Consider the following 471,282-nt stretch of genomic DNA (forward strand, 5'->3'; position numbering starts at 1 on the left):
TGTGGTTTATCTAGGACCTTTGGTCCTTCTGGAACTATGTGCTGGAGAGTGACACTGATATGCCTGGAGGAGGCAATGCTTGAGGTAGGTTCCTCCTCTGCCACAGGAGACTTCACTGTCGGTTTGCTTTTGTCAATACTGTGAGGAGACAGAGCTTCAGTTGCTAGAGCTGTCGGTATAATGCTTTTTCTTGCAAAACCCAGCCAGTGCCAGTCCTTCAAAGACCAACAGTCAGATCCCAGCTCATTAGCTTAAAAATAATGTAATTTTTAAAAGTATACCTGAGGGGGTTCACTCTTGTTTTCTGGTGCTGGTGCCTTTGAGGATCTAGCTTGCCAGCTTTGTCTGTAATTCTAAGCCCTAAGCACAGAATTTTCAAGTGGGGAGTTTGGGGGGGGGGGGGGGAGTTGCTTATTTTTCTTTTTTTTCGTGAAGCTAAGGGGAGTTGGGATTTTGAGATGCGACCCAAGTCTAAGCAGGCCTTCCAGCCACAGTGGTTAAGATGCAGCCATTTCCATAGCGGATAGCACATGAGGGGGGTCACACAGCTGCTGTTGCCTCCAGCTGCCTGTTACTGTCCGGCGTCAAAGGCAGAAGTAGCTGGTACCAGCTGGCTTGCAGGTAGTCTTTGCAAGCCAGGTTCACGCTTGCGCTTCTGTTCCCTGATGAGACATCTTAACCACGTGTCACCATAGTACCAATCGAGGCGTGACAGAAGAGAATTAAGTAACTCCTTGATTACAGGAATTTAGGACTTCTTCAAGGAAAATGTGCCATGTGAGACCTGAGGCACATCACAAGCTGCCAAAACTGCAGGCTGGCTTACAGACAAAAGAAATGTTGGTGATGCTTCCAAACTGAGTAGCTAAGGTTTTTCTCACTTTTTTTTTTTTTTTTAAATTTGAAGCCATTTTTAATGTGAACACCTGAAAATGGGGTACATGCCAGTTGCTAGAGCCTTCCTTTGGTGCTTTTGTAGCTTCAGTTGACTAAGGAAAGCAGCAACAACAACGGACAGAGCCCGAGGGAGTGGGAATCCAGGCCTGCCTGCCCTGCGGGCGAGGGTGAGCTCGCAGGGCGAGATAACCGAAAGGTGGCTGTTGTGCTGTGTGTTGTTCTGCTCCCTTGGTGGAAGCCAGGGACGTGTGGCAGATATTGGTGTCCTAAGAAAATATTATTACGGATTTTCTTTTTTCTTAGAAATTGTTTCTTCCTCTCTTGGGAAGCCTATAATAAGGGGGGGGGGGGAGGAAGAAAATGATGCTGTTTGTTTAAATGTAGGTGATTATTTCCAGTTCTCCACTGTAGCTCTTAAAAAAAAAATAAAATCTGGCATGTCTGTGAATAGCTTTACAAAGCTCCTCAGGGAGAAGCAACAGATGAAACCTTCACCATCTAGAACCGGAGCAGCTGTGTGTTAGGCTGAGTGCTTTCCTGTGCTCTGGCCTACTGTTGCAAACAAGTGTGGTGATCACCTACTGCCCACAGAGCTCAGTATTGCTTAGGAGCTGGTGTCTCGACTGAAAAGACAGTTGGGCTTTGCTCCAAGTTATCATCTGGGCTTTTTTGCAGTTTTGTTAGTAATCGTAACAACACATACATATATACCAGGATGTTGAGAATTTCCTATAGTAGTTTGTTGTAGCCATGTGGTCGATAAACAGCGTGAATCTTACCTGCATGAAATCTATGGTCTAGGAAAAACGTTGGCTTGATCATTTTAAAAAGATGATCGATAGACTTGAAAAATCAGCCAGAGACTGAGACCAGCCCCAGTCACGAGCGTTTGGCAAAACTGCCTGATTTTTCAGGAGAACATAGTGAGTGTTGAACAACCTACTTGTGATTAGTTCCGTCTATGCTGTTGGAGATGCAAGATCTGATGCCAAGAAATGGTGCTTTTAGGCAGCGAAAGATGACACACACTTAATTTTAAGCACTTCTGCTGGCCTACTGGGGGGAAAAAAAAAAATCAGCATATTTAAAAAGCTGTAATAAACCCCTGTTCAGCAGCACAAAGCTCAGCTATTGTGCAATCCAGGTATTGTTTCTGGCCAGATTTGGTTCTTTTGGGTACATAAATTGCAATGTCAGAGCTTAGCTATCCAGGATATTCATATGCATAAGGGAAAAACCACTAAAACTCACTAACATGATAAGTGTTTAGCTGTAGTAGAAGGTGTGGGGGGAAGCTGAAGGCCCTACTAGTATGTTCTATGCTACTTAAATATGGGAGTGGTGAATGCTTGAAGCTCTCCAGAATGAGTGGGATACCCCAAAAAATAGTGCCTGGCAGCACTATTTTACAGTAGCAGTTAGTGATCGCCACCTTTGAAAGATAGAAATTGATCTGAACAGGTTAATCGCTACTTGAGAGATTGGCCTTCATTATTTTTTTTTTAACCCCCAGTTGGATAAGGATCTGACATGCTGAGTTAGTCTTTGTCCAAGTGCCCCGAAGATCAATGGGGTGCTTTGAAAGGGGGGGGGTGACAGGCACACCACCATTCGGTCCTCAGTGTTGTGTGACTATTGTTAGTTACAACAGATTTAGAAGCAAGGAGTTACTTTCTACACCTGCTGAGCATCCCATCAAGAAAAGGAGGCAATGATAGCCCACTTCTGCAGATTATTCAGAAGATTCGCTGCTGTTTGAGAAGGTCTATGGTGTCTGTATGGGCACTGCGTGTTTCAAAGGCAGGTTATCAGAAGGGTCAAGCACCAACAGCTGCCACACAGTCCAGTCTGAATTTAAGTGCATGTTTGGAAATGAATTTCTGTCCTCCTACCGCATGATCAGTGTTGTTACATCGGCAAAACTGGCAATTCCGGTACGGAAAAGGACTGGCGTGTCCTTAACAGCAGCATTGGGATAAAGGACTGGGTGGGTGAAGCAGAGGCTTGGGTCAGGGAAAGCCCATTATTCATGGGCCTGTCAGGAGTGCCAGAGTACGATGGCTGTCATATTCTGCCACAAAAACGGAGGTGAGGAGCTGTGCTAATTCTGCCTCTAAAATGGCGTTTTGTCAACTTAATTCTCTTTTCTTTTCTTTTCTAAAGGGTAGCAGCTCCTCAGACAGAAATACACTATTGAAATGGAAGCAGCAGTCTGAACCATCGGACGTGTTTCGGAAGGGCGGTCTGCAGGGCATTAATTCTCCCTTTGAGGAAAGCTGGGTAAACTCTACAAAAAGGTTGGTGGTACGGACCTTTGGCAGGCTGCTTCCCAGCTCTCAAATACGGGTAACTTTTGTTTGTTCTTTCATTCTTCAAAGATCAATGCAAACCTTTATTTTCTATAAATAATTTAATAAATACTTTTGTTTTACAATGATACAACAAATAACAAATTCATAGCAAATGAGTCACAAAGAATTTAGGATCAGTATACTTTAATAAGGTATCAGTGTCAAAATACATTTCCTTATCAAGTTAAGGTTCCCATACAGTTATTATATTGTCAATAAGAATTCAGCAATATAGATTATGAAATAATTATGATAAAAAGGATGATTAATATTAAGACATGGAATATTTTTTCAGAGTGTTTTAGTAAACTGTTAGGGTATAACATTTTTAATGCTGAAACTACACAAATAAGAAACAGAAGAGCAGTATTCAAGTGTCTTTAATCCTTGAAGCCTTTAAGTCCTTGCCACTGCAAATTTGTCAAATCTGGCTTGCCAATTTTCATCAGATTTTGATGCTTGCAACATATTTTTTCCACACGGTAATAACTTCACTTTAGGAGTAGATTATTTTTGGTAATAAACTCTTGAAAGATTGCTTACAATAGGGACTATCATTTTTTTTTTACATTATGTACCAATAACAAAAGATCTTCAGCTTTTCTAAGGGATGTGTGGTTAAGACTCACTTAACACAGCGAACTCTGAAGTGCTCAACAAACCCAAGGCTCCCTCTCTGCAAGTGTCAGTGCATGATATAAAGCAATTTTATAAACCAGGCTTCAGCAGAATCACAAGCCTCAAAAGAATATATCTTTATTCTAAGCTTCTGCGCCAGATTTTTACCTTTTGTACATTGCCACCGTTCCATTTTCTTCAATGAAGCTACGATGATTTATACCAGTGGAGGAAACCAGATGATATATCCCAACATATATCTAGGTCTGTAGGTATTTTAAAGTCAGAAGTGCTCACCTGCCTTTTATTGTTTAAATATGTTGTAATTTAAACTTTCAAATCCCTTTGCCTTTGAAAGCATTCAAAGCCTTATTTTTTAAAATATGTGCATGACAACCAATGATAGTTGGAAAGGAGCTCTGAAAATGTCTGGCTGCCTTTTAGTAACATTTCAGCTACTGATTAATGTAAGGCAAGGCAAGTAAAAATGATAGAGACCTGCCTGCCAGCTATTCATCTCGCTACACAATCCTTAATTCTTTCCGTCTGCTTATAACTGAGTTAGCCTAATACGCTGGGAAATACTACTTTAACTTTTAGTTTTAACGATTCAACATTGCAATTATATTGCTAGCTAGCATGTAAAATGAAAAAGGGTAACATTAATCAGAGGTGTTAGTACTGGCCGCTGGTCAGATTCCTGAAATATCAGCAACACCATAACAAATACTACTAGCTCTAGCAGAAACAGCTCTTAAGGTTGTTGTGTCCTACATATAGCAAAAGTACCAAGAGATGATTAACAACTGATCCAGAGAGAAATTAAAAAAAAAAAAAAAAAAAATCTGTTTTGTGTTAAAAAAAAAAAAAACCAACCAAAAAACCAAAGGGAACAACAAAGAACAAAACAAGAAACCCCAACACAAACAAAAACACAGGCCTAAATCCTCCACTGGGGTAAATCTGTAAGACTCCCTTGGCTACAGAGCTAAGCCAGGTTAAGGCAGCTGAGAATGTGGCTTGCTTCTGAGGAAAAAAGCTTACAACGTGCAACTTTCACAGATACCCATAAACATTGCAGTTCACCATTCACATTTCTTTCAACAAAGTGTATAAAAAATGAAGGGAAGGGGGGGGCGGAAGGCTGGGATTTTTCTTTAGTATGCTTTTCCAAAAGTTACGAAAGCTACAATACAATAAATGCTGGAAAAGAGAAAGACTCAAAGGATTTCAATTTGGCAGATCAACAAAAAACTGTGGTTGGAGATCAAATTTGTTTCATTCATCTTTGGCAATAAAAATAAGTCTTTGCAGTACTGCAGCCAAAGTATCACATGATGAGGCATTTATACCACAGCTTTTTATTAGCAGGAAATTTGAAGAAAATTTCAGAGTATAAATTACAAGTAATGAGATAAGGGGAGGGTAATCAAACTCTCTAAACAACACTTTAATTGCAACAGAGAAAATACAGTAGATGTATTTCTTTAATATGAATAATAAAGTGAGTAACTTCAAAAGGCCACTATTTGGTAACGTGGACAGGTTCACTATCTTAGTAAAATCCTGTAAAAGTGTATTGGTATTAGAAATTGTCTACTTGCAAAAATATATTTAAAAACTGAAGCTGTTTTGAACAGTATAGGCCACGGAATATTGCAGGATTGCTCAGGTTGCCTGGTCCAGCGCTCTGAGCAGTTCACTGCCCTGCAGAAGCGTAGAGCTGCCCAAAACAGGGACGTTCACCTCACAGTCATATCTTGTCAACTCGGGCAACAAGTAAGGTTCAAAGGAGGGCCCCAGCAGACGACTGGTCATACCTGGAGGAGATTAGAGAAGTCAGTCAGTCATGGTGCTGAGACCGGAGAGACAGAGAGAGGACTTCTTTCCTCTCCTCCCTCTTCTGTTTATACCAGTTATAATCTCATTTTGTGTTTATGTCGATATGCCTCAAACCACCAGCAGTTACAGGTTTCAGAGCAAACCTACACATTGCTCTACCTTCAACTGTTGCAAGCGTGTCACACAGGTGCAGTTTTTCACCTCCACCCCCAATTTAGATTGTTTGAGAAAAATGATATTGGTGCAGATGAGGAAAGCTGTAGTAAACAACACAGTTTCTAAATTGACACCCGCTACCCATATATATTAAAGGGACATATATACGTCCTCTTTAATTACTTATTTTTGCTTTTAGAAGGCACATGTTAAGACTCTAACCTACAAACCTCCCATATCAATGCTGCAGTGACGTTGTTTAGTACAATTTAATCAATTCCATCACAAGGCAAGAGTATGGATGGAGGATGACTGGACCTCCAAGGTAAAAATGTATTAAGTTTAATTGAAATGAAGGGCAAAAATAATTTTTCCTCATATATTACAAATGTAAACATTAAAGTTTCACACTAAACAACTGTCGTGGTTTAATCTCAGTCGGCAACTAAGCACCACGCAGCCGCTCGCTCATTCCCCCCCACCCAGTGGGATGGGGGAGAGAATTGGAAGAGCACAACTGAGAAAAAAAACTCGTGGGTTGAGATAAAAACAGTTTAATAATTGAAATAAAATGATAATAATAATAATACACAAAGCAAGTGATGCACAGTGCAATTGCTCACCACCCGCCGACCGATGCCCAGCCAGTCCCCGAGCAGCGGCCCCCCCAGCCAGCTTTCCCCAGTTTATGTACTGAGCATGACGCCACATGGTATGGAATGTCCCTTTGGCCAGTTTGGCTGTGCCCCCTCCCAGCTTCTTGTGCACCTCCAGCCTTCTCAGTAGAGCATGGAAAACTAAAAAGTCCTTGACTAGTGTAAGCACTACCTAGCAACAACTAAAACATCGGTGTGTTATCAACATTGTTCTCCTCCTAATTCCAAAACACAGCATTGTAACAGCTACTAGGAAGGAAATTAACTATCCCTGCCGAAACCAGGACAACAACAGAATTAGTTTTTCATTCTATGAAGCAATACATATTTGGTTCTTGGTTTATCATCCTCCTCCGTATTTTTTTAAGTGTTTTCTTTCATGGAATCAGTACTGGAACTAAATACCAGCACTTTCCAATTTCTGTATCTGACAGCTCTTACCTGATGCTTTATGAGCTGGCTGGACAGCATAGTCCTGATAATGGGAACTGTAAAATGGAGGGGGAAACGCTCCTGCTTTCAAATTCTCACCAGGACTGCCACAGGTGGGTTGTTGCTGCTGCTGCTGCTGCTGCAGTTGATTCATTGGTTGGCTCAGACCTCTTGAGTTACAGACAAATTCATCTGATTTACATAGTAGGAAAAAAAAAGTTAATTAAGCCAGTGTAGCAATTATAGTAGATAATACTAATTCAAAGCAAAGTGATACTCGGTGTGACGGTCACATGGCGTAGGCATACCTACATCTTGTCACAAAGGAAGTCCAGAAACAGCACTAGCTCTAGAAGTAGTATCGCACCCGAGATACACTTGTGTAAGGAAACACAATGTTGTAGAGAGAAAGTATCAGTTCTAGCTCTGAGATGTCCGCACCTTGGATCAGCACGAGGTAAGCTCATCTCCGTTAAGCTGATCTCTGCTACCTCCAAAGAAAGGGTGTCAACGTACATGAACCATCTTCCTGGTAGTTATCAAATGTACCTTAAATTGTTCAGCTCTTAGTGATACAATCTGATCTTTAATTTTAGCTTAGTATAGTATTTACAGAGCTTATTTACATTGCCTTTTGAAAGAGTTTTTGTTTCTATTCAACCTGTTCTAAAATTGTGTTTCAATACTTAACATTGCAAAACCACTTTCTCTTTTCTTACCACTAAGAACACTTGTGCTGAGAGACTTCTTTTCTGTAACCAAGGAACAGTTTTCCCCTTTGAGAAATTTCATTCTCTTCCACATTAGGTGAGATGGGTTAATGACAGATGGATCTCCCTAGAACGTGAAGAAAAGCAAAATAATTACACCGATGACCGTGTGAGTCCAAAGTTGTGAAGGGGCTGCATTTCTTATGATTACCCCACTCAGCTGTTGCAATGCTTGTTCTTCATAATCCAGTTGTCGCTTCAGTTTCAAACTGTTAGACAGAGCAATTCTTGCTGGGTTTATATCTATGCCTCGTTGCCCAAAAGCATCCAGGGGCCTATTGAGAAAAGATCTTGGGGTGAGTGATCAGGGAGGCAAATCTAAACCATCTTGTTCATTTATACAGATTCTTCTTTCATTTAAAGACATTTAAGGTGTCTTTGACACACAACAGTGGAAGACCTCAAACGTTTGTATTTCCTTTTGTTAGTCATTCCACAAGCTTTCGAAACTTTTGACTTTTGGGATCAAAGACTAACGAAAGTCTAGCATAAACAGCCTCTAGAAATCTCCAGGCAGACATAAAAATGCTGTGGAAAAGAAAGTCATGCAATTTTTAAGGATAGGATTTTGAAAGCTACGCCTGTCCCTTTGCTTTGCATACTAAATATGAACACACAGGTTGCTGTTTGGGGATGAACCCTCTTTTTCCAGATGCATAGTCAGACACCGGTATTTGTGCCAACAACAAGAAATCCCAGAAAGCAAACTGCAGGTAAACTGCACAGCTTCCTGTTTTAAAATGACCACTGCTATTTTATGTACTTCCTGAACATTTTAGCATGACCAACACCAAAGACCCACACTCTGCAAGCTACCAAAGAGCCTACAGTGAAACTTCAAGCTACAATGGGAAACTTCTAGGACTGTAGCCTCTGATCTACGTCTCATCCCATACTGTTCACATGTGTAAGAAAGTGTGATCAAGGCAAAGGAGGGCTGTAGAAAAAAACCCTGTAATTTCAAATCTTAGTTGTAATATTTACGTATGCCAACAATAAATGTACTGTCATCCCTCCCTCTCCCCTATTTTCTGTTGTGCAAAAAATATGTGCAAAATAAGAAAGCATGCATGGGTCCCAGCTTACTGCTGGACCAGTAAGCCTTTTCAGAATTTTTTTATAACTGCGTAAAGTCAAGCAGGCTTTGCAAAATAACTTGGATAATCTTCACCCAACCAGCAGGAAATCCATTCATGCATCCTTACAGGCAGCAAAAAATTAGCCCACTTCTGATTGCCTTAGACTGACTGCTGCTGGGAGACCACCACACTAATTTCCCCAAAAGTGCAGTCTGATGCTTATCAAAACAACTATTGAGAAAAAGGAATTTTTCAATATTATGATCCCCCCCATTCCCCAAAATCTTTTCTGAGTAAAATACATGCTATACCCCAAAAACTCTTACCTTTTTTTATATATGGGCATGCTGGGAGAATGTACTGGTGGCCCTGAAGGGGAACGTGATAGGGATCCTGAGTATTTATCCATGAGTCTCCATTTAGCAGGAACATACTCTAATGGGGGATCAGGTGGCCACTGAGTGTTTGGTCTTCCTCCCATCGAAGACAGGGGAGTGCGGGCTTGGTCGTGGTATGGTGGCAGTGATGACCTACTCACATTGTTGAAGAACACCGATGACAGGGACCCGTGACCAGGGTTCATGTTTTTATTTGATAGCTGTGGGCAATATTTCTCCGGGAGGAACTGATTCTGTGAAGCAGAAGCAAGGGGTTGGAAGATGGTACTCATGCTACTTAGACTCTGCTGGGTATTTTGTGCACTTTCAGAGAGAGGACGTTCTTCTTGGCAGATTGGGCTGAGCTGGAAATCTTCTCCATCCATAGGAATGTAAGGAGCCAAGGTTTCAAGGTCCAGTTCATTGAAGTCAGTCTGCACAAAAATAAAGTTGGTAAAGAAACTAAAAGTTAATAATAGTTGTGGCAGTTTTAGTGTGATATGAAATACTAGTAGATGTGAAGCTGAAAAATCACTCTATGCCAAATTTACCTACATGAAACTGGGCAGCTCCTATTTAAAGATGTCTTATTTCTGTGACTAGCATACATGTTCATCATATCATCAGCAGCAAAGTAAGACAACAAACTGAAGAAAAAAACTTCCAGATAAGCAGTATTTGCTAAAGCAGCTTGCATGCAGCCTGTAACATCACTGTGATGTAAACTAGATCTTGTGTTTCATTAAGCTTTGAATAACTTGTCTGCCAAGAGTCTACAACATGTGGCATGTAGTTCATCCTCAGGCTTTTTCGTGCTAAAATAGAAAACATAGCTTTCTCATAATCCAACTACATGAAACAAATGCGTCTAAAAATGCAAAAGTTTTAAAAAATGTAGTTGGAAGGACACTATTGCACTTAAATCTGTATTTTTTTTTTCTTGGAGAACTAGTCATATTTAAATTCATTTCTCTTGGCATTTGACCAGAGCTGAACAGAGAGGGAAATGAACGTTGGCCCACCAGTCAGCTCATGACAGGGGCACTTTTCTAACTCATTTTTCCCACCAGACAAACCTGCTGATGTGGTGGGACACACCTGTGAAAGCAGATGCTGAGTCTGACAAAACTGAAGTTTGTACATGTCAAGTCTTGCTCTGAGTTTGATCCTGATCCACATTTTCCTCTTATCTATCTGTCCACTCTTTCTATTGCTTTCATTGCTATTTCTATGTCCAAACCTAGATGAAATGTCTTCAGGATATGGACTACAGCCTATCTGTATCTTACAAAGTCTGCAAATTGCACTGGCAAATTGAGGCACCTCATTTGGGCCCAAATCATCCCAAACTTTCCATAGGATTAATAGAAGGAGATGAGTGTAAGGTCTGAGCTGCCAGCCAGCAATGCCTGTTCCTTTTTCTTAACTATTAAGAAATACAAGCTCTTAAACAAAGGCATTTCAATTAAGTACCTAAAGTTAGGTGGGCTGAATCAGGCCTACACCTTTTATTCACTTGATGTAATGTTGTAATAGTGGAGGATTAAGAGAGTTATTTATAGAGGGAATTTCTATGCTTACACCCTGATTAGAATGCAGGAGACTGATACTTTATGTTACTTTATGTGCAAGTAATTGTCACATCTCCCTGAAATCCTCCAAGAGGTAGACAAAAGGAATAGATCCAAAATGACAGTTTTCATTTTGTAGTTAAAGGAGGCATGTGGTATGAGGGGCATTTCTCTCTCACTTTGAGGTTTGCAAGAATTAGTTTATTTGTATTTTGTTCTAGAAAGGATGTTTACTTGCTAGTCATTAGGCCAGATTTAAAAAAAAAATGCTGCTGCTTATATTCCTTATCCAATCTACAGAAGCTTCCAAATTCTGAAAGCTCTCTGCTGCTTCTTTCTTCTTAGCAGTGCCACCACAGTGACACCCTAAGTCACTTGCCTCAGAGAGTTAGGGATAGAAATTTACACCCCAGCTTTTGAAAGTGTGTATTTTTGTTAGTGTTGTGCATCAAAGTTTTGGTGTACAAGTGCAAATGCAGTTTGCATGTATGTTACTATATCTGCACATACAGCGTGCATCTGTACTACCTGCTAGCAGGGGACTGATTCTTATGGCTTTTGGAAGAGAAACTAGTTCCTTACCTGTGAGTTGCACTGACTTTTTGATTCTGTGTCCATGGCAAAGAGTTTTTCAATCACCTCAATCTTAAGATCTTCATCCACAGCACTGTAATAATCTCCTGGGCTGCTTGGCTGCACAGAAATAAGAATTTGCTATAAGCAGCAAGGCAACCACAGTATTGGCTTAGCATCATGCAGTTCATACTGTGCTATTCAGTAACAGATCTTTCCTGTGATATCAGGCTGTATATATATGTACATATATTTAGTGTCCTCAGAACCCAAAACTGTCCGCTTCTATCATATGCTTTTCTCCAACACAAGATTACTTGTCACCACAAAATTTGAGAGCTATACTCATTAACAAAGGCACCCAATACAGGAACCTAGTTGCCATCTTAGTTTAGTTTTTGGCAACTCAGACCAGCAACATGAGATGTATACTATTACATACTTGTGTCAAGAAGGGAGACGCTTAGCGCTACCCCAATGTCTTTATTAAAATCAGCCAGCCTTTACTAGAGGATGTCCAAGAGCAGCTCCAGCTCTTGGGGGTAATGCCCTGAAAGCACATTCATTCTTTCAGCAAGGAACTCCACGGAGCTGCTCTCAAAAGCCTGAGTTGGGTAAAGTTTCTGGACTAGAGACTATAGCTTCCAGTTAACAAACAGAAAGAGGCCATATGGGTCTGGGGCAACGTTGCTAGTGACCACACCATTTTACATTGGCTTTTTATTTAAGGCTAACTCCATGAAAGGTGGTAGCACGTTCTTCTACTAGTTGTTTTATAGGTTATAGTAATTACTGAGGGACAGCTGGGAGAAAATGAGGATTGCAATGTAAAGGCAAGATATAGTTCCCATTCGATGTTTTTGCTATTGATGCTTAAGATACACGCGGTACAGGAGGGATATAGATACACTAGGCCTTGTTAATAAGCAATGAGACAGGACTGCTAACGTGAAAATGTCATCTACATATATTGATGGGACTTATATACGAAACATAACCTGCATTTTTTTTTAAAAGCTCTTCTTACCGTGGAACAGCTACTGTTGCTGCTTGCACTTGGAGTACTGCTGCCAGGTGCAATCTGAGGCATTGTAAAGGATGGTATCGTCAGTGTTTCACCTTGAGCAGCGTGGCTTTTCACTTCCACTGGCCATGCTTTGTTTGGTGTCAAAACAGCACTGGTGAAGGCAGGGGCTTCCTCAAACTTCTGTGTCCCTGCATGGAGTTTTAACAATATTAATGGATGCTTTTAGGTTGTGCTGGGTTATGATATAATTTCAGCTATTCATTGAAAGTAAACACTGCTCCTAGTTGCCATGACAATAAGTTGGCATAGACTTAATGCATGTTGTTTAGTCAGCAAGAAAGCCTGATTCTGCTCTCATTCACAGAAATTTTCCGCTGGTGTGAGCACATGGGCTCTTATAGCCATTACTCCCGATTTGTACACACAGCAAACAGACCTTGTCTGTTAAGTTTCTAAATGTAGGCTCATATGTGGTTCTTTGTTGCACAAAAATTATTTATACAAATACTAACCAAAATCCAGGGAAATAATGGCATCACCGGGTGTTGGTGCCAGCTGAGCAAGTTCCTCTGGTTCCTCCTTTAACTTAGTAAACAAGAAGTCGCTCTTCTCTGTGCTGGGAATGCCGCTCTCGTAGGCGGTGCTCATCGTCAGCAGGTGAGGCTTGAAGAGTGATTCCGTTTGGTCCATGGAGAACACAACATCGTTCTTCTCAATTTCACTAACAAGAAAATAGGTTTTAGGTATTTTTGCACTCTAAAAAAAAAAAAAGATGTGGGTAATGTAGGCAGTACAAACTCTCTAAAGCTGGGGCCCGTACAAGCGTTTTGGCCTCTCTCAGTTGCATGCCAGGCTCTCGACAGGCAAGGCACAGTTCCAGCGTTGCTGAGCACCACCATCTCAGATGACGCAGAGAGTGTGGTCAGGACTTCTGTGGGAATACTCGGGGCTTTGTTGCTGTGCTTTTTAAAGGGATGTAGTCGAGGCTGTAATGACCCAGACTATCACTCAAATAAGTATTTCCTATTTTGGCCCCATCTAGGACCAAAAATACTTGAGTTTTGCCATACAGAGGCAAAACTCCTGATTGGTCCTGATTTTTAGGCAGAAAACAGCTTCTCCTAGCAACGTAAGATACAATTACTACTTAATTTTATCTCTCTGTCACAGCATTAGAAAAACAAAACATATTAACAGTTGTGTTACACAATAAAACCTTCAGTGCAGGCTTTATACTCTGTTATATCAGCAGAGCAGCCGCTCTGCAGAAGAGAAAGGCTGTGGTGTATTTCAACAGCGCGTATGGGAACGGGCATGCCACATTTTTCATCGATGTCTAACATCAGTAAACAAGACTGAACAAACATGACTAAACTGATTTCAGAGTAACAACACTGAATAAATAGACCCTTCAAAAGTTCCTCTGATTATCGCATTTATTCCAGCACATGAACCCATACACAGTTTTTTCTGTCCCGTACAGCTTACCTCAGCACATAGTTGACACAGACGATACACTGAGGCTGTAGGTTGCGCGTATTGTAAATCACCGTTCCTTGAGTCTCCAGCCACACGTATCCACCATGCTTGGCAAGCATACGGTACTGGCCCGTCACTACTTGACCTTTTGTACACACTGAGAAAAGGGGGCAGAGAGATATAAATAATGCAGCAGGACAGGAACGCACAATATCTAACACTTGTTTTAAATAAACCCGCTTCTGAGTTTTCATTACACAAAACTACACTAAAAGACATTTGTTAGCAAGGATGCTTAACTTGTAATATTTGAAGAGAATAAGTTTTCAATATGGAGCTCTGGACTTCTGAGATGTAAAGTTTTATGATGTCCTGTCTGTTGTAAATCCTTTCCTAAAAGCAATGAATATTGTCACACAATTCACAGTTGTCAGCTGAGGAAAAATATTGTCGATCAATGGCAATAAAATTAGGGCTGGAGTATGCAAGCAATACTTGTGCTAATAAGAGTTTGTATTTGTAAGCAGACATAGTCGCACCGAGTAGCAAAAATGGGAACTGGCTCAACTAAACCTTTGACCACATTGGCAATCTTTCCTTTTAAACAGCTTTCATGCCTGAAGACAGTATGCTATCAAACTAATGCCCTAAAAATAATGCAATTTGACTCAATCAGTAAGGCTGGAAACTTGATTCTGCAGTCTTTGTACAGAGAAATTCCTTGTGAATGTAGCCATTAACAGAAGCTATTTATTGTCAGTCTCTCCTACATCGCCACCATACAAATGTACAAATCCAGGCCTGTGAAATGCAACAACTGTTTTGCAGATAATTGTTGCTGTGTTTGTCCTTCTATCTCTGAAGTTTGTTTGTTTTCTTCCTAGGAGTATTTAATCATCCTTCATTTAATTTATTCAGACAAAGTAGAACATTACTTTTATTGATTAAATACTTCTGGTGGAACAAAATCAAAAGGTTTTTATTTCAAAGTCTTTTAGTAACTGGACTGTTCTGCTCTGCTTGCGAAACATAATTACACTGCTTCCTAATCATCAGCTCATCAATAAGAGTCACAGTGTAGGTGCCTGTTACATTACAAAGAAGCTTTTTACTGCTTTAATCTTTTTTATTATTATTATTCAAAGCATGTCATGTTCTGATATAATAAAGTACAGCAGAATCCCTCCATGGGGTAATCTCATAAATTACTAATACACTCGTAACTACTGACTTTGTTATCAACACTACATTTAAGGTTCTGCCTTCAGAGTGAACTTCCCACTTCTCTTTTTTTTTTTTAAAGTATACATTACCTATCTCTTTACAGAACTAGTAACATCTCAGTGAAATAGGCTCCAATTATATTCCTTATTTTTGGGTGGAGAAAGGGGGAAGGCAGGGATGAATTTAATTGAACACAAAATTTGTTTTTTAATTGCTGAGAGACACTTGAGAAATGATTCACTCGGAAGGCTCGTCGAACTTCTGCTACGTACTACCAAATGGCAGGTTCCAGATGGTGACATTCAGCTCCCTGCTGAAGTCAATAGCAAAATTCCCATTGGCTTTAATGGCAACAAGACCAGACTCTAAATGGAAGCGATTATAGATTATTAATTGCTGAATTGGAAAATATATCTCTACCAATCTCTACTAGTCAATCTTTTGTGTAGCTTTATGTAACAAGACAGAGATTTTCATCTTGCTTGCATAACGTGAAAAACTGGGTATGCTAAATACTGCCAAACGCATTCTAATCTTCCATTTGATGGTGACTAATTAAGACTTTCGTACGCTATATTCACTATACTTCCAGCCAAGAACACAAACACTATTTGTGGCTTGCTTGAATGTGAGGTTGTTATTTCCCCCCCAAGAAAAAAAAAACAACCAACCCTGCAGTACAGTAAAACTGCAATAAGCATGATTTATCACTAAATTAGAAGGAAGGAAAGGGAAAAAGTTCTGCTTCTATCCAAGAGATTAATTTGAGGTTTTTCTCCCTCCTCTCTTCAAACTTCAGTCTCCTTCCTCTATTTCCTATGCATCTTTACAACACTAAATGGTTGACACTGTCAGAATTGATGACTGTATTATTGCATGAATATATACTCTATACATAGCATATTTCTAATAAAAATTATTGTTTAATAAATACAAGTGTGCTGAACATGAATTTTGAGGTGGATATTTCCATGTATAAATGACCATGGCCAGGAAGAACTAATAAGTTCTGTATAGCTACGTGCTAAGAAGAACTATTAAGTTCTGTATAAGCTATATATCTGCTTGGTTACCCTGTGCATTAGACATCATCTCAGTGGCACACATTATGAAACCTAGGGATTTTCTGTTTGGAGGGCTTATGTGTGTTTTCTCAAGTCACAGCTTGCTGTCGCTTTGCCTTTGTGGTTGTTCTCTGAGTTGGTACGAAGCCTGACTGTCCCAGAAGACATGAAAAGTATTTATTTTAGAAAATCTAAAAGGGTCAAATTTGCTGGCAATGTAAAGTGATGGTTCTGTTGTGGGGAACAGCATTTATCACAGCACAGAGTTTGGTCCTGTGCTTCCAACAGTAAAGATCATCCATGCTGATCCTGTGCTATCAGAAATACTATGGAACAGTTTGCTCCTAAACATTTATAACCTGTGCAGTGCACAGTGCCTTGAGCACTCTTGCTGGTATATATAACTCACCCCTCTAGACTTTCCCTTGCCTTCATTCTGCTTCTCGATCAGTCCCCTCATGCCCAACAGCAAGAGTTTGTAGGACATGGCCCTTTCCAGAAGGCACAAATGGCATCTAGATATAAACTGTGCTCTACATGAGGTGACTCAAATTGCTAGAGTGAGGAGCAACCTCAATCAATGCCTGGTCAAGATGGTTGCTAGAAACTCTCCAGAAATCTTTACGTGAACAAGTCCCAACTCAATGGTCCCATTTAATTAATTAGATAGGAATAACCAACAAGGGCTCGCTCGCTCGCCTGTTACCAAAGAGACTGCCAGCTCTCATTTCATTCCCTCCCTGGCATTATCCCATTCTTAGAAATGCAACTCAACAATTCAAAAGCTTCAGGGCAGCATACCCACTGATTTCTCAGGATGAGACTCTCGATAGCCCAGCATAGGGTATGGACATCCTATCTATGAATATCACTAATTCCTTTTCATTACTAAAAACAGGAACACATATTACCTAAGAAACAGTTTTAACAAATACATTCCCAGACAACTCTCTGTAAGTATGGTGCAATTTCTTTTATCTTTTTTCTTTTTTTTTTTTAAGCAGCTCTGGAAACAGGATGATTCATACCAACACTGTTTTACAGCACACAACTTTAATCACTGCCAAACATTCTTTCAAGTAACATTTCAACTCAAAGCTGTCCTGAATCCTTGCCATTGGAGCTAACGCATATTCCCTTTTTCCCTTAAGGTCAGACAGTTATTCTTTACTGCTACTTTTCTCTGGGAAGCACAGAAATACTTTCTGTAAGTCTATTTGGTGGGCAATTCCCTACAGACATGACCTAAATCATGGGCTTTTTTCCTGAGGAAAGAGACCTTGATCGTAGTAACTAAAAGGTGGGGTATTTTTTAGCTTGTGGACTTGAGCCTAGCAGCTTTGCTTTGTTTTTAATAAAAAGAGCAGCAGAAGAAGTTTTAGTGGTTCGTTGCTGAGAACTCTCCCATGCACTAGTTCAGTGGTTTTAACAGCCAGAGGTAGGAAATGTCATTTGTGCACCATGCTGTCTCCAGCCGTAGTGCCAACTCTAAGGACAGAGTCTGAAGATTTAAATTCAATAATTTTGAAACACTTTATGTGAGAGAGAGAGAGAGGAAGCATAATCGTGTGGCCTGCTGAAGAGAGGGAGCAGGTCTTGGCTCTGATCTCTGCTCCTGGAACAATTCGGGCACTTTACATTAAAAACAGCTAAAACTGGCAGTTCACACAGGCATAAGAATAACAAGAAGAAGCTGTTCCTGGCAGTATATATTATTTGTATAATGAATATCCCTTTTAGAAAGTCTCCCCGCACATCTGTTTGGGTGGGGAAGATAGTTGTTATTTGGTAGCAGAAGACAGACATTCAAAAGTACACTGCAATAAGCTCTTCCTATTACCCTTTACAGCTGCCCTTCCTGCTGAGCCCAGCGGCACACCAGAAGGATACCACCACCAGTAAACACATTTCTCACCAGCCTAGTACTGCCTAACTCAGCTTTTCAAATTTTCAACTGATTCTTGTATTATCCCTTAGAGAGACAGCGATTCTCCTCTCTACCATCCAAGTTTAGTTTTAATTATGACAAAAATCAGACCCTCTGGAAAGATCAGCAGCAGGTTTCAGCTAGACAAGCACGGTAACCTGTAAGCTTTCTTGCAAAGCATAAATACTGTTCTCAGAGAATATCTGCACAAAAGGTGCATTTGTGTTTTCAACTACTTATTGAGGTAGCTGCAAGCTGTGCTTTATGTGCAAACTATGAAGAAAAATAAGAATGTGACTTACAGTTCTGGTGACTCTTGGTCATACTCTCCGAGTCCAAGGCATGGTAGAACTCATACACCGAACGGCCCAGCAGCTCCTCTGGATGGTATCCAATTAACTCTGTTATTCTTGGTTAAGAAAAAAACCAAATATTTAAAATTCAGGTCACCTTAGCCTTATGCTTACATGTGCAGGGCAGCTATCAGCTCTAGTCCTTAGACTAACAGAATTAAAACCACAATATGAGAAATTCTGAACTTCCGAACACATTAGGAGTCCTCCACAGTAGAGGACTTCTGATCACATTCTGAAATATTTCCATGTTCAGAATAAACTGCCTTTTACTACTACTGGAATAAAAATTCGTAGGGATGTCTTTACATGTGTTGCAAATTTTCCCAGGCTGATTGCACAGTATCTCTTACAGAAGGTCTCAACTGGAAAACCATTCCTGACAAAGTTCTCCACTACATGCAGAAACTCCCAGTATGTTTAAAAAACATACATAAAAGGGTTAAATCACTACTTTGGGTATTGCATTTAATAAAAATGCAAGGTGAGAAATTAAGGGCAGTTCAAATAAAAAAAAAAAAATCAGCTCTTCTACTTAGTGTTTCTCAATTATACGAGAACTTTAGCACATGGATTAGTTACTTGGGTGACTAATCCACAGACTAAGTAGGATTTTACACAAAGAAAGCTATGATCTCAAAAACTAGACTTTTTTCAGAGCCTTTCTGAGCACTCAGGCAAGGCAGGATTTCTCACAAGTTCCTGAATAAATGAAAATAGGTCATCAAACTGTGCAGATGATTTTCTCTAATGAGGGGGTGAAGCAAAAGGGTTCTTTTTTCCTAAATTCAATTCAAAATACCATCACACACAACTTTACAGGAAATATGGTTAGTAAAAAAATAATTCAAAAGCAAAGATATCCTATCTTCTGGGAAAATAAGGAAACATTACTGTTTTCCAAGTCAACAACACTCTTGGATGCCTTTTCTTAGCTTTTAAACTGCAATAACAACCTGTAATGTAGCAGAGAGCAGTAGCAGAAACAACTACAAACCGACTGCTAAGCTGTCATAAACTTTGAAAAGCCAGGACGTTTGCAAGGAATGGTCGCATCTTGCAGCACATCACTGCCATCAATGGCAGTTCCCAAGCTTTATGCCTTGTAACTAACTCCCTTGGAAAGGCTTTATCTGCCACCACCACATTTGTGGCGTTGCTACTTTTAAGAGACACATCCTCAGGTTTGTGTACTCCCTGAAGGACAGCCTTGGCCCAGCCCTTCAGACACAAGCATGTCTTTACAAGACAGACATGTAAATACTGTAAAACAAACAGAGCAAGAGCATGGCATTCATCTCCCAGATCCCCCTCCAGCAAGGAAGACACATAAGATGGAGCTATTTTGTGTGTGGTTTGAACGCCAAGGCATTGAGTCAGCTTTTCTCTCGCCTCCACAGAACTGCATAGCTCATACCCCCGGGACACCTTGGTTTTGTCACTCTGAAAACTACTCTCTGTCCTGATTTCCATGGAATGAACCTGGGTTTATAATGGTTTAGTTGAGCAAAGACTGTAGTTGGTTTTACTGGGTTCCCCTGAAGACTTACTCTTCTGTTTATATTTACAGTTTTATTTACGCTTACAGTTAGACCGACAAAGGGGAAATTCTCGAATCAGGTTTCAAAAAGAGTTGCTTTTTTGACTCTTTTCACTGACAAGCTTCTGAACTTTTAAACTGCACCCCAGTCAAATCTGTAACTTTTCTCTGAAACCACAATTGCTTTTTCTTTTTTAACAAAAGCAGAAGTTCTCATAACGAGTTGGTCATCAGAGCTGAACCATCAGGAGAAAACAACAAATACAGAAGGAGCCCTAATAAAAGTAAGGCTCCCAAAATACAGTTACTGTTTGCCTTTACGCAGTCAGCTGGGACACATTGGTGTAAGTGGCCAGAGGCTTTTGCCAGGACCAGTGTAAATATACAATCTTTAAAAACAGAAAACACAGCCTTTCGTTATATAATGGCATAGTATCACAAAACCATCCCGGTTAGCTTGGAGCTCATCACAAGGGCAAAGCTTTTAAAATTCAGGAAGTTGAGGATTTACTCTTAATCCTGTCATTGGGAGCTGAGAGCCAAATGGGGGTTGAGTGGGGAGAAGGAAAAGGAAATAAAGATAATGGAAGAAAAAAGAAGCATCATGTACCCAGCAGCACCAATGCAAATCCAAAACCATGTTACAGCCTTCATGGGTGTCAACAGTGGAACTGAGATAGCAAGCAAAAAATCTGTGTTACAGCAGGTGAGGGACTCTTATCATATAGGAATTGCAATCTCTATGCCAAATTGTCTATTCCAATCCTGTAATTCCTCTCTCAAATTGCTCCTCACTGATCAGTTCATAATGAGCATCCTTCACTATAAAATTACTCTTCTTGTCATTCCATGGCACAGAATGACTTGTGGTGCGATCCTGCTGTGACAATGTCAAATTGAATTAGATCTAATGTAATCTTGGATGAAAGTTAGCAAGTGGCGGGTTGATATCCTTTTACTACAACCAACTAAAAAGTTTACAGAAAGATAAAAATAAGATATCAAAGAATTACCCACAAACTCCACAACATTGGCCAAATTCTAAACCCACGCCTGGTTACAGTGAAATACTAAACAAGAGTAATTGTTTTAAAATAGTTACTTAAAAAAAAAAGAATGGCTAAACAGGCTTTATGCCTTTCTTAACAGATCTGTTAATCTGTTACCACTATTCAGATGCATTACATTTCTCTTTAAACACCCCTGGGAGTGAAATTGTTTTTTAAAAAATTATAGAATGTTTCTTTCTCCCATCCCAAAAACCCCTAAAACTGGCTGACATGTTTCCTAGATACATTTTTAAATACCACTATTTTACAACAAACACCCTCTCTCCAAGAATTGTTAGCAGTATCGTTTTTGGGTGCATGAATTGGCAGATCACACCCTCCTTTATTCCTCCTCTGGTGCTGCTGACTCTGAAAAGCTTAAAAAAAAAAGCTCGCGGGCTTGCAGGCAGTGCAGGGCTAGAAATCAGATGAGCCAGTTCCATGCCGCATTACGCACCAGGGCCGAGGCAGGCAGACATCCCTGTCTCCATCACACCTGTCCCGTGACTCTCCTGAGACGTTCGTGGAAGAAGACTGGTCGCAGCTGACAGCCCAAACAGCACCTGGGCCAGAAGGCAGCGAGTGCTTCAGCAAAGGTCTCTGCACTGACCTCACTTGAGCATCGCTTTGAGGTTCGCCAGTGAGGTGCACCCTCCAAACTCCACGTGCTTTCCACAGGAGCCTCTTAGCAATACAAAATGCCAAGTGAATACACAGAGGACTAAGTGCAAAGGAAAAAGCATCCTACGGAGCTATGAGGAGGAGGAGTACATAACTAAGAGAGTCACAGAAATGTGTATGCCCTGTGGGACCAAAGGGTCATTTACAAAACCTGAGTCCAGAACACAAGACTTCTACTTTTGCTTAGACACCAGACAGAAAATTGCTCTTTGTGCAAGCTGTGGAATGACAAAATTGGAAAACAAACTGTATGGTGGTTTTGGATGGCATTCCTATCATGGTAGGTTTTGTGTTTCCTTTGCATTTGTAAAAGCTAAATCAGTGCTAATTAGAAGGATAACAATAATTTTTGTTGAAGACGACAGGTGGGCTGAGAGGCTGTTTATTCTCCTGTTAACCACTCGTTTCTGAAAACACAAATACCTTTGGGGGAATCTTAATTTTGCCAGACTGGCACTTCAGTTTTCTGACCTAAACTTGTCACCATGATGTACCGAGGTCAAAATCTCAGAAAACACAGTAAAGAGGTGGGCAGTAGCCCTCCGCAGTTGGGATCTGTCCCAACTACTGCTACTTAAATTAAGTACCGCTACATAAATGCTTTTTGAACACAACTTCAATTTCTCTTAATATACCCATTTCTTGGGATGTGGAGTAAAGGCAAAGTTTTGTGCTTAGGGTACACAATGGAGGAGAAACAAGCAATCTGAATCCTATTTCTAGATTTGTACAACTTTGCCCTACTTTATCTCTTCGAGACATGGCAAAGCAAACAAAGCTTACTGCTTCAAAGGCTGTATCTCCCAAGAGATGAGCTATTTCAAGTGTTTTGGTTTTTCTTAAAATTGTGCTTTTCTGTCTCTTTATAGGAGCACAAAGCTTTTTATTGTATACCATTTCTTGACTTAAAATAGTATCGTAAGAACTGTCAGGACTGAGAAGTGAGGCTCTTTGCGAAAGACTGCTGTAATGTTTACTGCTCTTAAAAAAAGAGCTGGGTGTATATTCGTCGGGCCCTGTGTGGACTGTGTGTGTGAGGGTGTGGATCTCTTAACAAAGTCTTTCTGTATTCAAACAGTTACCAAGTTATTGAAGTTAAATTGGTCTTGACGGGAACAAACAAACAAAGTTATACTTAAAGCAGAATGAGTTAAAGAAAAAAAAAAAAAGAAAGAAAGAAAATAAAGCCCAACACAGCCACTATGCCTGGGGTAAAGCACTCTGCCAGCCTGCTAGCGCAGGCAGCAGAGCAGCATGGCAGTCCTCCCAAGTACCCACATTTCCTCTTGAAAATATTCATGGCTTCTTCTACTCTAACCCAGGCCAACGAAAAAAATAAAATGCAAAATCCTGGGACCCCTGTCCACTCCTTAGAGGGATGGCTGGCCTGGTCAGGTGTACCTGCCCTGCTAGGCAAAAAACCTAGATGGGTACATTAAAAACTTCACCAGGGCTCTGTCTTGTCCTACTCATTTGGTCCATCTAAATCAACGTTTCGTTATTAACAAAAGAAGTTGGTCATGTTTTTTCTTAAATACGGCATATACCAAAAGCCAGTTTTGCCAAATGTGGATCTTTGGCTTCAGGTATCATCACTTCACTGTTGTCTCCACAATGCATTTTCCCCCTGAGCAGGGATGGAGGGACAGGAGGTCCTTTCAAATGCTTATTTGCATTCTCACCTAATTTAAAAGTAATCAAGTAAAAAAGACTAGAACTAATTGGGTTTCTTGTAACCAGGAACATACAATTCCCCAAAGCAAGCCATGCCTTCAAAGTAATGGAGAACATAGGCTTTTCAGCATGCTGGTGCCAGGGAATTGGTTTGTGACGCAGCCTCTGGAGCCACCGCCCGCGTATCTCGCCCCGTGCAGAAGAGATTTGTTTCCTTAGCCTTCTCTCCTCTCATGTATGCTGCCCACCGCAATGACAGGCAAAAAGCGCTTCCCCCTCCCCTCCCCAGCACCCCAGAGAGGTCACAGGCATGAAGGTGAAAAGCCATTGCCACCTACAATGCCACATTACCCTCCCTGCTTTCAAAACCCTGGTTCCCGCCAAAACACAGTATATGGTTTTCTTTTGTTATGCATAAAACAAAAAGGCTGAGACTGCATGTGCTGGGGCACCTGAAGTAGTTTCAGTATTTCCTATCAAATTCAGATACAGTTTTCACTTTTATGGATTTTTTTGCCACAGGAACATATTGCTGCTATTTCTATGTACCCATAGCCCCTGTGGCCCTGCACAGGAAGATACGTTGAGCATCAGCTATGCCACCAAGGTAACAAAATGGCCTTTGTACAAAGGCTGGCCTTTTTTTCTGACTAACACACCCTCACTGGAGATCTTCCCTGACACAAAAGCATTGTGCAGCTGAACTAAATCCTCACTTGGATTATTGAATTGTACCACTGATCAGCATTTCCATATTACAACTAAAATAAACCTTCCTGTAAACCACTTAGCCAAGATAAGTGGAGCAAGGGAACATTTTTAAATCGCTCTCCAGGAATGACTGAAGTAGGCATTTAACAGAACAACCTATTTTTAATATTTATATCTCACAAACCTTTCTTTACAGGCTTATCACCTTGCAAAAGCTGTTTTAAGAATACAAATATATCCCGCCTAACCACTGGCTAGTCATAGGCCCACATATATAAATTATTTTTGGAAGGCAAAATATACAAGCTAGTGTCTCACACATTTTAAATGAGGGAAGGCCAGTCTTTGCCTGCTTCATATCACATCTGTCGTGTACCCTTCTGAGGAAAAGCCAAAAGAATCAAGGCACTTCATGTCAGCCAACTAGTTTTTGTTACAAAGTGTTGAAAGGTAGCCAGCCTATATTTTGCATGTTGCTTTGTCACAGACAGAGACTATGAGCTTTCCTAAGGAGATGATAAATGTGATCCTCATTTTCTGCAAGGATAAATGTCAGCTACATGTACAAGGGCAGGTCTCTTTTGTGCCCACTTGAGCTTCACGCTGAAGGTGGATGCTTCCATTATTAAGGTCCAGCATGGCTGCCATTCATTAAGGTACTTCCTCAGAAATCCTAGAGTTTCTCTAACTGAATGTTTCAAAAACAAAAACTTAATGCTCCCTGGAAGCAGACCAGTCCACACCAGATGAACTGCAAAGGGGATGCTTAGATCGCTGCAGAAGCCTGCTAGAAGAGGCATGCTGCCCTCAATGATATCAGCCCTGCACTGGAAAGACACAATCTCTTTCGGAGAAATGAGCTGTGTCAGCCCTGCTGCTTCACTGCAGAAAGGCCAGAGTAGGTTGAAAAGGGTTTAGGCATCTGACTGGCACATGCTGCTTTTCCTCCCCGGCTCCTCAGCCTGGATTTACATTCCTGGCATAAGCTGCTCCTTCAATACAATTTGTCTAGCAGCAACGAATTTGATAGGAACAGCTGAGTGTTTTGCATTTTTATGTGTCTAGTGATGTGTCGCCTGTTGGAGAGAAATCAACATCCCTCTGGGAGGGAAGCGAGAGCCAGGAGGATCTGCTGGGAAGAACCTGAAAGGTGAGCGAGGTCTCGTCCTTCTCTGGCCTGGCTGGCTTTTTACAGCTTTATCATCTCAATAAAACATGAATGAAACATCCAACCAAAACTATGTAGTAAGAGACGTGCTGTTTTGTTGTCTGGTTTTAAAGAGAAATCTCTGAAATTCCTTACAAGTTAAATCCTCCAGAGGAAGCTGTTGTATTTCATTGCCACGTGAAAAGTTTTCCCTGTAAATTAACTCCCACTATTTAAGACACAGCATAATATTTCATTCTTTTTAAACTAAGCACGTGTATCTTTAATGGGATAGTATCAGTCCCTCTAATTCTCATTTATAATTGCTTATGCATCAAGTCTGGCAGAGACATGTGAATGCTGCAATACAGCAAAATCCTCTGTTACTCTCCTCTAGCCTGCCACTGAATGGCCCCGGTAATTCAGAGGTACGTTGCTTTTAATAATGAGTCACTACCGTCTTGTTGCTTCCCTCCCCAGCAGCAAAATCCTATTGATATCTCAATATTTTCATCCTGGAAGTATTAACAGGGAAAAAAAAAAGTTATCTGTTTTATTGCAGTTACATCAGAGGACATTTCTAGTTACAGCATACTTGCTGCTAAATTCTCAGAGAGGTCAGAAGAAGGTCAGTCACAAGTTTCACACTTGTAATCTTGCTTTCATCCACAGCTGCTAACACTGCTAATTTATACGGTTGCTTCATCACATTGTTTAAAATAATAATCTTGCTTAGAACAAGTTTTAAAAAACCTTTGAAGGATGAAAAAAATAACCAAGATCTCAATCCCGTGAGTTTTTGCGTAAGATGCAAGCACACATATAATCTCACTGACAACCCTACAGACCTCAGCGGTTGCTAGCATCTCTGAATTTCAGGAGATCAGTTTCATTAGACAGAAAACTTCATATTAAATTCAGGGATAATCTCATAAATTAAAAAACCCCAAAACAAACACCAAACCCACAGTAGTACAGACAGGACTTTTTGGGGAAACAGGGAACAGGAGGACACTTCATGGGAAGGGATCTCTGGCTCACTCACAGGCAGGGAAGATGGTTACCACAATATGTAGACAGGGAGAAGAGGTAGGTGGTATGAAATGCCATAGAGATCCCAGGGGAAATCAGGCAGGCAGAGACGAAGGAGATCTCCATTTTTCTACTCAAGAGGGAAATGTGGAGAATGGAGGACACAGACCCTTGTTTGACCCACGATCTTCACCTCCCCTTCATTTCGCCACTAAAAGGAGCAGATAGATAACCAGCAAAGGTTGTTTGCTTTTCATTGAGCAAGAGGCTGCAACCCCATTTCGAGCTGCAGATGCTCTGGATGCCTTAGCAATTCTTAGTTAATCTAGAGCATAAAGTACTTTCCAGCTAACCGGTAACAGCATCCTGGGCCAAACCAACCATAAGACAGTCCTTGACTAAGGTCCGTAAGGCATGTCGTTTGAGACGTTCTCTAAAAAACGAGAACAGAAGTCCTGTGTACTCTTCAGTTTGTTAAAACCCAAGAAGCTAATGCTTATGGCTCTAAGTTGCCTCATCTTCTGCCAGTGAACTTGAATTCCTCACCAACCAGGAGGAGGAAATACAGCAGGCGTATCATTTTGCCTAAATTGAGATCTGAAATGGATTAAGCGAGCCATCGAATAGCTGTCTTGGTAACAGACTGTACTTTCTTCTAGTCCTTGCTTACCAGGTCCACACCGGAGGACATTTGGAAGGACTGCTTGTTTTGTTCAAGAAGACAGAAACACCCATGGAAAGGAAAAATCAGTGTTTACCTGTCATCACAGTAGGTAAACTTCATGTCCATGCTATGGCGACTCAGGAAGGTCTTGCTGTCCAGGGGGATATCGATGTTTGAAGGATGCTGAATAGGCTCACACATTATTATAAGGCAGGTGAGAAGAGGCTCTTTATACCCACACAGAGTGTGAGGAGGGCAAGTGTTATACACTTTAACTTGTCCAGTGCAGTGCAAAACCTGAAATAATGATTTTTGAGTGAGAAACAAACTTAGAATGTATTTTCTCTACATGCCAAAACGTCTTTTAAAATAAAAAACACTTATTATGGCTCAAATATGGTACCTTCCATGTGGCAGACTTGAGGTTAACAGTTCTGCCTCTGTTGGTAACGGTGCATTTCATCCTCATGAAGAAGTCACGCTCAGTTGACATTTCTTTGTTTTTCTTTCCAAAGCCTGGACCTGTATAAAGAAAATGGCAAATGAGTTTTCTAAGTTTTGCTTCTTGATTTCGTCTACTTGTAAGCATGAAGGATTCAATAGAAAGACTAATTCTCATAATTTACCTGCAGAGACCATCAAAGATGCATGGACCATTGAAGAGCAGTTTGTAGAGCTCAGACCTAAAACTTCAAGTGGAACTTAAATAGGACTTTGTGCATTTAAACCTATGTTTTAGCTTGCAGCACATAAATCTTTGCAAAGCGTGCAAGTGAAAACATTACGCCTGTCTTAACTTGATGAAAAGAAAACACTAAACAAACAGTTCTTAGTGCTATCACATATAAGCAATATTTGGCAAAACAAAACAAATCTGCAAACTATTGAATAACAGTTAATGATTACTCTAGGAATGAAAATTCCCTTTACCATGACTAACAGATCTCTACTGCCAGCCAATTACTTCATTTGGTTATTTAAAAAGCAAACAGTGACTCTTTTCTATTTTCATTATTACCATTTTTCAGACTCAGATTCTCTCTAATTTCTTCGTGGTCACATGGATGAGTGAAGTCAAAAATGCTGTGTCCAGTTAATTCCACCTGTGCAGAAGTAAGAACTCTATTTAGCCAAATAAAAGCAACTAATAGTATTTATCTGTTTTTAAATACCACCTATTCAGATGAAACTGGTCACTAGAACTAAGTGCATCAACAGCAGCTTCAGGCTCATTTCCAGGATTTTTCAGAGAGGAATTAAGAGGAATCAAATATGCCAAATTTGACCGTGGTCTGGTCAGCGGTGTGCAGTGGGTCAGAGTAGGTTTAACTCAGTCTCCTTCATCAATAATTTGTGCTGTGTCCTGAATTTAACCTGTTTACCTTGACTCCACAACCACATCAAATTGGTGACTCACAAGAGTCTGCACGAAAGAGCACAGATATCCAACCACAATCCTCTGAAGATTTTGGCTGTCTTTAACAACATCCCAGTCCAGGTGTGAGGGGATGCAGACTGGGAATCAGGAGAACAGCCTTCCCACCACAAAAGCTGCACCCATTTTTCTAGTCTCCCTAAACCATGTGCTCTGTTTGCTGAGATCCAGTGATGCTCACAGACACAAATCCTGTGACCCTTCCTTTGTTTATCCTATGCACAATTTCTCATTTTCCCCCCAGAACAATTCCCTCTCTTCGGATTTACACGGTGCGGTTACAGTCAGCACCACTAGTTACTTTCAACACAGAAGGAGAAAAAACCCCAAGCAACAAAGCAGAAAAGGGGGGACCCAAAAGAGCAGTTCTCTCCCCTCTGTCCCTTAGTCTAAGGCACAAGTTGAATAAATGCCCATTCTCTCCACGGTAATATTTAGGAAGGCAAGTCTACAGTCACCAAAGACACTACAACTTTGATAGGGAGAAGGAAAAAACACCACACTGTTGTCTGGTATTCAGGGTACCTGCCTGAGAAATAAGAAATTTTATTTCCAGTCTTTTTTGCAGTGACACGCAGCTGTTTTTCTGCATTTAGGCATTGGACTCGTTTCTAGGAATTGTATTACAAAGACAGGAAAGTGTTAGGGAACAAGTTACCTGGGTAAGACCCATGTATTTGTTGACATTCTCTGACAAAAAGATCATGTCTCCATCCTGTGTCACCACGGCAATAAATCCCTCCAAAGCTTTCAGGTACAAGTTGTCCATCTGCTGGTCTGCCTCTAGTTCATTCTCGTTGTCAGCACATACTGAGAAAAAAAGAAAAAAAAGCATCTAAAGCCTTCAGCACCCTAGCCAGCCTTTTTCAACGCACGCACATCCAGTTACAAGGCAACAAAATATTTTTCTGCTGTTAGAATTTCCTTTCCACAAACCCCTCCCGGTGGGGCCTTCCTTGAGAAGAAAGCTGTCTGCACAGTGTATGAAAGGGATGTCCTTATCACTAGAAAGATATTTTTCTAAACTTTTTGGTAAATACAACAGACCCTCTATTCACCTTTAGAGTGTTTCTGCAAGACGTGTTTTCAGTACATAACGCCTATATACCCAGACACTGAAGTGCATATTTGTGCACATTCTTTTGGCCACATGCAACCTTTGTATCTCCTAACAGGCATGAAGTATAGGGTAAATCTTACAGAAGGTAAGTAAATTTGTGCACTCCTAACAAACGTCTAAGAAAAAACATTTCCATCAGGTCAAGTTTTCTAAGACGTTTGAATACTTTTCCTATGAAGCGTACCTAAATAGACCTCTCCACTCGGTATGGAGAGGTCTGTTAACACCACCTTTAGTAGAAAAAAAAAATAGAAAAAACACTTCCTTGAAGCCCTTTCAGGGGAATCTCTCTCTCATCCCACAAACCTCAGTATTCCTGGGAAAAACACAGATCCATCCCACCAATACCTGCTTTTTCATCTGCAGACGTCAAAATTCCCTATGTGCCACTCCACCAAACTCTGACAAGCTTCATCACCCACCTACGCTCCTCCTGTCCCACAAGAAGAGCCTCAGACCCCACATACATCCCCTTGTTTGCCTATACAGATTCATGAACGCAGTGCATCTTATAGAATCACAGAATCATAGAATAGTTTGGGTTGAAAGGGACCTCTAAAGGTCATCTAGTCCAACCCCCCTGCAATGAGCAGGAACATCTTCAACTACATCAGGTTGCTCAGAGCCCCGTCCAACCTGACCTTGAACATTTCCAGGGATGGGGATCCACCACCTCTCTGGGCAACCTGTGCCCGTGTTTCACCACCCGCAGCGTAAAAAATTTCTTCCTTCTATCTAGTCTCAATCTACCCCCCTTTAGTTTAAAGCCATTCCTCCTTGTCCTGTCGCAACAGGCCCTGATAAAAAGTTTGCCCCCACCTTTTTTATAAGCCCCCTTTAAGTACTGATAGGCTGCAAGAAGGTCTCCCCAAAGCCTTCTCTTCTCTAGGCTCAACAACCCCAACTCTCTCAGCATTTCTTCATAGGGGAGGTGTTCCATCCCCCTGACCATTTTCGTGGTCCTCTTCTGGACCCGCTCCAACAGGTCTGTGTCTTTCTTATGCTGAGGGCTCCAGAGCTGGATGCAGGACTCCAGGTGGGGTCTGACCAGAGCAGAGCAGAGGGGCAGAATCACCTCCCTCCACCTGCTGGCCACGCTTCTTTGGATGCAGCCCAGGATACGACTGACCTTCTGGGCTGCGAGCGCACATTGCTGGCTCATGTCCAGCTTTTCATCCACCAGTACCCCCAAGTCCTTCTCGGCAGGGCTGCTCTCAATCCCTTCATCCCCCAGCCTGTATTGATACTGGGGGCTGCCCCGACCCAGGAGCAGGACCTTGCACTTGGCCGTGTTAAACCTCATGAGGTTCACACAGGCCCACTTCTCCAGCTTGTCCAGGTCCCTCTGGATGGCATCCCGTCCCTCTGGCGTGTTGACCCCACCACTCAGCTTGGTGTCGTCTGCAAACTTGCTGAGGGTGCACTCGATCCCACTGTCTATGTCACTGATGAAGATATTAAACAGTACCGGTCCCGATACGGGCCCCTGTGGGATGCCACTGGCCACCACCCTCCATCTGGACATTGAGCCGTTGACCACTACCCTCTGGATGCGACCATCTAACCAATTCCTCACCCACTGGACAGTCCACCCATCAAATCCATACCTCTCCAGTTTAGAGGGAAGGATGTTGTGGGGGACCGTGTCAAAGGCCTTACAGAGGTCCAGACAGACGACATCTGTAGCCCTTCCCGTGTCCACTGATTTAGTCACCCCATCATCGAAGGCCACTAGGTTAGTCAGGCAGGACTTGCCCTTGGTGAAGCCATGCTGGCTGTCTCGAATCACCTCCCTGTCCTCCATGTGCCTTAGCATAGCTTCCAGGAGCTATTTTTTTTGGTTACTCGTTTTCCTGTTGCTTTTTGGCTGTGCTGTAGAGACAACTGATGGCACTGCAATGCCCTCATTGTGTGTGCTCCACGTTGCTCATCTCCTGCGATGGGAGGCAGTAAGTAGGCAAAGCCGCAGGCGGGGAGGGAGGGAGAGGGAGACACTGCTCCTCCTAATGCCAGTCACCCAAGTGTCCACTCAGCACTCTCACCTTCCCTTCTACACTTTTAAGCATGTTTCAGCTCCATGAATAAGAAGCCTGCAGGACACGATTTGTAGATAACAAGTATCGAAAAATTTCTGTGTAGGAGCTGGCCCACTAATTTCTTGACATGTTTTACGTGAAACTTCTGGGATTATTTTTTTACAAAACTATTTACAGATACCGCATCTGGTCTGTGTACCTCAGACATGCTATGGTGAGCTTATCTTTATAGTTTTGTCAGCCTGCACATTTGCGATCAGTCATTGCAAACGTGTAGTGGTAAGGCTCAAAATTCAGGGGAAAAAAGCAACCAACCAACCAACAAAACACCTTATTGTCTCAGAATAAAGAATAACCAACTCCAACCATACACTGCTGAAGATACAAGGCCATGGGTAAGTCCCACCTAGATCAAAGGCGCTCCATAGCCTGAGGCAGCAAGGATGATCTGAGAGGAGCTGCAGCGAGCTGCTCTGTGCGCCTCCCTGGTGGCACAAGAGTGCTCCAGGCTGGGCCCATGACCAATTTTGCTGGCCAGAGGCTCCAGCCATAACTGCGTCAGCCTTATTTGCAAGAACAGTGAGACTCTTAAATGAGTTTGTTGGAGAAGTTGCTCTTCTTTGTTGGTTTAATGCTGCAATTTCAGCATACAGTTTTTGTTCTCTAGTACACATTCTATTAGCACTTGTGAAATGTATTTCAATTTTTGTTCTTTTCCTCCCTGAAACAGCACATTCATCATTTCCCTTCATGTTTCTTGTTGAAATACTCATTTTGGAAGAAATCTAGAAGCAGGAATGGGGTATTGCTTTGTAAAACATTATTAGGAGTGGTTTGGGTTTGGGATTTTTTTTTGGATAGGGAAGAGGCTGAGCCAAACTGATGCAGTTTTAACTTTCAAGTATGAATGAGTTATGATTAAAGGATGAGTAAGATCTATGTATCTCCTGCAACTGCATCTACTAGTACCTAAGGATGGACAGCGAGCAAATGGAGAGGGATGAGCATTTGCAATGCAGAGCCCACTGAGCCAGTGTTTGGAACAGATGAGTGGTGACAAAAATGATGCTGGCTGCTGCTTCTGAATCCTCCTCCTGCTCCTCAACATCCCTCCCTGGCAGCAGCCCATTAGCCATCATGCAAACACAGGAATGAACAGACTCAGCCCCAAAGCCATTGGGAGCACCTAGTTTATCACCCTTTGCTTCTCAATGTGATCATTTGGAAGCAGGGAAGAGAAGACACTCTGTGGGGATGGCCAGCACAGGCTGGGGATTTACCATTTTGTGTCCCTGCACTGCAATTCTAACTACACACGCAGGGGCCAGTTTCTCCTCAGCACAAAGCAACTGACTTCAGGAAATTACATCAGGGCTAGCATTTAAAATACAGAAAATACACAATAATATATTTCAATAGTATGCACTTTGACCATAATGACATTTAGAGAAGGGGGGAGGAGAAAAAAAAAAAAAAGGTAAGTGACCATCTGCTCCCAAGCTTGTTTCTGCTGTGTAAAGAATGTCAAGGGTCTTTTTTTTACTTTTCCGGAAGCAAACAAATGGTTTATTCAGCAGGGATCATGGCTATAGCCCAAGACAATCAGCCAAGTGTGGGTTCAGAGAAAAAAATGACTTTTCAGCTCTAACCCCAGACTCTCCTTTCCATTTTTTTTCCTCAGCTCATTAAGTTTGCATTAACAAAACATGACCATTCAAAGGCAGGAAGGCTATTCAAAGCATTTGTATTCTTAAATGCCTCCAACAGTGAAAGACAAACACTTTACTTGTATTATCAGATGATTAAGTTTGCTTTTCCATGTATATAAATTATATTACTTATATACACACACACAGAGGACATAAGATCACTCACATCGGGGCTGCAGGTTCAAACCCTTATCGTCCTAGCTGAGCACAGCACTTAAAGATATAGTCAGCTTTAAAGCACGCAGTTACAGGGGTTTGTGGGATCAGAGTTCAACTTTTTTTTATTAAAATTACCTTTGTCCAGCTGGAGGCATCTGTGATGTGGACTGGGAGGAGGGAGGGAAGAAGGTTTGTGCTGCTGTGCACCCCCCCTCTCACATAACCCAAAAGCACAACTAAGGTGTTTTGCAGACACCCTCCAGCTTCCCTGGTAACTCAATAAACCCCACTGCATCCCCTCCTTCCCTCTTAGCAGCTTTGGCCGCAGCAGGCAAGGGGAGCTGGCAGATACGGGTTTCTTGTAGTACTTAACAGGGCATGCTCACGTTTTAAAGATGGAGCAGCTGTATCAAGGAAACTGAAGGCACTATCAGGCACATAAAGGTAGGTGACAAGTACCTCCAGGGGCCACTGTGCTGCTGCCACCTGTCTATTCCTTGCCTGTCCTCCACGAGCATCCCCCGGCAGCCTGCCCAGGGAAGCCCAGGCACTGGGGGATGCACCAAAGGCGCTCATGTCTTCTGGTGTGTCCAGGTTCTTTGTGGTGGTTGCAAACACACTGTCCCAGAAGGTGTCATCTGGGCTAAACCCCTGAAGCGTATTAGCTACCTGAAGATCCTTAGTCCGCAGAAAAGAAATATGCTGGGCATCACTGTGGTGGTCCTAGTATGCCCTGTATCAGGTAACTTAGTATAATTATAGTACTGTAAATAATAAATAGCAGTCCCTCATATGGCTGCAGTTACAGCATTATAGCTTGCTCCCTTTCTCCTGTGAAAATCACTAGCTACTAATACACAGAGGATATACACACATTGGGAGATTGATACATCAGAAGCAATTCAGTTACTGCCACTAGCAAAATTCCGGTTTGCTTTAGAAAGAATCTATTTTGCAGAAGAAAAACAAATAAAGCCATCGCTACTGCAAGCTGCTCCCGAAATCCCTATTGTCTTTCACTTTATCATGAGAAATTTCAGCTTCAGACGGAAAACATTTGAGAAAGCTGTGACCAAATCAAAGTAAGAGGTTAGCATGAGGAGGTCGGGGCAGAACTTGGGTTTCCAGTAGGTCTGAGGTTACTTTATCCAGGTAGCGGCACCCCATGTAGACTTGCCAGAATTTTCCAGGTCTTAAAGAAAGGTAACCATGGACTCATTTACCCTGATTTTTAGGTAGAGGGTTTGTCGTCAGCATTGCTTTCCAAAATAGCTGCTAACTAAATTTTGAAATAAGGATGCATTTCTTATTTTTTCCTGCAACTTCTTCCATCTCTACTAATGAGAGTATCTCAGTTCAGGCACCATGACAGTATAGCAGGGAGACTGGACTGCAAATATGCCAGTTTAACTATAAATTAATAGCATATTCAGCAGAATGAAGTACTGTAGTATTATTGTTCATGTTATAGGTACATTTATGGAGCCCAGCCAAGATTGTGCTCATGTAGCACTGAGAAACCTGCAAAGGAGGGAGAATCCCTGTCTAGCTGAGATCGAGAGATCTTGAAACACGTCAGAGAGCCACAGAAAAGTGCAGTGGGCTGCCTGGGGTGACTGTCAGAGCTACAGCAGAACCAGAAACAGAGCAACCGTGTCCCATGTCCCAGTTTGACGGGTTATCCACTGTTCCTATTGCCCCAAGGCAGTATTTCTTGGTCTGCATCAAATTTTGATACAGTATTTTTCAGTCCATGTCTCAGTCTTCATCAAATTTTGATAAATATTTTTAATCAGCTCTGTTTTGAAAAATTTTCTAACTACCAAAGTAGAATTTATTCCTCAACGAGAAACTTTGAACTGTAATGGCAAATGCTTATTCCAGTGTTTATGATAACCTTTTATGCTAAAAATAGCTCTTGTAAACAAGCTTTGATTAATTCCCACTGTCAGGATGTGCACTGTTCCCAAGTTTAAGAACACTTTTTCCGTAGATGCTTGCTCATTTCCTTCAGTCCAACCTCTTCGAATGAGTCTGAAGGCTCAAAAATCAGGCTCTCCTTACAAGAAATAACCGCTCAGGTATAAACAACCTCCTAGTAAATAGCCTATACTCCTCTCAACACCTTTGATCTGACTCAAAGGGGCCTTTTTGGTCAGTTCAGAGGTAGAGAGTGATAAAAAGGGTTTTTACTGGAGGTCATACCATTACCTCCAGAGAACTTTCATGGTTTCATCTCTAATCCTCGATCCTACAAGTACCAGTAAGTTGCTTGGATATTGTGCGTAATAGACACCAGGCTATGGCTGTCACTCCTGAGGAGGGTTGTAAAAACTGCCTGATGCCGGTAGGCAGAAGTTAGGGAAGATCTGACAGCAGCTCCATCCTGCATCAGAAAGAGCAGCTTTGAGACAGACTTGTCTCTTCCTGGTTTCTTGTTTTGCATCAAAGGAAAGCGACTGATTTTTTTTTTTTGTCCTTTTTCTTTTTTTCTGTCTTGACAGGGCAGTACATCCTGTTCAAGGGGATATTTTCAGTGTGTTCAATAAAAGCTTTCAATTTAGATACATCAAGAAAAAGCTACTCTTAAACTTGAAGCTTCCTGAAGGGCTCTTATCTCCAAGTGCACAAGCAACTTTGATAAAGAAAACACTTATGTTAGTGTTGTTTTGATTGCAGAGTTTGTATCTAGCCAAATCATTCAGATGCTGCTCCCAGGAAGCTGCTTTGAGTCCTGCAGCCATCAGTGTTGAACGGTGGGACGCAGCACCCCATCAGACCAGGCTTCCTGTGCCCCGTGGGACCTTCTGGTGCAACCTTCCCAGAAAAGGGACATCACTTCAAGCAGCTGAAGCACTCGGCACCCAGCTCCGCTCTCATTCCTAGCAGCACGGTTGGCACAAAACTATTTTTCCAATTTAATAAAAGCAAACAAGTAGACATGCTATTTTTAAAGCACTGTTTTGTGCCACAATGGTCTGAGATTAGATGCAGCTGGTCCAGACATTCAAAAACAATGCCCACATCGCTTCTCCCTACAGTTTGTCCTCTCCCTTAAAAGCCTAGAGAAAAGCTATTTTTTCCCTTCTGCTCCCTGCTGGCTTTCCGGCTCTGTTGTCTCCCTCCCTTGAAACAACTTCACACTGGCTTCCTCGTGGCCTCCCTTCTCCCAAACAACTTCCTGTCTGCTTCCCCGTTCCCTCCCCATTTCTGCCGCTGTCTGCCTGCACAGGAGCAACTCCCATCCAGCTTCCTTTGCTGGATCTCTGCACAGAAAAGACACCCAGGTGACCGCACAATTGGGATGGGATTAAAGAAAGCTGATAAAATTGTGTTTGCCTGATTAGCCTGACTAAAAAGCCTCCAGCCCTGACACACAGGAACTCACTGGTACCAAGGAGTTCTGGTTCCTGTAATGCCTTTAGCATCAGCGTGGTACAAATAAACACTTAAAATTATTGGCATCGCATGCCAATGCTGCCCATACAGGCTTTCTAAAGTGGATTCTCTTCCTTATATTCAGACAAAAAGATACTGTGTGAGGCAGCCTTAGCAATTATCACGATGTTAGCTGTTAACCAAGACAGCCATTCTTTAGCAAAGACAGTTATTTCTCTTTTGCCATCTATTACCCACCCCCACCCCCCCAAAAGCATTAGGCTAATTTACTAGCTGCACTAGAGAATAACAGAGGACAAGTACTGCTATCAGTTTTTCTGACTATACGAAAGGACTTAAGATCCCAAATCCAAAAGCTCCACTACTGATAAGCATCAAACAGTCTATTTTCAGCTGCAACTTTATGGGATCAAAACCTTTACTTGAAATGAACAAACATTGATTCTAAATTTATCCCAAACATTTGAATGTGATGATGGCAAAAATGTATTATGCCAACAGAATTAGGAGACAGCTTGAAAAATATTTAAGATGCTCATAATTAAATGATATTTCTACTTAGCATTCCAATTATACCATGCACTGTTCTGTGCGCAACATGGAAACAGTATTATAAAGCTATTGTTTCAGTTTGCTTCCTGTGATGCTAATCTCAATCAGGCCGTCAGACGAACAGCCTGCATTTCTAAATGTTAAAGGCTTCCTCTCCAACATTCCCACACAGAACTGCCTACTGTGAAAATCAAAGGGAAACGTGTTACTAAGTAAAGCAGCAACTTTTATAAAGCAAAACCTGGTATTTTTTACCCTTTTGAACTCTGAGATATGCAACCAGCTATTTCCTATTATGATAGGATACAAGGGCCAAGCTCAGGCCCTGCAACGCCTGCAGGAGACGTGCACCCTGCAATCCAGAAGCCAGGATTTTCAGAGGCACATAGCGGGAGAGCTCTCAATGAGGGCTCAGATTTGTGGGCTCTGCCATTCACCTGCTGGAAGAATGTGGGCATAGATTTCCCTAGGTCTTGGCTTTCCGACAGATAAATAATCATTATGCAGACACAGCTAGTAAAAACAGCCCGAGTTACACAAGTGAAAAGCCCTATTCCAAGTCAGGGAATAATAGGAAGGGGCATGAGACACTCAATGCCAGCGGACTGAGGCTGGCAAGTTGCCTACAGCCGCCTCTGAAATCCCATCTGGAGCATCAGCTTGCAGAAAGATGAGGATGCAGTCCTGGGAAGGCCCTTGCTCTTTCCGCTCCCAGCAAAACTGCCATGAAACGAAGAGATGTGTTTGCGTTTGAGAATCGTGCCCACAAACAGTAATATAAAGTAAAATCTGGTGTTCCAGTAGTTTTTGATAGAATAAATAATAAATAACAAAAATGCTAATCAAGCGGTACTTTTTTCTTTACTACCTTTTGAAGCATTTTTCAAGTTGCACTACAAGCTTATTTTAGCGACATTGTATATATTTTAAAATGCAGTAAATGTTTTTTTAATGTCCTAATTAATGACAGAACAAATACTCCCACTTAACTCCAGTTTACACTAAGTGTCTAGCCCAAATAATCAAAACTATTTCCATGAAGACAACATAAAGCAAAGGCAGGAGTCTGTGGGCTGGGACAGGCGTTTGCTTCTCATGCACACTGCAGTTCTCCACCTCCCCATTTCCCAGTTCTCCCGTCAGAAACGACACAGTAACCCCTGTGCTCCCCGTCAGTCGAATCAGGCTCCTCAAATGCAATGCGGAATTAATGGCCGAATTCCAGTCTGCTAAACATGCATGTGAAACGGGGGCAGCTTTGCTTGGGGCTCAGAAAGGGTTTAGAGCAAAAGCAAGAACGGAGCGTGGACAGGCATCACACAAGCCCAGTGTCCGTTTGCTCCATACCCTCGTCAAAACGTGATGAGCAGCAAACTTCATCCGAGAGCCAAAAGCTGTATCGAAAACCTATCGCTTTGAATTAAATCGGACGGCCTTCTAGTGAAAGCCAGTGTCCTTATAAAGATTCAGAAGCCCACCACTAAAGACTCAAATTCTGCTTTTGCAGGAACAGATCAGGAAAACAGCACCCGTCAAACATCAGCTGTATTAAGCAGCTATTGTACAGTAATGGTGTTAATCAGTCCTGAAAGGCAGTATTTTTTCAACAAAGCTCACCTGCCAGAAATGCTTATATTCAATTTTACAGCCTTGTCTCCTGAGAGCAAGAACCAGTTCTCAACCTGGTAAGAGATCTACTTTGGTCAGAGAGATATTCTACACCTGTGAATCTCAGGAGGCTCAGCAAGTGTAAACTGTCGGGCAACTGCATGAGGAAGAAATAATACTCTGAAGTCATTATTCTGATAATGATAATGCAAGTTCTGTCTCTGATGCCACTTTATTCCAATGCCTGATAAATTTTATCTTTCAAATACTCAGGGCTTAAATTTTCAGCCTTCTTGTTTAGTTCGGCTAATTTAAATGTTAGCTATACTCAGAAGAACAGAAGTAGCAGATGAGGCCTTTACAAGCAAACGGCGGTTTTCTGGCTTGAGTTCTTTCATTTCAGTGTATTCTCATTGTCAGAAAATAACACCCAGCTCTTTCAGAAAATCAGTCCCTTTAAAGTACCTTAAGTTCAATTCCTCTGAATAGAAGCGCTAAAGATTTAAAAACCTTTATCTACATCTCCAGTGTCTAAAGATGCAGCGATGCACAAAACTGCATTTGACTAACAACACAAATTTTAATGAGAGGACTTCCTCCAAGTCAGTATTTAGACTGGGGAAGTGCATCAGATTTAAGGCTAAGCAAATAATTAACATAGAGAAAGCCTGAAATATTAAATCACAGCCTGTCACTACTGTAACGTTTCATTTCCAGATTCCTTTCTAACTGCTGGGTCCTGGTGGTACTTCAAGAACACGTAAATCAGCTACATGAATCACATTGTTTTTCAAACACTGTCACAGAAAAATCATGTATGTATGTGTATGTATGAATATTATATACATATATTGAGTTGTCATCACTATCAAATTATGAGACTAAGCCTTAACACTACAGAAGCACTAAATAAATGTTTTATCTGTAGATATTTTCCTCACCAAGAAATGTACATGTATTGGAAAATTTCACTTTAAACTTAGCAGTTTCCAGGTAAGCAAATGTATTTTTCTGATGATGATGGCATTGAACTATTTCATGTCAAGTTTCACAGACACACACGTTATTTATATTATCTGTTACAGCCCTTCAGAAGTTTGCTTTTCCTATGCTATGCCAGTCTCTAGTTCATGCCATATAAATATTTGAAAAGCTGAAGCTGTGGTTTTATGAGAAAGCTACTAACAAATTGGCTTGATGTATGGCATGTTTAAGAACATTTACCTATTTATACAACTTCAAGTATTAATTACAGGATGAAATCAGAGATGAGTTGCAAGCACTGTTCAGCAAATAAACTTTTCTTTTCACAAAAGTAAATGTTAAAACCTCATTCTATAAGCTAAGATGAAAATACCCACATTTTATACAATAGTCTTAGCAGAACCCAAAAAAGCTACAAAAATTACAAAGCACACAAAAGCAGAATTGAATTTGTCATATTTTTCAGACTAACCAACAACAAACCAACAGCATACTCTTCCACAAAATCAGATACTTCCTAATAACATTTATTAAAGTAATTGTTATGGTATGACTCAACTTTTCTAAAGAGAGGAAGTGCAATCGTGACCTTATTTGGAGTGTTGCCATTAATGAAGGAAAAGATGACATTTTGGGTTTACCTTTCACAAACAATGCAGGCATTGTTTTGTTAACATATTCTGGACACTTATAGGTCACCGTGTGAAAGTTCCCCCAGAAACATCAGTTGTTTTCATTGATCTCACAGACTACTCAAACCACAGACTTCCATCAAAGTGATTATTCAAATATAGGTGCAAAATAAGAACACTGTTAATTTTATCAGTTTTCACAGGCTATGAAAATGATGCTGGTTCACATTTCCTACTAGTCCAACATGAGCAAGATTCTGATTACACAGAATCCGTTCATGTCAAGTATTTAAAAGTTTCTGCTTTAGAAATCTTAGTCTACCTTGTCATAAACAATCGACCTACTACTACCAGCATATAGCACAATCAGTCCTTTCAAATGAAGTATTGGACCTTCAGAACTTCCCATCTGCCTTTTGAATACACTGACACAAACATGCTTGCCATGCCAAATCAAAATGTACTTGTTTCAGCACGGAAGCTTAAGATGTATGTTTGTATTCTGATTAAACTCTTAAAAGTTAAAAATCTTGTAACTGAGCTTAATAAACCACATTCAAGAGTTTTAAGAGTTGTTTTTTTAGAGAGACAAAACTGCACCAGTTGTTATTTTGGTAATGAAGACCTTAACGTGACTAATATCACTCAATTGAAATATACGTAATTCTGATGAAAAAAACCCACCAACCTATCTTTAAATCTAGTTGTATTCTCACAATGCAAGCAGTTGCGTCCTATTCTCACTTTAGGACCCAGTATTCAGAGAAGAACATGCACAATCTTACCAAGCTGCGATCAGCTAGCACTGACAACTTCTTTTAGCCAGATCTTACCTGAAGACAGAAGCTTGTGAGTGCGTAGGAAACTGATTGCCAGGCGCATTATAGATGCCTTGTCCAGGTGGGAACTGATGTTGTGGGGCAGGGGCAGCTCATGTGCCAGTTCATAGAAAACTTCAGTTTCTTTGCTTCTCCTGCATCTCGCTGCATCTCTTGATTTCTCCTTCCTCCGTTCTGAACTGCTTCTGGTAGGTGAAGGAGAGAAAAGTAAAAGCATTTCTTGAAATGCAATTCACAACTTGAGAGAGGCATTTACAAAAGTAAATCTTCTCAGCAATTAATCCACTCTGTCAACTGGTTTAAATCAATTGACCAGACATTAATATCTATTTGCCCCTTCTAAAATGGGAATTAGGAAAGGACTGCCACAACTGGAAAGGGCTCCGATTCTACAGAAGTCAGCCTTTGGACCCCCTGAATCCCCGTTGAATGTAACAGGATCAAGATCTGCCTTAGGTGAGAGATTCAAAATGAAATAGCAAACTATTATTCCTGGGAATCAGGAAATGTTAAAAATAAAAATTCCGTTTGTTCAATCTAATTTAATTTACTTGAAAAATACTCTGGGACAATCTGACAATCCATTTTAAAGCTGGAACAATTACAGTGCATGTGGCTGCATTGTAGATATAATGACTTGCAATGGCTTTTCCCCACATTAAAATAAAATGCAGGGTATCAAACTGTGTTTGTATATACAACTGTCTCGGCTCTTAACCCAACAGTACTCTGGAAAACCACCTTTGCTTGACCATGAAGGATACAAAATGGGAAAGAAAATACTGTTGCATGCAAGAAACCCCTCCTTCATAGAAGCTACTCTAATTAAATCACCATTTCTCCATTGTCTATGAAAACAGATTCCTTCTTGAGTAAAATAATGTGACCAATAGAGGCAGCCTCCTTTGAACTCCGCAGAGAACAGAAGAGTGGGAAATAACAAAGGGGAAGACATTTTATGAAGCAAGTATGCAAAATTAAGCCACCGAAGGACATAAAGCTAAATTTAACATGCAAGAAACACAAGGGCTATATTTATAATGGATCTGGGATAGGGCAGTTTAAGAGGGAACTTTGACTCTAAGATTCTTTTATAAAGTACAATTCTTATTTCAGAACGTGAAGAACCTCAGTCCATTCAAAACCATCAGCTATTTCAACCCCATATAGCTCTGCTGATACTACAAGTTTCCTTCACTCACAACCACGAGTTGAGGTTTTGCACCTTAGTCACGCCAACACAGAATATATTTCTTTTCAGGCAGACTCCTATAATACTGTACCAGTGCAAACAGTGCAGCTTGGATGAGTACAGAACAGGGTGTGGAGAAGATCAGCCCCACTGTTTTTGCTGTTGTGGCTGCACATTCATTTCTAGAATCACCAGTGGCAGCTCTCCATTTGCAAGGCTGCCTGAAAATGAAGCACCTTATAACCTGCTTTTTCCAACGTCAGTATAAACTAATGAGCCTATAAACAAACAAAAAAAATCATATCAAAACAGGATATTTCAATAAATATATTCTCTTGTATGAAGATGATGAGGAAAACAAATATTAATCACATCACTTAATTCTAGAAACTCTTTCAATCATGGCTGGTCTCATACAAAACTGCAGAAAATAGAAAAAGAGTATTAATACATAGTAATGTATTCTAAAGACGACAACCATTTCTGGAAGAGCTAGACTGCCTGCAAAAGCTTCTAGCATGGAAACTGCAGGTGGCTTTGTAAATTAGAAAGAAGGAAAAATAGCATTTAACACACACCCTGGCTAAGAATAAAGTTACAGTAAGGTGTTTGCTGGGGCCCAGGCAAGGCTGGGCATTCAACATCATCATCCAAATCAGGAATGTGCTCACATTCAGTAGGGCCCTCGTGCTGCAAAACACGTGAAGCTCGGCATACACTTAGGTATCAGATAGGTGCTCACCAGTGGGTGTGCTAACAGGGCAAGGGGCCTCATAGTTGCTTATGGTATCTTCTCAAGATCCATGATCAGCCCTCAGCAAACCTCTCACAATTATTTTGCCTGAGGTGAATATTTTCTAACGTAGCATCTGTTACAGGAGGTATGCATGGGATGAGACCTACACACATTTCAGTACATAACGGCAGGATCCAACTTTGATAATGACTTCAGGGGCATCGCTGGAGCGAACACCGACCTGCCCAAGTTTGACTCTAAAGGATCAGATAGTCACAAGGTGACACTAACTCCTTACTTTTATCCTTGCCACATAAGAGTCACACTACAGCCACGTAAAAAAAAAGTCCCTTCATACAGCTGTCCGAGAAGGTACAACAGAAAACCTCCCGGGGCAGGTGCTGGGAACGGGAGACCCATGTGAACTACTTACACCAATGCTTCTTTCAGAGGTACATCTTGCTCTCTAAAGAAAAACGTGTCTACACTGTGCCTATAAAGATGCCAGACTGGGAACAAATCTTCTCAGTTTCTAATTCTACCAATGAAATAAAAGAGTAGCAACAAAACAAAACGATCAGAACAAAAACCATGTGGCAATATTTGCGAGAATTTCCAATTGCAGCCTAGAAAATTTAACTTGAAACATAAACGTTTGAGCTCTGCTCTAAATCTAGAGCCCACACTTTTCACAGTAGAACCAACTTAGGCAAAACAAGATCTAATCCCTCCTCGTTTAAATACGAAACTTTGGGAACCAAGGCCAAAGCCGTGTTGCAATTCGTGCAGTAAAAATGGGTTGTATAAGACAGGGTCTCTCATGACGCCACTCTGGCCACAAAGAAAAATATTTAGTTTTGCTAACCTCCGTAAATATAATTTTGAACTATGGCTAATAAGACAAGCTGGTTTCATTAACCATGGGTTGCTCAAGGTTTCTAATAACTAATGCTATGAGCAGAGAATGATTTTTTTTTCCTCTGTGCTGCAGATGCTTTCCCTCAACACTGCTTCTGACTGTCGTGCTTGGTTTCTCTGCAGAGAGACATAGTCGTTCATTACACACCCCATGAGAGCTTTCTCACATCAGAAAACAAGGGGAGGAATCAGCCTGGCTGGTTGCTTTCAAAAGACTTTCTTGCTCACCCATTATCATTTCAAATAAACAAACAATTTGCTTGTTAAACATTTCCCCCTGTGGCTTCCTGCACCTCAATTTTCCTCCCCTTCTTCCCTCACTCAGCACACCTCACATTGCGTTGTTACTGTAGCCAGCCCAGCACACGCACGCAGAGGCCCAAAACACCCCCACGCCACTTGCCCCACACAGCTTCCCCGCCAGCAGACATCTACGCTTGCTTGCTGTCCCTCCCAGGGACACCCATGTCAAAGACCGTCATTCTGTGCTTACTCGTCCTGGTTGCAAAAGCCTCCCAAAATTGCAGTCGAGCGACAGAATTCTGCAGAAAGCAGTATTTTCACGGTTTTTGTTTGCAGGCAGCAGGCCATTAACTCTCTCTGCAGTTAACCCCCATTTTATGCATGGGATTAGTGTTTTACCCTGGGCAAGGCTGGACTACCCACAGCTAGAGAGTGAAAATGTAACTACTCAACAACCTGCCTGTTTGAAGGCCAGGAAGAAAGGCTGACACCAAATCCTCTTCACACATCATTAGGGCAATAGAGAAAAGGCCCAGACTCTAGCTAATTTATGAATCATTCCCTCCCAGCACATAAAGCACCCACTTATGTGGCAAAAAAAGAGCACATGTGTGCGTCACTGCTTGGAGAAAGTGACGCAAGCAGAAGCAGAAACCTCACTCACCCAAACCTGTGTCAGATTTTTAAAAACGCAGAGGGAGAGGAGAAAGCCACCATAAATCAATCCACCCATACGCTGGTGCAAGGCCCAGAGGTAATGCAGGCCCAGAGGTACTGCAGGGAAGCCTCCTGGGAGCTCCCCAACACTCATTCCCTCAGGAGTTCCAGGATCCGGCAGGACAAGGCCACACATGCACCCTCACATTGCAATCGCAACACGACCAGTCCCTATAGAACAAAAAAAGAATGGAGACGCTCAGATCTCCACTAGGAACAGGGTGACTGAGCTGAGGAACGGGCCTGGGGACTCCACTCAGGACTTGGCTATGCCGAGGATGGTCGGGAGGCTCGAGGAGAAGGAAAAGGAAGGCGCTGCTTCCCAGCCAGGGCTCTCCCAGGGCTGCCGGACAATGCTCTGGGGCTGCAGAGCTTACACGCACGCAAGCCATAGGGAATGGAAGAGTTAAGGCAGCACAGGCAGTTCCCTGCCACAGAACACAAGTATGGCACTCTACCCCCAGAACGGCTGTTTACATGATTTCCCACTCCCCGCTAGCCGTGTTTAGTTTGTGCTCTGAAAATAGAATTTACGGGCCAATGTCTGTGAGCAAAGATGACAAATGACTGGCACATATTTGCTCTTTCAGGTGAAGCTCCCAAATTTTCAGGAGCAAAAGCTCTCTGTGCTTCTCCCAATAACCCAAACAATAAACTGGTCTCAGGGGTACACCCACGCACGGGAACAGAGCACGTGATCCCACCCGCCAGAAGCATCCGAAGGGGTGTAGGAATGCCCTGCATGGATCCCGGGAGCCAGATTCCTATCCCCTTGCTCATCTCCGACAGTCCCTTGCGACACAGCTTTACTGAAATCGGCGGGAATGCCTGCAGACGAAGGTCTTGCTTGCTCGGGGTGAAGATCATAATCTGGCTTTCTGAGGCCTCTTTTACTGCAGGACTGGAAACTCCAGGCACGGCAACTTATTGGAAAAACCTGAAGCCCCACATAACCGCTCCGGCTTAAATAACTTTGCAAAACTATCATGTCGGCTTAGGGACTGTCTTTCCAGCGCTCACTGCTGCGACAGCTCCGGACTCTGGCAGCCGGGAAGAATGCTGAGGCAGCCAGCCGGGGCCGGGGGCTGCGCTGCTGCCACTGCAACTGCCCTGCCCGGGCAACCGCAGAAAGTACCTGCGACCCAGACACAGCAGGGATCAGCCCCACAAGCACTGGGGCAAACTGACCACCCCTCACACGGGAGCTTACGCGCAGGCATATGGCGTCACTCACTGGTCTGAAGTAGGGTTAGGCACCCACACAACCCCCCTCGGCTCAGTAGAGAGGGACTGACCTGACCTTTCGGTACTGTTTCCATTGGCTGTGACCATACTCGCCCTCTGCAGTCTCAATCCTACTAGTACTTCATCTCCACCAGTAATCCCTGCCCACCACCTCCACCCACACATCTCCCTGGTCCTTCCCACATGTAGTTACCCCCTCAAAGCCCTTGGTACCCACTCAGCTGATGACGGTGCCAGGTGGTCAGCTTCACCGATCCTCCCTTCTGTCAAGGACATTGGTGGTCTCCTTTAAGCTGATGGAGGAAACTGGCCAAGACAGCAATCTTCTGCTCAGGGTTTTGCTGCTCACAAGTCCACATGGGTTGATATTTTGGTTGTGTACACACACGCTTGCTTGTTTAAGACTAGGCAGCACAGTAATTGAACTGAACTACACTCCCACCAGATCACAGAAGATTTTAGAGAAATCGTAATCCGCACCTTGCATAAAAATATCTTATATGTAACCTGGTAGTCTTCACTCGTACATACATACTGCGTGACACACTCGTACAACGCTTTGAAATACATAGTTCAGATTGACTCGCTTGAGGTTACTTCATCATTTTGGTGACCCTTGGACTTTGCTTCATACTGCCATGTATGCAAGCTAGTAAAACAACAAGCATATTACTTTATATCCAATGGCTGGTTATTAAACGTTTCTAGCTCCAGCACTTTAAAGGTCAAGAATCCACAGTTAATTAAGCTGTCACATGAAATTTCTGTAGTAAATGCTCATTTCAAATGGTTTAGAGTTAAAGCTTCAAATGCTAACTTGCAGAACAAGAAAAATACATTCTAAGGATGCAAAGATAAGAAAATATTTTACAGTACAGATAAATGAAAAAAATGGTCAGATTCTTAGCATAAAAAAGATTTTCCAATTCAAACCAGTAAAAACTCAGTAAAAATATTTTAACAGGCAGTACTATCTTAGGTAACAACAGAGATTTATTTCAAACTAGCAAATCCATTTTTTGCTGTGTGTTTATATCTTCCTTTACCTTCTGCTCAGCAAATCCCTAGATGATTTGAACCAGGATAATATCTAAAAAGGAGTTTCGCTGACTGTGAGGCACTCCATAGCTATCTCAGAACCACACCTCTCGACGGCACCAGAGGTGTGCTTGCACAGACACCAAGCAGCCAGCAGTCACGCTTACTTAGCCTTAAAATTCCTTTAAAAAGTATTTGTAACCATTCTACCTGGCAAACAGTTTATTCTGGATGGCATGCTGTGTTTTTGAAAGCCCTCCTCATTAAAGTAATAAAAGTGACCATCAGTAAATAAAAAGTGCTACAAACAGCAATTTACTCACTCACCAGGAACTCAGGCCAAACTAGGAAAGCTGTGAATGAAACCCATACACAGTGCCATACAGACCCCTCCTTATACCTCTTTCCAGTGAAAATAATTATTTTGAAAGTCTGAGAAGACACCAGATGCCCAGGTTCAGCACACCAGCAAGAGCAATAGGAAGGGGAAGGATGCAGAGTTATTCTTGGATGGAGGAAAAAAAATGGCTTGAAAAAATGTGGAGTGCTCATGGTGGGCAAGTGCTAAAGCAGTGTTGCTGCACATTGGGATATGGTACCCACTACACAGACAAAACAAATACAAACGACGCCAAAATGGGGAATTCGTTAATAGAGGAAATGAAAGTTCGAAGGTAACAAGAAAAGCTACTAACAGAAAGGGCTATTACAAAAATAAGGAAATGAAATACCTTCCACCCTTCCTTTAAAGCTGCCCTAACTTAGAGTAACTCACCACCAACTCCTTGGTTTGATTGGGGGATTTCTTGTGTTTCTGTACGTACCCACTAAATAACAAATCACTGCTAGTTCAGTAAAGCTTGGCACCTACTGCCATATCAATGTGATGCAATTCTTTCCTCCAAGTTTAAAACCAAAGGCTACATGAGAGTCAGAAAAATTAGAAATAAGAGTGTCTCGGGGACAGATGAGGGAAGAGTTCGTGTTAAAGGCGAGAAACTCATTTCCGTTCTCATTAGGCCTTTTCAAAGGATGCTTGGCACAATAGGGGATTTGGCTAGTATGATTAGAGTATCAAGAGATGAGGTCTAAGTCAATACCAAACTTTTGGTGTCTTTGAGCATATTTGTGATTCACTAAGTCCATGTCACCCTAGGACCACCACAGCTGAGAGTAACACAGCCAGGAATATGTTTTCTTGAATGGGAAACACATCAGCTCTTTAGACAGGATAAATTCCATATGAACTTTAAAACCACATGTAAGACACTAACTTCTCCAATGTCTTGAAGCTCTGATGGTAACTTTAGTCTTAATAATTAAGCTGTACTGGATTTGTATTTTATTTATTTTCATTAACATTCCTGGCATTTATTTCTGGAAAAAAAAAAAAGGTTGTGCTGAGACAAAAAACATTACCCCTCTACTGGTTTAGAATGCTTATACCACTAGCATCTTTTTTATACCACTAGCTGCATTTAATGCAGCTACTAAAAGAAAAACACTTTGCACCTGCAATTTAAAGTGTCATTGTGAATACTGAAGTTGTCACAGCAACTAAATAGTACTTTGGGAGTTCAATGCTGAAAACCTTACTTAGGCTGCAGGAGCACTTACATATTTTTTAAAGCATTTAGGTTCACAGTGTCACCAGAGTTTGATAAATTTAATCACAGTAAGCAAAACAACGCCTACAGGATTTATGTTCTACCGTTTTTTCTCTAGTTTTATGAGTACCTTGAACCAGAAAGATAAGTATTAGGATTTCAGCAGCCATTAATCTGGTCCTGGATTATTTTACGATGCTGTGAGTGCAGCCCATCCTGCAGTCGCCACGCTAGCATGAGCCTGGTACCTCAGAGGATGTGCCAAACACATTGCTCCTGGGGCAAGGCACAGCCCCATGGAACCGTGCGAGGCCCATGCCATGCAGAGAAGATGCCAGGCTGCTGTTTGATCAGCAGTTAGAGCAGATAGAGGCATTGACTTTTTGCCTTTTCAACCCATTCCCTGCATTAGGGCTAGATGGCAGAGAGACTTTTCTTGTGGCTTAGTTTTCAGGCAGAGCATTTTTGCTGCTCCAAGTCACTGCGTGCTCAGCAAGGCCCAGTGCCGGTCACAGAAAGGGTCAGGACAGCTCTGGATCACCCCTGTAAAGCTGCTGCAGCCCAAACTTAAAAACAGATCAGTGAAACACTTCCTCCGACTTCTCAAATAATAACAAAATTTGGAGAGAAACAAGCAGCCCAGCACACGGTCAAATCTCACAGGAACACAGTCAAGTAAACTCAGTCTTCCCTCCTGAGACTGGTTTTTCACTGCTCTGCTCCATCAAGATATGGGACCATGGATTCCTTCCCTGTGGCAATCAACTCTTTGATACCAGCCAAGATATGGCAGGCTTCAGAGATAACCTGCAGACTAAAAAAGCCCACCACCAAACCCACTACACAATGCTACAGAAAGGACTGTTTCAATGTTGGCCAAAACTTGACTTGCTTTCAAATCAGCAAATTTTTTGGGGGTGATAAATGTACCACTCTGCTTTTCTCCATAGTTTCTACTTACACATTTAAGAGTCCCTGCAGCACAGCTAGAGCTGGAATCACACCACAGCAGCGTGGATAAGGTTATGACAATGCACAACACGAGATCTCTATCAATGGGGTTTGTGTTCGAGAGATTACAGATCCTTATCTTGTGGCATTACTTGTGGTAATCAGTCAATTTTGACAGCTAATCTAGAGGTCCATACATACTGTTGCTCAGAAGCTCAGCAAGTATTGCTAAGATCTGTTTTCAGATAACCCAACTATTTACCTACTCTAAAAAACACATACCAAAGGATGTGCTTTATCTCTTCACCAGCGGGTTAAAGCTAAAGGTGAACGAAGTGCAATTCGCAGGCCGGGAGGGCCCCCAGAAGTTAAACTCAAAATGAGACTCATTTTTCAGATGGGGCACTAGCCACATCCCAGCCCACACCAAACCACAACCAGCATCATTTATCAAGATGGTGCAACTGCAGGTAAACAAGGACAATTTTTCAATTACGCTTTATTTCAAGCCTAAGGGACAAACATTGCCATCACATGACTTTACTGTCAGTGGTATGCGTACCTATGCTTCAGCCTCAAACCCACTCAACTGCAAACAGTTGATAGAGTTATGCGGAAAACTGTTGACAAATCCTGAGTTTTATGATCTAATGTGTGTTATGCCTTGGGCAACACCCACCAACATTTGCGGGTGAAAACCCTGGCGCTTTGGCAGGCTCGGACCAATATCCCACGACATTTTATCTCGTCGCACTGGCACATTTGCTGACAGGTTCACACAAGTGGCCTTTGTGGGTAGGAACAATGAGAGAGGCGCACACAGCACAGGAAAATGGGTGGTGACCACCAAGGGCTGGAAAAAAGCCTCTTTCAAAGGAAGGTCTTTGAAAACATTCATAACACCCCACCCAGCTATTTTCACTACAATATTTCAGTACATAAAAACACCACAGGGAAAATAAACAGCCCACCCTTCAAATATGTTGTAGGTTCTCCAGCCCCTGAAAAGAGATCAGCAAGCCATAAAGACGCAGAAATCTTCACCAGAGCCATGCAAGAGGTCTGCAAGCATCCACTGAAACCTCCCCCACCACCTTTCTTCTCTCATGCATCTCCAGGCTCTCTATGTAAGATGACTCAATTAGACATCTTTATTTCCAGAGTAAAGCAATCATGCTAGCAAGCATTTATAGGGATCATAAAGTAAATAGATTGCCACAATTTAAAAAATTGCTATATAAGTGAACGGCCCTCCACAATGCATTTCAGCTGTGATTTTTTTTTTTTTTTTGGCTAATTCTGCCAATTAAAACAGTAGCTAGAACTAATAAAATATTTAAGATAAAACAGCTGCAAGACAGAAAAGGAGCAATAAAGCCAATCCATAATGAAATGGGTCTCTGAAATGAGCAGATAGTCAAAGACTAGAAGCCAGTCCTTGAAGGTATGGAGGCCATGCTCTCAAACAGGCTTGTCTCCATCGCAGTCAGCGAGGTTACTAACAGAGCAAAGATCGAGCAGGTGAACCCCCCAGCCTTGGGAACACAAAAAGAGCTCCTCCTTCTCCTAAGGCTTTGGGCTGCCCTGCGATAATGCCCTCTACAGCACCCTTACTCCCAAGTTCAGTATATAAAGACTGCAGAGCGTCTACAATGCAAATTCAGCCACTTCGTGTCACTTTGTTTCAAGCACAGGGTCTATGCTGGAAGCTCTAAAGACTGCAGTGGTGGCACACACCAGCTCAAAATGAAAGTGTTTTCTCTCCTTTAGAGAGCGCTCAAAACGATCATTAAAATTACTTTGCGCCATTGCCTGTAATAAGCCATGCTTTGTCCTTCCAAAGTGTCAAATCTTCTAATAATAAAGTTAAGAAAACAGCTCTTGCAATAAAATCTTTATGAAATAATGCCGACCCTTCTTTACTTTTTGGACCTTAATAATTTTAATGTTATCAGTTACGATAGAAGTTAATGGTTTCTCCCTCTCTGCCTCTTGGCTACTTGTAGCCATTCACAGTAAGAAGATGGATGTCCAGAAAGACAGATTAAACAGCCATTTCTTTGGCAAGCAGGGAATAATAATTCTTGAGAATAACAATACAGACGCTCTAAATTTTGATCATTCCATGTAACACAGTTTCCTCCACTTCCTGCAACAATGATCAAGTGCAGATCCTGAGAGCCAGGCCACATTTTTTGCCCTCTGGGGTGTGAGTTTTGTCTGTACAAACATCCTGGGACACAGCTCATTCCTAGTTCCTGCTTTCTTTTCAGGGAGGCTGTTATTTTATACAGTAGCTCTTTAATTGTCCGTCTCCTCTTAATTAAGTCATCAGGTAAACTGGAATAGTGATAACTTTGCATGCTGTGATTTTGATCTCTCATTAGTATTCAAGTCTGTCACTAGTTTAAGTTGATAAAAATCGAAGATTAGTAGCTTGAGCTGGGGCAAATTATATTCTCCTCTTACTACGAGGGAAAAGGACTGAACCAAAGGGTCAGGCTACTTCAGCTACCTGGCCAGAAAACCAGCAGTCACTGCAGCAAATTTAGGCAATTCCTCTAAATTTACAGCTAAAATCAGAGACTGGAGTGATGTAACTTGGGGGCAATCAGTGTCTTCTCTGTCCACCCCCCACACACACACACACACACTTTCAGCTCCTGGCAAAGGCTCCTTCGGCTGCTGGCAACGCCCTGAGGAGCCCTCTCACTGCTGACCTGCCTCTCAGCACCCACCGCTGCGGCAGAGGCCAGAGGGACGTTGAAACTCCGGTACTCAAGGAGGAAACAACCGTGGCCTCTCCACACTCAACTGCAGTATTTCAAGTATTTTAAAAATTAAGGCTTGGTTCTGTCGGGAAATGGCCGCTAGCTCTTCGACGCATTGCCCTGAACAATTACTCACTAAACACAAACTTTCAAAGGGAACTGATATAAGGGCAGTCTGTGTTGTAACACAAAGTGAATAACTGGATGCAGTCTTTCTCTTTTGGCATTTCTTGCTTTGTTTCCTTTCCTACTACTGCCTACTAACTCCTTAAAGTTCTATGTATCTACAATCAAAGGATGGTTACTCTAGAAAAGAATAAAAGACGATGATAAATGGGAAGCAGCAAAACTGGGAAGCATTCGGTCTGTATACAAAGGCAAATTCATATGGCCACATTGCTCTGTATTTTCTGGTTTTTATTTCAGAACTATAAATTAACACATCAATATTTTGCCATTATTCCTGCGGGAGCTTTTATTCTCCTTAAAGTTAAGCAAACAAGGCACATATGCATATATTGGGCCTGATTCTCATCTCCACCACAGTCCCACCACCCCAAGAGGGCAGGAGGTAGGAGCCCAAAAACGGTCATAAATTCTATTTATGACAAAAGTAGGTAGGTAAAACTCAGTTCTTCCAGAAAAGAAGCTAGATTTTTCATTTGTTTAATTCGATACAATTCACAAGTGTCAGCTTAATATTAAGCTCCCTTGCATTCTCTTAACAAGAGACACATACAGCCAGGCAGGTCTTGGACATCTCTATCAGAAATTTGCATCTGTCGGGGTGTGGTGTCTCGATATTCCATTATTTTTATTCTAACTGTATAGCAGCCAAATTTCTGACAAGAAAGCCCAAGATATGCATGCTGAAGTGCATGCAACTGTATCAGTACACACATAAGGGGTCACAAGAGGTACATAAAACAGACAGTACTTCCCAAGGCAGGGGTGAGGGTGCCCTCATCCCTTTTGAGCTGAGAGTCTCAATAACTACCAAGCACTATTTCGTACACATACCTTGTGCCTCCTTACAGCGGTTCTTGGAAAATGCAATTTTTATTCTTCTTGTCCTTTCCTAAATTCAGAAACTTAATTAACTGAACCGAACGATTGTTCCAAAAATGACTGCTTTCTCAGGAGAAGCAGAAAGAAAAGGAAAAAAAAGAAGGAAAAAAAGAAGAGAAGCTGCACTCACTGCCGAAACTGATGATTTTGTTATTAGAAAACACAACTGGGATAGTACAGAGGCCAAAGATGAGGTACGCTGAGAAACAATTGTACTGCAACCCTCCCCCAAACACTAGTGCAGAAGAGGGATGAGGCAGGCGCAGAGAGAGCACCATGTACCCCTGTTGATACAAGCTGAATCCAAAAGGTAACATTGCTTCTTGCGTTAACGTATTCTTTTAAATTCTATTTGTATGCCAGTATAACTAGCAACATTTGTACAAAACATGCTGCTATGGCCAAGAGTAGTTATAAAGATTTTTATCCCTTCGTAGACAGGGAAAAAAAAAAAAAAGATAAAGTCCTTTCATACAGAACATGAATAAATATTTAACTCTTTTACTAGAACAGCCGTATGCTACTGTGAAATACATTTAAGACTAAGAAACCTTTATAATGCAATGCATATGGAAAACAACAGTAATAATTAAAGAGCAAGACATAGCACACCTAATAGAGTCAATCTCAATTGTACAAATATGATTTAAACTTGATTTAACATAGTTTTTAGTCAACGGCACATTTATAAAATAACAAGCCTTAGAGGAATACACTTTATGCACATCCTATTCATTTTATTCCCAATTAAAAAAAAAAAATCTTATTCACGATTGTATGTGACAATCACCAATATCAACTTTTCCCCCTCATTCTTATTATCATTTCCTCATACATGTCAGGGACTTCCACCACTTTCTGTTGACCCTCCCACTAGTCTTTCAAAGAAAACCTGAAAACACTGGGAAAAAAAAAATCTCCAAGGGCTCTAAAAGGACAATAGTCATTAGCAGAACAAACCCACGTGGGTGAGTATTTCAGCTACAGTTTCTCCACTTAGAGGGGTCCAATATCTCAGATCATTGACCAAGAATCAAATAGGTGATTTTCATCAATGATACTAAATAAAACTTTATTATCTACCAATAAATGTTTACCACAGCTGAAAAGAGGTTGTTTAGCTTTAACCAACCAAAGCTGGAAAAACCCCTTCCGAAAGCACAGTGAGTAAAATTGACCCATGGTGTGACAAGAAATAGGAAAGTCCACTGATCTACTATATTTTCAATTAAGCTTCAAATCGGAGTGCAGGTAGGGTGTAGGCCCATGCCTCTGCAGACGCAGGAATTTTATTTACTATGATTATAGCATGTTTTATTAAAATCCTGAAGGAAGACGTGTTTCCCCAAAGTTCTGGCTTACTAACAGCTGTGGGAGAAGGATGAATGACAGCGCCAAACCTCATCAGCCCAGAAAGGAAGAAGAATGCCAACAACTTGTCTAACCTGTAATTCAGAGGTTGCAGGATTCACTTGAATTAATACAGTTTGTATCTGAGCATTTCTTTAAAAGAACAATCCGGTCAATTTAAGCAACTTTCAGGGATGGAGAACCAACCCACTGTAACATTTAGTAGGTTGCTCTACCGGTCAGTCACCTTCACTGTCAAAATATTTGCACAGATTTTATTTTCCCTCTGTAAGAATTAATTTCTTACTGCCTATTTTTATAGGTCTGAAGATATTTTGGGCACATAGGCGTGACAACCCAATACCACTTGACTTTCAGCCTCTGTTTTATATGCTGAAAAATCTCCTAACCAGCAGGTCTTGCATCACTGATATGTTCTGTGCAGAAACAAGGTGCAAATTCAAAACAAACATTTAACATGAGAAAACTTCAGGCTGAGTAGGAAAGAATGCAGAATTACAAACTGGAGTCTGGCCAAAGAGGAGAGGAAAGACAGAGGAACAAGCAAGATAAGCTATGGGGTTTGGGGAGAAAAAAACCCCACACAAACACCCTCACAACCCCCAGTCCGGTTCCCAGCAAATACAGTGTGTCTACTCTGGCGAATGCTATTTCTCCTTCTGCATTACGTACGTACCAGCCACAGCAAATCGTTACTTCGGTGCTTTTTAGAATTACACTGCTCACTAATACTCACCATCACACAACTTTGCCTGGCACGAACATTTCTACAGACAAGTTGCTCTGGACACTAAAATCCAAAGGGTGGCTACAGGCAGCAGCTGCAAAGCCTGTTGCTGTGTGACCTCTCCCCAGTGTTTACATGGGAAGGACTGAATGCCATAGAGCATACACCCTCTGATTTAGAGTTGACTCAAAACGGCTTTGCACGGCCAGTCTCAAAACGTATCTTTCCCATGTTTTTGGGAGCTGCAGCTATTTAAATTATCCTCTTGAAATGTTAAACTCCTCATTTCCTCATTTCAGCATTACAATCAAAACAGCAACAAAATGACTGGGAAAAACATCTTTGATGTGGGAAGCGGGTTGTCCCATGCCTGCCCCCATCAGACTCCAACTCTGAGCAGGGATCCAGTATTAACACTCACCTCCATACACAGACAGGGAACCCAAGCACACGAAGGACAGCAAAAAACATCTGAAACTCCATCCAAACAATGGTACTTGTGGTACAAAGGAAGAGGACACCACGGAGTCCAGGATGAAGGACTAGCCTGCAACTACTAAAGGCAAAGTCTCCTCTCCTCAAGTCCCCCTCTGGGGCATCACATCACACCTGTCCCTAGGACCAATTCTCACCTCACTACATTAACTTAAATGGAGTTATCCTGACTGGCATGGATGGGAGATCAGAACACAGCTCTTCAAAATAAGTTTTATTTTATGTTTTCTTGTCTTGTGTCAGTGCCGATAAACAGGAAATACTTCGCTCTCCGATTCTCCTGGGACATGTCACACTCCTTACACCAGACCAGCTACTAGTAGGCAGTCACTTTTTGGCATGGGAAGGAACATCCAAATTTCCATATGAGTTCTGTTACTTGGCTGCCAAGAGAGGAGGATAAAGGTTTTAAAAAAGAAAGTAGGTAGAAACAACAGTTTTGGGGGAAGTTTAAACAAAACAAGGGGTCTGCATGGAAAAAGTAACTCTTTCTACAAGTCTATTACAAAAAGCAATGAAAATTTCACATAATTTCATCGGCCAAGAAAGAATTAATATCTAGCTAATTTATGATATAGAATTTCCAATGTCTCAATAAAATTGTACTTAATTATAGAAAAAATAATAAAATTATTGAGGACCATTTGAAATGGATACCACTTTAAGGAAAGCAAGAAAGGCCACTTACAGACCTTCATTAAATGATGTTCTCTACCACACAGAGGCCCAAAGCATGGAGAGAACTGGAAACCAGATTTTTATCAAACCATCTCTGGAGGAAGTAGATAACACAATTCAGAAAATGGAAGAAAGATTTGGGAGTGCTGTCAGCAGATTTAGGGAGAGGAAAGGGAAAGCAGACAACCAAAAAAAAAAGTCCCATGGGTGTAGAAAGACTTCGAGAGCATAGAAAATATTTCCAAGTGCAGACCTAGAATTAGATAAAGAGAGAAGTGGAGAACTTTTCACCCTAAGTGTCTTGCTTCACACAGGGTAAAAGGTGCAAGTGTGGCTGAAATACAGGAACATCTGGACTCTGTCAAGTCCCAGTTATGCAAGCACTGGTCATCTTAATTAGCCAAGCTTTGAGAACAGTAGAAGGACAAAGATTAATTCTGTTTGACTCCACAAATAACACTTTTAAGAACAAAAGGGCCCAGCCCGCCCAGTAGCTTCATCAGCCTATTGTATCAAGGCTTAGTAGATCAGAAATGGTCTTAAAGGAGGAGTCACTTCTCATCCCCACAAGGATACTGTAAAGAAGAGTTACTGCATAAAAGCTTTATAGAAAGGATAAAAATACACCCTCTATTAAGCAGTACCTTCATATAAACATATATGACTACAACTGTGCAGATACAACTCAGTCCTGAAAAAAAATCTAGAATAAACCTTACATCAGGATCTCTTTTCTGTTCACTCAAATATTCTTCCCCATGCTGCTGCCCACCAACCCGCACCGTCTTCACCCATGCCAAGCTCCTGTGACTATTTGCTCAGTGAGCCCCATGCTGGCACTTGCACATTCAAGACCACCCCTAGCCCTTCTCAGAAAGGTACACGCTCTCCTGATGAGGACATCTGTCCCTTCAAGCAGCAACAATTTCACTTACTGAAAAGCCTTTTGCACTGTCTCTTCCACTTCTGGCCTGAATAAACTTCTTTTCATGGCCGTCTGTCTGAACAGCTCAGGTCTTACACGCATTATCTCTGGTCTGACTGCTCACCTAAACTACCTAAAATGGCTAATTTTCTAGTGTGCTTCTGTCTCCAACTATCACATTGCAGGCCAGGAGGTGCTGAGCATTTGCAACCTCCTCCCTAAAAATGGATGGAAAGTACAAGAGCTTAGCCTGAGACCAGCCATTTGCAGGATTTAGTTCTGCAGTAGTGTGCATCTCCATTTGTATTTTACACCGAGTTTTCAGCAGAGACCCCATTTTCCTAAAGGTCTCAGGGTTTCATGCTGCTGTTTTCAGTAGTTTTGTGGTCTACCCCTCTATTTCACTCTCATCAGGGAATAGGGGACCATTTTCTGCAGCGAAATTGTTTTGTCCAACATCCATTCGTACCTACAAGATCACAAGTATGTGCGGAGATACGACAAACAGCAGAGCTACCCCTATTTCTACTTGTACATTGGAGTTCACACTCTGGCCTTTGTCTCTAAATGAGCATCAGTTTTGCTACTCCGTTTTGTTCTCTGATGGTTTAGTTAACCAGTACGTAAACACGGTGCCAATGCATCAAGCCTGCTTTGCTATCCAGCTATGGTGATGCAGCTTTGATGTTACTCACCAAAGTTTTACTTCATTCAAGTTGTGTTCAACATGCCATGAACAGAACCCGCTTGTGCATCACATCCTGCCTGCCCGCTAAAACCCAGAGTACAGCTGCTACGGTACACCGGCAAGCAGACCTCTGCCACCACGGCTTCAGGTTATTGCCATAAACTTGGTTTTATATCAGTAAACCCAAGTTTTAGTTTTCTTCCACTACGGCATTATTATTATTCCATTATATTGATATCTAATTATTATGCCACTAAATGCATCTTTGAAGGCAACTTTCACCTATTTGAACAGTATTGCAAAAGAACAACTTAATTATCTGTTCTGCTATAAACACATTTTTAATAGCACACTTTTTTTTCCTAAACACTTTGAAGCTGCAGAGGGAATAAAGCATGACACACAGAATGGACATGGTACAGAAGCAAAGCTCAGAGTATTATAACGTTATATTTTTATAACAACAGTGTTCAGCCACAATAAATAGTAAAGAACTTCAGAACAATACAGACCCATATCACTTACAAGATTAACACAAAGGTTTTTGTCAGATAAAAGTACTTTAGAAAGTTCATACATGTGATATTTTCTCCTACATTACACAGGAAAAATCAATATATTCACACACAATAAAATATTAAAACAATAGCAGGTTTGCACCTCATACAAGCCTGTGCCTGTAAGAAACTGTCTGACCAGCAGCAGCAAGACTGTGTGCTATTATAGCTGATACTCTGCACAGCCACACACATGAAGAGAGTTTCCCCAGATCTCAAGGCGCCCCTGTCTTATTTTTTGGGGCAAGGAGAGGGAGCTCATGTGCCTTCCCAGATTGCCTGGACCAACAAGGCCCGGCCTTCCCAAGGATTACAGCCATTGCAGCTGCACAGCACAACAGCAATTGGCAGCAATAGCTGGAGAAGGAGAGCTGGAGAAAGGGCAGGTTTTCTGAAGAATGGTCAGAGGCAAACCATTTAGGAATGTGAGAGGGTAACTGTCCTTGACATTTGCAAACTGGCAAGCACTCTACAGCAGCGTCCAGGCTGCAAACAGAATATTTCTAGGTACTGCAGCTAGAGTTTAGCAGTTGTTCCCTATTTAGTCATTCACAACTGAATATCTTTAAATAAATACTTTTACGAACTACAAATGTACCAATGAGCATGTCCAGCTCTTACAAGAAACCAATCATCCTTCAAGTACCCTATGGCTAATATTTCACTCTGGATGCTGGCTTCCTGTCATAGAAGTAATCTGAATTCCAAGCATTTAAAAAACGATGACTCAATTTCAAGAGAGATAAGGCTAGTTTACAAGGAAATTATAAGATTTGAATGTTTGTGCATGTGTGTGTACATTTATACATACACACACTAGAACCATCGTGCACACACACAAACACACGGGGCTCAGAAGTCTGTACATTTGCCTTCCCATTTCTGAGTTTTTGTGAACAACTGGGACATGACTTCAAACTTCTCTATCTTAGAGTTAAAAAATTACACTAAAAAGAAAAAAAAAAAAAAAAGACACAGACATACAGGAAGACAGACAGAAAGGAAAGTATGAGTCTCACCTAAACACAACTCCAAGAACTAAGGCTTTCACAGTAAATATCGTATAACTCATGATAAGTTTACAAGAGTTACCAGCGCTGCAATGAGATAAACCATTTTCTCAGTTTCCATCATTAGCAGATACATTCTTCAAGTTGGGATGAATAAAATTATACTGATAACAGCACTTCAAACTGTGTACATGCTTTGACTTGGCAATACTGTAGTACAGAAAAAGAAGGGGGGGGGGGAGGGGGGGGAGTAGTTATCCCTCAGAAAACTACCCCTGCCGGGATTTAGCATACCCATAATTTTATTGCTCTAAGCCTCTACTGAAAAGGCCCTTGCTAGCATGGGAAGGGGGAGAAGACAATAAAAACCAGAGGACAAAAGTAGGTTACAAGTGCTAGCAAACATTATCCATTTAAACTGCTAATGGCAAGCTCTGCTGTTATATTTTTATCATTGCTTTTCTGCAAATTACTTTTATCAGTGATAATTTAGCTTTTATTTCATTATCTGGCACAGCAGACAAAAGGAAAACAGATTTGTTTTACAGCAGCTCCAGCACTTGCTCTGTCCATTAACATTGACAGACGAAGGTAAATTAAAGCTCTTAGACCACATTTTCAGCATACGTGGTACTGAAACCTCTGTATCTAACCAATATGTGTTTCTAAAGGAGAACAGAGTGCATGCTAATGCTTTTATTCTCTCCACACAGTTAATGGAAGTTTTCCTATTTTCATATTTCATATTTTTTCCCCATTCAGTTCTATCTGCCTCCAAAAACATCTCAGGGCAATTGGGGAGAATCAATATTTTAAACAAGGAAATTACTACATTTCAGTCAGACGAAGAGTAAAATAGCACTTTCCTTCCTTCCAGTTTTCTTAAGACCACAAAACCACAGAGAAGTTGTGTTTGATTAAAATATTAAATATGCATAAAGAACTCTTGAAGGATGTCATGTTGTTCCAATGCTGCTCTTCACCCTTTTTTTAGGCATGTTTTCAGCTATTCTACTTAATTCAGAGGTAAACAGATTGCTTTATAACTTTCATCTAAAATAATAAACTTATTTATAGAAGCTAATGTAACTGCACAGCTGTTCTAGGCAAACGGTGGCCTTTCCATTTAAGCGATAGTATAACAGCTTTGATTACAAACAATTTTGTGAGAAAAACAACAAAATATTATCAACTGCTCTAGAAATACAACTAATAGTCCTTAGTAATAGCCATTCTCCTAAGTAATAAAGTCACTTTTGTTCTTCCATGAAATATCCTTTCACCTTTACTTAACAAAAAAGCCATGTTAGCAAAACAGAATTTCAGTCTGAACTGACAGCCAGATGTTCTGGCTTGCTTCGAAGACTGCCTGTGCTATCATAAAAAAAAAAAAAAAAGATTCTTTAATTCTAGATATTTGGGATAGTTTTAATTTGTGATATACAGACCACATAAAAGGGTACTTTCTCAAAGGCAACAGATAACGTCATTACTGGTTGTTCAGTCTGAAATTGCCACCACAACCCAAGCATAAACATTTATTAACATATAATGCAAAATTAAAAGCTAGTGACAAAGTATTTCAAAGAAAGAACATTCTACTTTGTAAAAGCAAGATTAAAGAGTTCTGCTACCATAATTTCTTTAATGACTATTCAGTTTTGTGACAAATTACCCGATACTGTCAAATGCCATTTCATTTTCTAATAAAAAGTTTATTTTACTTAGAATAAGTTTTTTAAAAGCCTGAGATAAATTTAGTTTAGTTTTTATGTCCCTTCAGCGATCATTACATGACCAATTACAAACAGATTTTACTGCTGGGGCAGGTCACATTGATGAAAATAGATTAATATTAAAGCACATGGAAATTTGAAAGAGCAAGAAAATACTTCTTGGACTACCACCAAGACAATTTCAAAACACAAACATGAATATAATTTAATCATTTCCTTACAAGCAGGCTTGGCTACAGGGCTCCCAAAGTGATGATAAAAATGAAGTCACAGAGAATGTATTTTAAGAGGACCTTTACTGAGAGGGGGGGAGGAGGGAGAACATGGTAGTTGAGTATTTTTAACCAGCTTTCTACAGATGGGTCTAAATCATGCTCTTACGATTCTTCCCTGTCATAACCCACTACAGAGGCTAAAGGTTGAAGCTTTCCCAGAGGTTCACTGTGCATAACAAACACTAAAAGTTCCCCAAATTTAGTTTATATATAACAGCAAAAGTGCTGTGGCCACTTACATCCCATACGGTCCCATTAGTATTGAACAGGGCATAAGCAGGGCAAGCAAAAGCACGAAATCTCCACATTTTTAATTAGTTTCTTTACTCATGCCTGCAAAAGTTAGTGCTTCTTACACTCTTTAAAACGTGCTGTGAAAGGATGATAAAACAAATCATAGAATAGTTTGGGTTGGAAGGGACCTCTAAAGGTCATCTAGTCCAACCCCCCTTGCAATGAGCAGGGACATCTTCAACTAGATCAGGTTGCTCAGAGCCCCGTCCAACCTGATCTGGAATGCTTCCAGGGATGGGGCATCCACCACCTCTCTGGGCAACCTGTGCCCGTGTTTCACCACCCGCAGCGTAAAAAATTTCTTCCTTCTATCTAGTCTCAGTCTACCCCCCTTTAGTTTAAAGCCATTCCCCCTTGTCCTGTCGCAACAGGCCCTGCTAAAAAGTTTGCCCCCACCTTTTTTATAAGCCCCTTTAAGTACTGATAGGCTGCAAGAAGGTCTCCCCAAAGCCTTCTCTTCTCTAGGCTCAACAACCCCAACTCTCTCAGCATTTCTTCATAGGGGAGGTGTTCCATCCCCCTGACCATTTTCGTGGTCCTCTTCTGGACCCGGCTCCAACAGGTCTGTGTCTTTCTTATGCTGAGGGCTCCAGAGCTGGACGCAGCACTCCAGGTGGGGTCTCCCCAGAGCAGAGCAGAGGGGCAGAATCACCTCCCTCCACCTGCTGGCCACGCTTCTTTGGATGCAGCCCAGGATACGACTGACCTTCTGGGCTGCGAGCACACATTGCTGGCTCATGTCCAGCTTTTCATCCACCAGTCCCCCCAAGTCCTTCTCGGCAGGGCTGCTCTCAATCCCTTCATCCCCCAGCCTGTATTGATACCGGGGGCTGCCCCGACCCAGGTGCAGGACCTTGCCCTTGGCCTTGTTAAACCTCATGAGGTTCACACAGGCCCACTTCTCCAGGTCCCTCTGGATGGCATCCCGGCCCTCTGGCGTGTTGACCCCACCACTCAGCTTGGTGTCATCTGCAAACTCGCTGAGGGTGCACTCGATCCCACTGTCTATGTCACTGATGAAGATATTAAACAGTACCAGTCCCGATACGGGCCCCTGTGGGACGCCACTCGCCACCAACCTCCATCTGGACATTGAGCCGTTGACCACTACCCCTCTGGATGCGACCATCTAACCAATTCCTCACCCACCAGACAGTCCACCCATCAAATCCATACCTCTCCAGTTTAGAGAGAAGGATGTTGTGGGGGACCGTGTCAAAGGCCTTACAGAGGTCCAGACAGACGACATCTGTAGCCCTTCCCGTGTCCACTGACGTAGTCACCCCATCATCGAAGGCCACTAGGTTAGTCAGGCAGGACTTGCCCTTGGTGAAGCCATGCTGGCTGTCTCGAATCACCTCCCTGTCCTCCATGTGCCTTAGCATAGCTTCCAGGAAGATCTGGAAATCCTTTACTGCAAACATATAGCCATTTTGTCATAAATAGTCTATTTTTTTCTAATGTATTAAAATGATTAGTGATCTATTATTAAGTGTTACAAAGAGACTTGGGGGTGCTCACTTTTTTTTTTTGTTTTGAGCAGAGGTCAAATGAATTTGGGTAATGTGAGATCGTCAGTTCTGCAAGCTGGACTGGAGGAGCAAGTTCAATACCCTACGGCTAACCTGGGGGAATCCTAGGGATGTATAGTCAGTGGGAGCTCGGTCACTCTGCCAAAGCTGAAGCCTTTGGCTCTTACGCCAGGCATCTGACCTGTATGGTATTCCGTGTCTATAGTTTACCTTAAAACAACAGCAGGGACATTGGTAGGAGAGGGGAGGCTGTTGAATGAGTGTGCTGAACTATCTAGGAAATAGTCATTCCAACTGCAGTTAGGACTCGTTCTTCTAAAACTGTCTCCGATCAACCAAAAAGAAAAAAAAAAAAAAAAAACACCAAAAAAACTTTTCCTTGAACTTTTTGAAACACTTCAAAAAAAAAAAAAAGCGCCAATATACTGAAGATTGTTCCAGAAGGAGCTACCAGCATGATCAAAAAGGCAAAGAGAAACTATTGAGTTTCACGAGACATTGTCATCATCAGCAAACTCAATTTAAGGAGATTTTTCTGCCCCAAGCTGTTCATACAGCACTGGGGAAGAACAAAGGGACATTAATGATGCTGTTGCACGTACTGCACAGCCCGACCAGGATCACGGAAGAGTCAAAGGGCCTGAGGACACAAGCCTCTTGCTCCACCAGCTGCCCTGTCTCCAGCCACCCACCCCCCGTGACATTTGCTGTGGGCACACAGGTGCTGCAGAAGCCATCGTCAAACACTTGAAGGTTAAAGTCTTCACAATACGATGTGAATGAGAATTTAGCTTCAGCTGGTTTTATGAATATAGTTGGTACCCGTAAATCTATCCTTTTCACACTCAGGTGATCTTTGACATTACCGTGCCCTACAAATATCCAGAACTTGTTTGGCACAAACGATGTTTCAAAAACAAGAACAGCATTGTAATTATGGCTTTGCTTTGTATATAAGTAGTGGTAACCACAAAATATATTTAAGGCTATTTGCTGTATATGCAATTCTATCTAGCACATAAACATCCCGGTCTTAAACAGAGTCTATTTCCCCACATTAGCTACCCCGGTGCACCCCCAGCTTTTTGGAGCACACATGACCATCTCCTCTCCTCACCGCTCCCTGCCTACACCAGCGCTCTCCTGTCTGTCAGTGCCTCACTCCTTCTCCTGCAACACCCTACAAGTCTCCACCACATCGACTTTACACTTTCCAAATAATAACAGATGCATAGAAGAATCTCAGCATCGGCATATGCTAAATGCCTTCAGTTCCTCAGCAAAGTCACCCTACAGGAAGCAAATGCAAATTACTGCCTTCCATACATAAGGCACAGTCCTGGGGACCTTGTTATTAAATCATTAACCTTCACCTTTCATTTTACCTGTTTCCAGTATTCAAATGTTGCTTGAAATAGACTATGTTACTATTTCCCCATGCTGCAATTTGTTACCAAGTATTTCACTCCATTGACTGAACAGTAACAAACAAACGAGAGCACCAATTTTTAAGCAACAAGAAAGGAGTTCAATAATTATTGCAAAAGTTAACAACAGGGTCTCCATAATCCTTGCAAAAATCTGTTTGTTCATGATTCTTATTCAATCCCTAAAACAAGAATTTCAAAGAGCCCTAAATGCTGTTTTCTCTGCTTTCCAAGGCTGTAACTCTGCACCCTAATGATGCTCCAGTTTATCAGGAGATGATGCTAGCCACGGCTAGTATCTTATCTCTGTAATCCCCCAGTGTTAGGCCAAGGCTAGAGTTGTGCTAAGGGTATGTAAAATGTGCTTTGCTGTGGAAAAAAATACATGCCATTTGGAGAAAAGGCAGAATAACTCTTGGAATAATTATGGTTGCTAGTAGCAAATGTTTATTTTCCTGCAAAACAAGCAAAGCAGAAGCAACCAAAATACTTATGAAATAAGAGCCCTTATTAACCATCAGACTGAAAGTTGATTCATACACATGAATGTTAGATATACAATGATGAGGATGTCTGCTCAAAAAGCATGCGTGGTCACTGAAATCGGCAGGAGCGGGTTTTGCTGACCATTTGAATAGAGTGAAAGTAAAGCTGGTTTGCCTCTTAAGGTAGTTTGTGCCCCTGCTTCTTCAACCCTTTCTACCCTCTTGGGGTATCCTTGTCTACAGAGGAATACACAGGAACAGCCCTGGTGGGCCAGGTGAGAGGCTGATGTAGCCCAGCATCTTCCCATCAGCCCATTTTGATCAGCAGACACCTAGAGAAGGACACAGAAAGCAGAGCAATGCTGCCCCAAAACATTCTCCCAGCCTCCACATGCTTGTCCATAGACCTTCACCTGAGTACTGTCCCCAAGAAGGTTAGTTTAGTGAAACCTCTAGTGGCTACAGATAGAGGTATGCTTTTGATGACCGAAGTCTAGCATATACCCAAGCCTCAGCAAAACTCTGAAACTACATGCTGTGGTAGGCCAGCATGACACTTCGAGCTGAAAATGCCCATCAGCTTTCTTCACAGCTCATGGTCCTGTCCTGCCAGCCCTCCCATATAGCAGGTAACATCAGGAGAAATTCGTGCTGGTGAACAAGGCTCCACAGGAAGGGCAGAGCCCCCTTGTCCCTTCCCAGCCCCCGGGCAGCATTGGTGCTGCATACGCCACCTCCACCCAAAAGACAACCTCACCAAGCCTGCAGGAGCACTAGCACCAGAAAAAGAAAAGTGTATCTCTTGTCCTCTGTTAAAGCTCCCATTGCACTAAGCTTTTCTTTCAAAAATGTTCCCGTCCTTAGTTATTAAAGGAAACAGAAATTCTTTTTTTTTTTGTTGTTTAGAAAAACTGAAGTGTGAAAACTGTGTAAGATGTCATTGTTCTTTCTGGGACTTTTTTGTTGACATTTCAAAAAGGTGCGTTTTCATAATTTTATTCCGCTCCCCTCCTGCATCATCCCCTAATGCTTTTAAAAATGCAAACAAAAACCAATGCACAATAAGCGACAGTGACGTTTACTATTCACTTCTGCTTGATCTGGCAGATCTGACAACCAGAAAGCTTTTCAGATCTCTTTTTTTTGTAGTATGGCTAAGACTACACTTCCTCACCATAGCATATGCTGGGTTTTCATGTTAATTTTACAGTTCTTTCATTTCACTTTTTCAAATCACATCCATTTAAGCTTTTTAAGCATACTTAAACACAAATATACTAATTGTTGTTATTAAGACCTATCCTCTAAGAGGCTAAGTATACTGCATTACTACTTCCGACAGTAGGAGAAGCTGTTCCAAAACTCGTGAGGTCCTCAGTACTTAGCAAGACCGGATCTTATTGTATACAATAAAATTGTTATTACACACCTACAGCATTCCCTCATGTGCACAGCCCCCCAGTTACAGCATACAAGTCACAATATTGCATGAGACATGGTGCGTTTTGTGGTAACGTCACAAGTTTGGCTTTCCCTGCTGACAGACTACAGCCTCTGGGCAAGTTCATTAAAAAAATTAAAATAAGAAGAAAACAAATAAGTATCAGCAACTCTTTCTCAACTGCGATACCCATATGAGGAGTATCTAAATAAAGTCAGAAGTATGTCTCATTCCCCTCTGCACACCACCTATGAAGAGGTTTACAGATGTCGCCCACATTGCCAGCTGCAGAATGCAGTTCACAAAAAACACTCTAATGCTCTTTGGCACCGTAAGCATAACCCTGTTTCTGGTGTTTCCAGTTAGTCTTTACACGGTCTCTTCCACAGATAAGTTTATTCTTGCTCCTGTAAAAGTTCAGCCTGAGAAACACTGAGCAAGACCTTCAGTTTCAGAAAGGGGCAGGCATGTAGGGCTGGAAACACCCAGCGTTAGGCAAGCTGCTCCCTTCTGCCTTTATCTGTGAGCACAGGCATTTTGAAAGTGTGTATCTGCCCTAACATGTCCTTCAAAGGACAGCGGTATCTCACCGCACCAAAAGCCGAGTGACGGAGGCCGCTATACCCCTCAGCGGTATCTATCGCTCCCCTCCTGCGGTGAGACACATGTGGACTGGTGATCAGCGTCCTTAACGTGAGCTCGCATGAAGCTCGAGACATGGCCGTGTACTCAGCCACACACAAGCAACACAGGGTGTTCCCCGCTTCAAAAGTAGATTACTGTGTACAGCTACACGCTTGTTTACTTGACCGAGATCCATATTTAGACACGTATACAAGTGCACAATCCAAAGCTGTTTATTCAGACAAAACTCCCACTGAACACAGTGGGTATGTGTCTGCCTGTGCAGCTGAGGATTAAAACCCTTAAATCTTCTGCAGCGCCCATTTGCACATTTCTAAATCATCAAAGAAAAAGAAAAGAAAAAAAGAAAAGCAAGGAGAGTATGACGGTCTGACTGTGGACCTCTCCAACACTTGGCTACATTTCGATTCAGAGAGCACATGTGCCTCTCTAACATTGCCGATACACGTACTACGGCTCACTTAGAAATCGAGGCTTGCAATTACTTACTGTGGTTGAGTCCATCTATTTTGACCAAGAGCTTCTAAACCTCTTTATTCTATATGCTGAATAAATTTCCAACTCTGTGACTTTATAAACCAAAACATTTTTTTCTGAAATCTTTTAAAACTGCTCAGATGATTTACAGGAGGGGCAAATATTTTTAAAAAGAAACAGACTGTTGGGTCCTAAAATTTCTCTTTAACTGCTTCCATTTAGAGGGGAAATCCTTCTTTATTGACCGTGAACTGTGTTCTCTAGCTGGCTAAGCGATGCTCAACCCAACACCTTTTGTAATTCTTACGCCTCTTCCTTAATCTTAGGGCCAACCCAGCATCAGTCTACTTCTACCATGCAATTCATATTTGTATGGCTTGTCCAGGACTCCAAACCCAACAGTAAGAAGCAAGCTTGGTACTGGCACATAAAATGGCTTCTCCATCACCAGCAAAAACATGTTGAGGTGAACCTGGTTTATTCAGCATCCGTGCTGCTAGAGCTGTATGGTCAAGCCGTACTAGGAACTCTGGCTTTGCATCCACCTGCCAAAAATGCAGTCTATTTAATACACGCCCCCCAGAAGTGTTGGTATTCATAATACTATAAAATGGTCTGCTAGATGTCAGTAGCATCGCCACTATATTACCTTGACAATTCTCCAAGCATTGTATTAGCTAGACTGTAGTCATTAAAATGTTGATCCTAAGAATACAAGGTAGTAAACCACTTTTAAATGACCAGAAAAGCTGCCTCATAACACACATTAACCAGTAAAAGTGTATTTTCCATTAAATTAATCAGATTAATAGACAGTGTTGCAAGAAGTCATGTGTAGGCAACATGAACTTTTCGATGTCAAAGTTACTGTGACAACTGTATAACCTGGATTCATGGAAAAGATGATGGTATGAGATGATTTAAACAAAATCTTACGTAACTGTGATCACTAAGTCAATTCTAATGCTTTCCCTTAAAATAATTCTTCTGTTTCTTCACAGCAGATAGCATTTAACTGGAAGATCATACAAGATCTGAGAACTAGAACACACAAATCAGTAAAGTCTATTGGGTAAGTTTACAAACACACTGAAGTGACTATTTTGTAATCTTTGTTCTTCAGCTTTTCAAAACCATGCCAGGAACAGGGTTGCCAAAGAACATGATTAACAGTTCAAAAACTGCATTTAGAAAGGGGGTCCAGAAAGTGTCATGTTAGATGAGCGTCTTTCTGAAAATGAGTTACTGACAAAGCTCTGTAATTACACGCAGTGTTATATGTATAAATACACAGGCAAACACAAATATTTAAAAGATAATCAGTATAAATGCAGAGTTACGTGGCACAAATTGCTATGAAATTCACTTCCAAAACATATATACAAATAATCCAGGCTAATAAATGGTGAACGTTAATAAATACATTAGCTTCAACAATAATGCTAAGTTAGTGCATATTTTAACAGCAGACAATTGCAGAAACAACTTGTGTGGAAGCATTAAAAACCAGCAGAATGAAAAGAATATTTTCTTAAATACCTTGACTTGCTATCCTTGTCTTAAAATTAATACTTGGGATACCTGAAGCACATTTTCAAGGCAAATGTAAGGACTTCTAACTGAGTGACTACTAGCAATAATGAGAATTTCACAGTGCTCTGAAAACTCATTCATTGATACACTGCTTGCGGTGCTGCCTCCTCCCCTCTTAATTAACTCCTATATTTGTTACAGAAATTAGAGCAGCAGCGGCGCATATTTCAAAGGCGCAGTCAATCCGAAGTCGTGCCTCGCGCTTATCTCATCACGAGGCTGCGGCAGTCAACTTTATTGCCTTCAGACATGTCGGCATCGCCATACGCCCCCGCCAGCGGCGGTTTCCCCGTGGAAGGGCGCTTCCATCGGTGTCACTGCCGGGACGCCTCCTGCCACTGACACGGCTCAGCCGCACGTTTGTGGGACTGGCCTTTTAAAAAGTCAACCGTATAAACCGGGCAGTGACCAGATCAAGCCGCAGTTATACAAGAAGCAAGGAAATATTATGCAAGACCACAGGAAGTCAGAGGAGACAGCATTCTGGGCAGGCCTGGCAAGGAGTCTGTGTGAACTTCAGCTAACAAGCAAAGCTCGGTCATTGGCGCCAAATTCAGCAGAGAACATTCCCAGTGCTGCAAAGGATAACACTCCCCATGTTTTTGCCAGTGGGCTACGTTCCAGGACGCCATGTACCTGATGAAATGCAGATAAACCCGGGTCTTATTTTTCGCCAAGTCTTCACTTATTTTTAAAATTTGGAGCATATTTTTGTCCAACATTTGTTAGAAGTGGCAAATGGTTTGTTTTCATGGCTTTGCTAATAGACCGCTTGTTCTTACGCTCCCTGTAATTTCAACTACAATAAGTGACCTACAAAGAAAACGTTTGGCAGAAGCCTCATTTTTTCCACACATCTTGCCCATCTCTACCTTCAGGCACTCTTCTAATAGGATATGTGAGGGTTATGGATTCCTTTTCCCTTGGCATTTTGGAATGACCACTGCAAGCGGACTTGGCGCAAAAAGATGACACCCACCTCACACACAACTATACTATTTTAATCCGCTTCCATGCAGAAAGTAATTGGGTTTTTTTGCATTTTTGAGAACTACCTCATCCAGGTCCTACTTGGAGAAGACATCCATTAAAACGCACCAAACTTTGTTTCCAAAATGGCTGAAAAAATTGGCCTTAATCTGGCAAACGTTCATCACCTAGCGACACATGAGTTCAGAGAAGTTTTATGCTTTGTTCTAGGATTCACCTTTAAAACATCAATGATAAAAGGCTGGAGGTGGGAATCCATTTTGAGGTTCACACACACACGCTGCCAAATAAGAAGCGCAGCATGTAAAGTCTTACACAACACAAAACAATTACCAATTGTGATGAGTGCAGACAAAGCATTCTCAAGAGAATCTATTTTATGTTTGTAATCGCCCTCAAAAAACACACAATAGCACTCTCCTTCCAGCAAACACATAATACAAACAAAAACCAAACAGTAGTACTGCCTCGACTGAGGGAAGTTATTTTGAAAAGTATAATAGATCTCCAGTAGATACCAATTGCCAATGAACTGATTTTAAAAGTTTTCATCATTACCATCGCTTATGGGAATGAGAAACACGCAACTCAACGGGAGATTCCCGTCTTCCCCACGGTTCGCACATTAAAAGGTTCCCATAACCTACTGCTTTTGCAAAAATAATTAAACGAGCACCGCAGCAACACGGGAAAGTGAAAATGTTAGTGGTGACAATGCCTTCATTGTTACTGCTGGTATAACAATGCCCAAAATCAATCACAAACCTGACAACCAACACCAAACGTACACACAGTTGGACCTCTCCAACCAAAACAGACCTTTCTATAGCCAGATCCAGAGTTACAGCTTTTCAGAAGTGCAGTTATTCCTCCAGCTGAAGACAACAATTGCTGTCCAGCAGAAAGAAGTCCAGCTGCACTTCTCGGCACCTGAGTCAAGCATACACTGGTGGTTTTAACATGGCCAGTCTAAAACATCTCGCAGTTATCAAGTGTTACTATTAAACATAGTTGCGCAGCAGTTTCTTCATCCAAAACCAGTAAGGTCTAACTAAGCACACTGAAACACTCGGAAATGCCCAGAGTAAGGAAAAACATTTTATCTTTACCTATTTCTACCAAATAGCAAGGCAAATATCTCACGGTGAGTTTTTAAAACACCACAAGGGTTAACTAGTGAACCATGCTACAAAAGCAACGAGTTGTTGTGCGAACAAGGGCACTAGCAAAACCACGTTTCTCCAGGCTCTGCAGACTCCTGTTGGACCCTGGTACCTGTGGCACAGCGAACTGCAAGCATGGAGCTGGCTGGAGTTACTGCCCCGAGGGGGCACCTGTGACTTCTTCAGCCATAGAAGTCTCTGGACTCTACAGGGGAATGCACTTGTGCTGCAGACTTTCCCTGAAGCGATTACAACACTGTTTCTGAACACCTATTCCCGGGAATTTAATATCCTTGAGATCTTTACAGCTCTGTCAGGAATGGAGACAGAGACACACTGTAATGGTGTAAGCCTTGATTCTTTAAGAAAACAAGCTAGAAGAGGATAGTTCTTCTAATCACCGTCTTATCTTCTATTAAAAGTAAATCTTCTATTAAAATTTCTTTTGATGACTGCATTTCCCAGTAGCTCACCCAGCCAAAATCCTTCTCTGAACTTCCCGTATGCAATTCATAGTCAGCTACAACAAACTATAATATACCTACCACCACAAGCAATAAAGCATTTACTTTCTCGTGGAGGAGGAGATGTTTTGACTCCCAATATCTAGTATATCTCTAGGTTGAGGCCTTCTCTTTATTTTCCTTCAGCACAGTAATTTCATATTCCACAGCTTCACTGTATGTCCTACAACTCCTGGTATGTGAGCAAACTAAATACTGTCAAAAACAGAGTGTAGTGAAATAGATTTGCCCACCAAATACTTCCTTCTTACAACTTTGTAAATCAGAACTGTCTTCCTACACAAATAACAGTATAAGAACAGATGCTTGCTCTGCCTTCCTCATACCTTACTGAGTGCTTGACCATTTCATTTGCTTAATCCACCAGCTAACAGAAGTAGAACCCAAGTGGAACAATCATGAAATTCCCTTTTAAGAGGGATAAAGGTTCACACTACACAGAGTTTATATCATATTTTCCTCAAAGGTATTTTCAGAAAGCAATACCCAGCGGTCTCGGGCAGGAACTGAACCCCATTTTGATAAAAGTTCTAGACATATTATCAGACTTCAAAGATTTTGGAGCTGGAGTTATTTTGCTACAAAAGCCAGAGCACTCAATCTGTTAAGTCAGGTACAAATAGAAACTAAGAAACCCGACCAACAGGAGCACACAGCTCAACATACAAATGACTCAGTAGGCTCATTCCTACTAGGCTGTAACCTACTCAAAATGCAATGCAACATGAAATCATTTTATGCTGGCACTGTATTCATCACATCAACTCCCTCTGAAAGAATGCTCTATAATGACTTCATGTTGGGAAGCTTTTAACAGGTCAGGCTGCAGATATCCTTCCTTTTTCAGCTCCATCTTTAGGTGGACCTCTGCTCCACATTAGCCATCACTGCACCTGAAACCCTTATTGGGACCTGCAATGCAGACTTCGCTCCCTGCTCATTTTATTCCCCAGGCTGGAAGAGCACTGAAAAGTCACTACTTTTTGAATAAGCACCACTTGCTGTCATCCGCCTCCTTTAGAATAAATTAAAAAAAAAAGTCAGAAAGCAATAGTGCTGGTCCCTGTGGTTCGTTGCTTTGTGCTTGCCTTTAGAGAAGCTGGAATTTAGTTACAGCGTGTTTATGGTAGCATTTAGGCTTGGGGGGTGTGGTATGTTGTCCTAAGATTTGGCAGGCAAAGGGAAAGGAGCGGTGCTATACAGATAACACGGCTTCTTACATTATCTTCTTCAGGGCCTGCATATACAGTATGCAAAGCTGCCAATAAAAGCATGTATAAAATGTTAGGCTTTTCTCAATGTCTTTTCTTTACACTGAAGAACGTGCCTGCTCCCTCTTCAGGCCTGTCCTGCCACCCATATGGAGGAGAAGCCTTAACGTGAACGAAGATCCACAGGCTTCAGTCTATGCGGTCTATGTGAAGGCACTTGCGTTCACTAACCTCTAAACCCACGTTAGATTAACCCTGTAATTCAGCACTGCTTTCCTTTCTTACAGCTCTCAGTTCAAAGAAACTGAGAGCAAATGCTTGCTGGCTGAAACCCTACTGAACTCCCCCATCTGCAAAAAAAGACTGGTTTTGGTGTGACGGTCAAAACCTCCTTTTCGTCCTTGTTGCCCTGCAGGTTGCTCACTTGCCTGCTTTGTGATGAAATCTGAAAGAATAAGAGGTTTTATCATCTCCCAGACACTTTCAGGGCATTGCAATCCCCTGCACCACCACCCCATCTCCTCAATTTCTTGGGGCGTCTAAATTGCACACGGATCTCAGACAACAGGAGGGCCAAATTCAAAGGCGAAGCAAACGAAGGCATAGGTCACCCGTCAGCACGTGGGTGTAACCTACGTATTGAGGGATAATATGGAGTGGTGCAGTAAAGAAAGCAATTAACCAAGCGATGTAAGAAGAGCGAGAGATAACCAAACTCCCTCCATTTGACAACCCCGTTTAAGCATTTTCAAGTTAGGTTTATCACACAAGCTTCTTGCCAGCATCGCTACAGCATTGTGTTAGGCATAGAAATAGAAAGTCCCTACTTTAAAAAGTTTACAGTCTAAATAAATAAGACACACAAAGGGTGGAAGGAAGGATATACTACCATCCCAGTTTTCCAGACTGGGGAGCGAGGATAACGATGGAGATCAGCCACCCCGTCCAGGCTACGTTACCTACCCAACACCCCCAGTCCCCAGCAGGACAAAGAGCCGAGGCCGGGTGAGCAGGGCCTTCAGAGGGGGTGTGGAGGGGAAAGGCAATGGGAGACGCAGCTGCAGAGGCCAGAATCGCTTGCTGAAGCTGCTGTTCAGCAGCCAGGTCAGCAACCAGACGCAGCTTTCACAGCCAGCTCTACTGAGAGTGGCGAACAAGTTCAAGAGGCAGAATCCAAGAAATGTTTTTATTCAGCTTCGCTGCACTTTGGCCCAGGTCCCCATGCCAAAGAGGCTTTGTTCAGGCCAGCCGCGCGGTTAACAAACAAAAGTAGGGTTGGGGGGGGGTGTTTTTCTTAAATGGGAAATAATGGGTGTTTCGAAACGCCAGTATTAAGTTTCCCTCAAGATATCTGCACTTGCTTCTATTTCATTTGCAAGCCAGCACATGCCTAAGTGAACGGGATAGTCCCCTTTTGTGAATCATTGGGAACATAAATACGGCTTTGCTGTTATGTAAAAGCCAGTAGCAGCATTAAGACAACTTGAGCAACGGAAAGGATGTTCCCATAAAAACGTCCCTCTGATTAGTAACGGCAATAAACACATCCTTCAAATCATTTTCAGGGGAAAAACCAAGAACTGGAGTTATTAACAGTAACTGATAATCTTACAGCTGTCGCACATAAACAGCCCACCCGCAGCTGAACCAAGCTACGTTCCATCAGTCAAATGAGAAATCTTCCTCCAAATCACGCATGTAGAAGTGCTGTGCTAAGCAATAAAGGGGGTAAGCACCCCCAAACGTCTACCTTTTCTTAAAAATATAAGTAATGCTATTTTGTCAAGACCAGGTATCATCATCTGGCTGGATAGGGTATTGGTTTACCTCCTCTGCAAGTGAAGGTCACCCATTTCATGTGCAAAAGTTGGCAAATTCCAACTCTCTGCATTCTCCGACGTACATGAGTCAGCTTAAAGGGTGACGGGAAACAGGTCACCTGGGTCAATATGGGGATACACTGGAAGAAGTAAACCAAGAGCTGCATTTGTCATGGATTTCCTTTGCGACAGAGGTTCCCTTTAAGGAGGGACGGGAAAACCCAGGGACAGCAAGAGCCAACGGTAAGCAAAGCTCCGCTGCTCCTCCAAAGACAGCTCTTCCCTCCTGGTGAGGGCAACATGCAGAAGCCGCTCCCAAAGCCTCACCCCTTCCCAAAGGCTTTCCTCTTCAGAGAATTGAGCAAATGCAGCCTTCCCAGAAGAATCACCTGGCAAAAGCACTACAGGAAAAAAGACCAGACGTGTTTCCACCAATTTCCAATCTTCTCTCACAGGTTATGAAACACACTGGAGGCAACTGAGTCCTTAGTAAAAATCCTGGAGTGGAGTATAGCTATAATTGGTCACTGGGTTTGTATTCCAGAGAAATACTGCCTAAGGAGTCATGGCATGATAAAGCCACTTAATGTTGAATTTCTTCTCACACATGTATGTACGATGCTGCCATTCCATGGATCATTCAAAAAACATTTTTGTTCTAAGCAAGCTTCATATCAGCTTTAAGTCAATACTCTCCATAATTACCTAAGAGTCTGAAGATACTGTCATTGCCATCAGCTGACGAGTATGTTATTTCATCATAATGGCATATAAAAATCTAACCAGGCACAACAACGTGTACAATCCCAGAAGATGTTCTGGTATTTGCAGTAAGTTTTGGATACAAATTGCATGACAGCTAAAAGTTTGGCACATTCCTAGCAACATTCTCCATTTACAAATCTAGAAATACCGGGGGGGGGGGGGGGGGGGGGCAGAAGGTGTTAGTGTTTGTTAATGTCACAAAGATCTTTGAAGTATTGTGACAGCAAGTACCCAGTAACACCAAGAATTTACTGGCAGAGAGGGCGATACAATTGTCAATGAATGGACAGGGCTGGAAGACCAACACCAGCCAGGAGAATGTCCCAAACACAATGACTGAATAGGGTTGCTTTGTAGTTTATCATACAAATGCAAGTGCGAACGACAACTGTGATACCAAAAGTTTAAGTACCTTTTTATGGCAGTAAAGACCTTAGATATGCTAATGGCTGAAACAAAATACAAGGAATGTTCTTTAACGCGTACTTCCACTACCTTTATAAAAACTGCCTAATAACCATCCCACTTCATACTTCCTTCAGCTTATTACCTAAGCAAATATTTATCTGACAAGCACATGAATATATCTTAAAGGAAAAATACTGTACAGTAACTTTTGAACACTATTAGATGACTTGCACCAAAATTTTCAGCTCTTAATGGATTCTTCCCAGTGCTAAGACTTCAAGAAGTTCATAAGGCCTCTGACACTATGAATTAGCAACAGCTTTCCCTTTTAAAAGAAGAGGAGCAATAGGGCACATTTTTTAGATTTCATGCAACTTATTCAGGCCATTGTATTGGCTTCTTAAATTGAAGTTATTCAGCAAATCGCCTTCTGTGTATTAAATAATATATACTAAGGGACTCAGAAGCTGACTACCTAAAGAAAATACATGTAGTAGGCCAAAGGTGGATATCACCTGGGATCACTACATTTCAAGATATTATTATATCTGTTACTTAAAGCAATAGCTTTCTTGGGAAAGGCAAACATTTCTATCTCTCACCGTACACAGGCAGGTTTTCAAGAACATGACTCTGAAATTATCAGTCCTTCAAGAAAAACCAAGTTAGAAATTCTGCAACGTGCTGTTTTCATCTCTCCCACATTTTGACTTTCTTGTTTGTCATATCAGGAGCCGGTAATATGGGCCAGGGGGTGGGGAGGGCCTTTGTTGCTATGTTTTCAATTATATTACCGTCTTTAAAAAGCTGTTCACACAACCAGAGCTAGAGAAAACCTTTGTCATCGCCGAGTCACACTTCCTGCCTAACCCAATCCAAAGACAACTAAATATTTTCATTAGACAACTAAATATTTTCATCAGACCTGGTAACTCGTTTAAGCAATTGCAGTTTTTGAAAGACTGGGACTGTTTTGAGTTCAAGGCCTCAAGCGATGAGGGCTTCATGAGTAGTGTAAAAGGAATACCTAATATTTTGGTTTAGCAGATAAACTTAAAGAGAGTGTTCCTGAAAGGAAGACAGGAACTTGATTCAGATCAAGCCACCAAACCAGATTCACGTATGTGTCTCATGGCTTTCAGTAAAACAAAGATGATCTGGGAAAAAACACAATTGAGTCTAACACCAGAAAAGAAAGGAAAAAAAAAAAGTCTTTAAATTAAAAAGAGGCTAAAGATTACTTAAGTCTCATTCAAATGAAATTTAAAACATCCAGTTTTAGATTAACAATGTAGTGCAACACAGGAATTCAGAAAGTTTATTAAAATTGAGCCAAATCTAAAATGTTTCAGCATTCTCGAAATGTTTTGACAATTTCTCAATCCCATCCCTTCATTTTAGTCTAACACTAGCTCGTTTGCCCTGCACACTGGAAAATTATTTTCCAAGAAAATATTTACTTTTACAGAAAATATTCGCTCCACCAACTGCATCTGCAGCTCTTCCAGTGCTCAGTAACCCATTGTTAAAACCTCGCACCTTATATCTTACCTTCATTTGCCTAACTCTACCTAAATGTATTTTGATATATTAGATAATGAGTAACAAATATTTACAATAGATTACGTTCACGTTTCAGTAGTTCCAAATAGTTTCTAAATAATCCTGGTAATCTTACTACACATATACCTTCAGACAGACTGCTTGCTATCAAGTGCCATTAAGTTACACCCACATGATTCATCCATTAGGAGAGCTGCTCAGTTTAAAAAAAAACAAAACAAAACACACAACCCTCCCCATATCCCTTCTACTTTTAGCCTCTCCTTAGATAACACAATTTCCTGAAACAAAAAGAGAGGGTCAGACTGCTTACACTCTTCTAGCTCCAAAACGTTATTTGTAAAAGTAGTCGAATGTAGGCAGTAATTCATATCCAAATATAAAGGGATGCTGCAGTGCTCCAGCTTTCTGTTCTGCCGGGGCTGCAGAGAAGGAGGTGAAAGCAACAGGGAATGAGTGATTTTTGGAAAAAATTTGAGGCAGACAACAGAGCGCATTGTAGGACTCGGCACTCATGGCTTTTCTGTAGAAAAAAAGAATAGCGCAACCTACTAGAGCACAGGACCCAAGGCCAGGCGTGCACCGTCACCCCCGTCCCCCACCACTATGGCTCTGGCTTCCAGGGACAGCCTCCAGGTCAAAAGCAACAAGACAGCTAAGACGTTACACTGGTTGTGGGCACGGCAGCGTGGAAGGTGAGAAACGGTGTCTCACAGGGTATATTGGTCATCGGTGCAACCCTCCCCGCAGCAGGGAAGAGCTAATGGCCACACCAGCACGAGAGCGCCCAGCAGAAAGTCTTGTTTTCAGTTCAAAGAAACTTAAGGTAGGTTTGACATCAGCCCAGATCAGTAACAGCACCATCTGCCTACCACCTATTTCATAAATACATCCTTCATTTTACAGATCTGAAGGACTGAAGCAGATACTCGTGGGGGAATCATCATTCTGTTAACCTCACCTTGGTACACTGCAAAATGAGCACTGCGTTTATAGAGCAAACAGTGACCTAATCGCCACTACACCTAGTTGGGAAAACTAGCTGAGGAGACGTACTAGTTGCTGTGAGTTATCTTAAGATCATGGCGGGGCAATAACTCTTAAGCTTACTGATGATATAGTAAAAAACCAAACAAAGAAATCCCAGCCAAATCCCGTAAATGGCCACAGCTCGGCTGTTCTCTCCATCACAATCCTGCTTTACAGCCTGTCCGCATTCTGGCCCAGGGTTTTCATTCATGTAGGTCACAGCTGGGTTTTAGGGACAGGCCTCAAGAAGTGGGGGCAAGGCAGGGGCAAGACACATTTTGAGAGATGCGTTTACTTCTCCCGTATCTTCTTAGAAATACCAATAAGCTGTTGAGATCTTTTTGGAAAACAGTCAGTTTGGTTCTACAGATACTCCACAAATACTTGAGATTAAAACATATGCTACTAAAAGTCTCTTTGCTTGAAAGCAGATCACTATATAAATATGTACACAGCAGAATGAAGAAGCATTTGTAACTTGGGGGATGGTTCAACATATTTGCATTAGGAATGAAAAATGCTAAGGAGCTGTATTACCCTGGTTTGTCCCACTGCAGAGCAGAAACAAAATAAGGAAAGCGGTTTTTCCTCCTGCCCAGATGCACAGAACTTGTTCATAAAGCTGCAATAAGCCAGTATTAATCGCATACCCACAGGCTAACATAAAGCATTTGTAAAGTTTCTGAATTTTTCAGAAAATCTTTCTGGAGGCAACACCCTAAACATTCCCCTATCAGAGAAAACTGCTGATTCCACATATTTGCGCACAGAGGAAGGGTCAAGACCAGGACATTTCTTTGACTGAAGATCAGACATAAAAAATCAACTAAAGCAACTTTGCTTCTTGTCTGGCAGAATGTTTGATGAGTTTCTATAGAATGGAATATTGAATATTTGCTGTGTCATGTAATACATTGGACAGAGAAGCTTAATGGATGCGTTATACTACTCCAAACTCTTTGTAATAACAGTCAAGTAAATTAAATTACAAGTCTAAGTGTTTTAAGACCTAAATATGCACATTTAATCAGAATTTACTATGGTAGCTTTTGTTTCAGCTAAATTTTCTAGACCTAAATAAAGTCACAGAGAAAAGAACCAAAATCATAATTAGATTTGAGCTCAAGAAGTAAAAAGCATAATTAAATGAGAGTTACTTTGGAACATTAGTCATTTATCAGCCAATTGGTCTACTGTACTTCATTAATCTACTTTCCAAGTGCACAGTAAAATACAGTTTCCCATTTTACATACTTCAGAAAGTCTCCATGAAAAGTCGCCTTGTAAATTCAAGAAAGCTGTTATTTTTTCTTATATAAGCAGTCAAGATTTTATCCTCAGCAGATAACTACTTTATTATATTGCCTTTTAAGCAAATGGAGCACAAGACTGATAAATGAGAAAAAAAAATTGCCAGCTGCATAATAATCATACTTGCACTTTTGCCTAATTTAAAAGAAGGGTTCTGTCAACCTTGTGCCAGCTACTAGGAGTAAAATTATTTACAAGTACTAAGATATACACGACACTATGAATATTGGGGTAATTAACAGAATAGCATTTCACAAATAGCTTTAGAGGAATAAAAACATTCCATATATCCAAATTATTTTTAAATATGACCTGCCTTTGTATTGCTCATTTCCTTACTCTAATGTTTATCCTAATTCTCAGTTTTAAAAAGGTTATCCATTTGAAAATAGCAGCAAAAAGTTGAATAGTCGCAGAGTTCTGCCCCCACTACACCTAACAGCAGCTCCTACTTGGAACCTGAAAACAAAAATACTTAAGTGTTTATGAATCCACCATTACTAAAAACCACTATGGAATGGCAGAAGAATCCATTTTTGATACTCATGATGGGTCTCCTAAATTGGCAGCATAATCCCAAAACTTCTATTAGCAGAGTACCTCCAATATGCAAGATATTCCCAATGATCCAAACAGGATAAACAGGACAGAAGACGACCAGCATCAGAAGATGAAGTGAAAAGGACATGACCAAGAAAGGTGCTGTATACTAAGGGGTGCTAGATTTTTAACTTGCTCTTGGGCTAAGTGCTAAACACGAGCAGAGCCAGCCCTTGCGGCATCCCTGCAAAGCACAAATCCTCAGAAGCCCAGATAGCTTTGGGAGGGTGGTACACACCGGGAAGCACTCACATTGCACGCCGCTCCCACAGTGAAAGCCATTCAGCCCTTATTAAGCTCAAATGGTTTGGCTCTATAGAGGTGAAGCCACAGCAGTTGGGCAGCACAAGTCAAGCTTTTCCAAGTAGGCCAGGTCAGAGCTCAGCCCAACCTCTGCTACGTGCCATTGCAGGCAAAGGGAGACATCGAGGCACGCGTGCAGCCTGTCATTCCTCATTCGTGTGCCCTTGGGCCACCCTCTGGTAGAAAAGCCCTTTCCACATCTGTGGAAATACAGCAAGGGTGGTGAATGCAGAAACTAGAATGGGCGAAATCAAAGTGCGATGAGTACAACTGGCCAGGGTCATTCAATAAAACTTGCAAGCTACGAAGCACTTGCATTTCTGGTGCTGAAACGTAAGTCCAAATTTCTTAATGTTAACATACCATAAACATGTGCTAAACAGGCAATTTCATCAGATTGTTCGTCATGAATTTAGGAGATTCCATTTCCTTTTGATAAGTCCAAGTAAGAAAAATTGTAAGGGCAGATGTTAACACGGAAGCAAACAGAAGTACGTTAAATACATGGGCTATGCGTCAGGAGACGTTGAGCAATAACAAAACTTGGAACAATTTTTTTTATGAAGTCCAGTAAGCTGTGCAATAGTCTGTGAAGGAAAGCATTCAAAGCTCCATCAGCTGAAGTACATCAAGTGAGGTTTACAAGAATATAAGGAACAACCTACATTGGCGAGCGGATGGACAAGGGCATCTAATTCACCACTGTCCCGGAGTAACAGGCAAGAGGTAGTATACCTGACAACAGTGACATACCTTAAAACAGAAACCATACCAGGTAGAACAACACTGAGACCGTATGTTTCCTGAAATCTGCAGTTTAACACCTTGGCACATCCAAATGCTCACGTTTCCTGGCATCCGAATTACATCCATTAAGAGCGAGTGACTACCTGAGCTCTGGAGAGCGGTTCCATCAGGACCGTTTCCTCATCCTGAGGAGGAGCGGCCAAGAGTGACCTCAGCTTGGCAGAATCACTCTCCTGAAGTAAAGGTCAGTGAAAATTGAGGCACAAAGTGTCTCATTAGAGAGGCTCAACATCTAATAAAGCCCAAAGTGAAAGGGTAATTGAAAGCAGTCAGCTACCTAGTCAATAACTGGGAGGAATCCCGTTTGTTTACTATCTGGACCAGAAGAAGTTAAACAGATTTATATAACGCTGCATCCTTAGGGTGACAAAACAATACTGTATAATTATATGGGGACCACTAGTACAGAATCTCCCTGAGCTCCAAAATTGGTTTATTTTTCATGCTACCAGAAAACAAACACAAAAATCCCCAAACAACACAATTTGAAAAGGTGAAGGCAAATGATGCATCCTACTCAGTGGTACCTGATTTGTCCTGAGCCTGGCTTCAAACTTTTCTCAAACATATGCTGCTGTCCATCCAGAACAGTCCATTTAACACACCATCCATTCCTAATAAAATAACTATGTCCCTCAAATAATTCAAAACCTCATCATGACTAAATAATTAAAAAACACACCGAGATATTCTACAAGACTGCCCTAATTAAATTGGGACCCATCTACTAATTGTCATTGCACTACACAATGATCACAGATATTTTTTCCTTAGCTTTTATTATTTTGCTAAAATGTGTTTTACCCTTTTACTCCTCCTTTTCCCAGTTTCTAATTACTAGCATTCTAGGAAACATCAGACTTTATTTAAAGTATTTTAAGACTGTGTAGATAATGTGTTTTTTTTCTTACCTGAGTTAAAATAATAATTATATTAATCTCAACTCGCTATCTTGGACTAACTTTAAATGTGGGAAATCAGCCTATTGAAAGTGTCAGAACATTTGTTCCAAAGGAAGCAACTGCTCTTTTCTATTGACAGACAGAGCTTCAGATGAGAACCTGAAGATACTCTTCAACTTAAATGGACCATTAAAAGAATCAAAGATTATCTTCCATAGAGCATCTGTTTGACAGTAAGAGAACTGGCTCCTCTAAACATATGTTCCAGAGCTGCCTGCAAATCTAGTAAACCAGATTACCCCCACCACCTTTTATCCCTGAAATTGATTTATAAATGCTATTAGCGAGTCAGGTTAGAGTTCCTAGCTGCATATCTGGATAGAGATCAAGCAAGTAGTACAACTACTGTTGAACTCAAGGCAAGAAATCTATTCTATAATAGTACAGGAAAATAAAAAAAAAAAAAAAAAAAAGTCTTGCTTCAATAGGCTACACAGGGTACGTCCCCAGTAGGGGGGGGACGTACATGCACAGACAGGAAGGCACGAGCAAGCTATCTTAAGTCCCTCATCTGATACTCTCCCAGTTCTTCCACAAACATTAATTTACACAACAATCCCACGAGCCAGATAACAATTAGCCTACTTCTGAGAGAGACAGAGAATTGTCACTGGAATATCACAAGAATGTCACGTAAAATCAGTGACAGAGTCGGGATGAGCGTTCAAACTTCAGTCCTGTGAAGTTCCTATGTCATATCTGAAGAATATTTCCACGAAGCACTTCAGCATGCTGTCCTGCAAGATCAGACAGCGCTCAATCCCTCACTGTGTTTGAAAATAAGAGGTTAAAACTGAAGAGATTAAGAGTGCCTCATTAAAGAGGTGATACAATGAATGCAGTGTATTTTCAATATGTACGCTATTTCATTCTTCTCATTCCTATAAACTACTATAACACATTTTTTTAACTACATCATACTGTTCTATAATTTTTTACTCTCTTGTTCAACACAAGAGGACAGAAAATATACCCATATTTTATACCCCGCACAGAAGATTGATACCTAGAACAAAATACACTTGAGGCAATTGTTTAACCTTAATACATTAACACTTGATAAACTGAGGCTAGCTACATGGAAAACTTATCATTTATACTACAATACTTCCCCTATTACCTTGTCATAGGGTGACTCAATAAAAAAGGAGCTATCACACAAACCAAAAAATGTGTGTTTAAAGTTTCGTGCATCATCATCTGGAAAGTACACATGACAAATAACAAGATAAAATTCTTACTCTGTAAATCACATCGTTTATGAACACAATCTATAGTCAGAACAGCAGCCTGAGCCAATAATAGACTCAGCCTTGTGACTGCCTGCTGTATAAAGCAGACTGAATAAATACCCTGTTACGAGACTTCGTGGACCTTTATTCACTGGCTTAGCCTTCACCGTGTCGGCGCCCTCACCCATCCACAGGAATTGTTTATAGGCTCGGAGCACACGACTAGATACTTCTTTTCTCAACCTCCACCTGTAACTTCTGCGTTAGGGATCGTGAGTTTTATTTTGACGTTCAACCTCAAGAACCAACAGAAAAATATGCTCTCTGATGCAACTCCAAAAAACTACTAAGTTACTTTTATTGCCTTTGGAAGGTTCATTATGGCAGTATGGAAACGTCTAGCTAGCTGTACGTCCTCTTCAAACAGCAGTAACGGCAAAGCGCAGCGCCCTGTGAGGCGCTCCTCGAGCTCCCAGCCCTCTAGGAAAACTTGCTGACAGTTGAGGAACTTCACGAACCACACGAGATGAAAGTCCCCCGCACGACGCGGCCAGCTTCTTGGGCTGGAGCGAGGATGTGTCGACACCTATCAGTTTTATACAATTAGTAAGTGTTTACGTAGCCTGACAGTTACATCCACGCGATTTTAACTATGAAACATGTTTTGCTAAGGGCGCTACCTTTAAGACCCCCGTCCTCAACTGGAAAATAATTTCCTAATAACTAGGTCCCAATTGATACCAAGCGAATAAGCCCTGCCGTAACGCGCATTAAAGTCACCCCGCAAGAGCGGCGGACCCGCACCGGCAGGCCGCCCGGGGGGCGCAGCCGCCCGCCCCGGCCGGCCGTGCTCGCCAGGTGCACCTGCCCGCCCGCCCGCAGCCCCCGCCGCCCCGCTGGGCACAGCCGGAGCCGGGGCCGGGGCCGGGCGGCCGCCTTCGCTCCGAGTGGCGGCAGCCGCTCGGGACGTGCCGGCCGGGACAGGGGCCGCTTCCCGCGGCGGCGGTTCCCAGGGCGCTGCTCGCCGCGGTGCCGCCCAGCGAGGCCAGATCCTCCGGACAGGCGCTCCCCGGCTCGGCTCGGCTCGGCGGCGGCCGGGACGGGCGCCGCTCTTCCCCCGGCAGAGGAGCGCGGGCTGCCCCGGAGGAGCCCGGCGCTGCTCGCCCGCCCCTCTCTCCGCCAGCCCCAGCCTGGGCTGGGCGAACTAAGTCCCGCCGCAGCCGCTGCCGGTCCCCTCAAAGGCTCCGGGTCCCAAGCCCTCGCAAAGGAGCCGCGGCGGTGGGAGGCGAGGCCGCGCGGTCCCGCCGGCAATGCCGCCCTCGGCCCCTGCCCACGGGGAGTCCCACCGCGGCCCCACGCGGGACGGCGCTGCCGCGGGCGAAGGGGAGAGCCGAAGGAGGAGGACGAAGCGGCCCGAGCAGCCCGGAGCCTCGCCCGCGGCCCCCTCACCTTTTCTTCTCCTTGTCAGCTGTCATCGCGGCGACCGCCGGCTCCTGCGCCGCCTCTCGGGCCGGGCGGGCCGGGGCGGGCTCAGCACCTGCCCGCGGGACGCGGGGGCTCCGCGGGCGGGCGGGCGGGGGTCCGGTTCGGCCGGGTCGCCCCCGAGGCGGGCGTACAGTCTCAGGACACTGCCGAGGATTGTACGGCCCGCCCGGGGGAGGCGGCGGCGGCGGCTGCTGCTGCGGCGCGGGGCAGGAGCGGCGCGGCGGCGGGCTGTGCGGCTCGGCGCCGCCCGCAGAAAGTTCTCACTTTAAACCTTGGGCCGCCGCCGGCCGCGGGGGCAGGGCCGGCCCCTCCGCCCCGGACCCGGCCCGGCCCGGCCCGGCCCCGCCGCCGCCACCGCGCCTGCCAATGGGGGCCTGCGGGGCGCCGCCGCCGCGCCCCGGCCTCCCCGCCCCCGGCACCGGCCTGCCCGGCGGCGCCGCGGGGGGTCAGCGGGGCCGCCCCCGCCCCACCGGCGGGGGCACCCGCCCGCGGGCACCGGGACGCCTTTCCCTCCGCCACCGTCTTTCCCCCCCCCCCCCCCCCCCTCCAGTTGTTTAACTTACTTCATTTCTTTTTTTTGCCTAAGGCGTTTTTACCCCGGTGTCTCCTAGCGCGCCTCACCGGTGCGGTCTTAGGGGCGGGGGGGCGCCGCGACACCTGCCCCGGGGAGCAGCTGCGGTGCTGCTCGGGCCGTGGCGGCACCGGAGCGCCTCCGGCATGGGTCCCTGCTTAGAAAACGGGGGGGGGCGGGCCCTGCCTTCGCCCCTTGGGCGCCCAACGCGGCCCAAGGCGGGGGTGGGGGGGTGGGGGGGGTGTTTAAAAAAAATAAATTAAAAATTAAAAAATAATAGTAAGCAAGCGTCCTGCACGACCGGCACTCCTAGTGACGCCCGTGCGAGCTGTGGGACTGCGCATCTCGGCTATCCCCCGCTTGCTTCAGTACTGGTCACGCACAGAGGGGAGGGAGGGGGGCAGCGGTCGGGGCTAGAGGGATGTGCAAAGGAGCGCCGGGACCGCATTTCTGCCTCCCTGATGGGACTTCCTTCCTCGCCCTGGTTTTTCAGCTTTATTTTCTATGTCATACGGCATATTTCAACTTAGACACTTTTAAAACTCCTGGTTATTGACGCACAGCAAAGTATGGCACTTCTTGCCACAGCCACAGCTCACCTCATGCTAGCACCTGCTATGGTTTGCTGCGGTTAAGATCAGTGTAACACCAAAGCAACCAACCTTGCTAGACAAGGGATTACAAGAATTTTTCTGAGATTGTTTTTCTTCACGGTAAAAACTGCAGTCTTATCCTCGTGTTTTCTAAGACTTACCTTACATTTTTACATCTCAAACCAAAATGCGCACCTTTGCATTAAACCGCACCGGGTTTCCCGTACTTCTGGAAAATGGAAGTACAGCAGGCAAAATGAGCCAAACTAGACTTATTTCTTGGTTATTCAAATTTGAGCAATTTCCCTATATCACCGTAAGCTGGTTTGTGTACGGTGGGTCAGAGTTTTTTTTTCTTTTCTACAATATGAATGTTTAAACAAATGCATTTGGGTTTGAATTTGCATATTCTGCTCTCAAGTCTGAAAAGAGCTACAGATGCTTACACAGCGACAGCCTAATTAAGTGGTAACAGTTGGGTTTTTTTTTTCTTGTTATACAAGAGAACCTAAACAAAAGAAACCCACAAATATTTAAAACCTAAGTAAACTTAGTCAAACAGAATTTGTGTATGCAGGTCTAAATTTAACCTTCTGGGAATAAGAGAATGCAATAGGATCAAAGAGCTAAGTCACTCATTCCCTAGATTAAATAGACCTCTTCGTCCTTCATTGATCTCTGCTGATGTCAATGCTCCTTGCTGTATCTTAAAGCACTTCACTTGGATAAACAACTTGCCTTCAAAAATCAGACAAGAAAACCATTCAAACTCGCTAAATCTAAACCACTCAGTAAATTTCAAATATTTCAGGTCTAACCCATTGGCCTAACTCGTTGGCTCTGCCTACATGGATATAGTGCATCTGATTAACAGCCTAAATCTCTTGCTCTCTTGACCAGTGAGGCCTGAAGGTGCTTTGACAACAGGAGAATGCACATCTAAGCGCCACTCAAGAACCACCACCTGTCCTCCTCTGTGGAGACAGACTGATGGGCTTCAACTCTGACCGGTGCCCAGCAAAACCAGAATCTTGCTGCTGCATCGGGAACATGAAGCAAGACCGAGTGATTCTTACAGCTCCCTCGCAACTTCAGCTCCTGAAGCTGCCTATATTATTATTTCTGGCAACTGAGCTCCCCATCTTGACCACGAGGAAAACAAATGGTCTGTCTTCCGGAGCTTAGTTTAGTTGTTAATTCCCTCTCTTTCCCATGACTATTCAGGGAGGGAAAGATCAAATATATGTTTAATAGCACTATCATTCTACTTGACCCATCCTGCGACCATAAGGGACCACAGCACCTACAGGGACGCAGAAAGTTTTCTCCTTGCTGGAGAACAGTAGAGAGAACCACACAATTTTATTCTCAAATGCACCTCGTTACTGCTTTGATCTCCTTTATGATCAGTCAATATTTATTAAGAGTAGTATTCACCCTAAGGTAGACTTTATCTGGTTTTAGACTACTCAGAAGCTTCGATAGGAGCCACACCGTGAATGCATTTACCCTACAGAGGTGCAGTATTTATTTAATCTGCAGATGACAACTGCCAGGAAAGCCAAGAAAAACCTCGAACTGACAGTAAGCACAGTTTGTCCTATTACTATCACCATTTTAAGGGCTCTTTCTGTTTCATATTCCTATATTACTCCTTACATTTTATCTTGATTTTGCTATATTTTACACTTAGCTTAGTAGGTATAACTCAAGAGAAAAGCTCATGGAAGGGGAAAAAGTACTCAGAAAACTTCATGAGCTGACCTTAGCAGGGGTTAGCTTCTGTCTCCTCCCTGCCCTGCCCCCCAAAATCAAGGCTTCCAGCAGAATCAACGTAACAGATGGGGCTTCCTTACTTGCTGGTCAGAGAAAATACAAGTGGTTGTCCACTCTATTCTGGAAATTATACGAGGTGACCCACATTGATCTTATGTGAATTATTCTAGAGATATTATAGGAACAGAAAGTTTTTGGTTTCCTAAAAGCAACCTTCAGATGAGGTATTTGAAATGACTAACATCTGCTGGGATAGCAGTTGCTTGTTTTTGAAGGGCCCTTCAAGTCTACAGGGGACCAGTCTATAGCAACTGTATTTGGACTCGCCTCTAGGGAAAAAAACAAGACGACGACTTACAAAAATAAAATGATGGTGTGTGAGCAATTTTCATGACCCACCCTCAAGTTTAAACTACACCGAGAAATTAGAAAATCTGCATACGTTAGTGATTGGGCCCCTGGTGCTCAGCTCGCCCTTCTGGTGTTCCCGGGCAGGAACACCCCATCACCCAAACAAGATGCAGGCAAGCTCCTGATTACTGCCATTTATTCTGAAACACACCACTGATTTGGGACCAGTTATGCTACATTGTGTTTTGTCAGGATATGCATATGTATGTAATCAACCATCCAAATCAGCGCTTGCACCAGTTTGAATGCACATAGCTATCATGAGTGAAGTGAAAGCAGTTCTGGTACCCTGTTTTATGTATGCATGCTACTGGCGCCTGCACTGACTGAAGAGTATTGGCAAAAGATACAGAAGTTCAACTTTGTTCAGCAATAACTGCTCTGAGCAGTCAGAAGAATACATGGATACTCCATCCCTTGCAGCAGAGGCATTATTATTAAAATTAAAAACAGGTATTAAAAACAGATTGTTGAGAGGATGAACTGTTTCAGATTCATTAATAATCCCTGTTAGTTTTCTTTCTTTTTCTGGCTCGTCAATACTGCGAGAAAGTATGACAGCAAAAAGTTGATGCTTGTAATAACAAATAATGACATTACGGGAAAGGGAAGGGGAGAAAGGAGACAATGCCCTGTTATTGCAACACAGCTGATCCTTTGAAGGGAAGAGACAGGATTCTTCACTTACTCATACCAGAATAAGTTACAGCCACAGAACATTCATCATGCACGATAGCAAATGAGGCAGAAAAATATCAAACTTCAGCTTAATTTGTTAGCAAGGAAAAAGTGATATTTATAAGCTGGATAAAACACAAAAGGTCCATGGGAGAAAGTGGGAACTATTCAGATGGAGATAAAAAAAGATGCCCGAACCGCGGTTCAAAGAAACAACAACAACAACAAAAAAGAAGTACTGTTCCTTGTGCAACCAGTCACTTACACTCACTCACACCTTCTTTCATAATTACAGGTGTGCGCCTGTGTCTTAGTATAGATGTACCTTCTGCAAAATCAGTAGCTGTGCCCTTTCTCCACAGCAGCACCAACCGCTTGCCAGGGTAGGGAACAGCACCTCAGCTCGCGCTCCTGTGGAGCCTTTAGGATTCCTTTGCCTTTTGCTACAGCTTCACGCTAGAGAGAGAATTCTTATATGTGAACATATATTAAGACACATATATTGCTCTTCTACCAGAACAGATATTAATAACAATTTATAACAGCACTCCCCCTCTTACCCTAGGCAGAAAGCAATACACGCTCTATAGGCAATACTGGACCAGCCAGTTCAAAATGTAATTTTGAGGGAATACACTAAAATGTCTTTGAGAGGTTCCAAATACTGAGCGCGCACCTTCAAGCAAGGTGTGCAGATAAGTTCCGGTATTTTGAGGCATTGATTACTTACAGATACATTCCAGACGTTTCAGCCATCACACGCCCATGAAAAAAAAAAAAAAAAAAAGAGATGATGGCCAAAATGTTGGGAATGTACCTGTAAATATTAAAAGGCTTAAAATTATCCAGCTTATCTTTTAGCCTTTTTCAAAATGACATACTGAGGATGTCTTAGACTTATCCCAAGGAAAGGTGGTAAAACAAAGAAAGTCTAATTAACATAGCAATGTATTGCAATAGAATCAGTTTAGAAAGAAAACCGATCATAAATAAGTACACAGAAACACTCTCATCATGATACTAGGAACTATCATTTTGAAATTTGGGAAAGCTCAACCAAGAAACCAAGGAGAAAACAGACGCAATCCAGCTTGTTAAGTGAAGAAGGCTTTTGTTTCGGGTTTTTCCCTTGACCTTCAATAGCTTACTATTTAGAAATACTACGTTTCACAGTTAGCTTTTTTTTTTTTATTGGCCTGTGGAGAGTAAAGGCTGAACACATTTGCTAAGCAGGACCCTGATTCATCATCTAGAATGCAAATAACTGCCGGGCAGCCAGGGCAACCACTCAGAAGCTTAAAGACTTAGGGCACATGTGAAACTCCAGCATATTTAAAAAAACTACTGAAGAGGAGTGAGCTTAATCTAGGAATACAGCCTGTTACTGTATGCTTCTTGGTATATAATGCAATAATAGTCCCATTTAATGAAGTATGAAGCAGATACGGCCTTCACTTAATTTTCAGAAATTCTTTTGCAATGTTTCTGGAAGGTAGCACCATATAGATATAATATTAATTATTACCTCCTATTCTATTTTAACGTATTTACTTCACCCTCCATATTACCCAAACTAGCTGTCAGTGTTAGCATCGGGCAGAAGAGGTCTGCAGCCTCTTCTTGCTCCCTGAACAGTAGCTCTGAGAAGGAAACATGGACACAGGATCACCAGAAGCATTTTACTCAAAGCCAGCAAAAACAACAGTAACATTTAGGAGATGGGAAGGGAAACCGTTCCTTTGGGTGGATTTTAAAAGCCAAAATTTGTAGCGATGTTTTTAATACTGATTACCTCCTGTCCCCAAGAAAGTTATCATCGAAGAGGAGGAAGAGGAGCAATATAAACAAGAGCAAAAGCACTGTGTGCCAGATGAATGTCCAGAGAGATAGGAAGCTGTGATTGAAGATTTTTTGCAATACTGAAGCTGATACCAATGCCCAGGTAGTTAACATTCAGTCACTCAGCAAATATTTATTTAGAGACAGTGTAACATACCCACTGCAGAACTTTGAGTTTTGAAAAGAGCCAAGAGATTTTTTTTTTTTAATTAATTTTTTTTTTTTAATTTTAGGAACCTTAATACCAAAGGCAATGCAGCTTTTACATCTTTTAATCTCTGGCGGTAACTTCTAGAGGGTTTGCATAGCACATGGGTGATGCTCAAGCCTATACTGACTTTCTGTATAGCAGTGAATTTCCCTCTAACATAATCCCAATGAAAACTCAGGTTAGAATGAAACTGAAGCAATGAGCTCTCTTCTTAATCCCAGCACTAAATACTGATTTAACCCTAATCCAGGCAAATAGATTTGGGCTTTGTTTTTATTCGCCAAAGACTAACTTACTTTAATGAAGATCTTGAAAAGTGTTTGTTTTAAAACAGTCATTCTTAAATTACTGATATTTAACAAAGCCACTGAACCCATTAACCCCCTGGACACTTGTCACCTAAAGAAGGTGACCTATTATTGTAAAACTGCAAAAAAAATCCTAAATTCTTCAGGCGCTGCAATACTAAATGCCAAATCCCTGCCAAAAAGTGACCTTTTCTGGGAGCAGAAAACTGTCATAAAAAGATACATTCCTTATCACTGCATCCTTTGAAAGAATCACACAGTATCGCTGGAGCCCTTGGACTTCAAGGTCTTTTTCTTTTGTCCTAAAGAAAGGCTAGGTTTTAGTGGGTGAGTAATTGAAATTTCTTGGTAATTGAAATCCCAGCCCAAAGGTACTGCTGTACAACTCCCAAACGTATCCTGCGTACTCCAAAACCCAACCTGCGGCAGCCATAGATACTCACAGTGGATAACCGTAACCAAGTCTCCCCTAGCTCCCTCTAAGTCAATGATGAAAACATAACTTCCATGAGAGCGTGACCTGGAGCAAGAACCTAGCTCAGGTCTCAGACACATCTGGGACAGCCTCCACCTACCTAGCACACCCCCACTGCCCAGACAACCAAGCTGCTCACGAGTTGCCTCCCCAGTGGCTGTGAGATTACAGCAGCCTGACTATTTAAAGTGCCGGTGAAGTTCACCTTTTTCCCCCTTCGCCCTGAAACTTGTTCTATTTTGGGGAACCACTCCAAGATCCATTTGGCACGGGGCCTAACATTTGTTTCCCAAGTAGATCTGCTCCTAGAAATATTTATAGGCTCTTAAGTAGAGATAACACGAGATATTGGTAAGAGTACAAGTGATTCAAATACAGACAAGGTGTTAGATAGTTGTCCCCCTTTTTGGGGAAAAAGCCGTCTCTGTGCTGTGTTTTTCTTCCATCTCTATATGCTGCACGCTTTGCGTGAGGCACCTGTTATCAATAACGACCCTGGCTGTGCATGCTAAGGGACATTTCTCTTCGTTATACTGTAATATATAATTTATGATAACGTGCCATTTCACTGAGAAAGAAAAAAATAAGAGTAGGAGAAAACTGCAACTATTATATCCCAAGTAATTTATTTCTGTGGAGAAATAGATTTAATTTCATTGCAAGTTGCTTTGGTAAGGGAACGCTTTAACATTCTCCAAACTCTTAACCCTTGGGTTTCAGTACTCCTAAGAATTAAAACAAGAAGGACCATTACAGCTTGCTGCAAATTAGCATTAATGATGAACCCAAGACAATTTAATCTAGCAGCGAGTTTGGTCACAACACATACATTCAAATAAGAATTCATCATCCCATTTTTGCATACTCAAAATTAATGTTAAGCAGCAGAACCACTAACAAGTGTAGGTACTTACATTTCCACAAAGCCAAAGCTGGCGACTACATAAATACCCTTACATAGTCACCGATTCCAAGCTACTTTTCATTTACATTGCTGCAGACAACTACAGATTTCAAATATCTGAAAATCCCATTCAGTAACATGGAATCTGAGACACTATTATATGTGAGTTTTCTTCTTTCTTTACCAGTGACAAAAGAACTGCTCCAATGGCTCACATTATCTTTCAACAGTCTTAACATTAAGTTCAAAAAGTGCTAAAACCTCCGAATCCCCCTCTCCAGCAAGTTTATTAGAGCTCTACATCTATCCTCTGCTTCAGAGCAGTTGCAAGAAAGGTGTTTGCTCAAGCTATGGGAGTTGACGACTTATTGATTTTATATGATATGTCCTATAGACAAGTAAGTGCAGCAGCAAAAGGAAAGAACAACGTTAAAAACTGTTTTTCTCTTCAGACAGAGAGGCTTCGGGAACGCAGCTAAAACCTCCAATTACATTTTTCGAATAGCGGAGCATGTTAAGCCAGTATGGCCCAAAATCTCGGCCAGCCTGACAGGCTCAGCAGGTTCTCACTGAATTGTGTCACCAACTCGGAGACAAGTATAGCAAAGTCTCAGACATGCCTTGCGTCAGAAGCAAACAACGAGCGAGCGCAAACACCGCACTCGTTTTCAAAGACACAGGTGGAAGTTTTGCTGCAAGAGTCCTACAGAACATCCATGCAAATTATGAAACAGGACCTCCTGCCCCCTCCCAATTAACGTTAAAGGCATCTACATCAGCCTGTTTGAGACATTTCCCACCGTCAGCACAAGTTGTTTTCATTATGCTAAATGATCACTGGTGGGATTTTCCTAAGTCCCCACTGACACCAGTTTTCAATAAAACCAGGATTTTGAAATCACAGCACCCATTGTTGTTATCACAATTCAGCTCAAAACCAGCTTGGATATCAAAGCTTTTCCTGAAGCCTACACATTTCCAAACACCGACTGCATGGAGCTTCATCTGGTTATCCGGATGTATGCTTTATTAAAAGTCTTTTGAGCTGTGTCACGCAATGCATCTGAGCCTCAGAAGAGCATTGGGAAATCTGTGCATATCACATTGACAGGAAAATAAAAGGACATTCATAATTTGTAGCAATGTCCAAAGGCAAGGTAACAACTGGGAGTCAGTGGCCTACTTCAATAAACCATGACTTGTCCTGAACACAGTAGAGAACTTAAGTCCTTCATTGACTGGATGCTCATGATTTGGCTTAACGCAGGGTACTGGCATATTTCCATAGTTACAGGCACATAAATGACTTCAGCAGAGTTCTCCAACAAGCTGAATTAACTCAGTGTTCACATTATTAACACGGCTTTTACTTTGTACTTAAATACTTTTGTTTACACATTTTATTTAGTTTTCATTTCTCTGTTTATGTTCTCTAGTTTTGTCTCCTAAAAATGTTCCGGAAGAGAAGATGCTTGTGAACAGATGCTTTTTGAGGGAAATAGTTTTTGTAGTCTGAATGCATGCAACTTAAACAGAAGTTTATATTCAAATTAAAAAGCTAGTTCACATTAAAAATACTGAATATTTTCTTAAAATTATTTTTACCAGAAAATACCCGATATCCCTGCCACGCAACCTAAAATAATGAAAGACAACCCTGAACTATCTATTCTGCAAGGCAATTTTCAACTCTTTTCCAGGAAACCTGGCAAACAAATGAGAGAATTAATCTCCCAAGAGATTAATGAATAAGTAATTTATGTCAAAACTCATAAATTTCTTTAATAATAACAGACACAGATTATGAAGTATTGAGATGAAAGTACTGAGGTTGGAAGTTGTGCTGCTCAACTCCTGGCATGAAGCATATGGTGTTACGGGCAAGTACCAGAATCAAAGTACTGAGCTCAGAGGTTAGCGCATGTTCTCGTCCCACACTTATGGGGGATAACTTTCACTTTCTAGCTGAGATTTTTGGTCCGTAAGCAACACGGACGGTTAGTTCCTATTAGCTTCAAACAGAAAACAGTATGTGAAGTACCCCTTTCATGATACGGAAACTTCAGCCACGAAGAGGAAGAAGATGGGGGGGGGGAAGAGAGAACCATGAAGTACTGTTCCAACCGACCAAAATATTCCATGCCTTGTAAATGGGTTTTGGTTTATTTTTCTCTTGGAATTTCTCTTTTTTGCCCTATGAAAGCTGAGTTAATTTTAATTTTCAATGTTTTAGAAGATGTCCATAAAGGTATCCTTCAAAAGAGTTCATTCTGCCATTTTGGGGAGTCTCTAACATGCCTTTTATGGAGTAACAGAGAAGCAAGTGGGATTTTCAGCAGTTTGAGGTTGTGCCCAAGCTGGGAAGAAGCAGAGAGCTCTCTAGGCATTGCCACAGGACTCCCCCCTCTCAGTGAAACAGAAAGCCTCCCATGTTTTTGTCTGCCATCTGACACTATCAGCGTCGTTTCCTAACTAGTTTTTGTCCTGCAGGAGTCTGCTAATGAAATGCCGGCTCCTTATCGTCCTTTAAATCCTCACCCTCTCTCCCCCTTCCTTCCATCTTCTCCCACAGACCCATCCCGGACCCCCCCTTTGCAGCTCTCTCCCCATGTCACTCTTCATCCTTTTCTCAAACTGACAGTTCACTCTCACTCAAAACGCTCCATTTAAAAAGACTCATTAATACAGTTGTCATAAATCCATAGATATCAGCCAATAAAACAGCGTGTCACAGAGAAGTTTTCTAGTATCTTTTAGATAATTCTTGGCAAGAATCCACCACAATTCTTGACAAATGCTCTCATGTTTTATCCTCCCAGTTGAAAACCTACGCTAAGCGTGAAATGGCCTGGCTTCTACTACATATAACGTGTAATATGTTTTTTGAAATCATTAAGAAGTTTTTTCAACTTCACTCCCTTTTGCCTGGGAGATACTCATGACCTGCAGTCTAGTCAGCTCCCATCCCTCCCAGCTTGACTCTTCAGGCGGGTTTTTTCTCCCTGCGTCCCACTACAAGCAGTTTTCTGCTCTTTTAATTATTCCCAGATGGATCTCTGGCAATTTCTATATTGGACTAACTGGAAAGCTCCATAAAAGCATCTCCTGTGTAAAATACAGAGCAAGCGTAAGTTCGTTAATACTGCCTGAAATTCTTCAGTTCATAAATTTAAGGATCACATTCGTCTTTAGAGTTACAAACATACTAGATACCGAGGTTCACTAAGTTATCCAGCCAAAGATCACTAAACTGCTGTCAGCCACTGGGCTCCAGGTTTGCACCTTGCAAACATAGCCTCCAGTTTTACTTTGCTGCGTAACTGCATAGCAAGCCTCAGCTTGGCAGCGTCCAGCTTACTAAGCGTCTCCAGCGCTTTCCTTCAGGTGCTGCAAGTCTCCATTGCCTTCTGCTTCCTCGGCCTTTGCACAGGCTGCAAACGTTTGTTGGCTAGTCTTTGTTTACTCCAAGGGCGCTGTTAAAAGTAATCAGAGCTGGGTGAAGAACTAAGCTTTCCCAAACCTTTCTAGAAACGCTGTCCCTATCGCAGTTACGTTTTGAGACCTGTCAGTCATATGGTTTCAATATACTCAGTGTCTTTCTCTGAACTCAGTCATTCCAGTTTCTAATTTAAACAGTGTATGACATCAATTGAAATGTTTTACAGGAAGCAAAACACGTTACTTAAATGCTCCTAATTTCTGGAAGCAAACCTTCCAGAAAGCTTATGTTTAGTGGGGTGTATTTTATACTACAGCACTGTGGCGTGGCACTAAGTTCATCTGTTCCTTCTTTACCAGGTTTCATATTAGTTGGTCCATTATCTTCCCCAGAATACGACTATAATTTATCTTTCTGAACATGCTGCTACAATGTTAAGTTTTGGGTCAAATCTCTTTATCTTTTCCATGGTTTCAAATAGCTATTTGGAGAAGAAATCAGTATCCCAGAGACCCGCTCAGCCAGCTCTTTTAAAACACTCAGATGCAAGTCATTTCAGCCTGTCAATACGCAAGTCAAGAAATTCCTATTTAGTCTCCTCCTTTGTTGTTAGGAGCGATACTGAAACACTTTTGATTTCATCCTACAATTTCTATGTCACTGGACTTCTCTCAAATACAGTACACAAATATAAACGCTCAGCCTTTTTGTGTTACTACTTATGCTTCTGTTTTTACATGTAAGTGAACTCATAACATTTTATTAATTCATCTTTTTAAATCCCTTTCAGCATAGGCTCTACCATTCATAGCTCTACCAACGGCCCTACCATTTTAATTTCCTTTTCTTGCAAGTTCTCTATCATCGATAGCCTGATCTGCATCAGCCATTAATTTTGCCTGCACGGGCAGCTTCCTTACTGCAGCTACCTGCAGTAACTTTTTGAGCAGCTAGCAACACTTTCTTAAAAAGAGTCTCACTAGAATTAAGCAAAACATGAGTGATGACTTCAAATTATGAATCAGCCAACTGATCCAATGCCAAGGAGGCCAAAGCCTTTAACATCATCTTTGCATCAGCATTTGCCAAAAGCCAGCTGCGAGTAGGCTGCTGGCACAGTGACACCAGTGACAGGGATTATGTATCCTGTAGATTAGAGACAGAATCAGTTAGAGAAATATTTAAGTTAAACGCTCTCACCTTACGTTTGTCATAGAATACTTAAAAAGTGGCCTCAAGTAAACTCAGAACCTCATATGGTTATCTTTGAGAGCTAACAGGAACGGTTGCTGTACCAGACAACTGGAAGAGGCAAACTCGGTGGCTACCTCTAAAAAAAAGAGGTGGCGGGGGGGAGGGGGGGTGGTGTAAGAAAAAAGAGGAGATGTAAAAAAGAGATGTCAAGATTTCCAGACTTAACTTAAATCCCTAGAAAAATTATATGGTAAATAATTAAAGTAATCTGCTGTGGAAGGAAACAGAGAGTAACAGCAGTTACTCTGAATCTATCAACAACAAATCTTGCCCAACCAAATTAATTTTCATCTGGAACACAATTGCAGACCTTCTAGATAGGAAGCAATGACTGTCATAGCTCTCAAATTCATTAGTGCTGTCTGGTAAGCCACAGAATACACTGGTGCATCCTTTTATTTTTTGCAATAATCCACTGGAGACAGACGAGTTTGTGGATGTATGTTGGATGACAGCATTAGAAAGGAAAGATAGTTTTGGTAAACCTGGAGAAGTGGGGAAAAAGTGAATTCAGTAAGAAAAATGCAAGTTACTAGGATACCTGACTGCACAAATACAGTGCAGAAAACAAGGCGAGGCAAAAATTCTGCAAGAAATAATTGGGAGACTACAGGGTAGATCACAAAGTGAACATAACTTGGCATTTCCTACTCTGTAACAGCATGATAATCCTCGTACTCAGACATCCACGTGAGAATCCAGCTCATAAGACACGGAAAAATTCTGCCACTCTGCTCAGCACCTAGGTCTCGGCCATAAGGCTGAGCCATAGCTTTCCTGAAATGCAGCGCTCAGAAGTGGATAAAGCCAGAGAAAGACTAGGAGAGATCAACAAGAGCAGTCAGAGGTCTTCACCGTGACCAGGAAAGAAATGCTAGCCCATAACAAACTTTAAATATAGAAAAGCTTCTGCAGAAAAAGAAGGTTACCATCTGGTAATCAACTGTGGGGAGGAGGACAAAACTGAGACTTAACCTATACAGACTTAGATTTTTAGTGAAAACTAACTTCGCTAATAGGAAGAGTGAGCTGTGACTGGACATTGACTTAGATGAACACTTCTCAGAAAAGATGTAAGTAGCTGATCAGGACAGACATACAGCTGAAAGAGCACCTCTTGAGGTGCCTTTGGTCCTCTTTTTCCTTGCAGTTGGCATGAGAAGGCCCAGATTCAGCAGTGTGAAATTGGCATAAGGTGTATAAGACACTGCTCACAAACTTGTGCAAATGGAATAGAGTTAAAACATAATCAACGCATTTAAACTATACTTTTCCCCCTCCATTAATTCTGTGATGAAAGAAGAATTACAGAGACAATATTTTTAAAGATGCGTCATCTCTTCCCTCCTCCCTGATGGTGGGTATCCATTTCCTGGGTTTGAAAACTTTTCATTTGGTATTTACAAATTATTATCCTGTTTCACAACTTGCAATGCATAACTGTCATATACTAGTCTTCTATAGTAACTTGCTATTATTTTTATTACACTGCGTAGACTAGATACCAGGTTTTCCAGACCCTTAAATACCAGTGATCTGACGCATACAGCAGACACAAACTGGTACCACATCCCACTCTTTTTCTTTTATAAAAGTGAGGAATACACATAAGTTTCAGTAAATCAGTAGTAATTCTGTGACAAAAAAATGTTCATGCTGAGAAGAACATGCTCAGTCACTAGAGGAGTAACAACCTAAACAGCTGTGTAAGCAAAAGGATTTGGGAAGAAACATCTAAATAGTTTAGATATGTCATTTTGTACATTTTCAAAAAGATTTTATGACATTCACGTGCAGTAATAGAGATTGGTTTAGGTGAGTCAGGAAGCTTCCACCTATGGACCTACGAAGTCAAGAATATTCAAATGGTTTACTTCTATCGTTAATCTCATTACTGTTGATAAATCTCTTTAGATCCCATTTGCTGAAACCAAAAGTTACGTGAAAATCTCAAATTTCATTACAAAAGGTTTCTAAACCTCACAGTTTCAGAGGAAAACTTGCAAAGATGACACAAGCAAAATCTCAGGAATCAGAAAATAAACAGCAGAGAGGAAAAAAAAGCCCAAGCAGTAGAAAAAATAAGAAACAAGAAGAAGAAGAGAGCTCTAATACACTGCAAGGCAATTGAATCAATTGTCATGAATCTGGACACATACTTTTCTAATACAGCTAGCATCAACAGTCCACCTTGTTTTTTCTGAAAGTATGTAAATATATTGAAGGAAGCCTTTTTCCCTTACTACTCTCCAAGTAGCGATTTATAGGGGGAATTTCTTGGGCTACACACCTATGGTATCTACAAATAACGTAGATATTATTTAGCTTATTTTTACTATGTGAAAGGCACAATTGTAGGGAGTTTGTTAGGAGAACAGGTTTCTGAAGCACTCAACTGGTGCTGGAACAGCAGGAGAAGAGCTATACTCTCACACATTTCTAAGCGTGTTGAAACGGGTACTTGACAACTTCTAACTCCTGTTGGAGTGAGCTGCATAGTGGAGGAGAGGCTGACACGTGGACAGGAGGATCTGTCGGTGTTCTGTGCGACTGTGCTGAGTAATCTGGTTACGCACGTGTCGGAAAGGGCAAGCAGGCAAATTTCACAGTGACAGATACACATGCACACTCAAACTTTCTAAAGTAATCTGGTGCTTCACAAGAAGGCCAACAGAAGTGTATGGGCAAGACCTTTTGATTTTCCTCAGATGGTGCAACACAGTAGTTACAAAAACATTCATAAGCACTTACTGCCGTTACTGTGTGGAACTACCTTTTAGTAGAGGTGGGTAATGCTAGAAATAACTTCAAGATTAGGTTATCTTGTGCAGTTACAACCACCCATGAATTAACAGAGTCGAAATTGCCTGGTTAGCTTTGTCGGGGCTGTCAGTCAGATGCCTGCCTACTTTATTGCTTACTCTTCCTTAGAATGCAATAATGAAAAACTGGCTTCCAGCAAAAGCCGCGTGTGTCAATGGACTACTATACTTGGGCATAATGTCAATACCACTGAAGGGACCTTGCCTCCTGGTGAAAGAGTATCTGCCTTTGAGACTTCACAACTAGTTTCAGAGTGCCTTTGCCACAAACCTCCCGATTATGAAGTTCTAGCTGTGACTAATCCCATTACCAGCCACCACAGCAGGTAGCAGCCAAGATGATACACGTCTCTATATTACTCTGATATGCCATGTTCTGGTTTCCAGTCAGGCTTTCTATTCTTTGTTTTCTTTTAAGTTCAATATATTTGGGGGCTTTATAGTATTACTGTCCCCTCAGTAAACATTTCTATCCTCAAATATAAAAGACTTGAAACCCGGAAAGCAAAAATTCCGTAACAATTTGCTGGAAGAACGGCATTAAATCTTTGATGTAAATAACTGCAGACCCAGACTCCACCTGGTCCTTGATGCACAAGGAGCAGAGCCAGCGGAGGGAGGAAGCCGCTACAGCTGGGCTGAGAGAGTCCAAGGGAAGAAAAGGCAGCAGTTGTGCTCCATTGAAATGCAGACCGCCTGCCAAGTTCTCCAACTGCACCGCATCAGGAAGTATTTTTTAAATCAGTTAAAAAAAAAAAAGGGGGGGAGGGGGGAGTGCAGTTATTAGAAACAGGATGACTTCTCTATCTATTAATTGGCATTTTCCTAGAAGGACTGATTGTCTCAAGATATTATTTTTTTTTAATGTTCTTTTGGTAGTAAGAAAAATTCTAAGGAGGAGTTTAACACAGCTGTCTCACAGAAGGTTCTCTCTTGTTTACAGTACATTTTGATAGTCTTTTAAGCACTGAAACAGAAACAAACAGGCATCTAAATACGTTACCACAGTTTGCAGAATTGATGAAATATTAACTATTTCCTGTCATCTTTTACATTATGTTAATTTGCTTTACCTTGCACATCTGTCACACACATCCTCCCATCCAACATACAGGAAAAAAATATATTTAAACAGTTATTCATGCTTACATGTGGTCAATATAGCTGACATTAAGATACAAGAGGTCAAATCTTCAGAGAAATTGCACCACTTACTAGGCCTGAAGAACTGGCCCTCAGTCTATGCAACGTCTTACAGTCCCCACCTTCTAAAACAAGTTCCCTTCATCACCCTATCACTTTTTTTTTTTTTAAATCTTCATTTAGAAGTTAAAAAACCACAAACAACCCAGAAAAAAAAAAAAATCACTTAAATTGATGCTCTATCACAATAATCCTTTGTTATTTTGACTTGTCTAATTTAGGATTATCTTCAAGTTTGTTTCCTTACACCATCACCCAGTTAGCATGGGAACAACAAAGGATCACGGGCTTTAACCACTTCTCAAATGAAAATAACAGGTCAGAAGATTCTTGTTGACCACAGTGGGAATTAGATCAAACCTAAGCACTACACTGCAGGAACACAAATTCCACAGGCAGGCAGCGCTGCCAGTCTGTATGCTCCATCAGCAGACAAGCTTTTACACAAGATTTTTATTATCATGAGAAATTCTGACAGAGATTTGGATTAATTCTATCGTAATGCTTTATTCCCAATTTTATAATCAATACTATAAATACAGAGACTCCATCTAAAAGCAATACAGACTTCTGTGCATGAAAAGCATTAACATGAAGGCAGAAACTGGGTTAGGTGTCCAGTGTATATGGTTACACTATAAGAAAGCATTTTCTTCTTTATTTATCTGCATAGGTCGTATTTGCCTGCTCCTGGCAGAAGACGACTGAATGCATGCAGATACTCAGTTGCTGTAGATCAGGTGCCTCCTTTAAAGTCAGCAACATCATTATAAATGAACTCAATCAATTTACACTAGCTCAGGGTTTCCTGCCCTGGAAAAATCCTACATAAATACTCGTAGCTCAGTAAATAAGACTGCAGTACAAACATGCATCCTCTTCCCCCACACCTTTCTTAGCAAATACCACATTCTTCACCTGCTTATAGTATTACGATACGTAACCCAAGAAATCAATGGAAATCCCACAAGTATGCTCCAAACCAATCATTTTATTTTTGCCCTGTGTTTTATTTCAGGTTTCATCTGCGTTCATTAGACACACCAACCCTGGCTCGCTCATAGTAACTCAAAAAAAAAGCATGCTACCACATACTAGAGAGGTGCATTGAACCAGAGAGACTGCCTGCCACGGAAATCCTGATCTTTCTTCTTTTCAAAATGCAGAAGTCTAAAGCATTGTTAGCACTGAGTTATACAAAGATACTTCATGTGGAGAATTATCATGATTGGTAACATGCTTATATGTATGTTATACAGCTTACCCCAAGGCTGGGGGCATTTCAACTGAATGCCGTGGAAAAGAGATGTTTTCAGTTGAGTACTTCTCTGGATTGAGGCCTATACATGTATAGGAGTCCCTCAGCTGCTCACATCTTTGCATTTTGCATATACCATCTGCGCACACAGATCCTTAGAAACAGAGGCCTCTCTCTTTTGAGAAATATTTAAAGGCTTATTACTACCAATTGTCATTAATATTGACTAACTCCAAGAGCACCAAAATATGAGCGCTCTTACAACTGCACTGATACTGTAAAAAGAATAAAAAGACTGCACTCTCCCAAAATTAGGAAGTGCACACACATCCCCCAACAAAAACCCAGCTCCTAGTCTTGTCGTCTTATGTGTCATGAATCCTTTCTCCAGGGACAAACCAAGGTTTTATTCACTTTATCCTCAGACCTCAATGCATGGAGAAGATTATCGATTAAACTTCTTCCATAATCTTCAATACAATCATATTGGTCAAAGGAACGTCCTTCAAGGGCACTTGCCTACAGCAGATCAAAAGACCCAAGAAATCTAAGGGTTTTTTTATTATTATTATTATTTTTAAACGTTAGCTAATGCATTTACGACATTTAGTTATTCATCAACAGTTAAAGAGACGGACTATCAGGCAGCAAAGCGAGAAGTCTGGTGCAAGGCTGTTGGAAGAATAGGTTTGATAGTTCTGATGTGGAACAACTGATATGCTTATGGCTAGATAAGAGTATATGGCTGCTGTTAATCATTTGCTGTACACCACCACACAGGGTTGTTTCTTTCATGTAGGGGTGTCTCTCACCAGTAGAGAAAAGAAACCTCTTTTCCTCTTTGGAAGTACATACCGTCGCGTGCAGCAGAAACAAGAGAACTAGGAATACGCATGTATAAAAGCACAAGGAATAAAGAAGGCCAGAGCTCTGCTTATCCAAACACCACCCACGTTTCTCAGCAAAATGGGTCCGTCCATAGGGCCCTTTGCACTGGTAGCAAGGCAAACCAGCACACTTGCTTCACAGTACTTTGAAGATGGAAGAGCTGCCATAGGGCGACATGCTTTACAGGAGGCCCCACGACTTTATTCAGTATGGTGGTTTTGCTGCTGTGGAGCATGCACGTGCTCCATTGGCGGAGCCCCATCGGCACAAGTCGCCATCGGGCCAACGAGGCTTGGGGGGAGGGGCAGCCGCAGAGGAGGGTCATCCCTGACCAAGATACCAGCAGCAGCTAAAGCCCTTTGCATTCCTGTGATGCGGTCTGTATTTACTTTTGGCCAGATCATTAGCCAAAGACATGAGGAGATAATACCTTCTTTATCCCTTTATGAGCAGAGCAAGTAAGGAGAAATATTAGGGGCATTTGGGGTAAAGAAGCTTACATTTTGGGTAGACCTATTCCTCATTTTCACAGGAAGATTCAGGGTCATCTGCAACCAGGAGCTAGTGTATGTGTCTGCATCGGCATACAGGGAAAAAAAAAAGGAAAAAAGAAATATCATCTTGAATTTTGAAGGGCCAGCTCACTTAGCTCTGCAATGTAAAGCACGTGCTCACTCATAAGTACATGAGTAAATCCCGTAACAACTCCTGCTTGAACGCAAGTATGCACTTCAGTGCTTGCACTTGGCTGGATCCTTAATTTCTAACTCATTTGTGTAAAGATTTTTGACATTTCTTAAGCAAAGGGAAGTTGTAAGAAATTACCTGCTTACTCTTCCCAATAATGAAAAGCAAGTGTCATTTCCCATTCTCTTATCCCTCTTGTTTTAAAAAAAGTCTCACACTGATACATGACATTCCTTTGAAAGGAAACACTTTCAGGCAAAGAGAAAACTATTTGTTTTAAAGAGAGAGCAAGATGAAATTGCCTCTGCAGCTCTCCTTCAAACAGGACCTAACTTAGAGCTGTGGGTGTGGTAGGCACTTGCAGTATTTAACCACATAAGTAACAGCACTGGGATTTTTAGATCTTGGGTTCTTTGTCAGGTAATACACGTAGATGAAACTACCAGTGCTCTGAATGTTTCACAGCCACAGGACAAATCCTCTCACAGGCCAACGGTTTCCCCTTCTGCCAGAAAAATATGCTGAAGACTCATCTGGAGGGAGAGCCTCCACTCCCTCTAGAATGACAGTCTTAATTCAAAGTTTTCCTTGCATACTACTAGGGGTGAGAGGGTATATTTGCTAGGAAGTGAGACAAAGAGATCTACATTTAACAGGAGCATTTTAAGAAGTGTATACCCTGAGCATTGTTAAGATGAACATGGAAACTAGTTGGTAGGATGAACCACTGGGAAGGATTAGGAGATTATTATTTTTAAAGGAAACCAATTACAAAGAAAAAAAAATCACTTCACTCAAAGGTAAGAAATGCGAGAGTTGAGGTTCCAACAGTAATCGTCATCGCTGCTGTTCCTTTCAAAAACCTCTTCCTGAAAAACGTATCATACTGACAGCCTACTGTGGAATCCCCCAAAGCCTCTGGGGCCTTGGATCTACAGTGAGTGGGTGGATTGCTGCGAATTGCAGGATCGAGAATGAACCATCAAATTGTGAATGTGCGCGGACTGTGTAATCACACCATCATTTAACAGTGACCCTTATCCTTTCCTGTATCTTTCACTCTCCACCCTTTATTGGCATCACCAGTGTCAAGCTGTGGCCTCTTCAAGGATGGATCATATCTTTCTGTATTTTTTTTCCTGCAAGACACCCAAAACACTTCCTAGAGACATGAAGAGAACTCCCAGGGAGCTCAGCTAAGTGGGATGCAGTCATTAAGCAGCAGACTCACATGCTTCAGCATTTGCTAAATATGTGCCATAAAATCAAATAGATATGCTGCTGTACTAACATTGTTTTCCAGCTGTATATTTTGCATAGGTTGACTCTGCAATTTCCAGATGTATAGCTTTAGCCTTGCACTACTCTAGACTGGATTTTGTTTATAACCTATTTGCAATAATATTACTTTAATATTTCAAAGGACAGAATTGGGACTGTAAGTTATATTTTGAGTTCCTTGAATACACAACATTTAACATTAATTATTTAGTACAAAGTGTTTTTCAACAGTTATCCCCTAATATTAGTACTGATTTTTTTTAGAATTATGCCAGCAATTCCTTAGAAACGGCCCTTTTTTTTTTTTTAAACGCACTTTTATAAAACCGATCCTTTCAGGACAGTTATCAGTAATTATGGAAAAAGAAACTGAATGCCTAAGAACTTGGAGTTAAACAACATTGAAAAAAGCCTCCACCCTCCTATATCTCCCCAAGAAGAGTTTTTGTAACGCTTTCTGGCACTCCAGGAGAGCTCCAGCAGGTGATTGGAGGCCCAGAGAGGCACAAGCTGGCATGGACCAGGAGCCCTTCCTCCTGGCCTCTCACCCCACTTCGGAAAGAGCTGTCCCAAGCGTTAAGGCCTTGCTGCAGGAATAAGACTGCAGCTCCAGGAGACCAAATGAGCCAATCTAATTGTTTATCACAGGTGAAAAGTACTTCCACCATCTGGCTTCCCACACCCATTCCTGTCTTACATTATGCCAGGCCTGATGCTCATTAGACTATTCTTATCAGCCACTTTAACTCATTAACCCAGAAAAAAAAAAGTACATAATTTTGTGCTGGTATTAAGACTGAATCATCTCAGAGAGTCCAAGCAGTATGCAGCTGGTGCAGAGGAGTGAGACAGACCTCTTCCCCTTTGTGGTGAAAAACTGATGCATCTGCTTATTCCACCCGTCCACTTGCCTACCTGAGTAAGGGCACTCGAGGACTCTAGCTTGATTACTCCTAGGGCAGAAAGTTATTCTGGGTTTAAGGCTAAAAACAAACAACTGGCTAATGATTCCAGCTGTGCAACAAGAGCAATACCAGAAGTTCCTGATGTTTGAAAGCATGCATCTGCAGCTGCCTCCTCCACAGAAGAAACATATACAGCCTTCTCTACAGTGCAATGCTGAAAAAAAAAATCACCACTTCTCTCAATTTTCTTGAGATCTTGGCTTTTGAGCTCCCTGGGATACCTCAGGAAGTGTGGGTTTCCTCATCCAAACCAGCCAATCTCGTAAATTGGTACTGTAGAAACCAGCAGCGGGTGTGGTTAGCTCTCAAAACCACTGGAGAAATAAACTGCAGAGACTCTCTAGCAATGCGATCAGTGTTAGGGCATGGGAGTAGCCACAGGCACCGCGTTGAATTCCCTTGCCTCCGAGGGGAAAACTATACCATCCCTGATCTCAATCTAAATTACCTTACATCAACTACAAGCGGGTCCCATACTAGCTGGCTGCTTTTCCACCAGTTGTCTGGAATTGCTGGCACGTGGGGCCACCAGCTCCATGCTCTGCCTGGTGCCTCTCTGAAAAGGGGCAGAGGAGCACGAGATGCCCTTTGCCTTGCCAGGCGGCTCCGGAGGTGCAACATCTGTTTGAACACACTTTGAGCCACAGGAACAGTGCAAGAGAAACAGCCATGTCAAAGGGCACAGCACTGTCCTATCGGACATACTGGTATAGAACAGGTATTTTCTTTCACATAAACCCTGGGACTGAAAAGGTAGAAGGTTGACAAGAAGCTTTTGAAATTCAAAGTAGGATTAAAAAAAAAGTGATCTTACCACAGGAAATCTGCATCTTTTTGTGATACAATAAATGCTTTTGGAGTTTCCTAATGTAATCATCTGGTAATGGCTAGCATAGATGGATTGCCTCTAAGACTACAAAAGGCTTGAGAAAGGTTGCTAGACCATTACCTATACCTCAGTGCACTATGCCAGCTGACAGGCAGTAATGCAGCACATGGTGTCTTCCACAATCACCTGCAAGTTTGTTGGCTGTCTTCATTGCTTTATATCGCATTCTCTCCTGGTCCTAAAGCATTTTCCACCTTGGACACTCTCTTTATAAAATAGATTCTCATAAAAAGCAAACATCTGTATGTGCTCCTACACAGAAGAAAAGTGGCTGAATGAGTGAACTGGGAGCAGAGTAGGTGAAAAACTTAAGGTACTCTATCACAGCAAGTCAAGTATAAAAATTTACCGAAACCACAATAAACAAGTTCACTTTTAGCCATTTATTGTATGCTATTTAACAGCTAAATTCACTTTAGCCCCCCTTTAACACTGCAGTGATCACATACTTCGCTTTAAACACTGGTGTCACATACCTGCGATTAGGGAGGTATTCAACTAGATTGCTGAAATTGGAGATCATAGAGCAGTTTGTCAATAGTCATATAGTTATTCCAGCTTAACAGGAACACTAAGACTTCATTGAGTTCAATTTGAGCAGAAGAAACAAACAAAATAACAGGACTCCTATAAGAGTATGTATAGACATTCTGAACTTTGAGCCAGTGTAAATCAACGAAGATCGAGATCTTTCATGGACACTTAGGCCGAGCAATACTGTCTAAGGGTCTGTCTTTAACAAAACCAATGGGTTTAGTTAAGCTATAGAGTATATGAACAAGAAGTGCTGCTTCAGAACCGTGTCTGCTTCAACTTTTCTCTTTTTTTTTTTTTGTTGAACACTCTCTTTGGGATCAGTGGCAACCTCGTGATGGGCTTCCAAGAACAGGATGAAGTTAAGGAAGACCAGATTTCCTTCAGTACTTTTTAAATTACATTGAAAGCAGACTTGAATGGTATCTTAGTCATCATTCACAGATTACATGATGAACAGAAGAGAGCCAAAAAAGGGTGAGAAATAAGGACAAAGTTAAATGGAATAAAACCTAGGAAAACATCAGCTATACATGGGGTTTGGAAGGAAAATAATTTGACAAATGTTTGTTAAAACATAGTAACATGGAAGCGTGAAATTGAGAGCTGGGCCTATTTCATCCCCACTGCAAAGCTGCATCATTTAAATTAAATTCCAGCGAGAACCCATTTGGCCCTTGCAGCGAGAGCAGGCACCACGACATGCCACCAACGCTGCAACCAACAAGTTTAGTCTTTAGAAGGCTTGAATCAGAAAGGGCAAAATGCATTTCTTTGCAAGGCCAGCGACAATCCAGCAGGATTTTCATCTGAACTTCAGAAAGATGTCAGCAACTGTGAGGGATTTTGGAGAAGAGCTTCAAAACAATTATGTGGTCGGAGGAACTAACTAAGGCTTCTTCAGAAGAGCTAAACATATCTAGTCCAGCTGAGCAGTCCCCAGCAGCAGTGGGAGACAGACCTGGGAATTTTTGAGAGAGTCTTCAGTATGGTTTTGGGCTTTAGGTGAAGGTACTTACAGAAATGCAAGGCAAGTGAGTGTCATGGGATAAAACTAAACACTAGAAAGAAAGCTGGTAGGGAAAAAGTGTACCCCATAGAAAAGTGATTCTGCTGTGAAATAAGTAGCCAAGGAAAGCAGCTGCATATCAATCCAGATAGGTACTACTGACCAAATTTGAGGGGGATTATTTATTGGAATCATACAGAGCCCTGAGGAGCAGCACGCTTAGTGAACTGAGGTAATAGAAAGTAAGATTCTTTGGACCTGAAGACAGACTTCGTGGTGTTTTCCAAATTCAAAGTCTAAAGTATGTCCCTTCCCAGGTTCTTGAATTAGCAACACTGATTGTTTCAAACATCTAAATGCTTCACCAAAATTTTGACCCACTATTTTACACAGAAAGCTCTTCCTCATAGGAAAAAACCCATTTGTTATGACTGATAAGGGAAAACCAATTTTTGCATGCGTTAGTCCAGTTGCAAATTTATTTCATACAGGCTGTTTTAAGTATGCAGAAGTCGTTGGAATACATCTGTCATCAGAGCGTATTGATCGCATCGTCAGAATCTGAGCCTTTTTAGGTTCACGGAAAGAGCAGACAAATGCAATGGGGGAAGAGAGCCTGTAATTCTGCTTTTTGTTATCCCCATATCTGTAATACTGACTGATGCAAATGTCCGCTTTTAATTGTTTTTGCATTAAATTACGTTAGCGTACGTGGGCACATTACTGGATTGGTGTCTCACGGGGGAGTCACATATTGGCAGGAACAGACTACAGCAATCTAGTATTTTCCAATTCTTAGACCTATGTCTCACTGAAAACTGGCAATCTTTCCTGCATCTTATTCCAGCTTAAAATAAGCCCTAACTGTGGTCTAGTCTAAAGCTTGACATCTGTTAACTTTATGGCACACAGATACACAAATATAGTAACATTTATTTTCTACATATTATATCCTTCCATTCATATCGGTGAGAACCATTTTACATCAAATCTTCCCTCAGTTCCTCCCCCTGCCCCCCCCCCTTATCTGCACACAAACTTCATGTTCTTGTCTATTTTCCCTTTTAGCTCAATTTTTCTCCCCTTTGGGAACAGTAACTGAGGCACAGAAACTTTCCAGTTACATTTGTTTTTCTCTCAGAAATTAAAATGATAGACATTGGTAGGGGAAAACGGACCGCACAGTAGCAATTACACTTATGTTGAGTACATCATTTGGTCTGTATATTTTGGTTGCCTTCTGAAGGTCCTTTTATTTTCGCCCCAGGCCTCCTTGGCTGCAGTAGGTCACTTGTTTCCGACAGCAATAAAAATAAAAAAGAAACAGCCCTGAAAGCAGCATTCCCCCCCGCCCCCCGCCCCCCCCCCCCCGAGGATGTTGTTTTCTAGTCTGTCTCAGTTTCCGGTTCCCATGAACCAGCTTGTCGCTGTTGTGTTTGGATTCAATGCGCCATAGGAAAATCTTAAAAGGCTGGCTTTCTTTTAAAGAAAAAGCAAGACAGATTTTAATAGAAGCCACCCTGGTTTCCATGCATTTAAAAAAAAAAAAAGTCTAATTTTTCAATCTTTTTCTCTATTGCCCTCTTTGTATCTATTCCAGAAAATCCCTTTCAGCTTTCCTGAGATTTTGAGTGGTACCAGAGGGCTTGGCTTTTTGCAGCAACTTGCTTTCCCTATGGATGGTGCTGCTCTGCCAGGAGAGGCTCTCGAGGATTTTGCCCATTGCAACCGGCGTTTCAGGAAAGCGTGTTCTGCTATCCCGCAAAATGCCAGCCCGCGTGATCCCACCATGGCTTCACCAGCTAGCTAAGAGTGAGAGCTGGGCCAGGGCCTCAAGAGTCTTCAGATCCAACCCATCCCTCTCTGCTCCAAAGAGAGAGGTCAGGAGATAAGAGCACAACTGGCAACAAAAGCCCAAGGAACAGGCATGTTCCTCTGTGGAAATCACAGCTTGTGTAAAACACACACGCACACACATATATATGTAGCTACACTGGTCTTCAGTAATTACTGCAGGACCTGGAGTCAACAGGGGTTTTTTGCCTTTTTTTTTTATAGCCTAGTTTCATAAGATAAAATAGCTGACCCTGCTTCCATTAGTAGGTTGGCATGGATATTCCACCAAAGTCCCTTCCAACCTGAATTGTCCTATGACCCTAAATGCAATTAAACTCTCAGTCTACCCCTCCACTTTAAATAGCTTTTGGACTTGACTGATTGCAATCCAGCTCGGCAAAGGGGTATTAAAAGATAATTAAGGTCCTGGAAGTCTTTTTTATTTGTGAGGGAGTGGTGGTGTGTGTTTGTTTGTTTTGGTTTGTACTTTTTTTTTTTTTAATTATAGCAGGATAGAGAAGAAAGATGAAAAGTAGATTCCTCCCTCTCCACCCTCCCTTTCCTGGGAAAAGCAGACAGATTTCACATTTCAAATGCTATTTAGCAACAGCACATACATCAACCAGCCTGTTTCCTTGAGCTGTTCATGACTGTGACTCAGATAAGTCAAAGACACCAACTCTCACGCAACAGCCTGATTTTCCCCTCCTCAAGCTGCTAACCCTTTCTCCAGAGGCGCTCACGCCCTGATCGAACAGACTTCATGCAGAAGTAATGGCTGCCCACAGCTGCAGCTTCAAGCTCTGGGACTCTCCAGCACACCCCAAGATACACCCTCATACACAAAAAAAACCCACAAAAAAACCCCAGAAGTGGCTTAGACAAAACCTGGGGGAGCTACCACATACTTTTGTGTCACTGGCACAGATAAGTTGCATTTTTCACTGCAGTTTCATGCCAGAGACAGCTGTTACATGCTCTGGCAATTTTCCTCTCAAAAACAGCCACACGTACTTCAAACTTCACAGAAACTTGGAGGTGCTCTCACGCCCCAGATGGTTTTCAAGCCTGAGGAGAGAGGTACAAGACAGATTTAAAAGCTAGATTGGGCCTTCAGTCAGCAAAACATCCAGGTTTCTAAGGACACTATCTCACCCTGGGCCGGCTTAGGCGGACAGTTGGAGAAACCCAGCACGAGCCACCCTCGGGGCGACAGGTGAGGAGCTCCAACTGCTGCCTGATGGCGAAGGATGCCTCGCCAGGGCTGTACTTACAGTGTCGGCATCAAGGAGGCACGCCGTCTGCCTGCAGGTAAGTGGATCAGAGATAGTGGGATCCCTCACCATAAACCGACGTGCGTTTCCACACAGGAGCCGCAGGTCCTGGTTTGTACCTCTCTGGTTCCCCCTCCCTCCCCTGGTGTGGGATAAAATGCAGCAGAGATTGAAAGGTTTAAGGAAGTCCCACATATTTATTTATGTATATATTTATGACACAGGCAAACCCAAAACATTAAAAAAGGTCCTCCCTCCTCTGACAGGCTGCACACGAGCATGGCACATTTAAGTGTGCCATGTATTTGACTCACAGCAGCCAGGAGACTTTGGCTATTTTCTTAAATCTCCACATCCTGATCCCTTGCTGTGGTGGACATGTATGTGCGGGGTACTGTCCCCCCCACACACCCACAAGGCAATATCACAGCTTTTTTCCACAGCTCCGCAACCTCACGTGCCAGAACTGACCAACTTGCCCACCACACTGGCACGTTTGGGGAGGCAGGGAAGGCCAGGGGGTGCAGGGGAACAGGACTGTGGTGCCGCACACCTGCCTAGAGTAGGTAGAGTTCAGGGCTATCATGCAGCTGGGGGGGGGGGGGGGGGGGGGGGGGGCAGCAGGGCAAGGAAAAGAGGCAGGAGTTATTCTCCATATCCCATTATTCACAGCAGGGCTATGCCTGTTCCTGAGAAAAATCCCATTCGTGTCCACCCTGGGATTTTGGCTCCCCCGGTCCTGCCTGTCCTCTCCCGTTTCCCCTTATGCCTCCCGGGGGGCGGGGAGGAAGGGGAGGGAAGAGAGAGAGAGAGAAAAATAATCAGCAGAGCAGTGGTGGCACTGAGAAAATCTCAAAGGCCAAACTGACGCCTCATTGCATAGAGTAGTAACTCCTTGATGCCACACCAACCACACACTGCACAAGGGCGTACCCCTGCGTGCAACGGAGGGCAGCACTGCCAGGCTCCCGCAGGCTGGCACTGTTCTGGAGAATTCCCATAACCCCTTGGAAAGGTGCAGAGCTGGGGAACCCGACCAGGAGGTGCTTGTTTTGCCACGCAGCTAGCCTCCTACGACAGGCCAGCAAGCTGCCTGGAAAGCCTGCATACCCGTCCCCGTTTCTTCTGCACGTGCAATTTTTTGGGGTACTCTGCTGCTGGTCTGTGAGGAGCCCTGCCCTGGGACCCTACACGCATGGGATGAGGATCCTGCACACTATCCCGTTCTCCTGAGCTCGGGCACTGCAGCACGTGGTGGCACCCACCTCGAAGGGTCTCGCTCCCAGCCATGGCAGTGGCACTCTGCCAGCAGGGCTTACACCATCTTCCAGCTCAAGTCTGCCCGCATTGTACACATGGTAGTATTCTCCCCTATGCCTCACCCGACCCCTCCAGCCCTGCCTCAAAATCTCTCAGAAAACCAAAGGTACCACATTTTGGTTTGCAGGAAGCACAGGCTGGCCACACCACCCTCCTTGTGAGCCCCAATTTGTTGCCCAGCCAGTGCTAATTACAATTGCTTCGTATGAGCTCTCTTACACAGGCAGCATTTTGTGCCTGAAAGATCAACAGAGTCCAAGTAACTGCAAAAATAGAATCAGATGCAATAACATCTTACATAAGCTTTGGTTAATAATAAACCCAACTTTACTCAAATCCTAGTGACTCTAGTCCTAGTAGTGACAAGATAGGAGATAACTATGAGAACATATTGAACTATTTACTGTGATTTGATGAGATTATCCTTCCTGCACTTTGTAAATTGTTAATAAGGAAAGAACATATTTAGGGTCCCCGCCTCCCTCCCACTGCTGGGGATTGTTCAGGTAGCTTGAATCAAACATCTGATTTAACAGACTGATTGCACATGTTACAGCACAGATTTATGAATTATGTTTTACTAGGACCCAAAAGATGTAAATACATACCAAGTAGGATCCTCAGCTATCTTCTGATTTACCTCCCTCTAAAATCAATGGTAAAACCCTATCTAAAAAAAAAAAAAAAAAAGCATTACTTCCACTGGTTGGATAAACTGGCTCCTTTTAAAGTCAGTCCTGGCTATCCTCATGCTTCTTGATTAGACAAGCTGGCCTTTATAAACTATGTTTGCTTCTGCCAGAAAACAACCTGCTTGGTCAGGGAATAAACTGAATTTCTGATAAACTGGATTATCCATTTTGGAGCCCTTTGAACTAGGAAAATATTAGTCTTCCCTCCAGTCCCTTAGCAATTGTAACAAGGGTCTGAAATACTGTCATAGAAGTTTACAAAGCTACCTGAGAACAGGCTCTAGCCTGCCCGTTCCTCCTATTCATGAGATGTTATTTGAGGAAAGTGTTAAACAGATACTATTATCAGCCGTACCTATCCTCTTCTGCCATGGAGACAGTAATGTTCTAGGACAGGTTAGAGACAAAAAGGCATCCAAGCCTTCAATAGCTAGGTGACTAAGAACACACATTCCAGGGGCAAACAAAGGAAAGGAATTTAAATGCATTGAAATGCAACAGTCTCAGCCTCAGAGATATTAACAAAGAACATGCCCTATAGAGGAATTTGCAAAGTCACAACCTGTTAAGAATATTTATATTCCTTCTAGACACTGCCAACTGGATTTGCAAGCTTCTCTACAGCCTGTTCTAAGTTACACATTGCTTCAGGTTTTGGTGTCTCAATAACATACATGCTGGTCCATCGATAATATCTAAATAACTCACATTAGTTACAGGTATGTTTGTTAAAAGCAAAACAAAACATACATTTGCTTATGTCAGATCATCTGTTTTTCCTCAGTTTGATGACAGAAGTCCAACCCAGATGTTAATTACAGAGAATACTTCAAAAGCGAAGGCACTTCTCAGAATAACTTTGGGAGAACATCATTAACACTCACTTTTCAGTTACAAGCTGAATTTGCTTTAACATTTTTGACCACGTCTCTATTTTTGGCTACTTATACCTTTGCTGTTGTTTTGTATACCTAACGAGGCAAGGAGTATTTGTAGAAAGATAAAATTAAAGCATATGCACTGACATAATGAGACACTTCCATAATATATGAAAAAGGGGATAAATTTTAAGTCTTAATAGTGATTTTTTTTCTTTGAAGTGTTAGACTTCATAACTTCAATAATGTTCTAACACATTTTTGATGCTTTTGTTTTTTAAACAAAGGAATGCACATGCGTACACATCACAGTAACAGCTAGCATCTCAGAGTCATCGTGGAGGGAGCATTCAGGTTCAGATGTGAGCAGCAGCACTGCAGGGGACATGCAGCAGAGAGAACGGGAGCAGGTATCACTGGATCACAGCATGACCCTGAATAAGTTATTTGACCGCTCAGCTCCAGTTTCTCCGTTTGTGAAAGGGGAATATTAATGTTTAACTACCTCAATAAACCAACATATACACATGGATACTGAAAAGGCCATGGTACTTCCATGTTAGAAATACAAGTTAGTACATGGGAGTTCCTTTTACCAAGAATTTGACCCTTTGCCATTCCCACCCCCCTCCAAAAAAAAAAATTGTCTAGAAGAATGACATAAAATTGACACAAGGCCTCACACTGAGGATGATTTGGGGATTTAACTTATCAAAGAGAAGGTCAAAAGTTAACTTGATCACAATCTACAGGTACTTATACAAAGAAGGTAGCTATAACTAGAGGGCTCCATCTCTTAGACAAAGGCAAAACAACTACTAGAAATTCAAATTACCCAAGGCTGCAACAAACGGGCCAGCAGTAACAATCTTCAGATCAAGGCTGAAGAGCATGAATTTCTGAGAGATACGCTAGGTCACTGGGTTACCTGCAGGCAACTCTGGCCAAGATCACACGTGCATTCTTTGCGGAGGGGTCAGATTAGACTATCTTAAGGCATTCTTCCAACCTCCATCTCAAAAATTATTTTTTAAACAGCACAAATTCAATTAAAGATCTAAGAGGGCACCCTTATCCAAGGGCTGGTAGTAACTCAGGAAAAACTAAGACTGAAGCACTAACATTGGCTAGAATGTTATTAAGGTTTCTGTAGCAACCACTAAAGTTGATAGCTTTAACATCAGCTCAGTACAGTTTAAGAGTGGTTTTCTTGGGGGTGCGTGGAGGAAACAGGATGGCAATTTTTGCCAGAAAGGGATGGTGAGGAAGGTAGGCAGCCGAGGGCAGCCCCACAGTGCTCCACTTGGTATGGGGGAGGGAGGGAGGGAGGGACAGGCAGAAGAAAGTTATTGTGTGTCAAAAGCCTCAGGAATGAGAGCAAAGGTTTCATGTCAGCTATCTCACTACTGGGAATACTCTGCTTCTTTCACCTGTAAGCAGCCCGTCTTCTTTCCCGATTTGAAACCTTTGTGTGGGAATGCACAAGAGCCTATTTGTTTTCCCCTTGTCCTCTCATTTTGGGTAAAGGCAGGTAATCAGCACTCACCAAATTTGAACAGCACAGTCTTTTGAACAGTTAATCCAGCTGGAAATAACTGCATGAAGTAAATGGTAATGGACAAAGACAGTCTTTTTGGACCCACAGTTCTTTCAAACAAAGTTTATCAAGCCTAGGAAATCAAAGCCCTGCACTGTTAGGCTGCTCTTATCCATCCCAGTCACGATTAAGAAGACTCCAGCATCTACAGGCAACATCGTTCAGTAAGGCAGGCAACTCTGAAAGGGCTACGGTAAGTTAAAACTACAGCTGTAAGCAGGGATGAATTTGGATATTCTCACCTAGCCTGTTATTCCTTCACACATCCCAGAGCTGCAGCTAAGAGCCATCTTCTACATGCATGCCCCCTTCTTCATACAAATAATTAAAAAAGAAAAATCACAGAAAGTAGCGCCTAATTCCCTGGAAGCTCTCCCCTTTGGAGTTAGATGTCTAAACAGATTGCCTTTCCGTGAAAAATTGAGACACTCAGGCTCCAAATTAACCAGGGTTAAAGGAGTGCTCTGTTTGGATACAGAGGACTTGGGTTTAACCCCTCCTCTTCTGTGTGATTTAGAACTTAAATATGAACTTATGTCTTCTACCTCCTGGAGGCCCAACAGGCTACTGCATTCTGAAAGTGCTCTGGAGCAAATACTGGTGAAGATTATGTTGAAATGATGCACTGTCTGCAGTATCACATTCCAAAATGTCACATTATTTACTGTAAACATCCATGAACTACATGTACTCTTATCTCCTGATTCAAAGGTAGTTGGCTGCAGAGACCAACAGAGACAAAACCACAAACACAACATTATGTGATTTGCTATTTACTTTCCGCCATTTACCAACACAAATCCATACCCAACTGGCAAGGGAACTGGGTTGGGTTGTTTTGTTTTTTTTTTTAAATTTGCACAAAATTGCAGGTTTGTAAAGTTGCATAACTTTATGTTGCTAAGTCAACAGTAAATAAGAACAACTTTGAGTAAGCACTGTGTGTCTGACCCATTTAAATGCTTGATCTACTGTTTAGCTATAAAAGCAATTAATTCAACCGTTTTACATATTGCAATTACAACACTGTTCAATGAAGAGGTTGGATGGAATCCTGGTGAGGGATGTGGATGTCCCTGCAGCATGTTAAGTCCCATTAAAAAGTTCTGGGAACTACTTCAGATAACACTTATGATTCCCAGACCTCTTGTCAAAAATCCTCTCTCTTTCCAAATATTTCACAGAAATCAGTAGAACACAGTTTCTAAGAGGCACTTCAAATTGGCTTTGGTGGAAGCTGGGCACCTACCAGTCATTAGGAGTCAAATTATTCCCCACTTGTGAATCTCTCAAGTACAGGGTATTTGTATTTCTACCATCAAAGGAAAAGGGCTTTCCTCATTTTGGGGAACACGCGTGCTATAAACTTAGCAAAGTACAGATCAAGTTCTGCACTGTTCACATTCCCTGTGCAACACAGCTGAGATAATCAGAGCTCCATAGGAAAATAAATTTGGCTCCTTAAATATGAAGTATACTTCACCTGGAACAGATGTTCTGGGTCTGTTAGTGATAATCAAGTGTAAAAAGAGAAGACGACTTCGAATGCGGGTTTTCCCCCCACCCCCCTCCTTAAGCATCCAAGAGATACTGTTCTGTAGCAGCCTCAGGCCAGAAGAGGCCAGGCATCTTCTCGTCTGGCCCAAACTTCCCTGGTTCTGTTTTTGCATCCACCCAGGTGCCCAGTCCGACCTATTCTGGCTAGCCCCAGCTGAAATCACAGTGTAATCCAGAAACTAGCAAGTGACAGCTAGGCCTCCTGTGTCCAAACAAGTAGGCATGCTCTGAATGCACTTAACACACATCAACGGGGTAAAATAAAAATGCATCTGCTCGGTCTTAGAGTCAAAAGTTAGGGTACTAAGTAGCATCATCCAGCTTCTGTATAACAGCCTAGCAGTTAGACTTCTTCCCAAGAGAGCACAATCACAGGGCTGTTCCCTCCTTTAGAAATTGCAGCATCATACAGTCAGGAATGCAAGGGTCAAAATACAGTCTGATCTGTCACATAGTGTTTAGGGCACTTGAGCAAGAGTCCTGGTTTTGCATCTTGCTCACTACACTAATGAAAACAAACAAAAGAAATGCAGGGACATTGAGTAAGGGGATGGGCCCTACAGCTTCCCATTCAAATGATTTAACTAGAGAGTCCTGTTCCCTCTTATCTCTGCAGTGGCAGGATTTCAACAGGCAACACCTGTCAGGAAACACCCAGGGCTTCCTCCTCTGTGGCAGGAGATGCCTGTTTGGCCCCTGCAACATAGGGATGCGAAGAAGCTGGTTCTCAACCACTTTATCTGAGAGCATTCCCACCTCCAGACTGCTGCAAAATGGATCAGAATCGCTTCCACTTCTTCTTCCATCATAGACCATATCATAAAAGAGAGATCTCATCTTATGGATCCTCAACGGATGACCAAATTTCTTTGCAGCTCTAACTTTAGTTGACCATAACTTGTTATTGGTAGGATTACAGATACACCCCAACACTTAGCATTTCTTAGCAACTGGTTCTCTAAGGAGATCACGTTTAGCAAGCATTTAGCCATTCTGAGCTGAACTCCCTCTGTGCTCAGTTTCGGCCACCGAAATACCTGGCGCAGGTATTTGGATTGCACGTGAAAACTACTGAAGGTGGACTTCAGAGCATGCAGCGGAAAGGTATCCAAGTGTTACTGAGTACACAGCATATGAATTATTTTAGTTTTCCTTGTCTTCCTCTTACCTTGACTTGTCCTAAAACTAGCAATTATTAAAAGAAATCACTCTCTTACCCAGTAGGGCTACATTTCTAAGAGGGCGATGACATTTTGTGACTGTAAAAAGCACTTTTGCCTTCATCTAGTCAGATAAAGATAACCAAACTCTTATGCTCCTGACTATGCATGCTAATGACCCTTGACAAGGGAGGACAGATGCCTCTCCAGCCTATTCAGGAGACACATTTGGTGAACCTCTAGCACAACACATACTGCTTTGCTGCTGTAATCACACTCCTGTGTTGTGATTTGACAGGCGCGTCTCTCAGCAGCAATACCAACTTTAGCAGCCCCGTGTCCCTTTTCCTCACTCTTTTTCATTTGCTCTTCAGTGGCTCTCATTCACGTTACGCTGGTACATTTGCCCATGCAGTTGTGCATTCAGCCAAGTGAGAACTGACTCAGGTTAAAAACAGCCTATCAAAAAGGTCTAGCTTTAACATGGGGGTATTCATGGTTTGGTCCAACCAGCACAACTCAACTCCTTACCAGTAAAAGGGGAATAGAAAGTAAACGGGAGGATAAGCAAGCTATCTCTGGAAAAGGTATGCACGGTCTCCTCCCACAGCTTGCACCTTGCCCTCAGTCTATCTTGCTGCCACCCAGCCCTAAATGGTGTTGTCAAAAGCCAAACAGGAAGACAAAGAGGAGACATAGATGGTAAGTTCTGGGTTATTAAGCTGTCGGTTATACACAGAGAGCCCTCTTGCTTACCATACAGAAGGGGCAAAGACAGGCCAAAACTGTGAACAGAGAACCTCTCTGCCACCCCTCAGAGCACCACTGCCCCACCAAACCCCCGTGCTCTCTGATGCCACTCCAGTCCTCCCATTCTACAGAACCACCCAAAGGAGCAATAAAGGCAAACATTATTAGGAACTCTCTACCTCCAAATTTGCTCTCCACTTTACCTCTCAATTATATTTTTTTCATTAGTCAAACAACGGACAAAGGTGGGGAGAGAGAGATGAAGAGGCCTCGGTTCAGAAACACATGTACATACCAAAACGATGACTGCAAGTGACAAACCAAAGGTTCAAATATGTAATTAAAGAACGTTCTTCTTATAGCTCCAATCATTAAGTATGAGCTTCATTGTTTTTAGGAGTGTTTCACACTACAAACAAAACCACCCTTGCTCTTAGTCACAGAGGTACAGCCATGTGACTTGAAACTAAGATTTTAAAAAAAAAAAAAAGTCCACCACCAAAGGGCACAAGAATCACTGAGAGAGCAGTTTGCAGTTTTAACTTAGTTTTTATACTTCTGATTTTCGGAAAGTGGGGAAAAAAGGCAAGAGACAAACTAGGCTGCCTAAAGGAGAAAGAAGATTGAAAGAGACAGACTAGAACCCAAAGGATTGAATAAAAGATAAAACAAGGAGGTATTTCTCAATCTGTGGATTGAAAGACTTCAGTGGATTGTCAAAACAACTAAGAGAAAAAGATAACTCACAAGCCTTTTTACTCATGCAAGCAAAAACCACAAAGTTGAGCAAATACAGGCAATATTCAAAACGTAGTCTAGCATTTAGTTTGCATTTGAAATAAGATTGTCTGCAGATTTTTCTCCCCTACAAAATTTGAGAAGCCTTACCTTAGGGGACTGGTGTGTTTTAAATCTTATATTAATGAATTTAAGGGCATGATTTAAAAAAAAAAAAAAAAAAAAAAAAAAAAGTCCTTCAAGGAATAAAAGGTTATTATATCATTCTTCAAAAAATTCAAAGACTGCCACAATGGCAAAGACATGCAGCAGAGATGTTTCTTGACATTTAGTAAACACTGCTACTCAGCTATAGCTTCCTTTCTTCAAGTTAATTCTGGTTCATGAGCACGAGAAAACACATAATTGTCATATAAAGCACTGAAAATAGGTGGACATTTACACAGGCATAGACCAAGAAAAAAAAAAATCTTAAGTTGCTTCGCCTTTTAGCCTTTTCTATTCTCACTTTCTTGTTGCATTTTTGTAGGGAGTTGAACTGTGCCACTGTAAGAGAGTATTTGGTCTCTAAGATCCTGTATCTGTAAGCTCGCTGAGATCAAGCCACATGAGTGTAAATCCTCTCTCACAGGCTCCAATTTCACAGACACTTTTGCAGCTGGAATAAGCCAGCAATGCTAGTTATAGAAGTCCTCCCACCACTGTCCTGCACAGCTTCCTAGCGTAGCAGAGGGGCTGGCCTCAGACTGGTTTCAAAGTAGTTCAGATGGCCTTTCTGTCACTGCCCAGTGACAGAAAATACAGTATAAGTTCCCTGGGTCACTATGACATGTAGTTTCCCACAAAGAGACATTCACATCTTTTCAAGTGCCAATACAGGGAAATCATGTCTAGAAAAAACTCGAGCAGTAAAAAGAAAAATATACAAGCAAAGAGGGTGGACTGAAGTCAATGTACGAGCTTTCTTCTGTTCTCCAGCTGATGGCAGCTCAGGACACTGTTCACCACACCACGTTAATAGCAACTGCACTGGCAGCCAACAAACAACCCAAGACAGGTTCATTATCAGAACTGCTTCATGTATGTGTCCAGTCGCAGTCTGTCCTACCCCAAGAACTGTCACAGACAATCCTACTAACTTCCTTATCCTTTCCACAGGCTTTCAGACAAGGAGCGAAGCCCCCATCATTCAAGTTACTGCCTCACCACAAGTGCCCTCCTTTATCAACATCAAGCCCAAGTTTTAGTAATTTAGTCTTTTTTCACTCCAGGTGCTTCAGGGCAGATCTACCACAGATGCTACACCTGCTGCGAGGATAACCACAGAGGCACAATCAAACATTTCACCTTCTATTAGAAAAGAGAAACATTTGCAGTTAAACTAAGGATAAATTGTACGCAAATGAAGCTAGCCTGAACCTTCACCCATTAATTATATTTCAATCCTTCAAAGAGACAGCGGTGTATTAGTAATAGGTAGTTTTTGCACACAGTTAAGGTGAAACACAGCCCTGCACATCCCACTTGTTTCTGCTTCTAACGCACCAGCCTCCCTCTGCCACTGTGGAACTGCTAAAGCACACCAAAACTTCACATTCAGCTCCTTCCTCTGCCCTCTCATCATCCCCACGGTGAGAAAGGGGCAAGAATAGGCTGCTCCTGGTGTCAGAGAACTCCATTTCTTAGCTATTGTCCCTGTACGACTGAAGTCATACAAAACCAGTTGACTGCAGGGCTCAGCCTCTGATCTGGAACACACATGGGAATTTACTCATCATATAGCAAATGAGAAGCAGAGATCAAGGAACAGATCTTGAGACATTACTATAATGTCTATACCTCAGAGTGCAATTTTGTCTTCACTAGCTCCTCTTAATTTTACTTTTCTGATGAAAATAATAATTAAAAATAACCCTACACATCAACATATAGTGAAGTGTAATGGGAGGCTAGTTTCTTTAACAACTATGATGAGAGGCTGAGGGACATATCTGGTTTATGCTTAAGTATAGTAAAACCTTCACACATTAGTTTTTTTAGTATCACATAAGATTCTTCCATTACATAGCAGTAAATTAATTTCATAACAATAAAGTAACATGCTTTATTTTTACCATATTTTACCCTACCACAGAGCTCAAAACACAAGGCACCTTGTATTCAGCAGTCATGACTAGAAAACTTTTTTTTTTTTGGCTGGAAACAAGCATAGAGTTTGCATTTGAACAAGATCTAACACAACAGAAGCCTGACTGAAACGTCAGTCTGCTACTACGAGAAATAGTTCAGTTACAAACAACCCTGAACCCCCACATTTATTATAAAAGCATTGGAAATCCTGAATGCTTATGTAGACTACATACAGTAGCAAAGAAGTACACACCTCACATATCAGAATTTTACAAGATAACAATGAATTCTCCCATCAAGTTCCAAAATTAAGTGATCTTTCTCAACAAAGGACCAATTTTACCAGCCTCTTCATGAAGCACTCACAGGTACAAACAATACTTCCTCCCCTCCCCCCTTAAACTCATCCCTGACACCACCACAAAGAACAACCGCACTGTTTGCTGCCCTACCTGTATTTCTCCCACGGCAGTCCTGCAAACCCACCTCAGGACTGGGATGAGAGCACATCTTCAGAACAAACCTCTCCCTGCACCAAGGACCTGACTGCAGGGCTTCCTCAGGGCCTGCCATGGCCACCACAGCTCTCATTAGCCCCAGCTGCTGGTGCTGGCTTTGGCACAGCTGGGGCTTGTTATGGCCCTGCCAGCTCCACGCTGCTGCTTAACAGCCTGCATCTGTGACAGGAGCAAGGTTTCATCCCCTCCCAACATGCCTCTTCAGACCCGTTTGGAGGCAAAAACTTCCCAAATCCAAGTGCGGCAGGAGGTGGGTAAAGCTGCTGCCAAAACCTCCTAAACATGAGTGAAAAAGTTGAGCAATAAGTCACCTCCACATGGAGAATTGCTACCAGTAGTAAAAAATACTATGAGTACCACAGCTGTCCCTAGGCAGGGAAAATAGCTTTATATACGTAAAGGTTGAATGAGTACATCATTCAATTGCTGCATGTAAAACAAGGAACACAACCTTTCCTTAGCTCATAGGGTGTTGGGGGGTGGTGGTGAGATAGGCTGGAGAGCACAGTATGTTCAGGTGATGTGGTATGCAGGGTGTTTGGGGAGAAAATGAACCACTCTGAGGGAAAAGGAAATGCAACCTCTTTTCTGTTTTTTCTCTGAAAGCTCTTCACAGCTCAGCTCTCCTCTCTTGTTGAGATCTTTCTCTCATTAAAAGATCAGCCCTACTCTTTGCTCTGCCAACATCCGATTCCCTTGCCAATGTTTTAACTTCTTCCCAGACTACCTTTTACACGAAGCTCTTGCTTTGTAAGCACCATCTTCAACATCTCTCTCAGCTCTGTGTAATGCACATCGAGCCCTGCAGTGCGCTGACAGCTATGACTGCAGCTATTGAGTCTACATTTGCAAATACAGCCCTTCTATTCCTTCCTCTGCTTTTCTCATCTACCTGCTCGCTCTTCTTTTAGATTAGAAATGGACTAATAGGGTAAGAACTACCATGTTTCCTAAAAACGTAGATCCCCCATCTGGTGGGATCCTGAGCTGCTTGGAAATATGGTTATCAGCAGAGAATACAGGTTAATATTTCAAGTGGGCTGTGTTACTTTATTACCCATCAATCTTATCTGGGCTTGCAGCAGCTTTTCAAATGGGGATTATGAGTCAAATTCAGCAGAGGTGTAAAGATTATTCTTCAGATACAGGTTAGTCATTGAATGGTCATTACAGTATTATAGTTTTCACTGCCATGGTATTGTATGGGCATGAAACATCACAGAAACTTCATGCTCAGGGTAGAGAGAAAACCAGGAGAGAGAAAACATAGGACATAGAAAATTAATCTGAGACATTTCCAGGGTGGATGATGCTGTGGACATTTCACGGACAGAATGGAGGCATCTGGAGCTGACCTAAGTAAGGACTGCTAGATTTTGGCTCATATAAACAGCAGTTTCTTTGCTGTCTTTGCAGTTAGCACACTACTTCAGAAGCAGAAAGATGTGGTATCTGAACATACCGCACCGTCAAACACTGGAAGGTGCTAATACAGATCGCTGAGCAGAAACTCTGAATCACTGCGAAGCAGCCAAACTGATGCTCACTTTGCCACTCATAATTATCATTGCATAACACACAAAAGAAAGAGATGACAATACATGTTTTTGAAAACATATCACCATAGCAGATGTCAGCCCTTCTTTCCCATTGTACTTATGCCTATTGTACACCCAACAATGAAATCATCTGTCACTTCAGCTATCCTCAGGAAAGAGAGTTGTATATATTCACACTGACATGTCAAGCAACAAGTAAATTTGATGTATACCAGCAATATTAAAACTTACAATAAGAGGAAAAATTATGCACTTCGAGATCCTTGTAAAAAATTCCTTCTTTTTATAGCTTTCAAATTTCAATTGGCCAAAGAAAAACACAGGAAGGGGGGAAATAAAAGGGACATGACCAGCAGCACACTGGAGAAGACACATGATTAAATCCTGGCTAGATGCCTCCATGTACTGCAGTCCAACAACATTGTTAAGGGCCTCACTTACTCAAACAACCGAGCTCGCAGATCTCCAGCAAGCACACCACTCTTTTACTCTTCCCAGTGCAGGAATATCACCAACAGTCCGAATCCTGGCCCTGCCCAACTCTGCTAGTGACCTGCACCTGTGAAGCACGCGCGTACTTGTTCTCACCCTGCTCCATGCTCCCTCTGCCTCTCGGCAGGAGAGAATGATTCATAGGCTCCAGGGGGGCAAGGCAGGGCAGGCCGAAAAACAAGACACTCAAACCGTGCAGAGGTCAGAGGAAGCAGCTGCTGGGCTCTCACCAGCAGTGCAAAGTGGCAGAGGGAATAGCATGCACGACCCAACGCCATCAGGAAAACAGCCACCCGTCATCTAAAAACAATAGGGGACCAAGTGCCAGGGCTCTTCTCATCCTCTCCCAAGCAGGGGTAAGAAATTAGTATTTTCCTCATCTCACAGTCTCAAGAGGAAAGGAGAGGTAGCAGAGTGCTGACCTTATTCCAGAAGTTGTGGGGAAAAGCGGATGAAACAGTCCCTCCTCTAACAAGCTCGGTTGCTTCTCTGAGGGTTCTGGAGTATTTACAGCACAAACGTATTTGGAGCCGGGGCAATTGTATTTGAGACTTTCTGGCCTCAAGGTCATAAGTTTGAGGAATCACCCTGTTAAACTCCTAGCTTAATCTGGTCTGTTACTCATTTACATGATATACAGTACCATCACAGAACAAAATCCCCACAATGTTGTTTTTCATGGGTAGTTTCGGTATCAATATGGATTTCTTAATTTAGGGGTAAGTTTGCAAGGCCAATTCATCTGTCTCTTTCCACTGTGAATCTCAAACACATTTCTCATCTCCAAAGAACAGCAGAGGACTGATCAGTAGTCACAGCAGCTACCGACAAAACCACAAGTATTTGGAGTAATTTTTTCCCCCCTGTTTGCACAGCTCTATTTTGAAAAAGATTTCAAAGAGTTGATTAGTGTTTGGTCATTGGGCATCTGTGACAGAAGATGACTAAGTGACTCAAGTAGTTCCTTTCACTTATAATCACTCATTGTGGGTATTGGGTAGCAGTTGCACAAAAGTGTATGGCTACTTTTATTGTACATGGAAACGAGCTTTCAAAGCAAACTGAGGGACAAATGTTGCTGCTCAGAACACCCATCAGCCTCTGATCAAATCTCTCTTTGATATCCAAAGTGGTGCGTTCCAAGAGCACATGCTATTGACTGCAATACTGTGAAAACTGGCTGGCTCACATGCAGGATTGTAATTTTGGTAAATCTGTTTCCTTTAACATACTTATTTTTTGCAGCGAGGGGGAAAAGGGGTTGTGGGGAAGAAAAGGGGTGTGAGGTAGCAAAACAAGGCAGAATGCCAGCATTTTCTTTCAGTCAGCGTTCGTACCTATTAAAACATTTTGCCAAATCAAAGAGATGAATTACCGCACTGTTTCTGGAATCTGACGCAACTCTTTTCGCTCACTCCGAGCCTGCAGTCAGCTGGTATCATTTTGCAGGCTAGGAGAGCTGTGATTTACAGTCTGGGGGATATGAACTCAACAGTTGGATCACGAGTTTTGGAACTTTCAAAGCACAACATTGGACGTCTGTTCTTTCAGGATGCGTTTTGGCAGATGGTGGTAGCCGAGGAAATTCACCCAGCCTTCCACTTCTATTAAATGTTGGCTGGTGGGTAACTAGTGGTCTGTGTTTATATATAGTTGGTAGTATCATCATTGTTCTGTGCTCCTGTAATGAAACAATTTCTTCTCTGCTCCTGCTGTGAATGACACTGAATGAATTGTATTATCTTAGCCAAAGTCACAGCAGGCACTGGGTCAACGGGTAAAACTGTCCAATGTAGGAAGAAATCTCACCCAACAGCTCAATCTCCAGCTGTTGACATGAAATGGAGGAAAAAAAAAAGATGGGGGAAGAGACAAAATTAGGTTGAAGGAAAAAGAAATTAAAAATATCAGTGGGAAAATACCCAGACATGGACTAAAACCAAAGCAAGACACACACAAAACAGTCAGAGAGAGTGCTTCAGATAGGTAACTTTTGAATTTCCACATTATTGAGGAGAATGAGCTGCAAATAGCTTAGTAGTTTTGCAGGGCTCTTTGGGGTACTGAATTTCACATCTTGCACGCCCTCCACTCCAGTGAATTTGAGTACTCTGTTTCCTCCTGAGAACTGAGGATGCTGTGCACGTCACAGATCAGGATCTCTGTTCACTTGCTTTAGACAATTGGACCCAACCTCCCAAAGTCTTACTAGCCAAGGCTGTAGCTGAGCTGTGAACCGAGGGCTGGTAAATCCCCATCCCAGCCCATGGAAAGCACAGAACCAAAGATAAGTTTCAGCAAAGCAGCTTCTAGTTCATCAGCTCTTTTGGTGAAATACTAAGCATGCTCAGTTCTTTGAATATTGCTGCAGAGGTACTTACTGATGATCTACGATATCTGCCTGGAGTCTCTGGGGTCTACATCTTGGAAAAAAATCCAAGAATGTCTGTTTGTAAAAAAAAAAAAAACCAACCACAAAACCCCTCTACTAAAACGCTACAGTTTTGTCAGCCCCATAATTTATTACTTTCCACACCCAGCAAGTAGGAGAGTGGGTGCTGACCTGCACCGCTTCTGCAAGCCCATAGGATCTCTTTGGGAGACTGTTAAGTGCAGCAGGAATGTGTGCCTGTGATCGCACAGTCCCTGGCATAACTCTGGATTCTGGTCCAAGCGTGAAGGCTACAGGGAGTATGCTAGTAGGTCATACCCAGTTGGGTGATGTCGTTCATGTCTGAGTGGGAAGAGTGGTTGCTCTTCAGCCCTGGAGATAACGTAGACTGCTTGCTGGAGGACAAGACATTCTTGACTGGAATTGCTGGCAATTCTTCCCTCACTTTTGTTGGGTGGGTCATTTTAACTTCTGTATTTTATCTTAATTCCCTATTGAATTTTCCCTTAAAACCGTGGGCTTTCTTATTAGTGGTTTTTTTTTTAAATCCACCTTTTAAGAACTTAATTTTATATCTCATTTGAATCTCTACATTTGAACTGCTACCTTTTCAGCAACTGCATCCTCTGATTCATCATGCCAGTGCTGGACCACCACTGATTCCAAGACAGGCCGACACCCCACTGATTCACCAGCATGGTTTCCTGCAGCACAGGATTGTCCTTCAGTTATTTCTCACCTTTGCAATGGTGTCCCTTGAGCCTGTTTAGTTAAGAAGGGATACGGTGACCTGAAATGAACTGCCCAGCCCCACCACCCCAAAGAACAGTCTTTCCTCTTTCTCCCACCTTGCCATTCCCAGTTCCACAACCACGCCACTTGCCTTCAGTGGTCCAGCATGCACCCGACCCTTTTATGAACTAATTCAGCCTTCTACAATGGCAGAGACTCATGAAAAAAAGTACGTAGTTTCCTATCAGGTTAGCAAGCTGGATTGTCTCAAAAGGGGTCAGGCAATTGCCAGAGCCAGCACAAAGCCAGCAGTGCGAACAGGAAACTCCAAGAGGCAGGAAGGGAGACTGCCCTCTTTATGCAGTGGAGTGTGCTTAATAGGCTCTACACATTGTAAATAAGAGAGTGGGTGCTGACCTACGCTGTTTCCCGTAAGAGTGTTTCAGGGAACTGGTAAGCAGAGAGGAGGAATGGAGTACGGCACCTAGCACACTTGAATCCCGGCTCACAGTGCCCACAAAGTTGGGATCATGTGGCTGAGAGCAGGGAAAGATGGGCAGGGTCACCTCTTTCAGCCACCGTGAGATGACAGGCTGGCTTAACTATTGCAGCACACTACACCTACAGAGACCTTCTGGGCTAAAAGAAAAAAGATTTTGCAGAACACCCCTTTTGTCAGCTTGGTCTACCAGCAACATTATGCTAGTTTTCTATTCTGAAAAATCAAGCAAACTCAGAGTAGAAGTCTGAATGTTGATAAATTAAAATATACTCTGAATACAGAAAATACTTGCTCTAGCATAATTTTCTATCTTCTACATGGAAGTTAATGAGTTATTAAATAGATCTCATTTGTTTTGTTGCATTGTTTTGCCTTATTGCCTTTGATGTGTGAAAGGTTTTCTTGCACTGATGAATGAACAGGAAACACGTCAGAAAAAAATCAGTGTGTCTATTTCGTGCAGTATCACGATAGCAGTGGGCTAAAAGCCGTGGACTGGCATTGTAATTCTTTACCTTATGATACCCCTACCTTTTTTTTGATGTTTCCCTCATGAAGAAACACACGTTTTCCTTGTGTGAGGACATATACAACACCAATAATAGAGGTCCATTCTATTTTATATTAGAACAATCCACCTCTCTGCTTTTCGGGGGGGGGGGGGGGGGAACCCTAGCACACTATCTGCTCTAGGTTTTTAACACATAGGCTGTAAAGCTTGGATTTCCTGCAGTGTCTCAAAAACATTGTATTACTGGATTTAAAAATTATGCCCTTCCCTTGAAAGAGCTGAATGCAAGAGACTTACGAACATACTTTTGGGAAGGAGATGGTGGCCGAGTGGTAATCCTGATGGAACAGACCATGTCATTCCATGGACACAACCTTTGGGTTTTTATTTAGGTGTACCTCCAGTATAGGTCAACGCTACGATTTGAAATTGTGTATAAACACCCTGCATTAGCTTTAAACCGTCTCGCTCTTTACTCCTAGCAATGTAATCAGCAGCCACTGAGTTCTCAGTTGATTGTAAGCTCCCCTCCCTCAGACGCCAGATAAATCTTTGAACTCGAGGCTGCACTGCTGAGGTAATGGTACCCACGCTAGCTATTTTAAAAGTAGCTTAGGCATATCTTGGAGCACGTCTTTGAAGCACAGACATCCACTTTGAATTTTTCTTGTTCCCTTCTATACTTTGTTTCCATCCAAGATTCACATTTCCGCCCTCGATCACCTTTCAGCAATCTTCTCACCGTTCTCTTTGATCACTGGAAACCTCCCCTGTTCCAAGAGGATTTTTCATTTTGGGCTGCTACTGCGTTCTCTGGCTTTCCCATTCCCACCTACTTGCTCCTCAGTCCTCCTGCTGCCATTAAAATAACTGTCCTGTCCTTCCACTCAGTTCTTTGAATTCCTCCGACGACTTCCCCTTTCATGCCAGAGCAAGCTTCAATTGCGTGTCCGCTCACTCCTGGCACTGCACAGCCGCTGCCTGCGAATGCCTGATAGCATGTTAACGAGGTGCTCACGCACGACAGCCATGTCTGGTTTACGTATTTTCACCAGGAGCTCCGCAAGGGTGGGTGTTTTCCCAGCCGTTAGGCAGGAGGTGGCCTCAGCGGTTTCCCCACAATCAGCAGCCCACTTCAAGGTCTTGCATTCTTCCACTTCCAGATTCTTTCACGGAGGAAAGCATGTTTATTGCTAAGTACAATTTTGCCTTAGTTATGTATGGTTTCCAGCAGAATTCCTGGAATCTGCTGTTTACAAGTAGGGTCAGAGGTTATAGAAATACTTTCAATTTGCATATGAGTGATATACCAGGAGTTTTTTGCCCATGCATAGTGTCTAAACTATATGACAACTGCTTTTTTATTGCTGTTGATAACCTCTCTGGCTCTGAAATCAACTTGTTCAGCTCTGTGGGTCGTTCAAATTATTGCTAGACAGCTCAGTAAATGAAAATTAATACTCTCCGCTCCTCTTCATCACCCAGACTCTTCTCCCAACACAGGCAGGAATATTAACAAGAACAAAAACATCAGTAAAGCTTTCATATTTCATAGAATCATAGAATCATAGAATCATTAAGGTTGGAAGAGACCTCTAAGATCATCGAGTCCAACCGTCGACCCAACACCACCATGCCCACTAAACCATGTCCCTAAGCACCTCATCTACACGTCTTTTAAATACCTCCAGGGATGGGGACTCCACCACTTCCCTGGGCAGCCTGTTCCAATGTTTCACCACTCTTTCAGTAAAGAAATTTTTCCTCATGTCCAATCTAAACCTCCCCTGCCGCAACTTGAGGCCATTTCCTCTCGTCCTATCACTTGTTACTTCGGAGAAGAGACCGACACCCACCTCGCTACAACCTCCTTTCAGGTAGTTGTAGAGAGCGATGAGGTCTCCCCTCAGCCTCCTTTTCTCCAGGCTAAACAACCCCAGTTCCCTCAGCCGCTCCTCTTAAGACTTGTTCTCCAGACCCTTCACCAGCCTTGTTGCCCTTCTCTGGACACGCTCCAGCACCTCAATGTCCTTCTTGTAGTGAGGGGCCCAAAACTGAACACAGCATTCGAGGTGCGGCCTCACCAGTGCCAAGGACAGGGGCACGATCACTTCCCTACTCCTGCTGGCCACACTATTTCTGATACAGGCCAGGATGCCATTGGCCTTCTTGCCCGCCTGGGCACACTGCTGGCTCATGTTCAGCCGGCTGTCAACGAGAACCCCCAGGTCCTTTTCTGCCAGGCAGCTTTCCAGCCACTCTTCCCCAAGCCTGTAGCGCTGCATGGGGTTGTTGTGACTGAAGTGCAGGACCCGGCACTTGTCCTTGTTGAATCTCATACAGTTGGCCTCGGCCCATCGATCCAGCCTGTCCAGGTCCCTCTGCAGAGCCTTCCTACCCTCCAGCAGATCAACACTCCCGCCCAACTTGGTGTCGTCTGCAAACTTACTGAGGGTGCACTCAATCCCCTCATCCAGATCATTGATAAAGATACTGAACAAGACCGGCCCCAAAACTGAGCCCTGGGGAACACCGCTCGTGACCGGCCGCCAACTGGATGTAACTCCATTCACCACAACTCTCTGGGCCTGGCCCTCCAGCCAGTTTTTGACCCAGCAAAGAGTACACCTGTCTAAGCCGTGAGCCGCCAGCTTCTCTAGGAGAATGCTGTGGGAGACGGTGTCAAAGGCCTTACTGAAGTCCCGGTAGACCACATCCACAGCCTTTCCCTCATCCACTAGGCGGGTCACCTGGTCATAGAAGGAGATCAGGCTGGTCAGGCAGGACCTGCCTCTCATGAACCCGTGCTGGCTGGGCCTGATCCCCTGGTTGTCCCGCTCATGCCTTGTGAGCGCCCTCAAGATGAACCGCTCCATAATCTTCCCCGGCACCGAGGTCAGGCTGACAGGCCTGTAGTTCCCCGGATCCTCCTTCCGGCCCTTCTTGTAGATGGGCGTCACATTGGCAAGCCTCCAGTCGTCCAGGACCTCCCCCGTTAACCAGGACTGCTGATAAATGATGGAGAGCGGCTTGGCGAGCACCTCCGCCAGCTCCCTCAGCACCCTCGGGTGGATCCCATCCGGCCCCATAGACTTGTGAGCATCCAGGTGGCGTAGCAGGTCGTTGACTGCTTCCTCTTGGATTATGGGGGGTTCATCCTGCTCGCCATCCCTGTCTTCCAGCTCAGGGGGCCGAGTACCCTGAATTTGAAGTCTTCCAGCTGGAGGTCCTCTCTCAGTGTGTCAACCAAATACACGGTGGCAGCATTATTATCCACTGCAAAATGCTCCTGCGGTGTGTTACTTTTATCCCTGAGCAAGCAAATGAGAAAAAGGATAATGTGGCTGGGATGAGCATCTTGACAGTTCACCACTTGGTATGGGCCTCTCAGAAGGCTAATGGCTGATAGTACACAGGCTTTCAGTAGGGATGTATTGAGAGGATGTTGTCCGTAAGTTGACTCCTGGAGGAAGGAGATTTCTCTGGTGGTATTAAAGACTGATGGTTTAATGCTGCTTTTGTAGCCCTTCAACTTGTCAGAGTAATGGTGTTCCGCACAGCTTTCCATTTCTTCTCCCACTGAAGTCAATATGTGTCCAGCTGCTGCCTGACCAAGCCAGCACTGGTGATGTGCAATGGGAGGTAGGGTCACAGTAGTCTCATATCTAGAGTAGTGCAAGATGACTATGGAATTACCAACACGAGGGACTCACTGTAATGTGGACTTTGGATCAGCACTTCATGGCCCATATTTGGTAGACTGAACACACCGATGATTTTAGCAGCCTGTCTCTAGGACCAGAGATGCTTTAAATGGGAATACATGTCATAGACTGTATTTCAGAGTGCCCAAACATAGAGTTTCGTGGTGACAGCTGCTTGAAAAGTTGGCCCTATATTTGGGACTGGAAAAGTGTGGGAAAAAATCTGCTCTAGAACACCAGTTTTCCAGCGAGATTCTTGCACTTTGGGAGGACTGATCTTGGGGTTACCCAGAGCCTCAGTTCAGCAGCTAGGAGGTGGTGTTCGAGGGATTTCATACAACCCTGTACTTCAGTAGAGCAGCATCATAAAATGTGAACAAGCCTCATAACAGCAGAATTCAGGATCTAGGAAGTTCAGCTCCTGTCCTTTACAGAACGATAAGAAGAGTGCAGTTGCAACACACTAGCACATAAGGGGTTAGCATATCATTTAATCAAAGAAAAAATGTCTCCACATTATTCCAACAAGTAAAGTTTAAAGGTCTTAAGTTTGCTTCTAAACAGGACAGTGATCCCCACCCTAACATAAACATTTATCTAAGTGAGATTTGCATAATCTCTGTGGCCCTCAATCTGCTCACGTTAATCAACCACATCATTATTTAGAAAAATGTGCCTCCATGTGCCTGGTATCTTTGCCTACTTCTCACTGCTCATTAACCAAAAATCAACATAAAATGTTCTTTTTTTGATGTACCAAAGACTCCGAGTAAATAGCTTTCCTAGAACACAGAGGTTCTCAAACTTTGCCTGGGTGTGACCACGTTTCAATAAAAAGCTTATCCTATTGTAAAACCAAAAACCCCACCTCCCTTATGCATCAGCTACTGTCTCTGATTGCACACAACTTTTGACTGTCTTTTGGTTTAGCAACTGAAAAGAGGAATGAAGGGGACTCCAAGCAGCCACGAAGCCCTTTCACAGGAGACCACCAGCAGGTATTTAGTGAAGCATGGTTTGAAAACACCTTGTGCTCAGAAACGCCAGTACAGTGAGAGCACTGACTAGCTTCACCCATGCTCTTTTCCTAGCACTTCTGCTGACTTTTTACTAATACAGTAAGAAGCAAATCATCATCGTAGCACCTAGTTTCAGTTTGCTGATTTGTAAAATGACCATAATAGTATCTCTCCCTTTGCACAATTTTGAAGTCTCAAGCTCCATGCCACTCGTGTCAATGAAAACAGGAGGTTGCTTAGGCAACTGTTCTCATTTTTGCATTTCTGACATTTAGACACACTTCTTCATGTTGATATTCCAGTCTCTCCCTCTATGTAACTGCCACTATCTGATAGGCATATTTGAGCAGGGATGTATTTATTGTCACTCAAGGAACATCTGGCCTATTCCTAAAAGGTTGTCAGGGGTACAGCTACATAAGGTGACCAAACTAACTTAACAGCTCGTGTATGCCAGAAGCAGGACTCCTTTACTTTCCCCATGTGGCACTAATCCTGGACACATGGGACCTTTGGGTAACATTTTGTCTTAATACGTTTAGAGAAATGAGAATGGACATTGGCACAGACGAGCATCAGCCTGGCACTGACTCTCGCTGTTACTAGAAGCTTTAGTCTTATCTTCGTGCTACCTCCTGTAGTACATAAGATACTAGACCAAACTGGTAGTATTGGATGGTGATGACAAGTGTACCCAATGCTCAATTCAGTTCTCACTCCAGTGCCCAAATCAGCAATAGACTCCAGGTCACTGACTTTCTTCCTAACTGATTTTTTTCCAAGGATTAAACATCTGTGTACAAACGTGAAAGTTCTCTAATGCTTTTCCAAATTTTGGACAGTCTTGCATAATCATTTCACAATATTTATAGTGGCAGCTTGTGTTCCACCTCAGGCTGCTGCTCTTATCTCCTGCTTCCACAGCAATGCTGAGGTAAAAGGAAAGATGGAGTGGAAACTATTTTGGCACATATATACATTTTCCCAATGTGCTAAGAAAGCCTTTATCTTTCTCCCCTTCATTGTCCCTAACATGTCAAAAGAAGGGATATTCAAGAACACAGTAAGAGCCTGTATTGATAGGAGGGGAGTAGAGCATGTCCTGCATCTTGATTTTGGAAAGATATTTGTTGCACACAATGTTCTAATAACCAAGCTAGGGAAAGACACTCTAAACATAGCTATATATAGGTGGTACAAAAGTAGTAGGAAACCATACTGAGAAGGTAATCATCAAAGGTTTATTGCTAAAATGGAAGCCTGCACCGAGGCAGCGTTTTGCACTGGTTGCATTCCTATTTAACCTATTTTCATTATGTCCTGGACAGAACGTATTTTCATTATGACTCAAGAATCTAAGAGAGAGTATGCATATTAGATTTACAACTGACACTAATCTGGGAAGGTTTGTAAAATAATTGAGAACAAACTTGGATTAAGAAAAAAAGATGTAAAAATGTAACAGAGAACAAAACAGAACACACTAGTCATTATCATAACCCACGTTGCATCCACATACTGAATACTACACATAATTCTACTCCCCATCTTCAAAAGGGATACAGTAGAACTAGAAAAGGTTCAGAGAGAGTTGGCACAGATGACCAAAAACATGGGATGTGCTTGTATGAAGCCTTTTTACAGACAGGGGAAGACTTTTCAGTCTGAAAAAGAACTGGCTGAGGAAGGATGTATCTGTGACCTGTAAAATTCTGAGTGGCATGAAAAAGGTGAATAGCGAATGATTATTTATCCTCTTTCAAAGAAAGATCCAGGCAGCAAAAATGGAATTATGGCTGGGTCAGAATAAACAAAAGGAGATAATTTTTAACACAATGATTAGTTGAGCTGTGGAGCTCTTTCCCACAGAATGTTTTGCATGCCAGAAGCTGACATTGTTCAAAACCTGATTAATCAACAGAAAGTTAATTCAGACATATTAATAATAAAGACACCACCATCTACTTCATAACATCATGGAGTCAAACTGCTGCAGGCAGAATACCACTTCATGCTTTCTTGTTCTTAGATTTTTCCACAGGTATTTTCTATTGGTTGTACTTCTATAGCTACAATCAAAGCTGACAGTTCTTGATTTCTAATCAGTACACACTACTGCTTAAGCTACTGACCATTGCCTAGAGCAGGATATCTGACCTGGGCAATATTTGGTTTGACCCAGTATGGCTGCTCACACCTTCTTTTGATTATATGAATACCTTATTTGTGTCACTCAGATGAAAAGTCTCTTGGTCCTAAAAGAGGTCCACTCTGATCTAACTCATTCTCGTTTTCTCCTCATGCCTGGGACGAGGCATGTTCACCCCATGTGTTTTTAACTCAAAACCATTTTGCTCAAACAGTATATATAGATGAAGACTCAAATTGAATTTCTGTAGCTTCTGCGAGTTAGGATATGTCAACCTATTCGTTGCTTCAATTCCCCATTGGATAATTATTCTGATTTTGATGAGTATGTTTAGGTGCTTACCATACTGATTTACTCATGTACCTGACCAGACTACTAGGAGGCTAACAACATTTTTGACTGTAAAGTGATCCAACATCCCCTGTGTGGAAGGCCACAAAAGCAGACAGATACGTGCTGAGACTCTCCCTGAACTTTTCGTACCACATTTACAGCATGGACAGCCAATCGTACTGCGACCCATTCCTCTTCAAAAGACTGCCATCTTTCCAAATTTTGCAGTCCGTCAGCAAGGATAAAAACTCTTCTTAATAGACATCAGTTACAGCATTACAAGAAAACATCATATGGATTGATGTATTTGGAGACCAGTGATGCTTATTGTTTGTAAGATGACAGTTAAGTTCTTCGTATGCTTTTAAGGTTGCAAAACATACCCAGAAAATCAAGATGTTACATAGTTGTTTAACTGGTAAAATCTGTGTGACAAAGCTTATGCTAATGCTGTCAGCACACAGGATTTGGAATATGCTCATAGGCACCAAACACCTCCAGTGACTTTGAGAAGACTCAGCATGAAGAAAAAAATGGAGGTTTATGCAAAAGCCGCAATTTGAAGAGAAAACACTCTTCAAATTAAGCTGGTGTTTTTTTGGTTTTTTTGTTTTTTTTTTTTTAAAGCTAGTTAGTATACCTACTACTAGCTAGGTATACTAACTGGAGATTGTTAACTGGAATTACTGCCAGAGTACGCTGATAGCTGATCTACTGAAACAGAAGTCAAGAATTTTAGACCATGAAAACGGAAAGTATTTAACGTGCAAATTGAAACATGATGAAATACTGAAATATTTTAGACAATGTCACATTGACAGGTTAAGTTAAATCATTTAATAAGCTCTATGACCCTAATTAATTAAACTTATGCATACTATTAATCCCTCTAATCAATCCAGTTAAAGACTAAAGCAGTCTCACGTGTTTGTACACAAAGTGCCCTGCTGAAGTGAGTTTTAACAATGCAGCTAAGCAGAACGCTGGGATCAGTCAGAACTCGGTGACCATTATGTAGCTGGTAAGCAGAAAAGGTCTGTAAACTCACCTGCTTGGTGTTTTTGAGGTAAATGTTATATTGCCCAAGATAGTGTTCACGCACTGTTACCTGTGTTTGTCTTTGAGTGTTTAGTGCTTCACAGATGAGGCTCTTGTTAGCAAATCCTTCCTTTGCAAAACGTCCACTCCTAAAAGACAAGCTCACGGTATTTTGTACAACATGTAACAGGAAAAATATTCATCCTTCATCTTTGTTTCTTCCTCATTAGGAAATACTCAGGAAAACTTTGGGGAAAAAAATAAGATTTAACATCATTGTATTTATTAGGTTCCGAAACAATACACATTCACATCCTTTTGAATACAGTACATTTGGCACAGTAATAATGTTTACGATGGAATAACACTAATGAATGGCAAGAGATTCAAATTACATCCATAAGAAAAAAAATTCTGTACAAATAAATCCTCACAATAAAAAAAACCCCTACCCCCCCAACTGAATACATTTTATAGGTAGCCAGAACTATTCTGCATATAATTTAAGAAGAGGTAATTTGTAAGCCTTTTTTGGAGAGAATTATTTTTCACCCTATGGAGAAAAATGTGTTTCCATTTTTTTATAAAGTCTATCTGGGAGGAAAAACAAGAAACAATGGATTTTTTATAATTATTATTATTATTAATAATCTTTTTGGCATTTTGCACTCATTTTACAAAGAAGGAACAGGAAAGATTTTACAGAACAGGCAGAAATGTAACAGAATGTCCATTTTTAAGAATTATCTTTAAAAAATGTTCAAGGTAACAGACAAACCTTCTGACGTAAACCCAATGCAGAGGATCTAACTATTTATATTGAAGAAATATCTGCCCATGCAAAAGTTTTTATCTCCTTGACTTTTCTCTTAGCATCCTACCAAACATTGCAGGTGCTGAGGCCTCTTGAAATACAAACGTTTGCTAATTATCTTCATGTTAGAAACAGGAATACAGACTACATAGCTTGCTTACAAAAGCTTTATGGGATGCTTTTATTCTTTCAGAATAAATGCTCAGAGTTTTGTGTAAAGGCCTCTTGTTGTACAAACAGTAGTGCACTCCCCGATAACTTGTCTTCCTAGCCAGTCTACTCACCTATGGAAAAGAACGCTTTAGCATTGTGATCAGTTCTTGCCTGGATGTCAAAAGCTAACCGTGATGAGAAATAAACAGAGCCAGTGGCGAGACACAAATTGATGGGCAGTTCTACAATATATTTCTAAAAGAGAAAGAAATTTAAACATTGAGATGATGCAATCATTAAGATGTTTCTGTGCTGGTACTCAGCTCCAGAAGCTAGTCTTTTCCCAGTACAAAAGATTACTGAAGATAAATTAAATTAAACTAAAGGCTTGATCCATTATTACACCTGTAGGCCAGACAACACATTAATTGATATATCATAATATTTAATATTTTGAAATCATCATAAGAATATATATAATAATTACACCTGAGTTTTAAAAACAAAACAAAATGGAACTGAATGTTGGCATCAGTAACAGGCTATGAGCAGCCAGACGCAAAACTGACACAAACTAACTCATCTGCTTGAGACCGAGATTCTCTCTTAAAGCCAATGATTCACACTTTGTCCACCACGATTTGTAACATTCCTTTCTCTTTCCGAGCTCTATCATGTCATAATAGAGTTGAAGAGAACTATACAAGAGATTTAGTATAGCTTAATATATGTCTACATCTTTTATAACAAAAACCTCATCTCTCTGACAGTAACTTGAACCAATACACATACAAGAGTATTGCACATGGACATTATTATAATTATTCTTTCATAGACTAACATTTTAATAGTATGCCTGAACATGCAGCAGTTGATACCTCTATATTCAATGAATTCCACAGGCCTTGCAGCAAACACTATATACAAAATCTCACCTGTACAAAAGGCAAAAAAGCTTCTTTAGTGCCACTTTGCCAATCACAAGTATATATATTTTTGTGCAGCTGGAAATCCATGTGCAACAATTAAAATGGATTCCAATGACCGCTCACTCAGTCCAGTAAAATATATAATAAAATGACCTCAGCGATACATGTACACAAAAAAACCCCCCAAAACAAAACCCAAACCAAACCACAGGGTACTCCTGGAAATATAAGTACATAACACTGTTAGCGTATCTACAGGAGGTAACTTCACATTAGTAATATTGTCCACATGAGTTACCATTTCAATTAATACACAAAAAAATTCCATTTACAACTTTCAGTAATGTCAGTTTGTGAATGTTTGATCTTCAGTTTTTTAAACACTTCCACATAATGCAGGTGTAGCCTTATTTTGTGTCTTCAAAAAGCAGATTTCTCTTTAGATTTTAAACATAAAAAACAACAAACACAGTAGTATTATGGTTTTGTAAAAGTGTGCAAAAGTAACACACTGCTGAGAAAATAAATATAAATAAGAAATTATTTATCAACTTAGCTACAATGGAAAAGGCAAATTTATAATGTTTATAATTAATTTTTTATGTAAAATTAACTGTAAACATTTTCAAGCTTGCCATTATATTAATGGTTCATTTAAAAGGATATTAAATTTGGTAACATGGATAGTACACCCAATTGCCTGAAAAACAGCAAAATGCCTATATATAGCTGTGTTGAAGTACTATAGGCTTTTTATTCTTTAGCCCTTTAATAACTATCCATATAGTATCTATTTCCTGCTTTAAATAAAATTTCAGTTATCTTTGTGACTCTTCTTATTCCTAAGAGTTTTCCATAAATTGTACGAGGAACTTCATTGAAAGCCTTAATTGATGTGCTTCTTTTTCTGGACAGCTTTATTTCAAGTCTGTACCTCACCACAATAAATTCGTAATTGAGGATTACACCTCCACAAAGGCAGACTTCTTTGCTTACCAAAGGGCAACATATTACTTATTTGTTCCACATCTGAGTGCAGATCTCACTATAACCACCAGTGCAGTTCTCACCTTCTTAGCTTAAATATATATGACGATTACAGAACGTGATCTGCTAAATCGCTTTTAATAGCACGCCTTCATTTTCCATGGAAAAGATGCAATTTTGTCCTCTGGGGAGATCTTAGGAATAAAAGAAAAGTTGCAAATATACGGCAGTGTGTTACATCTACAATTTCTGATACAAAATTATTTTGCATTGCTTTGTGAGACAGAAATTAAGAGTGCTTTCAGGTCAGAAGATTAAAGGAAAAAAACAATAAATATATACTTTAATTGGGGATATGGGCTCAGGGTAAGAAAAGCAGTTCTTGATCTACTGAGTCTCAGTAATTTGACAATCTCTTCAGAATCACTTCTTGCAGCATCATTCATCTGTCAGCCTAATGTTGTCTATGGCAGTAGTTCTTCTCCAAAATAAGAGAACCCTTTAAATTCTTCTTGATTGATTTGTTTTATAATTGTCTCATCCACTAGCGTTAATACTGGTTCCTCTCGTGTAAAGTCTTGATCAAAGTTATTTACATCCCTTTTGGTTTTCTGAGAAGAAAAATACAAATAAGGTGAATGGTAAAACAGCACAGTAAAATAAAAGCTGCTCTTCCTCCTCTCCCCGCCCCTCCCCCCCCCCCCCCCCCCCCCCGAAAGGCTGAATTTTCTGGAATGATTGAAATAAAAGAGGAGCTACTTCACACAAAGAATAACAGACGTATGAGAGAAGCTACAGGAGCAAGTACTATAAATGAGTTCAGGAGAGGCCACAGAAGCAGTACTATAAATGAGTTCCCAGAGACTCACGGGTCTCTGACAGGCGAAGGAATAGCAGTATGATGATAAAGCAGGAAGCTGAGATTAGGACTAGTTTAAAAAAGGCTTTGGCATAGTAGGTGGTACAGCTGTTTCCTCTTAGATTTGAACATAATGATATCTCATTTCAGTGGCACAGAGCGAACTGATTTAATTCATTTCCCCACAATATAGCCTACTGTTTCAACTGTAAGTTAACTATTTCTTTATATCTGGCTACACTCAGCTTTAAAATCCGATGTAGATCTCGCAACAGCTCTCAGTCCAAAATCCTTGAGCTCCACATTGGCAACTCGGATTTCCTAGTGCAGCCAAATGTCATTCGGAGCACCCCGGCAAACTGTGAAAATCTGGCTCCAGAGAAATCCACCTCCGAACTCTTCTTTATTTCAATGGCATCAGGATTTCCCCACTGAAGTCTAAAGCACCTCGCTCTTTCAGCGAGGTTGGGCCAACAAAGTGCAACTGTACATGTTGTGGTTGGGATAAGGCATATTAACTAGAGACAGCCTTGGGGCGGCCGACTTGTTGTCCTCAGGGCACTCACGACAGTGACCATCTGGGTCCACCTACATGTAAAAAACCTTAAGGCTACAGGGGAAAACATTCCCCATTGTCATTCCCTCGAGACCTGCACTGTTCATGTTTTCCATGTTAGCAGCGTATTTCAGGCATGTACAGGTTCACGGAATTGCAACAAGCATTTTCCTTTACACTGTCTCTTTTCTCTTTGTTTCATGAAATCTAATAGTTACCTGAGTGATACTTAATGGAGGCACACTGACACATTGAAAACTAGCTTTGTGTCCATCCTGCACGTGTCTGAGATGAAGATTATACCAGAAACAGAACAGCTATTTGACTTGCAAAGTAAAATGATAAAATCATAAAGTGATACATCATAAAGTACATTAATGTATTCCAAATGGGATATATGCCTTCCTTCAATGTAGGTAAATTTTCCTATAAAATATATACATAAATGTATTTGTTCATCAGCTCTACTGAGACACTAAAACCAAATAGTTTTCTTTCTCACAACTGTAAAATGGTCATAGCAACCTTCACCTACATTGTTTGCAAGAACTTTATAGATACAGGGGAAAAAAAGGTCTATATAAATGCCAGAGACTGTCACTTGTAAACCAAGTACTTTCTAAGTGCAGGCAACCAAAAATCCACATCCTCTACCTACAAAACTCCATTAAAAGCAAAGGAATATGGACTTAACAAGCATATATATATTTATGCGCTTATATTGTTTACATTTGTAATATTTACTTCGTACATAAAGACTGGACATAAAGTGTATGTGACCTATATACTCTGAACTGCATAAAGCGTGAGGGACATGGCTTTGGGCTTTTATGTTTTTTCCTAGTCATTTGGGCAAATACTGCAAAATAAGAATGAAATTCCGTATGAATTTTTAAATGTATTACATTGCAACTTCGTCTACATTCTTCTTGTTCCCCATGTTGTACCGTAGTGTTTTCACACACACACACAATGAATTTGCTACAGGAATAGTCACTAAAGCAGGAGGTAAGTGAACATTTGTAGAAAGTAGAATTCAAATTCAGAACTGTAGTTATGTGCAAGGGAAACGTGACTACACTCACACTTTAACCACTAGCTATCCAGGGCAAATAAGGTCTGGACTAGCTGAGAACAAATACAATATATATTATTTTCAGGTTTTCATACTGAACATGTAAGTGTTATTTCATTGCTGAAGCTAAAAGAATAAGATGACAAATTCCTCAAAGCCTATCAGGGACATTTAATTCCCAGTAGCTACTTTTTCCAGAAAACCATCACTAAGATTTGTGAAGGTGTTAGGTGAAAAAGAGTGCATATGAGTACCTCTGAAAAACTGTCCCAACACTGGTGTACCTAAATCCTATTGATTAAAAATAATTGTACTTCCAGTAGAACTTCAAATCCCAAACACTTCCGAAACGACAACCAAAGGTATTTGCTTAGATTTAAAAGCCTAGCGTGTCTTAAAATATGCCTTCAAGACCAAAGAAGGAAATAGAAGTTTTTACTTTCTCAGATTTATAAACAATTCCATGTCTTTTTGGCAGCATAGATGTAAATCACCCGATTTATTAACAGGACAAGTATGGAGCAATCTAAGATTGCAAGGATACGCTAGTGAGCCTCTAACTAACCAACTGATGAAGTGAGATTAAATAAATCACAGGGAACAAAAGTGAGTGGATTAAGCCATACAAGACAAAAGGTAGAGTTCATAACAAGTGCTTCTTTTCAACAGAAAGATTTATTTGAGAAACCCTCCTTAGCAACTTAGGCACTTTCTTCCTGAAGCGATGACTATTTTGCAAGGCCCCATCTGCTAAGACGAAACAGGTCTGGCCACATTTCTGCTACTATTGCTATTTTAATGTACTTGCACTGTGAATACTCTATAGGCCAACAGCATGAACCAATATATAGTTGTAGCATGAGGGCTCAGGATGAACGTATGAAGGGCTGTGGCTGTCTCCTAGCAGAGAAGCTGAGAAAAGAAAGGTAAGGAGAGTATATGAAGGAAACAGAGTGCAGCTATTATCCACCTTTGAACATTAAAAAAATCATGAAGAAAAATGGAAAAATCTTTAGATTAGCTGCAAATGCATCATTAAAAATGCAGTAATTAAATGGGTGGCATTCTGTTTATTTAGCCTGCAGCTTCTGAGACTTCGGGATACATTATTTTTAACTTTTCAAACTTTTTTCCAGGTAAGACTTCTCAACTTCAGATGACTGAAGAAACTAGGGTTATTAGGAAAGAAAGAACCCCCAAAACCACAGCTGTCCACCCAAACACACAGAAATTCGACTAGGTTTCAGATGCTATTTTTTTTCCGCTCTAGACTACCCAAACACCTTGTGTTCAGCATGCATCAATGCTACACGAGAGCAGGGGCACAGCGGCTACCCAAGAGCTTCCAACAATAGGTGCCAAATTCCACACTACACTGAAACTGCTCTACTGCAGGCAGCATGTGGGCAGTCCGTCTCCGTCTGACAAAGAGCAGCAGCAGTGCCACAGCACTTTTAGTGACTAAAAATGACATGACTCCAATTCTAAACCTCATCTGAAAGATGGCTTCTCCACCAGCATGGTATCTCTAATAGTGAGAAGGAATAGTGACTCACTACCTCTTGCGCAGAAAACGTGCCGGCTAGATGATCTTTCATTTTTTCCAGCAGTGTGAATGCTTCATAGGTCTCCCATCTGAGCACTCACCTAGTGTGACCTGCTTATCCTGGGAGACATGGTGGACCTGCTTCATGTGGGTGATATGATCTGATTAAATATAACACTTATGCTACAGAAATAGAACCCCTTGAATTAATAAATATTAACATGACCTACTACCCATCAAGGATGACAATTTTTAAGTCAAAGTCGTGTTTTATTCTATTCAAAGATTACTGCTTTTGTTTGAAGAGCTAAAGACATTGGAAATTTTAAAAGACTATCTCTTCATAAAACACCATTTAATCAGCTTTCCTAGTTGGCCTGTACAACTTCAGACAAAGGAATATTGTCTTATGAGTCAAAATACTTTTTTTCTTAAATCTCTTCACATAATTACTAAAATATTAAAAGAACTTCATATGCTATTAATAAGCACACATTAAACAGTGGTTTTCTGAACTGGGTTTATTTTCACTACCATTTCCATGAAAAATTAATTTTCCATGTGCAGTCACAGACTCAAGCTTAAAAAAACCTCCAAAACATGCTTAATAAGCTTTCCAGTGACAAGAACTACCAAACTTGTCTGTTAATGATTACTAAATGACACTATATGAATTGCAACAGTGAAAAAAAGAAATCTAAGTTGATGTCCTTATCACTGAAAATACATTAAGAAAGTTAGAACTTGCCATTCCTTCCATTAATCACATGAACCAAATGTGAGTGACAGGAGCCTTTGGTATTGAAAAGCCACAGAAATCTTTTCAAGAAGGCACCTACAGAGGGTGTTCCAAACCAGGGAACTCAGCAAAGCTTGGGCACCTCATCAGCTGTGTCATGAGGCCAAGATGCTCAGTGGACTCTCTTCCGCCTAACAAGGATTAAATTAATTCTCCAGCTTGGAGGCATTAAGAGGCATCTGTCTCTAATCCATTATTTATTTTCATTTAACCTGAAAGAGTTTTGGTGATTTTCTGCAAGTCCTTTGCAAGCTTAATGGCTCCACTAAATTGGGCTGGAACTGCCCAGCGGGTTCAAAGCCTACTTAAAGGAGGTGAAAGAAAGATGGAGGTGGTGGCTAGAAAACAATGCGGCCACAAAAGCCTAGGTTTTCTATTTTAGTCTGATTTTCCTACAAATTCACAATATGCTGTTTAAATATAACTGTAGGAATCCTCTTTAAATCAATTAATAGATTTCTGTTTAGACTAGTAGAAGGAGGAGCTAATCGAGAACAGACAGCCAATACAAGTGAGGCCAGAAATGATCATTAGAACAGTGAACCAATATGTTGGAAGAAAAAATTATTGTGTTATGATATTTTTCATTAAGTGGATCTTTTGACACAAAATACATACAAAGCTCATCCATGATTTTCACAGTCTGAGATACTGTCAGCACAGAAATGCAGATGCAGATTGGCCTTTCTATATCACTGAATGAAACATCTTTAACTTTACTCCACTGCAATTTTCTGTCAATAGCAGTGCCTGATGCTTCTTCACATATTTTCAAGCCCACAGTGAAATCCTGGAGTCTGACATTCGTTTGGGAAGCTTCACCAGAGAAGCCTCCCAGTGCAGTGCCCGGCTGTATTGGCAGCACATCAAACATGCGACAGGCACATTAAATCTGGGCAGGGAGCTGCTGCAGCTTTCGGTGTGCAGCTACAGGGGCACGGGACAGCAGTGCAGCAGGAACGGGACATGCAGCAAGAGTCGCACCTTCTCATATGTATTACATGGTATCATTTAATTTTATCCAGAATTTTGCTTCAGTAAGAAATAAAAGATTCCCGCATTTGACACAGTATCATCAAGAAGAAATTCTTAGATCAGGATGATCAGAGTTTGAATATTTTGTATTTACCTCGTCACTGATAAGATTTTCAGATTATTTTGTTCAAGAGAAATGGAAACTCAAGACATCAAACAAACTGGTTTGAAACACGAGGTTATGTGGCTAACCTCACGTATCACTGTCTTCTCGTTCACCTCTCTTTATTATGATAACAAAAACCGCAGCACAGGCAGAAATCACTTTGCACCAATGATTGGATCTCTTGTCACAAAGGTGTAGTAGTTTCTAAAAAGTTGAGACCAACTGTAATAAGTGCTCACTTTCACACATAACTCATTCTATATATACAGAAATTTAGTAGGAATACTGTGAAAGAAACGTGCTGAGAAGCAGAACGCTTCAGGCCTGTCTTTCTGTTTATCCTGGTGATGCCTTTTTACAGTATTTGCATGCCCTGAGAATCTGTATCAGTAATAGAAGCATTTCCTAGAATGTGTTATTTCAGAAGATATGAAATATATGTTATCTTATTTCAGAATTTATTAATAACTTCACAAGTTATTAAATTTTTTCAGCATGTTAATTGCTCTATCACATATGGAAGAGTTACAACAGATCAGACATGAGCTGCAGTATATTCAACTGAAGGTTATGATGATAAAAAGGGTTTTGAATCCAAGTAGTTCTTACAAGTATACCAACATTCATTATTTCCAAGTGGAGGGTGAGATTTTGTGCTCCTAGATTATGCTTTCATTAGATGTAAAGGACACCAAATTAAGAGAAAGAAGTGGGAAAAAAAACACTCAAAGATTTTAACAGATAGCGAAACAGTATTTGAAAAGCATGCCAACCTATGCAGTCCACAATTTAATCTGTTATGGAAGTACACAAATATTTAATAAACACCAAGCTAATTCACAGAACTATGAATTTTGAAAGGGATCATTTGTGATCCAGTAAACTGAAACCACCTTTATACTGAAACAGTATGTATCTTTCCTGGGAACGTGAAATGGGTCAAGTAGGAAGGAGGAATAACCTAAACAATTAGGGGGTACAAACATATAATGACTACATGGCCAGGATTCCAGCCTTTAGTATTTCACTTTTGCACAGCCTTTCTCCTATCCTACACCCCAAAACTACCACAACAAAACAAACAGAAAGGCAAACAAAACCAAAGCTCTGCAGGTTCACTGACAACCGCCCCGTGTTCCCAGTCTGGGCAATGAACCTCGCCCAGAAGAAGTTGCTGCAAAACCGTTGTCCCCTATGGCCACACCTGGGTATGGTTTTAGCATAAACGAGTACACAGCACTAAAGCTATATATACCAAACCTGCTTTGTTCATAGTCTGATTGCTAAAGCACAACAGTTATCTCTGTGTAAAACATCGATGGAGATAGATTTCACAGGAGCTGCAGGGGAGGTCAGCACTACAGCTTCCCACCTGTGGTTAGTCCTTTAGCCTCAAGATCCATCTTGTCCACCTTATCAGGGCTTGCTTCCATTAGGACTTAATCATGACATAACCACTGCACATAAGCTATGCTATGGCAGAATACATGCATTTTTTAGAGTGAAAAAAATTGCAGGGGAAGAGTGCCAACTTCTGAATTTCTACACTATATTTTTCCCTTATGGTAGGTTTCTTTGAGGGTTTAACTACATGGGAAACAATTTTATATTTCTTCGTGGGGTGGGGAGGAAATACGAGAAGAGAAAGTAATGGAACAATCATATACAAATACCCTTCCTCTGCACAATGCAATTCCTATTGCAAATTTTATGATCCACTCTGCAGCGTAGATTTTATATGTGCGCCTCTCTAATTCACATTATATTGGCAAGCCTCCACTGATATCCTCAACTGCTCTAAGGTCATGATCACCAATGTCACCTCCCCTCTTACATCCTGGCACACATCCAAGATTAGGCCATTTTCAGTTGAGTTCTCCTGAAATTGCATTTTAACCGTTGTTGTTACAGCAGTTATAGTAATCAGGGCTGGTGCATCTGCAACATGCTAAACCACCTGCTGGTGAGTCCTCAAATACATGCGTAGAAGCCTTTTTGTCTTCCTGATAACTGGCACTTTAGCACAAAGGACTGGCTATACCCAGAAAATGGAGCTGACTTGCAAAGAAGAGAAAAAAGTGATGCAGGAGAGCTGGTAAGTCTAGGGCACACGTCCCTAGAATTCCAGTGGCTTCCAGCAGACATCACATAAATCACTGAAAAATTACCTAAATACAGATAGTCTAGCAGTGCACTGAGATATTTGACCAGATTTATTCTGTAAAAGATCAATAGATTTACTTTGCTTTCCATTCTTTAATCAATCACAAAGACAAGGAATAAATTAAGGAAAATCTGATGCTAGTGAATAGGTGAACGATGTAATGAAGTATTTCAAGACTCATACCTCTGCTGTGTATGCTGAATAAATACTGACCGACTGACTTTCCAATGTTTTATTCTGCCTACAGTCACCTATCCCACTTAATTACAGAAAAGTAACACATTATGAAAGCCTCTCTGAATATGTTATGGAATTATAAATATATAGCAGTATCTTCTGATTCTGAGCCCCTCCTCTATCAAGGAGGCATGGACATGTGCCTTGCGACACTAGACGCAAAGAAACACCACAGCATAAAAGGTAATAGCAAGCATGTATAGTAGGAGCATCATTCCAAGACTCAGCTACACACTAGAACGGTTTGCACTACAGGCCATAGAGCAGGAATGCTACAGAGTTTTTGTCACGACTGCCTTCTTCAAAACATTTTGGGAAACTCATGCTCTTTGATGATGATCTCTAGCTCATTAAGAATAAAGCTTTTAGTTTGACATGGTGTCCTGGTTTCGGCTGGGATAGAGTTAATTTTCTTCCTAGTAGCTGGTACAGTGCTGTGGTTTGGATTTAGGGTGAGAACAATGTTGATAACACACCGCTGTTTTAGTTGTTGCTAAGCAGTGCTTACACTAGTCAAGGACTTGTCAGCTTCTCACGCTCTACTGACTGAGAAGGCTGGAGGTGCACAAGAAGCTGGGAGGGGGCACAGCCAGGACAGCTGACCCAAACTGGCCAAAGGGACATTCCATACCATATGACGTCATGTGCAGTACATAAACTGGGGGAAAGCTGGCCGGGGGGGCCGCTGCTCGGGGACTGGCTGGGCATCGGTCGGTGGGTGGTGAGCAATTGCATTGTGCATCACTTAGAATCATAGAATCATAGAATCATTGAGGTTGGAAAAGACCTCTAAGATCATCGAGTCCAACCGTCAACCCAACACCACCATGCCCACTAAACCATGTCCCTAAGCGCCTCATCTACACGTCTTTTAAATACCTCCAGGGATGGTGACTCCACCACTTCCCTGGGCAGCCTGTTCCAATGTTTCACCACTCTTTCAGTAAAGAAATTTTTCCTCATGTCCAATCTAAACCTCCCCTGGCGCAACTTGAGGCCATTTCCTCTCATCCTATCACTTGTTACTTCGGAGAAGAGACCGACACCCACCTCGCTACAACCTCCTTTCAGGTAGTTGTAGAGAGCGATGAGGTCTCCCCTCAGCCTCCTTTTCTCCAGGCTAAACAGTCCCAGTTCCCTCAGCCGCTCCTCGTAAGACTTGTTCTCCAGACCCTTCACCAGCCTCGTTGCCCTTCTCTGGACACGCTCCAGCACCTCAACGTCCTTCTTGTAGTGAGGGGCCCAAAACTGAACACAGCATTCGAGGTGCGGCCTCACCAGTGCCAAGGACAGGGGCACGATCACTTCCCTACTCCTGCTGGCCACACTATTTCTGATACAGGCCAGGATGCCATTGGCCTTCTTGCCCGCCTGGGCACACTGCCGGCTCATGTTCAGCCGGCTGTCGACCAACACCCCCAGGTCCTTCTCTGCTGGGTAGCTTTCCAGCCACTCTTCCCCAAGCCTGTAGCGCTGCATGGGGTTGTTGTGGCCGAAGTGCAGGACCCGGCACTTGTCCTTGTTGAACCTCATACAGTTGGCCTGGGCCCATCGATCCAGCCTGTCCAGGTCCCTCTGCAGAGCCTTCCTACCCTCCAGCAGATCAACATTCCCACCCAGCTTGGTGTCGTCTGCAAACTTACTGAGGGTGCACTCAATCCCCTCATCCAGATCATCAATAAAGATATTAAACAAGACTGGCCCCAAAACTGAGCCCTGGGGAACACCGCTCGTGACCGGCCGCCAACTGGATTGAACTCCATTCACCACAACTCTCTGGGCCCGGCCGTCCAGCCAGTTTTTGACCCAGCAAAGAGTACACCTGTCTAAGCCGTGAGCCGCCAGCTTCTCTAGGAGAATGCTGTGGGAGACAGTGTCAAAGGCCTTGCTGAAGTCTAGGTAGACCACATCCACAGCCTTTCCCTCATCCACTAGGCGGGTCACCTGGTCATAGAAGGAGATCAGGTTGGTCAAGCAGGACCTGCCTTTCATGAATCCGTGCTGGCTAGGCCGGATCCCCTGGTTGTCCCGCTCATGCCTTGTGAGTGCCCTCAAGATGAACCGCTCCATCATCTTCCCCGGCACCGAGGTCAGGCTGACAGGCCTGTAGTTCCCCGGATCCTCCTTCTGGCCCTTCTTGTGGATGGGCGTCACATTGGCAAGCCTCCAGTCATCCGGGACCTCCCCCGTTAACCAGGACTGCTGATAAATGATGGAGAGCGGCTTGGCGAGCACCTCTGCCAGCTCCCTCAGCACTCTCGGGTGGATCCCATCCGGCCCCATAGACTTGTGAGTGTCCAGGTGGCATAGCAGGTCATTGACTGCTTCCTCCTGGATTACGGGGGGTTCATCCTGCTCGCCGTCCCCGTCTTCCAGCTCGGGGGGGCCGAGTACCCTGAGGATAACTGGTCTGCCTGTTAAAGACTGAGGCAAAGAAGGCATTGAGTACCTCAGCCTTTTCCTCATCCTCAGTGACAATGTTCCCCCTTGCATCCAATAAAGGATGGAGATTCTCCTTGGCTCTCTTCTTGTCATTAATATATCTGTAAAAACTTTTTTTGTTGTCTTTAATGACAGCGGCCAGATTGCGTTCTAGCTGGGCTTTTGCCTTTCTCATTTCCTCTCTGCCTGACCTAACGAGATCCCTGTACTCTTCTTGAGTCGCCTGCCCCTTCTTCCACAAGCGGTAAACTCTCCTTTTTTTCCTGAGTCCCAGCAAGAGCTCCCCGTTCAGCCAGGCCGGTCGTCTTCCCCGCCCACTCTTCTTACGGCGTACAGGGACAGCCTGCTCCTGTGCCTTTAAGACTTCCTTCTTGAAGATCGTCCAGCCTTCCTGGACCCCTTTGCCCTTCAGGACTGTCTCCCAAGGGACTCTCTCAACCAACGTCCTGAACAGGCCAAAGTCCGCCCTCCGGAAGTCCATGGTTGTGGTTTTGCTGGCCCCCCTCCTTACTTCACCAAGAATCGAGAATTCTATCATTTCATGGTCGCTAAGCCCAAGACGGCCTCCGACCACCACATCTCCCACCAGTCCTTCTCTGTTTGTAAACAGCAGGTTGAGCGAGGCACCTCCCCCGGTAGGCTCACTTACCAGCTGTGTCAGGAAGTTGTCTTCCACACACTCCAGGAACCTCCTAGACTGCTTCCTCTCTGCCATGTTGTATTTCCAGCAGACGTCCGGGAAGTTGAAGTCCCCCACGAGAACAAGGGCTAGCGATTGAGAGACTTCTGCCAGCCGCTTATAGAACGCTTCATCCGCCCCTTCATCCTGGTTGGGTGGTCTATAACAGACTCCCAGCAGGATATCTGCCTCATTGGCCTTCCCCCTCATCCTTACCCATAGACACTCAACCATACCATCATCACAATCGTTGAGCTCTATACAATCAAAACACTCCCTAACATACAGGGCCACCCCACCGCCTCTCCTTCCTCGCCTGTCCCTTCTGAAGAGTCTATAGCCATCCATTGCAGCACTCCAGTCATGAGAGTCACCCCACCATGTTTCTGTGATGGCGACTAAGTCATATCTCTCCCGCTGCACATACATACTTGCTTTGTATATTATTATTATATATTATTATATATATTTATATATATTATATATAAAATATATAATATATAATGTATATTATTATATATTATTATATATATATCATTTGTATATTATTGTTATTATTACTAATATTTTATTTTATTTCAATTATTAAACTGTTCTTATCTCAACCCACGAGTTTTCTCACTTTTAATCTTCTGATTCTCTCCTCCATCCCACCGGGGTGGGGAGAGTGAGTGAGCGGCTGTGTGGTGCTCAGTTGCCGGCTGAGGTTAAACCACAACACATGGATGATGCATACGACAGGCTTCCATATAGAGAAATGGTATAGCAGGTTTCACCTTATACAAATGGAGAAAGCTAAACTATGATGGTTTAATTCTAAGACTACTGAATTGTTAGAGATCATATTTTGAAGACTAATGATTATTTTTAAGCCTTTGCAAAGACAGATCAAAATAAAGATATATGTGACTTTTCAGAAAGCAGCTGAAGCTGCTGTATTTTTTTTTGAAACTAATTTTGAAACTAATGCACATACTCATACAAATTGTAGACTGGAAAAAAAAAGGCATTGCACAATTATGCACGAATGCCTACTACTTCTGCATCTCAATATATCTCCTTTCCACCTTTCTTCCAGACACTGGAACTGCTTTTTTGGAACATGGTTTTATTAAAAGAGTGCAGTAAAACATAGCAGAGTTTGTAGTGACACGGGTTTCATTCTTGGTTCTGCTACTGATCTGCTTTGAGCTTGAGTAATTTTCTCCTCACTATGCATCTAATTTTCTTCCTATTTTTGATCTCCTATACATGGATTGTGATCTCTCTATCATCATCTATGATCTCTTGATTGTCTCTCACTTATACAGCTTTTTGCACAGCAGGAACCTTGTCTTGCTGGGAACTCGAGCTGTTATTGCGGACCTGAGGGCACAAATTCAATTTCTCCTTGTTCTTGTCAAATATAAACACAGTCCTTCAGAGAGTCATGGGCAGTCATGACCTTCCTTCTTTTCCATACTCCATAATTAAACAAAGGGAATCATTCTTCTGTAGGTCCTTTGCAAACATGAATATGGCGTGCAAATCAAGGAACAAGATCTGCACTTGAGGTTTTTGATAAATATCTAGACTGAGTGTTCCCCTCATCTCGCATAATTTAAGCATATGACTCCTGGAGCATGCTGTTGAGAGGACAAGTACAAGGTCTGTGCCTCCACAGTAACAAAATCCCTTGTAACAACACAGCAGCATAACAAGAGGAAAGCAGCAGTTAATGAAATGCTAGGATTCCTTACCATTCCAAGGTGCCTTCCCTGTCCTACTACTGAAGAGAAGTGCCCACATATCAGCTACTTCAGGTCACCATCTGCATATTAGTGCAAATGCCAAAGGAATTAAGTTTTGCACTAGTATGCAGAGTTGTGAACACATACATTGAAAAATTTTTGCTGCCCATTTTGGATGAACATCCTAGTAAGCCACTGTTGTGAACTTTACGTTTGCATTATCGTGGTATACGGCTAACACAAAAGGCTCTGCATGAGAAATAAACCAAATGAAGCCAAAGCTCTTCTTATACTCTATGTTCACCGGACTCCAGCTGTGAATGGGACTAGTCATGGATTGACAGCCTTAGACGAGTTTTTGCTTTTCTCTGATAAATTCCTCTCCGCAGTCTGATAAATAACCAGATTTTGCTGCTTCTTAAATCACCTGGTGTTTTGCCACTAGCTTTTAATGACATCAGAAACAGGCCCAACCCAGGAATATTATTTATTATCTACATTAATATAAAAATAAAATATTTCTGTTTGAACTCTTAAGAATGAACTGTAAGCAACCATGATAATAAGATCTCACTTAATGGTTTAGATTAATTTCTGAAAACAGCACTGGAGATTAAAGCAGCCAAAAAGTGAAACAGAATTTGTCTTATTCTGAGGAAGCCCAAAAGGAAAGCAGGAACACTCTGGCTGCTTATCATTCCATCCCAATGGGCACCACTTAAAAATGTACATTTAACAGATGATTAAATCAACTTAATTATTCAGTATGAAAAGGTTTTAGTGCTGTAAGACCAGGCCTCAACAAAACCAAACAAATACTGCTGGATCCCCGGTGCAGAATCAAAAGAAGCATAATAAAAGTTGTTTAACTTATAAATATTTGGGAACCTGCAGTGCTGGGAAGTAGCTTTCAAACTTCTGTAATTCTAGTGTTGTGGCAATCACAGCTAAAAACAGCTGCTGCAGGCACTGACACTGAAGAGAATAAGAAATAAAAAATAAGACTAACCGAATGAGCAAATTCTGGGAAAACAGAACCTTGTTCATCCAAACAAACAACACTGAAATCCCTTAAAAATACCAGCTCACTTACTCTTGATTTCTCTAAGTTGTGATACAAGCTGCACATAGGCTCCTTGAAGGCTATATACTTACACTCTGAGCAAATTTAGTGGTTGTACAAAGTTCCAAGCTATTTGAAGTACTTTGGAAACCAAGGTCCTTTACTTTGTTGAGGGAAGAGGCAGAAGTGTCACAGACTTCTCTGCCCTGCCCAGCCACATGCTAGACCCATCGGTATGAACTACGTTGCAGGCAGTTATGGTACTGTTGTTCACAACTGTCTACTGCAAGCTAAACTGAGATCACGAACTTCACTGCCTGCCAATAGCCGATACTTCTCAATCAGCAGCAACCTGGCTAACGCTTGAACCAGTAGCAGAAAAGTGTAACTTTTAGGAACCAGCTGACATTAAATATTCTAATTCATGATACCCTGTGGCAGGGGCAGCGTGCAAAAAAAGTGTTGGACTTTAACTGTTACGGCTGTTTGTAATAAAAAGGCTAAGTCCCAAAAGTCCGCAGCCATTTTTCTGTATTTTTTATAAAGGATATATGTTAACTGTTCTGACAAATACAGATTCTTCTCTGTTTCTAAACCTTTTTTGTACACCAGTATTAATCACCACGGTGTCACTCTCAGAAGAAAGCCCACTGTTTTCCTATGCCTGAAATGCCTGCAGCAAGTGGGGAATACATAATGTGCAATGTTTAACAATGGTACATGAGGGTCTGAGGTCTCAAGATCACTCCCCAGTGTTTTGTCTAAGCAGTAACACTTCATGCAAAAGCATGCAGTATAGCCCCTTGCGTGCCCATCTGCTAAATGCTCATTGCCATGCACTGATGACTGAATGGAAATATATTATGAAACTGAAGGGACACCTCAAGGTTATTAGGCCTAAAAATGGACCTACCTTGACATTTTCCCCATATTGAAGGCCTTACCTTAAAGAGGGACATTCACACTGAAGCAAACTTGAAAAGAGAGAACATTTATACAAAAAGAAATTTACTTGGCCTGTAATTTCCTAAGTTCCTTTTGGTGTTACTGAATGATACTGCATTTTACAGGGCTTCTTCCCCACAGCGTAAAGGCAAAGTCATAATTCTGCACGTATGACGATACTATCCACTGTCACAAAAAAATAGAGGCGTGCCAAAAAACCCCACCAAAACAGTATCACAACTTCCCAACACCAGGTTAAAAATCCCTCGTTAAAAAGTAAAAAAAATCTTTGCCTGTTAGCAGTCATGTATGAAAACAAATCTGAGATTATAAAACATATGTTTCGGGCTAATATATTTGAAAGTTTTCTCCAGAAGCGTGGTCCCTCTTTAAGGATTCCAGCCATTTTTCACAGTAAGCAGACAGTTGCTGCAGCAATTTAAACACACACCTCTCTAATTGAACACATTTTCAGGAGCTGTTCAGTGAGGCACCTACCCATTAGGCAGGTGCGGCCTCTGCCTGTTTGCCTGTGCAAACAGGCCAGCTGCACAATCCGTAGGTGCTGATTTGTATTTGCTATTTATTACCCAGTTTCCAAACACTGTGGGCATCCGGCTTGTCATAAGTCATCGACAAAGGGCTGCCAAAATTTTGCCAGTTTTTCACTCATTTAGGGGAGGGGGAAAATTCCCAGTGCTCACTGACTCCAGCTGTAACCCACAATCATTGGCTAGGACTAGAATTTCGTATTTGGGAATGATTTTATTTCAAACCTTTGCTGCAGCGCAAAACTGAAAGAGGACACATTGCTGGCATCCTTAAGTCAAGACTTAACAAGGGAGTTTAGGTTCACAAGGAAACTGCATACAGACAATGTGGCTCAGATAGCGATAACTAAGGGGGGAGGGACTTCGATAACAGTTTATGATTATCTTAGAGTTACCGGAGCTGAGAGAGAGGTGCAAATTACCGTAGGAAATTTGAGACTGAGGATCAAGACGAAATCTGCTAACACTGAGGTCTGGTATAGCACAGAACACTCTTCCAAGGGAAGTGCTACGCGTTCAGTCAATTTAAAAGCCAGGCTGATCTTGAGCATTTGGGTTTTAACACTTCTCAGTCGTATTTCTTTGCTGTCACAGGACTTTGCATTAAGCATCCTGAGATTCCCACAAAGTGGAAACTGAGGCATGAAAAGGTTAGGTGATGAACCCTGGACCACACCATGAGTTTCTAGAAAATCTGGCAGAAGAACTTCTATATCTTGCAATTCTCGGGTCTCTGGTTTTAGCTGCTAGACCAACTCTCTACCCCTGAGAAGTCAGAACTGAAGAAGGAACATACAAATATTCAGAAAACATTCTCAGTGATATAACAGTGGGAATGGAAGAGGCTGCAAAATGAAGGGAGTCACATTAGATGAACTAAATGGGCCGGCGGCAGCTGCCGTTGCTCCATACTGCAAGATACAATTCTGCCATAGATTATCTTGTTCATTTTGTTTCTAATGCTCTTGAAGAAAGCAAGCTTTTAAAATGGAAAACCAAGAAATTATGAATGCACAGAGAAAATTAAAATAATGTATTGTTCTGTGAAAGCTGCACGTTCACAGTAAATCATTGTAATGCGATTATTTTGTTAACTTCATCTCCATAAAGCCACACTATGAATGGATTGCCACAGGCACTGATAAAGCCATTAGCGATGAAACTTTGGCTTAATTGCTAAAAAGAAATACATATGGCAAACATCTGTTTTACCAGGCTTTGTATTACCCTCTGGCTCACAGTTCTTCAGCTTTTTCATGTTGAGGACGTCTTAGTCAAAGTCTCAAATTTTCCCAACCCTGACATTTACAACAGTGTGGCTGAAAATGACAAGTCTGTCTGTTTGCATGCACATGTTTCAATGGTTGACAGTGAAGACTCAGCCTGAAAGGACAGGAGTGTGCCTGTGGTGAGACTGTCCTTGATGCACAGTGCCGAACAGCTTCCTCCGGCCTCACAGCTCCTCGCATCACACTGAGCCGCTGTGACCAACAGCATAAGAAATATGAGAGTGATTTTATTGTGCTGGTCTAATTCCACAAAAAACAAGAAGAAATCCCTCAGAGGGATGGAACACCTCTCCTATGAGGAAAGGCCTAGAGTGTTGGGGTTGTTGAGCCTAGAGAAGAGAAGGCTCCAGGGAGACATTTTTGTGGCCTTTCAATACTTAAAGGTGGTTTATAAGAAAGATGGGGACAAACTTTTTAGTAGGGCCTGTTGCGACAGGACAAGGGGGAATGGCTTTCAACTAAAAGAGGGTAGATTTAGACTAGGTATAAGGAAGAAATTTTTTACGCTGAGGGTGGTGAAACACTGGAAGAGGTTGCCCAGAGAGGTGGTGGATGCCCCATCCCTGGAAACATTCGAGGTCAGGTTGGACGGGGCTCTGAGCAACATCTAGTTGAAGATGTCCCTGGCCACGGCAGGGGGGCTGGAATAGACGACCTTAAAGGTCCCTTCCAACCCAAACCATTCTATGATTCTATGAAATTGATGCCCGTATGAGGCTACCACTGACTTCAGCCAAATGAGCAACAAATTTTGGGCGGTGATGTTCCTCCCTCCCGGGCAAGTGGGACTGCGATATCGTGTATCTTTATGCCACTTGAGCACACCTCTCTGAGCTGATGTTAGTGGCATGTCAGCAGGCCACGAGTTCAGTCTGGAAAGCCTGCAGCTGGCCAGCTGTGCTCTCAGAAATGGCACAAAGAATTTCTTGCAGGGAATCTAATAAGATAAGGAGAAGATTGAGGAAAAAGCAAAATATGATAAAATATATCTTTGCTTCGCTGTTTCGAATATAAGCTTTGCCAGTAAATAACAACTTGGGACTATACGAATTTCATCAATACACATTCAAGGTGAAGCAGCAATCTGTTTCAATCACTGTTTTTAATGCATATCTTATTATGGGATAGACAGAATCATCCCATCATGTTACTAAGCAAGATCTACCACACTTACCACCCTATCAATGACTTTGGTAAGAAATTAACCTACTGCACCCTGTTTTTCATTTGTATTATGGCAAAGACACTTTGAAAATGGAAATAACCAATTCAACCAAGCCAGGACCATAACCGTGGAGACAAAGAAAGATGTAGAACAGAGAATCATTCAATACTATATCAAGGCTTTTGTGGTTCTTAGGCAATAAATTATGTTGCAAACCGTAGCCTGGTGTTATGGCTACTGATTAGGGAAATGTCATTCTCCAAATGGAATAAAATTCCAGGAAGAATACATGAGACAAAATATCTCAACATAGGAATAAAGTGCTTCAAAGAGATTTCTGTCTCACAGCAATTGCTCTGGAGAAAAGATATCTGTCTGCAAGATACCTGTCTGCACTAAAACTGTACTTACTTCTTGCATATGCAATTACATATTCATGTCTGCATTTAAAGCAGCAGGGAAGAATAACATTATTCAGAAAATTTCAAGACAGTCTGTGAAATTCTAAGAATTAGGTTTTAAGAACAGAGGAAATGATCTTCAAGAGATACTGTTGAGGTCACTGGAGCTTAGATGTAACAAATATCCTCTTCATAGCTGTTCAAAAGTTTCCTTGATTTCTAATGTACATGCCCCAGAGCTATTACTTTTTCTATAGTAGCTTAACATTTATAATAGCTCTACATGGGAGAAACCCTCAGTATAGTAAACCATAGTATATGTATAAAAAAATTAATTTTGCCACTGAAAAGCCTCATAATTCTGGATTTATGAAAGGAAGGGCTGGTAGATAACATGCATCATAGGACTGGGCCCCAGTGCATTTTCACCCCTTCGTATTCTCTATTCCAAGTCACTAAACTGGAAGAGCAGCCAAAGATCCTTCACAGCAGGTTTCAGGGCCACCAAATCTGCTTCCATTGTCCCTACATAGCACAACCTGGTGTGGCACTCCTGTCACTGCTTAGCAATCTAAACCTCAGCCATTTGTATAAGTGCTCTGCCCAGGGCACTCTTGCAAGCTTTCAGAAAACACAGTCAGTTTTTCAAGGACCTTTTGGAGTTCAGTAATTTTCATTCCAAGGCTGAAAACAGTTAGGCAAGAAATTTCAGCTTCCAAAACATCACTAGAATAATCAAATCATGTACAAACTAGAAAGACATTAACGGTATATTTCTGGTATAATAAGGAATATGTTTGCATACGTTCACAGCATGAATGAGATTTAAAAAAAACCCCTCAAAAGTCTGGCTAATAAATAGCCATGCAGTGCTTCTTCCAAGTGCAGTTGAAAAATTCAGATTTAAGGCTGGCAGAGCTGAAGAGACATACCTGAACTATGGAGAAGCACAGGCCTTACAGTACCATGTAATATAGCTCCTCAGAAAATCTATTATGGCAGAGAAAGGATAAAAGGTAACAGAAAGGGAAGACGGCTGTGCTAACCAAGGAACTCACGTGTTTTTGGGATCAGTGGAGTAGTGAGGCAGAACTGAAGCAAGGTTTGTTTCCACGCTAGCACCTCGGTGACCTCCCTTGGCAGATTATTCCATTGTCTGATGGGACCTCAGTGTTCGACCATTTTCCCTAATGACTTTACTTGTTTAGTGTCAGTGTTTTATATTGCCCAGAGCTCATTTGAATAGCCCCTATGTTTTGGGTTTTTTTGTAAGTGTGTATGATATAGTAATTATAAAATTTCCCCCCTTAGTCATCTCAACGGTTGGTCAGAAAATAGATGAATACCTGTATAAACATATGCATTCTTGCATGAGCCAAATTTTGTATGTGCATGCAAAACTCAATTTGAATGCACAAATGACTATATATGCATTGTATGCTTCTTTCCCTACACATATGTACACTCACATATCACATGCAAGAATGTCTATTTTCTGACTAATAATCTGGCCTCTCTTCTCATAGCTATTTTCACAGATCTAAGCTCTCTGAACATAAGATTAAAAATATTTTTTTAATCCCCTTTTAACATTACAAGTCACTTTTAAATAATCAACAGCCCTTTATCAATACTGAAAAATATTAAAAACCAGAAAACATTACAAACACAGGCATTAGTTATGTTTTTTCCATAGTTATTCCATAGCTATGGAACAGTTACGCTTGTTAATTTGAATCAATGAATCTCAATGCTACACCCACACTTGAATTTAGAGAGGAACTCTATCTAGATTTTAAAGTAGACTTTATTTCATTAGTGTTCACTTTCTTCCCTTTTTCCTGTATTTTTCAAAGTGAGTGCAATCTCTTCTAGCTTGGCAAGTATCCAAAATCACCTTTTCAGCATTTGAAATTTACTGCCCTAGATTCCTTTACCATTTCTGAAGTTGCATAATTAATAATTAGATTTTGTTTGTGTGATCTTTCTCTCCAGCCTAGATATATATCACACTTCACTTTCCAGCTAATAAATCGTTCAATTTTAAGAGGACAAGTAAAAATTTCAGTATGATCTTGTCGAAGATTTCTATACAACAACAAAATCCAAACAGTTGCAAAATTTATACAGTTGGTACAAAACAGCTGATGGATCATAAACATAGTGTAACTATAAGTGTAGAAAAGTTATCAGTAAAAGTTGATAGGACCAGGTCACTGGGGAAGATATCTTAGAGAGAGCAGACTGAGAACATGAAAATAATAGGGATGACTGTAACATAGACTACATATTATCTGAATTCACCACCATAAAAAAAAAGAGCTCTGAAAAAAAACCCCAAGCATACAGAACTACTAGACTGCAGGAATCAAATTTGGTAGAATAAAGAAAGTTGGCATATACAATATGGAAAGAAGTAGTATGAAAATCCGACATTATAGAATCGGCCTGAAGAAAAATGAGAAAAGGTGTAAATAAAGATGTATAAAATCACCCTAACAATTATTAAAGACCAAGCAGCTGTCTTGAAAATTATACAAAGGACTACTCTGAAATAATCTGAAATCACTACTAAAACTGAAATATCCAACTAAAATACCGTTAAAGGAAGCAGAAGAGGAGAAAAGGAACAAAACAACAGGAATGAATAAAATAGGAATGGCTTTACAATATAACAGCAGTGAAATAATTACCAGAAAGGAAAGAAGCTGCACTGAGAAGGTAGAAGGTATTTATATCAACAATGAATAAAAATGTCTGACATACTAAATCCCTCCTGACTTTTAAGAAGGACTGCTGCAGTAGGAATACTTACAAAAATAAGAAAGGCCTCGTAAAAATACCTATTGTTAAAGGGACTGTGCATCTTGATCAGGAAAGGAAAACAGCCCATAAACAGACTAGATGTGAGGAATCTGGGACCTACTAGATGCACACATAAAGTGAAAATGATTTTGGAATTGTGCATCCTGATTTGATAACTGTATTACCAAAACATTGATGAATACTGAGCAAAGCAACAAAAATTACTGCGAGACGAAAGGCCAAATTCTCGTGAAAACGGGAAAAGAGCTACACACCCAACTCGGCTAAACACCGACTAAGGCTGTCTGCAACTATCCGAGGGCTGTGGAACCTGACTGGAAAGCAGTTATTTACAGTATTAAATAGGCTTCAGATAGATACTAATAGGGTTAATTTGGGGTTTACACTTCCTGCACCAGTGCAGAGATTTGTAAGTCAGCTCAGGCACTAGGTGCAACCTGGCCACACCTCCAGAGCAGAGCTGGGCGGCAGGGTAAGGGAGCCGGCATGCCCAGCTGGCTGGACCCTTTCCAGGAGAGGGGCTGGCTCAGGCATCCCTCTGCCTGTAGCTACCACATTACAAGGTTTCCATTCTCCAAGAAATATATTAAGAAAAACTTCCCCATATGGTAACACTATATCTTACTATTACTCCCAGAAAGACATTCACAAGGGCTAACTTTCACTTACAGTTGTCAATAGCTACAGAGAGAGAGAGGCTTCTCCAAGAAAGGACTCGGATGAGCTGCCTCAGGCTCCTGTTCTGGACGGGCAGCCCCGCTTTCGCCGCCTACACAAGGAACTTGGGGAAATGCATCTCACTGGACTAAAAGTAAATGCATCAAATGCGACAGACGGCAATTCTGCAATGACAGAGGGGACTTTTTCACCTCCAAATTTAAGTTAGAATTCAGTGTTGAGCCCAAAGTTTTGTTTTGTTTTTTTAAAAATACCTTTGTAAACTATCTAAAGAAAGAAGCAAACAAGTACCTTGATCATATTTACAGGCAAATCAAACATTGTAACTAGGAATGTGCAAAGTCAAAAAATGTAAATCAATCTCAAAGGATTTATCATAAAATTATCCTCTTGTACTGTTCAAGCACAAAATTTACTGCACATATTCTCAGCTGAAAAGCTGACATTTGGTGAACTGTAAATATTTTCACACAGAGGAAGACAAGAATAAGTAAAGTATTTTTGCTTGACTTTTGTAGTTTCTGCATGTGGGGCTGCTACATATTTTTGTTACTTTAAATAGAAATACTTGATTATTACCTAGGAAAATGCAAGTACATCAATTTATCTAATTGTGATGTATATTTCTTTCCCCCAGGAAGCTGTTTTTTCAAGCATCTTCAGTTAAAATATTATTAATGAGAAATCCTTTCCTCTGTCTTTCACTACAAAATCCAGTGGCCATCGGCAGCGCAGGACTGTAGCAGAGTTCACACAGAAAGTACAGACAGTATATACCCAACTGAAATAATCTCTTCCAATCAAGGTATCTTTAGGAACACAGGAAAATAATTAAAACAGGGCCTCGAACCCTCTCATGGTTTATGTGACTGAACATGAACATCTTCCTGTGCATTAAATCTATTCCTGACACTTACCTTCACAGAAACAATGACAAGGCAATCTTTTCAGCACGGTTTTCATGTTACTGTTTCAACCCCCAAATGTTGCATCAAGTACTCTCATGTCTCAGAAAAGCCAACAACTAGAATTGTCAAACCAAGTTTCCTCTGAATGTTATGCAAACTCCTACTTACAATCCGAGGTTTGAAGGGTGGCTTGATTTTCCTTTGTTCTAGAAGAACCCAGTCAATTTCCTTGAAAAACGGATGCTGCTTAATCGCGTCTTCCCCGTTTTGTGACGCCACACAGCCAAGTCGCTTATTTGGGTTTTTTGTCATGAACTACAGGGTGGAGGAGGGAGAGAAGGAAAAAGTTAAAACATGAATGGCCATGGCTGGAAACCATTTGCAGTTCAATTACGCATTCCAATTCCTAATGCCTAGTTTTTAGAAACAGTCCCCTTTCAGAAGGTTATTTTTTCTGTAAGAGCAACAAGGATGCCCTTCCAAATTTCAGAGGTTCCAGCCAAACTAGAAGATTCAGAGACTCCGAAGTGTAAGTTTCCTGCAGGAAGCTCTTTCAACTGATTGCCGAGACCTCCTAATTTCATCTGGCTGGGAGTGCTACAGGAACAGATTCTCCTTCAGCATTTCTAGTTCCAGCTTTGGCCAAAAATACTAAAGGAAAGAAAGAAAATATTAACGCCCCCAGAGACACTTCCAAATAGATGGTCAGGATAGTTCTTATTTTATCTTATTTGCTCTATCTTAACTATTAATTTGGGGGATAGGGGCTACATATTATGCTTACTGTTGCTTATTTTCTTTGGCTATGTATTTGCATAATAATACACTCCATTCAAGCAGACACATGAAAAGCCATAACCTCCTCACTCATTTCTAGGATTTTATTCTAACACAAGTATGAACAGCACCTGCAGCTATGTGAATTATAAGCGTTCTGTCCATACGTTTCAGGAAATACATGGAGCGATCAGTACCAGCAGAAAGCTTCCCTTGAGAAACTCCACGACATAACTTGCACCTTCCCTTTCATCTTCAGTACACCATTAGTGACAGCAACTGGAACTAACTGGTCTCCTCTGGTGTGGTAATTTCTAAACTTCTCACTTTTAAACTCTTGCTATTCCTTTCAGCAAAAAGCTGTACAACCAGTGTAAGACATTGATATCAAATGATGACAGCTGATAATATTTTTCCTGATTTTGCTCTGGTTTTTCTTCCTTCTTTTATTAGCAATTGCTCTACTTATTTCCTAATGCATGTGGACACAAAATCCTTGCAATTCAAGTAGCAACAAATGCTATTCTTATACACACATGCACACTTATATTATAGAATTATTCCAAACTTTGCTGTAACTTCACATTCAGCCATTATTATAACATTTTGTAAATTTAAAAAACAGTGCACAAACGAAACAAAATGTGGTAATTGTTCAGTGCCTTTTTAACCTAGGTACCACATTATACCATACATCTGCAGGAAAAAAAAAACCTTACAAAAAAATAAATCACTATAATGCATACCCTTGCTTTAGTACTCCAGTCATTAGATAAGTAGCTACTGAAGCCCTTAAGATGGTTTTAGATAGCTAGATCAACCATCCACAGGAGAATACCATTGCTATCATTTTAAAGATATAACATAGATCAGCAAGGCAATTCTCTCTATGGTTTCTGACATATACACCGCTCCGAAGATGATCCTTCTCTTTGGTCTTGTGTTCAACTGCTCCGCAAGTTCTTTTGCAAGTGGACAAGTCATATCTAAACTACAGGCCATATTTTCTATGGGCAGGAGAAACAAAGGTTTTGAAAGGATTACTGTGCTTTGGTGAGGTCTCTTGGAAAACCACAAAACGCATTCCTGCATCCCTCTGCTTTATTTCACCTCCGGGACTGGAGCGAGCAGGCCAGGAACCAGCAGCCACACATTTTACAGAAACAGAACATGGAAACTACAGGATATGCTTTTTGTACCGTATAATCCAGGTATCAAAGAAGTAAAATCTGATCCTAGCATCTGCCACGCTCTAGCTTTGTTTTAAGCCAGAGGTAGGGAAAACATCAGAACGTGTCACTTTTAAGAAGCCCAGGAAAATATGACTAGCTGGTACAGTTTAGTACTGTACTTCACAAACTTCATGAAACTTGGAAATGGATGACGAGGGAGAACAAATTTTAAGAATGAATACTTTAAAGAAACAAAAAAAATGATCATATGCAAATACGACGAAATAATCTCGAACTTCTGAAGTAGACATTTAATTCTATAAATTTCATCTCCTGCAATAAATATTCATTTTTCACCTCCTTTTTCTTAAGCACAAGATGACATTTATTCCCTGTTTATCAACAGCATCAACAATGATGCAACTGTCAGGGCAGAGACAGCTGTTAACTGTACTGTGTTGATGAGATGGTTGCCAATGGAGCTGACAGCCGTAGCCGTAAGTGTTGCCTTTTTATTTTCCCATATTAAGGCAGGAACCTCCTTTTATGAAAAGAGAAGCCTTTTAAGATCAGAGTTCCTACTGACTTAAATGACAACAGGACAAAAGGTTGCTGAGAGAGCCATGCAACTTGGGGCCCGAATCAAGGATCCTCAGGCTCCCAAAATGTTGCTTCTTGAAATAAGTGGCACAGCTTAAAAACTGAGTGCTGCTTCTGTACCCAGAGATCTCTGTCACCTGGGTACACAGGGAACACACACCATAGACAAAACCTCTCTCCACTGCTTGCAAAGAAACACAGAGCTAATTTCAATGACAAATTGTTTTCCTTAACAGACAGGAAAGAATTTTAAATAGCAATTCCTGTCAATTCACAGAAACAGGACTAATAAGATCTGTGGGATTTCATGGGGTAAGCAACGTGTTGCCTTGCAATACTGAGCTGTAAAATTATCCTCCTTAGTGCTTTGTTGGAAATAACAGGAAAACTGTTTCTTCAGAAAATAAGAAAACATTGTTACTTAATACAAGAGAATGTCTTCTTATTAAACTTTCCTTACATGCTGTTTGGAGGAGTGTAAAAATACACAGTTTCTAAAGAATAAAACCCATGTCTCAAAGCACAATGTGAGGAAACGAAGTGTTCCAAAGTTAATCCCTTGCTACCATTCAGCAGTAAAATACATCGACGCCTCTTTCTTTCCTCTGTTTTTCCTGTTCTTCATTTAACAGAATGTGGACAAGTATCAGATGAAGAACACAAGTTTCAAACATGTTTCATACCATAGTGGCATAAGCAGCAGGTTGCTGAATGTAACAAAATGTTTTCTTTTTATGGTGTAAACTGGCACAGCTCCATTAAATTCTATCAATTTATGCCAATGAAGACATCTTACCCAATGAGGAATAACCTATTATTATAGTGTGAATCTATTTAATGGATGCAACTCTCTTTTTAAGGTTTATAATGGAATTAAGGATTAACTTTAGACAGAAAGATGTAAAAAAAAAAAAGCTACAACTACAGCAAAATACAAACCACCATGCCTACTTATCAAAATGCTGACCCAGGAAAACAGCCTCATGAAAATTTATGGCAAAGTCAGCTTTAAAAGAAATTAGAGGGTTTAACAACCTTGCACTTACATGCACAAAAATACATAGCTTACACCTGCAGCCCAATTCTGTGTCTGCATTTGTGTGTGGTTAATGAATGACGTGTATAACATTAACGGTTAGACATCTCACTACTTGCACCACAAATGAGATAACAGTAAGGCTCTGACTGTCAAATCTGTTTCTCCCTTTCCTCTGTAAAACAAACACCTTCTCCTAATAGTTACAATGGCTGTCATACTACACACTTAACCAAGAGTTATCAGTTAACTTCTCCCCTCCAACAAATGTTTCCACGATTCGAGAATAATAGAAAGGTCAGTTAACGTACATTCACTGAAGGAGCATGTGGATGGCAAAGGAACAGATCTTACAGACTGTGAAACCAAAACACTACAGAAAATCTCCTGGACTTCAGTGAAATTCAGATGCAGATATGAACATTGACAACAACCTTTTCTCTACAATACGCCAAAATAACCCCTGAACCCTGGATATCAGCCTGAACTCTGCAGCTCATGTCCATACGTTTGAATTGCTGAACTGAAAATAATTGAAGGGTCTGGGAACAAAACCGGACACATGAAAGTATCATGTCAGCTAATAAAAAGTCATCAGAGAGGTATCTGGAGGGAGAAGGGAGAATATGTATAAAGGTCAGTTTTAATAAATCCTCTGTGTTCTCACTACAGTGAATGGAGCAAAAGAGATGCTCCAGCAAACAATTCAGAGGTTAACTTTGACTTCTGCTTTGAATCATCTGCTAGAGCATCTCTCTCTCTCAGCTAGAATGAGCCTGAAGATATTTTTATTAAAAGATCAAGATGAGCATTTCTGCAGAATGTGTTACCTGTCCACTGGTGTTAAAATCAGAATTTGTTCAAGTTTTATATATAATTTCAAAACGTAACCCTGTATGAAGATCTCTGCAGGACTTTACACTACCAGCTGCCCTCTTAATGGAAAGTCTCCCTTATTCCAGATGCTGAAAGAAAAATAAAGTGGAAAGGTAGAAATTTTCCACTTTCAAAGAAGGTGGAAAACTGGAATAAAAAACAAGTTATTTTTTAAAGCCAGAAATCCTCCTCAGGTTTCAAACTATGGGGATTGGCATACTGCTTCTGTTTTGTTTTGCTTTTTATTTTAGGATGATACTAGCACAGAAGAAAGAATTTATGTCAGTGTCACGTTAATGAAGTAAACCTGACTTTAGAAAGGTAGTCCAAAACCTGAAATTGCTCAGTGGCACATTTTGAGTAATTAAAAAAATTGTGGCATTTGGTGACACAGATTTCTGTCAAGTCACTACTCATATTGAAAAACACCAACCAGGGCAGAAACAATTACACTAGAGTAAGACTGCTTATCAAAGTGTTATGTGTGAACTATAAAATAGAACATGCAGCTGTAATAAAGGGCTTTCAATCCATCTTGATGATAGGGGAAGAAAGGCAGAGGGACAGGAAATTTTACAAGTGGCTTAAATAAAAACATTGTTTCTTTAATTACGTAGTGCTTCCCCCACTCTAGTGAACATGCGGCATATAAAGTGTCAAAGTGATAGCACAGTTCTAGTTGGTTGGGTTTTCCCTGAAACATGAATCTGCGGTACACAGATTTATACAGTGTACAACTGCGTGGAATACAAACATTCTGTTCCTTTCCCACAAGTGGTGTAATTTATCCCAGGCCCCATTATCCTAACAGTGGCACTCTGAACTGTGCTTGAACTCCCAGCGGTGACTGCTCTCAACAACTTTCAGCAAATTCAATTTTAATCAAGGAAAAAAACCCCCAAAAAACAATCCCCAAAAAAACCATGAGGAGGAAGAGGAAAGCAAGTAATGGAAGACTCACTGCTTTTAAAATGCTGACGGCTTCTTTACTGAGCCAGACTGGATACAAGACATCATCGTGAAGGATGGATTCAAAGAGATCATCTTCATTGTCAGCTTCAAAGGGGGGTTGCCCAGCCATCATTTCGTACATGAGAACACCCAGAGCCCACCAGTCTACTGACGGACCGTATTCTAACTCCTGGAGGATCTAGTATAGAAAAAGAGATTGGATTGAATAGACAAGTTAGACAACACTCTCGGCTGCACATTTGCTGTTTCAACATGATACACCCTTTCTTTGCCCCAGTGCCTGAGTAGGACTAAATCCCACACTGATTTTGGTAACAGCAGGCATGGTTTCTTACCCATGCAATTTGCACTAAAACAGCTAAGTGTCAATGCGTAGTTGTTCTCAGAAGTACTGACTGTGTTTATCAGTCCCCTGAGTAAAAGAGTATGCTTGTGAGCAAAAGAGCTGCATATCCTTCCAAACTGTTGAAAGCAGGTCACGCTATAGGGGAAAACAGATCACATATACAAAACAGATTGGTGGAAAATGTGAAACATTTCCTCGTCTCTATCTTGAACAAAACAAACTGAACCAGCTTGTAATGCTGCAATCATCTGAGAGATTTATTCTAGTCCTTTAGGTAGGACTGAAGGAAGCCAAAAGCATTTTTGTTCAAGTTCTTTTTACAGCATTAAAACACTGTACAATGCATGGCTGTAGGACTCACTTTAATTGCCTCTGCTTTCAGAAAAACTGGCTACAACTTTTCACGTGGCACAAGCTCAGCCTTGTAGCTAATACCTTTAGTGGGGAGTAGTAGGTTAGCATGATGGAGTTTTATTGTATTGTACCTGGTGTTACAGACTAGTGTTGTACAAGGAACAAGTTTAATTCTTGGCTCCTCTCCACTGAAAAGAAGCTTGTAGTTTGGCTGCAATGTTTCAGCATGACAGGGGACTGGGGAAAGTGGAGTGGGTGACTGTTTAAGGTGAAGCTGACTGCCTTAAAATGAGTTGGAATGGCAACAACTCCACCACCTCCTTAAACAACACTAGTGTTACAGTCAGAAGCCTTGTGGTGAACCGTGTGAGCTTAGTGCTGTATTTAGGAATCACAACCAATATAAAACCAAATTCAGTCTTAACATAAAAACAGAAATTAGTTTAACATTTGAATACAGAGGTCTGGTTCCCAACTGGATTCTTAGTTGAATGGATATTACATTTTAGAGACATTAATTGCAGAAAAAGATACTCTTCAAAAGTGTACTTTTCAAGTGTTCTGGGCACTCTTTGGAACTCAGATATTGCTAAAGAAAAGGAAATTGAAACATACCACCATGATACAAGAGAAACAGAAGCAGGAGATAAACTTCTGCAATTAAGATGACAAAACGGAAGCCTGAGTTACTGACTTCAGTGGATTCGTGAAAAAGTTCCTGGGATCTTATTGTTTCGTTTTCAGTAACAATTTTCAAAGAATTTGCCAAAGGACTCAATTAGTATACTGTATCAGAAAAGAATTAATAAAAACCCCAAACCATCAACTGGCATTTATTTTCTTTTAACACCAGAATACTTTTCAAACTCCCTAAAACACATATTTATATAAGACCAGTTGTTGTTCAGGTACCCAGCCTCCTGAGCTGGAAGACAGGGACAGGGAGCAGAATGAAGCCCCGCATAATCCAAGGGGAAATGGTTAGCAACCTGCTACACCACTTAGACACACACGTCGATGGGGCCGGATGGGATCCACCCAAGGGTACTGAGGGAGCTGGCAGAAGTGCTCACCAAGCCACTTTCAATCCTTTATCAGCAGCCCTGGCTAACTGGGGAGGTCCCAGTTGACTGGAAGTTAGCAAATGTGATGCCTGTCTACAAGAAGGGCCGGAAGGAGGATCTGGGGAACTACAGGCCTGTCAGCCTGACCTCGGTGCCAGGGAAGGTTATGGAGCAGATCATCTTGAGTGCCATCACGTGGCATGTACAGGACAACCAGGTGATCAGGCCCAGTCAGCATGGATTTATGAAAGGCAGGTCCTGCTTGACTAACCTGATCTCCTTCTATGACAAGGTGACCCACTTAGTGGATGAAGGAAAGGCTGTAGATGTGGTCTACCCGAACTTTAATAAAGCCTTTGACACCATTTCCCACAGCATTCTCCTGGAGAAACTGGCTGCTCATGGCTTGGACAGGCGTACTCTTCTCTGGGTAAAAATCTGACTGGATGCCCGGGCCCAAAGAGTTGTGGTGAATGGAATTAAATCCAGTTGGTGGCCGGTCACAAGTGGTCTTCCCCAGGGCTCAGTATTGGGGCCGGTTCTGTTTAATATCTTTATCAATGATCTGGATGAGGGGATTGAGTGCACCCTCAGTAAGTTTGCAGACGACACCAAGTTGGGCGGGAGTGTTGATCTGCTCGAGGGTAGGAAGGCTCTGCAGAGGGACCTGGACAGGCTGGATCAATGGGCCGAGGCCAACTGTATGAGGTTCAACAAAGCTAAGTGTCGGGTCCTGCACCTGGGTTACAGCAACCCCATGCAGCGCTACAGGCTTGGGGAAGAGAGGCTGGAAATCTGCCTGTCGGAAAAGGACCTGGGGGTGTTGGTCGACAGCCGGCTGAATATGAGCCAGCAGTGTGCCCAGGTGGCCAAGAAGGCCAATGGCATCCTGGCCTGTATCAGAAATAGTGTGGCCAGCAGGAGTAGGGAAGTGATCGTGTCCCTGTACTCGGCCCTGGTGAGGCCACACCTCAAATACTGTGTTCAGTTTTGGGCCCCTCACTACAAGAAGGACATTGAGGTGCTGGAGTGTGTCCAGAGAAGGGCAACGAAGCTGGTGAAGGGTCTGGAGAACAAGTCTTATGAGGAGCGGCTGAGGGAACTGGGACTGTTTAGCCTGGAGAAAAGGAGGCTCTGGGAGACCTTATCGTGCTCTACAACCCACTGAAAGGAGGTTGTAGCAAGGTGGGTGTCGATCTCCTCTCCCAAGTAACAAATGACAGGACAAGAGGAAATGGCCTCAACTTGTGCCAAGGGAGGTTTAGATTGGATATTAGGAAACAACTCTTCACCGAAAGGGTTGTCAAGCATTGGAACAGGCTGCCCAGGGAAGTGGTTGAGTCCCCATCCCTGGAGGTATTTAAAAGACGTGTAGATGTGGTGCTTAGGGCACGGTTTAGTGGTGGACTTGCCAGTGCTACGTTAACGGTTGGACTTGATAATCTTAAAGGTCTTCTCCAACCTAAGTGATTCTATGATTCTATATTATGATAGTTTCAAGATGATTCACAACTTATCAATTGTGCTACCAAAGCTTGACAGCCATGAACACTAACAATACGGATTTCTAATTTATTGTCTCTAACAAATAATAAACTAACGTTTTTCCCTGCTGCAAATTTATGGTTGATGAAAGACAAACCAATGAAACTTTTACATTAAATCAGCACACTGAATCTTCAGCGCAAAGATGCACAGGTTACTAACTAAACTGAGCAGACAAAGTCTGCCTAGCAGGCTAACTGTACAGTATTGATTCATTTTAGGCACTTGGAAATGCATCTCATAATATTAAAATTTAGGATACATAAAATGAGCACGATTCTCACTCATTTCTTTCTTCCAATGAGTCCCTTGAAATGACTTTGGATGTTGCTAACTGATATGCAGCATCCATATTGAAAAGTTCCTACTTTTCCATGCAATTCTATACTTTCTGTTCATCCATATGATGAGAAGTACCACAAACATAGTATCTTTCACTCAGAGATACTTTAAAGAAAGGAAAAAAATTATATTCCCACAAAGACCCTAGGCAAAATGACACCAAACGTACGGTCCATATGAACATCCCCTTCTAAGTCTCATGAAAAATTGAGAACGTTTTTATTAACTACTAAAGACCAATGCTGCATCTAGCATTGCATCTAGCACCTTAAAGGCTAGTAAGTGCCTTCACAATGATGCTGAGTCAGAAATGAGCATATGGAGAAGAATACAGTTAAGTTCAGGGAACAAATAACAGAAAAACCATGCTTTGCCACTCCCATCAACATGGAATATTGCTTGTGAGCAGTAGAGTAACCAATTTCTGCAAGATTTGCCAGGAAAAACTGCGGCACAGTCTAGTCTGCATCTTCTACTGTTTTCATCTACATGTAAAAAGTGTCTAAAATTACACATGTAACAGTCTGATGAACGATATCTGTATTCTTAGTGCAGTTCAAAAAAATACCTCCGGAGCTATATAGTCAGGTGTGCCACAAAAGGTTGTGGTGGTCACTCCATTCAGAATCCCTTCTTTGCACATGCCAAAGTCAGCCAGTTTACAGTGGCCTTCTGCGTCCAGAAGAATATTGTCCAGTTTCAGGTCCCTGAAATAAAAAGGCCCCAAATTAAATCAACTCTCAAATTTCGATCATGTGCTCCTGAATTTCATCATGAACTACAGAGTATGATAAATAGATGGTTTCACAGACACCACTGAGAAAACGTCCTTCATGTGTGCATGAAAAGTTGGTAGCAGTCACTAAATAGACCTGGTTAAAGGCAATAAGGAAGCAGGCAATGACAAGCATTTTGCAAGACCAGGCCTTTACTCTCTCTTGAGCTCCATGAAAGCACAGCTGTATTCAAGACAGAATCAGAAACGTTTGGAAGAGATCTCAGTCTTGTTTGCTACAAATCTAACATTCTGTCTGTGTGAAATAGGTCAACAATGTCTAATGAAGCCATTCTCCATTTCTGCATTAGCACAAAGTATGGAGTACCAATTTACCCACACTCTATCATATGGGTTGAATTAATAGGTACTTTCAACTTAGATTATTTTGAACTGGATTCTTAATGTATACTAGCAATTCAAAGTTCAGATTGCAATGAGGGGGATAAAAAACAATGCTCTCATCCTTGGGAGCATTATTTTCTGCAGTTTAAACCTGCTCAAAAATAATCTCACAGGAATATTTTGCATTCATTGTTAAACAACGCATCTTAGCAGCTGTCTCTGATCAGTTGTACAAATGTCTTTGTGTCAAAAATACACAGTTCTTCAGTTATTAAACTGGGTGAGGTCAAAAATAGGTTGAGAAAGGGATATCCACCTTTCCTGTCTTGCCCTCTGCACATTTTCTAAATATACCATTGATGGTTATCGCATATTCCAACACAATGGATGCTAGGTACCATTTAACTTACCTGCCACTTGCCTTGAGCTAAACTATAAAAGGATCTGGAAAGTCAATGCATAAAAGAACACACACTTGCATGAATAAAGCCCCACAATTAAAAACATTTTATCACGTATAAATAATAAAACAAACATAAAACAAAGGCAACCTCCCCCCCTTATATTGCATGTACCATTTCATTTTTATACTTCTGTCTAGGCTTTAGGTACCTCTGCCGTGTATTAAAAATACATGGTAATAAATGAAGACATTGTGTGTATGAATGCATACAGAGGTGAGAAACAAAAGCAGAACACATGTCCTTAGGTGACTCTGTGTGAACACTTTCTGATCAGAACTTTTTTCCTAGAAGAATTAGAGAAATTTCCATAGGTGGAATTGATGAGAAAAAAAGTGTGTGCAGGCAGGTTCTAAATCAGATAGAGGAATAAAACCCCATGCCAGCCTCTGTAAACAAATTTTGCCCCAAAAGCCTATGAAAAGATACAGATTTTGTTGCAAAAATCCTTTATGCCAACAAATTCCACCTGAGTGAGGGATGAAAAGTCTTCACCTTACTCTGAGGATTTTTTTCAGAGAAATATCTCCCTATCAGCCCCCAGGCCTTAGAACCACAGGCACTGTAACACGGTGGAAGCATTCCCACACATGAATGTGTGCCTTTCCAAGGCTGCATTATGTTAAGAGTTTTTACGGACATGTCCAAGGCTACAGTATGCTGGGATTTCCCCAGAAATGTTCTTTTCTCCCTTTCACCCCAATTTCAGTAGGTGGATTTTATTCTTTTTTTTTTCTTTCTTTTGACACTTGTTCAAAATTTTCAAACGTGCTGTCCCACCTGTATCTAACATATATTTCTCAAGCATGTGTGCAGGACAGCATAAAAATCAGATATTTCTGGGACACAGTGGACTTACTGCTCAAGGTCTGCATAATCATTGTACATCCGTGCATTAAATCAGACACTTCTTGGAAGCACTGGATGACGTACTGTGCATGTAGAGATCAGTTGCGCTGTGTACATGTTGCAAAGTGGTTTGTGCATGTACAAGAAGTCTGACATGGGAAAACAAGGCCAGATTTACCTCACTAACAGTAAATCCACTGTCTCCCACATAAACTAGCTTTACAAGATATGGTTTATGTAGCTGAACAATATACTGGCTGTAGAAATGTTTGTTGCAACCAATACGTCCTACACCAGACTTTGCTATCTCCAGATCAGTTACGCTGCTCTTGTAGGTCCTCAGCTGGTCACCCATGTAAGGTCCCTTGGAGCAGACTACGTATTTTATCATTCCTTAAGGTCATCCTTTTTATGAGTTCCTAAACAACCCAAGATCCAGCTGGCTACAACATAATCTCCTACATCTAACCATTTATCCCCTCAAATAACCACCTCTTCCTATCCTTGGAAAGTGATCTGCAAGAATTGTCCAACATCATGCAAGGGCAAACAGATGTCAACAGCTCTGTGCCCCCCAAAGAAGTCAAATAAACAAAATAAGCTCCCCACTCCAAAAATCATGTGCCTTCCCAAAACTGCTCTTTCAGTGAATTACAAGTGTTACAATCAAAAGACCTGCATGTTTTATTATTTATACACGATAAAATGTATACTATAACGTCATCAAGTAGAATGTGATCAAGCACAAGAATAGGATAAGGCTCTTGCAGATGGGAGAAGGAAGCTGTAGCTTCAGCTACAGCTGTAGCTGTAGCTTTTAACCTTCCAAATGCAGCGTTATCTTGGATGTTCCTAAGCTAAGGAAGAATAAAAACTGTATTTCAAAAAGTCAAGATGTTCAGGTAAAGAAATCAAAGTATAATTATATTTGATGTACTCTGGGAACCACTTCCAGCCACCATTGCAACAGACTGTTAGGAAGAAGGTCATAATACAAATAATTATGACAGGAACTGATGAAATTCAAGAGGCTGCTCAGAAAACTGGATACACCTTAATTCAGAGTGGTAAGTGATCATCAGAAGACTCCTATATGTTATCTTAACTCTGATCCCAGAAGCAGGACTTCCCAGTGAAGGCAGGTGACACACTGGAGCTGTTAGGACCTAAAATTGTTTAAGTTTCATTTAATGCCACCCATATGCTAGCCATGGAATTGAATGGAGATATAGTTAGTAACCCAAGAAACTCCTAAGCTAAGAGAAACCTCAACAGTAATAAAACACTAACAGCAAGCCACCACATAATGGAGAAGGACAGGATACTCACCACTGTCTTTATTTCCTTGAAGATTTGTATAAGACACAGAAATTAGCAATAAAAAATTAACCTGACAGTGGAAAAAGAGAATGAACAAACTGAGCAAAGAGTCTAAATATTAAATTCTGACTACCTGCAAAGACTGACAGTGGAGTTTTAAGCCTATCTGTAAAAGCACAAGTCAATATAACTTTCTTACCATTTACCAAACTATAATCCTACTTTACAGAAGAAAAACATCTGGGACCCCTTCATCAAGCCAAAACAAAGGAGTGAAGCCTGTAAGCCTCTTCAAAACCCTATTGGAGGCACTGAGGACATCAGCTTAATTACTCATGCAATAATGGAATTGAATACCAGTAGATTTTTATTATCACAAATACTAACTGCACCAAAGTTTCAAAAGAAATTCGGAAGAGGCTAAAACAACAGCAGCATGACTCCCATTGAAGTACAGATGGGAGGTTAAAAGGTAAGCTGGGAGTCTGCCAAAGTGCCAAATTCATAGCTAGCCTGCCAGATTATCATAGTCCATAAAAGTGCTTGCACTGAAAAACATTCAAAACCATTCTGTCAAATTACAGTTGCCAGATTAAAAAAAAAAAAAACCAAACAAAAAACCCAAACAAGAAAACCCACCAAAACCCCCTAATTATGCAACTTTGGAAAAAGAAATCTTAGTTAACTAAATAAATGTGAGAGAATAGGTAATGTGCTATTTAACACCTCACAGGAAAAAACCTAAAACAAAACAGACAGAAATGAGGAAACAAATGAAAAAGTAACAGAAAAAGAGTTGTCAAGGAAGCTTGTCTTTCCAGAGCAGCAGTCTCACTGAAAAAAACCCTTACGTTTTAGTTTAGGACTTATATCTCCCCAGAACTGTTTTAAGAAACAGCCAGCTCTCCTACATCTCAAAAAGTAGACAGCTATCAATCTCTGGAATGTAAATTAATTGTCTGTACAGAACAATCCATTCTGTCTTTTATTTGGTTCCTGGTATTAGTGCCAGTTGTCTACCTCTAAAACAGAGCATACCAAATAATACAGTGTCAGATAGCTCAATGACAAAGGTCTATTAAATTCTTCTTTTTCCCATTTTGCATTCTCTTTGTAGGAACTAAGTCATCTGTGTCTGACAAAATGAGTTCCTACAACCTGAGTAATTACATGCAACTGCAAACAACCTAACCAGTTAAGCCAGGAAAACGCCCAGATTGCTTGAATGCAGTAATGCTACATTAAGCTATTTCTCTCCTTTGTTTTGTTTGCCAAGATACTTTGTACAGTCAGTTCAGTTGACTTGAGCAGTCAATTGCATAAAATGTTTTTGTTTTTAAATTTTTTTTTCTTTCTCAGAAAGCATTAAACACAAATTTTAGCCTTGGTTTCTATTTCTGGATACCTGCCAGCATCGCAATCACCTCAGAAGCTGGAATGATTGGCAGGATCTCAAGAAAGAATCAGGATTATAACAGTAAGGTTTGTGCAAGTCAGAACAGAAGAGCGGGTGGACTGCAGGTAACCTGCGAGAAAACTTCCATAACGCTCACTCCTTCCTCCCCACGCCAGTGCCATGAGACACTGACTGCCCTGGCTTCCCACAAATGCTCAGTGGATGAGGACTTCACAGGACTGGGTTCTTAAAGTTTGACTCCCAACAGTAGCCAGTGAGATAACCGCCCTGTGTGCATGGCCCTATGTGTCACACGTGTCATTTAGATAACAGATAATTTTCTTGTTGAAAGTAAGGCAATTAAACAGTCAAGATGGGTTTTGACCAGTAAAATCAGAAAGTCTGCCAAACATTACTAACAGTAGCCTTTGAACACGGTAAACATTAGTGACTAAATAAATCTGTATTTGAAGAACAAGATCAAGTAGCTGAGAAACATGATCGCAAGCTGGTTTAAGCAATCACTTTACAATGAAATGTCTCTGCAGCATCTGCTTCGACTCTAACCGTTGAATGAGCAACAAAACTAGAAAGTATATACATTTCACAGTGTAGGTCAGAATGAAGCATAATCATTATTATCTACAAATAATGACATTGGAAGCAAGAATATTTCTTTATAGGGTGAACATTCAGTGAAGGACTGTACCTTACTAAACATCTGTAGAACATCGAAGAATAAATAAATAAATATCACAGAACTTGGATCATTTGCACCATACCATCTGAAATGGTATTTTCTGGAAGACTGATAAATTCACCAAAATCTTTGTCTCAGTTCTTCAAACACATTGGTGTCCTCAATGTCTTGATAACTAATGTAGGTTACAATCTAAGCGTGATGGAGTTATATATGGAACTGGTCAGAAAACAAAAAGAAATGTCAACAATTTTAATGTTCTGATGTTAGCTTCTTTAGTGATTAGCTCTCACCAACTTAATCTCAGTTTCTGCACATAAACTGTAGGATAGATATATTAGGACTGTACTTCACTAGTGGATTCTTTTGTTGCTTTAAGTATTTTAGCCACAACATATCAGCAAGGCTTTTTTTCCCCCCCAAACAGATCAGAGATAAATGGGAAAATCCAAACTGTAACTTCTAAGAAAACGCGAACTAATAATATAATTTTTTCTCATTTGAAAAACTGTATGGAAAAGAAGGAGCCCATACCTTCTGATGTTACTGACCATAAACATGCAGTAATAGCAGTGTCACTGGATGTCAGGTTCTACCAGTTGATGTGACCTCCCTTACCCATGGAGTAAGAAATAGGACACGCACTGGACTGTTCACGCTTACGAGTGGATTCACGACAGTAGGGCAGTTTTTGTTAGCAGGGAGGGAGTAGGGAGAAACCTGAGTGAGACTAACGGTGAGAAAAAGATGGTTCTGCTGCTTTTCTTGTTGTTGTAGATCTCGGGAAGTTTTGCCTGTGTTTATCTGAAAGTCTTGGAATTTCTCTGCTTTGCTTTTATGTTGACCCATTAAAAAATTATTGGATTTATGATACACATTTTCTTTGTCACTGTTACATTACTTGGTATTATCAAAGAATAAAGACATTATCTATCAGAAAAACTATAGCAGAGCCATACTCAGCAATATACAGAAAAACCTGCTGCGCAGATTTGAAAATTGCTACTTTTCAGCAGTGCAAAGTTTGGAGTAAAGTGAATCCAGCTTATACTGATGTGTATCAGTATGTATAATGGCTAGCGGCAGATGAATTAAGAGCACAGACTTGGTTTCCAATAAAGTCAGAGATACTATAGCTACTTTTCGTCGAAGAAAACAGTGATGGTTCAGACAGCATGGTAAACATTAATGGGAAACGCCGACTTTTAATGTGACCATAGTGACACTCTGTCAGGCATGTTTACTTTTAAAAACACCCACGTTTACCTTCCTTATATAACACAACGTCCATCACCCTGCCATTTGCACAAATACCTTGTGGACTAAGGGGGTGGAATCCCTCCTCCCTTGTGGACGGGAGGAGGGATGTAGCAAAAGGCAGTTTGCTATCTACCCGCCAAGGACATCAGAGGGAGACAAACACACGATTGCTATCTGTGGCTCTGTGAACCCTAGTAGTTACGAGACAAAAGTTTGGCTTGCACGATGTATAACATCACCTGCTCCAGCATTGTCTACCATTGAGAAAACTTCCAGGTCTGCAGGGTCCTGAGATGGAAAAGAAGGCCATGTGTTCATCATGCAGCCCTAACTATTTACTGATGTCTTAATGACGTATTGAACAAAGGTTTATTATTCATTTCCAGTAGCTTAAGGAAACCAATAACTTTTCTGGTAGCATAAAAACATTTTCTATAAAATAATTTCTATATACAGCTTTTTAATGGCTTTGACCGTAACTTTACTACAATTGTCGGTAGCAGCTTAGGACATTACAGTGCCTGATCTGCTTATCTTATTATGCTGAGTTTCCTTAAAATAATGTGCAGACATATAAATATATAGTACTTAACAGCTTTCCTTTATGTGGCTTTTCCTTTCTTATTATTTCCACATTTTTATTTGTGAACATAAGTGAAATATGCACAAGTTTAAATATGCATGATGTAAAACATTCTCAAAAATTGGCTAAGCACAGAGGGCAGTGGTCTCTATTTCTTTTTCAAGAGAGGGTTGCCTTTTACATTCACATCACACTGCTTTATAAACCTCATCCTTCCACGACCCCTACCTGGGAATGCAACAGTTTTTCCATGAGCCTGAGGCAGGAATGGGATGTAGCGCTACAACTGTGCCTCTTGACTTAGCCTACTGCCAAAGCCCTGATTTAGACAAGTTTTGTGTTGGATCCCAGTGGCAACTTTGCCTTCCCGTGGCCCGCAGGCCTGCAATTTTTGCACCAAGTAAGAACTGTCACGAATGGAGCTGGCTTCATATTAGGCCTATTGTATAGGACAAACAATCTGCCTCAGAAACTTGCAGCTAAACTAGATAGGAAATTATTTTCTCATTTTGTAAGGCTTCTTGAGATTTTACAACCCATTTGTGTTTCACGCTGGGTGAAAACACAGACAGTTCAAAGCTTTTTGTGAAAGTAGCGTGTGAACAGCTGATGGCCTGGTGCTCAGGACAGTGACTGGATCTGAACTGAGGCTCAGCTGCCTGCTCGTCCTCGTCCCCCACCACCCCCGTGAGTGCCCTGACATTAAGGCTACTAGCAGTTCTCTCAGGGATTTTCTCTTTTCTTTCTCACTGTCTCCACTTCGGTTAAAAACACCATTTTCTAACTTTTTTTCCTTGAAGATTTTAGCTGAAGAATTCCTAACTGGCTCTACGTATTCAGGCTGTGAATGACAGGGTGAAATCTGTACTACCACTAATGATATTTACTGTTTCAGGCTCTGCTACAAAGCCCATGTGTTAAGTCGTTGCTAAATATGTAATGTGATAAACCCCGTCCTCATTGACACCGCGGTGATCCCACTGAAGACAATAGAGGTCCTCGGGCTTAGCCAAGGACTGACTCAAGCTGCGGTATTCTACTCTGTGAGGTTCAATGCTTCGTGCTCGTATTTTTATATCTCAAATAACACAAACACAAGATTGCGTATTATAACAATAGGTTAGGTGGAGCGCAAACTAAAAGTGCCTACTATGTATGTCTATAATCCTTTGAAACGAAACAATACTAAATCGTTATTTGATAAAACCACTTGATGAAAGACAGTGAAAGGATGGCGTGAAGCTAGAAAAGCTTGTCAGATCAAGTTTCAAAAACTCAATTCTTCAAAAAATGTTACCAGAACCTTAGAAAGCAAATTTCTCAGCAGACACACTAATTAAGTTTGGATTTCTTCAAAAGTTTTTCTTTGGAAACCAAAAGCAATGGGTTTTTTATCAGTGACCTTACTAGGTAGGATGACAAAGTCACTATCATTTGAACAACAATGGAACACAAATTATGCAAACACAAAGAAAAGAGTACTTGGGTTTCAGGCACACAGGTTCTGTGGCTAACTGAAAAGACTGAAATTCTTTCTTCTCTTTCCTATTTTTGAGTGAAGCTTTCCTACACAGAACAGAAAAACAGCCAACAAATGCATGTCTATCGAGGTAGCATCTTGCATTTCTGTAGCAGTTCTCATTCAGCTATCTCAGCAACGAAGCCTTGTAATTCTTAATAACCCACAACAAGGATATATTACTGCCTTACATAGATAATAGGAAAGACAGAATAAAAGGATATAATGTAATCAACCACAATTCCATCAATTTTTAAAATTTACCTTAAATATGAAAGTAACTAGAGCTCTGAAACATTTTGCTCTGGTTTTATGGTAATTTTCTTTCCTGTATTTTCCAGGATTCTGACCCAGATTTATCCCACCAGGCATTAGGGTTTAACTGAGGTACCACGGTTTGCCCCAGGCTCCCTCCATGGGCACCTCCACAGGTATCTCCAAGCAGATGATTCACGGAACATGTGGGCTGCACAGCTCCCTAAAGAAGCCTACCCTTCTCCACTGACTATAAATGCACTCCAGGACAAGCAGGATCCTGACTTGGAAACTTCAGCTGCATTCCTAAAGTTAGGTGAGATGAATCTGAGCCTTTGTGTATATTCAGTATAAGCTGCTTCCTGGCTTCCAGATAGAGATTTCATTCAAACTAATTGTAAAACTTCAATTTTTGTAGGAGAAGGCCAAACAAAGGCAGATTTTTAAAAAAGACCTCCATTCATTTGTCTTGTTACTCATGGTGGAACTGCCACACACACGCACACAATTCGCTAGGCTTTGAAGTTATGTCCTGTAATAATTCTTAATTTTTCTCACTTAATGTCATATGGCACTCCCCTGACTACAAAAACTCCCAACATGCATATCCATCAAAAAGCCAGACATTTAATTGCTCTACTTAGACACACCAAATAAAGGCCTCCAAAGCATTATTATTCTACATTGTTTCAGGCATATAGAAAGAGCATTCTAAAAAAATGAAAACAACAGAAGAAAAGCTGCTACTGTAATCAGCCATGATTGAAGGCATTTCCTGTATTTTGCTATCAAACCAGTTGTTTTTTCCATTACATACTAAGTGAACTTTAGCAAGGTCAAGACACCAGAGAAAAACAGGATCAGAATATCTTTAATCAACTCAAGTTGACTACTTTAGTCTCTCTCTTTCAGATGTTTAGTCCTGGATCTCATCCCACATCTCCAATTTTCTTCCTTAAATCATAGATGCATAAACCAGGTCATTTGGAATTTATGATTTAGATAGTTGTTTTCAATGGCATTTAACTTGTTAGCCTCACACTTCCCCTAGCCTAAAGGTCAATCAACCTCATGCTGTGTAACAATACCAATATTATTCTGGTATGATATAAGTCCAACAGGGGAGACGGGTTTTCATTCACAATCACAATACTGGGCCAAAAACTTCCCTCAGTTGGAAGCCTATTGTTTCCATCATGCTGCCTATTAAGAACAAGTGTAAGTTTTGAAATGACTATTCAACAGAAGTCAAAGCTACAATAGCATAGGTTAATTTGATCCAATCCTGTACTTTGTCATCCTGCTGTCACACTAAATACAGACTGGTTTAAGATATATAGCATTCCTGTCCTGTGCTCTGACCCTATTCTTTTTCTAGAGGAAAAGTCTTTTTTTATTCCATGAATGCAAAATGACATTCTTTTACTTGTAACACAAATGTCGACACCTCCCTCGGAAATGACCAGTTCCAAGCGTATTGTTGATCCGGCGAAGAAGGGAAAAGCAAGCCATGTTTTCTCAGCAGCTACTAAGAAAACCCCTTGCTTTGGTCCAGTTCTGTTACATAAAGGAGAAGACCAGCCTGCCTGAGCACTGCGATAAGACTGAAAGCCAACTCATCATGCAACCTTGTTATCTACCTACTGAACACAGATGCACACAGTAGAGGCTATTGAGTGGCTAGCAGATGGCCTCCAAAGCTCACCTTAAGTCCTGTTCTCCCTTGCCCCCCTCCCCTTTTCTAGCTTCAAAACTTTAGTAAACGTTCTCTTTTTAATTCAGCTGAGGTTGTTTATCAAAAGAAAACTAATGACACTCGCATAAATCCCCATTTTTCAGCCAAGGGACCAGACCTTCAACATACTCAAAGATGAGAACACACAGTGAAGATGAAGAGGTCTTAAAATATTACAATCTGCTTGTAAAAGGTAGCACAAATCTTTTGCATCCTCAATAATGCTTATTTTGTGCTTCTATCAGGAACAGACAGAACCACCATGAGATTCAGGGAAAAAATGAAAATGTGGCAATGCTGGGAACCTACTTTATAACTTGAATTGGTCTTCTTTTTCTTTCATTTCTTTGAGTAAACTCTATACACTCTGTAGACTTTTAAAGAAGGTGTTTAAAACCCCCAATATTTTAGTCTGGCAACCACAACATGGGGCATACAATAAAATGGCCAAACCCAGGTGACCGAGAGCATATCCTGAGCAAGCCATTAATGCGCCAGCATGAGCCAACATTCCAGTGCCTTTTCTGTACTAGCCAAGGCCCTCTGCAGCTTTATGATGCCCAGAAAGTGTAAAGGAGAAAGGCTGCTGAAAGTTTTTACATACAGTGTTTCTTTTTATAAAAGAAACAAATTTATCAGAATTCTCTTCCCTATGCTCCCAAGGGTGTCCTTAGCAGGGAACAAACACAGCTCCTAGCAGTAAGCAGACTCCTGGTAAAGCTCCATATCATGTTTCCATGGAGAAAAATGATTTCTTAGTCAGAAGAAAAAAACTCCGCACTGAACTTTTGTACAGACACTGATTTTTTCCAACCTCACTTTGGTCTCAGTTTGACCTCTTGGGTCTTTTTATGGAAAGCCTTTCCACAGGGTGGTGCATGTAATATTACGCAGAATGGACTAAATAAATTATATAGCATAAATGAAATGATGTAACTCTGCAAGAATGTTGCTTCCACAAAATGTTTACTTATATGGAATCACTGGAGGAAAGATTTTAATAATTTCTGCTTCTATTCTGATTTCAGTAGCATAGTTCACATGCCTAAACATCTTTTTACACAATCACGTGGTCTGAACTTGGGAAGGGTATTTAGGCTCTTAATTAAAAACCTTTTCTAAACCTGCTGTATTTATCAAGGATCAAAACAGCAGCAGTCAACAGCGGTTTAACAGATTTCTGCAGAAATTCTTGTAAAAAGAGTGAGTTAAATCTATTTTGTTTTTTAATCTTCTAAAAGCGTTCCGTTATACATATAAGATTTGTCTGTTTCAAAATTCTGCAGAGTTAACAATTTTCTATTATGTTTGATGGGAGATTACTGCAGTGGCGGGATGCTGGCAAAATTAAAAAGAATCTTTATTATTTGTCCGTAAAGTATGAAGAAGATACCTGAAAAAATGGGAGCTGCTTTGCCCTTCTATATTATCTATAGGTAAAATAAACTCCTAATGCTGCTTCCAGACAGAGGTCATAGAAACTTGTGCTTTGCACTGATGGTTCTACCTCCAAACCTTGCTTTGATATGTAATCAAAAAGAGTTATATATGTTAATACAGAGAGCTGTATTTTACAAGATACTCTCTTAAAATCACGATTGTGTAGCAAAATCAAATTGCTTTCACGCCCAAGCCCGGCCAGAAAGTTGCACAAACATTCCTAGAGAAACTTTTCTTGTGCAGAAAGTTTCAGCTCCAGTGCTGTTTCAAATGTAGCTCCTGCAGCCTTCGCCCATCTCCTCCAGAAAACACACGCTCGGGAACGCTACTGTGGCTGTAGTGCCAACGTATAATCTCATCACTTAAAATCTACTTATACAAAGCACCCCACTATTTTTAATTAAGATGAATGCTATGGAAAGATGACTCATGGGTTACTCACATGAAATAAAACATGGCATGACTTAGGAAATTTACAGGGTATTCACTTTTGCCAACATCAAGGTTGGCAAAGAGTGCTGTACCAATTTACCTTCAGCTGTAAAGACAGAGAGGCTACAGAGAAGAGCCTAATAGTCCAGCCCAAATGAAAAAGAGAGGCAATTCTGAATACAAGATTTGGGAGACTAAAACATGATTTTAACCTCTAACATTTGGTACTTACTGGGTAGTCATTGCATGTAAATACTGACTTCAGCAGGATTATAATGTAAACTATTGACCAAAGTGGGCTGTTCTTGAACAATTTTGTCAACATTAAAAAAAAATATTTTGAGCCTGAGGAATTATCTTTGCAACTTCTAAGTGCCCAGCCACTAGGTCTCTCTTCAGAGACCTGCTAACCAGACTCTATGCTCTGACAAGATCAGAAATTATCCTATAGAACTCCCAGATAGTTACGTGGGCAAAGACTAGCAAGAAACCTAATTATACAGCTTATAGAAGAACTATTTTACATAAAGTTTCATTAAATCATAATGTTCAATAAAGTCTCTTTGCATCCTTCTGACAGCTTTAAACTGAGCACACTGAGGACAATTTAATTCCATTGTAAAATTGCTTTGCTCTTCTGGTGTCAGAAAGAGCTTTTACTGTAAATGAGAATCATGATTTTTAACGAACCAGTCTCTCATACACCAGAGAGCAGCCTCTATACACCCATGTCATGTTGTAATCACGTTATTAGGTATTATCACATTCTGAATTCCAAATAAAAATGGATGAACAAATGAATCTCTGAGAAAAATTATCAAAACACTTTTAAAACAAAATTGGAGAGAAGTTGCAGAAGTTGTGCTACATCCCAAAGACACGTATACAATGTATTAAACTCAAGGTTGCCCAACCCTGAAACAAATGTGGATATTAGTTTAGAGTCTCTGTAGCAAATTTGTAGCATTGCGTTAAGACTTGATAGTATAGCAAATATTAAGGGGCACTATAGTATGATTCTCAGCCCAGACTCAGATTTCAAAAGATGACATGAAGTACTCCATTAGCAATGATACAGTTCAACCCTTTACTGCCCACTCTGCCCCAGGCATCATCCCTTCCACCTTCTTCCATACCTCCCTGCTATCATCGCTGTAATTAGGCAAACATAACTGTGTTTGATTGCCTTTTAAATGGATCCTATTAAATAAGGTGTGTAAAAAATAAACCCCATTTTCTATGGCAGGATTTTGGGATTTTAACCTAAATCTCTCAGATCGGGTTTATACAGACAATTATCTTGGCCTAACTAAGAGCACCCATAGCTGAGCTAGGGGAGAAAAGGCTGTAGAGGTAATGACTTATACCAGATTTGTCACTGAATTATGTCTGGCTTTATAAGCTATAGCTCACTAATATCAGTTAATGTTTTGTTGTTATTACTACACAGAGAATTTCCAGGATGCTACTTCAAAATTTCTTCCAACTCTTCTGCTCACGGACAGAACAACTTCTACCCGATCTGCAGACGTTTTAAAAATCGTAGCCAAATCCTTTTCCTCTCGGGTCATCCACAGAAAACCAGAACTTTTGTCCTTGCGTACCACTCGCTGTGATCTCGTGGAGGCTGACGAAAGATCCCCTCCTTTTCCTTTTGTGAATTTTCAAAAGGTGAAAAGAGAACCTGCCTAAAACCCAGTGTTGTCCAAAGGGTTTCTCTCACCTCCACCCCGGGCATTTCACCCTCAGTGTTTGCGGAAACCAGCACAGGGAGTTTTGGCAGAGGCAGCTTCAACCAGCTTGCAAAGGACTGCCTTCAGCCTCATGCCAAGGGGTACGCTGCTGAGCTGCTGTCTACTTCCCCCATTCACAGTCTGAGGATCCTTTTATGCTATCAGGTACTTGAAGACTTTCATATCAATGAGAATCAGGGCCTCTTTATAATAGTTATGGCCCCTTTGGACCTATTACAGATTATCAACAAATGAACTGGCACGTATTTGGTATGCCTTTTTATGCCCTCAGTATACCGTACCATAAATGCTTGCTGCCCTCTTATTGGTGGTTAAGTTTAGGCAAATATGTACTCAGGCAGTTTCTTAAGTGCATATTATTTTTGTTCTACAAGTACTCCTTTAGAGCTCTTTCAGATTTATTGATGTTTGGAAGCTTTTAAATATCCATTACCCACTTAATTGACCATAGCAATTCCATCTGACTCATTATTTGTGTTTGTTAGAATATATTTAGGCATTTTTTTAAATGGGTGTTAATAGACCATAGGATCTCCCTTGGAAACCCTATAATAAATCAAGTAAATACCTGGTGAAGTGCTATAATGTTTATTTGTTACTACTTAATTTTATCCTTAATATTCCATGTTTTGAACACAGGAAGTTCCTCAGTTCAGGTTATTTGTGACCAAGCTTTCTTTGGTTGTATTTTTTAGGCACTGCTTCTGTATTATTCAGTTTCATGCCAAGGTGTACCCACACCAGCTGCTATATTGGCTATCTACTGCTGAGGCCACCCCATCCTCCCCACCCCTTGAAGGGGCAATCACATGCCCTAAGACTGGAATACCTCGTGAAGAATACTTTTACTGCCACTGCCAAATCTACATTAAAAAATATACACAGCTACATGTACTATCTGCATTTGACATGCTTCCAAGAACGGTATTTTCTGTGACTTCCATACATCAGCAGAAGAAAATTAAAGTCTGGAGGAAAAAGCATACCTATGGAAGTATTGGCATTACTTCTGGCCTCTCCCCTTTATTTCTTCTCTCTCTCTGCTGTTTTGCAAGACTGACTACTGGAAACAGATTCTAGAAGCAGGAGGCAAGAAGTGAAGACCCATCTGGTGTGTACATTGTGAGAAGAAGTGCTGCTTGGGCTTCTCCTCATAAGCTGGATGTTACCGTAGGAATTTTTTTGAATCCAAAACATTATACCCCCAACATAAGTGGTCTTGGGGAGTCAAAATTCAATTTGGTGGTGGCAGGAGAGCATCTCTCCCTGGTGCCATCCATCCCTGCGTGTATCACAGTGCAGAAACCACACAAACTCCCACCTCAGTAAAAGCTGGCCTTGGCCTCACTGCCACTTCTGCTTAGCCCTGCTCCACATCTGCCTCCTCCACACGTACTCAATGCCGCTGAGATGATGAAGACAATGTATTTCTGCCACTGTCTGCTGCTCTGGGAAGCTGCTTGTTTGGACTCCGTGAAACACTGGCAGCTGAGGAGAGGGGCAGGCATTACTTCTGACATAAGAAGGTAAGCTAAGTGACTCGTTACCACTCTGGCCTTGCTACCCCTCACTTTTCCGCTCGTTTTCAGCACAGTCATGGCCACTTGATCCATTTTGTTCCACTTTCTGATTCCCCTGGTTAGACTGCACCTACTCTCTCCAAGGTCCTTCTGATGTAATCCTACCGCTGTTTATTGTGGTAGCAGTAGAGACTTCGATGCACTCTCCAAAAAGCTGGGGTTCTTACTGGCTGTATTTTCTCCGTTTTAGTTCATTAGGCCATTTTAGTTAACCTCCTGGTGAACAATATTATTTCTGTTTTCTTACATTTGAGTACAAGTTGTCAGCTAAACAGACATTTTAAAAGTTTTCAAAAGTTTCAGTGATAACTCAGTTATGTTAGTTTTCAGATTGACTAAATTCTCATTTTCCACAGCCTTTTGCAATGGTAAGCAAAATAACATATGGTTTTTAATAGCAGTGCATTCTCAAATGTGATGATTTTCTATTTTAAAATAAACACATTTTCAATCTGAAAAGTCAAACCAAGGTCCCAAATCATCCAGGAAGCTGCACACTTCATGCATATGAATAGTCTTACTGAATCAAAATCAGCCTATAAGTAGAGTGATCTGCATGCAGAAATGTTTGCTGGAGCAGCGTCTAAGTGATAAGCTCTTTTATAACAAGGAGGTGGATAAAAGTGGGGAGGAAGAGGGGGCAAAGAGAATAAATGCAAACCTTGAGCCAAAAGTAGCAAGGTTCTGATCAAAAGATGGAAAAAGTTGTACGCAAATGTCTTTACCAAAGTGTATCTTCCAAATTTTGTTTTAAGGTTGTTTAGTATTTTTAATGTCATTATTTAAAAAACACTAGAGTTCCTTACAAGTTTTGATCTAATGTTTTGCATTACTCTCCAATTTCTCTGTTGCATCTCAAGAGCACAACAAAATCTTTGTGAAATGCCTCAGAACCACGTTTGCTGTGCACTTCTCTGTATTACTATAAAACTGGCAGATGCATTCAATAGCATGCAAAAAGGCAAAGCCTCACCCTTAACATGACATAGTTTCAACACCACTGCAACTGGGTTATAGAAATATTTTCCATTGTTTGAAGACAAACACGACTGAAGGGCACAGCAAAATTCAGTCCTAACTTTTGTCTGTTAGCAGCAGAATTACATTTAGGAAGCACCTTCAGAGTTTTAATGCATTGCAAAACGAAAAGCATTCTCTTTCTTCTGTTAGAAAATTGTTTGAAGAATACGATTTTGTTTGGGACTGGTGTACATGTTTCTGTAGAGACAAAGCTGTGTCTTAGCATTTTAGGAAAACTACAGGGATTGTCTTATGTCAGTACATTTCAGTTTTACATGTGCTGCAGCTCTAGTGGATTTTTATTTTGTGTATGTCTCTCAGTTAAAATCTTCTTATCAAATGCAGGAAGATAACACACATTTCTCCCTGTTATAAAATAAAAGCACAAACATCAATCATCTGAAATCACTGACATTCACCCATAAATAAATACAAATAAGCTCTGTAACATTTCACTGCTATTATCTGCTGAGAAGAGCTGTCACCCTTTCTACTGAGAGTACTGGAACATGGCTGCCCTCGCAGGAATGTAAACTTGGCATTAACCCTGGCAGATTCCCACTCCCTGCCCTCTCTCATTTAACATTAACTCACTCCTATACTGTTATCAGAAGGTAAAGGTCATAGCTTTATTTACACAATACAGCACTATACAAACGGTCATTAAACAAGAAAATCTTGCACCAAATAAACATGAAGCAAAAAAACAATGCTGACCTCGCTACCGGGAACTGCCCTTGGAAGTACCTTGTCATTCCCCAAATGAGGTCAATGGTGCTGCTCTATCCTTCTAAATATTAACTGCCCGGCACTGCTCCTCCACATACCCAACTCCCACACAAGAGCCAGCTGAGGACTTTCTTACGTTCCAAACCCAGGAGAAATTTAGAAAGCATTCTACTGTTGCAAGACCGCGTGGTTCATATCCTATTCCCACAGCCTTTACTCATCCTTCCACAGCTGGAAACCTTGTCAAAGGCTCTCCTATACGACAGCAGCCTTTAGCACAATACATAAGCTGGGCAGATGGCAGGGTGGACTCCCTCGGCCCGAATGCCAGAAGCCTGGGAACCAACCCTTCTTCCTGCTTCTCATCTCCCTCAGCCCCGCTCCTCTCCACCCCGGCCCACTGCCTTTTCCTGCGGGGAAGATATCCTGCTTATTTATGCGTTTCACGACTGCTGGCCTGCCTAGATCCAGCAAGAAAAAGCGCAAAGAGGGCAGGAGGCCACTGACTAAAATCCCGTCGGAGCTCAGGCTCAGTTTCGGACACTAGACCAGGCAGAGCAGAGCATGGATGTAGCCCGGGGCGCAAACCCATCCAGGAGCACTGGTCAGGTGGCGCGCCTTGGGCAGCAGTCTCTGGAGACACTGGGACTCTGACACACACGCAGCAGCACAGTTCACTCCTTGCTTCCTGCTTTTACTAAAGGTGATGGAAATAGTTTGTTGCTCACTTGTGCCAGAAGCATACTGTAACTTCTCTTTAGCAGACTCCTGCAACAGGCAGTTTATGTGGGGAAGGGCTTGAGTTCAGGATATTCCCGTGCTTAGGTTTGAACGGGCTATCTGAGGGTACAGGGTCTTTCTTGCCCTCCTTCATGGACCATAGCTCAAGCAGCAATTTAACCCTTAACTGTTTAGAGTTGCAATAAGATGATCTTTACATACTTAAAAACAAATTTAAACCAAAATGCTCCATGTCCAGTTTTGTATTTTAGAAAGCCAAAAAAAAGGGGGAGGAGGGGAATTTTATTTGGCTGCTGCCACTCAGAAATAACATAGTAAGGTAACTTGGGAGAATGATGACTTTTAACATGTTAACCACTGACCATGCAACATTTTCATCAGTGTAAATATAACTCCTCGTTACTCTGCCAAGGCTGCACTGAATCATACAACCACCAGTGAAGTCAGACTTTATAAATAGTCTTATTTCACATAAAAACACACTAATGAAGGTGCTTTTAATTTTAGGTAGTTCTTTCTGAAACACCGGTGTGTGTTACCCTGATAAACGGGAATGCCGGGAAAACTGATCATCCAAGGAAAAATTCAGTTGGTGTTCAAACAAGTTCTTAGGGTATTTGTGTACGGAAGAAGCCCGGAGGTATTCAAGGATTGGCATCAGCATATTTATATTTGCATTCTCCTCAATTCAGCGTTAATATATCCTTCATCACGACCAACATACTAATTACAGAGTGCACAGAGCCTCAGAAAGCTGCAGCAAGTTGCAGGCTGGATTATTACTTCATATTGCTGAGGAACATGAAAACCCATAGTTATGAATGAGGGCTCCCTTGTGACCAGGTGCTGTACGATTTGAAGGCAACATCTCACAGACCTTACATTTGAAATCAAAAGGATGAATTAATCCAAAGCAGGTGACACTAATTTCTCAGTTAAGGTATTTTTCATCCTCTCAGGTGAACTGAAATTGTGTACATTCAGTTTCCTTCTTTTGTATTTCAGAGAGAGCACCCTGTTTAATCACTTGAATGGCCTTGGAGCACGCCAGAGATCACGTGACATGCAACTACTGGCCCTTCAGGTCTTCACTGAAACAAGGTTTGTAGCTCACACAGTTATTCCTTAAATCAAATACGAACTGGGGACACCGGCATTTATGTTAATGAAGTGGTACCCCGTCCTAGTGCTGATGTCCTTGCCTGGGGAGACAACAGTTCTTTGTATGTATCTCAGGTCAGAGTGGGCCGCTTGTGTCACCTCACTTGAACTCCTACAACGAGAGCCAGAGACACCCACCCAGGTGCTCCTATCCTCAGCCCAACAACTGCAGGTGAAACAAGAACATGTAACATTTAACATCTATCTGCGGAAAGTGCACAGGAACGTTGAAAGTCAGTACAAGAGGGGAGTATGGAACTGGCAGATGTTGCATCTTCCCTATGCGAGGATATATATTAAGTTGACGATGACTGACTTTAAACATAGCAGACTCCAGGGACAGGTGACAGTGAACATAGTCCACAACCTTTCATCACCTAGTTCAAAGTCCAGTTCAGCTCACAGGCAAAATGAGATTCATAGTCTAGCCCTTAATTCCTGAAGCTTGGATACATTTTTTCAAAGTGGTGCAATTGCACAACATAAACAGCCACTGCCAGAAACTGCGACTGAAACTTCTCTAGTATCTGATTGACTCTACTTGTATTATCAGGCCCCAGCTTGACATGTGCCTGAATAGCTGAATGCCAGATGAGAGGGAAGGTGGCAGGGATAATGCAAATATTTTTATTAAGTTGTTGAAGTGTTTTTGACACAACAATAGTAACATTATACGCTTAAAAATGCCACTGAAAATTATACTAAAGTTTATCTATCATACAAGATGCATTTAGTAACAGCAGCATCTTTTTACATAAAAATTGTGAGATTCATCTTTATTTCCAACATAAACTTGATAAACAAAAGGAAGGTACGTAATTCCAGTGAGCACACAGACAATTGGACAAGTCTGGGAACAACTGTTGGGCCAGTTGCAAAGATGTGAACTTTCAGAATAATTTCTATTGCCAAACAGGGAGCTCGCTTTCTCTTTGAACTTCAGGGGAAATGAGGATAAACTGGTTATTGTAAAAGGTGATCATTTAGTATCATCATAGCACTTTCTAAAAATCTAACCAACAAGCCAAAGCATGAGCTAAAGCTAGTTATTTACTTCCAAAAATATAACTATGTTTAGCTCCAAATACAAATACTTCCACATACATGGCTGAAAAAAGATCAGAAGGTATAGCAGCTATTTTGAAACCTGCATTTCCATCAAACATCTTAGTTTATTTATATATTCCCCACTTTCCTTGAAGTATTGCCCACACAAGCAGCATTTCCCACTTTGGAGAATAACCATTAATTTCACACCGCAATGTTTTTTCTAGAGATATAATTACACAGAAGACAAGTATTCTTTATTAAAATATCTGAAGGCATGCTGGGTAGTTATGACCGGTCGTTATTCAGGAGCATAGGTTTTCTTTTCTTTTTTCTTCCACCCCCCCCTTTCCTTTCCTTTCCTTGTTTGCCAGCTAATAAGAGCTTTGGAGATGTAAAGGTGTGACTTGATCCCAATGCATTTTTAACATTGTAATAAATGATGCAGTGAGATACAGAATAACCAGGCTGAAAACTGTTCTGTGCAAGACAACCACTCTAACATACGCTTGACATCAACAAATGCATTCTCCCAGCACCTGGCACACTATGAATGAATTGTGACATTTTCTTACTATTAATTCTTTTAAGATAATCTCTAACTTCTTCCTTCAACTTGTATTTTATAGAGTAACTGGGATATACATTTTATGAATTGTTGAAGCTCCTAGTATCCCCCAGTTGGGAAAATTAGTTATTCTTACGGACATAACTATGTCCAGATCCAAAAGCCTGTGTCAAAGCAGAATACAACTAAATCTGTTCCTAATGTTCTTCCTGTTGCTTTTTTTAGTTTCTGCTTTCATCCTACAACTCATGTTATTTCTCTTCTTTTGCCTCTTCTTATAATAAACCCAATATAACACACCATTTACAATTTTAGTGTTTTACTGTAGCGTGCCAAAGACATGTCAGCATAGCCTCTGAATCAAAAGTTGAGAGTATCTTGCAAAGTTTAAATTACAAAGCATTGTCTCATCAGAATGACATTTCTCTTGGGATCGAAGCATTTTGACTGTGATAAAAAGTCACAGAAAGAACGCAGCCACACAAAGCAATTCAATGCAGCTAGGAGCCAACACACAGCAGAAACTACATGTAAGACAAGGGAAAAGAGGGAGAAAAAGAGAGGGGAGAGAAGGGGATGTGTGTCAAAGGATGGGAGCAGGGAGGGAAGAGGGAGAATTAATGCACACTCATATAAAGGAGGAGGAAGGTAATTTTACGAATGCTTTCTTGCTGGTTCACAGAAATCACTAAACTGACTGCTAATTACGAAGTGTCTAAACTCCAGTTTTCAGGAAGAGGAAATTAGCTCAAGTCTTTTTATGGAAACAAATCCTCAAAATCCTTCACTTTTTAAAGCACCAATCTTGTCTGCTTCCCTTATGATAGATACTTACGAAATTCTGAAGTTGCCACGTTCTAGTATCTAAATGTACAAATACATACCTTTGAAAATAAATGCAGACAAGAATAGGAAATGTTATGTGGGCAGCAAAGGTAAGAAATGTGTTGGATCTTCAGCACTTGAAAACAAACCTATACAAAGTGGTAGGGCCTAAAGTCCAAGCCAGCATGCAAACATCACGCATGTGACGTGATGCTTTATCATGCAAAGCGTTAATAAAAGATGGAGATTAAGAGCTGCAGCTAGCAAAAAAGTTTTCTAAAGAAAACTGGGGTTTTGACTGAAAAATCACTTTCACAGAGATTTATTTTCCTGAGAAATGCAATGTCCTCCTGTTTGCGACGTCTCTGGAAAGGAGACTCCTTCTCTGAGAAGTTTCCCTTTGAATCCCAGTTGGTGGGAAAGCCAATGGCCTCTGATGGAAGTTACCACTCAGTCCTGGTTACTAAACATTTAAAATTCACTTCTTTCAATTTGTAGTACTCTTGAAAGCAGCCTTAATGTGAATCCAGGGATGTGACAAATTCCACATCCTCATCTTGATGTTTCTGCTCAAGAAATCTGAGACTGCCTGTCCCTGAGATGACTACCCCAAATCAAAACTGATAACCTGAAAGAGGGTGAGAATATCAAGAGAATATCAAAACTCAGTTAGATCCACAGAATTTTTAGTAGACAGGACAGACCTGTATCACAAAACCTGTAAAGCACTCTGCTTGTGAAAGCCCGAATTTATCGCAAGCAATGACAGGCTGCTAAAAACAAATAAAAAGTGAGAGGAAGGGTGAAATGACAAGATAAAGGACTTAATAAACACGCTGACATCAGGGTGAAAATTTTCAAAGCGATTCCTTACTTTCAATAATAGAAGCCTATCCCTAAATGCATTCTTCAGCACAGCACAACAATATGCACTTTTCTTGTGCGTGTGCATGGGTGTTGAAGATTAGAGATTTGGGGGCGGGGGGCGGAGGTTCAAGTAGACGCGGGGCACTTGCAAGCAAATCAAAGTTGTCTGCAAAGAGCCACTTCCTGCTGGTGACTAAGCCTTCACCCAAACAGTCAAGAGGAAGGGGCACAAGTAAAGCATTGCAAACGACCATCCCGATTGTATCAGAGTGGAGACAACTAGGACAAACAAACTCAGGAAGTGGCAGGGAGTTAGAAACCGAGAGGAAATCTATGGCAGAGAGAGGAAAGTGAAGAGATTGCGCCGATCCACAGAAAGGTCACCTCTGGGTCGCACTGTGCCAAGCTTTTTCAAAACCGCTTTATTTGGACTATAATACAAAACTGGCACACACAGCTGGCGACTGCTGCAGAGGCTATTCAAATGTTAACATTCTCAATGATAAACAGCCAAAAAAAGTTCTATGTAAGCAAATTGGAACAAACAACTAATCTAAATCTGGTTGCTAAGAGACAGAGGATTTCAGCCAAAACCAGCCCCAAGCCTCAAGAATACTTTATTTTTGATTAAAAAAAAAAAAGTACCTGTAGATGACGCCATGTTGGTGAAGAAACATGAGTGCTGATGTGACCTCTGCTGCATAAAAGCGGGATCGAGGTTCGTCAAATTTGCGTGAGCGCTGGATTTGAAACATTAGGTCTCCTCCATTTACATATTCCATGACGAAAAAGAGGCGGTCCTGAAATTAATTAAACAGTGCTATTTAGCTAATTTCTTTTAGTCACACAAAGGACTGCTTGAAGCTACACTTTAGGCGACTGCAGCATTTGCGTCAAGAAATGAAAGAAACAAATGCTACAATTCTGAAAAAGGAAAAGCTGACAACCAAAATCCCCCAAACCTAAAGAAAACGAGACAAGAGCCTCAAAGTGAGAAACGAGAAAAAGGGAATAGAATCAAAATGTAGTAATAAGCAACACGTACACAAATCTCCACACATCAACAAATACATATGGAATTATAATCAATTTTATGTAATAACAGAGATACCTAAATGATGCAGCTTCTTTTAAAATTTAGCCATAACAATGAAGAGATAAAGTAAATTCTGTCAACTACTGACGGGCTGCTGGGCAAATTTCAGGCTCCTTATTTCTTCTCTTATCTCTTACCAGCTACTTTGTCTGCAAAGTATCTTTCCCAAATTATGTAAAACCGAATTAGAATTGTTAAGCTATAGAAACCAGTGCTGCCAATCTCAAACACTTACATATGACTTTTTGAATTGCCTCAAACTCTCATAAGACAATGAAACATAATTACATTATTAAAATACATATCAAGTTCTTTTTATTTTCTTCTGATGCTTATCACTTCAAAGTTCAAGTTTTCAAGCCTTATTCCATGATAGAGAACTAGAAATTAACTTTACTTGAGAATAGCAACTAAGAATCTCAGGTAATCACCCCATTTTGGCGTGTTTCAGAAAAAAAAATCCAGAAGTTAAGCACTCGGTGAAATAGTCAGAACTGAGAACACCAGCAAACTAAATGCGTGCTCGGCATCTTGAAACATTTGTGATCTAAACTGGCAATGCAGATGAAGGCATAAGCAAAGAAATGACACACATCCACTTGATATAATTTAGATCCTATTTTTTGTAAATGTTTCTTATAAATTCTCATAGTTTTTCCTAATCTGTACTAACAGCCCTAAATAATCATCAACCTTGCCCATTCACCCTTGGTTTCTAAGCCTGCTTCCACATTCTTTATTTCCTTACTGTAAAATATCTACATCTATATGCACATGAGTTTAGACAGAGGTGGAGGTAATTCTCATGTGACGTGGAGAATGGATCTGAGCATATACTCCTCGCTCTGCATTCGCTCACGTTTCATTCTCTGGTCACACGATACACAGGTGTGTAAGCACGGGACCTCACCAAACGGAGCCCCTCTCCAACTTTCATGTCACACTGCAGTTTGGCTCTGGCTCATGGTGTCTGGTGTGCTGGGTTGAAGAAAAAGAGACGAGATGTGGCATTGCTTTGGACGAGCAAAACCAACAGAAGATGGAAGGTAATTAACCTCCCACAAGTGAATCCAAGCCTGCAGATTACATAGTTTATATATATGAGACCAGAAATTCGTAAATATTTGCTGTTTGTCTCTAATCATCTACTCTACGGCTCAGATTCAAAGCACAGCACTTAAAAATATCCTTAAACTTAAGCGTGTGCATTAATCCTGCTCATTAAGTGCCCAAATGTTATACTTATCAGGGATGTTTCCTGGAGGAGGCTACAAATGTTTGGCTGACTTTTTGCTGATTACAGAAAGAGGATGCAGAAAAAAACGTTGTGCCTTTCCCCCCGTATCTTGGGAACACAGAAACCGCCAGACTGGATCAAATTCAGGATCCGGGTGGACTGGCATTCTTGGTAAAACACTGCTGACAACTTTGGTACATTTTCCAACATTTTTCTTACCATTCCCTAGTAAGGAAAACCTACTAAAGAATAGCATCAAAGCTTCTTGCTGTATCATACACCCAAAAGAGCATGGCTTTAGAGCCATGCCTTTGTTCTTTTTGCAATGCTTAATACTGCTGATAAGCATTCAAAATCATAGTGCAGATCTCTTGACATTATTGTAGGCTTTAAATATCACCTTTGCTTGTTTTAAGCAAAAATATGGGTCCTTGCGCTGTCTCTCTGATTTCTCTCTGGAATCGATGAGAATTACAGCCTTGCTTGTAAAAGAAAATCTGATAGCTCTCAGGAGGTCTTACGATTTCAGAAGCTAGAGCTTAAGGATAACACCAAATGCAGTCAGTTTTGTGATAAAGTCAATCAAAAGCATAGCTATATTGGTACTGTAATGTAGCATAAGAGGATAGAACATCCCTAAGAAGAAGATGCAGGCATTGTCCTTCGTTAGGCTCCTCATCGCTGCACTACAGACAGTATCTCTGAAGAGCAGTTTTGGTCCGAGAGTCCCTTTGCAACACATTGCCTTAGATTATCTCACATGGATATAGTTCAGCGTTTCAAGCACAAAACCCATTTGGACCGCAGGCTGGGGAGCGTCTGACTAACATTTGGCTAAAGTAACTCCTCCTAACGCTTGCTAAAATTGAACCTTCTTACATTGCTATTTTAACCTTTCCAAAGTCAACAGTCTGGACGTGAGTGGGCACAACCAGGAAAAGGAAGCTGCGATTCACATTCCCCGGAGCAGCCACACTTATTTCAACATTGCTACCTTTTTATTACACCTGTATTGCAAGTATAAAACAAACGATGCTGATGCAAAGTGATTGTGCTGTGTCTTACAGCTGTGACTCCCAAATGGTCATCCTCAACTTGTCACTGAGCTGGGAGCTGCTGCTCCCAACGGTGATGCCACCACTCTTCCAAATGCTAAGGATGGTGCACAAAAAACCCCCAAAAACCCAAACAAAAAAAAGAAATAGCTGGTTTACACAATTGTATAGATCAGGGCCATTTCCTAACGTGTCAGGATATACATTGTATCATTTTTATATTAAAAACTCTGGGTTTGATCCAAACAGAACCAATGTTTTTTGTGACTTTCACCAAATGCCTAATTGCTGATTCTCAATATCAGAAATTGTGTTTAGTTAAAACTTCAAGTTCTTTTATTTCGATTCAGTCCTTTGTAGGACTTTTCCAGCTTAGCCAACCGAAAATTTAACCTGGATTGTTTAGCAGAATATCTTGTCATTAGACAGTCTGAACAAAAGCTTTAGCAGCAGCTCCATTCCCACAGCTGGAGAGTGCTAACTCTCCTATCCTCTTTCACAACTTCCCTATTATGCACATCCCATTCTCAATGTGAAGGGGTATTTCTGGCAGGTTCTGCAGCTTAGTTGACCACCTCTTTGAAAGTATACCTACTAAAACCAGAATTAACAGCTCAGTGATTGAAATTGCTCTGCTGTTGCATTTTTCTGCTATACACTGATATTTCAAGTTACTTTTCCAGCTTTCCTGGGTGCACGTTTCAGCTTCCTAATGAGAATTCACAGAAAAAAAAGTAGTTTGGAAGTTCTGTTCTCTGTTTGTGGTACTGGGAAAGGGTTTGATCTTGAGAGAAGAAAAATACTAATTCTCACCCACTAATGTGGGGTAAACAATCAGATGCACAACATGCACATGCAGGCCAGAGTTTCAGCGTTAGAAGGTACCATCTTTTTTGATGAAATATACTCAGTGCCTATGAAAACTACTTTCTTAAAACCCCTCTCTGGTCTTTTTTTGTGCTCAGGACAATGGCATGATCAGCCAGGACTCAAATTTACATGAAAAGAGGATGCAAGAGAATATTTTATGAATAATGATCTGAGATTGGTACGTCTATTTTTCTCCCGATTCCCATAACTCCAGCAACAACAGAGACACTTATCTTGATTTCTGCTGCTTAATTTTTTCCCCAGTCTTTCATCAAAAGCTAACGATCAAAATACAGATTCCTAACACTCTGGATATTTCCTCTCTGTCATAATGTATGCAGACACATAGAGTGACCCAATGAGACCTCTGTGACTTCAATGTAGAGAGGATTTCATCCTCAAACAGTAATTGTGAAACAACTGTATCATGCCTGATTATATGCATCTTGCTACATGTATCACCAGGACACATTCAAATATTGAAGTGGGAGAATATAAAGTGAACGCCCTAAAGAATTACGCATTATTAAGGGACAACACGGTGTTTAGTCAGTTAAAAATGATACACAAGGTATGACTTTGTCATTGATTGTGTTCCAAGAGAAAATTGAATGGGTTTGGACTGCATTATTTTTGGACTACATTTTCATAACATTTGAGAAGTATGTTTTGACGAACAAAATAAATGTAAAACAGTCCTGGGAACTCTTTAATTATATAAACTGAAATAAAAGGCAAAATCACAAACAAAGACATGATAGATTAATCCTCTCTTGGCATCTATAAAGCAAAAAAAGTACTGCAAAGTAAGCCAATATGTTTTCTGAAGTAATTAGATTCTTTTACAGGGTTTATTTTAGCCCTTAATCATACCTGCTTTTCCTTGAATTTCTCAAAATGTATGGTTGAATGAGAATACTTAAAATAATAAATAGAAAGAAAAACAGAGCAGAGAGCATGGGTAAGAGATTTTAAAAGCAAAGCGGATATGGAGTAAACAGGCTAGAAGTCAAGACAAAAAAAGTTCAACTTCACTCTGTTTCCATAGTATTTTCTGCCTATGGCTTTAACTACTACACTGGAACGCATAACTGCCTGTCTTAACGGGGAGGTTGGACTAGATGACCTTTAAAGGTCCCTTCCAACCCAAACTATTCTATGATTCTATGATTAACATCTCTATTATTCCAGTCTCACCTCTTGATTGTCTTAATTGGGATCCTCTCCTGCATGCTTTACATTTTCAAAACTGGACTCTAAAAGCAACCTCTGTTCTAGTCTCTGTCCCTGTCACTATCTGGAGAAGTACCCTTGTCACTTAAACTAGAAATCTTGTTTCATCTTCTCTCTCCTTCCACTCCTTTACTTGTGCCCTCATTTCATTTTTCATCCTCCTTGACATTCAAAACAGTCATCCTTTAGCTCTACAGTAAATCCTTCTTAACTAATCCTTTACTCTTCATTCTGATTATTACCATAACCTTCCCTCTTCAAAACCATTCTCTGATTTTTAGTTTTATTTATATATGTTTTGCTAACATCAGCCTATATATGATGTGCACTCCCCACCAGTTTATATTAGCTTGTTTTTAGATGTTATGAGTTCCATTGGATAGAGCTTCTACCTCTTGTTTCTTTTGGAATAATGTGTAAGTTTTTAATTGGGAAAAGAGGGGTGATTTCCAGAAACATCAACAGTAATAAACTCTCAGGATGTGACAGACTCAATCCAGCTCCTTTTTGTGGAGGTGTGATTAATGACCAAGACCCTCCTACTAGTAAGACCAGATAATCTTGCCAATCAGTTTTGATTTAACAGATACAGTCTATTAGTTGTTTAGATGTGGAATAATACCATTGTTGAAGAACAAGCTTCTACGTAAACCCTGTATGAAAGCTTAGACATGGAAAGACTTTGATGTATTGTTTACACTAATTATTGTGTAGCCCTTAAAAGATTTTTTTAAAAAACTGTTATCAGTCATTAACCTGTCTGTTCTTTCTTTGTTTTCCAATTAAAATCTCATTAACATTAGATTGCAGCTTAAAGACAATCCATTGATAGACATAAGGCCAAGTACAATTATCACTGCAATCTGAAGAGTAAAAACTTTTTTTTCTCTTTCAAACGAGTCCTGCCAGCTGGGGGACCCAATGTGCAGTTCAGCACAGCCTCATTACTGAAATATTACAGAACAAAAATAAATCATGCAATCTGTCCCCCAGTTTCAAATCTGAGATGTGCATCCATGCTACAAGCCTGAGAACAAATCTTTTCACTACTGTTTTTTGTCTCCCAGTTCAACCCTTACAACTCTTAGAACGAGAGAATTCAGGAAAGTCATCAAATATGGACTCCTCAAGTAAAATTCACAACTGATAAATCTTAACAGCCTACTCCAACTACCATTTTTTCCTTCATTTATGTTTTCATACAATTGGCTGTGAATAAATTCTTCCTGATTCTCACTAGTTCCCTAAACCAAGTTCTTTGTGTGAATATACTTTTTTCCTCCCAATTTCAGAAAGTCGTATTTGAATTAGATTTCTCCAGAGACTACTGAAAGTATCAAGGAAGCTAATATGTGTGTTAAATACAGGTAAATTTAAATACAAAATAGTTCATATTCTAGTAGAGTACTGTTACATAATGGAATATGTTTAGCCACTAAACTTGTTGCAAAACAAAAGTCAAAGATACAACTTTTATTGCACAAGAAGTCAGATACATCACAACCTTGGTATGCTCTGTAAGATGATATTTTATTCATATCATGCATGTATGGAATTCTTTTCCAACTCGTACAAAACTGTGATTACTTAACTCTATTTAAACAGGATGCTCAAACAGTTTGTTTAAAATTACCTAAAACTACAGCAACTGTCCCACCCCTCAGAACTTGCATAAACATTTCCTGCTTCTGATGGAAATTGCACAGGCACACTGTACACAAAACTACACAAAACTATATGCAAACCTTCAACACCCTGAGCAGAAGACTAATCAGGATGGCAGATTCATCCTCCACAATCCCAGCATTAGGAGGGACAAATCTAAAAACAAGAGATAAACCAGGTACAACACTAAAGAAAACAACAAAAAGCTCTCTCCTGTTCATTTACAGTAACAATCTTCAACAGGACACTACGACACATTATCTGTCTCTGATTTCGGTGTTTATACTCAGGGCTAATTGTGTTGTTTTTCCTGTTTTGTACCAGTGCTTTCACGGAGTTCCAAATAAGAAGGGAACAATTTCTGTGAATCCCAAATTTCTTGGAATAAATGCCCTGGACATAGGAACTGCTATCTTAAGTTTCACACAGGATATCTGCATCTTCCACTTAACAAAAAAATGCACGCATTCAGATTTTGTATTAAAGGACTTTTTCGTCAACCAGACACTTCAAATTTTTCTCAAGCCGGTGAATACTATTATAGCTAGGGACTTATTGCTCAGTTTTACTCAGCTTTGCCCAGGTTCAATTCTGAATCCAGTTTTTTGCCCTTGAAAGAAAGAATTACTTCAAAGTTAAAACATAGGCCGGAGAGAGTCAGAGAACCACACAAAATTGGATAAAGAAGTCTTGCAAGGTCATCTAGCTTATCCCACAGCTGACAGGCAGGATCAGCTGTACCTAAGCCTTTTCAGTGCTGCAAGGCAGTCTCTGGGTACTGTGAGCCAGCGATCTAACCGTGAACCTGAACAGCCCTGCTGAGTGGACTCCATTTGGCCCACAAAGACCTAGGAAGCAGAAGTCTCTGCTAGTCTGGTCTGCTGGAGGGCAAGTGGGTTTGTCTGCACTCCGTTGCAGCGGGGTCTCCTACTGTGCCAGAAATGCTCTGTTCCCTTCTCAGTCCCCTCGTCAGCAGCAGAAGCCAGTAGTGAATAGTATTCCTTGAACATATTCTGCCTCGCAGGTCAGAAAATTGCATCAGTTCCTGAAATTAGTCTGATCAGCTCTTAAAAATCACCACTGATAAGCATTCCTTGACCTCCACAGGCAGTCTATTTCAGTACTTACAGAAAATATCACTGGGAACTCTTTTCACTGCTGCAAATCATTTGCATTACTTCTTGTGCTTACCTCACTCAAAATATCAATTCCTAGTTGTGCTGCAAGTTATATACTACCTTCAGAGAAACACTTCTGTGCTTTCCATCTTTGTTTCTTACGCAAAGAACTGATTGTTGATTTTTCTTGATTTTACAAAACTGATCACAAAATATTTCTATTCTGTTCGCAGAAAGCCCAGACATTTTGTCAGTTGAGAGCCTGTGGGATAAAAAACACTTTTGAAGTCTTGAAAATGGTTTCAAGAATAGCTGGCCCTCCTTGAGACACTGGAATAATTCTCAAAAAAACCCTCTCTACCCTATCATACCATACCATGTGAAGGGCCAGAAAAAGCTACAAATCGAATACAATTAGTTTCTAAACAGTGCTTTCAGAATCAGTATAGAGATTCACAAAACCTTTACACTGTATTACTTGCACTGCAGCATTTACTCATCTATAATGTGAGTTGCTGGAAAAGGGTTTTTAAGCAAGATGTTTGTCTGAGATCTCTAATCTTCATAAAGCAGACCTGGTATGTCGCTTTTGTCATGGGAGATTTATGTTGCCTCCCTGTGGAATATTAATTGCTAGTGGAACAGAATGGGGGTTTTAACATGTTTTTCATGCCCCTAATGCATCCCATAGTACTGTTCAACAAGGAAAATACGGCTAGTGTATGTACACTGAGATAAACTGGCTGGCTGGGGGACTTACTATATGCCAGCAGTAGGTCACAGAACTATGGAAATTACAGCTTACGATTCAAAGCAGGAAACATTAGCCAGGACCTCGTGGACATCACCTATTCTGTCCAGAAAATGTCAAGGGATGATTAGGTTTTACCTAGACTGGCATTCAAGACGGAAGTCTTGTTTAATGATTTTTCCAGACAGATTCGACAATACTCTAAAACTGTCCAAAATGCAGAGAAGCCTGCCTGTCCCAAATTCATAGAGAGTGAAAAAATGTGCCATTTGGTTATCCCCTGAGCGCTAATACTTCTAAGGAAGTTTAGCTGACTGTTTCAATCATTCAAAGAATCTAATCCCACATTACTGTAGCCAGCAAAACCCACTGATTTTAACGTAACTTTTGAAATGTACAGGTCTTCATCTGTACCATGAATTTTGGAATATGATAAAGTATGGATATGAATAAAATCTATACCCTATAATCTGCAACTAACAATCATATACACATCAGAATAACAGACAGTTACATCCCTTACACAGAGCTTTTTCCTGTGCAGTTTATGAATACCTGATGTTTGAATACAGTCTTCCTAGTGTTTTTTCAGATAATGAATTCTGTCAGATTACTATCCGGACCAAATTTACTATGCTTTGGATTAGTTGGTGTATCAGGCTCACTAGGGCAAGTAAAAAGAAAATATGGTTCAAAATTTCATTAATCCCATTTTTAAAAAAAGATAAAGTTTAGACTAATTCAATGTAGCACAGAAACAGCAGGTGGAGCGTTGTCAGCCTGCTCTCCATAGAGCTGTCATTTTACTCACTGAGAATATGACATAAAATTCTAGCTCTACTTGAGTTTCTTGAATAGACAAAAATTTCATATTAAGACCCTAAAATATTATCATGTGAGTGCAAACATTTTCATTTTTTTTAGTTTCTTCCCACTTTAAAAAAGAATTACAATTTTGTTTTTTGTTCGTCTCAGTCACTAATGGATATTATGCCTTCTGCCTATGTGAATGTTTTCTGTGACACCTGTAATATAATATCTAATGTTCTGACACAGTATCTACAGGACTTAGTGGTGAGATTCTCTTTAGCTCAGATGGGGTTTAGATCAGGATTAAATCTTTAATGCTGTAATATGTGGAATTTGTTAGCCGAGGGCATGCAATGAAGATGCAGAAGAAATTATATGCATTGCCATTTCAGCAGCTTGATCCCCTACCATCTAACCTTAGAAATGAACTGAAACAAAAAGACTTCTAACTTTGGGAAAATCTTTAACCCCAAATTATCCTGGAGAGATATGTGTTCTGTTGTCTCTGGATTTTTCTGGGAGTTGGTACAAATCCTTCAGTCTGCCCCAAGCTGCAGTGTTGGTAGCCACAAGCTCCACAGTGAGCTCAGGGAAGGGCTGCTGCTCCCTGGGGCAGCAACCCTGATCCCTGCCTGCTCCCTGAAAACCCAAGCAGGTCGCAAGAGCAGGGACCCTAGAAGCGTGCCAGCTGGTGTAATACACTATTTGTGCCCTTCCTCTCATACAAGAGAAACACAACTGGAATCCTTTGCAGAAATGGTGTTTTTTGTAGTTCTAGTCACTTCAAAAGGGGTATCAAGTAGGAAAAGCTTCTCAGGCCATTTCTCTAATACCTTCATTTGATGACAGATAAGCTGTGAAAAAGCGCCTTTTATGAAATTCTTTGATCTCATCTTCTTTTGGTGTTGTTTGGAAAAAAGAACTGTTCTGGTGAGATAATTTTAAAGACCTCTCATTTAATGGCCTGATGCACATGGCAGAAAATTATATCAAGCCTGCAAATGTCATTATGCAGAAAATGTTACAATGTGCAGGCAGCTATTAATATTCCTTTGTTCTGATTCTTATAGGAAAAATATAAACACTGTCTTCCAATTAGAACTATATAGTTTTTGAAAGCACTTCAGAACTTCTAAGAACAACTTTTAACCTGTTTATATTCTACCAAGGAGCTTAGACAGAGATGGTACATGTCCTAGGTGTCTCCTCAGCCCCTAGGCTGGTTCTGGAACCTTTCTTGTCTTTGTAATTCCTGTTTTCTTATGCTGTCTGAGCATCTAGTTTATGTCTTTGAGCCCACAGGGAAAGGCATCAGATGCTACACAACTAACAGAGAACACTCTGGGGAATGCAGCCAGTTGGTCCAGCAGCAGCGGTATCAGAAGGAAAAGGAACCCAGTTAAGGAAGATAATGAAAGTGATGGGACACAATACTCATCTGGCAACCATTTTCTGAGAAATTATCCATTATTGCTGAAAAAAACCAACCAGAAGTAATTAGCTGAGTGGGCAAGTCTTTATATCACAGTCATGATATACTGCAACAGTGCTTTTTGTTTCTAGGGATGCAATCAACTGACCGAAAGGCAGAAGTTGTCTTCTCAGATCTATAAAACAGTCAGTCGTGACCCAGGAGGAAACTACAATGTCTTTACCAATGAGTTACTTGTATAAAAGCTACCCAAAGAAGTCTGTTGAGATATGATTTCCAATCACATATATCAGGACCAGGCATACTGAACCAAAATGGGCAGAAATACAGGAGCATATTTTATATTTAAATTTCACTAACTGTTTACATTTTCAGAATTAGAGTTTCACTTAGAAAAATCACCAAAAAGCTAAATATTTGTAAGAAAAGAAAGCACAGATGTATATACCTTTCCTCTCTCCCCATGCAACAACAAATTTTTGCCATTGCACCAGCCTGTGAAAGGAGAGTTGTCTTGCATTATAGAATTAGGCACTGGGAAAACCTGCCCCTTCTTCCAGCTCAGAATTGTACTTGCTCATGAACAGAGTAGTAGACACTGTAGAAGGAAAGAAGGCAATGCAGAAGGGTACAGAAAGTTATTCAAACATTCGATATGTTGTATTGTAAGTTAACCTGGCTAATAGGAGCTTGACAAGAACATTAGTGCGTTTATTAAGAAAGAAGTAAACCAGAATTCTCCAAAAGCTTTCAAACCTCTTTCCCTGTAATGTGGGAATGAGCTTTGGAAAACTGTGCTGCAGCAGGGCCAGCTTCTATACGTACTGCCTAGATACTCCGTTTATGATGCTCTATGTGTTACAGAAACATTTGCTACCAGATATTCTTTACTGCTTTTAAATTGTTATTTTTGCCTAAGCAAAAAAGGGCGGGTGGGTGAAAAGACTGGTACTTCCCCCACAGCTAGTTTGTTTTCTGAAGAGGAATCACCAAATGAAACTCAGGAAACAAAGTACGAGCATCAAATAGAGGGCTTTTACCAATTTCTCAGTACAAGCTTCTTATTCTTTGGAGCTGATAATTTTCCAGTCTTTAGCTGGCTAGCATCTCCCTCACATTCATAATTAATGTTCCCATCAGAGCACTCCTTTGCATGTTCTTCATACTTCCTTACTCTTATAACCAACTCAATCATTTTGCACTAAGGAGAAAAAAAAAAAAGATTATTCACTGACGCACCTGGCAGCACACAGTATTTTGTATTCAGCAATTTTACACAAGTCAGAGCACAATAAAACATTCTCTGGCCTTGTTTTAGGACTTGATTTTCTAACTTTTGTTCATTAGACCAGGCCACTGACTCCTATAGGACATTTTGTGAGATTAAGTGGTAAGAAATTGGCTCATTTATACTTTTAGAAAGTTTGCGGTGGGGGAGGACAGGGAATCCTGTGCTCCATTCAAAAGAAGGAGATGAATGAAGTCTTTGGCAACATAAAGATACTCACTACCAGAGAAACAGCTCTTCTCTATTATGTGAAGCGTTTCAGTAATGTTCCCACGTACTTAAAAACAAAGGTCAGCCAGTGACAAAAGTTGGTTCTAGCTTGACAACACAGCAAGAAACTTCCACTGCACTGTGATCATTCAGATGGAAAATTTATATGAGATACTGTCATATCAGTTCACAAACTATGCCCTGGATGCCAGAAATAACTTAAAGGCTACAGTTTACTTGAACATGATGTTCTGAATAGTAAAAAATAGTTGCATTTGTACTAACAAAACCTTGCTGAGGATTTCAAGTTCCTTAAAATGAGACATTAGCATGAGTAACTGTGTCTCCACTCACATGAAAGAAAAACAGCATAGTGTTATTTTGCAGTCTTTACCAAAGAGACTTTCTTTTTGGGAACTTGGATGAGCCAGAACAAAATAATTATGACAGCAAAAATAGATGTGTTGCTGCTCTAAAGTAAGTTAAGAAATGTTTCCATTCAGAAATATCTAATTCCAGCTTTTTCTTCAGGACCCCTCTTTTCTTACAGGTATTAATTCATAGTACTCTAACAGTGACAGGCACATTAACATGCTGGTGCTCATTTCCTCAAATTCAAGCTCAATCCTTCACACTGTACGTATACAAAAAAATGTGTTGAGCTCAAATGTAGACTATTATTAGTTGTAATAAAATACCATAACAAGACCCAATGACAGACCAACTTTCCACTGATACTGTACTTAGTAATACAGACTGAAAGTTCCTCTGCACAGGGACTCAGTATATGCCAAGAAGAGGTAGAGTTAGGATGTGCAGGGAGAAACAGCAAGACAACTAGTCAAAGCAACACCAGGAAAAGTGCTTGCAGGGCATCTGCTGCCTAACCTGAGAGAGTTGCAGCCTTTGCTGAGTGCTGGAGCTGCTGCTGGAGCCTCAGGAACCACCCCACTTTGCTAAGCTCCAGGGATTGCACGTTATACCTCACGTTTTACAGGTGCCCAGCCTGTTTCCCACTGAGCAAGCTTCATCACATTGACTGCAGCAATGAAAGAAGAGATGCTCATCTACACTTTGGGAAGTGTATCCTTCGTTTAGAGAGGACACACAAAATTATCACTGAATCAGGCTAAATGGCAAGAGAGAGACTAAAAGACCGTTGCTAACTTCATGCCTGGTGCAAGGCCAAATACAAAATTGTGTCCTCTCTTCATCTCCTCTTACACTACCTTTCTTACTCCTAGGCTGCCCCAGGTAACAGTTAACATAACAGTTTCATTAGATAGTGATAATATATAATAGTTTCTCAAGATTTTCAGTGCTTTTCCTGAAACCTCTCTGTGGAAACATGACAACATCAAAATTCCCTTGTCATGGGGAGATGGAGGTCAGTATGAAGAGCAGCTTATGGGCAGAGCTTCCACCCTGGGTAAATGTTCTGAGCAAATCCCTGTGCCGCCTCTGTTGCTAAGCAGAAACCAGATAACCTGCTCTGCTAGAGAGCAGCTGCCAGAGAAGGAAACTTAACCTTCATATGCTCTCTCTTGTGTCTCTTGTACACACCACTATTCCACCCACAAACTCAGTGTTTCATGCTTTGATTTGCTCTCATGCAGAAAAAAAACCCCAAACAACAAACCCACAACAAAAAGCGGGAATGAAATTATAACTATAAATAAAGACTAAAAAAGTTAATATTTAACATGATTAATAAAAATTCAGAAAAACCTGTCTACTTCAAAATAACTAATATATGCACAGATTCTCCCATTCAGCAAATGGTAAGAGGTCAGCATGTATACAGAGCTACCACATGAACTGATACAGGGAGATGAGGACCGTGACAGACTATCTCACTACAGGACTTTCTGCTGAGCTGCGCACTGTCACCCTCTGTAGCCTCAAATGTAGCATTTAACCCTCTTTGCACTTACAAAATTGTTAGTGATAGAGTCAGGGCCCTGAGGGCACTTACAGGCCCCAATGTCCCTGCCCAGCCTCCCCTGGGGAGGGACAACCCCTCAACACTGCCTGTGGGAGCCCCGTTTCAGTCCAGCCCAGGGCTGTAGGTGTGCACCTCTGGCCCTGGCTCCTGAATGAACCCTGGACCTGGTTCATCCCCTCACCATGTTGGGGGCTGTCGGTGGACACCCTTACCAGCACCCAGTACTGCTTGTCACATCCGGACCCCATGGGTCTGTGCCGGCCAGTGAGGGTGGCCTGTGCTAGGTCACTCTCAGCACCTGGTGCTCAGGCTGGCCCTTACTCTTGCTGACAGGCAGTGCATATCTATTTCCAAAGGTATGAAGAAATCTGAAGCAACGGTGATTAAATTTATACCCCCAAAGGAAGGCAATTAATGTTTGGTACAACGCGATCCCCAGGAATTTCAGGTACAAGATATTCTGTCTGAAGCACAGGCTGTCCCCTGCATGACTTAATCACTAGCCAAGCTGCTTCTGGGGAAGAAAGCAGAGGGAGACATGTCTTGGCTGACTATGGAGATGGCAAGTGCCTTACAGGTTACAGATAAGGACTTTGCTCTGGATTGAGTAAGGCTGAACTCCCTCTGAGACTCAGTAGAATGTTAGCAGGTTTTAAAACTGGATCAGCAAGTTTCCCCTGAAGCAACGAGCAGGGACACACACATCAAGTGATGCCATGAGGACATCACCAACAGTCACTGACCTCTGACTTGGGCGAAGCTTTTATGAGATCAGATTTGCACCTGCTGCTTGGAGCCGCGTATGTATGGAAGCTTCAGGTTGCATATATCCACTGGGCATCTTCAGTGCATACTGAAGCATGGCTAATTTAAAACATTAGTCCTGTAAATACATGCTTGTATGTGGAAATAATTGCACATTTTGAATATACATTTATTTTATTCATGAGGTCTCTAAATTGAGTTAAGTTTGTCTGCTAGCTGCTCAATGAATTTCATTCCATGGGAAGATACCATGGAGGGAAAGTGTTTTGATACACAGCAAACACAGACTTCAACTTATCTACTGTGTCTATAGTCTTTTTAAATTATCTAGAAATCCGCTTCTTTGATTTGTTCTTTAGCTGGTTAAAGGTTAAAAAACTTTAAAGAACACAGCATTTATTGCAACATCAAAGATGATTACAGAATAGCCTGGCAGTTTACTTCTCTGCAGAATGCCCATAAAAAAGAAAGATGTGTGCATCAGGAATTTGCAGAATGTGTTGTACTATAAGATAAACTGAAAAAGGAATGTGTATGTGCATGAATACAGTAAAGTTCCTATTTTGACAGTTACTGAAATAGCTTAAGTGGTACCACTGTTTCGTAAATCTAGAAGGAAAGATGTTTCTGAAAAAAAAGAGATGACAGAATGGATCCAGGTCAGAAAAGTTTAATTCCAGGTTAAATAGAAATTGTAGCATGCTTCAAAGCACAAGAGAGAGAAATTACAAGGTGGAAACATTCAATTTACACCAGATTCTTGGTATTTTTACCACCACAAAATTTTCAGCCATCTGGTGCCATTAGAAGCAGATAATGCTACCAAACAGATGGAACGAACTAGCCTCAGAAACTAAGACCTGGCCATGGTTCATGAAGTTTGCAAACATACCTTGCTCAGCAACTTCAGTAAATCTTTGAATTAGAATCCCCCCAAAACTACTTTTTATTTATTCATCTTAAAGAAATGAGGGGCTAATGTAAACTCAAGTTCACACCAACTCCGACTTGCAATAACATGTGTGCAGGACTCTCAGAGTGGAAAGTCCATCGCGCAAAGGACTGCAACTTCTCTCTTACCCAGAGTAAGGGCCTCAAGACAAATGATAGAAAATGGGGCATTACCATCCTGGATGGTGGCGCAGTGTAAATGGTTCAGCCTAAATCCTGTACTGCCACTACCCATTATGCTGTGCCATATGCCAACACCAATGTAAGGATACACCTCACCCAGACCACTTGTGAGGACAACTGTCCCCTGACTCCCAGAGTGAGTGAGTGTATATGTGTGATCCCGCAGAGGAAACAGAAAAAATAACTTAAACAACTTTTCACTCTTTTATGCTCCATTTCTACATCTGTAAAATAATACTGACAGCATCATTCCTAGTCCAACCCAAAACTCAGGAACACTTGTGAGGTAGTCTAATGTACACTGACAAGCACAACAGATAGGTTAGTAAACTCTGTTGGAGGAAAGACTACTTTTAAGAATATGCCTCACGTGGCACTTTTCATTTGAACAAGGTGACTACGGGTAGCAAAAGAAATATTATTAATATCCACAAGAAGTAGCTGAGGAAATGCAGGTGAAGAGAGAAGAGTGCACAAGTCAGTGTGGCATCACATCTGGAGAAAATAAGGCAAGAATAACACAAGGAGAAGGAGAGGATTTTTCCTGAGGGAACTTCTTTAGGATTAGAGGAATTGGTATAAGAAGAACTTGATACAGGAGTACAGCTATTTCATCTGACAGCTCCTTAACAAATCAGTATTTTATTACTAGCAGAAAAATGTCACTTTATCGGTGGGGTCCCACCAAGGATCACTTCTGAGCCCAGTTTTATTCAACATCTTTATCAATGGCATGGAGAAGGGAGTGAACAGTGAAACGTGCAGATCTGTGGATCATACTAAGCTCTTTCAAATAGTCAGATGCTGTGCTAATGATCCAAAGTGATCCAAAAAGGATCACTCAAACTGGGTGGGCAAAAAGGTGGTGACGAGCTTCATAATAGGTAACTGTAAAGTGAAAATACTTTCTTTTTAGGGGAAAAATATCTGAAACCACATCTACATGATGCTGAACTTGGAACAGAGTTAAAACTTTGGAGAAACACCTTGGTGCTTTTGTTGGCAGTTCTCTGAATCGTTGGCTCGAGGTGCAGCAGCACTCAAAAAAGCCAACAAAATGTTGGGTAACATCAGGAAGGTCACTGAGAAAACTGAGGGCACTACTCTGCTGCTACATAAAACCTTCGTGTTCCCACATCTTGAATATCATGTGCAGTTCTGGCCTACACAACTCGAGAAGGATGCAGTGGAGGTAAAGAGAGTACAGAGAGGGTAACTGAAATGATCACAGCTGCCATACAAGAACTGACTAAAATCTGGGGGCTGAGGAAGGATACAAGTGAGATTAACATAATCACAAAGATGGTGGATAAGCTGCATGTGGAACTGCTGTACACCAAATCCTGCAATACTAGACCTGGGACACTGGTGAAAGTAGTAAAACAGGTAAAAAAAAGTGTTTCTTCACACAGTGATTAGTGAACTTGAGGAATTTGCTGCTGTAGCTGTGAAGGCAGACTGTATCAGCTACTTCAAATAGGGATTAGAAACATTCATGGACAATAGATCCATAAGCAGATCGTAGAAGGGATAAGGCAGAGAACTCCCTTTTAACATCCTTCTACAATTCTGGATGCTGGTGGAGTATGAAGGGAATAGACTGCAGAAAGTGGTACCTACATGCCCTCTCTAAATAGCTTCTTTTATTGCATGGTGTCAATAGCAACAAAATGGATTAGACAGACCACTGACCTTACCTGGTAGGACAGTTCTTATTTTCATAGGTTACAAAAAAACCGTACATGATATATATACATATACAAAGACATACACAAAATGGATTTTTTTTTAACGATCATTATCCTAGTGAAGGTGGCAATTTGTCTGAAGAATAACTGCATTATTATAGTAATTATTTTAAAAGAACAATGAAGGAGGTGATATAGGCACCATCAGGACAAAGACTGAAATTACGATTGCAGCAGCTTGAAGGAAGAATGATAGCTTAAAATATAAAGGTCGTGTTTAGTTTCACTTTATTTTGGAAAAGAGACTGCAGATTACCTTGTTTCAGGCTTTCAGTTCATACTTGGCTCTAAAAATTTTTAATTTAGGATTCATGAACTAACATTAACATATGAAAATATTTAAACAAAAATGTTTGGAAAAAACAAGAATGAACAGGGGTTACATAACTTGTGTGTACCAAGTCTTTCAACTCTGAAAAAGAATTTCAAAGCCTTTTCCTCTGCATCTATCAATGAATTGTGACATCTGCTAATGTGCAACAATGCAGATCAAATGTAAAAACAGTCAAAAAATTCCATTGATCAATCACAAGCTTTCATTAAAAGCCTGTGCTTTCAAGAATGTAGTGGGGTATTAAAAAATAATAATCTCCTTTAGAATATCATGTTCTGAATAAAGCTCATTACGGTTCCAAGCCTCCAGTCAGATGGATCTACAGACTCTGCATCGATTGACAGGTCAGTTTGAAGATTTAACTGCTGAATAAGACCTAATTTTATCTACTGGGTCTTTTACCTGTATGTATGTTCTGGTCACACTGAAATACTAGAAACAAAGCCAGGGATGTACACCTACGTAAATAGATTGACTTCAAGCTGCAGATTAGAAAAACCCAAACCAACTACACACAAGAAAATCCAAACAAAACCCCTTAAGTCTTTCAAAGTACAGGTATTTATGTCAACAGGAGTTTTACATAGATTCATAAGGTATATTGGAACATTATGGTTGTGCAAGATTATCCTCCTAAGAGAACACTTGAAACTGATAATATTATAAGGTTATTTCACAACAAAGCATAACCACCTTTGTTTCTGAAATATTTTTCAAAATACATGCTTTTTTTTTTGTGACATCGGATCACTTTTAGTTTCACTTGTTGTACATTGGAAAAAATATAAACTTGACACTGACTCACAGAACCTCAAACGCCTTTTAGAAAAAAAATGTTTCCATTCCCCCATCAGGTGGGCTTTTTTTTTCCATTCTAACTTTAAAGCCAACCAAAACATGTTTCTATGTCTGCAGTGAGCAGGAATAAAACAATAAAATTATTTCAGCTGCTGTAGTTCAGGAAGTAAAACAAAAACAGGACGCCAGAGCAAGAAAGAAAACTCCTAGCTTTCTGTCTCCTTCTTCTCTTTCTACATTTATTATCCTGCTGCTGAAGTAATTACTTTGCTAGAAATAGACCATCAATATTTAATAGGTTATTTTTTAGGATGATATTGCTTTGCTAGCTTCAAAGTGCTTTCTGGTCAAATCATTCAGATCCAGTTCTTCTTATAAGCGAGAAGTCAGCCTGTGAACAAGTGCACAGACTGCACTCAGTGATGAGCATTTTTGGAGGGTATGTGCAGTGGTTTACATGTTGCATTAGTGTTGAAATTCTACAGAATATGAAGAGATTTTAAAAGTACTTCAAGAGCGCAGCAGAAGGGAAGATCTTCAGTCTGGCAAGTTCGATCTTAAGACATCTTTCGCAGCAAAGCTGCCGTAAGAATGAGGAAGGTCCCTTTGCCCAAGGCAGGAAATAATTCCTTTATCATAGAATTATAGAACCATAGAATAGTTTGGGTTGGAAGGGACCTCTAAAGGTCATCTAGTCCAACCCCCCTGCAATGAGCAGGGACATCTTCAACTAGATCAGGTTGCTCAGAGCCCCGTCCAACCTGACCTGGAATGTTTCCAGGGATGGGGCATCCACCACCTCTCTGGGCAACCTGTGCCAGTGTTTCACCACCCGCAGCGTAAAAAATTTCTTCCTTCTATCTAGTCTAAATCTACCCCCTTTTAGTTTAAAGCCATTAAGCCATACTCATTTACTTGAGTATCATTTAAAGCACCATTTTTATGTACTGCCTAGCTAGCATTTTAACACCACAAGCAATTTACTGCTACTGTGGAACCTTTTTAGTCTTTTCACCTTAAAAGTCCTTTTCGTTTTTGAAATCAGTGGAGCATTGGGGTGAATTTCCACTTTAGTGCAAGTTACGAGGCATCAGAGCCAGCATAATCATCAGCTGCTTTTGCACTTCTCATATTATCCTTACTTATAAGTGAGACAACAGTCTTATTCCTACCAAGACAGTAGTGAGAAAACAATTGCTTTTACTAAAGATTTTAAATTTTAAATTTCGCAAACTCCACATCAATAAACCATAAAAAAATGTAAAGTAATTAATTTTGACCCAATGTCAACAATATAATGCTCCACAGCCGACTGAAAGCAGATGCCCTTCTCCTCCAGCCACCATACTTTAGTTAAATCCACCCCGCCAGAAAAAGAGTCTAAGTGTAATATCAAAGGTTTCCCCGTGAGCCCTAAAGGCAGTCTGGCAACAATCACGAAGGGTCCATTCACCACCTGGTGATTGCAGGAGTGTGTTGTACTTCATCCTACTCCTTCTAAGGCCTCAAGGCAGCCCCTTCACAGCGAGCAAAACGGGGATCTTGGACCTCCCTGGGTCTGTTACATGAGATTCTGCTATACCATGGAAATAAAACCAAACCCGGGAAGATGCCATTCAGGCTTACTGTTATTAAATGATGAAAAAAAAAAATCCACTTAATTTTTATTATACAGAAACTAGACGATAAGACGGTTAAAACACAGCGAGACAGGTTGGACCCGGTTTAAGTATTCTGCCCTTCATATTCGCTAAATTCTGTGTTAGCCAGCACGGCAAGCCATACCACTTTTTTCCCTGGTGAGGCTTAAAAGTTAGCCCTTTCATCTTACTTAAATGCAGTCTTGTTTTAGTGAAAAAATATTTAACATCCTGGACAGTGAACTGGTTGCTTCCAAGTGTTTCTTTCCATCACAACACAACGAGTTGCTGGACCTTTGCCAAAGTGATCTTGGCTTACGGAGGGACAAGGTGCTTATCCTTCGGGAAGGGGTGGCCATGGAAGTGTCCTGAGTTGCACTGTGCTCTCTGCAGCTTGTGTAGTGTTCCAGTGCTGGTTTATTTATGTCTTACCAGAGTAGAAAACATGTAAGTTTAAGTAAATTGAGGTCACAAGATGTAGTAAGCTTCTACAAATCTAACTCCAGCATGGTATTAAGTTCTTGGCAAGCTTTTGGTAATATGATCTCATATAAAAAAATAACCTATTCACTGGTACAAGCAAGTCAAAACCCACTTGAATCAATGGATCTGTGCTTACTTACACCAGCCATGAAGCTGATGTACTGTGTCTAACAGTACTGGACACTGCCCAAGTAGACTGCTATAGTACCTGTACTAGATACTATTGTCTATGTACAAACATTAAGTTGAGTAGGACAAAATACTGACTCAAGTCTTTATACAAGACACAAATTGAAACTACTTTTGAAGTTCAAGGGAATTCTTTTTTCTGTTTTCACTACTGGTTGCAGTCTTAGTCTGATGAGGACTGGAAGCAAAACTGTTAGACAGGATAAAGAACTTTTTTTTGTTACTCCAACTAAACAGAGGAAATACTCTGACATGATTCCTATTTGGGATGCAGAAGAAGAAAATTTCTAGCCTATACTAAATCAATCACTCCTTGTTTGCAACCTGTTTAAAACTTTACAAAGCTCTAAAAGCCTTTCGCTCTCACTGAATCCAAAAGGTAAAGAAAACCTTTGTTCAAAACACATTAAATAATATCACCAAAAAAAAGTGAATTATGTAAAACCTAGTAAGATCAGAAACAATAACCTGGAAATAAGCATTCTGGCAACACAATGGTTGTTTTCAATTTTTTTCTGGTAGCACATCATTCAATTTCATCTAATTTTATGACACTTTATTGAGATTTATATGATCAACTATAAAGTAGTTGCTTTTTTTTTGTATACCTAATAAATATTTGCTGAGCTAGCAGAACACTAGATGATTCTTTTACTCATAGCCGTACTAATTCTTTTCCCTGGTATAAAAGTAGAGATCAGTTGTTGAAGGAACGGTAACAGTATCGCTAGCCTTGGGATGTTATTTATCTGTGGAGAGTTGCAGGCAGTAAAGAGTTTACTCTCTAAGTAGAGTTACATTTTGAGGCAGACCCCATGGAATCCCTTGGAATGAGGGGGAGGGGGTTAAGGAAAGAAGTAGCCGAGGAATAAATTTACTGAACAGTATTTTCCAATCCCAAGAAATCTCACTAATTATAAAGTCAGACTCTGCGCTATTGATTTCTCTGTGAACAGAATGCAATTTGCTTCTGTGTGGCAGAGAGAAACTAATATATAAAGTTAAACAGATACTACAGATTTTTGATAAGATTACATGTCCCATTACCATCAACTTAAATTGCAGAAATCAGAAATGCACATAAATCTAAGTGTAAAGTTATCCTGCTTGTTTCTTCTTTTTTCAGTAGGCTCCACGAATCAAGTATCTGGGGGTCCAAGCCCTAAGTGTCACACACTCCTGAGGAGTTCTCATTAAGGCATCAGGTGCTCTGTGCCATCCTGGTGAGGTGGATCAGCCTTTCTTCCAAAGGGAAAAATCAGGTAAGTTTTTTCCTTAACAAAAGATGTCTTTCATTCCTACTTGCAGACTATCTACAGATGAGAGACAGAGGAGCTCGCTATTTGATTTCCACTGGGCTTAGTTCTCCTCCAGTCAGCATATTAATAAGAAATATTTGGACTATATTTCAATATTCCTAGCTCATGCTATACACAGCATTCTGGCAATTGGAAACTGTTAAATTAGTAGCTTCTATTTATGACTATATTTCAAGTGTGATTTTGGGTGTAAAATGGAAAATGGGGATGTGTTTTTCTTTAAATTTTGCTTGTAAAGCCATCCTCTTTTATTCCTGGAAGGTGTTCATTACACGGTCTTCTGGGGACTACATCACTTGCTGTGCTGGCTCTCATCTAGAGAGTTTAGTAGATGATTTTTGTGAAGTATTTATTTCTGAGATAATACATCACAGCAAGCATTTTTTTTTTTTTTTTAACTATTCCTTTATTACTGAGTTTCACAGTTCTGGTCTTCCTAGATTTATTCCTTTTTTCCCATTCATGGAAAATTCTGGGGAATGGCTAAAAAATAACATCAACACTTTTACCATCCATATAGAATCATAGAATAGTTTGGGTTGGAAGGGACCTCTAAAGGTCATCTAGTCCAACCCCCCTTGCAATGAGCAGGGACATCTTCAACTAGATCAGGTTGCTCAGAGCCAACCTGATCTGGAATGCTTCCAGGGATGGGGCATCCACCACCTCTCTGGGCAACCTCTTCCAGTGCTTCACCACCCACAGCGTAAAAAATTTCTTCCTTCTAGTCTAAATCTACCCCCCTTTAGTTTAAAGCCATTCCCCCTTGTCCTGTCGCAACAGGCCCTGCTAAAAAGTTTGCCCCCCACCTTTTTTATAAGCCCCCTTTAAGTACTGATAGGCTGCAAGAAGGTCTCCCCAAAGCCTTCTCTTCTCTAGGCTCAACAACCCCAACTCTCTCAGCATTTCTTTGTAGGAGAGGTGTTCCATCCCCCTGACCATTTTCGTGGCCCTCTTCTGGACCCGCTCCAACAGGTCCGTGCCTTTCCTATGCCGAGGGCTCCAGAGCTGGACGCAGGACTCCAGGTGGGGTCTCACCAGAGCAGAGTAGAGGGGCAGAATCACCTCCCTCCACCTGCTGGCCACGCTTCTTTGGATGCAGCCCAGGATACGATTGGCCTTCTGGGCTGCGAGCGCACATTGCTGGCTCGTGTCCAGCTTTTCATCCACCAGTACCCCCAAGTCCTTCTCGGCAGGGCTGCTCTCAATCCCTTCATCCCCCAGCCTGTATTGATACCGGGGGCTGCCCCGACCCAGGAGCAGGACCTTGCCCTTGGCCTCGTCGAACCTCATGAGGTTCACACGGGCCCACTTCTCGAGCTTGTCCAGGTCCCTCTGGATGGCATCCCGTCCCTCTGGCGTGTTGACCCCACCACTCAGCTTGGTGTTGTCTGCAAACTTGCTGAGGGTGCACTCGATCCCACTGTCTATGTCACTGATGAAGATATTAAACAGTACCAGTCCCAATACAGACCCCGCAGGACCCCACTCGTCACCAATCTCCATCTGGACATTGAGCCGTTGACCACTACCCTCTGGATGCGACCATCTAACCAATTCCTCACCCACCAGACAGTCCACCCATCAAATCCATACCTCTCCAGTTTAGAGAGAAGGATGTTGTGGGGGACCGTGTCAAAGGCCTTACAGAGGTCCAGACAGACAACATCTGTAGCCCTTCCCGTGTCCACTGATGTAGTCACCCCATCATCGAAGGCCACTAGGTTAGTCAGGCAGGACTTGCCCTTGGTGAAGCCATGCTGGCTGTCTCGAATCACCTCCCTGTCCTCCATGTGCCTTAGCATAGCTTCCAGGAGGATCTGTTCCATGACCTTCCCAGGCACAGAGGTGAGACTGACTGGCCTGTAGTTCCCCGGGTCTTCCTTTTTTCCCTTTTGAAAAATGGGGGTTATGTTTCCCCTTTTCCAGTCAGTGGGAACTTCACCGGACTGCCACGACTTCTCAAATACGATGGATAGTGGCTTAGCAACTTCATCTGGCAGTTCCGTCAGGACCCGCGGATGGATCTCATTGGGTCCCATGGACTTGGGCACCTTCAGGTGCCTTAGATGGTCTCGAACCTGATGTTCTCCCACAATGGGCAGCTTTTCATTCTCCCAGTCCCCACCTTTGCCTTCTGCGGCTTGGGCGGTGAGGCTCGGGCACTTGCCAGTGAAGACCGAGGCAAAAAAGTCATTGAGTACCTCCACCTTCTCGGTGTCCCGGGTAACCAGGTCTCCCGTTTCGTTCTGGAGAGGACCCACATTTTCCCTCGTCTTCCTTTTATCCCTGACATATTTTATCACTGAGCACAGCAGCAAGGTGGTAAGTATTGATGGATTTGTAACATCTAGCATTGCTTTGTTTGGACAACTGACTTGAAATAAACAACGTTATGATGCATTATTAGTCTGCGAAACCTTCTGTAGAAAAATGACTGTCAGTTATTTTAAAATAATACATAAATTTCTGTCTCACACTGGATTCAGACACTGGAATTTTAATAAACAACTTTTCAACAACTTGCCCATTTGTTTAGCTATATTTTAGGAACTTGGCTTTAGGTAACCAAGTTTTAAAAATCTTCAACTACAGTTCATACGCAGTTCCAGAAACGCTTAAGAAAAACAGAGCAGCTACAATTAAACACAGTGCTTTCAAAATTAACTTAGTATTGGAAAGGACTTTTTTTTAGCCTTTGAGGACTATCACAAAGAGTCAATAAACATAGCTTCAATCCCCTCTCACTTCAATGAAAGTGCATGATAAGTTCACTGTGTGCAACATAGATGCATATTAAATGGTAGCCCAGCACACTATCTCCCACTGGCCAGGTGGGAAGACCAGACAGAAGTTTAGAAAAAGCCAGCAATTATTTTTTTTGTTTGCTACAGATAAACTTACACTAACTGTTCAGATAGCATTCTCAGGATTCCACTGGAGAGACAAAGAAGTTCCTGTTGTCGTTCTCTAGGAGAGATGTGAATTCAGAAACAATGTCCTCAGGAGAAGATACAAAGCCAAGATAGATGCCAGGGCTGCAAATAATACTGTGAAAGACGTGTGCTACAGATTTACAGTGATCCCTGCTCAACGCAAGCTTCCCATGTTACATGCTATTAATTATGCACTCTTGAAAACACACAGAATGCTGGATATAGTGAAACACCACATCAACTTTACATATAACATACCCACTCCTACATAGGAAACGACCTATTGAAAGATATGGGAAGAGCCCTTAATTTTACCTTCCATTTCCCTTGACTCTGAATAGATGTGATGATGTATAAACTAGGAGGCAAAAATAACATTTAAACTCTTCTGTCAAAGAGTAGACTTTGCATTAATCACACAACAGCATGTATGTTACTGAAATCACTCTGATAAAAGACTTTATGATAGGCTTCAGGCATTGCTGTAGACTTCACTTTACTGGAGACTTACAACAAATTGAGTACATGCAGTCAAGGTAAGACAAAGAATAGATCTCCCTGAAGAAAATAAACAGTATATCTGAAACTACTTAAAGACAAGAAGCAGCTAAACCTAGGGCCAAATTATGTACATGCCTGAAGTAAGTGAAATTACTCATAGTAGCAAAAGCTGGATTCGGGGCTAACGGACTAAGCTTGATTTCCCATCACTGTGAATATATGTATGCATACAAAAGTGCATATGTGTTTTGCAAATAAATGTAAAAATACACACACAAGAATATGTAAAAGAGTGTTACAGAAGCAGTTAAAGACTCAAAACACAAGAAATGCCAGAATTAAGAATGCTTGTATACCCTCATCTATTCCCCCTTTGCCTCTTTAGCCTGCAGTTTGATGTTGTTTACTTAAATGATGACTACATTTTCTTTTGAAACCCCACTTTATTGCTACAGGAAACCTTAAAGAAATGTTGTAAATGAAGCTGATGTTTGGGGAAAGGGTGGTTTCAGAATTAATTGTCACTCTAAACAGAGGGAGTCTGTCCTTGCCTTGGTTACATCATCAACCCTACTAGTCAGGCCTCTTACTTAAAAGTGTTTAAGAGTTGGTTGCTACCTAATTCTCTTCTCCTGCATCCTCTCTGCAGAAGCTTAGGACATTAACAGTGATATCTGAAGTAAAACAAAAAGTGTTGTTCATAGAGTATAAAACACTAACACTGAAAATGTATTAATATGCTCTGAGCACAATTTTATTTCAGCCAACTTTAAGACAGCTAAGAAAGATGCCTAGTTTTGGAGCCCTGTCAATCTCAGCTCCCTACATGAAGACAGAGTTTATCTCCAATTTCGGTGCTACAGTTAGGCAGAACAAATCTAGGCATAGCTGATGTTTTACAAAAACAAAACTGTTGAAGATCATGGCTGCGATCCCTCTGTATCTAAGGTCTCCAGTTGTAAAATGGTCATAGCGGTTTGAGCCGCTCCCACAGGGTACCTTGCTTATTGTTTTGTGAAGCATTTGGGCAGCATGGTAAAAGAACCATAAATACACAGCCTGGGAAATAAATTAGCATAAGGTTTACACCTGGTACCTAAACAAGGCATCGCACTGATTATCACAGATACAGAAAAAGACACCTCGTCTTTTACTACGGCAATGGTCTGGGAAAAAAACGTACACAATCATGGAATTAAGGACTGCATACTGAATACTCAAAAGGCTGAATTACACAGGAAATCTCAGTACCGTAGTGAATTTTTCTAAACTTCTTTAAAAGTACCTGTTCGCATATAGGAGGAAGATATTAATGTATTCTTTGCCAATCACTTCCTGCTGGATGCAAGTGTGGGTAAATCACTGCACTAAGAAGTTTCGGGGAGCTATCACGCGAATTCTTGTATAAAAAATTCCAAAGTACAAGATTTTATACAGCACCTTAAGAGATTTATGAGGAGGGGGAAAAATACCTCTCCTTACAAAAGTGATGAAAAGTCAGGCAAGAGTAAGAAAACCAAAAAGAACATCTCCTCAATGACTTCCACAGAACCAGAATTTCACCTTGCACTACATTTGTAGATAGGAAAAATCCTCTAAAGGAAGGGAAATCGATCTTGGCGTGGCTGGCTAATGTTAAGTCAACTTTAGAAACTGTTGTCTATCTTTTTGTCTCATCAGCAGGTAACGTGGTAAAGACTAGGTTTATATCCTTGAAGGCGTGCCCCACAATATCTAGGGACACATTACATTGGAGGTGCTGACAGAGAAGGGACATGTTTAACCTTGGCAGGGGGAAGAAGGGGAACTTAACAATAAGCAGTTTTCTTTTAAGCAGCAGCTGGTTTCTTGAACTTCACTTAAGCAGAGGAAGTAGCATCCAGCTGGGCTACTGCTATAACAAAGGCCTTGACTAGCAGAAAAAAGGGGTTGGGCAGAAAAGGGAGGAAGAAAAAAAAAAATCTGACTTCTTATATAAGATTCTTTGTATGCCAGCATACTTTCTTGGAGCTATTCATTGCTGGAATCCTCTCTTCTCCTCTAAACTTGTTGCCACAGAAAAACTGAGGGTTTGAGCAATTTCAAAGTGTTGCAAAATTTTTTTCTAAGAAATAAAAGGCAACTAAATATCATTGCTCTGCCTTATAGAAAAGGAATGTTTAGCACAAGCACTATTGTGATAAGTGCCATGTAAGGAGATATACTCAGAGAAACTGCCCCCCCCCCCATTTTTTGATACCTCAGCAATATTTATTTTAGGCCTATCAAAAATAGAAGGAAAAAAAGCAGGGGTGGAGGGGACTAAAATGAATGCTCCGGCAGCTTTGGAGGGCTCAGAAGTCACTCTCTACGCTCACAGGCAGTAATTCAGATGCGGGTGTTGGCTAGAAATTCAAACTCCTGAGTGATCTCCCCAAATATTGCTACTACATGTTACTCTTACATATTCCAAGCAAAAACAAATGAAAAATAATAAGTCAGAGATTGCATGGTTAGAAATAGTCCTGATATGAGAAGATAAAGTGTACATACATTCTAAAAATAAATGAAGATGATCTTTGCAGTCTGAAAGCAGCAGCGAAACTCCTGACAGTCCTTGTCCAAGCAAAGTTCTCAAAAATCCATTTTGGAGGAGATTGCCAACTATACACACAGGGTTTTACACTTTGAATGGAGCCTCTTCTAGGACGGACAACAACCACTAATGGAAAAAGGATTACAAACCTAAGTGCAGTCGGAGAACTTCTGGCCAGGAAAGTCCCCTGCTCCAGGGAGAAGAACTGTGGAAGCCCCCAGGCTCCTTTGGCAGACTCTGTTAGTGATACAGGGATGTGACTGGTACTGCAGACCTTCACTATCACCAATTACACATGGGTGACTTTTAAAGCTCTAACAAAGGGGAAATAAAACAATGACTTTCTGTGTATTGTGATCTTCAAGTAAAACTCTGACGTGGCAACCACCAAAGCCAAGAAGTTACACAAGAAGTTCCCCATTATCAAAATGCAAATGTGACGTACCCCTCAAAATGCCCAGATTATTCTTGACTGTAATCCAGAAACTTCAAAGACAAAACACACAAGGACTGGAAGTCTGGATATCTACTAAAAAAAAAAAACACAATATACCCATTCCAGCAGGCTGTTCCTAAATATCAACAACTTTTGTGTCCTGTACGTTATAGATGTGGAGTTGATAAAATAGATTTTACAAGAGTTATGAATTAACATGACACAGTCTGATAATGGTGGTGGCTTAATGGCAGCTTTGACACAAAATTTATTTCTTGTCAACACTATCTCTAGAAGTTTCTTTTTAGAAAATCAGGTCCTAATTGTTGCTTGCATGACTTTTCTTCTATGCCGCTGTTGGACTGCATAATGTTTTTCCTGCCACATAAGCATGTCTATAAGAAGCCCAAACAAGTTCAGAAAGAGTTATATAACATATTTTGCATTTTTTGGGGACTATAATTAAAGCGATAAGATTATGGCAGAGATCCTAGAACAGATTAAGTGCAGAATTCTATGATGAATGAAAGTTTGGGTCATTAAAAGTGCAAACCTAGATTTTTTTCTTTAAACCACACACAGTTCAACATCTAGGACATAAAATTTTGCACTTAACAAACACCTTTAATGGAGGTCAGCAAGAGTACTGGTGCATACATTAAAAAAACCCAACCAAACAAAAAAAAAACACCAAAAAAACCCAACCCAAAAAATTGCTTGTAGCAAGCCTGACTCAAAATGTCTATGCTGTATCTAGATTGAAAGTAATTACATGACAGGACATACCTAGTTGTAGATGTAGGAATTCTTAGGCAAAAAACTTTTTAAGAACTCCTGACAGAGATAACTTGGATGTACACAGGACCTAATCCATCTCTGAATCCAGGTAAATCAAGTTTCATAGACCTTGAAAGTTGTCTGAAGACAGAGCTTAATATTTACTTTAGCATACTGAAGTGTTGGAAATAGAAAGCTGAAAGCCTCTGTGGTTAGAAAACTGGAAGAAAAATAAAGTCACCTAGCCTCCAGCATGTAGAGTGTTGGTTTACAGCAAAAAGAGCCTTTCTGTGGAAAGACAGATATGAACAGCTTACCAATATAACATACTCACACGTATTTCTGTTCACACAGATAATTTCTCTCTGCATTAAAAATGTGGCTGTGTTGTAACACAGAAAAGTAACCACATGGACATCTGTTGTGACCCTCCTCTTGCTAGACGATGAGCAGCTGGTATCATTTCCATGCACCATCAGTCATAAGCCTTCAACACTGAGCACTCTTCTTCCCAGTGCCAATGAGTTTCAATGTATTTTTTTTGCAGTTCAAAGCGTTTTTATGTGGGATTTGAACTGTTTCTCTAGTATTGAGTCATACAGAAATGTAAAAAAAATAATAAATCTTCTATTAGTACATATTAATGAATTTAAGTAGAACCCATGTTTAAAATCACTGCAGCAGATCTAGCTTTCATCTGTAATGTGAATGCAGTTTTAATCACAAAAGATATATACAAAAATTCAAATCAACTCAAGAAGAAAGCCAAGATTTTTTGGAGAGTAAGAAAAAATTAAAAAGGCAAACTTCTTTAAACAGCTCCAGAAGTTTTAAAATTATAGCAGACATATTAAAGAAATGGTTATGAAAATAACTAACTTGTGCATAGGAGAAGCTGGATGAATACTGAACAACCAGGACAGAAATATATTCTAGTAAAAGCGTATGTGCTTTGGGTGCATGAATATACAAACATATTCCTGCAAATGTTTTATACACGCTGTTTGCCCAGAAAAACAGTGACAGACTAACCTGTTTCTGTCTCCTGAAACATACTGTCCTGCATCCTCTTTTCTGATTTAGAAGAGGAAGCAGAAACTGTTTCAAACAGCAGTCAAAAGTGTGTACAAATACCCAGTCAATTGGGTTTCAAGACATACAAGAAAACACCTCATGATACACAATCAAAATAGCAATGGCAAACTCACTTGTGCATGCCTTTCATGTCATTTCATCTATTCGACTTTCCTATTTTATCCATTTCATCCCACAAACTCCCGTAAGAGTGGGTAAGGCACAAAGTAAGTGTAGCCAGCAGGTTAAGACTTGTATCTATAACTGAGCCAGGCCTTGTTCAAACACGGGATGTCAAGATTGCAGACTTCAAACCAGCAGCCATGTGCTTGGCAGTGATGCTAAGCAGAGCAGCGGTCAGGGAGCGGGGCTGATCCTGCCTAGAGAGCTCGCAGTCCTGCGAGAAGATAGTGACAGGCAGTCACAGGGCGTATTTGAGAAAGTTCAGACAAAATTGCCTGAAGAAAGGAGAATACACAAGGACGTGCAAGTTCCTGAAAGATCGATGTGTCTGGAGAGTGCCAACACCAGTGTACATTATTATACAAATGCTCTGCAATCTCTAGCTGTTTTCCAAATTAAGTGCTGCATTTGATATACAGAAATCTACTGGCCAATTTTTTTTCTGTCCTTTAAAAATCCACATTCAGATATTTTACATTCCATTTGGGATCAACCATTATAAGTCCTCTACTGCATAGGTAACATACCGCCTAATCCACATCATCTAATACTGTGCAGAAGTGAAATAATTACTTCCAAAGATGGACATGGAAAATTACAGCATGTCACCTTAAGAGTATAATTAATTTATGTATAACAACTACTACTGAGGCTTCATTGACTATAAACACTAGAACAACAAACAAAACTAAAAAAAAAAAACCAAAAAGCCCCAACAAACCCAAAACCCAGAAACAAAAGAGCAATTGCACATGCTGCTCACATAGCTGCAGTGCCAAAAGCTGAATTTCTAACAGATGACAAAATGACACATCTCATCTGCAATACATACTTCTTTCTGGTCACGGCAAAAAAAAAGGCGGCTAATGTTTCTGACCCTTCTGAAGTCAGTGGGAGTATAACCATTATCTTCAAAAGGATCAAAACTGACCCACAAATCTTGTTTTCCATTCTCATGAGCAACTTAATAGCAATCATGAGAATAAAGAGTTTAGGATCACATCTAAGGTGATTACAGCCACAAAACACCGATGTGAAAAAACTGCAGTTCAAATTTTCTTATTACTCTTTTAAGAAGAAAATCCATTGCTGTCTGGCCAGGCAGGGCTACATGGGATTTCACAGCTGGCTTACTGTCCCAGCAGTGAACTGCTACTGAGGAGGGCAACAGCCTCTTTCCCACTTGCTGCCTTGCAGGCACCAGCCAGTGTCAGGCAGGTTGGAGCTGCTCATTGACACACGGATTATTTTTTGCAACTTTAGTTTTCAGCTTTACCAGCAAACTGATCCAACTCATCCACGCAAGGGCTCACTGAACAGATGCAATGGAAAGACTGGGTACCCCTGGCAAAAGGGAACAGAGGGGGAGACATCCCCATCCATCAGCAGCAGCGTGGTCTCAGATCAGTGCGCACATATCATGGAACAGCACTATTGGTCAATGTTCAAATGGCCTGGAATAAAACACCAGTGTTTTGTTTTTGTACAAAAAGATCCAAACTGTTTATTTTCCATTTTTCAACCCTCAATAGTTAATTTTGCTTCCCCCCCCATTGAATTAAATGTAGTCACTATTAAAACAAACAAACCATCCCCAATTCCCCCACCCCACACAAATTGGGCAATATCCTGAAAAAAGTTTTCAATGACATACCTGGCTGTCAGATATGGACTGAGTAGATTTTCTGTATTCTTTCCATAAACATTCTCATCAGATGACAGACCGCAGCATTAAAATGTTATAAAACATTCCTAAAATCTATACAGTGCCATCACACAGTATCTTGCTTTCATCATTATGAGCCCAATCAAAAGCAAAGTCACTTTTATGAGTTCTGGATCAAATCATAGTTCCAGTTAGAACTTTTGTAGCTTCACATAATTGTGATAATGTAAGAACATAAACTTTATTTTTTAAAGACATGGCTTTAAAGACAGAGCTTTCAGTACCCTTTTTTCAATATCAAGGCTGACTACGAAGAACATATAAAGATTAAAAACACGCAAAAATAAGTACAGGTTTTGATAAGCAGTACATAAAAATGAAGAATGTTTATACACTCAGTTGCGTTGCTTACCTGCCAAAAATCCCATCCCATGTGTATAACACCAGCAAGTTTTAAAGTAGGTTCAACAGCTTTTTATATTAAGAAAATAAGCAGAAACAGCCAGTGGCTTGGTGAGATTACAAGCATCAGCTATGAAAATGTCAATGGCATTTACAAACAGTGGAGTGATGGAAGCTTCATAATAGTTTGAGAAGATATGGAAAATTCCTTTCAGGAAGTTTTTTTCACTACATATGCAAAGTTAAGGCAAAATGCCTTACCTTAAATAATGCGGAAAAATGCATTCTCTTTGGATAATGCAAACAGGATTGCAACTAAAAATTTTAAAAGACCACCCATAACAGGTATTTGCTGAATTCCTAAAAAAAAAAGAATAGTTGTATCTGTGATTGCTGACACATACTATCTCTCTCTCCTTTCTGGTAGATAGATGTATTTAAGTTTGAGCTGCCATTAAAAAAAAAAAAAGCTATCTTTCTTTTCATTATAAATTAACTGATTTCACTCTGTTTATCAGAGAGAAGCATGATTGTGTTTATTTTTCTAATTTCAATTATTTTAGGCTTTAAACTTCAAGCTGTGGAGTGTTCTGTCCCTGAAGCAGCAAAGCTTTTCAGCATATCTCAGAACATAATGTATGAACAACTTCTTGTTCTTGTCATCAGTATCTTGAAAACAACAATTGGTGAATTGTATATTTCAAAACTGATGTCAAAGGTTCACATAATTATTTTTAAAATAAATTGAAAAAAATGCAGTAACTTCCAATGTATTTATTTTACTCTTCCTTTATAGCAGTTGTGGAGTTATGTGAAACAAGGCAAGGAGAGGGCAAAGTTTCCTTCTCAGTTCAGGATCAAAAACCACACTCAGGTCACAAGAATTGAACTGACAGACCAACACAGCAAGCTGGTAAAGCAGAACAATGCAATCGGTGTCTGATAACTAACAAGAATTAGAAAGAAATCTCATATTTGAGTAGAAAAAGAACACCAGTGGGATATATTTCTGGCTTTGTAAGGTTACAGAATGTTGAACTTGTAGTTTATATTTGCCCCAGTGGTGTCATGTTGCATTTCTACAACCATTCCTGGACTAAAACGTGTTCAGGGAATATAACATGCTGTAACCTTGGCCCAGTGTAATATTTCATTCTAAGAAAAAGTATATTAATCATTAAAAAATGTTCTCTGGAATTAGGAACAAAAGAGTAGCGGTAACAATTTGCACGAACATAGCCTTTGTGATTCAGTAAGTACACCAGCTGTGAGTGGAAGCTTCCCATTCGGTACCTTGTGGTCGTGCTAACTCAGCATTTCAAAGCAAACTTCAGTTGTACTGACACAATTTCCCAAGTCTTTAGTTCCATAGGAGAGAGAAGGCCTTTTTGAAATTTTCCCTTACTTTCACCTCGAGGCTTCACGAGACTCCTTTGAAATTTATAACCTAAGGTTTCTATGGGACAAGAATTTACATAATTCTAAGGAGAGCTTTAAGGAAAGATCACAAATTGCTACTTGTTAAATTAACAGACATCTACCCTTCCAGGGAAAAAGAAGGAAAAGGAAAAATAATTAAAAGCCCAGAATGTTTCATTAACAGATTATCATGTTTTTAACCTTCTAAGCATTCTACTAAAACCGTCAAATAATTTTATTTGTAGTCTGTACATCTTTCTGAGACTATCAGTAACTTGACAAAGGCAGTAACTTGCAAGCAAAACTTGTGGGTAGAACCAAATAAAATAATTCTTCACTGTACCATGATAAGATCTGGGAACTTTTTTTCATAGTTTAGATTTCTTTATTCAAATATAACACAGTAAATTCAGTTTGCCAAGACACAATGTTCTCTCTGCTGTCTGTTAGTTGAATAATGTAAATTAGCATTTGCTTCAAGAATATTTTCAAAAAGAACCCATAAACTCATATGTCCTCTAACCTCTTCAAGCAGTAGCTTCCGCATTTCCTCAAAGAATGTAAACAAGTTTAAAACCAACATACTCCTAATGGATAAAACATCACTTTTCTCTGGACAAGACCAGTAAATAAACCTCCTTTCTGTCAATGCTATTTGCAGAATGATGTTAACTGTGCAATGAGATAATGGTTAACAAATTTTAATGACGTCTGTATGGTGTATCAAATCCTGAACTTCGTGATACTTTAGGTTCCAGGGAGCTGCCTGTGGCTTCTTAGACCCAAATCATCAGTCCAAATCCAGTTAAAAAGCAGAGTGAAACAATACTCAGGTATTGGGTTACACATGTGGCTGCGATTACATGTTAGCCTAAGGGATATTTGAACCAATTCGAGTGTTTTATATAATAATACCACACTGAACTGCACTGTGGAAAGCAGTTAATCTCCTCGGGCATATCACCCAACAACAATTCTTTCTTAACTTTTCCCACAGGTTCATGGCAAATTTCCAGAAGTTCAGAGGTTTGGTGAGCTTAAGCCTCTTTAAGTTCAGATTCCTATCTAAAACTCCCTCATTTCTGATCCAGAAAACTCATTAGATATGATCTTCCTGTTTCTCGTTATGCTAGAAAAGCTCCGCAAGCTTCCTTTCCTATGCTGCTGCAATACAGCAGCTGCCATTAAAGGACTTGCTCTTGAATACTGCAAGCACGAAGGGGATGTTTATGTATGCAATGCACAAAGCGAACATGTGGCACAAGCCTGTATGAATGAGACCTCAGCAACATGACCACCAAGTTTCTCACATCTGAATGCAACCAAAGAGGATTTTCCAGGAGTTAAATACATCAGAGGGCTATACTGAATTTTAAACCCCTGAAGAGAGCCCCTTTTCCTGCCCAAACCTTATTTCATTTTTACTCTTTGATTGTCTAAAAATATAACAAGTGAGATTTCTTGGATGTCCACAGAAGCTAATTAACTTCTCTTTTAGAACTTGTTCTCCTACTGTATGGGTTCATAAATGAATCCGTAGGTTATACTCATCAATATACCCAACACTGCTGTTTTCATTTCTGAAAGAGTTGTCTATACACTATCTTTTCTTTAAGAAATGCTCAGATAAACGTGTTAAAAAGTGGCTGAATTAAGTTTAAAATAATCTTTATTGCATTTCTACTTCAGAAATTCAACAAAAGAACACTGCAGACTGCAAATCTGAAAGAGGTTGGCATCAGCCTTTGGCACGCTTCTTAATTAAGTCTAATGCATTATGCATGATGCCCTTTTGGCTCTGGCATGACATTGCCAGCTGTGGTTCGCTGCTCACGTTCCCGATGGGAAAGCACAAGATACTGTAACACTTATCTCTTTCTTTCAGTACCTTAGCTTTCGTGATGGAAAACATAACTTGAGAACTGTTCTATCAAATTCATTATGTACTATTCACCTGTATTACAGCATGCAATATTTTTTATATCTAATGTATGCACAACAATACATTATAGAAACGCATATCAAAACACCTGTAGGGAATCCTGTTTTTTCCTATCCAAGAAACCTCAGCATGTTTAGTTGCTATTTCCAGGTGATCAGATACATTATTTCACTAGAATGTAGAAGATGATGGAAAAATAGTGCAGCTACATCAGTTTGGAGATTTTTAATGGCATAGACACTACTTTCAGAAATATTGTTAAAAAGAAATGGTATAAATATTTATACTGCACTATGGGGTTGTCTGTTTGCAGATGTGGTATTAAGAGGGTTTCTCCACTCCAGGATGGAGAACACAACACAATGCTCTCCAACATTTACATTTCTAAACAGTTTCTCACTTTTAACACTTCCCACAAACAATATCATGTGCAAAGATGCTACCTCATTACATGTAAACCCACCATCTTTGGCTCAGGAAATGCCCAAGTCATCAATCTCCTGATATTGAGAGAGTATTCTGGAAAAATGTCATGATATGCTTTACTCTGTACTTACATTCTCCCTGGGCATCTGCTTTGGCACTGCTAGAGACGGGACACTGGGCCAAACAAGCCGTTGGCCGTTCTTATATTAGTATGTCTTATGCAATCCTTCGTGAGATCAGAGGCTGGTTTTGCCTTTTCTTTGGCCCTTTATACAAATTAGCTTTCCAAAAGAGGATGAAAGGAATCTAGCAAGAGGTTAAAAATTCATGTTTCAAGAGAAAAATTACACGAGCACACAGAATTAATGAAAACTGATAAATATATGCAAAATCCTTAGTCTACATATAACATTCTCTGTTCAACACGTTTTCATAACCCTTCCTGAAAATGAAGCTCTTTATAAATATCCATTGATCTGTGTAAGCACCACACACTGATTTTTTTGTTCTCTAAGACAAACATAAGCTACCTGAGCCAGGCTTTTCAATACCTATTGAAAGTCATTATTCATACACCTCTCCTCACTGTCTGGGTTTCTGTAGTTCTATAAATGCAACAGTGACCTTTAAAAGCATTAATTATATCTACTTTATTTTCCATACTTTCCTGTTTCCAGAACATGATTAATTTTTGGCAAAGCATATGCTTCACACAGCTGAAAACCCTGGCAATTCACAAGTATAAATTAGTCAGACAACAGGAAACACTGTCCAAAATGCTGCCATCATTTAAGCCATCCAAACCCTCTAAAATAAGTAAAGCAGCACAGAAGAAAATAGCGCGTCTTATCTTCAGTGCGTAGTTTTTTCTACAATTCAGGAAGCAGTTTTAAGGGGCAGAATTTTGCATTATTATTTTAATATTGGGTTTCTGAGGATACAAAAGAGAAAATAAGTACCACCATGGACTTTTCAAGAAACCACTTATCAATTAGAGTATTTGAATTTACTTATCTTCTGTGATTCTGCGAAGCTTCTTGGAAAAACTTATTTATAGAAGCTTATGAAATGGATCCCTCTCATCCTTCTATTGGCTGAATGGAAAGTTTAGTACCTAAAAGGACAATTTTCCTTCTCGTGTACTTGGCAAGGTATACATGCTCTGAAAGGAAGAATTATAACTGGGTCTTTCTTGGATGTACCAAGGATAAAATGGGGTGCCCTTTCTGGGTCACAACTTAAAAATTAGTCTGTGGAAATATGCAGACTTTCTACTAGCTGGTATTATTCCATACACAATTAAAGTAGTTAAGTTTGTAAGTTAACCTTCAGAGTGCCTTCCATGAACACTCAGTTCCCTTATAATGTACTACCTTTAAAAGAAGAAAGATTTTTTCCAGCATAGCTACTGCTATTATTTAAAGTAGTGTCATTGGATGATTATTATTTTTAAGAGTCATACCATTCCGACAAAACCTCATTGATCCTTAGAGGACCTAGTGGTCTGATCGCAACAAAGCTAACCTTACACACAGAGAGTCACTGTGCATGGGAGAAGAGACTTGCAGTTATTAAATACACTGTGTGATGCAGGAAAAGATGAATTAATACACCCGATGCAGGAAAAGTAAAATATTTATGCTACACAGTGTAGGAAGAGAAAGACTGTGAGCAAATTAAGCAGAGGATTTCCCTTTGGGAGATAGTTTAAAACACTGTTTTATACTAGTTTTATAATATAATAGACATGTTAGTGGAATATATTCTGAGATCACAATATAAATAATCCATGCTTCAGTAATAATCAGAATCTACTTACTATGAAAGGAACATTAACTAAAACTCTCAGTCCTTTCCCTCCTTTCAGTCTCATTTAAAGGCGACTATGCACATTTTTAGACATGGAAAGTGGAGAATGGAAAAAGGAAGTGTTTCACAGTAGTTCATAGCCATTTGCCATAAGATGAAATAGCAGAGTCCAAAACCTAGTGTTCATTGTCATGACCTCCCAATTGCTAAACACTCTTTGCATTCCTATGAACTGCTGTATTAAGAAGCACAGCCAGGGCTTGGAAGGAGTCTTTATTATTCGGGTTTCCTTAGTTCTGAACAATTACTTTTTAATGACCAATCAGTTTACTAGAAGAGAACAGAAAGCATTAATGATGAGATACAGTTTACCTGTACTGTTTCTTACTATTAGTGGAAGTTGTATATACTCTTTATATAGCATTTCAGCCCTGACGTAGAGGCACTGTGGACTCACAGGCCCACAAGTGACACACCACTCTCTGTCCTCTAGACAGTCACTTCTCTTAACTGCCAAGTTGACATTATGAATCACCTTCCTTGTCATCTTTTTTAAAGAGATAAACAATGCACTGAATACTTCTCAGCTTACCAAATGGCCTTGGACTCACCTTACATGGGAACACAAGCTCTCTACACGCTTCCCCAGACACAAGCATGAGACTATAGGCTGGGCATCACTACTCTTAGCCCACAGTAATTAGGCAAGAGTGAACCCTGCTGCCATCAAAAAAGTGTGTGCGTTTCTGCTAAAAGTACTCACCCACAAGTGAGATAAAATGGCATAAACTGGATTCCCTTAAATCTTCTCACACACCCATTAACAGTGTAAAAATAACCTGATGGTGTGGTTTTGAGAAGAAGATAAAGTGTAATTTAACTTACACCCTACTCAAGTCTGGCCCACCTCACACATGGTGTATGGTGCAGAAGACATGTTATGCCAAAAGTAAAATTACTCTATGTACGTGCTAAAAAAAGCAATGAAAATTTTACTAAAGATGGAAAACCAAATGTTTTGTAAATTTCACTTCTTTCCCATAGTGAAATTCTCTCGTGTACAATTATCATTTACTAAGTTTACTGTTGTTACCAAAAAACAAAAACAAAAAGTTGTATTCAAGTGCCCAAATTTCCTGCATTTAGAAAAGAAGCTGCAGAAGAATCAAATTTTATATGCAGTTTCCTTTTTCCTGACTCTTCCTTTGGGGTGCGTTAGCTGTTTGCTTGTAAGAGCAACATCTAACGAACACAGTATTAAATGTTTTCCCACAATCACTTGGGTAAAACAGGCTTCTTTAAACAGCTTTTAAAAGAGTTAACTAGCATAAATGAGGCATCCTGATAGCGACCCATGTGAGCATTACATTTCCACTTATTTTAAAGATAGGTTTTATTTTTACAAATTCATTTGTATACTGAACCCATTAGAGGCAAATTGTGAATAGTGCTTTATGGCTATAAAATACAAGAAAAAGCACAAAGGGTGCTAGGACAAAGGGCCAGTGGGTTCATGTAGGTCATGTACTCAGGTCTCTTCTGTCCAAATGGGGGATCCCACACCAGGTGTGAGGATGGTCTCGAGACCTAGGTGCAGAGGAAGGTCATAGCCTATGGGTGCAGGGTGACAGATCCTGATACAAACCAACCAGGCACATTTCTTCCAAGGGCTGCTGCCACAAGGCGGATTACCCTTATCCTTCTCACTCTTCTCTCCCCAGACAAAACTAAACTAAAAGCCACAATCCAGCCTTTCAGGATTTCATTTAAAGCAGCATTGTACAATTATCCTGCCGGATGAGGAACAGTACTCCATTCCCACAAAAGCTGTAAGATTAAGAATGCCAGATGAGGAGCCAACCAGCATGATGTTAACACAGCCACAGTGCAAGCTTATACAGAGATTTTGTGGACCCAGTAAGTGTTGGGTCTACTCCAGTTCTGTTCAAAGTCTGCTACCCCCTTTGCCCTGTTTGGATGACAATATTCTTGTCTCCTCTGATCTCTGCTAAAGCATGGTGTACAAGACAGACAGACTTGCCAGGAAAGCTACTGGCAAAGCATTTGGTAGACATTCTGAAGATTCCTCCCCTCAAACATGCCTCAACTGGAGAAACATATTTTTCTCAAGAGGAAAAGTGTGCAATGTGTAGTTCCAGCTACTTTGCCCAAGAGATACGAAAACAGTACCTAAAAGGCCCTTAGCTCCACCTGTTATCCTAAAAACCGCCTGTCTGCACATGATCACATCAGGATTAAAATCTTGAAGTTGAATTTTACGCTTGGTTACACTAAGATGTTTCTAACATAGTGAACTACTGGCATAGTTAACTCTAAAAGCCTAGCATGCAGGCGTGAGGACCAAGGTAAACAAAATCAGTACAAACTCCAGCTTGCCCTCACCTATTTCATGACGGCAGTTGCAGTGAATTCTGGCCACAGACGCTGACTCGGGACTATTCCTGGGGCTGTCGAGGCCTCAGTTGGTTACAGCAAAGCAATCCGCGAAGCTGCAGCTGCAGCACTCACTTTTATACATGCAAACTAGGAACAAGCCCTAGCTTTGAGAGGGTGTGAAAGAGTCCTGTTCAGTTTGGGTGCTACATCACAAAATAAAAGTCTTTCCTGTCTGAAAGAGAAGCATTTAGACTCTTCTGATTGATGCTGGAGGAGTAATTTCTCCTACAGGCCGCTGATGAGCCTGGCTGCACTGATAGCCTGACTTGAAGTTTAACACTAAAAGGACCAATGTGAACAATGAATCTTCAGTGAGCTAACCAGGCTTTAATAATCCTTCAAGAGCAGCTAGCAATAACTGAACAGCATAATAGCAAGTTTCCCAAAACCAGGTCATCATGCTGGAAACAGGGGCTTGTGTGTGTGAGAGACAATGATTACAGTATTTAATCATTGGCTTCACCGTTCCAACTATTCTTGACTCCTGTGTCTACTTTTAGACAATACAATGATCACGGTCAATGCATTCATACTGTGTAGCAGTCAACAGGAAATCTAAATTTAACATACACAGCACCCAAGTTTCTGAAAAACCTTATTCTGCCAAAATTTCATGTATTTACAGGACCTCTGGACTGTATGATACATGAGACATCACCAGATACCACTCTAACTTCTAGTGCTTTAGGAAATATTCCAAAGAATGACTCAATATCAGTTCATTTTAATTTCTTATCATATTAACTGCCTGCAGAAACCAGCTGGGAATTAAAAAATAGCTACTATTGCACATATTCTGTGTATATGCATATATAACAATACAGGTAAATAAAATATTAAAATTGAGTTTGAATATAAATATGTATAAATATATATAAAAAGATATAATATAAACAGTATAAATAACATTGTTCCATGCTTACCTACCATTTTATTCTACCTTTTTACCAGTTAATACTTAACCATTAAGAAACCTTTGTCAATAATTTTATATTTAAATTGTATTAAAATATCTTAGCACCGAAGTAGCTAAAAATACAGGGGCTAATTTGGTCTTTTGTCTCACACGTACAAATCCACTGAAGCAGGGATAATAATGAACAGAATTGGGCCCTAAAAAGTTCTAATTTGACACTAATCAGTAATAAAAGGCAATGCAAACTTGTGCTAAACAGATTACACCCATATAGCAATATCTGCATAATGGCTTTAGCTGCTTAGCAACGAAAGTACAAGAATACCAGATAAAATGGATTATAAGCTTTGATTAGTCCCAGATGAATGTAACAGTGGCCAGTCAGTTAGGTTAATTTGCACTGTATATCATAAATGACACTCCTCTGAGCTATTATTACAGAAGACATTTACTTTTTTGTACAAATACACGTAAGAGAAATAAGACTTGCTTTTACATTACCAAAGACAGTTTTGGTCACATACTACAGTGATTCTTCTTAAATTAACTTAGAAAACATGACTTAAAGACATCATAAGCATATGATTCTCTTTCCTTTTGCTGTTTTACATTTTCGTACACAAATAAAACAAGCCACTTTAAAAATGTAACTCCGTTTTACACATTTTGCAATGTTCCACTTTTCCATACTGATCCTTGTAAATTGTAATAATACTGTACTACTGGACTTCCAAACCCTCCTTGGAAACATTTAAATACAAGCCATGAGTAGAAGGAGGACTGATTACTCTTGGTTTTACAGAGGGGTCTGATGCAGAACAAGGTTCAGAGATTTGTCAAATATTACAAAGGAACATCGTAATAGCTGAAACTGAAACAAAATCTCCTAAATCTTAGCTTTACAAACACCAGCCTTCTAGCATTACCCAGAGTGTGCTAGATACAGCGCAAATGCACAGAAAGGAATAGTACCTGAAGCACAGTACTCGCAATCTAGGATAAACCAGTAGTAAGCCACTAGGTAGAACATAACAGTTAAGGGATCAACATAGTCGTAACAGGGTCACTGCAGCCTATTCCTAGATGTCCTTCAGTTCTGCCACTGTCATGTGGCTCATCTCTACCTTACAACACCAGAACACAGGAAAGAAGTGAATGGTCTTGCAGGTCAGCTCAGGAGCTATACTATGAATAGATACGCTGCTTTTAACATGCAGACAATTGTAAGGAAAAAACCCCCCACTTTTATGGGTGGAATAAGTCTAACTATTTACCTGTAGTAACTGACTTTCTGACTGTCTCTATCCTTTATTTAATGACTTGTTTTCTCTAATAGAAATAGCTATAATGCTGACTAAGGGTGCTTTACTGCAACGCTATCATTCAACCGGAACATTGCTCTGTACTAATAGTACTCACTCCTGTGTCTGCGTACAAAGCAATTTTGTTGAAGATAGTACTCCGAAAAGAGCAGGAGAGCACTAGTTCCAAGTTTATCTAATTTCATGAAGTTGGATAAAAAAGCAAACGGTAGATATTAAAAGCAGCAGCTCTCTAGTCTTCTAAATTTATAATGAATTACCATAATAAAGCTTTCACTGTCTTAAATAACTTTAAAAACATTTTATTACTAAAGCATTCATTAGAATAATTCATTATAAATTATATGGTGTGCACATATATGTGTATGCATCTCATAGGGTAGAGGTCTAGAAAATTTTAAGTACTGTGAAGAAGGTTGACAGGGGTGTAGGAAGAATAAAGTGAAGCTAGTTATACCTTTATTTTGTAGAATCTCAACTTTCCATTAAAAAAGACTTTAATTTTCACAGTTCTGAAACTTCCAACTGTGAATGAAATATCACAAATACAAGAATGTCTTCAGAGAAAATAGCTCTAGAAATACTCAACACTCCTTTGCCAGCCACCTGACTGAAGCATTACCAATAAAACCTAATGTTGATACTGTTCCATAGTTGATCACCGAAGCATGGTATGAGGTCGGAGTGAAGAGGACACCGGAGAGGGGAATTGGGCAGCATCAGCACTATTGTCAGGTACAATAATCCTTACTAAAAACACAAGGAACCAGCACATAGAAGAAGAGAAAGAGAAGATAGGAAGAAGAGTGAAAAAAGAATGTAAACAGTAGTAGTCCTGACCCCCCCCGACATTTTCTCAATAAAGGACACAATGAAGTCTTGAATAAATCAAAGATGATGATAAGCAAAGGTCAGTTATTACAAAAATGATGTACCGTGTATGCTAGGCCTTGGGCAAGTTTTGCTATGGGAGTGCCGAATACAGAATGCAGTATTCTTCATTTATATCCTAGCTGACAGATCACAAGCAAAACAGAAATCAAACCTCTGAGTACACTGATAGATGCATTGACCATATTTTGGCAGAACAAGAAGGGAAATGCTGCCATAGTATAGAAGTGTTGAAAAATACTACCCAACTGTGACACGGTTTTATAAGATATGCTACACTAAAATCTCGTGAGCTCCTTCCACGTAAAAACACGCATCAGCTGAGGTCCTGCCAGTAGATTTTACATTCTTTCTAATGTGTCAGACTGGGTTGCTGAGTTCATACCTCAAACTATTGCAGACAAAACATCATACATCAGCTTCACACACTTTATCCCAAGCTTTGGAACAGAACCCAGCTCTCTTGACCTCCAAGTCACTGCAGAAGACCGCAAAACAATCCCTGCAGTACAATATTTGAATATATATAATTTTAATATAAAATGTTGATTTGGGGGGGGGTGTCATTTTTTTATCAGCTTAAAGCAAACTGGTTTGATCAAAGTTAGCTTTTGGATTAAGAAGGAACATGAGAAATACCAGTCCCAAGATTATTTCTTTAAAATAAGGAAGCTAGATGGGACTGCTAAAAGTAAATTCACATATGTAGGGCTAAAAACACATTAGTGTATAAAGTATGCTGTTAATAGCCATTATTTGGCATGATTTCTGAATTCCAAGATAATTTTAAATATGATCCCTCACTTCTTGTTATAATATTAGTATCATTTAGTAAATAATACTAATGAAAAGTCTGCTTCGTGTAAAAAACAAATAATACTGAAGCATACTTACTGTAAAAAGCCTATTAGGCAACTTTTCTGCAGTGTCTTCACCTTATTACTGAAGGAAAACACTGCAATATATGAAGCCAAACTCATACATTCACATTTTTGTGGAAGAGGAACAAAGCAAGTAATCTCATTACATAAAGTCAATCTCTGAGTGCTTTGACAATGAATACTGAGTCAATCTTCCCATTAAGTCAGGGTGTATACGACAAATACGCTCTACTTGAAACACAAAATTTAATTCCAGCATGATCACTTCAGGGACCAGTTCTGCAAAGTACAGCAGCCATGGCACGGCATACAATTGCAGTGTAAGTAACTAGACACTACTGTTAAACACATTTTAAACTCCATTGTAGTACAGCCTTTGTCTCAGTAAAGCTATTTTAACCACAGACCATGTTTGTTCGAGCAAGCTTTTCTACCTGTTTTTCCACTGAACCTGAGCAAATCATTCAGTGACTAATTTACTTGGTACATTTTCATTTGTTGTCATTCATAAATAATTTATAGCTTTAGCAGATGTATTGCTTTTGCTTTTACATATGTTTTGGGTTTTTTGTTTCTTTATAAAGGGTTCTTTGCAAATTGTTCATCGGCCATGCTCAAAAAAACCCTTTTTTCAACTGTGGACTTTTAATTTGATTGGGTATCACTAGGTATAGTTTTGATTGTTTGGTAAGAGTCACTAGCCTATGACTTCGAACTATAAATCACATAACTATCAGTTCCTCTGAGTTCAAGCAAAGCCATAAACTATAGTCTCTCTCTGGTGAAGAGATCTGGGAAGAGAGAAGATGGTAAGAAGAATTTCTGAGTATCTTTCTTTGATGAATGGCTTTGGAGAGCAGGGAGGAAGGCAGAAAGCATGATACAGAAGAGGGGAGAATGGATGAGAAATACAAAAGAAAAGAAATCTCCAGGAAACCAGAGAAGTAGCAGGAGAACATTCTGCCATAATTCACTTAACGTAAAACTGATCTTTACCAATATTCTGCCACATGATTCACATCAGGCTGGTGATACATTTATTTACACTTCAGGGAGTGCGGTCTGCCTTAGTCCTGAAGGTCCCTCTCTGTTCACAGAGTTTATCGCTCACCCCAGTACAATCTTTTTATCACTTTCTTCATCTGAAATAATATGCTCAATTCTAGTTATAGATATTAAAATAATATGTGAAAACATTTAAAGAGTATGTTAACACATGTATTCAAATGAAATGAAAGTCTGAACACATAAAACATCCTCCATAGACATAGATTGTATACACACCTTCCTGGGCTATTTTTTTGTGTCAATTTCAAAGCATATAAAATGCTAATGCATTTCCACTATTTTAAGAACTGTATAAACATGTTAAACATTCGCTATTTGCATATTTGAACACACTATAATCTTGATCCTACTAGCCATTTTCCTATGGCTTTCCCACTGCCCTGTTTATCTTTCCTGACAACTTTGCTGTGTTTTGGATTTAGGATGAGAACAATGTTGATAACACACCACTGTTTTAGTTGTTGCTAAGCAGTGCTTACACTAGTCAAGGACTTCTCAGCTTCCCATGCTCTACTGACTGAGAAGGCTGGAGGTGCACAAGAAGCTGGGAGGGGGCACAGCCAGGACAGCTGACCCAAACTGGCCAGAGGGACATTCCATACCATGTGACGTCATGCTCAGTATATAAACTGGGGGGAGTATATAAACTGGGGGGAGCTGCCCGGGAACTGGCTGGGCATTGGTCGGTGGGTGGTGAGCAATTGCATTGTGCATCACTTATTTTGTATATTCTTTTATCATTATTATTATTATTATTATTATTATTATTATTATTATTATTTTCCCTTCCTTTTCTGTCCTAGTAAACTGTCTTTATCTCAAGCCAAAAATTTTACTTCCCCCCCCCAATTCTCTCCCCCATCCCACTGTGGGGGAGAGCGAGCGAACGGCTGTGTGGTGTTTAGCTGCCTGCCAGGTTAAACCATAACAGTGCCATACATAGTTTTGGTTAAAATACGTGAGTATGTAGGTATTTACACATACACATACTTTACACACTCATAAACACCATTAGTAACTCTTAATTTCGTTCAATATGGTAATTTACTAATTTAATCTGCCAAACTTTTCCACTAAATTGACTCAAATACTCTAATGTAGTATCTTACTGAAAGGAAAAAAAAAACCCAACAAAGTTTGAAGGAAGTTGATTGATTTTCAAGTGTTTTATTTAAAACATACATCTATACCAACGTCTAAACTTATTCCCTACAGGTCAAAAACTCATCCCATTGAAATGAATGGCTTGTTTAGTTCAACAGGCAAAAGTTCAAACCTTAGTGCTTTGAAATAGTAAACATTTTATCAGGCACTTCAAAAATAACGGATGCTTCTGTAAATTCAATTATATATGATTGGTATTCTATCTGCAAGACGGATTCACCTTGTGGTGTTTTTTTTGTCCATAAAGCTTTCTGGACAATCAGGTAAAAAATTGCCAGCTCAGTTGAATGGCAAGAAAGAAATAAGGGACTAAAAAATGAAAACCAGAAATATTCTGTGAACACAACTGGTTTCAAGCACTTAGACTGACTGGATTCAGAAATCCTAGAGTCAGCTAAACCGTCCAAACGTTCACTTACATTTAAGCAGCAAATCCAAAACATGTGCTATGAAGAGGAATTCTGTATGAAAAATTACCAACAAGGAACACGCCACAGGAACAGGCTCTCATTATCGGCGCTCTCTGCCTTTCCTTCTCCCTGCTCCTCAAGCACATGGGAGGCATTAGCACCATAGGAACTTACTTGATAAGCAGCATACCTATTTCCTTTCTCTTTTGAACATTTTGTATACTACACAGCACAAGAAAACTGAAAAGATGAGTGTTCTACCATAATCTCATTTCCGACAAGATCATTTTAGAAATTTTACTCTGAATACTGGATGTTAAAAACATTTGTACTTAATTCAATAAATGATACACCATATTAATGTACAGAAGAAACACAGAAAATGGCACCTCAGTTTTTTTGTGTTTTATGCATGTGGGTTTTTTTTTTGTTTTTTAACTCATTTACTGCCATCTCCTGGTACTTACAAGGTAATAGTATTTATGCTATTTAACAGCAGCCAGTACTCCTGGTTCGATACTACTGAAATGCTGAAATGCCAAAAACTTCTCAGAAATATTTTTGAAATATTGCTGTACTTTTTACGTTGCTGTCTTTTAGTCTGGAAATAGTGAATATTGTTCCTAGGGCACAAACTGGTAAAAGGTTCATGTAGCTTACCTTCGTCTGGAAGCAGCAGTAAAGTTGTGTTAGGTATGGATGTTTCCGTGCCAATGCCAGAATTCTCTTTTCTGTCATTGTACAGTCTACATCGTCATCTTGAAGTATGACATCTTTCTTCAAGACTTTCACTGCGTATACTTCATCTTTTCCTTTTAGCTCAGCTAACATTACCTAAAACAAACAGAAATTCTGTTTACATATGAACAACAGATACCATAAATGCAAGGTTGCATATAAGTTTAACTGCACTGGGAATATAAAGACAGTTACATACTTGCCTGAATGAAGTTGTATGTTTATAAAATTAAAATTAATGTAATTTTAGAAAAGATACCTCTGGTATTCTTTAAATTTGAAACAGATGATATCTGTTTTGTTTGTTAGTTAAGAATACAGAAGATAAAAAATTTTTATCCGCTCATTCAAATACCTTAATGAGTGCCTTTCAATGAGATCTCAAAAACTAAAAAAGGAAGGAAGTTGATATAGAACAGAAATTTATTTCCCACTCTTATCTCCCATTTTTGGTAGTGAGATTTGTGTGTGATGAACTTAGTATACAATCTCACGTACCATTCTGGCCACTTTAAAGTTGTTGATTTTAACTACTACTATTGTTTCAGGTTCAAGCCCTATACTCTGTTTAAGTTCAGTTCTGGCTTGGAGCCAGCATAATCTTCAGAGAAAGGATTAGAAAACAGGGAGACAAAAGAACTGCTTCAGCCCCGTCCCTCTGCATCTGCAGTTCCCGTATATCAAGGAAGGAAGAGTGTACTTGTGAAACAGATTCACATTTCAGTCCTCCTCCTCCTCTTTGATTCCACAGTGCACAGCACTGTGAAAAGAAAAATCTGTAAGCCCTGTAAACAGAGCAATGCCCCTTCCACCCTCATCAATTCCCTACTGTGGGAAGGTATCTGGTGAGTTACATCTTTGCCGCATACGTGGTATTTTGGGCAGCTGTCTAAGCCTCTTGCACTAGTCGTATCTGAGTGGAAATGCTTGAATTCTGCTTCCTCCAGCACTAGACACACCCACTGAGGAAAAACAAGCACACAAACTGTTCTGTGAAATAAGTAAACTTGGACTGGGTATTATCTAGAAAGGAATGAACTCAGAATTCCACAGCATTATTCCTGGGCGGATTTGTCCTGCTTGACCACCACTAATTATCTTGTTGAACAGTATGTATGTCTTCATTACCAATATCCTGAAATAGTGAACCACTGACGTTGTGTTTCAAAAGGCTTGACTATAGTTAATAAAGTGAGCTAAAGCACAGAAAATGCCATCTGATCAGGAGGCTGATATTTCTGATCTGTGGGGTAAAAGCTGCTTTTACCCAATGGGTGAAGAATGGAAGGAAACCCCTGGGGTGGAAGGACCTTCTGAATGTCACTATGAATACTTTCAAAGCAGTGCAGTCAAAAAAAGCCTGCAACATCGGGGGGGGGGGGGGGGGGAAGCTACCTACCTTGCCAAAGCTGCCTTTCCCTAATACTTTGATGAAGTTGAACTCTTCAAGGCCTATTCGCTTGGTCTGGGCCTGTTTGACCTCCCCATTTTCACCATTCTCCCCAGCTTTGTTAAGCTGGTTGTCTGTTGACGTTGTAGCTGTTGCCCTGTGTTCCTCTCCCCGATTGTCAAATGACAACGCTTTCCTAATGTTGTTTTCCAGCTCTTTGATTTCTGTGGAAATGTGAGAAAATGTGTTCGTTTTAATCAAACATCACAAAAACAGCCTGTGTTAGTCTGTATCAGTTTTGGGAAGGGACATTCATCATCCCTGAATGCTGTGTAGAGCATTCTGTGGTTAAGAACACATATTTAGCAAACTGCTTCTCCACCTTACAGTAATCAGCCGAAATCCTGTTCTAACAGGAAGGGTGGCCTTTTAAAATGAACCTAAGAGAATGACATATCCAAAACTTGACAGATGAGTCAGAATAGTGGCCAAATAGTTGTTTTAGTGATTTTGGGTGTTCCTGTACCACAGAGAAGTACTTTGTTTTGAATACCCCTATCTTCCTGCAGCACTTACTCATCTTCCCGCTTCAGTATTTTAGAGTTGTATCTTCAAAAGTTCAAAGGATAGTTGGGCGTCCCAGTCCTTGAAGCCAACATGAATGGAGCACCTTACTCAGCTCCAGCTGTTATCAGATGCCTGCCAATAAAGTATTTGACCACTTCCTAGTGCCGCTTCAAGTGGCAATTGTGTAGATCTGCTAAATGGTTCTGAAGGTTTCTCAATGCTAAACACAGTGAGTCCTGGTGACTAACGGACCTCAGGGTCTGCCTCAAGCTCTTGCATAGCACTTCTGCCTGATGGCCTTGGAAGCAATAACTTTACTGGAAGCAGTAACTTTACTGGACAGCTACAAAAGCGAAATTTAAGAGAGAATTTAGGCAAATCCTTTGTTCTTATTTTAAGCAAAACATCAGACATTTAAAGAATAATATTTAACCAAAATGCTGCCTGTGAAACAAAAAGGTTGACAAATTTAAATCAGTTCTGGACTCAGACTCTTACAGTACTTACTACCATGGATCTTTGGAAGTCTCTTCCCTAAAAATAAGAGTGAGAAATTTCTCAACTGTAAGTAATTTTCAAAGAATTTGACACAAAAGTATCTGTCTTCTTATTTCCTGGTGTAAAGATTTTTCATTCATCAGTTTACACACATGATGGTACATAAGGTACCTCACAGACTTCTGATTTTCAAAAACTTCAATCAGATCAGATTCAAAAAGTGCTGCTGACATACACGTTCTGTCAATCAGACTGTTCAGTTCAATGAAATCAGGTCATATCAGTGAAGATTAAATTATTTGTCTCCAAATCTATGCATGAAAAAGATCACTGAAAGGAAACAGTTTTATGAAGCCTCTAGAGACGACACAGACATGCTAGCATAGCCTAACTGGACAGAAGTTTTTATCATCACAAATGTTCAACATGGAATTGCAAGTAGGCAATTTTATCTCAAAAACTTATTAACAGTTAGTGGCTTTTCAGATAGATAAAGGTGCTCTCAAGTTCTGTGGTATTATTTAAAATGTTCTTACTCTTACAATGTATAACCTCCTTATATAAAGGCATTTGGTTAGGCAAGGACTCATCTAGTGAACTTAACAATATTTTAAGATGATTTTTATAATTTTCTCTTTAAAAGCCACTTAATTTCACAGATTTAAATGAAATGAGAAGTAGGCATTTAAAAAAAGTTTTTGCAGTTCATAACTTTCCTGTGTTTCATCTTCTGGTGGTAACTAGTTTGTTGATTTGGTTCTACAAAGACTGGCGACGATAGCTTTTTTACTCCTCATAAAGAAGTGACAATATACATGTTAGGAAATAAAAAGAGATGTTCGACCTTGGTCACATGGAGAAGTTGGTGCTGACTTTGACCTGTCTTCTTCTGATGATGTGCTTCCGGGAACTGGTTGTTGAGTCTCTGCACCTGCAATTAGCTAAGAACAATTCCAAAAGGGGTACTCAGCCATGAGATTCTCCCGAGCCAAGAGGAAATTTAATTTAACAACATTAATTTGCGAGTAGAAGTATGAAGGAAAGTGAAGATGTTCTACCTCTATAGATACGCACTGACAGGACCTCAACCATACAGTAGATGGCATCACATCAAATGGAGACCATCATACAAACAGAGAAAGAACAGCAATTTAAAGAAAAATAGGTCCTTACGATGAAATAAACGTAATAAGCATACCCAGTGAGTGGGAAAATTTTGAATAGTCACCTTGAGCCTGTGTAGAAATCTATCCGGTAAATACATTTAACTACAACAAGCATCAGCAAGCACTGCAAACTAACTCATGCAGTAACAACATGACAACATCTTTTCCCAGGAGTCACAGATCAATTAATTTATTCCTGGGTTTTCTATGTTTCTGTAACATTTTAAAACAGTGTACATGGGATCCAAGTGTGCAATAATCAGGAAAATGAACAGAATGAAATGTCAATGTTTTAAGAAACTGTGGTTAAATTTGCCTATTTCTCTAAGTGACGGTAATGGGTCTGTTGTCACAATCATGCAAACAGAGATAGAAAATGTGGCCAAATTCTGATCCAGGATACATATTACAAATCCAGAATAACTCCATCAGCTTTGGATGTATTTGGGGTGACCTACACTTTTTATTTCTAAAACAGCCTAGTTCTTCCTATAATAGTGATGATAACTCTGGAACTGTCATCTGGCAAACAGCTCCTCTTCATGAGGGTCAGCACATTGGCTCATTTATCAGCATTTACAAAGTTATGGACCAGTGCTGTGTCTCAATCAATCAATTATCCAATGCCAATTCTGAGCCAAAGAGACATTTATGTTTTTATGAACTGTTGTGTCAGGCACCGTCTCTCTGTCAAATCTCCTTCCTCAAAATTAAAAACGGGAAATCCTTCCAGACTATACAGGCTCCAGGTTTGCAAAATTGTGGCAGGTCAAAATAAATTTCATATCAAAAATCAGAATAGATGATTTGCACTTATAAATCAAAAGCCAAAGTCTTAGTTCTGTACTGAGTTAAAAAAAATTCTTGTGCAAGTCAAGTGAGCGGGACTGAACCCCAACTGATAAAGTTACAATACAGCCATACTCATCTCATTTCTTATGTGAAACTACATAGTAGAATTACCTTTTTCCTCCTCTGCCCACTATTAGTGATCTTATCTGGAGTGACTCCAAGATCTGCAAGAACTTTAGCTATGCCTCTAGCATCCACTCCACAGTTTGGTGCCACATTTGTTTCACAGCGTCGATGTACATTCATCTTGCAAACTGCAATGAAATGTAAAGTAATAGAGCAAATTAAATACTACCTTGGCATGCATTTGTCTTACTTAAATCAGACCTTATTGGACCTACCAATAACTTTTTCAAATAAATATAATTTCAGTAGAAAAATACTTAGCTGAATTTGCAGTGACACTTGAACACTAATATAAAATTATTAACCTGGTTATCATTCTTCTGCTATGATAAGGCAGAACAGTGCTTTCACACAGTACCCAGAACCGACACAGGAACAAATTAAAATATCTAATGATCCTGTAAATCTTAAATAGAATTTGAATTAGAAGAAAAGTCCTTCAGAGCTTGGATTTTAGCAGTCCACTTCTGCTCTCATACTGAGAGCGCAACATCAGTTCCTCCTATGTTATTGCTTCTTACTCCATTTTACTCAGGTAGATTAACTCCTAACGTAGGCAGGCATAAACCCAACAGTTTTGTTGGTTTTTGTCTTAAGTTCTAATAAAAGTCTTTGGCACTGTTAGCCACTCTCTCTCTTTAGATGGCAATCCATTTACTAAGCTCTTTCTCTTAATTACCATCTCCTGAAACTCGCACACTAGTAAGAGGAAAAACAGGTTACATTGCTTCCAGGTTATGGGGTAGGGGGGGAGAACATAGCTGCATGAAGAATAGCATAGTGTGGATTTGCTAGGAGCAGGTGACATATTTTATCCTAGACTTCACTGCCCTCTTGTGGAGCAAGACATAAAGAAAGCAAAACTGCAAGTGTAATTAAATACTAGATTAACATTCAATTGCTCAAAATCCTCACTTCATTACTTTTTAGAGAAAAAAAAAATCAAAAAAGTATGTATTTATAAAGCTGCATTTCATTATATTGTTCATCAACAATGCTTTCAACATATAAGCCTTAAAGAAACAAACCATATTTGCCCCTGAGACTATACACAGGCACTGTATCTGCAGCAGTAACCATGTGCATCAGAAAGCAGGTGCCTTTCCTTTGCAAGTATGTTTCAGCTCACAAGAAGAGCAAAAAGAAATTGCCACACATGGTATTTTTAGTGCATGTATATTCAGTGACAAAAGCTCAGTGGCAAGTAAAATGTTTGACCTAGGATCCGTAACAGCGGACACTGAGGAACTGAACTGCTTGACATAAAGCAAGCGGGAAAATTTTGTACAGTCCAACTTCATGAACAGATTTTATAAAAAGAAGCACAGGAATAAGCAATGAAAAAACAGAGGAAGAATAAACCTCAGGAATACACTTTCATGGTGTTCATAACTACACTGGGCAAGCAAGTACATCTCTGAAGAAGGGAGCATTGTTTGGCACTTGTTAAGAGAGAAAGCAAAGCACGGAGAAAATGACATGTCCAGCTCAGGTGAGTTCTAGATTTCATGCAGACATACTGCATTTTTATAGGCACTAATTTTATGACCATGGAGAAAGCAACATAGGCTCTCTGAACTATTGTTTCTATGCATCTGGTACACAGTAAATGCATATATATGAGAAATAACGTTATTTTCTACAGGTAAGAGGAAATGAACCGCTATGGTACTTGAGAGAGAATATGAAAGTGAATTAATATATTCACAGATTAAGTGGTGAGATACTATAGCTCTGATTAAAAATCAAAGAGAAAAAAAAATCAGGTTTAATTGAAAAATCTTCTCTGAACATATCTCCGCCATAATTAAGATAGCATTTGAACAAAATCTTTAATAGCAGTAAAGTAACAATATTTAGAGTCTAACATTTTATCACTGCTCACTAGCTAGAATCACAAGGGAAGGCTTGAACTTCAGAACGCCCTCACTGTCTATCACTTTGTCATGAAAGAAATCTCCTCTTTCCCTTGCTGCTCAGCAATTTGTGACATGAAGCATTAGGTCTGACCTTCATCTTAAATACTGCAAAGCATACATTTAATAGATTATGTGTTTATACATATATGTGTGACTCCACATTTCTGCTGTTGAGAAGTGTAAATAACATTATTTTTTGTATTTATGAAGATGGACCTACCCATTCATAAAGGTGTAACAAAATGAAAATGCTTATAATTCCATTAGGTACTACTTTCTAAGAATCTGACAATCTTCATGACATCATTACCATCGACCCACTAATTGAAGTATTTTATTTACTATTTCTAAAATATTACTTTCCTTTGCAAGTATTTGTACTATTTTCTCCTCCTTTCAGAATATATAGATCTGCTTGAAACAAGGAGATATGGAAACAACCACTTCTGTTAGTCAGCTAAAATGACATGAATGCACCTTCCAGCAGTAACTTCATATACAGTTACTGTACAGAGTACACAGTCCTTAAGCTGCAGAACATAATGAATCCTTTATTTTCTGGAACAGAGGGGCTAGGCAGACCATCACAAAGGATGATTTGGCTAGGTATCAGAATACCTCATCTTCTGGATATGGGCACACAGGACTGGTTCTGCCTCGCCTAGCCAATACATAATAGTCATTTTTGAAGACGGTATTAAAGGAAAAAGTAGCTAGAATAATGACGTTTAAAAAGTTTAACAACCATCACCACACACCTGAAAACACAAAAGGCTTATAAGCTGAAAGGATGTAAAGTCTCATGCTCCTAATTTTCTGTCAACTTCTAATTTCCTATGTGGCAATAAACCTACACAGCAGCGAGTGCAAAATGTGTTTCTGCGCCTGTCCTCTGCATCTGTTATTGACTGGTGTTGCAGACAGGGTAAAGGACCATTTTCTAACCATGGTGGCAATCCCTACAGCAGTCTGCTATTTACTTTCTATTCATTTCTGTACATGCTGGAAAATACAGAGTAACTTGAAGTCTCTCCAAGTCTACTGCACTCACAAAGAAAAAGAAAAGCTCTGAAGTGGTAATCCTTACCTTTGCATTGTAAACCTTGTCTCAAAAGACCCCAGAGCAATGAACCACAGTGGTCACAGAAGGTGGGCACTTTGTAATTGTGAATGCTGAACTTGTGAGGCATGTTGACACTGAAACGCTGGGATCCCACTTGCTGAAAAAGGAGAGCAGAGCATATTTCATTCTAATTAATTTCTTTATAATCAGTGTATGCCGAGGCCCTGTTATGTTTTGAAACCGCACAGGATTCAAACAAGATGAAATAGGTCTGTGCTCAGATGATGATCTTTGCATTAGATATACTCCAGCTCCAGAGTTCTTCTCGCTACTCTATTTGGGGAAAAGAGGGGGAAGGGCTGCTGTTGTCTAAAAGATAAAGACTGAAGTCTACTTCCTAGTACTTCTGGGAACAACAAATACATAGCTATCAGGAAAGATCTCTTAATGTGGAAGGCAAGGAAGTCACTCCCAATTGTTTTAGGAGGCCAAACTAATACAGGACTAAGAAACAGAAATATATCACAACCCCTTTACCTTTTCAGATCCCACTCTTCCTTAGATTATGAAAATGACAAAGATAATTTGTTGTGTTCAGGGATTCCAAGGTACGATTACTTACTAATTAAAGGATGTCATTGATAAGTTTTTATAGTGGCCACTGCATAGCAGGAGATTTATTTTGATGTTTTTCCTTCCCTTTCCTATTACCACTGGCTTCTCTCCAGTGATCTAGTACCCCTTCTAAACAATGAGAGCATTGTATCAGCAAAGCATACAAGTCTCCACCAGTCTGGAGCCTGGGAATATAAAACTAGGCAAGATCTTGTATCTTCCTGTGAGTACTATGCAAAAACAACACTAGCCAAACACAGTCCTTTATCACAATCCTATGCAAGTGACCAAGTTTTGGACATAAAATACTGGTTGTGAACCAGATATTAAAGAATGCTTCCAGTATGAAAAATGGTAGTGAATTGCACAGGAAGAATGAGATCAGTCAGTGTCTCAGTCAAATTCCTATCAAAGTTGAAAGAGTGGCTTAAAATCATTGTTACAGACAGCTCTGATTTGTAATTTAAAACTAGGCTTTTTCAAGCACATAAATTCAGGTTTTTAACAAATAAAACTAAGAAATGTACTTTTTCTGCGTGGCCAAGGAACTGGGATCACCCACAGACTACCTCACTTAATCCTATGGTGAAAGACAGCAGGCCCTTGCTGTTGCACAAAACAGAACAGGACAGTGAGCATTCATTAGCTTTTCCATTATAACACAAACAAACAAAAAACTTCTGTATAAGATAAAGCATCCACTGCTTACAGCTGAGGGCTACAACTGTTTAAAAAAACATAAACCCACTCCCGTCCCCAACTGTCCCCTATCAACCCAGCCATAAAAGGATACCCCAAAGCTGAGGAGTCTAAGGGAGCCGAACACGACAGCAGCTCCCTGGTATATGACTGTCCATGGGAATTAACATTAATTGCCTAACCAAGCCTAAAAGGGCCATCTTAGCCGAGAGAGACCTTTAACCCAAGTGAAAGGATTGCTTTGTTTTCTCTTCTGACCCAGAGCTGAACGTGCTGTTGGCAGATATATCTACCTCCCTGACAGTATGGTTCTGAAGGCAGCTAATTTCATTTTCAGGTGATATCTTCATTTATTTAAATGCATGATAACATGAAGCACATATTGTGTTAATTCCATTAGTATACAAAAGCTTGCTAGAGGTAGGGAGTAATTATGCTGGAAAACCTGTTAGCTATGCATTACCTTATCACTACCATCTTATACAATATCCATGGGCCTTCTTCAACACAGGGATGGCTTTTGTTCTACATTTTGACAGTTTTGATGCAGTCTTTCTTGAGGTGAAACTTTGCAAGCAAATTCTGGGCAGTCTTTTATGTTGAGGCAATACCCAAGCACACTGCCTTTCCTATCAGCTGCTAATGACTCAGCCACACAAACTGCAGTTAAGGAATAAAGGGTCCCATCCTGCTCCTTTTGAATTACAATGACAAAACTCGTATTAATTCAGAAATGGAGAATGTTAAAAATGAAAAGGAGTGGAAAGAGCTCACTGAGACTTTAAGCATTCAGATGTTATAAAAAGTTTACTAATTAGAAATAAGTTGCTGTATAATAATTCCCATGTAGATGAAACTGTTATGATAATCTGTCATTCCAAAGTAAATGCTACATCACAAGACAACCAGAAGGGCACAAAAAAGTCTGTAACATTTATTGATTAAACAGAGGAGATGACACTACTTTGAACAGATGAAAGACAGAGCTTTATCTAGAAAATTTATTTTATAAACATTTACCTCATCGTGAGTTTCCTGTTTTTTTAAGCCAGCACACTTCGTTATTATAAGTTCATGGCATCTCTTGTGGACTACACAAGTGCAAACTATAAACAAAAAACAGATAAAAGAATGAGTTTTCATGAAGACTGATTTTAAAGCAAAAGACTGATCTCAGAAGACTAGAAATGCTGGGATTTGAAAGGCTGCAAGTGACTGGTGACTTGCTGAGTCCTGTGAAGTAAGTCTGGCTTACAAAGGCAGAATATAACGGACTTTCAAGAGACCAATGAATTTTAAGAGAAGTAAAGCATATCTGTCAAAATCTGAGTACGTAAAACCACAAATTACCTTCTGAAATATTAACCACAATTTTTCTCAATTTTTACCTATTTGATTTCTTTATCTAATAAAGTCCATGATCTCCACGTTATATGAGACACAATGGCAAAAACAATTCCTGTCTGAAGAGTTTCCAGAGGGAAAGAGACACAAAGATAACTCGTAAAAGTCAAAGACAGATAAACCAAAGTCGAACATTCTTTCTGTAACACATTATCGTACGTTGATAACAGTAAGAGGTTTCAGGAGGCAAAAATGCTTTGTCAATATTCACACTGATTACTTAATCAATGAATAACATTTGCAGATATGACAGATAAGATTAAAAATTGCAAGGTCTATCGTACTGTGGGATTCAAGGTCATTAAGTGAAGAAAAAAACCTTCAGAGTGAAATAATGAATTTCATTTTCTTCTACATTTGGTCATTGTTGTAAGAAAAAAATAATCAGAACTCAAGGAACCTCTGCTGTATGTTAATACAGTAATTCTTATTATAGCATGTAAAACCATTATTTGCGTTTATTTATTTACAATGAGATTTCATCAAGTCTTTTCTAACTGAAAAATCATCACTAACTTGATTTTACTTGTCAGATGAGAATTAAGTAGAAAACCATCATCCCAAGAGGTGACTGCATAAAAAAATTAAAAGTACAAGAAATTGAGTTGAAAAATGGGAGCTGAAAATGAAGCACTTCTGCAGTCTTTACTATAACCTTCTCTAATGATGACCTCCATAATTCTCTCATCTATTTAATTACAGCCTTTGCAATTACCTGGCATTTTTAAACAAAAAATCTTAAGCAGAATAAAGAATTCCCAATTCTAAAATGCAAGAAGTGAAAAATGAAGAAGCCAACATCCTATGTCCCCCTAGTTGGATGTGCATCAAGAGATATCTAGTATCTGCTGTTCAGCGATGTTAACTGTGCCGCTACCTCATATATGCCAAGACCAACAGTTTTGAAAAAATCTTACTGTGACTTACTGCAAAGAATGTATCTTTGGTGAAACAAACTTATTCTGATCGTCTTGTGCTAAATTCTTAACACTGTACATATACAATGCTTGATGAAAATATTATATATTATAACATAATACATATATTCAAACTGTCCCCCTGTAAGATTTTCTCTTACCTTGACATTGGTATCCCTGTTTTCCTATTACACCCCTGAAAATAAAACAGTGTTTTAGAAAATGAAGAATATGTATTTTTAAAAATGAAAAACATTTTTTCCTCTCTTTACTGGACATACACAAGTTTAAAAGAATAGCTTCTTATAACCAGTCATCTGATAACTGCATGCCTAGACTGAGATCAGTTCAAAGTAGGAACCACATTTCAGCTGCTAAGAGGTAACAGGTAGGAAGATAGGCCATGGAGGGATTCAGAAGTAAAGACACATTTCGTATAATAAAATAGGCAAAGCCAAAGGGTACATAGAGAGGGAAGCCACAAGCCGGTAAAACAGTCATCAGGCAGGCCCCTAAATAGACAGAAGATTGCATTTGCCAATATTGTTGCTTGAAATCATCTTAGCTAACCTAAAGCCTAACCTGCAGACATTTCTTAGAGGAATGTAGTTGAGTTCATGTACAATTCACATCATTTCACATTACAAAAGACAGAGTCATTACACACTCTTAAGAAATATTAATTATGGATCACATCAGATCTTACGTGTATTAAGGTGCAAATCAGTATCTCTAGGTAACTTTGGAAAACATCAATAAAGTTGTGGAAAAATAACTGAAAACAGAATGTCTTTTGAGTACTCACAATTTTCAGATAGGGAAAACTAATGTAAATAATTTCTAAAAGGGAGCTCTTGACATACACTGTAATAAGAAAGACCCTGTACCCTAAGCACCCAAACCCCTGGATCATTAGAAGTTTAATATTCCCATATTTCATTAACTTCAGCAGGATGTGTATGAGCTTGGCATTTCCTAGGAGGAAGATGGTGATACTTAAGCACCTAAAGAAGAATTCAGTCATCTTGGCAAAATGTAAAGGTCTAATATTAGGTCTAAAACTACACTTAGGCACCTACAGAACACGAGACAGGCTGTCTACCTAGAGTTTATAGTGTGGACTACACAGGAAAAGATTGAACTTTGTGGCTCGGAGGAGAAAAAACACAAATACAACAAATTCTAACATTTGTGATGGAAGTTTAAGAGTCTTCTATTACTGTCTGCAAAACTGATGACAGCTTAATATTAAAATGAGGAGGAAAAGAACTACTACTCTACGCCATTTATACTTCAGCAAAACAGGAAGGTATGTTAACTCTTCAATACAAAGTTGCAAAGAAAACAAAGCCATACCATATAAAATCTCTGCAGTGTGAACAATATGTTGGTTGTCTAAGATAGGTGGCCATAAACTTGTGTCCATTAACCTGATGTACTCTGCGTCGCACAGCACCCTGGCGCTTTCTGGGGCGCATACGTTCCCGGAACACACGTTCTTCATTGTCTTTGGGTGCTGAAACACAGGAAAAAACAATAAGCACTGGCTGTATCAGACACAAACATGGGAAAACTCAAATGCAATACATAAGTGGATATTCTCCAAAAATAAAAATAATCCTCTCTAGCTAGCAGTGCAAGATAACTTCCCTAAGCTGTGGGTAATTTTTTTCTTTTTTAGTATCAGTTACTAAAGGGCAAGGGTTTTCATTGCCTGGAACAGGAGCTTCTATTTGTTCTAAACCTTTATCTGTAAATTCATGCTAAGCTGGGAATAAGTCTTCTGCGCTTTATCACTATCAAGCACACTGACAACCTCTTCAACAGTAATTACACAGTTAGATTCTCCAAACAGGTCAGACTCTCATCTCATTTGATCTTGGGGGGGGGGGGGGGACACGGGGGACACGGACCACGGACGGACACACGAAATCCACCAAAAAATCCCAACATCCCCTGGTCCCCATACACTCAGAAAGTGCTGACACAAGTGCAAGAAAGCTGACTACAAAAACATATTATCAAGCAGAACAAAAACTCCATCCAGAACTGATTACTTTGTAGAATTCCTGATCAAGATCTGAGCTTCAGGCTCTAATAATCCACTTTGATACTAATACACTTTCAGCAAAACGTTCAAGGGAAGGAAGTTGTTCCTCTTAACCAATTCCTGTTCAATTGCATATGAGATTTAATGGCAGAGGAAGTAAAAAATGAAGTTGATATACCTCAGAATGAAAACCTTTGGAAAAAATCCTCCAGAGTGCATCGGGTCTTTTTTCCCCAAGGTTTTATTTTGGAAAGTATCACTAACACCTCCACAGTATTCTTTATGCACTAAGCAAAAGCTGAGGATAAATTAGCAGTGAAGAATAGTACACAGTTGTTAATGAAAGACAGATTTTACAAGCATTCCTTGAGCCACTTGTGTCTCTGCAAAATAGAGTATCAGATATGGAGGGGACCACATTCAGTCATCCATTGCCAACTGAATCTATGCATTCACTACATCAGTGCATATAACACTTTGAAATGTATTTAACACTTGTCATTCTCTGAATTTCAGCTACCCTGAATCATTATGATGGCCTAAAGATGCCAACTTTGGTCTGTTGCATGCTTTTCTGTACACGAGAGTTCTCCAAGCAACAGTACAATATTTAACAATAACACAAAGAAAATTAAAAGTCTGAGAACAACTCAAATCTATAATGGTCTCAAATTCTTTTACAAACACTGCAATAAACCCTATTTTTGAGGGTTGTAAAATTAAAAGGTATTGATTTGGGATCCTAGAAAATGGTCTTAAATTAAGCCAATGGATGGATATCCTGGGAAAATACAGAGCACAGACCCACGAATCAAGATCGATTTCTTTCACTGCACAGCAAAGGCTGAAACCCATGACACTAGCAAATTCATTTATGCACTAAAAAGCCTAAGCTCCTTACACATTAACATCTTACAAAAACTTCATAGTCAGAATGGGTTTTCACCCTAAGAAGACACATCTGTGTGATGGCGAGAATGGCATTACTTTTCTATTCTAAGTGAGCTCTCAGTAAATAAACATTGACTTATACACAAAGCTGCCCCTTTTATTTATGCCAAAGAACAATAAAAAAGCAATGGCTCTAGGTTCCCCTTCAAGAAAGAGATAAGAAGTACCAAATAGTTATCAACTATGTTTATTTTTATGTTGTCAGTTGTGTTTATTTTTATGCATTAAGCAGAACTCTGATGTCTAAAAAATACCACAGCCCCTCTAGAGAAAGACTGTCTTCCACAGAGAATACGTAACAAGTAGTTGGAAATCCTACCAAAGACTCCTATTTTGAGCTCCTGAATGATATATTGACTTTACAAAGCTGCTGGAAATCTTTTAAAAGTTGTTATTATTATAGGAAATAGTTCTATATCAACACAGAACTGTTCTTTTGGTTATCATCCAGATTGTAGAATTTGCTAAAGTATGCAGCCTGGATGTGAGAAAGTTAAAATCCCACTCTCCTGGCAACAGTTCCCAAAAAATTATCTACTTATATGAAATGAACAAGATGTTCTGACAGTGCACAGTTCACACTTGATACGATAATCAGTCTACAATACTGCTTTTCTCCTTTTTTCATCTGAAGTGTAATTCTTCACAGAAAAAGCACCTGTAATTTTACAGAGCAGATAAAAATCCTCTTCTTGTTTTGGCTAGATAAACACAGTATCATGACACTATTTTTTTTTTTTAAACCAACAAGGTCTTAAAACTAATTTTACTGTATTACCTTCAGTTCTATATTTAATACTGTTATGAAATTCCATTTTTCACTTACAATACTTATAGTTAAAACACAACAACAAAATAGTGTCTTTTTCAGAAATGCACTGACTTGAAAACGGCTACAAGCAATACGCCAATCCTGAAATTACCAGATTAAATGGCAGGCCTCAATTATCAGTTATCATTTCCACACAAACAGCATCTCTGTGTGTGAGAAGGATGCTCAAACAGCTCAGGGAAATGTAGTTTTCTTGGTCTGTCTTGGATAATGTTGGAGGTTCGTTAGCCAGTTCCCCCAAAACTGTCTCTCCTCCCAGTCTGCTGTTCCACATTTATCACTAAAGACTAGTAGTTGGCCAAACCCGTGCACTGCATCCTGCTTTAGTGTTGAACTGCACTGATGAACTGCATGTCCAAGAGCAGTGACTCCCCAGCGGTGACTCTGCCTCTACCTCACCTCTCATTACAGCCCGCGTAGAGTCCCCATCTCGTCAGTCGGCAGCAGTACTTGTCTGGGGGGGTTGGAGTAGCATCTGGCATTACAGTGCATGACTGGACACTAGATGACTGGACGCCAGCCTTTCATCAAAGCAGACCAAGTCACAAGAGAAATTAATTCACCCATGAGCTTTACACTCAGTTTACATTAAGTTCAGCTAGCTTGTTCACTGTTACCCAACAAAAACACATAAGCAATGCTTTTCCACAGTCCTCAAGCAAAACACTGCCATGTCTTGCACGATTCACACCGCTGCTGTGGACCACAGGCACAAAACCAGGCAGTAACTTTCCCAGGTGACTCAGAAGCGGATGATCACATCTGTGCTGGCTCATACTCAGGGTTGTGAACCTCTCGTTTCTAGTAGCACTAACAATAGTCTTATGTTTAAATTAAAATCCATTTATCTGATACTGAACAGCCACATTAGAGACGTTCATTTAACTGTCTGAAGACATCTCCTTAGAAAGGGAGCTACACTACTCTCCCCAACCTTCTCTCATTGTTTGCAAGCAGGAAAGCAGAGATCACTAAATGCTATCAGAAAACAGGGAGTACCCCCAACACTTGTGTGATACCGCCAACTAGTGCTTTCAAGACATACTTTAGAGAATATAAGCATCCCAAACAAAACTGGCCTTTAAATATATTTTAAAAAGAAAGTCTTACAGTGGTATAGGATAGATTCTAGAAAATACCATTAGGATACTGCATAGTGCCTAATCCTGGCATTTCTATTCTTAGCAGAGGAGTTCAAATGAAAATTAAGTGGATTTGCTGTAGTCAGTCTATAAGCAAGTTCTAATATAAACAACAATTTCTTCTCACAGTATTTCTACCAGGTAGTCACAGAGGGTTATCGTTTCTTCAGTAAAAGCTGCTTCTTTATGTAACGTACATTCTGTTCCCCGTTTTGATTTTGAGTCCTTCAGCCCTTTATATTATTCAGTTTATCTTTTTTTAATAAATTTCTTTAACTTTAATTTTCAAAAGAAGGAGTAAGAAAGGCTCATGATAATTTCCAAGTGTTCGTGGAGAATACTGTCAATGCAGCACACTGAGTTCAGGCTTTATATGATGGTACTTGAGAACTAGCAAATTTATAACTAATTTCGTCTCAAAACTATACCCAGTAATGCCACTACTTCTTTTCATTGCAGCCAAGAGTAACTCTAGTTATTTGGAAAACAACAGCATATAATTGCTTTTTTAGACTCATATGTACATACAAACATATTGCCTACAATTTCAAAGATTGAAAAGACTTGCAGGCTGAACGCCAAGCTCTTAGAGAAGTGTTATAAAAGTCAGAAGTATTTGGCATGCAAAATTGCACAAAATTCATAAATACTTGCAAAATGGATGTTTAAATGAACTGTCTAGAACCACATTTAACACTGTTAATCATGTAGTATCTGTTAAGTATATATTATAAGTCACAAGTTAAAGATAAGAAAGTGACACATAGCAATGCTCAAAGGGCGCAAGATTGGAGGAAAAAGACCCTGTGCACCAAATAACAAAGGCTGGAACATGTCAGGTCTCATTTCATACTAAAATGGTTTCAGCATAAATGAGAAGGGTTCAGTGTGGAGCACTAACTGCAACAGGCAGAACTACCCCGTGTAGCAAAATGTCCCATTTCCATTCCTTATCCTCTATGTTGCAAGTACTTACAGAATTCTCACAACAAACAAAAAAATGGAAAAAATATTGCAGAAAAAGAGAGAGAGAGATTACATGCACAGAGAGGTTTTTCAGCATTTGCTATTGCTCCGAATGACGACTTCTAAAAGGGAACACGCTGGGCGCTTCCCTTAATGTGGAGGGACTGGCATCGAACAGTGACAGCATTTGGGGAAGAAAAAAAATAAATCAGATGTTTTAGTTAAATGGCTACTGCCCCCTCAAAGCCAAACTGTAGGCCATGTACAACGGTAATGCTCGCAGCAACAGGTGTAGCTGCCAGGTAACCCCATGCAACAGAACACTGACACCTCCACAGCACTTCTGGCACAAAGTGCTTTTCACCCCGGGTGTCTCTTGGGTGTCTTCATGTTGCCGTCATCCACAACTACAACCAGCATCCAGAAAAACCAGCTGGTTTAACACCAACCCTTAATAATTACAACAGAGCCTAACTGAACAACAAATGCAAAGGAACAACGATTGTACTGATGTTTTATTGCTGAAGATTAAAGTTAAGAGCTTTTGTATCCTATTTAAACCTGACCACTTTAACCAGTATGTATGTACTGAAATAGAGCTTTTGTTTTAGCACTATATAACATCTAAAGGGAGGGAGAATATTGAGACAAGAGAGGTAATTTGCCTAAAGTTATGTCGGTAAGTGAGAAGGGGCAGGAACAATGTCCAGGACTCCTCAGGTTTCAGGATGGAGTGTAACCAGATCATTATGCACCAAAATTAGGTCTCAAAGGATTATTCCCAAACTCTATTTTGGGCCTCTACAGTAGAAGCATATATGCTGTCATCAAGATTTCTCCAGGCAGAAACTGTTACAGGATTTTGCTTTTAAGGCTTTAATCTTCTTTAAAGAAAAAAAAAAGAAAAAGAAAAAAGCTAAACACACCCATATATTTACATTTTTATCTCCTTTCTTGTAAAAAAGCCTTGCTTAGTAGTAACACACGCAACAAACTAGTTTTGTAATTTTGAGATAAAAAATAGCAAGGTAAATGCTACAATATAATTTCATAAAGCTGTTACTGATGAACACAAATTAATTGGATAGTTTATCACAGTCATAGAAAGAGCATGCAATTTTTCTATGTCTTTTTCTAGGAGTACAATATTTCCAGACTATTTCTTTAGCAAGAAACAAACACACAGGTTTTGCTTACTATATCTCGAATCTGCTTTCTTTAGGAAAGCTAACAGGAAATTTCTTGTTTAATAGAAGAATCAGATCCTTAGATAACACTGCATTGTTAAAGAAATCAAAGATGATGAGTGTTACTAAAGAAATGAAAAAATGCTCACAGAATGGGTGAGTTTTAGAAGAGACAGGTGTCTTGACAAGTCATGTCTGTTAACATGAGCTATTTACTGAATGCATTGAAGAACAAATTGCATTTTGAAGTATATCAAGCCCAAATACGGTGGGTGGCTTTGTTGAATGGGCTCAGGCTCAAATTTATTTGCCTTTGAACACATTGCTTATCTTTAAATGCTTAAATTCTTGTCTAAAAGAGAGATTCTGCCTATATGTATTTAAAGACTTCCCTTGACATGCAAACAGATAAAAGTGATTGGGGTTGTGACAGGCACACATTTTTGTTTCAGGGCTTGTTTTACTTTCCTTTTTAAAAAAAAAAAACCCAAACCTATAAAGCTATCCAAATGATTATTTACACATGGTTCAAACCTTCTCTACATACTTCATTGTTATCATGAACACATTCATTAGCTCACTCAGAGCTGAAGGGACAACAGTAACTCCCCACATCCTTTCAAATGGAAATACTTTCACATTCGATTCACTTAATAAAGGAGAACGTAAAGTCCAGAAGTACTAAAGAGTCTCATAGAAATGAAGGTCTGATTGCAATTTCAGCACATGGAGAAGTCTGATTTAGTTTTCAGAAATGTCCCAACCTTGCTGGCTGGCAATAATTTGGACCAAGTGTTCAAAACCAGGAGCAGGAAGCCTGGTACCTGAAGGGACACTGCTGCCACAGGCGCAGGCCATCCGCTCTGCTGCAGCAGAGGTTGGGAGAGAGGGAGGATTGATTCCTGTATGTGCCGAAGCAAAATTCTCCTTCAAATGACTTTGACACTTTCCTTAAGAAAGCCTCCAAGAGGAGCCCTCACATGTTTCTGCTCTCCATCTGCACAGTGCCCGCAGAATTAGTGACAACTTACACAAGCTTAAGGTATTAACAACATTCAGTTACACATGGTCTTCTTCAGATGATCATACAGCATGTTTTAATAAATCTAATATTTAATGAACAGATTTGTTTTACAGGAACTGTTGACTGGACAACTGGTAGGGGATGGATATATATATATAGGATGCTACATCCATTTTTTAGACCCTTGGGAGCTCACACAGATGACAGGGGTACTGACCTCATCTTAGAGGGTGAATGTAGCAATTCCTACAGATAAACAGCTGTCAGATCCACAAAGTAAGCAAATCAGAGATAGATTCCTTCTACTTCCTCTCAGCTTCTTCATTGGTGGTATTTAACATTAATGATTCTAAGAAATATGGTAGTTCTGAAATAAAAAACCTGTAACTACCATTTTCACATTACATTTTATTTGGCAAAAGAAGTTCTATTGCTAGAAATACCACAGGGAAGTTATTGCTATATGACAGGTTTTCTGAAAAGTCCATTTCACATCTCAAGGTTTTTAAAATAAAATTTCAACTTCCAAAACTTTTTCCACAAGACAGAATTTAGAGCTTTTTCAGTTGGAAAGGAGACAACGTCACAGACAACAGGACAAGAAAAAAAAAAATCCATGCTAACTAAGGTTATTTTGGTCTCCCAGTGTTACCTCTCAGGAGGAACAAACAGCCTCACTCTAAACACAATGCCCTTATGTCAATAAATCTGCAGCTGAAATCAGAGAGGTGGAAATGCATTCTACATATGGTAAATACTAGAACTATTATTCAGGAGAAAAATCTTACTCCACGGAATGTAATGGGTCTACTCATGTAATAACTAGTGATGTAAAATAATAATTTGTAAAATGTAGAACAGTTTTTGTGCTGTAACTTCATGTGAGAAACTTAAAGGAAGAAAATTAATTTAGTTTGTGGCAGTGACATTCAGTTCATGTTGATACAGTGTTAGTAATGAGTAGTATTAGTAGCCTGGTGTTAGTATTGATAGTGTTAAGTCCTGACAGGCTAACAAGGTGCAATAGCTCTTATTAAATCAACTACTTACTGAAGCTAAAAAAGTACATCATCTTTTGAATGAAGAAACTACATATATAATACATTATATTATTACTATTATTATAAGATTATTATAACTATGATCAGACCAAAAGCCATCCTTGAGATTAGATTTCCCTACCCTTATTGCTGCAAGTCTGCAAACATGTCCTGCAATGTGATTGCAGCGTGCTCCTCAGAGCATGCCCAGTGCTTGTGGTGGTGGTGGTGGATACTCTGGTGACACATGCTTATATTGACTGTCCTTTGGCTGTCTTCAAGGAAGAAGGAAAATGTGACAAAACATCACGGTCAAGGCTGCTGTGGAAGATGAACTTTCAAAGTGGTGTACACATGCATGTTTATTTTAACACAGCTCCAGGCTATGGAAGTATCTGCAGGGTCAACTGACCTCTCTGCAGGGTCAACACCTGAGCTGCTGGCATTTCTCAGTTCCTGGAAAGGAAACGGTGTTGTGATGCGAAGAAGGAAAGCAAGTATTGTGAAAATTTCAGGACAAAGCCCTTTTCCCAGCAGTAACTATTAAACCAGGCAGATCCCAAATGACAGTATTTTAAGCATGTGTTTGTGATAGATCAGAGAAGCTCAGCAGTCTTTTTCTAACAGTTGCAAAAGCTACATAGAGCGCGATGAAACAGAACCTTATATGACTGGGGTTTCTGGTCTTTTAGAAAACAGTGGTTTCTTAAACATTTTTTCAACCCCAGCTTTGTTCCTTTGCCATAGAATAACAGAAGCATAAGTGGCAGACACCTAGAAGATGCCTGAGCCCAGCCTCCTGCAGTGAGGAAGGGTTCACGTACTTCAGGCATCCTCAGATTCCATTTTTCTGATGGTTCTTGAAAATCTCCAGTGAGGGAAATTCCGCAACACTCTCATGTATCTTGTTTCACCAGTCTGGCAGGCAGGCTGTTTTGCTAATAGCCAGCCTAAATCCTTTTGCAGTAAACTATGCTGGATGAGTGATTGGCAACCTGAAAAAGCAAGTTTTTTGCCAGCACAGAAACTACTGAAGTACCTGTAGCAACGCAACCATTATCCTGTTGTACACCATGCAAAAGACCAGGGGCTGGGGATGGCCAGCAAGATGTCACAGAAAAGACGATTGCAGAAATTTTGCATACTTTTCAGGCCACAGCAAGACAGAAGCTGCTTTGAACTAAACAGGTCCCTGTGGATACCCCAGTCCCATGACAGCTGCAGAAAAGCCGTGATATCTGAAGGTAAAAAGGAGAACGAAAAACACTTCCTGCCTTTAAGCTACTAAATATCACAGTTGTCTTGTTGATTCCATTTCCAGATCCCCCTCCTGATATCGACAACTTGCTTCCACCTGAGTGTAGAAATGCATGTAAAAAAGCTCACTCGCGCTAAAATCTCCATATTAAATCTGGTAATGCCACGTAACCGCATTAAGGACCTATGGTATGTAACCTACACAGGTCAGAGAAGATGGCTTTCAAAACATAGTTTTATAATGGTTATTGCCCACCGGCCCAAAAAAAAGCTGAAGCCTATGATATACATTATGCATATTCAGGTTTCAGAGTACTTCCAAGTGGAAATGAAATCTTCTTACCTACAATTGGGAAAGACGCCGTTCTGAGGTGTCACCATTGCAGACATGAGAAGTACAGAAACTTCAGTAAGTTTACTTTGGAGAAGTTGTTCTTTTTGCATTTTCTTTTAATATTTCTACATTTGTTTCCCAGTAAAGTACTAACTACTTGCTTGTATCCTCCATGGGGCAGAGGGAGTCCACTGCAAAACTGCTTGTGATTCAAAAGAGCCTCACACGGCGCCTACATAATAACTGAGAAAGCCAGAGAAGATTGCATAGCAGCTCCTTTGTCCCAAGCAGGCAGCATTCTTCCCATTAGTCTGACTAATTTTGGTATAAATTAAAACGGCACTGAATCCTGAATACTTCGCTCAGAAAATGCTCAGGAAGGCCAGAGGGACTTTCGAGGGCAGGCAGAATGACACTGATACATTAACATTTTATTTACAGACTTTTTTCTTATACTTTCAGGTAATGGCAATGGTATTTTTCAACAAATTAAAATAGAGGCTGTAAAAATTTGGAAGTTATTTCCCCTCAGTATTAAAGTAATAAGACATAAAGTATCTGTACCTTCGTGTAGATAAACCCACTGATGAGACTGTAATGGTTCTGATAAACAGAAGAGGATTTGACCCCAAGCAGTAGGACGTGTTATTAGAAATAACAAGCGAGACAATCATCTTCATAGCCACTGTTTGCCAAATAGGTTCAGGATGCCTTACACCTGTTTTATCTCACTGTAACTGTATAGTAGCTTTGTCTGCTTAGACAAATAATTTACAATACTATTAAAATTTCAAATTATTAAGTGTTGGGAAAGAAATCTTTCAGAATGCAAACTATTTTTACTTCAAAATAACTTAAAAGGCTCTGTTCTCTGAAGTAAGTTGATACTTAGGGTTGTCCATAGAAACAGTATCTAGCCACTGTTAAATTATTTCTTGTTCTTATGCCATGTTCTTGGTAATTTTTTGAGTGTTGAGAATGCACCATCTCGATACATGTTAGAAACAAGTACCTGGTTGCTGGTGGTATCTGAACTCCTGTATGCCAGCTCTTCATCTAGCCAGAAAGCCAAATCTCGTAAAACTCTGGACAATCTGCAGGGACACCTGAGGATTGGGATGTCACTGAAACATGGTCCGAGACAGTCCCACCAAGGCAACCTGAAGCACTGGGTCTGCATCAAGGAAACTGAGAGCCACCCCATGGATGGCAGCCAGGCAGCCTGACAGAAAGATCAAGCTTTCCAATATAACTCTACGCAGTTTTAATCACGTTTCTCCTCTTGTTTCACCACTTACATCTTTTATAAGTTGGTTCTGCATGCTAAAAACACATGCTATACCTTTGCTCTGCAGTGAAGCCTGCAGGACACCCAATGGGTAAAAGAGTGGGTCCTCATTTGAACTGCACAGATAATTTTTTCCTTTCTTGGATGGAGGGTGCAGTAATCTATAGGTAACCAATCTTTGGAGTTTTAATTTCTCACAACTCTACTGTTTAACTGAATAAAACAAGTGAAAGATATTAATGTTACTCATCACGTTAGAAAGGACTGTTCGCCAAGACAGCTACCACCAATAAATAACATCTGTCACTAATTTTCCCTTTTTGGCCCAATATATAACCCATAACACACTTCCACCCATGTTCCAACATGACACTGCTCTTTTTGGTTTACACCTTTTACGAAGGGCCATATTATGACAATCCTGTCACCCCCCACCAATATCCTCATTTTGTCCGTTTCCTAAGCGGGCAATTCTTGCAATCATTTGTAAGAGACAAAAATCAGCAGCAAAAGAACTCATTCCCTCTTTCCATTGTCTTTCTTGCAAATGTGGGAGGAATTTTTCTTATTCTGATACCCCCCCCACGCACACAACAAAAGCTTAATTAAGAACGTCTCTGACTCACAAGCAGCGCTATTAAAGCAACTCTCCCATCTATGTCTTTCAACATTAAATATATTATTACTAATTTCCATTCAGAGAACAATAATAGATATATTATGTAAATCCTGAAGTACTCATATGATGTATTATCAGCATACTACTTTAAAACCCCAATTTAGCAAAGCATTTCTGGATACGGCTATATGAAAGTATATTCACTGTGCCATGGATTTCAATGGAGATCTTCCAATATTTAAAGCACTACTTACCTGCCCTGCTAGGTGCTAATTCTATGCATCTATTGCACGGTAAGAATGGAAACGTGCTAAACAGTATGTTCTTTCTCCCTTCCAGGCCTATGGGCACAGCATCATGAGGTAATAGCAAATGGTGAGTATGCATATTGTCAGTAGAGCCTGAATGTGTTATATAGGTTTTTACTGGGGGGGGATTGACACGACAGGGATGGGGGAAAGACCATACTCATGACCTATCATTGACAGAAGTATTTCTCAGTGATGAGATTAAGTAAGAGAAGTTTTAACGCTTCTTATTTGCTTTTGGATTTCAACATACAGTTCTTTTACCGTCCAAACTCTACATAACGATAAAAAAAATCGTTATGCGAGACCACAGTGTTAACTCATCCTACTTTTGTAGAAGGAATTTGGGGCCTACCATGCATTTGCTACCAGATCCATCGTGTGCTGTGATTTGTAGTATTAGATTGTTACTTATAAAAGTACTGCTGATTTTTCCTTTCGCAGGTCTTCAAGCAAAAGAACAGTAAAGGGATCTCTCTCCTGCTTCCTATGACTCCCAGCAAAGTTTTGCAGCTTTTGAGGTTTTGCATAGTGTGCTAGCTGAAATACATAATTACATGAGAACCCTGGCTCTTGTTAAACAAAGCAACACGTATCTAACCCTCAAGTTATGGAGAAAAGCTTGAAAAATGCGACATGAATGCACCTAAAGACTGAAAAGCACAAAAAAGTCGTGGTGGAGGACACCACCCCAACTTTATTATGGAAAATCTTGCTTGTCTCTGTACACTGGATACATGATTTCAAATCAGTACGGAGTTTGCATAGCAAGGTTTTGATACCAGGGAGGCTACAGAGGTGGCTTCTGTGAGAAGCTGCTAGAAGCTTCCCCTGTGTCTGACAGGGCCAACGCCAGCCGGCTCCAAGACGGACCCACCACTGGCCAAGCCTGAGCCCATCAGTGACAGTGGTAGCACCTCTGTGATAACATATTTAAGAAGGGGGGAAAAAAACCAACTGTGCAGCAGCAACTGCAGAGAGAGAGAGGAGTGAGAATATGTGAGAGAAACAACCCTGCAGACACCAAGGTCAGTGGAGAAGCAGGGGGAGGAGGTACTCCAAGCACCGGAGCAGAGATTCCCCTGCAGCCCGTGGTGAAGCCCATGGTGAGGCAGGCTGTCCCTCTGCAGCCTGTGGAGGTCCACAGTGGAGCAGAAATCCACCTGCAGCCTGTGGAGGACCCCACGCCAGAGCAGGTGGATGCCCAAAGGAGGCTGTGACTCTGTGGGAAGCCAACACTGGAGCAGGCTCCTGGCAGGACCTGTGATCCCGTGGAGAGAGGAGCCCATGCTGGAGCAGGTTTGCTGGCAGGACTTGTGACCCCATGGGGGACCCACGCTGGAGCAGTCTGTTCCTGAAGGACTGTGCCCCGTGGAAAGGTCTCACATTGGAGAAGTTCACAGAGGACTGTCTCCCATGGGAGGGACCCCACACTGGAGCAGGGGAAGAGTGTGAGGAGGAAGGAGCAGCAGATGAACTGACTGCAACCCCCATTCCCCCATCCCCCTGTGCCACTTGGGGGGAGGAGGCAGAGAATTTGGGAGTTAAGTTGAGCCCGGGAAGAAGGGAGGGGTGGGGGGAAGGTGTTTTTAAGATTTCGTCTTATCTCGCATTACCCTACTCTGATTTGATTGGTAAGAAATTAAATTAATTTCCCCAAGTCAAGTTTGTTTTGCCTGTGACGGTAATTGGTGAGTGATCTCTCCCTGTCCTTATCTCAACCCAGGAGACTTTCATTGTATTTTTCTCCCCTTGTCCAGCTGAGGAGTGGGAGTGATAGAGCGGCTTTGGTGGGCACCTGGCATCTAGCCAAGGTCAAACCACTACAGTTGGTCAAACTTTGTGTCTTACTGCATAAGACACACACATGGGTAGAAGACAAGACTCTCTGTGTTTGAAACGAGTTACAGAAACTTACTTATTCCTAACTTTTGCTACCTTCTTGATATTCCAAACTTCCCACCTCCAGTGTTCACATCCTTACTTAGTCCCAATTCTCCAACCTTTGGTAAGACAGACGTATCAGTGTCTTTCACATTTTCAGTGATTTGGTGAGCATGTGGCTCAAGCTTTCACATAAAATGAAAGGTGCTTCTGGCTTATGAAAAGATGCTTAACTGGACACCTAATTTCCAAGCGAGTCAGAATTTCACAACAGTTTTTAAGCATCAACTGCTTGAAGTCATCTAATGGGACCTGAGCCATTTTTCCTGACATATGGCAGATTAAGTCTCTAATAAAAAGTATACTCACAGAGAGAAAGAATTGGCAAACAGCCTTTGAAGAGGCAACAGATGTGTTGATTGAGAGGTATTTTGTTTTTCATAGTTCTCTAAAATTGATGTAATATTCAACAATGCTTAAGAACTTACTGATGGAAGCAGCTGGCAAGTGGGAAGGGTGGGATGTTGGATGATGAGGTGCCTTACTGTGAGAATTGAGGTGGGGGGGAAGACCAAAATGGAATCACAGTTTTAGTCCTCTCACTTTGGAGAAAGAAATTCTGAAAAATAGGATGTGAAAGAAAAGGGAGGGAGGAATGAAAGTGAATATAGGGCTGGTAAAAGAGAACATGTCAGAGAATACTCCTTTTCTTCCCTGTAGGACAAACTGTGAGCAATGCGGCTCACATCAGTCAATGGCCCAAACTCCAAGGCCAATCTGAGTTTAGGATTATTATCAATTGGTAAATTAATTTCCTTTCTACCCATTTGCTGTGAAGAAAAGTTAACTCTCCCTATTACAGAAAACTCATACATAAGAACTAGCAGATATATATGTACAAAGAGTTAGCTACAGAAAAGCACTCAAGATCCTTATTTTTTCCACAGGGATCTAGATACCTGTCTTGCACTGCTCTAAGACAAAGGATATTCTCATGCCTAAATAAAATGTTAGACTTGCTAAGGTTTTCCCAAAGATACTGAGCCAACCAAGTTCACTGAAATAACTAACTTCAAAAAAAAAAAGATGCTGCTTTAGACCAGCTATTGTTTTCTTCAGATACGTGATAGTTAAAGCTAATTCAAACTATGTTTATGCAGAAGAACAGGTACAGAAAGCCAGCTTAGCAAATTAAGACAGTTACTTATTGTATTCTATTACATTACTCTAAACTAACTGATTTTTTTCTCCTTCAGCAAATCACGTTTTGTTACTTCCTAAGACTAAAAGCAGTTCAGTACTAACAAATCCTCACAGCACTCACTAATGGTTGACTTTCAAAATATATGTGAAGACTCTATACAAGAATCAATCAATGTGTGTGGGAGAAAAACTGCTTCTAACATTTCTTAAAACTGTAAGTCTTCCAAGAAAAATATTTGCTAAACTCTGGGCTGTGCATCTGTATACTGTAGCTGAAAGAAAAAATGGAACTTGGGAAAAAAGTACTGAATTTTTTTCTTTTCTTCTTCAGTACAAAGATCAAATCAAATGCTACTTCAAGACCCAAACAATTTCCTCCCTATTTAGTCCAGAAACTAAATCAGACAATGAAAACAGAGACAAAACAATTCTTGGAATGACTGATTTAATTTTTGTCTTATGATTCCAGTGCTCTAACTGTTTTCCATTCAGCACTGACCCTGCCTTCACACCAGCAGTACTATCTTTGGATATTCTAAGGTGTCAGGTTAAGTTCTCCTGCCGCTGATAGCACAAAACTCACCTGGAAACCCATGCACAGCACAAGGAGGATGGGGTCCAAACAAAATCTGTGGAGAGCCAAGGGAATGACAAGGAGACTGCCTGCAGCACAAAGGACCACGATTCGTATATCTTAATGCTAGATCTATATGCATGGTCACATGAGGATAAGATCTATCCTTGGTTACAGCCCTACAGTTATGCCAGAGAATGGAGAGCCATATATAAAATCAAGCAGAATTTGGCTCAGTTTACTTACAGTAGAGATAGGCAGTCAAGGTTTCTTTTTTTTATGTCCAAACTGTAAGGATACAAATGTTCTAGCAATTGTAAAATACTAACGTCTAAAACTTCATTCCATTTATTGTTTTGTTTTTTTAACAGGTCAAGAGATAGCAGACACTTTAAAAAAGCTTTCCTTAAAAAATTCAAGTCACAGCCCATGATCTCAAACCCTTTCTGTCTTCTCTGGTTTCCCAAGCACCTCTGCTCATATTCAAACACTACATAATTCATTTTAACCTAGCCTTACCAGGTTGCTGAATAAGGATGTGAAAGTCAGCTGGCTGTAAGTTAAAAAAATATAGTCAGTGCCTCCTTATTGCTGCTGCCACTGATTTAGCCGTTCCCATGGTGAACTTAAATACCACCACAGGAAGCTGTATCACCTATCAATTCACAAGTTGGGAAGTGTGGTGTATGGAGATTTGATTTAACAGAGCCCAGAACTGTCTGGTTGAAGGATGTGGCAGTTGAAAGCTGGAGGCTGGATTGATTTCTGTTTTATTTTTTCCCCCTCCTTTTTTTTTTTTTTTTTTTTTTTAAAAAAACTTGTATAATCTCAAGAAAACTAAGACATATGGCAGCATTTCCAAGTTGGTTTCAAAGCGATTTTGATTTCCCACTTACTTTCTCTAAGTGTGAATTACCTAAGAAGGTGTCAGAAGTTCCTCGAAAAAATCCTTTTAACACTGGTTGTCTTTAGAAAAAGAACTTCTAGAGAGAAGCTCCCACTTTCGTTTTTTTTTAAAATGATTTTGACAGCTCTATAGCTGGAGCCTCTGACTTGACTACCCATATGACACATCACAGCACTCATGAATTAGTTTTTTACAATCATTTCAATTCAGAAAAAAAAAGAAGCTTCCTTGTTAACAAGGAGACAAAAATGCTCTAAGGAGGAGATCATCCCCCAGACTAGAAAGAAACTCTACTGTCAGAAATTGCATAGGTAAGAACTAATGTCTCCTTCTTCCTTCAGTAAATATCTATCAAATATATTCTTACATGTTGAAAAGATTTGTCTGAACTTTTCTTTAATAGAACATTACCTTTGCCATTAGTATACCAGTAGCCAAATAAAAATATGTAATGCATTTTGAGAAATAAAGATAGAAAAAAAACATTTTTTTAAGTTAATTTAGACTAAATAAAGCCATGTTTATAGTCTGCCTTTTTCTTTATTTCACACCCAAAAAACAGTAAACAAAATATTATAATAACGAAGAAAAAAAACGTTTAAAGATTGTTTTTAACAAGTTTCCTTTAGGCAAGGAAACAGAAACACAGCATTTCAAGATTCAAGTACTCCAAAAATCTCTTAAAGTAAAAGTGACTCTTCGCTACTTGTCCTAGAGTTGTTAAAAAGCCCCCAGTAACACCCCATCCAGTACACGAAATCAAACCTTTATTTTCAGTCTACCTGGAAAACTCATGGAATTTGAAAATCTAATATGACACAGTGAATCCAAACTAGTCAATTGTGAGTAGTGATTTTGTGATCCTCCATTTTTGAGACCACCATAACAAACTTATGTTAGAAAGTACATATTTTATAAGATACAGTGAAACTGTCTGAACTCAGCTACATTAAATGTGTTTTAAATCCTATATCCAAAAGCAGAGGTATTCAGAATACCTGCCCATATTTAGTAACTTGGACCACCATGTCCGCATTGCAGAATCAGTTTGCTTATTCTCCTACATGCAAGAATATAATCTCAGTACACACAATATCCCTCCTTTCATGATGGGAAAAAAGGCACAGAAAAGAGCCAAGAAAATTAGATGTAGCTAAGCAATTTTCAGTCAGCCCACACAGAATGTTAGGGCGAAGAAAGCATTCCTGTGAGCAAGCATTAGCACTATTATTAGCAGCATCTAAACTTACTTAAAATAATGATTCCAGTATCTATTCCAGCAAGCAATACAAATTATGCTTGTTCCTTAGATAGAAAGACAGACACAAAATCATTAATATGATCCTCCCTCTGCATTGTATTTATCTTTACCAGAAGCAAGGAAAACAGGATAGAAAGCATTCCTGGAAACTAAGGGCAAAAATAAATCTTAGTTTAAGTGAGGCCATTTTAAACATTGTGATTATTGTGCCAGAGCTGTGGGTTTGATGAAAAACGGAGGGCAGATGATTTAGAAAGATGTAGAAAGCTGCATCACGAATTAAAAGTAGTAAGATCTCAGTTTGACATTTGTCCCGTTGAATACACAGAGATCAGTAAATCATTGCTGCCCTCCATCAGCAATGAAAGAGGTGTGTGGCTCTACCATTGCACTGGAACCACTTTTTGTATCACACTTTCCAGAACATGGAACCATCAAAATAAACTGACCTAGGCATTTGCAAGTTTTTAAACTAATGGGGCAATCATGAGATGCAAGAAGCACTTGGCTTCAGACCAGTGAAAATCTCTAGTTTTATTTGTATCACATTTTTCCCTTCCCTTCATTCCCACAATGTGTAACTTCATGCTGACATTTCAGAACATCACCTACCTGGTCACACATGCAACATGAGGGTGAATTCCTACTAATAGCTACTGAAATACTACTGATAAGTTACCCCTTTTAACATGGTGTTATACCACTGGTCCCAGGATAGGAACTATTTCAGCCTACCACTCAACTCTTTAAGGAGTGCTACCTCTAAAACAACTGTTGGCTACATGCTAAAATATAATGGTCTCAATCAGGGACCAGCTCTGATAAATTGCTGGGAGTTTTGAATTATATTGCTGTAAACTCACACAAATAGAATCTGTCTCTGTACATATAAAATAAAGATTCTCAAAATAACAGTTCTTTGGAATAGGTTTTTACAATGCTTTATAGCTTACTCATAACAAAACTAAAGCAAAAATATCTCTTTTTATTTTAAGAAGTTAAAATAGACATTTTCCTCCTATGTAATACGAAATAACAGGTTATATTAGACTAGGCAAATAATTGCTCACTTGCTAATTTTTAAAAATTTATTTATCTATTTATTTACATGTAATGTAAATTATTTCTTTCCTTTAAGTCTAACTCCTGAAAAATGGCATTTCTCCTTTGATCAATTTTTTTCTTGTAACACTGTCAAACACGGATTCTCCCTTTCCCTCCACCCCTGGGTTTCAGAGGAACAACAGCTGGAACTGACATGGTTGGTTTTGTCTATTCTATAACATCTTTCAAGGATTTTTTTTTTATACATCATCTATGGACTAAACACAGTGACTATGCCAGCTTAAACTTTGGGAATATAGTCCAGTAATTAAATGAATCTGTGATAGGTAAAATGATGAAAGAGCCACAAAAATAAAATAAAACATTTATACTAGAATAATATTATTTTTAATTTCAGAATAACATACAAGTAAGGCTGATAACATCAAAGCAAACAATTACTGAGGAAGAATAAGCCAATGATTTCTCCTAATAAATCCATATATAAAAGCCAATTGACTTATCCAGAAGTTATCCCATGCATATATTATTATTCATATATCACAAATACATGAAAAAACATATTTAGAGTATACAGCCTTGCCCTCACATCCTACTTGCCTTCATAACCAGCCTAACTTGGTTAGTACAACAACAGCAGTGAGTGTGTGTGTGACTGTTGGTAGTAGTCACGATATTTCTGAAATGGCATTTTTTTTACTGCTACATTTCAAAGGGCTTTACCCAAGAGGCACAGAGACATTGAACGACATGCCCGAGGCCACCCAGAAAACCTGTGGCAGATGACCTGTGCATGGTGCCTTCACAGTCTTCACCCAGGATTTTCTTCCCATCATTTCTAAGCACCTAGAGACTGATACGGTGCTTAGGACCAATATCAAATAATCACTTCCTTGAATTCTCCTGCTTGATCACTAAGGAAGGACATCTTTTTTCCTGTGATTTTTTTCCCCATAGCATGAGAAATACAAAAGGCATTAGCCCATGCTCAGTAGCTTCAAGTATATATTTCTATTTCTGAACTACATTTTAACTCTGTACCATGTTACAACTATTTTTACAGATTTAACCACCTCCCAGTTGGACAGAAACTATTAATCAAAAATCAGTTGCAGATAAAAGCAAATGGAAATGTTAGAAACATCTGTGACACCTAAAACAGAGCTAACAATATCTACCCAAATGCTTCTATCTATACTATATATATATAGCATAGCTGTGTTTTTCAAAGCGAAACTAGTATCACGATGTGTTTAGCTAAATAAAAAGACAATGTGATCCACATACGTCACTTTGTTTTGTTCATAAGAAAATTATACATGTAGTAGATATACAATAAAATTAGGCATCTTAACAAGTTTGTAATCACCATCTCACTGGTTACCTAACTTAATCCTGTATCCTCTTTGCCTGTCTTTTGCGATTCCGACTGAACACTTGTGACAGTCAGCTGTCCTTTGTGCTTGGACACAAAATGATATAAAATTTATAAAAAACCTGTCCAATGTATTTAGAAGGTATAACAACGTTATTTTTTCTATAAAATGTTACTTTATTTGAAGATCATCATCAACCCAAAACAGTAATTTTCACTTGACATTTAATTATGTCTCCCTCTTACACACCGTTTTCATGAACCGCAGAGTAATTCAGGCTGGAAGGCACCTCTGGAGGTCTCTGGTCCAAATGCTGCCCTAAGCAGCTCCAGATAAAGCATGCTGCCCTGGGCCTTGTCCAGTTAAAATCCAAGTATATCCAAGGTTTACATCCATTCTCGAACAATTATCCACCAAGTGGCCTCTGTTAGCTAAAATTAAGTAAGCCACAGAGACTATCAGTGACAAAGCCAGGACTATACCCCCAAAAATCTGAGTTTAGACCATTTGATCCAATGATCAGGGTACAACATTTCCTCCCCAATTTAAACTACAGGAATTCATTTGCTGTCACGTGATCTGTAGTACAAATGTCTATGTGCAAGATAAATTTTCTTAGGTAGCATCTCCTTTTTATACCATGCAAAGGTCCCTTAGAAAAATACAAATATAAAAGCAGAAGCTAGAGCAAGACCAATAAAAGAAGCAGGGGATATTACATAACAATTAAAGTGCTTAACACACAAAATGAGTTAATGCAGGGAACAGAAGAAAACTTACTCCTGCTTAAAGCTAGGACTGATAACCAAAATCTTTTGATATCACTTAACTTGAGGATGACCACTATGATCTTCTATGTTGGTCGACAGCCGGCTGAACATGAGCCAGCAGTGTGCCCAGGCAGCCAAGAAGGCCAATGGCATCCTGGCCTGTATCAGAAATAGTGTGGCCAGCAGGAGTAGGGAAGTGATCGTGCCCCTGTCCTCAGCACTGGTGAGGCCGCACCTCGAATACTGTGTTCAGTTTTGGGCCCCTCACTACAAGAAGGACGTCGAGGTGCTGGAGCGTGTCCAGAGAAGGGCACCGAGGCTGGTGAGGGGTCTGGAGAACAAGTCTGATGAGGAGCGGCTGAGGGAACTGGGACTGTTTAGCCTGGAGAAAAGGAGGCTGAGGGGAGACCTCATCGCTCTCTACAACTACCTGAAAGGAGGTTGTAGCCAGGTGGGTGTCGATCTCTTCTCCCAAGTAACTAGCGATAGGACGAGAGGAAATGGCCTCAAGTTGCGGCAGGGGAGGTTTAGATTGGATGTAAGGAAAAATTTCTTTACTGAAAGAGTGGTGAAACATTGGAACAGGCTGCCCAGGGAAGTGGTGGAGTCCCCATCCCTGGAGGTATTTAAAAGACGAGTAGATGAGGCGCTTAGGGACATGGTTTAGTGGACATGGTGGTGTTGGGTCGACGGTTGGACTCGATGATCTTAGAGGTCTTTTCCAACCTCAATGATTCTATGAAATACCTGTTTTCTTATCACGTCAGCATCCTAAAAATTGAACCATATTCAATAAAATATTATACAATGTCTTTTAAGGAGTACATTACTATGGAGTCTAAATAAAAAGCAGTAACCTATTTATAAAAACCTATTTTTAAAAGTTATGATTTCACTAACACTGACTTGGCCATGACTGCCCCCTTCCCTTTTTCTTCCCCCCGACCCCCCTCCTTATCTAGGGCTAAGAAAATAGTGCATATAAAAGCTGGCAAGATTTTTATATATAATTTACAATGTAGTAGGTACCTGCCAGGTAGATCCTCCTGTGAAAGGAGACACTTTTCATGAGACACATGAGTTCAGGATTTTCTGTTTTATTTTTGGTTATCCCATCTTTCTAACAGATCGTGACTCATTCACTAGTCAAGGAAGATCAGTGCACATGAATATTTTTAAGCACGGTGCCTGCACAGTTTAACATTCATTTGCTGCAGTAAGATCAGATCTCTAATGAAGTCTCAGCAGTTCTGCCCATGTAATACCTACAAGGAGATGTGGAGAGCCCTACAGCTCAAGCTGGACTCAAGCTCTGCAGAAATCAAGCTGCAAACTAGCACACACTACAGGGACTTCTCCAGACTGAACTGAACTTATGTTCCTAAATGGAGTCTTTGAAGGGATGTGGATGTTTGATGCACTGAAGTAAAATTTTAGAAAGACAGGCTAAATATTTTTATTTAACGTACATATTATGTGGCATGTTTTTATGGGCACATACAGGTATGTACACAGTCAAATCTGATGTCAGAAGAGATGTACACAGTTCTGCTGTGCCCTCCTCTCCCTGTGAAATTTATAATCACATCTGATTTGCGGAATTTGGAGGATTGCAGAAGAAAGCAAATTTACGAGGATAGAGGCTCTCCCTTAGAAAATTTACTAATGTAAATTCTATTTTGCAAGTGCGATATCCCTTTCATTACCACCTTTTACCTATTCTATCAAACACAGGCATAACTTTCAGGCCTCTTGTACAAAACCATGACCACATATCCTAAGAGGTAGCAACACATAGAAGTGTTTTGTTTTCCTGTTGCAGAAAAACTATTCCTCTTACTGCTTGAGGTTTTTCAAGACTACTTCAGTTTAGTGATAGTCCACAAACTAGTGCTCTGCTTCCAATTGTTGCTGAATTACTAAGAATTGGAAGTAACATTTAGAAATTTTAAGTAAGGCACTTCTGAGAGGGGAATTCCTGGGAAACTTAGCCTGTCTAAAAAACTAAAACAATATGCTAATGTTTAAAATCATAAAAGATAAAGAAACAAGCCAATTATTAAAGTAGGAAGACTACAGGAGCTATAAAAATCCTGGGCATTTGAAAAGAAGAGGATTCATAATCAAGGCAAACAAACCTTTGAACACGGCAGTTCAAACATGCCATCCTTCCAGGCTCCACGCTGAACAAATCTTTCAGTTATAAGTGTAACCCCATACATACCCCATAAATGACAGAAGAACCCTGAAGGCTTTAAGCTATGACCCAACATATAATTAGAAATTTCAGGACCTAACTTTGCCTTATGACAGTAAGCAGCAACCATGATGTATTTTATCATACTCATAAGTTGCACAATGTGTTATTTTTTAACTCATGCTATTTGTTTTAAGTACCTCAAAAATTTTATCCTCAGACACTCACATAAACTCCGTTATGCTTGGTATGGAAAGCTAACAGGAGTGTTTTTCCGGAAAAACCATTCAAGCTAAGTTTCAATTACCTAAGTGTCAACTACCACAATTTTTTCTTAATTATTTAATAGGCACAACAATGAGATTTAAATTTTTTGGTTTTTTCACCTAGTCATAAATAAGTTGCCAAACTGCCTTCAAAGAATGCTATAATTTACATGGAGAGACCACCTGACAAAAATTAAACAGAGAACATCTATATGTAAAAATATTAAATAAATTTTAAATTAATAGAAGAAGCTTAGTTTATATTTAAGACATTGTGACATAGACACATGAGAGTATAAGCTGTTATTAGTCGCAGTGTTGTGCTGTCACTTGCTTTAATGCATTTCCTTTGCAGAGTGAATTAAATGTGGAGTTTGCTTCTCAAAGAGGAACTCCAGAATGAAAAATTACATTACCCTGCTGAAAAAGCTCACACCCACAAAGCATTAATGAGCATATTATTTGTTTCAGGTGACTGTACTACCTTTTTTGTTTAGCAGAACTCACTTAAAGATTCTCTAAAGACTTGTTCCTGAACAGCTCTATGACCTAGTTTAAAGAAAATGTAAAAAGATTATATTTTTGGCTCTTTAAATCAAGGTTTTTTTGGCATTTACAAACTTTGCTGAATCGTTTTGGCTGTGGTGCCTTTCCTTATCTGCCCAAGCAATACTCAGCAGTATGGAATTTGCTTCCAGTGCACAGTGAAAGTGCTAGCACTTTGCAAAAACCATTATTTCTTTAGCGAAACATCTTTCATTGTATTTTACAAAACAATTTTGAAGCCTTTTCAATACATCCACACAATGTCCATCAGCACAGTAGAAATGTACTTAAATGCATCCAAGAAAACCTCCAGAGAGGTGTGTGGGTCTATCAAAACATGACCTAAAAAACACTGTATGACAGAGCTCTGTTGATTAATACATGAATATAAGACCTAGTGCTTCAAGCACAAAGGAATGAGCACCAAGAATCAACTGCTAAGGCTGTTTGTCTAGAGAGGCTAACTTACTGAAGGTTTCAAAATCTGCAAAACCAATTAAAAGAATCAGGTTTTATTATTGAACATATTCTAACTACGCTAACAGTATAAGGGAGATGACTGAGCCTCGGAGTTAACGCTCAGTAGAGTTAATAAAAGAAGAGCTAAGCGATTTAATTACACCTTTCAAATCTGCCTGCGCACATATATCCCATACTTCAACACTCAAACTTAGTTTCATCCCTTCTACTAAAAATATCTGTTATTACAGAGGAGTAAAAGCAAAAAGCTTATTCAGAACAAAAATTATAATTTCAGACAATGCATGGTGTGAAATGACATGTACCTTCCCATGTTAATGAGTATTTCAGTAGCAGCACAGCTTACGTAATAATCATGGGGTTTATGGCAGCTGGTTATTTTGACAAGAAGTCTGAAGGAGCTGTATGAAAATAGCACGGAAAGAAGGAAAGAAAAGCAATAGGTCTGACATGTAGATACCCTTTTACAAAGCATGCCAAGTCTGTCCTTTGTTACTTTTCTTGGTTTTCACATCGAAGGTCCAATTTTGAATCCTATGAACAGATAAAAAAGGAATTTGCAGCAAAAATTCTTAAGGAATCCATCTGCAAACATGTTTCTGCAAGTCCCTCTCCCACTGAAATGGAAATTGTTAAATAGGGAGTGGACATTTTCTTATTTTTTAAGCAAAGCCTAACTTTTTAATACATTGTAGCGAATGGGGAAAAGAGAAAAAGGTTTAATCAGTACAGTTCAAATGTGGTGTCAGAAACTCTAATTTCACTTTTGATTTCAAAATGTAGGGACCAATCCTGTTCTAAAATATCATAGAAAGAGCTTTATTACTTCTTTTCGACCAGAAAAAAGGCTAAAGAAAGAATACGTGATTTACAGTAAATCCCAGCAGATGAAAAGACACAATTTTACTGAAATGTTTTTTTCTAAATATGTATTTTGAAGTTTAATCTTTACAAACAGCACAACATAAGTTAACAAAGTCTGACCATCAAAAATAAAACAATTGTGATAGGTTATAGTCAGTTTTTAGAAAAACCACAGTAGTGCATCTTTCTTAAAATGGTTGTTGATTCTAAACAAGATAACCACATGGTGGCAGAAGAATCAATGTCTTGCTCAGAAATTGTATTGCTCTCAGGAAAACATGCAACCTGATGGGTTTGTACCGCACAGTACATGATTTGCCGCTAATAACGTTGATGAAAAACGCATTGGTTCAGTGTAACTCAACCCTCAGGGCTGATAAAGGTACATATTTTCCCAGAGTATTCTAGCTACTGCAAACTGAATTGTTACTTTATAGATTGAAAGTTTATACAATTGGAAACTTCAATTTAAAATAAGGTCAGATTATTTTATATCTAATTGTTAATAAAGTTTCAGAAAAAACACCCAAACAATCACTGTAATGCCACATTCAGCTTAAAAATCTGGAAGAACTCCCATTTGAAAACACAGTACAAGTAACAGCATTTACTGAAAATTTTATATACCCATCCATCATTTCTAAGAGTTTCTTTATGACTTTCAAAAAAGATCACTAGTTAGATTAATAAATAGGGGCTCCTACTACCAGACTATTTTACTTTTCTCTCCTCCCTTTCATACTATAGCAAGACCCTCCCAGAACTGAATGTATTTTGCTGTGTACAAGCCAGGAAGAGCTTGGGCTCCTCACAGTCACCAGCCAGAGCAGAGCAGGGGCTGAAGGAGACACGGCCAGACCCTGCACAGCCCCAGCCTGCAGGAGCGGTCCCTGCATGGCTGCTCAAGCATAGGTCAGCATCACGCCAGCTAACCAACACTTGCACCTGCACAGCAGAAGAAACCATTCCCCCTCCTCCACTTGTGCACAATCCTGCCACAAAAGCTGAAAAACAATTAACCTGCTATCCCAAAAGGATGATTCCTGAATGAGCCTGAAACCTTTACCAGCTCACCGAGCTCAAGTGAAACCAGGCAGAAAATGTACTGAAGCAAAGCTCCAGAGAATACCTGCTGCAAAATTTCTATAATACATATATATATATAACGAATTAAAACAGATTATTCTGTTTTGCAACCAAAACCAAGTGGCCAACTAAAGGGATCTTGCAGCCTCTTTATACAGCTCACTAAATGTGGCTGCTACTATTTAGAACTTCAAATAATTACACATAATGCTTTTACCTCTCAACCACGATTTCTTTTCTGCTCCTCAGTGTTTACTGACAAAACTGAAAATGCCCTGAGCTAGACTGCAGCAAAATAAAAGAACGAATGATGACAGATCTACGATTTCTTTTCACATTCATAGATATTAGTCAAGTCTGTAGCAAAATGATAATCATTGAAAGTTTTTTCAGTTTGCTTTAGTGTGTGTGTATAGAGGAAAAAAAGCGCGAGGCTCACCTCTTACAACAGTGAATGAAAGTGCATTTACACTAGCATTTTACCTCAGATTAAGTGTGCCTTTTTGAAGCAAGTCTCCTGATCATCCCTATCTACCGTGCTTTGCTTCACATCACTGAATGCTCTCAGACAGCACAAACCGGACTCTTTCAACACAACTAAGCCAGCCAAGAGCTAGCCCAAAGTAAAACCTTCGAAACATACATAGTGTAGACACTGGATCCTCAGCACCGAGGCTTTGCCTTGCAAGTCCAACCCCGTGGTGCTGGACGGTGTGCTAATGCAGACCTACCAGGTTTTGGCACACCTTTCAGGAATCAGAAATACAAGCAGCTTTGTTGCTGTCTAAGTTTATTTTAATGCTTTCTCTCCTCTGTATATTTCAATGTGTCTATCATGGTACATCTCATTATTTGTAGTGCATTAAAGTACAAGTGTATTAAAACCAGAAAAAACTTGTGCAAAATATTACTAAATGCTTTTTAAAATAATACCAGATTTAGTTATTGGAATATCCATACCAGCTTACTGATTTCAGCAAGATTAGTGAAAAAAGTAAGCAAGAAACCACAGGAAAAATCACTGAAAATAATTTGGGCAATATAATTTTCCTTTCTTTCCCCAAATCACAACTACTACAGGAGCAAGAAACTACAATGGGAATCTGTAGTAAATACTTTTGGAGAGGATATTTGCATCATCAGTGTCTGAGTGACAAAATGTTCATATTTGCAAATGGCACTTAAGCTAGGTTCTGAGACATGCAGCTAAACAGAATGTTAATGTTTTTCTTCCTGGGATTTTCTTTCAAGAGAAATAAAATTTGAAAAAGAAATATGCAATGTCTAAAACATAAATTAAACATGACTAAAGTAAAAGGAAAACATTTATATTAAACAGTTTTTCAGCCCTGCTCAGCAGACGCAGCCACAGTAGAACGTATTCATTACCAACTTCCCACTGTACATGATTAACTTCTGTTCGATCGGTATCACTTATAAGAAGGACAAAAGTTTGAACTTACAGAAGTTATTTTTTAAAAATTGAGTTTTGTTGCATTTGCAATAAAAGTTTGAATTATGAATACCCTTATGGAAGATTTCTTCCCTTACTAGATTATACAAAGAAACATAACACTTCAGCTTCTCTTTAGTTTTATTAACTCACACATTGCTATTTGCTTATACATCTGCATTGCATCCAGGGCTGAGGTGGCATTGCACCCCAACCATGCACGTGCATTCATAATTTCACCTGGAAAAGACCTTACAAGGTCATCTGGCTGGGAGCCCATTCAAAGCAGGACTAACCTCAATGTCAGTCAGAGCTCATAGCACTCATCTGTGTAGGCTCTCTGTTTCTCGCTTGCAGCGTTATGACATATATCTGAATAATTCACAAGGTCTCAGATTTCTCTAGCCATAGTACTAGAATAACAATAGTACATCATTTGTAAGTTGTGAAATATTTTACTAATGCTTATACATCCCTTTGAAACCTTGAAACTAATACAAACACATAAAGCATATGAACAGAGGAAAACATAAAAATTTAATTTGAAAAAAGTACTTGAAGAAGCATTTAGATATTCAGGTGTATTCTCTAACTGAAAAAGAGAAAAAGAAAAGCTATCTTAGATCCAAATTCCATGAAATCACATGGCTAGAAAGCTGGCTGCTGAACAGCAGCGATCCAAGCAACGTTAATACTGGTCACAGAGAGCTATTTCCTATTCAAATTATGATAAAAAAGAAAATCACTGAGGTTCTTGTTACAAAGTCATTTTAGACTGTTATAAATCCACGCTGCCAGTGGAAGAAGTGATCCTCTCCCTTGTCAACTCTCCTAGAGCATCACCTCTAGCTCTCTCGCTGCTATGTGACAGGTTCGGTCAGGGAACCGACATGCTGAAAATCAGCACAACAAGAAGGTCCAAGGAGATCACAAACTTATGCCAGATTACAGTGCATGTTTAAACACAGTCTCATTTTAATTTCCCAGAACAATTCAACATTAGGCTGTATGCTATTTTTTAAAATTTATGCCTTCAAACAGGAAACATAAGGCTGTACATTCTGAAGATTCTCCAAAAGACACTGCCAATACGCCCTTACAAAAAGGCATATTGATGTTGGACTTACCAGGCCCAACATCAAGGATAGTAATCTCAGTCTATTAATTAGAGATGCAATTACAGGTACATCAGTTTTACACAATGAAATGCTCTTACATTTGTGTAGCCTCTTTCATATTGGACTATCACAGCTGATTTAACATCTGTAACTCTGATGCCCCACTGTTCCCTTTTCCTCCAACAGAGCCCTGGAAAAGCAACATTCCTACTGAAGACAAGAAGGTGGTGATGTTTGAGCTAATGGTTGGGGTGGCCCTTGCTAAAAAGCAGCATTTCCCAGCTTTGCTTTTCCTACCCTCCAGAGAGAGAGCAGGAATGTTGCTTTTTCAGATGAGCTCTATGTATTTTTGCTTTCATTCACCCTTCCTAAAGCAGGAAAACCCTGGCTTGTCACCCTCAGGATGGCAAAATGTATTTTTGCCCATGCTTCTGAGAAGATCTGAGCTAAACTCAGAGCTAATTCTTATGAAGCCCTATCTGCCAGCACTCGGCTCCGAAGCCAAGAAAACCTGATGTTGCCCTCGAGGCATCCAGCGATAGCTGAAGCACTGCAACCTAAATCCTAAACAAAACCAGGACCCTTGCTATATGTGACCATGTCATTTATATCCGGTGAGATCTGGTTGGACTAGCATCAGAGTACAGATTTTAAATTTACTTATACAAATAAAAGGAAAGCAGTCTCAAACTAGAAACTTCATATAATAGCCAGCCTTATGAAACAGCCCCTTCCTGGCATCAGTGCCCAGGCTGTTAAACTGCTGTTTAATAGCAGTATGGGAGAACTGCTTCAATCTGCTTTTGATGATGCTTCTAAAAGTGTTACATCAGCAGTCCTGAAAGCCGCAACTGTAGCCTTCCTGCCACAGGTAATTTCTGAAACTCATTGATGAAATTAAGAGACAATCTATCCTGCAAACTTACAATCAATTAATTTTAACAGACAAAGAAATGACAGTCATAGAAAGTAATTTTGCGCCAATTTATTTCCTTATGGCATTCTGACTCTTAGGGATAGATCCAAATCTTGGCACCAATTTGGAAAAAGAATTATGCAAAGCAGCAGTTCCCAGAAATCCTTTATTATTTCAGTGGATTCAAACAACTCAAGACAAAAGGAAAGCTGGATTTGCCGTGCATTGTGAATGATCAATGCTTGCTTAAAGGGACAGAGAGGAGGAAAAATTCTACAGTTTGACAAACGACTTCTACCTATAGATTGCACTGGTAATTGCCATTCCACTGGTAATTGCCATTCCACTGGTAATTGCCATTCAGGAGCTTAAGCCTCCTTATTGAAGTGTTAGAAACAACTTCTGCACCCTGTACTAGGGAACTAGCACAGCTTGCTCGTTTGGGCCAGCTCCTTCTGTTTTCCATCTTCCATCCCCCTTTTAAAGTTCCCACCCCACTGCTGCATCACATTCCACACATCTATCCCAAGACACCAGCCAAAAACGGAGGACAGAGTGCCAACACTCTGAAAGCTTAGATAAAACTGCTGTGCTCTGCTAGCTTCTTCTACAAATGGGGCTTCTGCCTCTCCGAACATTCACGCCTGGATTCCTCCCCTTTTAAGCCACTGAGCAGTCATGGCTCTTTTTGTTCCTTCATTCACTCCCAACTTCATATCGTTTTTTCACACCAGTTCTGGTGCACAGAACAGTATCCCAAACATTGCCCAGATTCCGAGGACCTAAATGCTATTTAAATCCCTAGGCTACTTGGCTCCTAGAGCCGGGGCACCTCTGAAGCTAGAAAGCCAGACGGTAGGAAACACTAGGCAAAGGGATGTGAATGAAATGAGGCTGCTTGACTTGAATGTTGTCCCCTTCCCTTGTTCAAAAAATACTGTATTTCCTTTTTATTCAAGGAAACATTTACGATGCAGAACTGAACTGCTTTGTTTACTGCACTCCCCTAGTGCTGTTAGACTGCAAATTGTTTGGGGAAACCAATAATGGAAAAGTTTATTACAATATCCTGCAGACATCTCACAGAACGTCTCAGCTAACATTATAATTGTTTACTTGCCACATTTGCTATTGCAGACTGCTACCGAAGGACAGTAATTTTCTTTGTTTTAAAACAAAGAGACATTTCATTTGGCAATTTCCACCCTTTCTGCCATATGACATACCCTATGCCAAGGCATAAATACTAAGTACGACAGGAGACTCCAGAGGGAGAGGCATGGCTGGAACCAGGCTACCCCACCTCCCTCACTCACAAGCACAGGGGCAGAATTACCAGGAACCAAGAATTATAACCATGGGGATGTAGTTGCTTTTTTAATTCCCCTCCCCATCAGACACATTCTGATGATTCTTTAAAGCCTTCTTTCTGAATACAAGGGATCACCTAGATAGGAAGAGTAAGCTGTGAACACTGTCACTCTTTGTCACAAATGGTTAGCTTATTTTTTGATACGCTAGATCTGAACTAGTTTGTGGAGAAGTTAAGGCCCACTGTACTGTCAGAGCAGGAATTGTGTCTTTGCTTTCTCAACACTCCCAAATTCAGGTTTTGGATCAAAGCAGATAGGACAGGTGCTGTCACAAAATCCTTTTGAAACAGGGCAGCAAGATGACGTTAAATTGCTTGTTATGCAGTAAGAAAAAAAAAGTAAAAATCACGCACTTACCAAAAGGAATATATTAATTTCTGAATTAAATCCTTAAAGAAGCACTATCCAAATTTCTCAGTGTTTTCCCTTTCCTTGGTCTATGTTCACCTGTTTGAATTTGGCAGTTCCACTCCCACTCTTGATCTCAGATTGTCCTCTTCTGATTGATATTTTTGTGATTGCAATTAAACTGAAGTTTATGACTGTTCTAACACAGTTTCAATTTAAATCACCCTGATGATGCAAGAGCATCTCTCCTTGTATCAGAACTACTGCTAAGACCAGCAGAGTTCTCAGAATAGGTTAGTGAAAATAGCGCCACAGGGCCTTCAACAGAAGTATACTTTTTTTTTTTTCCTTACAGCTATTTTAAGGAAGTGACTATTCTTTTCATAGGTACTTTGTGAGGGGTGAGAGCATCTCCTGAATAATCAAAATGCTAACCAGTTGTGCACTATGACACCTGTCTTTTTGGCCCAAAGAAGCCTATAATGGGACAAAAAGTGACAAAAACACAGAGAGACTAACCAGAATGGGTGGTCCCAAATCTTCTTGTGCCTGAGTGCTCTGCCAGGGATTTTTTTTTTGTTTGTTTATGTCCAGAGTAACTGAGAACAGAGATAATGGAAAATACACAATTTTTCCAAAATGAATTTGCCTCGGTTCCAGCAGCAGTTACAGCAATTGCAGCTGCTCCTTGTCTTGTCTACGAGTTGGATGAGGTACTCTGTTATTTGTAAATGCTCCTATAATACCTTGAAATAGCTTTCAAATCACTATCAATACACTAAATACAGTTTATGAACTCGCTTTGTATCATGACAAAGAATAGAGGTCAACCCCATTCAGCAAACACACATACAGAACAGCATACATTATACATTTTTATTATTCATCCACAGCCTGCTGATCTAATGGAATAGTTCTGCAAAGCAACACACAGACTAAACGTTTGCACATGCTCCCTCTCATTTTTACCAGTAAGAGACAGGAATTGGAATTCATTTCAAAAAAGACATATTGACTCTGCGAGATATTATTGGACCTTTTACATCTTGCGTCTCTGAGAGACTGATTAACATGCACAGAGCTCTGTACTACAATAACTAGACCATCTTGGTTCTTAAGAGTTCATTGAAAGCTCATTCAGAAATCTTGCAGAGATATGAGGAGGGTTGGGACTATCATGGTGAGATGAATTATTTATTCCAAGAAGCAAATATCCATTACAAGTACCGCTCCTCCTCCTCTTCCCATAGCTTGCGACCACAGAAACCCAACTTCCTCTTCCAGTGTCTCCGAGTCTGTTCTATGCCCCACTTCAGTTAAGAGCCACATTATGCTCACGCACAGAGGTATTGCTGTCAAAAACTCTTTATAATCAGTATTAGTATTCCCTACTTATCTGTATTTTAAGAGAGCTTATTGGCTCAAGTTTCATGAGGACTCCCAGAAGACTCTCCCTGCTCACACCTGGCAAGAAAATTGTGCTCACTTCAGGCAGATTCAGACTCAGCCGTGGGACACACCTGCAGCACCTCCAGGAGGACCTCGTGGTGCTCTGCACACCTGTGTACTGGGCACACAATTTGAGGAAGACCCAAGATTCACCAAGGCTTTTACATGCTTAAATCCTTTTGTTTTCAATGGTCTTTGGGTTCCAGGATGCCCTCCGAGCCTAAATCAAAGTGGTTCAGGTGAGCGGCTGCTCTGCGTGCGACTGCAGGCAGTCACAGGGGCTGTGCCACGCTGCTCATACCAGAGAGAGTCACCACCAACCACAGTGCTCCCACGGCAACACGCACAACCTACTGCTGCCGCCCAGCCCTCCCACAACAGTACCACAAAATAAGCAGACAAGCAAACTAGATTCTTCTATTCAAACAAAACAAAGTCCAGTTCCTCCTTTAGATAGGAAAGGAATTGTTTTGAGATGCTTTCTACAATGTAGGAGCAGAATTAAAGAAGCAAAGTAAAACGGAAGGATGGATCAATGGTTATCAACCTAACTTACATATACTTATTAGGCTTGCCTATAATGACTGCTATTCATCTATTTTAAAGCTATGCTGTCACTGACTATTTAATTTGCTACAAACGAAACTCTCAATAGCAAGCACAGTGACCACAGATTAGGCTAATACTGAAAAAAACCCTTTGCATTTATTTTCTCCTTAAAACCCAAGTCAGAGAGGACCTATGAGAAGGAGAGTTCTCACAGAGCTTGCCACTGACGGAATAGGAGGCAGCTGCTGACACTCAGCCTGCATGGGACATCTTTCCAATGCATACCACTCATATGGGGCAATAAACCATTCATAACTCCTTGAAACTGCCCAATTACTGAAATCTGCGATCAAAGCAAGATCACTTTAAAACAAGTTAATGTAAAAGTTTGTGGTGGGTTGACCCTGGCTGGATGCAAGGTGCCCACCAAAGCCGCCCTATCACTCCCACTCCTCAGCTGGACAGGGGGAGAAAAATAGAATGAAAGTCTCCTGGGTTGAGATAAGGACAGGGAGAGATCACTCACCAATTACCGTCACAGGCAAAACAGATTCCACTTGGGGAAATTAGTTTAATTTCTTACCAATCAAATCAGAGTAGGGTAATGCGAGATAAGACGAAATCTTAAAAACACCTTCCCCCCACCCCTCCCTTCTTCCCGGGCTCAACTTAACTCCCAAATTCTCTGCCTCCTCCCCCCAGGTGGCACAGGGGGATGGGGGAATGGGGGTTGCAGTCAGTTCATCACACACTGTTTCTGCTGCTCCTTCCTCCTCAGGGGGAAGACTCCTCACACTCTTCCCCTGCTCCAGCATGGGGTCCGTCCCGTGGGAGACAGTCCTCCAATGTGAGGCCTTCCCATGGGCTGCAGTTCTTTATGAACTGCTCCAGCGTGGGTCCCTTCCATGGGGTGCAGTCCTTCAGGAACAGACTGCTCCAGCGTGGGTCCCCCATGGGGTCACAAGTCCTGCCAGCAAACCTGCTCCAGCGTGGGCTCCTCTCTCCACGGGATCACAGGTCCTGCCAGGAGCCTGCTCCAGTGTCGGCTTCCCACAGAGTCACAGCCTCCTTTGGGCATCCACCTGCTCTGGCGTGGGGTCCTCCACAGGCTGCAGGTGGATTTCTGCTCCACTGTGGACCTCCACAGGCTGCAGAGGGACAGCCTGCCTCACCATGGGCTTCACCACGGGCTGCAGGGGAATCTCTGCTCCGGTGCTTGGAGTACCTCCTCCCCCTGCTTCTCCACTGACCTTGGTGTCTGCAGGGTTGTTTCTCTCACATATTCTCACTCCTCTCTCTCTCTGCAGTTGCTGCTGCACAGTTGGTTTTTTTCCCCCTTCTTAAATATGTTATCACAGAGGTGCTACCACTGTCACTGATGGGCTCAGGCTTGGCCAGTGGTGGGTCCGTCTTGGAGCCGGCTGGCATTGGCCCTGTCAGACACAGGGGAAGCTTCTAGCAGCTTCTCAGAGAAGCCACCCCTGTAGTGCCCCAGCTACCAAAACCTTGCCACGCAAACCCAATACAAAGTTTTAATTATACATCAGATCTCTTGCCAGATCCTGCATGTAATTATACTCCAAGCAAATCCTTGTTACTGCAGACACAATCACTAAAATTTTGGACAAATGCTTCTAAATAACGTAGCTGTGAAAATGTCTGCACCGAGACACGTTTATGTGATGCTTCTACCAGTTTGGAGTTTTGTACAGAAATTAAGGTTTGTCTTAAAAAAAAATAAATCCCTTGAATTGTATTATGCATGCAAAAAGAGAAGTTCTTCACGTGTGGGCTGCTCTCTTTGAACAGCCTCCCACATAAACCACTGCACATTTCTCCTAAAACCAGACACTTATCTCAAGAAAAATATATGTGCTTTTCTGTCACCAAATTAGTTTGTATGACTGTGAGCAAAACCATTTTTTAAAAAATGGTATTATTTGCTTAACTGCCAGAAGTACATTTTTTGTTATGATAATCATTCAATATTCTACTTTCAAGCTTGCCAATTCATAGTTTACCATCTTGGGTTTAATCAGTAGCATCTACAGCATTACAGTGTCATTAACAATTCTACTAAAAGCAACAAAAACTAGTTCACATAAACTTGATTTACTAAACTCATTTATATTGCCAAGGCAATTATATTGCTGCCAGAGGTCCAGGCAAAAAACAGAAGTGAAATGCTCTATGGCAGGCCATTAATTTTAAAATACCGTCAAACCATCCTCAGCCTAGCTTTCACTATTAATTTGTAAGTAACTGTTCACTCGCTCAGCCGTAATCTTTCATGGAGGGCTGTTTTTTAAACAGAATACGAGGCACCAACACAAAAACGTAGTGGGAACTTCCCCTAAGGAGTCACCTTTTTAAAACTTCCTCACATCCCACTCTCTGACAATTCATCCCTGTAACAGATGACTCTAGGCTTTTTCTTACCACTCAGTGGTACACAACCTTGCTGGTGAGAAAAGGGAGATCCACAGCTCACTGCGAATGCAGAGGAGGGGCGGGGGAGATCCTCTGCTCTCTCCGGCTTCCTTGGGTGGGAAAGGAAATTGCCGAGTCCTTTGCTTGTGATTTCTCTGGCAGATAGGAGCCAGCGGGGACAGGAAACCGAGAAACCCGGCTTCTCTTCCCCCCCTGCCTGCAGTGCCCCACGTTAAAGGATGCTGGTGGGGTGAGCTGCTGAGCCTGCTGCTCCCCAGATCCTCTCAAATAAAGCGTGGTGCCCGCAGGGAACAGCCCGGCCAGGCAGGTCAGGCAAGCCAATGCTCTGCTCTGCCCTGGGTTGTCCTGTACGGTACGGGCATCCACCCTTTCCTTCCCCTTCTTTCAAACTCAGAGGACCAGACAACTCTGTCAAGTACATTTGAGAATATCAACAATACCTACATTTTGGTCAAAGATGCCATATAGCATGATGTGAGATTACCTATTATTTCTGACAAGACCAGTACGTTTATACATTACCATCTCCTCTTGAGGTTTTACAATCTCTACCACCAGTCTCCAGGTGTTGCACTTTTGGGACCATAGTGTTGCAAAAGAGACTCTGGGTCCTCTACGTGAAACATACACGTCAATATTAAAAAACCTTTAGGCAAATATTCTTTTGGACACTCAATTTGACATAAACAGTTATTTTATTTTCAGCAGCTTTTAATGGTATTTAAAAAGGTATTCTAAAGGCATTACAAAAGGTATTACAAAATACCTTTCATAAAACAAAACAGAAGACATCCACTTTTGGCAAAAGCAGCAACATGAACATTTCACCATTATATTAAACAAAGAGCTCTGGTAAACTACTCAGTCCTTCCAGAAAACAAAAAGTTTTGCCTCTTCTGGAGGAAAAATGTAGGAGAATTTTCAGGGTTAAATATTTACTCAACCAATCTATTTAGTGCAGAAACGCAATAAAATTGGATACAGATCTAGGGCTAACATTTGCATGTGTCACAGGCAATAAGGGTGGTGTGGGTGTGGGTGTGTATATATATACACACACATACACATGCTCACACGCACAGCACCAGCAGGCCAGAAATGCATCTTATTTTTTTCCTCTATCTTTGTCTTTCCTCTCCCAAGTCTGCTAGAACAGTATGAAGGAAGTATTAGCAAGGTTCTGCAAATGCAAAAAAAACCAAACAAAACTACATAAGCCTAAACCAATAACTGTATACTCATTGCATAATGATTATATTTAGCATACGCAATGCAAAAATTATCTTGTGTAATGACCATCAAGATGCTCACAGAATAACAAGACGTTCTTGATACTGATTATTTTTCAGAAAGTTTTCTCCCTGTCTATAAGGACCACACACCTAGCACATTAAATCCTCTGTTTTGTAACTATGCTGCCAATTAATGCCATTTAAAGAAAAATATACAAAATAAGATCACCCACTGAGAAAAAGTTATACTATTTGACAGTTTTTTAATTCCACCCTTTTCTTCTTTTTCAGCAGCGTATTAGCAAGTAAAATTTCGTATTAATAAAAATGAAGAATCAGACTGTTGTTTGTACAAGTATGAGAAGAATTTGAAATGCAGACTGGATTGGATAACAGTAGCGCTAGATAATCTGGAAATGTTCAGCAGCTAGTATGTTCCAAACAGTGCCTAAGAGTGATTTTAAAGGAAGGTATTTAAACAATTGTGGCCTGAACAGTTGAACAATCCCAGCCAGTTCTCGATGCAACTAAATATGTCTCTCTTTCTCTAAAGAGGGGAAGTAAATTGAACAAACAAGCAGAAGTTAACAACAGTGCTACCAGTTTAAAACTTTTCTTTTTTTTTTTTTAAGGAGCAGGCAACTTTTGGAGATGGGTATCTCCACACATATTTGGGCTTAATTCTAGTTATTTATGTTCCGACCAACTGGTCTATTTGACCAAATCTAGGAAAAAACAGCTTAAGACCACACACAGAAAAGATACATAATTAAAACAAGTCAACTGGATTTCTCACCTTTGCAAATTACAGAGAGGGACATGTTACTAGTAACAGTAGCAAATGGTCAGAACCATCTGCATGGGGTTTCCCCATAGTTTTAGATAAGTTTCCCCCTTCTCTCCATTCCAGCCAGAAGCATATAGTGATCCTGTCCCTGCTAGGGCAGATACTTAGTCCACCTAGCCCTTAGCTGTCTCCACCTCCTCTGAGATAACGGTCAGCTTTTTATCAGCACCAGGACCTCAGATGCTACAACAATATTTTATAGTCCATGACAGTATTCTTTTACCATTTTCAGGTAATAAAAACTCTATGAGCCAAACTTGCAGCCTTTTTCCATCATGGTATTTTTGTCTTAGACTCTGGGATTTGGCCAGACTGCCAGGGTCTGATTTCATTAAGCTTGAATAGTCTTTTGCAAAACCTAGTTTATGACTATGTGATAAATTGCTTTCTCTATTTGTATATTAATAAGCAGATCACAACTAGAGGAGGTTAAAGGCAGCACTGTAGAGAAAATAGTGCTTATTAAAGTGAGGAAAAAAAGCTGGACAAAGCTTTTTTTTTTCCTCCTTTTTCCCCCCAAATGATTTACCTAGCCTACTTAAATCCTACATAAACTCACATTTAAATTTCTAGAATACTCCTAAAAAGACTAAAGAATTTCAAATGTTTCTCTCAATGGCTGAACATATTTTAACCTAGTCTTTTTGCTTATTGTATTTCAAACCATAAAACCTGCACAGACTATAATCCAAACTACAAGAAATCAACCACTGAGCACACACCCCCCAGTGTAATCACCACCCCAGCTTCATACGAACCTTATTGGCAGTAATGGCCCCACCAGATACCTGTGTGCTCCTTGATGGTATACAGACAAAACCAGCTGCAAACATTATCCAGAACACACTAAGGTGACACAGCTGATGCACTGTGTCAGCTTATTACTAACCAGGTGTTTCAGTTTCTTTTCGTAGTTCAGCACACTTACTAATGTCTCTCAAAATACAAGCTTTATGTAAAGGCTGATAGAAAACTACGAAGTGAAATAGTTTTGCCCGGTTTTAACTAATGTTATTGCTGGAAATATTTCACTTGATTTTTAAACTGATGTTAATATAACATTGAATGTTCCAGATGAGTGAAAAGATAGGGAGCTTTGCCACGTGGACAGATTGGAAATGGCAGATGATGACAAAGCAACTATCCCAAGGAATACAGAAAAACTTTACCAGCTCTTCTACAAAAGTTAAGCTCCAACCACAGCTGCAGACCTATTGTTTAACCACAACCCTAGGGACGTAAAGTTCTGCTCTGCATCTCACACCCCTTAATTAAGCAGTGAAGCAATTCTCTGATCTAACACCTTTGCAAGTGTTATTTAAGGATGTTAATCCAGAAACAGATTTTTCCTGCTCAAGAAGTGATAAAATTTCTCTGCTTTATAACCTCTTCAGTGCAAATATTATCTTTTTGGCTTTCTGGTTTTCTCTTTTCATCGTTCTGATGCAATGAAGTCCATGCATCTTAGAAATGCTCCCCAATTTATGGAATAATCCTGAGTAACAACTGGTGTAAATTTAGTGCTACACCAAGTGTGAGGTGATCTCAAAACATTCAAGCATTTCTCCATCTCTACACTGATAAAGGAGTAAAAGTCAATGGTAAATCTTCTTTAGTATTAGATGACATGGACACAGCACTTCCAATGAGTTTATCTGTCAACTTTCCAGAAAGAAAGAAATGAGATTTATTCTGTATTTTAGATATTATAATAAAATAATAAATAATGCGAGTACTGCATCTATCTCATCCACATAGATAGAGCTCTTACCCACATAAATGACACCTTTAACATGTTTGCCAAATTTCTATATAGACTCCCAGAATGGAACCAAGACCTCAAGCATGACAGCACCCGTTATATCAAATTTACTGGGACATAATTTTATTTTTATGAGACAAATAATTATGTGACACTGTAAAAGCATTGTTCTCTTAGTTAAAATAGTTGGCAGTTAAAATCATCTTGCAAAGAAAGATACATTAGATTCATACTCTTTAACATAATAAAGGTATTAAAGAGGACACTTTTTGCCACAGTATCTTGGCTTTTCTGATTATTGCTTACACTTTAAATGAGAAGAGTAAGCTTCCTGCTATTTTTATAAAAAGTCTTCTATGAGTTTTTTATTTAAAATGCTTCTTCTGCCACTTACTTTAAAAACTGCAGAATGATGAAGAATTAGCTGGAAGGAAAACTTCATGAGTCCCACTGAAGCAGTTTATTCTGGAACACCATTTATAGAAATGCCATTTTGTCATTTTTGCCCTGAACAGAAACTGTATGTGATATTTCCACCCTTATACAACCGAACTCATTATACTGTTTCCATAACAACAAATAGCAGTACATGAAATTAGATCCCAATAAGATTCTGAGAAAATTAAGTTACAGCCTGCTAATGTGTCTCTTAGAGACTCATACAGTGAATGAGAAACCAAATCTGCAAAGCTGGCAATGTGGGTACCTAGTAATAGTGGTACAGTAGTATCTCATGAAGGGAATCAAGGAAAAACTACCTTAGCCTATACCCACAACGTAAGAAAAATCACTGTTTGACACAGAGGCATAGGAACTGCTATACGATGGACACATTTAACTCTGTTTTATCCGAGAGTTGCCCAAATAGCAGATGCTTCAGAAAAAAAAGAGTAACCGCTCCATGGGGTAGATTGTCAGACAGTAGCTTGTCACTTGGAAAATTTCTTCCTAACTCTTAAGGACTCCTACAGTCCTCCCCTTCTGTTCCAGATAACAGACATAACTGAAGTCTTTCAACTTTTATAATTGTCTATAGCTGAAGACTATATATAATTAATTTCTTTTGTACACTGCTTTGATTTTGTATAACAAAAGAAGTGAAATGAGCCCATGACTGACCTCCTCTCAAAGGAACTTGGTCTTAACACAGCACCTACTGAACTCCAGTGCTAAGCTCTGTTGCTGCTCTAATTCAAGTAATTTTAACCTTGCAGTGACCTGTAATACCATCGCCACACACACAATACAGCCAGGTCTAAAGTCTGTTCCAAACCAGAAGTTAGGGAAAGAGCCTTCTTTCCTCACTAGAGCCTGTTTTCGTATCTGTTCAATGACAACAGACAAAAGCACACCTAACAATTTTAATGGAATTTAACAAAATATTGCTACAAACTCTAAGACAGTAATGTCCCTAGATCATGCTACTTCTTTATCTCTTCTCCCCCATCCTTCAACTTCCAATGGCAAGCAGCTGTACAGCATTCCTCTGACTCAGAGGAATGGAGAAAAGAGTGATGGAGGTGCCTAAATCTCAATAAAAAGCATCATTCTTCAGAACTGCTGACTTGCTTCTGGTACAAAGCATGTATAGCTTTTCATACAGCAAGCAACATCCTGCATTACATACCTATCTACAGACCACTAGTATGTGAGGATGGTAAAAAAGGAAAAATTCAAAACTTGACTCTGTCTTAACCCAATGGACTGCTTGTTTCAGACACCTAGATACCAAATTTTCAACATTTGAAGGATGTAAGCTGGTTACCTAGTGAAAAAAACTGTCTAGCTTAAGCTAGATAGTAAGATTTTTGTGGGCAAACTCTTTCCAAAAGATTTTTATCTGTCATTCATAATGCTTTTTTACATAGCTATAATAAATAGTCAGAACGCAGTAGAGGAGTAAATGGATATCCTGGGGAGAGACCAGCACTCAGAATATTTGTCTGCAGGGGACACATAACTAGCCAAATTCAAAGACTGAAATCCAGGCATTCTGCCATAACTCACATGTCCTGAGGATCTAACAAAAGCATAAATAAATAAATATATAAATAACTGAAATAAAGGACATCGTCAAGGCCAGAAAGTCTAAAATTAGCCACAGTAGCCATGTTTTGGTTTGTATTGCGCAAGCCCTTTTCTGTGCCAAGCACAGTCTCTTGTTCTGGTCAGGTTACATATCAAAGCAGATGAATCCTCCTCATTACTCTACAGAGACGAACCATTACTGTCTTTCAGCACCTGCTTTCTTCTCCGATTTGAACGAACAAGAAGGCAAAAAGGGCAGACTGTTCATGCTTCTGTCAAAACGTTATTCCCACTTCAAACCAGATGATGTAGAGCTGCACAAAAGGGATGCCTTATTACAACGTACGCCAGACATCTTTCTTTGTGGGAGACGGAATTGTAGCAATAAAGTCTTCAACTACACCCTGCTGAAAAACGGTTCTTCAAATCATAACAATCCATCAGTTTAGGAACATAAGCTAGATTTCAAATATGTACTTTACTTCTCAAAAATCTGCTATGTTATGGTTTTCTTGCAAGAACGAAGTTCCATTGTAAAGTTTCCATCATCTTATTGTGTGTTCCTCCTGAACTTCAAAAGGACTCATTCATCAAGTATTTGCTCTAATTCAAAATAATCCTACTGTCCTATTAACGTCCACAAAAATAGAGGCCTGGTCTACAAAAAGTAATTGTGAGCATATAAATTGAAATACAGTTCTTTCAGTGAAGGATCTGATAATTTGCAAGAACAAATATGCAGAAACAATCCCTGCTCTGAGCCTGTTGTGATGACCACAAAGGTGTATTTTTTCCCCAGTCTTTATAGGAATAGCAATCACAATATAAAGTAGAAGTATATAGTATGTATTCACACTAAAATGCCTTTTACCAGTTTAGCCATACTGAAAAGGTTTCGGTAGAACAGCTTGCACGCAGTTACGTAAGTACAGAGCACAAGAAAAGTGGTTTTCTTTTAGGCTGAAGGCAATCTTCAGGGATAACTCACTCCATGATGAGCCCAGGACATCTACTCAGTGCATGTGAAGGACAGAGGACTTCCTGCATTCAAATTTGAATCACTTTTGATATTATTAGGAAATGTTGTCAGTCACCCATATCTAGATGCAAGTGTGGATTATGAGCATTTTCCAAAAAAATCATCTTTCATGTACTAAATACGGAGCAGGGTTAGCTTCTAACTTCAATAACTCACATGCAAATTTCAGCCTTTTGAAAACAAAGACAGTAAGGTATCCTCTGGCTGACAAAACAGACATAGAAGGAGAAATATTCATCAGCAGGACATCAGAAAACTAAGAGTGCCTGTGGTCAAAACAGCTTTCTGTACAAGAACAGAGCAGGTCATTGCCACTGGTACACTCCTGTCAATTTGGCATGGGGACCAGTCAAGCTGGGTAGGACAGGAGCGACGCAGAGAACTCCTATCCCATTTACAAGGCCAGGTCAGCATGGTTTCATTACAGCCAACTAAGAGGTTGTAGACACAAACAAACTTCTATGAAGTAAAATATGAACTTAAATTAACAATTCATCAACACTCCAAAATGAAAGAGGATTGAGAACTTCATGTTTGCTTTAGGTCAAGAGCATGCATACAGAAATAGTGGATAACACTGCAACAGAAAAAACTGATAAAATAATCAGTTCCTAATCCATTACATCTGAAGAACCTTTTATATCTCCTTTAAACCATCACAGTAGTTAATGGTGAAGAAAACAACTTCAAAACACAAAAGATCAAATGTCTGTAAGGACAACGTACAGACAAAAAGCACTTAAGTGATACTGCTTTTGATATCATCTTATTAATTTTACAACAAATTATTCCTTCAGTCTAGTGAATAGGACAGGAGAAAGAGTAGCTGTTACTCAGTAGAGAACCACATATGCATGTGATTGCCTTATTGATTCTTCAATAATATAAACTTCCACTGCAAAAATAGTTTCTATTACTCCTTATAAAACCTCTCCAACTGATTAGATATGAGGCCCAAAGGTCTCTTCAGACAGAAAGAAAAAACAACGGATTGTTGTAAAGAAAAACCCAACTAAAACTCAACATATCCCCTGTCCCCCTCCCCCACTTGTCTTACTGCTTTAAGTTTCAAGTCCAGTAGTGACAACTTCATAACGATTTCAAATAACTTCTAATCTACAGATCACTGTAACAGATATAATCAGCAGGCATATTCTTGGATAAAATGCTGGCAACTTGAGTGAAGTCAAGATCTGTAAATATCAGCACTGTTGCCATTCCTCCTGCAGGATTTCCAAAAATAGGTCGCTTGCTTATGGAACAAAAAGTTGCAAATAACTTGATAATTTTTCAAGATCGTAAAACAATTACAGATAATTAAGCTGAAGTTTTGATTTTTGTATGGAGTTTTCAAACGTAAAAAGAAACAGTGTCACTACTCAACTAAGGTCACTTTAGTCCTTTGGAACCTTTGAGAAAAAGCAGTACCTAAGCTAATACAAGAAACTCCCTCCAAAGCAAAAATAAAATACTAAAAAAGCCAAAGCACATGAAGTTTTTCTTTAAGGCTGTTTTTCCCCGTACAAAATTACCATTGCTACTCTTATACTGTGCAACTAAAACTAAATCTCTAGAGGTTAATAACTTGACTTTCTGTTCCTAATAACTTTCATCTCAGAAAAGATTCCACAATTTCCACTTGCCTGAAGCATCCATAATTGTACTGAAAAGAGAAATAAACTTTATTAATAAATCGCGTGTTGTACTGTGAGTGGCACTCTACCTCTCTTCTTTGGTAAGACCCAGAAACTGCTGATGGGAAAGATGGATGTTTTATTTTTAAAGTTTTATTGAATATAGAAAGTATTAATACTTGAACTTAACCTGCCTTTTCATAAGTGCAGTAAAAGCACCCAGTGCTGCTACCGCCTTTACACATTTTTGGCCTTAATTATGTGCCATCAATATTAATGTCATTTGCTAAGAATCATCTTTGTAGTAGTTTCCTGTGCTGCTACACTAAAGATGATTAAGTCTAGCAAAGAAGCTGTAGAAAATGTAATATTAATACTGCATTCATCTTGAAAGCTACACATCAGCAAGCTAGAAAATATTAAATGCCAATAGAAAAGGTACTGCTAGATAATAAATTTTATAGCAAGAAATTAAAGCCCTATGCTGGAGAGCATTAACAGGCAATGAATTACTTATAAGACTTTTAACAGCAATCCAAATACCAATAGTTAAAATTAATTCAAATCTAGTGAGAATGTTGATGAAGTAAGTTGCAACTCTTTAAATTTTACCAGCAGGAAGACCAAGAATAAGGGTAGCATAATCTTACTGTCTGAAAAAGCACGGTTTAATTTTAATGTACTTTAAAAAAATCTGTTTTCTCCAATATGTAGAATGTAAAGAGTATAGGACCGTTGTTTAACTAAACAGCTTTTCTGGTCCAGTACAGAGTTGTTTGATTCTCAGAAGAGATTTATTACTCTATATCTGAGACAGCAGAAGGAAAGAAATTCATACCCTTCAGTGATTCTGAAGCCAAGTCTTCTCCCTTATGGGTCCTTAACAGCAGTGCACAAATTGATCCTGGTTTGGTGAGGTTACAACAAAAGCAAAAAATACGTTTTTGGAGAATTTAACCAAAAATATACGCATGCAAGTTGGTACACAGTTTCCTATAATTTTAATGAATCTGGAATTAAAAATCCATGAAGTTAAAAATAAGATATTTTTAATTTTTACTCCAGAGCAACCATATAAAAACCACTTAGACTGATTTTGAGAACTGTAGCAAACAATAAAAAAGAACCTCATTCATCTTCAACAAAATTTTGATCATGGGTTCAAGTGAATCGCAAATCAATTCTCATTCCTCCCAGTACTCATTTAAAAATGTTAAATAATCAAATAACAGGGCACTGAAGAATTTTTTTCCAAAAGTTGCCTGTAGTAAAACAGATTTGAAAAGATCTATTAGCTGTGAATATAAATGCTGTATATGTAATTTAATGCAAGTAGTATTGTTTACTAAGATAAATTCACTCTTTCCTGGACTGTCTCTTCAAAATGTATTTTCAATTGAATGACAGAAGTTACCAGCTCTTCAGAACCATCATAAGCTTTAATACCTTCAAGAGAGGAAATCCAGTGCCTAGAGGATTTGTAATCAGCAGGAACACAGTAATTCCTACAGGCATGGAACACGAAAGCTCCCTGATCCTTTTTGCATCTACTTTTTGTTTTCCTGGTGCATTACGTACTAGTGAACACAGTAAGAGGATGAGCCTCATATGCATTTTGTATCACTACTCCTCCAAGCCCTCAGGCTTGGACTTTCAAAAATGGCCGAGGTTATTAAGTGCTCCTGAAAGCCAGAGCACTTGGCACTTCAGCACATCTGAAAATCATCTTCTGAAAACCAAACTGTATGTCAAGAGCCTAATCTGATGCCTTTTGGAAGCAATGGGAGCCTTCTTACTATTTCATTCGACTTTGGATAATGTTTTACAGGAAATACAAGGAATTGCAGGTGAACCTGCTCCTGTAACGGACATGCTCATCCAGTCCGCAAAGCAGTCCAGGCAAAAACTACTGCGGCAGGTTACGGACACAGTATAATTAACTTGGAAATAACTTCCAACACATTTTATACATTAAAACCTGTGGATTTGTATGCAATTTATGGATGTGACAATATTTTCCCTGTGACCAAATATTCTGCTAAGTATCAGCCATGTTGGCTATGATTTCCTGTGACCAGTTTTAAAAGTGGTTGCTTCTTGGTTTCACTGGAGCGCTCTCAAACTTTTCTCAGGAAATGTTTACAGAAATATGTTCCCTAACAGCCATTACATATGACCCTGCTATGCTCATCAATCATTATTTTACTATGATAACTAGTAATAATCTCCTGATGTATAGAAGTCCATCAAAGACTGCTATTCTTTTTCAGGACTATTCTGCATGTGCAACAGCCAGTTAGAGTAATAAAAATATCAACAGAAAGAAAACATATTATGAACTTACTTGTTTAAGAATATTTTTAATACTTTTAGCATTGTTGCTCCATCCCTTTCTTAACATCACTTCCTATTTGCTCATGATGCACTGCAGTGGAGTTGGTCTTGGAGTACCAGATAACCACTTTGCGTGGGTGAAAGCCTGGTGTGCTAATCCATGCCGACAGCCCCACTCTGGCTATCAAATACCAGCAGGCTATTTTGCTACTTTCCCTGCCCAGGTACATGGCAGAGGACTAAGGAAAAGGTAGGGGAAGATCTTTCCCCAATCACTTCATCTTCTGTAGAAAGATTAGTAAAAGCATTCATCATGCTTAAAATACATAAGAATTCCTAAAGCTAGAGAAAAGCCAAACCACACCCCCCCCCATGAAACAAACTTTCACTTACCAGTAAAACTGGATGATGAAGTTTTAGGAATTCAAGGTCAGATAGAAATTTAAAGGTGGAAATGAAAGTCCTGTGGATTTGTGTCACTAAGCAGATATTGTCCACAAATAATCTTTCCTAAATCCTATTTAGCGAAGTAGGACCATACAAGCAAGTTAATTCAAATTACATTTAACTGAAATTGAAGGAAGCAATTCACACCTCATAGCTATTGTTTCAGGCTCTCTTGTAAACTCAGGAAATAATTTCAACACTTCTGAAGCACTTTTCATGTTTGGAATGTTTTCTTTGCAACTATTTGAAAGGCCTAAAAAAACCTATGCTACAAATGTCAACGTGAATTGTGCTCTATCTACTCATTCAAGTATTCTGCATATTTGACCTCTGAAAACTTGATTATTATACAAATAAAGACTATATTTCTGCAAACTTCTAGCATAATGCTATTTCTCACTCAAGAACCTCAAATTCCTGACCATTCCAAGGAAAAATACTTCCTATATTACTTCTGTGTAAATCAAAAGACAACACAAAACCAACCCCGACTACACTGATTTTCCATCACCTACTTCCCCCCACCCCTTAGTTTCTGGAATTTTGCTATAACTTCTATTATTGCTAACCACAGAACTGAATTTCACTTCATGTTTCTAGTTTTACCATGAGGCTTTCTAGTCATCTTATGACCCGTGCTCCTTGCTTTTTGGTCTTTCCCAACACATTATTAGCCACCACAGCACACTCAGGAGGAGCAGGGAGGAGAAGAGGAGAGAAGAAACTAATTTCCAGCAGTACAATCAAGTATCATTTAAATGATATGAAGAAACATTTGGGATTTTTTGTGGGAATTATGTATCATTGCTATGCCAATTTAAATCATGCATAGGAAGTCCACATTTTACATTCCCAGAAATTCATGACATTTTTCAGCAGTCAGCTCTATTAGACTAATGTAATAACACTGCCAGCCACCATGCATAAGTCATAAGTGGTATGATTGGATTTGTCTGCTCATTGCATTTTCAATTTGAATAATAGTCATATTATTCAATTGCAAATATCTTTTTTGTCTAAATACTCTATTGTTATATTTAGTTGGAGCTGGGACAGCAGCATCAAACACTAAGGAGGAACAGAATAGGCTATTTCTGTTGTGTTGGTATACAATCAAACTCCTATATTTTGTGAGGCGCTCTTCTTTACTATAGCACTAAAAAGAAAAAGTCTCATCCCCTTATGCTACTGTTATGAATAGTACAGTCATCAGAAATATTTTGAATTGGCAAAATTAGTCTAAATTTTCCAAATGTTTAGTTGCCAACTTTGTAAGAAAGAGTGCTTTGTAGTGGTCCAAAAAAGGATGGCAAGTACAATGTAAGTGCTTGTCTACATGGAGAAGCAAGCTGGAACAGCTGTTCCACAGCAGCTCCCACAGCAGATGCTCTTATTTCAGAAAAAGTGCTTTTTTTACACATTAAGAAAGAGTAGAAGCCAAGGCACCCTGAGGCCTTGGCTGTGTGGAGTAATACAACTCTCAAAAAGAGTCAATGTGAAAGAGTTACTGTTTTTCAATATGTACGCTAGAGTTATTTCATAGCGTTTTAATCTCTCCTCCCTTTCCTTTCAGCCAGTACAACTCTTAAGTGATTTATAGGGACTGATCAGGTTGAACAATGTTGTAGATATGAGAGGGCACCAGGACTTGACCAGAGGAGGATTCAACCTTCTGATTCAGGAGACCTTTCCAGCATCATTTCAGACAAGCCATACAATGTTGCTGTAGTGATGTAGTTCACCACCTATAGAGGGAATCTATCTAATGGGGGGAAATTGTGAGGTTTTAAGATACTGTGTAGGAAGGCCAAAAAGATTTCTATTTTAAACATGAACAAAATTCCATTATTTAAAGGCAATAAAAATAAAACTGTGTGTTGAAAAAGAATTTAAGTGCTTATACTAAACAAGACCAAAATATGTAAAAAATAAAGATAACTCTTTTCAGAAATGGTATAGAAGTAGATTGATTTTTGTTTTGCAATCTAAAAAAAATAGACTGACGTTTCAGTTTATTTCGTGCAATGTTTATACTGCCATTTTGTCTCTCCCCCCCCCCCCCCCCCCCATTTGCCATTGAAGTAGACTGGAAAAAAGAGGATAAAGAGGAAAGAATTTAATTTCTTTTAAACCTTTGTCAAAAAATTTAAGTTCATTTTTTCCCCAAAACCACCCCTTACATTTAAAGATGGGAAGAGCTCTTTTGCTTTTATATAATCAGTTCCAGAGGCATTTGATTTCTTTTTCTCCAGCTAGTGAAACCATGTATGTACATTTTGAATCTAAGAGTACCCAAGGGAGAAAGAGAGCATAATGGTCCTGTCTATATCTTAAATAACTTTCTCATTTCTCAAAATTGTTAGCCTTTCCAAGCATCTGAAACAATAATCAAGCTAAATCCCTTTATTTTTACGTTACATAAGTGTTCTTTCTTTGCCTTGATTTTTCTGAAATCCTCAAACAGAAGAGCCCTCAGAGCATGGGCTGGGGCCTTATAGGAAAACAAAATAATAAATGAAAGTACGGAGGGCTGTATTATATACTGCTCTCTGCCAGCAAAGGCCAGGGCTTGGGCTGTGGTTATGCCCCCCTAATAAGCTGGAATGACCTCTGGTGGAGGGGTTCATAATTCACGTAAATGGGTACCTCTTCCCCAAGACACTGCCATATGCACATACAAACCAGTGATTCATGCAACTAACATTGCAAACAAGTGATGCATATGGGTGGAAGGGTTTCAGAATTTTTATTTAAATTGCATTTATTTTAGAAAACTGGCAGTCATTCAAGAAGTAATGGAAATTATTACCAGAAGTGCGACTAATAGGATTTAAACTGACTGCATGTGAGAGTTTGGTGGGGTTTTGGGGGTTTGGGTTGGTTTTTTTGTTTGGGGTTTTTTTTGGGTTTTCGCACTTTGGGTTTTTCTCACTTTGGCGGCAGATTGGTAACAAACTTCATCTTTTATGCTGTTATTTACAGGGACATCTGCAGATGCTGGAGCAGCCACCAGAGGGCTCCCACATTTTTTCCATTCAGGTTAAAAAAATGTTGAGATTAACAAAAAATTAAGATTATAAATTTTGCCTTAAAAGTTTAAAAATCAGAATTGAAAGATGGAAAATAACAGGCCACTACAATGATCTTAATAAGATACTTGGTAGCTGCAAAGAATATTTGAGAAAAGGTAAAAATCCCCAGATTTTGAAGGCTGCTTTAATGCCCACGCTTATACATGTAGCACTAAGCAAAATGGGTCAGAAACGAAGTGCGTGCAACCTGTAGGCATTTCAGTGAAATGAAAAGCCTAATTACTGACTGTGTCACCTGGCACACTGTTTCTCTAGGGAATGCCTAAAAATTACTCTTAAAAGAAGTCTGGGGGAAAAAACCCCAACAAAACCCCACCACAACACAACAAAGAAACCCCAACAGTGCAAAGGAAAACTTCATAGACGGGCCAACAAGGGTCTAAAATTTATCTCCTGAGAGTCAGTACTCCCATCTGCAGAAGGAACCTTGCCTTTCCAAGGAACAAGGTAAAAAAAAGTAAAAGCCCGAACCAGTACAAGTCTGAGCAAAGCAGTGAAATCACACATGCACACTCAAAAATGGCATTAAAGTAGATACAATTAATTGTATTCCAGTTCACGAACTGAAGGGAGCTGTTTGGTCACTGTAAAGATGGAAATCCATGTGAAAGGTCTGAATGTTATGAACTGAGATAAACCAATCCATTCACAACGTGATAGGAAAGATGGCATTTTGCAAAGACTTTGTGTGACAAAGCTGCGCTCCCTGAACTCCAGGTGGGGTGCTGCGGGAGGAGTGGTAGGGAATCTCCGGAGCACTTTCAGCTGAAACAATTCAAACAACAACTGGGATTAAGAGGGTTGAACCTACAGTAGCAACTTTACTACTTTCCTGTCTCTCACTTCTATTTAACACGTAGGCACAGCCATCAGAGATGCAGCATGGAAATTATTTGCCCAACAGTGACCATGCAGCTTGTTGGAGAGCACAAAAAGCTGTAGCATTCTGGAGCAAGTTACTACTAATAACAGAAAAAATAGCTGAGGAATAAATACCTTTAGAGCTGTATGTTTATGGTTCACTGCTTGGGACTAATGAAGGCTATAATTTAACATTAAAATGGATCCTGTACAATTTAAAACAATTGTTAATAAAACCATAGTAAGACTGTGAGATGGCAGAATGACTTGCTCATAAAGGCATTTTTAACTCAGTTTGCATTCCCAGCTCTGTATGAAAAAGTACTTTATCAAAACAAAGGCAGAATGGAAGCAGTTTGTAAGATGGAGAAGCCATTTTCTAAAATTTAGATGTAGGAATTCATAGAAATATAGCAAAATAAAATACATACTTCATTAAACTACTTGCAAGATATGGAAGCAATTTCTACCTGATTACTCAGGAGATGCTGAAAATATGCATGCATGTAAGAACTAAAGGATACTAAGTGTGACACAGTGCAGTGATGTTAATTTAGTGGTCCATCATCTGTAGAGTGTGCAAAAAAAATGGCTGAAAAAGATTCTAGCATCTGTATGTTTATATCCCCATAATCCTGGCAATCAAAACAGGAAAATTTAAGTCGTGAATGAACTTACAAGGTCTAGCCTTGAACTACACAAATATGATTATAAATCAAAATTATAAAGGCAACGCCAGACAGCAAAATATCCTAATGGTGTTACCAGGTGTTACAGAGAAGCAGAGTAATTCCAGACAGAAAAAGGTGTATAGTATTTTTCAAAAGCAAATACAGTTGTAAATGTCTCATGCCTTCAAGTTTTGGCATCACTAATGAAACTGTCATAAGTGGTACTGAAGTTTGAGGTAGGGATTTCTGTTTGATACCAAGCGGAAACAAAAAAATATTCCAAGGAGAACAGGTAGTGAAACAGCAAGTAATAATGCTGGACCACTATCAGACCATAACTCTATGCCAAGTGTGAGACACTGTCAGTGTCCAGCTGGACACCAACTTCAGTAGGAGGACACTACAAGATGGAGAAAGTTATCGGTGCTGTAAGCTTGCGTATTTGATGACATTTGTAGCAGCTCAGCACTATTTGGAAGAAGCAGAAGGACTTCAAAATTCTTCTAGAATAGAAAAGAGCCATAATACACCCCCCAACAACAACAACGTCTAATATCTCTCAAATAAATACAAAACAAAAGAGTACTTACTAAAGACTTAACCAAATCTAGTCATGGTCACACATTCTAGCGATGATATGTAACAAAAAAAAGTTATGTAACATTATTCCTTTGTAATTTCAAACTCGTATCTCAAAACTGATATGCCTAGTTTCCTCCGAATGTCCCTAGCGCAGCTCTCTGCTGGCATGGGACTTGTGGCCGACAATTTTCAGCCACACTGGTCTCATTTTGGCAGTGCTAAATTAAGGGTCAAAAAAGGTCATATACTGGAAAACTAGTCACAGCTACTGCTTTTTTTTCCTCTGCTTTTCCATAAACAGCAGAGAAATTTGGCATTAAGCCAAATACTTATTTATAGACAACATTTATTGTTAGGTATTTATTTTAGTCACTGGAGAACAATTGCAGCTAAATGTACTTATTACTATCTGGAAATCTATTTTTTGAAATATCCTCTGTCAATGTACATTTTTTGTCGCTCTGTCTAACTGTATTTTGCCCTTTATGCGCATGCTGTGTGTATTAATCACATACATTTCCACCGTGTCTGGAAGCTGTGTGATTTTCCTAAGTAAAAGACACAATCCTGAAGTCCCCCCTCAGGTTTTATGTAAAAACCCCTAACTGCTCTGCATACTGGTTTTCTTAAGTAAATGCCGGAATAAAAACTGAATACTCAGGATTTTACACTATTACTCGAGTGAGGTGGTCGTTGCGAGCGAAACCAAGTTTCTTACAAACCCTCTGCACAGTAACCTTGACCTAGACTTTCAATTCAGAGCCATTCACTTCCACTGCCGAATGAGAAAGGCTGTGGCTTCAACACCATGTTTGTTGCTTACACAGGCAAAACAGCATGAAATTCAAGTTGCGCACCCTCTTTTCACAGGCCAGAGCTTTTCTGCTAATTTAAGCTTAGAATTTCATGCTTGTCAGGGATTCTTCTCTCACTTCATAAAGCAGCAACTTTTTCTCTTTACATTTTCTGCATCTTTCCCCTTGTCCTCTTTTGTCTGACTGATTCGTCCCACAGTCAGGACAACGCCTGAACTGACCTCAGCCTCCATATGTTTGCCAGTTATTTATTGACATATGTTCAGGTCAACCTCTGCAAGGTAAGACATTTTTGTTTACCCCATTCTGCAGACTGATAACCGAGCCAGAGATTAGATGATTATATACTACAACTACAAGTGCTTGTGCTCGTAAACTCCATTCTGTAATACCAGCGTAACGTATTTCAGCCAGCTCTTACATTTCAGCTATCAGCAGAGATTTTCAGAAGTTTCTGTGCTGCTTACAGGGCTCAGAGGGATGCAGCCACTGCATTGAACACGGGCCTGAAGAGGCACACAGGTGTGTGCACATGCACAAAATCAGCTTAACGCTCATGACTCCTCACAAAGCCTTCCCAATTCTTTTTCCTCTACAGAAAAGAGGGAATCGTAGGGACAAAAAAACAGAAAAACAATTCAGAGATCAGCAGTTAAAAAAAATCACTGAGTATGCAGGATGCCAGACAGCTATCCCAGCTTTCTCAGGTTCGGAGTGCTGCTGTAGTAGGTGAGAAGTGACCTGTTACCTAGCTTCTCATTTTCTTGTTCAACATTTGATATTACTTTCTATTGAAAAGGTGACATAATTCCTCACCTTGTGATCCACTGGTTTTACAATACTTCAAACGATGCAGTGACACCAGTGTCTTTAGAAGCATTGTGCAGGCAGAATGCAACGCAAGCCTTGTACAATTTTTTTCCCCTGCAAATGCCATAATGGCTTTTCCATTATTAATGATAACTTAGAATGTTCCAAAATGTTGTAAGGTGGTTACTGGACCCATATTCTACCTAGGCCATTAACTGTTTCTCTGATTGTATCAAAATGCATCTCAATTCCCCATCTACCTCCCCACTACAATTGCTTCATCAATATTCATAAGATCCAAGAGCTTGATATTGATTACCGCATCTAATGGACTCATTATGCAAAGTCATCGTGACCTCTGAAGCAATTCTACTTTTGCGACTTATCTAGATGCTTGCTCAAAATGTTTTGAGACATTGGTACTGACGCAGGAGCAAGCAGAGCAGGACAAAACCCACCACAGCATCTTTAACTAACGATACTCTGACAGGATGGACTTTTTCCACACCTGTATGAGATGTCACGCAACACTAAAAGCTCTGTCACATTATCCCCAACTTAACAGGAGCCCTTGTTATCACAAGGCAGAAAGAAGTAGTTAATATTAACTGATCATTATTAACATTCATTATGGAAAATCAATCTGATTGTGCTATAACCTCCTGCTGCAGTCAGCTGGGTGACTCTGATATTTACATAATATTGAGTTCCTGCTAACCAAAATTATGGCTGTTACATAACATCTTTCAATGTCATGGTGATTCTGCAAACAAAATCTATTCCGTTTATCAGCACCAACATACAAAATAAACACATTTTGCAAACAGTTTCTAACGGCAAATCTTTTACTGCTTCGTATGTCCAACATTAATAGTGACAAGCATTCTTCTTTGGAAAGATAAGAACAAAACAGTACAACTACAGTGTGAATTCATCTTCTATTCTCAAAATCTAACTTTTTCTGGAAGAATGACATTCAATAAGAACTCACTTTAAAAAAAAAAAAAACACCACAAAACAACAACTCTCTCTCCTTTTCATATGTTAAGAAATCGAAAGAGTGAAAACAGAAGTTTGACAAATTCTAGAGTAGAAATTAGGAAAAATGTGTTAAACTAAAGAAATAACCCACAAGAATGAATGACCTAGAAGGGAGGCGAGTACATCATCACTTGGATTCTTAAAAATAAATAAATCTCTAACTCAGAAACTATCATCTGGATTCAAGAATAATTTAGTAAAATATTGGTACAACTGCAGCTTTTCCATTATAGTTTACTATGAAATTATTATTGGGATGTTTTCTGCTAACTACATTTGATTAAATCAAGATGGAAAAAAATTAGTACACACACTTTTTCAGGGTTGTGTCCGTCCCCCCCTTTTAAATAATTTTTTGTGGATCAACTACTGTATGTGTCAAAGTTACAATGATTGTCAGGCTGGTTCTCTTCTGCACTCTGGAATAATGTTTCTCTGTCAAAAAGTAAAGTTTTCATTCAAATTTGGATTTAATGTTGAAATATAATTTGAAGGCTCCCAAAATAATCTAAATATATTATAAATGTTACATCTATATATTTACACACAAGATTAGCACATTATTTTGTTCTTTATTGTGAGCATATGGTTAAAGACATTTAGAATATAACCACACACTGGTTTTGGACTTGTCCACTATGAGCGTGTTAAAGCAGAACAGCTTTTGATTACATTGCTTTAATCTTCTTCACTGAAAATTAATCTAACCCAAATACAAGCTTCATGCATTTCGAATAATCTAGAGATACATTTCCCCTACACACATGTAACTGAAAATTTGAATATCTTGAAAAGGTGAAACACTTTTATCAATCTGAAATCAATTCAAATGATAAGACTGAAGAAAAATTGTCAGCCGTAGTCAGAAAGTAGAAGCAATAGATTATTCTACCTGAGCACACTTAGCAAGTGCATCTATAGCTAATCTCCTTGGTTTAAAACATGACTCGTGTAGCATTCTCATCTTTAGATGGAAAATACAGCAGAACGTAGGCAGGCATCTTTTACTCAGGCTTGACTTTTGCTACGTCTGAGACTCTTCCTAAGTAAAGATGGAGCAAGATTAGAGCCATATTTGGCCTATTTTATGCAGTAGTATAGCTAGTTGCAACTATAGTTGCTTCAGAATTAGCTGAAAGGCACCTAAAAATGACACAACCCAAAATATAGTTTGCCATAAAGTCTGTAATATTTTCATTCCTCACATCGAAAGTCAATCTGCATTATGCTGCAGGATAACCTTAAAACATGGCTCCAAAAAAGTGATTGCCGAATCAGAGTAGTTCATAGGTACGCCATTCACATTTGGGCATGGCATAAAAGCCCAAATCTTATCTTCATTCAGAAATTTCTATTTTCGGAGCAATATGATCTAAAAGGACAACATTTTTCTCCAGACAGGGAACCAAAATTAAAAATTCAAAGCACATACTCTCACTCTGTTTCACAGCTGAAATATCTGCCAATTAGCAACTCTGTCAGCAAAAACTTAACATTACAAAAATTTCAAAGGTAGAACTTTAGAATTAGGAAGCAAGCATAATGAACCCAAATGATATGACTTCAAAACTCTAAACCTTCAGTTAGTATTTAGATGTATGTTTGAAGCGAGAGCACTTACACGTACGAACTGGCACCTTTGATTTACGGAACTGCAGAAATCCATTTCCCAAACGTAACTAATACAGATGTGTTTGCTATTTATCACATTAGAGTCACTATTCATACTTATATGCAAGAACAGTAACGTATATAAATGATTGAATTCCAATATCCTTATCACAGCTTAGTCCCTGGTATCACAAGCAATTATAAAGAATCTGCTGAGAGTAGGTAGAGAGTTCGTAGGTAAATCTTCAGCACATGCTCGAGGAGGGATCACAGGGAACTGAACAAATTAGCAGCTACAGACAGGGAGAGGGTGGGACCTTGTTCTTGAAGCCAGTCCAAGGGAGGAAACGGCAGACCATGACTACTTAGCATAGCTATGTGCTGCCTTCTAAATAGGGCAGCCTTGGAAGACTGCAGTCAGCCCAGGGTAAGGTGCTACTCACTCTCAAAGGATTCAGAACTTACTCTCAAAAATTAAACTTCACTACACACCAACAGGCAAGTACAGTTTATTAATTTATTTTTAAATTAATTTCCTTACTTTATTTTTTCTAAGTCCTAATTACTAGTCATTTTTTTCCCCAAGTAGTTAGGCAGGCCTATTTATTGATTATCCTTCCTACCAATACTTTCTAACATTTGAATTCAAGGCACTTCATTTACGTCATACGTTTAATTCTAAATTTAAACCTACTCTGCGTCTGCTTCTGACACTGCCATACCCTTCGGCAGAAAGGCTCCAAATGTTTGGGAAGCTGCAATGTTAAATACTGCAAAAAATGGTAGCTATATGAATAAAGTTGCCTGACTCGATTTTGCACCTGCTAAAAGGCTATCAGCCTCTCTGACATCTCTTTCAGATGCTCCATGAATACCAGCAGAATAAAACCAAGACATATATACACTCTACGAATGGTACTAATAGCAATCAAGAGAAATTACAGTATACTTCAAGTTACAGTCAAAACTGTTACTCCAGTTTGCTCCTGTCTATGACGACCGCTGTTGTGGTAGTTCTGTTTAACAATTAGGCAATCACTGATTAACCTGTAACTCATTTTTTTTCCTCCCTCTGGGAAGCCATGTAGCAGACATAAGTAACAAAGGCAACCGGTGACAAACTGAAGTCCTGTTTCACAAACCTGAACAGCCTGCAACATTAGTTCTGCATTTAGTCCCTTGCAGAGGTGCTGAACACTTGTAAAATCAAGTTCTGCAGGTTCAGTTCTAAAACCCTGCCTACAAAAGCACCACAGCAATGAGCTGCCAAGGTCAAAACTGAGCTCTGAGGGTCAGTGTAAAACCAAACAGGATCTACGGAAACTTTTCCAATGGCAACAACGTACTTTGAAAAGTTACCTACGTAGCCAAGACCTTTAATCCACCTAAAACCAGATACTGTTATTGCAAACTACCATCTACAGTCTGAATATAACAATCAAAAAATAGAACTTATAACTGTGTGACATAATATAAATTTATCCTGTTACCTTTAGTATAACAGCTTCTAGACATCAAGATCATTTGGCCCTTTCAATAAAGGAGTTGTTCATAAGAAAAAGTAAAACCTAATCAAAATATTAATGAGTCAAGTAAATTCAGATGAGGTTGGATTGTGCCGTCAGCACAATTGTGACACAATGACTCTGATAGAAAGAAATGAATTTTGCACAGATGCTTTTCAGTATACATTCAACCAATTGATTAAATTTATATTGTGACAATCCTATTAATCCCAATCTGTAAGAGTACCATAGAAACTTCATCCTATTTCAAAGTTTTTTTCATTTTTTTTGTTATCACAATATGCATGTACCAAAGTAACAAATACTGTTACAAAAAAAAGAATCAGAAATCAACTAAACTTCAAGAGGGAATGATCCAAAACCCCCTCAAGGCTGAAGGTTTAAAGAATAGATTTGGTGGTCTTCCTGGATGGATGCTCCATAGAAGAACAGACTGGTTTTGTTCCCTGCAGATGTTCTTTGACATCAGATGGACAGGTCAAAGCCCTAGCAACAGACCTGTTTCCTAAAGCTCTCAATCATCTTCTGCTAGGAATCACAAGTACAGATCAGATATTTGTATCTTATGAGATAGGATAATTTATAGAGTTTATGTGACGTCTTCAAGATAGGGGTGGTGGATCATTCAGTGTCAAAGACTGGAGTATTACACTGAACTATGTGTTCTCAGTTCAGTGAAGTATGGCAGACTCTCAGACTGTTAAGCCCCTCAGATCACAAGAGTGCTCAACAGAGGTACAAGCTTAGCTTCAGGCCACAGGCAAGAGGGCAAGCTGTCTAACCACCGGATCCATCCCTGACAGCAAAGTGATGAATCAACAGCTACATGGTGCACAGAAGGGGACTGTTACGAATAGCCTATGTGTTTAAATTACAATTGTTTTGACAGACTTGTGGTCAAAGTAATGAGCATTTTTTCAACAGCTCCTCTAAGAAAAAAGAAAAAAAAAAAGCTAGAAAAACAGCAGGTGAAATGAATGGAGATGCCCATGACAGAGAAAAGTGCTTCCATAAACCCTGGAATTACCAAAATCTGCTTTCCTACCAGTTTGAGATGAACTCTCTCTAAGCACTTCTGAACCCTCCACGAAGGTCCTCCCTTCTCCACCAAGCCATTTATTTTTCACTGAGCTTGTAGGACCATAATTATCTTTGACACTTCTCCTGCCCCATCACATTTGAAATAAGCCAACAGGTTCCCAGAAGGAACAGTATCTTCTTCATTAGGAAGGAGAGGACACAGACAGAGAAAGATGGAATAGCTTTGAAGCTGTTTCCAGGGGGAGTGTATGCTGGGGCATGGAAGAAAAACACACTAAAAGTCATGAGAGGCAACAGGCCCGAACAGCATGGACTTTCCATAGAATATTTCTTTTTCAATCAATCCTTCAAGTTTTAACAAATTGTCATTATAGTGTTTCTGAATAGCATGTACCTGAGCATGAAGTGTTTCAGATGTCCTTTATGAATTCCTATATTTAAAACAGCACCTCCCAAAAAAACCAGGAAGTTTCTGTTCTAAAGTTATTTTGTCAAAACGCAAAGCTGAGTGGAAACACTATTTACAAGAAGTTCAGTTAAAAAAGCCCCATGCTACTTAAGGAGGTTTAGTTAAGATCACTGATTTATTTATTTAGATTGACAAAAATCCTTTTGGAAAAATGGCTGGGAGAGGATAGGAAATAAGATTTTTGACAAAACTCTGCATTATTTTCAGAAGCTTCTATGCAAGATATATTTTTGTCAAAAAACTCTCATAGAAAGAAAAAAAAAATATTTCCTGTCCAGTTCTGGCATCTTGCCTTTCAGTGACCAATAATAATAGCCCAGTAAAAACAGAGCGTAACACACAGGATCCAAGTGTTTCCTCCAGATGCACCTGCAGATGTCTCTTTGCCTCGTATAAGAAAGAGTACTGTCTCTCCTGAATCTCGTCTTTGGAGGATTATAATTTGAAATAAATACATTTAGTTCCATCAACTGGATCTGATTTTCTCAGCATTTCTATTCCCTTCTATAGGTTATTCCACAAGGAAGAGCATTCTGCATGGAAATAACTGAAGACAAGAAAGTATTGTTTTATCAACAGCTCGTGTATGAAATTTAAGGTAAGCCTAACAAAATTACACATTTCTGAAACTGAAATGAAAAGAGGGATACAAATGAGAAAGCCGACTTGGACTAAACATTTAAAGGATCTGCATTTGCTGTTAAGCATGCAATAGAAATACCCTGTTATGTTTCCACTTTTACTACTGCTAAATTTCACTGTCATTGAGAATTTCTTCAGCCAAATTAAAAATGTCTTTGGCTAACACAGAAAACATTGCAACATGCTGATAATTAATATTAAGTTTCATCACAGTGATCCCTGCTGAAGATGCACAGGGGAAGGTATCAGTCAAACTACACTAGAACTTCTTGCACTGGGCTTATAAAAGTGGTTTTGGAGAGCGTGAAGAGGAAGCGTGCAGCCTTTCGGCTGCATGACTGCTCAGCTAGGGCACCTCCCGTTCCTGATTCCTGGTTTGCAGAATACTGGGAAACAACAGAAACAGAAACATGAATGGTTTGTTTAAACTAAAACATCCTCCAACAAGAAACTGTATTGGCTTATTCGGCTCAGCAAGTAGCTGAGCACTGCCGTGTTATTGCATATGAAAGGATGAGACAGAAGGTCTCTCAGTCAAACACAAGAGGGGCGTACAGCACTGGGAAACTACTGCAGTACAGAGAATCCTCATCTTCCACAAACGGTGAAACATTCTTATAACGATGACAGATACAAAGGTTTGCGTGACTACTTTGTGTTCGGCTCTAACACTGCACAGCTGTTTGTGTACAGTTGTCCAGAGAGGTGCCTCTAAAAGTAGCAGCACCAATAACATGAAATGTTGTAGACACTGAAATCAGACCGTCTGCTGCATTCCTAGTCACCGCAACAGGTTAGGCGGAGACTACAGATAAACAGAGATGTAGGTGCAAAACAATATTACTCACATTATTCTTCAGTTTCTGAAACTTCATATATACAAGAACCACACTATTCCACATCAGAAAAGTCACACTTTCTTTGTTACCTTTCTGTCTTCAGTCTATTTTATACAATCTACCAATTCTACTATCTATCATTTCTGCTTTTTCTGGAAAAGTATACCAACATCTAAGTATACTTATTCAGTATAGGGTTTACTTATGCAATACCATTTCTCAAAAAACAGGATCATACTGAAAAAAGCTAAATATAAACTTACCTAGGCACAGATCCACATGTAAACCAAATAACAGAAACTACTTGAAAATTCCACAGGCAGTTAAAATTACTAATATTACCACTTGGAATTAGAAAAATGAGTTATAACTTCTAAAGACCCTCATCCCCAAGGAATCTTTCTAAGAAACATTGGTATAAGATAGCCATTTGTAGACTTTATTAACACCTTCCTATGCATATCAAATTTATTTAACAAGTCACAAAATAGGTGGCTACAACAATATTGATGCAACCCTAATATACCCCTTCTGAGTACCTGGCAAATTAATAAGTTTCACATAGCATCTAGGGGCTCAAGTTTTATAAATTCTATGCTGTCCTATTCTTATTCACATCCAAGTTAATTTAAGCAATAACTTAACAATAATAATAAAAGTCTGTGTTTTAATATATGATGTACTTTTCTTGCATAATTTTTTTCAAAAGTCACTATAGACAGATATAAGCAAAACAAAAATGATCACGGTTGCATATGACATCATTGCTGTTCCTCAAAAGAACGTATTTCATATTGGAAGAAAGTGACAGGCTTATCTCCAGATATCAGTAGTAAACAATCACAAATAATATACCTTCTCCATTTATATTTATATGTAGTTGGCTAAAACCTGATGGTGCCATGTTTGTGAGTTTTCAAGTATCTCACCAAGAAGCTAATTTATTTATTTGGCTCCCATTAACCAGTATGTGGATTTCCTCAGCCACGCCCAACAGGAGAGAGCGTTAGTGAGTGGAGTTCCGTGCTACATTCGCTCCTTTTCCTTCTTTCGACTGACAGTGAAGAGCACTCCAAACTGCAAAAATACCACCTCATACGCGGAATCACAAATCACGTAAGATTTACCAATTGTTAGTTTAATTAGTTAGGCAAGAAATCTTGTAAGATTAGGTATATTGCATGCCTTAAAGGTAAGACACAGTGAAATTACTTTTCAAGGAATTAAATAAGTATCCAAATACAACTTTCTATGGCTAATTTCCTCTACTTGCTCAGAAATGAGCTAACAGTGGATGGAGCTCCCTTCTTAAACTATATCCGCAGGCTGATTTAAGGAAACTGAAATCCAGTAACAAAATAACACAGCGAGCAGCATGCAATTTTCTCTACCAATATGGACAGTGTTCCAGGAGAAGTTGTATCTAAAGGTCACAGAGGATTTCATTCCTCCACAGCTCAGTTCTTGTTCCATGCTGAATGTATCCGCAAGGGTGTTGTTTATAACGAAGGGGTTTTTTTGTTTGTTTTTGATGTATCCATGAGGAATTAGAGCTAGACCACCAACTGATTTCACATAGGCCACCCAAGTAGTCCTTCAATATCAAAAGCAGAAAGAGATTCCTTTTTAAAATTTTAAGATTTTTCTTTTGTCTATAGCACTGATTATAGTTTAACACAGCAAAACACCACCACAGATACAAGATTTTTACTGTAAATCAGAACAGAGGAGTCCTGCATAAAAGCAAGGACTATTTAAAGACGGGACAAACGCAGAGCCATGATGGAATCCATGCATTGCAAACAACGTTGACATCATGGTACAGTTCACCCCAGAGAGTCAGTTTTCCATGCCCTAGGCAAATGCTCAACTGCCTATTATCAGCACTATTAGTCATTACCATGACAGCAATATAGGATGAAATCAGCATCCGTTACATTGCTTAGTTACCTTAAATGCCATCCAGCCACTGAAACACAAAGGGCTGGAAAATTACTTGGAGCAATATTGCGCTTTTGCTTGTGCTAGTGCATTTTTCAATTGATGCAAACACATTAAGACAGTTAATCAATGACAAATCAAAATCCATTCTCTGTACTATTAATGAATGCAACTTTGCTTAGGTAAAAGCATTGTGTTGAAATACTTTGAACTAAACATTAACGGTGTATGAATTCTGAATAACAAGAGCAAAACAAACTCCTCCAAGGATTTTCCCTTTTAAAAGTAATTCTTCCATCATCTAAGGCAACTTCTTGTTGTTTTCTTTTATAAACATATATTATATTCTAACAATGAGTCATGGATGAATCCTAATCGTTTGAAGTTCTCTCATGAAAGGAGGTAAGCAGTAGCCCAGGAAGGACCTGCAGAATCGCCCTTCTACCTCCTTAAAAGCATACATGCTGCCTATTTCAAACATGACCGACCTCCTGAGCTTGTAAAGGATGCTTCAGCTATTTTCATAATCAACTGCTCTCTTCTTCCAAGAGTTTTCAAGTAATGCAGTGTGGAAATTGCACTGTCTGTATCTTACATTACAGTGACTGGCATAAGAGACTTGGCAAGAGGGAGCTGGTTTGATACTTCACACTAAATCTGTAATGTGGAACATTTTATAAAAAACCTAATTAGCACCCTTTCATTAAGCTGCTGCTTTTTCCCTAATTGTGTCACACAGGTGAGACACAGGATAAAGGACCTGATTTGCGACCTGTACATCAGCAATCCCCACTTGCCCTGCGTGAATAAGGATCACAGCGCTGGATCCTGAAAGGAGATTCAGTCATAATTCAATAGCTTTATAATGAATCACTTTCATGTCAGTATTATTGCATGACTTGATATCCGAAACTTGATTTTCTCAAGGAGGTCACAGGTGAAGCATACCGTGGGTTCTAATGCGTCTCTGAAGCGACAAAGTGTTATTGGAAATACTGAAAAGACTGCCTAGTGCTGATCCTATGGGAAAAAAACCTGCGCACCAGATCTTTGTCTCAGCTTTCAGCAGCAGCTGATAGGAAAGGGAAGTAGAGCAAACCAGAATCTCCACCAATCGCTTTTCCTCTAAACTGACAGAACAGTTTGATGTATTTCCTTCATTTATGTATGCAATTCAGAAATTCATATTTAGAAGTTGTTGCACTTCAGTTACAGGTTATTCAGAAGTTTTGATTTGAGAATATAATAGGGAGCACACAGCTGATAGCCCTCCTTTAGGGAACTGAACACAAGCTCCAGTGCCCAGCTCCCAGAAAGCAACTCTGCCTCCTAAGTCTGCCATAGTTAGATGGCCTAAGGCAAAAAATAAAGCACTTGCTACTAGCTGGAGGCTCTAAAGTACTGCATTGGATAAAAAAAGAAATAAAAACAGAAATACCAACGATACTAATGATATTTTCCTACAGAATCAGAAAAGCACTTTCTTGTTAACAAAAAGGATTTAAAAGGCTACCGACACAGAAGTATCCATTTGTTTTATATAGCCTTTTTCTTCACAATGCCTGACTGTCTGAGTTCAGGCTGGTAGCATGGGCATCATGAGAATTAATCTCAGCTCCAACGCGCTCCAGTCTCTTTGCAGCCCTATCTGCTTGATTCAGTTTTCCATGTATTTTATCCCTGGCAGTCCTATTTAATAGGACTTTTGTTCACACACAAAAAGAACCGTGATGTGGGGTAAATTGATGACTCGTCCAAAGTCACGAATACTTTTTTGCTGAGGCAGCTCACTGAATCCTGTATTCACTGACCAACCCACTAGCCTATAATCCTCCCAGTCTGGAGGAATGGCAGCATCTCTGCCTCAGTTCCTCCACGTAAAAACACATCTTCTAAAGATGTTGTAAAGCTTATGCAACATATAAAGTCTTCTATGATGATAAGAAATACCATATAAATGCAATTATTACCATACACAGGAAATCTCGGCTGTTTTCCATATAAAGGACATCAACAATACCAGCAGAAGGAGTAAGACCATGGTGTCAAGATTATGGTTTATATAATATTTTCATTCTAAATTATATTACCTACTGTCCTGCAACTTGTTTGTAAAACCACTTTTTTCAAGCCTCAGATGACAGATGTTGATAAAACACTGAAAACGCCTTACGTTATGTTTTGCTGCATAGTCCATTGCTGCTTAAATTTTAGAGAGCTTTCCATACTCCTTACTTGCAGAAACTCTTAGCCATCTTTTGTTTTCCCTTTTGGATTTTTATTTAGTTTTCAAATAGCTATGTCTGTGCTTTTGCCACAAGCAATATAAAAATTACCTCTAGGCCACAAGCAGAAACATGAAGTAAAAGCAAATAACCCAGTCTTAACAAAACAGTGCTCTTCTTCGGCAAGGGATTTAAATACTGAGATGTAGCCACCTCAAACTTAACAATATTAAATAAAGGAAGCGCTCATTTTGGAGGTTTGTCACTAACTGTGATGGAAACACATGATGGGCAGAAGTTGCTTAGGTTTTATTCATTCAAATGAATATCAATGTGGTGGGGGCAACCAGCTGCAAAATTAATGAGATGGGCACTGCTATTTAGGTGAAACCACAACACAGTGCAACAGGAACAGCTAGCACTGACGAGACAACTTAAAGACAACCAAATTAGTAAAATGCTATTTTGTGTACTCTAGCATCTTCCAGTTAAGCGACACAATTTATTATCCCTAGAAAGACTCCAGACAGGCACAATGATAATCTAGAATTAAAACTGTAAGTAACTTGGTCATTTCAACATAAGAAGGACACATGCTAAATCAATATAAATAAATATACCGGTACTATTACAACCATTATTGATTATTAATGTGTTTGATAAAACCATAATGGGACTACTTGTTTTTCTGATGCAACATATTGAACATGCTAACATTTTCCAGGCACTCACAAGAAGTTTTTCAGTTATAAATTATTTCTTTGAACTACAAAAATATATATATTTATGTGTGTGTATACACACACACACACACACATTTGTGTCCTTTTGACTGATGGAATCAGTTTAGTCTAAATTTTTTTCATCTTTTTCTACCTTTTCAATTGTAAAATTAATTTTGTTTTGGTAAACTGAAGGTCTTTTAACAACAGGAGAGTATCTCCTATTTATTCTGTTTTTCCTATGGATTCTGTTTATCTTCTCAAATGCAAAATGTACAAGAAGTGCTGTTTTGGATTGGCAGCTCCATGCCTCACTATTGCCATATAAAGGCAGGCTAATCTATCCCTAAAACTTGTAATAAAATACAAATATTACAATTTGCAATGATTTTTTTCCTAAGAATGAACTCTAAGTAGTAGACAGCCACAGTTTCACTGCCACACCGAAACAGTGACTTCGCCACATAGCAATTACATATTTCAGTAGCCTTTCCAAGACAAATCAAAGAGGAAAATCCACTCTGCTGTTCAACTGATTCTGCCATCTACGTAACTGCTTTTACTTATGCTAACTATAGCAAGCTTTAAAGATCTCGGCAAAGAAGGATTTACAGGAAATTACAGCTCCAAATACCGATATCCAAGCAAGAATCAGTTTTGCCAGGGCAGGGACTTCAGACTTTGGCCTGCCTGCGCTTCTGGAGATGAAGCTGGCAGGAAGTGGAAGGGGAAGCAACGCGCTTCGGGCCGGGATAAGGAGCTCAGCAGGAAGTGAGGGAAGGCAGTTACAGGCCAGTCAGCAAGATAATTAATTCAATCCAACCTTACAATAATGAAGAGAAAAAGAAGTTTGACTTTGATTTTTAGCTCCAAATTCAAACAATGCGATTAATGGTCATCTGCTCTCTTCCTCCCATTGTAACAAGGCATAAAACAAGCTTTGTTTGCTTTAGCATTCAGAGCAAGAGAAGACACTACTCGTATGCACTGGTGCCGAGAGCTGTGCATAATCAAACCCTGTACGAAGAACCACGGGACAGATTAAGGCTTTAGTGCCGACAGAGACAGATACCAGGTGGGATTTTCACAAGAACCTAAATGAGATAGGTGGCTACATCCCAGGGAAGTTAAGGAACAAAAGGAGAAAAAGCCTTGGTTCCACATTGCTTTCTGTGGACAGATATTTGCCTCAAGAGACTGTTTGCCTAATTGCCGCAACTTTTCCATTGGGTTCTCTAGAAGGAGCTACCAAGAATAGGCACTAACCAAGCAAAAAAAGAAAGATGATGTCTTTAAAAAGGAAAAAAAAAAATTCTCTTTCTTCACAATTACTGAGGTTTTGTGCCTGTTTCTTAGAAAACAACCTTCTGAAATGCTATTGATTACATAGCTACACAAAAGTAGCAGTAAATTTCTAAAAAGGATATCGGTATTAAGAACACTAAGAGAATAATTTCAAACTGGAATTACCTAATCTTTAACAGCACACTTGACATTCAGCTCATCTGTGATTAATGTATCCCAACCTATGAGTCAGTCCTCAACTGTTACTTGAGGAAGAAGGACTAGAAGGGAAAAGAAGGAAAAGATTTAGTTGGGTGCTATAAAAATAGGAAACTAGTTATAAAATTTAGATCCTACTAAATTTAACAATGCCATTATTTAACTTTATTCTGAATAATCCTTAACAGAAACTTCCATTTTCTAATTAAAAACCCCAACCGTATGTCTTCCAGGAATAAAGAGGAGAAGAATGAATAAAAAGAAAACTCAACATCAATACCAGCAAACAGAAGAAATAGATTCCAGATGTGTAAAGACAGATTCTTTTCTTAGTCTTTCTAGTATAGGTATGAAACTGGAAGGTTGGATTCCTTCCATGTTGTCTTTCAAATCTCTTACTCATGTAAAATTGTTCCAGTGGAACTGGGTTGGCCTCATTACAATCACAGAAGAAATACTGCATGCCTCGTGTTATCCAAAGTTTCTCAGACCAGAAATGCTGCAACAATTTCAGTTTCACCTGTGCTACAGCAAATCCAATCAACTGTTAAAGTCTTTTATGCAGTCCTTTGATGCTGTTAATGGTAGCAGTAGCAGTATTGCTAGAAGGAATCAGTCTTAGACTATTATGTAAATACAACCCTGAGAGATGATAGCTGTGACTTCTGCAGCATATGGTATTTGTAACTTAAAAAAGGAATTTGGTAACAAAATAATTTCATTTTGATATTTTATATGCTGAAAAGAGTTTGGACAAAGAAACAAAAAAGATGCAAGTTCTCAAATACAACTTTTACAGCCTGTATGTCTGCCATATACACAGTATATGCTTCCACTACTCTGACTATATATTAAATTAGGAATCAGGAGTCTTGTACCCTACAAAAAAATATCAACACTGCAGAGAAACCAGCATAGAATATATTGGACAGTGTTAGCTGCATCAGCTTTTCACAAGATTATTTGCAAGTGACTTCAGGATTCTTAAAGGCTTCCTTCTCCAAAGGCAGTAGCAATGAAATACTTTCCAATACTTTCCATAGGTTGTTATGTGTAGCTAAACTGGCATAGAAGAATGATGTTTGTATTTCCTACTCCGAATCTTTCAATGAGTCACAATTCTCAGTTTGTAAGGAAACAGTGTGCCCAACAACGCAAGTGATTCAGCCAGTTGGTGGCAAGAGTTCCACTGACTCCTGCTGAGGCCCAGAAAATGGGTGATAAGCCTGAAAAGAATACAGAAACATAGGCTCATGCTATTTGATAGCTCATATTCCAAGCCAGCCTTTCTGGAGCAATAAAGTTAGAAATCTGTAAGTAATGAGGACTGTGGTGCTGCAAAGAAACAGAAGCATGAACAGCTGGATCACATCCTAATATGCCAAATGGCTTTGCTATCCTAGGTATAAAGTCTGTGAGTGCACAGTCCTTCAGAGAAGACATCAAACAAGATACTACTGAGTATGTGAAGTCTTCCACCCCTTCTCCCACTCAAAAATTTAGGAAAAATACTTGAAGAACAAGATGTGATTTCATTATATAACTTACGTCACTCAAGCACAGATAAGGAAAATGCTTAATCTATCTAACAGAAGCTAAATAACTTTTTGTGATGTATATGTTCTTCTGAAACGAATGCATTCTGTGTGATACTCCAAAGCAGTATCTTAACAAAACAAGAAATGTAATTTCTGAGAGATTACATCCCACGAAGACTAAATGAAAAAGTAAAATATATCTTATACGTGTTATATATCTGACCTTCCCTAAGCATGCATAATTTATGCTCTCAAATAATGAAGACCAGGGATGACAGCCTTTTTAAAAAAAACCAAGCAAACCTATAATTAAAGATTTTTAATCTTCAAATCCTGAAAGTCATTAGTAGAGTCTTCAGCTTTTGGGTTTTGTTTTTGCTGGTTTAAGATCAATTCTGAAATCTACTACACTGTCAAACGTTGGAAGAAAAATCTATTCATTATGGTCAATCTGCCACTCTCAAATTTAAAAGTATAACTAAGAACTAATAATTCCTGCATTTGTACACAAAGGTACTATATGCAGTAAAATGTCCTGAGAAGGGATTTTGAAAAAAGACCCCAATTACAATTTAGTAACTACAGCCAGCAAAAAGAGTTTAATAATAATAATAATAGATCCTTAAAAAACAGCAAAAAATTCCCCAAACCTAAAAGTTCATTTAAAATTCTGAAACAGGGATAAATTGTATTTTAATAACTGCAAGTTATTACATCACACTGAGTGTACTTTCTACTCTTTCAATGAAGAGTAGGTAGTTAACTGAAAACAAGATATAAATCTAAATCTCAAGTCCTTTTCCCGTCTTTAATAAGCTCTTTCTCTAAAGGAAAACTTCCACTTATTAATATTAGCCTCGCAGTACAACAGGCAGACATACTCCTATTTTCCAGAGAAGTCTACTGATGCACAGAAGAATCTTTCCCACAGTCAAGATGGCAGATGTACAAATCGCTCCAGTTATGGGGTTTAACAAGACAATCCTATCCTCAAAAACATTATTAGAAAATGGATGCATCAGTGGTTCCATTGCACACGTTGGGAGCTGTAATATTATCTTGCCTAAAGTACGAAATTTGCAGTCTTTAAGTGTGTTCAGTTAATAACTATATATTTCTATCCACTCCAAAAAACTATGAACACATGAAAACTGCATGCTCTAAACCAAACATCTGCCATCATGGATATTAGCAAAATCTGCTGTACTTATGGAATGCATACAAATGCATTATAAGAAGCCTTAGAATTCTTTATAAATTTTAACTGTTTTTCTTCAGAAATACTTTAAAGCATTTGAAAGTAAATAAAAATGTATTTAGTCCACAAGCTGTTCTAACACCAAAGTAAATCAGACACTGAAACTCAAATTGCTGTAGTTTAAAAAAAAAACAAAAAAACCAAACCCCACTATTTAAATTTTACTTACTGCATTTGCAGCTAATGAGACCTTTTTGTTCATTTTTTTCCTCTGTTCAGCATGTAGTCTATGTGATTCTCACACTGACATTTACAAAACACTGAAATATTTGTGAACTCTGCTTCTGAATATAATATTAAATATAATGTTAATTGAACACATGGGGGTGCATTGCTTGTTTACTAAACAACTGAAATGCACAGGACTATTTTTGTAAAACTAAGAACTCACCCACTGAGGCAAAGCCTCAAACTTGATCTTAATATTCTGACCTCTGCATCTGTAACTTTCTTTGGATGTAAAGACAATCCCACAGTAGCCATCCGACTTTTACAAAGCCCCAAATAAAAGTCCTTGCATAGGATTACCCGGAGAACTATACTGCTAAATGGGCACTCTTTCAAAAAAGAAAACAGGATGGCTTCAGTTCTTTGTCGTACAATAGTTAAATACTGCATCATATTTTTAATAAAGGCCTGTCCTGGTTTCAGCTGGGATAGAGTTAATTTTGTTTCTAGTAGCTGTTAGTTACAGTGCTGTGTTTTGGATTTAGTATGAGAATAATGTTGATAACACACCGGTGGTTTAGTTGCTGCTAAGTAGTGCTTACACTAGGCCAGACTAGATTTTCAAGCACCACGACCAAAGTCTGAAAGCAATTACACATTCACACAGTTTCATTTTTCTGAAGTCTAAATGGGAAAAGAAGTTCTTTCTTCCTTTCTAGTTCTTTCTTGCCTTATGATATTGCTGTGCAAATGTAAACAATTACATTGCTCTGACAAGAGAGAAGTACAGCTGCTTCCAGTATTTTAGACAGAGGTGAACTGATACCCTGGGTTACTTTTATCTACTATGGAAAATGCATTAATTGCAATAGAAGATGTTTCCTTTAAATAGCACCATCCACAGCACAGCAGACTTCCAAAATGATGGGATGAAGTTAAAAAATGCTATATTAAAGATTTTTTGAAAACACAAAGTCTAATAAACAAGCAAAGCACATGCTTAGGAATTAACTGGAAAGATCCAGTTTCCTGGTACTGATTTGGGAATTATAAACAGAGAAGTAAGTAGAAAGGGCTTATTTCTCATGTTCCTTTACAACACTGTAACATAAATGAGATTTTCTATCTGTTCTATCTTGGAGGAAGGAGCCCCACTGGTGCAAACTGCAGTTATTAAAACTCCTCAGATTTACTCAGGTTGAGTATTTTGCCCTAGATTCTGATATTGCTTCACTATTTATTAACGGTTAAGTTTAGTGTCTGTTACAGAAATATACCTTAGTATAAGAAGAATCAAGGATCTATACTGCATGCAATAGCTGAAAGTCCAACATATCAGGCAGTTAGTTTGTTAAAGCCGCTACTGCAGATTAAAATCTGTATTTTACATTATTCCTGGTATCACATATAATTCACTTTTTTGGAAGAATACATTAAAGAAATATGGCAGAAATAATGAAAGCAAACTAAAAATCACAGCATGAAAAAAAGACAAAGGACTAGGCAGCGTTTAAATCAGAGTATCTATCTCAGCTTGCAATACTTTCCTTAGCATAGACCTTCTGAAAATCCAGAGAAATTATGAAAGGGCTTGATCTTCCTTTTTGGACTTGCATCTTTCTTTCTTTGAAGTTTTCTTTTAAAAACTTTAACTTGCAAGTAATACACACATGCTCTACTCAGTCATTTTTATGTCCAGAGACTGCCTTTTATAGTGGCAAAACAATTTTTACCCCAACAGGTACAAAGAGTCCATGAAAAGACTCTAGTGGAGAAAAGGAAAGAGTAAATTCTAAAAAACAGATAAAAATACCTATGGAAAATGAACTGCTCCACCTCATTATTTTAGAGGTAACTCCTACTACACACAACAACAGTTTACCAGAGTATTTCTATTCTTTCAGCCAAATTGTGTCTGCGTGAAGGAGAGGCAAGTGGTGAGAGGGGTGGTAGAAGGAGAAGCAATGTTAGCAAGTCTCACAAACCATACTGTATTCTGAGAGTACCACAAGAATTAATACAGTATTGACACTACAGATGCCTTTGCAGAGGCACTTCCAAGAATATGTTATGATTAGCGAAATCTTTAAAGAAAAAAAAAACCCCAAAACAACACAAACCCACGCTATTATAGTTTGGGATAATGACGTTCCAATGCATTCATTCTACTTTGGCATTGCAAAATCCACAGATTTAGTTAGTAATATGCCTTAAAGATCTATCACAGACTGAAGGTGTACCAAATTATGAGCACAGCTGCTGTTATAAAAATAAGAAAAAAGTTTCTGACTATGCAAGTGTAACCTGCAAAACCTGCCAACAAAGCCTCTGACCGACAGAACTACTGCCCTTTTGTGTGCAGCTCTTTTTACCTACTTCTATGGTAAAATATTTTTAGCTATGTACTTACTTCAGCTAGTAATACTCACTTGTGAAATACTGAGATTATAGTTTGCTTTAGTCTCCAACAGTATAAAGAATGGCTTACCACTGAGAGGCATAAACACACACAGATATTTAACAGTACCAAATGTCCAGTAGTAAAACAGTCCCAGAGTCCCTCTTAATGATGGCCACGTTCATTAAAGACAAGGGCTTCCCGTGAGTAGTGTTCTTTATTACTCTAACTTTAATCTCTAATTTTTGGGACACTCACTGTACTGCATAAGCATTACCTCAAAACAAAAGAGCAAGTATAAATTTTCCTGATTTACCGAATATATAATGTATTAACTTTTCTCAAATGATTTATCTTTACTGAAACTCCGTATTATGCACCACAGGTTTTTAATATTGTTCACTCTTCCTAAATGGGAAGTGCAAAAGACTGAAATTGTTTAAGATCCTGTGGCAAACGAGCACAGGTAATGGGCCTGTCTTTTTAGAACATCTGCTTATTGTTTTAATAAAGTCTAAGAGTTTGAAATTCAGGCTTTTACCTACGACAGTACTTTTCAGTTAAATGATTGATTCTTTTAAATACCTTTTAAAACATGAAAAATTATTTAACTCTACTTAATATATTACAACACTTTTATGCTTATTTTCAATGGATTCATGGAATAAATATGCAACTGCATGCAGATTTTGAGTCTCTACTAAGAACTAACTTTCGTAAATAGAATTCTGTTTCCAGCTGTACTTAAATATTTATTTTAACCTTCCAAGACTATACTCAAAAAATTGTTTTTCAGACTCCAGCTGTTTACACTACTGTAGAACTCATATTTTAAAAACAGAAGTAGATTTTTAGGCTATGTTGAAGGCAGTAAACATTTGGTTAATGATGTTCAGAAAAGACATTAACGCTCCCGAATTTTTCACAACCTCACCGGTACATGGAATGGCCAGGAACATGGCTAGACCTGTCTTTAATGTATGTATTGCCTCATCTGTTCATCCCCGAATCAATTAATCAAAATAGACTATACCAAGACTTTTTTTCTCAATGATACTAACAATAGACAGGCTTGACTATTGTTGGGGAGTGTAAGGGTGAAGAGGGAACAGATCGATTCAGAGCACACTACTGCAACAACAAAAGTGTAGAGCAAAACACTAACAAATCATAACAGAGTATAGGTTATGTATTTTATGAAGTACAACAAAACAAATATATATAAACTATAATAGTATATGTATTTTTCACATCATACCATGCTATACAATGAGCATTGGATTAATCTATGTTGTATCTTATATTATGCAACAGCTAGCCATATTCAAATGTCCAAAAATGTATTTCTATTTCAAATCTTATTACTAGTTCGTGTTTCGCTTACGTATGAAAACACCACTACAGTTTTTAATTTGAAACTTTTCTCCATTTTTCTTCAAAAAACACACTAGGCATACGCAGTAGTAAAATTAAATATGCCTATTCCAAAGACCTTGCACAATTTTGTAAGGAAAAAAAAACAACATATGGAAATCGGAGCTTTTGCTACATAAATGGAGAAGAGAGGGACAGCAGTTTGGAACATGGTATGTATATGAGTTTCATTACTTTTCTATTTCACTCTAATGCAATTTTCCTTAAACAAGTACAAACTCTTACAGTACAATACAAAGGCGCCTTTCAACCAAATCTTCTACCAGCGTCTTGCTCCCTGCGAAGCACTTGTTTTGGCAAACAGCTAGAAGCCTGCCAAGAAAAGGTCATCGATCTTTGCCTGAAAAGCTTGAGCCAGCTTTATACAGTAAGGGCTTATTACAAACACACAATGCTTACCAGATGTTCCATCAGCTAACTGGATACAATCCAAGGGATGGCTATAAATCCACTGAGGGATGTTCGTTACGAAGGCATTTGCCACACAAAGTCAAAATTACATAAGCACCCTTTGGAGAACCTCTTCACTGAGCAGTGCAGTTTAAAAGGATAATGCACCAACCGACTGAATTGTCACCAAGTACTGATTTGCGTTTGCACTGATACCTTTAAAAAGAATTTTGGGTTTAAACAGTTAGCCTGCAAGGTTCATTTTCCCAACCAAATGCCTGTGCCATTACTGAAGTCAGTGTTAACTTGCAAGAGCAAAGAACTTAATGGACTGTCACACTGTTATTTCACAGCTCCTCCTCTCAGGCTTACCAGTTATTGTCGTTCAGGTAACGACACACAGACATCTGCTTTCAGATGCCATGCCACCAACAGGTGAAATTTTGTCTCGGGAGAAACATATAATCTACCAGCCCAACAAGTAAACACGCACCAGAGTCAGATGAATTACAGGTACCTACTGACATTAACTTATTCTAACAGATTTGGGAAAACAAGAGATTTATTTAAAGTTGTTCATTTGAGATATGAAAAAGTTGTCTGGCTGAGCATCGTATCTTCAAGTTTCCATACTAGTATAAATGCAATGCTTGGGGGGGGTTGTTTTGGTTTTTTTTTAAATAAACAAACTAGGAACTCAAGATCTGGATGGGCAAAGATTTCTTCCAGTTGTAAACACAGTCATAAACCAGATTAATAGTTCCAAGAAGAGAAAGAAAGAAACCTAGAAAAAAAATTTGCATTTTTGTAATAAGCATCCACACTTCAGCACAGAGGTATTTTAAGATTAAACCAAATAAGACCCAAGAGAAAAGACATATTAGTAATAGTTTTGAGTTATCCCTCCTAAGAGGAGAAAATTAAGACATAGCAGAAGGACAAAACTTTGCAAGTCACTTTAAGCTTCTTTTCTTTCTTTGATTTTACCCTTTTTCCTCACTTGTGGTTTGAATGAGTGCTGATCTTTTGGTGCTGAAGAAATGAAAAGCTGAATGCGGAAAAAATAATCCCCCAAACCCTACCTACATAAAATCAGAGCTTCAAGGGAAATAGGTTCTCACTTGATACACTACATAATGCGTTTTGAAAACAAAGATTCTTGCTACATTTGAAGTTGGCTCACACACTACTGCTTGCTGTTGTTCTGTTAAAGCAAGGAAGGCTACAGAACGAAAACCAAAAAACTAGTGTAGTACCCTACCTTTACCCAAGCTATGAATAAAAACATGAAATTAGGCCTTTAGAAGAAGAAGAGTCCTCCTTACTGAGACTGAACAGAGCACAGCAACAAATGTGTGCCTGGTTTCCCTGATTGGATGTTTTGCTTTACACTGGGAAGGGAGAAAAGGTATACAACATGGATACTTCAAACCCTATCTGCCTTAGCATACAATATTCCTGGGAACTTTCAGGGGGAGCTGCATTTGTGAAAGAGCTCTAACTTGTAAAGTGACCCGAGTCAAGTGACTGAAGACAGAAACCATCCACTTAGCACTGCCAGTTCAGCACTGTCCTGTTCAGATAGTTTCAGATTATTTTAACTCTCAGAAAAAGCCCCAGCCTTGAGTCTAAAAATATAATGTTCATAGAATCACAGAATCATTAAGGTTGGAAAAGACCTCTAAGATCATCGAGTCCAACCACCAACCCAACACCACCATGCCCACTAAACCATGTCCCTAAGCGCCTCATCTACTCGTCTTTTAAATACCTCCAGGGATAGGGACTCCACCACTTCCCTGGGCAGCCTGTTCCAATGTTTAACCACTCTTTCAGTAAAGAAATTTTTCCTCATATCGAATCTAAACCTCCCCTGGCGCAACTTGAGGCCATTTCCTCTCGTCCTATCGCTAGTTACTTGGGAGAAGAGACCAACACCCACCTCGCTACAACCTCCTTTCAGGTAGTTGCAGAGAGCGATAAGGTCTCCCCTCAGCCTCCTTTTCTCCAGGCTAAACAACCCCAGTTCCCTCAGCCGCTCCTCATAAGACTTGTTCTCCAGACCCTTCACCAGCTTCGTTGCCCTTCTCTGGACACGCTCCAGCACCTCAATGTCCTTCTTGTAGTGAGGGGCCCAAAACTGAACACAGTATTCGAGGTGCGGCCTCACCAGGGCCGAGTACAGGGGCACGATCACTTCCCTACTCCTGCTGGCCACACTATTTCTGATACAGGCCAGGATGCCATTGGCCTTCTTGGCCGCCTGGGCACACTGCCGGCTCATGTTCAGCCGGCTGTCGACCAACACCCCCAAGTCCTTTTCCGACAGGCAGCTTTCCAGCCACTCTTCCCCAAGCCTGTAGTGCTGCATGGGGTTGTTGTGGCTGAATTGCAGGACCCGGCACTTGGCCTTGTTGAATCTCATACAATTGGTCTGGGCCCATTGATCCAGCCTGTCCAGGTCCCTCTGCAGAGCCTTCCTACCCTCGAGCAGATCAACACTCCTGCCCAACTTGGTGTCGTCTGCAAACTTACTGAGGGTGCACTCAATCCCCTCATCCAGATCATTGATAAAGATATTGAACAAGACCGGCCCCAAAACTGAGCCCTGGGGAACACCGCTCGTGAACGGCGGCCAACTGGATTTAGCTCCATTCACCACAACTCTTTGGGCCCGGGCATCCAGTCAGATTTTTACCCAGAGAAGAGTCCACCTGTCTAAGCCGTGAGCCGCCAGCTTCTCTAGGAGAATGCTGTGGGAGACAGTGTCGAAAGGCTTTACTGAAGTCCAGGTAGACCACATCCACAGCCTTTCCCTCATCCACTAGGTGGGTCACCTGGTCATAGAAGGAGGTCAGGCTGGTCAAGCAGGACCTGCCTCTCATGAACCCGTGCTGGCTGGGCCTGATCCCCTGGTTGTCCCGCTCATGCCTTGTGAGTGCCCTCAAGATGAACCGCTCCATAATCTTCCCCGGCACCGAGGTCAGGCTGACAGGCCTGTAGTTCCCCGGATCCTCCTTCCGGCCCTTCTTGTGGATGGGCGTCACATTGGCAAGCCTCCAGTTGTCTGGGACCTCCCCCGTTAACCAGGACTGCTGATAGATGATGGAGAGCGGCTTGGCGAGCTCCTCCGCCAACTCCCTCAGCACCCTCGGGTGGATCCCATCCGGCCCCATAGACTTGTGAGCATCCAGGTGGCGTAGCAGGTCATTGACTGCTTCCTCTTGGATTATGGGGGGTTCATCCTGCTCGCCGTCCCCGTCTTCCAGCTCAGGGGGCTGAATACCCTGAGGATAACTGGTCTGCCTGTTAAAGACTGAGGCAAAGAAGGCATTGAGTACCTCAGCCTTTTCCTCATCCTCAGTGACAATGTTCCCCCCCGCATCCAATAAAGGACAGAGATTCTCCTTGGCTCTCTTTTTGTCATTAATGTATTTGTAAAAACATTTTTTGTTGTCTTTAATGACAGTGGCCAGACTGCATTCTAGCTGGGCTTTTGCCTTTCTCATTTCTTCTCTGCACGACCTAATGAGATCCCTGTACTCTTCTTGAGTCGCCTGCCCCTTCTTCCACAAGCGGTAAACTCTCCTTTTTTTCCTGAGTCCCAGCAAGAGCTCCCCGTTCAGCCAGGCTGGTCATCTTCCCCGCCCACTCTTCTTACGGTGTATGGGGACAGCCTGCTCCTGTGCCTTTAAGACTTCCTTCTTGAAGAATGTCCAGACTTCCTGGACCCCTTTGCCCTTCAGGACTGTCTCCCAAGGGACTCTCTCAAGCAGCGTCCTGAACAGGCCAAAGTCCGCCCTCCGGAAGTCCATGGTTGTGGTTTTGCTGCCCCCCCTCCTTACTTCACCAAGAAGCGAGAATTCTATCATTTCATGGTCGCTAAGCCCAATACAGCCTCCGACCACCACATCTCCCACCAGTCCTTCTCTGTTTGTAAACAGCGTCAAGCGAGGCACCTCCCCTGGTAGGCTCACTTACCAGCTGTGTCAGGAAGTTGTCTTCCACACACTCCAGGAACCTCCTAGACTGCTTCCTCTCTGCCGTGTTGTATTTCCAGCAGACGTCCGGGAAGTTGAAGTCCCCCACGAGAACAAGGGCCAGCAATTGTGAGACTTCTGCCAGCCACTTGTAGAACACTTCATCCGCCCCTTCATCTTGGTTGGGTGGTCTATAACAGACTCCCAGCAGGATATCTGCCTCGTTGGCCTTCCCCCTTGTCCTTACCCATAAACACTCGACCGTATCATCATCACAATCGTTGAGCTCTAGACAATCGAAACACTCCCTAACATACAGGGCCACCCCACCGCCTCTCCTTCCTCGCCTGTCCCTTCTGAAGAGTCTATAGCCATCCACTGCAGCACTCCAATCATGAGAGTCACCCCACCATGTTTCTGTGACAGTGACTAAGTCATATCTATCCTGCTGCACAATGGCTTCCAGCTCCTCCTGTTTGCCACCCGTGCTGCATGCATTGGTGTAGATGCACTTGAGCTGGGCTATCGGTTTTGCCCCCAGCATTGGCACGCCACCCCTAGGCTCATCTCTAGTGAGCCTGGTTTTATCCCCTTCCCCCTTCAAACCTAGTTTAAAGCCCTCTTGATGAGCCCCGCCAATTTATGAGCAATGATCCTTTTCCCCCTGTGAGACAGCTGAACTCCATCTGTCGCCAGCAGGCCCACTGCCATGTAAACCTCCCCATGACCAAAAAAGCCAAAATTCTGCCGATGGCACCAGCCCCTGAGCCACGTGTTGATCAAGTGTGTTTTCCTGTTCCTTTCAGTATTCTTCCCTGCCACTGTAAGGATTGAGGAAAACACTACCTGTGCTCCTGATCCTTCAACCAATCACCCCAGTGCCCTGAAGTCCCTTTTGATCACTTCTGGACTTCTCTCTGGAACCTCATCACTGCCAGCCTTCAAATGTAAAGTATCTGTGAAATAAGGATGCTGCTTGATGCCTGGGAAGCTGTTTGCCAAGACTCAGCAAGTCACAAAACTGAGAGACGTCAAGTAAATGAGCTAACAAGAACCGGGAAACCTCTTCTAAACTCATATATTTTGACTTAAATGTTAAATACATAACCTGACATAGTCAGAAGCCTAAGGACTTCTTTGTTGGACATTTTGATGCAAAAGGCCAAATAATCAACCTAAACAAAATATTTTGCATTCACGAAATACTGCCATGACTTCAGCTAACAGGCTTTATTATTAAATTATCACCTTAAGTTCTTCATCTTGTGAAACTTAAGTATCTTAAGAGCAGATTAATCTTAAAGTGAATGTATTAGAAGATGTAATGTTTTGTAACTACATAACTCACAGATATAACCAAGAACTTCCAACAGGCTGCTTTCTGCAGTACCTATTGCCTCCAGCATGAACTGTGGTGGTTTACTGCAATTCAACTGCCCGCTCTAAAATGGGGAATCTGTAATTATATAGAAAGACAATTGCATAATGCAAATTGGGACACCTAACAATGATAAATAATCATTACAATTGATGAGACATAGTACATAGAAAAAGAGTTTTGAATAGTTCGTAAATTTTTATTACGTTACCTATAATAAATACAGAAAAAAAAAAAAACCTAACGTGTCAAGGTCATTCTGAAGTCATTCTACAGTTGATTCAATACTGACATATTACAAATGGTAACTTAATTTGTAAGTTGGTAGAAAGCTACCATAAGTAACTGTATACATTTGTGTCACACATAAACCAATAACTCCAAAGAAAGAGGAAATCTACAATGACAAATGCAAGGAGGTCACAAGCTTTTAAATACAGCAGCATCTGTCTTTCAGTCTATATAAAACTGACTTTGTTGAAAATGTTGTTAATCATTCCTGAGGCAATTTACCTCTCTTACCCTCTTGATGGCCATCTGTTATTCCAGTTTATAAATTGAATCATTGTGTCATCATATTAGTTATGTTTTAAACTTTCAGCCTGCGTTTGGATCTTGATCAGCTACACCAGAGCTATTAAGTATTTCTGAAATCATTCAAAAAACTTCACTCACAAAACTCTCTAAGCACTAAAATAGATCAAAAAATACTGCCAAAGCATGTCAATAAAACAGTCAATGAGTGCACTTCAGCCTAGAAATAACGCATATGCTACAGCAACACTGAATTAATATAGAAAATCAATATGACCTCAGACAACAAGCAGCACTGAAGAAATGAGTAAGACAGCATGTCTTATAGAGTCTCCTGTTCATCCAAAGACTGATAAAACTGACACACCTTTCTCCATAGCTCTGGCAGACGTTGAAGATACAACACTAAAAACCCATGCAATCATTAGATCCAGTTTGTGAAGTAACAGAGAATAAATACGATAGACCTTTCCCAAGCTAAATACTTCTTCAAACACCGGTCTACTATAAACCTTGTTTTTCTTATAACTGCATATATAAAATGGAGTCACCAGATGTTTGGTTAATAGCAGAATTGACTGATTATATGCTTTGCAAGTCTGACAAAATATTCTGGCAGAGTAACAACAACCACCCATATTTTGAACTGGTCTCCCAAAAGCAAGTTATCAGAAATGCTTATTCTTAAAGATCCTATGTGCTTGCATGTGGCACAGTACATAGCTCAATGAAGTTAACAAAAAAATTCCAACTAATACTACCGGATGCTGTGTCAGGTCCATAGAAGCTCAATATTTTTGTTTGACCAAAGAGATTTGTTTTTAAAATATCCCTTAAAGTTCTGAGTGGGCAGTTATTATTTGTCAACACTTTAAAAAAATCCAGTAAAAGTATTAAAATTATAAACAAATATCTTTATAAATAGAACTTTACTGATTAACTGTTGCAGTTATTTTAGCCTGTGAATGGATACCTTAGTGTGTATCTACATTTGGGAAGTTTCCACTGACACAGCTGTTGCCATTCATTGGAAACACAAATGCGTATTTACTCTGAATGCACAGAGCCATTTTAAATAAAATAAATCTATAGAAGGTAAATTGCCCTGCAGATCAATTTTGGCACAGAGTGTGTAAAGACCTGAATCACAGGTGTTACGGAAATACTGGTTACATAGTTTAAAATGGAGAATTTAAAAAATGTATTTTAAGAGCTGTTTTCTCTCCCTCTTCCTATGTCCCCATCAGCAAAAGCATGCTAAAGTATTTTGCAGGACTGGTTTTGAAAGCACAATATGGGGATGTTCAAATTTTAGCAGAAAAATTTAAATCCTAACTTTTGAGAACATCACCTTTTGCGTGACAAACAGTTCATTTAGCATTTTCTTTTCAGTATGTGAGCCAGACAGTTCCTGCTACAGAATTTACAAAAGATTGCTAAAATAAATAGTTATTCACCCTCCCTCTCAGTGCAGGACAAACGTTCAGAAGCTATAAGCAGGCTCCAAAACAGGATTAGTGTAAAAAAGCTGATGATAAAAACGTTCCTGTTGGGTTTGTTGTTGTAAGGGCTTTTTATGCAGTTTGTTTTCCACTTCTCAGACTTCAGCATACATGTTTTCCAACTTTTTTCTGCTTCGAAGACTAGAATCGAATGGGAGCAAGTTCTAGAAAATGATGTTTTCAGAACAAATCCAAATACCTTGAGATTTGAACAATCCACTGTGAGAGTTGGCAGTGCCACAAGATATCCAGTGGAAAGCAGTTTAAAGTCTTGGGCTTTCTGGGCTGCCCCCTCACAAGTGCACTGTTGCTGCTGGAGAAGTAGAGTTTCTCCTTCAGGCGGCTTCTGAAGGAAATTTCACAGTATAGGAAATGGCAGAGAAGCTGGCACAGCTCTACAACCTCCCATGGATTTGTAGCTTGTCTTTAGAATGGGAGAAAAATTGCAAGTAGCAAAGCCAGCAACTCAACCCTTCTTTCCACAGTTCCACATAAAAATACCTGCCAGATGCTGATATTGGTATCTAAGTCTGTCTCAAAGTGACAAGGAGAGGCAGAAGTACTCTTTACCTCCCCTTGTAATCTGCCATATTTCCATCTGTTCTGTACAGCTAAGCCACACAAGTGATGAAAGTTCATGAATGATACAGTTTGGGGGGGAGGAAGGAGGAAAAGAAATGGTGTACTTTTGTTGAGGAAGTCAGCTTATAACAATGAACTGTTTTCATTGTTTTGCCATGCAAGTGCAAATAGTGCAGAGGGATAAGTGATCTGACAGCTGGGACTAAGGGACAATTGAATTTTAAGAGGTATATGGTAACAACATCTTATGTCAATATTATGTAAAAGCTTACTAAAACTATTGAGAATATACTACCAATGAGAATGGTTCTTCTTTATCCACCATTTAGGATTTTATATGTAAAATTTCAATTTATATAGCAATTTATTCATATAAGGGCTCACTTGCAAATTAGGACTTTTGCCTCTTAGAGGCAATTTAATAGAGGACAAAGCTCTCTGCCCCTATTAACGGATTCAACTAATCTTAAGTCAACTATACCAAAACAGAATTTGGATATCTATCTTAAAAATCTTTTAGAAGTGCCAAATAACTGAAGTTACATTACTGAGTGCTGATAATTAGAAACCTGCATATATTACATAGAAGAAACAAGTCCAATTTTCAGAACACAGAATTATAAGACAATACTGGTTGGCAAGTATATACTATATCTCAATGGCTGAGATTTTTTTATTGCCTATTTTTTTTTAAATACTGCTAACTGAGAAACATGCAACATGAGTGCTTCCTCCAGTTAAAATTGTTGCTACAGGTATTTTTATTTTCATAAATGGCCAATTTTTTCCCCTCCAGAATCCGAGGTGAAATAGTGATACCTATTCGTGCAGCATGAAAAGAATGCTATGTACTCTGTTGCTATTCACAATGAAGACTGGAGTTCAAAAACAAGATCCTGGTTAACAAATTAGGTCAAGAGTAGCAATCACCTCAACCAACCGTAGACACTCAGAAGTCATGCATTTAGTCTAACCTTAATCTCACATTCCTTTCATGGTCAACAAACACAGATCAACTACAGCGACCTGCCCCATTGAAATGCATAAAATACATATCGGATGTATTCTATTTACATACAGATTTATATATGTATATATATACACACATGGATCAAATGAAGTAGGCTTTTTTGAAACATGCAGAAAAAGTTACTTTCCATGTGGGTTAAGTGTTTCTGTTCACTACAGAAGGATGCATGCAGTTGTTACGTTAAACTAGGTACTTCACTAAGACAGCTGAAGTGAGAGGAGACTCATCCTAGGCCTCAGCCCTAATAAAGCAATCTAAAAATAAGTTTTCATAACATCGCTAACAAAACACCATAAAAACAGTTTATGAACTATTGTACAAACCTGGTCCAATTTCCCTTGTGAGGAAAACCATAACTGTCCTAGAGAATTTTGCAACACTTCTACACAACACTTTTCCACGGTTATTTAATTGGATGGGAAAGCTCTAAAACTATACAAGTTCTATTGCATTTTGTAAGCACACCAACTTCTGCAGGGTTCTACCAAATTCACCCTAACTAAGCCTCTTGGTCTTCCCAAGGGCTTCCCATAAGACAGTGTTTCATAAGCTGTTTTCCCTCAGTGGCCTGTTTCCATTTGAGTGCTCCCCTTCAACACTAACGTAGCGGCACAAATTCTAGTTCTGCAAATTTCTTTCCAAGCACCTTTCAAGTGTCACAGGGTAATGCACCACATAGGAGACATTACCATAGCCATTTTTTCTTTTCCTGTATAAAAGGTTATAGAATTTTAAAGAACTTTTGAAGAATAACATAACACCACTCTTCCTGCCCTTTGACAGTCTGACACACCTGAATGCATCTTGTGATGGAATAGTAACACTATGCTCGTCTGGGTATCAATTAACTATCAATGGAAGGTTGGAAGAACATCTACCTGCCCTATGACAGAACCACACCAATGCCTTTAACTACATTTTAGTTCCATCACTGGCATGACAATTAGCAAGATATGTGGAAACTACTATTAAACTGATATTTTCTTCAATATGCAGGAAGAAAAAAAAGGCAGAAAAAAAGGCAGAGCATATCTTATGTGGGTACAAAATGTGGCTGTAAGATGAAGTTTAAATAATAGTTTGCTTTGTTTTTAAAATTCAGGATTCAGAGCAATATGTGGTTTTGTAAGCTACTGTTAGTAATTGGTCAGAGCACAGCAATTCATTACAAAGAACAGAAATATAAACGTGTTCTTCTGCTGTTTCTCAACTGTGCCAGGCAAAATAATTTCATTTTGTTTCATAGCATTTTCTGTTTCAGCTCCTGCCAGGGTTTATGTGAATCTTCTTTAGGTACTGTGAACCAATGATAACCTTGTTTAGCTGAGCTCTATGAGCTACTGGGGAAAGCTGATCAGTGGACATAATTTAAAATAATCAAACCCAAACCAGCCATCTAGGCCATTTCAGCAGGTCAGGCTGTCATCGAGAGCATGACTAAGATACACAGATGTGCTTCTTCATAAATTTTTATTCCCACCATATACCACCTGACCTGTTCCCACTTAACAGCAGAAAAATATCTTAAGAATTGAATAAATATTTCTCTTCCATCTTTTTGGGGGGTTTTTTCCAACGTGTAACTGCTGTGTCATAAAAATGACACCACCTCTTATCATTACAATGTTTTGGTCATTAATTTACCTGAAAAAGAAAACATTTAGTGGAAAAATATCAAATATTAGAATAATTTAAAAAGCAAATAAATTCTTCCCACACATACCTTTGACATCTTATCATTTCTAGCTACATAATGGTTAGCATTCTTCCAAAAATAAGAATTTGGAAGTTTCTTCTAGAAATTAATACTACTAAACTATTCTCATTTCATTACTGTCCTTTTAGCTGGCATTGTTACCATTGGTGATTAACAGGGTAAGACGAACCGTAACTGCTCATTGACTCACAGGCAGATACATTAAAATGTGTTCACTTTAACTTGAGCTCATACAGATTTAAGAGGATATTGGCACAGCACCTCCTCTAATGCTTCCATTGCAAAGGCCCTTGGAAGATTCCATTCATGAAAGAGTAAGATAAAATATTGGAAGTCCCTACCTTCACCTGATGATCCTGAAAGGTCTATGATGACATACACTCTCCCTTCTGGCTCCAAGTCAATCTGCAATCAAGAAGAGAATTAGAAGAAAACTTAAAATGGCTCCCAAAGCAAGTGACTGCACATGCAGGAAACAAAAGGTTTCCAAAACTTATGAAGCCAAGATGTAGGCAGGACACATAGGCAGGTCTACAGTTCACTAGCAACAGAGCTTCCTTTTGCAAAGAGGTATTGAGGACCCTGCACCTTCACTGAAGTAAAAAAGAAGCGTGTGCCCTTAGCACTTGGAAAGCTTGAACCCAGTGAATTTTACAAATCAAATATTTAAAGCACTGTTCTCCCATACATTTGCACCACTATTTCCAAGTAGTGGAACAAGGAAGAAAGTTAGAAGGTGGTAGTATCAAATAACTTTTTTACTGTAATTTATGCTGAGCCCAGCTATGCAAATGTGAAAAACAACACTGTGACCTATTCAGATCCCAGCGAGACAGATCAGCTCTGGTCACAGAACGGGGGAAATGAACACACACAGCTCGTATGGCCAGTTAACACGTGTTTATAATACTCCCTTTGTATCCCCACTGGGAGAAAGAAATACACACTTTATCCTCTTTTTCTGAAACACAAAATTTGTTTATTCCTGCACCATTCTGGTAGATTTTAAGGAGTCTTTGCTCTTGTGGAGATCACTTTCACTCAGCATGAAATACAGGTGCTCAGTATCAAGCTGCTGTACTTCAAGATTTCACGGGCTGTGGGAATAAGCTCCTGTATGTTTAGGCACCGCAATAAAGAGCTCATTACAAATCCTCCTGTATTTTACCACACATTTCATCAGCAACTCTCAATACTGCTGGATTTGAGTATCTTAATGGTGCCCCACATATTACAGACAATTTTTGCAGCCACCCATCTCTCAAAAATTAAACTGTAACTAAAACACTATGTAATCGATAGCTCTTACTGTCACATAGCAGTTGTCACACGATTTCAGAGACTGAGTGATGTGGTGTACATTAATATTGTATTTTCATTCTATTTTAGTAAGTAAAGCACACAGATAAAATTGCATGCCCACTGCCAGGATGCCTCAAAGGGCCTTGTCTGCCAGGGCCCGTCCTGTGTCCCACCGCTCCAGCCTGGAGCAGGCAGTCGGGGAGGCAGTCGGGGAGGCACCAGGGCAGCCCCAGCCCTGGGCATTAGGCACCTCCCTGAGGATGGGGGCAGGCCAGGGCCAGGCCCAGGCTGGGATGTGGGCCCACAGGTAGGCCCAGCTCAGCAGGGCCCAGGGCTGGGCAGGGCAGGGCTCTGGGGAGCTGGAGACCGGCCCTGCTGTGGCGTTGCTGGGGCAGAGGCTGACGGCCCTGGGGGCTGACATGGGGTCCGGGGCTCTGGGCAGGGTGGGGGAGCCCCGGGGGCTGGGCAGGGACATTGCAGCCTGTTGGCGACCCCTGGGCCCTGACACGCACGCAGGACTTGATGAGATCAGGCCTGCCATGTACCAAACCAGGGTACACAGGGCAGGTGAGAAAAGGGGGAAAGGAGATGTGCCCCAAAAAGCCCCTTCTTCCCCCAAGTGAAAAAGCGGCAGGACTATGGGTCCTTGTCGGTGCCAGACCAAACGGATGCAGGGTGGAAAGAAGGGAGTGTGCCTCATCGCCGGAGTCCAGCCAAGCCCTGCTCTCCACGGGCAGAAACCCCAGAACTTTCCTGACGCCTCTGCTCACTGAGGCAACCGCACGCGGGGCTTGTGGCTGGGAGCAGGCTACCTCCCCCCACCCCACCACGGCCCTCCTCTTCCCACGCCAGGTGCCCTGCCACAACAGGGCAGGTGGGCCTTGCTTTGCCCATCTCAGCTCTCTGGGCTAACAAAGGATACTGAGCTGCCTCCTAAGTCACAAGCGACATCAGGGTACGGCACTAGGACAGAGTAAGATGATAAATCAGGAGATCACCAATTCACACTAATAACTTGGGAGACCAATCTGTAAAGTAGCAAGTAAATGAGAAAAGGAAGGAGATGCCAAAACGTTGGGGCTACGCCAGGCTTTGCCTCTCTGCATTCAGTGGGCAGCTCCATGGGGCCACCTTTTTTGCCTCCAGGTTTCTCTCATCACCTGAGAGGACCTTTACAAGAGGGGCACCTCTGCTGTTTCCCTCTTTTGGGCCACAGCTGCTGAATGCATCAGGGTGACACAAGCTCCTCCCTCCATGAAACAGCTTCTCACAAAAATGCTTCTGTGCTGTTCAAGAGCGAGCCGGCAGAGGAGTTCACAGGTCTGGCTGATGTCATTGGACCAACAGATCAAGAAAATGATCTCAGCAGCTGTATTGTAAATAGACGAGGCAGGAAATAGGTGTTAGCAAGGCCAGGGGTTACTCAGAGGAGAGGAAAATGAAAGCGTGGTTGAGTGTTTTTCCATAAATAAAGTTGAATATTAAGTAATTTTTAACAATTTCTGAACTGGCAGCATGAGTTTTGTGGAAGAGGTTTTTTTGGGGGGTTTTTTGGTTTTTAAATAAAGCTACTGATCTTGAAGTATTGCTCCTCTCCCTTTGCAGTTTTTAAATTAAAAAAAAAAAATTAGAAGATCAGAGGCACAGGTGCATGAATAGACTTTGATGTCTACGCTGAGGGAGGCTTTTGAAAAACTGCTATAGCACTCAACAGGTGGCTGTATTAAAAAAGACAGGCATGTCTAATATTCTATTTGTATCAGCACTACATACAGTTTGGTTAATACTTTATGCAGTTCAAATCCCAGTGTGCACACATACATACAAAAGCCCAACACCATCCCTGCAGAAGAATCATGCATCTGGAAGAGCTGGTGACCACCATCACAAAATCTCTGTTCTGCCCATTTAAGTACAAACAGCATTGGAAGCAACTCAGGAAAAAGACTGGAGCACCAAACCCAAGTTTCCATTACCCACCAAGTGGACTGTTTTCATATACAATTTATTAGAAATGTTGCTTACTGATTTTGATTCATAATTTTTGCTGATGCTCTAAGCAGAACGAAGTATTTATAAAAGGGAGTCTCTCTTACAAAGAAAGTATGTTTCAGTCTTAAAATGTTCTAATACCAATGAGAATGAAATGGACGTATTCTTATTTTTAGATTTATAAAATACCCACATTTCATTTCAGCAAGTACCTATGCTGATAGTCTCATCAGTCACATGAATTAGTACTTCGCCAGAAGCCCGCAGCTCAGCTGCCTCAGCTGACCTTACATATAAAAAGAACACCCCCGCAAAAGCAGAATCCCCTAAACTGATAGGAATCCTTCTTTTGATCTCAGGTCTTTCATGTATCAAAGCAAGTACGGAATGAAAAGGACTGATTCTAGTTTTGCATAAAACATTTCTAATTTAATGCCTGGAAACATAATGGTATAAATACCACCAAAACAGTCAGATTACTAAAATACAAACTACATGCCTTTTCTTTCAGTCTGCACATTAAACTACACTTAAAAGAAGGTGGAGACTATGTAATGTCATTTTATAAATAAGTAACAAAAGATGCATACAGCACAATCTAAAGTTTCCATTAATTTTTCACCAAATGCCCTGAAAGTTATCACATGTGAAATGCCCTTAGACATATGTAACCAGAAACAGAGTGACTGGCCACATTCAGCTGAATATAACAGACATCCTTGAATGCAACGGAAATAGTCTGATCACGGCAGTTCTGATTCTGACCCTTCTCATTGACTAAAAATACTTCTCTCTGAATGCAGCCAAGCATTTATACATGCAGAGAGACGCTATGAGAAGATATCTAAAAAGACATGACTGTTCAAAAGGACAACAAGGAACAAGGCAAGATGCAAACTAGGGATGGGACAGAGGAGTTAATACAAAAGCAGCTTTGCTGTAAGCAAGACACATGGCAAAATATATGCCTTGCACATACACACCACGTTCTCTGCATGCAACAAAAGATGTAACAACTATCATTGAGCAAAATGTTTGATCACCAAAGTGTTTTATCATGTTACTTGCCCATGCTATTGCTGTGACTTTTGTTAAAATACAGAGTTTTAGTAGGTGCAAGTAAGATTAATTGTAAAGGTACTTTAAACAACTTCTATATTGCTAAAATAATCCTTATGTGGCAATGTATTGAGATTAGTACAATGATTGCTGGAAAGCAGCACAGATCTTGAAAAACTCCAGGCATGAATAACGCATATTAGTAGCCTGTTTCAGGGAACAAAAGGCAACCATCCATAAAACCAGACATACTTTCAGAGGAAAAAACCCATGTTGAAACCATGGCCAAGTTTCAGCATATTGAAGGCATTTATATAGTTTCACAGTCATTAATGGATTTTATTTTCAACACCCTTCTGAGACAGTTCCCCATCTGTAAAATGAGATACTCCCAAAGGCACAAGCTAGACTAAATGACTTGCCAGAACGTCATACAAGAAGTCTACGGTTAAACAAGAACTGAACTCTGGTCTCTGGAGGCCCAGGCTGCCCACAGGACCATTTCTCCTACTCCTCAGTTAAGCTTCACTTTGTCAGGCTATACACATCCTGTCTTCCTGCAATATCAGAGACATCCAAGCACTTTTTTTTTTTTTAAACAACTTTAATGGGTACATATCTAGGAGGCAATTTCCTTTCTTTTCCATTCAGTTAATATTCATCAGTAAAAACTATATCAAACAAAAAATTGCTTAAGTATTTCTCTGCAGCATTTCCAAAGCATCACAATTCTTAGGCAACTCTGGAGTAATGCAAAATTTAATAAAACTATGCAGAAGATTGTAAAAATAGTTCAGCCTTTCCTCAAGGTTTGCTTTTTTCAAGCTTTTAACTCCTAAGTGTTCTTCTGAAAAACTGAGTCCTAAGCTCATCTAGAAGCTCACCATTTTCCTCCTCTCAGGTGCAAGACGTAATTCCCAACCTCAAAAATATGAAACTCATTCAGAATTCTCTTAGACTACGATTTTGCTAAGGAAACTACACACTCTCTACTCTTACAGGGATGAGGAAGATTAGAATATCCTATGCAATTATTTGGGTTGCACCGATGCTTCATATTTGAATATGAAGAAGATTTTACGTTCTTGACCACTGTACAGCCTGAATCATTCCATCAACATTTGGGGGTGCTTTTTTCATTCTAGCTGATAGCACCAGCACAGAGATTTTGCATGCCCTATGGTGCAAACTGAGACCTGTTGTAAACAAGTGATAAACCACTATCTTCAGTGGCTCAGTGCCCCATTACCATAGGTTTTCATTTGATCATAACAGAGTCCATCAGCCATCTACGTTCCAAGACAAGAATGTCACCTAAGATTAGGTGCACTGTACTCATTTAAACGCCAGCTTGTCTCTTGAGAGAAATTTAAGGATAGTCATTGACATAAATCTCAGATCTGAAATAAACAATGACTAGACAAATGCATTTTCCATAACTGAACTTCCTAACCGCATAAAGGTTGAGTAAGTTTTACTCTGATGTTCCTTAGCTAGACAGTATGTGAAATACAGCAAAAACCCTTCGACCACAAAGCTGTTTAGGATTTTGGCAACAGTATAAACCTAAATGGACTGTGTAAGCAACAGAAACAGAAAGAATTAAATCATAAAACCTGCTTTGCACCTCTTGTTGTGATGTTCTAGGATTATCTGATATTTGGATAGCTTAAAGTATAAACCTCTAAGCACATGATCTGTCACTGCAGATGGTTATTTGAGTCATGTAGGACTTGAGAAGTCAGTATGTATTAACCCTTACTGAGCATAGCATAACAGAAAGTTTCTCTTTGAACACACAACTTCTCTGGAAGGAGAAGGGAAGGGATTGTGTGTTTAAAGAACTGATATCTGCAAAGGCTGGGGGGTTACGTCTGCTGTTTGACGGGCATTTACTTCTCCAATTTTGATGAAATATTATTTCCATGAAAATGCATAAGGAAGTCAGAACAGTTGTAGTCTAACAGAGAATGACTGGAGACAGAGTCTGTGCTGGTCTTTTGTTCTTTAACCAAAAGATTTTTCTGCTTCAATTTAAATAGCTAACAGAGTACCTATTTTAACTTATTTAATAGAAAATAAAACATTAATAGTGACACTTTTCAATACAGTCAAAATGACTGCAGAACAAGTAATTTAAAAACTTTCAAAAACGCCATCATTATTGGAACAGAAGCAAACACTTGACCAAAACAACAACCAGAGGTTAAAATTAAGTTTGCAAACTTCCCCCAGCATTCATGCCCGAATCCCTAGAAAGCTCACCTAAAATGCATAGGTTTGCAATAGGCTCTGTAAGGTCAGCAAAATAGCTGAGAAAAATTTATTTAATAATATTATCTGAAAATTAACAGATTTCACATGTTACATCATTAAATACATGAGGTAAACTTGACTTTTAAAGAAATTACCCAGAAAACATGTTGAGAAAACTTCCCTAGAATCTCTGTTTGCCTCCATGATTTTTTTTTCCCCCTGCAGCCTCTTGCTCTTCTGGCCAAAGAAAGCAGGTCCCTTTCAGAGCCAGTGCACTGCCACAAAGTTCACAAATCTGTCTTTCATTATGAATGTTACGTATTTGATTATTATAATTACAGAGAAACGTAACACAGCTTGCCGCATTGTAATTGACCACAATGATATACATAAAAGTAAAGAAATTTTGGCCACAGGGGATTCTATCATTTATTTACTCATACACAAAAGTCAACAAAAAGACATCAAACATCTTGCATGACCTACAGAAAAGATCAAACACTTTCCAGTGCCAGACACATGCACAGACATAATACAGAACAGAAGCAGCCAGGGAAAAACAAGGTTCAGCTGAAATAACCACAGTATTCAGAAATCAATTCTAAAACAAGAATCCTTCCATTAGTTAATAGAGCACATACCGATATTCAATTGCAGTGTCCTGAATCACGTGTGATACGACTTTGATCTTCCACGGTCTACTGTACTAAGGCCTCCCAGGCACCAGTGGCGGAACATTTTTGAATGCATGGCGACACACAAATGCACATGTGTTTGTGCACGAGCATGCACAACTGCACACTCAGAAGTCACGTACTCATTTTGTGTACTCCTTGTACTAGGAAGAACAACTTCTATCGACCACTGTACTGGGACTAGGGTGTTCATGGTTCATTTTCTGGTAGAGTCCAGAAAGTGAACTTGGACAGATGGCTATACTTACATGCAACAAGACAGCAGAGCAGTACAAACGGCTGCAAAGGCATCAAGCAGCATGACCACAGAAGGGTCACTGCATGAAACCAAGTTTCTGACTCCCTGAGCTGAAGGGAGGAAGAGATTATCTTCACCTTCTTAAAAGCTTCAGCTGGTGAGAGCATGTATGGCACAAGGTATTAACCATTATTAAGGTGTTTAACAGCTATATGTCCAAACTGGTTAGGGTTTCTAAATACCTACAATCAGAATTCATGAGAGAGAGAAATAAATCAATGAGAGAGAAATTTCTTCAGGACCAGAAAAAGAAGTCAATAACCTTAAGAGACGAGGCTGCCTAGACTAACCATTCAGGGCGTTCTGCGCGTGAACAGGTCCATGGAGACTCGTACCAGTATGAGTGTTTCAGGCACGTGTGTGTGCTGTTTTGTTGGTTTATTTAACCCAGTACAGTTATGCAGATGATGTAAATGTCTTCTATTAGTAAGTCTTATGAAGGCAGGGGAATAAAAGTTACATAGTACATTTTCACTGTATTATAACTGTATCCACACTAGAAATGAAGGTTGCATTATTTTAGTAATAGTAATTAAGATAAAGTACAAAGAACCTATACAAGCCCAGAGATAACATGAAGTACAATGTGTGAGAGCTGGGTTTGGCTGAACAACGCTCAACAAGACCTTCTGAGTGAAAGGACAGTAAAACCATTTACAAAACAAAAGTCTGCATAAAGCCATTCACTTGAAACATCTGCTAAATGTATTTCAAGAAAGAAAAGAAACTCTTCAGAGCACACTCACTTTCCCAAGCAGATGGTTATTTGATTTAAGAATAAAGGAATTGCATCATGTGGTAAGATCTGACCTGTAATTTCACCACAAAGCTTTTCAAAATCTATTCTTCAACGCAGTAGTGCAGTGGCACTCTCCAAGCCATAGGGAAATAATTAGCTGTCACAAAATACTTAAAACACATTTATTGTCTTGGCTTACGGACGTTTTTTAATGTCATGGTACAGAACTGCAATCAGAAAGGAGAGGGTTACCTATACACCTAGGAATAGAATGCTGAATAGAGAATCAGGACTGCAAACACATCATGGTTAGCCAGTTAATACATGTTAAAAACTGATAAATGCTGTCAAAATATTTTACTGCAGTACAATTTCAGATGACCACTTGCTCATACGCATAAGCCAAACTCCTAGTTGGCACATTTGTTCAGTCTCAGGAATCACCCAAACATGATGGTTTAACCACAAAGATATTTCGAATTTCTCCTAAATCGCAATAATATTTCCTCTGAGTAGACACCTTTGCAACACTTCAGACAATCATCATGAAATAGGTATCTGCATAACAGTAAGTACATGCATAAGTAGAGGACCTTAGGATTGACTGGTACTTTTCCTGGTCATATACAACAGTTTTGGTGCACTGCATACATTTTTCTTTATTTCCTTAAGTAATTTCCGTATTTCCTTACTTCCCTTAAGTAAGACTTACTGTGTGAAGTCTTACAGATAAAGGTATCAAAGCAACACTACCTGTTTCCTGTAAAGCATATGGTATTTTTCTTCTCTTTATGGTCAAAACACTCCTTTCTTGCGCTCTCCTCCTGCCAGGTATACTCTGGGAAACTCAAGACAGTGTATAGTAGGAAATATCCACATTGCATTACTGTACCAAGAATAAAGGAAATAGCTGTGCTGATTTTTAGACCTCAAAAATCAGGGAGATTAACAGCTGGAAGTTCCAAGACTGAGGTGGCATAAATTCAAATCCTTCCTAAATGAGGTAAAATAATCTCCAAAGGCAGGATATAAATAACTACTAGGAAATAGTGGTATTTAGATGATGTGAAGCTGCCCTTCAGTTTTTCACCTGTTAATCCTATTCTAGTCCTTGGTAAAAAAGAAAGATTCTGGAACTTGCCTATTAACCAACTGTATTTTAAAACAAAAGCTAGAAACATCAATGACACTCTGGTTTGAGTAAAGCTCTCAACTGCCTCAGAGGGAAGATCTTCCCAGACCAACCATTAGAACATAAATATACCTTACATGAAACCTCAGCACAAACTGGGCAGACACTTCAGCATTGATCTCAGACCCTTCCCACAAGAGGTTCACATGTTCAGTCTTTCAAACGCTACTGTGCAACACCTTTCAGTAGCTTTCAAGAGAGGTCCTACTGGACTTACAATCATCAGTTAGCCAGTTAGAAGAAAGCAGCAGGGAACTTGGTTCAGTTCTAGTTCAGGCTGAGTTGTAAGTAAAGCTGTAGTGGCTTTGTTCCAGTTAGCAGCAAAACTCGCATCTAAGTGTAGGTTCCGTTCCAATTAAAAAAAAAAAATTAAAACAACAACTACTGTTTATGAGTTTGAGTTCAGTTCAGCTCCCTGGGAAGAAAGGAGAAAGGCCTTTCTTACTTGAAAGGCAACCACATTAAATGTTCTCTCCATCTGTATTCATGATAGAAATTAAACCTCCATTAGGAAGGAAACAACTTGATTCAATATGCTGCAAATGGACAAACTTTACTTCGATGACACTCAGTAGAACTTTTAAGTAGTTTGTTGATGTTCGACACCGGCATCAGCTGCAAACCAGAGTTCATCAGCAGAGAGAAGAAAAACTCCAATTGGTAAATTCTTATTCTTCTCTTGCCAATTTGATGTAGATATGAAGGAGATTCCCTCCCCCCACACCCCCCAACTAAAGTAGCTGAAACTAAAGAATACACAACTAAGATAGCCCTGGAGGTGTGCCCAGAAGAGTCTTTGATCTCAGCAACTGGCTATGAATTACTAAGCTCTGTCCTCCAAATTTCCAGAAAATGAACAGTATCTTATTTGAGAAAACATCTCTAGAAGCTATCAAGACGTGCCTGAAAATTCTCCAGCACCCAAGCTCTTTCTGTGCAAAACTAGTCTTTTAACATGACAAAATCCCTGTTTTACTTCACAGTTAACTGAAGTGTACCCTTCATGAAATTTCGGCCAATAATCAAGCTGTCCAAGCACAGCTGAACACCACAGAGACCTTTAAACATATAGTGCAGTGACCGACCAGTTTTTGTCTCAAGTCTTGCCTTGGCACCCAAAGCCCAAGAAGAACCTCATAGGGCTGAACTCTAACTACCAAGATGGCCAAGCTGCTCTGAGGTAGTGCCAAAGAGCAGCAGTTCTATGGACTACCACACCATGTAAGAAACAAAGAACACTATTCCAGGTAGGCAGAACTTAAGAAAACTGATGAAATAACATAATACAGAGACCAAAATATCTTCAATTAAAAAACACAAGTGAATAAGAAGAACAAAGCACCTTGGGAAGAGAGACAGTCACAGGAACATACAGAGCCAAAAATTACATATATGGCTCAGAAGTGGCATGAAGTTGTCATAAGCAAACAAGAGGAAGTGAAATAATATTTCAAGAACAAAACTATCCTAGATTTACTTTAAAAACGGTAAATTTTCTTTTGGAAACAGAGCCATACTACTACTTTGAATCTCATTCTTAAATCTTAGAATGCTTCTCATTACTATTTCAGCTGTCCTGCTATGTTGAAAGACCTTTTTTTTTTCCTAACATAAGGGCTAAGCTTTTTAAAAGTAACAAAAAAGTTTAGAACAGTTTTTAAATCAAGACACCAAAACCATGGTAACTTAAGAGGTTTTATTATTCATCCAGGGAATTGCAAGCTTGTAATTTTAAAAATTATGATGTCCCTGTTTAGATATCCTTGTAATTGATCATTTTTAGTAACTTCAACGCACTTTTTAACAATGTGTCTCCTCCTTTCCCATTCAGATACCCCTTTATTTTTTAGGAAAGAAACTGGAAGTAGAAGAAAAAAAGGAATAGTCCCCTTATAGAATTATCTAAATTTGACTATAGAAAGGGGAGGAGGTTGCAAAAAACACCACAAAAATATTTATTTCCCAGTTTAAAAAAAAATAATTCTTCAGTAAGCACCAAGATGAAAGCATGAATACACAGGCTTCAGCAATTACAAATAAACATTCTTCTGCTGGTTATGAAGATGGAAGGAAAAACTATGTTCTACACAAATATTCTCTATGACCTTTCACATATGTATCTGTAACCTGAGCTGCTTTACAACAAACACTGACATTACAATAAACAAACATTGAATGATACACAAACCACAATAGTAAAACAGAATTGGCATCAAGTATTTAAACAAAAGTATCCTTCCTGGAAATAGCCCTCATACTTACGGCCTGCCAAGAATTGCATTGATTCAGAGACTTCATTCAAGTTATACTAAAAGTTAAGTTTTAAAGAAATTTGAAAGAAGAAAACAGAATTAAGAAAATAAAACACAAGTTACTTGCAAAAGTATCTTTGCTTTTTTAAAAACATTATCTTTTTAAATGTTTTTTTAGTTGAGAATGAAAGACTTCATTCTGCCTTCACACAACGTGACACACACAACTGCAAGCGGTAGTTACAGAAATTGGCTGCCATGCGGATACGTTAGTCCTTTTCCATACCGAGCACAAACACAGAGCACATGCAGGATGACGCCGTATCTGCACCGACCCCTCTGAGCCCCCCGACTTCCCTGTCCATCACCCTTTCCACATTGGGGTTTTAAGTAAGGATGTCTATAACTGGGAACTGGATGCACTTTTCAAGTCTCAGTCCGATATCTAAATAGCAAGATCATTCTCGTTTCCTAAAGGAAAAGGTCATTTCTAAAAACCTTGTATCAGATAAACATTTTGCCAGTAAATGTGGCAGTTTTAACCACATAAAACTATTCAAATTAGATAAGCTCAATCATTCAATCCCTGAAAAAAGTAAATTCAAAAATAGCACTAAAACATTTAACTTTTTTTTAGTTTCTTGAACAAATACCCAGAATTGGCAAAAAATACCTCAAAAATTTGACAGAAAACATAGCCCCCAATGCTATCTTATGTGCCTTTCTAAAAAATTACCAGAGGAGCCAGCTTTTTTATTTCCAGAAGAAAACATCCTTGAAACATTCTCTCTTTGGTTCTATTTTTTTTTTCCCCTTTAGAAAGTACTACAATGAGGTCTTTAGATACCATTTAATAGAGTTGGGGGGTGTGGGGTGTGGGGGTGTGTGTTTAAACATAGTTTTTGTCTTGCTTTGATGATGTTTTACCCTCTGTTTAATTATCAGATTAGAAAGATTAATGAAGTTAATTCTGTTAACAAAATGGCTATCCTGAGGACTACAATTATCTGTGATTCACTTGGACTTCCTCTGCAGCTTTAGCCATAACAAACCCAGAGCAACTCCGAGACTCCTCGGATGTCAGCTACAAAACACTTTGTTAAAAGAAAAAAAAAAAACAGAAAACTGCTGTAGTCCATGCTACCCATGTTTAAATGCTAAAAGGAAAATCAAGTAAAATAAAATTCAGTAGCTTGACACATGCTGCCAGGCAACCTATATTCCATAAAATGGATAGACCAGAACGTAACATCTTGAATACAGAGATTACAGAAAAGGAAATGGCAAAAATAGCCACTACTATTATTATTGTTCCTGAAAAGTTAGGCAGCAGAGTAGAATCCACCAGCCAGGAGTGGCACACCAGGAATAGATACATCTTCAAAATTCCCTAAGAACAAACACGTTCTTGTGTATGCTGCGTTAACCGACATTTTTCTTTAGCATTTATTTTCATTTACTGCAGTGTTTTAAACTGAATCACATGTGGAGTTTTCACATGTTAGATATGAGTTTTACATGAAAGATGCTGGATAAACCTTTTTAAAATCTCACTCTTTCAGACATGCATGCAAGCTTTCCAGTATTTCCTGGATGTAAGGGGAAAAAAAAAAAAATCAACAAAAATTCCTCCTGACACTTAGCCTGCCTTCTATTGTAGCAATTTTGTTGTTCCTCTTTTAGTCCATAATGAAACAGAAAGTGCAGAGTCACTTACATGTGCATTCAGATTGTTCTTTGAAAAAACTGATTATAATTCAAACTTTTTTTTTTTAATATGATAGTATTCAGGTTTGGGTAATTTCTTTGTAAGAGCTTAGGTTAGATTTTATACAGCCAAATAGTCAGGGCTCCTGGAACTGGACTCAGGATGACTGAAGAATTTTTGTTCATTTAGATCTTAAAATTTAGTTCTGAATGTATAGGAACCAGCCAGTTCTAGTAATGGAGGGCACATCATGCTGCCTACTTCTCTTCTATCAAGCCAAGTAAGTAGAGCAAAGCTAACACCGGTCTTCCACGAAATGCTTTCAGTCTTTCCTGAAAATGTCTAGGGATGAAGGATCTCCTACATCCCTTGCTAACCGGTTTCATTAGTTTATCACTTCTAATGTGAAAAGAAATATGTGCTTTGCTGTTCATTTTAATCTATCTGGCTAGCCCTCAGTTCTTGTTTTACCCTTTTCAGATTAAAAAGCTCTTTATTTTTTAAATGGTATTCTACTTTTTATATGGTACTTTACATACCCAAATTAAGTAACCTCCCATTGTTCCTTTTATATAAACCAAACCAGTGAGCTCAGAGTTTCTCACTATAAAGAATTTTCTCCAAAATTTGAATAGTTTCAGAACTCCTACTGTGAGCTCTGCTATTGACCTGCTGGGTTACCCTGGGCAATAAACTTAATTCACCCTCCATGTGCCTATTTCACCTCCTATGATTAGTCTTATTTAGAGTTCAAATTCTAAAAAGTTCAGGCTCTCCTTAACACATTTATGCAATTAGACCCTGATCTCTTTACTGTTATCTACATTGGAGTTTGCGGGTTCTAGGCATGCTGCCATATTAATAGTTTTACGTGAGCTGCTAAATTGACCCAGAGTAATCAGTCGTTATTGTAGCCTATTGATAAACTCACACATACTTCTGCTATGGTGCACCTATCACTTCCCGAAAAGCAAGAAACCTTACCATTTGATTTACAGAAAAATCTCCATTTGGGGTTTACAGCATGAGGCTTTGCAATTCTAATTCCACACAGGGAAGGCAGAGATAGGTCTTACAGCAAGTCTATCTGGCCTTCAGTAAACTTTTTGTCTCAATTTCCAACCAGTTTTTAAAGTGCTGACCACCTATAATCCTATGTGCAGCCTACAGAAGAAGGAGGAATAATTTCACACCTGGGGGAATTGTCATGAAAAATCTGTCATCTGTAGTGAGCGCGGAGGCAGGCAGGATAGGCTTCTTCAGGAATGCATCTAAGTTTTGGATACCCTTGTTCCTCATTCCTCCATCTCTGGTTGGCCTACAATTTCCATAAGCGCTATCCCACACAGCTTGCAGAAATCTCTGCCTTGGACAGCCCCATAATCAAAACTTAGTCCTATCAAAGTTTGTTTCAAAACTCTCTCTCTCCAGTCTTACCTGAAAAAAAACTTATCTTAAAAGGTGATCTGAAATGGGAACGACATATTTAAATTGCAGGAACAGTTCCCAAAGATCTGCCTGACCAGAGTAACAGCAATAGTCCCTTTACGCCAGAGATTTCAAGGACAGAAGTGGAAGGAAAGTTACCTTTGTATTGGGAAGAAACGTTCTGAGTGTGGGGGTTTGGGATTTTTTTTTTTTCCTTTTTTTTTTAAATTCAGTGTTTTTTCCTTACTAGTAATATAGATGAAAATGATTCATGCACCAGTATGACCTTGTTAACCATCCGGGCAACCCCCCTTTAAGTAAGACTCTCTGGGGAATCCTATAGGTCTCCATGATGTCTGTGTAATATTGCAGAGTGAGAGTTTTGGACTGTTTCCATTTCTGATTCTCTGATCCTATCCATTCTGTTGCTTGTGGCTCAGTCAAATATGTCACATTTTAACTTTTCCCAGGAGTCTATACGCAGTTTCTCTTTTGGATTGTTTCAGATTTCATTCTCTGCAAAGCAGCTGCCTTTAAAAGTGCTTTCAATTTATCCCGTTACAAAATCATTCCCCCCATCAAGGAAAAAGGTTCCCTCTCTAAAAATTCAACATACATACATGTGTGCATGCTAATAAAGTTGCTCACTATTGAAGATAAAGATGCAGTGGGATCCAGTAAAGAGAAAATGATAAAAATGTTAGCATTCTCCAGATCTGGCTCAGATAGTAGTTGGTATTCAGCCACGGAGATGTGACTAATTCTTCTGGGTAATTTGGTCATTTTCCTTATACTGTCCTCAAAAAAAAAAAAGAAAAAAAAATAGAGATCATGCAACTTTGGAATTGTGTGTTCAGAATTGAAGTAATGCAATTTAGCAGCATTTTCTATATACCTGAGGAAATGATGGAAAAAAACATGCAAATGCTGTTTTACTGTTAAAATTTCTTTAAGATCACTGGTTAACCAGAATTTTTTTTTTTTTTACAAACCTAATAAAAAACAGGTTAAGTCTGAACCCTGACCTGCAATTTGTTTTCATTTTCCTCTTGGATCATTTTAAAAGAAAATCAACTGGTTTTAACAACATGAACAGTCCCAACAATAAACCTGAAACATTACCAGGTATTTTAGAAGTACCTTAATGAAGTTTCTTCCACTTCATGACAAAGCTGAACACTCTCCGCCTAATCCGGCAATGAGGAGAGCTGTTACCCCTGGGACAGTCAGGATCCTACAGGCATCCACGTAACATCTATAAAATAGGTACACCCTGAAACACCCTACAAGCAAGTAGAAGGCACAACCTGGCAGCCTCACTGGGCTCTCCTGATACTCCTCACCCCCTGCGCCCTTCACTCCTCTACAAATTGAAGCCTTTTATTTAATGCAGACGATGACAGCTTTTCGGACTGCTACCATAGATTTACCACAAAGTAAGGGAACTTTTTACTTCACTTTGCTCTCACCCCTTGAACAATATCAAAGGAAGGAACTGGACCTCTCTGACTCAGCAAAGTATGAACTTAAGACCTGACTAGTTTACTTGAATTTATTTTATTATCATTTAAATGAGATGAGGTTCCCATCCTCCCTTCGACTTTTGTTATAAAAACTGCACGGTGAAAAATACAAGCAGCAGCAAACATGCTAACATTAAAAACAACAGAGAGAGACTAGCTCTCCTACTGCACAGACATGTTGCACAGATCTCACAAGCTCTAACAGACATTTTGGCAAGAAAAAGCAATACTGGAATAAAAGACAATACACACAAAGGCTAAGTTAGCATCATTTTGAGACCTGACATTTTATCTGCACAACCAACGCTTCTCAAGGATTTTTTTCAGGTACAAAATTAACTAACAATTGATGAATCAATATTTCATTCAGAATTATTTTCGTAACACATGGCTTTGATTTCATAACCATGAACCAAGGCACATTTTTAAAACATGAAGAGTTATCTGTTACATGCTGGAAATTGTAGTTAATTCTGACTGTTCAAGAAACAGCAGCTCATTCTGGGAACCACAGTCCAATTAACTTATATTAGAGCAACAACTACTTCAAATACCACCTACTTCGACTCTTTAATTCCTATTTTATTGTAGCTTTTTCTAGGGGTTTAAGCAGTTATTTGAAAAGATATTTTTATACCAAAAGATTTCAGTAGCTAAGGGTAAAACCTATTACTTGCATTTAATTATTACTACGTATTTGTAATTTTCTATAAAATTACTGAATATCAAGCTTTCTGAGAGCTGTACATCACCATTATTTCTGCACCATGTCAGTATTTAGTAGTGTTTTCCTTATAAAGTCATTAAAATGGTAACTCTCTATATATAAAAACATGGCTTCCTTCTCATGTGGCTAAGCAAGCAGAGCACATGTCAAACCTACCTACTTATCCTTCTTTTACCTCCCCTTACTTTGTACATAAATCAGGATAATTACTGAGTTCACACTGTAAAAATGTCTACAAAAGAATCAAGTTTAATGGCAGTGTAAGAGCTGTTGTGAAGGATCATGCATTGAAACACTGCTAGCTTACGGCAGCTTTGCCCTTCACACGAAATTTAGATGACTGTGAACCACCATCAATGAAGAGAAACTGAAAGCTACTGAAACGTTTGCTCTGCAGACAGGAGGTCCTTCCAGGGAGCTTTGAGACACTATTTGAGGGTGAAACTGAAAGAAGCTTTTGCAGAACATGGCAGCAGCAGTGGGCTTACTCTGCTGCAGTCTGGAAGTGACGACTGAATCAATCCTTAGAAATAAAAACAGCTGAACTCCAAAGATATCCCGCAGATAGTGAGCTCCCCAAAACCTACCTAACTGCCAAACCTCCTACTGACTCTAGTTTGTATTAGACTGGTGTCAGAGACTGAGTCTTTCGCACAGATGGCTCTAGCAAACCAGCGTTCAAAGAGCATCCCAACAATGTTTGGGCTTGGTCATCCAAAGGTTTTAAACAAGAAAAAAAAAATCTGCCAGACCTCAAGGTCCCATGTTTACTGGAAACATATTTGGGGAGAGACAGAAAGAAGTTATGCCCTTACTAGCACAATATTTTGTTTCTCTCCCCTCAATCACCTCCCTCTCATGACCACCTCTGCTGCTAGAGAACAGCTCCACAGAAAGAGATGCAGCCGGTGAAAACAGACTAAAAGACTGACATACTTCAGAAAAGGACATTTGGTCTCTTTGAGAAATCGGACACACGTTAACAGCAAAACCATCAAGTTATCTATCCCAAAGTTACTCTCCTTGAACACATCTGGTACTGCAGTAATGGTTATGAGTATGTCCATGCTTTTCTTCTCTCTTATTTGTGGTGCATTGATTTTACTAAGTGTCACTAAATGGATGACACAAAAATAAAGATGTCCATGCAATGATAGTCAGGGATACTTTGATCCCTCAAGTGTACTACAAACCACATGTAGCCATCTCTGGAAAGCAGCATCAGAAGAATACAGATTAGGTTTCAGAAGAGGGGAACTTCAACAAGAATGCTGAATGAAGTCCTATTTTAAGCTCTGCCACAGAATCTTTAATATCATTCCAATACTGCGAAGCTCAGATCTGTCAGAAAAAAAAGGCTTTTCCCTTTAAATTTTATTAATTTTATCAAACTCAAAAAAGGAAGTTCTCAGCGGACCTGTATTTGAGTGTGGCATTCCAAACCTAAGGTTTAATTAATTCTCTTACTCCTTCTATAGCTGTATGCATCATACAAATTATAATAATAAAATACCTTGAAACTAAAAATGAAATTACGTTCTAAGACAAATTTTGTAGGGCAGGTTAAAAGCGGGGATTCATACTTGCTACTTGAAGAAAGCAAGAAACCGAGCAGAGATAGAAGCTGTGGTTCCCACATACTGTATAAAAAAATACCCCCTCTGGTCCACAAATCTCTGTCTGAAAAATTAATCCAGTTTTAGCTTATGGAGATTAATCCAGATTTAGCTTATATTTCATACTTTAAAAACAGTGCATGCAAACATGATTTTTTTTTTAACTCTTAGACAAATATAAATAAAACTCCCACATAGAACAATCTTCGGAAATCATTTCCAATGTGGAAAAACACTACTACTCTATGGGAGGCTAAGGACTGAAAAAGGGGAAAGCAACCGTTCAAAAGCATGTGAGCAGTATTATTCTCCTTCCCTGTTATTTTTACTTTTGCTCCCTCTGTTCTTCTTGGAAGTGCTTGTGCACAGGGTAAAAGAATTAATCCTTAACTTTTATAGGCACAAGAAACAGCTTTGCACATTGAATCACATAAACTGTAGCAGACTGTTACTAAATCAGTGTTGGACCCTGAGCATGCCCCAGGATGTTCAGAGACCACTGGGAGCATCCGACACTGTAGCTCCTATTGAATAAATGGGCATTCAGTGTTGTAACCTGATGTCTTTGTAGCCTGCACGCAGGACAGAAAGGACTTCTCATAACACAAGTGCAAATTCATGGAGGACAGAGGACGAGCGAATGAAAATAAGTAAAACAGATGGAAAACAATACTGACCCCTACAACTTCAAAGGACAGAGGAATATGGAACACCAGGCACAAGCCAAGCTCCCATCCCCAATACACAAAATTCCTGAATCTGAGAGGCCTACAGAGATTTTCTTATTTTCTTCTTTGCAAATTCAGCTGTGCCACATTTTTGCTGTTTTGCAGTCACATAATTTCTGTGCAATCTACCTGATATTTATAAGCTGTTATGATCTCTAAGTACTTTTGTAGAAGTCATTCTACATTTTGGACTCCAAGCAAATGAAAACGTTGTATCCATTATGCCTCTCTTAGAAGAGTTCAGTCTTGATGTACCTACTAAAAACACACTAGAAAAGAATCAAGATACAAATCTGCTTGATCCTCATTTGGCAGAAGTAGGACTAGTAAGTTGGCACTGCAGCCTCTGTGCCCACTGCATTCCTTTGTTTCTAAAGTTTCAGATAAGCAAAGAATTTTGCACTGCCGTGTTACAAGCCAGAAGATTCAAGGAAGATTTCAAGAATTTTTCTGATGTTACTATTGCAGAGACATAAGACTAAGGCACCTGAAAAAGAAATAAAACAAATAATATGAAGAAATACTTGCCTTCCCTCAGGAGAAAGCTGTCGAAGAGTCTCCTATTACATGAAAAGCACACTCTGCAAACTTTTATAGGAACTACACGATTTGATCCTTTCGACACAAAACTGGTTACACATTGCCTGGCCTACCAGAATAGAGCCTGGTATACATGAAGTCTTTGATTTATACACCTGGAGCTGAGAATACTACCTTTAAAAGAAGCCTGGTTTCCCCTAGGTTGCATGTTCTTTCTTGATGAATTGCCAAGGAATTACCTACTGCTTTGGAGAACATCTGTTATTGTTCTATCTCTCAGAATCGCACACACATCAATTTCTAGTTACCACGTGCATGAAAAGCTTCAAAACTGCTTCTCTGTTCAGAGGATGTGTTAGGAAGAAAAAAGAAAAGGAAATCTTCCAAATTTTATAATCATGCTTTGTCTTTGATATTGTTATAAGCTGTCTACAACAGAGAGAAAGAACAAAATTGCTTCTGAAACTGTCATGGGGAATAAAAATAATCTGAAAGCGATACATATATGAAAGAGAAACAGCACTAATTTGGGCATACAGTGATCTCGTAGGGTCTTACATCATATATTAATTAATCTGAACATGAGCACAAATTCAACTGCTGAATTAGTTCCTGCTGCTTCCATACCAACAGAGCAATTCTGTGTTTCAATGTTACAGTCCCAGGTCAAGCATTAATTTAAAAAAAAAAAAAAAAAAGGCACAGGAGCTGGACTTTATAAAGAAAAGATTTCTTTATAAAGAAATCAACTCGAGTTATCTAGGCAACAAAGTTTTTTAAACATTTGACATCCTCTTTTGTCACAGAGTAAAAGAGCTAAACTAAACCCTCTCAAAATTATTTTAAAAGTAAGCATGTGACTGAACTGTAATATGTTTTGCCCATAGTACACAACAGTAAATTATGTGTCTTTCCTACCTATATGATATAGTAATCTTAAAATATCCCAAATTGTTCAAAGAAATTTTTGTTGTTAACAGTAAAAAGAAAAGCAAATTAGGAGTGAAAAAGACACATTACACAGTTCAAGCAAGCAACAAAAACCTCCCTACTACTACCACCTCTCCCCCTAAAACACAGATCCTCATGTGAGATTTGACACTAGCCGAAGAGTCAGTGAGGCAGAACATTTAAGGAAGATTGTTCCAAGTGACAAAAGCTGCAAGACACACATGATATATCACCCACCAGAAAAGACCCAAACTTCATTTAAGAGCACAATACCAGAAGACAACATCTAACATGCTACTCATGCAACCCTTCAACTACAAGCACGCCTGGACAAAGAAATTCGTGTCTAACTACCAGCTGATTTATCTACATTTGGACAACTTCCACCTGAAATTAACTGAGGCTAGGTTTTCAAAATGTACCTCGAGGATTCAAGTGATGAAAATCTCCTGCATTGTGCCTCCAAATCCTCAACACACCTTTGAAAAAAAATCAACCCAAAACAGCACCGAGTACCTGGGCCAGGCATATTGACCTTGTTGTAAGCTGAATCAGATGCTTGCAGTATCAAGTCCAACTCTTCCGCCAATGGTAATTTCAGCTAAGTAGAGCAGCTCCGGCAAAACGTTACAAGACAATGTAGGCTCTCAACAAGAAGTAATGAACTATTATTTCTGCAGCAGTAATGTTGAAGGGTGCCTGTGGGAACTTTTAGCCCATGTAGCAGCTCCAGGATAAAACACCCACCTCCTATTCTGGGGAACTTCAAGGAACAACAGAATCTGGTTTGGCATTTCAAGTAAACGCTTTTGTTCCTTTCCTCAGACACGATTCACAGGTTTCTGTTGTTTTGTCTCCTGAGGTTTCCAGTATAAGGATTTATTAATTCCCACTAATGAATCAGTGGAATTTGATTTTAGACACAGTATGAAAAAACAAACAGGAAATCTGGGAGAGAGAAAATCTGTAGAATAAGTACTTTATCTTAAAAGGCAGCAGGAGAAATTATGATAAACTTTTAATCAGGAAACTGAAAGGTACCTGAACCAGCATACAAAATACAGTTTTTTCCCTGTGCTCTTTTGAAGACCGAATTTGTAGCATATTAAACTGCAAATTAATTTTACTACTTACATGCTTAATGTAAATTGATTTTATCCATTTGTACTGCTTCATCATCACGCGAACTAGCTCAAGCCTGTTAAAACTGTAAAACTAAAATGCTCTGTCATTTCAGCTGAAGAAAGCTTATAACGTTATATTCAGTAACACTTCTAAACTCGCTGTCAGGAGTTCCTGAACTGAATGATACTTGGTACCAGCACAGATGACAGCAGAAACACTGGGCATAGACATATGTGCATGAGAGGGTACATAAAGAAAGCATTTCCCTGTAACTTCACAGACCCCGCATGCCATCTGTGGTGTGCACGCATGTACACACGTGCACACACACAGAGCACGCCTGAGGGTCTCTCCTCCCCACTCTCCCATTCAGAACAACTGCTTTTCTGACGGTAGCAACAGTTTCTTCGCCAAGAGCCTCTCTGCCAGAGCAGAGCTACATCTGGCCTGATTCTAGTCTCTGTTACACGGGGAGGACTGAGGTGCAATTTCAGGCGAACTAGAAAAAGTACATATTCAAACCAGTATGAACTGAGCTGAAGTTGGCATGAATACCATTAGCAGCATGTGAATGTAGGAACAGACACATACCCCAGATTTCTTACTCTCACCAGGACTCATCACTCAAGGGCCATTACTAGCAAGCAGGCTGTCCTTTCTTATCCAACTCTACGGCCTCCACAGGCACTCCAACCTGTAGCAGAATTAAAAAGCATTTTTTTCCATTTTTTTCTCTCAAGTAAGTACAGCAGTATTTCTGAACCTAGTGAGACAGTTTCTTAAAGACTCCCTGCTTGAAAAAAGAGACATATGCACTATGCAAACTATACACGTGCGCCAGAAAATAAGTGCCTACATTTATTCAATTTTATGATTAAATATTAACGTGAGCCATTTGACAATAAGCCTTGTTATAGTACTAACCAAAAAAGCCCTCAGTCTTACAGTTTGCTCTGTGTCCAAATATCAAACTCGAGAGTGCTGTCAGTGGTTTAATTTTAAAATCTTTATTAAAATTACACTTTCACTATAGTTTAGTACTAATCTACGGAACAACAGTTATGAGTAGATCAAAAACTTATTTGCATATTAACAGAACAGTAATTGCTAAAGACAAAAGGAAATCTTTCATGGTTCTCTAATATTTTTTTCTAAATCATGATCTATCACAATGATTCAGGACAAAGAATATTCTGAGCATACATGAACTTTTGAAGGATGATTAAATTACATTGAATTAGAACTCCACCATGTTTATAAATCCTCATGTGTCTGTCATGTCCCAGGCCAATAATTAATGGAAAGTGTTAAGGGAGGAGACAAAAAAACACCAACCACCAAACAAAAAAACCCCCAACTTGTATGAGCTCCATGAGCTTCCCTGAGTTCCTTCCCTACAACTGATCCAAAATACTAAACAAACAAAGAGATGAAATGATGATATAATCTTTTCCCAATGATGCGATGCTCCTACGCTCAACATAATTTTCAAGAGCCTTGTTTTCATTTGCCAGACCATCTTTGCACCACAACGGCTTTGTGCTATGTCCTTTATCCTTTCAGCCACGTGGATCTTTAATGAAGGGTTTTCCCAGCTTCACTGGATGACAAAGGGTTAAAAGAGGTTTTGAGAGCAGTTGGCTGATTTCGTGATGTTCTCCAGCAGTCTGAACAAACAGGAAGCCCGGAAATGAGTGATAATTGTTAAATAAGAGCTCTTAAAACACCTGCTTAGCTCTAACTGCTAACTATTAAACCATTATAGCAAGTTAAAAACAAAATCCCCCAGAGAGATTTCCACCTGCTTTCCCCATCTATTTTCTTAATTTATACGAGGAGACATTCAGGAACACCCAGTGGATCTGGAAGCACGACCCCCTCCAAAAGCAAGCACAACCTGGAAGGCCGGTGTGCTCAAACACCCTCCCAAAGCCATGTGGGCGCTCACATCCCTTTGCTTTTCAGAGCAACGTACGTTCTAAGTCAGCTTGGTGTTTCTGAAGTTTCCACCCAAAGGTTTTTCCAAAGGTGACTGTCTGTGCTTCTCTTCTGGACAGAATTTGTATAGCCATTCATCCTACACAGCCAGGAAGCAGTTTTGCAGGAGTAGGCCATTTTGTAAGGCAATTAAGAGAGAAGGAAAGGATTTTCAGGTCCAAGCTGGAAAGGCATGGACCTTCCCTGCCATTAAACTCAGTGGAAAGGCCTTCTGCATTGTTAAGGTCAGGAATACAGGCAGAATCACAATTATTTAGTTAGTTTTTTAAACCACACAAGATTTAAAACAAACAAAAAAACCCACCAAAAACCTACACAGAAAAAAGCAGCCATTAATAAAATATGACTTCCTTGGATAAAGGAGTACAAACATCAAACAAAAATCATAGCCCTTTGGACTGGTGCCATGAGTGTTACCTCTGTTGTAACTGCCCTCTGTCTAGGGTAGTGCTTTTTCTGTGAGGGTTATTTATGGCCATTGATAAGTGTCTTGCTTTTCACGCAAGCACGTTCTATTCCATTAAATCCATTACTCTTGAAAGAGAAGAAAATTCTTTATGATTTACATGTCTGTACGCATCTTGTTTCCTTAAAGATCCTTAACAAACCAGTTCTGAGGATTAAGAAGAAAATTCTCCCCCCAAATTTCAAATAAATAAATAGAAAAATAAATAGGAAGCTGAGGGAAAAGGCGGCAATTCAACCACTTTAAAGAATATTTGCAATTTTGTTGTCAAAAATTATCTCATTTGCAACAAATAGGCCCTCCATACACACAAGGTTGTTTACTCCAAGCAGAAGTCAGATTTTTTGCAACTATATTGGTTTTTAATGAAAAAGGGTTAGAATTTAATTTCCTTTCTTCCCCAACAAACAAGCGAAGTTATGGAAAGACGAAACGGAACAGAAAGCAGCAGATGATTCTAAAAAATGTAAGCAGTTCATCAGGACTCGATCATCAGTAGCCTGTGTTTTTAAATCACCTTGGTAACTATGAGAGTTCAAATTGCAATCCATTGCCACCTGCTATGAAAATTAATTATTTACAACATTTCTGGTTAAGTTTAAAGTTTCATGCCTGTCATTTTCTAAAAGCTTATAAACTGATAACTTTTCAATAACTCAACATTACTCAATATCTGATTTTAAAGTTAGAATTTAAAGCAGATGTATGTTTGAAAAGAAAATCAAGTGTGTTACCACAGCAGCTTGGAGACAATTTATTAAACGTTTGTGCTATTAGCCTAAACAGAACAACTTAAACTACAGCTCCCATCCAAAAACCTGTTGGCCCTGTCAAAGGTCAACATGAGACTGACACATCCAAGAAGACTTACCCTTCTTAGAAACAAAATAACTGAAAGCATTCTTAGTTTTCATTTCATACACTTCGTCCCACACAAAGCAAGTGAAAGAAAAATTACAACAAAAATTAAAAGCTTATATGAACAGCTCTAATCTACAAACACAGAATAGTATAAAATTTATAAATGGATTACTAACTGCTTAACTTCTTTAATAAAATGAGGTTTATTTTAAAATTCTTAATTTTCTTCCATGATTTTGTTTAATCCTTCCTATTATGAACATCTACAGCAGAAATCAGATTTAAGAAGAAAATGCACAGAACAGAAAGCTCCAAAACCACTGGTCTGAATACACAACTACTTCCACGTGCCACTGTAAAACAACAAACATTTTGGTTTTATACTAACAAATTAGACCTTGAAACGCCCAGCATACCTAACTGCTGCACAGTGCTGTATTTTTTAGTAGGCTGATGAAGGACAGAAAACCTCAGACACAAAAGACACAGGAGAAGAGAAAGTCATCTGTGAACGCTCTTCCTCTGCACGACATTGCCCAACAGCTTTCCCTTCTCACCTTCTGCCTCAGGAAAGAAAGCTCTTTGGGAGTCATGTTGTGCGCTGGGTCTTGAGGCTTTGACTTCCCACAGCATCTGTGGGTGCTACTTTGCCATTTTGCAAGGGAAGTGCTGCTGGTAACGGCCTCCGGCTTTTGCAGCAGCAGCGGGTGGCTTTGGGTAGCTGCACTGCCTAACCACAGAAACCCAGCCGAGGCGTGGGAGCGCTGTCACATTCGCACTTGCCACTGAGGTGTGAGCCCTGCACGGTGCAGGGAGCACAGGCACCTCTCCCTTCCCCACCACCATCACCCCATCCCCTCATCTAGCCAGCAGGAGTCCCAGCAGCAACTCAGTGCAACCACGGCTGGTGCTTTGCATGAGGCTGGCAGCCCACTGCTATCCGGGGAACTGTGGCTACAAGGGGCAAACGCAGAGTTGCACAGCCTAAGCCTACTACAAGGGAGTAGATCAAGGGCTGCATGGACACCAAGGAGCTGGTCTTACACCACGAACAACCAAAACACAGGATTTCATTGATGGATCCCATCAAGTGCCCAAGAGCCCATGTCAACTCCCACAAGCATTGACTTTGGGATAGCCTGCCCTTCAGGCAGGCGAGGCAGTTGGCAGGCAGGGACCTGCATCTCACAGTTAACGCTTCTTCCTTCAAAAACCTTTCTTTGGCCAGCAAAGGTCATTGCCACACTGCATAGAGATAGCACTGCAAATTGCATTCTAACCACTTAAACCTAGCTTGTATATCTCTCTGCTTGTACTCCCCACCACCAACTCCACACCAAGCCTCTGCCTGCTCATGGTTTACGTCCTCCAGCCACTGGGAATGAAGTGCACGTTGCCAATTAGCCTTGTTAACACACACACCCCCCTCCAAGAAGCTCCCCTGCTCTATTAAGCCATATTGTTGGATCGCTGGCAGCAGCCGTGGGGTGTCTGGCAGTTTGGTACAGGACTTAACTCCTCGCCTCCTAGGCACTGTATGGGGCTGACCCACCCTACCACCAGTAAGAAATGGTAACATAGGAAACTTGAACAAAAACCCAAAATTAGAATCCCCACAAAAAAAAACTGGAAAATCTCCTTGAAAGCCTGAGCAGCCACACAAGCAAGGCTGGAACAGACAAAGAATGCTCCCTAATTAAAACTGGCTAACACTTCTATAATATTATCTGATGCTCTGTACTCTTTTCTGCATTCTCTCAAAATTTCATGTGGTAAATCAATCATGACGAACACAAATATCTGTACTTTCTTTTATCCGCAGCAATGGTCGTATTTATATGTATTTGATGTTTTACAGCCACTGCAGTATTTCCAAGTTTTGCTATTCCAATTAAACATTCCCTGGCTTAATACGTAGCAATAACATTTTTCAACCCATTTTTCATTTCACTGAAGATCTGCCTAGAGAAGGACAAATGGCTTTTAAAACTGCATCTTAACTCCTATAAGCCTGGCTATTTCAAGAATGCCGACTGATTCCTGCTCAGCTAAAACTCATGTGAGGCCACATACACCCCCAAAAAATGTAGCACCAAACCCAGTCCAAAGTACAAAAGGACTGGCCGCCATACCCCTGTGTCTGTTAGCAGCAGTGTGTGCATCAGTGAGTTATCTCATCTTTATTTATTATAGTGCTAATTCATCTCAGGAATTAAGGTACCCTGTTTTTTTGGAAGTAAGTTATTCTTTAATCCCTTCTTTACTATGCACTTTAATTTTTATATTAACAACTGACTTGCTTGGCAAACTTCTCAAAAGACAAGAAAGATGACAGGATGCTTTTGTGCTTGTGATATCAAACTGAATTTTCAGTATTGGACTAACACTAAACGGATACTTCTCAGATTAGTCAACTTAAATTCAGTAACATTTACAGAAATACCAATATGAAAATATAAATAAAACCTGCTGCAGTGGGAAGTAACCGGCTCAGAATTATCATGCACTTTCCAACTGCCTTGCATTTTGTTCAGGACTTGAAATTGCAGTCATCTCATTTTTGATTAAAAATTTCTTTATTGCCTTTTTTAAACTGCCACCCCCATTATGCGAGAATCAGAAGTTTCTTAAGAATTTTGACTCTGCAGAAGAACTTTCAACCTCCAAGTTTAGTAAGCTTTTCCAGTTCACATCAATAAATACTCCTTAGAGGACATGAAAATTACATTATTATCACTCAGAACCTTGTGATAAAAACCGGATGGATTGCCATGGCACAGAGAATTCCATAGAAGTATGTAATTCTTTGGAAAATTGTTATAGAAGACCAAAGTATCCTGTGATAATAAAATCCCTCAACATTTCCTACTTTTGTGCTGTATGCATCCCTAAATCTTTAATAGAAGATTTTTGCCACGTATCTGTACCATCTCCAGAGCTCCAGCACTCCACTGGGATCCAACCACATGGCACAGGAAAGTCAAATTTAAAAAAATCCAATGTATCACCTTTCCCAAGCAATAATTGCCACTCTTAGAAATCACATAATGAGATACTATTTCTTGCAATTCACCAAAAGGAAAAAATGTCCAGTTGGGCATTCTCAGGGTGACAGGGCTGCTTAATGGGATCAGAAGAGAAATCATTCCTAATCCCATCCACCCCGTTCAAGTCCATCTTGTATCTCCATCAAATACATATGTTGTAATGATCTAATGTGGAGAAAGCATTAATAGTATTTATTTATAAGGTTAAATTCTGACCTAACTTTAACCCCACAAAACATCAGTGATATTCATGTGATTTCAGCTGCTGTTGAATATAAGCAAAAGCTCATGAGAATTTTTGCAGCAGCACCTGCCCCAACTTAGTTCACAGACTGTTCTCCAGGCCTATCAGAAACAGAACATTAATTTTGCAAACCATCGGGCAGGCTATCAGGCAGGGTTAACCCCACCTTGATAACCTGCTTTCATGAGGTTCTTATCTCTGCTTTTAGCACTAACATAGAACAGATATTCCTTTTCCATCCTCCACCCACAGCACTATCCCTCTAATTGCCAGTGCTGTACTTTTCTTTAGCTGGCAGGGAAAAACTATTCAGACTAATACTTTTATAAAGAGGAGTGGCATCTTACATGAAGTTCCTTACTCTGCTAGGCTTCTTTCACAGTATGTCCAACTCAAGTTTACAGCTGACAGATGTTTGGCAGGGGGACAGAATTCCACTCAAAACCATCAAACATACCCACTGTTAAGAAAACATGGTTCTCGCTACCCTGGTGGTGAGTACCCATGGGGAATATTGACAGTCCTAGTTCAGATTGTACTTAGCAAATGCCTGTATCACGTAAGTCATCCTTACAACACACTACCTGTCACTTTTACTGGAAATCTCACAGGAAAGGTAAGATACTACAGGTTGTGAAGGTTAACCTTAAGGTTATTGGGGTCCATGCAGTGTAGCTTCACTAGACCTAACAGCACTAGTATAAGCAATAGCAGTGGAAAGCAGACTACTGAGAATAAGAAGAGAGTATAAGGTCTTCAGGTCAGAAGGTTGTTTTGTGATGGAAAAGTTGAAGGGTATTTGGTCTACAACCAGTTGAGCAAGGATACAAACTAGGACTGGTGAGACAAGGAAGAAAGCTGCTTGCTGGTGGGCAGGGAGAGGTCCTTTTAGTTAGGGCAAAGTATTTAAGTAAGTTAGTTGTAAGTGGGAAGGGACCATATACCGGAAAGCACAGAGCTTCCGGGCTCTTGTGCTCAGAGCTTCTGAGCCCAAGAACTTCTGGGGCCAGCAGCAGAAACAGCTCTCCCAGAGTAGTTCCGGGAGGTGTAGAAAAGCCATGAAAAGACAAGTAGATGTATGTAAGTTTCTTCTCTGTTAGTTAACTCCTGCAAATTGAAGCAATGCTTAATTTACAATCCCTACACTTTTTTCCAATGGGTACTCAAAAATCTGCCTTCAAATACTTTTAAAAACCCAACTGTTTCTTTGTTAGAATTCAGAAGGTTTACATAGTGTTACAAGTGTTTAATTCCTTCCTGTCCTTTCCATCAATACATTTACTGATTTTAAAGACCAAGTCCTTCCCTTGCTGCTTCATTATTCATAGAAGAGACAGAGGACGCTGCTTGCCATTTATTTCTGCTGAACTACAAATATTGTGCTGGTTTTGAAATAGGTCCATGGGAGCAATAATAAGAAAAGGCCAATCGCTGAAAGCTGAAAAATAAGTGAAAGATAAAAGGACCATTATTCTGAAATCAATAACACTGCTCCCTAAAAGGCGTTCTACACTGAGGTAATCACATTTGCCATGGTGGAGCTGCAGCAGCTGCACCGTCCGGGTGGGTTTGCAGACGGGTGCTGGTGCAGGTTGGCACCATGCGCAGAAAGCAGTGGTGGGGTGTGGGGGGCGGTGAGCGGGGCGGGTAGCAGCAGGGAAGAGAGTACACTGCCAATGTCTCAATTTTGTTTGTTCAGTGGCCAAAGTCTACCTGTACCGCACAGCTGAAACTTCCCAGCAAAAACTTTTGAAAAGGTACTTTGCAAGTTTGTAACCGACAGAACCCTAACGCATTCTTTTTGGTAAATTCAGCTCTCACCCTGAATGCTTGCATTTGAAAACATCACCGAAATGAGTAATTCACTGGGGTTGAGACTTACCTAACTTTCTACCCATTTTTCATTTTATCTAGGTACATTTACAAACTCCAATATGCTCCCTGTAACCAAAAACATTATAAATGTTTTCTGGAAATAAGACTCTGTGAATATGCTATACTCATGACACCATGATAAACATACCAATAATCCCACGGAAAATTACATTTGCAAATTCTGCAGAATCAGACCTTCTGATAATGTAACCATTTCCCAGAATCATCTGAGATGGTAAAAGGATTCAGCTACTGCTATAGGTATTCTTGATCCCATCTAATAGAAAGCCATATGTACAAACTCCCTGAAATAGTTCCAGAAACAACCTTCGCAATGTGTCAGGCTGGATGGACGGAGAAAACAGCTGGCAGGCGTTTTCAGCTTCTTCAGTGAGGAACAGAAGAACCAAGTCAGACAGGAAGCATTTGGAGGATGTTCTCCAAAGCAACCATAGGCAGCGCTATATAAAGTCTGGTGGATATCCGTGGGGATTCTGTGGGTCTGATTCTGACCCGCATCCCATCTGAGATGAAACGCCACAGTACGTAGCATTCTATCAACTGGCACTTTCAGCACAAGAATAAGAACAAGCTTGATTAAAACCTGCATGTAATTATCGATGCAGAATTATTATGTGCACTTGAAGGTAATCTCAAAAGTACTTGAAAAATAACCTTTTATAAATGAAGTTTTGCTAGTGTTCATTTTTTAGCTTTCTATGGACAGCAATTCCACACAGTGAGAAATACCAGACAGACACATTTCAAGAGTTTTGGTTCTTTTTATCAAACATTCATAAGCAAGATTTAAATTCCACTTCCAAAGAACAAAATCAGCAGATTTTAGAAAATCCAGTTTACCACTAGTATTGTAGTTCAAGTGTCTTAAATTCAACTTTAAATAACAGAAGGGATCAGGATGAAAAGGGCAGCCCGTTAACTCACCTAGTATGAAGCCCTGAAAATGGATAAACTTGGTTACCTTTGATAATGCTGTTATAATTCAGGACCACCTTTAAAGCCCTAGAACAACTTTGCAACTTTCAAAACACAACATAAAACCCAGAACAAGGGGGGAAAAGAAGACCACTCCTTACTTTGCAGTTGAATTAAAATTAATTCAATTTAACTACGTAAAGGCAGATTGTTTCAGAGTACTTACCGATAGATTTTGCAATATAACAAACTTCAGAAGCCTCGTCCAAAATAACAAGGAAATCAATAAAAACACACACGCACAAACAATATTAAGAAAGATAGTCCTGGCTTGCAAACGACACTTCAAAGCAGCTACGAAAATGAATGCCATTGACGATACTATATATTGTGAACTACATATACTCCTTAAGACCCTGGGATCAGTATAGATTTTAGACTTAACAGAAGTGAGAAAAACTTCAGGCTGACTCCCCCCAAACTTGCCTGATCCCAGCACTTTGGTCTTGAGGTTCCTGCTAGCCCTGGCTTTTGGAAGTTCTCTCCTCTGATGGACACGCACCCAGTCTTCAATTTGCATATCTCAGTAATCATTATTCTCATATCTTGGAAAATATGTTCCCTGACTTCCCACTGAGGGAAGTTTCTGAGATTGGAGTCAAAATTTTAACTGATTACAGAACACCTATGAAGTGGTGGAGACAGTTTTTTGCTCGGAGTTAATTAAATTTAAGCAACAAGACAAAGATTGGAAGTTTCTGGAAATTAAAAAGTAAAAGTGAATAGTCCTTAACAGGGAAAGGGGGGGTGGGGGGGTTAGCAAAGAAGCCCTTTTCCCTCATTACGGCTCACAAATAAAAGAGGAGTAGGAGCTCGTGAATTTTCACGAAAACGTAATGGAAGAGGAAAGGGATTACCATTATTATTTCAGAAGACAATGACGTACAAAAGATATATAAAATATATCCTCTCTGAAATTAATTCTTAATAGTGTATTTATATATAGTATGCTTAGCTATAGTATACAGATCTTCGTATTTCCAGAATTTAATGTCATAGTGGAATCTATTCACAGTGAAACCCTTAATATACTAAGTGTTTCCCATTACCCAATTTCCTTTCACTGTATTTCAGTGGGACAAAAATTTTGTAGACAGAAGGCTAACTTGGCAATGTACATTTGAAGAAATACAGATGAAGCTTCAAAAACATCATATTCTACTAAACAGCACAAAAATTGAAATACACAAATGCACAGTAAATAAGGTAACAGATTGAAAGACATGTAATATGTTTCCTTTTTTTTTCAAATCAATTCAGCATTGACCTGAGATAATTTTTCATTCTATTCTCCCAGTTTCAACACCAAACCTCCAGCCTACAAAACTGGCTGGATCAAAAGCCCATATTGCAGATTTTCCTTGTAGTTGTATTACAATTCCATCTCCAGGCAGGAATCTAAGAACAGCCTCCTCTATGGTTTACTAATTATCTCCAAGACATAAAATTCAGCCCTGCTTAAAAGTTCCTCTCCTGTAATCAAAGAGAAGTGTTCTCTGTTGTACTATTTCTGCATCCCAGGCGTTTCGCTGAAGTCGTTCCTTGGCACATGGCATGGCTCTCTAGCTCCTTTACAGAGATGATCACAACAGACCAGGACATGTTTTAATTTAGATTTTTATCTCTCACTTTCAGGTCTATCAGTGAAAATCCACTTATACGACAAGTGGAAGGCAGCCCCAGTGATAGCTTTAAATGTTCAACTGATGGACCTTGTCAAAAAAAATATATATGGGCAGCGTAACACATGCAGAAGTAGGAGCACCAAGTCTTGCTGAACTTGTATAGATACTACAGTGAAAGCCAGAGGAGTTCAGTGAAAATTAATGCAGGGCTTTCCATATTTCCTTCTGAAATCAAACATACCAGTGTCAGCACACAAAATCAAGAAAGGTGATAGATTTTTTTAAAGGCTGTGCATATCATCAAGGCCAAATTCTCTAATATTTGACACACTTGATAATTTCCAACACAGTTGATCAGCGCTCTCTTCTGCACCAGACAACAGCGTATAGGTACTGTCAGTTTAAAGGAACTGCTCAGTGAGAGTATGGGTGACAGAATAAGGTCTTGAGAAATTAAAAAGATTGCATAGGAAATGTACCTATAATTAGATATCAAATAGGATGTATCATAAAATACATGAAGTGCAATATAATTAGCCATTCCAAAGCTGCAGTAATTTATCCCGTTTATATGGTTTATTTCTAGATCTTGTGTTACACATTATTATTCAGATCATTCAGTCGCTGTCTTAACTATCTAATGTGTGTCCTTGCAGACATACAACAAGCAGCAAGAGGATAGCTCTATATGAATAGTAATGAGCTGTGGAGCAACGATCAGGGAAGACAAATTTCAAAAAGAAAGAGGGAGGGAGGGAAGATCTTTGCATAGCTAGTATACCTGGAAAATACACGCTCAAGAAATCAGGGTCTTGGGTTCTCAAGCTGTAAAATAAGGTAGTCAAAGTTACATACACAATCTTATTTTCCCCTAGGATCAAAAAGTGGTACTTTGGGGTAAAAAAACCAAACAACCAACAAACAGAAAAAATGTCCCTCATCTCAATTTTTAGTAGCAGGTAAGAGGAAATGAGGTATTTGAGTCGCAGATATTACCACATTCTTGACGACACAACATTCACCCTGGGAAGGCGGTTATGAATAGGAAAAGTACCCTACTACACTGCTATTCTCAGGCTTATTGAGAATAGCAATAATAAGAGATATTATATATCCCTTATAGTAACTTCAGCCATATTTCTTTGCATGTGCAAACTCTGTCTAAAAAAATCAAGCTCAAGTAAGGTTAGCAATGTAGCTCTAAAAGCATAGGGTGTAGGATGGATTGGAAAACCTGCACGAAAATTAGAAGGAAAAGTTGGGCAGCTGGCCTGAGCTAAACTTTGTTCTCTCTAAATAATGTTTTTTCCAGGCTACAGAATAACCAAGGCAGTAACTTCAGGATACCCATGTCCTCTTTGAGAAAGAAGAGCAAAGAAGGAAGATAGACATTATTTTTGCTGCAACATATCCATAAATGTTTGCCATATTTTTGGGCAATAGCTCCTTAGAAATCCAGAGGGATTTGAAATAGGGATTGAAGAACCACTCCTCCTTTTATCAAGCCAGTTCTTCTCTTTCATACAGTTCTAATATAAAAAAAAGGTCTTTTAAAAAGATGCTAACAAAGAAAAATACAGCAAAGCAAATAAAAACACACTTATGGAAATGCAATCATATACTATTCTTCACACAAAATATTTTTCACATATAGCAGCAGAAGGAAACCAGATAATATTAATAAAAGAAACTTAGAAAAATTCCAAACACTTTGATCCTTATTTTCCAAATTATGTAAAATCTGAAAAAATGCAAGTATTTCTGTCAGTTCTCTATCATAATAATGTAACACCACTTGTTGATTAATTCTGATTACCTTTTATCTCCTTAAAAAAATTATTTACTTTAACAAAGACCATTGGCTGCTGGCTAATTTATTTTCACACTCCTTATCAGCTTTGTCCTTTTTCTCTTGGTTGCATATACTGTTAGAGAATTACTATTAAATACACTATTTTAGCATGCAAAAAACTTGTACTAGGAGAGACCCAGAAAGTTGAAGAAAAGATGGTTTAGAATCCATGACAATATTTCAGAAACATTGTTCTGAGAAGAAAAATCTGTTTTCACAAATCTTGTCTAGAGTAGGAATTTTAATGTCCATTTTTGCTTAGAAAATTCCTTTTCACATCTGAATGACTAATACCTGAAGATCCACAAAAAGCAGTGGATCAAATACAGATCACATGCATGAACAGATTTTCTAACTTGGCAAACAGTGCAAGCTCTAGTGCTTCAGTACAGTTTTGATCAATCACGTTCACAGGTGTCTTTTTTCAAGTTGTCTTTTTGTATTGTATTGTATTGTATTGGTATTGTCTTTTTTCAAATGCTACTTGGCCACAGATGGGATATAATTTCCTCTCAAAAACCTAAAATAATCCCTGGTAATTGAAACTCAAGAGGGTAATGATAACTACCATTGAGAAGTACTGAACATACTGTGTAACTGTCTTCAGAAGTCCTGATTAGTTAAAACAGGAGCAGTGGTATTACTTCTGAAATATAAACCGCTGTGCTCGCCCAAACTAGAACACATCATCATCAATCAAGCCTGGACAACAACTGACAGTAAACAAGATACAGCTTTCGCAGTTTTTGTCCAGCAGAAGTTACAATCTGCAATAAATAAAATGACAGGAAACACTGGGAAAGTTACCTAAAGAAATAATATGAAGGTTGTAGGGTTATTACGAAACGGGACACAGCCTATGAGAAGGCTTGAGGTTACAGAGTTTTACCAGAGATTTTGAAGATGCAAGAGTGACTTTTGTGGAGTAGGGGAGAGCTTGGATGAACCAGGAGTTTCATTCCCAACTACAGGACAGCAAATTTAAATTTTGATTCTGCAGGGCTAGAAAAACAACTGGAAAATGGCAGACACTTGAACCCTGAATGCCACCTAAACAGGTTAAGCTGAAAGGTGGTAAGTACACAGTCAGTCTCCACCAGTAGCCAATACTGACGCAGTCATTTACATCTCCTGTATGCTTCAGTGCTTGTATGCCAGCCTTCCCCTTATTCCTCCTGTCTCGCAGCTATCACGGATACCAGGTCCTAGTCCAAATTCTTCTCTTACCTTTATCTTTTGCTTGCTACGACTAAAATGTGAGCAGTAAAATCACTATAACAAATACAGACCTATAATAAATCTCTCTGATTGCTTTGAAGTCCTGTTGCAAACAAAGGAAGCAAACATCACGCAGTGCTTCCTATGAGGAGCCTGGATCCCAGATATTCATCCCAAGCCAACTCAATACTTTGAACTTAAAAACTTTCTCCAGCCACAACCCTGACCTTCCCAAAGTATGCCATACATGCCTCACCCAAATACGAACAGAAGACAGGGCATCAGCAGTGATGCAGCACTGAGCACAAAAAAAAGTTTAGTAGTACCAACTGCAATTGATGAAAAACAGATAAACATCCTCAAGCAAAGAAAGATGATTAAGAGATCAACAGTATTGAATATGACGAAAACACATAGATTTGTCTCTTTTATGGATCGTATAGGTTTTCAGGAAGACAGGTAGCAATTTGCTTGCCAAGAGATGTGTAAAGCACTCAAGATGGAATTCAGTTCATTGCTGGAGGATTGGGAAAAAAAAGGAAAGAGAAGAAAGAGTGATAACAGCGGCACTGTCATAACTATCACTCTGCTGCTGTTCTGTGCTTTAAAAGCAGAGCGCGGTAGAGCGTGCGTTAGTGATTTCTCTTTTAGCACTTTGATTCCAAAATGCAATGATTGGGCATGAGAATTAACTAAAACCATTACTAAGCTATTTAGAAGTAATGCATAGGTTCTTAGGACCTTGCATTGCTACGCTGCAGACTGATGACTGAAGCGGGGAGATTAATTAAATGCTATGATTAAATCCAAGAAAAAAATTGCTACTTAGCCGATTCTAGCCAGCTACAGTTACAGAAGAAAAAGTGTAGCAAGGCAACAAAAGTTGAATAAAGTGTTACAAGGCAACAAAAAAATTAATTTAATCAGGTGTCATCCTGTCTCCATTTCTATGAACCCCCAGTGGACCCTGATCTGAAACAAAGGGGGGGAAAAAGGGAGAAAAAACATTCTGGGAATCACTTTATCCCAAAGCTTCAGCCAAATCCTACTTCCTGCTCTGTTTTATTGAGCATTTCCAGTATATTTTTGCACATATATCCTAGAACACTTTCAATATATTTTTGCACAAAGGCTTGAAAGAGAAAAAGATGTGTTTTTCTCATATTCTTTACAGGTATCAGAAAATCGGCACGTTCAAAGGCTTAATTCATCTGCATGTTGCAGAGGCAGTGACACAGTAACATTACCCAAACAGGCTGTAGTACAGAAACACTGCCCTGTCCTTTGATGGTGTACTTTAGAAAGCAGCTTGTAAAGAGCCACATTTGGCTCTCCACACCTGCAAGATATTTCTGATTATCCAGTAACACATGCAAGAGTAACTTCAGCAATAAAATGATGAAATTTCCCCATGGTCTGAGAAAGGAGAAGAACTGTCGTACATTCAATAGAAACGTATGTTATGACTCCAAGAGAACAGCTAGGTAACAGTAATCTAGAGGGAGGAGCACGACAGGTCAAAATCTTCACTCCCACTAGATGGCAATATTGGTTTTTTTGCAAGTGCAGAATATGCTCTCCTCAAATGGAAACTGCAGTATTTTTCATGTTTTCCAAAAGTTGCATTTTCTGTTTAAAAAAAAAAAAAAAAAAAATCCAAACCAGGCTTTATTGATCACAGGAGCAGGGAAAAAAGAGTTTACAATACATATAAGTTAGCCAACATATGCATTAAACCATAAATAGAGACTACAGTACCTCAAAAATACACTGAATGAATAATAAATGCAATATATGCTTTTAAGGCTGCTAGGCTTATAATTAGGCCCACATCAAATTAGATCTTCAATTTAATCCTTTACCACTGTATCAGCAGGATGTGGCAATGGAAACAGCTCGTTTAAATCCTGCGGGAGAGAGCATCTCAATTTACTCTCGAACAACCTCCTGTGACATTAAGCAGGAGCTTAGAGCAGTATTAAAGAAGCTCCAAATTAAAGAGGGCTCCAGTTCTAGCTCTCATGGTCAGAGGAAGGGCTCACTATGACAGTAGGCCTAGAAAGAGCATACCGATTACTTAAAAAAAAAAAAAAAAAAAAAAAAAAAAAGGATAAAAAGTAAAACCTTCCAGTTTTTGAAAGAGACCAAATGTCTGTACGTATACATTTGAGCCAAAATGCATGAAGACATGTTTCCAAATTCTTCAAAACATTCTACAAACAACATTTTAGGAAGTTTTTATGGTAGCCTTAAAAACATTCAAGTAAAAATAGAACTAACATAGAAACTCATTGAAATCATCACTCAAACAAAAAAAATCCTACTCTTTCAAAAAATCCTACAGCTTAAAAAAGAAAATTAATTTTCCATTGTGAACAGTTAAAAAGAAATAGCCAGATGCCAGTCATCATATTAATTCCTATGTTTAACTTTGCCCTCTAAAATTCACTGAAGGACCAGGGTACAGACACGTCCAGAACACAGGTAGCAATGTGCAAAGGATGACAGAAAGGCCTGGTGATCCAGACACACGTAGCACACCGGATGAAGGATGACGTCTAGGGATTAACGAACCCAGGACTCGGAGGAATCAAGTTCAAGGTTACATTGACTTGAATTCCTGTGCTGATCAATGGCCCTTACTTACAAACTGGAAGCCAAGGAAGAATGGGGACTAAGTTTGGAAGATAAATGCTCCGTGAGGTTATCAGACACTGCAACAGGGGACGTACCAAAATACTAATCCCAGTTATACAGCATTTTGTTCAAGAGACCCATTTCTGGAATGCTCTGATGCTGGCACATTATACAGTTTAATCACCTGCAGAAAGCTTACACTCTTGTTACAAATAAAAACACCAGCTTGCAATCTCAGATCCCTCCTATTAGAACTATTTTAGAACAATTTTAGAACATGAGACAGACAGTCATTTAAGTTCTGTTCATAATTTATTATTCAGCTTTATCAGTAATGTCATTAAACAACTTCGTCACAATTGAATGAAGCACGATACAAAACCATTCCTCCAATATGAAATATTACATGCATACTTCCCAGCTACTTCCCAGTATTTCCAGTCTTGAACAAGGCCTTGAAAAAAGTGAAAACCTCACGGATCCTTTAAACAATGCCGGAAAACAATGTGAAATGTTTAGTAACAGTTAACTGGTTCAATCTCATAACTGCTTACTTAAAGGTTTTGGAAGGCATTTTGCATACTGTCAAAATATCTTCAAGTTACAGCTTAACATATGTTCTGGTGATGGTACGCTAGCTTCCACAAAAAGTAATCTGCTATCAAAATCTTGTTTAATAAATGGACTTTTCCCCTTCCCTTCCCATCCTTTTTCCTATCCTCTCCTCTGGTTTATATTTGCTTAGCATATGAGATACACAGAAAAAATGCTCTCCTCTAGGAGCCAGTAATACTGTCACATTACTTCCAAACAGCAAACCAGACAGGAAGCAGAAATTACATGCAGGGTAACTGAAACTTGCTCTCCCTTTGGGCAATCTGCCTCCAACCCCATGTCTGTTCACACAAACTTACATGCACATACACATGTATATTTTACTGTGTTAAAAACAGAATTTAAGAATGTTGTACATCTATGAGCATGCTCCCAAGTATTCATAGAAAGTATTAAAATTTTCCTGAAACTAGGTTTTACGTGAATGAAAAATGTTCATATCTTAGGAAGCCTTCATTTACTGCTCCCTCCCAAATTCCCCGTCGTCATCAAAAGGTCCCCAAATCCTACAAGGTTGGCTCCACAGATTTTAAATACTAATGCCAAGGACAGTTCATGAATCCATAGCTGACAGCACCAGTCAGCTCCCTAACAATGCCAGTATCATACAGATCTGTCCCAGTTTTGGGGTCTCCTTCAACAGAATCAACATCAGTCCTTTCCTAAGGACATGTAGCATCCCACAACAGACATAACTTCAAGACCATATTATATGCAACAACAGAAGGAAAACGGCCTTGTCTCCAGCCCTGTATTTTCCATCAGCTGGTGGTGCTACAGAAGATCATGCTCCAGTGAAGCACAGAAGCAATGACATACTTCATGAAACCATGCTTTGTTAATGCCCGTGAAAATGAGAATCATCATCCATAACACCACTGGGTCACAATATGTATTCTGAAATGTGAATGTCATTCTGGACTGCAGTCAGACAAGGGGTGAGGTATTCAGAAATGAATGAAGGTGACTTGGATGTATCCATGCAGATAAAAAAAGTTCAAATGCCCTCCTATGTAATGCTGACTTTCTCGTTTCCCACAGAGAGGATTCTGCAGGAGCTGTCAGCACTCTGCACAATGAAGTCGTAAGTGGTACTGCTTATGCTGCTGTCATACAGCACTGCCCATCAGATGCTTGCTGTGCAGGTATTTATAATCAGTGGGTCTCCAATTAACCAATCGATACTCTTCTGCTGCTTTTCAATGCGTAAATCTATTCTCTTCTTCCTTGAGACTCGATGGTAACAACAGATGAAGACACGCTTGAATATTCTAGATGATATCAAACATCAGGCAAGCCAGACACTTGCAGAATTTTTAGGCTTTCAAGCCAAACTCAGTGGTTTAGCGTGCTTGATCCAAAAACATCACTCAGACCACTCCATTTTGGAGTGTTGCATACTGCCCTAACTTTGCAACCTGTCCTCTCTTCTACCATGTGGCAGCCATGTAGAACACCCACCCTCGGCTCACACAGTCATAGCTACCGTGTCTTCATAACATGTTAATAATACATTGCTCTCTTCGTTTGGTGATTAAGGCTTAAAGTCAAAACCCAGGCACTTGACAGTTGTGCCAAATATGTGATAATTTTGTTTTAAAGGCAAAGAACACCCACTGTGAATTGACTGAATTTGCCAAAATTAATATTTTATTCTCACAATAGCCATATGCTATTCATTTGTTCCTTAGCCTGGAAACAGCCATTATAAATATAAAAACCTCAGTAAAAACATTTTGCAGCAAATTAAAACAATTTATTGCACCAACAGAGAGGGGCAGGACAGAACCTGTGAGGTCAAAGAGAGTCAGTAAGCTTAACTGCAGAGAATTCATCAGAAAAAAAATTATCGAAAGTATTCCAAGCCCAAAACAAGAAAAGAGCTTCCAAAGCACATCAGAAGGAATGTAGGTAAGTCACTTGGATCAACTTGGTTGCAAAGAAAACAATCTTATCATACAGAGCTAAGACAGGTTGGTCAGCGCTGGGATGGAACGCTGCACATGAGCAACACCTCTGTGTCGGGCCTTCTTGTATTGATACAGAAAAGTAAATGCAAATATTGTCCAGACCCTTAAAAGATCAGGCAAATCCAGTCTTCCTTCCTTCCTTCCTTCAGCAAAAGTAAACATTTAAGGCAGAACCTGCTTCAGCTAATAGCCAGCAATCTTTCCTCCCAGGTTTTCCTTTCTTGCTCTCTACAGAAAATCTCAGAGATAGAGAGAGAGCGCGCGTGGGAGGGAGAGTTAAGGAAGCAGAGGGGAGAGCAGAGGGTAGGGAAGTAAGTTTATTCTCTAGAGAGAATAAACCCAGCTCCAAAAATCCTTCCATGCAGTCATCTCTTGAGCTGAAAGGAGACCAGTCCTCTCCCTGTCCGCACCCCTGCACCTCACCACGCTTCAGGAACACAAAAGTGCACAGAAGGGTAGAAGCAAGAACTCCAGTATTACCACTGCTGGACTTAGCAGTAAAACACTCATTAACTTCAGCAAGGCCAGGATTTTATGCCAGATTCACAAACCAGTCATTTATAAAATTCCACAACAGGTCCCCAAACTATCTGTCAAGGAAAAGCAAAAATCTGATGAGGTATTTTCCTCCAAGTCTGCTCTTTCTGTAAGAAGATTTTATTTTATTTGGCTCTAGCTGTAACGTATTGCTAAATGTCATTGTAAAATGCAAAAGAGATTCATTCATAAATATTCAGTAACATACTGAACTTACAATGAACTAAACTGGCTGTACCAGCAAATTTAACTCACAACACACAGTCCTAGAAGCCGCACGCTTTCCTTTCTCTCCCCATCATATACGAAAAAATACAGGCTGTTCATGAGGCAGGGGGTCTCGCAAAGGCAAACGGCACCCTTACAACGATGTAGTGACGTTCATTCTGTAGGCAGTTGCAAACACACACCTACCCACGCACGGTACATTCTCTGTTGCAGTCCTTTGACTGCAGGGCCTTACATGTACAGGAATCGGTTCAAGTGCTGTAGAAAAACAGACTTTGGGTGTGAAACTTCAGCTGCCTAAGAACACAGAACTAAGGTTTGCAGCAGGAAGTGAATCACATCACATACAACTGAAATGAAAAGTTTGTTACTTGGTGACCGACTTCCTTCTTAGGCATGACTATCCTTCTAGTCCAACGCTATGGACTGCCTGAATGTTTGCAGGAAGGAGATGCACCATCTCAAAATGGGGGGATTCACACTCTGAAACCCACATAAAATCCATGTTTCTATCATGTAAAACAAGTCCTGGGTGCCATGACTACAAAAAAGACACAGGTGTCACTATTATAACTGAAGCTCTTCCTGTTTATGTTCCAATCACAAGCGAGTTTTTCCAGCTACCATCCCTCCTAGGCCACTGCTGAAGAACTGGTACTTGAAGTAACACAAGGAAGTGCTGCCCACAGGAATACTGACATCTGTTCCAGTAACAGGTCTGCAGCCTATCAGTTTGCGATAGCTGCTCTGGCGGCTTCCAAAGTAGTCAGAGCAAGGTTTCAGGGATAGCACTCTACAAGAAACTACTGAATAAGGTATTTTTATTCATGTTTTGATTTTGATACTCTTGAGAGTATTTATCTTTTTCCAGTGATAATGAAAACTGAAGTTAGTGACAATGATTCAGTGATAACAGTGATCCATTAACTTACTCCAAAACAAAAGAAAGACCACTATTGCTTCTTAGTTAAGGACTTTTCAGCTCCACATTTCTGTTGCATCAGTAATATTTTGGAAAGATGAGATTCACACCAGGTATAAATCAGTGCAACTCTAGCGAATTCCAATGGAATTACACCAAACTCCACATACCGTAAGCCATTCTGCGCAGTTGCCAAAAAGGAGAGAGAGGAATTGGGCTACAGAATGGTTTGGCTCACACTGTCCTCATGGGGAAGAAAAAGTCCGTGTACACTCTTCTTCAAACCCAGGCTAAAAAGGCAGGACAAGAGAATGTATAAAGGGCTGAGCCCAGTTTAGTCAGCAGTGTCTATTAAGGAGTTTCTGAACTTGTGAAAAGGAAAGACATTTGATTTATAACTGTAAATGTTAGAAGTTGAAATATTTCTCTAATACTAACAGAATCTACCCGAAAGTAAACTGTCCTGGTTTCGGCTGGGATGAAGTTAATTTTCTTCCTAGTAGCTGGTACAGTGCTGTGTTTTGGATTTAGGATGAGAATAATGTTGATAACACACGGATGTTTTAGTTGTTGCTAAGCAGTGCTTACACTAGTCAAGGACTTCTCAGCTTCCCATGCCCTACCAGCGAGAAGCTGGGAGGGGGCACAGCCAGGACAGCTGACCCAAACTGGCCAAAGGGATATTCCATACCATACGACGTCATGCTCAGTACATAAACTGGGGGAAAGCTGGCCGGGGGGGCCGCTGCTCAGGGACTGGCTGGGCATTGGTCGGCTGGTGGTGAGCAATTGCATCGTGCATCCCTTGCTTTGTATATTCTTTTATCATTATTATTATTTTCCCTTCCTTTTCTGTCCTATTAAATTGTCTTTATCTCAGCCCATGAATTTTACTTTATTTTTCTCCAATTCTCTCCCCCATCCCACTGGGGGAAGCAGGGGGAAGCAAACGGCTGTGTGGTGTTTAGCTGCCCACCAGGTTAAAGCACAACATAAACTTAAAGCACAGGAAAATAGCAGCAGCAATCATGATAAAGTCACTAATGGAAGCAGGGAAGTGCTTCCTTTTCAGCAGTTACCATTTGAATGCAGCACACCTTTAGCAGCAATTTTTCCCAGAACAATTTTTCAGCTGTCTTACCCTACCTCATGCATAGCCAAATCCCAGCCCCTAGTGAGAGTGCAGATGGCAAAGCTGACTTAGGAAGGAAAAGAAGAATGGTAGAGAAAGAAATTTTTGAGATATAGCCCAAATTTTACATAGGAGGCTTTTAATTCCCTTGTTTTCCTGGTTCAGAAGAATAGCTGGTTGCCCTTCTGCAATAATTTTATATAAATTACTTTTATTTTCAAAGGTACGTAAATAGAGAAGAGAGTTGGATTTTTAGAAGATGAAAAACAAAATTCTCCTTCGTACATGCAGACTCTGCAGACTGGGTTTAAGGCTGAGGTTGCTGGCGGGGGGGGGGCAGAGGGAGGAAGTGTGCAACCACAAACTTAGCAAGACTGAAAGAGCACTTGCTGTAAGCAGCAGTGGTAGAAAAAATAAGGAGACTTCTGCTTTTGTCAGTACACAGGTTCAGTTTATTACAGGAATATGAAATCACAAAAAAGTTTCTCCCAGCTTCATTTGGGCAGCACCTCTGCTTTTAAACAGACTGCTCTTGGGTGTGTTCTCTTCCCAAACCAGGCAAGTGAGCATTAGCACATAACTGATCCAGCCACAAAGACCACCTGAAGACACCACCACTCCCCCCACACCCCCACCCCCCCCCGGGCTTCAAAGACAGGCTCAAACAAACAGCCCAAATCTTCTATTTAAAACTCTGTATCTTTGATCCTCCCCCAGGCTAGCAGTGCTGTAAGATACACTGTTCCGCTGCAGAAGAGGAACACCTGGAAAGATATTTGCAGAGAGGAGAACCTGTCACTGAAGGTAAAGTAGCTGTCAGACCATGTTGACTTCCAGCCCATCCGTTGCAGTGCACTCAGAGTCAGCAGGCAGGTCTGCTCTGGAGGCTGCAGGATCATCCCTGGCAACAGCTTAACAGAGTTAAAGGAGCCCCTTTACCAAACTAAGTGAAGCCAAGTATGCCTTTACACTGAAACTTCATCTTCTTTTACAGGCTCTGCTAATTGCAGGTAGTTACATTTTATGTAGAGGGCTATTTGTTATTTAGTTTTCAAAATGTACTGCCTTTCAGTCTACTTGGCTATCTCCAACTTCAGGAGAAGAAATATTTCTATATTCTAAATAAATTTACCGCTCCTCTACATAAACGATCATATTCACTGACAATAAGGTCCATGGCTTTTACCTTTATGGTTAGAGTTAACCTTCATTTCAGCAACACAGGCAAATAGTTCAAGAAAATCTTCAGGGACAGATATGCTGCAACACTTGAACCGCTATGAAAATTCACTACAGAAATTCCTACTTGCATCTTTCAGCCAATTTCCAAATAATGATGCACCACTGCCTTTTGCCCTGTAAGTACTTATCCTATGACCTGAATGCCTTTTGTGAGGAACTCTGTCAAAAATTTTCTAAACGTCTAAATTGTATCATCCTGTTCACTCACTACTTTAGGGGCATACCCAAAGAATTTCATTAAACGGCAGTTTTCCTCTGCATGAAACATGGCGACTTGGCTTACAGTTATGTCTGCTTAGGCATTACAGAAAATTATCCGGATGACTCCATCCAGACTTAGTATTGTAATTAATTCAGCATCGGAGTGCAGGCATTTGGACTTACCATTAAGAACTCCAGATACTCAGTATATCTTCTGCAAGATACCCTTTCTAAAGAAAGAAGCAGCTGGAAGGCAATGCTTTAAAGGGGCTATGGGCACAAAAATGCTTTTTCACTTAGTTGGCTCCATCTGTTTGACAAGTTACGAACAGATGCTCCGTATCTTACCAAATGCATTTTACCAGTGACCAGGAAAGTCAATTTTTCAGCAGGCAAAAAATCAGCATCCAGAAGTGGAGACCAACCACTTCCAGAACTGTTCCCCTTTGAACTGGAACAGTTTGTACAAAAACAGATGTAACATTCACGACAGAAATATGGACCATTAAAATAAATGGAGGCTTTTTTTCTTTAATCTGAAGGAGTTAGAAAGGAAAGGACACAGAAGTGAGAAAGAAACAGGAAAAAAATCAGAAAGCACCTTTAGGAGAAAAGGGGCCAAGGCATTTGCCATTCAGTTGTGGAGCAAAATGGAGTTGCGGCTATCAGCTATCCTCTGCTTGCTGGCCCAGCATTTGGGCCTAGTTTGCCTCATTTTGGGTCTATGTGAAACAGTCCCCATTGGGTCACTACTTCCTTACTCCTACAAAGAAAGAAGGAACGGAGAACGATTGTGTCCTTTTAATAATAAATAAATTCAGAGTACATGTCTCTGTCAACACCTCCATCTTGCATGCCTCTTCTTAAAGCAAAAATGAGCCCTCGCTTCTGCTGCTCCCCCTGCCAAACAACTCCACAGTCAAGCAATTTCTTTTCCAAACCAAGTGCCCACCCATAGGAAAAAAACCCTGCCAATTCCCCAGCCCTCTTCCAACCTGGAGGCCCACCGTTTTCTCAAAATCTTAAGAACTTTATGAGGATATCTTCTTAACCTGCCGTCCAGCAGTCAAATTGCACCTGTGTTGCTCAGCCTTTTTGGCCAAGCTTGCTGCTTGATTTGCCTTGGTCCCAGAGCCAGGATGGACTGTGCCCATCCTCTGGGACCAAGGTGAATCAAGGATTTGCTCCAGGAATATCCCACACCCACAGGTGACTGCTTTGCACCGGCTCCACGGGTGAGGCACAGCGAGCATTGTTGAGAGGCCCCAGAGGAAGCCTGCAGCAGCCTGGTAGGGCTATCCCTGGAGTGGATGAGGAACAAGCTTCCCATCCTATGGAGTCAGGGTATAATGATGGTCTGACATCATACAGTATTAACCACCTCGTTAGCTGGCAGGTGTTAACAGCTACCAAATATTTAGTCATTGAAGACAGGTAAATTCTACATTCAGGGTCCAGACAACCAGAGCTCATGGGTATTAAAAAACAGTGGTGATTTTTTACCATTATAATCTTCTAACAGTGAACAAAAAAAATCCATTAAACCTAGGGAGATTATACCTGAAGTCTCTTGCTTGGGATTCCTGCTATGGAAAAGAAACCCTGCATGTGTCCCATCAGAGAGACTATAAAACACAGTTCAAGGTTAAGAAAGCAAAGGTACAGTGAAGAGAAGACCACGGCAACAGAGATATTTCCTCTGGACCTCAAAAGGTTAGGAATGCATTCAGCGTTATCTCTCGGCAGTGGATGCCGCCTTTTCCAGCACTGATTCACATCCCCCATAAAGAAGGTCCATACACAAGGAAGCATTTTTTAGAGAGGGCAGATTTACGAGTGCTGTCTCTCAGAGTAGCCATGGTCCCGGCAGCAACAGGCAGAGATTACTGTAGTCATGACTCAGGCTGCAAAGGTGCTTCTTCATTATGCTGAGCGAAACACAAGTCTCAGCCTCGTAACATAACCAGAGAGAGTATTATGAAATGTCTTCATGTTTATTGCTCTGTCCCGCCTTGCAGTATAATCTTTTATTTGGTAATAGTGGGTTTTCAAGAGAATCCATTATCTGACAGGTTCTTTAAAAATTTCATAGGGGAAAAGGAGAGAGGCTGAAGATGGTAGCAGAGAAGATACAGGTTAGGTAAAATCCTAATGCTTCCCAATGTTAGTACAACAGAAAGCCCTACTGTTAAAGTAAAGCAAGATTTCAAGGGACATACAGACAGAGTGAGACATATCTGGCTTAACAGAGGGTAATCCTTGGCCTCCAAATGAAATTTTCTTTAGTCACTTTTACTGTGTTAATATCTTCCATTGCAAATTTCAGTTTGGAGACTTTCCCAGTTCTCACTAAGAACCACGAGCCAAATTATTCACATTTTCAGGCTACTGCAGTAACTGGAGTCCTACAGAATATCAAACCCTGCAACTATTAACAACATCTGTTGCTCTAGCCCCAATGTCCAAACTCAGAGCTAAGGAGACAGTCAGCCAGCCATTCCTATTAGTGTTTGAAATTGAAAAAATCTTCTCTTAAAAATGTAACTTTTATCCTACTGTATTCTGAAAGCCAAAGCGAATGTGAGAGCACAAACAAAAAACAATGTTAAAACTATGACCAGTAGAGACAGAACTTTGATCAGTGGTTTGAAACAACTTTCTGTGGTTACTGCACGTGTAGCCACAGCAAACACAACAGTGGCTGAGGTTTCTAGTGGTCAAAAGCAAAAGACAACCAACGACAAGAGTTTTCACACGGGGGCTGCGCATGAAATTACTGGTGCTTGGTAACAGCCACGTGACAGTTTAGGTTCTTCAGAAGAAGTCTGCCATTAACCTGAAGTAACAGTCAAACTGTAGATACTCGCACCTTACTTGTATTTTTAAAATTATTTTACTATAAAGCTTGTGAAACTTCAAAAATGCAACATTATTCATCTCGTGCAACTGGCTGCTCTATACACAATGCTGATACTGTGAGGTTCATACAAAATTAAGTTACAAAAGCAGAGTGCTGTGCCTTCTGCCTCCAGCGAGCCCAGCTGTAATGTACCCTTGGTCTGATTTGATATTAGGAAAGAGACTCATATTAAGTTTTCTTGTCCATACTCAGCAGTATGGAGCAGCACCAGAGAAATAATTTAATAAAGCCCTCTTCTAATCCCTAATTCAGACAAGTCGGACAAACAATTGTTTGTACCTGCATCCTCAGTTACCTGCTTCTCTGCCACCTTTTCTCCCACACCTGCTCACTATTTGTACACTGTGAAAAGCAAAGTATGCAGCCTTTCTGGAGAGTGAAAGCCGTTACCTGCCCACAACCGAGCACAATGCATATTTGAACAGGGTCACAAGGGACCACTCAGTACATTAAACGGAACTTGAGCATCATCTCTATCTAAACCATCTTGCTGGTAATTGACTTAACTGGAAACTAGAAAACCTGCTGACAAGGAATTTAGTCAGATCTGCTACGAAGATGTGAGTTGTGTTGTTACTGTAACACAACTGTCAGTCAGTGACGTTTATGTCCTGTTCCCCGAGGATTTCTGCATAAACTCCAGAGCCTGTACTCTAAGGGGTTACGCAATATATACAGCTGTGATGAGACCTCCCAGCTTGGCTTGAAGATTTTAATTCTGAGATTCAAAATCATTTAATGAAGATGAAATACAAATCGCATCTTTTAATAAGCCTTTAGAAAGTACAACGTAATCACAGCCTGCAAACTGGTTGGTCAGTGACCTCGCTAAGCAACAGATAAATTTTACATTGATTTAACTCTGCAAACGCCACTCGCAATAGTTTTACATGGAAAGATCTACAGCCTTGAAGAAGTCGTTAGAAAGGTTGCTCTGCATTCAGGAAACACCAAGGGCTCCAGCGATGCTGAGCTCTGAAAGAAGGGGTATGATTCCTATCCGACCAGAGAGCAGGTTCAGCGATACACTGGTCTCCCTCTGTGTAAACCAGGTGCCAAAGTTAATTCTATCGAAGTCAACATAGCGGTATTGATAAAGAACAGGCCCTAAAATTTCCGATAAAAAACTGCTTCCATGTAATACAAGAGATGTGGCTGTAAAATTCACATAGTGGTTACTCAATGTCAGGCATTAAGCAGACCAATGGTCTACTTCATAACCTACCCAATCTGTTGCTAGTAACAACTGCTTTTCTAAAGAAGTAAGACATCTTTGTTACGAATAATCACAATACAAATCTTCCTTACTGGAAGAGTGCTAATTTCCTCTTAACACTAGGCTCTTTGCAATGGATTTATATCAGTCAGCATTCCTATTCCACATTTGTTCTGTGCAGAGGAATGGGGTAGGGGGTAAGTTTTCCCTTTCCCATTAAATAAAAAATGTGCAGAGAGAGGCTGAACATCAAATATCTGCTACAGTGCAGGAAAAAAAATGCAACGTGGCTGCAGTAAAAACAAAGGATAACACAGGCGGTGTAGAAGGCATTTAATGAGAAAAGGCACATTAGAAGTCCACATGGTCTTCTTGAGTACTCTTTGAATCCCAGTTTTGAGTACCAAGGTGGATGAAATTAAGACAGCGGTTCGTTGGAAGCACAGAGAGGCTTTAGTACATATATTGGTTCATTGGGTCTGTTACAGAAAAATCCAATCATATTCTTAAATATAAAAATAATGCCCCAACTGGACTGATAATCTTGTTTTTACAGAAGACCAAACAGTACAAGTTATTCACTGAAATCATTATAAGGCAGAAACACTTCACGGGATGCAGATTGTCTTCCTTGTGACTATGGCAACATATGCTCTAGGACAGTATTCAGTCTTTAAGCATCTAAATTTGGGTGCCTATGCTAAGCACCTACTTTCTCCATGAAACTGGTTTAGAGATACAGACCTCTGCTCTGAGCTGTTCTGCAAAAGCACCACATTTGTTATTTAACTTACTGGCTCCCCAGGAAACTTATTCTCCCAGTTTAGCTCCCAAATTCAGCTCCATAATGAAGAAAGTCTGAATGCTCCTTCCTGGCTGACTTTTGCCTTGCCTGGCAGTCCCGTTTGAAAGAACTATTGAATTTACTTTACAGTCTGTGACTGATTATCAAGGCATACATAGCAGAAACACAAGCCTTCAAAGTTTTAGGAAGATTCACTCTGGTAATTTGAACATTTTTATCTAAATTAATGATATCGTGCGCATCAGTTCATCTCTCCACAATTTGACAGCCCATCCAACACTACGTTAAGTGCCCCAAACACCCACTGAAATCAATTCTGCAGCAAGTAGAATTGCTATAGAAATGCTGCTGCTGTAGAGACTGCTAATGGTGGTTATCCCTTTTCTCTTTGCTAATAACCCTGTTTTATTTGACTAACTTTGTCAGAAGCCTAGCATAAGAAGCCTCAAATGCATAACTATGATCTGACTTAAGAAGCAAAAGGATCACTAGAGTAATTTTTCTGAGATCTGGAACACCTCCATCCACCACCAAATCCCCAGTGCATTCTGACAGGAGTGCCCCTGGAGTGCGGGGGATGCCCTTTCTCACACCCTTCCCCTCCCTGCCTTTAGCCACCATCAAGACGAAGAAAAGCAGAGAGCAGCTGTTAATAAGAAGCTTCTTTATTCCAATTACTGCTACCACCCTCTTTCATCAGTAGCTTAACAAGGCCAAGGAATACCTGCACTCCCACCGCTAACACTGAAGCTGGTCCTCTTGAAGTCAGTGCAGTTTACAAAGGACTGAACCTTTTTTTAACAACTGATACTGGAAGAAAATAATACTCAGGATTACAGCACCTTGCTGAACTTACCTCCTCCTGCAGTCCTAAAATTTTAGTTCAAATCTTTCTCCTTGGCAACAAAGAGAGACTCAGGCTGTAGATGGTGAACACACTTGACAAAACCTCTTTCGTCATTCACATTTAACTAGTATATTGCCACCTCTTTAAGAGCCAAAAGATGCATTACTTGCCTAGCATCAATAAAAATGTTTTCCATCCATTTTATTCAGAAGCTATTGCAACTGATGAAGAAGATACAGAAACCTACAGATAAGGCTTACATGAAAGGCCTTATCTTTTCATTTAGTCAAGGCCCAAGTTCCTTTGATAGGATAATAGAATATTTTTCGGTTATCTGCACTTCAGCTCCATCAGCCCAAAGGATAAAGTATAAGCTCCATTCTTTTATTTGAGGCTAGCAATAAAAAAGGTCATGCAGAATGAAGCTTGTACATTTTTAAAAGATTGCTCAATGCTTAGACAATCCTCTTCTGTTTCCCTCTCACAAAGTTTAATGCTCCTCGTTAATCTATATATGCTTTTATGTGTGTTCATCATCATCGTACCTGAACATTGTATTAAATCAGAGACATAAATAGTGCAGCTTCCTGTGGCGTAGCTAACCCACGCTTGAGTTGGTGGGGAAAGCCACTGAATTAAAGCTATATTCTGCTTATTTCTATGAGCTATTTTGCTCAGCTGTGTTTATTATTTTACTGCCTGTATTACAGCAACCCCTAAGCAGACTTGCTTAGTGTCATACAACCTTGTATTGTATGTCAACTTGTAGGTTCCACCTCACTTCATGAAGTTCTCATTTTCATGTTGAAGTTCGTAGCGGATGCTACAAACATCCCACATCCCAGTCTGGGTATCTCTCATCAAGTGGGACTCCTGCACAAAAGGAGGATTAGAAGCATTGCACACGCTAGATAGGCGATCACACCTACCTCTCTACTTTCACCCTCTACAGAGCGTCAGCTTCCCAACTTCCCTTCCCTTCTGCCTTCTACTGCAATGCCAAAGCCAAGATAATACCAAAGGAAAAGCCACCATTTTTCCACTTGCCAACACCAGTTTTTCTCAGAATAGTTGAAGACTCAACCCAGAAGGAAATCATCATGCAGAAAGTGAGCTTCCTCTGTAAGCCATCTGATCTGATCCAGTTTCACTGAGACTGTTGATATTAAAAATCTCATAAAAAGTCATAACTACAATATAAATCCTCTTTGCTCTAGGGATGAGACGACTTGCATAAACGGTATTACAGATGTCACACGAATTTGCAAATATCCCTAGAGGAAACTAAGACCCACTTTCCAGAATTTGTTTTAAAGAAAATTTTTCCTTCTGTACTGTTCAGAGTATCATCTAAATTTACCTACCATAATGAAGGCAGTCAAAACTACACATATTCTATGGTAGAAAAATATAGTCCTAGCATATCAACAGTGAAATAGATCGAACAGTCACCTCCAAACAAAGTCCCTGTCCACATAACAATCTGGATTACTTAAAAGATCTGAGAATCTGTGAAAGGACGATGGTTACAAATACTGAAGAAAGTCCTGAAGCAAGGATTTTTATCAGTCTGAAATACAAAGGCACAAATTAACGAAAGCAGTCTGCCAACCAGCCCTGAAGTTGATCCACCAGTAAACACAGCAGTGAGGATTTGGGTTTTCCATTCAATGTATCTGTACTCCTGTATGTTTCCAAGCATTTTATTATATAATTAATCTAGATGTTAAAAGTTTTATTTAACTTTAACTCTTCAAGTTAGCTGATACTTTTCCTCATTTTATGACCACCAGTTCCTGCTTCCCCTACCTGATTCTTTTTAAAATCAGGTTAACTGCTAGAAATGCCTCTTTTTCAACCCATCTACTTCAATCTCCATTTTGTTTTCTGTCATTCCTACCCTGTCTCACTTTTTCATAAACCATTACAGTAAAATTATTATACAACTGGCTAATCCACTTGTCACAATGCTACAACTGCCAATTCAAAGCAGAAGCTAAAACAGTGACGAAGCAATGGAAAAAGAAAATTAGTCTTAGAAAAATTCAGAGCAGAAATTTTTTGCTAAGTTTTCTGCATTTTGGTGTTTACATGATTTTATTTGTAACACTTAAAAATACTAAAAGTCGCTATGAATGACCCATGGAGGCAGAGCAGTAAGAGGACTAATCGCACTTATTTAGACAAGAGCAAAAGAAAAAGAGTGGACCAACATTCATGTAGAGGTTTGGGTTTAAATCATGTCCTTTTAAACCTGCCAATTTTCTTTTTAACAAAGAAACTCAACTCCTTGTCTTTTGCGTTCACAATGCATACTTCTCAAAATACTCTAACAGATCAGAAAGACTTTGTCATCTTTTTATAATATCTGCTCTTCATAGCCACTGTCTCTTCCTGGAAAGAAGGGGATGGGAGAGATGGGTACCAGTGTCAGGAAACCCTGATGCAAGTGGTTCAGCTCATACAATGGCAACTTGGATGGCATACCTACTTCTTGCCGAACCCAGGCCTGCTCTTTGATGAAAACATGGGAGAGGAGTTTCAACAGGCGATACTTGCAGGTGGCTTATACACGTAGTTATCTTCAGGATGACACCGTGTAACAGCGCAACTCCAAGCTACACTGATTTCCCACTGCTTGCTGGGTGTGCAGGATGCCGCACACCACCTCTGCCAGGAGAACATCATTCAGAGAAGAATGTGGTAGCTGATTCTCTCTTACTCACACCTATATTAGCTCCATGCTCAGGGTTAATGCATTTACACACATTTTACCAAGAGCCTTGCCATCCATGTGGGGATTCTTCAACTGTCCTGTATCATCAAATAAATGCTTGATCTGTCTCTGTTTCCTTAATAAACTTGGCTTGCTCTTTTTCAGCCTGCAAAGTTACCAAGTGCTAAGATACCACAGTGATGGGAAAAACAGAAAACACCGAAACAGACAGATTCTGTTCTCTTTAACTGAAATGCAAATTCCTTGTTTCGCACAGGAAATTTTAGTCAGAAAGACTGCATAGACGCAAATCTTCCCAAAGGTGAGTTTTGTGAATGAAGAGTTAACGTAATGTAAAGCCAAGCTTTGTCCCCGCAGATGCAAAGTCAAAACAAAGAAAGAAAGAGGCAGTAGAAAAAAAGAAAATTCTATGTAAAAATAAAATAAACTGGGATCAGGTCATATTAATCTACACAAACAAATAGAGAAACAGACATACAAAGCGGTCAGAAAATTATGGTTGCAGAACCAGCATGGACTGTATTCAGTGAATCATTTCTTTCTCCAAAACTGTTGGAGGTCAGGCCTATTAGTGACTTGCATGAGCATGTTATAGGACTCACAATTGCTCAAACATTTGCCTTTGAAGTGACACAGCTATAATGAAAACACAAAAAGCACCATGCAGACAAATCAAGTGTAGTTACGTGGGAGAGAGTTTGAAGACCAATTCATTACTGTTTCATTTATGGGATTGTTTAAAATGCTTGGGCTCCAGACAGTTACATGGAAATTTCAGCTTTCAGTTGTCTATTCTTTTTTTAAGCTTCTACCCTTCAGGCCCCTGCCTGGAAGACAAAAGGTTGAAAATACACATTATGGAAGTTTTAAAAACTAGAAGACAGATAAAATCTCTCACAATTATTTAAAACTTACAATCTTTAAGGCTCACCACATGTTCTTTGCGGTCTTGACTTACAATTTGAGAGCAGAGACTAGAAGTAATATTAATATTAGCAGTAATTAACACAATGCAAAGCAGTGCAAGCAAAACTGAGTGTCATCCTTCATTACACAACATTCGACCAGCAACCATACATATGACCTTCAATAGGTATAAAAACCAAATCTTTTTCTTTACGTATCACCTGAGCAAACAGGCAGCTGGAGTAAGCAAAATTAGACAAACCAGCCATGAAAGAAAAGAACTGTCATTGCAAATTACTGAAAGCTCAGAGCTGCAGGAGCCTCTGGTACCATTATCCTCCTTTGTATAGAAAACTTTCTGTTTCGAATCATTCAAATTCAGTGTCATTGCTACCCTCTAACACAAAGTCTCTCAAACAATGTTTTGCATACCAGCTCAGGATCTCTGTAAATAGCCCCATACACAAAATAACTGAGCCATCTCGTACCCTGTAGGTGGCAAATGATTAGGAACTTAAATACATTGCAAGTCATGTCCAATATTGGTTTACTCCCAACTAAGCTACGCAGCTGTCAGCATGCAAACCACTAAGTTTGTACCTTTCTTTCTGCAACCATAACTGTCTCAAGCAGCATCTGCTAACAAGTTTAGTCCCCTTAAGAAGGATTTAAGATATTTTATCACATGAATTGAACACTTTATCATGTGGATTTCAGAGTAATAGTCCTTTTGATTTGCACACAGCTTGAAAACATGTCAGACATTTCTTTCAAAATCTCTTGCCAACAAGCTATGGAAAATGGATTTTATTTCAGGCATTCTGGACTGTTATTGACAACAGAATAGTTTTTCAGCCTGCTATAAGAGTTTCCAGGATCCCAGATTTATCTCTGCATCTCCACACTTCTTGTTCTCTAGCAGCTTGTGTAACTTACCAGTGATACATTCCTCAGCATAGGCTGTCAGTTCTGTACCCATCTGCAGTGACGTTTTTAAGACACTAACAAGATGACCTAATCAGCATCTGTTGTTGCTATGCCCATGTGCCGCCATGACATTTATTTCTTTTTACCATTTTTTTTCACATGTAAAATAATGTTAATAAGTTCTAATGTAACAGGCAAAAATATAATGTTTTTTCATAAGCAATATCCTCAAATTGTTTCAGTGACTTCTAAATTATTGATATACTTCACTTGTGACTACAAACAACAGGATAAGTGCTTGTTTTACTTCTGATTCTTTATTTTTTTCCCTTCTTTTTTAGGGGAAGCTCTGCTGTATAGCATGCTACTACCTGTGGTTTTCCCATCCTATTAGGAGCAATTCTGAACATACTCATATCTCTAGCTCAGCTGTGTACTGGGTCAAAATTAATGGCACATTACTTGAAATTCACAGGATTTATTTTTGTTTCCATAAAGCTTAAGATAATCTTCGATATGGATTTTATTTCCAGGATGAACTGTGTATGCTGAAGATAGAAAGCAAAAGAAAGACGTTTCCAAGAAGCCATGAAGATGCTGACATGCAAGATGTAGGAGGAACAAACTCAGAAAAACACTATGAGAGAACATAGATGGTGGTATGCCAACAGATGCATGAAAGGCAAGTCTTACAGTATTTACAAGGGTCCGCTGGAAGCAACTATCACTGCAAATGCACAGAAAAAGACAGCAGACCAGAGCCTGAAGGAAGGGGCAGAAAAAGGAACTGCATCGCACATCACCGTAGGCATGGCTAACCTTTCAAAAGTACAGCATGATCTCCCCTGCATGACTGTGGCCCACTAGCTGGTATTGAAGAGGAGGAAGAGGAAGATAACAACCCACTAACCACCTGTCCCCTCTGAAGCATCTGGTGCCAATATTTGTAAGAGAGAGCCTTAATTTCAAACCCCGAAACATACAGACAGGTTGCCTCCTTACTCTCACCCACCCTTTCAGAACTACCTTTGTCTTTGTTCGGATCTTTAAGATGTAACTCTGGTAGCAGGGACTCAGGTAAGTCAGAAACAATACATATTTTTCTTTTTCTTTGCCCCAGAGGAGGTATGTACAATACTACATCATTAGAACACATACCAAAATGTTCTCTTTTGGTTGTACCCTGCAAACAAAGCACCCCTTAGCAATGGTTAGTGCATTACACACTCATGAGACAGAGAAATTAAAGTTACAGTTGAGTATATAGAGCACTTTTATCTCATTAAGCATCGAATGCAAGAGCATACTCCATAACCTCAACGTTGTAACCATATATTCCTATAGCCAGCAGAGCACAGCAATCAGCTCAAATCCTTGCAGTGCAGTTGTATCATGATATATTTGCACTGAATGTCATGTTCCAAATTGGAACTGGCAAGCATCTTAGCCTCACACAACAATGCCATATGGAGTTACATCTGATACTGCTCGAGCAGAACTCCCTTCCTATCCAGAATACATCAAATGGTGCCACAGATATGCCATGGCATTTAAATAGTAATAATGCGGATGTGAGGGCTAAATTAAAAGTGTGTTGCATATTAGAAACAATTTGCGCACTAAGATAAAAAAAGGGATTTGCTGGCTTTTGGCAGCAGAACTTACAGATATGTAAAAAACCCCATTTTTCTTAATTACCTATATGTCAACTTTCTTAGCGGAACAAGTAAAGGACTAAAGACGCATCGAAAACAGCATAGAGAAAAAAGCTCAGCTAGCAACAAAGATTTTGTTGCAAGCAGATAAAAGAGGAGCTGAGCACTAGAAGTTGTGCATCCAGTTAGAACAGGGTGCAGGGCTGGGCTGGCTGTCAGAAACGACAGCTCCACTTCAGTTGCTGCTTTAAAACTCTACAGTTGCAAGTTTTGTGCTTGTGCAAATCAGGTTCATGTTTTCCACTCGCACAAAGAACAGCTGAGATGCGTGTGTTCCCTCATCAATATGGCTCTGCTCTGGCCAACCAGGGTCACATACAGGGAAAGAAAAGTAGTTCAAATATCTGATTTTACTACTTTACCGAACCCGTAGCTTATACAGTTGCAGTGTGCTGTCGCTCTCAGCACAATTCAACTGCTTGCTGTCAAGAAAATTAAAAGACTATCAGTTATAACCCATTGCAAGAATTTTTCTCTTTTTTACACCAGACCACTTGCCCAATTCATGCCTAGACCAGAGAGCCATCAGACAGAACCACTCACTACAGTCTAGATCAGGATTTGAGAGCTATCATGTCACTGGAGTCCTGTTACCAATTGACCGGGCTGTCCATCATCTCTTGGGAAATCTGTTATTCAGTGGAGGTGACTGTTCAAGGCTCCAGTGTTGGACAACAGAAGCAAAAAGCACAGTCTCCCATAATAATGATACCATTACTTTTATGAAGGAGCAGATTATTCCAGAAAGCAAGACAAAGAAGGTTTTGTCCCAGGATCATTTAAACAACTTTTTGGATTTTTCCAAATTAGTATGTGGCATGATAAATACTTTAAAAAACACTACAATGACTAAGTATTTGATGGGTCAAATCCCAGAGGTTTTTCTTCAGCTCAGACAGATTCACTAATGACTCCATTGGGAATGCAGGTTGAGTGAAGACAACAGGATTCCTTAAATAGTTTTAGTTTCCTGAAGCGCATTGCCAACTAGTATTTGCAATCTGTTTTCTGAAGGTCCTCAAAGGTCAGAGCACTTCCAAGATGTCCTCTTCCACCAGTACAGAAACAGGCCTTAGCCCTTGAACAAGGTAACCACCTGCCTTATCCTCTACCTGCTGTGCAGTAACACTGGCCTTCCAGCAGAGCATAGCGAAACTGATTCTGCCACATGTTTTCAGAGATCCCAAGTTAATGCGTTTATAAGATAACCGTGCTAAGATAAGCTTTCCAAAGCTCCAAAGAAAAAAAAATTACCCTTCAAGTTACTTCGTATTATATTTTATATTACATTTTGCACAGCACAGCACGTCTATGCCTGCCAAGTCCCGAGTTCCCTCAGTGAAGCACAGAAACTGGCTGCTCTGAGGCACGCTCCCAGGGACCAACCAACCAAACCCACCAGAGCCAAGGCGGCAGCAAAATGACTATTAAACTACAATAGCCTACTACCTTTTCAGTAACTTCATCCATGTCATCAAAGCTACAAAGTATCTGGGTAGCTTCTGAGCAGCAACCCAGGGACAGCAGTCGACCTAGTTCAGATGCACTTTTGCCATGCTGCTCACTAGCGCAGGGATCAGTGCAGACACCCCTCGAGACAAGTCCACAAGAAGATAAGCCTTAAATGTCCCAGAATCCAGAACTCTCACAGCTCCTTTCCCACATGCTCCGTCACAACGGTTGGTTTCTGACAGAAACATCCTGCTGCCTGTCATCAGGCTTGTGTTTCTGAGGGCAGCCAAGCCACTCCACTGTGCCTGGTGAGTACCTGCGGCGGAGGCAGCCTCAGCTCCAGAGGCTGCTCCTTCATGCTGGTCAGTGCACCATTGATACTGTGCAATTGATACTGTGCAATTTGGATACTTACAATATTTTTTTTTTTTTTACCTGGGGACTCAAGAAATGTGTAGGAGATTGCAGTTCTCCGGACTTGTGCTGCTTGGTGACAGCTTCTCCTTTTTAAACAGTTTTAATCACATGCATCCAGACAACAAAAAACAGTGCAATGTTAAAAACCAAGCTTTCAAGGGTGTTATTCTTTTTCTGACTTTGAATAGCGGCAGCAACACTTTCCACGTATGAGGATAGTTCATTATGAACTATGGGTGTGTTCAAGATTTAAAAAACTTTAGAACACAATTTCTATAAGAACTTTCAGCAAGAAAGGATTCCAGGAGCTGGTAACTTCCCGTGAAGCAAAATAGTGCAATAAAAGAAACTCCAATTTCCATGGGAACGTGAGCCAGGCTTTAAAACAAAAATGTGCCAAGTACAAGAAGATGCCAGTGTATAAAGTCTGTCAGGTGATTATTTTCACATATTTAGGAACTAATTGCATCATAAAATATGTATTAAATAGAACTTGTCTGTGCATGAAATCCTTTTGACATTTAAGTGGTTATCATTGAACCATACCTCCTCATACAAATTTTAACCTAACTTCACTTATGTGTAATGGTTCTATGGAAGTCAATGCAATCCATCAATCTCACAAAAGTTTTGCCTTAAAATATCAAGCCTTTACTGCTGAATTGCTTTAGACTAGACCTGACATGTCCAATTTTGCTGACTGATGCAAAGACCAGATAGCTATATTCAAAAACAACAAAATTATATTACAGTATGTTTGTGTGCAGCTACTGCTACATGAAAAGACAAGATTTGTGCATGATGGTTATAAATAACAAGACACTTCCTAACCTTCAACTGGAGCTAGGTCAAAGCTATGGTGCTCTGGCACTGACAGTACTATGTACAAACTGAGAAAAACAGAACAAGGACCTAATGGTCAAATTCTAACTTGTAACTCAGTGTATTAGAAGCAAGTAACAGCAAGTCCACTTTATATGCCATGTAAAACCATATTATCCTCAGGCAAGTAGGGAAAGCTTTTCAAAAGCAGCTAATGGTTTTGGATGGCTCATATATTGGGAGCCTACAGGAGGAACTGAAATGGGCTCAATTTTCAGAATATGAATACTTACAATGTCCTGAAAGATGTCCCAATTTGCCAGTCAAAATTTGGTCTACCAGTCACAAATTCCTGCAGCTCAGCAATGGAGCGGTTAGGTAATCACTACCGCGCTCAGCCTTGTAAATCACGTGTCTTACATATGCATATCCAGAAGAGTGTTCAACTCCAGACAAGGTATTTTTCTCCCTGCCATGATTTCAGAGGTCTCAAAAGTCCCTAGCAAGATTCCTGTGTGAATTTTTAAAAGCAAATGAACTAATATTAGCTACACTGGGAATCATGGTCGAGAAACAACACCCATAACTGATACCTTTCAGTGCAGCTCTTGTTTATCTCTCAGATTAAATAAAATTTCCCAAATCTAGAATTTAAGTCACATAAACTTCAGAAAACACCTAAACTTTTCATCCGTTGGTCATCTTCATTCTTCTTTCAAGCAATACATCATTGACAGCAAGATGTATAAACACGGGAAATCAAAGTCAAATTATTTAGTCATCAAGAGCCAATTATCTTTTAGCAGATACAATTTATAAGAATATAAAGGTTTTAATTTTGCATATATCATTAGGACATGTAATAAACTTATCTTGGAATTTAAAAGTACTGATTTAACTTTCTTCTGTTGCATTTCTTAACTCCAGCTGCTATGTCACCAGTATATTGATCCATATTTATAAACCAATTAAATTTTCAAGAATGCTTAAGTGATTTAGATGTCTAAGCCCTATTTTCAAAAAGAAACAATTGGAGTGAACAGGACACATGTATCCCTAGATGATGAACTGCTCTTGCAGATCTTACCCACAATTATTCTAAAAAGTTTTTATTGTCCTCTCAGCCTTGTTGCTGTTTTCATAAATGCTATGTAATTTTTCCCTCCCCATTTCTTATCCTTTCATTAGTAGGCTATTTGTACTACTGCTTGATCTAGAAGCTCAAACCAAGTTTGAGAGCTTCGTTAGACTGTATATGTGTTTGTATAGAGCTTAGAAAGAGACAAAGGAAGCCATATCCTCTCTGTGTTAAACACCAAGGCACACAAAAAATAGGACCAAAAAACTACAAAATTAAATAGACAAGGTGCATTTGAGAATATGGGCTTAAGTTACTTCCTAAAATTATAAAAGTTATCTCTGGGAGTTGCAGAAATTAAACTCAAATTGCTGGTTTCCCAACCTATTGCCATAAATATTTTTGATTGCCGTTCTCATGTCCTATTTTCACTTCAACATGTGTGAATCTCTTTTGTCTTGGCAAAATCCCTCAGCATAATAATGACATGGTATGCTGCCTCAGAAGAGCAGAGGTATGGGTGAAAGGATGTCTGCCAGGAGGGCAAACTCTCTGCATCTTCCCCTACAACCTGCATATCCTTAAAGAGAGAAGACGATCTCACCATTATCGAATATACTTGCCCAAGGAAAAACTGAATTGAAAATTTAAAAAAAAAAAAAAAAATCACAGCATCGCACCTACTTAATTTATTCCTCTCTTACTAAGCAACATCTGTTCCTCTTTGTTCTGAGTTTACATAAACTAAAAGAGAAATACTAAAAACTGCATCTCACTATGATCGTTTTAGTATCAGCACACGCATCCACAACACTTTACTAAAGAAGATGGCCAAAGCCCCAGCCTCATTCCCAAATGAAAAGTAGAGCCATTTGCATGAAAGATTCTCTACAAACAAAAGGTAGCTGCTAGTTGCTTATTAAGAAGATAACGACTAACAAGCAGGTAGGATTAAGCTGTGCAGAATCTGTTGTTCTATTTTTAGAGTCCGCAGCCCCAGGCTGAATGCTGAGGTACTGTGAATTACGTGAATTATGCTAACATGCTCCACAGTTGCTTGCTAGGCATGCTTCTTATTATCTAGGCAGGATAAGAGTCTAAAGAACATCTGTACAGACTGAATGAGAGCCAAGACCTCAGCGGATGATCCCACTAACATCAACTTTTTGTTGAAATTATCTGGACTAGACATGCTGTAAGAAAACTAACAATTTGGGGGATGTTTCTTCCCAAAAGAAATTATTTTAAAAGATAGTTTAGAAATGCCAAATAAACAAACAAATGGCATTCTGTTCACTTTTGGCAGGATGTAAAAGATAAATAATCTGATCATGTGGAAAAGGAGCTGACTTCCAGTATAAATACATATTCTAATCTCTTTGTGTTGTAAAAAGAGAAAACGAATAGGATTTAGGTCATATCCTCCACACTGCAGAGAACATTGAGAGATAGGCCCTGCATCTGACTTCCAACACAGCCTCTCTCCGCGTGACTGTAAATGGGCCCACAGTCACTTCACATCTCCACGCTTTTCCCTGAGTCACAGTGCAAGACTGGTGATGCCACCATTTGTTCTCCCACAGATGCTTTTTCATTTCACAATTCAGATCAATGCTAATCACTGGACAACTCTAATCAGATCGCTCAGGATACGTCTTGTTACACCTCATGTTAGGACGCAGAGTGGAAGAAGCAAGTAGCTCCTGAAAAAACTTTCAGGACACAGTGGGGCTTATAAAAACTCTGGCAGGAGAGAGGAAATTCAGTTTGGTAGGACCGAGAAGAAGCCTTGGAAGAATCAAGAGACTGCTTAGACCACGACAAGCAAAAAAAAACATCTTGTTGTCCGCAAGGACTAGGAAAGCATCTATCATTGCTACCATACAGGCATACGAGAAAAATACAGGACAAAAAGGGCAAGCAGAGAAAAGAACCTTTCACCCTAAATAACTGTCACGTTACACAAGGGAACAGACAAGTCTGGTGAGCTGAATGAAGTTCATCAGATTCCCAGTGAATTGCCATCCCTACTTGGGAGCGCAGAAAAAAGTAAAATCATTCTTTTCTTCCACAGTGGCTTCAGAATATAACTTATGCGTATGAAAGTGGTAAGCACCGCAGATACTTTTTTTCATCTCCTGCTCATGGGAACTCCTCCAAAAATAAAAGCAAGTTCCTCTGAGCAACTTCACACTCTTATCCAACATTGCAAATGATACAGTTGATCCAAGACTTAAATTTCTAATATTGTAAAGCTAGCTCTTCACTGAGCTGGATTTACAACAAATCCTTTACACCCAGAGGTAGAAGTTCAGGACAGACAACATTTTGTAACATTTGGAACTGGGAATCATGTCCGTAACATCTATATCCAATGCTTACATTAATACCCATCTGTTCAGATGGCGTGGTGCCTACTTTGAAGTCAGCTGAACCTGGTCTCCAGGGCACAGATGCCAAGAAGTTATACATGATTTTCATGACAACACGGTGGAGACCATACATGCTGCAGAAAGGCTCTCTGTCCTCCTCATTTACATGGAAGCACTGTTGTTAGAGAAGCTCAACTGCACTTCTTTAAAAGACAGAAAAATTCTCAAAAATGAGTGAAAGGTGACAGAAAGTCTAACTTCGTGGGGTTTCTGGCTGCCAATTAGACTGTGTTGCTGCGCCTATAATGAAAAGATTATACAATATAAAATTCCAGTCACTGTCCCCTTCACTCTGCAAGTGGGCATAACAGAGAGACAAGATATAAAGGCTGAGACAAACGGCTCACTAGCTATTACAGAAAAAGATAAGCTGACAGAGCTCTGAACATACACCAAAGCACTAGCTCCAAGGAATTGGTATTCAAAAGAAGCGCACTTCATAGGACCTTTTACGTCTGGTATTGCTTCTTGTAATCTGTTAACAAACATGACACATGGGAAAAACACACTTACGAGGGACTGCTTTTCAAGACAAATTTTCAACTTCTGAATGTGGGAAATTCTTAGCAAAGTAAAATGGAAAGAAGACCAAGGCCTCCACATTATGTTAGCTGATCCAAGCTAGAGGTAGCAGCAATCTAAAATCCTGGATGTGAGGAATACTAAATGCAAATGCACATGGTGGTTCACAGTACAGACTGGGTAGGGAAGCTAAGGGAAGTTCTGATCGGAAGCAAGGATCATGGCATAGCAATGTCCAAATTCTGTACCACACTGAAAAAAAAAGTAGTAAAATCTGTTAAATATTAAGGACATGCTTCATGTAGGAAGTTTAACAGTGAACAGAAGAAAAACACATCTCTTGCATGAAATTCATAGGTCTTGTCAGATACACACAACAACAGCATCTGTGTGGCATCCTGTGAAATCATTCCTTTTAAATGGCATTTTGCAGATGAAACACAATTTTTTGGCTACAGTCTCATGTAGTTTTGAACAAAACTTCATATCCACTCATATCTCCACACACACAAAGGACTGACTAAAGCACCAACTGAATTTCATGCAATATGTGCATCAAATTAAAAACAAAAAACAGAAAAACCCACCTGTGACTAAATGTTCATAACAACGTAAAGATATTTTTCATTTTTTAACAAAACAGAAGTCATATTGTAAGACTAAGTATCTGCATATCCATAATTCAAAATACCACTTATCACCAACTATTACATCAATTAATGCTTTGCGCATTTAACATTTAAATTACTGTTAATACAAATGATACACTGTATTTCCGTCAGGTTTGTATTATCACACATTTTTATGTGTCGAAGGGAAACACCTCATCACCCACCATAGCCAGGTCAGGCAGAAGAGCCCTTCTGCCCGCCAATGTAAGCCTAGTTCTCCCTCTCCACAGACCGTCGTTTCCAGGGTCTTGGCCTAGAGACATCCTGGTAAACAGACAACAATTTTTTTCCTATTGCATACCACCTTCCTACTAGACCAGGCTGTACCTCACCATTATCTCTCCACTACCATATCTCACAGCCGCATCTCTCACCTCAGCACGGCCTGCTCAAGTGTCTTCTCAAGAGGAGCCCTTCCAGACCCTACCACCTCTGGGACCATCATCTCACAGCACGGGTTGCTGGCTGGCTGGTCAATCATGTCTGGGAGAAGTAGTGGGTCCTTCTGCTAATAGGCTACACCACAACATGCATAACTTGAATGCCCATCCGTGGCAGCTGCATGTGTGGAGCAACTTTGGAAACCATGTCACAGTTCTCCAAAAATGAGATGAAAATGTGGAAGGACGGACTTTGGAGTACCTTCTAGTGAAGCGCACGATCGCAGCAGTTCCCTCTGCAGTCTACCTGAATTCAAGAACTGAACAGAGATGAGACGGTATGCCTTAAATTAATTAGATTAATTAAATTAAATTTATAATAAAACATATGGTAGTCCTTTGCCTACTTGGTTGAACAACCACTCTTTCATTTAATAGAAATTTCTAGGATAAAGTATTTTCAGGAAGGTGATAAAAAAGAAAAAGAGAGACTGAAATTTTGGAAAACCAACACCTCTGAAGTACCAAAGATAGACGCCAGAGAGATGGAGGGAATCAGAGATAATTAAGTATCTGTGATAACTAAGTATCTGTGACAGCCTAGACAGGTTAAAAAAAAAAAACAAACCACCAAACAAAACAACAAACGCTCTCCCATCCTGGATGGTCCTGTCCTAGATTGTATCCCTGCCAGTACAATCAGGGCTAAAAACACTCCCCAACCCCAGAAACATCAATCAGTTTAACAGCTAGCATACACATATGGTACACCTAAACAGTCTGAATGACTTAAACAGTGCAACCATAGTCTGGGTACATTGTGTTTCTAACTGTGACATTTGTCAAATCTTAGGAGGTGGAAGGGAAAAAAAAAAAAAAAAAAAAAAAAAATCAGAAGCAAAAACATGTTTCAAAGATAAAAAAGATTTTTTTCCAGCTTTCAGAGGTGACCACTAGAAGCCCAACAAATTGAGATTCATATAATTAGGCAAGGCAGAAGTAAACAACAGTATACCCTCTTTCAATTCCACTGAGATACCAACACATCCTATAGCCAAAAATTCCTATCATAAACTCAATTTTCAATCTCCAGGAATTTTCCTATCTTGTCCTGAACAAAATTGTCACACTCCATCCCCAAAACAGCCTTTCCACCTTGCCACCACTATCACACCAAGAACACTGTTCTTGAACTACTTAAGTGGCTGGAAGCTTCTAACTTCCAGTATTAATTTTACTCACGACTACTATAAAACTACCATAAAATTTGCATGTGCTAACATTATACTCTTTCCTTGCTGACCAAGGTGGCCTAAGGACTAGCATTATTTAAGGCATGGTGAATGCAGTAATGCAAGATAGTGTTGTGATTAACCCCACGTCAGCACCACTCTTAGATTCCAGTGGCCAGTATAGAACTGGTTTGACTGGCAGTGGGCTTTGGTGCAGATTCATTAAGAGCTTGAAGTCATTAGTCCGGATTTGCAACAATATACTTTTTGGAATCATAAAACCAGATGAGGCTGAAGTCCTGCTCTTTTTACAGTAGAAGACTTCCAACTTTGGCCAAGGTTTTTCTTGTGAATTTGCCGCTTAACTACTTCTTGTGTATTCAAACTCCCATATTTATTCACGTTATAGAAATTTGCCTCTCCTGTGAAACTTTTCAGATGACAATGACAAGGATCTAAAATTTGTAAACATTTCTGTGTTTGTTCCAGCATGACTTAAGATGAAGTTCTATTCAAAGCCTTTAATTTCTTCCATTCATGTTTAATACCATCTTATATGATTAATTATAAAGACCTTCTTACTGTATTCTCATCCTTAAAGCTATTTCAGCTAATTAATGAAGTACTGTATTCATCAAGACTTGAGTAAGAACTTCATTTTACAGATGCCTGACATTCAAAAACTACAGTTCAGGACAGTCATTTAGCTTTCTTCATTTGAAGAAACTTGATTAGCGAATACCTTAAGAAATGGAAGCCAAAGGCAACTCCTTCAGGACTGTTAAGTTTTTCAGTAGAAGAATCCTATAAAAAGTTTCAAACAGGCAGCTTAATCATCAAAGGTACAGACTCATAGTATCAGACTCCATTTATGAATATGGATCATATTCATATTGTTTTGGTTGAAGCTTTATTTTCCAAAAGTAAATTAATTTATGAGAGTTTTCTATATTATGTATTTAAATAACTTGTGTTAAAACAATGCTCTGATCTCAAATAAAAAGCTGAATTTTTATTTCAAGAAAAAAATACTTTTTTTTTTATTTTCAAAGTTATGTATATTAAAATATATAAATATACATAGAAGTTCGGGTCTTATATTCTGATCAAGACAGAATAATAATTATTATAGCTTTAAATTGTCTTTCATCCATGCTCTCTTTAATCAATAAAGCACTTTTGCTGCTCAGCCCAAGAGCCTTGAATATTTTACTTCCAGCTAGAAGACACGGTTTGGAGTTTCACACACACAGGTGTGTGTGAGATGGAAAATACCCAAAGAAAGAGCTCATTGTCTAGCTAACTGGTACCAAATGTGCCAAGAGGCTGAAAGCCCTTTCTTTAATGTGTTAAGATATACTGTGCCCACCTCAAATTCTTTAAAGTGTGCAGAATCATCCTCCTAGAAGGAGATGGGCATCATCAATTTGTTTAAAATATACTATTCAGCCTGGCTTCCCATACTGAAGATCTCTCAGAAATATGCTTTTTGAGTAGTACAGTTGTCTCTCATAGTTGTAATGGAAAAAAGCTTTAAAAGATGGCATGTATAGTATTCATTGAGCTGTTATTGAAAACATCGTAAGCTGCAACAGCAACTACTTTTATATGGCAAAGAAGCATCCTACATATTGTTGTATAACCTTCCAAAACCCATTTATTTTTATGGGTCTTCTATTAAAACCTAACCTTTTCGTGAAATAATTTCTCATTAGCAAAATTTGCCATGAGAGAGTTATTGTATTACTACTACTCGTATAATATTACCTCTTCTAACATTCCAGTCCGTACTAGCTTTTGAATTCTGCACCACTGCACTGAATCTGCACCACTGAAGCCAATGAGAATTTTGTTTCTGGACTTACAAACACTTGATCTTGCACACAAATATGTACAATATAATAATTGCATAATAAGGTACAAATGTGACAATATAACACACCAACAAACATGTAATTTCTACTCTAAGTACTTTTTCCCCATTGTGTTAATGTACTATTACAGTTAGATGCTATTGCAATAAGACAGCAATTGAATCCCACACATTTGCACAATATTACAGTATTATTCTCATACCTTAATCCAACAAGCCATCATAAGTCAGCAAGTAACACAAAAACAGACGGACTCCAAATGAACTGGTATTATGACCTATACTGGCATTCCTCAGAAAATAAAGATGTTAACCACTATTTTCTCTTATACTACAAGCCAGCAGTAACAAATGTGTGCTTGACATACCATGCATGTATATGCTTTGGATAGAAGTGCTTGAAAACATTCAAAGATAATGAATAATTTAATCAAGTTACAGATTGTATCTATTACGCTGAGATAAACCCAGAGAAGTGCTTCCAGGAACCGTATTGTAGGATAAGTAAGTTCCACACCAGAGCTTCTTTTTGGAGTGACTGTTATGTAACTGTTACAATTTATTAAGCCAAATTACATAAACTACATATCTGGACTCCAAGAGAATCCAACAATTCCATACAACTGACCAATATTTATTACATTTTTGTTTATGGAAATCCCTGGTTTTTGTATCATTTTATTCTAAAAAGGTATTAAAAAGAAGAAACAGAAGAAATGTTAACACACTGCATAGTTCTATGAATCTGTTTTCTTATCTACCCAAAGTTATCCAGAGAACACCAAAAGTGTCCCAAAGTGCCAGAAAACAGATGTAAAAATTAGTACACTGAGATACCTCTTTTGCTACCTACCTATCTCGCAGATTCAAAAAGGAATTTCAAGCAGGAATTTGTACGCATTATCTTGCTTGCTGATATGTTAGTTTAAAACAGTTTAAAAAATGTGCAGTTGTTATTTGGGTAAGTATAATTTTAGACAAGGGAGCTGCAATATTCAAACTTGTAATAGTAAAGAAGGTACAAATCGTGTACCTTCTGAAACTACTCTGCAGTTGCTACAGGATTACAAGTGAACGAAATGTAGTTGCCTTGCTCTCCTTCCGCTATCAGCAGAAAACCAGACCACCTTCAGTCTCACTTCATGCTAACCATGCTATGAGACAGACAGTGGTTTTAACCTCCCACAGTCAGCAAACACAAGGCTGTACGCGCAGAGAATGTCGGGGAAACAAATTCATTAAAACTTTCAATTTAGAGGACTATCTTAGTGAAGTTACAACTGGAACTGATTGTAATCTGCTGTGTTGGTATAAACCCAAGGTCTCCACTGCAAGCAAGTCAGCGTAAACACTCTGCTATTCTTTGGCACCGAGCTGTGGACTCCTACTCTTATTCTTCCTCACTGCAGTTTACACCCTGATATGTAGTACAGCTTTTTTTCAAATAAGTGAAGTTAAGCAAAACCCGTTATTAATTTTAACTGTCATGTTTAATTTCTTCGAAGGGTGCATCCTGTATCTCCACTGAAGCCAGTAGAAATATTTCCACAGGTTTGTTCTACTCAACATAATTCAACATGGAAAATCTTAAATCAATTTAATTTATTTTCAAGGATTTATTTAATGAATTATTGACATGGCCCTTCTGCTTTCAGGAGGAGATCTGGGACGGAATCAACGAGCTACCTGCTCAAAAGAAAGAGCCCATGAATCTGATTTATTGGCTCAGTGATGCTGAGTGCAGTTCCCTCCACATTTCTGCACATTAGGCCATTTTCAGCCATAGGTGTGCAGGCAAACCCCGCAGCTGTGAAGCTTTCTTAACTCTAAGTCAAGAACATCTAGACCTAGCTACATTTTTAAAAGCACACAGACAGCAGAAGCAACTTGTAACAGAGTACAAAGCACTTTTGTTTCCAGCTTCAGGATCCATTATTTCATGTTTATACCTCTTGTACCTTCTGATAAAATCCTGCAATTCCTAACAACTCAGTGGAAATTACACACTGAGTCCATTGACTACTATGCTACTGCAGATGTTACTTTTCAGAAGAATAAGAAGTCTGATATTCATCATAATTAAAGTTCTCATTTGTTTGTGTTGGCAGCACTTGGATGCTGTTCTTTGATATAAAGGGGAAATAGCTGAAGAACTCTGCTTAAAGAATCTCACATAAGTTTCAAGACAGGAAATTAAGAGTATTTTAAAAATTATTCTATATATTGACATGAGCTACTAGGTTTTGCCTTCTAGCACAAAAAATAAAAATGTTGTAACTCACCAATATCTCAGCATATCTAGTAACAATGAATCACTGCGGAATCCTTCAATATGAAAAGCGGTAAAAATGAAGAGTGACATTCTGGTTCCACTGAAGTTCAGGCAAAGCTCCCACTAACCAAAAGAACTCCTTGGAACTTTGCCACTCACTTCACTGAAAACAGAATTTCGCTCAACATTGTTCTTTAAAAAAAAAAGTAAAATTCAAATTAATGGGGCATCTGTGAAACTGTATTTTTATAGGAAGTTTCTGCCAAAACAGTTCAGGACACAATAGTATTTTTCAATTCCTACCTTACCAGGAATTTAGAACTTGCATTTACGGCTTTACCATCCTAAAGATTTAACATAATTCTATATGCATGCATCCTACATCACATGTTCTACGGACTATCTCTTGCAGTGTACACACTTTCACGAGCTCTGTTCCTCACAGGCTAGCTTCACAAAAGACCTTGAAGAAAGAAAAAATATTTTAGGATGGCTTGTGAACATAGTGACACAGGTTTTGCTGGAACACAGTGAAACAGGGAAGAAGAGCCAAATACAAACCAAAAGAAACAGAAACAGCTTACAAGCAGTACACTTGGTCTGAGCATAGAAGGAAGCAGGACAGGAGACAAACGTGAACACTGGACCAGGAGCACATGAAATAACAGATGATTTATGCAGTGTTCCTAATAAATAAATAGCTTCCCTTTTGTCACGGTTTAACCTCAGCCGGCAACTGAGCACCACACAGCCGCTCACTCACCCCCTCCCACCCCCCGCCACCCCCGGGTGGGATGCAGGAGAGAATCGGAAGAGTAAAAGTGAGAAAACTCGTGGGTTGAGATAAGAACAGTTTAATAATTGAAATAAAATAAAGTAAAATTGTAATAATAATAAAAAATAAACTGATATACAAAGCAAGTGATGCACAATGCAATTGCTCACCACCCGCTGACCAATGCCCAGCCAGTCCCCGAGCAGCAGCCCCCCCGGCCAGCTTTCCCCCAGTTTATGTACTGAGCATGATGTCACATGGTATGGAATGTCCCTTTGGCCAGTTTGGGTCAGCTGTCCTGGCTGTGCCCCCTCCCAGCTTCTTGTGCACCTCCAGCCTTCTCAGTCGGTAGAGCATGGGAAGCTGAGAAGTCCTTGACTACTGTAAGCACTGCTTAGCAACAACTAAAACATCGGTGTGTTATCAACATTATTCTCATCCTAAACCCAAAACACAGCACTGTAACAGCTACTAGGAAGAAAATTAACTCTATCCCAGCCAAAATCAGGACGCCTTTAAAGGAATACTATGGTATCTGGTTGCTGTGTTCTTAGCAGTTGTCTTATGGACAAGATTATCATATGATTCAATTGAGCTCATAATCTGCTGTACATGTACAGCTAGGAAGCTCAGGCCTATTACTCATCAATATCAGTAAAATCTATTGAATCAGTATATCTTCTGAAAGTTATTATCCTGCATTTATGCTTGTTATTGTCATTATGCACTGCTGCTTAATAACAAAATCCATAGTATGTGCGGACATCAGAGTCATCACCTATAATTTTTACATGAAACCAGGATAAAAGTCACAATCCCAGGCTGGACATCAAGAAATACAATTCAGGTTCTCAAGGTCAACAGATGGTGTTATCATTTCACATGTCAATGACAGTGTTGGAGATTCCCTTAATTGCTAAAAGATGCAAATTGAAGAAGAAATTAACCCAAGCTCTAGTGTGAACATCACTATCTTAAAAGATGGCAACTGGCTTCCAAAAAAGAAAAAAGAAGTGTATCAAGAAGTTGAGTCAATTATAGAAGGTACTACACTGGCAGCCTCAAAATTATTCAGAATGTAAAATTATTTAAGCATTCAACAAACTACTAACGAGGTCACTATTTTCTAAAAGTATCTACTTTTAACATGCAAGTACAGGACTCCAGCAAAATTAAAAGACTCTTTAATGTAAAAATAATTACTTTTAGGTTAAATTCAAGATTAGGTAAAGAGTTACATAAAGAATCTTAAATCAGAGGACAAATAGCTTTTTCCTGCATTTTATTATAGGGGCTCATCTCTGCTCCCTGTACTATTTTAAAGGAAGATTTGATTAGCTTACTGGAACATAAACACAAAGGATTATTTATAAGGCATCCCTTTTCTGCAGGCATTACGCCTATGACCACTGTTATTTTTCTACAGAAACTTCTTTTATTAAGAATATCCAAAACCCAAAGCCTCAACTAGAACCTCTAAGAAACTGCCCTGATTAGGTTACAAATGTATGTGTTATGATACTCATAAGAAAAAAGAAACGTTCTCTTAATATCTGACTGTGCTGTTGGAAATTTCTTATGACTCCCCAGTTTGGTTTTAGAATATCTACCCAAGGAAGCACTGAACTGCCATACAAGTAACCCAGCTCCAGCTATATGCATCCAAGAAGTGAATCCTCTTCCCTCTTTCCTGCATGTTTTACAACCAATCAGTAAAAGCTGTGCAGCACTTGGAAATGAGTCCTTCCAAGAGCACGCCTAGAGCTTCACATGCCTAAAATCAAAGACTATGCATGTTAGAGTGTGTAAGATTATGCTCAGTCATCATGGCCACACACTTGCAATGACTAAATTCAAATAGACTAAATGAAAGAAGCTGTGTAAACATTAATCAAAACTTGCTTTGTGTGGGCCTATGTAAGCCTTGAAGACTTAGCAGCCGCAGAACATTATCAATGCTCTTTCTATCGTCTTATTGGCTACAGTAAATGAACAGGCAGTATCAAATAGTACAAATGCTTGTATCAATGCATAATCCAGAAGAATACAGGTTTGCCTCCAGCACCCAATGAGGAAACTTGCCAATGACAGGACTATTTGGATGTCTGCTGTTTGGCTGACCTCTGGCTGGGAAAGGAGGTTATGTAGACATCTGACTTCTGTGCAAAAAACTAAAACCATCTCAAAACTCAGCTGAACCTGCTGTCCTAGACATCTGTTATGTCCATCACAGACAGTGGAATCATTTAGACAAGAATCGTAACTTGTTACTGTTTGTATAACACTAAGATAATGGATCTTTGGCCCCCAGATAGTAACGTAACACATACAAATAACAGTAAAAATTGCAATAGTAGACATCCTGGAATGCAAGTAGTGTCTCCCTTCCTTAAATCTCTAGGGATAAGTAAACCGCAGATAGGAGCCAACTATACATTCCAGTTCATAAGACTAAAAGCACCACATCAGTGACTTCCACAACCTGAAGAGAATTTTTGATACTTCGATGAGACATTGTTCTGAAGGGAAACAACCCATCTTCCTTCTTCTTTATAGTTACTCCACTCCCCTTCATGGTTTCATTCTCTACCTCTTGTCTTCTGCATACCCCAGTGTCAGAAAAGTTGAACTGTCTCGCATCATAGAGAAAGCCGAGAATGCATGAACATCATCTGATGTGATGCAACAGATCATATCTTTTTCTTTGCTAATATATGCTTGGACCAGATAAGAGTGATCAAGGACATGAGAGATCTGGGTACTACTCAGCTATTATAAATAATCCCTCTCTCTACTCCCTTTCAAGTTAAATCATCTACCAGAAAAAAATGGGTAACACGTCACTCACTCTTTGAGGCAGCAATTTTCTTTTTGTGAAATGCCTATTAAAGCAACACTTATTTTTTTGCTTACAGCCTAACCAAAATTAGAGCCTCAGGAACTACAATAAAAAAAAGAAATAATATGAGATTTACATCTCTATTTAGAACAACGCTATCCCCTCAAAAAGCTCTTGCAGAGCTGTGTGACTAATGCTAACTAAACTAACTAGCAACAATTTGCTAGCTTCCCCATTTAATTAGTGTTCTGAAATGTGATCTGTGAACCAAAGGCTGCTGACAAAAAGTATATCAAATCAGTATATCATTTCTAATTTACTAGGAATGCTAGTATTACCAATAAAATTTTTAAAAAAGAAATATTAGACAGCAGGTGGCAAAGGAAGAGACTCAGCTTCTGTCATACTGAAGGTTGTATTGTCGCTTGTTTGCTCATTTTTATTCAGAAAACACCTTCGTGTTACCCATAAATAAATGAAAGTAATCCAGCCTCCCTTTACAAATTTACGTAGCCAACTGGTCTTGCATATTTTTGAATTTGCCATCAAACCTTGTTTTATAAACTAAGTAGTTATTGAACTAACATACATTTTTCCAAGCATCTGAAAACTATCCCTGATGAATCCCACTACTGCTGGAAATAAACCTGGCTGCTTCCTAACAGTTTAGATTACCTTTTCAACCATCCACTCGGCAATCCCCAGAATCCGTAGCAGGGCGGAGGCTGCTATTGTTTTAGCTTCCTGGTTGTATAAAGAAGCTTAATCCTTACTACCACCATAAATAAAGGGACTGGTTGCACCCTCAGTTTCAGAGAGGTTTAAATTAGCTAAAACCAAGATTCACAATGTAAAGAAAGTGAGCAGTAAACGAACACCAGCTGACAATACGCCACAGCACAGGATTTCTTCTGTGCCTAGCTAAAGATAAAGTTGTCAAGGACACCACAGATCAGGGAATTTCTAATTCTCACACTCTCCTAGCATAAACACTGCCATTGGTGAGATTTAAAGACAGGCAAAGTATTGCACACAGCATTAGGCCATACCCAGGGTACTAACTACTGCACAGAGCTGGTCAGAAAATGGCTTCCCTCCTCCATGCCATTAAAATTCCAAACTTATTCTACTGTGTATTAAAATGAAACCAATTATCTTTGGAGGTCGTGAAATGAAATGGGGGGAGAAGAGAGATTTACCCCGGAACAGTAACATGGTTAGGCTACTCAGATATGACACAGAAACCCACAGTCGGCAAAAAAACACGGCCTTGAAAGTGCTCTCCTGCATGCCATCGAACCGCTCCCATCATGAGCTGCTGGCTAGGAGTCGTAATTCCACCCAGGACCTCATAAATATTTCTCCTGTGTAAATTACATGAAAACGGCTATGCTCTACTGAAAAAACGGCAACAGATCAGTATTTCCAAAATAAGAATTGGATTAACAAAAATGTCCTGACCACCTGGAATAAATAGGCTAGGCTAGAGGTCTCCAGTTTGCTGATTTGGCTTTCTCCTGAACTTGGGAATGCAGACCATTAGGCCTTGCTTTCTGGCACACTCACACATCTGAAATAACAAAGCAAGCTACCTTTATACTAGCAACCTTTATATTAGTCTCCAGGTAACCCTGACTGCCAAGGAATTTATAGCTTCGTTCCATGGGCAATGGAAACTGCACTCATGATTTATCAAGCTATCATCCAGGCAAAATTCATCTTTGCCACACACTAACACCCACAAGCGTTAGACCAGCTATACATGATGACACATGTATGGCATTTTATACGTGACTCAAAGTGTGTCAATAAAAACTGACAAGGATTCCTGCACCTCTCTAGGCTACTGACAACAGAGGTATTCTACACACTACCATCTAACCACAACCGCTGAAGCACCTAACCTAGAAAAGCTTTGTGCCTCTCTCCTCTCCAGCTAACGAAAAAATGTAAGAGAATTATAGAATCATGCAAAGAAATATTCAATTTGATTAGATATTGCCTGTATATTTTAATTAAAATAACATACACTGTACATCATTTCATATTTTATAGACAACTGGACCCATATAGCATATAGATTAATCATGTAGCTTGAAAGACCCCTACATCACATTGGTCAGGCTCACTGAACAGTGGTTACATTGATAATACTATGCTGCAATGTGATATAAGGTTTTCTAGGCACACTTTTAGGATGGCTACATTAAAAGGAAGGAAGACAGGAATGAACTAAAATTGTTATCTTTCCAGAACAGTGTTAATGCTACACTACTAATATTTCTCAGCACAAGAATGAATTAATAATATATACATACATGTATTAAGAAAAGCATAAAATACATCAATACTTTGCTATTTGGGCCTTGCAAATCAAAGAATCTCCTCCTTCCAGTTTTATATTGCTGGAAGGTTTGAAACACTAAAACAGTTCTTGGCAGAAATGAAGCAGTGGAAAGAAGCAGAGCATTAGCATTCATATGAATCAGTCAAAGCCACACAATACATAAAATTCTACGGAGTGTGCTATTTGGCTTGGAAATTGGCTATACGGAAGATACGTATTTTTGCTCATTTACAGATTAAACATTTTAATTTTTAGAAAGTGTATTGTTCAGTACCCTTCTCCCAGGTGCCTGAGACTTTTTGAAAATCTGAACTTAACAGTGATGCAGTAATCTTTATAATGAAAAATATAAATAAACTTATTTGTTAGTATGTTGCTCAAATTCTATCTGTAGTTTTTATGGAAATCATGTTCTTATTTGCCAAAGAACTGATGGATACAACTTTATAATGCTTATTTTTCAAATGTATTCACTTTTTGAAAAAGCAACGTATAAAATAATCCAAGTGGCCGTTGCAAAGAGTTGTTCCAGGAGCGCTTTGAGGAAAACTGTAAATGATACTTAAAACTCATGCATCTTCACCAAAAGCAAATTCGGAAAGCTAAATGGGAAAAGGTTAATCTTTACAAAATCACACATCCCCACAAATTGGTGCTCTCACAGGGACAATCATTCAAGAAGGAGGGAGGGGAGGCTGTATAGGCCATATTCAACAACTAGCATGAAGTTGGAGCATAGCACTAAAATGATCGTTCCCATAAAAAGTTCCAGACAAATCTGCAGGCTGTACGTCCTGAAATGGCCTCTCCCTTTCCTATCTTCCCTCACCGCTTTGCTCCCCACAGTCACAAAGGGACCAAGGCTTTTCATGATTCATATCACGCCCCAATGCTGGAAAATTTCATTGTGTCTTCCCAGTGACCACGAGAGATGCCGGCTGCTTCCTTACTGCATATGTTCCCACTTGTGATTTGTAGCGAGCGTATTCCTGACTGCAGCCACCCCTGTGTTTCCTCTCACTGGTTTCCTATGGGACAGACTCAGCAGCCCCTACCACGGCAAGACTTCCACTCAGAGTTCCTGCAAACCCTTATAAAGGCAGAAATCCTGGTGCAGTCAGAGGAAGAGTCTGTTTGGCAGCACTCTGGTTGCACCTTCAAAGCCTAAACTAACTTTGTTTTGAGTTACTGTAACTATTAACCCCATTTTCATATGCGGTTAATATGGTTCCTTATTTTCCACCAACTGGCAACTAACTCCCATGTAAAGATACTAAAAAACCCATTAAGATAAATGGTTACCTGTCTGTAAGTAAAGTACTATGTCACAGCATAGTTCAATGTTCAGTAAGAAATTTACATATTTTTATGCCATCATAGAGTATCAGGTGGTGAATTCACCTTGACACAAAAACAATACAAGCAGTGCACATCTTAGTCCTTTTGCATCTACATTCAGCCTTTCCATGCTAAAAATTAAAATGCAAGATGAAAGTCAAAGGGCACAACTAGTAACTCAAATCCAGCTATGCTTTATTCCTTCTAAACTTCTGGCTATGGATGAGCAACACCGAGATGTGTTTTAGATTCCCCTGATACCTCTGCACACCTGATTTGCTAATCCTGAGACATGAAGTTGGCATAATTTTTAGAGAATTTTTTATTACTGTTATCCCACAATGAAATTATTTAAATTAGAGGAAAAAGGAGATAGGATGGGGAAAGACAAATGTAAACAAATCTCACTGCAGTAAAGAGTACCACTATTTGACAGACCATATGGCTGGCACAATACTCTTCTTGAAGAAAATCCTCAACATACCTCTGAAGCCTTAGATAGGCTGAAAGCCCACCAGCCTTCCCTATGCCTCCTTCCCTTCCTTCTCACACAAAAAAGCATATAGGAAAAATATCTTCCTCAGCTAGGGATAAAAACAAAACAAATATTTAATTGGACATCCAAATAAAGCAAATAAAACACAGAAAAAGTGCACTATTTGTAGCTTGGGTGCCTATCAATCAACACAGCTCTCCTACAGCCAAAAACCCGGAGGATCACACAGCTCCTGCTGTGAGTAGATCTCTGGGTGCCAGACCAGTGCCTCCTCCTCCAGCCTGCCAGGCAATTCCCCCAAGCCCCTGGGGATGGCCAGAAAGGTAGTCCCGTTTCTGAGAAAAGGAAGACCTTTCCCTTGTATACATTTCTCTAAAAGCTCCTGCTTCCTTCCAATAGCTCCACTCACTTTGGTGATAAAGTGGCAGCTACTCTTCCCAGTAGCCAAACCACAGCAGCCAACATCTCTGTCCGGGTCTGCTTGAAACAGCAGCACCTCAACTGCGATGGCACCCTAAACCGAGAGAGTTTAGTCTCTGTCTGCCTCATACAGCCAAACCAGAAGATGATTCTGGCTTCAAAGTTGTAACGTCAGAGTAGTTCCAGCAGGTTTTAAGACAGACGTGAAACCAATTGCTGAGCTAGGGGGAATTTTACAGAGCTAGGCCCGTATATGGTTGTTCTTAATATGGTACTTTGTACTTTGCTACTAGAGACACATAAATATTTTATTTTTGGATTACAAGGGTTGCAAACAAGGTATGCCAACTAATGTCAAACAGAATAGCTTTACAAATTCCAGGAAAGTTATGTGCAACGTTTAGACAACACATACCCAACAACAGGCTTATTCGTAGTTACAGTAATAAAAGACAAGACATATACTCAAAATAAATGACCCCACTGGAAAATTCGAGGCACATTACTATAATTAAGCTAGAACATTTTCTGCAAAGTCATATTATGTAGACTTTTTAAAGTGGTGCTTATATCTGTTCATAAATTTTGGTATTGAGACATCATAAACTTTCTTTTCCAACATTTTCAAATATGATTCAGCCCTGTTCCTAAACAAGACTGATTAATTTTTAATTACTTTTAAAAACAGTGTTGGCAAAACTAGCTGTCAGAAGTTCATTAACTACAGTGACATAACACTGAACTTAAGGTATGACCAACTTTTTTGAGCACCTAAAAGTGAGTACTGTCTGACACTATGCTTACATGTCTCTCACATAGGGCATAGTACTGTCTCTCCAGGTACATGATCGTACAAGCCCTTTGATTTCTACTTCATCCCCAGTCTATGAATTAATGTAAAAACTGGCCTATGATCTAAGATCTCTATTGATTGATCTGCATTGCTACTGCATGGAAGTGTCAGCATCTACTATGAGGCCTATGCCATACTGCCTTCTCCTAATGTACCTGAAAGTCCTACAAGATCTTTATTTTCACTTCATTAGGACTTATCACTGACATATATTTGGATCCACTGCATTCACTTGTTTTTTTGAGAATTCAAGGAAAAATTTCTTATATGTTTACCACATCCTACAGATAAAAACAATACAGGCTGTACATAATTAGCAGCTGAAATACTTTTATAGGAATTTGAGTTACAAAACTATTATTTATTCATTTTCTTGCTCAAACAATTGAATGTTGCTCAGTGATCTCTCTGTCACTGGCAAACTTTTAAAATTAAACACTAGAAATAAATTGCCCCAGGTTAAATAAAATAATCCAGCAAACAAAACAAAAGCAAAAGCAAAAACGGAGCAATCTCAGCAACATATCCCCTCTTCATCGTTATCTAGCTGTAGACAACACCCACTTCCACACAGAACCAGAAGAAAAAAGTAGGCCTTGCCGTATGTCCCGGAGGTTAGCAAATCTGGGCTGTTAAACAGCAGGAACTGGCAAATTCTAGAAGTGCAGAGTCCTAAAAGAGACGCCTGCCAGATACTTCCCTCTCCCACTCCAAAGAGGCTTCAATTCAATGCCTTCCAGAGTCTGTATCTCTGGCAAATGGCTGTATTTTTGCATGCATTTAACTGCAGTCATACGCAGGATCTGCACAAAATTATTACTGCTAATTCATTCCACCACAGACTAAGCATGGCATGTTACCTGCTATGGTCATAAAAACATTTCTGCCTAGTTCTCAAACCTGCCAGTTACTAGGCGTTCTTTCACTGCCTTTAAGCTGAAGGCAGAGAGATAAAAAGAGCAAAAGAAAATGCGGGGGGACAAAGGTGAAAGCAAACATATACAAAAAAAATGGATGCAGAGCCAGATTTTTTCAGCGTGGAGTTTCAAATACTCACCACTCAAAATTCAAACCAGATTTTCAAAAAACCTAAGCCCCAGTAGTTTCTATTGTGATACTTAAGATTAGATAGTTAAACAGATTTTAACAATCTGGTCAGTTATTTAGTTAACAGCTTATGAACTCTACTAAAAAAAAACCCCTCTTATAACTTAAAATTACATTTATTTTACACGCAAAACATTTCAGCAAAAACTCATGCTCTATATTTTGCAAGCCCTTGTTATTTATTTAAGAAAATATGATCAAAATCTCTCAAAGTTTTTTTTTTTTTTTCCCACGATATGTCACTTTTCACACAGCTGTGAGAGGATGAATTGTGGCAATGAAGTTCATGGTAAGGATGAGATTTTGAGTAGAGGAATTCCTGTTCACTGAAGGTCATGCGTCAGAAATACCCTTTTCTGTACATCAGGCTTTAAAAGGACAACACCTCACTTCCTGGTCTGAGCTGAATCTGCTGTGAATTTTCAAAATAACACTGATGTGTTTTTAGCGGTTCAATTTGTAATGGCTAAATCTGCAGTTAAAAACCCCCAAAGCCCAACAAAAACAAAAACAAGGCTATCACCCTGTAGCTGGCTGCACTCAGCCTGCCTGCTTGTGGTTTACTTGCAGAAAATTTCAATAATGGAGGGATTGCTTTAGTTTCAGGAGCGAGGGGAAAGAAATATTTTCCCAATATGATCTGTTCCTATTTATCTTCACACAAGCTCTGTGAGGAGGGAATATAAAGTACTTTTTAGTTTTAATATTTAGTTTATTTGCAAACCTTTTCATTTTGTGCTCAAGCACAAAGAGCAGAAAACAAAACGAATTCAGAGAGAAAAGGGAGCAGTGACTGTCTTTTCTCCACCCCTTGCCAAAAACACTACAAAGAATGGAAAAAACAATGTCTCACTTTAAGCCCCAGAACTGGTTAATCAAAGCAGTCGATAATCACACACACCAGCTAGGAAAAAAATAGTTTTCTATTGATACTGTACTTATAACCACTACCTCTGGCAGCCTCAGATGGAAAACAGGAACCGCCATGCTTCTGTCAGAGGTCTGCAGAGTGAAGAAATCTTTCGGTAACCCCCACAAAACACACTGAGCAAAGGTGCAAGAAACCTCCTAGTGGGCAATTACTGAATAACCAGATCAGCAAGGACAGATCAGTTGCCTAATCCCCCTCAAGTCTATATTTGGCCCATATTCAGATGCATGATCACCTGAGGATGAGGTATAGATTGGGATTGTAGGTATCAGAAGAGCCTACACAATTTTGTAGTTAAGGTACTAAGGCCTTGGTGTCAAAGATACATAGGAGCAGAGAGTTCCACCTATATAAACAAATTTCATAAATTATCCAGTATGGAATAATTTAGGTACAACCCAATAACCTTGCAGTACATCTTGTGAGCATATTGTTTTAGCTAGGTTACAGGATCACACTACACACAGATCGATGAGTTAAGACCACGGAGGATTGTATATGGCTTGTGATGATAAGCTTCTCATAAGCATTTCAACAACAATATCAAGGCTCATTTATCAGGGACATTCATTCCTCTGGGGTAATACCAAGGTACTTCAGACGTTATTTATTTTTTTAATGTTGCGATTATGATCCCGATTTTCCTCTTCCCTCCTCTCCCCACTCAGGCAATGCTACCTAGTGGGACCAACAGCCCTGCTAGCTTTGATTCACGCTCTCCAGTAGAAAACAAGGGGGTGGGGGGTGAAGGAAAGGGAGGACGGAGCTTTATGCTCTTCATTTAAGAGAAGCGCCCAGTTCCCAGTCAGATCTCCAGATAAGCACACAGATTTCAAAAACTCTCTGAACAACAGTCCATCCTTGTGCTCCACGTTACCTTGCAAGAGATTTCTCCCATGTGAGACCTTCCCACGAGGCCCCCAACTGCCCTGTCTCACGGAGAGGGGCTTCACAGCCCACAGTGACCCAATCCAAACTAACAGAGCTATCAGTATTTACTGATCATCTTCATGAGCTAAAAGACAAGTAAGAGTTGCAGAGAGTGTACCTCTTCACCCATCCTTTTTTCCACAGATACTACAGAAAAGGAGGGGATAAATGTGGCGCGCTCTGTTCCTTGACACTCGGGGAAACAACAGGAACATTTAGCCCAAACGTTCAAAACCAGCACAAGGTGTTTTTAAAGCTCTATAGGCTTCTGGACTCCCCTTTTGAAGCTGACAGTCTGCAAGCCAAAAATATCACACAGTTACTTATTCGCTGTATTGATAAACAAACTGGCAACAGTTCTTTCCCAACTCTTGATCACAGCAGGCCTGGCTGCAGGAAAGGTAGTCACATCTTCCGCCTCAAAATTAATTGCTAATATTCAACTAATTTTCACCCTATCTGTACAGCGAAGAGTAAGATTTTGTCTAGTCTTTTCTCAGAGTAGGCAGTCTGAAGCACATTTATTTTCACACTGAGAACCCAGAGATTCAAAGGACAGTCTGCAAATGTTTCAGAGGAAGTTATCCTTATCAGCATTTTTCAGGGAAGTCCTGTACACCAAATACTTGGGAACAAGAAGATGTAATGGCAAGTCTATACCCTAAAGGAGGTTAGAAATGCAACTGCCAGCATAGCTCCCCTTTCTACCACCTTACTTTTCAGTGTTAAGATCATCCTTTAGGTAAGGTGAGAAACACTGACTTCGAAATACTGACTTCTCCCACATGACGATGTCATAAGATTATGCAATATTGTCCTCTAAATATTACTGTATATTAAGGAATATGCCGTATTTCCCAGGCTTGTCCCTTGTGTTATTTTCTGGGTGATTTGCATCATCGCATGATGGGAAACAAGGCTCCCCAGGCTTGACAAGAGACTTGCCTCACCCCACAAAGGAGTAATTTCCTTTCTTGCTTGCTAAATTTGGTTTAGCCTCCCTGTGGCCTCCCAGAAGGTGTCACCATGCACCAAGTGAAAAAAAGCTACTCTAGAAAACAATCCCTTGCCCCAAATGATTATAGCTCAGGTTCTATGCTTTAGATATTTCCTGGGTGCTGCTGGTCCATGGGCATGGAGGCACTCTTTCTCTGGAGCACAAGGAAGGTTCTGAAGCCTGGTGATTAATTGAGCATGGTCAGCTTGACTCTCCTCAGAAGGAATGAGGAAACAGAGGTAGAAGAACCTGTTTGATGAAACTCTGAGCACTGAAGCCTGAGGCAGGAGCTTTGGTAGAATTAAGCACTGTTTCTCTCAAAAGTCTGTCTAATTTTTCCTCCCCTTTGCCTCCATTTTGTTTATAATCCATATATTGGAAGGGTCAATGAATGCACAAGTTCTATTCAGTCATGGAAAACAGAGCAACACACAAGCCCTGAGAAAGGTATAATTTAATCAAAATCCCTTTGACTCAAGATGGTCTAAGCCTTCTACACAACATTAGCATAGATTCAATATTTCAGGAAAAAAAAAGGAATTTCTGTCATGCCATTAAAAACTTCAGTACCATTTCAGATAAGAGTTTTATTTCTACATGCTGCAATAACCAGATGCAAAAATTTTAGCCACTTGCTCATCGTAACAGCAATAAATTGGGAGAACTGAATCAGTCTGACTATTGTATGTACACTTCTCAGTTCATGCTTAGAGTATATAGGTTTTCTTGTGTAACTTCTAGAAACTACTGTGAAGAAACAGGTAGTTTTCCACTTCAGCATGACTAGCAGTGAAATCTCATTATACCCACCCTTAGTTCAAATAATGCCAACAATGACTGCAGTCAGAATATCGGTAGCAAACTAACCTCATAGGGACAGTAAAGTATGTATTAGTGGGAGAGGAGGAGTCTAATTCAAACATCCTTTGCAAGCTCTGAATCTCCGTGCAGGCCATGGTGTATTGAGATACCCATACACCATGAATGGCTCCACTGAAGTCAACAAAGCTAAATGTGAGGGGCTTTGCAATTCATCTGAAAGTGAAGCACTACACCACTACGTGCTCCTCTACCAAAAAGTCTTGATTGCATATTCAATACATTCATCAAAGTGATATCCACTCAGGAATCTACTGATGAAAAGTACTACACAAATTTGGCATTATTTTACTCTACATAAGGGAAAACCATGTACAAATGCTCCTAAACATGAGAGCAAAACTAAAGAAGGATTTTTCCTTTTGCCAGTAAGCACCTGGTATTTTGTTTTACCCTCTTGATGTCTCATTTTCATATCAGAGTTCTTATTAGTATAACAGACAAACAACAAAAATGTGAAAGTGATACAGTCCCTGTAGATCAGCTTCTATCTTTACTCAAGTGCTATACATGTCTGCGTACGTACAGAGCACTGATGATGTGCACTGCAAGCAATATCGGCAGTTAAAAAAAAGCTGACAGCAGTAACCTGATTTTACTTCAGAAAGTAGATCTAATCTTAGGACCTGATCCTGTCAGGAACTGAGAGCCATAAACTTACTAGAAATCAAGCAAGCTCAGCATTTCACTGGAGACACTCAGCACCTCGCAGGTTCAAATCCATACTTTTTAAAAGTCACTTCCTATTTGTCCTTTGTTTACCCTGGCTTATCCTGAACAGCGAGGCTTTCCGACATAGAGATAACTTTGGAAATGATTACTCTCATATTCTTTGATGATTTCAAAAGGCAGGAAAGAATCTCTCCCCTTTCCGAGGGCCACCCAGCTGAAGCAAAGAACATTACTTTTTTCAGGCATGCTAATAAGAGCCAGTAATAACTCAATTGAGTTGCCTTGGCCTTGAAATACCTGACCGAACTTGCTTTTGTTCTCTCAGTAACATATTTTCCTTCCGTATCTGCTTTCACACGTTATCATTCAGACAACCCTAAGAGGGAGGCTGCCCAACAACTCCCCTTCCAGTCAACATAATCTCTTCCTGTGACACATATTCACAGCCTTAATGTGTTTTATCCATTATACTTCTCTCACATTTGGATGGAGCCACTGGGAAACACAGTGCAGCAAAGTAGGTCTTCAAATTAAGCTTTCTAATGATTAAATATGTTAACTGTAACTAAAGCTGCTACCAGTCTCTCTTTCTCCGGGGAAAAAAAGAACACACAGGTGGTGGAGAACGACATCTCCTTTCCTAGATTCCTAACAGGAAAGAAAATCCAGAATGAGTTGGACATACATACCCAAATAAATGAAGATAAATTATTTCATCCCTTCTCACCCTCATGTACTCCAGTTATTCTGAGCCAAAACCAACTTTTTTTTTTTTTTTTTACATCAGGCTAGCACATGCATGACATTCTGTGGCTATATACTCTGCTTCTGAACAAGGATCCCTCATAGGAGTTTTGATAAATGCAGCCTGTCACCATGATTTTTAAATTCTGCCAGGAGCAAAAGTGAGGTACTTCTCAACTGAGGAGATGCAAACAGCAACCAATGAAACAGTGATTACAAGTACCACTGGGAGAGTAAGGTACAAGAGGGAACTGGTACTGGAAAAGTAGTATTCCTTAGGATAGCAGGGTTGAAGGAAAGTAGCATTGAGCCCGTGGGTTTGAAGATGTAAGCCCTGGGATGTGGGATCTGAGCTTTGGGGCAGATGGCATTTTGAGGCACAAAGGAGTTACCTACCCGGGGTCTTCGATTATGGCTCTTACAGGGAACATAGGTTGTGAGCAGAGATACTTTCAGGACTGCTGGGTACCCCTCCCATACACTCTCTTTTTTGCAGTTGAAATGCGTCAGCCTTGAGATGAACATCTAACATACTACATTCATATTTTAGGAAGTGAGGACACAAATGTTAACTTCATGCTGAAGCAATGATGACTGATACAGTCTCACATTGTACAGTGGACCTACCAACAATATTAATAAACAACTCTGTATTCATCTGGTATTCATTCAATTCTAGTATAAATTCAAAGCATTCTGTCTTAACAAAGCTCATCCTTAATCAGTGTCACTGTTCCAGGAAAGTAAGCCTGTGACACCAGGAGAATTTGAAGAGAACTGGATGTATCTGGACACCATGTCTTCTCGTATTTGCCTAATGCAAGAAAATCATAGCTTCTCTGCAGTCAAAGGTGTCGCACTATTATAAGCCTACAGTAAGAAATCAAGCTGTTAACATACTCCCTTAAGCCACTATTCTAATTGAATTTCATGAGCCACATACACTTGAAATCAAGCAAATCGCTACGACTATATTCTAAGGGTTTCTTGCTGTAGATCACTGACCAGTGTATTGCAAAGTCAGTATTAAATTTTGGATGGCTGTACAGAAATGCCTAACTTTTGAGTTTAAAGTCAATTCTCATGAACAGATGAAAACTCTAAGTAACTGAAGCCATAAGTTCATCACCTTTGCACTCCAGTGCCTTCACCTTCGCATAATACCACAAAACTGATATTCTCGTCACTGACTACTTTTAGTAAGATATATCTTAACAATCCACATTTTGACATTTTTTCTATAGTGTCTGCACAATACCTTTCGATTAAAAAACTGTAAGTAAAAAGCTTTACTACACTTACAAGTCCAGCTGTTAAATTTATACTGATCAGGAAGCTCAATAATATACACAATATCAAAAGACCCAACAGAATGCCACTTCCTCACTGTGAAAGGATGGCAACAGTATGTTGTGTCCTTCCCCCCCACTTCATTTGAGCTCCAAACACAATAAATAATTAATAATTTTGCAAAGCAACCCTGAGTAGCTAAACTGACACCTCCTTTTTATTTCCCCAGAATCTCTCTTCCTCAAATTCATAAAGCCTCAGTTGCTATAATCTGCATCAAATTTATCCCACCCAGGATCAATCCTGAAGCGTAACATGTTAACCCCAAGTGATGTTAGCATATCCGGTGTAGTGACTCTGTGGCTTTTTCAAAACCAGGGACAGCCTTGTGTAAACCACAGGCTAGTAGTTTGCCAGGCAGGCAACACCAATATAATCTCACTGTATCTGTTTTATAAACACGCTCAGGTGTTGGGCTATCAGGCTGTGCTGCACTGCACAGCTGTTCCACAGCACACACCAGCTGCACTTACTCTCTCTTCACACAACTCCAGCTGTAGGATCCTAAGCCTTTCTACCGCTAGTAACAAAGACAAGGCCCTAAAAATGGAAAATTAAATCTTCTGTTTCTTCAAATGAGTGACCCAAATGGAAGTCCCATTTCCTCTGAATTTAGTGCATGAACAATCAAACAACAAATACTTCAACTTTACGTTTTGTCTGCTGTTGTTTTCTACCATATTAACTACAGTTATGGGATTATAAATGATATACAAAATTATGAGTTAGGATGACAACTTTCAAAAGTGCTCAAAACAATTCATTCTACATTTCCAAGGGATTTGCACATCCAACTCTTCGGCCCCTTTGACAGACTACGTATATTCATACACAGGTAGGCTCAACACCGGGGGCACTCCAAGTACATGCATGCAGGATATCTCTAGATGGCAATTTTTTCACTGTAACAGTAAAGCTGGTGCTGCCCCCAACTAGTCATCCAGAAAGGCAGCCCAACTTCAAACTACTGACTCTGCTTTGACAGTCTGGAAGCCTGGTTTTATAGATCCATACCTCTACAGAGAAAGCTCCAGTGTCAAGAATGCAAGACAGAGGCCCTGCATTTCTGTTTGTTCACTACAACTGGAAGAAAGCATCCCCACAATAAAGTGGTTGCAGAATTGAAACAGAAAAAAAACCAACGAAACCATAAACCCAATAGCCTGCAAAAGGTATGCTACAAGAAGGAAATACAAATGTGATGGTAAGAATCCTTCTTTTAGAAAAGGAGAGTAAGAAAAGTGATTGACAGATGAGGAAGAAGCTGCAAGACAGAAAGATATCTAAAAGGTATCACGCAGAAACCTTATTTCAGTAGCCTAGGTCTCAGCCCCAGTCTCCTCTCTAAAAATGAGGATACTGATACCTCCATCGCAAAACTCTTGAGATTAAAACCATAACGCTTGTGCCATACTTCCGGGTGACATGGAGGAATACAGTTTCTCCATCCATTACACTTCATAGAATCACAGAATCATTAAGGTTGGAAAAGACCTCTAAGATCATCGAGTCCAACCACCAACCCAACACCACCATGCCCACCAAACCATGTCCCTAAGCGCCTCATCTACACGTCTTTTAAATACTTCCAAGGATGGGGACTCAACCACTTCCCTGGGCAGCCTCTTCCAATGTTTCACCACTCTTTCAGTAAAGAAATTTTTCCTCATGTCCAATCTAAACCTCCCCTGCCGCAACTTGAGGCCATTTCCTCTCGTCCTATTGCTAGTTACTTGGGAGAAGAGACCAACACCCACCTCGCTACAACCTCCTTTCAGGTAGTTGTAGAGAGCGATGAGGTCTCCCCTCAGCCTCCTTTTCTCCAGGCTGAACAACCCCAGTTCCCTCAGCCGCTCCTCATCAGACTTGTTCTCCAGACCCCTCACCAGCCTCGTTGCCCTTCTCTGGACACGCTCCAGCACCTCGACGTCCTTCTTGTAGTGAGGGGCCCAAAACTGAACACAGTATTCGATGTGCGGCCTCACCAGTGCCAAGGACAGGGGCTTCCTCTTAGGAATGCTGTGAAGAATGCTTGAGCTGAATCTGCTCAAGATTCCCCAGACTCAGATATTTTGCTAATGAATTTCATTACTACCTGAGACAGGTAAGATCTATATATACCACTACATGTAAATCTAAAGCAGACAAAGGCCTCTTCTAGAACCACTGATATAAAAGGCTGGATTATTCATTTTATAAGATTTTATACCTGAATTATGAGTGAATGCCCATCCCATCATTTCTCATTACTGACTTCCTCATTTGTCTGAAGGAATTATGTGAATGGAAATAAAGGCAAAAATTACAGAAGAGAGAGGAGATAACGTCTTCTATCACAAGTAGATGCCGGACAACCATGTATGTAACAACTTGTCTGACCAGTTCACAGCATGCAAGATTATGATGAAGTTATTACACATTACCTCATGGCTCACTAAAACTTCAGACCATAAAGTAATCAGGAACACTTTGTGCACTGTGAAAATTAATTCACCAACCTCACCTGTTACCACAAACACTAAGGAAAACCAAGCAATACTGATGACAGCCATTTTTATGTTGTGAACTGTTATGACATTTTGAAACTTTTATTTAAATAAAGCCTGCTGCAGATACGATCTTCCTTATTTGTGTAATCTGGTCTAAAGTGGCTTCACTTTGTTGACCATCAGTCTTATTTACATGTTCCTTGGTTTGGCACACAACTTAAGCTTCAGCCTCTTTCTCTGCTGACTCACGTGAATAAAAACACTCTCTTTTAACTACTCAGACAACTACTGCTTCCCCATGGGCCATCAAATACATTTTTAGAAGTTGCAATAACACACCATTTATTTCTTTTGCATACTTCTGTTCTGAAAAGTATAATTTGTATTTTGTTATCATTTCATATGGCTTTTGCACGTCACTTCTATCTTGATACACAGGTCCAAAACCTCTATAGATCTTATGTTGTAGTTTATGACCTTATTATCCAAAAGTGAGATAATAAGTTTTCTTATTTTACAGCATAAGCTCCTCCAGGAAGAAACTATGAATTTTCTGTTTCTGCACAACCTAACACATTGTGAGTGTTATCAAAGAGAAAGTAATAACTCCTACATTCAAAGCTGTCACCCTGCCAGAATGTATGCATCCACGCTCCAAGAAGGTTTCAGCACTTCATTCCTGTCTTACTGGGGATATCACTAGCATCAAGTACATTTTCACAGGTGCATAAAATGTCTCCGAGACTTCACATTATTTGCATCGTAAAGTTGATTAACCATGCGTAAAGCTTATATACAGGGGTTCTGCAGACCGGCACACTGCTGCTGGGAAGCAGATTTTACTTGCTAGTCTGCAAACAGGGTGCAAGGCTGATTCACATTTGCTGGAAGAGCTGCAAACTTTGACAGTTCTACAAAACATTCGGCCTGTAATTTGTCCTACTGATCACTGCCACAATTACACCCAGGTCCCAAACAGAAGAAGCCCATACAGTTCAGTGGGAGATTGCTGTAGGGAGAAGAGGCTTCACCAGAGCTGCCCCCATTTCTCACCCTGCCTGCCTTCCATTGCAGTCAGATGCTTTTTTTGACCTTGGTCTTCTAGGAACAGCATAAAAGACAAAATGACATTCTCACACTTCATATATGACTTTTAAATCTGACTTTAAAAACTGTAAACTTTGGATTACACTAAGGATTTTGAAAGCTTTATGGTATTAATAACACTGATACAGCAAAACAGCACTTGGCCAGAGAGTGCACACGTTTTAAACCAAATATAACAGTTGGAACATGTTAGAGCCTGTCAGTTTGATGTCCAGAGTACATTCAAACAAGGCTAGAGATCAGTTTCATTTTATTTGTTCAAATACCCAATGATTTACTATTGTTTTATTAATGAAGTATCAGTCAGGAAAAAACAACATATTGAGGTTTGGGGTTTGTTTTTGTTTTTTTTTTTTACTTTAACAAGGCTCTGAACAATACCACTTGCAAGAAAACATGTGCGTAACAAACTGAAGAGAAGGCTCATTGGTCAGAACCGACAGTTCTGACCAATGCATTCACAAGCAGTTCACAATGCACTCACAAACTCATTCATGAACAGTTTAGAAGCTGAGCTTACTACAGATACAACACTGAAATAACCACTGATGAAAAGACAGCTGGGTAACACTTTCAAAGGACTGCTGAATCAGGAGCCTAAATTCTTCATGTGACTTCCACATATCTGAAAAATTTACAATAGGCCTCAAGTCTGCGAAATACATAAAGTGCAATATTAAACACACAAGGAATTCAACTGATGGTGATGTAACTACCCATCTCCCTAACTCAGCTAGTAGCACAGAGGAATCACTATGTATGCAACATATGATACACATACTCTCAACAGTTTCAGTAACCGGGAACACCACTCAAAGAAATTCCCATTAAAATCAATATAGGAACATCAGCTTCGAATTGGTGTGCAAGACAACTTACGCCCTGTCTGCCCTCCAGTCATTAGTGTATGGCACACACTACAGACTTAAACTTCTTTTGTGTTTGTTTAAGGTATATTGTTTTTTGCTTACTCACACATCTACTTACCAACAAAACCAACACAGAAAAGTTTCTGCTTTTTGCACTGCACTGGGCTATGACAAACAGAGGTCAACTGTACCTGATCTTTTTTTTTTATACCATATTACTGTTGTACAGTGAACGCCTTTCAAAAAAGGATCAGGACCCCACAGTCCTACTAAATGATATATACAAGAAGGTAATATGATAGCCCCCACCCAAGGCATCTTGCAACAAACGGGCAAAGCGGACACAAAGAATGTGTGTGAACTGGCAAGGAAAGAGCACCTAAAGAGAGCATGGGAACTTGCCTAGGTCGTGGCGTCTGGGCTGCTAACGTACCACGGAATTGTTAAAAATCAGTTTAGCTGACTTTGTATTTTAAAACCTTTACATGGTCTTATAAAATATGCATATGCAAAGCTACCTCCTAAACATGACCACTAAACCAATATTCTTTTTAAAGTAATGGACTTTACTATATACATATAAAAATAAATAATGTATTGCATAAAGGTCATCAGAAAGAGCTACAAGGTTTTGCTCTTCAGGTGAAAAGCACTGTCACTTGCTTCTGATACAATGGGTAACACTTCTACAAAATCAGTATGAGAGGTTAATAAAACTCTTCTTCTACCTCTCCTCCTCTCAAAGCCGTGATGTGGCTCTGAGAACTTGCTGGCACAAAGAGTAAACGTGTGGAATAAAACTTAACAAAGCTTATCTCAGCCCAGTGACATTAGTATATAAGATTAACCCTATATATCGTGTCTGTATCTGATTATTGTACTGGTAGTGCTCTAACCCAGCTACTGATTAAGAAAAAAGCTCACATGTAATAATACAGTTAATACCAGCTTTCATGGAATTATACAGAAAAATCCTGTAGTTCCCTAAAAGTGGGTGATCCCAAGCATTCTTAAAGCTATAAGGGACACTCAGAAATAACTAGAAATTTGGGAACCATGGACTGGATCATAAGGGCTGTCCCTCTAAACCTGTCAACTCCTTGAAGAGAAACACCACATCATGCAAAGCATCAGGATCTCCAAGTATCTCCAGCAAAATTTCCACCATTGCCTCTCCTCTTGAGATTTTGAGTTAGGGACACCAAGCAAAGATGAGCTGATAGGCTGCTGCTAAGCTACCGCTACAGCCTTTCACACTGGTAAGCATTTTGCTATCATTTCTTCTGGCTTCCCCAACCTGCCTTTTTTGATTTGTGCTTGGACTGTAATTTTTTGAAGACAGAAACCTTAATTTTGCTTTACATAAAATAAAAATACCAAACAAAACTAGGTATTTTCTGTGATTCGGAGTCCCTGAAAATCCCAACAGCCAGTACCAACTAAAATTTTACAACAGTGTTTCCATTGCTTGGGAGAGTCCAGTCTTCAGGGTCAGATCATGTTCCTTCAACATCCCACTGACGCCGCTAAAACCAGAGCATTTTGCTTGAAGTTCAAAGCTACCATATTACACTTCTTCCTTCAACCACTTCTGTAGTATAACTAACTGGAAAGTCAGTGCATCACTTCCTCCAATTGAAGATAACTCCTCCAACAGCCACCAGTCTGATCAGTTAGTTCCCTGCTGCTTGCTGAGAAGCACAGTGCGGACATGCTCTGGATGAGAGCGGCTGGGCAAATCCCATAGAGCTTCAGATACTGAAGATGCTTCTGAGTCCTACTGACACGAGGAGCTCACTGGTCCACCAGAGTGACAAGGAGAGGGAAGGAGTTGGAGTGGTAGGAATAAGAGCAATATGGATATATGGGAAGTAATAACAAGAAAAATGAAGGAAAAGTTAAAACAGACAGCCAGGACTTGAGGACAAGGTGATAGCGGTGGATTAAGGAGAAAAGAAGCAGGCCATGAGGTCAAATGTTCAAGAGGTGCCAAGGCACTATGGGGTTACAAGGAAGGAAAATGCAAGGAAACTCAGAGGAAAAGAAAAAAAAAAAAGAATTCCTCAATAAATCCAACTAGAACCACATAAGAAAGAGAACAAAGTGGACACAGCATGAATGACCTTTAGCCTTTCCTTTTCCAACACATTCTCAGACATCGTTTTCAAAGACCATGGATCAATCTCACCTTGAAATGAAGGGAAGTTGACAGATGCCGCAAAGACTTATGGAATGAGTAAATACGGTCCCAGCAAGAAAACTCTACTTGCAATAGGTCTCTGTAGAGATCTATAGCAGGACATTTCATTCACGTAGCCTGCTAGCATTGCCAACATCAAAATCTTACGCAATCCTGTAAAGGTCACCCTATCATTTCTTGATCATCTTGAAGCCCTAAGAGATAAAGAAAGATGGAGAATTGGCAGCATGAAGACAGAACAGATGATAAACAGGAAACTGAAAGAAAACAAGGAAGGAGAAAACACTACTGTCTTGCTGGCTTTTAATCTGTGAAACAAGGGAAAGTGATTCCAACCATTTCCTCATCACCTATGCAGAGTATGCATCAGTCTTCCCTTCATGTCTCCACCACCATTTCATTTGTATCATTGCTACCACGTCACTATCTAAAGATACTTATAGATATTAACATTGACAAAGCCATATATTTTTTAATGACATTAAAAAGGCCAATGTACTGAAGAACAAAGAGTTCTAAAATGCGTAAGAAACCCTGGTCCACCACGATAAGAGGCTTGTTATGTATTTATACTGTAAAGTACTGAAGGTTGGAAACATTAAGTATTAAATTTGCCTACTCTTCATTTAAGATACAGAGATACAGTGGGGGCTCGCTGTTCAAACAATGCAGATGTGAAATTTATTTGGTAACATCTAGCCATTATTCATGCTTTTTTGTTCCTGCCTGTGATGAAATTGCCCAGCAGGACACCAGAAACAACCAAAATGATTCTATTGTCTGGAACAATTAAATCAGCTCAAGTTAGACGATATAAGGCAGAAATGACCGACTGCAAGCCTCCGATGGAATCAAACTTTGCCTTTTTTAATTCTAAAAGCAATGGTCTTTCTTTACTTCTGTTGTTCAACAATTCAAGCCCTACAGAGTTCAGTAGGGAAAAACTCTTAGAACTGTGTAGCTTTTCTCTAACGCTGCTTCCAATAAAATAAACGTTAAAACTCCCGTTATATTTAATGGGAACATGCCAATATCACTAGGTTTTTTAGCTGTGCTATTCAGAACTATGTGAAACCTTGGCTTCTGTAACGTCTGTTAAATCACAGCAATGATAATTTAAGATTTAACTCTTAGAGGAATGTAAGTGAGAAGACACTCAGAAGTCAACTTTACTAGCAATTCAAGCTACTGACTGCGAATAATGATCAGAGTAGGTAATAATTCTGCAGATGTTCTTACATCATATTCATTTGCATTTTGCTTTACTAAAATATAGTGCAAAGTACATAACTGCCATGAAAATTACCCAATCTCTAGAATTATTTATTAGCTTTACAGTTGCAGTTTCATATTAATATTGCCGAATATACTTTTTAAATCTTCTAGTGACTGCCTGCCAAATCGCAAAGCACTCACTTACAAATGCAAGATTAAAACTTTTTGTCAGCCTTCTGTAATGACCGCTTTGTCCCCAAATGGTAGAAACCCCTGTAACTGCTACAATTTGCATGACTCAAAAGGGCACGCGAAATATCCCCATTCTTCAGACCTTGCTCTGTCTAGCTTGACAGGGTTTGTTTGCCCGCCCCCCCAAAAAAGGCAGTTTTACAAGCTGTCTTTGGACTTCTGATCTTATTCCATATGCAAATAGTTCCAGCCCTACCTTTCCATGTGGATGGAGGTAAAGTCTCTTCTCAGTCCCCTCTGACCACAGATTTCCAATTACTTGCATACTCTATTGTTTCCAAAACCTCTCTTACCGTGAACTGTAGATGTCTTTCTCTTACAGTCTAATAACTGGGGTGAAGCAAAGGCGATTAAGACAGTACCAGGTACAGCAGAACTGAATTCAACCAGCCAATTCCAAGCAGAAAGGCTCTCGCCTCTAATTTTTTACAAATTGTATTCACAGCTTCCCTTCAAAATTTGAAAACCCCCAAAAAGTTCACTTAAACGGAAGTTTAGTTAGGGAGTGGAAACTAATCACACTTCGATGCCAAGTCCTACAGTTCCAACTTAAATCAAATCCTCATTTCGGCAGTATTTAAAGAATTCTGGACAGGGAGGGCAGAGATTTAGTTTTGATGGCTGAGGAAAGCAGAAACCAGGCTTGCATGTGCAAGATTTGCAGAAGAGTAATAAATCAGTAGGAGTAAAATAAAAGTAAAGGATGTTGTTAAATGTTATTTATTCTTGGTTTTCCCTTGGAACACAGGCCCCAGTTGAGGAAAGAATTTAAACACGTGCCCGCATGAAATCCAGTGAACCCAGTGAACCCAGCAAACCCAGTGAGATCAGTGGTTTACTCACAACCATGAAGTTCTGCATAGCGTCTACAGAACCGCCTGAGCTAGAATAATGATACGCACTGTCTAAAAACTGGTGCAAGAAGGACATGTAGGAATCGTTTTCACCCCACTTGGACATTTCTTCAAGTTCAGCTTTGAATTAATACCTATGAAGTGGACTCTGTTACTGGTAACTTTGTTCTAACAAATACTTTCTACAGAGTTCAGTAGAACTACTTTCACTATGTGGAACTTCGTATCAGTATCGGTATTGGTATTAGCAACAATAGGATGAGATTCTGATCAGTGGTGGGATCAAATCCTGACCTACATGTACGATAATTCAGTGCTATGTGAAATACATGCTCTACTACACACTTCTCACGCCCTGAGCAATTTTTTTCACGTCTGAAGTGAGACTTCAAAAGCTATACACTGAGCAAAGCAGGCAAAAAAAAAAAAAAAAAACAAACAGGTCAGTGAGCAACATACGGCCTTCAACTAGTCAATTTGCCTATGCCAGCTCATCCCTGTCTCCTACATGTGTAGCTTTCTGCTGTTGCCAAAAGGGCAGCTGGAGTATGTGGGGCAGCAGCAACTACTCATTACCCTCCTCCAGGTTTCTCTCCATACCTCACCTCTTCCTTTCCCCACTTTGCCCTTTCTCTCTCCCTGCAGTAGCAACCACAGAGGCAGCTTTTTCCCCCTCTATTGCTTCTCAGCAGGCTGGGAAGCACCGCAGGTAAGCAGGAGCTGTTAGGAAAGAACGTTTCTAGGAGGGAGTAGGAGTAGATTTATGCAGCTGTAGAAAGGGATTGATACGAGATAGTGGGTGAGCTGCATGGTGACTGTACCACATCCCCAGCAGAGAGGGAAAAGGCGAGGCACAGGAGGCAGACAGGCTGGCGGAGAAGGCAAGGAAGACCCCTACCTGTACAAAGTGCTCTCCAAAATCTCCCAACTCCTCTTGACAACCGCCCACCCTCACAATTACACTGAGTCCCCGTGGAACCCTGCTGATCCCCTGTAGCTCTCTCACCCTCACCCCCCAAACCTGACAGACCTTGCTCAGTGACAGCCTTGTCATGCAGAAACCTATCAAACAGGACAGCAATGTCCCTTTCATTTCAACAAATACTCTTCTGATAACAATGCTTTTCAGCAGCCCATGAACCACAGTTTAGATGAGATGTAAAGCTTTCACAAGCAAAATCCTAGGCCTTTCAACACCATCAGCACAGATAAGTTCAGCCAGCAGATGAAAATAAAAACGAAAATACGCTACAATCACACTGCTAGCCCAATGCCAACCTTCAGCAGTGTATGGCACAAGCAGAGGTTAACGCGCAGGGTGACCTGCACTAAAATGATGACGATCCCACTCTCCATCTGCCAGCTACAACAGATTACCTGCTGACTGAAAGGAGTTCCCATTTCAGCAACAGAATGGCATTTAAAAAAAACCAAACAACCAAAAAAAACCACCACAAAAAAAACAACCAAACAGAAAAACTCTGATAAGCACCTAAGTAGTCTTTACAGTTAATTCAGATTAAAGGCGCTGCAAGGAGACAGTTGTACTTCTCACATCCATGGACAGCTCACGGGACCAAGGACTCAGAAGAGTTTTAATCCCTCCCCTGCTATTGCCTTTTGGGTGACATTCAGAGCTCCGTTAACCTAGGTGTCTAACTGTATTGACTGCAACTTAAAGACCTAGTCTTTCCAATAGGAAAATTTCTTCAATAATACACTATAAGCATGACATAAAAATACGTAACTCAACAGTTCAACAAGTATGTAAAAGAATGTACTTCTTCCCCACGCCATTTCCCATAACTCATCATCAACTTGTTATTGAGATATTATATTAATTCATAATAAACTTGCTTTATGCAATAGTGGCACAGTTGCATGACTAACTTCACATTGATAAAATGGAAATATGGAAGGATGCTTTTAAAAAAGTATAATGTTTTAAATTTAGATCTTATGAAGCAGCACTGAAAAGAAAAAAAATAGTATGGAAGATATTTAGGACTAGCAAAGAAAAGCTCACTGAAATCTGTGTTTTATTTTTTTCCTGACAGTTAGGGATTTTTTTAAGACAGAAGAAAATTAAACTTGTTTCATTAACCTAAATATAGCTGTAAATTATTTCCAGTGGAAACAGAGGCTTTTCTTGCTAAACGTTGTGATGTTCTGACTGATTTAGTGAGTTCTGCTACTCAGCCCACAAAAGGATTTCTTAGAACAACTCAATAGGTTTTCTCGTGTACAGCTGGGCTAATGGCTAAGACCCTTAGATGGAGTCTTTGGCATAGGTCCAATCACACTGATTTCATCTATCATCAACTCTGGAAAGTGGACTTGAACTCGGAACCCATACTACCGATCATCCAAACACATAAACATTGACCGTGCTAATTCACAGGAGTGTAACCACAAGGCTAAATATCAACAGAATTTTCCTTCCTGATCTCAGTTCTACTGATTAAAACGTAGCTGCATTACCAACTCAAGTGCAACGTTCACATATGCCACATGTAAGGAAGCTAGATAAAGACATACTTTACTATTACATGAATTACCTAACTCAAAAAAATATAGCCACAGCTTTCATGTTGTTAGTTTGTTTTTCAGTCAGAACTTGCAGGTTGTTTATTGTTCTGTATTTTGGATTTTTCAAAGTGTAAGTTCACCAACATCCTCTTGAATACTCTGTGCCATTCTGTGTAACGTTTTATGTGCTTACAGAAAGACCTGTCACGTCATAAATACAAAGCTCTCTTTAAAACTGCAGTGTAGCCATGACTAAAAAAATCTGCAAAACTGACACTTTTACTGTGCTATGTCTGTATTGATGCACCACTGGAAAAGCAGCCATCTTTTTAATTGTCACTATACCTTTTTTAGAAACCCAAATATTTTATATTGATCTTTAAAAAAAAGAAAAGTATATATTTTGTTTAAAAGCTTCCATCCAGTAAAATCTGAACCACCGATTTAGGCCACAACTTTGATTTTTTTTTTTTTTTTTTAACATAGATATATATTCAGGGAATATACACACTATAAGGTTAAAAATCATTTTTGCAACTGATGAATACTCTGTAGGTAAAAGGAACGAGGATTTTGCATATTTATCTGATTTGTCCTAATACAATAGAAGCTATCATGATTTCAGGCTTTGTACTTGTTTATCATTAATGTTTCCACTGTAACCATGGTATCAGTATATAGCACAGGCTTAACAGTGAGAAAAATACCCAGTATTTTCCTAAAAAAGTCATCTCAGAAAAAATACAAAGATTTGCACAATGGCAAAAACCAATCAAAGTAGGTGAGCTGGCTAAAGAGAGAAACAGTTTCTTTTTAGGGGAAAAAACCAAACCATTATTTCTTTGCAAGTCTTTTTTGCATTTTGGACTTCTGACAAGAACCTAGAAATATATTACAGGATAAGTAACGTAACCTTGACCCTAGTGCAGATATTATAAAACAAATATTGAAATTTCCTTACAAAAATACATTCAGTATTATATGAGATTGAAAGCATTAAAGCTATTAATATATTGACAAGAGCTGTTCTCAGCACATGAGCATTTTCTCAAACCTATTTAAAATAGTGACAGTCCAGTCCTGCAAGAACTGTTGCATCATCCTGAAGGTAGAGGGGCAGCAGTGCAATTACACCACGCGCACTCAACAAGTATGCGGTACCCAGTTCAAACTTTCAGGACTGCTTAAAGGGAAACCCTCAGAACGGCATAAAAAGACTTTATGGTCTCCAAGAGTGTTTCTTAGGTTGCATTTATTTGGTGTTTCAGGCAGTTAGGAGGAATGGGTTCCTGTGATTGCTGCTTTTAATTTCCTCTTATAAAGTTGGGAAAGAGTACTACAAGAATATCTGCCTTAAATGCCAAGAGCGAAATGCAGGAATTAGCCCTCTTATTAAACAGAAGAAACTGACTGTATCGTTCCAGCAGATCTTAGTCTAACACTGGTTTAGGCCACGTGCATTTTTCTTGTACTGTGAAACCCATTCATTTCATAGACGACTTCTCTTTTTCAGGTTTTAATATAGACTCCAGACACTGATGAAGATACCAGTAAATCTATTTACTTCACTTTGGACTCTATAGAGATGTCCTGGCCACAGGCCTTATTTTAACTCAGTGAAATCAGACAAAAAAACTGTGATTTTGTAGAGCCAGTTCTCTGAAGGTCCTTATCTATTAACAATCCAATAAACACACTCGGTATTACAATTACAGTGACACTTTCAGTAAATGGGAAGATTTTGGAAAGGGTAGAGCACAATCCTATAAATACTTGCCTCCCCACCAATTCTAACTGTGATACAGGGAGGGTGGTGTACACTGTGTACCGCACAAACACAATCCAAACTACGAGGATTTACAGCACAAAACAAGGTAAGTGATGCTTCAGAAGCTGCATTATATTGAGCTGACCAGTTATAATCCACTGCCATGTCCTCAATTCTGTCACATCAACAGACAACAAGCGTAGTCACTCCCTCGTCTCCTCCCACCCAGTGAATGCTGGACAGCAATGAATCCTGGTGCAATAAAACACAGCATTTATCTGATTCAGCTATGTAGTTCCTCCCAGATCACATTTACAATGGGCCTCAATGTGTTAAATTCCACTCTTTATCTAGGGAACATGTTCAGACATTTGAGTTCACCTTAAAAATCAGAGCCAGGACATACCCCAGCACACCAGCCCCACCAAAATTCAAACTTGGCACCTGCAACCTGCAAGGTCCTTCCAGATTTGGTGACAAACTCACAACATGTACCATACACAAAAAGGACATACGAAATTATCATTCTTTCACTAAAAATCTGTGATGACGTCCTCGTCCCATTGGTCTCAAAGATGAAACACCCCTTGATTTCAGGAGAGCCACAACTTGATTATCATTCAATCCAGGTAAAAGACATCTGCAATACTGCTGCATTTGTCTTTTCCCGATTTGGCTATTTTTCCTCTGCCTATCACCCAGTTCCACCATCTGAGCTTACTAATGTGTAGCTTTTATAGAGCATCAGAATAATCTAGATCCTAATTATAACAATGTAACATATGTAGTAGAAGTGAAAAATATTTTAAAGTTGTAAACATAAAAGTTTTAACAGTAAAGTTATTCCGTTCCTAATCAGCATAAATAGAGCCTAATTCTTTCACACCTTTCCATCATTCTGACATCTCTTTATACCACTGCATGAAGTAAAGAAGCCCCAAAGAATACGTGAAACTCAGAGCTATTAACTCCCACTATTTTTACTTTGGTCCAGGGTTCTTTGTCTGTTTGCCAAAGAAATATTGCCCTGACTAGTATCCTTGACCATAACAAACAAATACACAAAAAGATGAGCATACACATTTCAGAGGGCTGGTCAAGCAGGGCACATTTAAAATGAGAAGACAGCTGCTATTGTTTTATTATACATCTTATTTAAAGGATATACCATTTAACTGTTTAACTGCAGAAATGTGAAATGTGCATAATCACGTTTCCTGTGTTTATTTTTTTGTTTGTTTGATTTTTCCACGTTAAATCACAGTACCTGAGGATGTCAGACCAAGGATTTTCCAGCTTTTTTGTACTCCCACTGAGGCATGTTAGCCTCTGGGTCTTTAAGACGCTGTAGAAGCTGTTAGACACGTTGTGTATACAGGCAACAGAATTTGTCTGGCTGGGGCCAAAATCCACCAGGACCCTTTTATCAGTTTCAGGCATTTGAAGAAGCATTGCATTAGCTCTACGCATAAAAGTGTAGATCAGCTGGGGGAAGGAAGGAGGAGCATCAGTGTTGATGCAGTGAGCTTTCAAGTGACACGAAGACCCCGAAGTGTCTCGTATCAGAGGTCAGGTCTGGATTTTTAAGGCTCGTCATTGCCAGGCTGACCAAGAGCGTTCACACTGAAATGATGAACTCGGTCTAAGTGCTGGATCTGGGTTTTGCGGTAATGTTCTGTACGGGTGCATTTGGCTGAGGTTTTTCAAACACAGTAAGATAACTAGACTTGTATTTATGTAACGTAATTTCAGAAACTGAAATGGTAATTATACATCTCTTACTTAGATTCAGCATATTTCTCTTCCCTCCCCTGCCTGTAGACCACATGCATTAGGTATACAGTAACCATGACTATCTCAGTATAACAAAGCGTGGAAATAATGAAAAGCCTTCAGAGCCATTACATGCCCTTGGCAACCTAGCTCTGCAAGACAGATGTTGCATCCAGAGCCATGCCACTGAAAATCGTATGTACATGTATGTATCTACAGCGCGAACACTTACCCAGTCCTCGAAGTGGCGGCTCCCGTTCTGCAGCAAGTCCTCGAACTGTATAGTGCAGTTAGCTACAAAATCGTCGTACCCGATGGGGGCATCGTGGAAAACAGCCATCTCTATCTTCCTGCCATTACAAACGTCGGTGACAAATTCATCGTTCCAAGCAGGACTGTTGGTCTTTTGCTTGGTTGAGGTCTGCCCGATCCTGGAGTCATCCACATTGAGGGCTATGTAAGGGTCCAGCAAAAAGGTCTGTGGCCTGGGACCCACCGCATGCCTCAGAGACCACGCTGTGGGTTTCAGATTCACCGCCTCGCAGATCTTGATTTTCAGCAAGCCATTGAAAACCACCATGGCTGGATGGCTGCACTTTTCCCGGGATTAAACACTCGCACAACGCACTCGCACCGAGCGGGAGGGAGGGAGGGAGGGAGGTCTCGCCAATAAATAGGAAGGCAGGTCTGGGAGTGGGGGAGCAGGATACAGTGCGGGTCTCTTCGCCTCGCCGCTGCCGTTACCTTTGATTATTTAGCCTTTGCTCTTGCGACACCCAGTGAATACATTTATTTTCTTGCCCGTGTTTCTAACGGAAAACAAGGGAGGGGGGCCGCCGGGGAGGGGGAGGCGTCCGCGGCTGCAGAAACCCCCGAATGCAATCAAAACCCGAGCATAATCAATCCTTGGGGTGAGCAAGAGCCTTCTCCCTTCACCTAGACCATAATCCTGGATCAGACTTTGCAGAGGAGGCAGAGCCGCGATCCCAGGCTCCCGCACACGCCAGTCCTGCCCGTGCGCCGCACAACAATACACACACACGCACACACACACACACACACAAATCAGAAACACCGGCCGACCCACCAGCCCTGCCTACTGCACAGCCTCCGCTCAGCAAACATCCACCCGGGGACCTTCCATCCGCGCCCGAGCCCGGAGCCGCCCGTCCTGTGCCGCCTCCTCCTCCTCCGCCGCCGCCAAGGCCGAGGACCCAGCGGAGCGACCCCCGCGCATGGGGGGCGACGGCAGCGGAGCGGGCCGCGCGGGTCTCGGCGGGCTCCGGCTGGGCGGCCGCCGCCCTGGCGATGGGCAGAGCCGCCGCCGCCTCCCGCCTCCCGCCGGCCGCCCCCCGCCCGCCTCCCGCCTCCCGCCGGCCGCCTCCCTCCGCGTCGCGCCGCGCCGTGCCGCGCTGCGCCGCGCGCAGCCCCAGCCCGCCTGCCGGTGCCGCTCCGCCGCTCGCTCCAGCGCAGGAAATGCGCAAAAGACGTCAGTGTGTGTGTGTGTGTGCGTGTGCGAGCGTGTGTGGTGCGAGTGTGCGGAGGGCGGCAGCCCCGTCTGTCTGTCTGTCTGTCTGTGTGAGTGAGCGAGCGAGCGCGCGCGTGTGTAGAAAGTTTCGCCTGTTGGGGGAGCAGCGCGGCCGCGGCCAGCCGGGAAACCGCGTCTCGGGTCGCGACTCCCGCGGGCCGCGCTCGCCGCTCCTCCACGCCCGCCGGGCGGCTTCCCGCGGGGGCCCCGGCCTCCCCCCTCCCCGGCCGCCGCCGCCTCCTCCTCCTCCTCACAGGATAAAGCGGTGAACCAAGCCTGGAAAAAACACCCCCGGCCGCCTTCCTCCCCCGCCGCAAATAGCCCGCCCGCTTTTATTAACGTGCTTGATCACGGAGGTCCTGCCCCCGGCCGCCGCGCGGCGCTGCCGCTGCCGCCGCGGCTACTTCCACCACGCCGGGCGCTTCTGGCGCCGGACGCCCCTCGCTCTCCCCTCCGTGACAGCACCGCCCCCGGGACCCCTCCGCCGCGCCGCGCCCCGACCCGCGCCTGACGGGCAACGAGCCTGACAGCGCCGAGCCCCGGCCCGCGCCGGCAACCGCCGCGGACGACCGTGTCCCGTCCCCCCCCCCCGCCCGCGGCCCCCGCCCGCCGGCCGCCGCGGCGGCAGAGACAGCGCTACGTCAGCGGGGGCCGGGCCGGAGGAAGAGTTTCCCCGCGGTGTGCGAGCGCCGGGAAGTGCCGTGCGCCGCCAGGGGAAGCGGCCTCCCGGGGCCCGCCCCGGCCGGCCCGGCCCGCGGCCGCCCTTCCCCCGGCCGGGGGACGCTGCCTGGGGGTGCCGGCCCGGCCCGGCCCGGCCCGGCAGAAAACGCTTCTCGAACGCTTGTCTCCCCGTGGCGGTGGGGTCGCTGCCAGCCCCTTTGTTTGCCGCGGATCACCTGGCCCGGCGGAGCCGGCCCGTGCCTGTCCCACCTCGGCCCCTCGCTGCCCCTGGCTTTGAGCTGGCGCCGAGGAGGGGACACCGCGGGGAGCCAGTCGCCACTGCCCTGCAAGGGTACCGAAAAGGGGAAAAAGTCTTCTGAAAGGGTAAAAGAGTGTACTTACTACGTTACTGAACGTTATCTACACGTCATGTAAGATTTCAGTCATTTTCATCACCGTGGTACCAAATACTGTACTAAATAACTGGGAAACTATGTGCAGCCTGGCTTTCTCCTCCTCAGAACAAACGTACTCAGGATCTAGATGGTTTCCTTTGGTGACAAATATTACTGCCTTATTTATTTTTAGTTACTGATTTTGCCAGTCTTTTGTGAGAAAGGCATTGGAAAAGGGATGGACTTTGCCCTTCGACAGGATTTGAATTCACTGTAATAACCGAGGGCCAGCGCCTGCACCCAGGAGGGCGGCTGGGGTGCTTCGAAGGTTCAGGCAACGTAAAAGGAAACTGGATTGCCTGGATCCCGTTGAGTAAGGACATAAAAGGTGAGCACCCAGTCCTTGATCTGGACCTGATATTCCTGACTGGAGAGCAAAGAACAGAGAACTATGGGTTTCTACAGGTAATGGCTCAGGAGGCAGGTGTTGTATTTGGAGCTGATGAAATAGCTCCAGTATCTGTGCTTCCAGAGTAGCGTCCAGATAGAAGATACGGTACTAATGAAGCCTAAGGGTCATGAGAGCATTCACATTAGCGGAAGAAAGATTTTTTGGTGCCTGTTGCCACTTAATCTAGTAGTCAAAGTAGAAGTACAGTAAAATCTCCATGTTCGTTGTCATCTTGACAATCCCCAAGCAGAATCGTTTGATAAAAAGCTGTGCTATGGAGCCAATTACGGGAAATGTCTTCCTTCACAATTCAGCCTTTCCCAGGCTCACAGCAGCCGTGATGCATCTGTCGCGTTATTTCTGTAAAGGACTGTACTCGCAGGCCCCACCAGAAATGCAAGCATCACCTACTCCTTTCCTCCCACCCCAATTCAGAACCTAGCACATACTAGTACTACATATTAAGCTATGTGGTCTTACATTTAGTGTGTCAGAAAGAGCTCTATAATATAATCTGTCCTCTGGATGTGTTTGTGTTGTTTCTCAATAACGGTAATATAAACAATGTGCTCCATTTCCTTAGATACTGGAAAACATAAAAGCCGAACTGGTACACTGTTCAATTTTTTCTGTTTATTTTTAAGAGCCCTGCAACTACATGTATTCCGAATGCCCAAGGTAAGATTTAAGTAAACACAGTCTCCATGGTGAGTTTAATGACCTAGCATCTCTGTGAGATCGCACATGCATATTACGAAAGTCTGAATAAATACAGACAATATTAACACAGCATACAAAATAATATAAATAAACCTTATATTTGTCTAATTACATACACAATCTACTGCATACATAGCTAGGCCCTGATATCTAATTTGAGCCATCTGCGCTTTTCCATGCGCTGAAGCAAGCTAAGGTTTGGTTTCACAAATCGTTTTTTCCAAGAAGACTGCCTGCATGAATAAAGATTTGGAAGCTCACTTAGGATCAGACAGCTCAAGCCTTACACTGCTTAGAAAAACACACATATCTTGCACTGGTTTCATTTTTTTTTTTTAATTATACTTTGGGAAAGCACGTTTATGTCAAGACTGAACTTTTAACACTAAGGAGTTATTAACTTACCAAAAGACCCCAGAACAATATTCTTAAAATCCAGTAACTCGGGTACATTGCGGAACATTACAATGCTTCCTGCAGAATTCATCCAAAAAATTGGCTCAGTGGTCTCCAAAACTCTAAGTAACGGACAGCAAAGAACATTCCAACTGTGAGTACTGTTTTCCACTTGAAAGTTTTTTAAATACTTGTTTGCTTGATTTTTTTTTTCTGTTCTCTTGCTGTGGGTTCGGAAGGATTGGTTCTTTAAGAGCTGAAGAGCAAATGCTATTCCTTCTATTTCTCACGGGAGGGTCAGGAGAGCAAGATACAGCACATGCAATATTTCTCCTGCAGAAAGGCAGTAAGAAGCACTCTAGATGCATTTCTGTACTCAGTTACAAAGGCTACAGCAGAGTAGTAAACCATGCCCTGCAGTTACTATGCTTTAGCTATTCTTCCAGCTGTGTTTTTTTTAAAAGGACACAGAGGGCCTACAGGGTACGCAGGCTCAGGACTGGTTAAGGAGATCTATCTACTCCCCAGAAGTAACTTTTGCTGGTAGAAGTCCCTCTGCTCAGCCCTCTGAGACCAAATGGCACATAGCTTTGTGTCAGGACTGCTCCTGGCGTATGCTGCTCACCGGTGGGAGCGTCTGCGCGTTGGTGTTTTGATTTTTCATTGGGGTTGCCTCAGTCCGACTGATTTCTTGGCAGACAACTGCATCATTAGGGTGTCCCGTAAAGCTGTAAGGAAAAGACTCCCGAGAGATCATAAAAGCGCAGCCTATTTGCATCAGCTTCTATTTGCATTCTTACTTTAGGAAAGAAAATAAGACAAACTGGTAACGGATAGCAAGGATGGCAACACCAGCACACGCTCATCTGCAGACAACAGCCTTCCAAGACACGGGTTTACTCCCGCAAATCCCTCTCAGGCTGCGCCTCCCCAGTTTCACGCGGAGTGGCAGTGGCAGTGGCAGTGGCAGGGAGGGACGAGCAAGCTGCAGGCAGTTTGTTACCTTGAGTCAGTCCCTGACCTTTCCCTGGCCTGTGAATCCTCAACAGCTCTGTGGAGAAACAGCACTATCTGGTGGAGGGAGTGTGCAAAGTCCTTCCAGGACTTGCAACGGGCTTTATTCAATTATTGCAGCCACAATTGCAACTGCTTTTGAGGTGTGCTTCCCCAAGGTGGATAGATAGGTTGACTGGATTTTCAAGAGGATTATTTTTTTTTACAGCCCCAGTGGCAGGGGAATATATCTGGCTGAGTCTTTACAAAACTAATGCCTACATCAGTTTCTAGTGCTTTCCTGAAGAACTGCTTAAGCCTTCGAGAAATGTCAGCAAATTTTCAGGATTTTCCAAGTACAGCAATATGAAAGAACGAGAGGAGATTTTGTGTTGTTTTATTTTTAAAAGGAGTGTTGTTTTTTAAAGTTATACTAAACAGATGCACAAGGAATAAAATCAGGCTTGCATGCAGGAGAGATTTTCAGAAATACCTTTATGTCAAAAATGAAATAAAAGCCAGAACCCAAGTTATAAACCTTGTGAAATTTGAGGAACTTTGGCTCTGAATCCACACTGGACATGAACATATTCCAAGCATGATGTCTGTGAAGATGTTCACTACTATGAGTACATCCACTGAATTCCTTTGAACTTAATGGATATGCTTATGCAAGTGCAATAGTTGAGTGTTAGTGGGATCAGTCCCTTCCTGGCAAGAAATCAAAGATTGCTGGTGAATGCTGACTATCTTTGAAAGTCACATTATTATGTAGATATCTAATTTTGCATACACGGTTGTGAAAAAAGCACCCTCAAGAGCATTTTCACTCCTGTCATGCTGCAAATGATCTTTAGGGTATACCAGGAGCTAATTCATCTTTTCTAAAGGTGAAGAAAAAGCCCAGTCTCACTGAGCTTGGTCCAACCTCCAACTCCATTCCAAGATGTCCCTTGTGTCCAGCCAATTTCCTACTAATTTATTCTTCACTCGCAAAGCATGTACCTGAGGAAGTGACTTAAGGCACTCCTAATGTTCTCTGTGAAATATCTCAGCAAAAGAGATCTTGTCAATGCGTAATTAATTAGCTCTCCAGCTCTCTCTAGTTTAATTATACTTTTGGTACTCTTCCCAACCTCTTTTAAAAGAGCATACTAAACTCTACCTCAATTTGTTAGCTTTCATTGGGAATAAATCTCTTAGAATACATCTGCATTGCAACTGATATGGGATTGCAGGATTTGCAGCTTTAAGGTACCTCGTTCTGGCAGACATAGTGACACGGTGATTTCAGTGCAGCATCGACCAGCCAGCCTCATTTCAGGTATGCACCTGGTTTGCTAGCCAAGACCGAAACCCATGATATCATACCTTCCTAGCCGTTCTTATCTGAGCTAGATAGATTAGAGCCAGTTTAAGCATATCTGCATGTGCTGCAAAAACATACCACCAGTTGCAGAACGTGTGCTTAGGTCACATCTAGACTAGAGACTTCTGGCTCAGTTGAGCAGGGCAGTAAAGCAGTATGATCCCAGACAAACACAGCTGTGCCAGGGACTGTCACCATTATGTGTTTTTAAATTATTTTCTTGCTTGTGGATTGTGATTTTATTACACTGATATAAAAAGCTTTAGCACTGTACATCTCTCTGGAAAAATACAGTGGTATTTCTATACTGGAAATGTATTCCAAATACATAAATAGGCATCCACTTGGTCTAATACATGTATCCTCTCAGCCTTCACATACGTAGCTTTCCTTGCTGGCAGCATTCACTGAGTTTGCCATTTGCAGGATTGTTGCTATTCTAGACATGAGTTGCTGGAGAAACTCGTGGAGGGTAAAACCCAGATCTGATCTGTTCTTGGTTTATCAGCCCTCGTCTAGAGAATTTACAACAGGTTTCTTGGGCAGGGAAACTTGCAGTTAACTGGCATTGCTCAGGACTATAACAGGAGTCTGTTGATATTCAGACTCAATGATTAGCTTGTCCTTGCTGGGAGTAATTTTGGGGCAGAGTGACATGGGAAGAATTCTGGAATAGATCAGGCTGCAAGAGAGAAGCCCCTGCTCTAAATCAGCCTCTCCATGCACACAGGGTGAGCCTTGGAAGCAGTGTTTTTCTAAAGGTGCAGCTCACTGTCTGCATCAGGACCAGAAGAGGACAGGAACGTGAACTTCAGTCTTGCCTTTCCAGGCTGTTGCTTTCTTGAGCAGCACACAGAAAAAATCCTCAGTATATATCTGCTGCTTGAGTGAATGATTTTGTATCGTACCCAAAAAAAACCCAAACCCCAAACCAACCATGCAGAGTAAGTAGGGAAAAGGACGGGTCCTTTTCATTCCTTTCTTCTCTACCAGCTAAGCAATTTCAGGCAAGGAGCAAGTGTAGTCTAGTGCTAAATGCAATTCCTTTCATCATGGGAAAGCTGGTCCTCGGGTTTCCCCCCTGAGGCTGGACACCCAATGCATTTTGGGATCGGTTGCCATTTATCCATACTCCTGTTGGCTTTTGCTCTTTCTATTTCTCTCTGTAGAGTACCACAGTATTGTTGCTACTGGAAACTGTTCCCCATTTGAGGTGGACTTCCCCGAAAGAAACTCTCTGAGGGGATCTGAGTGTGTTTGCCTCCAGGAAACGGAATTGACTCTCCACTTCCTCATACACTACAGGAGTGCAAGCCATACAACATATGGCAGGATACAGCATATTCTCCCCAGAACAGGCTAGAAAGACCTACTGTTCTGCTGAACTATTTAGTGTGAGTACACCAGAAGAAATTTAAAAAATAGGGGAAGCTGCAAGTCAGGGCAACTTGATATTTGCATGCCTAGCCATCACTGGATGTGGTAAGGTTCCTGAGAATAGTGGCAGGGTATATGCACTTAACTGAAGCGTAGCTAGGATTCGTCTTGCTGTCTTACCCAGAACCCTGAACAGGGTTTGGAGCACCTGTCACTATTACGTGTGACACTCGAAGGCAAACTCATTTCACAGTTGATAAGCTGCGGCAGAGTAATAAGTGTGCCCAAGATGTAACTATCATTACCAGCTTCTGCTAATTTTTTTGATGATTTTAAATTATGCATCAATTCAGTAGTATCAATTAAATATAAAAAGAACATGCTTTTCAAAAGTAGGTATTATCACCACCTTACAGAGAAGAGGACTGAGAATGATTAAAGAGCTACATTTTGGAAGTGTCTTTGAATTTTGAGTGCTTTAATTGTAAAATATCTGACTAGAGATATTTTAGGTATTTCAAGTTAAGTGGACAGTTTTGAGAATTTATTGCTAATCACCTGCTTAAAATCACATATGAAGTCATTAACACAGTCATTAATAAAACCCGTATCTCGTGATTCCCACAGCCTTCCTTCAGCTTTTTCCCACTGTAGAATTCAAGAACTCACACTTTTTAAAATTGAGAAACTAAAGAAGTGATGTAATGATTTACAGTATTTGCAATATTGCCACTCAAGATGTGTAGGACATGCTGAACTGTGTTTTCTACCTGGCTTCCTTAACCATTTACGATGATGGCCAAAGCCTAAAAAGGCCTATATGTATGTGCATAACACTATACAATCTGAAATGTCAAGATTCAGTAGACTTATTCCTGCACGTGTCTTTGGAGAACTGAAATGTAGTACCTGGCTACACAAGTACATAATATTTATGTCTTCAAAGTGGCTAAAGCCAAGCTTCATTTCCTAGTATAGTTGGCAGTTTCAACTCTTTTAAGACGTGGACAGACCAGCAATGGTTTTTGCTCTAACATAAGGGAAGGAAGGGAGTCAATGCTGGGAGAAAACTTTGCGGTGTGGACTGACAGAGATGTCTTTTCCCGTGTGGTGATACCTAGTGGGCCTCTACTGGCAAACACAGAATAGAGAACAGTTGACCACTAAACTAACATGACTCATGACTTCAGAGTTCATGAACAGAATAAAGACACAAAGGGTTGGCAGGTCACAATTAGTCCTCCACAGTTTATTTTACTTTTCTTTCTCCTTTGTATGTTTGTGGATACTGTTGTAAATTTGTCATACTCCATTTTTCTTCTGCTTTTACATGACCATAATATACCCACCTCACTATCTGTCCAGCTAAAAGCTTCATCTGTTTTTCTTAGTCTTTTCTATACTGGCTCGTAGAAGCTCTCAATAATGCAAAGAATTTCTTCCTTCCGTGTAATCTCAGTTTCTTGTAACACAGCACAAGAGGGGCAGAAAGCAAAGGATGTGATCCTACGAAGCAGAACACTTGCAGCAAGACAGGGCACGATCCACTCCCATTACATAAAGGTATAGGGAACTTCTGAGCCTGAGCAAAGCACTACAGGTCTGAGTTAGTACTACTTAATTAGTAATTATACCTCTGTAACCTCATAGCTTTCTACCAAACTTTCACACGTCTATCCTCAAAGGACCCTCTTGACTGTCATACTTTCATTTAGGATTTGATAGCTATTCTATAAAGGCAAATAAAATTTGTATTTGATCTAATTAAAAAAAACATGTTTTCTTCCTTATGAAAATAAAAAAAAACCACAACAGTTTTGGGTTTTATTTTATCTAAATACATTCAAAAATAAGTCTAAATTTATCTATGTTTATCAGATAACTTCTAAGAGACATCCTTTTGCTCTCTCTCTACCATAAATATTTCTGCTTTTGGACATATCAAGCATTTGGGGACAAAAAGAAAAAAGCAATAGCATAGACTACAAATGTTCAGTGTCTGAAACCGATCTAGCTCTTAACTGAAAATAATCCATTATGGAATTTAAAGGTTTCCTATGAAAATAAAAGTTGGGGGGGTTGGTTGTTTTTTTTTTTTTTTAGGAAAGCAGACACTCCAAAACAAATGTGTGAGAGCTGACTGCCTTCGTCTAAACCTCATACAATTATGTCAGTTACTTCTTGTTATCTGAATTCAAACAAACTAATAGGGGGATACTTGCCCTAATGCTGCTCTTGTAAAGTCAAATAGGTAAGTGATCCAAAGGAATCAAATGTAGGACTGCTGACTTGACAAATCCAAGATAGGACAGATTACATGAATGATTTTTTCCAGGTAGTCTGAATGATAATTAAAATGTTTAAATTAGATTAGTTACAGTGTTTCTTTGGGGGAAAAAAAAAGATTAAATATTAATAAAACCATTGTGTATTTATTTTTTGTTCTGGCTGTAACTGTCAAAATAATTTGATGATAATGTATGTCATAATCATAAGGGCATGGCATTTTTTCTGAAGTGCTATTCACAAAAAATGTTTCCCATCTCTAATATTAATATAACTGAAGGAGTCCCTTGGGAGATCCTCAATATCCACGGTTTTAACATTCTATCTGAGTCTGGGGAATCCGGTATCCTTCACCCATCCTTAGTGGAAGTGGAAGAAATTCACTTCGTCTAGAGGTCTAGATGTGATGCTTTAAAAAGTAGCATAGAGAAAATATTAACATTTCTGCTTTTGAATTACTCTACTATTCTTGTAGGTACCACAGTCCCTACACCACCTCATTCTTAATAAAATAAATAATTAAAAGTATATATTCATTCAGATCATGTAGTACATAGAATCATAGAATCATAAAATAGTTCAGGTTGAACATATTGAACTATGAACTCATCTACTCCAACCGCCCTGCAATGAGCAGGGACATCTTCAACTAGATCAGGTTGCTCAGAGCCCCATCCAACCTGACCTTGAATGCTTCCAGGGATGGGGCATCCACCACCTCTCTGGGCAACCTCTTCCAGTGTTTCACCACCCGCAGCGTAAAAAATTTCTTCCCTCTATCTAGTCTAAATCTACCCCCCTTTAGTTTAAAGCCATTCCCCCTTTGTCCTGTCACAACAGGCCCTGATAAAAAGTCTGCCGCCATCTTTTTTATAAGCCCCCTTTAAGTACTGATAGGCTGCAATAAGGTCTCCCCAAAGCCTTCTCTTCTCTGGGGTCAACAACCCCAACTCTCTGAGCATTTCTTCGTAGGAGAGGTGTTCCATCCCCCTGACCATTTTCGTGGCCCTCTTCTGGACCCGCTCCAACAGGTCCGTGTCTTTCCTGTGCCGAGGGCTCCAGAGCTGGACGCAGGACTCCAGGTGGGGTCTCCCCAGAGCAGAGCAGAGGGGCAGAATCACCTCCCTCCACCTGCTGGCCACGCTGCTTTGGATGCAGCCCAGGATACGACTGGCCTTCTGGGCTGCGAGCGCACATTGCTGGCTCATGTCCAGCTTTTCATCCACCAGTACCCCCAAGTCCTTCTCGGCAGGGCTGCTCTCAATCCCTTCATCCCCCAGCCTGTATTGATACTGGGGGCTGCCCTGACCCAGGTGCAGGACCTTGCCCTTGGCCTTGTTAAACCTCATGAGGTTCACACGGGCCCACTTCTCCATCATTGCTTCACTTCTGTTTTGCCCCATTTATTTGTTTTAATCTGTTTGTTTATACTGACATTAACATACCTTTGTATCCCTTTCAAAGTAATGAGATTTCTGTTTTGTGCTCTTATGCTCCAGTTTGTATTTGAATTTTTTACACTACATTTAGCCTGGAGGGAAATGTTGGCATTTTATTTATTAGGATAAACACATATTTATAAATTAAAGGAGCACTGTTCCTTTACGTACCTCTTCCTCCAACATATGGAGATAGCTTACACTTGCTCCAAAATACAGAAAGCTGTGATCTGCACTAAGGAGTCATAAGGGAGAGAGGAAGGAAAGGGGGGGATAGCAATCAAGTTAAAAACTGTAATATGGTTTTATAATTAGTAAGTATTTAGTATCACAGAAACAGCTATTATCCAGTATAATCAAACTAGAATTTAATCTATAATTCTAACATATTTTTCCAAGTCTGTGCTGATATATTCATAACTTTACAAAATACTTCTTTTGGACTGAAACTGTTCTAGTTTTGCCTAATCTTTTTTATATAAAAGTTTCAGTAATGTCATTCCAAACATTTCTAAGTTATGTGTGGATTAATAACATAACATTTTTCAGATGTTTCAGTAGCATATTTTATGCTGGAATGTTTCAATAATGGCAGAGGACAGAAACATCACACCTAGTTTGTTTTGGGGTGGTTTTTTTTATTTTGTTGTGATCTAAGAAATGCCAAGCCTGGAAAAACGAGTATAATTGTTTCAAAGTTATGAGTTTTAAATGAGACATTTTCCTCAATAAAACTTTGTCTAGGTTTCTTTTTCTTCTCACTCTAAAAGGACAGAAACTAACAATTTCAAATGCACTGGGATATCTAAATACCGAAGTTCTGGCCTTCAAGGCCAATGACAAGATTATGAGGCAAAGCTCCCATTGTATTCAACACCTTTTAAAGTTACGGCACTGTACTGAGATAAAATGGATTCAAATACCTAATTTTAACAACCTCTATTTTGTATTTTTGGAAGGAGTTCAGATGTCTTCTGCTGATTCAGAAATTTGTCCAACGACTGGATCCCCGTGAATATCTATCAGGAAAACAGACAAGCAGAAGTGAGAGGGAGTTCAAATATTTCAAGCCTGGGATTGTCTGAGTAAAAAACACCGAATCCTACTTCATCCATTAGGTCATTAATGGAACAGTTCAAGTCTTTCACTGAAACTTAATACTCCTTACTTTGGGAATACAAGTCTACTGATGAGAGACAGCATTCAGAAAGTTATCTGAAGTTGGCAAGCTGTGACATGTTGCCACTCGCCTGTTTCCATAAGGACAGTGCATCACCATGTGAAATATAAAATGTGGATGGTTTTCTTCTCTCTCTTGATTATTAGTGGATTTCATGAAGTGGATGATAATGTTTTTATTGTAAGCTGTCTGAAATACACTTTATAGGGGTTTTTTTTCTAGCTTAGCAGGTGAGTGCTTATTTACCTCAGGAGACAACCAGTAGTTGTATCATAGCTGTTCTGAAGCCATGAAGCTATGTAGTGAAGCATATGTTCAGTTTAAAAAGACATCTGTAACTTCAGCAAAGTGCTTCAGAATAAAAAAGGACATGTTGTGCATATACGGTTTTCTGAACTGGTTCTCCATTTGACATAAGTGAGTTCAGGGAGCTTCAGCTGTAGGTAGGGGAGACTAAGCAGCAGCGAGTTACTGCTGGTAATTGGAAGGGTGCAATTACTGCAATGGAAAGGCACAAATGCTCCATCCTCAACAGATGGGAGACACAGGATTGATTTACACTGAATGATTAAAGTTAAACATGTTCCTGGGAATTGTCCTGGATAGGAATGTTTTCTAGATTTGTCCTTCAACAAATCTTCAGCTGTCCAACATACCTGCCCATATCCTTCTGCTTTACAAGACAGTTTCCCAAATCTCTCTTAGGAGGGCAAACCAAAATTTATTTAGTTCTATGGAGGGCCTTTCCAAACTCTACAGGAAGCTCCCTCAGTACCTCCTTTAATGGGTCAAGCACTGGGACTTGCATCTCTGTGTTTCTCTTTCAACCTTCCAGTTAAACTTTTTTCACAGAGACACTTTATAGAGAAGCGTTTCTCGAACTAGGCAGAAGAGAGCTATCTAGGTACACACAGAGATTGATCATACTGGTCATTTATGGCAAATCTTCACCACATATGCCAAAATCTGCACGCAGCACTCCCATCACACAAACAGGGAGTACAACGATCTCAGAAGAGTTTGTGGCTGATCTACGAGTAAAAGATTACATATACTTACATTAGTACTTCAGATCCCTGTGATAGCCTTTCTATGTGAAACTGGTGATCATACATATGAAATCAATTTTTGCCAGATACAATTTCCCTGACATAGCACTTTCTGATAATAGCCTACCCTCTAGTAAGCATCAATTTAAGCAGTTTGTAGTAAATTAGTAGCTTGACCATACAACTTCCCTTGGACGGATGAAAAGTGGTGCTAAAATAATGTTTCTACATATAAAGCATCAGTCAGAGCCCAGTCTCCATTTACTACCAGTACTTACAGTGGATGACAACGTTTGGGTATTTATTGTACCAATACAAAAATATATCATGAACCTATCAAATATCGGGACACTACAAAATCTTCAGGACACAGACTATGAAATTTTAGGGCCCTCGTGCTCTTTCTCTCCGATTATTAACTGCTCAGTCTTGAGCCCACCTGATGGGCTTGTTGTTAGACAAAGCCTGCCTGCGTGCAGTAGAGGCTGATACATGGGCATGCAGCCCAGGCTGATACAGGGACACGCTCATCTTCCAGATCTCCAGAGCTATAGGGGCAGGAAACTCAGGCAGCTCATATCCCTATTTTTCTCTGTTCTCTGCTGGAGCAGTTATGTGTTATCTCACTGTGCCCCTGGGAGAGGAAAGGGAGGAAAGATACAGAGCGGTGGAGCTGGGCCACAGGGAAGAGGGCAAAGGGGAGTAATGGGTCTGTATTTATGACGGGAATACTGTTGTGACACTGGGTTATTGCCCATCAACAGCATTTATTACTGTTTTTACTGAAGCAACACTGCCGAAGTATGGGTTGTTACCTGATGTCATGTTGTTTGACAACAAGTTGAGAACACAAATATCTGCATTTTTTGGGGAGCTGATGTTGAATTGCTGCAAACATATTCAAATATAAGGAGACAAAACAAACAAGTTAATATGATTTTGTTTCCCATAGTGAATCTTCCTTGTTATCTGCTTTCTTGTCACACTACTGTCAGGTCTAATAACATAGGCGTCATCTTCTACTCTGAATTATCTTCAGAGTTTGTCTTGCTGATTTTTTCAGCAGTAAAATCGTCAATCACAGCCTGTCCAAGAGACAATGGAGCATCATCCTGCTTTTTCAGTTATGGCAGTTGTATTCCTGCACCACTCCTGTTCATTCAGAATGTTGTAAGGATTTGTGTAGGTTTTGGCCTAAAACAACATACGGGTTGCTCTCATTTATTCCTGTTTGCATAAACTCATGCTGTTGATTCTCACTTTCAGGTTCCTACGCAGCCCATCCCCACTCTGCCTACAATGGCTCCTTTCTAACAAGGTGTCAACACCCTTCTCTGATCACTGACTCTTAGAAGCAGGCAAAACTCCTTTCTTACATTTTAATTCAAGTATAGAAGTGCTTTTCCTATGCTGCCCTTGTGCCTAGGAGTTCCCCGGAGACACCTGCCCATCTGCCCATTGGGCTTGAGACTCAAAACTCTCCTTTACTGTGACACCTACAAACGCGCACAATACCAGTCTGCTGTTCTTCTACCTACAGCTTGGTAGGATCCTGCTTCATCACAGCAGCTCCCAGATCTTATGATAATATTAATAGAAACAACAATAAGGACTGAATCGGCGAAAGGTATTTTGTAGGAATAGACTTGTATTCTTTCCGAAAGGTCCACATGCCAAACCAGCTTCGTCTAAATAACAACAGACTAGGAAAGAAAAAATAAGGGACTTTCAAACCCTTTTGTAGGTGCCCTCTATACTTCTCACATGTGAACTTGTTAAATCCCTACCAATAAAAGGTATAAAGGATGAGCAGGCTTTCTAGTTTTACCAGCAGCAGTAAGCAAAAACCCCACAGTTTATGGGCAATAACTCTTCTCCTTCACTGAATGTTAGAGATCACTATAAATCTACCTTCAAAGATATTTAACCAGTGCCTCTTCCTATAGCAGCATGATATTCAAGCTATTTAATATCACCTTCCCTCTCAAAGATTGATCACATTTATTAAGGTACATCACTTCTGATCTTCTAGCAATTTATCTCATTTTACTACCTATAACTGCCATTTTAAGGAGACTTCTTTTAAAGAGTGGGAGTTTCAAAATAATATTCTCTAAATAATATATCCAAATCCCCATGGTCACCTAAAGCCTTCATTATGTATTTATAAATCCTCACTATAAAGTAAGAATAACAAATAATTGCATTACAGTATATTCCGTGAAACGACTGAACTTTTCTTCACCAATGAAAGGTGAAGCGGCCATCTAAAAGGAGAACTAAGCAGCTAATGGAAGAACACTTCATTTAGGAATGCGAGGAAGTGTAATATGCCACGCATATCCTAAATTAAGTCTCGTGGCATTGCAGAACTATGACTGCAAAGCCATTGTGTGTATATGGGTGGGAGTCGGCAAATAGCTGTGATGGAAGCTCAAAGCTTCTCTTTAATCTTGTAATGTGTTCACTGGTATTTTATTTACAGAAGCAATTACTTCTGGCTATATATCGTTAGTTACTGTAATAGTTATTTTACAGAAATAGCAACCGAGTTTTACGTGTCAACATTCTCCATTCACTGGAATTTTTGGAACTTCTTGTCAGAGAGTGAATGACCTGCGATGCTGCAGGATAACAGAGACAGATACAAGCAACCAAACTGACCATTTTCTAGGCCTGCTAGTACTATTAAAGCCGAGGTTGCTGCATCACTGTTTCTTGAAACTAACAACATCGCTTTAAATCTAGCAAAGATGAGGCATTACATATGTTTATGTTACTTCCAAAATGTTGGCCTGGTTACAAAATACCATACACACGTTGAACTGAACAGATAGTGCGATTGAGTCTGCAAGACTGACTGTAATTATTTAAAAGAATGGTCACTAGGACTACTAACAGAACCATTTTCAAAGTATTTTTAACAAAACTGCAGGCTGCCATGCTAGTAAAAATGCTGACACGTTACAACCACAACCAGAAAGCAAGCTCTAACTTCACCCGGGGAAGGCCACGCCGTGGCCTGGCTGTTGGCGGCAGTCATCAGTTCCAGGAGGGCTGGATCTGAAAGGGTAATGCGTCTCTGCCTTCAGCCAAGAGCTGCATCTTTCTCAGCTCTCACCTAGGATGAGGCTAATCCACCTCCAGCCGCAGATCTGCTGAAGACGGTGGAATTTCAGGCAGGTGATAAAGGCCTTATGTGACTCTTATTTTCATCTTTACAGTTGTGTGGACTTGCCACATGCATAAAAACTCACCTAAAGTCTTTTGAATTTTAAAGCACCAGCTTGCTTTTGAAGATGGGAAAAGAGAGGAAGCGATGACTGAGAAAGAAAGAAGTTCTCTAAATAATTATTTTACCAGGATATCTAGTACTACATGTTGACTATATACAAACTTTCTTAATTCAAAATTATCCACAGATTGCTTGGTTAGAACTGTTTAAGTCTGCTTGCATGAACTGTTGTGTCAGTAAGTAGCAGACAAGTAGGGAACATGGCAAACATCAGACACTGTTACTGTCCATGCACTGACTGGGACTGGTCAAAATTTTTCTGGCAGGAATTTTCCTGTAAAATCTACAGTTACTAAAATCTAAGATTCTTCTGCAGCCCCTTTATGTGCTAATACCTGAGCATATCATAGGCATTATTTATCCTCACACACCATTTTAGGAAATGTTATTAGGAGCCCATTTCACCGACGAGGAACCGAGGCACAGAAAGAGTCTCTCATCGAAGGTCACACAGGTCATCTGTAGCTGAGAAGGAAATTGAGATTCAGATTAATGTTCCCTAGACCGAAGCCCTTTTCATAGCTTGCTGAAAGCATCTGATCAATTTGTAAGCACTTAAGCTGCTGTTCGAACAGATGGGAATAATGGACACATTCTGAGGCCCCTCCACTTGGCAACATCGTCTCCTCTTTTCAGAAGTGATGGATTTGGTCCCGCTGTAACAAGACATGCGGTTTCGTGGCTGTTGAAGGTCCTGACCTGGGTGCTTCTGAAGAGTCAGCAGAGGAAACTGGAGACTCTGATTTGCCTCTGAGGTGTCCTAGTCCCACATGCAGAGAACTGGTAGGCAAATATATAGATGTATTGGGTAAAATAAAGAGGATAAATGCTTTTATATGGATAATAGTACAGGAATAATGGGTTTTGCTAGTTCAGTGGACTAACTTTGAGTGCAGTACTTCCGTTCTGATTCCCCTAAATGTGACTTTTTCCAAAAAACTGTTGCAGCCTAGAAAAAAGTTTACTATAATCTTGAGTATGCTTATTTACAGAAATAAGAACTGACCTCTACAGAAGTAGAATTGCCCTCTAGCAATCCCTAAGCCACCGTTTGCTTCTGATTCTGAAGAGACCTTCTCTTTTGAAAGAGATACATGCAGTAACCCAGGAACAATAGTCTACACTTCAGTCTAAACATCCTTTGGTATGCCTTACCTTCCTTCCAAAACTTAGTTCTTTTTCCATTCCCTTCTGTAATAGACTAGACATATTAGCACGTAATGGAGCTTCAGGAGTAATTCTGCAAAACAGTTGCTAGATCAATTGCGAGAAGAGCCACGCTATCTTCCTCTCTGCAGCTGTACAGTAACAGATCATGTATGGAATACCAATGGATTTTGAAGATGCAGGATACGGTTCTCTCACTTTGCACAAGGCATGTAATTTGTCTGTGCCTTCGTCCTTCACAACAGGGAAACAACAAGACTGCGAGGATAAATACCAGTGCTTTCTGGAGCAATTCAGAAGCTCCTCAAACACACTCTGCCAATAGGTATTTCATCCTATATGTGCATAGGGACTCTACGTCGTACAGACCATGCACCCTGTGTCATCCACACACAAAGAAGAGCTGCTGCAAACATGTACAGAGCAATTACACAGCAATGGCCAGTAGATTCAGTAGGTGTTGGACTAAGAAAGTTGGTTGCAGTGTCTTCTTCAAAGTGGAACTTAGGATCTGAGCATAGAGGACCCTCATTTTGAGAAGGCATCATGATAAATACTGTAAAGACTGTGGGGCATTCAAAGTCTGCAATGGTGGAGGTCATACTAGTATTCTGGATAGGCAGGGCATAGGCTAAAGGTAGCGTCTAACTATCTGACCAAAGCGATAAGCTTGCAGTAGTGGCAAAAGTAACAGTGACACGGAGCTTCCATTTACAAGCACTCACGACCACACAAAATAAAAATATTGATGCTTTCTCCAGCTGGCAAGTGGAAAATATGGATACAGTGCAAACTATTTCCTGACAGATCTCTCCTTCTGCCAATTGACATTTCTGTCAGTCCCAAATGAAATGGTTACTTAATACAGATCACCCATATCACTGCTGGGCATACAACAGTGTTTAGGAGTCAGAGGCACAGATGAGGATGCCGTCACACTGTATGTTTGTACAAACACAGGCAGTGAGATGGTCTCTTTCTCAGAGACCTTTCAATATAAATATAAGGCAGGAAGAAACAGAAGAAAACAAAAACAGATGGGGATTACAAAAGCACTTTGAGAGTATATTGGCAAGATGGACAGTAGACTCAACACTGGCCATGTTCTAGGCCTTGTAGACAAAGAGAAATTGAGGAGGTTTTGAAGCAGGGCTTTTTTTTTGGCAGATGCTTTTATGACTGCATTGTTTGCAAAAGGCCTTTGCTAATTAATTGGGAAATTGCTGCTTTTTCCTTCTGCAAGGCCATGCAGACAGGTGCAGACAGATACAAGCAAGCTCTGCTCGTGCTCTGAGCTGCCCAGACATAAGCTAGCATCCGTCTGGAAGATGTAGATTCATGTTAATGTGGCACCATGCCCAAACTAACATACCCTGCCTCTCAGCAGTGCTCATTAGCTTAGGTTCATGCTGTTATCTTACTTCTGGACTGGGGCCTTCTGCTGTCTGACAAGCTAAGGGCACCGGCAGAGTTCTCCTGTCTTTCTGGCCTCCTCTATGTACATATGCCTTTATGTCATTGCATGTTGTCGCCTTTTGTTCAAAAAATGGACTGTTAAAAATGACCAATTCTCCTCTCCCAGTTGCACTCCTAAGGAAATTTTTGTCAGTCTGCCAAGATGATAACAAAACACATGAACATCTCATGGTTCAGCTCACACCATCACCAAAGCAGCAGTAACGGCTGCAGAAGAAGCTAACTTGTGAACTGCCAAAGCGCTGAGGTAGGACACAGGAGTATGAATTACATTCTTTATGAAGCCTGAGTACAGACCATATGACCCTCAGCACGTTCCTGCAACGCGGCCAAGAACCAGGTTGCAGCATAAGTAATCCAGCATCTGCCCGCAATGGCAAATTTTCGGGAACACTGCGAAGGACTGGATTTCCTCCAGTTCTCAAGGAGGAGAGAGGAAGACCCAGCACATTGCCCCACTGGCTCACCTCCTTTCCTGACATTTCAGGTGGCATCAATTTTCCAGCTCCCAGGAAAAGAGAAAGAAATGCAGCTATGCTGAGTTTTTTCCCACTGACCACTGTTAGGACCCATAATCCATCATCCTACACCAAAATGACAAATTTGACTGGTTTTAGATTGAACTATGGCTACTGTGGAAAAGATAAGGATTCAATCCCCACCGGTAATATAGGATATGGGACAACTGCTCTCAATTTAGCTTTTACCTTTCTATCATCAGACTTACGAAATTGCACTCAGCCATATGAGAATGCTACTGAGAATGCAACATGAAGGACTCAGTGGGAGGGAAAGGGACAATTCAGGTTCCTTCTCAGATTTTAATTCTGCCTCCTTGTGGTTATTTCACTATGATAGTCTCACAATTTTCCATGGGATGCCTCCCTTCATCAGTAAGTATTTGCACAAAGGGCAGTATAAAGATTACACAAGGAGCTCTAAGCGTGGCTTTTTGCTTGGCTTTGCAGCCTGAATACTACTCTTTAAACACAGCTTTGAAAAAACATACCAGGCATACATATTTGTATGATAACATTTATACTAATGATGAGAGATTTTACCGTGGTTATACCTGCAGTGTCTTGTGCAAGGAAGTATACGCTTATTTTGTCCAGCCTGCAGACTGCTACGAAGCTGTAACAGCGTAATGCTGCAGCTCATGCACTCTCCGTTAGCAGGGCCCATTAGTTCAGGTTAAGTGCTGCACTAGCTATGGCCACACAGCTTTTGGCCAGCGCAGAGCACAGATGGATCTTTCGCTTGTAAAAGAGCACATACCCATACCTCATGCTGAAGAATTAAGCCTGAGCTTGAGAAAGCATTCTATTCAGGGCAATACTGGAATAGACTGACACTTAAGTCCTTCTGAAACCAGAGGGGTAATCTGTGTTTAAACTTAGTCCTATGCTTTAATCTGCTTTTTTGCTATTTTGCTATCCTGAATAGAGATAAACGTAAACGTGCTTTCCTGAGTGGAGCTCTAAAAACATTAACATGCAGCAGTTCAAACAATGATTTATTGGTGTCAAGTCTAGCCCTTATCGAAGAACAGTAACACAAAGAACAAGCATTACATTTGGGACATGAAAAGCTATTTCACTTTGTAACTATATTGCATTGCATTAGAAAGTAAATCCTACACATGTAAGAGAGGAAAAAAGCCTTGTATGATTAGACTAATTTTATTGAAAATGATCCAAATTAGAGAGTTTCAAATTTTAGATACTTAACTTGAATTCACAACTGGTTGATTCTTTTGAACTGAACTCTGAAATAATTGAGTAAATGCCTTTTTAAAGGTTTAGAGAAACGTCAGTCTTAATCTTTTGCAGCAGGGGTCACTATAAACAAATCTAAAAAAACCTGCCAGCATAGAATACATATGCCAGGACAGACAGTAAAATTACTGATTATAGAAAGGAACGGTGTCATTGTAGGCGAGCATGAGAAAAAACCCAAACATTTTTATATAGGTAATTTCCTTAAAATCAGTTGTACAGGCTTAGCCCATCCTTACAAGAACGGTGACCTAATTTCAAACTATTAATAGAAGAGAAATAAAGTTGACTCCATGATATGTACTTAGACATAGGAATTTTAATGCAGTGCATCAAAGGAGTCAGATGACACAGGCAGTATTTTTATATTCTGCACAAAGTTTCACTGTAAGTATTACAAAATATAATCAGACCAAATATTTAAATATGATTTTAAAGCTATTTATAGTCACAACCTTTTGTCCTTAGTTATACAGTGCACCGAGTTCCTATATTTAAAGGTTGTTTTCGTATTGGCATAAGAGCAGCATCTGACCTGAAATACAAAAAAATCAGAAGCTTACCTATTATAAATGACGATGTTTCAGCTGAAAAACTGTCTGAGGTTCTAACATGATTTCATATGTACGACATTAGCTGGTTAAACTACAACAGCTCAGTCTTAGCAATGGATATTTCCCTAGTATTAGACTAAACTACCCTTTGCTCAGCTCTTACTAGTACAAAATTCCAAGTGAATCAGCTCCGAGCCTGCAAACACTTACACACTCGATTACCTTTAAATATGTGAACAGTCCTGCTGAGGTCTGTGAGTCAGATCCTCAACTTGTGTAAATCACAGGCCCTATTTAAATCAACAGAGCTGTAACAGTTTATATCAGCTGAAGATTTGGCACCAGAGATACAACCCCATGCATAAAGACAAGTATGTGCATAAGTCTCTCTCTGGGGCCCTGAAAGCTATAGAGGTCAGGTAAACTTCACAGAAAGAGAGAGACTGCATTGAGCATTATTGTGTTTAAAGTCATTCCAGACCGTTAAACACACATTTATTATAAAGTCAAGATGAAAAATTATGAATTATTTAAGTTTATTACACCTTAGTTACATTTCAGATGTTGCCGTTCCAAGGCTGGAGGACAGCTGGCTGGTAGTTATGACCACAAGTTACAAATATTTATGATACAAAGCAGAAGACCTTTTAGGGTAATGGAAGCTCGAAAGGCGGCTTTAATGTCACAGCCTACTCGCTCCACTCTTCTAGCGATGGCTCCAGAAACCAGCACCCATTAAACTTTACGTATGAGATGAACTTCACAGGATCCTTGCTGAACGTTAACTTAGTAGATACAGATGAAAAAGGAATAGATGCAGAGATTGCAGGGAAGCATAACTTTATATGATCCTTTAAGATGGGCAACTGACACTTGGACATTCTTTTCCAGCACTAGAGTCCCTATGTTTACAGTTATAAAGTAAAATAACGCAAGTTCTAGTCCGCACGGGTAAGGGAACATGAACATCCTATGTGTATTTGGATCTACATGCTCTTACCTACTCAGTGGGCTGAGAGAAAGGGCACGCATTTATTTCTATGTGTTCTGCAGTCACCTTTGATACAGTATCTCAGCTTCACAGGGTGATTTCTGCTTCCCAATACCCCTGTGAAAAATAACTAACCCCACTTTAGAGTGGTTGGGTGGGTTTTTTTGGCTAGCAGAAGCAGCTGCAACGTTTCTAACACCTTTCAAACTCCTATCAACCAAGAACGGAACCTAGACATTTCGCACCTCTGCTCTTTATCCGTAGTTGAAGTGAAAGGCGGCTGATCCTTTCGCACTGCAGCAGGCGCAGGGACGCTGGCCCCACAGCCCTCACCCCCTCACCCCTCGCAACACGAGGGGGACAGCCGATAACCACCAACACGAGGGGAAGGGGAGAGCCGATAACCGCCACCAAATGCCGCCATCGCGTTGGACCTCAGGCACCTCGAGGCCGCGTTAGGCCCTGGTGTGCGGTGCTGCCGCCTACGGACCTCGCCGGGGGAGCCTGCAACCGGCACCCGCCTGACGAGGCTGGGAGGGGGGAGACCTGGCTTGACCGGACCCCCTCTCTCAGGCCTGCTGAGGCTCGGGGACAGACAGCCACGCCTCCACGGGGGGGCCGGTTTTCACCCTGCCCGCCGCCGGCCCCGGCCCCCGCCGCCGCTCCGCTCCCCTCCCCTCAGGACCCGGGCCCGCG

The 471,282-nt window shown here is 40.2% G+C and overlaps 2 protein-coding genes and 1 long non-coding RNA gene across 5 annotated transcripts; 1 reads left to right on the forward strand and 2 right to left on the reverse strand.

Moving 5' to 3' along the window:
- Nucleotides 1-3,375: 3,375 nt before the first annotated feature.
- Nucleotides 3,376-86,605, reverse strand: EPAS1 (endothelial PAS domain protein 1). Of its 2 annotated transcripts, XM_076334412.1 has the most exons (17): nucleotides 86,347-86,605; nucleotides 41,362-41,552; nucleotides 28,988-29,139; nucleotides 27,913-27,997; nucleotides 27,521-27,583; nucleotides 27,298-27,416; nucleotides 26,989-27,191; nucleotides 18,346-18,452; nucleotides 13,838-13,985; nucleotides 12,862-13,070; nucleotides 12,350-12,537; nucleotides 11,332-11,442; nucleotides 9,128-9,612; nucleotides 7,874-7,997; nucleotides 7,672-7,789; nucleotides 6,962-7,144; nucleotides 3,376-5,686 (listed from the first exon to the last, which is right to left on the reverse strand). In XM_076334412.1, exons 1-17 carry the CDS (start codon nucleotides 86,370-86,372, stop codon nucleotides 5,535-5,537), a joined length of 2,664 nt encoding a protein of 887 aa, XP_076190527.1. In that variant the 5' UTR covers nucleotides 86,373-86,605; the 3' UTR covers nucleotides 3,376-5,534. The 2 variants fall into 2 exon arrangements, with proteins under 2 accessions (XP_076190527.1, XP_076190526.1); XM_076334411.1 differs by lacking the exon at nucleotides 27,521-27,583 and having other exon boundaries at nucleotides 86,347-86,435.
- A 52,914-nt stretch (nucleotides 86,606-139,519) lies between these two features.
- PRKCE (protein kinase C epsilon) lies at nucleotides 139,520-448,757 on the reverse strand. Of its 2 annotated transcripts, XM_076334414.1 has the most exons (16): nucleotides 447,715-448,757; nucleotides 345,069-345,132; nucleotides 259,327-259,486; nucleotides 258,132-258,166; nucleotides 256,670-256,755; nucleotides 254,360-254,492; nucleotides 251,339-251,481; nucleotides 250,054-250,150; nucleotides 248,154-248,368; nucleotides 246,677-246,850; nucleotides 198,287-198,441; nucleotides 174,848-174,986; nucleotides 170,618-170,806; nucleotides 165,364-165,510; nucleotides 157,377-157,406; nucleotides 142,692-142,752 (listed from the first exon to the last, which is right to left on the reverse strand). In XM_076334414.1, exons 1-15 carry the CDS (start codon nucleotides 448,060-448,062, stop codon nucleotides 157,392-157,394), a joined length of 2,100 nt encoding a protein of 699 aa, XP_076190529.1. In that variant the 5' UTR covers nucleotides 448,063-448,757; the 3' UTR covers nucleotides 142,692-142,752; nucleotides 157,377-157,391. The 2 variants fall into 2 exon arrangements, with proteins under 2 accessions (XP_076190528.1, XP_076190529.1); XM_076334413.1 differs by lacking the exon at nucleotides 157,377-157,406 and having other exon boundaries at nucleotides 139,520-142,752.
- On the forward strand, nucleotides 316,307-325,256 carry LOC143158457 (uncharacterized). Its single transcript, XR_012994996.1, has 4 exons — nucleotides 316,307-316,408; nucleotides 319,457-319,544; nucleotides 321,395-321,543; nucleotides 323,108-325,256. It is a non-coding gene; the product is annotated as an uncharacterized LOC143158457 (long non-coding RNA).
- Nucleotides 448,758-471,282: the final 22,525 nt, after the last annotated feature.

This window comes from Aptenodytes patagonicus, chromosome 3 (genome assembly GCF_965638725.1).
Source record: "Aptenodytes patagonicus chromosome 3, bAptPat1.pri.cur, whole genome shotgun sequence".
Taxonomy (NCBI): Eukaryota; Metazoa; Chordata; class Aves; order Sphenisciformes; family Spheniscidae; genus Aptenodytes; species Aptenodytes patagonicus.

Coding starts and splice junctions, on each gene's coding strand:
- EPAS1 (XM_076334412.1), bottom strand. CDS start 86,372: ATGACAGCTGACAAGGAGAAGAAAAG. Junction 13,986..18,345: donor GACCAAGAGTCACCAGAACT/GTAAGTCACATT, acceptor CCCTTTTCTCAG/TGTGTACAAAAGGTCAAGTA. Junction 5,687..6,961: donor GCCAGCTCATAAAGCATCAG/GTAAGAGCTGTC, acceptor AATCTCCTCCAG/GTATGACCAGTCGTCTGCTG.
- PRKCE (XM_076334413.1), bottom strand. CDS start 448,062: ATGGTGGTTTTCAATGGCTTGCTGAAAATCAAGATCTGCGAGGCGGTG. Junction 250,151..251,338: donor GTGGGCAGAGGAGGAAAAAG/GTAATTCTACTA, acceptor AATTGTTCTTAG/CTAATTGCAGGTGCAGAGAC. Junction 198,442..246,676: donor ACTGCTGCTTCCAGACGAAG/GTAAGCTACATG, acceptor AATTAATTTCAG/GACCGCCTCTTTTTCGTCAT.